Source organism: Corvus hawaiiensis, chromosome 14, assembly GCF_020740725.1.
Source record: "Corvus hawaiiensis isolate bCorHaw1 chromosome 14, bCorHaw1.pri.cur, whole genome shotgun sequence".
Taxonomy (NCBI): domain Eukaryota; kingdom Metazoa; phylum Chordata; class Aves; order Passeriformes; family Corvidae; genus Corvus; species Corvus hawaiiensis.
In genome coordinates this window covers 16,416,667-16,993,382 of record NC_063226.1, presented here as the reverse complement: position 1 = coordinate 16,993,382, position 576,716 = coordinate 16,416,667, and the positions used below count along the sequence as shown (strand labels likewise).

Sequence of the window (576,716 nt, the reverse complement as noted above, 5' to 3'; positions counted from 1 at the left end):
TTCTTGCATAACAGAGTTACAAACTCTGCCAGTCCAGTTGTCTTCACCATAGAATTAACATCTGCATAGTCAAACAATATCAACTAAAAAGTAGGGGTGTAGGAAGATAAAGGTATTTCTATCATGCCTTTGATTTAAAGGAGTTCAAACATAACAGAGCCAGCAAATTCAAGCCAACACTGCATAATACATTGCTAATATGTGAGCTTCACTCAATTTCCCATCCATTATAAATTTATGTTTCTAAGAGGAGCTCCTGAAATTGTTACTATGATATTACTCATATAATGCTTACAGATAATAGAAAACTAAGGCATCTGGGAATGTCTTTTACTGAAATTAAGCAATCATTCTTTAATTTCTGAATGCTTGCAATGAACTGTTATGAACAATTGTTATTTACTAGTGCAGTGAGCAGGTCACTTCCAGTGATTCACATTTAAGCATTTGGTACGTGACTTGTCTATTACTTGCAAACAGAAGAGTGTTAATTTGTGCAGTAAGTTTGATTAGGCTTGACTCAGTCATGCTGCATTTCAGGAGGTAAAATAATTATTCTCCATTTCTAATTCTACTCTGGAATATAAATAAAACAAAATAATCCCTCTAACTTCCTCAGTCCATCATAAAGTGTCCACATGAAGTTAGAAAACAATAACATTCCCATCTGGTATATATGACCTATGTGCACCCCCATCATGAGTACTTCAATCCAACTCTTTACTACCTTTAGGTGTACCTGTCTTGGTCCTGAGCCAGTCAGGCCATAGTCTGGGATTTGGCTGCTCACAACCTGACACATGTCAGTTCTGAGGAGCTGGGAAGAAATTTTAGCAGTTAGGTTCCTCTATCCAATTCACCAGCACACAGAACTCTGCAGGGGATGCAGCCAAACTGCTCAGGAGATGTTTCAACACACAAGTTCATGCATTGCTTAGTTTGACCTGAAATAAGTTCACCTGATCTTTTTACCACCAAGGAAGGTATCAAACATGGCAAGCTTCCTTGCATGCAGCTGGCAGTCCAGAGTGCCCTCCTGGCAGATCACTGAGGCTGTCTGGATGCACCAGCCCTCCCTGACCCCACACCTCTCCCATCCCCACAGCAGCACTCCCCTCAAAACACACTTAATGGCTCATTTGCACCAGGAAAGTAACCAGAATACAGCTTAGCTTTGACAGAAGCAGCTTCTTTGCTAAACAGGCTGTTCCTATTTTGCAGTAGTCACACAGTAAAGTTTTCTTTGTGTAAATCTTGGGATGTTCACAAAAGCTGTCTAGTGCAGCTTTCCTGCTTTCAAAGTAGGAAACTTTGACTTTGTGTGTGGTTTTGGCTCTGCTTAAACAAAAGAAAGCACAGCTCAGTATCATGTATTTAATAGGTTTTTCATGCCACAAGAGCAAACAAATGTTGGCTGATCTGATGATAAACTTTAGCATCTGCGTGGGTTTTTATAGCAGGGTGATTAAACTTAATTAATATAGAAATTATAAGTTATTCAGAGCTGATTCGTTTTGTTCTTGGACAGCGCACAGGAATTTAGACTTGTTAATAAGAGATATCTTTAAAGAAGTCAAGCAGTAACTTCCTAATTTTCAACTGTTTGACAGATTATATCATTGTGCCTTTAGTTAGCCCCAAACAAATAATGACTTGATTCTTTCTGTATCAAACTATTTGAAAAAGAAACTTTCACTAAAATGGGGAAAAAAAGGAAAGAAAAATAATACAATCATCACGAATGGTTATAAACAACTATATTGCTGAGCAAGTTTCTCAAGTTCTCTAAAGTGAATTTGTTGTTTCCTCTAGGAAATGATGGATTAGCTGTCGTGTCTCATTTACAAATGCATGAATCACTTCCTCTTCTGTACATGATATCACTATTTCAAGTGCAACAACTCTTGAGTGTCCTAGAATGTCCACTGGGTTCTGCTTGTTGGGACAAGTTTCATGTAGACACAAAGTACCAAACCACATCAGGTTGACCAAAAGAAGTTCATCCAATTTCTTTTTAAAGTCTACTATTCCTTTGCATGTACTAATTTTTAAATTAGTTTGGCAAATTTATCATTTAACATCTCCTTTTAATTTTTGTAATTCATAATGCTACCCAACTTCCCTGACAGCCTGTAGGGTTATTTGTATAGAAAAATGCAAGCTGAAAGATTGATCTGGATATATCTTCAATAGCAGCTTTTTTTGTTCAATAGAATAGGCTTAATATTATGAATTTGATTTGACTATGGGCAGGTTTTAAGAAAAACAGCACTGACAAACCTGGAGCATTGGCATGATAAGATTCAGCTGGGGTTACAGCTTCTCCCTGTGTCAACTCAGTACTAGCACAGAAGTACAGAGTGACTCTTGGAATTACTCTTGGTCTTAGAAACTTAAACTGCTAAGGGCTTTGCCACTCACTGCTTCTTCCCAGCTGAGGAAAAGCAGTGCTACAAACCAAGCATTCAGAAAAGGGAAATCACTAGTCACATCTCACTTCTCTTACTCTTGCAAACCAAAGAATTTCAAGACACTAAAAACTCCCAAGTGTTGGGTCTTACTGCATTTTTTCCTGCTTTTATGCTAAAAAGTGTTAAAAAAAAAAAAACCACAATAAACCATGTACACACAACAAAACAAAAATACAATTTGACAACAAAATACTATACATGCACTTCAGTCCTTATATTCTGCTAGCACCTGAAATCTTCAATCATTAGGGGAAAAAAAACCCCAAACCCTCCCTTACAGGATAAGGGAAATTTTAAATCTGCAGTAGCAATAGGAGAGAAGGCACAGGGATGCAGTTACTGGATCTCGCCCTGATGCTGCAGGGTCTTGAGAGCTTCCTGGCAGCTCATAACTCAGCTGTGCCTTGCAACAGGACAATTTATACATTGAAGGAGGACACTGAAAAAGTACAAAGCAGTGACCAGAGCCACGGTCCTCAAAACAAGCAAAAGAGAGTTTATTTCGCACATTTGCCATTCTTTACCCAAAGTGAAAACAGAATTATTTATATCCCAGGCTACTCTGATGAGCATCCATAAAAGCATAAAATTCATGCCTGCAGGTGAAGCAAGCCCTAGACTTACCCAAAGAATTGCCCCTTGAAGATAACATAGCCAGACCAAGCCAAGACAATCTCCTGGATTTTGGTGGAGATGGGAAGCTGTGTTACACAAACTCATTCCATGTTTCTATGTAAACTGAGCTGATTGTGGTGCAGGAAGTAACCCCCAAGTATTATTTCTACCAAATTTCAAAGAACTTTGCTCTCACTTCCTATCAGTCAAAAGCTGATTCCCTAACCGAAGTCTTCTCATTTGTATTTTCTTTACAATTCTATGAAGCCAGCTAAAACAAATTTATTTATAATAATTTTTTCATTTCCAATTTAAGATAATACTTTCTCTGTCTTTCTAATGTTCCCCAAATTCTATTAAATGCATAAAACCATAATATAATTTTTGTGCTTATGAAATACTGAAATTTACTATATTTACTGACCCAGTCCAAAGTTTACTGACATAAGTGAAAGCATACATTTTTTGTCTGAGGCTTTTACTTCAGAATTGCAGAGTAAAGGGCTGTCAGCAATTATACCTACTCAACTCTGAGAGAAAAGAGGGAGAATGTGGCCCTTGTTCCTACATTTAAAATATTTATATTGGCCATTTAAATATTTATATATTTGTCACTTTAAAATATTTATATAACTATCTATTCAGCACTTTATATATTGGAGAGTTAACTTATATAATGCAAATAAATTATGTATTAAATATTTACTAAAGGTTAATATTTTATGAAATTTACTGTACACACAGTAGGAACAAAACTGGCAAGGGATGAGGAACTCTAGAGATTACTTTTGCACTTTCAGCACAAAACAACAAGGATCACTTACTTCTGCACTGCTTGTAACAGAGTTTATAGGTTTGCTAAGAAAGCACCTCTGTTTAGAAATTATATAATTCAACGTCCTGGGATAATTCATCCTTGGGCAAAATTCCCCCAAGGTTTGTGGAATTAGTCACAAACAAATGTGATCCTGCAATTTATAACCTAGGAGATCAAAGAAGGAATTGAAAAAGGTTGGATATTTTGAAATATTTATGATCAAAACTCCTAAAACAGCTTTTGACTTCTGTGCCCTCAATATGGGGTTCTAACAGGGTATTCAAAAAGCAAAGCAAAGTAAAATATTTCCACTATCCTGCATTTAGGCATGAACAGAACTTCTCAACACCACAAAACCCGATACTCCATGTAGCAAATTTGAAAAACAAGCATCTTCCCTATAGCCCTGAAAGGTTTAACATTTTCTCATCCCATAACTGAACTCCAGTTTTAACCATCAGGCCACAGCTTGTAACGGTGCCAAATTCAAAACAGTCACAGTCTATCTGAATCTTCTAAAAAACATGGTGTGAACTAAGAAAGCCATTAAACCAAAGCAACTACCCCAAGGATCTCTGTGCTCTGGGACACAGAGGGACAACTTCAGGATCTCAGAAGCAACCCCAGATAACCATGAACACATTCAACTGCTGGCATATTCAGTGTCCAAATCAGACTCTCCCAGCAAAAAAATATAAGAAGTTAATTCTAAAAGGATATTGTACTACCAATACATTCCTCATGTACATTTTTATGACAAGCTGATATATTGGCAGTAAGATAATATGAAAGGGCTATATGAGTAGAAGAGTCCTTATGGCATTGAAATTTCCTCAGAGCTTTTTAATTCTGATTAACAGGCATAATAAACTCTAGATATACTCACAACCTTCAAGCATTAAACTTTATTAATCTACATAACATGCCAATTAAGTTAATATACTTTGATTCTGCCTAGTTCTGAAAGATGTTTTAATTTTACTGACAAATACAAATGCAAACCAACAAGCAAATCTCCTTGCTCTGTTTTTGAGCGATTAACCTTATTTTGCTGCATTCCAGTAAGTTAACTCCCCAGTCGGAAGCACATATGACACAAACTAGGAACTGGTTTGCTGCTAACGATCAGCAAGATTCCTGCCCTTGCACCAATCATTTGAGAGAGGCAGAGGAGTCAGATTTGCTCCAAAGGGAGGATTTCTTCCCTTGCCCAGGTGAAGTTCCTGCCACATCCCAGGTGCTTTCCTCTGTCCCTTCCTCACTTTCCATGCTGCTCCATCAGCCCCATCTCCTCTGCCTCCCCTGTATTTTCTGGTGCCCTGAACCACAGCATTGCCTCGTGCTCCTCTTGTGGGCCACTACCTCCTTCAGGTCCATTCTTCAGGAAACTTCCCTGTCCCAGCACCCAGGAGCCACTGGCACTCACACTTGCACCACCTGAGCTGGGACCAAGGCCACCCCATAACTCAGTCACACCAGGTTTCCTCATGGGCTCAACCCCTGGCTTCCCACAGCAGAGTCTCAGTAATCCAGATCCTTAAAATAAATTAATCACCATGCAATAACTAAATAATAAAATAACAGCTCAAACTGGTACCTCCAAGTAGGGACTCCAAAAAAAGGGTTCCCTGGGCCTTTATCTGCTCACAGTCTAAGTGAGGGAAAGTCTGAAGTTCCTGCTGTGTCTCTGAGTGTCACTCACCTGGCTGAGACACAGGTGCCCTTTGTTATCCTCTTGTCTCAGCCCCCACCCTGAGCCACCTGCACTGAATGGATTCCTCCAGACCAGCACAGCCCAGTAGTCTCCCAGCAGCAGGTTAGCAATTACAGTTCATTACCATGGCACACAGCCTGATTTTGACACTAAGAACTGAAGTCCCAGCTGACTGGGTGCTGTGCATTACAGTACAGGGAGCTCACTGTCATCTTAGTAAGGAATGTCAAGAGGAGTCTCTGCCTTGAGAGAGATGATCTCAATGGCCCTTGTTTAAATTCAAGTAAGGAACTAACAGGACACCCAGAGCTCTCAGACTTACAGAATAATTTATTTTGATGGATGGCTGTTATTACACCTGTCTGGGTTTAATTGTTTTCTCCTCCAGTTACCTATAAACCAATTAGGAAATGCTTCCTGCTTCTTTCTTTCATGTGAATGGCATCATTCTGATTACAGGGTTGTCAAGAAGGAAGAAAAAAGCTTCTTCCAAAACTAGGCATATTTAAGTTAAATGTCCTTCCTGCTGCAACTGCCTTTACAGAAAGAATTGCTAACTACTCAAAAATGCACTCCTCTCCTCTCAGGTGAGGTGGCATGTTGTTTCACAGGTGGGTATTTGCTTTAGGTGCGTGCAAGCGTGCCAGCCTAACATTTTCAAACACTTTAGGAAGTACTGCTCTGGCCAGGAGCAGTTGTGGAGTGATGGCCATGACACTTCTGAAGCAGCTCTTTCAGATGAAATAATGTTTCACAAAAATGCTCCCCTAATGAATTTTTCAAGCAATTCTTTCACTGCAAAATAAGTCATGTTTTGAATACAATTTTTTTTTTTTTTTTTGCGTGGAGTACACTATTCATTAAGGAATAGATAGTGTGGAGGGCTTGATACAGAAGTGAAGTATTAGTTTCACCCATCCATTTGAACATCTCTGTATTTTGTACAGCCATGCATGCAGTAAAGCACTGCAAATTAATTTAGCTATGTCTTTAATCATGATAAATCAAAGCAAGGGTAATGCCATCACCCACTCACACAACTTTCAGGTGATGAGATACTTGTCTAGAGCTCCCACTGAACAAACAGAATATTACAATGCATTTTAAAGCTCATTTAAAAATCTCATTTCAGCACAGCTTGGAAAGATTAATTTGTAGCAAAACACATTGATAGTCCCTTGCCATCTGTGTCAGACTTGAAGATTTCAATCCCAAAGAGCCCTGTGCACTACAACTAATTGTCCTTGTCCCCATCCCCAAAGGAAAACACAATCTCAATGCTGAACCACTTGTGGTGGTAAAATGCTGAATGTACTTTATCAGTTACCAATAAAGTGTCATGCTGCAATATGAGCAATGACAGTAAAATTCTAACAAAGAGACTACAGAGAGATCTGTATAACAGCAACAAAAGTCAGAAGCTTAACCTAGGTACTTAACAAATTATGTTTAAATGCTGTTTTACATAGATAAATAAATACTAACTCTAGTGAACTCTGGATGGAAGGAGTTAAGGTACACAACTACCATGGATAACCTGGCACTCAAGAGTTACTTCAGTAATCTCCTTAGACGCTGGCTTGGGAATAAATGCTGAGACATGAACAAAAGACATCTTCATCTCCACAGAGTCAGGAAAAAAACATAGCAGAAGTGAGGGGAGAGTTATACTTGCTGACATCCCTCATTTTTCTCTGCTTTCTCGACTTCCCTTTTGCACTTGGCAGAATCATTAAACAGCATTTTTCAGTGAATCATTCACATGGAGCTTTCAAAGCCTGTGAAAGTGCAGCACTTTGTACAAGACTCAGGACAGGGCAGCTGCAGCCATGGTCCAGGCAGAAGTCCTGAAAAGCTGCCAGACTGCATGCTCAGGATGGCAGCCAGTGGAAATAGATATATAATTAATCATAAAGGCCCTTTCTTTGACAATTTAGAACACAGAGGAATAGCTCAAGAGGTGTGCAAGGGCACTAGACACCCAAGAGCAGCACATCAGCCTTGTTCCCGTACTTCACCTGTGCCCTGCCTCCCAGGAGGCACAGAAAGAAAATCTTTCCAGAAACCAGTACAGATATCCCCAAGGAAATACATAGGGAGGGGGGAGGAACCACAGTTAAACTCTGCTTGTGCTGCTTAATGGGAATCTCATACATGACCCCATGTCAATATGAAATACCACTAAACTTCTTATTCAAAGTGATTTTCTGAATACTGTCCATGTGTCAGTCATTGCATACATCTCTGACACATCCTTTTTAAGTATCACACTGACCTAACCCCATCATCTGACTCCTTTCTATGAAATGGGGACAATACAATAACTCTGAGCACACAAATGAATCAGGCTGCTCAAGTCCTGCACTAGAAGCTCCATCCAACAGCACACTCCTAGTTTTTACCTGTACACTCTTAACACAGTGAACATCCCTGGACTTTGTCTTGAAAAGTTATTTTTAGGGCAAGGTTTGCTTGCTCTGGAAAAGGAAGTGTTTTAAATTCTATAATAAATCTCCTTACTTTCCATGAAAGATTAAGTACATGTGTTCTCATCACAAGGACTTGCCTGCCTATATTCATCCATGCAAACTGCACAATTAGTCACAACCAACTCAATGATCAGAGATGTCATTCAGTTTTATTCATGGAATGGCACTGATATAAACAAGGCCAATTCTTCCTACTGGTATTACTGACTTCTTTGAAATGGGAAGACTAAATGGAATGTCAGACCTTTGCTCTTTACTAAATGTGACTTTCAAAAAGAAGCAAACAAAAAAAAACCCAAACAACCAAACAACAGAGAAAAAGCCACTTACCAGTTCACAGACATGCCTATAATTTTTTTCTTACTCAACTCTTAAAATGCTTAAAAACACATAAACAGTGTCCTCCCAAACCTAGACACAGTTCCTAGGTACAATCAATCTTTGACTGATACACTAAACTCAAGCTGCTTATAAAGTGACTCAGTTCAGGTTAATGGAAAGGAAGATTATATCATATAAACCAAAACATTTTACAGGGTACGTGTAGGAAATCAATGAGTCACTTAGGTTTTGTAGTCAACCTAGTCATAATAGCAGATGACCTTGTGCTTTTCACATCCCAGGGATCAAAAGCGCACACTTCTTAACATTTTTCTCCTTTAATCTCCTAACTCCTATCCTAGCTTTTTACACTTTGGTTCACCAGTTACAGCAGGGAGATTACGAGTGATGTACGTGTCCAAGATCAATGTGCCCATAAGGAGATGGAATTCATATCGATCTTCAGTCATGCAGCACCTATGCCTTACTTTCTGTAATCCTTCCACTATAAACAGAAGAACTGCTCCTGCATGCTGGACTTTTTCCCTCTTTGCTGTTCCAGTATTGCTCTTTCCTACTCTTATATCCCATTCTCAGACTGCTTCTAGAGCAGTTTCCAATCTTTGCTCCCAGCCTTTAAAAACTAAAAACTCATGGCAGCAACAACTGGGTCTAATGTTTCATGGCAACAAATCAGAATTTTATGGTTGTCCAAAAGATCCAATCCAATTAATTAGACCTCCCTAAGTCAGAGCAACGACAACAGCTCTTAGTACAACTTTAGTTCCAGTATGTCTCTTCAGACTGTTTCACAGCTACACTGGGAGGGCACTGTGATACAGTTCTAACCAGAGAGTGTCTAATGCAGAGCTTAAAGAATTATTTACACATGGAACCATCACAGTATTTCCAGTAAAATGTTCTATTTTCTGATTATTTTATGTTTGGGTCCTACTGCAGGCATTCATTATGGATGAACACACACAATGCTGCAAGAAGCACATGACCCACAAATATGGTCTGTTTTTCTCACAAAGAGCAGTATCTAGAGAGACCATGAGGATTTCAAAAATTAAAAAAAAAATAAAATAAATCACACTTTGAAGCAAATCCTTCCAATCTAGCTGTCAGGCTGCTATTCTGAATAAATGGCATACTCCAAAATCCCCATGTTGTGCATGACTCAGAGTAAAAACTGAAAATCTGAACGTTCAGTATCCCAACTCCATGAGCTCCAACTGCTGGGTGTTTTTGCTGCTGTTTCTGTGCTTCCCATCAATATTTCAATTTAAAACAAACAAAACACAAAGAAAATGCACCCTGAATATGAATGCCTCCAGTGTCATTCTGTTGTTGAACAGAAAAACTCCTCAGAGTTCATATTCCATAGGATGGGAAAGTTATTTTCCCACCCAAAAAATCTAATGCTATGATGTATTATTATACTTGATCACTACTTTTAGCTGAGCCAAATGTGATAAATACTGAAACAAGTATATTATCTTATTTGTTTCATCATGCTAACACAAAGGTTTATAAAAATTCATGTCAGGACAAGGATTTAGTGTTCTTCCTATGAACATCTGCAATCACATCCCCTGCAAGAGCTGACACATCTCCTTACATTGATAGCTTTGCTTCCAATCATTCTGATTTTCAGTCTTTCAGCAGCATGGAAGACTGACCCATGACAAGGGTTTTTTGCATCAGGTGGAGGATTTCAGTCTGAATTAATGAATGTCTGCCCATTCATTTATAGTATAGACACTTTCAGGGTTTCCTCTTCTTGCAGAAATATTAACTCTTTGCCATCTTGCAAATATTTTTCTCCCTGAAAATTACTCAGTTTAAAATAAAAGTAAACCTATGCATGCAAACAACAGAAAACAAAATACTACATATCTCAAAACATCTAGATGGAAAACAAAAGACCCTTAAAGATTATAAACTGTGTTAAATCATGCAGGTTCTGCCACCAGTTTGGGAGTAGCTCAAAGCACTACTCTGACTCAGCAATGCCAGCCCTCCACCACGAAGGAATGGTTCAATGTAAGAAATAAAACTAAAATTATACTTCCAGTCTTGCAACAGCCCAGAATTTATACTTTTTAAAGTTGATGCCTCCTGCTGAATTATAGTTATCCTGCAAACATTGAAGAGAACTTCAAGAATACAAAAATCTCCTTCTATAACTTACACTAGTTTAAGAAAAAAGAAACCAAAAAAAACCAAAAAAAAACACCAAAAACCAAAAAAATCTCAAACCAAACTCGTTCTCCAGAGAGATATTTAAAAGTGCCATTTTTTTTCCCTTCCATAAAGCCAGCATTTTGTTCTCCTAAACAGACCTCTCCATTGTCACAGGACCAGCAGCACTGAGCCGCATGATGTAGAGATGTCTTCCCTCATTGAAACACAAGACAGAAATGCACCACCTCACCAAGATACACGGAAAGAGCAGGGCCAGGCAAGCAACAAGGCAGAGAAAATGGCAGAAACTGCAGCCTTGGGCCTGACAGCATCTCTGCCTCATGCCAACACCAAAGAGACAGAAACTGGGAGCTATTAATTCCTTATTTTAAAATATCTAATTTTGACAATCCAAAGCTAGCATTTCATTTTGGTATTCAACCAGTTTTCAGTGAGTACACTGCTCTCTTCTCAGAGTAAAAATCTAAATATAAAAGAAATCTGTTGTGTGGTATAATAGAGGCGGATCTACCTCCTCAGCAGAACTGCAACTGCTTCAAATATATGGAACATTTGCATATGAATATTTTCAATGGAAATTAAGCACCTTTTGAGTGTCTACATATAGCACAGCAGTATGAATTAATTCATACCACTGTTCATGTGAACTTGTAAAAAGAAAGATTTAACACACCAGTCTGCGAAAAAGTAGTCCAGGAAGATTCCTGTAAAAATTAAGATAATTATTGGCAAAAATTATGATTCTACTCCTTTGTAAGAAATGAAACAGAATATATTCCTTTCTTAATAATAGTGCACACATCAGCTCCCTCCACTGACTGAAACAAGAAGAGGTGGTGCTGCTGGCCTCAGACTTCAATCACAGACTGACTTGATTGCACTACAGCAGCTAAACACACACACACAGCTAAAACAGCCTTTGGAAAAATATTTTAGCATATGGAGTTTGTCTGGCATGGGCTTGGCTGAACATCACTGCAGAAGGTGCCTATGACAGGAGCACAGAGTGTTCTGGATAACCTTCTGAGTAGCAGCTCTACCCCTGGTGTAAACTGGACAGTGAAAACACCACCAGCTGCCCCAAAGTCGTGGCAAGAAGTGGCCTTTTCTTCTCTACTTCATTTCATCCAGAGAAGAAAAGGGGTTAAACAAAAGCCCAGGTCGTGGTGCTCCATATGTGAAATGCAGTTATCAGGAGATCTGTGGCTCTCACAGGCCTCTTGGTCTGCTTTGCCACTTCTCCTCCAGCCTCAGAGGGGTTTCACTGATACTCTTGGAGCTGTGCCTGCCTGTGATAACAGACAGGGAAGGCACTGGGGCTGCACTGGGAGAGCCACACAGCAGAAACACTGCCGAAGGAAGGCAACAACAGGTAAGAGATTGTTTGATTTAGATATGTATTTGAAGAGGACCAGGAGGTGCTGAAAACAGCTGCAGAATCAGAAAGCATTTAGAAGCAGAAAACAGGCTTCAATTTCATCTCAATGAGTTAGCTCAGAGGAAAACATTACTTCCCTCACGTGGAATGGCAACTCCAGTCTCCATGCCATGTGTCCACAGCTGTGGACCAATTTATTGCTACTTTTTAAACACCATACTGTGTCCCCTGGCACCCCAGGCCACAGTCCCACAAATCAGAAGTACTGGTGTACTCAGGGTAAAGCCAGTCAGGCTGCATTGCTCACCCTGCCCCATGAACAGGGACCTGAACTCACTGCGCATGCAGTGGGGCACATGGGGGAACAGAGAAGGGGACCTACAAAGAAACATCTACAGGTTTCAGCCTGTAGGCAGGAGGCAGCTCTCCTGTGTCTGGTACAGTGTGGGAGCACAGCTCTGAACCACACACTAAGTGTCTCAGCAGCAGTAAAAGGAATACATAAAAGAAGAAGGACAGGTTTTTTTGGTTTAAGACCAACTTATGTCATTAGGGAGAAAAGTACAGAAGCTCCTTGTTGTATTCAGTTCACCTGAGGAGTAGGGCTGGGCCATGCAAAGGACAGGAACAAGGGGACATCCCCACACAAAGAGGGCAACAAAATAGAGTGACCCCAAAATCTGGGTGTTTAGTGCACAATGTATTGCCCAAGACAGGCTGAGGGTGACACGAGGCTCTGTCACACTTCTGGAGCCACACAGGGAGGGAGTTAGAGACTGCTGCTGGCACTGAGAGCCAGGCAAAGGTAACAGGTGAATAAACCAGGAGAATGAAACACTGGCGTGGCACTGGCTCCACACACCTTCCTCACAGGAAAAATGGAGAGACCCCCTCTGACCCCCCTGCATGCTCCAAAGGCTCAGCCCAGACATGAGGCAGTCGCCAGGACCAGCTTCTCCTCTCTCCCTCCTCCCTCAGCCTGGCCCAGGGAAAGCCAAAGTCCCCACACATCTCTAGCCCCATCCCCACCTTTGGCTGGAGCATTCACACTGGGCCAAAGCCCTTGGGACATCCTGAGTTTGAAGGAGCATGAGTGTGACCTCACAGACCAGTGGTGATACCAACAGCAGACACCTTACAGGCATGGTTAAGGGCACAGGGATTTGAAAGTTTGGGGGTTTTGTAGCAGTCCCATCAGATCCAGGGGAAAAAATAAGTGAATAGTGGAAAAAGAAAAGCAAAAATGAATCAAAATCTGCTGGGATTCAAGCACATTCCCTGCAGGAATCCTCAGTCAGGTGATATGTGCTGCCCGGGGTGTGGGGCTGAGGTAGCTTGGCCTGTGATGGAGGAGTTTGGGAACAAAATTAACAAAGCCCCAAAGCCTTAAAGCACTGACACAGTTTTCAGTGTAAAGCCCCAGATACACACTGTTATAGCAACAAAATGCATTTGTTACATAAAATCATTTTCCTTCTCTTTAAACAGAACAGGGGAAGGAAGGATTAAAATATAACTCAAATGGCTTAAAACATAGCTCATACTTCCAGTGCTCATTACCAGAATTATACATTTCACGTCTCGCTGTGGAGTACGATAGATGGAATTTTTTCCTACTTCCTGCAAAACAACATTTGCTTATTCAACTGCCTTTTAGCAATGGGTATAATCATAATCCCAAGTGACATATGCAGTGAGAGCAACTGACTACTCACCCTCTCTCCAGCACTTTATTTCTAGGGATGCTGTGTTTAATTAGCTCCACAGTAGTCAGAGGAGCAAGCAGGTCACCTCTGTGTCAAATCTCCCAGTAGTCATCTTCCCTGTCGCCACCCCCATTGCCTTCATTTATCTGGCTGTTTTGCATACTACAAGTAAGGTCATTAGTGTCAGCTTTTTTTCCCTTTGTGTGTGTGTCTGTGTGTGTGTGTGTTATATTCCTGAATATCTGCACTTTGGGAAAGGGGGTGAATTCCAGCATACAGAACCTTTATGAAGGAGGGAACATATCACACAAAATCTATATTCAAACTGAATGTCACCAGAAGCCTTTGAGCAGATGATGGCATAAGTGTTCCAAAACACTGAGGGCTAAGAACCAGTAGGATATTTACCTTTGTCTGGAATCCAAAATTTGTAGTTACTCAAAGCCTTCCTCTTTACCATCTCATTTTTTTCCCCTTCATCAGATAAACATCATCTCTGTCATATCCTGTCCTCTGACCCTGGACTTGCATTCCGGTAGTGCCGTGGGACTGCACCAAAATACATAAAGTAGACCTGCCACAAATTTTGAGTCACAGGGGAGCCCACACAGAGGCAATTATGTGCAGAATACTGTTCTTTGACACTTTGCCTGAAACAGAACGAGCAGGCAGGCAGAGCACAGGAATGGGATGCATTTGCAAACTCAGGCTGTGCATAAGGCCCAGAATTGATGACTTCTGCGTGAAGCAATCTGTAATCACTGACACTGGGGCAAGGCCCAAGTGACTCCAGTCCAACCTGGAATATAACCAGGGTCATGCATCCTTGCCTGTGTTTCTACTGCCCAATTTTCCAATTCAGATAGCAATCCTTTTGGCAATCCTCTTGTGCAGCGGGGGTCCACCTGCAAAGCTCTTGCTGTTTTGAAGTCAGCTGGTACTCTTGAAAGAAAAGCAATGTTTTGTATTGGTGCAAGTCACCAATGTCTTTTTCAATTTCAGTATTCTTTGATCACCTTACAGACCATGATAGGCAGATCCCAGATGTTAGAGTTTTGCATGTAATATCTGTAATTTCACTACTAATATTTTATGTAGAAGTCAAGTTTGTTAAGTATTTATAAGAACAGCTGAGAAACGGATGCAAATATTTCCTCTTTTTACATATTTTTTCCAATGTGGTTTGAGGTTTGACAAGATTGGAAATAAACAACCAACCTCAGCTGCTGTAAAGACAGATCTTCACTGATCTAAAGGCAGCTACACTATTTTATACAAGCTGACTCCAGGCCCCACCTATCTGTTTACCTATTGAACATGGCACAGGCCATAGCAAACGAGAACTGCTCCCACAGTGCTTCATATGCCTCATCTAGTAGGTTATATCTGAAATCTTTCCACAAAGTCTAAGGGGAAAATCCTTCCCAGATGATGCTATGACCTTTTTATATGCTGCTCAGTGAACCATCTCCTGGAGAATTTCCTGGATGGGGTCTTTGGTTTTTTTGGTTTTGTTTTCCTGTCAAGAAAGGTCAGTCCTCCTGCACTGTGTTAACTTACCATTAGATTCATTGTTTCCCATCTCTTTGAAGCTGTGTTTGTTCTACTGTCACAAAACTCACTCACACCTGAGTTTTTCACCATTAAATAAAATAGCACTGATTTGTCTCCATATTGTGGCAATAAGAACCATGATGCTTCCTCCTGTGAGGGTTGAATGTCACAGCATGGTTGGTGAGCTCCTTCCCTGAGAGAGAGCCAATGCATGGTGCAGCTGATAGGGGCTCACAGGGCTGCTGCTGCACGTGCCCAGGTACCCCAGAATTCTGGCCTCTCCCAACACACTGACACGTGTATGTAAGATAATTTATGTAATCAGACATGCAGGCACTCTTCTATAATTCAGGATTCAAGGAAAGTAGAAGGTTTAAAAAGGGTTTAAGTCAGATAATGAACTTCCTGTGCAATCCTATAAAAGAATACACAATGATGTCTTCGAAACCTTATTTTTAGTGGGGTTTTTTTCACATCCTTCAAGCTCACGTAGGCTGATGCAATATGCACATGAAATGTACTGGCAAGTAGCAGGAAATATCCCTTTACGATGATCCACAATAGGTGCAAATCATTCCAGCTCAGGGTCAAATAGCCTTGATGCAGAGAAAACTCTCGAAAACCACTCTTTTTGCTCTGGTGGTCCCTGCTTTCTTAAGAAAAAGGACAGTCATTGCACACAATCAGCACACTAAGCTACACCAGGAAAGAAGGTTTGAATTACCAACTTTTTGTGTGTTTCAACACTAATCAACAAGAATTACAAGATTCACACAGAAGCCTTGGAGGTTTAATGAATTACTCCTGGTGACACTGGGGCTGCTACTTTGGACTGTTGTTAATAGCCAAAGTGTTTAATTTAAAATGTATGTATGTGGTGTAAGAAGACAGTCAATGCAATAAGGATGTACTCATCTGAAAAAGGATCATCAAAACAGGACGCTCAGAAAGGGCAGGTGACACAAATAAAGAATTATTTCAAAAGTTATCAGCTCTTCTTCATTCTTAGTTGAAAGTAATTGTAGCAGTGACTCCCAAGGAGGCAAAGGCCAAGCTCAATACATTCACATTCACAGGCACCTTGCCAAATTTACTTAATGCCAGTGGTTGAAGTGGTGACATTTTTAAACATAAAAGGCATACTGTTTACAGGCTTAGTGAAGTCAAACAGTTTCAGAAGTTGTTTAATGCTTCTGAGCTTCAGCTATGACCAGAAACATTACTCAGTATTTAAATCTTGCTATTCCTAACATTTTAGAGATGCTGTTTTACATTATGTGTATTTAACCTTCCACTCTGCAACTGATTCACCACTTGGCAGGCCCATTAATAACAAGTATTAAAAAAATAATAATTTTTTATTCTGCTTCTTCCTGTTTTATTTAGGAACAGTCCATTAGGAAACATTTTTTTCTTTAAGGAGTGAAATTAAAAATAAGGCGTGAATTGTATTAACCTGAATATGAACCTTTTCTTTCTTATTGTGGTGTGCTTGCATCTCAAGCTACAAATCTCATCAAAATCTATGCAGTCATACTTCCCAAAGAGATGGCCAAAAGCAGTAGGTTTAAAATTAAACAAGATAAATTTATGTATTTGCGTTCAAGTCACTTGAGAGCTGAAGATTTATTTCAGAGGAGGAACGGGAACTGCAGAATTAGTTCTACAGTGCAAATTGTCCTTCCAGCCCAACTGAAATCACCATTTTATGGATTTTTTTTTTCCTGAATTTCAGGTACAGGGAAGTTTTGTACATAGGAGCAAAAGCTGAGCAATTGGCAGTCATTTGTCTCTGTAGGCTGAGCTCAGAGGACTAACAAGGTGCAGCAGCCAAATCATTGAAGCACAGCCCAGGATGCCAGTACTGTCTTCCTGGATGTTTCATAATGATTTTCAAAGCACAGACACCTCTAATACCTACCAGAACTCCCCAGGGTACTGTGGTGAAGTCTGGTCTAGAAAGAGACACAACTAATTGGACAGAGATTGCAAAAGCACTCAGACGTGGGGGGCTCTCTGCCCTAACCCACATCAAGCAAGGTAAAGAAAATATCAAACAGGGAATTGTGTAGTGGGAATGTGTAGTGGGAACGTGTAGTGGGAAGAAAATAAGCATATGTTTTGGTCAATAATTTATAGAAGATTCACATTACATCTAGTCAAGGTCTGGATGTCTCCTTCTCTCGCATTCATGTGAAATTATTTTATTTACTACTCAACTTAACCTAGAAAAGCACTTCTCTCATTACCTAAAGCCCTGGCAATTGCCCCTGATTTTTCAAAACTGGTTTAAATTACAGTTTTATTACCTGTCCATGATGTAGGAAAGGGCATAAGAGAAGTATTGACATGTTGAGCTGTTGTGTGCTTTGTAACTCCCTTTAGGGCCCAGGAGCAGAAATGAATGGAGGTGAAGAAGGGAGCAGTGATCTGCCCAGCACTCCTTCTGATAGGAAATGGGGTCAGGGCTTCTTGTACTGCATGCTTACTCAGTGCCTCACAAAACAACCCATGGGCCTGAGGGTGGGACTTTCAGCAGTGCTGAAATTTCAAGAGAAGAGAGGGTTTTTTTAATTATTTCACTGAATCATCTATTACAATCGGTGGTGAAAGATAATAATAATTTCATAGAATTGTCTTTTACAATCAGAGACGTTTCAAATAAAGCTCCAGCTGAGATCCAGATCACAGAGATGTGCATTTTATCTTCTTTACAGATCTTGTAATCGGAAACCACTGTGATCATGTAGCCTGACTTTCAAAACAAAAATTACCTACTACTCATTCCCATATCGATGACATCTACCAAATCTTCATACATTAAGAAATGGTAATTTGCCAGTGAATTATTGACCTCAGCTTATCAGGGTGGCATAGAACACCGGTCAAGAATGCTAAGATATTATATTCCAAAACATAGATAATAAGAGCATCTGAGAGCTCTAAGCGTGTGTTACAATGTTTTACTTTACCAAATGGAAAAGAGAGGATGCTTTTAAAAATATATATTTCATTCTTTTAATTTTCTTTCTCTTTTGGACTGACTCGTCTCAGCCCATTTGAACTGGAAAAAAAAAGATGAATAAAGCTTGATGAGGCAGGGATTCCTGCAGAGACAAGGTGATTATGAAAAAAGTCAAGCGAAAAAAACCCAGAATCAAAAGAGATTAAAGAAATTACTTCAACCAAACTGTCCAAATCATATTAAGGCCTGATCCTACAACTTCTCACTCACAGTAGGTTTCTGAGCTTTTACACCACTTGGAGGCATGCAAAACATGGTGGATTGAGGAATTTAGAAGATTTCTTCTCCTATCCCCATGGTGGACATCTGGAAATGATAGTGAGAGAACAAGGAGCATCAGTATCACAGCTAACCATCTTTGTGTATAGGATAAAACATAATTTTTTTTCATTTCAATTGTATCTATTTGTTAATACTTTTGAGATACTGATATATATAAAAATATATATTTATAAATAGCAAACAAATGCTGTTTCTTTCTTTCTTTTTTGCAAGATACTATGAACAAGTTACTTTTGCCATGCACATGTTATAGCAGATGGTGAGTATTAACAGCCCTACAGTTCTCACAGGGATAGTAAGCATAGTCATGTGTACATCAAACCGTGGTTTACTTTGAATGTAACAAAAGAGTCTGTATAACTAATCTTCCACCCCTTTTGAGAAATGGAAATATTATCTTCCATCCAGTTATGTGAAGAATGCAGAGCTTTTGGGTTCTGCATTGCTAAAATGAAGGTGTAAAAGAAGTGCAGTGAACTCCTTCACATAGAACAAAAATTACCATTTAACAGAATAACACTATGCCTGAACTCAGGGCAACATCCCCAAAAGTTCAAGTAGCTGCCCTGAAACTCACTGTTTAAGAAAACCAGAAATGCTAAGATTGCCCATAAGTCCTCAAAACATATTTAAAAAAATAGCCTGCTAATACAGCTTTTTAATATCAAGGGCTACTTGAGGCATTTGAATGGTCTTCATACTTGGCATTTTATTAATGCAAAAGCTCTTGGAAGGATAAAAATGTTTTGAAGTAGGGTGCTATTTCCATAAAATATAGATTCAGCTAATAGGTCTAAACAAATCTTTTCTCCTATTCGATATAAAACATTGTCACTGAGGTAAAAGCAGATGATTGTGGTGATGCAATGTTTTTATTGTATTTTGTATGTTCTTCGTACCCTAATGGTTCGTCTCTACCTTCCCCACTTCTATTACCAGTTGGCTTGCCCCAGGTTCAAGTGGCTCCCCCAGTTCTCCCAAAAAAGGTTATCCCCTCCCCTTGTTCAGGCACCTTCCGTATCAATCACCCAAACCCCTCCCTAAGTTCTGGATTGTTGCGTCTGTCACCCAAGCCCTCCCTAATTACCCTTATATGGTCCCCGTCAATCCCCCGAGACCCTGCCCCCTCAGATACCTGCCCTCTTGGAAATCCTCTAAACCTCGACGTCCCATTGGGGCATGTGACCCCTCTCCCTCCACCCACCAAGACCATTGGACCAGATGTGAGTCCTTCCATCCAGCGTCCCTCCCTCCTGATCCGCCTATTGGTCCCTAGTTGGGTTACTCCCCCTGTTCAACCTCCCTTTATAAGGTGTAGGAACAGTGCAACTGTTGCTTGCTCACCATGGAACCCCTTCAATAAACTTGGATTACGTCCCAGTGGCAAGCCTCCCTGGTACTTTTTATCTTTGCCTGGGTCGAGGGCTGCTGACTGCCACGTGCCTGGGGCCTTCGCTCCCCTGGGCAGAGCAGAGGCTTCAGAGGAGCAGCCTTAAAGCTCCGTGCCTCCAGCTGCTCCCCACTCCTGCCGCACACCGCTGGAGCCAGCCTGGGCAGTGGACAGCAGCGGTCACTGCAACAATGATAAACTCAGACAAACTTCAATTCACAACCAAAACCGTGGCCCGAACTGACAAACGGACAACCATGATGATGCTGCAATGACTTCTCACAGGTTCCAGGAGGTCTCCATGCTCCTCCCACAAGTACGCCACAGAACTTAAGCAAAGGGTTCTTGAAATGATGTGAAAATTATATTGCTCACTGCAATACATTACTTTTTCCTTAAGAAGGAGGTTAAATAATCTGAAATGGAAGCAATTAAGAGGAATGTCTGCTTTTTCATCTTTAAGGTTTCAGTACATCATAGACATAATGGATATTAATCTTAGAGACTTAATTCTTACCTTGTTTGCCACAAAAAAACCCATGGGCAACTTCACTTAAATAGTTGGATTTCTACCAAGGATATCAAATTCATTTCCAGTTATCACTGTTGTAGGTCTCCAATATCTTGCAAGTCCCCAATATCTTGCAACATGTGGGACTGGGGCCAAAACGAAAACATTATTCACCCAGTCCTGGAACCAGAGCTGGTGTATGGGTGCCAACCTGTGCTATTCTATATAAATGTGCCCCTTTGGGCTGCCATAAGTTTCTTGACATGTGTCTCTTGTATGACATATGGCCTGTATAAACCTTTCCCAAGGACTAGGGCACTTCATAAGCCAGATATTTGCCAGTGACAGTATTTTGTGTCAGTGTGGACATCAAAATTAGATGTGGCAAGACACTGCAGTTTGGCTTAAGTTTGGGTTTCACTTCATGAGCTGCTCTGCTCTCAGCCGTGTTGAGGACACTGGTACACATTTTACACGGAAACACAGTAAGGACCTACTCACACTCTTGCATCTGGTTGTGGAGGGGAACAGGAGGCATTAGTGATGAAAATATCGCAGAACATATTCCTAATGCCCACAGACATGAGAACACTGTTCCAGGTACCAAAATGAATCTGCCATAAAATTTCACTGACACTTACAAATTTCTATCAGTGCAGTGTAATGTGGTTCCATGTGTCTCTTTTCCCAAAAAACAAAAGGAAAGTTTAGTAGAAACGGTCTGTGGCAGTTATCAGTTCAGAAGATGGCAGCATTAAAGGGCTTTGTACTTTCATTGGCTCAACAAACAAAAGATTCTGTTTAAGTTTCATGGGAGCGCTGGGTTATCAGTCCAAAGCTGAATTAAATTAGAAGTGATTGGGAACTGTTACCATCTGTTGAGTGTGTGGTGGCTCATGCAACATGAGTTAATAGACTTTAGCAGACAGATGGGCAGAAATGTGCAGGCCTTAGTCATTCAACACCCTTGTTAGCAATCTGAACAGAGAGATCAGGAACACGGACGGCATAGGAGTGAATTTCTTTCTTTTCCCCTGATAAAAACCCCTCCATCATGTTTTTGGCCTTTTCCAAGGATGTTTCTACAACTGCTTCCTCTGTTATATATTTTGTGTGGTTGAGAAAAGCATTGTTCTTCCCAGGTGCTGCCAATCTTGGTCTGTCTCTTGCTCTAAAATAAAATTTTAAAAAAACCAAACTAAGCCACATTTCTGTTCATGACTTCAGGTGTTAAAACCCACACAATTTTTTTCACTGACTGAATGTCACAGCAGTTAAATAATTGTGATGTGGAAAAACACTGCCATAAATCATAACAGCTGTAATTTAACAGTCTCTCTTTTCCCTCTTTCCTCCTTCCCATCACAGGATTCCAGGCCTAAAGTCACTGATTTTCCCACAATACAAAGAAACTTCAACCAGTACTGACAAGGAAACTGTTGTTTAATGGACAACTGCACTGAAAATTAATATATTTCCTGTAATGACTGCTTAATTGTAAGGAATATTTATTACCTATCTTACTTCACACTCAGAAAAATCCCTTCCCTGTGCTACTTAGGCTAAAGAAAATAAACTGTTTTATGCAAGAAAAGAGGAAAAGAGAACAGAGCACTGCAGGGGGATTACAGGGGCACCAGTGCAGGTCTGTAGTTAATCCCACCTACTGTGTTCTCTTTCCCTATCTGTGCGTCAATTTCCCCACTGCAATTGGCAACCCTTAGTCCACACCAGCCACCACCAATCTCCCAGAGCCAATGCCATATCTTTTCAGTTTCCAAATATCTCGTCAGTTATTTGTATTTAATCATGCCTCAAATTAGACTGCAAGATTTTGGAGTAAGGAGATTACCTTTTAAACCTCAAAACATTTACTACATATTCAGAAGCATATACACATATATAGTTTCATAAAAAATTCAACATCAGAGAAATGTCAAGATTTTGAAATCAGTCACTCAGCATTACAAAATGGCTTCACATCTTTTGCATACCCATATTTTTTCATCAAGTCCAGCTTTCATGGATTCTGTGTCTGTACTTTAGAACCAGAAAATCTGGTCTTTTCCTGAAATTCTTTTTCTTTCCTTATACTAAAAGTGTGTATAGTAGGTACACCAAAACCCAAACATGATAAGAGTAATTGAAAACTTCAGCACTATGCATAAAACAAAGGCACAGCTTCAATAATTCCTTACAAAATTTTCACGTGCAAATTGGCTCTGTATTTGTGACCGAAACAGCTCTCAAGGCAGTGCAATCAGAAGAAAACATGACACATTATCAATGTACTAGACCTTTAAACTGGAATTATAGAACCTTCCAATGTATCTAAAATAAAACATTTATTTCATTGAAATAACATATCTTACTAAATGACCAGAATAAAACATATGTTGTCTACCAGTTGAGTAAGGTAATACAAAATAATATGTAAGTTTTAAAAAACAACAGAAGGCCCTGGGATAATGGTTTTAAAGTATCTCTGAGGACTCCTGCTTTCTGGGAGGTGGGTAACAGAATGCAGAAGATCTGGATGAACTGTAGTAGAACAGAGTGCAGTGGCTGGCTGAACAGCTTCCAAAGGCACAGCTTTATAGAGAATACTGAGTATGTCTGCACATGTTCAAGAAAGTGCAACACGAAATAGCACTCATGCAGGTGACAGATGAATGAACTAATGTCCCATCATGGTGCTCAGAGCTCATGAACTAACCATCCTTCATCTGAAATCTAAAACAAAAAGCACAGGCTGGTTATGCTCTTTAATCTCAATAGTACTTGTCTCTAAAGGAAAGCCTTAGCCCATAAAGCTCAAGCCAGATCCCACTCTGAGTAATTATATTCTGCCTACAGTAATTATGTTCCCTTTGCAGTTTCACATGGAATAATGTCCACCCACTTGCTGCACCAAATTATTTTATTGTTGTGCAGTTGCTGTGAGTAGCTGAAGATTTTCTGGAGCGGGAGAGGTAACCTGGGGCCAGGGAGAGGTGCTGTGTGTGCATGGGGGGCAAACCCCTGCCCAGCTGAGTGACCCAGAGCCTGCACTGGGGCAGCACACTCTGCTGGAGGAAGGGTTACCCTACCTGAGCCCACAGGATGTCTTCATTGCAGATAATCCAATTTATCAGTATCTTCCTAAGTGCTGTGGAATCTTACAAATAGAAAGACACCCTATGCAAAGTGCAATGAGGTCAGTAGCTCTCATTAAATGCAGCAGCACATTCCTGTGTTGTACAGAGCAATAAGAGACACAGCACTAAATATACAGAAAACTTGAAAACACACCAGAAGATTTCCTTCTCTATTCCTGATGTGGATTTCCATTGCTATTAAAGGTTTAGACAGGAGCAATTGAAATTAATGGATGTTTTTCCGTGGACTTCAGAGCAACCTTAAGTGCTGTCATTCTGCTTCATGAATTTCATATAGTCTGAAAAAGCCTCAGCTGAAGCATTGCATCAACATGAAATTCAGGAAGTGCATTAAACATAAACCCTAAAAGGATGCTACCATTCTGCTTCAGCAGAAATGCAATTCAGTGGAAGCTGACTGCCTGGACAGTGCAAGTATGGGTTAATAGAACTGTGTGTGTAATTAGCAACAACTCTGTTTTCCACGAAGGAAAAACAGCACCTGTTCTTCTGCTGGCACTTCCTGAGTAAGGAGGTTTTTAAACGTCATAAAGAAAGAGAAGAAATCTTTCACTCAGAAAATGGTCAGGTACGTGTAATAAGGACTCCCTAAGCATCACTTTGTAAAATGCAGCACTGACTGGCCTGTTGCAGAGTAACCCATGAGCTCCTTCCAGTGCTTTTCTGAACAGCACTTGGACACAAATCACGTAGAGGATCCACATTTTAAGGACACGCTGAATGCATCATCTCACTCACTATTACAGCTAACTCAGTAACTCTGTCCTCTTACTTCTCGTGTTCCTCAACAGCTTGTGTCAATCCACTCACAGGTTTCTGCCTTGCTTTTACAACTCTGATTGATGCTTTGAGCCCTGTTTGCCTAACTACTAGCTACTCATAAGAAGAGCTCTGCATTATCTTTCAGTAAGCACTGAAATATTTTGGTTTATCCTTGAAAAGCACTACAGAACTTCTAAAATTATGCAGATAAATATATATATATAACAAGCCTGAATTTGACGTTTAACTGTCTGTAATTGATTTTGTACAATTAAAACATGTTCCTTGCTCTGTTCATTATGTCTAGTAAGCTATATCTGACCAATTATAATATCTTAGTTTGCTCCTGTTTTTTCAGTGCTTGCTGCAAGCTGAGGTGGTTTTTTTTAAAGTAATCAGTGTATAATGAGCCAGACTGAATTCAGTGGGGCCCAAGTATTCAGATCTAACCCCATGGTTTAGCACCACCTAGGTGTAAGTATCCTCCATGTGTGTATTCAATCCATCAGCAAAAGTTTTCATTCGCTTTTGTCCCAAGATTTTTTTGCTGCTGATGAACAGAGGTCTGCATCTGTCTATTGTGTTGATGGGATCCAAGAATAAAGTCTAATTTTAGTAGTTCAAGATAACAAGACAGAAATCAGCCAAAGCTGAATAAGAAGCTGAGTAGTAGATACAAGCAAAAAAGAGATGCAAAAAAGAGAATCACATGAATCAGATCTATTTATTATTTCAGCAGCTGCCTGCAATTTACCACTATGAATAATAACTCAATCACAAAATCTAAGTAGTCAAGATTTTTTATTAAATAGTACCTATCACACGGTACTGAATATTATTCTATTACAATTAGTAGCCCTTCTAAGACATTATAAAGTCCCTCTATAGACATTGACCATTCTGGATACAGAGGAGCCATGGAATGGAAAGATGATGCTTATATAATGATAATACATTATATCAATACATAGATGAATACATCTAAGTAAACCATGCTCAATCCTGTAAGGGAAGGAAAATTTTTGATTTGGTTTGGGTTTTTGGGGTTTTTTTGTCGGGCGCTACAATCTGATGAAACTCCAGCATCAGACCAAACTGGGGCAATGAGAGACAAACCATGAAAAAGTAGACAGGGCATGATTTTGACAAAATATTTTCTATCTTCAGGGAAAGGCATAACAAATTAGCACAACCCCTGGTTTGGTCTGCTTTTCAAACTGATGTCTTTAACATGTAAACAAGACATGGCAGAGGGAAAACACAGCACTTCTATTGTGAGATAATGGACACTAGTTTATTCTTCATCCCTTGTTTTTCTTCTTTTAAACTTCTTCATCTAAATCACCAGCTGGCTTCCTCCCTTTTTCCTGTTTCTTGTACTCCTGTTTTTTCAAGGCTATTAATATTCAGAGTAGTTGATCTGCTCTTCTGTCTTGCAGTGGGACTTCAACAGTGGCTGCTGGGCCATGCTCTTGCTGCCCTTTTGTAAACTGCACACTGATCAAAATTCCCATCTCCCATGGTGACCTTCTACACTAGTTAAGAGCCTGCATTAAATTGGTCTATTTGCCGCTGTAAGTTTTCCATATTGCTTCAGCCAGCACTTCTTACAGATTCTTGTGGTGTGCCAGTAGCAGGCAGGGAGCTGACCTGTTTCTCTCCTGAATTCAAGTGTTTTAAATGAAGCTCTTTGACCATGGGCACCACAACGGTATGGGATGTACAGGAGCCTCCTCATTTTCTGGCTCTGTTTCTCTGCAGGGTCTGTGGCCTGAGCCTCAAAGATGAGTCTTAGTGCCCGTAAGCTGATGGACACTCATCAGCTAATAGAATTTGGAGACAGAATTTACATGTATTCCTGAAATACATTGTGAATATAATCTCCATATAAGCCTCTTACAGCTTTCAACATCTGCTCGGTTGACTGACACTTTCCCCGATGCCGTGTGCTTCCCCCATAAATCCCTGACTAGGTTCTTAATGAAGAAGTGAAACTGATGTCTTTTAGTGCTGGTTGTGTACTGTAAAAGGGTGTTTATACAAAGGAATGTTATTTTGTATTTTAAGACTACTTGTTTGCCAAGAGGATTTGGTGGTTTTCCCTTACCTGAAGACACAAAGCCATCCCTTTTCCTGACTGCAGTCATTTTTGCTACTGTAAAGGGCTTCCAAAAAAATTCTGACCTCACTCAGCACACAGAAGAATTACATTGACTCCAGCATGGTCAGGGTTTCAGGCTTGCTCTCCAGATTATTTGTGACATAACTGTTTTGCAGGCAGTAATAGGATAAGCATCCACATTGGCTAAGCATTAACCACATTAGTTATGTTTGCAACGCATATTAATTCTTAGAAAAGAGACATGATGTCAACAAAAAAAAACTGTTTGTGAAAAATGAGCGAAGAACATGATTCAGAAAAACCCCTTCCCAGCAGAAGATTTTTATTTGCTGGTTACTTATATTTAGGGACTGCTGCCAGTGCATACAGACCTTCTCATAGAGCATTTTTTGACTGATTCTTTAAATTCGCCAATATCCAGAGAAGGGATTTTTAAAGCAGCTACTTTGCAACTGGTTTCTGCTTTGCCTTTCTTGACAGGTAGGACATTTCTTCCAGTGTCCTTTCTTAGTCTTTCTACTTCTGAAAGTGATGGCATGTTACCAACTGTGTCTTTCCACATGGCTGCACATCAAAGCACTTAACATATATGTTGTGCCCAAAGTTATGAGGAAAAAAATTGTTATTTAATGTATTAAAGTCATAAAAGTTTTTACAGAAGGTTTCATTATGAGAAAGGCTTCCCAGCTGAATCCTATCATCTCTGGAAACAGAACAAGCAAGAAGAATTAAACACCTTCAGTAACAGATTTTGGGTTGTGTCTTTTCCCTTAGCCCTGTGGTTCGACCATTGGACTCCTGTGTTTCCCAGCATTTCAGCTGTTTCCCAGCTCTGGGAATGCCATGGCACACGTACCTATAGGACTTAAAACACACTTGTGTCTGCCCAGATTCAGCAGCAGCTGTTTGAAGAGATGTAAGATCATTTTAACAAAAAGAAGAAAAAAGGATCCAGTGTTTATTTACCCACAAGTTTACAGTAAGCAGCAACTGTGGCCCATATCACAAAGAGCTGAATAATCTGGTTTTAGGTAAACTTTGCCTTTTCTGGGACAGCTGAGGAGAGTCAGCGGGGCTGGTTCGAGTAGGGCTTTCCTGTCACACAGGTGGGGACAGGAGGCTGTCTCAGCTCTGCCCTCTCCTTCCCACTGGGATAAACATGGGAACTGAGTAAAAAACACAGAAAGGAAGAGAGGCTTGCCTCTGGATATGATAGGTCAAGTTCTCAATACTTTTATTTCCATCTCTGTAGCATTGTCCATGTAAAACAGCAGGTGTTTGAGCCTGTACCAAATTTCTATTGAGCAAATTTATAAAGGATTGGGACACTTCACATTTTTTCTGCCAACTCTGGTGCATGACTCAGCATAGCACAAACCCAGCTCACATCTAAGCTGCCATTGTTGTCACAGAGATACAGCAATCACCACCAGAGCAGGGGTTTTATCCCTCACAGCATCTGCAATTTATGCAGGAATTATATACAGGCTGCAGCAAGTATTTACAAAACTGGAGATGATAACACTATCTTTAGGGTCACAAATCTGAGCTTTTCTTCACAGCTAGGGAGCTACAAAATAACCTTAAAAAAAGTGCATAATTGTGAACACTCGAACTATAACCCCCAAATATTCAGATGCTGTAGCTTGGAGTACAGCACCAAATATTATGAGAGTCATGATAAAAACACAAGAATTGGCAACACTGGAACTGTGGCAGCGCATTAAATGGTAGCATTTTGTAGTCAGGCATGTGGCATTGTTAAACATCCCACCCCCAGGCCCTGAACTCTTGGCCGGTGGCATCCCGCAGAGCGCAGGGACCGCCCGGCACGGCGGGGACACACCGCGGTACACGGGCATGGCAGCGCCGAGGAAAGAGCTGGAATTAACTCGCTTGGACAGAGGCTGTGCCAGCACTGCCACTGCCCGGCCTGGGCGGCATATGTCAAATCAGGGCAGAGCTGGTCACGGAGCCACACGGGCAGCTGCTCTGCCTTCCCATCCTCTGTTTCACGCGGATTAACAGCCCAGGATTACTAGAGTGGCTATTTAGAGGTATGTACTCACTGAAGTGCAGCTCAAATAAAATTGTTTTAAACATTTGCCTTCCCAGCTTGTGTGTTTGTCAAAAAGCATCTTCATTAAGTGATCTAAAAGCAAAACCAGATTCTACAGAAATGAGGAATTTGGCACAAAATCCAGGGAAAAGTTAAGAGCTAAGGAGACTGAAATCAGTCAAGTTGTACTAACAGAAACTGTTCTTCATGTGTATTGGTAAAGTGCTTCTCTGAAGAAGCCTTTTTATTTGCTTTTTATTCTTTGATAATCTTCACAACAGAGAAATGCAAGATTTGAAGCTGTGCATGTGCACAGAGCAGATCAGATGCTCGGTCGGTACAAATCCCTGACGTCAGTGGAGTTCTGCTGATACACCCCAGCTACATGTCTGCACTAATATATCTGCAGGCCACTCATGTGAGAAGGCTGCTTTTCCCTGTTTGCCCACAAATGCCTGCAGCTGCCCACAGATGACCTCCCAGTGCAGGAGTCAGTCCCACCGAGGTACCTGTGCATCCGTTCGAGCCCCTTCTGAGCCCTTTCACAGGTGTGATGATGGTCAGCCCACTTACAGTCTGTGAGCCAAAAATTCAGTGGGATTTAAACAGGTTTACACACTTCCAGAAACACAAGAGGGCTAAAATAACATGTTCTCTCTGAGCTCAGTTACTGGTAACCACTCAGGGCTTAAGGAGAATTCTTTCCTCCTAGCCAGTTTATTCTGTAAGATATTTTATCATGAGGTCCCCTCACATACATGAGGGTGGCCACCTCTGAAGGAAGGATTACAAACTCACTAGACCTTCAAGTATGATCTAATATGACAATTCCAACATTTCTATCAAATATCGAGTGGTGGAGAGCAAGAACAGTGTACAAGTACCTCTCTTCTAGTCATTTATTCTTTCTAATGGATCCTGGGGATAATGAATACTTTAGCATCTGTTTATAATAGATAAATGTTCTACAATAGTGCCTCTCACTAAGAAAACATAATTTTAACTATGTAAGAGATTAAAAATAGCTAGAGAAATATTGTGACAGATGGTGCTGTTCATGCTGCCTTAACATTTGGGCATGTTCTGTCTAATGTTTCTTTCATTCTCCTGATTCAGAACAGTAAATCCAATTAAATTAAGCATGTTGTAACATTTCTGACATTTTTTTTCTTGTTTTGTTCCTTCTTTTGCTGATGAAATCAGTCTGAATTTAATGCTCAGTTTACATGAGGAAAACGAGGGCAGGGGAGTAATATACTCTGAGCAGACATTATGAAGATTTTTCTACCACACTGTGAACTACTGCAGAGGGGCCGGCACATACTTCAGGCTCTGTGTTTTTTCAGCCCTCTACCTCTTGAGGAAATGCAGTGAATTGTGTTAAATATGTGATGATTTTACTTAGGGGATATAGCTAATATTTCCCAGAGGGATAGAGAGCTATATGACACTGGATTTACATAATATTTCTGTGGTTTTCCCCATTTTGGAGGTCTTATGCTGGCCTCTTTGAAAGGTACAGGAGAGATGATAGCCTGTTCCCAAATTTCTGTGCAAGCTGAGTTAAGCACAGTCAGACTCAGGTGTACCATCAGCAAATGTTTTGACCATGTGTGTCACAGGATTTTAACAGACATGAACTTTAATTGCTTCTATCAGCCTTAAAATATTGCCTTTCCTTTTTTTCTTTTCCGACCAATTTTATGTTTCTGGTGGAAGAAGGAGGACATATCCCAAAGCTCCATGTCAGTGTGCTATAGCTCTCATTGTTTGTGGAACCAGACACAGCCTCTCCCTCTCAGAAACATCTCTGTTTCACAGGAGTGAGGCTCCACCAGAGAAGCACCAAAGGCTGGAAGGACACTGCTGCCACCCTCAACCTGCCTTTGGTAATTGCTCGGGCGTGAACCAGGTGTTAGCAGCCCAAAAGTCACTCTTACACCTTTTGAAGACAATCAACTTCTCTGTTTAATTTACCAAATTAATTCAATTTCAGCCTATTTTAGCTATTTTTGGACTGCATGAATATTAATTATTATAAACTTTGTACAGACAATTACATCAGATGTAAACCATTGTCCAAGATTGGATCCAGCTGCATCCAGGCTCCATAAGGATTCTAGAAGTTTTAGGGGGTCCTGTCTGAAACTCATGACTCAGTGTGAAGGTCTTCCTTATCTTTTGCATCTCTGGTCTCTGTTGAACCATTCTAACTCAATTTTCATGCAGTAATTAATAAAGTGAACTTTGCCATCACACTTATTAAATCTTGTCAAACCACTGTTAAACTGTGTTAAATTCCAGCTAATTAATTGAACTATGACAAATTATTATTTTACCTCAATAAAAGATACTGTTGCTTCTTTTCTTTGAGTGGGTTGCATTCCACTCATCCATTACAAATTGGGATAGGTGGCAGGATCCTAAATCAGGATTCACTTCCCAGCCTGGCAGGGGCTTTTAAAGAAAACTCCAGTCCTGCTCTTGCTCAGTATGAACAATGGTCTTTGCTTTACATCTTACATAGGTTCTTTCCTATATGTTTTGGAAAGGGGAAGGGTAGGAGGAATCTGAATTCTTCTCATTCAGACTCACAGGCTGGCACCAGACAAGTCTGCAGGTGGGAGCTGTGCATAAAGATCTTAATGCATTGCATTTTATTTCCATATTTCAGCTCTATCAATATGGTTTTTCCATGGGCATGGGCATGTAATTCTTTGTCATGCCATTGAACTCCCTCTCCTTTGAACTAATCCCACAGATGTCTAGTGGGCTCCTAGTTAAGTTAATGCTTTCTCCAGCTGGTGCCTTAATGCTGGAAAGTGGAAACTACCTCTCTGCAGAAAAGGAAATGTCTCACTGTGATTGAGTCTGGCTGTGAGAGGTGCTGAGGCCTGAGCAGCAGGCCTCAGCCAGAGCTGACCTACAAGATGAATCCTTGGCACTGTGTGATTAACACCATCAGTATTATTTGGCTAAAAATAGATGACAAAGACACTCATGCTAGCTCTGTATAACCTTGTGTAGCTATCTGCAAGCAATGTATCATTTTAAGAAACTTTCTCAACTGACATGAATAGGAGCTTGTTTGTAGGATATGTTAGGGGAAAACCCCCCTAGCCAAGGCCTGGGCTCTGGCGAAGCCCTGGCCCTGGCTGGTTGGGAAGTGGGCCATCAGATCCAGGAGTTTCTGTGCTAAAAATATAATCAAGTCACTTTGTCTTTCTGATTTGTGCCAATAAAAGCTGGACCCACTTTTGGGCCCATTGGAGACCTCACCTGTGGGTGGATGCACAGTGTAGGATTTTTCCAGTTGCTGGGAAGGGTTCTCCAGGTCCTTGCTGCGAAATGGGGCTCCCCAGTGACTGTGGATCTGGATGATGATGACATATTTAAGCAATTAGTGATGTATCTTTCTCAACCACTATCCTTTCTCTCATACAGTAATGATTAGGTACATTACCTTGCTTATTTTTTCTTGTTGCTAAAGCCAAGAACGTAGCTTTATTGGGTGTATCGTTTTACTTTTGTGTTGTCTTTATATTCATAGTAAAATAAGAGCATTCTTTCCATTGGTGTCTGTGTTCTTTGAATCGCCCCTGTCAATTGGTAGAACACTGTGTAAAGCACTTGCTGCCTGCACCTTTTCATATGAAGAAATTCAGAGAAATCTACAGACACAACAGAGCACAGTCTGTGCTTAGTGCTGTCCCTGAGTGGCCCCATGGACTGGCAACACCCAACCTCCCTCTCATACCCGAGTCCTGCAGGTCTGCCTGAGGCCACAGGCTGCAGTGTTCATGGGCAGGTGATCAGAAACTCAGCCTGAAGGCAACAGCTGCAATTTCCAGTGAATATCACTACTATAAAGTTACGTATGAACACACTTTGGCCACTTCAATAATTTTTAAGTATTTTGTCTCTACCACTCCCAGAGGAGAGTGAAATTTCATTCTGTTACTTGAAGAAGTGAAAAAATAAGCAATAAATCATTTCCACAGACAAGAAACAATCCTGCATCTTTAACTTCAGCTTTGGTCCCTAAATGTGTCCAGTTCCCTTTATAAGAAAGTAGCAGTCAGTAAGAGTGAGGTTCCTCTGTTTGTTATTAGAAGAATTGCAGCTGAAAACTTGGTAACCTGGTAACCACATGAAAATTAAGCTTAAATTGTATTGTAACTGAATCACCTTCACTTTCTGTCTTTCTGCTAGGTTCATTTATGTATGTGTTCCTTAATAGACTGAGAGCAGAGCACCTCAGAAAACTTCTTTCTTAAAACTTGCAAAACCCAAAGAAAAGGAGGGGAGTTAGGCTTAAAAAAGATTCAGTTAAGTATTTTTCTTTGCTATTGCTATTGCAGAAATTCATTATTCACCAGACTTCCAAGATATTTCTGTGGTATTTCCATGCAGCAGATTCTGTCTTATTCTATGAAATTTTAAAAAAGGAAAGTAACCTGAAAAATCTAAAAATATGTGATCACCTTTATATTAACATGAAATTATTTCAAGTGAATACAAACTGCTTTCATCCCTCTATCCCTTTCTACATTTTGTGTGTTTTCATTTTTCTTCCCTGTATTGCTTTTGGAGGAAGAGGTAGCTTATTTTTTTTAATTTTATAGATGATTTGCTTCTGGGTTTGTCTGCCCGTTGTACCTTTCCTGGTGATTTGGCAGGATTGAGCTTCTATAACATGAGAGGTTAATGATTTCTGGATAATGAAAGGAACGATAAGGCTAATGAAGGGAAGAGTCATGCATGAGCAGAGAGCCATGAAAGAAGAGGCAGGTACAAAGGATCACAGGGCTATGGGATGTCCCATAAGAGTCTAGGGAAGTTAGCCATCCTGCCTTCCTGAAGGGAAACAACATAGAATCATAGAACTAAGAATTCTTCTGGCTCCAGGTCACACTATTGACTCATATTCAACTTGCCATGAACACAAACCCCCAAGGTTTGCAGGGGGGAGACAAGAATGTATCTCTGCTCTGAACTAGAGCGAACTCCTCAGCATTGCTCCTGCAGAAACCCCAAATTCCTGTCCCTCTCAGGCAGAGCTGCAGCCAGAAGAGCTTCTGCCACTCTGCTCTGCCTGTGAATTTTCAGTTAATACTGGATCATAGAGAATTCTCAGCTGGGCTGCGAAGCTGAAGCCCCTGCTTATCCTTGCTTCTCCTCTGTGCCCTGGCTTTCCCTTCAGCAGCCACTGCCTCCCTGGCCCAGGGAGCACTCCTGGGGCAAGGGCAGGCATCCCATCGTGTGCTCCAGACAGCCCCTGAGACACAGAGCTTGAGATCTGGAAACTTATAATAGCCCCTATTCTGCCAAAGGCTTTTCAGTTTGCTCAACTACTGATAATAGCTGAAAACATTTTCTCACTACATATGTGTGTTCTTTCCTTACCGTCTCCTGTACCTCTGGCTTCAGAAGCAAAGATGGTATGACTGGTACCCTAACATGTGTTCTTTGAATAATTACCTTTCTGGGCAGTGTGGATCTGGGGAAACAGCCGTGTCTCACCCAGCCACTCACACATTTTCCTGAATAAAACCTTCAGTCTGAGAGAGTATTTTGCATAAGCAGAATTAATCGGCTTGGTCCTGCTCTTGTGGTCATGGGGAGCTAAGCTCTTGCACAGATTTCATGCACTGTGCAGAAGCTTCACTATGAAAAAAACAATGAGAGAGAGCACACAGATAAAACTCTTTTAAAGAAGCAAATGTTGGACAGCAGATAAGCAGTAGTACCTTCCACTGACTGCTGTGCATGCTGCCAAACACTATTTTCTCAAAGCAGAAAAGCAGACCATTCCTTCTCTGAGTCTTTTGCTTTTAGGGATCCATTGTATTTTTCAACCATATTTCCCAATGGCTATACGTGCCAAACAAGTCAGCATCAATGATTTCAACCTCCCCACGGAGGGGTTCTTGGATTCTGAAAAATGCCAAGGGTTTTCTGGCAACCAAAAGTAATCAGGTATGGGAGACAGGGAGGAAGAAATATTTTCACTGAAGATCCAATCAGGAGTATAGCTGTCCTTCTTTTTAATGGGATTTCCTTTGTAGTTGCTGAGATGTTTTGAAATCTGAAGCTTAATTATTACAAAAACTGATGCAGAGCACACCTCTGTGACAAACAATTGTCAAAGCCATCGGCTTCTGCTGCCAATTTATTCAAAACATTAGGTGAAATAGATCCTCACATGTCTGAGTTATTGTCTCTTTGAAAAGGGTTCTTAAAAAAATAGATGTCAGGTTCTTGGTGAGTCTCATTATTTACTCCGGGCTACAATATCTGAAGGCAGATTTTGTATCTGACTGCTGCCACAGTGAGTGAAGTCAAAACATCCTGCTCTAGCTTTTGTTTACGTACCACAACCAGCTCCACAACCCTGTGTGGAACTTGAAACACAGCTAAAACCTGCTTAAATGTGTGCTCCCTGACATACTTTTCTTTCTCTAAGGTGGACTACAGCAGTGATCTTAACTGACAGAAAGAACGCTACCATTAGGTTTGCAAACAGTGCCCATAAAGCAAAAGGAAATACTTATTTAGAAAACAAAAGTACTTAGAAAATTTGCCAACTAGTGCTTCAACAACTATCCATGGGGGTTCTGCAAGAAGGCATCTCAAATTTCACTCAGAACTTCTGCTTGGGGGAAAAAATCAGTTAAGGAGGAACTGAGCACTACTTCTACTCTGATGCCTTGTCTGGCACACTCTGAGCATGGTGAGGGATTTTTGGGAGGGGTGAGGCAGCTCATAACTGGAGCAAGGATTAGAGCTGAGGTGTGCTGCAACAAAGCGCCTCAAAGTGCTCTCACGTCCTTTCCCTGGGGTGCTCCAGCATTCCAAAGAACTTTTCCCTGGAGAACTGGTGCTTTCCTGTGGCTGGTGCCGGCCTCTCCCTGTACCTGACTGGAGCTCTTGGAGCTACTCCTCGGAGGCAGCTAAGGCTTGCCACCAACTCAGTCTGGAAACCAAGAAGAAATCTGATATTCCAAAGTGACTACATGAGATAAATTCACTGTCCTTCTAATACAAAGTTCAGTAGCCAATTATGATTTGATCTGCTTGCTTTTAACACATCAAGGAGCTGCTGCTCTCCCAGAGCAGAGGAGAGCTGTCAAGAAGAAGTTTCTGTGCTGGCAACCACATTCCCTCAGCTGCTCCCAGTTCCTACTTGGCAGAGACACTGAGAGGGTTTGATCCTGCTAAGTGCCAGACAGAAGGGGAATGAGGAGTATGGACAGACAGATCCTGTCCTTGAACACACCAAAGGATTGTTCATTCAGTTGATTTTTCATTCCCACCTTTCTCTCTCACCTGCAGGTGACTGATGTTCTTGCTCCCACTTCAAATAAGTGTGTTAGTAACCTGATGTCATCCTGTGGATTGGTTTTCCAGTGGATAAGATGCAAATGAAGGATTCATTTTAAAGGGAGATAAAACCACACATGTTCTATTCTGTAAAATGGTCTTCCTAGGGAAATTAAAGGCTGTATGACTTGGACAAGGATTTCTCACTGTTTCCCTTTGAAAATGTAAGACTGGAACCAGGATTCTGCTACAAAATTTTATTCTTAGTGAGAGCAAGTTCCAGTGGGAAATGCTGTCTTTCATAATGTTTGTAATTTGGGGATGATGTTGGTCTTTACTATTCCACAACAAGCACGACTTCAGAGAACAGAGTGAAATTTGTATGTAATATTGGTATATAGATGCTTCTCATCTCAGTCTTTGTTCCTGATTTAACATTCGCATAAAATCTCACTGCTAACTTATTTAGCATTTTGGCCTCATAAGAAAACTGTTTCTTATTAAAATGCTACTACATTTTCTTTCAAGCCTGATCATTCTCTGGTTTATTTTGCTCAGCCTCCTGTGATGAGTGTGTCCTCTTTAGCACAATGTGCAACCAGTAATTTTAATGTATAAGTCACTTCAGCTGACTTATCCTTGGAATGAATAAAAGCTTTGTTCTTGTGCCTGGGAACTTTTTTAAAAGCTTATGTGCATGTCTAAATGTTTCCAGTATCACAGCATTCTGGTTTTATGTTCCATGCAACAATTTTAATTGGAGTAGACTTTATGTTCAATTCTAAAATTATGATGTTGGACGATAATAACATCGACATTATAATTTCATTATCCAGCTTAATTTCTTAAAAATAATGAGTTTGGATTTTTGTAACAAATGAGTTCTCTGAGGCTTCACTTTCGGTATTCATCCACTGAGCAGATATGTTAGTCACATTTAACAAAAGGGGAATCATTAATGAAACTGAAGGAGGGATACTGTGCTAAGCTAAGGCTACATCCAGATAGCATTCCTGATATTTCAAATCCATTTCCCTCACATTACTTAGTTCCCACTTCATAGAGTCAATGCCAGCTGGTGACATTAACTGTAAAACCTGCAAAAGATGTTCCCTGGCTTGCTCAGATATTTATCCAGTCATGGACGGAGAAGGAGCCAAAGAAAAAAGTCAAAATTTTCTGCGACTTCAAAGGATTCCTTGTTGGAAGTCCCCAAGAGTTCACAAGATGTCTCTGCAGCAAGGTTAGTGCCATATTATTGGAAACATGGAAATCCATGTTAGCTAACACAACACCATTTGCAGAGACAAGCTATTATCCAGCTCTAGGCTTAAAAGAATAAAATACCTTCTCAGGTCTGCGTGGCTCCTTGATTCCTATTAATAAGTAAAAATGCTAATTATCTAGAGTGTCTAGACACCATGGTAAAAATCTAGCACTATGAGATCAGCATATGCTGAATAAAATTATTTTAGAGTTCACAAAAGCTTGCGGACAGCTTGAGCACCCTCAGCCAGAAGACGGGAAGAGCTCCATTGTATTCTTGCCCACTGTGCATAGGACAAAACCAACGGACTTAGAATGCTATAGAGAAGATTTAAGTTGAACATAAGAAAAATGTTGTAATGCTAAGAATATCAAGAATGGGATCAGACTGTAAGGTTATAGCCTTACCACCATTTTAGGTTTTTAAGAACAGCTTAGAATGATAAATTACTCTTGACAATTCTTTAGGTATAGTTCATTCTGCCTAAGGGAGAAGAGATGGACTCAATGATTTCTCAAGGTCTCTAGGAGAGTTTTATGCCCATCATCCTCTCTGGGTGATTCTACAAAACCGATACCACAAGGAACTTAAGCTGAACTGATGTATCTCACCAATCTTTCCCAATCTGCCACGTGCAGTCCCTCTAACAGGTAGGTTTGGGCAGAGCAGTCCTAAAACTAAAAAAGACCCGTAGATTTTGACCTGTATCAGAGAGCCTCTAGTGAATCATTATTTCTGGTGTTAAATTGATGTTTATGAAAACATGTCTCTACACACTACCTTGGACAAGCAAACAGTGTCCTGAGTAATGCCCAGCTACCAATTTGGATAGATAATACCCAAATATCACACAGTTGACCAAATTTTCTTTTCAGGCTTTTATCAAAGCTCCTGTCATCGTGAACTCCAGCACAGCTCATTAGAAAGCACGGGGTTGTTACAGCTCCCAGTGTGTGAATGTCTGCTGGCACTTCAGAAAGTAAAGGAATGGGCTCTGTCCCAGCTCCTACCTGGGAACACTGCAGTGCAGGAGCCTGATTTGCACACTGTAAACCACCCTCCCCCCATCAGCCTTCACTGCAGACCCTGCTCTAGAAACCAGCAGAGCCCAGAGCTGCAGCAGAGAGACATTTTCGTGCAAGGGTTATTGCTGACAACACAAGAACACTAAATTAGAGACAGGAGTGGAACAAGACATTAAGGCCCCCATGGCACAATCTTAAAAGAATTTAATATTCTGAGTTATTTCACTTTCTACTGTATCCACATGCCATTTATAATACAGACAAAACAATATCCAGAAAACAAATGAGGTGTAATTTTCGTGCTAATTATGCTACATTCATTTATCCTTTTGTCATATTTATTTTTATATTGTGCCTTTAAAACATAAAAAGATGATAATGTTAAAATATACAAATTAAATTTTAACATTGTTTTGCCTTCTGCATTCCTTCTATTTTGCATAATAATTCCCAGGTGACATTTCGACTTGTCTTCTCACTTATATTCACAGATGACAGAGTTATTTATTCCCTTCGCCAAAGCCTGGGGGTTTCTTTTCCACCCTTGCACAAAAAAACCTTGAATGAGAGGTGCAGGTGTTTTGAGCAAGCGCAGGAGGAGGAATTAGAAGATCTAATATTCTTTCACTTGTGACTGTGCAAACCAGGGGTAATGTAAATGAAGTTACAGAATTCACCAGTTTTACAGTGATGTATCTGCCTGTGAAGAAATGGATTGATCACTAGCATTGGTACAATATCATGTCACCAGTTGATTGACCAATTCTTTCTCATTGCTGTTATGTTTTTCTGAGGCAAATTAAATTGTTGATTAAATCCACCAACAGTCCTTGAGTCAGAATATAGTTGCAGCTATTTACAGCTATTTTTAAAACGTGTTTCGTAAAGCGGCCCAAGTTGAAAATGTTGTAATTTATTTATCAATGTTCTTTAATATTTCAGGCATTTCTGATGATTATTTTTATTTTTTATGTATTTCAGGGTTTATTAAATATACCCATCATCCTCTCTAGGTGTTTTTACAAAACTCATATCACAAGGAACTTGAGCTGATGTGTCTCACTACCAAATCCTTCACAGTCTGTCCCAGGAATACCATGTAGTGCCCCTGTGCAATCATCACATTCAGAACCTATCTGGGAGCAGGGAAAGCAAATTTCATATGTAAGAGCTCTCATGGATCTCTTACCCAGGACTCACAAAACTTAAGACTCTTGAATTACATTTCCCAAAGGATCATTCTAGCAGTGAAGAACAGCGGGATGGGGAGATTTCTAGTCTAGCTGGAGTATTATATCATCTTGGGCCTCATAAGCTAAGGAAAACACAAGTAATTGATCCCCATCCACAATGATGCTGAAAAAATGCTGAATCTCAGACAGAGACAAGGCTTATATCCTGCTTACATCTAATAATAATCCTTGGCTTCACCTCATAAAGGACAAACAAAATGCAAGGGTTTATGTCAGTATATTTGCTGTTTATTCCATAATCTTTTTTCTCCAAAAGTGCTATCAAATTCAGAATCTACCATTTCCCCTATTTAGATGAACTGGTGCTGCATCTGCTCTCACAACTGCAAGTTTTGCTACTGTTTTCCTAAATATGGTTCTTTAGACACATATGCTGAAAACTCCATAGTCACAGAAATTAGTCTAATTAGACTAGATTAAAATTACACTCCTAAAATTATTGCCAAGCCAAAGTTTGATGCAAATTTCTATTTGTTTTTTATAAGCCCCATCTCAGCATCATGCCAATTTTCACATCTGTTCATGTTAGGAAAGCAAGACTGGTAGCACATCCTTCCCTTATTCTGAAAGAACCCTGCTTGAGACACAGCCTAATCCACAGCAGAACCAGGGCAAGCCACGATGAGGAATTCCAGGCAATGTCAAAGGTTCAGCTGAGCAAAGCCAAATGAGCAGAGCCTGTGACATGTCCCATATTATAGTTAACCTCATGTTTCATAGCAGTTTGAAGTAGTACAGAAGACAGCTGGCAGGGATGATGTGGGGACTTGCTCATCTAACCAGCAAGCTACAGACAGATGTTGAGCATGAAATAGGAACCACTGCCATTGACACATCTCACATGCCAGACAGTGGGGCAAAGTGACTCAACCTGACATGAAAAGGAAATTGTGTATGACGTGTCCTTCATTTCAATGAGTAACATGTCACTTCTGGTCCAGCTTTTCATCTGAAGCATCAAATGCTATCTGACAGGACTTACATGTGATTTCTGGGGTGCTAAAAGTTTGCTTATATACACATAAACACACTAAGTATAATAAAAGGCACAGTGACCATGCAGGAGGAAAACAGAATTTCTGCACTTAAGTGTATTATTGGAATCCCTTATCAGGATTTTCTATTTTTTGATTTATTAATCTATGTTCAAATAATACTTTTTATAACTGCTGTCCACAAGCATTAAGACTCATATTCTAGAGAGATAATTGCCAATTATTAATTCCTTCTTACAAATCATTGGTTTGCTTCCAACGGTGCTGTTTGTAAGTGACTGGACTGAAACATGGTCCTACATTAATGGGAACGTAAGAGATAATGAGAAACTGTGTGAGAAGTGAGACTGTGAACTGGGCAGGTATGTGGCTGTGACAACACACACTGGGAAGTCTCACCTGGTCCTTAGTCAGGTGCTTCTGAACAGCAGTGCTTGCTCACCTATCTGGTTTACACACTGAGATTTCTTTTCCAAAATCAAGACCCCAAATCTGATAGGAAATTGGCATAGTGATGACAAAATCATGGAGCTCAGGGACACATGGAAGTATTTCATAAGGTCTTTCACAGCATAATTTCTCCAAGTGAAGACTCACCATGGGCAAAGTTACAATGATGTGAATGACAATAGAATCCCTGTGTAAGCCTGCATAGGTAGAGGCATAGATATGTATCTGTACAGATGGGCCCATCCTTTCACTCCTAACCTGTGCACTGTGCACAGCTCCTTGCAGACAGCACCTTTGGAAGAGATTCACCAATGAACACTTCCAAGCCAAAACAATTACTATTTTCTGCAAATTTTACACAGTGTTCTAACTTCATATAAAGAATTGAAACCTAGTGGCCTTGCTTGTATGATCAATTTCTTTATTCCATTCAGACAAAGAAAGTCAGTAAGGAAAGAGGAACTGCCCCAGAATCTGCCCAGAAGAGCCCTGGGTCAGAACTCCAGACACACATCCAGCAAAGTACTTGATTGTGCACTGAAATTCAAACAATTAAGACCCCACTGGTGGGCTTGGTCATCTTCAGTAGTTTACAAAAGCTTTGTGGACTTTGCTAGATTCTATGTGAATTTTTTTTAAAAAAAGCCCTGAAAAAGGTGTACTTCCTCCCAGCTTCTCAATTTAGAGACTAGGAGAAAACGGCATTATTTCAGTACATAAGGATGAACACCTTAGCCAAGAGTAAGTTGCAAAATACCCACCCACCTCCTTGTTGCTCACTTATGGATATAAAAGGCCTATAATAAACAGAAAATCTGGGATAGGAGGCAGAATCTCACAGCAGTGTAGCACCTCAAATAGTTTGTACTCAATAATTAACATTTTTCCTTGATGCTTTGAATTACTAGATATTCCCAAAGCATATGCAGTAGAGAGCAAAACAGATTTACAATGCTAACAGGAATTTTATTGGTGGCAACATTGGCAGTATGCAAGTAGGCAGAAAGCCAGTGGGTAACAAAATTAGGTGAGGTTTTCTGTTGAATTAGTCATGCTCCAGTGTTAATTAAGCTTTTGTTTCTGATACTCGAGTTTGCAAGACCTGGTCCAGCTGCCCGCATTCAGGGCTTTAGTTCAGGTATTAGAAAATTATGGATAGTGACTGCAATAAACCCAAGAGTCGATTCTGAAGAGACTTTATAGCTCTGCCAACACATTCAGTGCCTGCACCAGCTCCTGAGTTGCAGTGTTCTGTAGATTACACCCACCCCAGCGGCTGCACCTCTCCATGGGCAGGTGTTCCCCAGGCTCCACAGCTGTGCTGACCATGCTGCTGCCACAAGCTCCCTCTGAGAGGTGAAACGTGGCTCCAGGAGAGACAACCCAGCTGTGTGGGCCAGCCCTTGTGAGGCCACTGGGATCTCTGCTGCTGAGGATTCCCAAATTCCAAACATTTTTGTGGCCGCTAGCAAAACCAGTAGGGAAACTGGAAACAACATAATTATCAGCCAGAAAGTGCAAGACACAAGAACTGCATGTCCTTTCAAAACTCCTGGTGTCAGTGTTTAAAAAAAAATTCTTTGAAGATTTTCTGATTCATTGGGAACTGAAAACACAACATTGAGATCTTATCCATATCTAATCCTACAAAATGTAAAGACCCAGTGAGTCAGAAATAAAACCCATCCAACAGCTCTCCAGTTTTAACTTGCTCAGTGTCAGTTACAGAATTTGGATTTGTGAATAGTCACATTATTGGCTCCATATCCTTCAGAAATAAAGATCATGACCACGCAGACAGATCATTAAGTCAGACAACTTTCCTTTACTTTCTGTCTTTTATTTATTTACAAAAACAAATATTTTAAAGAATGAGATGTGGTTTTATATGAACATACACTTTATCATATGCTTGATCAGAGTTTCTTAGACACCAACATCAATATTTGTTTTGCAACATTTCTATGCAATGGAAGCATTAGGAGCTGTTTATGTTGATTCTCTGCTGTCTAATAATAATCATCCTGCAGACTTTATCTTTGTTTGGTCACTTCTGTGACCCATCTTCTCTATTTAGTCCTCTACTCTGACAAAACCAGTGGAATTATGATTATATGGACCTGTATCACTCTGACAAATTCAGCTGAAATTTACTCATGGGTTAAAAATATTACTGTGAGGGAGAGGAAACACAAACAGATATACAGATGGCCTATTTGCTTAAGCCTTCTTTCCTCCTGAAGATAAGCTTTAGAACTGATGATAGAACAGACTGATGTCAACCAATATGCCATGGGAATGGGTCTAAGTGCTTGAAGCACAATAATGAACTCCTCTAAAATCTTACAAGTGCAGTCAATGTTCCAGAGCACTTTCCCAAATAGGAGAGTAGTCGGTGAAATATGTTAAGAACATGTGTCCCTTGAAATTCAACTGTAGCTTTGAAAAACAGAGAGTCTAGAATAATGAAGGGGAAATACAGTAAGAAGTACAGAGCAGGAACCATTTGCCAACTGGAAACAGCACCAAGGGAGCACCAGCCTATGCCAGTCTGCCCGGGTCACTGCTTCCAGCGGTGAAATACAGCAGCTATTTACATCTGTCACCGTTTTTAAAACATACTAAGCTACCAAATAGTCTTGAGGTAATGTATGATGATTTCCCTCTCCTGTTAAAATTGGCTTTGAACACCTGTCATATAGTTATTAAAACAGCCTATAATCAACATATTAGAAATTAGCCATGCACAGAAATAACTCTACAAGTTGAGAAATTATTTTTTATTTCTGAATTAGCAATTAAATTAGTAACAAAAACTTTTCAGCAGTGTAACAGCTCAGGCTGGGATGGAGTTAATTTTCTTCATAGCAGCTTGTAGAATGCCACAGTTTGTAATTGTGACCACAACAGTGTTGATAACATACCAATGTTTTGGCTATTACTGAACAGCATGAAGGCCTTTTCTGTTATCTTCACCCACAAATTTTCTCACTTTTCTCTTCCATTTCTCTCCACCATCCTGGTGGAGGGGAATGAGTGAGCGGTTGTGTGGGGCTGAGCTGTCTACTGGGTGGGCTAACCCACAAGACACAGTTTTTATTGCATTCATCTTGCTAAATTGAGTCAACGCTGACTCATGTTTTCAGCTGTCTTAGAAACATTTGATTATTTTGAGCAAATAAATGAATATGTAATCAAGGTGTGCCATGAAGTAGTCCTTGAAAGAAGCTGGACTGCTTCACCTAATTCCTGCTACATGTTAAGTCAGATCCATGAGAGATTCATAAAGTATGCCTCAGAGTGCCTTCAGTAAATGGTGGCTGATGTTTCTAGTTTGCTTATATTAATGAAATACAATGTTAGAAAATGCATCCAGTTGTTAAATACACAAAGAAATGTCTAAGTCAGATGGGTGAAAAGGTTCCTCTGCCAGTATCTGATGGCCCATCAATAAGTGCTGCTCCTTGGGGGAAAAGCAGCATAGTACATTAAGAAAGCAATATATATGCTCTGCTGAAAAAGATCAGAGTCAGACTTGAAAATCACTTTAAACAGACAAGGGTTGATGTCATGCTGTGTTCCCAAATCCTACTGAACCTTCCAGATATCCAACAAAAGCAAGGACATGAGTTGTTCTTTTTCTTTTTTTTTTAATGTGGCTTCCTTTAGTAAGTCTCCATTGGACATGACTTCTAAGTCATGGAAGTAGAAGAGTGGCTGCTGAGTCCTGCAGCTGCTCTGTGCAGTCTGACACCACTTGCAGGATGAGTAGCAGAATTGAAGGTAACTCAGGGAACAAGAGAGTCATGGATTTGGGTGGAGAAATGGTCTCAGGAACTTAAGAAAGGTTTGGGCTTTCCTCTCTCATCACTGGGACACCTGCATGTTAGGTCTTCCAAGAGACAGTCCCAGGGGTATTTCAGGAACAGCAGGGAACCTGGCTGAATACCTGGGTATTTTTGATGTTGGGTTTTGTTTGTTTGTTTGGGCCTTCTTTTTTTGAGCTGTAATTCCTTCTTCCTTGGCCTCATTTTCAGTAAGAATGGAGGCTTTCATCCAGAATATCACTGTGGAGGAAGGACTCTCCTGGATGTAGAAACTGCCACTGCAGACACCCTTAATCCCAGGAACACCTGAGATAGAGGCCTCCCACCAAATAAACACATATTCAAACAAAAGGAGAACAAAATAATTGTCTACACATAAAGTTTAGCCTTTGAGCTCTGCTGCAGCTCTAAATAGACATGGAAGCTAAATACAGACTTTTCCATATTCTCTCTCTCTCTGACACTTCCTATTCCCTGAGATCTACTCCATCTGCTATGAAACCCTGTGGAGAACAACGTCCACCCCCAGGCTGGAGATGAGATTCAGCTAAATTAGCACTGTGACCTCCCCAGTGGAACAGGGCATGCAGGGTGGGAAGGGCAGTGCTACAAGGCACAAATGCCTTTTTGTTTGGGGATCCAGTATACAAGGAAATAACACAGGCTCTGTAGGGAAATGAGGCAGAATCCAGGCTGGAATCTGGTCAGCTCTACTAGACTTCCAGATCCTTCTCAGTCCTCCAGGCACCCACCCTTCCTTCACTTCCAGGATCTGTTTATTTCAAAGCCATTTATCATTTGGGTTTTCTTTATTCCATCCAATCACAAATACTTCCTAAACAGAACAGAAAATCATCAGATTGCACTTCGTTGGAAAAAAAGAAGATGGAAGTGAAATTTTGCTGGATTGTCCCCAGACTCACAGCAGAGCAATAGCCCTCAGTGATTCCATATCCCTCCTGTCAGCAGGCTGGGGAAGCACTCAGGAGTAGCTCCTGTTACAGCAGTCACATTAGTTTCAAGTTTATCTTTGGGCAGAAGCCTTCTTTACAATTTTTGCCTTCTCCTTTTATTTGTACTTGCTAAAACTCCTGTGATATTGTCACTAGGGCTTTGCAGCTCTCCCCAGGGGCAGAGGCTAACACAGCCATAGTCATTCTGTGCTGGTTGAATGGCCAGTTGTTCACACTGGAGGTTTTTTTAACCCTCCCTTAAAACAGCCAAAAGCATTTTAAAAAGGAAAAAGCACTTGAAAGCTTGTCATTTTCTGCCAAATGCTTTACACAGAAAAATAGATTTTGTTAATATCAGTTTTCCCAAGAGTCTCAATTACCTGAAAACACTGCTTAGTTTAAATGCTACAAGCAAATATAAGAGAGAAATAAACAGTGCAAGCTGCCAAATCTAAAATTGAGAAATCTTGTTATAACTTATGTATAGCTCACCCAGTCCCTAATGCTTCAGCCTTGGGAAGGAACATCTGGACACCAGGAATACTTGTGCTGCACTTTTTCATGACTTGTACCTGTTCCCAGCTTGTTCACAGCCCTGAATGCAGCCACGGCAGGGGGACTTGGGTAAGGAATGCTGGGCATGTACCTAAGAGTGCCTGTAAACAAACAAACTGAGGCTGGTGCATTACATGATCCTGTGAAAAGAGAGACCTCCACCTCCCTTTGAGCATGGGTGGTTCTCATTACATCCCATCACCGTGAGCACCACCCATTGGTTTGCACTTGGTTCCTCTGGCAGTATTTTTTGGAAAGATTCAGGTCAAGGGTTGGACCCTCTTCCCTGTCAAGCCTTAACAAAGCCATTCTTGACCTCTGTGATGACTGCACACACTGCTACAATGAATTGCTGCCTCCTTCAAGAATTCTTTAGCAGGTATTCACAACAGCATGCACAAAGGTTGTCTAAGGTCAGCATGTTAAGCCCTTGCCCCAATTTACTTCAGTTTTACTTCACATAGAATGCCCAAGATATTGGGTCAGTAACCAGAGGTGAGATCTTCCACCAACATGGGAAAGCACTCCAGCCACAGGTAAAGAACACACTTCTATAGCAGAAGTCAGTCCAATAATGTAGGTGAAATGAAAGTACAATATGGGTCCTGTGTAATATGTCCTATGTAGGCAAAAAAAAACCCCAAAACTTTCTCACAACCGCCAAATACAGCTTAATTTTGACTTGTATAATTCCATTTAATTATCAAAGAGGGTAGGATTAGTGCCTTGGTATTATAAAACAGACCTTGTATTTCATTGACATATGCTTGCAATACTAGCCACAAATTATCTGCAAGTAATTAGGCATTCTTGTGGATCTCTTGTCAGAAAGCTGGCACACCTTAGAGAAGGATGAAGCTAATGATCAGCATAGTATGCATTTTTGAGAAACAAAACCCACTGCTTTTTTTTTTAACCAGGAAGATATTTTCATTATTCATTTTAAATGTTACAGATTGAATCAGTTCATTTCTGGATAGAAATTCAATCTCACCCACAGTCTAAGCAGGGTGATTTTATCAGACTGATAAAAACAGTGGAGCTCTGGAGCCTCCTATGGGGAGGATTCCACAGCCTTTGAAGATCTGAAGTCTGTTGCTCAGACATAGGTTGTTAATCTAAGCCTTCGGGCTATAGGATGAAACAGCCTGGCAAACTAATTTTCTGAGGTTCTGTGATGGACTTGTTTTAATCACACACTTGCCCAGCCACTGCAGCTCTGAGGGGTGGCATGAGGCCAACCTGCTTCCCAGACGTGAAGATCAAGTACCCACTCACAGTCCAAGGGGTGGGGTTTCAACTGCCAATATGCACACCTGAATTTACTCTTTGGAATTCATAGCAATTCCACATTTTCGTTTGTTCAGCAGAGTTAATTTAATCATAATGTGCCTCGTTATTAGCTTTTATTACAGCAGGTTATTAAAGAGGTATGATAGCATGGGATAGAAAAGCTCACCTTTTAGGCAAGTACAGTTTGTCCAACATGCTGAAATTTGCTCTCTTCCCTGGTTTTGATAACTGTACGTCACATCTCATCTCTGCATGGCATTTGGCTCTTGCACAGAGCTTGCTGCACTACTTACATACTCATACAGAGCATGTAGTACATGCAGTGTTCTGTTTATGCTGCTATAAAATATAAAGCAAAAACACCTACCTATGTCATATGTAAAACTATCAATCATAAGCAAATCTCCTGTTGAATATGTATAAAGACCAATTTGGGTTTAGAAAGTGTTTTACATTAGTAATAACAGGGTCAATAACTTTCCTATATATATCCAGCATAAGCAAAATGCACCCTAAGAAGAGAACCAGCAAAACCTTGTGTGGGCTGCTCAAATCCTGTGTAAAACCTAGTTTAGGAATTAAGAGTTAGGAGGAGTGGGTGTCTTATTGAGCCTCTGCTAAGGGTGAGAGTAGCTGTAGATTTGCCTGTGCACCACAGAGCATTTGCTGCAGCCTGGACAGGCACATTTGAGCATCCTCTCCTTCCCTCAGTGCCCACCCATGACAATGAAGTCATGGAAACTGTGGCTTCAGTGCCAGCTAGATGAGGCAGATCACCATAGGCCACTTACTCTGGCAGCCCTGTCAGATGATGGAGAATGCAATGCTGGGCCTTGGCTGCTTGGTTCTCACCAGGCTGGCTGCACTGGCACAGACACAGAGCTGTAATTATGCCTTTGCTTGTGCCTCTTCTGGCAATGTGCTATGTCCTTATCCTAGACAGGGGATATGCTCTACCCAGCCACGGGCATGGGAACCAGCTCATTTTCAGTGCCATGGTGAGAAAGCAAGAAGCAAGGCACTGGCCCACATCCCCCTCGCTTTGAATCAGATCACCTACTCATGGCAAGAGCTTCTGTTACATGATCCAACACTGAATAATACTACACAATTTCTGTAATCTAGGTACCATCTCACAGCTGTATCCTCAGAGAACACACGGAGTGTATAAATAATACAGTGACTCTGAGTTCTCACTAACTCTTATACTGCAAAGGGACAAAAGTTCTGCTTGTTCAACTTGGATTTAAGGAAAAATACAGAACACTGGCATTTCAGTTTTATGGAACCAAAGATTCTTACACAGTTCAAAGCCCAGTGAGACTCAGAAGATAGATACCTATTACATTCTTCTACACAGCATAGGGGAAAAATGAAGAACCAGGGTAGTAATACACTTTTTCATAGTGACCATCATTATTTCTTCAGGCTTTTAGAAGTCTATACTGATGAACAACTACATCCTACTTCATGCAACTTTATGGTGGAGGAAAGAAGAGTGGTACTCATCATCCTCTTTTTCATCCTTTATGCCAAATGCTAAGGTCATACAGCAAATTAGAACAGGTTAATTCTCCCCCATTCTCTTTTTTCACAACAAAACTGTTGTGAATCATACATCATTTTATGAGTTGTATTATAGAATAGGATTGCCCAAAATAACAAGGACTGAACTTGATAACTAAATAAGGCTTTTACACTCTTCACTTACTTTCCTGTTCAACGATTTAGCCCCCACACTGCCTAGTCTGAATTCCATGGGATCCCTCCACACGCTCGGTTTACGTGAGAAGCTGTACATACTGAATGAAAGGTTCATTAAACATCGGAACTTCCTGGCCTTTTCTTTGCCTTCACCCTTTCCCTTTGATAGCTGAATGTGCTGCTTTACTCACGGAAACCAAAGTGCCCTGGCAGGAGGGAGGCATAACACAGGCACGTGCCCTGAATACGGAGAGGCGTGAGTGCAGCTCTGGCAGCGCATCTCATGCCCAGCCCTGAGCACCTCTGCTGGCCTCGTCTGCAGGGCTCACCAGGGCAGCCTCAGCACGCAAAACAAACACCCTGTGCCACAGTGAATCTGGGCAAAATTACCTGCTATGGGGAAATCTCAGAGCAGCAAGCTTCTGCTCTGCTTAATTGGAATGGGAGGACGTGGGTCTTGTAAAAGGAAATGCTAACAGCTTCTGTCACTCTGCTCTTTACCTCTTCAGCCTCTTTTTCCATCTCTTAAACCCACTGGCAGCAGTTTATACCTGGTCAGTGAGCCCAGCAGTCTCACACGTGCTGTTTGAGATTCATTTCTTGGCTGAGGCGAGCACTATGAATAAAGCTCTTTATGTAGATTGAGGGGAACAAGAAGGTTGATTTCAAACTTGAAGCCAGGGAGCATGGAAAAAATGACAATGTAAAATGTAGTGTTCTGTCTGGTTTAGAGTGGCCTTCCCACACATCCATTGAATCAATCTGCTTTAGAAATTTCAAATGAAGAAATTCTGTGTCATACACTGGGAATTTATGACTATGCACATACATACTCATACGCAAAGTATTCTGACCAATAATAAAATCTTATTTCTAAAAGATCTATCAAAAGTCACAAAGCTAAATGGGATATTCAGACCAGTATCAACTTTCTGTTTCTCCACTTCCCCTTTCTCACTTGAAATGAATCTCGAACCTCTTTCATGCTGTGTTTAAAAATGTTATAATTTCATGCAAGTTTTACACTAGTCATAACAGGGCCAAAAATATTAAAATGTAACTAAAAAAAACCTTAAACCCTCACCATTTCCTATATCCTATTAGTGCTTTTTTTACATGCAATTTTTATTCTCTTGTGTTTTAGGAGTGGTTCCTTGATGCTGTTAAAGCACCTTTGTAAGTTTAATGGATTCACTGTGAATTATTAAGCTTGAACATTAGAAATACTTTTTATAAAGGTTTCTTGTTAGTCCTCAAATAATTTTAAAGCACAATGACAAATCTAAGGCTAAACTTAATATCTCATGTCATGTCTTCATAAAACAGTGCTTTTGTTTAACAGCACGAACACCATCCGAGAGGAGTCTGTTCTGCCAGTCTCCCTTCAGGAGCTGAGCTGCTCTAATTGTTCTGGCATGTCAGATCATTTTGCATTAATGTTGAAAAGTTTTGCTACCTATGTATTGTGTTATGTTGCAACTTTCTGGCACATCTTCTGACTTTCAGTGGACTAAGAAGCTTTTATCACTAACACTAAGAAGTCTGAGTTGTGTTTTTCCAAGCTTGTGTTTTGGGCCATACCTACAAGGAGGGGTGCAGTGTGATAAAAGTCAAGTTTCTCTGCAGGTCAGGGGCTGCTGCACAGGAGAAAGGATTCAGTCCCAGATATGAGGAGAACTTGGAGATGCTGCTTGGATCCTGCAGGCATTGTCACCAGCAGAATCGGCACAACTCCCAGCTGGTTTCACCCTGCTGAGCAGTCTTGCATTGGCTGCTCCTGACATCTCCAACAGACAGGAGCTTCCCATTCTCCTCCTTCTTTACCTGCATGAATCTACCACAACAAGGAATTCAGGTGCACAAGACCTTCTGTGCAAATTAAATAATAGTGCTGCTAGAAACACCATGAAAAGGGAATTAGAGAAACTTCTATTGCTGGTTTCCTTTGAAAGGCTCATAAAATGTAGCTTTTTATGAACGTCTAGAAAGACATAACATGCCTTTTCACCCATTCTCAATCATTGTCAAAATCTTTCTGATCTGATCCATGTTTGTGAACTCTCTCAGTGTGGATCACAGGTTACCATGTAAAGCAGTAACATGCCCATGTCCATTGAGAATGCTGTAACTACATCTGGTTAGAGAACTTTTCTGCCTCTTGTTTTAAACCTCTGGCTTTATGGTTTTTTATTACTAGTACTAACACTAAGATTTTTCCATGTAAATCAAAAAAATTGTTTTGGTTAAACAAAAGGAATGCATTTCATTTTGGGTCAGTTCACTGTTCTGAAAATTACTGCTAATTTTTCAGTTAAGTCACCAAAGCAAAATGAGGTATTCACACAGTTCTAGTAAGTACCTCACTGCCGTGCCAGAAGGCTTAATTACATAGAATTTGTGAAGCAACCTGAGAACTCCAGAAATGCTGACTAAGGTTCATTTATGCCACTTCTCCTTTTCCTACATGCCCCTTCACTGACAGGACTGTGTCTGTCTCATCACTTGCCTGGCACTAAACTGTGCACCAAAGAACAGTAAGAACTGGTCTGCTTGGGCTTCCTGTGGTTCAGCTCTGGTTATTAGGGCTGATGGAATGCAACAGAAAGGTGTGACACAAAACCGATAAAATATTCCTATTAAAGAGCAGATGAAGTTTAACAAATTCAGCATCCATTTGTACCTTTGCCTGTTCATCTCAAAAGCTTGAGTCCCAAATCCTTGGGCATGAAAAGTTTGTCTACTCAGGTTCAGTTTTGAACTAAAAAACTTGCCAAACTTGTCATTTTCAATAAAGTTGAAGATCCTCAGGCACTGGCCAGTGTTCCTGACATCTGAGGGACTGGCACTGGTGTGTAGCACAGCTCCCTCGTTGTGTGATCAAGGGCCATGCTTTTCACTCATGGTGAAATGCAACAAAATAAAAGGCCTGTAAAAAAATCCAGGAGTGTTTTGAAGATCAGAGAAGAGTGTCAGTATCCAGCTGCATGCTTTGCGTGTTTGGATACACGGGAGACTGCCACAGACAACTTCAATGGTATAAAATGATGGGCTGAGTGGTCAGGCTCAAGGTTAGAGTAAGTGGCTGGCAGCCAGGCACCAGTGGGCTTCCTCAGGAGGGCTGGTGCTTTTATAAATGATCTGGATGCAGGAATTGAATGTACAGTGGGTAAGTTTGATAACAATACCAAACAAGGAGAAGCTGTGGACTCCGTTGGGGGTAGAAAGGCCATACAGAGAGATCTGGATAGACCAGAGGGCTGTGCAATCACCACCTGTATGAAATTTAATGAGAGCAAGTGCAGGATTCTGTACCTGGGACCACTAATCTTGGTTATATGTAGTCCCACCTGGAGCTCTGCTGGAATAGGGCTGGTCTCCAGCACAGCTGGGTCTGGTTCCTTCAGCTTCAGACCTGCTGCCAACCTGCAGGCTGGCTCTGTGCTGTGACCTCAGGCCTGCCTGATCATCAGGGACTTGTCTGATGGTCTTGACTCTGGGCCCACCCTGGACACACTCTCTCAGGTACTCTGGGGTGGGTGCTGCCCTGCCAGCTCTGCTATTCACCAGCTCCCCATCCTGCATGGAGCAGCCAGCCCCTGCTATCCCCTGATGCTTTCTTAGAAGGTATTTGCTCCCTTATGTGGTTTAGTTCTGCTCCATGTCAGTAAAAGACTGACTGTTTAGCTTTTCTGCCCATGATAATTCATGGTTAAGTTTATGACCTCCATTTAGGAGGGATGGAAATTTTATCTTCAGCACCAGTTTAGGTACAAAATCCCAGATTTTTTCAGCTCAGAGTGCAAGCTGGGGGTTCAGCTGAAGCACTAGTTTGGGGATAAAAAGGACATCCAAAGCCATCAGATTCTTATCTCCCTCTTTAGGGTGGTGAACTAATTGTAAGAAAAGAAAACACATTAATCAGTGACTGGTAAATCTGCCCTTTGCTGTCCTGCAGAGCGTTGGCTGTAGCCATCCAGGCCTGTGACAGCTCTCGCCTGGATTATTCCTTATTTGTGCCAGAGTAAGAAGATCAGTCATAGCAGCTTTGATGGGGATGAGAGATGGCAGACAGTTATGAGGTAGGACAAGCCAAGGAGAGCCTATTATGTCCATACTGCAGCTTGCTCTGATTAGGCACAGCCAGCTCTACAACAGGGCTGGGATGCTGCTTGTAACAGGTACATGTGGGGGCATTTACCAATCACCTCCTCAGAGCAATCCCCAGGAACAGACGTGAGCACACTGCACCCTGGGAGCTGTCCCAAGTCTCGCCAACATGCAGCCTTACCAAATTCTGAGAGCTGCTCTCCTAAGGAAGGAGAGCCTAATATACAGGGTTGCACTGATTTGGGAAAGCCTGGATGGTTTTTTGCTCTGAAAACAAATTACTTTTGCCTCCTTTTATTTTTTTTTCTTTTTTTTTTTCAATTATTTGAACTTTTCCCAGTATGTTTGGAGGTTTTTATCAAGTTACTAGAAAACAAATTTTCTTGTGCCTTCAGCAGTCAAAAAACCAACAAAAAATTTATTGCCAAAGACAGGGGAAAAATTGTTCTGTCTTGTTTGTCAGCCTCTATCCCAGACATTGAGGTTTTCTTCATAAAACTTTCCACCCTATTAAAAGCTATTTTCTCTCAAAAGTTTTGATGATAAAATGTTCATGCACTTTGTTCAATGGTAAATTTCACAGTATCTCCTACCATCTGCTTCACTGCAAAAGATTTTCCTCTATGAAGACTAAATATATAAACACAGAAATGCAGATTTCATGTCAGCAAGTTCTTCTCCAGAGATAAGGAACTATTTGCATGAGCAGAGGCTGTTAGCCTGATTATATCTTAATATTGAACCATCCCTAAATTGCTGGTTAAATAAAGACAGACAAGACACAGATAAACTCCAGGGTTTTTTATTTATATAATGTATATAATTGAGATAACACAGAATCTGAAGGAGCTGTAAGAATAAAAATCTCTGTAAATAAAGAAATCAGATCTGTGCAAATAACTGACCCGGGACATGAAGAAGAAGGTTCTGAACTGTTTGACCTGACAGATCTTTTTTTGGAGAGTTTTTGGGGATTTTTAATACTTCTTTAAACCTTCATGTATGAATCAACTTTTTAAAATAAAATAAAAATCCCAAAACTTTATTGATCTGACAATATCTTCATCCAAAACTCTTTCAAGTTGATCTGAATTTTAACTTTTCTTTCCTTCCTCCTTACATACCATTTATGTGCTCTGATATCTTACTTACATACTGGGAAACAACCTGCTGCTGGAATGGGAGGTGGAGTATCATGAGCTCAGTGCCCCTCACTCTCGTGAAAACACTGAGGACTGTAGTGTGCACATGAACTGAGTCAGTGCACAAGGGTAGGGCAGGGAAAATGGGATTTAGTCCCAGAGAAAAGCATGGCTGACACAGACATACAGCATTTGTAGGAAGGAAAGTGTTGTCTTACCTGACCCTCAGTTGCAGAACCTGACCAAGTGCAGCTGATGTATGCTGAGCAAAAGAGAATAGTTTCAAAAACTATTCTTTTGGGATTGCTCAGGGTTGTAAAGTCTAGGATGTGTTTGCAGTACTAAAGCTCAACAATGCAAAAGCTGCATTGGCAGGAGAGAAAGAAAAGAAGCCTGATCTTTTTACCTATGAAACTACTCAGAAGTCATGAATGCTTGATAGAATATGTGCTACTTATAACGTAAGTGCTGTATTGAACTCTGTTTCTTTGGACAAAAATAACTTCTCAGTCTGAGAGAATTGCCAGATGAATAGCTGCTACATACAGAATCTCTCCTGCTTGCTACTTTGTCTTTTTGCTGAAGTGGTGACTTTCAACAGCACTAAAACAAGTCAGATCTCTTGATCTGAGAGTATTCCAACTTTGATACATCTACACATTCCAGGAATACGAGACTGTGGTCATGGGGAAAGTTAATAAATATATTAGTGCATCTTTTAGGAAGCCCTGAGGAATGGTCATTGTGATTACCTGTGTTTGGAAACTTCCAAAGGTTTACTGCCATAAAAGACTACATCAGGCTCTTGGTTTTAAACTGCTTAAAAGCAAAACTCACAGTTTAAGTACTCATTCAGGCAATTATTTGGCTTGAGTTGGTCGGGTAATAAGTAGCAGTAGTGATAACCACCAGAGCCCATCTCCAGCACTGCACCTCTGTGGTTCTGCTGTCTGGCTTTGCACTGTGCTAACTGATCTCTCCCCAAGGCTATGGAGCACTGCCTGGCCCTCAGCTAACCTTGTCCCTTTTTGTAGTGCCACAGTGCTTTGGGAAACCTGGAGAATCATGCTAACAAAATTCACTCTGAAGTCTCCTCTGGGTGCTCCAGAACAAGGCTGGTCACACAGGGAGGCAGAATCCAGAAAAATCCTTCCTCTGCCTCCCCCATGACATCTAAGGGCTTACGGGGTAGAGGTCTGCATCTATCACTGCTGAAGGAAGGGCAGGAGACGAACTGAATGCAGTATTTATCTCGGTACAATTAACACTCTGTTCCTAACAACCACATAGAAAGGAATAAAATACTGAACAACTCATCCTATCTGCCTCAGCTCCCCCAAAACAAACTTCCACAGGCAAAGGAAAAGCTGCTTAGTAGCATAAAGGGCAGCTGGAAGAAACTTCTGTGTGTCTTCTGTTAACAAAACCTGCCTCGTTAACAAAAGAAGCAATGGTTGGATCACTAAATACTAAGTGCAAAATATTTCTCATTCTCGGCAGGTACTCCACAAAAAAAAAAAAAAAAAAAAAAAAAAAAAAGCATTTTTCAGTGAAAGAGATAGTGGATTAAGAAAAAAAGATAAGGAATGAAAGAAGTAAAGAAATAAATAACAAAATTCCCATGTTGAGCTTTTGCAGACAAAGATAAGCATCTGAGGGCTTTCAGTGATAAGTATTTTCTATGGGCTGTTTTAAAAACACTAAATGCAGAGTCTTTCCTGGTTATACCAATGTTTGGAAGAAGCACAAGGTATTGTTTTACGAATAACTGGGTTTGAGAGGCTTGTGAACATTGCTGCTTGACACACAAAGAAACACTGATACATTTTCCTCAGACTTTATCAGCTCTATTGCAGAAGTGATGAATTTGCAATGGAGCAAAGGGAGATTCTTCATTTCTAGGAAAAAAAAGCATCTTTAATTTATAGCAGTGTTTCTCAAAAAGGTTGTAGATTTTTCTGAGGTTAAAATCCACATCCTTCCATGGGAATTCTTCAGTGCTTTTGTGGTTTGGTGTGTGACTGTTTATACTTACGTTCACTCTTCTTCTTTTTTGAGAGATGTAAACCTAATAATATTCATTTGCATTCACTCTGCTTTCAGGGTACCTTTTTCTTACTTTCACAACCACCTATTGGAATCCTATGCAACGATGGTTTTTACTTTAGTGGGAGGATCACTGAGGCCCTAAATGAAAAATCAGAGCATCAGGTGATTTGGATTCCCCTATCTTTCATTCCTGTTCTAATAATATTGTATCCTTAGCTTTTTAACTGCTTCTCTGTGCTGTTCTGCACCAGTCAAACTTCCTGCAGAACTAACTTCAAAGTACATGAGGGCTGATCCCTGAACTGAGCTCCTGTTGCACCACTGAGTCATGCACTGTTTTAATTTATACAAGCTGAATTAGCTCTGTTAGAGATTGGGGGAGGGAATAGCAAACAAACAATGCATTTCTTCCTTCCAAGGAGCCTGAATCTATATTCACTTATATTCTACATTAATGGAGCTGGGCAATTCCACACAGTGATTTTCTCGAATGTGCCCATCACCAGCTCTTTCACAGAACAGAAAAGAAAAGGAAGGATCATATGGTGATGCTCATTAGCTCTTCTCAAAGTAAAATGCCTGTGGGTCAAGCACTTGTGGAGTTGTTGCCACCTGCAGCTAAACAAACACAGGTACCTGGGCTTCCAGGTAATGTCAAGTTCTGGCAGGGCAAAGTGCTGTAGCAGACTGAGAAACTGAATTTTAAGGTAGAAAAATTGATTCCTAAAAGCTCTAAGTTTGTCTTACAGGAATGATTAATTTTATTCCTTTTTCTAAGCTTTTTACCATTCCAGTGGTGTTTCTCTTAATAATATCTTTTTAATAAATTTGCTGTTAGGTAGTAAAAGTAGCACACGTTGTCCAGGAAAAAAAAAAAAGAAACAAAAAGGGCAGGTCTTGCAGGATATTTAATTCCTGGACAATCTAAGAAAGCAAGGAAATAATTTTTTTCCCATTAAAGTACATTAGAAAGACTTACAATAGGCACTCAAAATCCAGCAAACTTAAAGTCTGAGAAGTAGAAATGAGTTTTAGAGGGTACAGGTAATACCTCCCTAAACAAAATCTGCTTTTCAACCTACATGTTGAAACTTCATTTGACTGCTCAAGTGGCCCCTGAGCTGCTGGGAGAAGAGCAAACCCAGTTTGTATTGTGCTGGTTACCAGGGCTTCTGGTCACAGACCAGACCTGCACACAGCAGAAATAATGCAAAGGCTCTGAGTGGGTTGTATCTGCTTTGTTGCTACTTATCAGCTCCCAGGTAAAGCACTACAGACACTCTAACTTGCTCCTTCCTACCTCCTTGATTTCCACCCTGCAATGGCTGTTGTTTTTCACTGTACTCTCCTTCATGGGCACACAGTCACTGGACTCACACTCTGCTGAGACAGGTGATTGCTTATTTTTAGTCTGAATGCCTGTTTCCATTAAAAATGAAGGGAATGTGTACTCACATGTGTAAAATTTCTCAGTAAATTTGGGTGGTTATGAAAGTAACAACTTTACAGGATGTGTTGATAGCTGCACATCAAACACTGGGAACGATGGAAGCACAGAGCTAACACAGTCTACAGCCCAGCCTGGAGTGCAGTGAGGAGCCCACAACCCAGCAGAGACAAAAGGCACCTGCAAGGATGGGCACAGGTTGCATTAAATAAACAGGCTGGGTTAATTTCTGTGTTTTGCCTCAGAATTGCTCCTTGACACAACTCCCCAACTACAGATGCTCTTTAGCTGAGCTGTGTTGAGAGTTTAGCTCCAAAGCTCAATGGTATCAGGTAGATTCAGATTCCTTTAGCTTTGTCTCAATACACAGTAAATCTACTGATATGGAGGAATCTGACCTCAGGTTTGGCTGATTTTGATTTGCTGAGCAGCATGGCCTGACCTAAGAACTGACCCCGCTTTCAGCAGGAGGTTGGATTAGATGAGTTCCTGAGTTCCCTTCCTGCCTGAAATACCTTGTGGTCCTATGCTACTGGAGTTCGAGGGATCAAAATTATTCATGAATTCCAATTCAATTCAGTAAATAATTCTGCCTGGAAAATGGACAAAAGCATTTTCCAGTTTATGTTAATACCAGATTTTCAAAATTATATGTTTGAAAAACTTAAATTGCTTCACTCCTATATTTTCTAAATGACAGTTCTTATTGCAAAACATATTCCTTCTATTTGCATGTTTTTCTCAGTGAAGCTGAGGAATTTCTTCAGGACATTGTTTTATTGCTTTGAATAAGGTCTTTACATTTCACAGTAGCAACCTGAAGCCAGCAGCTTTTCTCTCAGGCAGCTGAGGGAGAACGTAAAGGAAGCCCTTGAGCCATGACAGAGGCAGCAAGATATTATTTTCTCTTTAAAATCTTAGGAAGTGCTTTGAATGAAACACAGATTTCTCTTCCTAAATTCAAAAAGCAACTATTAACTAAATATCAACCCTGGAATGTTTTTTTTCTGCCAGTCTGAGATTAGCAGCAAACAACAGAAAAGTGAGTGACAGTTGTACAAAGCCTTACACAACCTCATTTTCCTCTAAATATAAAACCTGCTTTCTGTTTTGCTATTCCAAAGCATGTAAATTATTTTTTTGAGACTTCAAATGAATTCACCTGGCATTTAAAGTTCAGCCTCAAATGGGAAGATTTCAAGAAAACTAGAAGAATTCAAGTGAAAGAATAGACAAAGACTTTACTGCACATTTCTTGAATACAAAAAATACAGTTCCTAAATCAATAGAGCTCTCCAGCTCCGAGCATGAGCACACTCTTGACTGGCACATAAATTAGAAACAGATAAATATTGGCATTGAAGTATCTGCTTGTGTTTTTAAGGTCCATAGCATACTTGCATCTTTTCCTTGTCATGGGAGGAAAATTGATGTTACACAGATACTTTTTGGTGCCTTTAAGAAGTGACCTAGGAATTGTTAGTGTGACTTACTCCTTCTGAATTATCACTTGAACAGAAGAAGACTGTAGGTTATTTGGAAAAAGATGGGAAAATACCTCAAATAATGTCCTAAATAGGTACTATCAAGCTAGCTTTGGGTTTCTTGTAGAGCTGGATGCTAATCACACAAGTAGATTTAACTCTTTAGTAAGTTCTCTGAAATCTGTTAAAACTATCTTGGTATGATTTAGAAAAGTCCATTTCTTGAAGTATACATTTCTCCTTTTTTCATCTGGGGAATTTTTTCACCTACATGTAGAAAGGTGCTACTTTATTCTGAAAAGAAAAATCTATTTTTTATTTGAAGATTTCTTTGGCAGAAGAGAAACTCAGTTGTAGAGTTGCTCTTAGAATCCTGTGGGAAATAAAAGAACAGAATATGCTGAAGGGTGGTTGGGGGGAAGGAAAGGAAATGTCTTCAGATATGTGTCACTATATTATTCTGATCTATAGAGGCCTTTCAGAGTGTAATGCAATGCAATTTATTTTAGGTGGAACAGCACCCCCAGAAGGCACAATTTTGAACTGAGAGTTGTCAAAATTGGGAGGGGAAGCATAAAGAGCCTAGCAGGGAACTGCTGCTTGCTTCTGGCACGTGCTTATATAAAAATCCATTGGCTGTGAATAATACTGGCTTTGGAAGCAAGGTAGAGAGAAGCATGCAATAAAAGGTGAAACAGTGCAGTGATTTTTGGTGCTCTTTTCACACATCTCTGTGTGTAGTCATGTTAGAAGACTGCAATTCATGTAAATAGCTGTTGTAATGAATATAAGGATTAATGCTACTAAAAAGAGTCTTTCTGAATTCTAGAGGTGTCTGAATACCAAAGCCTGCTCAGATTAGGAAGGGAATTAGAAAGAGGTTCTTTTCAATAATCAAACCTAGCCCTACAGTGAATAATCAGAAGGAGCAATGCACACTGTCAAAAATTAATAGCCTTAGCTCTCTTTCCTTGGAGGAAACTAAAACCCAGCAGGAAATTCAGGATGATATGCAATTTGTATGCACAAAACCATGTACATAAAGCCTGGATAAACATCTTTAGCTTGGATCACCCTGAAGTCCACAATGCCCCTACTGCCTTCAAAAAGAGAGCTGCACATTTGTTCCACATGGTGTGGCAGCCAATCTATAAGACCTATTTAACTTTACACTTCTGAACACGTTGCTACTTTCTGCCTTCTAGGACAAGCTCAACAATTCATACAGTAGAAGTTATTTTGGATTTGCAGATAAGCAAGCTATTTAGTGCCTGAAACATCTCTGCATTATAGGTCAATAGGAACTCTTTAGTCAGCTTTTTCTATTTTCTGTGTACAGAGGAAATTTCAAAACATGTCACTCAGCCCAAGAAACAAGCTGATGCTCAGACTAGTTATTTTTAAATTTGGGTCTTCACAAACAGAATATCTAACAGACTTCTTAATTTGTTATGCCACTCATTGGCTTTAAATCTACAGCACCATTTAGCAACAAGACCAGTTCTGCTGTCAGTCTTGCTACCTGCTATGTTGTACCACTACCTGCAACCTGCAGTACTTGATGACAGCCTGTATGTTTAAACTAGAAGCAGCTGCAATTATAGTTTAAGAAAACTCAGGGGGTTTTGATCTCATGGATTAGAATGCTTACACTGCATCTGTTTTCCTCCCTACCACATATGAGCTGAGGAGTTCTTGGTTTTTCTATCTCTCTGATTTGCTTCCACACAAACAGGAAACCTAATACAGGGGAGATGTAGGACCTAGAGCTACGTGGCAAAACAGTAACAGTAGGTGAGTTCTAGCCCTCACTTTCCAGTATGTATTTTACGTTATCCATGAGAAATTCTCTATTATGGTTAAACAGGTCTTGGACTGCTCAAATTAATATGCCTGTACTGTAATCATTGTGACACCACCAATAACTACCTGAAATTGGAGCCTAAGGTGTTGAGAGCACCTTAAAATTTTTACTCCATATGCCCTAAACTTGGCCTCATTATTCACTACAAACTGCAAAACAGAGACACAAGCCTACCAGTGTCTCTGTCTACCTATGTCCTTCTGTCCAGAAAACACTGAATACTGCCTTAGTGAACACTATGTGCAAAGCATTAAGGTGGTTTGCAGTTTTCATTCTTTTCCATTTGTCTTTCCTGGTGAAATATCCCGCTTCTACTCAACAATTTCCACAAGTACCATACTCAGCCCCAAAATCTCTGAATGCCTTGCTGTCTGAAAGACTTTAATCTCTACAACTGTGAAAATTGATAAAAAGGTTTTCTATTATCTGCCTCCTTTAGCAGCTCCTTTTTTTCCCCCCACTTTCTATTTAACGTAACTTAACACACTTACTCAGAACTCCTTCTTTCCAAGTTATGGCATAAATTAAATAGATGCAGAAATCATGTAGCTTACATTGCATATGCCCTATACCCTTTCTCTAAAATCATTTTGCCTACTCCTATTGTCAATGATTTGGAGCAAGGAGAAACACACTCTAACTTTACTATGCCAGCCAAGTGAGCTCCCACTCCAGGCTCTCTCCGACGCAATAAGGCAGCACATGTGGTACGAGGAAAATGCAGGGAATGTCTGAGAAGCTGGTTGCCAGGAAGAACAAAACAAAAAATAAAGGCAATATATTTTGCAGCTAAGTTTAAAAGAAGTCTGAAAGAGAAAACAGAAATAGAAAACCTAACAGGAAAGGAAATATGGAATGATAAACCAAAGAAAGCAGCAGAAATCAAGAACCTGACAAAAAGATCTGGGAAGTCAGTATGTTAAACCAGAAGTATTTGGTGAATACTTCATATTCTCACAGTATTCTAGATGCAGTCCAGTACTGATCATTTCTATTTGATTCCTCCAATTATTTTATTTCTTTGGCTTTTACATTCTTTCTACCAAGCAGGGCTTGTTGTTTTACCCTGAGCTCATCTTTCTCTTCTATAAGCCACAACCTCAACCATGCACTCAGAAAACCAAGTTGGTGTCTGGTGCAATGAATTATTTCGGTGTTATCAGCACAGCAAAGGACCCCCACCCATACTCATCCAGTCTCCTGTGTACTCCATAGGAGTGACAGCAGCCTGAAGCCTTCGGGTGGAATCAAACAGATCAACCAACACTGCCCTTAAAAGAATTTCAGCTACAGATGCAGTCTGCAAAGTGAAATCTCAAGCTTTATGGCTCTCAAAACCAACTGCAAAGAAAACTTAGGATAAAAAGGAAGAAATCTTGATTATTTCTTCCACTGGCAAAATCTAAATATAAGTAGTCTAAAAAAGCTAGGCTTTTTTGGTGGATGTCAAACTCCAACAATACAGGCTGCCTGCAACAATGCTATTAATATAACCATTCTTATTAGCACATTTTTACCACAGGAAACAAGGCGTTATTGTTTCTAATCTCTAACATATTGAATAATATTTTCAACAAGATAATTCCAAACACATTTCCTCTTGTAGCTATTTTATTACATTTCCTACAGATAATGCTTACAAAATTATCTCACTTATTGTTATTACTGTAGCCTCTGGCTTTAGGAGACAAACTCTAATAAAAAGAAAAATTCTGTTTTACATTTTTTAGTTCTAACAGGGATAAAACCTTTCTGTGTTTAGCCTCTATTATCAAAGCTCACAGTGGAAAGTGACCAAAAATCCATAAATTCATCCAACTTCTAAAAAAAAATCCCCAAACCTCCAAGTGTCAATCACCTCTAGCCTATCAAACAGGACAAAATACCTTCAGCAGTGCTTCTAAAGAAGCTATAATTATTCTATTTTATGTGACTGAAATATTAGAAGGCTCATGCCGTATTTTAGGGGGAAAAAAAGGAAAAAAATAAATTGAATAATCGCTTGTTAATGACAGGCTTTCACACTGAGATAGGAAACCCAATGTTTTTACATTATGGTACATCTGAAACTACGGTGTGATAAGGGAAAATGGGAACTAATGTAAGCTGTTTTGTTTCATAGTACTGACCAAAAAGAAAATTTAATCTTTTTTTCTAGCTGAAAAAGCTTTTCTTTTTCTCTTTGCACAAGAATAGCTGGTCAAGCAAGCAGTTCTAGGAGATAGCAAACAGCTGTAATGCAAATGCTTTCCTGGGAAAATCATATTTTTAGTCTTCTGTATAGTAGTTGGAGAGTTAAAAATGAGTACCTATTACTGTTTTATTAACACTGTCATCTGATAAGCACCCATTTTCCAAGAGACCAAGAATACAGGTTAGGAACCAAGGCTTCATATTTTGACAGACACACTGTTTTAAATTCAATCAGTTTGGACAAGTTCTTAATGGTGATTGATTTGACATAGACCAAGCAGAGTACATTTTTCAAGGAGTTCAGATTTTTATTAACATATGTATCTCCTTAAGAATAGCTATTGAAGAACATCTTACTGATTTTCTTCAATCTATATAGATTCATATCCTGAAAAAAAAACCATCCCCCCCAAACCCTAACAGTCTAAGTTCTGTTATTTTATGTGGTAAATTTTGAGTATTTTTCTACCTTTTTTCCCTCTGTGTCTTTCTAGTTTTCATCAAAATCACTGGGAAACTTGTCTTCGTGTCTGTAGAAACCAAAGAAGATGTGTAGCTGTTGAGAGGGTCGAATGGTTTTCACAGCATGTGCTTCTGAGAGAGCTGGAAATGTCTCTCACTGGTAGAAGGCCCAAGAAGGATGCTAGTCTGATCACTGTTTACTTAATTTAGACTGAAAACAGACTTAAAAGAGAGATCTCACTTGTGATTCCTTCTTCGTCTTCCTAATGCTCTATGCAATTTTTATCTAAACATAGACCCTCACTTTTCTCCTCGGGTAATTCTTGATCCTGATGTACAATTTTGTCAACCACAGGGGCACGTACAGCCTCTCCATCACCTTTTTTCAGTTAACAGAATCTCTGAATGACTTATTAATAACTCCTTTTCATGTTGGGAAGCTGTCAAAGTTAAAATCAAAGCAAGTGAATACATCAGCAATAGCTAATTACTACTCACCCAAGCAGTGCTGAGGTTTGAAAGACCTGTTTCATGCACAGAACATTGTTGGGTCTACTCTGCTCTACTCAGGTAACAAACAAAACTGTTCTTGACTTCACTAGGAATCATTCTTAGTTGATACTTGTCTTACTGGAATGCTTAACTAAGACACACCTCAGAGATCAGTCAGAAAGATGCTTTGCCCACAGGCTGCCCATCCCTGCTGTCCTCCAGCAGGACCACACTTGGTGCCTTTTCCTGCTGTCCTCCCCAACACTCTTGCAGGACATGGGGCAGGGAAAATGGGGAAATAGGCTCTATGCCATTTCTCTTTTCAGTGAGTATTGTGACTTTTTCACTTCATACAGCTTCACCATCAACAAACTGTTTGCTCATACAGCTGCTTGATCACCAGTATGCAATTCTTTTCATTTACAGAACCAGATTTTCATCTCTTTCAGTGACATCTTCTCTTTGGCCTTTAATCCTCCTCTCAGTTGCATCATCCAGAGTTTTTTCTGTCTTGTCTATAAAACTCTTACTATCATTTTGGTAATAGAGTCATATTCCCTAATGCTTTAGCCCAGAGGCTGAGATTTATTTCTTCTTTGTCCAATCAATAACAAATAGTTGAGAGACTACATGATGAGCAATATTATTTCATTTCCTATCCCCAAGTAACCACAGTCCTGCTGTTCTTCCTCAGGCTGTTGTAAAGTACATAATGAGTTTCCAGTGGGCCAAAAGCTTTGACTTCCTTCATTTTCTTCCCTTTTATGAGTGACATAACGAAAGGCTTTGATAGAATTTACAGTTTACTATAGGAAGTATTTTGTTCGTATGAATTTTGGTACAACAATTTGTGTTTATACTACTTGGAAGCTGTTTTACATGAAACTGCCACACTACTTCATTAAGACAAATTCCTTCAGGGAGCAGGATGCCTATCATGATAATGTCACATAAGAACAATTGATCTCTTGTGATTCTGACTGATAATTCTTGTCTCTTCCTGGGAAATGTTAGACAGCCATTTCAAAGACATTTTTCTTTTGTTCAGAGATGCTTTTCTCAGCAGTTGGTTAACTGTGTCTTCTGTTATTTTATCCTTCCATGTTCATCAGCTACTTTTTGGCAATACCTGACATCCCTATAAATCCTGTGTGGCAAAACCTGTTTTACCACACTCCAACCTTACTTTAGTACAGTTTCCAACTCAGACATGTGCTGCAATGTACTCAGCAGATGAGTTTTAACAAGGCACTGAAAGAGTCAAAAAAGAAGAAAAATAGTGCCTCTTAAGCGTTATTTTTAACCACAGATGTGACATTTTAATATTTAATGAAAACCGGACATGGACATCACTTCTTGTTCCATCAAATAGTATGAATATCTGAACATGCTTGAAATGCAGAATTACTGCACCATTAGAGAATCACAGAATAATTTATATTGGAAGGCATGTCTGAAGGTCATGCAGTGCAACTCTGTTCTTAGCTGGGCAGCTTAGATCCTGCAGACTGAAGCAGGAGATGACGGGGGGAACCTTGACCTCACTGGAACAGTAGCAAAGCTCTGGGGTACTTCTGCTCAGCAGAGCCCTGCACCAAAACAAGCTTGTCATAGGACTTCAGTATTGCTGGTGAGGTGTAGCTGGTGACTCTAGAGCAAGAAAATAACCTGGGATTCCTAGTGATGACTTTTTGCATGTCACCAACCCAAGCTTTTGTTTTGCCGACCAGGGGATGCCAAGCTGCCCACACTCTCAGGCAGCCAACAGGAAAACAGCCACTGCAGCTGCTGCAGAGGCACAACACCTCTGCAAGAGGAACCCTGTCTTTCACTCACTGAAATCTGAAGTTTTCCTTCCACGGTTAAAACATTCCTAAAAAAACAGCTTCCAGGCTACGCAATTTTTCTTATTCCAAGAGATTCAGAGAGCACTCATAAAATAAATACACTGGTCTTGTTTTCGATCTCTTCTGAAAAATGTTACATGTACAAAAGGAAAGCTGATACATCGAGTGAATCACACCTCTTCAAAATGCAAATCAATAATCACAACTGACATCAAAACATTGGAGTTCTGGCAAATCTTTTGTAAAGGTGTGAATTGTTCATCTAACTACTACTAACATCTAATACAGGACTAGATATTTTCGCAATAATATTAACAAAAGCAGAAGATGTATAAAGCGGGGAGACAAATGAGTTCTGCCAAAGCTCTACTTTAGCAACCTTCCCTTTAATATTATGATGATTTTGCTGAAAATATCATTTGATTTGGTTAACCAATACATTATTGAAGGGGAGCCTTTCCAAGGGTAAAGAGTACAGCACCAAAGTTCTTCCTGCAGAATGACAATATTTTAGTTGACTCTTCATTACAACCCAAGAGAGCACAACCTCCCTCTCCATTTTCAGTACATATGATTTTATTTGAAAGGCTGTGAAAATGAAAAAGAACTCTAAGCTGAAAGGAACAGGACCATTCAAGTAAAACAGGTTTATTCCAGTTAAAGGGTTCATGAGGAAACTTCAAGCTTTGACACATGTACTGCACAAGTGCTTGACAGTCTTCAGAGCGCCTGAAAGTAATGGAAGAACACTCTAGGTCATGATAGATAAGATAGCTCTCAAAATTAAAATTCATTCATTCAGCATAATAAAAAAAAAAACTTTATAAGAGTCTAAATTCACTATTAACAAAAACAAAACCAGAAGGTATTACAGGTTGTGTTTAACGTGTTTCCAGTAATTCTCCTGGGTTATACGAAACACGCCTTGTCCTGGGGGGCCCTCGTGTGGCCGCACCCTGGTACTGCAGCGGGCACCTGCGCGCTCCGGCAGCCTCACGCCGCGGGGCCACAAACACCGCGCCTCTTCCGCAGCTTTAGACCGGACAGAAAACGACACTTCATATGAAGTGATTGTTGAAAGACACAGGGAAAAGTGAAAGGTGAAAGCATAGCTATGTCCAGGATATAAATCTACAAATGGTATGTCAAAGACTGTGTTTCGAACTAGTAAAGAATAAAACATTAGCTACTGGGACAAAAATGTCAGTTATGTAAGCCAAAAAACCAAACAAAAAAACGAAACCAACTACAACAAAAACCATAACTAAGAGACTATTACTGTAGGGTATTTTTTTCTTTTGCTTGTTTTTTTTTTTTTTTCACACTATTCATCTGTTGCTACAGCATAAGATTACAGCACTGTTTTCTATAACAATTTAGTGGGAAAATACAAATCATTTAAGTTCTATATGCTTCTAACAGGAAGTTAAATACCACAGTCTGTCAGGAGAATGACCTTTTATATAGTAGTTCCATAGCAGTTCCCATCAGGGTCAATACAAATAACGTTAAGGCCGTATAAATGGACTGGCATATACAGCCTTTGAAATACAGATTTATTGCTCCTCGACATCACTGGGAATTCTGCTATGGATTGGAAAGAGTCATGTGATGTTTTCATATTAATCTCAGCTAAAAGTGCAGTATGTTCAAGAGAGGCAGTCATCAACCTTCATAAATCTCTGTGTCAGCTTCAGATTAAAGCCTCCTGTTCCTGTGCACAGCAAAAGAAACGCCTGATGGTCGCTCAGTTGATTTACAATGGGTGCTAGGAAAACATGTCCGTGTTCTGTGTAACACACTCAGGTGAGTATTCTAGAAATGTCTATTTATTGTACAGATAATTTTCTAGTTTAGAGGGACTAGAAATGTAGACTCTCTAAGCTCACAAGTTCCATCTTTGACATTGCTGCTGAATCTGCAGACTCAACTTAGGTAAATTAGTTGAATTTATTACCAATCAAAGCAGGAAAATGAGAAGTAACAAAAATCCTAAAATCACTTTCCCCCCACCCCTCTTTCCTTCATGGGCTTTAACGTTATTCCCAATTCTCTATCTCCTGGCCCCAAAGATGCCGAGGAACAGGGAAAGGGGGTTACAGTCAGTTCCTCACTTGAGGTTCCTGCTGCTGCTCTCCCCACCTGCAGCAGGAGAACTTCTTCCCCTGCTCCAGCATGGGTTCCCTCCTATGGGAGACAGCACTCCATCAACTCCAGCGTGAGTCCCTCCCACGGGGTACATCCTCCAGGCACAGGCTGCTCCAGAGTGGGTCCCCTGCGGGGTCACAAGTCCTGCTGGCAAACGTGCTCCAGCATGGGCTTCTCTCTCCATGGGGCCAGACCCCTGCCACAAGCCTGCTCCAGCACAGTCATCCCATGGGGCCAGAACCTCCTTTGCGCATCTCCCTGCTCCAGTGTTCGCTCCTCCCTGGGCTGCAGCTGCATCTCTGCTCCCCACAGACCCCCTTGGGCTGCCTCTCCATGGGCAGCACCAGGGGCTGCAGGGGAATCTCTGCTCGGGCACCTGGAGCACCTCCTGCCCCTCCTGCACTGACCTGGGTGTCTGCAGGGCTGTTCCTCTCACGTATTCTCACTTCTCTCTTCTCTGGCCACAATACTTCCACACAGTATTTTTTTTTCTCTCCTTAAATATGTTATCACAGAAGCATTATTAACATTCCTTACATGTTAAAGATGGGCTTGGCCTTGGCACCAGTGGCAGCTCCATCCTGGAGCCAGCTGTTATTGGCCCTGTCAGACATGGGGGAAGCTTCTGGCAGCTTCTCACCTGCCATCCCTGTGATCCCCTCCCACACACTCCACCAAAACCTGGCCACGGCAGCCCAGTACACTGAGGAATGTTGCCCTTTGACACATACACAGGGGCTGGTTGAAAAGTCAGTGAAGACCCTTGTGGAATCCATCGAAGTGTAGCTGACCACAGTGCAGCCATCTCCATCTGCGTTGCTATCCAAGGTTCTGCTTACAGCCACTGCAATGTATGGCTGCACTTGCCTCCCTCTCAAGATAGCCAGAGAATCAGAGCCATTTTGATGCCAGTAACTTTTGGACACAATTCTTAATTCTGCGGACGAAAGCCACCCCAGGTAGATTAACTCTTAATGGACCAATCTTTCCTTTTCTAATCACAGCATCAATGCCTATATCATGATGATCAAAGAATATTAAGTTTCTGGTCCCCAGAGATAAAAGCTCTTATTCAAGGGCTGAATGCTCATACTAGAACTCCGTGACCTGACCTGAGGGCTGCTGTGTGACCCAGCATGCACACTGCACACAGGGCGTCTGCAAGGGGTGCCTACGGGTGTGTCTGACCATGTGAAAAAAACAGAGTATTTCTCTCGTGTTGCATTCTAACCAGTTGTATCCCAGGTTTTATGGAAGGTTTTTTCAGTTTAAATTCATCCATTTTCAAGACATAATTCAGGGAATCTTTTCACTTTCATCTCATGTTATTTGGTTAGTGATTTAAAAAAAATTAGCTGAATAAACTAACATGAAGTTTTCCATATGAATGTGAGTGTAGTCTATTAAAAAGGACTGTTTACAATACCAATATGCTTCTTGTTGGGGAAGATGAAACAGGAAAGCCTTGGAAATATGATTGCCTGACAAAAGATTTTGGGAATATGAAAACTACAGGCAACATCGAAATGAAAGCCACTTTTGAAATACCAGGTCTTAGTTACTGAACAACTAGAAAACAATGGTATGGCCGACTGAAGTAATCCCCTCTTGATGGAACAATACCCTCTGCTTGCAAACAGGTCCAAGGGTCAGAGCAGACCCTACTAGCTCAGCAGAAGGGGTCCAAAGAGTAGTTTTTAGAAGTTAAGATGTACACTCTATGGTAATATAAGAACTCTTATAGGCTGTATGTAAATGCTATAGGATTTGTATCTTGTATTAGATTGGTTAGTGACAATTAGAATATTCAGTGCAGAAGATGATTTATTGTATTGTAACCAGGACTTCAGACATTCTCACTCTCTCTCTTCTTCTCATTCACATTCTCATTCTCTCTTCCATTCTATTCTCCTGCTCTCTCTTCCACTCTTGCTCTTACACTCTCTCTCTCACCCGTTCACTCTCTTGCTCTCTTGGGCCTGCTCAGAGCTGAGTCTACCAGCTCTGAGCAGTGCCCCAATACCCACGCCCTTTACAATAAACCGGCTGTGTCCCAAGACCTGCCTATAGAGATCTCTCGTCTCCATCCGTCACTGTCTACGTCCGGCCCGTCCCGACTGGACCCCAGAACCCCCGTAACCTACAGTCTGGCGCCCACCGTGATTGACGAGCCCACACCCAGCACCTGCAGCCTGGCACACAACGTGATTGAACGCCCGGTTCAGCTTTCTCCATCTGTAGGACTTTTCTCCATGGACGGTAACTAAAAGACCAGTTATAGCCACCTAGAACTTGTCGTGAGCACCGGCATACCGATGCTGCGCATCGTAATAGCTGGAGCTCTGTAATTCTGCTGAGGCAGCCTTCGAGCACGGGGTTTACCTGGAGCTCTTGGAGGCAATTGCCTGGCAGTCCTCGAGCACGGGCCGCCACTGCTGCGCAGCGGCCCCCTGGAGCTCTTTGAGGAGGTCTGCCGTATCACCCCTCGAGCACGGACACGCTGCTAAGCAGTACTGACCGGAGCTCTGCGGAGGGAAATCTGCCGCACGCCCGAGCACAGGCGAGTAGTGCTGAGCACCGCCCGCACTGGAGCTCAGTGCGGACCCACCCGTGAGGTCCTGAGCACGGAAAGCCGTTGCCAAGCGACGCCTGAAACCGGAGCTCTGGGAAAGGACCGAAAAGCGGCGTCCTGAGTGCTGAGTGGAGTGCCTGGCCAGCCCCGCACGACAGACATCTGAGTAAGGACGCTGCTCCTGCGACATCACCTAAGTGAGTATCATACTGGTCTAAAAAATGGGACAAACCCACTCTGCCCATGACAGAGATCTCTATAAGCAACTTAAGCATTTACTTATAAGCTCTGGTCCAAGTCAGTTGCCTAAACACGAGCTAAAAAATCTTTTAGAATGGACCCGACTTAATTTCCCAAATGCTGACCGTTCAGCCGTCTTTAAAAGAGACTTTTGGGACACAGTTGGAGTTAAGCTCTTTAATAATATCTCCTACCGGGATATGGCAGCCGCGCAGCTGCTCCCAGCTTGCAGAGCGCTGGTAGAGCTGTTTGCCGCCGTGGCGCCGCCCGCAGCAGTCACCCCGCCGAGCCCGGTTCCAGCTGCGAGTCCGCCCCTTGCCGTCGCGAGCCCGCAGCGGAGCACGGCCCCCGCCCCTCCGCCGGACCCCGTGGCTCCGATACCCGCGGTCCGGCTGACGCGCGCCGCCCCGCCCCCCGCGCTCGCGGCCCCCGCGCCCGTTACCCCGGCCCCAGCCACCCCACCGGACCCTACGGCCCCTCCCGCCCCTCCCGCCATCCCGTTCCTCCCCGCTGCCCCATCCCCCGCGGCCCCCGCCCTCAGTGCCAGCGTCTCCGCGGCCCCGCCCCTTGCCCCTGCCCCTCCGTGCCCCCCCCCGGTTCCGTCACCGCGGCTCCACCCCCCCCTGCTGCCGTCATTGCTACCCCACCCCCCGCTGCTGACATCATGGTGGCCCCGCCCCCCGGCGGTACCCCCGGCGGGGCCAGCGCCTACCCCCCTGCTACCTACGGGTGTTACCCCTCCCCCAGCCGCGCCGGTTATGGCCATGGCTGCCATTATAGCCGGCCCCCCCCAAAGCCAAGCGGCGACCCTTCTTCCAGCCCCCCAGGTCCCCCCCCCCCCACACGGCGCCGATGATAGCCATTGTTCCATCCGCGTCCGCCGCTGCTGCGTCTTCACAGTCCCCTGCCGCTCCCGAAACACTGGTGCCCACAGCGCCGGCCACGGCTGTCCTGCTGTCTCCGGCACCCCCTGTGCACGTTACCGCAGGAACCCTACCCCCCCACCCTGCCGTTCAAGCGCGCGCAGCACGCCCCGAGCGGTCCCCCGGCCCCGTGGCGGCACAGCAGCCGCCTGTGTCTACTCCCGTCTCTGCTGCCGTTTCTGTGCTGTTCCCCGATCCCCGCACACCATCGCTTGCGCTGGGAGCGCCCCAGCTCCGCGAGCCACTTGATGCCGGTGCCGCGCTGCCTGCACGGAGGTCTGCAGTCTCCTCCGTTCCTGCCCCTGCTCCAGCTACGTCTCCCGGCACTGCAGCCCCATCTCCCGCGGCACCACCACCCACCCCAGCCCAGCCTACAAGCTTCCAGCAGCAGCACGCCGCGGTCCAGCCACCAGCCCTCCTGCCTCCCGCGACCGCAGCCCCAGCCCCTGGTTCTGCAGTCCTGCCATCTCCCGCTTTGCCCGAACCGCCCGCCACACGGACTGCTGCCCTTACAGCCTACCGCGCGGACCTGATGACGCAACACGCGCATGCGCCATTGCTGCAACTCCCGGACCAGTGGTATCAGTCCGCTCAGACTTCTCCAACCTCAGCACCGCTCCCGGGACCAGCCGCGCATCCTCCCGCGACTCCGCCGCGCAGCTCCACCCCGCCTCCTCGCCCGCCGCCACCGAGATCGGCTGCACCACTCCCGAACTCTGCCGTTCCATCGCTGCCCCTGCCGGGTCCCATCCCCGCGCCGCAGCCGCCCCCGCCGGGGTCCCCCGACACCGTACAGCCGTATCCCTCCGCGCAGCGCAGCCTTGCCTCAGAAGACGCGAGCAGGGGGGGAACCGAGAGCAATAATGCAGCTCCAGTGGCAGGGGAGACGGAGAGCCCCTCTGCCGGAGCTGATGCTTTAAATCTAACACAAGTAAACTCTGAAAAGCAGCCAGATTTGTTTGCAATAAGCCCCAGAGTCCCGCCGGCAAGCGGCGGGGATCTTGCAACCCAGAAAGAGAAAACGAGTTCTGAAAGTTTGTCAGCGCTACCTTCTGAATCAAAAAATCCTCCAAAGTGCTCAGATTATTCTAAATTAACAGATTGCCATGAAATAAGACCCCAAATCTATAAAGATGAAAGTCTTAGTCTATTAACTAAGCCTGTGATAGCTAGCCAACAGCCTGACAGTCCTAAAATGTGGGCTCCCATCTCCACTCTTCAAATTAAAGAACTAAAAAGTGCTGTAAGATACAGTGGCATTTGCTCACCGTATCTTAAACAACTGCCAAAAAGTACCCTAAAAGGAACACATCAAACTTTAAAACGCATTTTAAATCAACAGAAAAGGGGAAAAGCCCAGGATACACCTCAAAGAAGGTTGAATAAAGCCTTGTATGTTTTTAATTTCTTGAACAGCTCTGCAGAAGAGCCTGATCCCCCCATCTTCAGACATTTCCTAAACAACAAAAAAGCAAAACTGAAAGAGCACCCTCCAGTTTTAATTAAGAATTTAGCATCAGGAAAAATAGAAAGACCTTATGATCTTATAATGTGGGGAAAGGGATTTGCATGTCTCTCCACAGGTGAAGGAACCAAGTGGATTCCAGCAAAGAACGTGAAGCTGTACCACGCATCAAAGCCCACTGTCTGTTCCACTTCAGCCAGTGACCCCACGAGTGGAAGCCGAGAAGCCGGCACTGAAATGTGAACTCGGCAGAACCACTGAGAGAATATTGTCTGCCAGAAACAGCTCGAGAAAAGAATGGAGTTTTAGCATTATTTGTGTAGATGCATGTTGCTTTTAACCTTTTGTTTTTGTTTTTATAATGAAGCTTTACCTGTAAATCAACCAAAGACAAAACCTAAGGGACCTAGCTAACCAAATTACAACAGATAACTCGTCTTGGCTAGACAGTTTGTTTGATGGTTGGAGCTTTGCACCCTGGCTAAGGGAACTCTGTAAAATAGGCTTGATTATTCTAGTAGTAATAATTACAGTTTTAGTAGCAGTACCTTGTATACTTCAGTGTGTGCAAAAAATGACGAGTAAGACTATGTCTAATATCTTAATTGTCCGTCGAAAAGGGGGAGATGTTGGGGAAGATGAAACAGGAAAGCCTTGGAAATATGATTGCCTGACAAAAGATTTTGGGAATATGAAAACTACAGGCAACATCGAAATGAAAGCCACTTTTGAAATACCAGGTCTTAGTTACTGAACAACTAGAAAACAATGGTATGGCCGACTGAAGTAATCCCCTCTTGATGGAACAATACCCTCTGCTTGCAAACAGGTCCAAGGGTCAGAGCAGACCCTACTAGCTCAGCAGAAGGGGTCCAAAGAGTAGTTTTTAGAAGTTAAGATGTAACACTCTATGGTAATATAAGAACTCTTATAGGCTGTATGTAAATGCTATAGGATTTGTATCTTGTATTAGATTGGTTAGTGACAATTAGAATATTCAGTGCAGAAGATGATTTATTGTATTGTAACCAGGACTTCAGACATTCTCACTCTCTCTCTTCTTCTCATTCACATTCTCATTCTCTCTTCCATTCTATTCTCCTGCTCTCTCTTCCACTCTTGCTCTTACACTCTCTCTCTCACCCGTTCACTCTCTTGCTCTCTTGGGCCTGCTCAGAGCTGAGTCTACCAGCTCTGAGCAGTGCCCCAATACCCACGCCCTTTACAATAAACCGGCTGTGTCCCAAGACCTGCCTATAGAGATCTCTCATCTCCATCCGTCACCGTCTACGTCCGGCCGTCCCGACTGGACCCCCAGAACCCCCGTAACCTACACTTCTGCAGAGGAAATAACATGCAGGTTTAATATGATAAATGCATTTGTGGGGTTACAAAGAGAAGTGGATGGAAACTCATGAGTGGAAGGTGAAACCAAATAATTAAGCAGCAAAATGCTACATGGTACATTTTCAAATTCACTGACGTGCGAAAAGAGGAAATCTGCTACTGAGAGTTGTGGACCAACAACAGGATATACAGTCATTGTTCTGGAAGAATGTAGAAATTACTATTAATTTTAAATGAGACCTGTTATTCCAACAAATAACGTAACATGGAGCAAATAAAAAAGAGGTTACCCACCCAGACTATTATTTCACAGGTGAGTTGGATGACAATGTTGTTTTTTGAATAAGCAAACTGAGCTAGAGCTTGATAGTTTAATAGGCAGTATTTTAAAAACACCTTCTTTTTAGAATATTATGTCTGTGTAAGCTACAAATTTCAATAACCTCCTGAAGTTCAGATTCCAGTGTTTACTTCTTTGACTTGCCTCTGTGAAACTGGGAGGTTTATGTACTCCGGGCACAAAGTAGTCTTAAATCCCTCAGCCTTCCTTCCATATTCAGGTCAGGAAGACACAGTATACTGTAGAAACTGAAAACCACTAGTGGAAACATATATCTACACTAAAGTAGAATCTGTGGCAAAAATGAACCTTGGATGGCTATCTACTCCCTGGCTACATATTTGGAGGCAGAGGTGAACTAATGACTTATAAAAGAAACAGAGAAACAGTCAAGTTTCTTTGAAGGTCAGCTTAAGTAATTAAGAGAAAATCAATAGACCAGTTGGTCTCACTAATATATTTTTACAAGGTTAAAGATTACCCACCATCCTAATACATGTAATGAAGGATTTTTGGGTTTAATCATTTTTCAGTATTCAGGTTTGTCTTTTTGCAATTGTCATACTTTTCTTGCCTCTCCATGTGAATACTGCCTTAATAGAGTATTTTATTAGCACTCCCAGATAAAGTTCATGTTAACTATTCAAAGAACTGAACAAACAGGCATAGCATAATCTGATTTCTTGTCCACACACAGTAACTCTCCAAATCATCCCTGGTTTAGTTCAGCTTGTCTTCAGGAGTTCTGGGGATGTCCACTGCTCTACACCCTGATTGGGATATCTGTCATTTCTGTGTATCACTTCAGTCAAGGACAAGCTAATAAAACTGCAATACTTTGGTTATATTTAACCTTCAGCTATTATTGATTATTCATAAAGCAATGCTAAGAAGTTTTTCATCTTTGTATCTCTATTAACTGTAACTGCTTCTTCCAAGTGCTGGTTATTATAACATCACCATTTCAGTGAGGTTATTGAAAAGCGTTTATTGAGAATATCATGTGAACTAACAAGAAAAGAGCATCTGACCATCTTTAATAGTCTTCTGCCCCTGAAACTTTTGGCTACAGCTTTAAACTGACAGGACAATAGCCTGAATTGTTCAGTCTAATTGAAACAACTCAAAATCCTGTGTATCCCACATGAATGCAAAGTCCCTTTGTCTCAGTATCACAGTGTCAGAAATAAGAGACATATATTGTTACTACTAGCTTTAAATGGAAATATGGAGGTCTAAGTATCACCTGTATGACATGCTGGAAATCATAATGGAGGGGACAAGGAGTCAGCCCAGGAGAGGCTCCCATGTGAAGTGATGCACAAGGAAAATCAGCAGATAGAAATTTGAAAGGTTGAGTTAAAATCTCTATGAATCTTGTCAAGACTGAAGCCCAAAGTAAGGAGAACTGTATAAAATTCCATTAAGAGACTTTGATATTTAATTGGATTATCATCTTTTTAAAAGAATGTTTCATGAGTAACTCTTACCTGTAGTTCCTGACCATCCCTTTAGGTAAATCTCACCAGGTGAGGACAATACTCAGTAGTTCCTGTCACTCATATCCCAGTGTCTATAGGAAGGGTCTTTCACAGATCAGGATGTTGAGGAAGGCTCTGACGGTTGCTGCTGTTCTGAAGGGTTGGCACTGATGGCTACATTTTAAATTCTTAACTCCTTCAATGTATGGAATCAAAACTGGCATTTCCTAGTGGAAGTCCATGAACAACTGGAACATCTAAGACATGAATCCTCAGAAAAAAGTATTAGCTAAACTGGTACCAATGATCAAAGATTAAGGACTGTGATATGATCAAGGAGTGTCATTTACCTGCACTTTCTGTCCTTCAGCTTTCCTAAGGAGATGGGAAGGGACCTTTTTCTTATATCCTCTATAACTACTTAAGAACCCATTTGAGTAAATCAATTAGCGAATAAAAGTCAAAATTGTTTTATTTTGCCTTTTAATTATTTGGAGGATGAAAAGAGGTATTTCAAATCAGTGTGCCACAAATCCAGCCAGCAGCTCAGCCTGCAAGCACCAAGCTGTGTAAATCTGAGTAAGAAATAGAAGCACTGGGTTTCTATTCTATCCTCAGGACCAGACCCAGGACTTGGAACAGGTCAGTAGAGATTACTGGAAAATATGAAAGAATTCAAGGAGATGAAGGCGTGGGAAATTTTGGTTGAATTATAAAAGTCACTGCACACATCAAGGTTGAAACTAGATGATCTTTCAGGTCCCTTCCAACCCTAAACCTTCTGTGATTTTATGATTATATACAACTGAAGTCTAGTATTTCAATTAAATAACATTTTACCTTTACTTCTTTAGTAAAAGACTTTAATGGAATTACTGAGATGTACTTTCATAGCGTCACTGCATTTGAAAAAAAGACACATTGGAAAAGATTTAGTTTACTGTAAGTCTATCTAAGAACTAGTTACTTAATTTGTGAACACACTGCAGAAGACATGGACAGTTCAATCTGAAAATAGTTCAAAGTAAAAATCAAAGTAAAATAGGAAAAACAATAAGTAATTTGAAAATCAAGAGGAAAGGTTAGGAGTAAATGAGCAGAAAAACTAGACAGTGTGCTCTGGAGATAAATGCATGCTCTCATTAGGTAGACAAGGATTAGAACACCCATTAGTCAGGTCAAAACAAAAAATTTTAAATTTAAGCAACAGCAACGAAAATTTAAGTTAAGCATTAGGGAAGATCATACAGTACAGCAGCTTTTATCTTGGGGAGAGTAGTGAAATCATCACTGGAAGACAGAGCTAAATTAGACACCTTTATATTCTGTCTGCTCAGAGATAGTCTGTCTTCATGACAGCAACCTATTTGATTAAAAAGAGAATAATTATGACAAACAACGAATGCAAAAAAAAAAAAGACAAAACTTCAGCTAACTTTCAGAGCTGGGCATCATCACTCCTGGCAGACTGTTGAAACACTGAGTTGAACCATTTATATAGTTTCTAGCTTTAAAAAAAAAGTATTCCAACATGAACCAAGTCACAAGAGTGATCCATTGTATCTAAATTTCTTCATGGAGAGTCTGTAAGATCTAATCTCTGTCTGGTGGGGTTTTATCCATACAAAAAACTTGTGTCATTGCTCCTCTGCTCCTCATCTTTAAATTTTTCTTTCTTCAGTTCCTCTTGGACCCTCTGCCATCCCCAAGCAGGTCAATCCTGTGACTGTCCATCTAATGAGTGCAGTGGGTGCAGAATTTCACCACATGACTCATGTAAGGAGAGCATCACACACAGAGAAATCACAGCCACAGTAATATATTGTGATTTTTGAGTGTAAAGGTGTAACGGTTGGGATTTTTTTCCTTCTCTGATTCTTTGTGATTATGTTAGAAAACATGAAGATGTCAATGTTTGTGCAGGTCTAATGTAAGGCTGAACAAGCAGCTTTTGTGCCAGTGCACTTTAAGCTGCAGATGTTCCATCATATCGGAGCTCTTTATCAACCACCAGGTTCTACAGTGAACTGTACATTCGATGTCATGCTGAAACGGCTGTGAGGGTTTAAATGCAGCTGAAGGCTGCAGTTGATGATCCTGGTGGTCTTTTTCAACATTATTGAATCTACAGTCCTAAAATAACATTATGTGTTACACAGGGAACTTGTGTGTTGAACAAAGGAACTGCTGCAGGGCGAGGCGGAGGAATGATCCCTTCAGCTAAGCTCTTCTGGTGCCAGACCCTTTGGGAGGTGTTCAGGTCTTCAGCAAAACCACCATAGCAGGAGCAGGACCGTTCCTAATGCAGAGTCACAATTCAAGGAATCACAGAATGTCCTGAGTTGGAAGGGACTCACAAAGATCACCAAAGTCCAACTTCTGGCCCTGTACAGGACAGCCCCAAGAACCCCACCCCATTGTACAAACACTTCTTGAGCTCTGGTAGCCTTGGCGCTGTGACCACTGCCCTGGAGAGCCTATCCAGTGCTCGATCACCCTCTGGGTGAAGAACCTTTTCCTGATATCCAACCTCAACCTTCCTTGATTCAACCTCAGGCCATTCCCTCAGATCCTGTCACTAGTCACCACCGAGAGCAGTGCCTGTCCCCTGAGGAAGCTGCAGACTGCCATCGGGTCTCCCCACAGTCTCCTCCAGGCTGAACACACCAAGTGCCCTCAGCCGCTCCTCACACGGCTTCCCCTCAAGGTCCTTCACCATCCTCATGGCCTCCTTTGGACAGTAACAACTCTAGCTCTTTCTCATACTGTGGTGCCCAAAACTGCACAAAGGACCCAAGGTGTGTGTTCAATTCACATTTTTTGTTAACTCCTGGCCATGGCCAGGCAGGCAGAGCCCACTGCACGGCTGAGCCTTCCGTCCGCCAGGGCAGCCCCTCAGGGACCTACCCCAGGCCCCAAAAGCCCAGCCGCCATGTCCTACTCCATCCCAGCAGCCCCCGCGCTGCTCGGCCCATCATTCCCTTCGCCTCGCCCCGGGCTCTGCACGACCATCGCTCCCTGGGGCCGGTACTCGGCGCTGTTTGGGGCCTCAGCACCACCCGTGCCACCCGTGCCGCCCCTGCCTGAGCGCGGCCCCGGGCCGGGCACAGGGACACGGGGACGCGGACACAGACAGACAGACACACACCCGCCGCCACACGGGCTTGGCCGAGGGCGCCGCGCATCCCGACCAGCGCCGGCCAGGCCGCGCGATCTGATTGGCCAGCAGTGCCGGTCACTCAGGCGCGCGGCGCGGCATCGCGCGACCCGATTGGCCATCAGGGCGGTCACTCCGGCGCGCGGCGGGCGGGGCGGGGGAGAGAGGCGGGACCTGGGCCCCGCAACTGCCGGGTCCGCGCGCGCCCCGCGCCACTGCGGCTGCGCGCGCGCGGGGCCGTTAGAGGCGGCGGCGGCGGCGGCGGCGGGTGGGCGAGCGAGCGGCGCGCGCCGGCCCCGGTCCCGGTCCCGCCCCGCCCCTCCCGCGGTCACGTGACGCGGGCCTCGAGCGCTCGCGTGCGAACCGGGCGCCCCGCGCGCGCCCCCCCGCGCGCCGCCCGCCGCCGTTTCGGTTTCATTTCCGGCGGCCCCGGGCCCGGAGCGGCGGCGCCGAGTGGAGCCCCCGGCGTTGCCGCCCCCCTCCCCTCCCGTCCAGGGCGGCCACACCCCCCGGGCTCGGCGTGAACCGAGCGCCCCCGCCCCGCACACACACACCGCTCCTCCCCCGCCTGCGCCGGCACAGAGAAAGGGAAGGGAGGCGGCGCCGGGCCTGGGTCTCCCGCACCGCGCTCAACATGGAGGAGCTGGTGGTGGAGGTGCGGGGCTCCAACGGGGCCTTCTACAAGGTACCGGGTGCTCGCGGCCGCGCCGGGCCCCAGAGGAGGGAGCGGGGACGGCAACGGGAGGAGGAGGAGGCGGCGGCGGCTCCTCCTCCTCCTCCCCGCGCTGAGGGAGAGCGGAGGCCCCGGGGCAGGAAGGAGGAGAGAGAACCGGGCGGGGGTGGAGGCCGCGGAGGGTCCCTCGCGGTGGCCGTGCAGAGCGAGCCGGGGGCCGCCGGGGCTGAGGGGACTCGAGGCCCGATAAGGAGGGAGAGCGGGGAGGCCTCGGGCCTTCCTCCTTTGTGGGAAGGGGCGCCCGGGGCCGCCTTGTCCCGGCGCTGAGCGAGGATCAGCGCTGGGATGGGGCATTAATTGCTAAATCCTCAGCTTTTGTCGCTACTTAAGGAAAGTCTTTCTCGCCGTCCGGGTTTCCAGGAGAGCCGCACTGCATGAGCACGGCCTGCAAGGCGGGGAGGAGGGGAGCCCTCGTTAATACACATTCCTGATAAAATGCTGTGGTGGATTCTTGGTCCTAATGCCATGCCAGGGGGAGCTGCCTAGTGTTATTAAAGAGAGCATTGCTTGGCCAGATATATCTGTGCTGAGTCGCTAAATTCACGTAGTTATCAAATGTACTTCTTACTGAAATTACTTAGTGGCATTCCATGTTTGTTTCCAAGCCCTTGTGCTTAATAAAGCCATCACTGAGATTTGAACATATATTCTGAGCGCTGAATATGTTTTATTAATACCGTATAGTATTGTGTGGCTTTGCATGAGTTGGGTTGTATTAATCAGCTTATAAATATGGAATCATTTGTAGTTTTACAGAAAATAAAATTCAGATATGGTGGGTTTGGGCCTACTATCATTGATCTGTTACCAGCACACCAGGAACAGCCATGGATCAGTTTCTGCAAGTCTCCCAAGGTTTAAATGTTCCTAGGACTTTAAAAACTGGGCCTAGTTATTGTGCGACATCCAATATTTATGTTAGCAATGAAGGACCGGGTAGAGTTTCACACTCACATGTTTCCTGGGGTAAGCCAGGTAGATATCCAAATGATACAGTTCCAACACTTCCGAGTTTTTCTAAGAAAAAAAGACCTCTTAAAAGGTTATTTTTAAAATACATATGCTAGTATCTTATTCTGGAAATAATAGATCTTTTTTTTAAGTATGTATGATACAAATTAGTGGCAAGTAAGCATCCTGAGAGCTCACAGTGTTGTAGTCAAAGTTCTAGATCTGTATATTCCTTCCTGGAATTAAATAATCTAGCACTTTTAAAAATCGGGTTTACATTTTTAAAGGTACAGTATTTGGTCAGAAAGAAGCAGAAGGAGTAAAAATATATTGCACAGAGGAATTTTTAATGAGGTTGTTATCAAATTAGAGTAGTTACACACTGATGTGAAAGATGATGTTAATAATGACATGGTGCATTCTTTAGTCATAAATATTACCGAAGAAACCTGGGAGAATTGAAAGCTTCTGGAACTTATATTGTTTATGTTCAAGTTGATACCATGGGGCCCTTTCATCCCTGCGTGTAGGTGAAAGCTTCATTTGAGCATATGTTCATGGAAGCTTATTCATGATTTAGTGTAACCAAGTTTTAACTCAGACATTGCCCCAAGCTGTATGTTATGTTTGTCCTTTAACTTTTAGAAATTTTGACAGGAATTTTTTTTGTTTCCTCTTAATCACTAAGCAAGAAGACTTGGTTAAATTGTCTAAAGGGAAAAATGGGCATATGGATTTATCTGCCTTCACCTGAACTACCTCTTTAGATGGAGCATCACACTTAAGATAAATGCAACATTTTTTTTTTAAAAAGAATAAAATTGGGAGTTGTTTTACACCCTCACGCGATAATGTTAGGTGTAAACCATCAATGTTCCTCTTTTTTCTAGTTTTCTAGTTTGAATTACTTGAGTTCTAGTTACAGATTCTTCTTTCATCATAATGTCTGAGTATCACTCTGTTATAAATTAATTAATCGAAATTTTTTCTTGCGAGTTTTATGCCGATCTTATAGGAGGGCAGTTTGGTTGTAAAAAATGAATGTTGACCCAGCATAACAAGAAGTGTGCAGTGATGTCAAGTGTGAATTTAATTGCAGGATGCTTTTACTTTTTTCATTTAAAAAGTTTCTTTAAGCAGCCTCCTGAGAAGTGATTTACAACAGAAGTAATGTTTCAAACACATCAAAACCAAAACAGTTATTTTATTCAGTCTCATGGTTTACTAATACCTGGTGAAGATTTCTTTGGCTTTGAGTAATTCTGAAGATCTTAATGAGAATATGTAAATTTTTTGGGAAAATACTCCTCTCTTGATACTAAGACATGGAAGGGGAGGAGTATGAGGCTGTTATAGTCAGGATGGGACTACGTGGCTCAAGTAGGCACCTAATTGTGGCTTCAGGTTCTTATATCCTACTTGCAGGTCTCTTCGAGGACCTGAGCATTTTTGACTGTACCCAGCAGCATCTGGATCTTGATGGTACAAAACTGCCCATCTAAGCCCTGCTAAAAGTAATAAACCAGTGTTTTCTGAGATATATCCAGAGGATTCATGTTCTGCACAAAACATAGGAGATGGTTTGAGGATGCCTTCATACCCAGCTGTAAGATTTTAATTAAAATTTCATCCTGGTCAGGTGCACTGGAATACTGGAGAGTGTTGATGTGACTGCTGTAGTGGAGGCTAGTTCTTTCTGAATGGAATTTAAATGCTGCTTAGTGAATACTTTGTACTTAAATGATTTTTTTCCTTCTTGCCTAAAATGAATTATTCAGTGGAAAGCACAGTGCAGTCAATGGGCATGATTCAGGGATAATTGACAATCTGGTACCTAGAGATGCTTAGTCATGACTTGCTATGTGGTTGGGCCCAGAATCCTTGGAAAGAAAATGTTAGATTTCCTTACTTATGTTATGAAGACTGGTCCAACAAACCACCAGGACTATGAATCCAACGGGTGGGAACTGCCTTTTTGCAGCTCACAGCCAAGTAACTAAATCTAGAAGGTGTGCAGTATTGGGGCATATCTGCTCATATCTTTTCTTGTATAGGAGTAGTAAATTGGGTTTTGAAGTTCTTGTCTCATTCACAGAGGACTAGTAGACAGCCTTTGTTAAATCTTTTTGGGATTAGCTTTAGGTATTTTCCCTCTAAAAGGGGACATGCTGGATGCCTTTCCAACATGGGATTGATTTTTTTTTTTTTTTTTTTTTTTTCTCCAGTTTGGGAGTGAGTCTCTCTTGTGTCCTCTGCTAAAGATGGAAACCATCCTGTTTGTGAGGCAGATAGTTTTGGAATAGTGTATATTGTTAACATCTGTATGTTGTCTGTAACCCAATCTTTGCCACTTCTTGCTCTATAACCTTGTGAAAATCTTCCACTTTTTATCCCAATAGTTTCAGCGCCTTGCTGTTGTTTGCTTGGTTTTATAGATAACTTCGTTGAAGCTACAACTGATAAAATAATTCATCTTTCTTACTACTTTATTACTCCAGGTTTCACTGTTAGCAACTGTTCCTGTGGCCCTTTGTATCCATTTTTTTTCTTTCACTGTTCCATACAGACACCCTCAGCCAGTATCTCCAGTCTCTTTGTACATTCATAAGCCTGTCTGCCCAGCCCTTCTGAGGGTGACTGCCTGTACCCTTTTTCCTCGTCTGGTGACCATTTCTGTGACTATTTTTCTTTCCCTATTCTGTTCCTTTGTATGTCCAGCCTTTCTCAGACTTGATTATCCACCGAGTTCCCTTTTGACATTCTCCTTCCAACAGGTATGAAATGTTACAGAACTGTTACACTAACAGTAGATGCACGTTTGTTATCAACATAGTTTTTTTTATGTTAAAAAGCGTATTTTCCCTACTTTACCTTCTTACAGTTAATTATCCTCCTTTATTAAAATGGTTGACAATGCTCGAATCTGATGATGTGAGCAGACTTTTAAAAAAGCAACAAAATTTCATGGCAGCTGAAGCCTTTATTTTTTCCTTTGAAGTGTCTGTCATTCCATTTAGCATAAAAATAAAATATATGCTGGTGTTTCCAATAATTCTTTTTTAACAAATAATTTGTAAAATTTAGACCATATATTCAGCATGTAACCATTCTTAAAACGTGAATGCTTATGTGTTTGGGAAATGCCATGCTGTAAACTTTTTTACTTAATTATATCTCAAGCATGGAGAGAACTGAAATGGTTTATGTGACTCAGAGTCAAATTTGGTGTAGAAAACTTATCACATGTGATTTTTTTTTTCCACATTAGAGAAGAATCAACCTTTGCCATTCTAAAATGTGCTTCTGTTCACAGATAATTTTTTGTGTACTCTTTCTTGGTATTTCTTCTGTTAGCAATAGTGGTATCTCAGCTGCTGCAGTCTTTCAATGTCCTCCTACCTCATTTTGCTTCCATCCAGTTTCACTTTGTTTTTAAGACATTTCATCTTGGTGTTCAAATTCATCAGAGCCACTGTTCCGTCCCTTCATGGGGGGGTGCATTTTAAACTCACACATGTGCACCTTTGTGTTTGAATTTCCATGCCTACTTATGCTCTTTATCTAAAAAAGGCTGATGAATGATTATTGTATTTCTTGTGATACTTTGTGTGAGATCAGAGCCTCTTCTCTACCTTATTGACATCTGGGGCTGGCTTGTCCTGTGTCTGTGAATTTGGATTATGGTGTTAAAGGCTTCATTTCTTTTTAGAGTCATCTGTAATTTCACAGGTATTACAAAAACAAGACAACCAAGCAGTTCTGATAAGCATTAATTTTGGTTTTCCAAAGGCATTCCTGCTTAAATACTAGATTTTTAAGTAAAACTTAGAAATGTTTCAGACCTTTTCTGTTTCTTCTTGGAATTGTACAAATTGAAATATATAGTGCTAGAGAGTCCAAATACATTTTTGTACCACAGATCTGTTTAAGTATTTATATTGGAGGAAAATTGACATAATGGTGTGGTACAGACAATGGTAAACTGATGTGATAAGTATGTGACATTTTTCTGTGTCACAAGTAACTGAAAAACAAGGAAAACCCCTTTCTCTGGATAGATAGGATTAGGCAACCAAATATTAAGGACTGCATTAATAGTCATTATTTTATTTTGAATGGTTGTTTTTAAGGATAAATATTACAGAGAGGTCTGCAGAAGTGTTTCATATATTGCGTACTTAAAATTAGATATTTGGCAAGGCGTTGTTCACTTTGTAATTAATTAAAAGTTTATTCCAATGAACTTTTGTAATTTTGCAAGACTCTAAATTAAAAGACAAACCACAGTGTTATGACATCAGTGTTTTTGGCCAGGCTGAAGTGAAAAACAGGTATTCATCTGTTTCTGTGGTTGACTCTTCTGAACTTCGTGTAAGCTAAAGAAATTCAGATTTGTAATTTTCCCTGGCAGTGTCTGTATTGATGCTACCTGTGTTAGGTCAACAGTTTAACCTATGTTCCTGGTTCAGGTTCCCTCAGGTTTCTGGGTTGTGACCAAAGCAATGTGGAAGAACTGTTTAAGGAGAGCTTAAACAGGACAGCGTAGTTCATTCCTCTTTCAGCCGTGTGTCTCAAGTTTTACTTTTTCCAGATAACATAATTGCTAAACTGTTTGAAGGTCCACACTAGTCTTCAGCTTAACTTAAATTTATTTGTTGCACATCCTGGTTTACTTATTAATGGTAGGTTTTAGCATTATTACCTTTAATTAGGTATGTTGCTGTAGTCCCTAGGATTCTGCTCAAGATGAGTTGGATGTTAGGAGCTCTCTTGCATCTCTCTCTGGATATGAGATGTAGTCTTGCTCTTTGCTGCTATGCTTGTGAATTTTTCTGCTGTTTCCTGTCATTTTTTCAGAGTTCTGTTTAGGACACCTTTTGGTGTTTTCATCACCACAGAGGTGATGACTTCTCCCAAAGTATCTTTCATACAAGGAAAGGTGATTTTTTTTTTGACATTTTATAAATATGAGAAAATTAAGTATCAACAAATTCTTTCTCAGGGCATGGCTTGTGTTACTCTTACCTGTTTTCCTGAAGGCTATTAAGTGTTGCTGTATCATTTCTGTTGAATCTGCTTTGTAAAATAATCTCTGCTTTTACATACTCAAGTATTACTGTTAATCCTTGTCCACTTTGTGGCACAAAGGAGCCATACCTAATCTCTGGTAGTGGTCACAGTGTTTTTCAGGTATTAAAGGCATCCGTTTCAGCTGCATCTGTAAGAATAGGTGCTTCTAAGTTGCACATGACAACCATTGGAAGAAATGTGGGTGAAGCCTTTGAAGGTGATATGTGTAATGTTGTGAAATGTGTCAGGACTGCCATTGTATTGTTCAAATGCATATCCAGTTCTGGAATCTTCTTACAGAATACACCATAGTATGAAACATAAGCTAAATGGTCAGTATCCATAATGATCAACTGAGAGCTCTGTTGCCTCTTTTATGTAAATACCATTTCTGTATTGATATCAACATGATCTTGAGATATGGTCTTAAGTCTTCTTTACACCTTGTCATTGAAAAACATCAGCTGTGCTTGTAATCCTCTTTGAAGGAGTATGGAATTTTGAAATACGTAATTATGCAAATACTTTTGGTGACTTTTTTAAGTCTCCTTGGCTTGCTAGCAATAATAGTCTTGTTTTTAAGATTATTGAGAGGTGAACAAGGTGTAAAATAATTTTTTGCTGTTGTCACTGTGGCATTCTTTTGACTTCTATTCACAGTGGCATTGGTTATGTTTCAGTTATCAACTTGGAGGGTGTTTTCTTCCTTGTACTGAATGACTCTGAGTGATGACGTTCATGTGCATGTACCACTTAATTTTAGTATAGCCAGTTCTTGGAACTCTGTATCAATCATCAGGTGTTGCTCTTCTTTGGTACTGAGATACTGCTGCAACTCAGGAAATGCTTTGGAACACTTTATAAAGCAAAAATAGCAAAGTAATTTTTTAAAAACCATTTAGGTTCCATATAAGAGAAACTCTTACCTTCTTGTAAGAGATAAGATCTCGTCTTGGAAACTTGCAAGGGCAGAATAATAAAATGGAGAATAATAAAATGTTCCATACTTCATTAACTAATTCTACAGAAGTGGTAGTTGCTGCTAAATTATTTTCAATTTCCTGAGAATTTTTTGATCTACTAAGGTGCATCTCTATTAGGAGAACAAACTAATCTGTTCTTTCTTGCTCATGGGCTTTTATCTACCTACCTTACAATGATACTATGTGTGGACTAATGTTAGTGGAATACTCAGCACTTCAGCAACTTGTTTCAGAAGTTCATAGAGGTACTTTAAAAAATAAAGAAAAAAGACCCCACAGTCTTTTCATCCCTGGTTAACCTGTGATCTCCATCGTTTGAGGCTAATAAAAATATTTTCACTGATAAATCCCAAAGTTCTTTGAGTATTGGTCTTGCTGTTTTGTAGATGGGGAGGGGGGGGGGGGTGGACCTTTGGGGCTTTAAGCTAAATATTGATCAAACAAACATCAGTCAATTGAGTGCATAAGGCAGGAGAAGCCCACAGTGCTGAATTCTGGTTCTGTCCTCTGCTTCATGGTGGCATGGGAGAGCACAGCTGCTGCCCATTCCCCAGGAAAAAAGGGAAGGAATTCTGCAGGGCATTTATCTAAAGTTTGTGCTTTACAGAATTAAAGTGTGATGAAGTAAATATGGGGAAGATTCTGTTGAACTTGATATAGATGACTTTTGCTAGTGTAGTGTTCAAATGTACTTTGAGGTAAAAGAGAGAAGAGACAGGACTTGGAGGTTTAGTGGGCTTTGGTTTCGTTTATTTTTTAGGGAATACTGATGTTTAATTTCTTTGCCTGTCTGTACATTAAATGTGATTATAAAATCAAACATTTTTAACTCCTGAATGATCTTGTCATTTTCTACTAATCTCTGGTGTTACTTCTATAAAGTAGGAATAATGCCTTCATAGCTTAGGCATTCTGTTTGTGTATCAGTGCACTGGCAGTCAGGAACCCAAGGAGGTTATCAGCTTTCAGTATGTGTTTTATGTAAGTCTACTGCAAAATTTAAAAGGCTGACTTTAAAACATACTTACATTGTGAGATTCATCAATATTTGTGAAAAAGAGGTGTTTTACAGGTTTAAAATTATTTGTCAAAATGTCCATAAGCATACCATAATTATACTTGGTTTCCTCCACAGGCATTTGTAAAGGATGTGCATGAAGATTCAATAACAGTTTCATTTGAAAACAAGTAAGTGTATTGCTGGTGTTGTACCTGTAAATGACAGAGTATCAACCTTGCATTTGATTAACCTAAATATGGCTTAGTGCAGAGAAGCGTTTTTTAGATACACTAAACTTGCTGCTGGCATGTTTTAAAGTTGTGTTTAGTATCTACTATTTTGTGCATTTCTATATAAATGCTTTTAATGGTTTAAATACTTATAAGTGCAAAACTATAGTAACATGGGTTTTGAATCATGTCGTTACTGAATTTACATGATGACAACCCTTGTTTCAGTAAGTCTCATGACTTTCTCATGTGAATGTCTTGCCTTAGTTTTAGAAGATTACATTATTATCAAATTTGTTCTGTAGATAAGTGAAGAATACCGTTTTCTAATCTAGAAACCAAATTTATCCAGTGTTAGTTAAAGAAACTGAAAATTAAAACTGTATTTAGACTGGATCCTGATCAAGTTTTCATAACCTGTAGTAGAACCAAAGAAAAAGAAGATCCAGGCTTGTTTTGAAGGAAGTGTTATGAAATGTTTTTTAATCTGTGTTTCTAATATTGAGGTTAAAACCTGTAACTGTATATAGAGGGAGAACTTCTGCCGAAAGATTCAAAAGACTGCAGGTGACATCAGGGTTTCATCTAAGATGTTATTTAGATGTGTTTTTTCTTATGTATACATTGGATCACATTACCTTTAATACATATATGCACTAAAGCTCTACAGAATTTGAAAATGTAAAATTAATGGATTAAGAATGATTGATTTCTGTTTACAAAGAAGATGAAAATGTTTAGACCATTCACTGTGTTTTTGTTTGTAGCTGGCAACCAGAGAGACAAATCCCATTCCATGATGTGAGGTTCCCACCACCTGCAGGCTATAATAAAGACATAAATGAAAGCGATGAAGTAGAGGTGTGTATGCTCCATTAACAGCTCTTGTCTTGAGAAGTGAGAGAACTCACTGTGAAAAGTGTTAGCCAAGCCACTGGAAGGTTTGCTTCCGTGTTAGGTGCTGTCACCTTTTTTGATTCTAAGTACTACAGAAAACACAGTGTCAGGCACATCACCAAACCCAGAGTCTGACAGTTGTAAACCATGCAAATTCCATGTACCACAAAAGGCCATGTAAAGTCCATGTACCGCGTCCTCCATGCTGAGTTACAAATATGCTGATTTACAAACGTGATCAATGTTGCATTGATTACAGATCAGTCCTTTATTAGAACTGGATTAATTCATAAATAGATGATGAACTGTAGTTCTTAAGCTGTAAGGTAATAATGTCTCTGTTACCAAAGCTTCAAGCTGAACCAGATAATTTGCATTATATGTGTGTATACATAAAACATCGAAATATATGTGTATGTGTAAATACTTGTGTATATAGAGGGATTGACTTTAAAGCAGCACATTCTTAAAACCTCCTTAATTTATAGAATTACAACATTTATTTATTTTTATAATTAATTTAAAGAAAGAGAACTTACAAGATACTCATTTTGCTTGCATGCTCTGTAAGTTTTTAATTTGAAAGATAAGAAAATGGCAAAACTTCTGTAATGTGGATGTGGCTGATACCATATATGTGCTAAAGAAGCGTAGATGTATGTACTCTCTCTCACTCACTGGCAGGACCTCATCAGACCTACACACAATTAGAAATACTGTTGATTAAATATTAACCGGTGTAAAAGTTTGAATTATCTCTTTTGACTGCATGCAAGACTGAAGCAGCTAAATGCCAGTAGATTGGGTACTGTATTATTTATTATTATTTATCTATACAGTCTTGCTGTTACATGCTTTCTATGTTGTGCTCAGAGAATTCATGTACTAAGATGTTTTGCTGGATTTAGTTCTTATGGAGTTCCTGATCATATTAGTGTCAGCTTTTGTGATGTCTTTTAAGAACATAATATATGTATTTTGTTTAGGTTTATTCCAGGGCAAATGAAAAAGAACCCTGCTGTTGGTGGTTGGCTAAAGTGAGAATGATAAAGGGTGAGGTAGGAGTATGCATATATACATATATATATTTTATATTTACTTACACTTTTTTCTTTCTTTTCTGTTTATATGTTGATGTGCACTGTGGTTTGAACTAATCTCTCTTCATTTTTTAAGAGTTTCTTGATTAGGACAGTTGCAATTACCATTAACCTCAGCCTGAGAAGTCAAATTTGACTTGTACAGTTAACAAAAGTAACTTTTCCTTAATAGTGTAATGCTCACTCATGTCATAAAATATGTGGCTTGGATGATTTTATTATTTTTATATCAGTTCTACGTAATAGAATATGCAGCCTGTGATGCTACATACAACGAAATTGTCACAATTGAGCGTTTGAGATCTGTGAACCCCAATAAACCCGCAACAAAAGATACTTTTCATAAAATCAAACTGGCAGTTCCTGAAGATTTAAGGCAAATGTAAGTACAAGCGTTTCTTTATAACTTGTTTCAGAATGTGGGTAATTTCTTAAGCCTGAGACAAGACGAATAAAAATGCTTTTTACTGCTCTAAATTAACCCTCTGAAATATAAGAATGTAAAAAATACAAATACTGATATGGTCATACTTCAAAAATAGAAAAGATGATTTTTAAATTGCAGTTTAGTCCTGGAGGAGGAAGCACTTTCTGCAAAATTTTAAGGCTCGTGTGTGGTACAGATTAAGATTTTTAGTCTTACAGCTGTTCAGTGATGTGCACAGGTTAATCTGAATCCATTCTTGGTCAGCTTATTATTTGATGATAGCTCTGGGAATAATTGAACAATAATGAAACCTCCCAGAGTCTGATACAAAGCCAGCTAGTTTTCTCCTAGACCATGGGTGTGTTCTCATATAGATATGGCTCTAAAAGTCAGATTAATACTTACTCCCCTGGTTTACCTTCAGGTGACTTTATACTTTTCTTCAGATGCATGTCATTGACTCAGTCTGCAATGAGTTATAAATTCAGGTTAGACTAAAACTTTCTGAAGTTAGTGTTACAGTATACACAAGTTCGGTTGGTGGTGAGTAGACAAAGGAAACCTAGAGAAGCCAAGCACAGCATGAGATGAGCTTAACGTTCTTAGAATGCTGCAGGGGTTACAATGAAATCACACATTTTACTGGTTCATGATGTGTTTGAAATCTTGAACTTGCTGATTATAGCTTTTTAATGTAGTTTTGTTTAACTTGTCATTTCACAGTTACACATACAGAAAATTTCTGAAATATTTCTAATCCTACTCTTGTGAAAACAAATGAAAGAAAAATTAGTAAAATAAATGATAACAGAATAAAATAACACCTGCCTTGAAAGGGACAGCCTGGAAGTCTTTATTTACATTCTTTGTACTTAGGAATTATTCTTTTTGGCTGTTAACCTTAAATGCAGTGGTTACTATTTTTAACTATATTACATTTTTATTCCTAGGTGTGCCAAAGAATCTGCACATAAGGACTTCAAAAAGGCAGTTGGAGCTTTTTCTGTAACATATGATTCTGAAAACCACCAGCTTATTATTTTAGTAAGTACAAATGTCTTACAGTATCGTTGGCAGTGGTTTGTTTCAAGGGTCCATGTGTAAACCACTGTTCTCTTTCTAAATAATTCAGTCAATCAACGATGTAACCACAAAGCGGGCGAACATGCTGATTGATATGCACTTTCGGAGTCTTCGCACCAAGTTATCCCTGATACTGAGAAATGAAGAAGCCAGCAAACAGCTGGAGGTATGTTGGTTATTTTCCCTGAAGTAATTTGAGTAAAACAGATAATAAAAAAATCCCTCGTGCGTTTCTTAGCTGGTAGGACTTGCATTGGGGTGAAAGTAATGATGTACCGATAATAGTCTAGGTGGTAAAAAAGGCAGATGGAAGTGTCATCCAACAAAGATGTTTACACTTATAGGGCCTATTCTTTCAAAGGCTCATTTTTACCAGCAGGATTTCGTGGAGGATTAAATAAAAATATGTAGACACACATAGACGTGTATTTCTTTCATATTTTGAAGCATAAAATAATTAGCCATCATTGCACAAATAATGTCACATATTTGGTAGCTTTAAAAATAGGTGCGAGTGAATATGTCATGATACTGATGGGACTAGAACTGGAGCTAGCAAAAGAATACAGCAAAAATGAGATGGAAGGGGTGAAGCTGATGTTGGTAGAATGTATGAAGGGCTAGGTTTGTCTATAGATAAAATGTTAGGAAATAATCTTACAGCAGATACAGCTTCTGATATTCCTGTGACTGGTGAGTGGGCGTTGACTGGCAAAAAGCTTGAGTCATACTTGTCCATGGGTAAAAGGAAAAAAAAGAAAAGAAAAAGAGTAGGCTAGGAAATAAGGGGTTCTTTATACATCAGAATTAACATTTCTTCATGGTTTTTCTCCAATCTACAAACTAGAAAAAATAGCAACATTTCTGAAAACTTCTTAGATTCACTGTCAAGAACCAGAGGTACCACTTAAATTACTGTAATTCAGTTTGACACTGGTGTATACCAGCAGTGTTTCTGCAGAGCGAGGTTTCATTCCCCCCCCCATGCCAACAGTTACCTGTATTCGAAGTGGGATGTCATGTAGTAGTTCAGGCCTCTTGTATCCAGTGGGTATGCTCACTGCTACAAGAAGTTCTCACTTCTGTTGTTCTCTCTTTAGTATCTTGATTTCTGTGTTTCAGAGCTGAAATCCAAGTTTGTTTGGGTTTTGATTTTTCTCAAGATGAAGGATGGACCAATTTTTCCTCCTTGGTGTTCCTTACTGAGCACCCCACTGTAGCTCTTCACTAATCATTCCTCGTTATCTTCCTCCAGAACTGACAATTGTGTGGGCAGTTTACCTCTTGAAGTGCAAAGTATTATTTTGGAGGTGGGAAGAACAACAGCCGCTTTAGAGCTAATTCTCTTTACATGCCTCCACAAATGCATGCACCAACAACTGTTGTCATTGCTTCCTTTCCCAGACTAATCTTGGATTCTTCTTGACATTGTAACACTGAGGCTTTTTGCTACTGTGAAGGTCTCAAACTTCATTTGGTTCTCACTAGAAAACCATTGTTAAACTTCAGTTTCTGCCTAAGCAGTACTTAAATAAAGCTTGTGAGATAAATATATACAGTTAAAATTTGTGTGACAAAAGTTGACTGGTATTTTGGCATTTGTGTTTCTTGTTGTTAGAGTAAATATAAAATCAGTTTCATCCAAAGTTGAAAGGAAAAGCTTCAGATAATAAAAATCATATTCATGAATTCTGTTGAGACTCTGACATACCAACAAGACTGCGCATGTCCATCTGCAGAAAAAATATTTAGTGAACACTTTGGGCTTTACTGCATTATTAATAACAGTTGACTGTTTCCATCAAATAAACCTTTCTATGTGTCTCATACTCACTGAACTTTAAAAGTCTACCACTTCTTTTCTTCCAGCAGTTTTACCTATTCTGTTTTCTGAGTCATTATCATTAGACCAGCTTCTTTTGTTCTCTGGAGTTTTTTTCATCCTATTTGTTGTACCTCCTTTTCTGCATATTAGCTTCTTGACTTGCATGGCTCCACTTCTCAAATGTGGCTTTTAGAACATCAAGTAAAATAACCGATTATTTTTTGTTTACGTTCTTTGCCAGTGGGTGTGACTTAGCTGTTTTGAGTGTCTTTTACATACTAAAAAGCCTGGATTTACAAGTGTTTTGCATTCTGGTTTATATTTTACTGTATCTAGAATTCAGTTCTGGCTGCTGTGTAGGTATTAATACATTACTTGCATAGATGTTTCTTATTAATGTATTGAAGGGAAGTAGAATACAGAATTTCCAATGTTTAAATAGAACACACTTTGTAATAATTTGCAGAAAAGCTAATGATGTTTTAGTGCAAGAAGTAAAACTGTGGTTTGAGGTACTCGATGTAGCTTCATCTTTTCCACAAATCGATAGTTAACAACTGATCATTGTCTTGGTCATCCTGTTCTCTTATTTGGCTGTTTATAAAAGATGTCAACTAGTAAATCAGCATTTGGATTATCTGTTAGAATGTAGAAATGTGAACAGTTAAAAATAAGTTTTGCTTTGCAAGTTGTCTTGTAATGTAGCTACTGAAGTGCTTGACAGCTAGAGTATCGGAAGTATTTCATAACACGTGGATACTTCACATCACTATCTACTGTAACCATTTCTTTGAAACAGTGATTTAGCACAGGATATTTATCAACAGCTTTAAGCAGGAGCAGGTCAGAAAGCAGTACCAGTTTAGCTGGGACAGTATAGGGCTTGTTGTGGGCATTTCCTTGATGTTTTCTCAACATCAGTAGGGTCTCATTTTGCTGACATTAAACTGCTAACTTAAAGTGTGTCTGTGTATGTCCTGACAGTAGTTACAGCTTTGATTGCAATGCAGAAACAGGGGTAGGATTATATATCTTAGCTTTTATCTTGTTTCTTCCTTGCAAAGCACTTTCCTTAATAGATTATCACAGTTGGAAATTCTCTATCTTCCTGCAATGCGTTAAACTATTGTTCCTTTCTTGTGTTCTGTTATGCTCACTCTTGTCAGTGCTCAGTATGACCCTTCTGTCATGGTAGATGTGTGATTCCTGGATGAAATTCTGAACATATTTGTTCTCCGAATTAAAGCAGATTTTGTGTTGTCATGCATAGGCACGGATTCTTCATTTTATTTAAGTGCAGTAGATATCCACAGTTGCTCTGTTTTATATAAAATTTTGTGTCAATGGCTGAGTTATTACTGTTTCTCCCACCTGTTGAAATTGGTGCCCTTTTTTTCTCAGAGATCATAAGGTTTGCCTTAATAATCACCACAGTTCCTATTTTATTACCTTACGAGTATGTCTTACCTAGTAATACTGATAGCTGTAGCTATTAAAAGGTAATTCAAAATAGAGGTGTCAACACAGCTAGAGGCCAGCCTTATGTTAGTATTTAAAAGACTTCTGAAGGAGACTCTTCAGTGTTTTTGAAGCTAAAAAAAGTGCATTAAAAGGATTGATTAAATAAAAAGTAGGCTGAGCACCTGATTGAAAAATAGGCTTGAAAGTTATGTTGATTTCTCTTTCCAGTGTACTGACAATCAAAGTGAGCTGACATTAGATTTTTCTTCAGAGTTCTAGGCAACTTGCATCCCGGTTCCATGAACAGTTTGTTGTACGTGAAGACCTAATGGGTTTGGCCATTGGCACTCATGGTGCTAATATTCAACAAGCCAGAAAAGTCCCTGGAGTGACTGCCATTGATCTTGATGAAGATACTTGTACATTCCATATTTATGGAGAGGTGAGTTCCCTCCTTTATTGTTTCAGAAAATACCTGAAAGAAACAAGCAAACAAAAACCTTGGGGGAAATGAATCTTGTATCTTGTGCATCTTTCTATTGTAGGATCAAGATGCGGTGAAAAAGGCAAGAAGTTACCTTGAATTTGCTGAAGACGTCATTCAGGTCCCAAGGAATTTAGTAGGTATGTCCGTTTTGGAGGCTACCTCTGTGATAGTAAGGAAAAATGCCTTCTGAGAACTGCCCTAAACTAGAAGCAATGTGCTGATGTTGAAGTACAAGGCAGAATAGTGTATGGATTAAACCAGAGAATTAATTACTTCCCCCAACCATGTCCAGACATTAGTTCAGCTATACAGCAGATGAATCTGCAGTCTCATATTTTCCTAGTATATTTTAAATAATTTCTTTGACTTACATTTGTCTTTTTTTCCCCCCCTGTCCTTTTAAGGTATGTTTAGAAGCAGCACTGTGGGATGAACTAGGAGTTAGGTATCAGTGATGAAGGAAATAGCTCAAAGAAAATCTAAAATAGTTCCATTGCCAAACACCGAAAAAAGTGCTTAAGAGCACATGCAGCCCTTGTGTATGTGAAGAAAACTTTTAATGAGCTTTTGATGCTACAAAGCAAAATAAAAATATGTGATTTCATTCAGTAGAAAAGAGCAGAGAAAATACTTTATGGTATAACATAGCCCTAACAGCAAATGCTTTAATAGGTTGTCAAGTAGTGTATGAAAGCTGGTGTTGAAGCAGTGTGAAATTCTGCAGTGGGACAAGTACTAAGAAAAGTGGCAGCTCAGCTCTGGAATTGATTAAAAGCAGTAGTTTTCCCTTCCCTTCTCCCTCCTGGTTCTACTGGTGATAAGTGAAAATGATAAGCTGCCATTGTTATTTTAATTTGAGGTCTTAAAGTCTGTTTCTCTTTAGAACTTAGCAATTATATTTTTTTGGCAGGTTTTCATTTCTGCTCTTAATTCTTGACCTGGATCCTTTAGAATATAACTTTGGCTGAACCCTATGTTATGTCTGAAATAAGCTATGTTTAATAATTTGGCTTTTAAAATTCCTAATAATTTGCTTTAAAAATGCAGGCTTCTATATATATATGTACTGATTTTTTTTAATCTATGAAAACAACTGGTTTTTTCTATTTAATTATATTTTTTAAAAATTCAAACTGAACAAAAAAAAACCAAAGAAACCCACCCAAGATGTTTCATATTTTTTAAAGACTGTATGGAAATTTTTATTTTAAAATATTTGTGTGTGCTGCTAAATCCTAACAAAAACTTTGATTGGAGTAACTGATGTAAGTTGTGGAGGTTTTGGGGGTTTTGTTTGATTTACTTGACTTTTTTAAATCAATACCAAGGCTTTTTTACATTTATTGGTAAGCTGCTGTTCCATTTGCCAGTAATAGAGTATGAAATAAAGTACTCAGAAGTAGTTTTTGATACTCAGAACAGCCTTTGTCATTGAGGAGGAACTTACTGGCCATAATTTGTCGTGTTTTCTGCGAATATTCATGCTAGAAAAGTTGAAACACAGAAATGAAGATTTATTTAGCTGTGAATGATAGAACCGATGGAGTCTGTTGTGACTAAAAGTGGCATTTAATTTGTTCTTCATGGATTAGTTTTATCAAACAAACATTAGCTGTTGTGCATGTGGGGTTTTTTACCTTTGTTTTAATGATGTGACTATGAAAAAAGATCATGTTTTAAGTTTTCCAGCAGTTTGTTAAATGAAAATACTTTGTTTTGTTACATGCAGGAAACATCTTTGACATCACTCTTTTAAGCTTTTCTTGAATGCTGTGTTTGAAGGACATGGCTCTGCCTCATCACATCCCAAGCAGCTTAGTTTTCCTGCCAGTTTGCAGGCAGCATGTTGTTTTGCTGAGATTGGAGAGACCTAAATTTTCATTTCCCTTGTCTCACACTAGTATGTCTGCTTCAGAAGATACATGTCTGCATTACTGGCACTGGAGTATAATTTCTTTCCATTTTTATCTTTGACTTTTTAGTGAATTATAAACTACCAGTAAAAATGTCTAAAAAACTCAGTTTTAGAGAATTTTACATCTGCCTGAAACAGTATCTTTGTTGGTATTTGATCAACTAAAATTTTGTAAATGAACTAAGTTTTGGTTACCCAAGAAGTAGTTACAGCAAATGTTAGGGCGCTATAAAAGGATTTTTTTGGGTTTTGGTTGGATGTTTTAAATGCAAACAGCAATGTTTGTAATTCACTGAAGTTATTTTAAACCTACCAAAGCAGAGCCAAATAAGAATTCAAGGTACTGAATATTTCTGTTATCAGTGTGTGGTAAGTTAACACCACAAGCTTTGTGGGCATTTTAGTTTGTGGCTTGTTAACTAAATCTTTGTTGTAGAGGATTAAGGCATTTTGGACAAGTTCTTGCACTGGTCCTTAAATAGTCTTGTCTAATTAGAGTATAGCAATGCTCTCAGGTTTGGGGGAAAATCATAAAGGTGGAATGTTCTGTATGTTCTTTCTGCAGGAAAAGTAATAGGAAAAAATGGAAAACTGATTCAGGAAATAGTGGACAAATCTGGCGTTGTAAGAGTGAGAATTGAGGCTGAAAATGATAAAAATATTCCACAAGAAGAGGTATGTTTTCAGTTATGATAATTTTTCTTTATGTTAATTGGTTATATTCTACCGAGTGATAAAATAAATTCTTCCTTGTATCTTTGTAGTGGTGAGATAAAGCGTTAATTAATGTGCGTTTCCTGATGGATTCTGTCTTTTCCTATTAATGCTGAGGGGCATTTTTATATAAATTTGACTTACTTGTTTTAGAAAAATGCTTTGTGAAATTTATTGGTGGTGCACCTTCTTAGAGATTTCATGTTGTTCCTGTTGGAAGCGATGACATTTCCCAGCATGTGCTAGGCTATAAATCCATAGATATGAAACTTGCTGGTTTCATTCATTGATTGGCTTTGAGTTTGATTTTTTAAATTTTTACCAGGTTTAATTTTTCATTAGCAATTTCTTATGTTGAAATGAAAAACCGGTGCTTTATGTTAAATCTCTCTTTTTAAAAAATATTACCTAGGTTCACAATAGCCTGTAAATTGTAACCTAAAGAAAAAACAAGCATGAACATTGTGAAACTCCAGATTTGCACAGGAAGGCTGTCAGCCTTGTAAAGGGACTGAATGAAGTCTCAAGCATAGTAATTTGAGGCACTTCTGTGTGGGGCTGCATTGAGGGGCAAGGTTGCAGGTACAGAAAAAGACATGAAGCATGAAGGTTTTAACAGCATCTCAGTGCAAAAAAACTCCCTGCAGTTTCAGACATGAAATGTGCTTAAAGAAAACTGAACTGCCTTTAATTTACCTCAAAATCCAAATACGTACCAGTTAAGAACCTTTGCTACTTCGGATAAGATAAGAAATATGGTTTCTGGAAGCCTTATGTTTATGCTTGAGTAGTAATTTCCTCTTCTGTTTTTCACTGTAAGACTTACTGAAAACCCACAATCCAATTTCTATCTTTCTGTAAAGAGTGGCCAAGCAATTAAGTAAGGGCTTTTTACTATTTTACTAGTTTTACATCTGTCTGAAAAGCTAAAATGGTCAATATTTAGACTTAAAGGTCTTGGTGGTCTATTGCATTTCATTTCTAATGCTAAATTCCTGCAGCACAAAACGGAATTAGTTTAATAAGCAAGAGGGTGCTGCTATTGCTGCAGGCTGGAGAATCGCAGAAGGGTAAAAGAGCCGGTACTCATGGCTGCAGGGAGTATGTCTGGATTTCTTTTTTTTTTTTTAATTCTGACTTGAAAAAGCTGATTTGCTTACATTTTTCTGTCCAAAATGCAGCTTTTAAGGATTATCTTGAAAGATCTTTTTTACCTGTCGAGCTCTGCAGTCATACTTCTGTTTTACCTGTTAATGACATTTCTAATACTAGCATTGCTTGCACTGCTTCATGTGTTAGTTGTGTCATACCAGGTGCAATAGAGAAACCTGAGATCAGACTTTAACAGGTAAGAGTTAGTACTTGTAAATTGAATGCAGCTTTATTTCAGCTATGAAATGCAAATAATCTTCTCATGTGTCAATTTGGATAATGCAACCCTTTTTCGTGTACAGTAGTTCAGTTAAATTTTAATACAGCATTTGGTTGTTTTTATTTGACTGAGACATTAGAATACTGCCCATTAGTTTCAAGTGCAGTTTTATACATCCCATAATTTTATAGCAGGAGATCTTCAGGCTTTTCATATTTTTAAAATGAGATAGGTACTGTTTGTTACAGTAATATGTATTATTTTTATCTCTGATTTTATTTATGCACGTATGGTGTGCTCAGAATTCCCCACTGCAGCCAAGTTGAACATAGGTACTTTTGCTTTGAAGACAAAAATAAGATTCAATAAATAAGCACTTTGGTGCTTTTGTATGGCTGATATAGTTACTGGCTCATATTCTTAATAGCTGGCATTCTATACCTTGAATCCACTGCCAAAAGCAACAGCAAGCCGTTTCCTTAAATGCCCTTTAAATCATTTGTCTTGTCATCGTTTAATAATTGATACCGTGAGCCAGTTAATGCCAGTTTAGTAGAAATTTCACTGCTCTTTATCAGGTTGTATAAAATATTTATGAAACTTAAAATACCCCAGATAATAAAACATTTCAGTCAACAATGCCTGTGGCTAAAGAATTTCTAATGCTCAATGAAAGTTAGTGTTAATGTTGAGGTTCCTTAGGACTAGAGTGTATATATTATTTTTCCTGGTTACTTAATGTAGATGTGTAAGGTTCTTGTATGTAAAAGAAAGGGAGGGGGGAAGAAAAAAAAAGCCAAAACAAGACTTTAAAAGTGGAGACAAATTAGAGACTGGCCATTCTTGGGGAACCTTGGCATACTATGCTTTTATTTTTTAAGACATTTGTATCTCAAATCATTTCACTTGTGCAGCAAACCTTCCTTTGGAATGCAGTTTTGTAAAGGGTGTGTGTACAGTTAAAATTAAAGGCTTCTTTGGAGGTAATGATGAGATAGCAAAACAATATTTGAGATAATCCAGTAGGTGTGGCAGGCTCTGGGCTGCAGTGGCATGGGCTTCAGCAGCTGAGAGTTGGAGATGCTCAGGTTAACTTCTGCAGTCCACAGTGAAGCTTCTCCTGCCAGGGTGAGGCTGCAGCTGCTGGAACAGTCCACTCCTTGGGCCTGTGTGGGCTGCACTCACACCTCTGAAACGCTGCATGGACCTGTCTAATTGTCAGAAGTTTTGGTGTGGAAATTGTCCTTGTATGATTTCCTTTGCTTTCCACACTCTGTGAGGCCCTTTTAGATAGATTATTTTTTTTTTTTTTTCACCTGCTTTGGCTCCCTAAGTTAATCCTTAGGTGTTTTTCTCCATGTCCTAATTTCAGACTTTAGAATTTCCAGATTTATATTTTCCTCATATTTGTTGAATTGCTTAACATGCTTGAAGGGTAGAAGAACTGTACGTTAGAAATCATCGCCTGAAGTACTAACTCTGTCTTGAATATTTTTTGGCTTTGTCTTTACAACTGTAGAGGTTGTCAAGAAGGATCAGGTTTTGTTTTATGACACAATGTTAATTTGATTTACTTTTTTAAAAGATCAAAGATAGACCAAAAGCAGCTGGTGTTAGAGAATGGTTGTGATCAGCAAAGGTGGTATTATTTTGAAGGGAGAAAACATAAAGTGTTCTAAATTGACTCTTCTTCACTTGTTCAGAAAAATAAATGTTGGCTTTGTGATGCAAATGATCTAAATCTGCTTATTGAAAAAAGGTCTTTGCATAAAGGGAATTAGACTACGTGATGTAGTCAATATCAGAATTTAAATATACTGTTGTCTCACTTTTTAATTTATGCTTATGCACGGTGTAAGAATTGTTTTCAAGTTTTACAGTAATAAGTTCGGTTCTCTTCAGAATTCAATGCCTAATCAATAACCAAGGACTATTCTTTCTGTGTTTTAGGGCATGGTACCATTTGTGTTCGTAGGAACCAAGGATAGCATCACTAATGCAACTGTTCTTCTGGATTATCATCTTAATTATTTAAAGGTGAGGATAATGATGCTGCTTTACCACTGATTTTATTCTATTAATACTTAAGATGGTAACGGTATGATGATAATCTGTTCAGGCCCTGAGGCTGTTGAAAAATTGGTATTATAACAGGTTTTCTGTCTAAAAATGGAATATTTTTAATAAAATAATAATTTGTCTGAAGGATGGTATGACAAACAACTTTTTTCAGAATGCAAATTACAAAAGAGTAAGAAAATTTTAAAAAATCCATCCCAAAATGTGCTGCTAACTTTACATACGAGGGAGTTGTCAGTCCTTTATGCAGCTGCAAAGTAAACAGCCTTCCATGCACAATATTGTATAGAGTGAGCATTTTTTTAAATGCAAAAACACTAGACTACTTTTTCTGTAATGAATTAACATTTCATACCTTAGTATGTTTGTAGGCAACTCAGCTTTATATGTTGTGTTTGCCTCTTTGCTCCGTAACTTCCCCAGTAGTCTGTGATGCATGGTGATGCATGTGGATGTCTATAGGGAGCAAAAAATATCCCACATTTTTGCTTATAGTTACTTTTGCCCTGTGGTGGTTGTGGCCAGGTGCCCAATCTTTGATGGCAGGGCCAGATCTAACAGTAGGGACAGCTTTGAGTTCATTCAATTAAATAAAGTCTTGCATCTCTTTTGAAGCCTTCAGACCATTCATGATTTGATACATACCCAGTCAGTGCAGTAGCTATCAGTGAATCTTTAGAATGATGAAATTTCTATACATTGTTAAACTTCTCAGCGCAGGTAATCATAGAAGTTAGGAGAAGACACAACTTGTTTTCTGACCTACTCAGTCAATTCACCTTTTAATCCTGCTTTTGTCACTCCTCTGGAGCAGAGGTACAGCAGCTCTGCAGCTGTCACAAGGTAGAGGCAGAGAAGGACCAGATGAAAACTAGCACTAAAAATCAAGTTCCTTTCTTGCATGCTTACTATGATTTGAGAAGATATTTCTGGTTTAAACTTCTTTGCCTGCCTAAAATGGGTACTTGCATGTGAGTCAGTACTTAAATGAGTACTGACAAGGTAGTTGAAGGTGTTGAATAGCCCAGCAATTTTATTTCAGATTGATCAGTTCATCGTTAACTATGGTCACTTTGTCTTAGTGCTCTCCAGCCTTCCAGAACAGGAGGTCACGAACAAGTGTTCATCAGTCTATGGGATAACTATTCAATAGATTCTTATCTTGGAGGTTTTATCTTGGCTTTCTCATCCCATTAAACATAAACACACAAAATGTTATCTTTGTGGCCTGTTGGATTATTACTCAGAATAATGTCCTTCACTGCACTGAGAAGAAGTGGGATGGACTTGTTCCTCTAAGATGTTCATGTTTTTATGCCTCCAGGCAAAGATTATTAAGGAAGCTTTTTGTAAAAGATACATAATAGTGCATCAGCATCAAATGTACTGTGTCAGCTCAGAGTCATGAATTTCTCTATAAAGCAAAGAAAGCAGACTTGGCTGGAGTGACTGTAGTGAATTTTCAGGATCTTGAGAGAAAAGACTAATACCAGGATTCACAGTCTCAGACTGCAGGAAGGTGGACTTTGGCCTGCTCAGGAGTCTGCTTGGAAGAATCCCATAGAATACGTTCCTGTAAGAAAAAACAGGTTTTCAAGAGCTGCCTCTTAAAACATCACCTTCTCCAAGCTCAAGAATAGTCCATCTTGATATGCAGGTGGTCACACAAAAGTAACAGGAGGCCTTCAGGGATCAACAAGGAGCCTGTGACTAAACTAATACAGAAAAAAAAAGAGGGTACAAGGAGCAAAGTAAGGACAGGTGACTCAGGAGGAGTATAAAGACACAATTTGAGTGTGCAGGGATGAGTTTGGGAAAGCTGAAGTCCATCTGGAGTTGAATATGACAAGGGGTGTGAAGGGAAACAGGCAGGGCTTCTACAGGTATATTGGCAGCAAAAGGAATACCAAAGAAAATGCAGGCCTGCTGCTGGATGGAGGATGGAACCTGCTCACAAACGAGAAGGATGAGGTACTGAATGTCATCCTCGGTTTTGGTTTCTTTATTTATAAGATTTGTCCTAACGAACACCAGCTCCCTGATACCAATAGGAGAGTGTGGGGGAACAAAGACTTAGTCTTTCTAAAGGAAGATTGAGTTTGGGAACGTCTTAAGGGGGAGAGAAGGGATATACACCAAGTTAATGGGACCTGATAGAATGCATCCCTGAGTGCTACAGCATCTTACCAAAGTCCTAGCTTATCTAGGTGACCTGCAGAGGACCCCAGTATCACAGTGAAACTTCCATCAATAGTTTTCTCCCCAATTAAAAAAGAAAAAGAAAAGGTGATTGCCGCTCTGATGTGAGCTAGATAACATCTGAAATGGCAAAGGTAGTCCATGAATATGAGTTACTGTATCTCTTTTACCTAGTTGTGTATGGTGAGGGTGCTGTGTGCTGGTGCCTCTATGCCTGAGTTACAAGACTTTGCTCTCTATGCTTTTATGCTTCCTCCCATCCCTCATACTGTTCATTTTCATTATGTAGAGTATAACAGCTGAGTGCCTTTTTATGAAACAATTCTGTTACATCAGAATTGCTTAATAACTTTGGTATTTGTTATGTGCAGCAGTGTAAGGAGCTTGTGTTCCCATCTGAGTGCTTTTTCTTGATAAATGTTTGAAACAAACCTCAACTTGTCAACTGTGCCACAGGGAGAATTGTATTAGTAGCACACAGATTAGAACATTTGAAAGTCTTTCTGTTAAACAAGTTATTCTCAAAGCTGAATTGCTGTTTGAGTATTAAATAGATCATCAGTTGCAATACTTCAATGTATTTTCTTTCTGAGACCCACATGTCTGCATGTGCAGATGGTTAAATAGTGGTTGTACATGACTTGCTGGGCTTGTGTTTGCACAGGAAGTGGACCAGCTGCGTTTGGAAAGATTGCAAATTGATGAGCAACTGCGACAGATTGGAGCCACTTCCAGGCCCCCCCCAAACCGCACGGACAAGGACAAAGGGTACATGACCGACGATGGGCCGGGCCTCGGCCGTGGCAGCCGGCCCTACAGAAACCGCGGGCACAGCCGGCGTGGGCCAGGCTATGCTTCAGGTAGGTACCTGCAAGGACACTTGGAGTTCTCACAGTGGCCTAGTGGTCTCGTGATTTCTTGAAAAAGACTGGACTTAGAGCTGTTAAAAATGCAGTCAGTATTGAGTATTAATATTTGAAGATTATATTGAGCTTTATGGTGTAGAAAATACTCCAAAGTGTAGTGCTTTCCTGTAATCTACACTTTGTTCCACGCAGTTCCTTCTTACAGCATGCTTCTCTCTTCTACATTACGGAGCATATCTAGTTATTCCCTGACGACCTTAGGGCAAGGATTGTTACTCTATCTGTATTTCAAACAATTCCTATCAATGAAGTCTCCATTTTCATTTAAGTCTGTGTGAGTCCATCCTAATACAAATATTTGTAGGTGAAAATACTGTGTAGCTCAATTTACAGAAAAGCTATTTTCATCATATTAAATCGAACTTTTATGTTTTTAGTAGAAGACCATAGTCACCAAAATAGCGTGTTCCTCTTTGAAACCTTGGATAATTCATTAATGAATAGTTTTCTAGATTGTGCTACTTCAGAGCAATCTATTACTTATATAATATATATACATATATGTATATATGTACACTATATATAATATATAAATATATATATATTATCCATAATGTAGGTCAGCTGGTGTTTGTCCTGACTGAAAGGCCTGTAGTGTGAGCTTTATAAGAAGATCTTAGCTTACATTCTGCATAATACAAAATTAATGTTTTTGTTATGTCTACTATTTTTAGAAGATGTGAACTCACTTTCCTAATAGTATGGGTTGTGGGGGGAAAAATGGGAAAAGAACCCGCTTTTGTCAATAAAGGTGGTCTGTTAATTCGAAAAATTGTACTGGCCATTTATTTGATTTGATACATTTTTAGCATTTTGATTTTGTTCTCTGCTTTTGTAGTCTGTTACAGGCTGTTTCATGATGGAATTTTTTTCTTTTCATAGATGAGTTGCAGTGATGAGAGGAGACAGGACAGGTTATATTCAGAACTTTCAGTTTTAGAAATATGAAGGAGTCTAGTCTATTACATTTGTATTTTAATAGACTTTTATTACATCTTATAGTATGCTCAATAATCTGTTGATGTACTGATAACACCAATTTTAAGCATGTGGCACACTTAATTATTTAGCCTTAAACACACAACTAACTTTTATTAGTCTGTCTTGAATTTGAAGTAATATATATTATGCACCTTTCTGTATTATGTATGTTATAGAGGTTGGGAGGCAGAAAAATCGCAGAACTGTTTATTAACAAAAAAAGAAGAAAAATTTTAAATATATACATTTTGCATTATACTCTAGTAATTTCATGCTAAGCTACACTGGCGTGTTTGGATTTTTTTCATCCTCTTGATAGGAACTAATTCTGAAGCATCAAATGCTTCTGAAACAGAGTCTGATCACAGAGACGAGCTGAGCGATTGGTCGGCGGCCCCGGCAGAGGAGGAGCGGGACAATTACCTGCGCAGGGGGGATGGGCGGAGGCGCGGCGGCGGCGCCAGAGGCCAAGGCGGGAGGGGGCGCGGAGGATTCAAAGGTAAATGGAGGCTCCTTTTGGAAACAGGTGTGGGTGTGGGAATCCTAAAGCAGACCCACTTGTGCTCCTTTTCTCATCTGCTCCAACCTCCCCACCTGCTGGCCTCTCCTGACTTCTCTTCACTTTGTCAGTCTTTTAAAATGGAGAATTTTGTTTCAGATGTGTTAATGTTGAGCAGAGGGGAATAATGCTTTTTGACCTGCTTTATTTTGGGGGAGTTTCCTCTATCACTTGTTTTCTTAAAATGCCTCTTGACTCAAGTTTGTGATCTGTGCCGTCATCACACATGGACATCAAGGAATCAAATTCTAGTTTGTCTGTAGATACAGAAAAATCTTTTAAAATCTGTGTTCCTCATTCAGCTGTCCATATTTACATCTTCTTGTATTTGATTTTCATGGAACAGGATAATATTGCAATTTATGTGTTTAGTGAAAAGGACCAGGCAAAAGTAAGATGGGAGAACTTTAAAAAGTTAAATACATATATATATATTTCAAACATATGGTGTTTCATTATATTTATTTAAATACTTCCATCTACTGCTCTGCTTTTTTCTTGAAATGTTTTTTTTCAAAGTATAGGTGCTTCTTAGTAAGATTTTCTTGTAAAAAGGTAATGTGTAATTTAGGAAGCTTATAGGGCATTAAAAATGTAAAGATATTAAACAGTACTGATTGTGTACTTCTCTTCTTTGGTTAATCATTTTGAGAAGTGGTTTTTCTTCAGTCAGCAGTCAGTCTTTTTTAAACTGTGGTGGTTTTAAACTCTGAGGTTTTGTCTACATTACCACCTGAGAACTTTTTCTTTAGTGATTGTTGGCCCATAGTTTTAAGAACTGTTGTTATATGCTAGTAATATTTGTTCATGAGATAGGAAATTATGGAGTAATTCCCTACTGTACTTGTGTAAAATTTAAGTGGAAGAAGATCATGTCTTTGTTGAACAGCTTAGTTGATGAATTCTTCTTCCAGGCAATGATGAACAGTCGCGAACAGATAACCGTCAGCGTAACTCAAGAGAGGCAAAAGGGAGAACAGCAGACGGATCTCTTGAGGTAACTTTTCTCATATGGGAAGTCTGTACTGTTAAAATTGCTTTAGTATCATATAATAACGTAGTATATTCAAGGTTGCAAGTGACACAGTAGCCTTTTAATTCCGTATTCTTTAACTCCCTCATCACATCTACAACAGTTGTGTTACAAAATGACACAGGTGCTCAGGACTCTAAATATATCAAGCTGTGTAAAGATGCAATTTTCTAATGCTGTTTAGCTCTTTCTGGTGAAAAACTGGTTACAAGTCCCAAGAATTTACTAACCAGCTTGGTTTCACTCTTTGTTCTTACTAGTGTTTTGGTTTTAGCTTCTATTTCTTGCTGTGTTGTGTATTGTTGTCTATCTTCTATGTACCTGAGGGAAAAAAATCCTTAACGCTATATAAAGAGTGTGTTGTAGCCAGAATCCTCAGAGTAAGAAAGATTAAACTTCAGAAACTACCTTCACTACTAAATGAAACGTGCAGTTGAAGGCTGTTCAGTCTAGAAAGTAAGTTGTTCAGTCTAGAAAGTAAGTTAAAAGTGCACATCAAGAAACCTTTCAAGTAACAGATTTGAAATATCTTGTAACCTTAAATATTTTTAAGCTTTATAAAAAGATATTTCTACTTTTTTTTTCAAATGTTTTGTTTCATAAAGTTATCAGTCTGATACTTTATGTATCTATGTTAAGTTTCCCCACATGGAAACTGTTTTTGCTTCAAATGATAACTTGCAAACGTTCTACCATCTCTTACCACATAGGATGAGTTATGTTGGGAGGAAGAAACAATGAGCAGCTGCAAGCTGCTGCCTCTGTGTGGTGGTACCAGGAGTTGTGGTTCCAGTGGGATGTAGAGATGACTCTTGGCTTGCTTTTTAGGAAGCCTGGTTAAGAAAGGGACAAAATGGAACAAGTGGCCAGGTGCTTAGTTTTTCAAGTGGGAGTGCTGAACTTAAAGGTGTAGAAATTGAATATGCATCTGCCGTGTAAACAATTAACACGGCAGAACAAAAAATAAATTATGGTCATGTGAGTCTTATAATTAATTAGTAATTAACTTGCAAAGTTTGAAGTAGGCAGTGAGGAATTGTGGTGCTGGAAAAAAGACTGTAAGGCACTTAAGTCTTGGGGGATTTTATCTGTTGCTCCAAGATTTGGATGCAATGACATGTTATAAGAAAATAAGCATTTGCATGTTGTTGAAATTTGGCTGATCAAGTTGTAAAAATCTTGTTACATATCAAGGAATAAGCACTCACCCCCTTTATAAGCATAAAATTTGCTTACAACATGCTTTCTTGAAGTTTTTTATGATCACTTAAAAAGGCTGTAGAAGTCTTTTTGGGTATATTAAATGGATCTTTTTTTCCAGATTCAAAAAAGGACTGAGTAGATTTTTTTGAGATTCAGAAAAGCTGCCAGGAAATGACACTATGTCTTTTGGGGCCTTTTTGCATACAAAAGTAGGAAGTCAAATTACTAGAAGTTGAAATGCTGTTTCAAAGATCCATCTGATATTAATTCAACTCTTTCGTGCACAAACACACTGGAAGTTTTTCTCTTAGCTTCCAAGGTAAGATGGAGAGAGGATTTTTTGGGTCACAAGTTTGTGGCATTTTTGAACAGAAAGAAATTTACACCCTCCATTGGAGCTGGATACGTTTAACAAAGCCATGAGGGGCTGGCCAAGGTAGCGAACTCCCAGGTGTGGAGGAAAGGAGGAGAATGCTTTATATAACTCTGAATTGTTCCAGATCAGAATTGACTGCAATAATGAAAGGAGTGTCCACACTAAAACCTTACAGAATACCTCGAGCGAAGGCAGCCGGCTGCGCGCAGGCAAGGAGCGGAACCCGAAGAAGGAGAAGACGGACAGCGCCGACGCTCAACAGCCGCTGGTGAACGGAGTCCCCTAAACTGCATAACTCTGAAGTCATATTTCCTATACTGTTTCAGTAATTCCTATTCCATGTTAGAGAAACTTGTTAGGCCAAAGACAAATAGTAGGCAAGATGGCGCAGGGCATGAAATGAACATATGTTCTCTGTTAGCCTTTTTTAACATCAACAGTATGCAGTTGTTTTCAGAATAAGAAGTTATTCAAATATTTGCATAAAAATACCTGAACTTCCGAAAATCGCTTCCAAGTACATATTGCAGTTCAAACGATGAAAGATTCTTTTTTGTTTGTTTTAAAAATACTGAGCTGTGCATTGGTAAACTTTCTGTTCCGTTGTACCATTTTAACACATCGGGTCAAATTCACTGCTCAATTTCAATTTTCAGAATAAATAGTGTTTGCAGTAATCAAATTGGCTTCTGTTTTCAATCTAACTTACCAGTTCTTCATGAAATGCTATGTCGTTTTATGTCCTGTGTCAGTTCACATTCTGGTCCACCTTTTTCAATATTTTGGTGGACCCTGAAATCTGTGTGATGTAACAATTGTCATTTTCATTAGCAAAAAAGTTGTATGATCTGTGCCTTTTTTATATCTTGGCAGGTAGGAATATTATATTTGGATGCAGAAATCAGGGAAGATGAGTTGGTAACACTAAATGTAAAATATATGTAGCAATCCTTGTCAGACGTTAGTACTTTATAGACAAGTGCATGCTTTCCATAATTTTTTCCTTACATAAACATTCAGTTAGGCAGTTATAAGAATAGGAAATTTATTTTGCACTGAAGATTTGGCAAATAGTGTTATTGAAAAAGGGGTGTAATTTTTTTCTTTGTAGGCAGTACAAAAGCTTTTTTTTTAAAAAAAAAAAATTTTAAAAAAAACTTTCCATTGTGGAAAACTAAAAAACTCATTGTTACTGAGGGAACAAGTGTAACATGTTCACAAGCTAGTAATGTGTGCCTGCTGTTTGGCCAGATGACCAGCCTAAAGCATTGATGGTTTTCATCCTCCCAAAATTTTTGAATTGCTTATTTTAATTTGGGGGCTATTTCAGGAGAGGTAGGAAGAAAGTCACCACATGTCATGCTCTGGCAAGTACAGATACAGTAGTCAAAACTATTGAAGGTTAAAACAAAAGTTCTTCATATTTTGAGCTGCAAGGTCCTAATTACCAGCCAATATGAAGGTGTCACAGAATTTGATCCAAAGTACAGCTGTACACCAGGGAAGGGTGGGAAGTGGTGGGATGAGCTGTGCTTTCTTTCATTTCTAATCACACATTAAACTTACTGGGCACAACTGCATAAGGACCTTCATTTTTGTCCATTTTTATTCAGATTACTCCAGAAGGAGAGCCACTGTTTATGTACAGAATTGTACAAACTTGACCTTGCCTCTGATGTATTTTGTGAGTTTTGTTTCTTTGCTTTCTTCATTCTTTTTTTTCCTTGCATACAGGTGAGCATACTAAAACTGGCAACGAACTGCACAGGATTTAACAAATATAAAAATGTCTTAAAAAGTATTGCCAAACATTAATGTTGATTTCTAGTTATTTATTTTGGGAATGTATAGTATTTGAAAACAGAAATTGGTACCTTGCACACATCATCTGTAAGCTGTTTGGTTTAAAATACTGTAGATAATTAACCAAGGTAGACTGACCTTGTAATGTAACTGCTCTTGGGCAATATTCTCTGTACATATTAGCTACAACAGATTGGATTTTATGTTGACATTTGTTTGGTTATAGTGCAATATATTTTGTATGCAAGCAGTTTCAATAAAGTTTGATCTTCCTCTGCTAACTGATGTTGATGCAATCTTTATGAATGATTGCTTTAAAAAATCTCAGCTGACAGAAAGTAGAAAGTATTTCTTTGTTTAGACTTTAACTGTAGCCATTGTTTATTTACACATTTTAGAAAAGTCTCAAATATTACCAGTTTTCAAAAACACGGCACATAATGCTCAAGAAGACACAGTCTCCTCATGGAATGGTACAGTACCTGTTGAGTGGTCACACTTCATGCACTCATTCCTCACAATCAGTGCTTGAGTTCACTGAGGTGCTAACCCAGGTAAATGTGAAATCACTAAACCAGTCTGACTAATTGGCCGCATTCCATTTCCAAGTGGGTTTGGGGGTTATGACCTTTTGCAGTATTTGTGTACTTAACATATATCCCTTTCAGTTCGTATTCCAGTGGTTTAAATGTTACTGAGTTTCAGCAAATTAAACTGTGAATCTAAATGTACACTTTTATTTTGAAAAGTCATGTTGTTACAAAACTTGAAAGTGCAACAAATGTCTGATGCTTGAGTTCAGGTCCGTCCTATTGGTAACTATTATAAAGTATGGTCTAATGAATTAAAATTATTTTTAAAATAAAGTTCTTTGAAAGAGTGAGAGGTATTTGTGAATCATGCCAAAGTCTAAATTCAGTAGGGTTAAGCTCAAAGCCTTTGAATTAACAAATACAGAGTTTGTTTTTCTATTGTTCACTGAATGCATTTTTGTTAATGATGGTGGGGAGTTAAGATTTTCAGAGTTGTTATTAAAACTTCGTCAAGGAAAAAATCACTTTATTCAGCTTTTTTGAAGCAGATAAAAATCTCTTTATGAGCACTCATGAGTTCAAGAAGGTACTAGGTTTAGTTTCTCGAATACAGAAGTTATTTGAATCAGTTACCGATGAGCTTTTTCAGCCATTTTTTGTCTCTGATATCAAATATTGTGTGCCGTGCTTTATTTCCCCAGTCCAGGAAGGACACTGAGTGCTGTGAGTATGGTACTGAGTGTAGACCCTGCTTCTTCCTACAAGCACTTACTGTAAAAGGCAGCTTATTTTCCTGAACTGCAGTATGTTTCTCTGCAAAACCCTTCAGTTTTGAATATTAAAAGAGAAAAGCTTCCAGTGAGTATTCTTCAGTCACTTCAGGAACCCTGCTGCATAGTTCTCCTAAGTTCTCTGCTACTTTGCAAGAGAACGTGAGTCTCAAATCCTGTGTATTTTTAAAGGTTTTGTGTATTTCCAGAAGCAGCAAGACTTGCAGTGGAATACCTGTGTTAAGGGGAGGGGGAGATGTGTTGCTGATTCTGGTGGCTGCTTAAAATTATTTTTTAAAAAGCAACAAAGCTGAGCTTGTTGTTTCCACAGTAGTGTGGCCTGAGCCTGCTCGTCGTTCACTTGAACTTAACAAAGATGCTAGTCAAAGAGACTTTTCCAGGCATACTCAAACCCATAAAAATTGGGGTGACTAGGACATTTACACTGTTAAGGTATTAAGGCAGTTCAATATAGGTTAGGAAAAGTGAGGTTAGACCTCCTGAGCTTAGTGTTCTGAATAGATTCCAGTTTGATCACAAGGTTTTTCCTTGCCAGAGGTTCATTAGACTTAAACACAATGTGGGTTTCACATCATATTTTTATACTGTGATTTGCAGAAACAGCTCTTTACTCTTCTGAGTCTTTGTCAGAGGACTGTGATCTTTTGCCTGCATCAGGGGATGAATCTGGTTTTCTACAAATAATTTTTTTAAAATGCATCGCACATCTGTCACTTGTGCTTTCACAGTTACAAAGGTCATTCATCTCAACCAGTTTGATAGAGAAATAATTGCTGTTAAACCCAGATGAGTCAGTTGCCATAATTACTCTTTTTTTTACATTGTTTAAAAATTGCTTTACAATAGACTTTAAAGCGGTAATTTTTGTGTGCTTTGAGTACTGTATGGAATTGGATAATAAGAAAGAGCAACAATCATAGGTAATTTTGTGTATCTACTGAAAATTCAGTAGGAGAAGATGTTTTCTTACGGTTTTGCACTGAATTTAAGAAACTGGTTTCCAATAAAAGCAGTTAATTTAAAGCAAAAAATGATCACATGTATGTAGTCTATAAATGCTAAGAACTGGACTGTTGCAGAAATGGTATAGCAAACATTTGGGGTGGTTTGGGATTTGGATGTGCTTTTTTGCCTGATGGATTCAGGCCAAGCCTCAGGCGTAGACTACAGCTACAGCAAGGGGAGTCAACAATCCTAAATGCAGTAAAATCACTAAGTTCTCTATTTAAAATGGGGGGGGGGGGGGGGGGGGGGGGGCAATTTTCTGTGACTTAGCAGTCTGAAAAGTCCCACATCAGAAATGCATCACACTGTCTGGAGTGTTCCATGGGATAAATCAGCATGGAAAATCTCACTCTCATGTAGGTGATGCTTCAGAAAAGGAAGGCTTGTGGATCAGACATTTCCAAGTATCTCCTCATTGGTACTGCTGCGAGTGACTGAGTCTAGTCTGGGTGTAGAATGAAACAATGAAACTGAGGATACTGTGTATTACTGCTTATTTTAGCAAGCTAATGCTGCATACAAATGAGGTTAAAGAGAGCCACCTTTTAAACTCATGCAATTAACTGAAATGAGGGGAAAAAAACATGCATGTGAATATTAGTTTTTTCAGGCTCACTTGTCAGTTCAGATGGCTGTTCTAGCAAACTGCAACTGCTTTAGGCAGCCCATCCATTTGGATAACTGCTGATTTGATGGCATCTGCACTTTAGGCTTCTGTATATTTTAAAAACACTGCTCCCAGTCTATTCAGAGCCTTTCCTTAATAAACGGAATGGAAGTGGTAGAATTCTAGAAGGTCTGGGTTGGAAAGGACCTTAAAGATCATCTAGTTCCAACCTCTGCCTTGGGCAGGGACATCTTATAGACCAAGTTGCCCAGAGCTGTATCCAACCTGGCCTGGAATGCTTCCAGGCACAGGGCATCTACAGCTTCTCTGGGCAACCTTCATTGTAAAAAACTTCATCTTTATATCTAGTCTAAACTGAAAGTCTCTTTAGTTTGAAACTGTTACCCTTTGTCCTTCTGCATAGGCCCTGCTAAAAAGTCTTCCCTATCTTTCCCTTTAGGTACTGGAAGGGGCCTTAATGTGTCCCCAGAGCCTTCTCGAGGCTGAACAACCCCAGGTCTCACAGCTTCTTCACAGCAGAGCTGTTCCAGGCCTCTGGTCACCTTCATGGCCCTCTGGACAAGCTTGAAAAGGTTCATGTCCATCATATGAGGGAACTTACGGTTTAACTCCAGCCAGCAACACCACATAGCTGCTCACTCACTCAGTGCCCTCTTCCCCCTCCACCCTCCCAGTGGGGATGGGAATCAGGGGAAACAAAAGAGTAAAAATTGTGGGTTGATACAGGAATAGTTTAGTAATTGAAAGACAGTAGAATATAGTAACAGTAATGAAAAGGAGCAAGTGAGATGAAATCCAAGAGGGACAAGAGATGCAGAATACAATTGCTCAATACACTGACCAGTGCTCAGCCCATCCCTGGGCAGTGTTCGGCATCTCTCTGCCAGTTCCTGCAGTTTATATACTGGGCATGATGTGCTATGGTGTGGAATATCTCTCTGACCAGTCCAGGTTGGCTGTCCTGGCCATATTCCCTCCTGGCTTCTGGTGCACCTGCCCCCTGCCAGAGCATGGGAACTCAAAAGTCCTTGATTGAGAGCAAGAACTGCTTAGCAACAACTGAACATTGGTGTGTTTTCAACATTATTCTCACCCTAAGTCCAAGGCACAGCACTGTACCAGCTGCAAAGAAGAAAATTTAACTCTATCCCAGCTGAAATCAGGCCAGATCTCCAGAGCTGGTTGCAGAGTGGAGCAGAGGGGCAGAATCACCTCCCGTGACCTGGTGGCCATGTTCCCTTTGATGCAGCCCAGGATGGGGTTGGCTTTCCGGGTCTAAGAAAGATATGTGTCAGATTTGTGTTTCAAGTGTGCAAATATTTGGTGAACCAATGGTGTGATGCTCTTACCTAATTAATTCAGCTTAGTGAGAAGCTCTAACTTAAGCATTCTGACCAAACTTTTATTTGAGAGGAGTGTATTTTGATCTTTTATCTATTACCCAGTTTGCACAATTAGGTGATGTTTCTGTATTGTACACTGGAGTGTAACTGGTAAAAGTATAAACTTGTTTTTAACTTGGTCAATTAGAAGACTTGAGAGGCTTTCCTAACAGTCTCAGCAGGGGCTGATTTTTCCCCAAACACATTTGAGTTTTTTCTGGCCCCTCTGTTGGTCCATCCTGTTCCATGCACCTGAACACGGGGTGGTCACTGTGACATGCTTTGGTTCCACGGTTGTTGGGGCAGTCTGCAGTTGCTGCACCCTGGGGAGCTGCTCGTGCCCTGCTCCAACAGGGCTGGAGGAGACAGCAAAAGAAGTAAGTAATGGCAAGAACAAGAATTTTCTCTTTATCTTATTTTCCTTCTCCCTTGTTTTCCCAATTTATCATGAGTGGTATTAGATTTTAGTTAGTCTCTTGGAAAACCTGATTCCTGTCCTCTTAAGAAATAATTTCACATTACCAAAGTACTTTCTCCATGGGACAGAACACGTGTGTATATTCCTCTATAGCACGAGTGCATCCAAGGGCAGGGAAGCTTTCCTCACTGAGCAGCAGGAGTGCAGGAAGAGCTGACCCTTCAAAGGGCAATGTCCGTGTGAAATGCTGTCAGTCTTTTCCCTGTACAAAAAATGGGGTTCTCCCCTCACCAACACTAATAAATTGTCTCTAGGTTTAAGCTATCTTTACAACTAAGTGGTAAAAATCAAAAAAAGACCTTTTTAGGGTAAAACAGGAGGGGCAGGCAAAGTGAAATACAGCATCTGGCAAAGCAGTCATCAGGGGCTGCTTGGGGTTACAAAACTCGGCTTAAACCTGCTGTTAAATTACTATGAATCACATGGGGATTTCTAGAAGTATTTTGTCCATAATAGCATTTTGAACCACCTTTTGAAAATGTTATCCAAAGCACTTCATATGCTCCAAATGAAAAAGAGTGAAGAATTCAATGAGCTAAACTAGAATTCAGCTTTAAGCTTTCAAAAATTATTCATTCTTCACTCTTGATTTTGTTCATTAAACTTGGGTTAAAATTTTTAGCTAAAAATTGTCTTTTTAAGTTCCAGGTGTCCAGCTCTGGGACTCTTCAGAAAGATAGTTTTTTGGCTAGTCTCTGTTAACAAGATGCCTTCCTTTAGACTTTCTTTAAATGAGTAATTTCTTCAATATCATTTATTGCCAATATATACGCATGTATTTTCAATGGGTTTTGGCCTCCTCTTTCTTGCAAAAAAAGGCAGTCCTGCTCTGTGCAGCAGTCAACTCTGAGGTTTGCTCCAACCCATAAATACGAAGTTAGGATGAATAATTTGTTTTATGCAGGACCCTATACCTACTATTGCTCTTGGTTTTATTGCAGTAATGCTGCCCTTTGGCACCCATCGAGCGTGGGTCTTCATGGTCCTGCTCCTGCTTTGTAGCATCCATTCACGTGAGTATTGCAAGGACAAAAGCATTGTCAAAGAAGGAGCAAGTACATTTACTAGCAAGAAATTTGCAGGTTTTGTTGTCTTGGACTGGAAAATACAGAGAAATATTACAAGCAATTACTTCAGATTGGATTGCTCAGTTCTGAGACCTAAATAGGGCAAAAAAATTTTTTCCTACAACTGTAGTTCCCATTTCCCTCTGTGCACCTCTACAAGAAATACATGCTGTTTATTTCATCCCTGGCAGTGCAACTTGCTTTTATTTTACAGTTGATGATAGATTTTTCTATTTTTTTCCCCAATTATAGGTTCTCCTTTTTTTCCTCCACCTCGACTTCTTTTTTAGCATTCTATTAAAGGTGTTCTTACAGTCTGTTGAGAATTGATGTATTTGCTTACTACAGCAGATGACTCAAAGTAATTAGAAAGGTTTTTATCTGATAACTTGCACTCACAACAGAAGTTGTTTGGTCATCTGACACATGTATAAAGGATCAGTCCAAACATGTTTGCACTTGATCCTTAATGCATTGAGAAACCAGACCTCTGAGCCTTTTCATCTCTTAGTGAAGGGCTGGCAGTTGCTGTGTCGTTGCAAAAGGCTTCCAGGGTGGGTGTGAGCTCTGACATAGATACAAACGTCTAAGTACAGCAATGGCCATTAAACCTGGGTATATGGCTCGTGTCTCTTTAAACCCTCATATGAGAGACTAATGTGTAGGGCAGCCATGGTTTTCAGATAAATCTTACCAAACTGAATTTTGGAAACCTCATCTCATGAACTTCCTATGAAGTCATTACAAAGTCTTCAAAATGTTCTGTTCTGTCTTGTTTACCAGCAAGGAGAGAGGCCCCATGACATAGCTGTCAGTGTGAGCTTGGGTGGTCACATTTCTGTCACACGATAGTTTCAGATTCTCTATTTTGACATTACCTTCAGTTCTCTCTACTCTGTTCTTCTTTTTCCCGAGGGAGTTTTGTATGGCACAGAAGAGGCAAGCTGTGCCCCAGGACAAGCAGGGAATTTATGCTCCTGATGCTGTTAGCTGAAGAATTATCCAAAAGATTGAAGCTGTTCAATACCTTAGTTTTTGGTTAGGCTGTGATCTCACTTCTCTTCACAAGGAACTCTAACACCACGAAATGGCTTTCAGCAGACTCCATCACTGAAAGCTATTAAAGTGGTGATGGTTTAAATTTCTCTCACGGAGGGAAAAAGGGCAAGCAGGTGGGAATACTGGGTCTCTTTTTTCCCCCTCCTTGGGGAGTGGTTGATTGCCAGTGGAGTCCTACTGTGATTTGCACTTTTGGTTTAATGAAAAAGAGATGTAGGGAGGCAGGAAGGTTTACTGATGCTATATTTTTTTAGAATAGTGTAAATGAAAGGTGATTGGGAAGTCCCAGAGTAAGAAATCAGTAGCTTTTTTGTATACAGTGCAGTTCCTCTATATTTAGGGATGTTTTGCTCTTTTCTGTGCAACTGCAGTAGGTCACTGTCTGAAATAAGATGCTGGGATAGATGCATGTTTGTGTGCATCTGTCTGATAAAGGTGCCTTTCACCGTTTTTCTGTGTTTTAACTGGGGTCTGATCTTTATCTAAAAAGCTGAAAGTTCTGCTCATGTGCATAGGAGAAATATAACTATAGATACAGCAAAGCATTTTCATGTCACCTGCGCCTCACAGGTGAGCAGCAGGGCTTTTTATCCTTGACAATTTCCACCTGAATGGATTCTTTAATTTAAATTTTACAGCTTTAGTTCTTTACTCATTGTGGTTCATGAAGCAATTTAAAGCAATATAAGTGAATACAACAGAAAGACATCTGTGCTTAACCTTGCTAGCCATCAGTAGACACAGTTCCTGATGACTGTAAATGCCTTCCTAATGAGTGATAATCAGTATGAAAATGTCATTGCTTTAATTAATTATGGATAGTTTTGATGGTAATGAGCTAATCATTATGAACCTTCAGTTCTTGCAGCACCGATTCAGACTGGTTCAGAACAGAGTGGAGAGGCACCCAGCAAACCTAACATGACAATGAAAGGTGTATTTGAATCTTTCTTAAGCTTCTTCAGGCCAATGAGTAAGTGTCACTTCACCACTGCAGCATTGTTTTTCTCTTCCCTTCCCACTTGTGTCTCATTTCCAGTCCACCCTCCCTCCTCTACCTGTCAGCATTTAATGTGTTTAAAACCCTCGGTCTAATACTGTAAAAATCACTAGAGCTCTTGAAAATGGGATTGCTAAGTGCCTCTTTGGAACAATCAAAGATTTGTTTGCATTCCTACCCTCCTGCAAAACCCTCCATCACCAGTGATGTGACTGTGCTGGAAATGCTGAAATTATGCTGAAAGTTTGACATAAGATCCACCATGCTTAGCTTTGTTGTATCTTATCTGACCGAGTTTTCTAGTCTTCCCACATGCACGCAGAGAGAAAAGAGAATTTGGCACAGCCTAAATGAGAGAAGGATTTTGTCCCACATGGGTGTCTCTCCCACTTCTTCTGGCTAAGGAAGGCTTCAGGCCTGTTAGTTTAGAATGATCCACTCACCTTTGGACTGCTGAAGTTAAATTACAAGAACTACATTATTTCATAAAATTATTGAGATGGAAATCACAACACTAATTTGCTAATATCAAAAAGAAAGATCATCTTTATGAGTACAGAAATGATTTGTTATATATAAAAACTGGCAGCCTGGTTCCATAACCAGACCACAGACCAATAGGAAGGAGAAGCAGAAATGCTACTTTTCACTTGATATGTTTCTGCATTAGTATCAGTGTGCCTCCACCACTATTGCTCACATGTAGCCCTAAGTAAACACAAAGGACTGGTGAAGATCCTGATCCCCCCATTTAACAAACTCAGTTTGGCTACCAGTAATGTCTCTGATAAATGTAAGACTGACAAGACCACCAGTCCTGGGGGCATTGTTGGAACCAAACAATGCTTTGTAGTTGCTGTATAACATAAGGGATGTGATATGATGTTTTATAGGAATCAAATATTCAGAGACATCTACTGTTTATAACTATCCTACACATTTAAGCCATTCCCACAGAGTATCTCATGATTATCAATAAATCTGGTAATAAATAGAATATCTCAAAAATTGCTAAAATACATTGTTCAATAACTGGATTGGATGTTGTGGGGGGTTTTTCCTATCAGCTGATTTTCAGCTGCTTGTAGAAACAAATAATAACTGTCAAACAAAGATGGTTAATTGCAATATAGTCCTTCAGGAAAAAAAAAAAAAAAAGAGCCTTAAATTTCTGGTGTTTTTTTAATTAGAAACAGTACAGTCAGAAAATTTAATTTGTCTTTTTCACTTACTTTACAAACCTAAGTACAATAAAGTGGCACAACGGTGTTTAGATTCAGCTTTGTAATAGATTCTTACAGAAAAAAGCAAATTACTAAAGATTTTCTATGACATGATTTAGCTCTTCTGCTAATTTCAATATAAAAATTGGTTAGGTTTTGGGAAAGAACATACGTGAACGTCGGTGATGCTGTTTTCTGGCAGATTTAATTAATCAAAACATGCTAGAGACACCAAAGTGATGGCTTCCTTCTGTTTCACATTGCTCCCAGGATAGACACCTTACCTAATTTATTCTTTTTTTTTCTTTTTAAAGCTTGCCGCCTCAGCAACGAGCGACTCCTAACTCCATGTCCTGTAGAAGGCCGGAATATGTCTGAATGCTCAAAAAATCACTGCTGTCCTTTCAAAATTGGGCAGGATGAGCAGTGCTACATGCCAGTGAGAGACGGTGAGTGTGCTGCTCTGGGCTGCTGCCTCCTGACAAATCCTGCTCCTGGTCACACAATACAGTTCTTGCTGCTGTTTATACCTTCAGCTTTTCAGGACACCCCTCTCTTTAAAGTAATTGTAAGCTTGCATGCATTTCTTCATCTATAGTAATAAAGGAATCAATTAATTGGTAGAAAATTTTCTGGATATCTTGGCAAGCAAAGAACAAGTGCTATATGAATAAATATAGTCACGTATGTCAGTACAAAGAATGAAGTAAAGGCTTTGTTTGTGGAAAGTGGGAGTTCATCCAAAGTAGTAACTCCATTAAAGTGCTGTGAAGAAAAGTGAAGGAACTGGATGTATTTTACAAGGTGAAGAGGAGGCTGATTGGCTATTTAATAGCTGCTGAACTGTGTAGAAGAGAAGTTACTAAGATGAGAGTCACAAATTCTTCCTGGAAGAACCAGATAATTTAACAAGTGGGAATTGCCACTGACTGATGCTTGGGAAGTTTAGTTCAGACATTAGGGCAAAAAAGTTCATCAGAAAGGGGATGAAGTCTCCAACCTTGGAGGTTTTCAAGACTTGGATATAACAGGACACAACTCACTTGATCTCATATTGGTAGTAGCCGTGCTTCAAGAGGAAGATTCATCTACTTGACCTGTGGAATTCTCTTACAAACAAAATGTCAGTGGTTCTGTGTTGTCAAGTTACAGCCTTAACATTACATTTTACCTCCTTTTTTTCCTTTAAGCATCAACTTGGTGGGCATGATTTTTTTTTTCTCATATGAAGGAATGCAAAAAAGTATTTTTTGTAGACCTATCTTTGCTTATAACTCCATGGTTGTCTTTGGTCTACTGAAAGGGTTCTATCAAACCTCAATTTTTATCATAAATTTTTCCTGTTTGTATAGCTTTCTAGAAACAGTTGTTTCTTTTCATGGTGAGGTTGCTTCAACAAACTGAAAAAAGCAAATCATTTAGAGAAGTTTTATTGGAGAGAGAATTATTGGGTGTGGAAAGGACCTCTCACAACCATAGAGTTAATCCTCCCTGTTCTACCAAAATCAGCTGCAACAGGTTTGCCAGGGACTGTGTCCAGTCAAATTTTGAATTTCTCCAAGGACAACCAACCAACAATGTAGGAAGAGTTTTCAGACACAAGCAGTCTTGCCAAACATGGATGTTAAGTTAGTAAAAAGAAACCATAATGTAGAATTTAATTATTTAGTTCTTCCTGGTATAATTCAGCATAGTTCCATTGATTTCAGAGGTAATACCCCAATTCTTAGCAAGAGACAACTTAATACAAATATAAAACCCCAAGGTTACTTGTCAGCTAACATGAATTCACTTTCTCTTGTTTGTGCTTCTTCAGGAGCAAGCTGAGGTCAGGATAAGACTTTGAAATTTTTCTTGTGCTTGAGCAGCTCCACATTCCAGTGCTGGGGCACGTGTAGCTGCTACTAGCTAGATAATTTTTGATTGAAGAAAGTATTATCCAGTGTGATGCCATCAGAATCTGTTAGTTAGTTAGGGGCGTATGACAGAAATTAAATGTTTTAATAACATTCATTCCCAGCTTGGGCCTTTATGTTAAGTATAAAAGACACTTCACTACAGCAAGAAGAAAAGCTGTACAGTGAAAATTATAGCTTGTCTGCTCATTTTTTTAAGATACACACTCAAGCAAATTTTAAAATTAAATATGCTTACTCAGCTGTGACTGCTTGATTCCTCATTCCAGTTAGGCTTTGATTGGTTGGACATCAATATCAAGGGCTGACTATTTTACAGAATTATTTGTTCATAGATTAATGAGCTCCTTGAATGCTCCTGGATGTACAGCATATGTCCAAAGAAAATGCAAACACTTACTGTTTGCCTTGTAGCAATCTGTTGACAAAACAGAAGCACTTAGCAGATATTAAACTCATGGCAGTTGTGCTTGTAAGCTGGCCACAGGCTGCATACTGAATGGTTCTTCTCGTTGGCAGGTTTGTCTTGAATTTCACTAGGAATAAAATAAGGCCTTAAGAAAATGCTAGAAAAGCTATGAACTGAAGTAGATAAACAGAATTCATTTGAAAGATTTTGTCTCCATTCTTAAAGCAGCTGCTAAGGGACTTTGATTGTTTTTCTTCACTGTTATTTATTACCCCCACTCAACCCTGCCCTGTGTCCTGGGCTCACTCAAACCCTGCTTGCCTCTGAAACTAAACAAACACTTCTGTTTTTCAAACTCAAGTGAAATTTGAGACCGGTTCTTTCTCATCTGAACTCACTTCTAACACCTACTTTTTTGCTGTTTTGCTGCTGAATTATGGAATCATTTAGGTTAGAAAAGACCCTTGTGATCATTGAGTCCAAATTTAAATTCATCTGAGAGATGGCAATTTTCCTTGGCATTTACTAAAGTCTTCAGGTATGAGTGTGTCTTAAGGTGTGAGTGCTGTCAGAGCTTTGCTGACAAATCATCTGTCTGAGCTAAGTAGCAACATGGCTGTGACTTCATGGCAGTAAAGATGTCTGTCTTAGAGGCTGATTCTGTCACCTGACCCTCAGTGCCTGTATCAGAATTATTCAGAACTAATGCAAACTTCTGCTGCCTCTACAGATGTGCAGCTGGCCATTCGAGTGGTTTTGCTTGCCGGAGGAGGATTTTTGATTTTGGGGTTTCTACCAATCTGTTGCTGTGCCTTTTTGCAGAGAAGGTAAGTGTTAGAGCAGACCAAATTTATGAATTACTGTTTCTAAATGGTGAAAATATGGAGAACTGACATCTTTGAAGTAGGTGAGGGGAGAAAAGATTGGGGAAAAAAAGGGCAGGAAACTAATGTTCAAACATAAAAGATGAGTCCTTCTGTTTTGAAGCTACATAAAACAGAGAGTCAATTTGTCTTAAGGAAAAAAAAGGTTATTTAATGCCCCAGTACTCTTTCTAAAGACCTGGATATAAAAGACTTGGACTTAATCTTACTTCACTTGCTTGGAAAGTTGCACGTCAAACACGAAAGCAGACCCCTCCAGGATAGACCTGGAGTTCTGCAGTAAGACAAGGAAGGGAAGAACAAAGTATGAGACCTGAATAGAGTAAGAGAGATGAGCTGGGAGTTGGGAATTAATTTTCTCTAATGCTTCTAACATGCAGTGTGGGGTTTTTAATGTATAGGGCACATTACAGCCTATGAGCTGCAAGCAGTTTAGTGTTTGATACTGTGAAGAGTTTCAGCATGTGTATGTGTTCTCAGGATACAGGGAAAATGGAAACTCCACAACATCAAGGTCATTAAACTGATGGAATGAATTAACATAACTATGCTTTATTCTGCTTGGGTAGTAGTTCATATTGAATGGCTGGTGCTACAACTTGGTTAATATGACAGAATTGTCTTTTTAGTGAAGATTTTTCCCTCCAAGTGTTAAACTTTTGCTCTGCTAAGACATAGTAGTCTGTGTGGGATCATATACTTGCATGTATACACACACACGTAGACTTTACTAATGAGGCTGCTTAGCAGATGGCTGTTTGCTGTGGAGTCCCACATTTTGACAAAACCTGCTGTGAAAATCTCCACATTACATCTTACACTGCGCTCAACAGCTGATGCTCAGCATACAGATAGCTGCACTGAGTCATCAGTGACTCTGAAAACAGGAGGCAAAGAATCAACATGAAATTATCATAAATTTTCTGGAAAATGAATTAATATGTGTTCGTTTTGGGAGAATTCACATTAATGTTTAAATGATCATTTCTGTGTTTTTTCATAGCCAGTGAAACTAGGAATTTTGCTCTTCTGCTATGACTTGGTTTTTTGCTTTGTTTTTTAATGCAGTAATTAACCAGATGCTAAATGGTTTAGATTTCCAACATCATATATTTGAGTTCTGGGAAAGGTGCAAACCAATCTCACTGTAACTTTAAGTTTTAACAGTTTTAGAGACAGTTGATAGAGCTTTGAAAAACATTCCTTTAATAAGCCAAAAACCTTCTCTTTGGATACAAATTCTTTTGTTTTCAACATTCTACAGTCATCGTTGAGAGAGTCCTATGTACAGTGCCAAATCTGTACTGTAACTGGTGTGCACAAAAGTGAAAATTGTTCTCTAGAGTTATGAAAAAAAAATAAGAGAACTTTTGCTGATGAAATTTGGGATAATTGTTTAACTCCACTTTGACTCTTCTAAAGTAAATTACAAGGTTTCTATACCATGGCTGAACAAAGAACATGTAGGAGCATGGAATTCCTGTAAAATTGATAGAGGGAGCTGAGTACTCCTCTCCTTGCCACACTTGATCAACTCTAGTAATTTCCCAAGCCAATGAGGCTTTGTTACTTTCCACATCCCCATGGACAAACTGTTTGCCTCCTTCCAATGGTGTTTTTCATGCAGGAAGCAGAATCTACACGTCTGTTCCCTGCCAACTGCCAATTTCCCTTGTGTGCTATCAACACAGTACCTCCTGTCTAGAGCTGTGCTGTGATACCTTTGCTGTGTCCTTAAATGTGCCAGTCTACCTTATTCCTCTCAGTTTTGTTAGTCTGCTTTAAGAACCACATGCAAGGACAGGTTAAAACACTAAAGGTTAGAAAAATGCAGGTGCACTTAAATAGCGCTACTTTTGAATGATATTGTGTTGATTTTAAAAATAGAATTAGAAAAGTGTTCATTCCTGCCCAATCCCTAGTACAGCTGCGGCAAGCAGCCTACAGAATTTTGTTGAGTTCTTACTGGGGAAAATTCTGGTTGTGGTTGCACTGTCTCCCCATCCTTGCCTGCTGGGGATGAGACGAGCAACCCTGTGCAGGAGATCCTCTCCCAGGAGGAGCTGGGCAGCAAGGGGAGCCCCAGGCCTGTGTGTGCCTTGTGTGGACTGGGCAGTGCTGGGTTAATGGTTGAGACTGATGATCTTAAAGGTATTTTCAATCCCAAATTATTCCATGAATCAGAAGGTGAAATTCATGAAGAAAATGTAAGAAATGGGAAAAGCACTGAAATGTTTTTCCTCACCTTTATCTTTCTTCTGGTGATGAGTCTTATGGTGGTCCCTGAGGTCAACTATATCTTTGTGAGTTTTTTCACTGGAGCTAGGATTTCATGGCTGAAGTCTAGGTGACCTTCTCTAAATTCCTACCTTGGAAGTCAACCAATTTCAGCTGTTTTAATATGTTGCAGTCCGTGTATCAATCCTTTACAAAGGATAAGCAAAAAAGTACAGAAAATTGCACGGGAAAAAAGAGCACATGGGAAAAAGACTCATGATGAAGAGATTCATCGCCATTTACTGGACTGACTTAAGAAAGAACCAAAAGGACAAAAAAAAAAAAAAGAAGGTAAACTAACTTTGGGGTATTCTTTTGTTCTAAGTTTAGGGTTGTTCTGTTGAGTCTGTGTAGAATACTAAAGATATGCACTACCCAATACCTGCTGCCTCCCAGTGCAGTAGACATTGTCCAAAGGTGCTGCTTGTCAGGGATCACCTTCAGGGATCACCTTTCTGTTGTGGGAGAAGTAATGAGTTTGCAAGAATTTGATTGCTGTCCTGGGCTGCCAGCTGACAGCAGAGCCATGGACAGTCTGAGGTTAAAGCCCTCTGCCACTTCAGTGTTCCTTATGTCATGTGCAAATTGTTGCATGAGAAAGTGGAAAAGCAATGGGTTTGCTACTTTCAGGAGAGGCAGGTCCATTTACAGACACTGAACAGCCTGTCTTTCTGTATGGATAGGGGTGCTTTTTAGCTGAAGCATTCCCATAGCTCCATATCTTGGCATTCTTGGCATTCTTCCTGAATGCTGAAGAGCAATTGACTACTGAAATAAATGTAATTTGAGAGTGAAATGCTATTTACTTCATGTGACCATGCCAAACTATAGCCCACTGAATGTCACAATGAAATAAAAAAGTGTCAGGGAGGTCATTAGACAACAAGGAAATATTTCAGGGATAGTATTGATCTGGCAGAAATGTAAAGGTGTCCCTAAATCGAGTTATACTCATGTTTGGGATTTTTTTTCTCCCTTTGGTGTATAGGAACAACCACCTGATCCTGAAGATCAAACAGAAGACACCAGGATTATTTGACTATCTCCCAGAAAATGACACGTTTTGTTTTAGCACTGAAGTAATACAAAGTTGTTAACCCTTGATAATACTATCGATTTTGCAGTAAAAGTTTTTCATTCTAGTTTCTTGCACTTGTTCCATACCTCCTGTACAAAAAAACCACTGGTAACGCTGAAAGGCAAACTGCTTATGGCAACCCCTGAATAGTAAAGTCAGTGTTCCTTTCACAGAGTAGCATCCCTGTGGAGGGATATAAAGACACCAGTTATGTGCCAAACTCAGCTTAGGGGTCAGTCTTAGAAAAAGATTAAGGGAGTGTTGTCACTCATTAAATTGGAGAGAGGAAGCTTGCTCTGGTTCTGTATTGGATGGCCCCATAGTACAGTAGTGCTACTCTTGCTGAGGAGAACAGCCAGTTCTTTACCAGGCTACAGAGGATTTGGGAAATCTGTTGTTGGGCAATTGCTTTAAAGATATGCTTGGCAAAAATGCAAAGTACTTAAGGAAACTGCGGGAGTGTTGTCTCTGGAGTTGTTCTCTCCGCTGGGTATCGCTGCACCACACAACTTTTTTTGATCTTAGGATGACCTGTCTCCCAAAGTAGGTGATTCCAAAATGCAATTTCTCTTCCATTTCCCCATAGTGTAACAAAAATAAAAGAAACAAATGTGTAACACTTTTCAACAGCTGAGTGCAGAGTGAGTAGGTAAAATAATGTCAGTAGAAGTCAGTATCACCCACAGTAACGCAATCGCTTGTCATAGTTCTTTGGAACTGTGAAGTCCATGTAGCAGAATTTCCAAGAGCTACAACTGGCAGGAGTGGAGACTTGGTCCTAAGCTGGAGTGTAAATATTATGAGGGATTCTTAGAAACTGTACTTTCAGATTCCCTGTTTAAAACATTTTTCTTAGTTTCCTAAAGTCCTAAAAAAGGGATCACTTAAAATCCAAGTGTAATGTGGGTGGAATAGGCATATGGGCAATCTCAGGAAGTTGTTGGAGTGCTTGCTGATGATCAGATGTAACTGTATGCTTTAAAGCCTGACATTGCAACCGTTGCCACAAGCATTATGTTACAGATGACTTGGTTAAAATTTTGCAAGCAAAAGTATTACACTATTTTTGATGTGGAGCAGCAGAACAATGGAAACTGAATAGGGCACTGTTTGCCCTCTAAATCTGATGTGTATTTGCTCTTTTTTGATACTATTTTTATGGAAGGTGAAGTATATATATATAGACATTTTGACAAAGAAAAAACAGTTTCCTGCTACGTGAATTCTGAGGCACTGTCACAGCTGAGCTGTGCACATGACAAACCAGAGAAATCCTCATGGCCAGTGTTTACAGAGAGCGAGTTGTGCTCCAGAGAAAGTTAGGCTTTCATGTGGGGCTTCATGATTTTGATTTGAAGGGCAATAAATTCCTCCAGTTTCCATGTCATTGGAAGCACAAGTGGTTCCAATGTCACACAACATCCTGACAAGGGACATGCTCTGATAAAACAACTGTATTTAAGGGTGAGCAATCAGTGCATCTGCAGTAACTGTATCTGGCAGCCCCAGAACAAGAGGAGCTTAAGCAAAATGTTCTGTTAGAGGGAGAGGTGAGAAAAAGTCACAGCCAGGGTTGTGTTCCCCTTAGTGGGACAGCAGTCGAGAGCACAGTGCATGAACATGGGGCCTCTCCTTCTCTATGCAGCAGCTTTGCTGTAAAGGTGTTCTAAAAAGCTGGAAGTTTTGCTTTTCAGTTGGAAAAGACAAAGGTTCTGATTTTACATTTTCATTTCTCTATTAGCTTGACAGTGCATTGAATCAGTAGCTGTCAAGCCATGGGTATTGCTTAAATAACTGCTATCTGTGCCTAAGATGTCATAATAGCTATTTCATTACTGTTGAAGGCCAAGATTGCCACGTTAGGGTCAAAGCACAGATATTTATTCACAGGCCTGGTTGCGATGCAAACTGTACTGACAATGTCACAAAAAGGTGGATGCTTTGATCAGCTGATTGGCTGCTTGCTTGCACTCAATATTCAGACACCTTGCATAATATTTTTTTGTTTGCTTTTTTTTGTGCTCCTGGACCTAAACATATTACAGAACAATTTCAACATGGGGGTTACCCCACAGCTAACTGACACATGTCTTTTCCCCAGTGCCTAAGCTGTTGATTGTACCATGTATATCAAGCTGCGTGTTGCTGAGCCAAATTCAACTTTCCTTTTTCCCTTCTATCCCTTCCAAGAACTCGATGAGGGTCCAGACCAGCTACAAGAGGGCACAATCATTTTTGCCAGGCTCCTCAGAGTACCTCTGTGGCTAGAAAAGAAGCTGCTGAAAGCTGGGTGTGGTTCCCAGGTCTGCAGAAAGCCCTTCCAGGCCCAGGGAGAGGGAGGGACATCTTCAGTACTAAAATCAGGGACCACAAGATGGTGCTGCAGGAAAACATTTTTCCCTCCAAGGTTTTGGGTTCTGGAGAACTTTATTGATTTCTGCCTTTTACTATGTGGTTCATCAAGTCACAAAAAGGCAGATGGTGTACAATAGAGCAATGGTCACTCAGTAAAAAAGACAACATAATACAGCATATGATGACAAGGCTTTAGAAGACTTACAAGATATACAAACCATTGCTTGTGGCTTTAGCTCTGCTCTCTCTCCTATTGAACTGATAGAGAGTGAAACAAAAGAGCTCTCAGTGGAACATCCCTCTTTATCCTCACGAAGATTAAATAAATACAAGGCTAAACAACTTCGCCCAGTGCTCAATAGCTGTGTCCAGGAGTGGATGCTGAGATGGGAGCTATGATAGGGCTTCAACAGCAGGACAGCTCTTTCATCTCATCACCCAGAGCCTGCACCATGTCTAATGGCAAAGGATTTGGCTTTCTGTTCCCTCTGAAACTGACCCACACCTTTAGCCACATTCCCTGAGATGAAAAGTCACAATGTTTTTTTGAAAGCTTTAAAGCAATATGAAATGACTGCATTACACTCTGGGTGATTGTGGCAATATCTGGTACTTCTCTGTTCTGACCTTTAGAAAGCTTTCAAAGTCATGAGAATTGAACTTAAAAAATAAATACAATGGAATGAGAGAATAGGTTTGAACTGTAAAGCTCAAAAACCCAAGGCCAAAAAGAGAATTGTCTTTAAGCAAAATCTCTCTGACTGGGTGCTTGTATTTTTGAAGGCTTGAAGTTCAGTTCTGAGGCCTATTTTACCCAGCTGAGATCCATGCAATGCCGGGTAGTGCAGGTACAGGAGAAGAATATACTTCTTTACTCAACAAATATTTTCCCAGCATGTTTCCATGTAAGGGATGTAATTTTTAAATGTTATGGTTGCTATGATCTTGCTGGCCTAGGCTTGGATGCACAGCTAAAATGCAGTGTAAAGGGCTCCCTGGAAAAGGTGTTTTATGTTCTCCTGTAAGGTCCCACAGGAGCAACTGGTTCTGTCTAATTCAATTGTGCTTCTGATGTTTGTGCCCCAAAACTTTTTTGTTCTAACCAAACACTGGGAAAAAATGGTTTCTGCCAGATGAAAGGGGAAAACTGTCCACAGCTGTACTGCTTTAACCTTCTAAGTTTCACTGTACTGCTTCCAAGTCCCTTCACAAAAGCCATGTTTCTTTCTGCACTGCTTCCTCACAGAATTCACTGTCGTGTGTGCATCTCCCATCCGAGGGGATAAATCTCTGAGCACGTGTGTGTGTTTTGTTCTGTGTCCAGGTAAGTGCAGTAGAGCTTCACTCTGCAGCAGCTGTTTCTCTGTAGCATCAACCACCACCTCTGTCCTGGTGGCTCTGAAGGTTTGGCTGTGCCAGCTGACACTCCGGGAACCTGGGAAGGAGGATGGCAATTCTCCAGGGAGCTCCCTCTACGGGGGAGTGTGGCTACAGATGCTCTGGTCCTGCTGCATCCATCTCCCTGCTTTTCAAGGAGGTGATTTTTCAGTCTGTTAGGCTACAGCTGTTCAATATTCCACCTAGTGTGGATCATCAGCTGAGTCAAAATGAAATTATTAAAACAACTTTCCTTTAGAAAGGAATCTTCTGATGCATATGCTGGGCCTGCCATTTAGCACTGTGCTCTTGCCCAGGCTCCTCTTAAGGGTTTTACTGACTCTCCAAGCTTTAAACATTTTTGTATTCAAGGTAATTGATCCAGCTCTAAGACACAAGATGTGTGTGGCAAATGAGGGATGGAAAATCTAAGCAAGCACAAAGGACAGAATCAGTGCTTAGGACTTAGGGTACAGCTGGGAGATCCAGCAAGATAATGCACAGATATAAAATGCTCTTGCATACATTTCCTAATGGGAAAGCCCTGCTTCAGTTAAATGCCCCAGGTAGGCAGAAATATTGCCAAAAAGCAATTTTTTCAATTAAACATGGCCTTATGAACTGCAGAAGCCCATTGTGGTTGGGTGTGTGGTGTGTCTTTTCCCCTGATCTTCAAGGAAGGACAAGGAAAAGTTAATTCCTCGTTCTAACATGGGGTGCATTGACAGCTGATATTTTAACTTATATTTCTCAGATACTAAAGTGGTAACTTTAAATAATGACAGAGCTCAGTTTGAAGGAAGGAGCTCTTATGGTCTCTACGAAAAATTGTCAGAAGCAAGGAAACTTGAGAGCCTGGGGAAAAGCAGTAATTGGGGTGCTCTTGACCCATTGTTTTGATGTCACAGTAAGTGACCCAGGTCAAGCTTTTGAGTAGTGGATAAGCATGGCATGTAACTGTTATGGTGATCCTCATTCAGAGCAGTCCTAGAATGCTATAATGAGTATGTTTAAGCCATGAAAATCTGGGGTTGGGGCACATCAGCGAAAGACCAGGCTGTGCAAGCTGGAAAGGAGGAGAAGGAAGTTCATGGGAAAAATGACTTTGTGAAAAATAGCATGGAACCTTTCACTAGAATGCAACAGAATGTTATTCATATTTTCCCTTTGCAATTTATTTTAGATATATATGAACTTACTAAAAGTCTGTCACGCAACTGCTACAAGCATTTATCTTATTTTTCAATCTATAAGCTTAATTGGTTATTCATTTTGGTTTGGAGTTTTTTTGTAAACATAACTACAATTAATCATAACTCATCAGCACAGCTAGCTAGAAAACAAAAGGTTAACAGCAAATTCTGTTTTACTGGTTAAAGATGCTGCTATAGCAGCATTTGCTCAAATGGTTGTTTTACACATGCAGTGGCATCATCCAGTTTAAATCCTGCTGTGTTTCTTTGCCAACAACTGCTAGTGAACATTTGCCCACCTTCCCTGCTGCTAAGTAGTATCAGGATTAGATGCAGGGAGGCGAACAGGCTTACAACTTCATCTGTTGGCACCACAGGAATGCAGGAGCAGAACAGCATGGCAACAGGGAAAACTTTCAAAATCATCAATTTTAAGGTCTTGCCTCAAAATGACTATTTCCTGGCTGGGGGTGGAGGGGAAAATGGGGGGTGTGAGGATAGCTTTCCCCAAATGTGCAAGGAAAAAAAAAAAGAAAAAGCAGCAAGAAAATATTTCTCAGATAAAGACATGATGGGTGTTTATTTATTATGCAACCTACCAGGCATGTGAATCCCTCCAAAACTGTATTGGGAAGTAGATTTTGACATGGGAGGACTGCCTGTCAAGAAAACACTGAACTTATCCTGCTCTGTTGGGAATAAAAATTTAGGGAGCTTTAATACATCTTGGACTTTTTGAAGATGATGGATAGCTTGCAGCAACAGGCATTTTCCTCCCCTCGCCAAAGGATGCCACTTTTCCCTCAGTACTTAGCAAAAGTCTCTTTGAATGACATGATTATAGAGAATCACATTCTGAGCAGAGACTGGTAGAGACAGACAGCTGGGTTTTCTGAGCATTTATATTGGCCTCTGCCTGTGCTTAAAAACAGCTGAACCCCTACATTTCTTATCTCTAAGGCTGGGTGCCTCTCTGACCTTTTCAACCACCTGTCTGTGCTCATGGGCAGAGCAGGAATGTAATGTGCCAAATGGCCAGAAGACAGGAAAAGGTGCCTCCTTCCACTGAATGCCTCTGCTGGAAGGTCTCACTGTGCTGGTTAGATCCAAACGTGTTCTACACTGGAGGAGCTGGGCTGCACCCCCTTTCCCAGCAGAGCTTTCCCAGCTGGCTGGCAGCAGGGAGTTGAGCTGGGAAGTGGGGTAGCAAGCAGATATTGCTTTTTAACGATAAACATAGCTTTAATGGCTCCTCTTAGGTTTTTAAAGTAGCAGAGTACAGAGTTAAACAAAGAAATAATCTGTCTCACATCCTCTCTTTTCTCGTTGTTTGTCCTCTGTACACACGTGGTAGGCATCTCTGTTATTAACTCTGAGTTTGAGTCTCCTGTGATTTGTCTGATGGTAGTGATACCTGTTCTTTATAGTATTTCACCTCCCCTGCTCAAACAATGCTCAGCTATGGCACCAAACAATCAATTTAAATTGTGCATTAGCAACTACAAAGTAATCAGGATTTTTTTTTTTTTTTCATCTTAAAATAGATGGTGACAAACTAGGCTGACAGCTCCAAAGCAGCTGTTATGGTCTGAAGTAACAGTGGTGTGCATTAAAGTGCTATTGACCACATATTTATCCAATAGACCTAACAGCTCTAAATTAGCTGTTATGATCTATCAGTTAAGTAATATATACTGTTAAGAATGCCAGGATAAACCCTAAGGAATTATTGTTACCTACTGCAGCAATTTTCATATTCTTATTCTTCAACAAACTTTTTTTCTTAGAACAATTGCTTTTCTATTTGCTTAATGCTGTTAATAAGAAGCATACATCCCATACTAAATGACATGCTTTGAGTTAGGAAAGTCTGCAGAAAATACTGTGGTAGGTTTAAAACATCATCTGTAAATGGGTTAGAGTTCTTACAGCATGAATCTCACATTTATGCAATTATTTGGAACAGCAGCAAGATGCATTAACAAATAACTGAATTTTCCTTGTTTTATGATTGTATCTTTACCATCCAGAGGATTGTTCAGTTTACTGTGATCTTCTCGTGGGCTGATATTCAGGGCAGGATGTTCAGGTCCTAGCACAAGTATTGTGAGTAGTGCAGCTCCCCTGACCCTTACCTGCCCCAGCTGCTTTGCTGTTTCAGCACTACTTCTAGTTTTAGAGCTGATCTGGTGCTACCTGCAAGACCAGTCCTTTGGGTTTCCAAACCTTTTGATCATGTGCCCCTATCAGGAAAATGTTTTTGAGCATGCACCCACACTACTACACCCTCTAAATTATAAATGTATTATATACCTTATAAAATACACACACAAAATTAAAAAAGGATGAGATAAAAATGGAATAAACACTGGGGGTTGTTTTTATTTTCATTTTAATGGTGTAAAAACCATTTTCTCCCTTCCAGCGAATTGTCTTGTGTACCCCCTTGAGTGCAAGCACCCCACTTAGGAGACCATTGCGTTAGTGTAGTACAAGGACAGACCTCACTTTCCCTTATTTAAATATAGTCTTCTGTGCTGGAATTCTGTCTCCATTTTTGCTTCTCCCCACATAGACATCCCAGTCGTGTAAGAAACAATGACCAATGAGACAAGTAAATTACTTTTTCTCCCCCATTCACTCTTCACCTTGTTATTAAGCCAGTTACAGATATAGCAACTTAATGACCACTATGAACAAGATAGGTAGATCATAATTATTCTGAGTACATCATGTAGTCAGACTGCTTTAGTAAGCCCCTGTAATCTGTACTGAAATTTGGGGTTACTCATCATTACAGGGTAGGGAAGGTGTTATCTGGTCCTGCCCTGAAGTTCCATATGCAGTCAGCTTCAGAGTCTCATAATTTGCTTCTCTACTTCTTTATTTTAAGGAAATTTTGCTCATGCTTCCCCGTTAGTGGGGATGGGACGTGCCTGAGCCAGGTCTCATGCTGGCACACATCAAACATCCCTCCAGCCAGTGCCTTTCACATCCACACCTGGCTGGTAATTGTCTTCCAGGGTGTGAACTAGATTTTGACCCTGCATTGGCCTCCTCCTAGCTGTCACTTCCTGGGCTCAGTGACTCCAAGGAAATGAAAGTACTCAGGCCAGGGGTTTATGTCACAGGGTGAAGTGAAGGGAGGTAGAGCTTTCTCTACAGACAAGGCTCCTGAAGGGTCAAAGCTCTTAGGCCTGTTTTACTCATAGTTACTGCTGTTGAGCAAGGAGACAATTCTGTCAGTCTGCCTGAGTTTAGCCTCAGAGGAAAGAGTAATTATTTCTTCATTCAGTCAAACAACCAGCTGAAAAGGGTTTCAGGTCCTTTCAGATTTGATTGTCTCCTTACAAATGCTATGCACCTGTTGACAGCAGTGTAGGCAAAACCTACTATTAGTAGATTTCTCTGGGTTTGTGATGGGCTCCTCCTTGTCTCAGAAGGTTTGTTGTATAAAAGTATGTTATATAAAAGTATTCTTGGAAGAAGAGGTTTTAAGAAATAGTTTGGAGGAAGAGATTGAGATTGCTGCCTGGAAGGTGTTTGCCAGCAGCCATTTGCTGACTGATCCAGGTGAAGATGATAAAGCTGATTATTAGGCCACTGCACCTGGGTGAAAGGAAGGCAAAAAACAAGGTAGGAGAGCAGAAACAGCATGGATTGTGCAGGGAGGGTAAGGTGAGACAAATAATAAAAGGTGGCAGTGTTGAGGAATACATTTAGTGCAGGTAGCTTGAGGTGAGCTGTTTCTGTGTTACTTCACTGTGAATAAATTCCTTGATGGAATGAGGCATGTGAGACTCTGCTATGGGAACCCTGGGGGTGAGCTGGTAAGGAAACCTGCTGTGACTGTGAGTGTGGGGGAGTCAAGAGGGGACCTGTTGGGTCACTGGAGTTGCCACTGGACTGGGAAGGAGCTGTGGTCCCAGCAGTGAGAATAGAGCTGGTTCTTTTGCTCAGTAATTAGACTGGGGGGGGTGGGGAAGGAGAGTAAACGGAATGAGCTTATATTGCTTGGCTTAGCCATGCACTTCCTTCTGATGGCTTTATTCCTTGTGGTGGTAGCTTGGTGCTTGCTTTATCCCTTTCCCAGAGAGGAAAGGGCAGCTTGGTTAGTGCCAGCTGGTTTGTGTGGCCTCCTAGACAGAGTAGGCAACCGAGGGAAGAGTGAGAGAACCCCCCCTTGGTGGAGGATGTGTCTGGGGAGGAGGTGTATGTGGATGACAGAAGGTGGGCTGCTGTTGGATTGGCTCTTGTGCAGGGGAGTTCTCTTGGCTTGCTTGTGTGGAAGGGTGGAGCATTCAGTCTACCTTACAGAGAGCTCTCTCATGGCTAAAAAGAGAGTGCTGGTTGTGTATCTAGAGAGCAGTGAGCAGATTTGAGGGGGCTTGGAGTCCTGCTCTTGGTTCCCTTTTGTCAGCTAGTGAGCTCTGTGATGGATCACAAACCAGTTTGTGACTACAGCAAAGCAGGATTGGAAAAGTCAGCTGTTCTCATCTGACCCAGGGTTTCTTCAGTTTCTCTAAATGGCTTTCCAAGACACCTGGTACTTTCTTGATTGTGATGTGGTACTAAAATCTATTAAGAGGACATCTGAAAGGTGTAATATGAGGAGAGGAAGAAGTATTTGTATTTCTATCATAATCCAAGCAAAAATAATACTTAGTAGATAGAGGTTTGTGAAAATCTGCTAGTGCTGTTAGTCATTACCATCAACTCCTCTGTTTAAAATGATGGGGTCTGGGCTCTGAGACCACAAGGGTCTGTGTTCAAACAACTTGACCACTATCATCCTGAGATATTAGATGAAGGACATATGTTGTTGCAGAATTTAACTGGGAGATGGGCTTGTCAAGATTATATTTGCATACGATTCCACAGGAAAAAAAAGTGTAGACTATCAAAGCTGCTGCAATTAGGGTTTGGCTCTCAATCCAAAATATTTATGAATTGACACTGGTGTTGTAAGTCTCTAATGAACCATTCATTCACAAGTCTGAGTACTAAAAAAATATCATTTACAGAAGAAATAAGTTATGAAGAAATCAACTTTCATATAAGAAACCCTGGAAAACAAGACCACAAATGACAAAACATAGTATTTAGAGCCCAGATGGCTGCATAAAATAAATAGCCATTTCCCTGGTGGAAGCATAGGCAATTTGGCTGTGTGAAGCTACAATTCCAGCAGAGATCCTTGAAACAGATGTTAATATTGCTTGTGCATGGAAACTTTACTAAAATGCAAGATGTTCAGGTAACATGAATGTAATAACTGATGACCTCGAATTTCTTTGTCTGTAGGAAATATGCACTTAAAACCATAAAGTGGCCATTGTAGAGCCTGGAATGTAAATATCTGTATACATGTTACAATGAGCTTAAGTATGTGGCTGCCTAAAAGATTTGAGACATTTAGTAATTTTCCTTTTGCTGCTGTAACTGGTATCCCAGTGAAATATTTTAAACCAATAAGAAAAATTCAAGCTGAACATGAACATAGATGGATGGGCATAGATGGATATAAAGGTATACTGTCTTTGACTGTCTAGAGAAGAAACAAGAATCCAAACACCTTCTTCATGTCACATTAACTTTAAAACTGCCCTGCATTAATGTGTTGTCTTCATCAAGTCTGCATTATCATTTGTGATGTACCTGGTCAGGCTAAGTAAGCCTCTAATTTTAATAGAAGCCAGCCCTACTGATCTTTCTCTGGTGGTTACATCCTTGACTTAAGCTTAGCCTGAGAAATATGACTGATGGAATACATATTCTGGAGGCAATTCTCAGAGTTTCTCAGTGGAATGTGTTCTCTTCATAGAGTAAGAAAGAAAAGTGGCAAAAATGGAATTATTTTGAAAAAATTATGGTTCCAGTTCTGCTTCAAAAGCTCTCGTGTTGTTTTGGCACAAGACTCCCCTGAGTGGCAGCAGCAAGGCACATCTCTTATGGCTTGCACTTGTGTAACCCTCTGCTGCTTGTTCCACTGGAATCCTGTTCCATGGACACCCTAAATATAGAACTTGCACAATGATTTAGTGTGTCCCTGGGTCGCTAAAGGGAGTGCTGTCAGCAGCTCTGGTGCATACAAGATCAGGGAGCAAGGGGCTTGTTTTGGAGCAGTAACGAGCTGCAGAGGTTACACCACCACTGAACAAAGACTACATTAATGCTGCTGGGACTAAGGAGAAGATTGACATTTACTCCATGAATTCTGGGTGAGCTGTCCAGAGATCAGTGGGTAGTGATGAAGCCTGAGAACAGGCTGTTTCCCCCCTTCCCCTGTTTGATCCAGAAGCAGAGGTTCTGAGCAGAGCACTTTGAGCAATAGCCAGTGGGCAGAGCACATACCTAGACTATGAGAGATTAGCATCCAGTTCTTTCTCAGCCTGGGGTGATTCACCCCCCACCAGGGTGTTCCAAACTATGGGTGTTCTAGGGAAATCTGTCATTTGCACAGCTGTGCTCAGAATCCGGTGAGGAAATACCAGAGCTCATTGCAGTGGGGTCAGGATTAGTGGTAGTGTCGTTAAAATACAGCCTACTATGAGGCTGAGTCAGTAAGAATTTAGTGTTCTTGGATGTGAGGGACCACTGTTGACACAGGAAGTCGTGGTATCCATGTCAGTGTCTCAGCACACTCATTGTCATGATGTCTGAGCTTTCTGGTAACCTCCCAAGATTTGGGCTGATTTCAAGGTCCCCAAAGTGAAGCAAATGCAAAGCATATAGCAGCTGTCTGGGTAAAACAAGAAATGTCCCTCTCTTCTCAAAAAGAATAATATGAAATTCTAGATCCAAATTTTGATTCTCCTATATTGGAACAATTTCAGTAGAAGACAGTTTTGTCTTTACTATGTGGTTCAGAGCAACAGATTTATTACTCGGGTGTGTCTACTGACTTCAAGATACCCCAGTAGTCTCCCACATCAGACTAAGTTAAATTAGGAAAAGGAAAGAGAGAAAATACCCTATAAAGATTAAGGGTGAAAGGACCTTAATGCTTGAGGAGAGATGAACAGGGTATGTAAGGGGTTGTTGCAACCCCCATTGCAAGGGATTTGACAGCGTGTGGCAGAGAGCTGCTGTTTGCTGGATGGTGTTGGAACTGCTCAGCTAGAAACCATGTCCTCAATTGTTTGTGTTGAGCAGCCTCTCCCTTGAACAGGCAGCAGACATGTGCTCTCTTGATAAAGGGGGCTCTGGAACCTCTCCCCAGCCTTACACCTGGTTCTGAGTGATGTCATTGTACAGCTCAGTGGCACAAGTGGGATCTGAAAGAATACCACTTATTGCAAGAGTAAAAACTCTTTGTCTTCCAAGGATCGGAGTCTCTTGGTTAGAGTGGGGGAAAGGGGATAGAGCACTGTAATTCAGAATCCTAAATCATTCACTTGGCTGCTCTTCTTCTGAGTCGCTCCATCTCTGCTACATTTTCCCCATTTGTAATAACAGACATATGCCTATGCAGGAAACTGATATCTTCAGCTAAAAGTCTAGTATAAAATATATATTTTCTAAGAAAGCATCAGAAATCTTTCCAAAAAGAAATAGCTTTACTTCATGCTAAATTGCAGTGCCTCTACTGTCATATGATACTGCTTCTCCACCACACCTAAGTTAGCTGAGTCAACAAGCTGAACATTGCACATCCCAGTATTAATTTCAGCAATCTTGACACCTCTGTATCATACTATTACACTTCTTAACTCAGCTGTCAGCATGCAGTGAATGTGGCAGTACTGTCAGCTCACACAGAATAGGGCTTAGTATCTCAAGGAGACTGGTACACTCAGAGAAATTTCATTTTCACGTGCTTTCTACATTTACAATAACAGTGGGCCAGGTTTGCCACTCTTATATGTTAATGTATAGTGCTAATACTGTGTTAAACAAACATGTACTTGCTGATTCTTCCTCTCTAAAGAGTCCCTTTGTTTGATACAGAACCAAAAAGTCATTCCTTCAGTTTTAGAGGAAACATGCATCTATTTATAAGTCTTTCAGCTGGGACACCTGTTAGTCTGACCAATGAGACAATAAAATCAGACCCAAATTGCTTTATTCAGTAAAGATAAGTAGATAAAATCACAGAAAATAAAGTCACAGCAGAGTAAATTCTTGTTCTGTTCACAGCTGTTTAATGGAATTGCCTCTCGTGAAAGCCACAGCTGCTCCAGGGGGCTCTGGAGCTGCAGCAAGGCTTGGTCTAAGCATCCAGGGCTGCCTTCAAAAGTGACCTTAATTGGAACATGCACCTACAACTAGGCCAGGCTACTGAGCATTGACCAAACCACCCTGGTGCCCTTTGGTTGGAAGCTCAGCTGAGGGCTTTGGGTGCAAAAGGCTGTTTGCTGGCAGATGCTGTCTCTCAGGCTGTAGTAGATCTTGTGCAATTTTCTGTATTCTGCCCCTTAAGGAGCATCAGTACATTCCCCTGCTGCCAGTGAGCAGTGTCCTTACAGTTTGGCAGAGCTTTGCAAAGCAGGATCTTTGCTTGGTGTGTGAGTGCTATTGGCATCTTGTGTCTGCAGTAATGGGCTCGCATCTTTGCAGGTTCAGTCACTTGTTAGACATGGATCCAATTCTCCAATTTGTGAGCATTCTCAGGAGTTAAACAGGCTTTTTTTCCCCTGTACTCACTTGGCTTCTACTTTGAAACTCCACCTTCAGCTTATGCCACACACAAAAGGACTCCATTTTCCATTTCTAGATGAGAAAATAAACCCCCTTATCTTGCAGGGAAATTGGGAAAATAAGTCAATTGGTGTATTAGAAATGGTCTGACACTGCACTGGAAAACACAGGAACAATGCTGCTTTAGAACTTGGACTAAATAGTATGCAAAAAGTAAGGGTCTAGACCAGTAATGAACAGTGACGGAAGGAGAAATTATTGAATCGTTGCTCATTTAGTGAACGTGATTCCTGCTGTGCACTGGATGAAATTGGCCCTGTGGGGAAAATAGAAAGACAAGGATAATTCTTACAAAAAGAGGAATGACTTACAGTTGCAGAAAGAAGCTTTTATTTAGCATTTCCTCACTCTTGAGTGATAAGTGTGGCCATCCAAAAACATTTCTGAAAATGGTGTGTGGGTATTTGATTTGGGTGATTTTCCAGCTTTTGAAAGAGAATTGAATATAAAGCAATTCTCTCCTGAGGCATTGTCCTAATACCTGCTGGAGGTGCAAGGTGCTTAAAAGTGCTGAAATGCCTAAACCCACAGAGATCTCCCACACTCCAGCTAAGGGAAGCTGCCCAGATGGTGTTTATCACCTTCTGCATGGGTACATATTGGGGGAGATATGAGCTTTGTCACAAGCAAATGGAGCTTTTAACCTGGTGGATGCAGGAGCCCATAGGGGAAGTGACTAGATCTGGGTGGACACTCAACAGAGTCCCCATCCTGGTTCTTTCTCACTTTTAGATTGGTGCAATCAAGGAATGAAGCTGAAAGACTTGACTATCCTTTGATGAATAAATTGGTTTGTGGAAAGCAGAGTGGATTTTAACTTCCTAAATGCCAAAGTATTTTCATAGGGACAGCACAAAGCAGCCTTCTCTTAGATTCCAAACCTTATCCAAAATGTGTTTGCTGAAGTGGCTTCATTTGGAATTTTTTTTTTTTATCTTGAAGAAATTGCTAGGTTTTTTACAGGTTAAATTGTTTATTTCCCCTTATTTCATCTTTGGAAAATGCAGTGCTTTGGCTGAAATTCTCTAAAATGCCCACTGTGAAAACTTCAGCCCAAATAGTTATAATTGAGATAAATTGTAAACAATTGAATGCAGGATCTTCTAATGAGAGGTATCAAGGAATATTAATAATAGATATTATTTCCAGCCAAGCTTGTAATAATACATGATAGGATATTTAAGGTAAAGAGATGCAAGCACAAAGTGAGGCACATGTATGTACTCATCTTTTACATTTTAATGGAACTAATTAATGAGGCTGGCATGCTTTTGAAAATGCTTTAATTTATTCTTTGATTAAAAAGTAGAAGTCTCTCATTAGTGCAAAAATATCTTTTCTGAGTTACGCTTCTGGAGTGTATAAAACAGATCAGTGCTGATATAAACTGGGAATTTCAAAATTATTGTTTACACTGCATACTATTTCTGCATCATTCATTGTGGATTTACATCATAATTTGTTTGCTCTGTTTTCCCTGCAGTGAGCTTGACTTGAAATGGGAAACTCCTTTGGATTTAACTATTGCACCTGATTGCTTTTTTATTTTCAGACTTTGGCCATAAGACATGTATGTTATTTTTTATTTCTTTGAGAAGGAGTTAAAAAAACCAAAACATTTCTTTATTTGATTTAGCAAATTATTTCTTTTCAGTTTTGCTCAGTTTTAGGTAAGGTGACCTTTGCATTTGTGGAATAGTATTTTGATTATAAAACACTGCTTTGGCTAGCTCACAGGCTTTTTTGCATGTACCTTAATTATATTATTCCCCTGAAGACCTCATTTGGGGAAAAAGGATCTACTGCAGCAGTTTCTCTTTAATACCAGGTTCTGTAATTAGTATCTTCCTTCTACTTACTCACGATTTGGATAAAACATTAATTGATATTAAATACCGTGTGTGTGTAGGGCTGGGGGTGTTCCCAGCTGAAGCTGAGTTCATGGCAGTACCAGGGGATGGCTCTGCAGGGGGACTGTAGTTGCACCTTTGGATAAATGTGTGATTCTGATACTTCTCTGTCTTGCTTTAATGGATGAAACTCTCCCCAGGCTAGAGGGTTTATGAGGACTTTACATTGCTAAAACATCCTTGAGCTAAAGCTAGAATCCTGATAGCTTTTGAGAATTTGATCTAGATAGTAAAAAATCTGTGTTACATAGGCACAGAGAAGCCCTGTCGCTCCTGTGCCAGCCCCCTGCCCTTCTGCAGGTTGTCCCTCCCCTGTGGCTGGAGCAGGAATGTCCCTGGTCCGGGCAGGGCTGTCCCAGCCCTTCTCACCAGCCCTCACCTTTCCTTCACACCTGACACCTGCAAAGCAGCAGGGGAGGGAGGTCGGGGTGCAGGCTGAGGGGTTCCTGCTCTCTGCCAGCTGCCTAGTTCTGTGTGTTGTCCTCTCCTTTATCCATTGAAGCCAGCAGGGAAGTGAGGAGGAGGAGGAGGATGGTGTGCTGACAGCTCCAGAGCGCCGAGCTCCGCCTCAGAGCAGCTGCGACTGCTGAAACCCAGCAATGGATTGTTGCCTTCAGGCTGTCCTTTTTCAGCTTTCTGCTACAGAAAGTTCAGACTCTGAAGTGAATTTACAGCCTTCCTCACCCTTACTTACCCCTGTTTTGTGGCTGGGAAGATGATTGCAAGAAAGGGGGAAGATTTTCCTTCTAGAAAGGCAGGATAAGATCCAGAGCATCTTGTAGGCTGAGCAGAACAGATGGGAAGCATACTGCTTTGCCCTCCTCAGCAGGTTAGAATCTGGTGGCTTGTGTATGAGATTTAATGTGGATATGAATAAATAATAGAGAAAAGTGAAAGAAATATTTGCTCAAAAAGGAGTTTACAGAATGATATGCTCTACTGATAAATCAGTCCAAAAATACCTCCTTGTCAAGACTCATTTTTCAGCTCTTTTGACAGCAGCAAGTGTCCCAATTTGAAAGACTCTCTGTGGATTTCAATCCCACTATTCCTCCCTGTCCCAGCAATGTTACATATCCCAGTTTCCTAATACAGGGCTCTTTCTCACATAAGGAAAATAAATTAGCAATTTAGAAAGGCTGACCAGAGACCACTCATCGAAGAGGAGTCCAGAGTTGTGTGAGTGGCAGCACTATCTTACAAATTCTATAAATATTGGTGTCAGCCCATGCACATCTTCCTTGGATTTTGCTTTTTTTTTTCTCCCTCTATTATACACCAACATGGGTAGCAAAATATGAAAAAGAGGAGACAGCCGAGATTAGGGGCTGGAAACATTTTCACAGCAGTATCTTGTCAGCTTTCCAGCACACTCTGACTTATCGAGATCCAAACACTCACAGCTGGTGCATATTTTAATGCCAAATGACTGGCATGGCTGAAATTGGAATTCACAGTCTCTCAATGCACCGTACTAGTGCATTTAGTCAGCACATTGCTTTTGTGTGACTCTTTTAAAGTTAAGTTACATTTCAATGAGGGTATTTTTATGGAGGCACTGTGAACTTGCACGGAAGAGTGTGCAGCTTGGTGTGCCAAGTGGTTCTATGTCTGATTAAAATTAGAAGTAAAACAACATGAAAAACCCTTCTAATTTACTGCCCTAAAATTGTCAATTAGAGCAGTGCCAAGCAGTCTGGCAAGAGCTCCTGTTCTTCCAAAAGGCAGAAGAGCAGTGCCAACTCTGAAGCAAAGGAAAAGGAGGAAATATTTGTCAACTCTATCCAATAACTGGTCACGTAATAATTGGGCAGTAAATTCTCCAACCTGAGTTGTTTGGCTGATGGTTGGAACAATGCCTGTTTGGGGGGTGGGGGAAGTTGGAGTTTGCTTAGAGGTTTTTTGGGTTTCATCTTTTACTTCCTTTTATTTTTTGTGGGGATTTTTTTTTTTGGTTTTGGGGGTTTTTTTAGTTTGGTTTTATTTTGAGGGTTTATTTAGTTTTTAAATCTTTTCATCAGTGCATTCTTTTTCATTGGAATTGTGATAGGTTGCTGTGTGACTCTGTGCTGAGATGAATGTTCTACACTGCCATGTTTCCTGGCCAGCTCAGTAAATAATGTTGCATTGTCTATGAAATTTGAAATAACCATCAATTTCCCACATTGACACTAGAGGAAGGGTTTGGGGACAAGCTGCTTTGGCAGGGTGATAGCTGCTGTATATCCATCCTCTAAAATTCAGTGGCCAGAAACATAAATTGTGGCCTCCCAGTACCTGAAGGGAGACTACAAAATGGAAAGGGACTATTTACAAAGCATGAAGCAACAGGACAAGGGGGAACAGCTTCAAACTGAACAGAGAGCAGGTTTAGATTGGATATTAAGAAAAAAGTATTTTCTGTGAGGGTGGTGAGGCCCTGGCACAGGTTGCCCAGAGAAGCTGTGGCTGCCCCATCCCTGGAAGTGTTCAAGGCCAAGCTGCACGGAGCTCTGAGCTCTGGGATAGCGGAAGGTGTGCACAGCAAGAGGGTTAGAACAAGGTGATCTTTAAGGTCCCTTCCAAAGCAAACTTTTCTATAATTCCATGATTTCCCTTTTAGGAAGCGCATTTCAGGTCTGTAGTAAGACCTTGCCTTGACTCTGGGCCCCTAAACACGGCCAAGAGTCCCACTGTGGGGTCATGGTCCATGGCCCAAGGTGTCCTGCAGCACAGCTCTGGAGATTGTCAGCTGTAGGGGGCTCCTTTGGTATCATCCTTCTAACAGTATTGCTGGAAAGGGTTGTTACATGCAATGCTGTGGTGTTTGGAGGGAGCCTTTCACAGATTTAGAAGGTCCCAGACACTGTCTAAATTATTCTAAAGTCATGGAGCAACTCAGATTTTGTTCATTAACATTCTTGCTAGACTATGAAATGAATTGAATCCAATTCAATGGAAGCAAGATCCCGAAATGAGAGATACTTTTGAACTCTGCAATTCTACAAGAGTTTTCTTCATGCGTTCCTTATGTTTGCGAACAATTATCACACTTGAATAATTTGACACAGAAGCTGGAAACAGATCATTACTTCCATTATGCCCCAGATTGTGTAGAACTCTATTTTTTGACCTGCTATATTTGCTTTTCTTTTTTTAGTTTTTTAAATTTTGTTTCCAATCCTAGATTTCAGTTCCTCTTAATGACTACTTAATGACTACTACTAGATTCAGGCTTTAAGGATGAACAAAACAAAACATATTGCATGTACCAATGTTAAAAACTGGTTAATGAACCATCCCAGCAAAAAAAATTGGGGCTGGAGGAGGTGGATGGAACCACAATACTGAAGGTAAATTATGACTCTATCAAGAGCAGAGTTAAGTCTGGGAAGTTATTGAAGAACATGTGGAAAAGAAAATAAGCAACAGGTGGCACAGGACACAAAGAAGAGCAACAGAGGTATCTGGGCCAATGCTCTCACATGCTGTGCTGAACAGGGTGACTAATCCCTGGCATTAACTTCTTTCCCTTCCCGTGTAAATCTGTGCCAGGAAAGAAAAAGATGTTTGAAAGAGGGGCAGGGTGATATGGTAAAACTCTGAAGAGTAAGTGGGAAGTAGAGACAAAGGGAAAGGACTTCAACTTGTCCCACAATAGTAATTGGGGTTTGTTTTGGTTTGTGAGTTTGGGTTTTTTCTGGGAGGCTGGTCTGAGAAAATGAGAACCAGAGCAGCTGGCATTTGTGCCTGGTGTGTGTCAAGAGCTCTTGCCTCAGGAACTAGAGAGGTTCAAAGCTGGGACCTCAGCACAGCCTGAAGTCTGACTACTTGTAAAGAAAAACAAACCACAGTGTCCAGTTTTCGCTCCCTGAGGTTCAGTGCATGTGCACCTCACAGAGGTCTTAAGAGGAGTTTCACCACCTTAAAGAAGCAAGATCAGAATGTGTATTTTACTGTTATTATCAAACATGATACCTATGGCATAGGGAAATGGCAGTGCTGCAGTATGGGGTACCTGGCCTCTGTTGCACGTTTAGACTGGTGCCTCCCAGTGTTATGGGACAACTTGTTAAGGTATGAAATTGTGAGAAGAAAACAATTAATTACTTTGCACCCAGCAGTTGTAGCAAAGCTATCATAAAGACATCTTTGGCACTCAAGAAAAGCTGAAGTAGCACAAGGACTGAATTGTCCCCGTTCTCCACTTGCAGCCTGCATGCTTTGCCTCTTGCAAGTCCCATCCTGCATGAGTGCAGAAAGAATTCTCTCCGTTCAAAAGGCCAAGCCCCTACTAAATAGTCTGGGTCAGCTGTGTGTTTGTGTCCCAAGTTCAGTGGGAGCAGTATTAAGGGCATGATGGGTCAATAAAAAGCTTTTGGCTTAAACATTTGCATTTTATTCTTTATTTCAGATTCATGTTGCCTTCTCAAGCCCCCCCATTCCTGCATCAATTCAAAGACAGAATATGTGCCAACTGTAGTTCTTTATATGTCTCTGGAATTGCAGATATTTAATGAGTTTTAACATAATTTATTACCAGTAGAGAGCAGTCTGAGATTAGAATTAATATCAGACATTGCATGAAGAAAATACCATGGTTGAGCCATCCATACAATACATATTGAAGAATTGAACTTCTTAATTTTTAAGCATACATCATGTGTATTTGTAAAAGTTGCTTATTTTTGCCAATTTGGTCTTTAAAGAGCAAACATTTGAAAAGTTTGTATATAGCATAAAGTGAAGGAAGAAGTGATAGTGTTCTTTACAGTTTGAATTTTAAAGGTGTGACTGGAGGTAACATTTCTGTCTCTGCCTTACCTTGTTCAAAAGCAGATCTGCTGTAAACAGTATTTGTGGTTCATGGTTTTCCTTAGTTTCTGAGCTTGAAACTTTCCTTGATGAACAGTGTGTAGGACATTATATTGTTGCCTTCATTTCAATTTATTTACATTGTTTTTAATAGTTTTCAAGTTACAAACATGAAGTCTGTTTTTCATCAGTAGCATCCTACAGAGTATTTCACTCATACTGCTGAAAGATGAACGAAATAAGAATCATTGCCAAAATCAATAAACTGAATTATTGACTTTCAATCCTGTCCTGTTTAGAAGGCATTAATCTACATGCTAAATCATGTCATCATTGCAATTTTGTTCATCCTGCAGTTTTCATCATTTTTTGGACCATGCCTTCTAGTTACACTAGTTTTTTGGGGTTTTTGGCCTTGGGGGTTTTGGGTTTTTGGGGGTTTTTCTTTGTGCTGTAAGGGCCTGTCTTCAAATCCTGTCTTGTTTTGTTGTTTCACCCTATAAGATAGTCAATGCTCTAATTTTACTGCGTTATCCAGCAAACATATGCAGCTGTTAAAGGTAGATCACCAAAATCTCTAACTCCTGAGTGGAGTTTTTCTGGAGGCAGGAGCAGCAGCGTACCTAGCCATATCCAGAGAAAGATCTGCTTGTGATGTACAGTAAGTATGCTTGTGTGCCTGGAACGGGATCTAAACAGATTTGGATTTATTTTTGTTGGATTTTTTTTTTTTTTTTTGTTAGGATCCCACTCTCTTAAGACTGAACCTCACTTCTTGTGCACTTTTCTTGTGGTTGCATGGATGGACATTTTGTGCCAGATGGGGATGAGCTCTCCTGCTCTGTCCCATGAATCGTGGGCATGGAAGTGCAGGGTTCTACTTAACCCACCTGCTCCCTGCACAGGGCAGAGCAAGCCCGTGAAGCTCAAGTGCAGTTCAGTCTTTTCACATAAGCCTCTTACATGTTCAAAACAGAAATCAGTGCATGACTGAGAGGTTCATATGTGGCTGGTCAGGTGGTTCAGCAGAAGAAAGCGTGTAAGAGCAGAGCCGAATGCAGTGTCAACACCTGTCTCTGGAGAGATGAAAGAGTAGGTGTGTCCTGTGTACAATCATTACTGTAGGAACAAAGAAGCGTGACCCATCCTTCCAAATGTCTAATCCAAGTCAGCTCCTTTCATCACAGCCTTTTAAGAACTCTCCAACAAAGTTCAGTTTGCTTTCAACTCCACCAGACATCAATAGGCCCATGTGGGTCTACAGGAATCTTTCTAGGCATAAAAACTTACGGATAACACAACTTCATTTACATGGAATCATTTAGCCCTTAAAGCCATGGGAGGTGTGTATGGCCTGATGAGGAGCCCTGCACAGCTGTGTTTGCAAGTCTTGGTGGGATAAAGTGAGGTCAGCACCTTTTATTCACAGACTTGGTGATGTTGAATTGGTAAGGGAAATCAATCCCAAATAAGAGTTTGATTTGTGCTTTGGTTGTCTATAGAACCCCAGTGCACCAGTTTGAGGAACAGCATAGATTAAAGGTGTGTTGAACTGTGTTATTCACTTACTTTTGCAGGCTTCTAGGAAGCCCACTTGGGAAGTGGCTTAATTTCAAGGGGGTAATGAAGAGAAGTTCTAAAAGAGCACAGTTATAATGGAAAGAGAACACAAAAGTTAAGGGAACTAACCTGGCTTTGGTTTCAGGTTGAATCAGAATTCAACATTTATCCCCGCCATCATTTTTTACTTTATTACTGTATACCAAGGATGTACAGTGCTTGGGTTTTTGTCTGTGTTAAATTGATACAAACTTGAGGTGGCAAGACCTTTTTGTCTTACTGCCAAAAGTACTGCTGAGGCAGAGATACACTAAAAATTTTATAAATTTGAACTGTGTCCATAATCTTGCACTACTGTGCTTATTAGCCTTTAGTCAGAAAATGGTTTCATCACAGTTTTTTTTTACAGAATGTGCTTGGTATGCCATTTTTTAAAAATCTATAACAGAGGATTAAATAGTTAATCACCAACCATTTGACTCCAGAATTCTTGTTTATATATATTAGTTGGTTTTCCTATTTGAATGATATAAATAGCCAAGGCAGAGACCCAGCTTGCAAGAGCCTATCTGGGTCTTTATCACTGAACAGAAGCTGTCACTTCATGGGTGCGGTTCACTTGTTTCTTTTATGTATTTCTTGCTCCAGCGTCAGCCAAGGCTCATCCCATGAGAACTTGTGGTTGCTGTTTTTCTCAGTGCTTCCTTATCTCAGGTTCCAGGGTTGGCTTTTTTTAGCTCTCTTGTTGTGTTGCAATCTCTCCACAGACTCCCTGAAATACGGTGCAATAGGGCAGTTGGCGGGCATTGTTTGACTCGGATACGTTTTACCTCTCTGGTTTTGTGAGGGAATTGATAATTAAAGATGAGAGGCTTATTGCTGCAGCATAATGTAGGAATACTTTGGAATCAGAAGGCAAGCATCACAGCACTCAAGAGGAAATGAAAGTTCAGTAATGTCCGCATTATTAATCACTTGCATTGTTTCTCTGTGACAAAAACAATCTGTATTTTCTACAGCTGTGCATGAATATTCACATTTAAAAAATAAATGTATTCTTTTAACAGTTTCCTCTTAATGGCACTGTTAGGAATTCCTGTATAAGAATTTCATTTGAGGAAAAAATACTTACATCTAAATTCTCCAACAATAAAATAAGAATATCTATTTGAAAAGATTTGCCTAAATGTTATGTGTAATCGGTAGAATATAAATTCTTGGAGATAGAGATTGCCTTTTATTCTGTACTAGTAAGGTACCTAGAACAATAGTGTCATTGTAAGTGACTGTAGTTAAATAGGTATTGAAAACTAATATTTCAACAGCCACAGTACTCAAAATGTGTTTTGAAAGATGATATATAACAGCTCTATTGCAAGTCTGTAGTTGGTAAACAATATAAAAATAAAAAATATGACACTTCTCTTGCCTCTCCTGTGCCCACATAGTCAAAGAAAACATAAAACCCTAAACCTAGGGAAAACAGCATTACACAATATTCTGCTAACAAGAAATAGCGTGTAGTAACTTGGCTTTATCCTTGTGTATGCGCATCTTAATCCAGCCCTCAGTTAAGGCTGAATGTGACACTTCCTCACTTGTAAAACAACACTGAAGTGTGTTTAGCATCGTTTTATTTTAAATATGGACTAGAAATAGGGCATGTAAACCCAAGGGTGGTGGCAGAAATTGCTGTTCGGGGGGCTGGATACCAGAAACAGTTTTGGGGATGGGGCAGTGGACTGGGATGTCCATCCCCTGCTCAGGGATGTGCCTGTGGCTGAAGGCAGTCAGCTCCTCTGCTGCCTGTACCCCTTTGGGGTCAGCATCTCCTTTGCAGGTCACAACATGCAACTGGGAGAAAAGCAGAGGAGGAAGGGGAAGGCAGTTATGAGGTTTCTGCCATGGTGCATGCTCCTTTTCCTCTATGTACCCACCTGAACAGTGTGAGCAGAAGCATTGGTTATCTTGAGAGATCGTGTCAGGTCTGAGCAGAAGCACAGCTGCTCCATGCAGCCTGCTCCTCTGGCAGCATGGAGAAAATCCAGGAAGGAACACATGCTGGATTTACTGTAGCAGTTTCCTCACTTCCCTTCTGTAATATCTGTCCTTGTAAACGATGGCCAGCCCCTTTCACGGGCAATTGGCCTCAAGGGAGCTGCTTGTCTCTGGGGAATTGCATCTGTTTCCTTCATCTCTCTCCAACTCACACTCATCTATTTGCATGCCAATCAGTTTTTCCTCTTTGAGGGATATTGTCTTTAAGGACTGCCCTTTTGTGTATGGCCCTTCCCCCTTCCTCTGGCCATACAGCGTTCCCCACATGCATACTTTCTCCTTCCTTCCTAAGGAGTTTCCCTAAACAATGAATAGAAACAGGAAGCCACTTACGGCCTCTTTTCCCTTCCCTTTCACTGAAAAGCATTAGGGCTTTTTACACAGTGACCTTGAAGTAGCCTTCCTTTCCCAGCTCAAACTGGTAGTGGTGATTGTTGTTCTTTTGAGGGGGGGGGGAGGGCAAAGGCAAAGAGGAGGTGAAATAATAAAAATGAAATAAAATAAAGAAAAAGAGAAAAGAAAATCTGCCCAGACTGAGGAATTCAGAGAAGAAAAGACAGGGGAGGGAAAAAAAAAAAAATTCCAACCCAAAAATGCAAGGAACCCAGTTCACCTGTATAGGCTTGAATGTCTCTGAATAGCTACCCCATGGAGGTGTGATTGCTCTGTATTATGCTCTGTAGGTCAGAGTCACTGGGTGACTGAGAGCTTGCAGTCAGATGCCTGGGGCTTCCTCTTCCCACAAAAGCAGTAGGGAAAGAAACAAGGATTTTTTATGAAACCAGAAAATTACAGTTTTTTTCTATAGGCTTATCTTAAAATGTTACTCCTATCAGCATCAATGGAAGAGGCTTGAGTAAATTATGGCCATTTTCAGGAGTGCACACTTATCCAAAGGTGTTCAGCTTCACTTTTTCCTTGAGTTCCTGCTGACAAAACTGCACTGTGTAATGGCTGAGTGTCAATCACCAGTGGACGCTGCCGTGTTCAGCAGAAAGTACTGAGCAGCCCTGAGAGGGGGTGTTTAAAACATGAGCTGCCTCAAGGAATAACCAGTGTGTGTTGCTTGTTCTGATTTTGACTTTGATTTTCTACTTTATTTACTTGTTAATTTTCCCCTCTAAAATACACTATTTAAAAACACGTTTAATAAAATACCTGATTAAAGGTTAAGGTAATAAGCACATTATAGAGTTTCAGAGCATGTCAAGTATCAACATATAAGTCAGGTAGTTCACTGTGTCTTTGAAACACTAGAAAATTATTTCCCTTAGACAGGTGAGGACAATGCTGACTAAATGACTTGCCAGAGTCCTCCAGTGTGTCCAGGTGAACTGTCTCCCGAGCTTGCCTCATAATCAGTTCATCACCTTGGCATGAATATCTATTAAATAGAGTGTTTTCCATTTCCTACAATGTCATTTGCATTTTTCTGCTCATATTGAGTTGTGTTCGTTTATCCTCTTTTTTTTCCAGTCTTACAAAAATGTGCTTTGCTGGGTCTGGCTGATGATTTGATGGCTCCCATCCTCTTTCCTGCAAACAGGTGCATTCTGGAAGCAAGCAAAGAAGGAATAGTCTTTTTTGCTCCCAAAACCACAGAGATACAAAATCAACTGCCAAAAACATGTTTGCAAGTAAAATGAACTTCTTCCTTGTTTTTGCTGTTCTTGACCTGATTCCATACTGGTTTTATTAATTTACTTTGGATTCTTGACTCATCTGCTGTTAAGTCCCAGCTCTTCCATAAATGAGCTCTGGCTGACCCTGCTAAGCTCCTACTGGACATGGCTGTCTGCAAATCTCGGAGCAGCACCCTGGAGCTAAAATAAGGCAGGATGGGAGCTCTGATTATCTTCCTGAACTTAAATACAATCTGGTCTGTTCACATGCCTGTTACCAGCGTGAAGAATTTATCTCAATTACTGAAACTGGCTCCTTTTGAAATACAAGGAACATTTATGTTTGTCATGAGACACCCTTTTCTCTTCCCACTAAGCATTTTTGAAACCCGCTTCATTATGCGAGCTCTGTGGAGAACCCTTTGGAGAACAATTATGTGTTATCTAAGGTATCATGACAAATGCTGGATACAATAACTCCTAACTCACAGAAAGCATGAATGCTGCCTTTCTTGATGCCTCACATTTCTTGCAGCTTTACATCCAGATGGATTTCCTCATTGTCACTGCACGTTAAGTTCAAACCCGTAGGGATTTTTCCATTAGACACTTAACTCTTTCTGAGTCAGTTCAGCAGGTATTTCCCTCCTGCAGCTTCCTCTGTTCCACTGGAGGGGTTTGTCCTTCATCACTGCTGTTAATTCAGATTCTTTATGTGGGATCCAAACCAAACAATGTTCTTCCCATTCTAGCGAATGTACTCTCATGGAGATTCTTATCTGAAACCAATGGTAAGCAGACCTCTCAGCATTTTGCAGATTAATGAATTTGTCTTCCCAGTGTCCCCCAGAGGCAAGAAAGCTTTGCACAAAAAAAAAAAGAGAATCTGGGAATCCAGTGAGATTAATGGATTTAGCAAAGTTTACAAGAGAGGCAGTGGCACAGAGGTGGGAAGCTCTGACTTAGCTCAGAGTCCTGTCCTCACATTAGGAGTCGCCTTGCCAGGAAAAACTGCTGTTTCTGTTCTTAGGAGTAAATTTGCTATTTAGCCTGGAATACATCCCACATGGCTTCTTACAGAGGAAAATAAGAAACTATCCATTCCCAAAGAAATAGATCATTTAAGGCAATAGCAAATACAGAACGCAAGAGGAGATGTCTTTATATTTACAGGTGTCCAGGAGAGAAGATGGGGAGGGGAGGATGTCCCAGTCCATGCGTTCCTCTTGCAAGCAGACTCATAATAATGAACAAAAGTTCAGGTCCCCTGCAGTAGGAAGAGCTGCCTATATGGAAGTTAACTGAGCTACTGGTTTCTGTTTCAGACTGGTATACATTGGACCAAGCATTGTGAGCAGGTGTAATACCTTCCCCAGAATATTTTTTTCTTGATGTGGATGATAAGACTGAATTTTGCTGCTATTCTGTGTACCTTTGCACTACTGGAATGGGTATGCTGGAAAGATTTCTTGTGTTTGTCCCAGGTAGATGTGCAAGTAAATCAGAAAAGATTCTTGAAGTAATACAGAGAAGCAGAGTGTTTATTGCTCATACATGACTGAGCATGTTTTACTCTCACAGATTTGAAAGGGTTTTTTAATGGAAAGGGACTCTGTTTTATCAGTTCTCAGCTACTACTGTGTTGAATACAGTTTTGTACTCAGAGATGAAAAGAAAGGGGAAAAAAAAAAAAGAAAAATTTAGTATTTAGTATTTTCCATCTAGGAAAGGAATCCGGGGTTCAAACTTAACTCTGGCTACAGTCTGTTCTGGCCTGCCAACACATATTGTGACCCTCCTTAATTACACTAAATTTTTTCTTTTTGAGGGCTGAGGCAGCTTAGGAACACCATTGCTTTCCATGAAGGCAGGATTAGGCCCAAGTGGTGCCATTTACTTTGTGGTGATTTTGAAATGACCTTTTCAAATTCATCCAATTAATGAAATTTATTTCAACTTATCCTGTATCGCTGATTGAAGTGAAGAACTTTATTTTTGCCTCGAAGGTGGAATATGTACTGAACAGTCTTTGCTGAAAGCTTTAATCAAATTTGGGTAGGACTGCCTTTCTTCTGTACTACCAGAATTCTGTGGGGTTTTTTTTCTTTTTAACCTTCCAAATGACCTCTTTTGCTTTTAACTTTTTGTCATTTTTGGGGGAAATGCCTGGAAATTCTTGATGCAGGTTTCTATGCCATACACTGGGCCATCTTTGCAAAGACAGAAATCTGTCAAGCAAATTAAAGACTACACTGAATTAAAAGATAGAATTTAGAAATTAGTTATGTAATATTTAATTCTTTTTTTTGCAATTGGCCAACTGTGAAGAAGTAAAATTTCTCTATGCTTGGGCTATAAAATAAGTGACACTTGCTCTCTAGACTCTACAAGTAACTGCTCTAGCAATAGTAATGTTTTCCTGCCAGATGCAGCACACTTAAATCAAGTATGTTTTTATAGTAGTAAATATCAAGTCTGTTAACTTTCCTGAAATGTAGATATGGAGGTAGGAACCCTTTTTGAAGATACCATTAAGTTCCCCTGGTTTGTTCATCTTGTTAAGATTTATCAGGAGCAAATGAGGCCTGTGTTCAGAGGCAATTGCTTTATTTCCTGTGCCAGAGGCAGCTTCTTTGATGCTAGGTGAGGTCACTTACGGTGTTGTTTCTGTCATCATCCCACACAGCTTTGCATGAGCAACTTCTGCAATATTAATCTCCTTTGGAGTTCTTTCAACATTTAGGTTTTAGGTAGTCTTTATGCAAAATGAATTCTTCTTCCATTTATATAATTCCTGTACTTCTTTCTTATGCCAGGGATGCAAACCACCCTCACGCCCCACAGTCTCTGTATTCTCCAAATTTACTAATTCTTCTACTATTTTTTTTCTCAGATTTTTTTGTAATATTTTTCTTGGGAGCTTTGCTTAGTTTAGTCAGCTTGCCAGACTCTGTTCCAGCCTATTTTAGTGTCAACCTGATCCATATGGAGCTTTCATTTACTAGATGTGCTGTCCAGCACTGTTAATTTCTCAACCACAGCTTGCCCTGTTTTCCACTGAGATCATAGATTTTATTTTTTTTCATCAAGTCCATCTTGCAATGAGGTAGTAGGGTACTTTGCCTCCAGCTGTTTTGTGGCTTGTCACTATATCCTACTGTTACTTCCTCTAAAAAAGGCACAAACTGTATTGTGGCTCTTGTGTTGGAGTGACAAGCAGGAAAAGAGCGCAAGTATTAACTTTCATTTTATATTCCCCTTCAGTTTTGCCTCCCTGATGTTTCTTTCTCTTTGTGGCGCATTCTTCACCTGTGTTGCTCAGTATTTTAGTTTTTCCAAACGTGTCTCACAACAGGAATGAAAAATGTGTTTTCTGAGCAATGCCGCAGCTGAACCCTTCTGTGCAGACACCACCTGAACCACTGAACACGCGGCACAATGACTGAGCATCCTTCTCCTCTGCTCCGGCTCGGCCCGTGCCCCTTGCAGGGAGGCTTGTGCGGGCACGGCTGGTGGCGATGGCACGGCTGGTGGCGGTGGCAGGGCTGGTGGCGAGGGCAGGGCTGGTGGCGGTGGCAGGGCTGGTGGCAATGGCACGACTGGTGGCAGTGGCAGGGCTGGTGGCTGCGGCTGGTGGCGATGGCACGGCTGGTGGCAGTGGCAGGGCTGGTGGCGAGGGCAGGGCTGGTGGCAATGGCACGACTGGTGGCAGTGGCAGGGCTGGTGGCTGCGGCTGGTGGTGATGGCACGGCTGGTGGAGGTGGCAGGGCTGGTGGCGGTGGCAGGGCTGGTGGCGGTGGCAGGGCTGGTGGCGGTGACAATGGCAGGGCTGGTGGCGGTGGCAGGGCTGGTGGCGGTGGCAGGGCTGGTGGCGGTGACAATGGCAGGGCTGGTGGCGGTGGCAATGGCAGGGCTGGTGGCGGTGGCAGGGCTGGTGGCGGTGGCAATGGCAGGGCTGGTGGTGGTGGCAGGGCTGGTGGTGGTGGCAAGGCTGGTGGCGGTGACAATGGCACGGCTGGTGGCGGTGGCAAGGCTGGTGGTGGTGACAATGGCAGGGCTGGTGGCGATGGCACGGCTGGTGGAGGTGGCAGGGCTGGTGGCGGTGGCGGTGGCAGGGCTGGTGGCGGTGGCAGGGCTGGTGGCGGTGGCAATGGCACGGCTGGTGGCGGTGGCAGGGCTGGTGGCGGTGACAATGGCAGGGCTGGTGGCGATGGCACGGCTGGTGGAGGTGGCAGGGCTGGTGGCGGTGGCAATGGCAGGGCTGGTGGCGGTGGCAGGGCTGGTGGCAGTGACAATGGCAGGGCTGGTGGCGGTGGCAGGGCTGGTGGCAGTGACAATGGCAGGGCTGGTGGAGGTGGCAGGGCTGGTGGCGGTGGCAGGGCTGGTGGCGGTGGCAATGGCACGGCTGGTGGCGGTGGCAGGGCTGGTGGCGGTGACAATGGCAGGGCTGGTGGCGGTGGCACGGCTGGTGGCGGTGGCAATGGCAGGGCTGGTGGCGGTGGCACGGCCTTGGCCAGGTGCGGGGCTGGCCCTGGCGCACGGGAGGATTGCGCGGCGTCCCCGCCGCCCGGGCGGTGCGCGGAGCTGGCCGAGGTGCTGAACCCGGGAACATCCCGGGAATATCCCAGGAACATCCCGGGAAAGGGGCTACCGGCGCTTTTCAAATCAAGTTTTCTTACTCTTCATGCAGAAAAAGAGCAGGTGATGTATTAGACACTGTACTTGAAAATATTTCTCATAACCAGTTTTCAGAGTTGGTGAAGTGACAGGGGGGTTGTTTATTTGTTTGTTTCCAAAAGGATGAATCTTTAAACCTTTCTAAGCACGTAAGGTTAGTGAGAGTGTGCAGCATCTTAACTGACTGTGAAACTTATCTAATCAGTTTCTTTCAGGAAAAATTTATTATATATTTGGTGTCTTATTCTTTTTTCAAGTATTAGGAGACTATTTGTACTAATATAAACCTATCTGTAGAAAACAGAAACCTAATAGAGAATATTGAGCTGGATCTTCTCTTACTCTGCAAAGCAGCCCTTCCATCACACCTAAGTAGAATTCTGCGACCTTGTATATGCCTAAGGCCACAAAATAATTCCGTAATACTTTGGAACAAGAATTTAGTATCCCGAAGTCTGTAGAATATTCAGAAAGACATTGATCCATTGTTCCTGGATGTGCTGTATAACTGGACTTTTCAATCCAAGAAGTTAAAAACCAGCTTGCCAACATTCCATTTAGACATCTCCCAGCTGGCCTGAGAGGTGACTGTTTATTACACTGATCTTGCATGGAGCTGTGATGGTGACAGAAGGGTGGTGCAATGACCTCCTTGTCTAGCAGTGGTGCCAGTGGAGTTAGGACACCTCTATTTCACCCCCACCTTGGGTAACACTGCCCAATTACTTTAAAATATGCCACCTGTGACCACAGTGCATCAGTAGCAAAATGGGAAATAAAAGCCTGACTCTGAGATTCTTCTGCTTTACTAATTGCATTTTCACTTCATAATAAAGAATGTACATGAGGGAGCTGTAATTTTCCCAGTCTAGCCAACAATTTTTTATTCTTGATGAGTGTATTTATTCAGCTACGATTCTGTCCTGAGCTTTTGTAATTTTATTTATTGCTATGCTTATTTGTAAAAATGAGAAAATCAATAGAGCATTGGGGGAAGGGAGGGAAAGGAAAAGAAAAAAAATCACTCAGAGGCACTACAATAAATTTGCTGCAGGATAAAAAACTCCAGAGACAAAAAGTAGATAAAATCCTGATGATAAAGACTGAAGGCAAAATCTGAATCATTCATTGATTCATCATGTCTTTTCTTCAGCATTTGTAGAGCCAAACAAATAAGATAAAGGGAAGAGATAATCCCAGTAGCCTAATGAGAATTTTAGTGTCACCATAAAGACCTATCTTCTGAGGGCTGAACACAGAGATGTGCTCTATAGATTTGTATTTAATAATGAGCTAGAGGGTGTTGTGGACTCATCTGGGCATTAGATTAGCTCAGCTGTCTTTTGAAGCTTCATCAGTTGTAGTGTGAGCTAACTCCACCCTCCTACTTTGTTTGGGGTTTATGATTTTTAAGCCTTATTTGTTTCAGAAATGAGGTGATGTGACCATGTGGTAGAATTCCCCTTCTATCCTCTTTCTATTATCTGGTTTTATTGATTATTTTAATGAAGCAGAATAGAAAATCAGCGATCTCCATGAGCCATGGTTACAAGTTTAATGAAAGTAGATAGTGAAGAAGACCATGATGATTATCCTACTTAAAACAGGACCTGGATTCTGGGTTTCAATGACACATTTTCCAGAAAGAAGCAGCATGTGACTGCCCCATTCCTCTATGAGATTGTTTTAGTTACAGTTTATGTCTGCTTAAGATGACAAATCCACAGGAAGCCAGCTGGCTTTAGCTCTGCTAAAGGAACAGTTACAGCACTCTTTAGGAAGGTTGCACGTGTGTTATTTTTCTTTGTTGTGTTAAGAAAAGAGTTTGTATTTTTTTCATTTTTTTAAGACTAGGTTGTCATTTAGGGAGTCATAGTTTTCAAGAAGGCCAAAAGTCAGTATCTATTCATACATGTAGCTTTTGATTCCATTCACTGAGCAGACATGCGTGGTCATCACTGTAGTAGACAATCCTTGCAGCCTGCAGAGACAGCCAAAGTAAAGAGGAAAGGATGGGCTCCAAGCTGTATAACCACTATGGAAACTGGCAAGGTTCTGTTGGTGTTTATTGTTTGCAATGGACCACTGCCAAGTTACAGTTTCTTCTTGTGAACAAAACAAGAAATGGAATTTTTTCCCTGGCTGATGCAGAAGTGGGACTTTCCAAGATGAAAAGGGCTGAGGATACTTGACTGAAGTTCTCCACACTGTAAACCTTTTAAACCTTTCCTTAGCTCTTCTATCGCTGTTCTGCTGCTTTCACTCCCTTGCAGAGCAGATTTTATTCCAAGTCCTCACAGAGTATCTTTTAGGTGCTTGAAATGTTTTAATGGGCACTGCTGAGCAACACCAGTAAGCAGAAATGTCATCAGATGCTGCCATGCTGGCCTTACTGTGAACTGCTGTCTCCTCTGAGGCCCTGACCCAAGGGAGTGTGAAAGGAAGGCATATCAGTTTCTCTAGAAAGGCTACTGTTTTGTATAGAATAGTTAATAACATTGAGCAAACCTCTTAGTCTCCCAAGGATTTCTTTTTGTCTTTACTCTTAGCATATTCTTTTTCTCATTATCTGTGCTTGGCTTTTATATAATAAACTGTTACTAGTTTAGGGACTGCATCTAAAAAGACTGCTTATTTTCCTTGCCTATGCACCCTGATTCTACAGCTGAACCAAAGCTCTTACTTTCCACTAAATTTAAATTGGATTTTTATTCAACAGCCAAATAATTTAGAGGGTTTCTCTAATCTCTGCTACTCTGGCTCATTAGTGCAAAAGAATTGTCACTTCCACTCACCCTCATTGAAAAAACAGCCTTTAGTAACTTTGCATATAGCTTGAAGGCTGCTTTTGTTCCCCAAAATTAGTTTACGTTTAGCCTATATTAGTTATTCCCCTAGATACTGTGTCCCAGGCAGCTCGGTATTCAAGAGTCCTTGCAAATACAGAAGAATAACACCAAAGACTTGCTACAAAGACCTCATTGTAAGACTAAAAGGATTTCCTGTGAATAAGAGCTACACATGGACTTAACACTGCTGGGAGCAAGAACATACAAGGAGAAACTAACTACATAGTGAAGCCAAGACATTACTGGTTTTTAATGATTTCTTTGTAGATAGAGAGAAGAGGTCTTTTCCCAAGGAGCTCATGATAATGCAGCGTAGCCAAGAAAACAAAGGAGAATGGTGTATAGAAGGAAAAAAGCAAGCCTTGAAGGAAGAGAGGAAGCTCTGGGCCTTCTTCTCCACCTTTCTGTTCTTTTCTACTCATTTAGATGAGGTGTGAATGTAACTGATAGGCAATGCACACTGCCTCTTCTGCAGACAGGGATTCCAATGGGATATAATGATTTCTCAGTCCTGCATTAGGGTGCTGGTTCAAAGGGGTAGCAGAGCACAACTTAAAGGGACATCATTCTCAAGGCATACGCCATAGGACTGCTCACTACAGCACACAATGGATCCCTGTAAGGAGCCTCTATTGCCAGACCTGCATGGAAGGTGGTGTGTAATCTACACAAACTTCATCTTAAGATATAAAGGAGTGGTCATGATAGAGGAAAGCAGTAGAAACTCAAGATGTTGATTGTGTTGAGCCAAACTTACAAATGTATTAAAAAACAAACCAATCAAAAATCAACAAACAAACAAATTAAAAATCACAAAAGTGATTTATCTAAAGCATTTTTTCCTCACAAGTGTTCTCCTACCTTGGATAGCTTTAAATAAACCCACGTTTTTATCAGGAGTGAACTTCATTGTTATCATACCTCAGTGCAAGATAGGAGTAACTTCAGCCTGAAAATACATAAGGAACAAGAGATTTGGGGGTCAGTTTTCCTATATTGAATATAAATACATTTATGCAATTTGAGAAAGAATTAATATACGGTTCAATGCATCTCAGATGGTGGAGGAAGGAAAGGAGTGGATGGAAATGCACTTTCTGTAGTGCTTTAAAGATTAAATAAGAGTTAGGATTGTCTGCTCTGTGCAATCTGCTCTGAGTTTATTTGCTCAGTTGCATGACTAAGGTTGGCCAAGGGATGGTTTCTTAACCAGAGAGTATCCAGGAGTAGTCTTTTGATCCTGGAGTGTGACAGGATCTGATACTCATTTTACTGAATACAGACACAGAGCAGTGGACTTGTTTGTGCAACCCTCACCTCTTCTCTTTGCAACAAAATATGACAGGGTTTTGCTGCAGACCAAAAAGCTTACCTATCTCTGACCACAAGCAGTAGGGGATGCTTAGGAGGAGGATGAGAACAACTGCTCTACTCTCACTTTCATCAGTGTACATCTTAGAAACTCCACAGAAGAGGACAGTGTCTACTAATCTGGATTATGATCACCTCTCCTTTGCTGTTCCACAGCATCCTCACCTCAGGTTTGTCTCTAGCACATGTTTGGTTGGAGCTAACTCTGGAAGTGGCATTGGAGCATTTCTGCAGTGTACAGATGCCAGCTTTGTGTCTGTACAAGGCATTTATTCTGGGCTGTACTTCACCAGCTGGTGGAGAAATTATCATGGTATTTAGAAAGGAAGAGAAGCTCTGAGAATGACTTCTCTGTCAGCTTAAGGGCAGGACTGTCAGGCCTTTTCATACCTTTTGGTTCTTTTCTGTTTTATCTAATGACACCATGCTCATGTTTTCCCTTCCCTAAAGCTTCAGTGATGAATCTTGTAGCTGTTGGACCGATGTGATTACATGCTGAACCACACTGATGTAATCTTGCTCTTTCTCTTTCCTTGACCTTTCCACCTCTTTCCTCCATGCATTCAGCCTCTCATTTTTATAAGAAAAACCAAAAGCTGCTCATACTCTAATCATAGTGACCTTGGAGTCTCAGTTGGTGAGAAGCTACCTCATTTTGCATTCTAAGCCATAATTAGTGTCAGTCAATGTCAATGGCATGAGAAACAGCTACAAGCAAGAAAGGTCAGAGACTGGCTGTTCCTGCAGCCGAGCACACAGTGGGATACGTGGGTGTCCACTAACAGAAATTTGTGTCTATGAGTAATCTAACAGGATACTCGACCTCACCATGTAGTTGCCAGGTACAATTTCAGATCATAGTTTTTTCACGTTACAGTATTAGTTTTGATAACCATGCAGAGACAGATGGCATTTTGTCGGCTTTCCAAAGCAGAGGAATAATTTGCCGAGCTGTAGCTAGTGTAATGAGAAGCCAAGTAAGTTGAAGATGAGGTAAAACCAAAGCATCTGTCGGTCCTTGTGTGCCAGCTTTTAGATGCTGCATACAAACTAATATTTCCACACAAAAAAAAGTAGTGACTGTTGCAGATTTGTGTAAAAAAAGATGGCATTTGATAACAATGCCACAACAGATGTCGTTGAGTCCATGCTTGATTTTTACTACTGCTCTGTGCATTTTTGGAAGAGATAGTTGCTCTGCACAGCTTGTATGGAGTATGTTCATTATAAAATTTTATTTTTCAGGAAACAATGAGATGGAAATTTTGTAGCTAATCTGATATTGTCCTTCTTTATCATGCTTCCTTAGTGGTTAGGGAGGAAGAGTTTATTCTTGTTTGATTCTTTTTCAATCTCTTTTATGTGAGAGAAGTGTCTATACCTATAACTATATACTCTATATAATATAAAAATCTTAAAAGAGACTTCTCTATTAAAATACAATGGAAAATTTGAGGTTACTTGCATTATCCAATATTACATTTTTCAGCATGTGTCATGGAAAATGTGTAACTATATCTTCCCTATTCAAAGAAATCCTTCTCTTCACCTTAATCCTATTCTTTCTCATCTTCTTTGATGAGAGAGAACAATGTTTCAAAAGTTCCCCTTTAAGAGCAAAGCTTGTAAAAAGAAACCCATGGAATACTATAGCCTACTTGACTCATTCTCCTTGGTAATAGATGTGGCAACTTAATAAAAGCAGCTTCTATCTAGGTCAAAATTACTTAAAACATGCATAGTTCACCTAAAATATATATGTTTTTACTAAATACCTGCTATTATGTGGTATTCTCTGCACAGTCTGCATTGGGTGTTGGGAGTCTGAGGGGCCCAGTGGGAGTGAATGAAGGGGGGCATGTACTCCTCAAAGGTGTGAACCTGACAAGGGCTAAACATTTATGTCCAAGCCTTTCTCAGAAGTAGAAACAGCAGGTCCATGGGTCAGTGCAAGGAAGGCTGAGGAGAGAGAAACAGCCCTTGGGAGAGAGAAGAGAGGGGAAGGCAGATCCCCCAGGAGCCAGAGCATCCTGCTGCAGGCCTGGGTGTAAACTTCAAAGGGATCTAAAGCTAAACAGCTGCTTGTTTTTATTGCGCTTCTGCTGGGTTTTGTTTCCTGGTTGCGAATAGTGGGTGCAAATGTTGCTTTACTGGGTGCAGGGGTGGGAGGAGGGAACGCAGGTGTAGCTTTGTGTTCAGCTGGATGTCTTGTTCCCAGGGAGAAGCACTGACATGCTCCTGCCAAAGCCTATTGGTAGGACTGAACCACAGCCAAGAGCTAGCAGTCCAGTTTGAGGCAAAAATGACAACAGGTAAAATGGACAGGGGTTGAATCTGAGGGGCAAAGATACAACGTGTTGATTATAGAAGGACAGAGCAGTGGTTGATTGATTCTTTTTACTACCTGGAGCCCCAAAGCAAGGCAGAGTGAAACTCTGAGATTATAAAGTGCTTTCACCATGGGTTAGCAGATGCTCTCAGCCAAGGGAGTACTCTTAGACCTTGCCAATTCTTCAAAACACTTTCCTCTGCCAACCGGCATTACCTCTGCCTTAGCCACGCTGAACTGAAGTCTCACACGTTTTCATCCAGTACCAGATTTTTGCCAAGTATTGTAAGAGCAGACATTTTTCTCACAGTAGATTAAATTCACTGACTTTCTCTCCATTTCATAGCATTCAAAGGGTGTTTACAACACAGAGTTAGGGGCTGAAATTGCCATATTTTGTACAATTATCATAGAGTTTAAATTGATTATCCTAATGGAGATTGCTATTTTCAAAATGTTGCTGTCTCTCTGGCTTTATAGTGCATGTTGCAGACTGCTGATGCCTTATAACTCTTACACATTCTATTTTCATTGTATGTTTCCTTATGAGTTTGAAAAATTATCCAAAGGCTTGGAGTATTAAAGGCAAACCTTTTTAAGGACTGTGTTCAGTATCAAATGTTAGTACACAGAAAGCGTGCAAGAATGGACTAAATACACTTGTGCTACATGAAGAGAGAAAAACAGCATCTAATATTTTACTTCTGCACCTGTACAGGAAAACCAGGCTCATTCAGTATTCTTTATTGTGCTTGAATGTTCATTTATTCAATACCATCTGCAAGAGCTTTGCTTCCTCCCAGATACTCCACACAAAACCCTTCATTCAATAAAATTAATGCTGATAATATCTTTGGATCCTATCCTTGGAGACAGTTTGGATTTCTTTGTATGAAATAGTTTTAAATGTCTGTAAAAGGCTAGAAATCCCAACAGCTTAGAATATTTGTGTCTTTGCAATGTGAAAACCAGAGTTTAATGGGAAGATGAGTAGGGGTGTTCATGGAGGTCTGGAGGAAGAAATAGTGCTGTGTGTTGAGACACTGCCAACTAAGGCTCTGCTCCCAGTCTGTCCAAGGACTTCTTGCAGAATGTTCAACTTTTTTTTCCTCTTTGATCTCCCTATGTTGTGTGGGTTTGTGTGCATACGTTTAATTGGGAAGTGGCTTATCTTTTTCTTTATGGCACAATGAGAGGCTTAAAAAACCACTGAAGGTTCTGAAAGACTTGGATCCAACAGAAGGACCATGACAGCACAATAACAAAGCACACTGTAACCTCTGTCTTTCAGGAATTGTCAACGTTGCAGGTTAGTTTTAAACATAAATAACTAAAGACATAAGGGAAAAGGCAGCCAAATCAACTTATCCTGCTGAAAATAAGTGGTAATAATTGGACTCTTGAATACAAAAATTGTAATAAATCAAAATACAGATTTAAAATTTGCAAGTTTAATTGGAATATTTTTAGTAGATAAGATGAGCACCAAATATCATACTTTAAATTTGGTATCATTAAAGATGATCCAAGAAGCTAATACATTTTTTCTGCATCACTTTCTTTAAGTACTATTTTGCTTTAATGCTGAGCATAATAGATGACTATGATTGTGGTATATCATTTGTTAGAATAATGTTCTGATGAGCCACTTGTACAGTGTCAGCTTGAAGTAGATTTAATCCTTTTTCTTGAACTATCTGTTATTCATCTGCATGTTCTCTGTGCTGTGTTTTCCACTGACCCCTGTTTGCTAATGATACTTTTTATTAGTGCCAGTTAGAATAAATTGGTCTGTTAGGTTTAGAGCAAAGATGTTAATAATGTTTTCAACCTCAATGCAATGAACATCACACAAATCACTCTGCACCCTTCAAGATACAGGGGCACTTCAATCCATGTGGTTTTTGTAATTTGTGTGTCTGGTGCAAAATTTTATAAAAATACTATTCATAAACCATTTGGGCACCTAGGATGCATTATTTCGTCTTTTGGGTGATGAATTTCTGTTAGAGGAACATCTTTTGCAGCAAGGACTAGTTAAGAAAAAACAAACAGCAAATAACCCAAAGATGATAGAATGAGCTCCAGTGGTCTTCCTTCGCTTCAGCAGGTGCTTGTACTGTGACCAAACACTGACACAAGGAAAGAGAGTCAAATCTAGTGCTCTCTGTTCACATATTCAGGAAGTTGAGCAGTAATATGAGAATGAGGACTGGGTCTACATCTTGCATCACTCTACTAAACACAGCAAAGTTACTGTGTGTTGGTAGAAATGCATATCTAGCATAAAAATTCTGCTCATGTCTGGTATTTCTTTTCCCAGTAGACTAAACTGCTTTTATGGCACTATGGGGAGGTGCCGTTGCACCTGACAGCTAATCAGTTAATGGTCTGAAGGACCAGAGGAAAGCAATAAGCTCTTTCAAAGCACTGGACCTAGTTGTCAGCTCTTGTAAATTGGCATTAGCTGAGTTATTTTTTTTCAGTGATGTCTGATCTATAGGTTGCAGTTCTACTGTTTAGAAATGTTCCCATTACCATTTTTTTCAGTTTGGGGTGTAGCTCATGGCTCTCAAATGAAATGTATTTAGCTGGGGAGGTGGCTGAGTTCTGCCATCTCCTTTCTCCTCTATGTCTCTCACTCTGGGGGTTGAGCTCAGTGTACTGTCTCTCTGGCTCACCATTCTTGCCATGATTCATTTTCCCTCCTGGTAGGACCATGATCTCCCAAACACAGAGGATACTTTTCATATTTTCAGAGTTACCTTAGGCCTAAGAATTGTATAGGTGTGCACTTCATGTTCATTACCCTGGGATGACCCAGAAACACATCCTTGTGGCAAGGAAGGCCAAGAGCAATGGCCTGGACTGCACAAGGCAAAGCAATGCCAGCAGCTCCAGGGAGATGATCTTCCCATCTACTCAGCCCTGGCAAGGCCACGTCTGGAGTGCTGTGTCCAGGTCTGGCCTCCCCAGTACAAGACACACTGGACTGACCCTGCAAAGGACCATGAAGATGATTAAGGGATTGGAGCATCTGTCATAGGAGGAGAGGCCAAAAGAGTTGGTCCTGCATCTTGGAGAAGAGGAAGATCAGGAGGAACTTACCAGTCTGTGGGAATGCCTGATGGTGGAGTAAAGAAGCCAGAACCAGATTCTTCTCAGTGGTGCCCAGTGACAGGACAAGAGGCAATGGGCACAAACAGAAACACAGGATATTCCATCTGAACATAAGCAAAACTTTTTTATTGTGGGGGTGGTCAGACACACAGAACAGATTGCTCAGAGAAACTGCAGAGTCTCCATCGTTGGAGATACTCAAAACCCAACCGGACACAGCCTGCTCTAGCTGAGCCCACTCTGAACAGCAGGTGGGACTGGCTGATCTCCCGAGGTGTCTTCCCACCTCAGCTGTCCTGTGATGAGACCTCAGACCTTGCTACTTTTAGCTTGTTGCAAATGCAGTACTGGATCTCTGGCATCTATCTGCTCTCTTGCCCATCTGCTAGAATGGCATTGTGCCCACTCAGAAGGTGCTGTGCCAGTTTCAACAAGGCACAGGTGCCAACCAAACATAGATTTAGAAAGATGCCCTGCACAAGATCCTCCTGGTAGTAAGTAATGCCAAATTAGGCCCACATGCTTCATTACGAGGGATCACATCTGTTGAGGCCTGTGGGCATTGTACCATCAATTACAGCCTTTATCCTCTCATTCTCTTTCCTGAAAGCTTTAGTGAATGGAAAGCAAAATTTATGAGCCAATCAAGTGTCTTGAGAAAATGTGGGGTTTTCCCTAGTGATCTCTGTCTTGAAATCTCAAAATTCAAGCTGCTAGTGTTTATTTCCCTCTGTTAGACATAATTCAGTATACACTAGATTTGCTTGTGAAGGCAATAGAAGAAAAAACACTGAAAAACATATTCTTTCTTGTCACTTAATACCATGAGAGAAGGATTGTATGCAATTCATTTGATACTTGTTAGACCCCAAAGAATTATTTGGACTGGTACCTTCATTTAGTAGAAGAAAATGCATCAATTTGGTTGTTGTGCATTCTCGAGCTTCACTTTGGCATTTAAAAGATCACAAGCCTCTGTTGGCCACTGTTTTGTCTATGTTGTGTGAGACCTGGAGATGTTATATTGCTCAACACACTCTATGAGAAGAATTCATGAACCAGAAAAAATTATTAAAAGCTATTAAGCCCTCTTGCTTCAAGAACGTTGGTCCTGTGTGGATAAAGAAAGGTGGTAAAGTGCTGACTGAGTGCTGCCTGCTCACTCAGGAGCAGTTACCTGTGCCTGTGGCAGTCCAAGGGATATTAATTAGTCCTTCATGTCACGTCAGCTGGCTTTGGAGTTTGCTATGCCAGGAAGAGTCTTCTCACTGTTGACCCTGAGTCATCCTGACCTCTGCTCAGGAGGTTTCTTTCAGGATCTCCCTAAACTACAGCATGTGATTTGCTATCAGTGAAATGTTTTAGGAAAGACTGAGAAACGCCAGAGCATTCATAATGTCAGAGCAGGGGTAAAGAAAGCAATGCAACAAACTGTCTAGAGCAGAGCAGTCAAGGTAACTGAGTAGGACTGACAGCCTGGACAATGCACAGGGTCTCGTGGTTTACCTTAGGCTGTAGCTGAGGGGAGGTGGGCGCTGCTTTGCACCTGTCTACACCTCATATCTCACCTGATGAGAATTGGCTTGCATTAATTGGCAGTCAGTTTGAGTTACACCAGCCTTAAAGCACAAGCCCCAACACAGCCCTGCAATGTGTCCGTGTGTTCTTGTCCCTGGTTGAGTCAGGAAGTTTGCAAGGTAAGGCAGCCCTGCCTCAGCTCTGGCAGCACGGGGGGCTGCTGGAGGTTCAGATGCTGAGCTCTGACACGTTGTTCTATCCGTGCCTCCTGCTGCTCCGGCTGATGGGCAAACCAGCTGCAGCAACCCCGGAATGTAAAGCATCATAATTCTGATGGTGTTTATCCCGTTCTTACATCATTAAGAGAAATATGTTCTAAAACACTGGCAAGTCCTGCAGACTGGTTTTATTCTCATAATGATCCAAATATTGATATCCAAAGAGTCCGTTGTTTATGCACCATTAGGTATTCGGCTTGTGGCATTTTCCCACATCTTTCCATCCAAACCTGGGGAACACATGCTGTCATATGGTTTGCCTATTCTTTAAGAGTTAAAACAATAAAAATAGCACAGCAGGATCTTGTCCATAAACAATGGAAACATTGCTCTAAATTCAGTACTATTTCTGTTTTTATTATGTGATCGCTTCTTTGTTGTTAATCACTTGCCCTACTTAATTCATTCATTATACTCGAAAGCTTTGAGATTAAACCCCCAGGCAGGATAGCTTCATATGAATCCTTTCTTTTTTATCTGTTCCAACTTAGATTAAGTCTAGGTCCTGTTTAATGAGGTGCCACTTGCTGGCTTTTCATGCAGAAAGAATTCCTCATACTCAGCGGTATGTATATACCATATAAATTATAAAATATTGTACTTTTTTTTCTGAATTTCTAACTAATATGTCCTGCAGAAAACACTGTTATTACAAGTTCCCTGGGATATGGGTGGTCAGCTACTTCTGATTTGAATTTTCTTTTTTTTTTTCCTTTCAGTAATGAACCTTGCTGTTCATTTTTCAGTTTTTTCAGGGTTTTATTTAAATTATGCCATTTCATAGCAATATTAATGGCAGTGATAAGACTTCTTTGTCTATGTTTGCAACTTACTAAGTCAATTATTGGAATGCCTTCACCTGCCATACAAATGTTAACAACCTGCCTATGCCTGGCAATGTTTGGTGTTTATGGATTAGCAGGGCCAATGTGGTGTAGACATGGAGAGTTTATGGTCAACAGCAGCTCAGGGAGTGTGATGAGGCTCTCACCTCACAGTCTGAGGGGAGAAGTACTTTAATATGACCATGTTGACTTGGGTTAGGCTTTGTCATGCAACAGAGGTTGGAGTTTGTACCTCTGCATCTTTACTGAACTGTCTTTGTTGCACCACTCTGTCCCATGGATAAGAAACACATTCCATATTGGCAGACTCCTGATACTAATGGCACTTCCTCCAGGTTCATGGAACTGCTTGTTCTGATCCAATTTTGTCTGGTAATTCCATGCTGCACTCATATCTGTGGTTTTGGCTTTTTCACATTCTTTCCAACACCAAAAAACTGTTTGGTTGAGAACGCCTCGCACGTGTCAGCCCCTGTGTCTGTGCTCTCACATGTTGCAGGTGGCAGGTTTTGTTATGCTTACCATGAGTGTTTATATATATATGTACAGGGAGAGTCTGGCTACAGTGCCAAATCCCCACTTTCTGAAAATTTGGGAGGTACCTGTTTTCACCCGTTTTTGTTTCAAGACAAGGAATGAGAAAACAAAGCCATAGTTCAGCTATTTTTGTGAAAGCCTGCTGCAGATAAGTGGTAGGTTAGTGGCGAAAGAGCAGCTTTATCCTGCTGAGAGGAAGTGATCACAAATAATCTCTATCATGAAACAGCTTCTAAAATGCTTTTTTTCCAAAATTTAAGACTGAACACCTCACAGAAATGGGAGGCAGCAATGATGTTCATCCAGAACAAATCATGTTCCATGGTCTCTTCAGAGTTTTTGTCCTTGCCTTGCTTTTGCCTGCTGAGTTTAAGGAGTTTGGTTACCTTGCTCCAAGATCAAGCTGCTCTTGAAATGTTATTCCAGTTGTATCATTTATGTTGAACAAAGCATTATTTATGCTGAACTAGTTATGTTGTAAGCCAAGTTAGGCAGGGATTTTTTTATGCAGTTTTTGAAAGTTTCTTCCCATTTATAGAGAAGACAAGCTGTAATCCTCAGCCTGAGTTTCTGGTGACTCTTGAATATTTCACCTGCACTAATGCAATCATTCATTCAAGGTCTGGGATTTAGGCCTTTCTCCAGTGCTGGTTAACTCTGCTCTCTTGTGAAGCTCTTGCAAGAACCCTTCTCAACACCTGGCATAAATGAAAATTGTGGTTTGCTCTGTGTGCCCCTTCTCTCTTGTCTTGTCATGCTCCCTGATGCAAAGTTTTTGATTATTTCAGCTTAAGGACAGTTGAGAGTCCAGTGTTAAAGAATTTATATACAACAAAAATAAGAAGCAACGAGCTGATAGAGTTTTCTTTTAACTCTGATTCAGACTAGTTCTGCAGATAGGAAATGTTTTTATTGTTAGCAGTACTGCTACTGATATTCAAAGGTAGAATCAACATAAAGCTCCATATTGAAGATTAATATTCAGGAGGAATAGGAAAAGGACTTTTTTTTTTTTTCAGTTCTGTAGGTGACTGATTTTGAGAACAGTGATGGATACTTAGATGGGAGAGAATGGAAGGAACAGAGTTTAAGTACCTGATTTTGAGAACAGTGATGGATACTTAGATGGGAGAGAATGGAAGGAACAGAGTTTAAGTACACCTAAATATTTGGTGTAAGCAATGGCTTACAATTTATTCTTTCTTCTGAAGGAAGTCAAAAGAAGTCAATACTAATCACTGCAGGAAGGATATTTGACTCAGAGAGAATAGTAGGTTTAAGCATTTTTTTGTTAATGCTTCCTAGAATCTAATGTTAAATAACTCCTTAATAGTAAATTTTTATATATATGAAAAATATGCAGAAGAAGCAGATGACTCAACATAGATAAAAATGGAATAATTTTACATTTCTGAAATACCTATGGGTAGTCAAAAATTATAAATGCAAGTATTGGTACATAAATATCATCTCTAATAGGTGATCGACAGCTCTCCGCTTTGTGAATCAATAAAAAAAAAATTTCTCTATAGGCATGTATTTAAAAAGTACAAAGTAAAAAATGAATTAACCTGTTGTTTTCCTTGCTTCTGCTCTCTGTTGCTAGGCTGTACCACTTATCACCTGTGAGACATCCAGATCTGGAACAGAAATAATAAAGGGAATTGCAACACTTTCAGTTCAAGGTACCAGTGGCGTTTCACAGTAGGCTCGCCCCCCACAGCCAGCTTTAGAGAGGAGATCCGGAGATTTTCAGCTGCATAGTGTGATGTTATCAAATATTTTGAACTGTAATCTTGCAATTACTATTAATGTTGCATTAAAAGATTATTTAATGAAGGAGATCATGCAGAGAACAAGCAATATAATGCCTCCAAGCAGCTTGCCTCCCACATACCTGGAAAAACTCCCTACTGCTACAGAGGGAGGAAGAACAGTTAGTGCCAGTTCTAAACAATAGGTTTCACACTGTATCTGTTAAGACCTGTTGCTTTTGGCAACAAAAACTGACTCAAAGGCATAAATTTAAATTTTAAAAAGTGGTGTTTGGTGATTAAAGACAAACACAGAATATTCTAGCTTCTGCTGTGCATTGTTTAGCATTCAAAGGCAGTTGTGGAGGTGTTGGCTGTCTGGGTGTTCCTCTCCACCGTGTATTGTTTAACCTCTCTGTGCATTTCAGGACCAGATCATGTTCTGACAAAAGTGTGGGTAATCCAGAAGCAGATGCACTTGCTCTGGTGTAAAACTTGTTGGACTAACTTAGGAGTTTTGGCTTCAGCTGTGCTTCAGAACTGAAATGCCTTTCATGTTGTAAATTTATGTGGCTGTTGCTGTGGTTCTCTGTTGGCAGGACCCTCATGTAGCAGATCTCCCTGAGGTATCTCTGAAGATGCTGCCTGGCACTTCCTTCAGCCTTTGCTTCATGTGGCTGTTTTTCTTTTTCCCACACTGAAAGCTGAGGGAAGTGTGATGATGTTAATGTGAGGCTAAATCCTGACAAGCCGCTGGTTGCACAGGGAGTCCTGGATTGCAGATACTTTCAGAAAGTGGTCCACTTTAAAGAACATGTGAAACACATGCACATTACACAAATTACAGCTATGATGGTCTAAGGACACAAGCAGGTTAAGATTTGGAGGAAAACAGCTCTTTATTTTTTAATTTTTTAAAAATTCTCCAGTACAGGAAAATTGGACAAGTTTTCCATACAAAACCTTCCTTGTTTCATGCTTTGTAGATGAACAGAAGGAAAATCCTCGATGCTGTTCCAGCCTCCAATGAACCTGGAGTTAGAGCACACCATCATGTTTCTGGCTTAGCAATCACCTTGCAGAGGGCTGTGTCTGAAATAGTGTGTTGTGTCTAACCCCAGGTGCCAGGGGTTTTTTTCTGTAAACTGAAGAACCAGGCTGTGATGATGTAAATGTCCTCATACACTGATTGAATTCTTACTGCCTTGCTTGTCAGTACCTTACTCCATCAAGTCTGATCAGATATCTGCAAAATGGTGCCACAACAGTGGGGTTAAGAGTCTACCCAGTTTTGGATACCCATTCCTTTGTGTTTTGGACCAGTGGGATTTTGGGTGATTAATATCTGGAGTTTCTTCATCTTCACAATAGAAGATCACTCTGTCCTGACTTTATTCTCTTGCATTGTGGAATTTGGGCACAGGGTGACTGAAATGGCACATTTCATTCTGTATGTGAGAAAGGCCAGGGATTTAACCGGCCTTTTATTCTTCACCTGGAGGAAAACTGGACCTGCTCTGCTGCAGTGCAAATACCCAGTAGCAGCTGTAACCCAAGACCTAGTCTGGATTTCACCCTCCCAGACCTCAGTGGGTTGCTGGTGAGCACTCATCCTGTACAGAATTAATAGGAAAAGTCAATAAAAAGTAAGCACTTTAACCTCTGTTTTTCTGCACTTTTCTCGTTAATCTTGTATTCGGTTCACTGTGAGCGAAGGCCATGTGTGTAAAGCTATTGACACAAATTTATTACCATGAAAAAGAAAATCCTACCTCTGACAAAATCTAATTGTTAGACTGGAGGTATGAGTGTTCATATGAATTTCTATACATCTTTAAAGTTCAGTGTTTCCATCCAATTCATTAAACCGTGAGCCTGCTTTCCTCTCATCTTTATTTGTAATTGCATTTACGAACCATGAATAATTAGAAATAATATTTGAAACAAAGGCCTTTGGGGCTATATTAATCAAGGAGAAAAGTGTTACTCATGAAATTTTATGGGATAAGCGCAATTATCAATAGAAGATTATTCCTGTAGCACTAGTCTTTTTTTTATTTATTTATTTTAAGGACTCGTGGTCACATTAGAAATACAGTATTTTGTAGGAAAAGAACAATATTTTCTCACTGCACAATGTATTCCTAAAATTAAAGTAATATTGTGTTTAGCCTCATAATGTCTTTGGGGGAAAGATTGGTTTAATTCAACTCCTATTATATATGAGAAAGTTGCCTAAGTGATTTTCAGGGCATATGGCCTAGGAATGGAACTGCATGTCTTGAATGAGTTCCAGCAAATTTCATGTGCTCTTCTTTTACTGCATCTTTGTTGTTACAGAGGAAAAATTAATTCAGTCTCTCAAGAAAGTAACTGTGAGTAGATTGAAAGAGTGCCTGTCTCCTCCTCTCTAGTCATGATTTTCTAGGGTATCTGCATTCCACTGGGCATTGAAGTCTTCAAAAACAGCCACAAATTCATGAGCACATGAGGGAGTTTTCCTGAGAAATGGCCAAACCTTTGGAATACTTGCTAGAGAGAGAAAAATATGATCATGAATTTCAATATATTGAAAAATATAACCCAATTCCTTTTTGATTATTCTCTTCTACGACACATTTTTCTCAACAAACCGCTGCTGGTCATGTGTTGTCTTCATTCTTTTTCTTACCTTTGTAGATTAAACAAATGGAACAGAGTAAGTGGAAAGGAGCAGGATACTGTAGAAAAAAATAGAAATACATAGAGAAAGAGATGATTGCAGAAGCAACCTGTCCCTGAACAACAGTTTTCACCATCTGTTTATCAATTCTCAAACTGAAGCAGAACACATGAAATACATAGGCAAGAGCAGAGAGGTCCTTTGTGGGAGGTGCTACACTCAGCAGGAGCCTTTCAAATACACTCCTCTTTCTTTTTGTTCTGAGCTTCAGAAGCTAAACGTTTGGGTTTACAGATCTACAACCAGTATTTTAGGGAGTGTATGATACTGCACTATTTCTTCTGCTTATCAGCTCAGCCAGGAGGAATAGTTGGGCTTTTTACATGACTGTCTCCACTGCATTCAGCTTCTGGACACTGACGTACTTTGTTTCTAAGCCCCATCCAGTCTCTTAAATGCTTTTACAAATTAAGCTTGAATGCAAGCTTCCACCAGTATCTGAAGTGCAACTTATTATTCCTAATGATCCCTCCTTCTTTTGAAATGCCACTCAACTTCTCTTTACTGGAACCATTAAATATAGCTAAACTAAATAAATAAATGAGAAGACTATTTCTGGCATGCAACCTTGACAAATTTATCCCTTATATTTCAACAGTTTTTCAGTTGGTAATGAAATGCTCATCTCTGTACCTCATTATGAAACTTCGTGATGTTTCTTTTAACACTGCTGGTGGTGACGTTACTGGGAAGCTGTGTTAACTAATGACTGTTACATTTATAATTTATTCTAAGCAATCTAAACTGTTGTTGGAAAATAGTGAGCGTCTTCTGAAGCTTTATGAATATAGTTGCAGGTATATGAATAATTTGTAACCATATATTCACTGATTAGACAAAAATAATGGAAGTCTTGATACTAGTTGTCACTGGAGCGGTACCTGTGAAAAATCTCACTTTCTTTTTGAACCAGTTGGGATATAGACAGTAATTTTCCATGAGTGTTCAACAGAAATCCTGCTTCATAGTAAAGTGCATCTTCTCCCACTCCAAAAGAAGCAGTATGTAACCTTTCTTCAATTCCTTAAATAAAAATATGCTAATCAGATGTTAATTAATTTCATTAAAATTTAAGAGGAAACATGTAATTATAGTACACAGGTGCAAAATTATTAGCCAAATTTTCAGTATTATCTACAACTTGAAAACTGAACCTCTCATCATTATTTATTATTGACGACCGTGCAGTACTTGGATGCTTCCGGTTTACATCATGTAGTAGTGAATAAGGAAAAGCCCTACATTCTGCTGGTGTTTTAATCACCCTTCTTTATTTTAATCTGTGATCAGGCTGTGTCCTCTGTTTTACACAGAGACTTTGTTCTCAGTTTTTATCCTGAAGATTTGTGGAGATGAGATGCATAACTCCCAGCTACTACTGGAAATAGAGCATAGCTTGGAAAGTGAATTTCTCCAAGTTCTCGACTGTGTTGTTATGCCAAAACAGAATATTTGGCACCATTTAAATTCAGGCACACTGAAACAGGAATCTGATCTTTATACAGGAGTTCAGATATACAGGTTTAAGGGAAGCTGCTTTGGCTTCTTCAGGAAGTCCAGCTGCCCAAATGCTATACTTGGGTCACCAGTGAGATAGTCCAACTGCACAGAGCAGGAAAGGTTTAAGGATGGTGTAAAACTAAGCACCACTGAAGCTTAGGAACACATTGTCACTCCTGCCCTCTGCCCATGTCTGTAGAAGATTTAAGCAGGTGAGAGGACATGAACGGCATAGACACCTGAGCAGTCCCACTCCCTGCTTTTAGCATTCTCTGAAATCCACAGATAGGCTTCTTCTGCAAACAGTTGAAATTAATTCCAGTACAGTCATTAAAAATAACGTGAACCAGGTCTGCTTGAAAAAATTCATCTACCTGGACTCAGCATAACCCTGAAGTGATGTTATTTATTCATGTTCTGAGGATTTTATACCCATGCAGCAGAGTGGAGAATCATAGACAAGCTTATTTTCCTTGACTTAGCATGTCTTGCACCTTTCTGTAAAAGAGTGAACATCTGGAGAATCACTGGCTGTGAGTGTGGCAAGTTTGCAAATGTACATATTCAAACCAAAACCTGAAACTTTCATTTCTTCCAACATAGTTTTTGGAAAGATCTCCGCACTTCTAAGTGGAGTTTCTTGTAATCTTTATTTTGGTGCAGTCAGTAAATGTGCTTGTTTTCCCTTTGTAAATGGGTAAATAGCTGTAAGAGCCAGGAAATGCTGCTCCAGTGCTGCTTCTTTCCATTGACATGCTCTGTGCAGCTTCTGCTTTCTGTGCAAACTTCCCTGCTGGCCTCTGAGATTTACATGAGGGAGTACAGTCCTGGTGGTATCCAGACAGAGTTGCCTTTTAAACATGCATACTGTAATGCAACATTTAGTTTTTCTGAGAAAGTGAGTCAAATTTTGCATGAGAAGGGTTGTGTTAGAATCAGCCTAAAACTGCACTTTGGTCTCTTCTCTGCAGTCCTAGAAGAAATTGTGAGAGTTTAGGGTAAACTTCGGCATATAATATTGACCAGTCTGTTTGCTGATATTTCTTTGCCTTATTATTTCAGAACCCGAGGCCCACAATGTGTCTGTGCTTTTTTTTGTTAAGTCTGTCAAAAAAAAATCAAGAGCTGATTTTTGCCCCTCTCATAGCTCACTTGTAAGATTTCTTTTGTTTCTCCTACTCTTTCTTCATCACTGCAATAGCCCAAGGTGCATTTAATTGCAACCTAAGTACCTTGCATTCCCCTTGCACGCATTAAAGAGTAAATTCTGAGTGATTGGACATAACTGGTACTTATCGTAATAAATAGCGTATTCATCTCTTCCACAGTCAGACAATTTCATACTGTGCAACTTCTCTGCCTTCTGAAATGTCACCACTTAAACTGCAGCATGATTTTCCCATGAGGACACATTGAAAAGGCCTTTCCTGAAGCACAGCTTGGAAATGTAACCTGTAATGTTATATTTAAACCAATTTTATAGCACTCAAAAATTGGATGAACAAGTACAATGCCCACATAGTAGAGACAATGTATTCTTTTTATTTTTATTTTTTTCCTAGAAACTGGTCCTGGTTTTAATAAATTTTGAATTTGATTTTTATTTTGAAGTCACTTGCCTGCTTTGTGAAAGCATTTCTCTGTTATTAGGCTTTGCAGCTGCAGAAATAGTTACTTTCAGATATCTCTCTGAGATTATAAACATCAGAGCAAAAACCCAGGTACTGCACATCATTTCCTAACCTTGACCTAAACAGCACCTAAGTCATCCTCAAGTTTGTTGGATAATGACTTTTCAGGAGAAAGCTGCTCTTATACTGGTGAAAGATGATGAGGTGTTTGTTTTACAAAGAAGTCTGTGAAGATGGAGAAAGGGGAAAATGAATAATCATGTTTAATCTGAAATGTGTTTGATGCATTTGTTTCAGTTTTTAAGTGAACCACACAGCAATGTGTCTGCAGGTACCCAGCAGAGCAGAACTGTCCTGAAAAGCCTCCATTCTTATTTCAGTATTTCATAAATCCCAGAGAAACTACCGGAAACAGTTTGGAAATACTCACTAGGAGGAAAACAAATTACGAATTAATTAAAAAACACATATTGAATTAAAAATACAAATTGGCCAATTTCTGTCAGTTTTGAACGTGGTCATTAAAAGGATCAGCACCAGAACCCCCAGCATGGCCACTGATGTTCCTCAGGGACACCAGAGGAGAAGCTGGCACAACTTGGGCAAAAACATGACATCAGCCCCTGCCAAGTAAGGCCAGTGGGAAATCTCTCTTGAAATGCCTAGAGAATGTTGGATCATGCCAATAAAAAATTTCAGTCCAGAGCTATTCATCATATGCAGGGCTTCTTAATGGATTTGAGTCTATTTCTCCTGTGTAATAAAATACAGAAAGCACAGACTTTTCAATTATTTTTGTAATTAATGAAATGGAGCCACCATATTATTTTTCTATAGCACCAAAATGGAAGAATGAATGTGCTTTCTCTGCAGTATTTATAAGTTTTCAACTGGATTAATGATTAGGACACAAAAATAGGACTAAGTTTGGACTCATCTGTCAGCTTGTTGGTTTGGGTTCTGAGGGAAAGGAAATTTGGCATTTTATAAAACCATGCATGACATTGCTCTTTTTCCCTATTTGAAGATGAGTACCATGTCATGTTACACACAATAATAAGAGAAAAAGTTGCGTATTTGTTACACAAGTTACATAGCTTACAAGGGCATGGCTAAATCACTGGCGGTCTTTTATCAACACTAAATTCTCCAAAATTTAGAGACCTACAAAGGACAAAACTGTTTGTATATGGGTTAGATTACCAGTATTCCCAAACTGCTGTAAATCCACATGCCAGAACTGGCAGCTGGTTTGTACCTCTGAACCCACCACTGCACAGAAAATCCTGCCCTGGCAGCTGGGCTGCACCAAGGGGCTGTGAACTGGGGTCACTGGTGTGGCCTGACCCAAAGAGCCACCCACTGAAGATCACTGCAGTGTCACCTTGGGGTGTAGTTTGTGTCACACCGAGTGCTGCCAGTGCAGCACAGAGTCACTCGTGTGAACCTGAGAGGCTGAACATCCTGGAGGAATGCCAGGCTGGAGCTGGCTCCTGTTTTGCCTGTTTCCTTGGGTAGGTTGGAGTTCTTCATGCTTGACCTCTCACATTAAGTTTCTCTCTCCTCAATAAAACCTGGGGATAAGTCAGATTAATGACTTTGGTCTGTTTGTCCATTTTTGACAGGAAGCAATTATAGCTGGTGAATAATACTTTGTGTCCTATGTGTGCTTTTACTCGGTGTTTATGGTTACCAAAGGAGATTTCCTCTCCACACACTTCCTTTCACTGAAGGAAGAACAGCCTGATGTGCAGTTACTCCTTGCTGGTTTAGTCATTTAACTGCTGCAATATAGCACTTATTTATTTTATCTGGATTTATTCCTTCTCTCCTCTGTTCTGATAGCTGAATACCTTCAGTTGTGTGGTTATGTTTCATTAACTGACATTCAAGCTGTAAGTGTTCATGGCTTTAATGGAGAATCCAGTACTGAATACAAAAGGGGCCTGTGATTTCCTTAGGGGCTGGGAGAATTTCGAGATAGCAGAGAGCTTCATGCAGGAATTTGTAGGAACTGTTGTCTAGCCCAAGGGCTGGAAGTGGGTCTGCATAACCATGAGGTAAAAATCAGGGGTTGGGGTTCCAGAAACACTAGATCCTACTCAAAGCAAGAGGTATTTATACTTTTAAGGCTCTATCTGCCATGAAATCCATGCAGCTTTGGCCGCATGACATTGACCCTGAATTAGTGTGCCTTGAGCTGACACTGAGCACCCACAGCTACAAAGCTTCTAAGCACCCATCAGTGGCTCATTCACAAGGATTGTGATGGTGCGTGCTGTGTTCTCTTACACTCTTGGGAATCTTACAATCTCTTGTAAAGCCCATGGAAACCACAACCCAAAATTTCCAAAGGTTCCTAGGACTGCCACACTCATACTCTCACACATGCAGTCAGATGAGCAGAGGTTTGCACTGTATCAGATTTTATTATCCACACTAGTGATGCAATAATCAATAACTATCTCAGAAACGTGGTGCTTAATTAACCTAGGACAGTGCTCCTTTCTGTACCTTCCCAGGCCCTTCCAGGGAGCACGTTGTCCACGGGGATGTGGGGCACCTACTGCTGCTAAACCTGCTCTGTGGAGCCCAGGACCTGCCAAGGCAGGTGGGTGCATGAACACACCTCTGTGCCTGTGCAAATGACCACTGTGTGTGCATCCACAGTCACACATGGCACACACGAGTCTGTGTTAAACAGTGCAAACAGCCCAGCCAGAATTTCAGCGACTGCACCAGTGGCTGTAATTTAAACAACAGGCTCCAACCTCTTCAGTCTCTACTGGATGGATTTTTGTTTCCCTGCCTATGCATAGGTCAGCCAACCCGTGATAAAAGCAGTACTTTGTTAATTCATCCACTCCAACCTGCCTTGCCTGAATGCTGTAAACAGTGCTGAAAACAGCGGTAAGAGTTTAAATTACACTGGTTGAAAATCCACTTCTGCAAATTACTGGGAGTCTTTTAAACAGATAAATAATATTTCTCCTAAGTGCAAATCTGCACTCCGGAGACAGAAAAGGAAGAGTGTAAAAATATGTAGGTCTGATTTTGTTTTCAGTGTCACCCTTAGAAAAATTTCTGTGGCAAAATTCTAAAGCAGCTCGATGCCAACAGTCTGCATCAAGTGTGCTGTATTTGAAGCAATTGAGCTAATGTTTGAGATTCTGACAATCGGAAAAATAGGTTGGCATAATTATATTAAGATATCTGAGAGTGTCATGTACTTTGCAAGACTGAATTTTAAACTGTTGATTTAAATTAATGAAGATTCAAGAGTTTATAATTTGTTTATTTATTGAAATCAAATGCAGTCCGTGTTTCTAACTAATTGAAAAGTATACTTGTGATAGAGAAAGTATTTAATTTGGGCAGGCAAGCTACCAGACTTCCAAATAAAGATGATGAATTGCAAATTCTCAATCTTAATCCCTGTAGGCTGACAGTTACCCCTCTAAAAGCAGCATTTGAGTGATATACTATAGCTGGTAATAGCACACAGCTGCAGAGTAGGAAATCCCATTGATATTTTGCAAAGCTTTTGTTTTGCTTCATTCATTTATTTTTCAAAATGATACTTTCCTTATTTAGAATAAAGAACTTTTTTTTTTTTGCCATTGTGAGTAGACTAGACCTTTAAAAAGCAGTTAGTTTGACATATGTAAAAATGCCTGGGCTCAGCTCTGGATTTACTTTGCTTGCATGTATCATTTTCAGAAGCACAAACGCATGTGTGATTTTGCAACCTCTTCCCCCCTCCAAGAGTAAGGAACACATCTCTGTTATACATCCCAACATTCAGCATACAAGATTGAATGTAAAAAAGATTTTTTTCTCTCTCTAATGTATAAAGCATGTGTCCAACAACAGCAGCAAAATCAGTGCCAGAAGAAGCAGTCCATAGGGAAGCAGTAATTTGTGTGTCTGCACATTATTCTGTGTCTATGCACATATTAACCCTGGTATACAGTAAATTGTGTTACCATGGCAGCCCTCACATGGAAAGTTATATGCTAGTAGGGTATCTCTAACAACCACCAATGGGGAATATGCATGTTCTGGCAAATGAAGAAGGGTGTAGTTTCTTTCTGTGAGGAAACAATACACTATAATTAAGGATGGGAAAACCAGGTTGCAGAAATGATGAAAAAAACATAACATTTGCCCCAAATGTAAAAAGTAAAAAACAAAAAGCCCTCAGAATTCCCTCTCTCCCTTTTCTGATCCATCAGCACCACCATGACTACCAAGAGCTGGAGTACTGTAGTCTTTGCTCAGACAAAGCTTCCCTTAAAATCCTGTCTTACGGTTTTCATTCCATATACTTTTCATTGAGGCTTTTACAGGGCACTTTGCTTACATTAGTTTTTGTGTCCAATTTTGAGATTGAACTTCTTTCTTTATGATGAAGCTGGTTTGTCAAGGGTGAGCTGCTACAGTTCATCAACACTGCATGCTATCATATGCTGTGTTATATTTTTAGTTGTATATACAACTTTGCCAAACTTCAGCTTTATGGCTGACATTTTGAAGCAGATGCTATTTCCCTGAGTTGTTTCCTTTTTTAAAAATGCTTAAACAAAAAAAAGGCTCAACCACTTAGAGGAGTCAGATTAGAGGAAAAATACTTTTTGACCCCATTAGAAATTTTTTGACCATTCTCCTGGAACATTTATCACCTGCTGGTTTGAATTGGAGTCTCAACATTAGTGATACACAGATGATAGCATCACTCAAAGAGAAAGTACAACAGAAATGAGAAACCATGTCAGTGTTTTACGATACAAAACTCAGCACTGAGTAAAGGGTCAGCAGATTGTGTGAGTCATCAGTGGTTTGGAAAGAAGAGAAGAAAAGAGACATGATGAGATAGACCCTCCCAAGAGCTACAGGCTTGTTGTATTGGCTGAAGTTTAGTGGGAAAGCGGCGCTCCTGTCAGCTGGTGTACTACATAATAATGTTAACACCACTACAAACAGGTTGTGGTTTATTGCTTCAATTTCTTATGTACTGGCAAGAGAATTAAGAAGATTGATGCATTAGGATCTTAGATCTCAGTCAAATTAGGTGACTAAGAGGGTGATGAAAAAAATGCTTGTTCTTTGAAGGAGCACAACTCCATCAGAAATTTGTTACATCCTAGCATCAGGCCATTTGATGAGCTGCTGATTTAACAGCACACTTAGCAGGCAGTAGTTACATTGAAAGGGGCAACTACTTAATCAGTGCTTTAAAGATATTATGTTCAGAGTGATTTAAAGGGATATTGTGCTTTAGTAAGTGTGCCGTGAGTATGAATATTTTCTGCATGAAGTGAATGCAAAAATGAGGTTGTGCAAGTGTCATTTATATTGTCAGCTTTTTTTATTTGGACATATGTTGAAAAAAGAAAAAGCAACTAAATACTAAACAAATACTAGCATTTTGAAAATATACTTACTGGAAGGGAATAGCCATCAGTGGAGGAGAACAGGGAAAGAAAATAGCAGCTATCACATTCCATGGATTTCTGGAGTAGAGGAAGAGAGAAAATAATGAAGTATTGTAAAATAGAGGAGAAATATTAGGAGTAAAGTGAACAAAGTGCTTGGTTTCCACCGTGGGAGTCCTGTGGCCTTAAGCTGAGATGGGGGAGATTCAGATTAGATATTAGAAAAAAAAATTTGGTTTGGGTGGTCAGGTACTGGAATAGGTTGCTCAGGTAGATGGTGGGGTCACCACGTCTGGAGGTGTGTACAAGGTGTCTGCATCTGGCTCTGGGTGATGTGGTTTAGGTGTTACAGTGGTGCTGCTGGATGGATGGTTGGACTGGATGATCTTGAAGGTCTCTTCCAACCTTGATGATCCTGTGACTTGGGAGATCTCCCTCATCACCATGAATGTATCCAGGAATGCTCCCTGCCTCTCAATTCCTGCCTTCTGTAACAAGTGGCTCGAGGAATAAACCCTATTTACCTTCCCAAACAAGGGCAAAGCTTGCTGCAGAGGGACCTGTCAGCACTTTGAGATCTGATGCTGCATTTTGTGTCTGATAAATATTTGTGGGAAATCAGCATGGGAACTGCTTCCTGAAGCCTCACGGAGAGCATTCAAAATAACAAACAGGGGAAAAAGTGAGGCAGCAGTATCAGTGTATTTGGAATATCTGATACTGTAGGATGGCTGAGGTAAACGGTGTTTTATGCCAAGTGACAGATCCAAGGCTGACATGACTACAGATTTACACAGTTAAATTTTGGGTTGGTGACTGTACTCTGTAGCTCACCCGCCTCAGTTTACCAAGGTGTGCAGATTAGAGCTCCTTCATTCCCTAGGGCCCACATGTCCAAGGCTCTGATTTAAGTCCCCACAACATGCTGCACCACCCTCACGCTGCAATTATCCACCTTCGTGCTGCCTGGTGCTTCCCAGTAATAGCTGCTCACTGCTGGGACATTCTGCTGCAGAGAGCAGAGCCTGGGGCCAGCCCCAGGGTCCTACAGGTACCTGTGGTACTCTGGCAGCCCAGGCTGATGGAGTGGAGCTTTTCCTCAGCACCGAATTCACCAAATTTTGAAAATAGCCATATCCTTAAGGTCCACCACAGAAAGCATAAATATAAAGGAGGGAAAATAAAAACAGGTTTTGGTTAGGGCAGGGGAGCTATTCATTTTGTTGGGGAGAAAATGAGGCAAGGCAGAGTCATTAGCAGGGCTCCTTATGAAAGCAGGAGTTGCTTGGGAAATTGCAGTGCCATTGACCAGAATACATGGAGCACAGAAGGGAGATATAATAAGAGGAAAGCAGTTATGCACCTAAGCCCTGAAATGTAGCATTACATCCATCCTGAGAGGTAATCATTCCTGTCATTACTAAGCTGCAGGATCACTCAGTCCTAGCATGGTAGAAATCCAGGAGCTCAACACATCAGTCAGGTAGCTTTTCATAACTCTCTGCTTCTGTGGCTCAGCTGGAGTTCAAAAAAAGCCTCAGATAGTGGCAATCACTCTTATGGCTGCTAACAAAGCTTGTAAGTAATAACTCATAAACCTTCTTAATTGAAATAAATTAAATTTTATCTTCATTACTGCTTTGCAGAGTTATCTGAAAGTGCATTGGTTCTTGTTCAGAGCCTGATGCATTGGTACTTGCACTTGTGGCTCTGGAACAGAAATTCTGAGAACAAATGATGTATGTTATTACACAGAGATCTATCTTCTTTTTAGTGGCCACTGGTGTCCCCCCCAGTTGCCACACTCATGGTTCGTAGTTTTTGTGTATGATCTGTATTACACAGCTGAGCCACGTGTGTGCAACCTGTGTGACAGAGGCAGCAGGTGTGACACTGCCAGAGAGAGGGTGGCAGCTGTGAAACGTGGTGGCTGCCTGAGCATGGCACAAGGATGTGTCTGCACCTGAGATGGGCAGCAGAACAGAAATCCTCAGGGTGAGGGTTTGACCACCATACTGTCTCTGCACAGCCACTAATGACTTTACCAGTCTTACTCTTTGAAATTATGTCTTGTTCACTGCCATAGAAACCATTCAAATTATTCCTAGTACTGCCTTACAGAAGCAGGACATGATATACTGGCTTGGAGAAAAGGTCCTGCACTCTGTCTGTGAAGCAGCCAGCGAAACAGGAAAGTAAATGTTTGAGTTATTTACCACAAAGTTTGACAAAATGCAGAACCTTCTGACATCCTTAGAGGATAAAAAACTCTGAAAATCCCTGCCAAAAAGACAGTCTTGGAGAACAAGATGGAAAATCATATGTTTCGCTGAAAGATTCAAAGCAAAACTGTGACAGAAAAGATACTGCACAGTGGTGCAAATAATTGAGGATTTCTCCCAAAAGATGCATAGGTTCTTAAAAATAGCTTGAATTACTGTGATGACCTTAAGATTACTGGCACCACAGAGTCATAGACTTGCCCCCATTCATTTCTGTGTCCAGTCTTTGCTCTCATATTGTCTGACAGCACATCCCAGAACAGATATACTTACAGAATTCAAATGCTGAGGAATTCATTCCAGCTGTGGATATACAGCCACATCTCTTCATTGTCACTATTTATTACCAAAATTATAAAAACTTCTTTCCTCTCTATGTGAAAACCTAATTTCTGTGTTTCCATTAAAGTTTTTTTCCCTAATAAGGATTATTCTTCCTTACTTAGAAAGCATGAGTGCATCATCCAGTGACCTTCTGTGGCGTAACCTAAACAGACAGAGTTTCTGGAGCACCCAACAGCAGGATGGGTTCTGCAGTCCTGAAATCTTTGCAAAAATGTTTCTGGAACATTTCTAGCTTGTCAACAAGCTCCTGAAATGTGTGGATTGAATACTTAGAATTTTACACTCTGTCAGAGGGCAATTTACTAATTTCCTATTTTATGTCATGTTCTCAGAGGAAGCATTAATGAATATCCAGGCTGTATCTATCCTTATCTGCTGGGATGCATGGAGTACAGCTCAGTTTCCCAGTCACCAGAACATACAGGTCAGGCAGGCATCTGCTCCAAACACCTGTACCCCAAAACATCTGCCCTCAGGAACCAGATGTGCCTGCTCATCTGGTGGTAGACACAGAGTGCCTGTTCTTTTTTGAGGGAGACTCCTGTCCATCTTACGCCATGCACTAGGGAGTTCATTTACTTTTTCCTTTCTGCTTTGTAGATTGAGAATACTAAAATCACTGCTCACCTGGAGAAGGAAATGGTACTGAACCTCATCCCTATAAATGTGTTCCATCTTGGATGCTTGTCATGACTGCACATAGCTTTAGAGGGCCTGACCATCTGTGGAAGCTGGGGATCTGAAGTCTTAATAATGCTTTGTAAAGGCAAAGATGGGCACCTCAGAAGGGTGTTCACTGAGCGAAAGTTCCTTATGCCAGCCCTCAACTGAGACCATCAAGAATGTGTCTGAGCTCCCCAAGGTGGTGGGAGGCACTCTGTGCTTCAAGCAAGTCCTATATAATTTTATTATTCTATCCTTTCCAAAACCAATCTAATGTAAAATGTCTGAAAGATGTTGGGAGTGCAGACTAAAAGCCCTCCCCCTGTTTAAGGTATCTGAGTCACGTATGTTTCAGTTTTCTTCCTTTGGAACAGAAAATTGGAAATATTTTCCTGCACAGAGGTGCAAGTTCAGTTTTAAGAGTGGGGAGTCCCAGAGGCCAGAAGAGAAACTCTGTTTCCTGAAAGGCTGTTTAGTCTGGACCTCCTGCATGCCATGCCAGAGGCTGAGCAGAACCAGTGTAGGCAAGAGGGGCACCACCACCCAGCTGAAGGAGAGCTGCCCTCTCTGCTGGGCTTTTGTGTGCAACTCATTTGCACCTGTACACACTCAGCTTGGGTTGGGTGTCTGGCTCCAGCTCCTGCAGTGATTTGGACTGTGATCTGACAGTCCAAGTTGGAGAGCCCCTGAGCAGACGAGGCACCAACTAACTCTGCTCTCCTGGGAGGGCAACACTTCTTGACAGGCAAGTTGAATGCCTACAGACTTTAGAAATGCAAATTTAGATATCTGGGGACTCCAGCTAGGCTTTATGTAGGACGTTTTAGGAATTATGCTCTTCTACATAAGTGCCTAAATTCCACGCATGTTCCACTTCAGGCTTATTAGTCCCTCTGTGGATTTAGGCCTGGGAAAATAAAAGGCAGGATGCAAGAACCACTAGACTGTACTTAATAACGAATCTCTGAGCAGAGAACACACAGGCTTTGGTTTGAGGTCCAGCCAAAATTGGAGTAAAATAAGAAGAGAAAATACATGTCTTTGGGGATTGCAAATCAGCAAATTGGTGCTGAAGAGAAAGAGAGCAATAGAAGAAGCAGCTGAGAGAGAGGAGAAACCAGTGACCTAAAGAAAATTGTCCATTCTCTCAAAATCATTACCAACATTCTCTACAAGTGTGGGCTATTAAAATACACACACTCAAAGATGTTCCTTTTTGTTTGGTTTGGTAGCGATCTTGAAATTGCAATTTTTTATGCATGATGAATGCCTAGTTAGAAACCGCCTTGTGACACTGAAATACTTCACACCTGGATTTCATATATATTTCTTTATACAGCTGCTTTCCACCAGAATAGCTAATGAGGTGAAAACTTGGAACCTCCTCTCCAGTAAGTTTTATATTGTGCAAGGAAGGGAGTTTCCCAGTTCAGTGGAAAGAGGGGCTATGGTCACAGCAAGGTCACAAGCAATCTTCACCCACTGTTTGGAATGAAGCAGTTATAATCCAACCACAAATGCCCAGCTAAAGTTTTCCATCTGGAAATGGTCATCCATAGTGCATTTTTACCCACTCTATACTGTTCCTGAACATTGTTGCCTTCAACTATGGCAGTAGCCTGCTTGTGCTGAATTGGGGCTGGGAACATCCAAATCAAGGGTGACCTTCCCACCAACCCCACGTCCTTTAGTCTTTTCAGTCTAGTGAAATAATAATAATAATAATAATAATAATAATAATAGTAATAATGTAATCATCAGACTAAGAGCTGTGTTCTCACTTTGTGGAAGTTCAGGCTGATGTTCCAGTTCACACTGAACAACGCTTTAAGCTACAAATGAACTTGAATGAGGGTAATTGTACAGAAAGCGATTACTCAGAAGCCCTGTGGGACAGCCACCATCTCTCTGCTGTGTTTGCATAACACTTAGAGGCACCAAGGTCCAAGGCTCCTCTGGGGGATCACCATCTGTGCTGAGATAAACTCTAACTAATCTCTGAGGCTGAATGCCATCAGCACTGTAGAGTCTGTTTTCTCTCTTGATTTCTCCTCCACCATTTATTCAAAGATCTTAAGCAAAAGCAGGGAGAGTAACAAACACAAGGTTATACAGGAGAATTCTCTATGTTTTTTTGGAGGTGTTGATGCAAAGGGAAGGGGGGATCATCTTTAGCACTATGCTTTCAATCCTCATAATTTTTCTGCCATTGGCAGAAACCTAAGAGAACCTAAGATAGCTGGGCAACTCTTTCCTTTCATGACTCTGAAATTTAAGAGATCAGAAAAAAATATTAGAGAAATAGTTTCATTTCTAAGTTGTAAGAAACAAGCAGTAATGTCAAAGATGTTTCAAGAAATAAAATGCTAGTTGTCTTGGTCACTGGAGAATAATTTAAAATTTATTTTGTTTTATGATGGCTTACTGTCATGTGATTTTCAGTGACTGAATCGCTTTTTATGAGAAATTCTGCATTTTTTTCCAACAACAATGCCACATTTTATTCCTTTTAACCAATAAAGAGGAGTATGAATATTAGAGGCATTGACTCCTTTCTGTGTTCAGCGTATTCCTACTGTTCGCTTTGTAACTCTTCTAACTCTTATGGTCATAGATCCATGCCATAATGCCAGGATACTGTGAAATTCAAATTCATAGGAGTTCCATGGTTGTCCTCATAAATTCGAGGTATGGCTGTATGCACATATTCTAGGGAGAACTGGAACTGAATTGCTTGGGTGCTGAACAAATGTGGGAAAGATGATTCCTCATCCTTTATTATGGGATTATCTAAAGAGGAAATAGAAATACTTTCTTATGATTAAAATGACCAACAGACCAACAAAGTTTAAATCTTAGATATTGTGTTTCACTGCTGATCCTCAAAATAAAACATTGTAAACAAGTTAATATATACACATATTGTCAAGTTAATTCAATTGAATAATTGGAGAAAATCAGTCTGTTTACATATGCTCTATGAACAGAAAGTGAAGCTGTATTAAATCATGTAAATTATTCTCTGTGAGCTGTTTACTCTTTTCCAGTAATGATGTTATTTGTCACCCCAAGCCCCTGTATGTGGATGTAAACCAAAGCACATGTTAGAAAAAGGAAATAACTATACACAACATGAGCTTTTCCTCTCTAGAGAAGTCTAGTGCTGCCCATTTACTTTGTGGCCTTAATTAAGCAGTGATTCATGCTTATTTGGAGAGCTAAAGATAATTACTACCTTTTCCAAAGTGAACTGGCTATCCCTTTGACCCCAGTATTTTAGCCAAAGAACATTGCAGGGAGTACAGTTCTTTTTTAATGCAAAAGGAAAAGTGCTATTTTCTGTTCTTGTCTTGGGTAAGCTTTGCTCCTGAGGACAAGACTCCTTCCCCCTGGAGGTGGGTTTCCTGGCTCCTGTCAGACACAACAGAAGGAGAAGGTGCTTCAGGATGATACCTTCTTAAGGTGAAGGAAGATCTGTGTAGAGACTGCTCACCTTTCAAGAGGGGAGAGAAGGAACATCCCAGTGGATATCTGGTGCTTCTGCCATGTGTTTGGTTGGCTATGAGGGCAGACAGAGACTGCACACGGAATGTCCTTACAAATGGCTTTCACATTTCTTTAAAGTTGAGCATTAGCAACTCCTACAAAGAAACCTCATTAAGCCTCTTTTCCATTTCCATTGTTGGATTTATTTTTTTCATTAATGCACAGGTGTGTTAGTGTCTCAATTTTATGGCAAGAAGGAATGAGAAAAAGATTATGGGCAAGCTTTCTGCCACCATCTCTGCCCATCTGTTCCCTGCTGTCGGCAAGAAAATAAACTTCTCTCACATACAATCCTTTTCTTTTTCCTCATTCTTTTCCTTTGCTGTTTTCCATATTGACATGATGTGAGGCCCTACAATGGCTATCTCCAAAACTGTTGAGCTCCCTGCCTTATCTTGATTTACATTACATGCAGTTAGGTGCATTTTATTTTAAAACAGCTGTCTGGAGAGATTTAGCCACCTCCAGCTGGCTTCATGCTTCAAATAAAATATGGCAGATACCTGGGCTAGTGATCTGATGGCACATTTTATCATTCCAACGGGCATTTCCTGTCCTGATAACAAACAACTTCACAAGTGCCATCATGCCACTGAGAGTGATGAAAAAATTAATTTGATTCTGATCAAAACAATGGATTGGGGTTTAGTATGACAATAATAATGAGCAGGTTAATTGACTTCTGGGTATCTTAGAGAGTCACGAGAAATCTTTGTGCTTGATATTTTACTCCAGTGTGTGGTTTGTGTGCTCCCCTCCACAGCAGCACCTGCTTGCATTTCTGAAGTGCTGTGCTGACAGTCTAAGAAAACACCCCTTTTCAAAAGCACCTTGGGAGATTTCAAACGCTGTGATAAAACAACTGTGGGATAGAAATTAGAAATCATACCCTAAGTACCCAACTAGGGGTGCTTGAAAAACCATGGAGGTCTGTGTGTACGTATGTGGTATCATTAGAAACTATTTGGATACCTTCCTGATTTTTTTTAAAGTTCTGCATTCCTCATTGTATTCTGGAACAAACAAATGGGAGCAAGAGCAACAGATCCCATCCACAGTTAGGGAAATGCCGGTTGCAGCCCCATCTCACATAAGCAGGGGATGGTAATTGCATTTTACAAGCAATTAGAGGAACTTCTGGAGTTTCCACGTGCACTTTGTGATTTGGCAGCATGGCAGAATCGGAGAGATTTTAATGTTAGTGCTGAAAGATTGTAAAATCATGCCTTGCGATGTAGAAAATGGAAGTTCCTTTGAAAGCTGCATTAATGAGCTCATTTTACTAAACTTCATTAAACCAGCCATATAATCTGTGCAAACTTACTCTGCTTCTCAATTACATGGAAATGGAGTGTGCTCTGACAAGTTAGGAGCCAGTGGCCATTACTGATTGTGTCATGCCAGGTAGGCTAAGCTATTGCAGATGTCTTCTTTTATGATTTTTTTTAAGCTGTAGGTGAAGAATTTGGCTGAAAAAGGTGGCACGTGGCTGAGGGTGGATAAAAGACCTGTGGGACACGGGGCTGTTGCATGTGTGGGCTGTGAGGCACAGCAGCACCACGTTTGGGCTGGTGCTTGAGCTGGTTCACAGGGCACAGCCTGTATGGGTAAAGGTGCAAGTGGGCCATACACAGGGATATTTCCAGTTCTCATCAGAAATGAGCTTAAACCTGTAAAGGGATTAGGAAGATCCTCAGAGAGGGTGGGCATGAGTCAATATATCACCTAGAAAAAAAAAAATGAGCAAAACTTCTATTTAGCTGAATACACTGCTGTTTATCTTCTTCCTACCCTGTAACCTCTGCTATTGTCTCCTGGTGTTTTGGACAAGGGATGGGGTGGTGTCTGCACTGTGCATCCCTGTGCAGGAGAATCATGGTCCCACAGATGCTGTTCTCTGCTTTATGGGGGACTGTATGGGGTAGATGATTTACAAGAAACATTTTATTTCATTTCACATCCTTGAGAGATGACAATCTATCAAATCCAAAATGTTTTGGAAAGAAATCCAGTTTTATGGAATTTCAGAACTCAAAACATTCCTGCCAAAATATATCCTTACAACTGGAGACCTTCTATTGTGAAATTTGAGGGATTTACTTAAACTGAAGTAGAATGGAGTAACAGGAAAAGACTGAAACCAAAATATTGAATTAACCTGTACCAGCTTTATGGTTTTCAGTTAGCAAAAAGTTCTGGCAATTAAACTTTTCATCCCATTTGAGGGATTTATTTGAAACCTGTGACATGGGAAATATTGGAAAGAAAACACTGAAAAAATCAGGTGCCTTGTGATGTGTTCCAGCCCTAACCCTATTGGTTAGCCAGACGAAGTCTGTGCCTTGCACTTTTGGATGGACTATTGTTCAATTATCTGTTTATTCAAGCTCTATTCCAAACCTATTGTATGTATTAATCACTAATCAGCTAATCCAAATGTCAGGAGCAGATGTGGCTTGCTTGCCTGCCTTCCCTTTTACTGTATCAATATGTCCTTCGAGTGTCCTGGTGTTTTTCTTTTCATTATGTACCCGTTGTGCCTTATTCTGTCTTGTGGGACACAATGTACTGTAACAATTAACACCAGAACATCAAAGCTGACTCAGCTTTTATTGGTGAGGGGATCATAATGTAAGTGGTAAAACAGCACTTCTGGGATACCAAAGATCTCCTCCAACCCCAGTCAGTGAAATCAGGGGACATAAAATAGAGCTGATGACTTGTCCCTTTTCTCATTTTAATGTGACTTAAATAAAAATTGTAAATCTGATACAAGTGCTACAAAACATATAAAATTTAAAAATTACTCAATGGGCATAAAGTAGTTAGAGTATCTAAACCAAGTTATTGGTTTAGAGATCCTAACCTAAGACACTCAAAAGGGAGGCAGCTTTTAGACAGAGTTAAGCATCTGTCCATCTAAAACTTTGCTGTCACTACAGTGCTGAAATGATCTGCGCCCTGACCGTGGTTAGAGAAATTGCAGAGTGGCAGATGACTGACAGTCCTGGTGGCTACCCCTGCACCAAACCATTGGTAGATTTACCAGAACACCTCTAGCCAAAACAAATGACATATTCGGGTATGGCCAATGTAGTAATGCAGCCTCCCTGTGGAGGGCTATAGTTCCTATGCTGCATATGGTCTGATTATATCCTGAAAACATGCTGTACATGGAGTTTGGTCTGATGCAAACGTTGGGAAGAGAGCATCTGCTGAGGTTATGTAAATGAACTGGCTATGCCTGTTTTGCCTGCATGGAGAGTGAGTGGTTTGAGGCATTATTTCCAGAGGAAAGGTCATGTCTTACTGAGAGTTTGCACACAAGAATGCCTTTAAGGACTATCTGCAAAGCTCTGTGTGTTGTTCTAGAAGCCCAGGAGATGCACAACATTATAGCCATATGTTGTGGCATTATTCATAGCAATAATGTTAGGACAGTGACAGCAAAATGGCTTTGGAAACACCACAAGGCCACCAGGACGAGGGGAAGCACACAATATTTGAATAGGGACATTTTCAAATCCTTTTAAAACCAGGTTCCTGCAGCTGGCTCTATGCACAGAAGATATTTGGGAAGGCTGTTTGGGGAAAAGAGGTGGAACAGAAAGACTGAGAGCTGGCTCTCAGGGTAGGATGGCAGAAATGAGGCAACAGCAACTCTTTCTTAAATCATTGCAAGGTTTGCTCTGGGCCTGGCACAGACTGCTGTATGAAATGGGGAAACTGTAACTGGTTTGTGCTATTCCCCCAGGCCTCCAGGCTGAGCAGATCTTGTTCAGAAAAGGTTCTCGTCGAAGGCAGTAATTATCTGGTAATTAAATGATGCTATTGCATATGGTAGATTTCCAAAGCTGGATTGTCCTGGATTAATGTAAGCTTGTAAATGAAGGTGAGCAAAATCTTGCAATAAAACTTCCATGCACTTTTTTCTATGTGCCTTCTATAATATAAAGCCAATGTTAAATGAAACTGGAAAGTGAAACTATCAGCTATTTGGCAGTGTTTCAGGCGAGAAATACTTTTCAAAACTAAATTATATTATAAACGTGAAACATCTTTTCTGAGTGTCTGTGTTCAAGGAAAAACAATAGCTGTAAAGCTAATAGCAATTGCATAAGAGGCAAAACAGCATGTTCAGTGTGAGTAAACTTCAGAAGCTGATGTGTTAGATATAGTGGTTGAGGAGTGTCAATAAGATATTAAAATCCATCAGGAAATTCCTTCTCCATCTGCAATTTTTCCAAAGCCCTCCTGGAATTAGTTTTTTTCTTTTGCAGCAGCAATAGCAGAAGCACTTGCATAGGTTAGTCTACAGACCAAGACATGTTAAGATCCAGGCTAGCAATTATTTTTTAACACAGAATGTAAATTTTCTCAGGGCAGTGAGATGTTCAAAGACTGGCCTCAACCTGCCAATAGAGCATTTTTGGGTGGTTTCTAATTTTTACTTACTGCAGAAAGCAAGTACAATTTACATTAAGAATGCATATTATATTTCCTTTTGTTTCCTTCCCAGTAAATAGTGCATCCCAACTGAATCTTCCAATTTTTTTCTTTCTTTTTACATTTTTTTGTTTGGTTGGTTGGTTTTTTACTGTTTGTAACTATGCTTCTTTTGCCACCCTGAAATATTGACATGATTTCCAACACCATTGGATCATTATTTTGAAAAAATCTGGGTACAGAAATAAAGTACTGTTCTGAAGGTCCTGAAGGTCTGATATAAAGTGCTGAAGGTCTGAATGAGTGGAAAATTCTGTTCCAGTCCAAGGACAGAGATGAAAGGTTTTTTTCCCCAAGGCCCGAAGCCTCTCAGTGATGGGTCAGTTCTAGAGATGAGTCACTGGGGTTGAGCAAGGGCTGACCAAAGTACAGCCAAATCATGCTGCTGATGCAAAAGTGTGTAGGGAGTGATGACAATTTGGGTTAAGAAATGAAGAATGAACTATTCTCTAATCCAATTTTATTCCCAAAGAGCAACACTAAATATAAACTAAAAACTTTCTCAAGAGGTTTATTCTGCTGTTCCTATCCAAAACAAAGTAGATATGTTGCTACTGAATAAAACCTCTCTTTTTTCTACATTCTCCAGCTCAGTTTTAGTTTCCCAATCTTTCCCGATTTCTGAACCCCTTGTTCAGAAAACATATAATTTCTTTAGGTGTTGGCCACAGTTGTTTTGTTCCTTATCATCTGTGGAGCACAATCCTACTTCAAAGAGGTAAAAAGGTCCTCTGCAAGACATGGGGTGCATTCTTGCAGTTTCCTCTCTGTCATCATGCACAATTTATGAAGGCCTGGGTTTTTTGCAGACTGATGTGATGGAATAGGGAATATGGGGGGGTTTTCAGAGTATTCAGCAAAGTCAGTGCCAGTGCCATGGCCCCCAGCCTTAAAGGCACCTGTTGATAACCCACGTTGGCTGCACCAAGTGGGGAAATAGGGTGAAGGCAGAAGTCCTGAACCCTGCTCCCTCCAGATCACAAAACTCCATCAAAAGTCTAAAATCAAATTAAATGCACTTCCCTTCTATATTCAAATTCTTGTCCACTTGAATTGCAATGGCAATGGATTGGTTGTCCTTTTACTCAAAGGTCTTGTTAATAGTCAAAATCCATGTCTTATGTATCAGAACACTTGAAGGTGGATACTCCTCAAAGCATACTTACCCAGCGCTGGTAGGAGCAGAGGTCAGAGGACTCCAGAAGAGCTTCCCTACCCATCCAGAGGGGTGGAGAGAAGAGGGTGGGATGTGGATTGTAAAGAGGAGGGAGATTTGAGTCATGCTCAACCCTCTGTCAGAGAAATGATGTTTTCCCTGGAGATTTAGGGAGATGAATTAAACTCTCTGCATACCTTACTTCATTTTAAGACTACTTCCTGATAGTCTATTTTGGCTTGAAGAGTGAATCTGTACAATTAATTCTGCTGCAATATTTTTTGTTGTTCTATTTTCACTAGTGTAGCTTTAAAAATCTAGCCCTGCGATAAATAACAGCTCAGTAAGCCCTGAGCTCTCTGTCAGTGAATCTCTTTTAGTGCCATCTGATTCATTTCTAAGGCTCCAGTTTCTCATTGTGGCTTATTATTACATTTTACTGTTCTGAAAGATGATGTAGGTAATTGTACTGGTCCCTTAGCTAACTATAGATTTTTTTTAATTTCTTAATAATAATGAAATTGCCATAGATACCTTATAATGTTTTTCTTCAGAAACAAACATTTAAGTAGAAGTTCACACAAAGTAATCCGGGGCTGCCCTGTGGCAACAATTATAATTAAAATATAGCTGTTTGATTATATAATTGAAATTTCTTCCAGTTGATTAGCTTGGATCCTTTCCACAGCCATACCCCTGTTTTTGAATAACTCAGCCTTTATACACTGTGCTGCAGGAACATTACTGCAGTCATGGGCTGAAAAATACCTGCCTGTTTCAACCCACAGGTAAAGGAAACACTTGAATGTAAGAAGAATCAAATAAAATCTGCTTTGTATGTAATTAGATGGCTGCACAGCTGTGCTAGAAATACAGGGCCAGTGCTTTAAAAAAACAAAGCAGTGAAGAGCAAAGCTTGGATCTCTCCACTCCACTGATGACCAGTCCAGCAACATGCTCAGGGAGTTATGCTCACCCTTGCTCATGGGTGTTTTTTTACTCCTGTGTATATTTATCATCAGTAGAGGTCTAGAGATAACCCTCAGAGCTCATCTTGTCCATTACTCTACCCAAATGGCAGAAAATATGGGCTGCCTGGCCTTTTTTCTGTCTGTCCTGAGAACACTGGTACGATGTAGTATGGCATGGCACGGCATGGGATGCTCCCTGCAAGAGAGCCAGAGAGAGCATCTGCTTTGTGCATCCCAGGGAGGTTTAGGGAATGGAAAAACACAAGTTTATTCACCTCTGGGAAGACTGAGGCATTGCTGGCAGTGGAGCCCAAGTGGACATTACATTCCCCCTCAACAGCTGCGTGGTGAAAGCATTTAAGGTTTATATTTAGGGGCCTGAACATAACTCACCCCAAATAATCCCCTAGAGTAGCACCAAGGGGCAACTGGTGCTTTTACCACAGTATAAGTGAGCTCAGAAGCTGTGAAAGGACGCAGCATGAAGAAAGTAACCGATTATTTAATTTACAGAGTTTGCAATCAAATCAGGCTTATCTGGTAGTAGAAACACAGAGCAGCTCTAAATATTGCTAGAAATGCACACAAAGAATAAAAATAAAATTGACAGTATAATTACAGCTTCCCTTTATGATTCCATCAACATTATTTAAGCGCATATGAACCTGTGCTTTTACAAAAACAGCTTTATAAAAATCCCAAATTCTATTGAAATTTGGAAAAGAAAAGAAAAGTCAAATTCTATGTTTTGATCATTTTATCCTGAATACAGACAGTCTTATTGTAGTTCATTGCATACAAAGCATGACATTGAATTAAAGCACTGGTTAATGATTTCTTAATTTAGTGACAATCATATAAACAGAAAAGTTGGAGCTTAAATAAAGAACTGTGGAACAAGTTTCAATTCAGGTTGAAAGCTAATGAATTGAAATGTCAAGTCAATCATTTAAAAAAATTAGAATTCAATAGTTTAAAATCATTTAATCATTTTTATAATTATTTTGTGACATGGAAGGAGCAAAGGGTCAAAATATAAAACTGCAAGCATATTTCGGCTAATGTGAATATTGGAATGAATGGTTTAGTTGCATTTCACCTGGAGTACATTAGTAACTTTCACAATGATTATTTTTCTTGCTTTCAAGAAAATTAAATAATCAACCAGCCAAGACAGTTCTAAAATAAGCAATTGACCCGTCACAGTACAGATGGATTGATTATTCTATAGTCTTCATTTCACTTCACTAAATACATACCCGAGCAGACTTTCACAGGTGTCTAAAGGTTAGCTCAGATGTTTTGAGCCCCAGCCTCAAGGCTGTGAGTACATTCAGCTCCCAGTGAACTTTATAAAAGTGAACCAGAGCTGCTGAAGCACAACCCTCACTCACCTCCAGACAGCGGGCACTACATGGCACCCCGGCGGGGTGGGACAGGAAGAATGTGTCAGGAGCCCCTAAGTCCTTTGCTTTGGAAATACAAATATTAACAGCCTTCCTAGGAAGTACAGAAATTCCAAACTGCTGCAAGAGTCACCAGGTTGCTTATTTTGTGGTTACTATCTTCTAAATATGAGGGGTGATTAATGGAGGAATGAAAGGGTTGGCTAATCTTCAGTGCAGAGCATGGAAGGAAAACCACGTCAGCAGGCTGGGCAGCCCTCAGGTGCTGATGGCTTCCTCGTGCTCCACTCAGTAAGAGATGAAGCTCTATATTTAGAGAGGACATGGATACCACTGCAAAACTTCTGGAAGCTTATTTGTGCTCTGCCAGAAGCGTGAGGGTAACATATTCTTGGTAGGTGCCTGTACAAGAAGAGAGGGTCAGCCACAGCGGGATATGCTTCGTCTGTGCTCTGCGTGCAGAACATCCAGGGAATTCAGAAAGAGCTCTTTGTGGGGCTGCTTGTCCAGATGAGGTTTTTGCTTGTTAGGGTTCTCTGTGTCCTCCAGTATTTAGAGAATAAACACTACAGAACATCAAAACCATGCTTTGGTTTCGTTCTGCGTGAGTTTTTTTAGGAAAAAGAAAATGAGATTGTTTCCTGAGTAATATGATTTCTGACTGCAGTGCTTAGTGCTGGTGGTGATATGGGTTTTTCTTAATAGTGGAGAGCAGAGAAAATAGCATGGTTGATTCCTAGGTACTGTGTGATAGAATTAAGAATACAATGACACAAAATATTTGTCCTTAAAGATGATTGGGTAAAGCCAGACTGGTAGCATCAGTACGAAAGCACAGGAAAGCAGAAATGACCAGCTGAGACAGCAAACAAGATGAACAATCTGAGAAAGTCTATCAGATACCATTCCACGTGACATCCCGACCCCAAGACAGTCTCCAGTGTCACAGAAGAGAATTAAATTCTATTGTACAAACCCACACTGACCAATAGTCCCAGAACAGCTTGTATTTGTCTTGCTGTGGTCAGTTTTGGTAATTTGTGTATCCTCCACAAATGCTTGTGCTATGTGAGAGCTTACAGACTGCACTCAGGAATGACAGGAATTACAGATGGAAAGGAACTGTTAACCTTGGCCCCACAGGACTGCTCTCCACTTCATATTTTAATGCAATGTGCAGTTGGCCCATTCCAGATGATCTGCTATAGATGTTACTGTCACTTTCCCTCTTAGTCAGAAGAGCTCATCAATGACAATGGGATAGATTATGTTGCTGCCAATACCAGCAGCAATAGGAGAAATGCCTGCTGAAAATCTGCACCACGACTCTATAGGTTCTTTTGAAGGAAAACGACTTAATTATAGGGCTAGAAAATTACCATGCAATAATTAATATTCTCGGTATTTACACTTAGGAAAGTGATTGTAACGCATAAAATACAGTATTAAATTGGAATTAGCTACACTTATTTCAGTTACTAATATAGCACCCTCCACACCACCTCTTGTGCGACCTTTCCAACATCTGTTTGAAAAAATGAAACCAAATCAGCCCACGGTTTCTGCATGATCTAATTGTAAATCTCCAGTAACTTCTTGGGCTCTATCCAAAACAACATGAGTTTCAATTTTTTCCAGTTTTTCCTTATGCTGGGAAGTCAACCACCCATGTTATTACTGGGAAACATGACCCTGTGTTATGTTCCCTCACTGAGGTCCTTGAGTCAATAATCCCAGCAGTGCCTCAGCGTTTTTAGAAGTCCTGTTCTCTTCTTTCAACATGCCTTACTCTCGACACAGTGCCAAATGTTGCAACAAGTTTTTAGAGGTGCCAGAGTTATGATAATTAATGCTAAGAGAGTCGTAGAAAGGTCGTAAAAGCTCATACCTCAAAGTTTCAAACACTTTCCCACTCGTAGAGATTAAGATGAGCCCATTGAGGGGGACTTAATTGTTCTCTTTTTGCCAGAACTGAGATTTCTTATGGCTTTATCCAAGGGATCTGGTTCTGGCTGCTATCAGAGACAGGAAACCAGACTAGGTGGACTCTAGCTCTGATCTCATCTAGTAATTCGGATGCTGGGAAATAAAAAAAAAGAGGGAGACAGGCTTGTTCTGTCCCTAGCTTGTGTTTTTTATTCCCACAAGCACAGAGATGGCCACGGCAGCTTCTTCCATGGAAGGGAAAGGGGGCAGAGCAAAGTTGTACCAGGTCATTGAGATTTCCAACCCAAAACTTCCAGTTTCACTTCAAAGTGTGCAGACCAGTACTTCTGAATTCCCCTTTTGGCCACATGTTTTGCATGTTTAAAAGGTTTCGCTCAGAAGACAGCAACCAGAAGTAATTCCGTGAGAAAACAAACCCTGACTGCGTTTTGTGCAAGTCAAGATCCTGTGCCCCTTTTCCTCACCTGTAGCTGTGATGCTCCTTCTCTAAAGCCCGCAGAGTCTGCCAAGACTGGAGTTAGAGAAATATTCTCTCATCAGGAGTTTGCTGCCTTCAGAAATGAGCTTAACATACACTTTGTGTTTGTTTTTACCTTTTGTGCCTGTCTAGCCCTGCATCAAGCCCCAGAGCAGATCCTGGTGAGGTTGCTGCCCTTCTCAGGGCCTTTTTCAATAAGAAAGTGCTCAACATGTTGTACCAGCCTCTGGCAGCATCAGTGTGGAGGGACCCTCCATCATAGGCTGAGGGGGGTTAATCTCTTTGGAAGACTTTCATTTTATTACAGGGTGAGTTCCAACAGTTTTTCAGCATTGAGAAAGAGGTTGTGACCCTCTTGACAAAATTTTGGCTGCAAAATGAAATTTCCTCTCCATGCAGGAAACCACTGGAGAGAATATTTCTATAATACTTCCATTCAAATAAATCCAGGTATTCCAGTAATTGTATGGTCTCCAGTAAAAATATCAAATAAACCTGTCATAGATTTTTCTCCCAGATGCTCAGATACAGTCTCCTTTCACTGTGTAACACAGCCTGCAATGCCAAGGGACATCCAAGGTTATGCTCCTGTGGTTCAGGCTCCATGGCTTGTCCTGGAAGGAGACAATGGTTTCACTATGCTCCAGGGGCTGCACCTCGGCACTGCTCCTGCCTGCCCACTAAACGAGGTCAGAGCAGCTCTCTCTGCTAATATCTTGGGTAACACAGCCTCTGGGAAAGAGCAGTTTGAACGTGAAGCAATCAAAGCTCATCACTGTACAATTTATTAACTTGCTTTGTAAGGGAAAACCAGCACGGCACAGAAAAGGTGCGCTCTGGAAGGAACACACAGCAGCCACAACACTGTAACTATCTAATAAAATGTTTGTGCTGTTGGAAAGGTTTGCTGCAGAGGAAGATAAAAGACAAAGATCAATAAAATGTAAAAACCTTTACTGGGAAGCCTTCTGTCTTAAGAGGAGAGAGGTCTGCTTAGCTGGGGTGCGGAGGGCGCGTGTTCTCATGGCCGCCTTGGTACCGAGCCTCAGACCCGGCTGCCTTTGCTCCCTTCAGGTCCACAAAAGCTTGTCTTCACCCATGCCAAGGTCTTCCAGTGTCACACCCTGATAGAGGTCTCTTTGATACAGAAGCATTTAACTGACTTTTGGTCATTTACTTCAATTTGCCTCCACAGCAAACCTCTCCACTCACCCACCCACGTGCAAAAGGGCACTTTCAGCCTTTTACATGCAGCTCACAGCCTCAGCACAGCACCACAGTCTCAAGCCCCCCAAATATTTTAAACAAACCACAGATGAAACACTAACACAAGTAGTAAATCTCGAAGACAGCTCAGTGATAGTATGTGCTGCTTTAGCTATGACATACAGTAGCTTAAAAAATTAGAATTAGTTACAAATAGTAGATTTCTCACACTGCCAGACTGTATCATTTATCTTACATAATTTACTATATCATTTTCTCTTATAAACAGCTCAGAAGCCAAGACTCGGTTAAAAACAAAACAAAACAAAACAAAAACCAGAAATGGATTTAATATTTAACTGTTCCCTGGGGACCAAACTCATTCCTGATAGAAGTGAATGAGTTTGACCTACTCTGGGCAGTTCCCATCAGCTTTACTAAACTTTCCTCAGGGCTGGGCTCCACCTAATCTGTTTTTCAGCTCCTCTCTGGATGAGATCCTGTTAAAATTAGAGTACCTTGACCTCCACTGGCAAGAGACAAAAGCCCAGCGTATTTTTCATACTAATTGGCATAGCCATAATGACTTTCATTTCAATGCAAGCACTTTGGAAATATGAATTGATGGGTAGCAAAGTTTATTGATTAGCACTTGTGTACAGGCACCTTTCCTCCTGGTACAGGTTTTGCACATAATCACTCAGTGGTAACCAGCACTTACTTATCAAAGAGAAATCCAGAAACATATGGCTGAACATCTACATGCAGGAAACATTTACCCAACCACATACTTGAGCATTAATTTTACATACAGGAAGAGGTATTTCCCTTTTGATGGTGATAGTTCCTGTAACAAAGAGATGGAATGGTCTGAACAGTTTATACTATTTATTATTATGAAATGGGCAGGAGAAATTGAGTGACCTTCTGGGTTAATAAGAATTTTGAGCAATGGTTTCATTGAGATATAATTCAGTGTTCAGGAGGCATAAGTCTTACACTTTAATTAATAATATATAGATATTTTAAAATAACATTTTAGGAGTATTAAATCTATTATCACAATAAGACACTTCAGTGTGTGAACTAGTGTGAATTAATTCACACCTAGCTGTATGGATGGCTCTTAGCCCTTTGGCCCCATACTTGACAATATGTTAGGCTTGAATTAATGCACTGTAATTCGCAGCTTGTCATGTCTTTCTGCTGAAGCATATCCCTGGAGTGGCTTCACCAATATACAGGCTGGCTTCACACTTTCTCATAGAAGAATGGCTTCAGCTCCTCCCAGTCACAGCTACTCCCCAAAGCTGTGACCTCTGAGAAAGGCATCACACATCCCACTGCCATCAGCTGCTGTTCCCCATTCACAGAACTGCTGCTCCTGCCTGAACAGCCTCGGTGCTCAGGAGCAGGGCTTCCTGCAAAAAAACCCAGATTATATTCTGCTTCCTTGCTTCCAACATGGACAGGCTGCTTGGGAAACTACAGACTCATTGAGGCATCGGACTGAACCTGGAGTGGGGCTGTGGAATGAAATGCTGTATTGCATCAGCACAGGTCTGGCAAATCTGAGGGCTCACAGGCAGGAGAGAATAAGATTTCTCCTCCATTCTTGCTGAACAGAAATAATTTTGAATAAACCAGCCAAGACAACCAGTGACTCATCCACTGCAGGAATTGCTCAAGAGAACTTCATTTTATTGTGTGGGAAAATACTACCCCTCTAAAATTGCTACAGACTGCAGCATCTTGATTTATCCTCGTTCTAGAAGCACAAGTGTTATTTTTTTGCATCCACCTGAATGGTGGCCTCACATAACCTGCTTCATTTTTTGCTTGTTCATTTGTTTGGTTGGTTGTGCTTCAGATGCAGTTGATTCTATTTGACATTCCCAATTTGGAGCTTTATATGGAAATATCAGAGTTGCTCCTGCACTCCAAAAGAGTAGAAAAGCTCCCAGTTTTGTAGTGTGTCCTCAGAAAAACAGCTGAGGCAGTGAAGTTTGAGAAGGAAAAAAGAAGAGAAAGAAAACATGTAAAAGCAAAGAGCTTGATAGGTGTGGTGATAAATCTGAATAAATAAATGAGAGTTGCTGCAAGACACGGAGGTAGCAGTTTTGCTGAGCTGTGTTGGAAGAAAGCCCTGATTGTGTGCCAAAGTAAGAGAGCAGCTGTGAAATGCTGGGTGTGGGTACTCAGCAGTAATCTGGTTTAACCCTGTACATAATGATATAATGCAGTGTCCAGTGCTAAAGCACACTAAGTAGGTGCCACACAGGCATAAAATATGCATAACCTGTTTCTTTCCTACTGCACTAATCCACATGAAGACAGTATTCATTCTTCTGTCCATCTCAGGAGCCATGGGAAAGTAATGCTGAAGTCTTGGTGTGACCAGAACCTCTCTCTGCACCAGGTCACAGGGCTGTGTCCTTTCCTGGTGCTCTTCTCAACATTGCCATCTCACAGATCACCAAAGCTACCCTTCAGTAACAGAGTGAAGACAGCCAGAAAGTTGTAAAATAAAACTACAACAACACAGTTTATTGAGCTGCAAATTCTACAGAAATATGCGTTTTACCAGAAAAAAAAAAAAAAAAACAACTCAGTGGAATTATTCAAATATAAGAGCATTCCCAAGGTTTTCTGCTCTGGTTTTTGTTTTTTTTCCAGTTGTTAAAATCTGTTTTGAAAGGTTGGTCTCCAAAATAATTTATCAGCACCTTAATATAGATGGTTTTATTTTTCCTCAGCTGGCATTGATGTCACCTGTTCAGAAAATAAAGACCTATTTTGTTAACAAAATTAAGTACATATTTAGAAAGATGGTATCAGGTATTTTACTTTGAAAATGTTGTCAACGTTGTTTTTGTTTCAAGGCACACCTCTGCTAATGCAGCATGCATATACAAAAGCTGATAAGTGACTATATACATCATGTCTGAATATATACACAAGTTCAATATTTCTACTTACAGGGTAAAGTAATGGAGTCGGTCTGATCTGAGAGAGGTTCTGCATGTAATTTCAGGGAATCTATGTTTAATTTAATAGGTCATGTATCTGTCTCAAGTGGGGATTACAGTATCTGGTTTAAAGTGATCTACAGTATCAGGCTTATTATGTAGCTTTTATTTTTAGCAAGGAATGGATTTAACAGTTGACAGTCCTACTTAAGTATGAAATACATCAAATTTACAACCCAGGCCAGCCTGCTGGCTGTATTATGCACACCAGCTTACAAACAACCTTGGGACTTCCACTCGCTGGGTAGTTAGGGGCAGTGGGAAGTGGCAGGCTGGAGGCATAAAACCATCATGATCCTGCAGCAACCTGAGCTGATCTATGGAGCAGTATTGTTGGTGAGGTTGTAAAGCTGATTGGAGGACGGGTTGATCACTGCACTGGGAAAAGTTATGGAGCAAAACAGGGCAGAGGGAATCCAGAGTGAAAAATAGTTCATGCTTGAATGCCTTGAAAAAGTGTATCGTGCACTCTGCTTTATGCCTGATACAGCCAGAGCTGGGCTGCAGTGAAGGAGAGAAAAACAAACAAGCAATAAAGAAATAACATGGGCATAAGACTTCTGAGGGCTGAAGGAGAATGTAAAAATGGTTGCAAGGCACATCAGGGCAGAGGGAGAGTTTTCATATGATACTGTTGTTCTCAGCTGCAATGTTGAAATTATTTGGATACAGCAAGAGATCAAAAGATTATAATATTTCCTGTGATGATTGGCCACTCCCTGGATCTCTCCTTGTCTGTACCTGTCTATTCTTCACTACATCCATCAAGGTAGCTGGTTTCCAGCTAGAAACCAGTAGCAGGAAGTTGAGTGCTGGTACAGTTTTAGCATAATGAGATGACTTTCATTTTGCTTGTGTAATAAGAGTGGCAAAACAGAGGTAAGTCATAAAGTGCTCATCTGTATTCTAATTAACTCAACTTTTGCTTCTGGCCTGGTCTGAAGGTTTTGTTGGCACAGGAATGAATGCTCTCAGGTGCAGAGAGAGAGGAGTGTAATATCTAGTCATCATAATTGCACCAGTGAAAGCTGCTATATAAACAGAATTATTCTGCTAAAATTGCACTTCTTCTAGGAAGCCTATCCTATTCTACTTCTGCAAGTGGCTTTACTGGAGTGATATGAAACTTTCCTTGTGTGGCTTGGCCACATGAAGACTGCTGTGCCAGGGCTGAGCAACTCTAGCTTGCCTGTATGAGCAAAAGGCTTCCATAGCAGACATCACTTTGGTCACTAGGATAAAGTTTAGGATTTTTCCCCTTTATTTTAACTCATTTATATCTAGCTGAAAAATCAATATCTCATGATGAGAAATAGAGCTATAAAATTTCTAATAAATCCATTTTCAAGTGCAAGTTCTGCTCCTGAGAATGATTTTGTAACAGAGTCATCACACAGTTCCATGTCTATCACTGAAAAAATATTCTTCATTTGCAATTAAAATTTAGCTTTTCTAGTTGCCAGCTATAGTAGCTCTCTACCCATCCCAGCCAGGGTCAGCCTTCTTCACACATCCTTTCCAGCCACAATAACCTTCCAAGTTGCATTCTGCCCTGCCTTAAATGGATTTGCACACAGATGCACTGAAATAGTGAGAATGGATGGGGCACAATCTCATCTTTCACACCAGTTTTGTACAAAAGGGAGTAAACCTGCTTCAGGTGCTTCAATTCTTTGGTTTTTAAGATTTATTCACTTACATATTTATTCAGGCCCAGTCTCTCCTTGGCATTGACTCTTTGAGACACCACAGACAAGGAGACCACTATTTCCATGAGGTGGTCATTTTGACAGGGTCAATAATTGGAACAACCAAAATCTGTCTTTAGTCTTCTTCTGGTGCTCTCTGAAAGGATACAGCCCTGAACTAAACTCCAGTTTCCCAGCCGCTGCACAGCATGTTGGTTGTTTCTCTAGGCAAGGGGGCATACTGGTGGAAGGAGGACACTGCCAAGCAGATGATGTCCAGGAAAGTTTAATTGGCTCCCCACAGGTCCTATACTTCCAATACTGCTTTTGTGATAAATCCAAAATGTCGCTTGTTAAATAACCCGAGACCTTTCCTGTAATCACCCAGGATTACATTAGAACATTAAATCAGACATAATTGGACTGTCCCATTCAGACATAATTTTGAGGTAAAAATAAAAAAAAATAATCAGACAGTAGTGTATTGCATGTAATGAGAAATTTATTGCAGTTCCAAAAATATCTTCACTGAAAGTATAAAAGAATTTATAGGGTAATTTTTTTCCTGAATATAAAAAGAACTAACTAGAGTGTTTTAATCTGCAGCCACTGAAGTACGCACTCTTTGTGACACAAAGGGTTTGCTTTTACTAACAGCAATTAGATCTTAAGTCACCTGTAGAAGGTAATATTCAAATGTTCTGTTCTTCACTGGCCTTAACTCTTTAAATAACACTTTCTACTTGATCTTGAAATAGCACCAACATTACGGAATCACAAAATCACTGAATGACCTAGATTGGAAAAGACCTTTGAGGTCATCAAGTCCAACCCATGACCTAACAACTCCTCATCACGTAAACCTGGACTGAGTGCCATGTCCAGTCTTTTTTAAACATGTCAAGGGATGGTGACTCCACCACCTCCCTGGGCAGAGGATTCATTGGCTTGGATATTTTGACGTATAATAAACCTCACCACTGATTTCTCAAACGAAGGGCTTAGAATTAAACTGGAATCTGCTGAACTGAGATGTATAAAAACACTAATTTCCTTTCTGTAAAGTTTATTATTATTTGTAGTCAAATACATTCACCATTAGACTTCTCTGCTGCAAAAGAGATTGAGAAAAGGCAGAACGACTAACAGCATTGCCACTTTCCTGGAAATTTATGTTGTGTAGGTATGTTCAGAGAAGTTTTTTACAGAGATATGCCACCCGAGAAAATGAGGAGAATGATTAGGAAACTACCCGGCCAGACAGACATTGTGCCCCCAGGGCAACCCCGCCAGCCGCGCGCGTGCACAGGATGTGGGCGAGTCAAAAAGCCCTGGCAGGATGCTGGGGCCGTGTCAGCCCCGCGGTGCTTCCTCGCCAGGCTGTCCCTGGGCGGCACCGCTCCCCTCGGCCAGGCACAGCAGCGGGGCGGCCACTGCGATGCTGAGAGGGTTCACCCTCCCTCACAGAGGCTGTCCTGGTGCGGTTATGCCGTCTCACAGCTGTAAAACTAATCCATGTGCAGGAGGTTTTGCTTAAAATCTGTTGAACATTAAGCGTGAGCTTGACATTTTTGTAACTGGCCAGTGCCTGCCTTCAAACAGTTTTGTGCTTATATGGCTCACAGAGAAAATTTGTGCTTCAGGGGGAGTACTGACACTTGAGTCTTTTTCTCATGCTTTCTCTTTTTGGTGTGCTTTGCTTAAGTTTTAAATGAGGTGGTTTGGAACTTCTGGAAGTACTTTTATCTGTGTTTTACAGTCTGAAGGTTACTAAATGCATGCACTTCATATTTATATCATAAAAAAATCTAATAACCTTGTGTTATTATCATTTATTCCAGCTTGACATAAATCAGGAGCCAAACAAAAGGGAGGACAGATTTTTTAGTGTTTAACTAGGTTGCTTCACATTGCTTGACATTCTCCACGACTTTATTTAAAGGCTTCCCTCCAGCTTTGACAGGCAGCAGTTTAATATATACGTGCACACACACATACGTATGTACGTATTCGTTTGAATTTGGGCTCTTCCCCTCCAGTCTCTGGTAATCATGATATGTGTCTGGAGAGATGAACTGTCTAAAAAATAATAAATAAGAGGCCATGAGAATTGAAAGCCACTGTTCAGGTTCATCTAGAAAGAAATTAAGCAAATCAAGTTCGGGTTTATAAAAGGAAGCAAATTACCCTGGGGTCTCCACACACTGGACTGACTTGACATATTTAATTATTTTGCAGGTTCCTGCCCTTCTAAAGAAAATTGCACCACTTTTACTACAGCCACCTGGGGAGGTGACAACGAGGTTATCAAGCAGTCTAGAACTGCTGTAACAGCTCCTTAAATACACTCAGCCAGGGAGGGCTCCTCGAGTCAATGACACCTCCCTATACCCACGAATTAAAGCCCAGCTGGCCGTGAACCATCCCATCGCTGATGAAAGCCTCAGCTTTTCACAGGTGTGAGAGGGAAGGAGGGAGGGAGGGAAGTGCTTCCTGAGGAGATAAAGGAAGAAGAGGTGGCCAGGAGCCAGCAGTGGGAGAAGCTGTGGATCATTCCAAATGTGCCTTCCAAGTGGCGGTGGGCTGGCGTGGGGGCCACCTCTGCCTGCCCGCCAGTGCTGTGGCTGCTGCTCTGGTATGCTGGGAATGCCGCGTTCCCAGAGGTATGCAAAGGAGATGACTCAACACCGTGCCGATCATGACCCTACAAGCAGCTTGGGGATTTGGTCTTGATGGTGAGCTGATTATTATTTTATCTCTTACCAAACAGCATAATTCACAGCAGTCTAATGTTTGCATGTTTTTCTTGTAAGCCACTCTTGCTATTTCATTAGTAGCTGTGCTAAAAGAGAAAAGTGCCTTTCCCCCCGCAAAACTATTTACTCTCTTTCATGCAGACTGCTCCCAGCCTTTCCACCTCTCCACAGAACCCCGAGCCCTCTTGAAGGGTTGTATTTCTGTAATCACTGCACAATCCATTTCAGCTGGATGCAGCAAACCATCTTTGATTTCAATTCCCCCTGAAGTGACTTAACTAGGCTCCCAGTTGAGAAAACACTTTGAGAGGTGTCTGGAGTGGTTTTCTGAGCTCAGCCACCCAGATGAGAAAGCCAAATTCAAAGACGTTTGTGAGTGTGCACAGTGTGCCCTCACAAGCCCACAGTCACCAGCTGCAGTGAGGGGTTGATTGCCAACCTCTGTGTGTGTGTGTCACTACTGGGGGCTCTGAAGCATATCCCCCACTGTCTGCTTAGGTTCTGACCTTTCCTTCGCCACGAATTTGGCTGAAGTAAATATGTAAGCAAATATGTTATTGATGCATCTGGTCTTTGCACAGTTACCTGGAGTGAAATGAAGATCCTGGTTATTTAAGGGTTTGATTGTGATACAGATTTTTGTGGGTGTTTTCAAGTTGTGACCTAAGGTGTTACCTGAAGCAATGCGAACATGGCCACTCAGGTAGTGACCCACTTACCTTGCTTCAAGGAGAGGAAGTGATTAGACCTGTGTGTTCTCAGGCTGTCCAGGCTTCACTGTCACATTTCTCCTGCCTTCTGTTAGTGATGCTGATAAAATCATGACACCCTCTGTGAGTGTCCACACGGATAAATAGCACTTGGTAGTTATTTTGGCAATATTTACTAGCATCCAAGGCTAGGTAATTTTCAGCAGCAATGTCCCTGTCCTGCCACGTGCTTTGGTGTAAGACAGAGTGGGGTTTTTGCTGCAGTTCTTGCCTGTTTTCTCAGTTCTGCAGCACAAGCAATAATAGTTCACAATTTTACATCTGAATGCAGGCTGAGAAACTGCCAGCTGAAGTACACATGACAGGTTCTCTACACAAGGAGGAATGGTGACAAAGCATAGTCACCACCTTTTGCTGGTCAACACACTTCTGGTAGAGCCAGGCTCTGAGCACAACTTTTGGATCACTGTTGTTTTGATGGAGCTTTCAGAGTCTCAAACTGCACTGGGACACTGCATATTTTGTGGGCAGAACTGTACTTTTCTTGGCTTTGCCTGGATTTTAAATGTTAAGGTCACTTTTTAAAAGCATGCAAAAACTCTCAGCCAACCTATCCAAAGGTAATCTGCTTATATGAGTATATATATAGAAATACTTTTTCTGAAGGAGAATGGTAGTGTCCAAGCAGAACCAACAGTTTTAAACAACCTTAAGTATCTCAGGAAAGTCCTCAAAATTCTGTCTCTCTTGTGGAATGGAAGCTGCCTTCACCCCAGGGCCTGTATCTTGGCAAGCCATGGGGTTTGCTGTTGAGCACAGTTGAAGTCTGCAGCTTGAAAAGACTCACCCAAGTCTGCACAGTGGGAGATGTACAGGTACAACAAGCTCAGAAAAGTGTGAGCAGGATTGCCAGGGTAGCAAGGGGATTAACAAGAGGATTCAACAGGGCTGTTCGTTTTGGGCCATGAACACCAGGTGCAGCAAAAGGAGGACTCCTGGCCTACAGAACATGTGTTGTTATTACCAGTAATGATAATCCATTATACTGTCCTGAGGACAGGCCAAATCCTGCTCACCCTCATCTTGTGATGAGAAACAATAACTGACAGCAGAGAAAAAGGCATGGTATGTGCTGCATTCTTAATGGGAACATCATTTGGCTGAGTGACACTCAGCTGCTCCTGAAGGATTTGGAAAGCAATGCTGTGAATGTGCTGAGCGCCAGCGAGGGCGCAAAGAGGAAGCTCCTTCTGAAAACTGAGCTCCTCTTTGCCACCTTCTTCAAATGGCTGACTCACATTTCATTTGGTTTTTGAGGAGTATTTCTGCATTTGCTTCTTTAAAAGTAAAACCACAAAAGTAGTAAAATACTTGTATCTCATCAGTAAGATCCATATTCTGCTCAATTTGCTCTTTCAACTAGTCCCTAAAACTTAGTATTTACTGCATGCCCTATGAAATGTGTTTAAACTGTTCCCTTGGTTTTGGAGGGGTTTTTGTTCTTAACATTGCATATTTTTACAGCCACAGCTTGTGCCAGTTACTAGGCGTTCCTACTTTACTCACAAATGAGACTTTCAAATTCTTTACCAAATTGTGCAATACACATTCTTTGAGACACTGAGTTAGCATTTAAAAAAAAATTTGGCAGTGGAAAGACTGTTATAGTTGTGTGACAAAATTCAGATTGGAAGGAAATAGCTCACAAAAGCATGAATTAAACATCTAATTAAAAGTGTTAAGTCTCATTTTAATTTTTTTAAAACACCAAAGACAGAAAAGCAGCTGCTTTCCTGAAGAATGTGGTATGATAGGATCCAGTCAAGTATGAACACAGAACTGATGCAGAGTGCTCAAGGAAACATATTTATGGAAAATGTGGGGTTTTGGGATCTTCAAAAACATGATTTATCACAAAGTAGATGTTTGTAAGGACTGCTTATGCAATGGATTCTGAAATAGGAGTGGCAGAATGGTATTTTTCCTAACTTGTGGTGAACAAATATATATTTAATTATCTTCATTTTTTCAATTAGTGATGACACCCATGCATAATTTTGCACCATGCCTCTAGTTTTGGACTAAAGAGTTCATAGGGGTCTGGCATAAATTAAGTGACTACTTTGAAGATATGTGGTTGTCTCAGCTCAGGGTTGTAGCATCCTGCAAGCAGTGGTTTGAAAGTGTTGAGAAATAATTTGGCTTATTCTCCTGTTAGAATTTGAAGCAAGAAGAAAAATTATATGAAAACCCCTGTAATTTTAGAAGAATAATTTTTAAATATATTTTCTTGAAAAGAATATACAGTGTGACCTAGGGTTGTTATCTATTGTTCAGTAATGTAACTGGACAGTCTAATATTTGCTCTATGAATATAAAAATTAGAACACTAAATTGCTTGGGCCATTTCATGTGATTATGGGGAAAAAAATCTCCTTGCTTAATTACAATTGTAATTCAAAATGTATTTTAAAATATTAAAAAGTTATCTGCACTTGCAAGACTCAATCTAACCAGAAAAAAAAAAGTGTACTTGTAACCCTCCCTGAGGGCTGTATTCTGCCAGGTTCAGAGAGATGAGCAGTGGAACTGTGTGAAATGCAGCTCTCTCCTTGTTTCAGCTCCAAACTGCAAAAAGCCAACCAGTCCACCCTGGACAGAATCCAGGTGCTTCTGCAAGTTGAAAAACTAGACTTGGATCTGCCCTCTAAAGTGGTTTTACACTGGAGCAACTGGAATGGAACTCCTGATTTATACCAGTTGCTAAGAATTAAGAAATGGGCTGTTGAAATCAAAGAATCTTTCTTTTCAAGCCCACTCTGAGGTAGGGATGGCCCCTGTGCAGAGTTTCCTGCTGAAATAACTAGTGCTTCTAAGGCAGCAGCACCAGCAAAGGGCTGTGCAAGGCTTTGGTGAGAGCCAAAGCACACATGCAGACATACATGGGTGCTGCTGTACTTGTGTGTGGTCTTTCTGTGCAGTAGGAAATTTTTTATTTGAGAATGCTGTGTTTTGCTGTTTCTGTGTTGGAGAGACTAAAGAACTTTGTCACTAAAATGCTGGGCAGGTTGTTGGCACATCTGAGGGACACAGTTTGATCTCAGTTTGGAGGAATGCATAAGCTTATTTTGCTTTTATGTGATGAGAACTTGCAAGGCTTTGCTTTTTACTTTTCGAAAATAGCTGGGGTCCGATTAACTGCACATCAATTGGTGCACAATTGCCACAGTAGCTCCATGTGAATTTCATTCTGTGTTTGCAGGTACCGAAACCCAACAGGGCAGGTTCTTGGTTTATGCCTTGCGTGTCTGAAAAGCGGTGACCAACAGAGAAACCACACAGTGGAACTGTTCTGCCCCAGTTCCTCCTCCTCCCCAAGACAGTGATGCAGCCGCCTGTGGCTGAGTGTTCCCACGTGTGGCTTGGGGAATCAAGCAGAGCAATACATGAATTTCAATAAGTGTGCCCCCCTTTCAGGCACAGTCCCACGTGCCTTTCTCAATTTTTTTTTTCTGGTTACGACAATTAATGTGCATGGGGTGTGTGAAGCCACGAGCAGCCAGAATATGGGGGTAATTTAGCACCGCAGACACAGCTCTCATAGACAAGCCTGTCAGACAGAGACTCAAATTCAGTTCTTCTGTTATGAAGTTCCTAGTCAGTAGTCTGCACAGGTAGAAATATGTGCATTAAAATGCATTTAACATTACTGTGGGTCATTCTTTATAAATACTCTGATCAGGTCTAGGTCTGTAAAGGTTGCCTTATGGTGTAGCCAGGGAATCATCATGCATGCCTTGGAGAGAGAGGAGGGGAGGACAGTGTTCTAAGAAAAATCAATGAAATATTTAAGTAGGAAAAAGTAATTTTGTCTCTTTGATTTCATCTGGTAGCAACTGAAAATACACTTTAGAAGCCTTTAAAGTACATCTAATTTCTCTTTCACTGTCAAAAAAGAAATTTCTCTGGCTATTCATAAATACAAGAGCAGTATGAAGTGGTTACTCATTTATTCAATATGGTATTGTACAACACTGTTCTAAAGTAAGGGGTTTTAAAGGGGCTGGAAATACAAAGCATTGAAGCATAGCAATGGTAATATTAATTTGCAGAAGGCAGCTGTATATGACTGTAACAACTGAAAACAGGACAGGTGAAATGGCTTGGATAACAAGATCATTAGCTTATAAACTGAACTTTCCTCCCCCTCTCCCTCACCCCCTCAAAAGAAAAACCCAACCAAAAATCTTCAGTGAAACAGAATCTTCTGAAATTAAAAAATCAAACAATAACCAAGAGAGGGAAGGGAGAGGAGAATTGGCTAAGGCAGGGCTGGAGAAAGGAGTAACACTTATTTCTGACAGAATGAACATGTGCTTCTCATGTCCCCATTACCAGCAACACAAGTAAATGACTGGTAAAATGAGATTGCTGCAACAGTTCATAAAATGATGATTTCTAAGGACTGACTGTATTTGATGAAGTTGACCTATACACTTTTGTGTTCATGAAGTAAGATCACCCTGATAATCCTGCCTTTTCTCCACATGAATATACAAAGACCAATGATTAGTCACAGTTATTGAAACCACACAGAATTTAAAAAAAACCAAACTAACAAAACAAAAAAAACCACCCCACACAAAAAAAAACCCAACCAAAACCCCAGAATCAAATTTAGGCCAATCTGCTTTAAGTTCTCATGTGTCTGTAGCTCTGCATTTTGTCTTGGTTGTTACCCAGAGAATGCTACTCATAAATTGCATGGCATTTGTGAGCAGGGTATTAGTTTTGTTAGGAGTTGCATACCTCATCAGAATTTCATTTGTTTTATTTGAAGTCCCATTTGTAATTAAGAAGAATGGGAGCAAACTAACTAGAAACAGCATCAGTGCAGGCACTACTGTTTAAGTAACAACCAAATCTTTACAGCGCTCTCCAGGCATTTTGTGTCTGTTCAAAAAAAGGTGCCACAGAAGACTAGGTACCATTTGGCCCTCTTTTCATGTAAATTGAGTTCATCTGACGATTGTGGCTATTAATATATTTTTAATTGAGTATATGTTGACTAGGCCAGAAGAGAGAAGTTTGCAGAAATGCTACAGGCAGCCTTGTCTCCAAAGAGCATAGACCAGGAAAAGAGAAAAATTGGTGGCATAACAGTTTTGTAACATAGATACATTTTGAAGTAGAACATAAAATTCAGGGCAGGATCATAAAAGCAAAAGTTTCTACGGCATTGTCTTGCTCGGGCTGTTCCAAAGAGAGCAGTGTAAGTGCTGGCCTGGCATGGAGAGCAAAGCTGCCCAGAAGAATTTGCCAGCACTTTGTCTTTTGTCTTAGTGCTTTAGTTTGTTCCCCAGCAGTAGCACCTTGTGCTGGCCCCTGCCTTCGAGCATATAGAAATATGAATATCCTTTAAATGGAGTATGGGGGGCAAGAGCTACTTAAATTAACCCTGATCCAAAGGTGTGTGGAGTCACTGGGCCAAACCCAGCCCCAGCTCCAGCAGTGAAACACTAGCCCCACGGGACTGTGCTGCCAGAGTGCTTTGTCACAGCTGATAAACTTTAATGAGCACTGATGAGACACCTCACACACGTGGCTCATCCCCCTGGATCAGGGTTCCCTGTGCCAGTCTGGGCTCCTCTACTTTGATGTGCATTGCATGGTGCAAGTATATCTGAGGTCAGGCTTTTACCCCTGTGAATAAACTTGTGAAGGATTTCTCTCTAGTCATTCTGCTTCAGGAACTATTTCAGTCTGCTCAAAGAGAGTTAAATATGTGGCATATTGAACTTCTGTATCAATATATTTAAAAATAAAATCTTGATAACCATTTGTTATCTGTGTTCTTGGTCTTATACACCATGAAGACATTACTTTTATTACTTTTTAAAGTGTCTTTTATTTTTATAACTGTACTTGACTGAGTAATTTTGGTTTTTAAACCATGAGAGTTTTATATGATTATATTTTCCACCCTACAAAAGAGAGGTTTGGTTGTCTCACACAGTATAAAATAAAATTACAGATAGGGCCACCCCAAAACATTGGTTCTTGTTATGTTTGCTTTGGATTATAGGAAAAGCAAAATTCCTGGTGAGGTGAGGAGAGGGTTGACCTTATCTCTGGGTGTAGGGGATTTCCCCTGTATCAGGTGGAGGGAGAAGATTGCTAGGTGGAAGGTGTTTGTACCACAAAAGCTGAAAGATAAGCAAGGAAGCACTCTCTCTCTCCAGTGAAATAAAAATTCACCCTAATCGTTTAAAAATAAGGCTGCAAGTGTGGAAGTAAAGGATAAGTGCTCATAGCAGAGTCTTAAGGTTCAAGGATGCAATTGTGACAGACATACCATAAGAGTAGGGAAAATTATAATAAGCAGGACAAAAACCCCATAGTTTTTCCTTATAAAATGCTCATTTATTCCTGAACCCTCCCACAGTAATACTGGGGACATCATACCTTGGTTTAATTTCCTAAATGGATGGACTTGCTTTCTGGATAAGGGAGTGCTAAAAAAGGCATGTTTCAAACTAGAACTGGTCCAATAACTCTTAGGAAATAAATCGACCTGTAACACAAATGAAGCCTTGGACGAAGTCTCAGCGTATGTGAATAAATGTCCTCCCTCAGTGTTGGGTGACTGCCTCCAAAATTCTGCAAGTTTTGGAAGCAGTTTGGTCTAGGAAGTTGGTTCTAGCTCTGTGGGAGGAGACAAGTGAGGTAAATGAGTTGGTATCATTCTTACAAGGGAAGTGTTTATCCAAAGGATAACTTCTACCTTTCACTACTGGAGAGTTGATCATGCTGGAGGAGTACTGATACAGCTACAAAGGGGGTCAGGGTGGAGTGTTCGGTTGTGTTCAACACTGAATATAGGATAAAACTGAAAATTAATGATTTGCTATGAATTGTACGGCCCAAAATCAGAATAGTGTGAAATAGTGGTACTCAGGGGATACTGAAGTGGGATTTGAAGGAAGTAGAAAACTCCAGCAATTAAATAAAACATAACTAAGTAGAAGAGTGCTGTGTTGATGTAAAGAATAACTTCTAAATTGCCACAATATTTTAAGTGAGAACAGGCCCATTAACAAAGGGAGGGAAAAACCTCCTGGTTTGTCAATTAATTCCTGAACTATGGGATTTTTAATGAGGAAAACAAAAGGGACTGAACTTGAAGACGGAATGAGGATAAGGAAGGAAAGTATTTTTATCACTGTGGAGCTGCTCTATATCTACAGCAGAAAAGTAGTTTCAATTTTATACCATTTGCTGTTTGTTGCCTGGGCAGTACTAGTTCAAATACAGTCATATCTGCGCTTCTTTGGTCTTTTATAAAGTGTTAGAATTCCAATTGATGCTTCTGATCTTAAAAAAAGTCTTGTTACTTTTTCTCAGTCAAACTCTTTGTCCTCCTGGAACTGATTTGTCCCCTCTGATTCTGTAGTGTTAGATACAAATCTCCTGCATATCATTTGTGGCCTCTAATTATCCCTGGGTTAATCTGCCTCGTAAAGGGAGGCCATCTCTGTTACCCAGCCCAGTCTGCATGGAACAGAAAATCTGTTTGTGTTGCTGGTCCCTTGGAGCACTGCAGGCAGGAGGTGCCTGAGCCCTGCAGGTGAGGGGATCTCCCACAGGACACAGGAATTTGCAGCAGCAGCTCTTGTGCCCAATTCACCCCACTCTCTGTCCCAGGCAGATGCACACCCATGCACTGTCACCCACCGCTGGCATTTTACTACTCTGTGCCTCTATTCTGGTCCCAAATGGCAGAAGGCAACGTAAATGAGTTGTTAATTTTATCCCATGTTATGTGATTGTGCAGCTAAAGAATTTCTTCACTGGAGATACCACGAGCTAAAGGTCCTTTTGAGCTCCTCCTTTGCCATGAGCTGAATTTTAACACTATGCTTGGTATTTTTTAATCTGTGCAATAACTGATGGATTGGTTCTGGATAAGGCTATGTGGGGAGAAGCCACTTGCAATTAAAAAAGCTTCAAGATGTTGCTGCAATGTAAACAAGTCACCTTGCAAAAGATTGGTTTTCTTCCCCACAATTCTAATCTGGAAAATATTACCTGGGTTTGGTTTTCATATATTTATCCATTAACTATTTTTCAATGTAATAATTTCCTAAAGTAATAAGATGGTAATGTTTGTGCAATTAACAACAGAAACATACAAAGTGACACAGCAGTACTTGTCATAATGGTTAAATACAATTTGGCATCTCTGCTGGTTCTGTGCACTCTATGATGGGTAAAGGTAGGCATGAAGTTATAAAAGCAGTAAGTTGATTTGGACTTTGTCACAAAAGCTTTTTCTTTGTGAGTGTGGCATCTTACAAGTGGAGTCATAAAAACTACACATTTTGTACTGTGAAAATGGTGACTGTGACTTTGCATTGCCACCAGTCGTGTCAGTAGCTTCCTCTCCCTAGAAGCAAAGAATTAAGCAGGTTACTTGTAAAGTCAATCAAAATTAATTAACAAATTACAAATCAATCAATAACACCCCAAAAAGTCTTGTCGTGACCTCAGTTACTTGTTTAAGCATAAACAAGCTAATCGGCTACATTTCCTGTCTAGAAATAAGATCATTGCCAATTAACTTAGGACTTAATTAACTCTCTAAGGTACTGAACTTTAGATACATCATAAACTGTGTCTTAATGTTATTATTAGTTATTGCAATGACTCGAGTACATTCTTGATTTATTATTATTGTTATATAACTATTACATTTACACTTATGATGCTATTAAAAAAACCCAAAGCCTTCAATATTACATTAAAGTTACTGCCACATAAAGGACAGAGGCATTAAATAAAAGTGGAATTAAGCAGGATGCCATAAGTTTACATTGGAAACCCACCAGTCCAGTTTCTGTTCTTTGCTGGGAGGCACCAGCATAAGAGATTATACATTTAAAGGTATCAATTTTCCTTTGCCCAGCTAAAATTACTCTTTATTTCTGGTCATGAGCTATTGGCTTTGCCATCCCTGTGGTAGCTGGGAGAAGTCACAGTATTAGCACCAATCTGATCCTTACCTTCTTTTGAAGATCCTTCCTGCTTGTCTCTTTTATAACAAAACTTGGGACAATCTTAATTTTTTTTTTCTTCTGTCGTGATATCCCAGCAATTTCTTTTTTTCCCTGACATCTCAGTGACCCGGTTTCCTTCTTTTGCTTCTCTTTCTGTCTTAATAACTTCAAGCTGCTTGTTTTCCAAGGCTGAGAAGAATTTGTTCCCTGTTTGCCAAGAATAAACAGTCCAGCAGAACAAGTGATGTGTCTGCTGAACAGAAGAGAGAAAAAGTCGGATCAGCAGAGACATTTAAATCTGTTCCTTTGCTCAAAGTGGATGTTAACGTTAGTTTGGCAGCATATGATTAATGTCTCCAGAACATGGAGTATCTGGAAATAAACCTACACTGGAAGTGATATGCAAGTGTCACTATTGCCTTGCAGGCTGGCAATAACACCACCAGCACGCATCCTTGGTAAATGGGCATTTTGTCTTCTTTATGACCCTAAAAAAGTCACCGCGAAAATATTCCAATCTTTTATTTCAGAAATACTGTCACCTTGTCTATAAGTCAAATCCTTTTTTGGTGCCTTTATTCACTCTTTACACCAGAACAGTACAATCTAGTCTTCACCTGTGGCTTTGCCACAGTTTTAGCTGGCATCTAGGCTTTGGCCTCTTTACCATTTTATGACTAAGATGGACAAAAGAGGCTAGGAAAGCCAGTGTACCTTTTGGCACTGATTATATTTACACCAAGAGTCGGCTAAAAGAAATATTTTGTTTTATGAAAGAATCATTTCAGCTTTAAGAAAAGCTCACATCTCCCATCTGTATTTCTTTGTGGGTTTGGGGTTTTTTTTTTGTTTTGTTTGCTGTGTCCAAACTTAGGAAGTAAAACAATCTGGTATTTGCTTCAAATCCGGCAACCTAGACATAGGTGGATTTAGGATTTGAAGGACTTGTTTTGAGAGAGGAACAGGCTCACAGAGAACCGTTTGATAGGCTTGACCCCACTGCTTTACAGTGTCTGAGGATCAGGAGCTTCCTTGTCCAACACACTCCTGGGGTACCTGTTTTGTGACTGACAGTGACACAGGCATATCCATGGCAATGTTGCCACAGGTGAACTGAAGCCTCTGCATTGCCCATCCCCTGGTCCTAGGCTGGAGCTACACCTAAGATCTAGAACTCCACAGCATTCCAGACAGTGCTATATATATTAAATACTTCATGCACACATTTTCCTTTAATTCATGTCTAGATTGGTCATGTAATATTTTATCTGGACCTAAGAATAGGCTCCTTACAATAAAGAGGGTGTCTACCCAGGGAAGAGGATTTGGCACAATCTGCCAAATATAACAGGTGAGCTATTGTTTCTAAAAAGACTAAAGCAATCCAAAATGAGGTATTTGTGTCCTAGAATAGAAATATCCACCCTGGGAGTATCCTTTCTGGAAGTTAGCCTGGAATAATGCTCTGAGGGCTCACCCCTTTCTGTTGTCTCATGGGCTCTTTCTTCAAAATGTGAAGCAGTCAACACAAACCTAGCACTACACATAGATATGTTCTTGATTATATTAGCATGCAGTCTCTTCTCAGTTTCTCTTGGACTCACTACTGAACACTGTTTCACAAAGCTCCTGGTGTTACCCAAATTCACTTACTGAGTATGTTTTCCACAGAGGCCATACTGTTATTTCTTTGTAGGAAAAGAGCAGGGAGTGAAGAACGTATTTTCCTTTTCAGATGTAGTTCTAAGTGCCAAAGATAAATGGCTAATTAGAGTAATATTATTGTGGGACAAATGGATCACTTCTCACATGCATGTCTGCCTTGGTTTGTATGTATGGGCTTGTTAGCAGAAACAGGGCTGGGAGAAGACTAAGAACTGGTGGTGCTCATGCAGAACACGTTCTTTAGTACTATGACTCTTCTAGGTCCTTTGCCCCTTCTTCATCTAACTCTGAGGTAACTGTGTCCATTGCTAATGTCCAGGATCCTGTCAGCCTCTGTTCTCATTCTCTGTGGTTCAGCTGCTGCTTTGCCTCTCCTTGGCCCCAACACTGGGCTGAGCAGGGAAGCAGCTTCTGGACTGGTTTGTCCATGGTTCTTGATGTCCAGGGAGAAAATGATGATGTTACTGCTATTGCTGGGTAGTGCAGAAGTATTAATATCTTTACAGGCATGAAAGTATTGAGTTATGCCCAGGCATTTGCTGATGATGTATTTGTTCACAGACATGCAAAGAGCCTGTTCAGAGATGGAACAGGCTGCATCTACTCTGCCTCCCTTTCCTGTGATTTAAAGGACACTCCTAATCATGACTTTATTATGCCTGCCACACACTGCTTATATGTCTGAAAGGAGCTTGGCTGAGAGTACTGACATTTCTTAATGATATTTTGATCATTTTTCTGTAAATTATACTATTAGGAAACATGCCATGAGGAATAGAGGAGAAGGAATGGAGAATTTTAGTTTCAGCCAAACTTAGATCGGTAAACTTAGCCACAGCCCTGGGTGCTCAAGGTTCTTCTAAGATGCGCTGAAGATATTAGGGGCCACGTTTGAAACTTCTACTGAATTTAAATAAACTTTGGGTTAGACCTTTGGATACTTAACAATTTTTTTTTAATATAGACTGTCACCATACTACTTTTGTAGTCTTCAGCTCACCATGTTCTCATAGCCTCACGAGCAGAATAATGTCACCACTGCTGCAGCTCAGGAGCGATTATTGTGTTGGGTACAGCAGCACAGAGTTTGGAGATTAACCTCCCCACACTGAGTGAGGAGGGAGGCAGCCTCTGATGGGAGGTCAGGCTGGTGGCAATTAATGGCCTTTTCATCATATTCAAGTGCTTTGGTCTATTCTGGTAGCTGGTGGCTTAGGCAGGAAAGATTAAATTTCTGGGAGATAAAATACAAGGGAGGGAGAAGAAAAGGGGAGGAAAAATATGAAATGTGTGACACATTGCAATGATGTAGTTATCTTGGCAGTTCATGAATGACACAGCAAATCCCAGACACCACAGTGTTGATTCTGTGGGCTGTGATACAGACTCCTCATGTTCAGCCTACCCAGATCAGAGGATCTATCATCAGTAATTGTCACAGACAAGCCAAATCTGTTAAAAACAGTCTAACATCAATGCAAGGTAGGATTGGAGCTTGCAGCAGTTTTGGAAGGTTTGTTTTATTTGTATTTTGGTCCATGATGTGTGAAACTGCATGGACCTGAATCTGGGGATCTGTTCAGATTCACCTGTCCTACCCAGTGGTATTTAATCATGGTGCAAAGGGACTTCTCTCTATAAGGGAGAGAAATCTCCACTGACAGAAACAGCTTTGCAAGTTGGAAGGAAACAACTATAAGAGGGTCCTTTATCAATAACACATACTGGATGTTTGCAAAACCACAACCCTATCTGAAATAAGTCAAGATAATCTTTCAGAACCTCCTTCAGCATTCACCCTGAGACTGGGATTTTATTGTTAACCTAATAAAATGGTCTTTTGTTTTCATGACATGATTTACAGGGAAAACTGCACAACCTCACTGGGTTTTTGGTTGCAGCCTGCATGGCCAAGTCCTCATTGCTTCCAGCTCTTGGGAAGCAGGCACAGCCTGATCAAACATACTAGCCCATACTGCAGCTCCACTTCTGATTACATTATGGGTCAGCACTTAGAATAGGAAATAGTTTGTTTTACCTGGTGTGTTCCTAAATGAAGCAGGAAAAATTTAATTCTTGACATTTAAGTTCTACTTCCAGATGCTTTTAGAGAACTATCTAGCCCAGACAATGTTATCAAAGTCATGTCCACTTAATGGCATTTAATTTAGCCACTTTCTTCCCTCCATAAGAAAATACTAAAGCTCTCCATTTCTCCCATAAGCACGTTTTTGCAGAGTTCAATTCCAAACTATAAACCACAAAAAGCTACAGCCAACTGCAAATCTAAGGAGCAGCTGGGAAATACAAAATAACTTCTAAATTTCCTGAGGGATAACATAAGCAGGGATATCACACCTGCAATTGTTCTGTCCCAAGTCAATGTACATATTGCCATTTGCAAGTAGTAGTTCAGCCCTTCTGATTCAAAATTCTTTAGTCAAGCAGACCACACATGCATAAATTGAGGTTACAGGAAACAAATATTGCCTCTCCATTTTTGCCCCTCTAAAATCTTCAAATATTTCAGATACATTTAAAATGGAGCTTAGCAGAATTCATACCATTATTGGTGACTAGAGCCAAGCAATCAATCTTAGAATCATCCCTGGAGTGCACATGGAGTGCATTTCCTTGCACATGGGTGCTTTCAGAAAGCAAGTAAATTACCTGTTTAGTGAGATTAAAGTGAGTTGATGTACTAACCTGCAGACTATAATTTAAGGAGTCAAAAGCCTTTCTCTCCCCACCCCCTTCCACAGAAATTAACAACTCCAGTAGCATAATGATTTTTTGTACTGCTGCTCTCTCTCCAGTAAAATATACTTTATTACTATTTGGAGGCTTTATCCCTTTATGACAACCAGTATCAAGAGTAATATTACGCCAATAACTTGGTTTGCTAAGTATTAATACAAGGGAAATTATGCTAAGAGCACTGTGTGAGTTTAATTGCAATTCACACTTTAATATTTTGATGCAGCTGTAAAAATGTAGAATGAGAAACATTACAATTCTATTAGATACTAATAAATTGTGTTGTGGAGAGGATATGAGCTGTACTTGCCATAATGAAGCACATTCTACTTCCCATCTCTGTTTTGATACTGCATGTGCATGATTTCATAGAAAGGTTCAGCAAAGGTTCTACAGAACAAGTTAGAAATGAATGCAGGGTTGTATATTTTTATATCAAATAATCTGAAACAAAGTGAAAATAATGTAAATCATCTTGCTTATGAAGTGTTTATGTCACGCACTTCATTTTCTTTATGTAGAATGTGAGATTGTTTAGAATGAATCCTATTAGTTTTATTTTTTTTCTTCTTTTCTAGGCTTAAGATTTCCAGGTTTAGAAGCATTAAATAAAATGGCATTCTGTGAAATATTCAGAGATTCATCCCCTTCCATTTTTTCCTAATAGAAATGACATTTTTAAACTGCTGTGCTTTTCTCTGCTCCTTCTATTTATAGATGTGAGATGCACTGTGGTAGCAATGCTTCCATAGCTGAATCATAGATTTGTTTAGGTTGAAAAAGACCTTTGGGATCATTGAGTCCGAATGTTACCCAAACGCTGCCAAGCCCACCACTAAACTATGTCCCCAAGGGGGGGATCTACACATCTTGTAAATACCACCAGTGATGCCACCACTTCCCTGGGCAGCCTGTTCAAGGCTTGACAGCCCTTTCAGTGAAGAAATCTTTCCTAATATCCAATCTAACATCTCTCCTGGCACAACCTGAGGATCTTTCTCCTTGCCCTATTGCTTGATCTGATGTTCAGACTGAAATACATAGAACTTTGTGATTTCAGGCAAATCACTCAAGCTCTTCTTAGCTTTTGTTTCAGTAGCTAGGAGTTAGAAATAAAAGTCACCATCCACAGGATACATTTCTGATTATATAAGGGCATTACTTGTATCCATTTTCCTCCTAGATTACTCTATTTTCAGAGAAGTGTGTGTATTGGTGGGAAAGACCCCACTTCCAGTTACACACAGGGAACACAGTCCACAGTAGTAACACCTTCCTTAATTTATCAGTCACAAGGACAAGATAGCCACAAGTTATTTTGGTGCCAGCACTTTGGGACTCCTGACAGCAATCCCAGACTTCATGGAAATCTAAAGACCCAGCTCATATCCCCACAGAGGAGAGCAGAGCACCACTTGAACAGATCTGCTGACCAGCTACATGCAGCTGATATTAAATAGTGGTTTACTCTGAGTTTTTCTTTGAATGTATGTGAATCGTGTACAGGCAGGGGATGATGCAAGAGTGTGGGCTAATTTGTTCTCCTTTATGAAGTACATATTCAGAGTGAAACCAGGGCTGGTCATAGCCACGTGTACCTTTTCTTATCAGGTTTGACTTTCAAAGGGCAGTGTAGTTTTCCACTGGCTTCAGTGCATTTTTTTTTTTTTTTCAGGAGGTGAGAACAATTTAAACACATTTGTACACCACATTGTCAGCCTGAGTATTCTTATTTGCAAGTTACATCCTTTAACATCGCCTGGCTTGCAACACCTTGCCTTTTCCTCTCCAAATTCTCCTGCCTCTCCTGATCTGGGTATTTTGTTGCACCTGGTTCTCTGCCTTCTGCCTGCACTCTCAGGCTGAGCACAGCTGACTGCACGTTTCTCTCATTCTCAAATCCAAACCCATCCATGTGTCTTGAATGAGCAACTTACACAGGGATCTTCTCAATTAAAATGTTCACAGAGTCATTAAACTAACTGATGGTGGAAACTTCAGTAGAAATGATGCTGTAATGAGACAAGCTTTCATCATCTTGCTGAGGAAAACATATTTCACTTGATTCAGATAAATTATATGCCCCCACATATTATGATCAATATTTTAGCAAGAGTTAGCATTTAACTATGTCATTTTTGAGTAATGAATAATCATGTCGAGTATGTGAAAAATGAGTAATGACAGATATCACTGGACTGGTACGTTTCCTGCTTCTCAGAATGATGTTTAAATTTTTACAAAAATGTTGTATAAAGGATTCAATGACTTCAACTTGTTCCTTCTAATGGGTATCTATCATTTAACACTGTGACTGCTCTTGAAGTACAGGTTAGCATAACTAATTTTAAAATATGTTCAAAGTAAGTCTATATTGTGACAGAGGAAAATGGAACCCAGTTGTCAGGAAACGTATGTAATAAAACTGGATTTCAGAAATTGAAGACCTCTGAAATGATTCTCTTCTTGCATAGTAGCAGTAGTACCCAGTAGTATTTGGCTTTGCTACTATAAGAAATGTGAAAGGTATAAAGTACTTTTATCAGGAAAAATATCTAAAATAAATAAAGATTTTTAAATAACGTGTAGAAAACTACAGCAGCTGTCCTGACCCAAGTATGTTTTAATTTGTTTAGTTACTTGTGTCTGCTTACCGTATTGTGTCTCTTTTTTGTATACCGTTCCCAAAGGCTCCTGCACTGATTTTTAAAACTTTTGTGCTTGAAACTACATTCTTGAAACTACATTCACAAACCAGGACCAAAGGAACTGTTTTGATTTTCTTCTAAAAATGCCAGTGCAGTTTCAAGCACCTACTTAAGAAAATCTTTGCCTCTTGTAAGGGCTGTTGAATGAACCATCAGCAAATGTGTACAGGTCTTAGAAAGATCAGGAAGCATTTGTCACTGTAATCCAAAAAGAAACCTCTCTATGCACAAGATACTAATTTTTTCCTCAGTCAAATAATCAGTCTCTTGATTACACTAGTCTGTGGTTGACTTTTTTTCCCTCCCAACAATGATCTGTTACGCAGTTTTAAGGTTGCAATTGGGGTGATAGATACTGTTCTATATTTTTAATACCCTAATGCTATAGTTGGCAGTTCTGCTCTTGATTGACTTTTTTTTTAATGATGTCTACCAGGAGCCTGAAACTAATTCGCACGTATGACCATTGACATGGTGACTTGCTCTTGTAACTGGGTGTAGTGGTGCAATATTGTTCTTCTACCTTTTAAAAAACACATAAATAGGGTATACTCATGAATACTATGTTTCAGTTGCATTAAAGATATACATCATTGGCCTCAATTTTTATTTCTGGGTCTTTAAAACTCAAACAGAGTGAACAAGCAACATAAAGGTCTGTGATCACTTAGGTCAATTCTTCTATCAGCTGCTCTGTGGTGGTTTGCACTGTCACCTGTAATGTAAGGAGAGTCATCTATTCCTAACAGGGTGGACAATAGGCTTTTAAGGTGTTGCCTCAGTGTAGCTGGCTGTAAGGTTTCCTTTCAATATTTAGCTATTTTAGCATAGTTCGGATAACTTCCTAATGTTTCCATAATTTCATGGAAGAATAACGTCAAGGAGATCAGCTATAATCTTGTCATTATATTTACATAAATACTATTCTGCTTTTAAACTCCTTGCCAAGTGTGGCTTTTTCACTCTAAGTGAAATTCTCCCTTTGTCAATATCAGTGTTTTCCTTAGGGATGAAACAGCTAATAATCTATACTATATAATAGGAAAATTCACATTAATACTATCACAAGGATGATGATTACTGACTCTTACAGCACCAGTTTTCCACACTGACAGAATGACATTCTAAAATGCATTTTCCTAAATTAGGTCATTTAAATCAGTTCAATATGTAAGTCACGGTAGCAAATTTTTCACTTGGCAGCTCTTCATTATGTAGCTTGGATTAATTCTGATTTAAGAAATCTGTTTGGTTATTCACTTTTTTCCTCAAAACTTAATTTTCAATAAATGTGGTGACATCACAAAATGGCAAAACATCATTTGGTGCCACCCCCCTCTTCTATGAAATTATCTTCGTGGAGATAATTTCATGAGGCACAGTCACTGTAAGCAGCAGAATCACAAGTGAACAAGGTAAGTGACTAGGCAGTAATTTTTTCATCAGGAACGAGAGAAAAAAAAAAAAGGCCAAGTGGGAGTGGAATTGCACCCCAGGCCCAATGAAGGGAGTAAATGGAAGTTATACTGCTCGCTTTTGGAAATAGATTTTAAGAGCATAAGTCATTTAACCACTTTTAAAGACTTTACTCTGGGGTGCCTCAGTGCTAGAGCTGTGCAAACACATGGTAAAAGACAGTCCATGCCCCAGTGAGCTTAATGGCCTTCTTGGTTTCCCCCCGGCAATGCCATTATGCTCCAGCCCTCTTCTCTTGTGCAGGATGAAGGCCTTGCCTCCTCCTCCTGATTATTTTAGCAGACCTCTGGTTAGAGCATGGAACGAACCCTCCAGACTCTGCCGTCAGCACTACAATCCTTTCAAAGCTCACCTGGCAGGTTTCCCAGAAAAGCAAGACACAGTCGTTTAAGCTGGTTGCCAGGAAAAAGACTGAATAATACTCATTCTAGCTATTTGTTTGGGATACTGGTTCTCACTTTATGAAATAAATATGCCAGACATTCATCTCTTGAATGAAAAGAAATTGCTGCAATGGTTTTACACTGTTCTCAGCAGAACCTTTCCAAGATCTGTCAAAGGCCTTTGACAGACCATCTCAGATGCTCCAATCCTGATGCTATTTCTGTATTGAGTACCAGTTTCACCAGGTCCTCCAGGGCTCACAAGGAGTGCAAATGGGGAGTTCTCTGCTCTTGTCTTCTAAGTGGGCCTGAATGTCTTCTTTAATCAGAACTGGGTTTTGTTTCTTGTAAGAAGTTGGGAGGGTATGAACACCCAAACCCACTGCTGATCATGCAGTGTTTGAGTTTGTCAAATGGGTATGTGGGCAGATAGCCTAAAAGTGTATTCTATACCATAACATTTGTCACATCATAGCAAACTAGGACGTAATATGTCTATAGGATCTATCCATTAATGGCCAAAGTATTTGGAGGACTGGCTGTGTCTGCCCATAGAAAGCTGACACTTCTGTTTTTCTCGCAACTGACCCAAGTCTATTGTCTCCCCCCTGCCCCCCAATGCACCTGTAAAATGCTCCCAAAATACTGTGAAATTGATCAAATTTGTGAACAAAACCAGCAGGTATGTATTTGTGAAAACACAAGGATCCTGCAATTAATTTGACATAATTTATGAATGCTTTTTTACTAGAACCAAAACATTTAGTAAGTACTTACCTAACTCTTCTTGGGGGAAAGTCTTTTCTCACAAGTTTCAGTTTTGTCTGACCTCTTCACTGTACACATGGACTATTTTATATATGTGGATAGTATTTGCCCTTTTTAGTGCTTTGTATTTATCATCAAATTCATTTGTTCGGTATTAAACATCTAGACAAATACCCAAGCTGTTGTTTGAATTATGTTTGTCCCTCACTGTTAATCCCGAACAGCTATGGGATCTGCTCTGAACATGTTTGCTAGAGATACCATGTTCTAATGTTAGTAGAAGACAAGAAAGTCTTATTTCCCTAATATAGGGTGACAAAACTGAGATTGAAAGGGATGAACATAACAGAGTGATCTTATCAGAATAACAGAAGAAAGGGGGGAAAGAGAAAGGAAACAAGAGATCAGCTTTTGTTGTCTGATATTCCACCTCTGTGCTAATGCTATGTTCCATATATTATTCTTTTTGTTTCCTTCATAAAAACGAAGCTTTGCCTAGTGTTATGTTTCTGTAAAGTGCATTAGAGAATATCATCATAAAAATCACTGAAGACAAGACAGTACTTCAGCAGCTTATATATAGACATCATTGCTCTAAAGTGCTTCTGCCTTTTGAAAGCAACATGGCAGAAAGCAGGAAACTTGATGTGAAAAGCCTTTTTACCATGCTTTTGCACTTCAATTCTCTGGCTGCGTTTGTGTTTCAAAGTTGGTTTGGTAGTTTTGTTTTACACTGTGTGTTACCTTTAGTTCCACTCATAAGGATCATGTGGTCATGCAATTGGTTAAAAAGCTACTACAGGGATTGTTTCTGTATGCCAGGTTAGGAGATGGTGAGGGCCATGCTAAAGCTCTAAGTAATTGGTTTGGTTAAAGGGAAGGACTGCAACACATGGTCAACTCTTCAACTACTCCCTATGACCCATCGTTCACTATCAGTTGGTAAGCATTAAATAAAGTTTTGTTCCTTAAATCTTAGAAGAAGATAGCTGCTTTAAATTCTTCAAAACAAAGCATTGCTCATGAATTTCAAAACAAGAAAAAAAGAAATGAAAAGGGTGGGGGATGGATGGCTGAGAAAGATCAAACTGTGATGATTCTAATTAATTAATGAAATGTCTACTTGAAAGTCAAGGTGGTTTTGATTTCTTTTTTTTATCATAAAGCCTCTGTACTTTTGGCCAGCAGTGGCCTCCAAATTCCAGGTTCTGTGATTCTCTCTTTTGCTTTTCACAGTGATTTGCATGTGCTTTTCAGTCGATCTTTTTGGTTACTTGTTTCTGAAATTACTTTATTGTAGCTTTTGACTACAGTCCCTGTCTTGACTAGTTTTGAAAGTTTAGACTATCCTGACTATTTTAGGAGCTGCCTGGCTAATGTGACAGTAATAAATAGGAATCTCATTATTGTTGCCTTTTTCCCCTCTTCATTTTTTCGATGGTGGCAAAACATCAAGTGGAGCTGTGCCTTGGCCAGGTAGGGTCACAGTGCCATAGTCCAAGCACCACAATGCTTCTAGCAGGACTGCTGAGTTATCAGTGTGCATCTCCTGAAAGCATTAGTTTGCAACCTGTATCAGGGAGGACTTTCTCACCGCCTGAACGGCATTCCTGGGGCTTTTGGTGACACGTGGTCAAGAAATGAAGAGGTACCAATAGAGGGAATTGAAAACCCCTATGGCCAATTCACATCCAATCATTGTGGGACCTTATAATATCCACTGTGAGCCTTATAGAGTTAGAGTGTGGTGAAACTCAGTGTGTCCTGGCAGGCAGCTGTGGACACATCCTAACATATGTAAAAGCTTGCCATTGTGAACTCCACTATAACAAAAATGCCAAAATGCCACGTTTCCCAATGAAGTCTGGAGAAACTTACTGAAGGAATGATTATTCAGCAGGACATGAAAACATTCCCCTTTCTTACAGTAAGAATACTTTATCAATATATTTCTAGAAGTTATTATTGGCTTAAATTAATCTTGTTTCATAAAATAGGAGTAGCAACTCTAATAAGAATAGTTCTGCACAGTTAAATCACTCAGGCAGTATGGAGTTGATAATTACAATTAAGTTGGCAGGAAAATAAAGATTGCCTATACATACACACTTGAAATTGAGTAACAACATGCTTTCAGTAACTAAAATCCTTATGTACTTCCAAAGACAAAATTTAGCCATAGAGGCAGAACATGATGGGTTCCTACTTTATATCTGCACATTGCAATGATGATTTTTTTGTGATATAGCCGCTTTAGGATACATAAGATTTATGCCAACTCCTGCCTGTTCTCACAGAGTGGAGCTAAATGTTCTTGTGCCTACCTTCAAACAGATGCTAATGTTAACTTAATTTCCAATGTATTAATGTAATCTGTGTGCTTTATCTAAGGTGTAAGTTTGTTCTCTATACATGTTTAGTGCTGTATGAATGAGGCACAGAAAGAAAAATCAATCATTGCTTCACAGAGAAATATGAACTCTGTTAGTTTCATTTTTCACACTGTGAAAATGACTTGACCTTCCTTTCCTCAGAAATCCAAATATCTCCAATCTGTATTCATAGCTGGGCACAAATTTTCCATTAACATTTTCTGGCTAGAAAACTGTGATTTCATTATTCTTGTTTTGGGGGAAAATAAGGTTTTCTTTGGATCAAACGGAGTGTCCTCAGCAGAAAAGGTTTCCGTGCTGTCTCACAAGGGGTGCAATTCACTTAACTTTTGCCTCTGAGGCTGTGGACAGCCGGCCTCAGCCTGTCTCACCTGACCCACCATGGACAGTCTCATCTCTCCTCTTTTAGGAGCAGGGACATTGGGGCAGGTGGTGGCAGCTGCAGCCCAGCCTTTGGAGCACTATACAGGCCCTTGTTACTAGCTGACATTTTCCTCATTGCCTTTGTATGTTCCTTTGCATACAGAGTACAAATGTACTTTGGTAATGAGATTATCGAGCGATGTAGGTAGGTTTGAAAGAGAAAGGATGAGGCTGGGATGTCCCTTCCCTGCTTCAAACCCTCTTCCCCACTGTTTGCTGCTGAACCTGCTGAAGCAAGTGGGAAGTCTGACTTTTGGTGCAACCTCAGCAGCTCCGATAGCTGCACAGTGTTGTGAGTCCACCCATGCCTCGGCCGCAGCAGCCACCAGAGGGGTCTAGGCATTTGTGCCTTCATCAGAGGGACACTCCGGAAGGACTCCTCCTTCTCCTCAGACCCTAAATGGGGACAACCGCCCAAGCCACCCACGAGGAGCAGCTCGCCGGGAAGCCGGCTCTGGGCTTGTCGAGCAGGCCGGGCAGGGCCAGGCCGGTGGAATGGCAGCAGGTCTCCTGCCTGCAGCCTCGTCGGCAAAACCCGAGCCTGGCCCGTGCTGAGCCAGCATTCCCCTTTGTAGTACGCTGCGGGGCCGGGCCGCAGTGCACAGGGCCAGGAGGCCTTGCTGATCTTACTATCCCCGTTCTGAGCTGTTGCAGGTGCTGGGAACCGCAGTTGTATTTTCCACTATAACTGTAAAAGAGGTCACGCCGAGGGCAGCTGAATTTTCTATTCCTGGCAGTTCGGGTAAATGAACCCTTTGCTGTGTGGCGCCGCAGCTGGGGCAGCCTCACGCTCGTGCTTGCCCCTGAGCTGGGGCCTTGTAGGGGGTGCTGGATCCCTGTGCCAGCCGGCGGGCACCGAGGGAATGGTTACACCCCGACAGGTCCCCGCAGCCCTTCGCTCCTGTGGGCCAGGTCTCGGTGAGCAGGGCCAGCTCGAGCTCCACTGCTGTGTGTCCAGGTCATGTGTAGCCAAGCGTGGCCCTGGCAGCAGTGCTGCTGTGTCCCTGGGCAGAGGACTCGGGAAAGCACTGTCCCTCCACCCCTATGGCAACAGATGTGTGTCCGGCACAGGGCTCCAGTGGAGCGTGGGCTGGGTGTCCACAGTGGCGGCATTCAGGTGCATCCTTGGGGGTTTGAAACCAACTGCAAAAAGCTATTTGAAACTGACTGTAAAAAGCTGCTTCATTCACAAACTTTGTCACACAGCTGAGGGCACAGAGTGCTTGGGGAGCTCCAGGTATCAAACATGCAACTCCTTGAGGAGATGGATTTCCTCTGCTATTGCACTTCATGGGGACAGCAAATTTGCTTGGTGATGAAGGACCTCCCACCCCTTTGCTGGAATGATTTCTGAAAGCCTTTTAAAGGTCTATTTTGTGCATCTTTTGCTAGTTTCTGAAGAATTGAAAAGGGTTTGCTTTAAGAAAGTGAAGGTGCTTATACCTGGGAAGTGATTTTTCTTTCTGCTGGGTAAGAGCCCTTGGGCTGTTGCAGACTGCTTTGGTGCAGGGGTGACTGGCTGGCAGCCAAAAGACCCTCTGAGAAAACAGGAAGCAGGACTGCCACCTTCTGCAAGTCCCAGTGCTTTTAGTACATTGTTTGAGTTTAATGGTTGAAGGTCAAGGTACTGAAAATAGGCAAGATATTGAACTAAAGTGATTAGATGACCAACTAGGCTTTTACTTTTGTTAATAGTAATTGTTTGTTAAAAACCCCTCTCTGTACCTGTATCTGGAGAAACACTGTGAAAATGTGACTCCACCTCCCATGTTGGTCTATTGGTACTGGCCACAAATTATGATTTTGAATGGCGCCTTTAAAACCAACAATGATGCTAAAATAAGAAACAGAGAAGAGAGGGGCCCAACTCATGATGCTTTAAAGCTTGAGGGCCAGAGTAGTGTGTTTGAGTCAGTGGTGAAAACAGAGAGGCAAGAAAGGAAATGCTGTGTGCACCTGCGTGCCCTAGCAGGGAGAGGAGCGGTGCTTTGGGGTTTGCTGGGTGTGAGCGTGGACTGTGAGCAGCACAGCCTTGCCTGAGCTCCCTCCCTTTGGAGGCCCACACGACACATGACGCAAATAGGAATCTTGCAGTGAAGCCCAAATCAAGATGGAAGTCTGTCATGTTTGACTTCCACTGATAACAGTGCCACAGCTTTTCCTCAGCAATGTTTTTAACCCAACAGCACTTACGAAACAATTGAGTACTCCTTAGGAAAGCAAAAAATTGTGGAGTACATTAGCTGCTCTGCTAGTGATGTAATTTATAATCTTAGATTTGTTTCTTAATTCTCAGGAAGCCCATAAAGCTGTTTTTGCTAGACGATTCATTGGAGCCTTGTCTTTAGTGGCAGAGCTGGCTGCTGGGACCAGCTGCATGAGTCTCCTGGGGCTGGACACGGCTGAGGAGATGGGACCCCACCAAAGTAAGGGTCATTTCAAACTTCATCAGGTCCTCAAGACTTGCTGGCGTGCAGGGAAGTTCAGGCTGTGACTGGTTCTGTGGAAAACTGGAGTAAAAATGAAGATGGCTTTGGTCTTGTCTTTGCAATAGCAATGAATGCACTTGTTTGCTCAGTGGGAATATGTATTTGGGATTTTATAAATATAAAATGGATGTGAAAAATCATAAGATATTGGTTACTGTTTAGAAGGCAGTTTGGATATGAAAGTGTGAATCTGGGCAGAGAATAATAATTTCATTTAGGAGATGGAGGGAGCAGTGGGCCCCTTTCTACTTCTGGGTATGGGGCAGCTTGTGACTTGGGCTTTGCTTTTCCCTGGGATTGATGGGGGAGTGGGGAGGGCTCTGCAGGGGGCTCTGGGATGCCCCTGTACTCACTGATGCCTGCAAGTCAGCTGTGCCACTACCCATCATTCTTTAAGCAGGTGGGCAGCAGGAAGGGTCATCATCCCAGCGGGACAGCAGGGTGTGCTCCCCTGGGTCCAGACCTCACGAGGCTCGGGAGGGCCTTTTTTATCCAGCCCTCCCTGGTTGCCCGGGCCTGACTCTGCTCTGACCCTTCCCTGCCATCCTGGATCTCCCAGCGCAGCTGACCCGGAGCTCTGGCCGTGCCAAGTCCGTGCAGGCAGGTTTGTCCACATGCAGGAGCTGGCTCTGGCAATTAAATTATAGGATTATAGGTTCTTGGGATTATTTTTTATTTATTTTTTTTTAACTCGCTCCCCTATTCCCCCATCTCTTTCCCCCTCTCCGACCCCAGCCAGGCCTCTCCAGGTCTCTCGCAGGCGCGAAGCCGCGCCGCTCCGCGCGTCCCCGCTGTTCCTCCTTCCAGCTAAACTTCCCCGCGCTCCCGGCGGGAGCTCGCGGCTCCGCCGGATCCCGGCGGTGCTGCCGCGGCGGCTCCATGCCGCGGCTTCGGGCCGCCCCGGCTCCTCCCCTCGCGGTGTGCGAGGCAGCCTGCCCGCCCGTCTGTGTGTGTGTGCGCCGGGCCGCCGCCGCCGCCGTGCTGCCTCTCCCAGCCGGGCACAGCCGCGCCGCGCTGCTGGCGGCGGCGGCGGCGCTCCGCCACCCCGGGCGGCTCCGCGCGGCCCCGCGGCAGCCGCCGCTCCCCGCGGCGCCGCTGCCCATGCGGGCCGGGCAGCAATAGCCGCGCCGGCTCGGCTCGGCTCTGCGGGGCGGGGAGGGGGCATCACTTCTCTGAGTCTCCCCACCACAGCGTTATGGACCTATTCGACTTTTTCAGGGACTGGGACTTAGAGCAGCAGTGGTAGGTTTTTTCGGGTGGTTTTTTTTTTTTTTTTTTTTTTTGGTTTTGGTTTCTTCCCCCCCACCACCTCCCCCCCCCCCCTCCCCGTCTCTCCACCCCTCTCCTTCTTCCAGCTGCCTCCTTCCTACCCTTCCCTGCTCGCTCCCCCGGTGCCGTAGCCTTTGTTGAGGGGCGAAGCAGCCGGTGCCCGCGGGCAGCGGGGCCGGCCGGGGCAGCCGCCGCCGGTGCCGGCCGGCTCCAGCCACGCTCCGCGGCCGCGCCGCCGGCCCCGGCTGGGGAGCAGCGCTCGGAGCGCGGCGGCGGGGGGCGAAGTTGGCCCGCAGGGGAACGCCGAGAGGTGCCGGGTGCCGGCTGCGATCAGCGGCGGCAGCCCCCTCCCGAGCAGGGGCGGCGATGTTCCCCGGGATCGCGGCTTTGCTTATGTTGTGTTTACTGCTGTCACTGACAATGTTCCTTTCACGGGGAGAACCGCAACTGTAGTTTTGCTGTGTGGCACAGTTCGGCTGTAGCCCAGATCGGTGTGGGGGCTTCTGTTGCTGGTTTTGCTGGTTTCCTATTCTAGATGAAGCGTTATTGAAGTTAGTTTTGGAAGTGGGAAGATCAGTACCCGTGGTATTATAACAGGTCTTTTTTTCCTGCCCGCCTCTGCATCATTTTTCTTTTCTTTCTTTCCATTTCTTTTAAGAGTGGAATTTTAGGCTTATGTTGCTCTGCAAATAGGTGCACCTTAAAAAGGTCGGTGCATCTGTTTAAGTGCATTGTAAACTTGTTATCAAAGTGAACGTTAAGGAATTTTTGATGGGTGATAAGTAGCTAGGAAAGTTAGAATTTGGGTAGGTATTTAGTCACTTCCCTGACTGGTTAATGAGATTATGCTTATTCTTTGGCTGGTTTTATTGGTTCTTTCTTTACTTTTCAATTTAGCGAATATAATTCCTTAACTATGCATGGGGAAATTCAGGGGTTGGGTACTGCTTTGTTAAATGCTTTTAGGCTGGAGTGCAGTTTGCCAAGGAAGAAAGAGACTAAAATACTGTATTTTGTGATCCTAATCTCTAAATGCCACACAGATATGTGTATGCATGAGCATTTGGACTTCGTGTTTTGCAGAGGGTTTACTTTACTTTGTTGATAATATAAAGGTATGTCTAGGAATAGGGTAATATATCTTGTTAATAACTATCATTTTGCCAAACACGGTCTAACAGCTATACTTGCAAATCCATGGTAATCAGAACCAAATACCTGTCACGTTCCGTTTTACAGCAATTGGGAGTAAATCCTTGCAACCATAAATTACACTATATCAATATTAATCTGTAAGCAGGCGTTTTGGATCATGTGCTTGTTTTATCAGCTCTACATAATCCATTGTATTACATCTTTTTAATAATCATGCTGTTGTTATTTAAAAGTAATAATCACAATAAAATTAGTGCTCAATTAAATATTATGCTTCTACCACACTATCTTTACTCTGCTACACTAATTTATTTTGCAGACAACTGATAACCACCGTATTACCACTCAAATAATATTTGCATACAATTTGCCTAATTTATAATGTGGGTAACATCTTTAATTTAATAGAAGCTGTTACAACCCAATATGTGGGTGTAGTTCAAATACTAAGGACATTATAGGTATTGAGTTTTAGTGTTTGCTTAATAACTTACGTTCATTTGACTATGGTTTTATGTGGATTTAGAGATGGGCATCAGAAAGAAGGGAATTCTTTGCCTCAGTTTTTCCATAAAATATGAGCGTGTTGCCCCTCATTCTAGAAATTTCATTTGGATTTTTTTGTACTGTGAAATGTATTGTTTTTAGTGGTTCTAGGGGTCATGAGGAGAGAACATTTTTACTTTGACTGTTTCAAACAGTTTGATATCTGCTCAAACTCTATGTGGCACAGGCATTCACGCACACTGCAGAGATCAAGTTGCATTTACCTTTTAATAATCCAGTTAGTATATGCGAGTGCATATATAATATGTGGGTGCATAATCTACTTGTCTACACAAATGTGACATGTATTTTATTATACTTGTAAATATTTTTGTCTCTGACAAGTAGTTGCGTAGCTTACAGAGAGTTGAATTTAGCTCATCTGTCCACAAACATGTGTATGTATGTAGTATGTTACACATACATCATCGCTACACACCCAGAAATATGTATGCTCATCCATCAAGATTTATTTATTTTGTCTGTGTATCCAATATGGTGTGGTTGCTTCATAATATTTGCAAATAGGTATATATAACATGATGTGTGAATTGTTGCTTCGTATTTTGAAGCTGCCCTCCTTCTGCCTGTAAGCTGGCCTTTGTAAAACGTGTTTCACAAGCATTTATAAGGCAATTAGGGACCCTCTTCTGCATTCCTTGCAAACCCAAAACTTCTGCTAATCTGTGCTGTAATTGCCAAGAAGGCAAGCTCAGGCCTACTGTGTGTGTGGGTGTTTGTATTATCTGTATGCAAAGTACAACAGAAACATCGTTAGCCTGAGAAATATATTAAAAAATATTTATAGCTTGAGCAGAATTTTTTTTTTAATCTGATGAAAAGGTGTAAAGGTAAACTTTCTCTACCTTGCCTTTATACCAGGAAATGACTTCGCAAAAGTTTTTGGTTGATGGGAAAAATATGGTTAATTTCCTCCACCTCCAGTGGAGGTACATTTTTGTGTCACTTCTTGAAACATATTTTATCAAGAGCTGTGATTGTTACAGCGTGCAGTGCCACTACACATGTGCTGAAATTCTCACCTGGCCTTCCAGATGATTAGTGGGAGCTTTGTCTTGATACAAACTGCAGAATCAGCCCTTTAGTTTCTCATGTTAGGAGAGATCACAGTAGTACAAGAATGCGGTGCTTCATTGAACCTTCATCAAGAATGTGATTAGGAGGGTAGCTGGGAGTTGTTGGGTTTTTTGTTAACACTGGGGTAGAAAAATAAGGCCACGAATATCCCTGTGGATGTTTTGCCAGACTTGAAAAAACTGAAAAATACCCAAAACAATTTAAATGAATGTAAACTCAGGACGAGATGAAAGGGCCAAAGCTGAAGTCTGCTATGATTCCTGGATGAATAAGAAGTGTTCACCTGGGCTTGCATTTAATATGAGCCATTCTATGAGGGAGAAAGGAAGGGAGATGGATATAATGAAAAGCTTGAATGCCTGTGTGCACCAAGGGGACCACTTGCTGTTAAAAATCAAATTTCATCTTTTAAATCACTTTCCATGCTTGTCTGTGGTAACCAAGTAAATGAAATCTTGCTGTGTCCTGGGACCATGTGGCTAGATTTGAACCTGCTTATGGAGTAAGGTGGTGTCATTAATCAGCAGCTGGGAAACAACAAAACCAACAAAGACCCAAGCACCCCGAATATATACTCCTCACTGGCACAAAGGCAGAGAAATTCTTGGTTTATGTTATATTTATTGTCATAGGTATTAATATTTTTAAGTCCTCCAATCTTTAAAAAAGTGGAAGTTGAGAAAATACTTAGCGGAGAAATACATATTGAGGTATGTAAATCAGAACCTGGCAAGGGGAAAGAAGATGAGTAGGTAACAGTATCATCTTAGCTGTGTGGTTGTGCTGAGGAAGACTTCTCCCTGCAGAGAAACAAGCCTCTTGCTTTTTCTCTTCTTTATACTATGTATCACAAGTAGCCTAATTACAGCAAAACCAGCAAACTGCCAGTTATACAGGAAGAGGCTTAAACTCACTAAACTGTTATATAAATAGAAAGTTCAAAGGTCTGTTTGTGGCTGACAAAGCTGAGAACAGGCCATCTGTGGGCCAGGTTCCTCTCCTGTGTGAATGCAGAAACACACTGCATGCCACAGCAGCGTGCTCTTTCAGCATTGTCCTCAACCTGGAGGGTGTGATCCTGCTCTCCAGACAAAGGTGAACTGTTTCAGTTCCAGCCCTGGCTATTTCCCCCTCTTCACCCACCTTCCCGCTTCCCTCTTTGCCTTGTGCCCCTGCAGAAGACCTTCTCAGTTACGATTCCTTCACCAGGGTCTGTAATAATTCACTAAATGAAAAATCTTCTGAGCGTGTGTTGCGTTTCTGATGGGAATGTATGAAATAGAGTAGATAGGTCTCTGTGAATTAGATTTAATTTTTATTTTTTATTTTAAATTTTTTAGGAGGTGATGGTGAGAGCATTAGTGTAGGATGAAGTCGCATTTTGAATGGATTTCTGTAAGGTTTTTCTCCCCTCCATTTCTTCTCCCTAAGAAGTATTACAGTTGAATTGCAGTTACTTTTTGGATTTGTATTACAGACATCCGCGAGTAATTATTTGAGAATGTTTCATTTTCAATTTGCTTTGAAAGTGTAAAATGGATAGATTGTGTGGCTGCTGGTGGGTGTGTGAGGGGGATTAGATGCTGTCAAAACAAGCAGCTGAAGAAGACCAAAAATAGTCTTGGGCCAAAACCTGTACTTGAAGTACATCCTGATTTAGTAATTCTTCCCTGGCTGATATTGAACTCCATGGAGTGTAAATCTTAAAAGAATTTGGCTGTTTGCAAACATTAAGCTCACATCTATCCTATGAGGCAAAATTACTATCAGTTTAACAGCATTTGAATTGTTTTGCTAATGATTCATTCAAGAATTTAATGACTTTTAAAATATACAAATTGGGATGGAGAGTAGATACTTCAGATACTGTTCAGCTATTCTGAAGCCAGGCAGAACTTAAGAGCATTTAAGCAGTTTGTACATGAATGCCAATTATATTGTTTGGGCTTTTCTTTTCTAGTAAAAGATGGTACTATGATGCAGGTCCTTCAGTAAGGCAAAATTATTCCTTTTGTCTGACAAGAGTACTTCTGCAACCTGGAATTTACTAAATAATTTAAGTGGAAAATGTGACATTCTGTAAAGTATTAAGTTAGATATACTAAATGGTCTTTGAAAAAATGGATGGACACTGCTGGTCTTTTTGTGCTTCTTAGGAATGAGACAATATGCTCTAGCATTGTGGAAGGGGTGTTGTGATGCTTTTTGTGTTACGAGGCCCAAAGTTTGTTTTTATATGGGTAAAGAAAAATGCCCAAGGTGGTGAGATGGGATAAAATTTGCTCTAAACTTAGAAAAAGCACGTGGGCCTTAATTTAGCAGGGCCTTTAGACAGTTATGTAGTTTTAAGCACACAAGTGGTCCCATTAAAACAACTCTGATTTCAAGTTAAGTTTCACCAAACTGGGTTTTTGATCACTCCCAAAATCCTCAATGTGTTTTACTAATGACTAAACCCCAGTTTTTGATATATTTGGTAATAAAAGCTGATGTTATTTTTGACTGTATAGTACACATCCATTTCCCTGAAATCTATAGCAGCTTTATGTGATTTCACAAATAACTGGGCAGCCAGAAAGAATGCAAATATTAAATCTCATTTTAAAAAAATCTAGAGGAATTATAGAAAACATTTTATGCCTTAAACTCATGAAGTGTTTAGAATAAGCACCTAAACAGACAGACCCTATCCTGTATTTTCCCTGTGCCTTTAGTTTGAGGTAATGGAATTATTTTTGTGTCAAGGACTTGAAGGGTTTGGCTCCCGGATACCTGTTAAATATGTATAGTCAATAAATACCATAAAGGACCTGTGTCTTCCTCCAGCTTGGGCCTGAGTCAGTAGCCAGTGATGCCAGTGGAGGTGCTCCCAGTTGACCTGAGAGGGTCCCTGATTTGCCCATTTTGGCCAAAAGGCAGACTTCTTTAAATGTGGAGCAACTCTCTAATGACCAGGATCAGCAAGGCAGTCTGCACATGCCTAATGCTATGCATATGGAAAAACTCCTCAGAGCCCAATTCTGAACCTGTCCAATTCAAATTTACGGCCTTTCTTTTACAGAAAGGAAAGAAAAATGGAGAGGAAAGCTTGAATCTCTTCTCTTGATTGCAGTTAACAGAATGGATTTTTCTAAAGCCATCAAACATCTATTAACACTGAAAACTGAAAATGTGCCACAATTCTTGGGTTTGCAATTTTGCAAATTCTTTCTTAAGCATTGAAAAAGAAGACAGTATACCAAGTAAGATAGTATAACCTTCCAGACCACTCATAATATAACATGGTCAGGAAGTTACAACAGTGACTCTAAAAGACAGCTCTTTCATCCTTTTATTGTTACCGAATGTTCTGTGTTGATGGTTTGTAACCAAAATATTTATTTAAATTGTTCTAATAGCTTTGGTCGGAGGTCAGAAGGTACATTACTCCTGACTAATGGACAACTGTAGAGATTAAAAAATGAGAGGAAGAATAGCAGTGTGTGTGTCAGTAGATTTTAAGATCCATCTTGAATAACTTCTGATGAGACAGTTGTTTGACCAAAGATTCTCACGAAGGGCATATGATGTTAAACCTTCATTTGTGAGCAAATTGTGAGGGAATGAGCTGGTGGGCTTGTTTTCAAATACACTGTCCTGGAGTCCAGTCTCACAGAAACTTCATAAAAATTGTATATTGCTCCTGAATTTCAACAGGACTGCTGTTGAGTGCAATCAGTTTGATGGGTTTACAAGGTTGGGCTCATAGTGCTGAAAAAGTAATGTGGAGCTAGAGAGCTGAGGTGAGGGAATAACCCAAAACTTCCTGCAGTTAACTTCCCAGTTGTTACAAACTGTTTTATCATGAAGAGACTATTTCTCAACTTGTACATGGCAGATCAACACCATAAATTGTTACGACTTTTAAACAAAGGTCTAGTCAGTAGTTTCTTCAGAAAAATGTTATATCGCACTTTAATAACATTTTATGAATGTATTCAAACCAAGCCACTGAGAGAAGAAAACTCCTACCTGGGAAATGTTTTCCTTGTGACCTCAGCTGTTGATCTGTGTCTTTTTACTGGGGATTATCACTGAGTCTGTATTTCATGTGATTTGGTAATGGTGAGTTTTAAGGAGAGCTGGAGATGATACCACAACTGGAAACTGATTTTCCTTGTAGGTGGAGAAAAGAATAGGGAATGCCATTTACTATGTGTGGTGTGTAAGACTTGTTTAGTGAGGAGCTGTAGTCAGCAGTTCAGATTCCTGACTCACATGCTGCATGGTGCTACCAGTTATAGTAAGACATGAATAACCCACTCATAATTATATGTAGTTATAGGGGTGGGGTATTAACAACCAGCAAAGAAGAAAACAAGATAGAGCACCAAGTTAAAAATCACTCAGTTGTTCCTTTGACAAGTATTATAATAGCTATTTTTGTATGCTGTGGGTGTACATGGTGTTGTGGAATGAGTAAATTCTGTAGCTCTACATTGCCAGTGCCTCGGGCTCAAACCTGCAGATGACTTAACTACTGAGACTAGTGCTTTTTCCATTTGGCACTTTATTTACATGGACTGTTGTCAGGATTCAATTGTAGCTCAGAACTTTTCTCAGACATCCAGGTGTAGGCTCTTTTGATAGGTGATGGTATCTGCATCCTGCAAAGTGATAGACACCTGAAAGTGACACTGGGTAAAAGCAGAGCAGTCCTTGGTGGCTTATGATCCATGCTGAGAAGGTGGCTTCATAATGGAATGTTTTTTACTTAAAATATTTTTATGTCTGAGAGTAAAAGTATATTATCTAAGTCTACTTGGTTTTTTTTTTTTTTTGTCCTTTATTACTGGTTTAGGTCAAGATTTCTCTTGTGAGGAAAAAAGCATACAACTGTCAGTAGAGAAAGCAAATGCAAAGCTTTAAATATAAACCATCATTAAGGTTTCCAGTTCCTATTTATTTCAGTCTCATGTCATGAGGGAAACTAATGCAGCATTTAGGTGAGTCTGTTTCTATGCTGCTGTCAGTAGCCATGCTCGTATTTGAGAATCCTGCCTTGGAACAATGTATGTCTGTTGGTTATGGACCTCTTTGTCTGCATAGATGCCAGAGTCGGAGATGTTTTCAGAAGGTTGCACATGCTTTAGGTCCCTGTCCTGAACTCTCAGGTGAGACCCCCATAGCTTGGGGGGCAGCCAGTTCATGTATGAAAACTTTGGGCTGCTCTTTTGAATGTGGGAGTGATTTTTCTTCCAGTTTCTTTCCTGTAGAACAATGGAGTGACATTCTTCCTGGTGTTTCCTATGAAGAATAATGATGAGGAATTATCTTCTCTGTCTACAAGTGTTTAAAAACTCATTAGTTAGGGTCCCTGAAAGAGTTCCAATACAAGTCAGTGGGTGTGGTGAAGCCAGTTGTAATGGGAAGCGGACTGGGCCCTGGGGCTGGTGGTCAGCAGGGAGGCAGAGCTGTAAAGAATACTGTGCATGTGCTATAGTAAGCATTTTCATAGATCTCCTCTGTGGGAGAGGACAATGGCTTTGGAGCTCATATTTACTCAAAAAGCAGCCCTTTGATTTTCATGGCTTTCTGCTTGGTTGCACATTGGAAAGCCCATTTGTCTTCACCAAGCCTTTGAAGAGGGGTAGGTGAAGTGATTGAGGCATTGGCCAGTGGCTGACGGGTAGCGGTTGCTTGGAGAAGGAACTAAGTTGCATTGCTTTTTTTGGTAATACTTGAAAGAGTTGTTGTCATTTTTAAGTTTGTGAAATCAGGGTGAATATATATTTTTAGGAATAGAACATGGATTCTCTCACTCGTGCTGTGGCTAGCTACTTTACTGCCTTTGGAAAGTCACTTGGGTGTCTGTCAAAGTGAAGCAATGGTATTTACTTCTGTGGTAATTTGCCTTTTTTTTTTTTTTTTTTGTTCAGGTGCAAAGCATGAGAGAGAAGGGCCAGCTGTGTAGTTACCTTTATCTGGTCTTTCTTCTCACTTTTTCATCCTCCTGGGTGTCAGCTGGGAACTGCTTTTGACATTTTCTGTACTCTGAACTTCAGTCTAGCTATATAGTCCTTCACTGGCTTGCTTGTACAGCATTACCCACAAGAAAAGTAAAACATTGTTTTCTATGGCATAGCTGATGCACAGAGATCCTTGTGTTGGATGCAACATTTGTGCTGATGAGATCAGACACATGTTTAGAAAAACGGGCTGATATTTCTAACCACAGACGCTTCAACCAATATTGATTTATGTCTTTGCTTTACCTCCTTTTGTGAAGTGAGAGGCATAACATCTCCGATTTTTACTGGTAGACTGAGGCATTTTTTCAGAGAAGTCATTGTCATTACACCTTCTTATTCAGTGAGGAATGGGAAGAGAGAAGTGACTTTGCAGAAGGACTTGTCGTTGGTCAGGAATGCAGTTGAGTTCCACTTCACTGCTTGCCAACTCTGATGGGCATATTTTCCTATTCCGTGGGGGTGTGATGAGGTTAAGTCCCTTAATGTTTATGAATGTTTACAGTGATGGAGGAAGACAGAAACCTAGGCAGATATATTAGTAGGGGAAAGGCAAGCCTGTAAAGAGAAATGGTGGGATTTGGGCAGAGCATATCTGCAAGAGAAGGTAATCAAAGGAGAGAAACTCTTCTGAAGGGGAGAATTTATTTACAGTGTGTATACTTCATGTAATTTGCCCTGCTAGTATAGCTGAACAGTGAAGGCTGTGGACCTTTTGGAGACAGAACCATCTTGTTACTCCAGAAGACTTGTCATTTACCAGATCTTGTTGCAAAGCTTTGTATATGCAGCTGTAGCTTAAGTAAACGTCGTATCTTGGATGGTTCACTGAATAGTACATCCACAGTTTTTCAGAAGCATTGTTGCTCTTTGAGCCAGCTGCCGTTGTTTCTAGCAGATCGCTGCTGCTTTGTTGGTTAACCCTGGGCATGAGTTTTCTTCACATATGTTATTAGACTGAGCGTATTTTCTATTTATACCACTTGGGGATACAAATTACTGTGTTGCGTTCAGGAAGCACAAGGAAGAGTACATCCTTGTGATTGGAAAAAAAAAAAGAATACGGGGCAAAATTTTATTCTGAGGTCCTTTCTTTCAAGGTTCAAGGGAAAACAGGCAGTGAAAACAATTAGTGGTCTTTATTTTTATGTCCCTGAAAAGTAGGAGGTATTTTTATATATGTGTTTTAATAGACTGTGTTGGTGGAATTTGGTTTTGAAATTAACAATGTGCCTTTGAAGAAGGGAATGAATTTTGATGAAATCCTGTGTATCATTTTTAGGCAATTAGGGAGATGATTAGTGTTGTACATATTTGGATGCATTGTCTTTGTGGCTTCGATAGTTGTCTGTGGGCCAGTAAATTTGCACTAGCGGGCTGAGCTGGAGGGCACTGCAGCTGGTTGAAGTTTTTCATTGATTTAGTAAACTGTAAACCATAGTTAGCCACAGCTTCCCTTTCTTTCTCATTCCATTTTGGGAGCAGATGACCTTTACCTACTCTGTGGTAGAGCTCCAGAAATATTATGCAATCTGCTGCTATGTTTTTGTTACTGCTCAGTCTTTCCTTCTCTCTTTAAAGAGCCCTTGCCCAAACTGACTGGTTTTTAGTGTGCCTGTGGAGGGATCATAGATAGGGAATATAATTAGAGAGTTTTGATAGGGGTGTAGGGAAACACCTGTGTGCTCATTCAGAATCATAAGCTCCATCAGCAGGGCACTGAGCATGTTTGGATCGTAGACCATGACTAGGTGTTACCCTCATCAGGTTAATGAATAATACTCTTCCCTGTCACTTCACTCTGCTGTTTCTTTCCCCATTGCCCAAGACAAGCTGTTGTGTGAGAATTTTGCCTGGTTGTAGACTGCTCATGAATCTTGCCGTACATGACATGCAGACATCTAACAAACATGAGTAGAAACTGCATAAAATACACAGACATAACACAGAAGTTACATGTTTGAAAACACATTAGAGCTCCACAAATAACCTGATATCTAGGAGGTTTTTTTCCTCCCATATATCTATAACCAAAAATATTCTGCTAGCTGCATTTCAACCAGATAAGGGTTATTTTAGATTTTTTAATGATTCTCGCTTGTGTAAACTCACACATCTGCCTGCAAATTCAACTTCAATGATAAAAGGTCTCATCAAAAAATTGAGGCAGGCTAGAATGTTTGGTTAAGATTTAATATCTTTCTAACTAATTATAACGCAGTGTCAATATGTGCTCTGATATCTGTGGAAAGAAAAGGAACATAAAAAGATACAGTTCCATTGTACTGGGTCTTTTGTAAACAATTAATGGTTAGGTGGATGTCTGAAGCAAGGGTGTGAGAGAATAGATAAACCTGTTCTAAAGGGCTTGAAAAGTTGAAGTGAATTCTAAATGTAGATTAGGAACAAATGATGACAGCCAAGCCAGCATTACCTCAGTTGATTAATTTATAAGGATGCTGGTCAATGATTTTAACCAACAGCTATGCATAGTAGAATCCTAATGGGATCTGTCTGTTAAGATTACATAAAGTAGAGCATTTGATTTATTTCATAGCTTTCCAATGCTCTACTTTAACTTCATACAAATAATGCATTAGTCACACTGGATAAGATGGCGTATTGAATAAAGTTGTGATTTTGTCTGCTGCTTATAATCTGATTTTATAAAGGATTAAATCTGTTTTAGTAGTTTATTCATATCATAAAAGAGATTGTCGGTTGAATGAAATCTTTACATCTGCCACTTTCTATCTCATTAGAAAAGACAGTACCATAAAGTTCCTCGTTTCCTCCCAGTCTGTTTTATCCCCTGGTGTGTCTGAGTGTGTATATCTTCTGTACATGTTTGTATATTATAATGTCAGTGTGTTCTCAAAGTTGTGGTTAAGAATGCGTCACAGCTTCGGAGGGATAATACCAGGGGCTGTAAATGTTCTGGCCAAGAACATACCCAGCCAGGAACAAATGGGGATGTGAGCAAAGGGTGACAGTCAAAAATCTGAAAGTGATGGCTTGTAGCAGCATGGCCAGGTGTGAGCGTGGCAGAATTCAGCAGGTACTCGAGTACGCCCAGCCCTTCACTGTGGGTGTGCCTGCGCCAGTGGGCACCGAGCGTGTGCTTAACGATGAGCAGGTGTTGACTTAAGGCTGATTCAAGAGGATGTGAAGGCTGGGCATTCCTCTGGACTTAAATGTGGATTGTCACTTGTGATCAACTGTCATTCATCTGTCACACTTCCACTGCTTTTAAAAACACTCTCCTAGTTCAGATGCATGGTTGTTGGTTTTATTAAGTTAGTGTTTAATGGAAACTTACAAATCTAGGCATTTTTTTTATCCATTGTTGCCAGGGGGGTTGGTTTATTGTTTGTGTATTTTTTTTCTTTTTGTTTAAATGTGTGTCGCTGGCAGGATGCTGCTGTTACAACTAGCAGTTGTTTCCATGTAGATCTTCAAAAAGTAGTATCAGTAGATGATCTTTCCATAGATGTTTTCTTATTTGTATTTAAGGATCTTGCCATTTTTATTTAATCCTGTTAAGTGTTTAGGGCCAGACTTGGTCTTCTGAACATGAGGTTGTCTTGGATTCTGATGTTGAACAGAAGGTACTATCCAGCTTTTTCAATTGTCTTTTTAGTCAAGGCAGATTCTGAGGATCTCAGTTCCCCCTTCTGAGGACTTGCTGAGGATGAAATGTCTTCATTCACATTTTCATTTATTGATACACTTTTTAGTTTTACTGGCTCTGGCATTTAAATCTTGGCTTCTTTGCCCACGTACTTTGATTTGGTAGGAGTATTTTGATACAAAACGTGTGGTCAGGCTCCTCTCTAGGTCAGGGATCCTCCTGCGAGCTTTGGTTGCAGATGCAGCAGGAGCCCTGGGGCAGGCAGGGGGCTCATGCTGGACTCTGCCCTCGCAGCAGCCCTTGGGCTGCCAAAGAGTTAACACAGAACTATATCCCTTTGACTTCCAGTGAAGGACTGGGCCTGTCTCTGACTCCAGCAAGGTTCTTGAACAAGACTTTAGGACTCACATATTGTTCATCGTGCTTCGTTTTAGGAGAAATGACAGCGGAGCTTAGCTCTGCTCCACACTGACCTTTGTCTCTGCAGCAGTGCTGTGCTCACTGTTGAGCCCTGCAGTCACAGCTGAGTCATTTTGTGCTTAAATCAGGTTCGTTACTGAAATTGAGGGAAAAGCCCTGTACTTCTCACGGAAGTGATTTTGGTCGCGCTGCGTTCCCATGATGCAGAATGGTCCTGAGAAGGGCAGTAATGTTTGCTGAGGTGGAGAGTTTCTGGAGCCCGACCTGGGGAGTGTGCACAGGTTAGTTTGCTGAGGGCAAGATAGGGGACACTTTACCCAAATGGAAACTTTCTCAGCTAAATGTTAACGTCCTCTGCTGCAGGTTTAGCTACACACATGAAGCAGCTCTAGTATCTGTGATGTTGCTTTAAAACTGGGTAGTCATGAGAAGCAGACACAGCTCCAGCAGCTCTGGGGAAAGTTGACATTGCAGGGAGCCTTCCACACCCACCCTCCTTCACTCAAACCTGGACTGCTGGAGGTGTCATCCTGGAGCTGGACATGGCTGGAGTCCACATCCATTGCTGCTGTCAGAGAATGTCCAAATCTGGCACCTTCTGTGTGCACAACTATTTTATATGGAAGTATTTGTCAGCTTCCTCATGTATGTAGTAGCATAATTTTAGGGGTGAAAAGCATGTGCTGGTTATGTATTGTTCTAGTTGTTATTCAAGAATGGGAGCTGATGCTGGACCCACAGTCTGGTAACACATTGAGGACTAATGTCATCTTCCAGCCCCCAGTTAAAAAATTATCCTGTGAGATGGTTACAGCAGTAAGACACAGCTTAAGTATTTAAATACGAAAGAGCAGTGCCACACTGTTCATTTTCAGTGAGGAGTACTGACTGTATCTCTAATAAACAGACAACGGCCTTTTATGAGAGATTCTTGTTGTATTTTATTTGGCAGCTGTCTTAATAGGAATTCTTCAATAGTATTTATTGTATTTTGTGCTGGTAGGGGTGAGAGCCAAAGCGGAATCTGAGCAGTTTTACTTGCTTTACTCATGAACAATAAGAAAATATTGCTGTATTAATTACTTTTGTGCTTTATTGGCAAAAATAAAGAGATCCTATAATATGAAATTGCCAATATAAGAAAGGCTTTGATTTTCTCATTAGCACAGGATATTTTGCATCTGTTCTGGTTCACAAGTGCATTGTCGGCACTTAAATAATAATAATGACTCAGTAATGAATAAGAATAACAACAAATAAGCATGTGAGTATTCAGGCAGTCAGGCACCCTCCGGTGTTCATCAGTAGGTTGGTATCGGAGGTCTTGCAAAATGAGCTGTTCCCATATGCCCATTCAGATTTTCTTAGATCATTGCACAGCCTGGAGATTCATTTCGCTGCTGACATGGCTGGGTTATATACAAGCACTTTTTTCATTGTATGTCAGTAGTAAAGTGCTAAAGTTGAAATGGGAAATGTTTCTTCCACTTACAAACATTTAACTCTCCATTTTTCCTCTGTTCATTTTTTCTTTTCTATTTTTTTTGTGTGTGAATAGAGTCTTAAGTATCTCATTGTTTTGAATTTGTGAAAATACCAGAGCACTGGATTGTTCTTCCAGTCTTTCAGGTATGTTCTCAAAAACATATCCTGGAAACACCTTCACTACAGTTCAACTCAGCTTGTATTAAATTATGTAGGTACTCTTACAAAAACAGAGAATGTTAAACTAATGTTTGCAGTCTATCTTGAATGTTAAAAAGCCCAGGAATCTAAAATTAAGGTTCAGTTTCTGATTTGACTCTTGGTTCATAGCACTGTCTCACCTTCTATAAAGTCTCTTGCCTGCCTGTAGAATATGCCACACAGTGCAATTTATGGATTTCATTTTTCTCCAGGTCTTATCTAATATTGAATAGTTAAGAACAGTGATAAGTGAAGGATAGCACAATACTCCCTTTATTGTTAAAGCAGTGGCTAATTTTGTCAAAGTATATTAACTTTTAGCCTTATTCTCAGAATAATTTGGACTAATGATGTGGCTTCATGGTTATGAGTTTAAGAGAAAAGGAAAATGCTCAGTTCAAGTTGGGGGAAAAAAACCCCAGCAATTATGGTTTGAGTTACTATTTTCTTAAAACACTATGCACTGTAAATTATACCCTTATGACCCTGCAGCTCAAGAGGGTCACAAAACAATTGTGTATGTGTATAAACAGTGATCTGGAATGTGACAATTCTTGTTATGAATGGCAGGCAAGAGGGCATCTTCTGTGTGAAGAGTCTAAATTTTACCTGTCCATTAATGCTATTAAAGGACTACCTTAAAACAAATTACCAAAAAGTGGCCTTATTGACTGCTCCAAGTGATACTTGCTTAAAGAAGTCTTCATGTGTTAAAGTACATTTCAGCAATATCTTTGAAGCAAAGGAAAGCAAAAGTTTTTTTTTTTTTTTTTCCTTGTTGATTAAAATTATTTTTGGTCCAACACCCCTTAACTATTCATGGTAAAAATAAACAGGGAAGAATAAAAAAAAAAAAAGCAAAGCAAAACACGCTAAAAAAATCCTCCTCCTACAATTAAAACAGTTTAGCCTTGGATAAGCCAAAAGAAGTTGGTAAAGCAAGTAGTTTAATAGCACACGACCTGTGAAGTACTTAAAGTGATCTGTGAATGGAAGCTACCCTAAGTCTGCTTCTTGTCACAGTAATTTGTCTGGTTTAAGAGCAGAGTAAGTGGGTCTCCTTGGCAGTACAAGAGCAAGCAGATCACTAGGTGAGATCAAATAGGAGTCTCTGGTGGTAACAACTGAAGTACAACAAAGCTCTTTTTTGACACCATTTCTACTGCTGTTACTTCTCTTAATAAGTGTGCTAATTATCATGAACCTGATAAAGCTTATATTAATTGACTGAACTAAATGTAAATTCTGGTTAAATAGAGAATAGTTCAGTAGACTTGACAGGTGCTGATTTGCTTAAGTGCTATGTTCCGAGTGATGGCAAGTTTCAAAACAAAATAAATATCTGTATTCTAACTCTTGAATTTTGGGGAGGCTTAAAATGTTCAGGTTTTACTCCTAAAATAGAAAAACTTAGTTTCCAGAATATCTTCTGCCTTCCTTCACTGTCATGTGAAGCTTTATGTGAGGACAGTCAGTTCTTAGAGTTTTTGTACTGCAGTGAAATCCCTCTGTAGCCATTTTTCGTGTTTGCATGGCATAGAATAGTGTGGCCTGTTTGTTTCCTGACATTATTACAGTAGTAAATGCTGGAAAATGAATAGCAACAACAGCCAGTGTGATGGCTGTAGGGTAGATGTGGAGTTCCAGGCAGAGCGTGCCCTGCTTTGGGTAGAACATTTTGGGCAGATCATCCCGCTCTGCTTCACTCTACATGTTTGCAAAATGGGCACTGTAGTGTACTGCTTGGCTTTAGAGGCCCTTTAGGAGCTTGTAGTTGTGAAGCTACATAAAGACCTCTCAAAGAGCTTTCATATGTCCAAGCAAAACTGTATCAGCATTAAAGCGTTCTTCCTTTACCTGGGAGGAGGGAATTCACAGTTTAAGTGCTCAGTATTATAAGTGGAGACATGGAAACGGACATGGAAGAAGCAAACATGATACCGCTTAGTGACAAATGTCACAGACATTCTTGGGAATGCTGGAATATTTATGGTATATTTTATGTATACCATAATTAGACATTGCCATTAGTACACACAACCTCTTCATTTTAATTGTTGGGAAAGCTGTCACACAGTAACACACTGTAGGAACAATCAGCTTTTATCATTTCACAGCTACATTTTATTACTTTGTAAGATGTTTTAATTCTTTTCCCCCTTCTCCCTACACATGTTCATGTGTAATGCAAGTGGCTCTGGAAACTGGTGTCCTCTGCCTATCAAGTGGCCCTGGCAGAACAAGGTTCTTCCTCTGTGCTCAGGTCTGGCCACTTCCAGAAGGAAGCTGGGGAATCCCTTTTTCCTTTACTTGATGCCCAGTGTCATCTCAATCATGCTTCTAGGGACTGACTTCTGTATTCATTCTTGCTAGATAATATTTTCCTTCCCGAAACACTCCCAAAGCAATCTTCCACCAACCCAGCAAAAGGCAAATGTATCATGAGAGTTGTGCAGTGTCTTAGGACTCTGTAATCTCACAGAGAATGGGGCTGGAGTGGTACCTCAGCATTGATTTTGATGCACGTGGGATAAAAATAGCTGAGTGGTTTTCTGCCCGTGCATGCCACCTGTTCCAGTGAAAAGAGGAAGCCTTAACTGCTTCTAATGGTCATGAAACTAGCTGCTCTTTACTGAGACATACAGGTGCAAATAACCCCCTATTTGAAAGTACATAAGGTAATAAATTGACTGCTGATAAATTAGAATGCAGCTGCACTTCTTTGCGGGGGTGAGGGTCGTTTATTTCTCTGTGTGTCCCCTTCTCTATTAATGCAGGGTAATTATCACACTTTAGTTTCGATTGCAAGATCATCACATGCTTTCATTGCAGGCAGTGCTTTATTGAAACTATCCTGCATTATGTCTACAAAGGTTGAAAAAAAGAGGGGGGGAAATATAATTACTTCCTGCCTGAGGAACATGCTGCAGGGCTTTTTTTTTTGCTTTTTTTTGCTTTTTTTGCTTTTTTTTTTTTTAAGTTTTTAGTTTTGTATTCACTAATTTACTGTTTGTTCTAGAGCAGCAGTGAGTGGGAGTTAAACTTTAAGTGCACATTTGGCTCTTTAAAAAGACATTTAGTGTACAATTACTGCTGTTTACCATCTTATAATTGTTGTGTGTTTAGGCTTAGTCAGGCTTAGGAAGATGGGTGTCTGTAATCTTTGAGGGCTACAACTCCCTGTCCTAGTTTTTGGAAAAGAGAAGGTAATTATAGATATTGAGATAGATACAGAGATAACATAACACTTTGTGCTGTGATGTTTTAGTGATTAGTGTAAAATTATCACATAGAGAGATTGTGGTGAAAGGTGCTGTATGTGGCTGTAGTTTCAGTTAGTGATATCTGAATGTGATACTCAAATTGGGTCTGGGAGTCAGGACTGCTTGTCATGGAGTCCCCATATTTGCTCCTCTGTACTTACACAGGTGCACAGTTTGCAAAAACTGGGCTTAAGAAAGGGGCTGTATTTGTAGTAACAACTGTACGTTACACCACATCAGAGTAAAACTAACTGCAGTCATGCCTCGATTGACAGCCTGGCGAACAGGGGTGTCAGCACCTGTCCAGTGGCAGGGGAAATATCTCCATCAGCCTTTTTTGGTTGACATCTTTGTTAGATAGGAAATAGCAGAAACATGGATAACTGTATATCTGGGAAGACCCAGATCTGCAACAGGATCTCGACAGCACTTAAAGTGTAGTTTATGGGAGCAGCCAAGAGTTGGAAGGTGCGGGTCTCCCAGTTTGAAGTCCATCACAGGAAGAACAATTGAATGTTTCAATCTGCTATGTAGCTTGTTGCTCAGTAAAACTGGTTGTCTTTTTGATAATGCATGGACAAAGCACTGGAGAAATATGGGTGAATCCAGGTGTAAAATACTTAGACAGTAGTATTTCCATTGTAGAGTTACTGAGATATGGTCTTTGTGGCTTGGCAAGTGATAGTCTGCTGACATACATTGTCTGGATTTTCTTCACAAGGAAATGCGTTGTGAGGAACAGGCTGAGATGGGTGTTCAATGCCTGCAGTGAAAGTATAAATTAAGTTATGTGGGTTGATCTTCCTTTGAACTTGAGTGGAAAAAGCAGTTGTGTGAAAACAAAATGTGGCAAATATGTAACTGAAAATGCTGTAGTACTTGAAAGGCATGAGAGAAAGGTAGTTAAAAAGCATCATAAGCTAAAACAGTATCTTCTTCCTTTAATTCAGTTTTGTGTCCCACTGTAATTAGAGGACACAGCTCCACTGTTTCTCTTGAAACAGGAGAATATTATTGGATTTCAGGGTAGTCATCTGAAATTTTTCACTTACAAATAAAATTAATGTTTTCAGCTTTATTTGTCAGAAATGTTTTTGAATTACAGGTGCTCTAGAGAAACAAATCTGTTTGAGGGCTATTTTGTAGCTGAAAGCCTTTGAGAAAATGTTCCTATCATTCAAAAAAGATCTGAAGCTCTGAGTAGGTATTGTGACTGTCATATTAACTTTCAAACTTAAAATGCAAAGGACAACTAATCCTTCCTCCTTGGTAGAAGTCATATGCTGCTTTTTAACTTTCTTCACTGTGTTTTATTTTTAATGTAATTTTAATGAAAAGGTGGATCTGGCATTATAAAGTGGTTGTTTGTTGCTTCTCTTCTGATGTCAGAGTGATAGGAGTTCCAGCAGTGTTACTTTTTTTTTTTGAATAATATTATATATATTCTGCACTTAAACTTTGATCTTGTGTTTAGTCCTACGAGTTGAAATCCATGACACTTTCTTTGGGCTTTATCTGTAGCCTTTTAAAATCAACTGATACTTTTTTAACAGGCTATAATAGTCTCTGGATTGAGACCACAGAGCTTGAGCACTTGGGTGTTACAAAGGTGGAATACTGGGAGGGAGGTGGTGAAATCAAATCCACCCTCCTATTTAAAGGGTGGAGATAAAGCCTGATACAGTACCCCACCTCTCCTTGATAAGGCTGCTCTGGCTGTGTTAATGCTGCTCCTTCTCACCGTGTTGAACTTCACCCACTGACATTAAATCCTCTCTCATAAGTGATTGGTGTACAAGCCTACTCTGTGATTTCCAGGCGTGTCAAGGGATTTAGCCGTACAAGCTTTTTCTTGTATTTGAAATGCAACTTTTTGATAGTAATAGGAAGCATGGATCAAAATGTATGATTCATCCTTCTTTGTACCCATAAAATCCTGTAACAATAGCCAAGCTAATTAATATAGTTAATTAATTTGTTCATAATAACTAGTAGAAAAAAACCGACCACCCACAAACCAGAAGTCCTACTTAAAAAAAAAAAAAAAAAAAAAGTGCCTTTTTTTATATGAATCCAGTTGGGTTTTTTTAAGACTGAACATTTATATGGGAAAATACATTCTTCGGCAAAGTATAAAATTTCAGCAATTTTATGTCAGTATTGGTGGAAATTTTTTTTAATTTAGAAAAGGATCATTTTTGCCAGTGGAGGAGGAAAATAGTTTTGCTTTAAGAAATAAATCTGAGCATCTCTTAATAAACACTAGCTTTACTGTGGTTTTTATCTGTATGTGCTTTCATAAAAGGTTCTTTTTAGTGCAATGCACATTTGGTTAAATCCTGCAATACCTTAATGCCTTTCATGCTAGTGCATCCCAAGGCACTTTACAATCTGTAAAGTTAACATTAGAAATGCAGCACATAAAATTCCCTAAGACAATCCTTTTTAAAATGCTGAATAAAACATCTTAACTGTTAAGTTTGGATTAAATGGCCCAGCAGTTGGTGCATTTTTTCTTTCTGTGGAAAATATGTTTGAAACAAATGACTGAAATGAATAAAGGCTCTGTAAATAATATGACTTCAAATGATATTCATGAAGGCCAAAATCTGCCATTCTGCAGGAGGAAGTCTAGACATGTACAAAGTTCAGCTCTGTTAATTAAGAGGGAGCAATAGGCTGCAGTGAGTCAGAGCAATTTTATAATCCAAATGCTGCTAAAAGGGGCTCTTGTCAACCTCAAAATCTTACTTGTTTTGTAATCACTGGGTTAGGGAGACTTGCTGGCTGAGGAGATACATGTCTCTCTTAGGCTTGAATGCAGTCCAGCCTGGTAGTGACCAGAAGCTGTTGCCATCAGATAACTGTTTGTTAGGCTATGCAAAATAATTGTAGTCTCCAAACAGTTCCCAATGTCAGCGTCAAGAAAAACCCACCCCCACGCTTGGCACTAATTATTGCCCTCGCTGGCAGCCCTGGTGAGGAGGCCAAGGCTTGACTGTTGTTTCCCCTTTCAGTGCTTGCAGTGGTCCTGCTGAGTGTGTGTGTGTGTCTGGTTTGTGGTTAAACGGTGTTCGCTCTGCTTTCTGCAGGGCTGCCAGCCCCGTATCTTTTATGAGTACTGATTTTTATCATTATGAAAACAAGATCCTTCATCGTCTTCTCACTCCACCTTAAGGTCTGCTGCAACCTGATTTTTTTATATTGATGCATTTTTTTATAAAAACAAGAAACCCAACAAACCAGCAGAACAAAATAAAAGCTGTGGCAGGCATGAATTTGTTGTGCAGGATAAGGTGAGGCCAGAAAGAACCAGTGCTTTTAAAACCTTATTTTTTTCCAAACTAAAAGAAATAAAATGTACTCTGAAAAATAAAAAACAAGAATAACAGCCAGCTGATAGCAGTGGAATACATAAGAGAAAGAAAAAAACCAGGATTATGCAGCCTCAGAAAGAGCCAACAGATGTTCAGGGCGGGTTAGAAAAACAACATGATCAACGGTATGAAAGCTGTGACAGATCTAAACAAAACCCCAAAATAGATGCAATTCTAGAATAGGCCTGAAAAAGAGAAATCATTATAGGCTTTCCTCAGCACAGGCGCTGGTCTCTGATAAAACAAGATTGAAACTTCTCAAAAAGGAAATTTATACTGACGTGGGTTTGCAACTTCATTGCTAGAGACTTCTTGCGCACCTCTGCCAGCGGGTAAATTGGAAACAGGCTAAAAATGAGCAGTCTGTTCCTGAGGCAGCAGAGGTGCCTGAAGTAAGAGCTAATGCTGGCCCTGTAACAGAATGGCATGTTTTTTAGGAATGGAGAGCATAATTGCTGTATCACTTAAAAGAATTTTTTTTTCATTTTACCAGACAACTTGAGGTGGAAGCAAGTCCACACAGACCACACAGTCGTATACAGTGGCCTCTTGCCCTTGGTACAGAAAGGTGTGTTCCTGAAGTAAAGGAAATGTGAAATGTGGGTGCAGCCAGGTCTGTGTGATGAAGAACGATGATGCGGATGCCTTAGCGGGGCAGGAGTCCACTGGGGAGCCGAATGTGGGTGGAGAAGGAGCAGCTCTTTTTCAGGAAACCTGCGTTTTTGGGGGGCTTGTCTGCTGCCTACCCCAAAGTGAGCCCACAGTTGCTGGGTCCAGCCCAGGCTTCCTGCTCATGACTGTAAAGTGCTATTGTGAAAAGGCAAGTGTGTATGGATCCGGTTAAGTTCTCTAAATTTTAGTAAGATGGAATATTGCTCTATCTTTATCATAACGTTGGAGAAGCACCAGAACAAAGTACCTTGACCGCACGTTGTGGGAAGGACAGGATTTGGGTGCCGGTGTGTGGACAGACCCCGTGGCACGGGTGCCATGTCAGGTGAGGCTGCCCAGGCTCACAACAGCCTTCCCTGGGCACCAGGAAACCCTCTTGAAATGCTAATTGTTGAATCTACATTAATTTGTATAAATTATGCAAATCAGCAGTTGTGCACCGCTGTGGTTTAGGTGGTTCTTGTGCTGTACTTACAGCTTCATGTTGGGCTGACACAGGTTTTATTCACAACAATAAATGGTTTTGCTGTAGAGTGTTTGGAAAGCAGCTGTTGGTGGTACTTGGGTTTGTGGACCACTGCCCCTGGCTGCTCTCCTTGCTCTCTGGTGATGTCCAGCCTCTTCCTGTGGTGGCATGAAGAGAGGAGCTGAACTCGGGGCATATGTTTCCAGAAAGAATCCAGCTCTGGCTTGTCAGTGAAAAGGTTAAAGACTTTGACACGAGATAATTACAAAAGGAAAATGAATCTTTTCTTGGATCAAAAATTATTGTGTAAAAGAGTGTGTAAATTATGGTGTGCGAGTTAAGTAATGGCTTTTATACTGAAATCTGGAATTACTGTGATGAAGGAGTTGGTGTCAAACTGGTAATTTATTTCATTTTGGTTTCTCAAATCTGCAATGAATTTAGGAAATTCAAATTTATAGCAAGTGGGTTTTTGTAAGAATTCCTCTGCAAGCATGAGGATACTTTATGGTACTTCCATAGAGGTCATATTCATACCATTATTCTAGCTGGTACTTCCAGTTAGAAAATTCCCATGTATGATTTGTTCCACTGGCTTCTGGAAGTGAATTTTTCAAACTTTAAGTGTTACTACCTCATTTAACTTATATCACTGCTCTTCAGTCTTTTAACAGGGATATGGTGATGAGCATAATGCAGTATTTTGCTGATGAACCATAAAACCTTCCAAGTTCTGTTTACTTTTTTTTTTCCAGTGGAAGGTTTGGGCTTTGGTAAATTTCTTTCCAAGCCATGCGTAAGTGTAGTTTTTGTTACTGCACTAGAGTGCTAAGAGCTCAGTTTGAAGTTTCTCTGGACCAAAACTAAAGTTCTCAAAAATGTATTTTGGGCTATTAAGTCAGATTAAATATGAAGGCTCGATTTTATTCCCAGTGGAGGGATGGTTATGAAGTGGTTATAAGGATAATTCACCTGCGAGTCACAATACTTCATACAGAAAAGGACTGTTGATGCTGCAGAGCACATAGTCTACCTTGTGCTAAATCAAAACCTGGGGTGCAGAGTCTTTCTCTGTTTGTTTAAAGAACGAAATGAGCAGGCTATATATCTGCTGTATCTAAACCGTGCCCTTTTGTAAACAGAGTGGCTATTTTTGAAGCCTGAGCAGGATGTTTCTGGTGAAGGGATAATGCAGATGGATCCTTGCGTGCACACAGGCGCACTCCGTGTTTATCACTCGGGGAAGGGGCTGTGCTATCGTTCATTTAACTGGCAATTCTTTTGTGGAGTCAGTATCATTTCCTAGGAAAATTGGCTAAAGGAATTGTTTCAAAGACAATAGATGTTTTGAACTGGCCTAATTACTTACTCAACAGCCAATAACTTTGGGAATTGTTTTCTATGTGAATTCTAGATACAAATTGGGATATCTTTCCATTTGTTTAAAAAAGATTAAGCCAATAGGAGAAAAAAGGATCTTTACCCATTTTCACTGAGCAGTGAAGTTTGAATATACAGCTTGCAATTGAAACTATTTTTTTTCCAAAGCCTTTGAGGGCTGTTTCTCAGTCTAGTGTAAACAATTTATTGTTAAAGTCCTAGAATATTTGCATTTTAATTAAAGACAATTTTAATTAAATACAAAACTTTAATCAGAAAAGCAGAGTTTAGGCAGATAGTGTACTTGCATGCTAAGCAAGCTTACTCTGAGGGGACCTCTACTCTGTGTAAAACTGGTTTCTGCGGTAGTTTAAGCAGGAAAGTTGTAAATGCATCTTCCTTGCCTAACTTACCTACAAATTGTAATCTCCCTCCTGCATCTTTTAACTGCAGTAAATATTCTTCCTACGGGCAATTAAATGAAAGAGGGGGTGATGCAGAAAACTTAAAGGGGCAGTGAGTAGGAAAAAGTTCACATGGAACTCCTAAGGATGCCTATAAAAGTAAATGTTAAAATTACTGTTGCATATTATGAATGCTCTGTATCAATTATGTGTTCAATTTTTTTTTTATTTTTTTTTTTATTTTTTTATTTGAAGCATAGGCAATTCTGAGTCCATTTAATGTTAGATTATAAGTGTGATACCTGGATTGCCTGGGCCTGGTGATGTTATAATGCTGATGCTAGAACAGCATCTGGAGTTAATATCCATCGGTTTTGCCCTGTTTTCTATCCCAGTCATAGAACTAATTAGGGCCCTAACATGTATTAGAGAAAGTTGCAGCCTGCAACAAGTACATTCTGAGGTCTGACAGGCAGACATATTTTTGGAGTTTTCCTCCTTTATTCTGCTGGGAATTTGCTTAGGCCAAGGCAGCACACCTGGACAGTGGGAGTAAATCCTTCCTCAGTGAGCTATGAACTAATCTGAGAAATACAGTGGTAGCTGTCTCTTACAGCTTTTGGGTTGTGGTTGTTTTATGAGTTGGTTTTTATACAAAAGGTTTTCTTAACCTAAGGTAGACAAGAAGCAGATCTTCTGTACCCCTTCTGTCTGTCTGTTGGAATTCACTTAATTCTTTGTAAAATAACAACTAAGAACTGAAATGATAAATAGAGGATATTTCATGTTTACCCATAGCTGCATATTTTGAAAGCAGTACTTCTCATTAAAGTCTCATCATTGGCAAACTGCTCATAAAAAAAAAAAAAAAAAAATTAGAATACAGGTATCACTCAAGATCTGTTTAGGACTGAGACTTCTGCTGTGATTTAGTATAATATTGGCATTGTGTTTTAATTCGAAATGGATATATAGCATGCATACAGAATTATTTTCTCTTAGGCCTACAGTTACTTGTGGTAATGGCAAAGCAGTTAATATATTACCTTTGCTAACAGGAAAAGTGGTGCATATAAATATTTTTAGTCAATAATGTATTTTTAAAAAGGTTTCTCAGTGGGATCAGATTTATGTTGTCAGAAAAATTTATTCCGCTGACAAGTGCGGATGCCCAGCACGTCGTGTGTGCGGAGATTTACAAAGCAGTTTCTTCCTGGACGTCAGTTGGATGTGGTTATGGCAGGGTTATGTAGAGAATTGGGGAATCAGTCCAGGAATCCTTTAGTGCAAAATCCTGCTTTAGATTGGTATGATCCAATAAAGCTCTGCCTCTACATGTCCGTAGCAGTTTCTGGTAGCGTTAGATACTGGGGTCAAGAAGGGGCAGAGCACTGGAGTCAGGATCTGTGGCGTGGATCTGAGAACAGAATCTTGCCTGAAGCATTTGAGATTTTCCTTGTATATTAAACGGCCCATTTTCCTCCCCCTGTTACTTGTGTGTTGCTGCCAGCTGCAGTTCAGCAAGGTAGAAGTTGGAGCTTGCTCCTTTGGGTTAATAAACCAAACTCCACAGATAAAAAGTAGAGAATAGTAGTACTTGCACATTAGACTTTGCCAAGTGTGCATGTTTCAACCACTGTTATTAAAGAGCCTGCATATTATTTGTTGTAAAAAATATGTTTATAGTGAGGAAAATATGCTTGAACAGAGATTTCATTTTGCACAGAGTGGCCAAACCATATAATGAGTAAAAAAAGCATGGTGCTGCTTAAATCCAGTTTAAAACTAATGATCACAAAATAATTTAAATTCAACTACTTTGAAAATTAAAAGCCTTTAACATGTTTTTAAAAAGTCATAATTCCCATTTGTTTTTACAGTGCTAAGATCAGTTTGTGAACTTGTTGCGTCAGGCTTGATATCTTTTGATGGAGCTATATTCAGTTACACTGAATTTTTTCCAAAAATTTTAATTGGCTGAATGGAATTTCTTCTCCCAAGATAGAGGTAGCTAAAGCTAAGGAGGATTTTAGCTGCTTAATTGGCCTGGTTTGTGAAATGATTTGGTAGAGGGGATGTTATGAAAAATGTGATACATCTGTGGTGATTTTGAGGTAACCCATCAGTTTTATCAAATAAAGAGCCAGAAATTGGGGGGTTTTTTTGATGTATAGGTGTAAAGTAAGCTGTATTTTTTCCCCCCTTCATTTTATGTCCATTTTGAGTAATTCTACTTATCTAATCAGCATAAAATGTGCACTGCAGTTAAATAGCACTGCATGATTATACCTGATGATACACTTCTTTTTTAAAGGAAAAAGAATCTAATAACAGGATTCCGTATTGATTGTGCTGCTAATTCTGCCTCGTAGCCCAGACTGGCAGAAGGCAGGTAGCTGAATTGTATTTAACGGTTTTATTGTGATGTGACTAAGATGGATGTGACATGGTCCTCTATTATTCGTTTGAGAGTGTGGACACTAATGAAGCCATTAGCTGAGCTAAGGCAAGTGAAGAAAATAGGGAAATTACCATTATTCTGAAGCCATTAAGTTGTAATCTGCCACTTTCTCTCCTTACTCAAAAAGGCATCTTCTTTTTAAGGCCTCCCTGACTGTCCTTTAAAGATTCATTAATTCATTAACTTTCCAAAGGAGATGGAGGAAACACAATTGAAATTTTAATCAGCTCAGTGTGTCATATTATTAACATTTTGAGTGTATCTGTATTCACTGTTGCACCACATCAGGTTAAGGTTAAATAAACTACATTACAGCAAATAATGTTCTGTTTCATACTGTAAAACATAAAATGTTGAAGGCAGAAATTGGTTTCATGGTTAAATTAAATTACAATACAGAGCTCATATTATAAATATTGTCATTCAAATGTATGTTCTTTGGAGGAAATGCAATACTATCACCATGTTATTAACATTAATATTTTCAAAATATCCACAATTAGTCTAGTCTGTGTGAAAGGTTATATAAAGCACTAAAAAATTTTATAAATGTCTGCTTTTACTATGTTCGCACTTATGATCGATGCTTTTATTTTATCTTTTATAGAATGAGTGACTTATTTTAATGTCTCTCTCCAAATGGGTCATTTAGACATTAAATACAATTACAACTGCAAATTTTTCTGTTCGTTATTACTTTCATTTAGATGCTGTGTAGTGCTATTTTTATCTATCCCTACTTTCTTATAAAAAAAAATTCCCTTTTGCCTCAGATGTACCGGAGCATCCTGGAGCACAGTGGAGCAGCTTCTGGCCTGTGCTGTTGGACCTGATTGAGAGACAGCTCAAAATCCATGAGTGCTCTTTCTTAAAAATCAAAATGTCCCAAATGTACAGAGGGAGTGAGTGCCAGTCTGAGTATGGGATCACTCTATTTGATTCCAGATAAGATAACAAGAACTTTTTTCTGGGGACAGAAAAAAGCTTGTTTTGGGCTTTCCAGTAGTGGTTTTATTAATGCCTCAATTTAAAGAAGCCTGAGGTACAGGGACTTTCTGGGAGGTGTGTGTTTGAAGGGCTTGCTTGAAACCCTTTGTTGCAGGGCTAGGACTTGCACATGCACAAGGGTACAGTGGAAAAAGTGTGGGAGCAATAAACAGGGATGCCACAGCCTGCAGGTTGGAGCTAAGATGAGGCATGAAGACAAAGGGGGAGGGTACTGGAGGCCTGAATATGCTGTTACTTCTGTGAACTTGAAAGTTCCTTTCTGGGTTCAGCAAATTTCTTCCTCTTGTTCCTCTAAGTTTATGCTTGGAAACACTTTCCGTTCGGCTTTGGATTGTTTTGCCCTTGTGCTGTATCACACAATTTCTAACAGTAGTATAACAAAGCCTGCAAGCTTGATGTTAGTATTTATGCTAGGCAGGCAAGCCTGGTATAAATCTGAGGTGTTTTTCTTTTCTTTTTTTTTTTTTTCCTAGCTGTGATAGTGTCAGTTTGATATATCACCTTTCATGTTGTGTTTGTACTTGAGGTCAGGAAACTTCTGAGTTGTGCGTATCATCAGCATTGTAAATACAAAGTAGCCTTTGGCACCTTAGTGTGGTGCCTTGCAGTGGATTTGTCAAAACAAAACAAAATCCCCTCTTTTGTTTTCCCCTGGAGTCAATTACACTGAGGATGAAGCAGTTAGTGACACCAAGGATAGCAGCTGAAGCATTGCAGGCTAACCTGCTTATCAGAAGTGCTGGCATTGGTATTTTCTAGTATCACTGGCCAACTTTGCTGGTCCATTGAGAACCTCTGCTTTCAGCAGGACTTGCAAAACTCACTAAAACTTCTTTGCACATTTTTGAACTTCCAAAAAATACCCACCTAAATAAACTGATTCTGCTGTGTCAGTGCTGGCAGTCCCTGGGGGCAGGACCTCCCCCCTTCTGCCTCTGAAGAAACCCTTTGATCAGGGTCATGGATCGGTGGTTGTGCCCTCCAGCCCTGTCCTGCGTGCCCTGCTCCAGGGACATGGGGAGGCATGTGTCAGCCCCATGCCATTCCCTGCCCCATAGCTCTGGAGACGTGCTGCACTTTTATCTGGGATACACTGTCCATAAACAGGCCCTGAGTGTGTGCTAGGGAGAGTTCTTGGGCTTTAGAGATCTCGTATATAGCTCTGTAAATGTATGCACACAGCTTTGTAGCTGCTGGTATTGTTTGTGTGCTGTATATGTATACATATATGTATATGGATAATATCCATATATGCATTATGTATACATATGCATGGTGTAGGGCATGTATATTATTTATCATGTGTGTACAGTATATCTGTATGTTCTTAAGATGCTTCTTTGCAGCATCACACAGGATGGGAGTTGCAGCTGCTTTCTCCACACAACTGGAAAATGGGCTGGTGATCTGTGGTTTTCCAAGCTTCAGTATAGCCATGTCATAGTAATTTAGCAGCAGTTGGTTTTCTGTGTCTCAGATTTCAAAATGCCCTCTCCTATGCTTAAGTATATATAACTGGGTAACATGAAATAATGTAAGTAGGCCTATTTCTGAACAAAGCTTTTGCTATTGTGAAGGAAAAGTTTGTTTTTGCTCCCTTCTGAGATAGGTCAGCTCATTAATTTTGTTGCAGCTGCAGTGGCATAGGAAATGTGGCTCAGGTGTTCCCATATTGCTGTTGCATGTCAGATTCAGGCTGGCTTTTGTGAGTAGGATTAGATTTTAGCTGTGTTCTGAAAAAAAAAAATCCAATGGAGAAAAATGAGCTGCATGCCTCCAAAGCAGGAGAATGTAAATCATGTATTGTTGTTTTGAAGATAAGTAGATGTTCATTAAACATCAGTAGGTTAAAAAACTACTGTTGGCTTGGGATGGGGTTTCCAGATCTGTCTGCTGACAAGTACAGTTTGGGACCCAGTCACATCTACTGTGATGTGCTTTGCTTTTCTTCCCATCTCCTTTTGCTGGCTGGAGATTTACATAATATATTTGAGTACAGTAAAAGGTCCAGACATCCTGGCCAACAAACAAAACATGCTCTATAGTTAATACTGCCTCAAATTTCTCATAACTGGTCTGTGATAATTCCAGTCACAAATAACCCCAGGAAGCTTTGAGATAGACTTTGTCATATGGTTATGAGTTCTTTTGTAAATAAAGCAAATCCTCAGGAGTGAGTGTGAGGAATGGTTGATCCTGAAAAATGAGGAATGGGAGTGTGTTTTGAAGCTGGGTAAAAAACCCCACATGTTGTTATTTATTTATTTGCATCCATTACTCTGCACTTCTCCAAGCACTGAAACTCGACCAGAACACAAGAACTTATTGCAGATCTGCAAAGTCCTGTACAGTGGGGACTGTTCTTAGTTATTGCTATCAGCAGCAATAAATGTAATAAACATAAACCTCTCATGACAGCTTCATACATTGCTCAATCTGTGACTTCTCCAGCAGCCAGAAAATAGATGAACTTTGCAGGGGGCCCGAAAAGGGGTTATCAGCAAACTCTGGATCTGTAGACTTGAGGAAAAGATCAGGTTTCAATGTCCATGTTCTTCGTGGAAAATACTGTCATCAGGATCTTTGAAGTTTTGGGGGGACTCTGATCATAATCGTTGCTGTCTTCGTAATGAGGAATAGGACTGACAAGATCCAAACAAGCAGAAGTTTTAGGCGCTAAACCCAGTGTCTAAAAGCCTATATCAAAATTAGCCAGCCACTCATACAGACTGGATGGAACATCAGCAGCACTTTGGAAATAGTTAGTCCCAGGAGAGAAACACCGGTATCTATTTTGAGGTGGAAACCACAAAGCATGGCTGCATTTGAAAAAAATCTGTGACAGCTTTCCTGAGTCTTTCCTAAGATCCTTAGGGAAGCTCATACCCTGTATGTTCAAGTGGTGTTTTCCTATTGACCCCCACCATTCCTGACAGTGCTTCAACATCCTTTGATAAAAGGGAGATTCTGGGGTTTGGTTTTTTTCCCTCTTCCCTTAAGCGTATCCAAGCAGGGATCAGTGCTGTGCCCTGAGTCCCCCGAGTATACTGAAGTTATGAACTGCACTCCTTGTGAACTTGGTTTGAGATGGAAATGTGTGTGAATAAACAATGTGTATGATTCAATTCTCCCTCTCGTGGTCAGATGGGGCCCTTCTCACAGCCTTCAAGCACAGACATATTAGATGTGTCTGTTTGATGTAACTTGCATCTTTTGGAAGCCTCCCATGGTCATAGTACAACCAGGATTTAGTGGGGAAGTTACTGATAGTTCTTGAAATACATATATTGACTTTTTGCCACACCGTGAGTGGACAGATTGGAGATGTGAACTGAGCTGCAACATTCCGTGGAATTGTATTAACCTCTCTTGTACACACCTCCCCTAAGCGTTTCTAATTTGTCTCTGTTTAGGTGTTAAAGTGCTTCTGAAACATAGCTCCGTTTATCATCCTGCTGGCACTCCTGTTGACTCCAGTGGGTGATACAGTGTGAGCTCTGTTGCTTTTCAAGGATGTTGCAGTGTCGTTGACTTTGACAGGAGCACTCCTCGAAAAAAAGGAGAGGAGGATTTACCTCTCTGTTATAAATCCCACTGTTTGGTAAGAAAAGTCCTGAGGATTTTATTCAATGATATTTAAGTCTCCCCAGAAGGAACAAAAGCCTACTTAAGAAAAGAATTGCACAAATGTACAGGATTAAGCATTCTAAAATCAATTCTTAATTATTGTTTAATTGATTTCAGATATAAAAAAGAAACAGAGAAGAAGAAAAATTTTGAATGTATTCTTTACACAGGGCTTAACAGCCATTTTCTGTCAAAGTAGATGTTAGAACAATACCAAAATTCTGTCATGAACAAAGCCCCTGTACACCAACATGCCTTTTGTTTGGTTTTATCGCTGAGGAGCAGGAGTTTTACTTTATTAGTTTTTCCGATTTATGTCACAAATATTTTCTGTCTCATGCATCATTTTTAGTGCTGTTTACACTTATTTTCATCCACTAGCATGCAAAAATAATTGCCACTCTTTAGAGCTCCTGTTAAATTCTGAAGCAATAAGTTTAATTGCTTATTATGTATTTCTAAGTAGTTGGTTTCCTCTAAGAATTGGCTAAAGATTTTCCTTGCACAGATCTTGACTCAAAGATTGTCCTAAAGCTAGAAAATATTGATTAGCTTTTGTTTGGCCCCTATGGAGAGCACCTTATCTCTAAGACTGGGTTTTGTTACTATGAGAATTGACAGAATTCAGATTTAACCAGGTGAAGCCTGTCACGGTCAGTAAAATGTTAAAGAATCACTGTAATAAAATATGATATTAATCTTGTGAATTTGTTTTTTTTTTTAATCAAAAAAGAGATTTTTGGGGAGTTCACGCTTATTGAAGTAATTCATGCTAATTGTCTCATCTGCTTAGTATGTCATTTGTCTTCTATGAATATCAATGCCTACATCCATTTAATCTAAAATAATTAATACCCAAACAATTAATAACGAGAGATAGAATCTGAATTAAAAAGAACTTTAGAAGACTTTAAAATAAATCAATAATTTTTAAGACTGAATGTAAATATTGCGTTACATCTCAAATTATGTTATCAGAAAAATTTTATGAACAACTAATACAAGATTATATGCATCTTTTTGCTAGCATGTGAATATTATTATTGTATATTGTGGCAGGTCAGGGATCAGATTTCTGAACCATAGTTCAGGCCTTGTGCAAGCTTAGTAAAAGTCTGCAGCTGAGCAGCCCAGGCTATTTCAGTGGAGTGCGTGGCTGCCTCGCTGATGTCAGCAGGGAGATAGGTGCCTTTGAAGAGTGATTCAGCAGCTCTCGGTGCTGACTAATCACTAGATTTAGCCACTAGCAAATGCAGGATACACGATGATGTCTGAGCTCCTGCCTTTTAGGGCTGGCATACGGCTCTGACTCAGGGTTGTATCTGCCCACTAATGATCTGGTGCCTACAGCCCTCTTCTGATGTGAGATATCTGAGCCCATCTTGTCTCCTTGAAGGCAGCAAAACCCTCAAAAAACATTGCTGCCATAATAGTACTTTGTGGCTTTACTGTAATAACCTGGTGACAGAGAAAGCATGACTTTGGGAGTCTCAGCACCCTGAGAGGACAGAGGCTGCTGCTCTTGCCAGCAAGAGGGTATCCTGGAGGAACCAGCCTCTATGCACCTGCCTGAAGATGAGCTACAACACAACCAAAAATGCAGCAGTCACAGCACCAGAAGTAAGTTTGATCCTGTAGCTTTGTGGCCTGGGATTCACCTGGGGAGGGTGGTTGGGTCTTTGGTCGGAAGTGTTTGTGTTTTCTAGCTGGTAGGAATGGGACAAAATAACCAGGATTCCTACTTCTTGTCTTGGCTGACAGATGTGATCTGCTGTTGTGCCGTGGGAGTGAACAGATTGCCACTGAGGGGCAACAGGACCTGGGTGACCATGGCTTCCACACCATGGTGGGGTGCTTTGCGTCCCAAGCACTTATTGCTTCCCATTGTCATTGGCTGCTTTTGGTTTTAGCAGATCTTTCATGCTGCTGAGGAAAGAATGTTAGAAACGTGAAGTGGATTAAGTAGATATGGAGGCATTAGCTGAGGACCTATCTCTGGCTGTCAAAACCTGCTGTGCTCACCTGTCCTCTCAGGCACACTTGTGACCTGGTGATGTGGAGGGTTAACCAGGTGTGACTAGTGATGGAACATCACCTGGCACACAATTTAACCACCTTGTCTTTTGCTGTTGACATCTTTCTTCAGTCAACAGGGGACAGTACACCCTTGGTCACTTCTTTCTGAATGTTTTAGGACATTGGCCTTTCTCATTCTCAAAGGATGTTCTTTCTCAGCAGCTTTCTGGTGGTCTAGACTTCAGAGGATTACCCCACCTAGCAAATTGGTGGACTCTGTGTCTGTACTGTGGATGTTAAATTTAATTTTCCTAACTACAGGTGTGCCTAGAGGCTGTAACAGAGCTGGCAGAGTTTGGCCATTCCAGTTCAGTAGCAATAGCCTGATGTGCTGCTGCTGCCTGGCACAGAGGACATGGTCATGTTGGTAGCTGTTACAGTGATTTTATATGTGGTTGTCTGAGCCAGAGGTAGTTTGGATTTCCAAACGTGAGAGTTGGAAAGCTTGAAAAGACAAAGGGAATAATGAACATTGGATATTCATGTAAGCACCTCTAAAATATCACAGCCTGGACACTGTCAATTGTAGATGTGTTTGTTCATTGACTTTACATCTGACACATACATGACAAATACTGTCCTGCCTTCTGGTGTTACCCCAGCCATGCATTTGTTCTGTCTGCCTTGTGCTGCTACTGGCTTTAGGATGTCATGTTGTGAATCAGATCAGCTGAATGGTCCTGCTCATTCTCTTTTGTGGGGGTGGGAATGGGAGGGAGGGAAATTGCTTTGCAGCCAGATTAATTTCCTGGTCTATCTGCCTGTGCAGTTGCATGAATGCCACTGCCAACACAAGGAGGGGAGCAAAATTGTTGCTAAATTAAAATGTTTCTGGACTGCCATCTTTAGATATGAAAGAATAAGTATGATTACTTTGTTAATATTACTTTGCTCTAGGTTTTGACACACCGTGGGTTAGGACCATATGCCTGTAATCATTATTCATTCTTGAAATGTAGAACAGTTATCAGGCATGTTTTGTGGCTTCTCCCAGTATGTATGTATGTGGATGTGTACTGCAGTCCTCTTTGTTTACTGGATGAAATACATTTATTGATGGAAAAATATAACTTGACTTTACAGCACATCAACCTTTAGTGTGAATGATTGCTTGGTGGTGTTTGTGTCTTTTAAACACGTGCTTCTGAAGATGTTTTGTCTAATTCTTGCTGTTGCAACTCTGCAAAGGGTGAAGGTGCAGAACAACTCTGTGGTCAGTGCTGGCTCAGTGGCCACAGCTTCTCATCTGGTCATTGACTTTTCCTCTGTATTTTTTCAAAAATACATTTAAAATAAATTTACCCAGCTCTACACTGAAGAGTCTAAGAGTTCTACAAAGTGATCTACATGAATTTATCATACCAGTTCCATGTTAAAGTCACAACTATAGGAATCCTGCTATAGAATTCTGACTGGTCTTTAATCAGTGGCCTGCATATGAAAAATAAAGAATAAGTAATTCTGGTATATATATTTTAATTCGGTAAACATATTCATAGTAGCTTGCTCACTGAAGCAGACAATTGCTTCAAATACAGCTTTTGTTGAAGTAAAGTGAATATATTCTGGATAAATTTATATCCATTATAAATTAGTAGCTTCAGACAGATATTGTGAAATTCCTTCTGTTCCCATATTTTCTTAGTTTATTAAGACATTATAACTTCAGTGGATGTGGGAGGCATTAGGAGAGAAATCTGAAATGCATGTGAATAAACAGGTTTCCAGACGGGATGCATTTTTTTTCTTTCCTTGTAATGCATATTTCAAGGTATTAATTCACAAAGTACTTAATAACTTTGTGAATGCAGTTGGTGTTTTATATGCAAGATTCCACTTCCTTCCTTTTTTTAAGTCTTTTACACAAAATTCACTCAGTTTACATGTGTCTCTTCATAAATACCAATAATGCTTTAATTTATGGGTGTTTGCTGTTGGGCTTTGTTTAAATGAGTTCTGTCCAAAAGGAATCAGAGCCTTGTATTCTTGCAGAAATGAATAAACCACATGAGGTGAATTTTCATACAACCCATTTCAAACCTGGAGTTTTCAGGGTATAATTTAGATATTGCATTGGTGGTTTATGACCATATAAAGTGGAGGTGTGTAGGTAGGAGGTTAGATGGATGTACTTGTAAATGGCTAGAAGCAAGGAGGCTGAGTATGGTCTCCAGCAGTGCATTTTTCAGCTCACAGTTTCACATCTCTATCCTAAGGCATTAGATGTTACTAATTCTCCAAGAGCCAAAGATTTGTTTTACAGAAGAAGATTCTGATTTGATTAAGATATTGCTTCAAGACCTAATGTTACTTTAGCAAATCATGCCACTGGAAACATACATGATTGGAAATAAACTGCGTGTTATCTGAGAAACAGAGAAAGAGCCTCACAGTTTGGAATGATCCTGCAGAAGCAGTGTTTAGCGTAATGACAGTACACTTAGATTAATTATAGCGCTGCTTGCAGGCGCCACTATACACTTAGTGTTGTGTCAGCACTTTTGCTGTTAACCCTGTGTTGCAAAAATTTGTAATTTGGCTCTAAAAAGTGAAGAAATCATCTGGTTTGAATTCAGGCCTTGTGCTGCATGCACTGAATCAACTTCTAGTTAGGGCCTGAATTTTATTTTTGTATCCTTAGCTCTCCGAAGTGTATAGCTGTAGAAATAATCATATCTGTTTAACATTGTGTATGTTTTCCGCTCTGCCCACTTCTGATGGAGAACTTAATTTTAGTAAATGCCTAGATTGTGTTGTGATCACTTCAGATGGTCTGAAATAAAGCGCTGAGATATTTAACCTTGAAAGCTGGAAGGTGCAAGTGTTAAGCCACCATTTCACTACTGAGTAGATGAGTTAAATTTGGCTTAATGTGTGTTTATATGATTATCTGCAATGGCTCTGAAGGATTGTTAAGGTCTGAAATAAGCCTTGATCATGGCTTAAAAGGCTGTTTACACACAAAAAAAATTAGAAATTCTCTACAGAAGCTATTATAATTAGTTATGTAAACACTGCAGAGTGGTTTTTAAAATAAACACTGAAATACACTATAGGCAAAGAAGTGACAGTGAAATTAAGTAACTTTTTGACTAAGTCATCAGAATGCTCTTTATCCTTATTTTACTGTTGAGAAGACAGTAATAAATGCTGAGCAAATAAACTTGCTTGTACCTAGAACACGTTATCCTGCAAATACAGAAATCTTGACACATTTTTTCTAGCAGTTCTTAGCCTCTTATCCTCTCTTGTTTCTAATTTCCACTCCTAGATTGTATTTTACTTTTTTCTGAGTAGTGCTGGCAAGTGGCTCTTATCAAGAACAAATGATGCTGTAAATCAGGACCAAAATCAATGCTGGTGTGGCGTTGTAATAGCAAGATGCGGTTGTGTGGGCCTGAGTGTTTTACCTGCCTCTGAAGCCAAGAGTGAGGCCCTGGGTAGTGTTCCAACCCTTGGCTTCTAATTTACTGGCAAGTATATATATACAGCTGTTCTGTCTCAGTCTTAGAGTGGTGATATCAATATTAAACTCCTGTTTTAATATGCCTTTTCTCGTAATGCAAACAGTAAAAAGCAAGTGGGCATTCATATTCAAGTAGAATTGCATAGGAATACAGAAAGCACTTAATCCCTCCACCCTTAATACTACTAGAGTAGAATTTAAGATTGGCAGGGCCGGCTGAGCTGCCTGGCAGCACGTATTGGCTCCCTTCTCCTTTGGAGCACACGTTCTCTGTAGGTGCAAAGGACAGTGGGTGTTCCAGAGGCAGGATGGGTTCTGTCGGTTGGAGGAAGGTTTATTTGCCCAAAGCATCAGGGTCCTTAACATCATGGCTGGCCATTTTTGGCTGTAGTTACTGCTCTTCTCTGTGATAGGTGGTAGTATAAACAAGGAATGATTTGTGCCGCTGGAATAAGGCCATGTGTGTTATGCCAAATATAAAATGAGAGGGCTGATATGAGTGCCTCTTGGACATGTCTTTCATTACCCTTTACGCTTCTCTTTCCTAATAGAATTTGGAGGAACCAAACACATGCTGTATGCAGGGTTTTATTAGAGTGCTTTGCCTCGGGCCCTTAACTCCTTTAGCTGGTCATTACCTGACCAGTAAAGACCTCTAAACGGGTCATTAATGCTTAAGTAATAAACTGTTTCACAAGACTGTCTAGTACAAAACCTCTTTTATCATTTTTACAGTTACTGTTTTATAGATAAATCAATGACCAACAACTGGATATTCTTGTTTTGCTACATAATCTTGTAATAGCAGCCACAGCGAACAGGCAGAGGGTTCTGTCACGAGAGCTGGAGGTAGCCACGCACAGGTGCCGCCTGGAGTTGTATGTAGGGTAAACCAGGAGTAAGGTAAAGAAGGGAAGGCATGTTCTGCTGTTCCCAAAACGAAGTATATCACTGCATCTGCTTCTAAAGTTTTTGGGATTTTTATGTTGATATTTTTTTCTCCTTCTAGAAGTTGTATAATTTCAATAAGGTGGCTTTTCTTCCCCCACTGCCGTATTAAGGACACGTAGGCCTCAATATAGTCTAATGTTGGCAAAGAGAGTTTCTGTACTTTCACAGAGATTTCTGAACTAACAATTAGTTACTAACATAAGTCTTGCACTCTTCCACACCCTGTATCTGTTCACTTTGAGTTTAGCATATATTAAATTCTTTCTAGGTATGACAGTAATAGTTAGCTGTGGCATATGTTTCTTCTGGTCCTTAGCATGAAATTTTCAGCCTCCCCTCGCTTTGACCAATATATCCCTTAAAATAAGTGTCTGTGCAGGAAGCTCTACAGAGCTGTTTCTCTTGGAGAGACAGAAGGAGAAAATGCATAGTAGGTACCATACCATTTTTTGGCAGATCACCAGGCATTTGATATTTCCATTCTTATTAATATCAGTGTATCATTGATGGACTGCTGAGTGCTGGAAAAAGCAATCCAGTCATATACTTATTTTCTTATGTTAACCTTTGAGGAGTGCCAGTCTGTGCTGGGACTGTTGGGGTTTTTTGTTTGATTTTTGGCTTTGGTTTTTCTCTTCCTTTTTTTTTTTTTTGGTCATAAATATTACTAAGTGAAATGAATGCTGAAAATGGTTCTTTATAGACACAGAACATTTTTCTATGGTGAAATGGAAGAAAACCTCTGCAAATTTATGACTTCTAGTGTGATTAGTGCCTATGGAGCAAACACTTCATAATTGTTTTTCCAAGAAATTGAAAATGTTAGTTATGGGGCAAGTTCTCTCTGGCAATGTGAAACAATTAATATTGAACAGCTGTTTCTATGATAGACTGTTTTGCAAAAAATATAACATTGGCATGTTTTTTTATTCATTACTTCTGTGTTGAATTAGTTTTGCATTTGTAGCTGCTATGTTGAATCTAACAAGAAAAAATAGATTAAAAAACATGAGACAAGTTATTTACTGAAAGAAACAATAACATAAGTGCGTTTTTTTCCCTTTTTCCTTGAGAAAAAACATCTTTTTGAGCAATAGCCTTAACAGGACCCGCCAAGGGCTTTGAGGTGACTTCAGCCCTGCACATTGTTGTGCTAGACTCTCAAAGCTGATGCTGAAAGTCATAACATTATATATAGTGGTATGAGGATTGTGTGCTGACTTAGAGTTTAAGTAGGGAGGAATCTGACACAGCACTTTGTTCAGTTTACAACTCTCATAATATTCTTAGCACCTGCAGAAGGATTTTAATTCATTTAAAGCAAAAGAGGCTAACATAGGGATTGTAAAACAAATAACACTTCAGAGATTGCAGCTCCACGATTGTCCCATTCTTATCTTTGCTGATAATCTGACAGTGCTGGTGTGGTAGCAACAGTCACAAACCCAGTATTTGTACTGAATTCTTCCTTCAGACATGTAGACAGAAGCTGTCCTGGGTGTCGCTTTACTGTGTTAGTAAGACATCAGGAATCAATTTGGTCCCATCTGCAATTGCCTGATATAATCAACCTCTATTCTGTTTAGCTCAACTTGCTACCTACAGTAAGTGATTTGTATGTGCATGAATATTAAGCTTCCCAAGTAAACGTGTGAGTAAATATGAATTGACAATAAAAGAAAGTTATTTGTGTGCGCTGAAAATGAGTGCTCATTGTTGTTTTTATAAAACAGCATTAAACTGTATCATCATGGTGTGAATAATGATTATTGCTTCCTTTATTTTGTGATAGGAGAGAACAGTAGATCCCAAATAACATCTCTGTATTACTCCTTTCACTTCTGGCTACTGTTGTCTATTTGTTGTAAAGATTTTCTTCTCTAATTTTTTAAAGTCAAACCCATGTTAGAGCTCAACAGCCCTTATTTTTTTTTATATGACTGACTGCAAGTATATTTGCGTAATGATTGCAACAAGGCAGATAGAATATTTACAAGCCATAGCAATTCCTGTGCAAATGCAGTCTCCAGAGAAGGGCGCAATAACAAAGCAAGCAAACATCACAGTTCTCTAAATAAGAAGTTTCAGGCATTGGGGTGGTGATTCACAATGTGGATGGGAACCCTGGAGTTTCAGAGTAATTTATGGGGATGCTGAGGAGATGGATTTCATTTAAATACAGTAACTGCTGAAATATTTCTAAGTTAAAAAGTCAACTAGTGGTTAAGTAAATATCCTCTTGACCCCTTTTAACTCTTGTGATGTACCGTTGTTTTAAACTATTTACTTTGAAATGCTTGAGTCATAAAATGACCCAGGAGAGATGGATTGACCACAGATAGTTAATGCATAGGATTGAGTTGCTTAAAATTTAAACCTCATGCCCATTTTTTATCTAATCTCTTGTTCTTTAATTGGATGAATTAGGTTAGAAATGGAGGGCTGTAGAGTCTAAAAAATAAAAAAAAAAAACCTTAGAAAAAATTGGTTTCACACAGTCTGCAAAAAGCATTAGGGGAAAAATTTAGAAAAGAACAGAGGTTCCTTCTTGTTTCTATAGAAACCAATAGTGATCAGGAGGGGAGAGGATTTCTTTCAAGTGTACGTTTTAGTGAGGCTGGCTCAGCAGCTCAGCGCTCGGGAGGGCCAGTGTGAAAACCCCAGAGCTCCTGTGGGTTGTGATGTGGTGTCTCTGGGCCTGTGGAACCAGCTGGAACGGGGATCACACATCTCTGGGAGCCCTGGCTGGCACTGAGTGGGTGCAGGGAGCCTTTGCAGTGCCATGTCCCCAGGGAGTGCAGACTGGCAGGAGGCTCTGGAGCTGAGCGCGGCCGCTGCCACTGAACTCGCACGAATCCCATCACAACGAGGGGGAGAGGACAAAAGAGGGGGAAAGACTGAAGGAGAAATGTGCTGCCCTGTGTCAGAATTAACCATGCTAATTGCTTTGAAGTAATAATCTCCTTTGGTTTTATCGTGACAGAATCATGGCCACTGAAATAGCATGTGTTCAAAGCATTGCAGCCAGGACTCAGTGACTTGGCATTTGAATCGTGATGATCTTCTTAGTGTACTGCATAATACATAATGCCCTCCACAACAAAATTATATTCTTAATTATGTTCTGTTTTCCTGATGTTATCTAAGTGTTGCCATAGAGAACAGATCAGGGAAGCATTTGAAAACCAAATTTTAAAGCAAATCTAGGTCTTAATCAATACTGTACCTTTAAAATAATTGCAGGATTCCTCTAAATGAAGTTCAGGTCACATGCAATGTCAAAAATAATACAGTTTCAATTTGCTGCAACCTGACAGATCCAAGGAGTGACTGAGGAATATCTAGTAACTGGCAAAGACACCTCTGTTTGACATCTACTTTCGCATTTAAACAATGGAGCACTGTATATTGGCATCTGAATGTATTAGCTGGTGGCGATCCAAATCCTAGTATGAATTTCGATGGTTTTCCTTTCTGTTTATAAATACATGGTCTTGATAACAAGGGAACATTTACTGCAATCTTGCTCTGCAGTTGTCAGAGCAGAATGAATCATTTTGAAACATAAACCCCCTCAGATCTCAAAAATATCAAGAAAAACATAAAACATAAGGGAAAAGGATTATAAAATACAAATAAAAAAGGTTTTTAACATATTTAGAGGCCTATGGGCTGTAAACACAGTAGATTATCATTAATGAAACTCTCTGCCAAGTACACAAGCCACAGTTCGGTAGCAGCTGTTAAGCAAGCATTGTTCAAAGCTGGATAATCCCTTGAACATTATACTTCGTGGCTCTGTACCTCTTCCTATTAGTAATCAGATAATTGCCTTGCATTTTCTGTTACACATTTTTCTTTTAAAATTCAGTTTCATTCCTCTTTATGTCAAAAGGCTTTATCTTGCAATGATCACTTAGGCAAAAAATCCTGCAGAGGTTGACAGGCAGGGCTGTGATATTCTTTATTTTTGGGAAGTCTGGTCTAATACAATTCAGCCCTGTGGTGTTACTTTGGCTTCACAGTGGTGAAATAGAGGTGAAGCCTGCTCTACAAATAAGATGCTTGAATTCTATTGTAACTCAGTTGCTACTTTTTCCTATAAAATGGGCTCTTCTAAATAATTTGGGAATTAATTTAAAATACTTTCTACTAGTATTTTTTACTTTAAAATAAGTTTGCTTTTGCGTGTTGGGAGAAGAAGGAGAAGGGTGAGAGACCTTCTGATTCCATTTATCCAAAAGTTCAGGCCTCATAAGAAGGCCAGGACATCATATGTAAGTATCTTGCAGAAAGAAATTTGGAAATGATGGCAACTATTTTTTTCCAGTATTAAAATATTCTTAAGTCATTATAGTACAGAAATAGTGAGCTGTAGCCGTGGTAATTGTGAGTTCCCTTGAGCTCCATTGGCTATTAGGGTTGAACCGAGAGAGTAGCTTATCTTGCACTTCTGGAATTTCTCACAACCCTACAACAAAGCACTATTGATTTTTCTCAGCTGGGCAGGAGGGGAGGAGGGATTGAAGAAGGTCATATGTAAATGTGCTATGTGTGATAAACAGCTGGACCAAATATTACTGAGTCTAGAACCCAAAGAATGCTAAGTAAATCCATTTTATAACCCCTGAATTCAGCATTTGCTGAGTCCTTTCAGTTCACATATGGTGTCCCTGCACTGGAGTGTTCGGCCTCACAATATTTACTGACATGGGCCATTCAGTTTAAAGCCAGCACATCTCTTTGATGGGCACTGGCTTCACGAGCTGTTGGCACCAACTTTCTTTGTCCAAGATCGAGTTCCAATCCCCAAAATCAAAGCAGATGGAGACATAATTCAGAGAGCAAGAACTATGATTCATCCTTAAACCTGCAGGGTTGCAGGGACTGTTTCTGTCTAGTACTTAAAATTATTTTACATCACATGGCAAAAGCAGAGGTTTGAGAGATGGTGTCATACCCCCCCATGGGCAAGGCATAATGGATATTTTCCAGCTCACATATTTCTGTGGATGTATAAGAAGAAGAAATTGACTTTTTTTTCTTTCCCCTAAATTGCAACATTTTGTTTTCAAGAGAATCCAGTGCTTTCTGTTCATTGCAGAAGCAATATTATTAAACGCCAGTCGGCAGGAAAAATTAGAAAAAGGATGGCCTGAAAGACAAGAAGAAATGCATTTTCCTCCCATTTCCCAAAAATAAATTACCAATGAGGCAGGAGCTGTCTTTAGGCAAGGTTTCAGGAGGCAGATTAGATAGCAAAATTATTTCCTTGTTCTAGTGAGAGGCAGTTTTCATTGAAGACAGGAATTTAGGCGTATTTCTAAGGGAAAAGGTCTTGCAGCAAAACTGCAAATTGGGCAGCACTGAGGTAACTCATTGATCCTCCCAGCAAAGTAATGCCAATTAAAAAGGCATCTGTAACGAACAAAGTACAGATTCACTCATCTCAGTTGCTGTGAAAGGAAGACATATACGAAACAATATTATTATTCTCAAGTGCAGCTAAAAGGTTTGGAGAAAGTGTTCCTTGGTTGCTTTGTTGTAAGAAGCCCTACTCTGTGCAAAGTATCTGCTGACCAGTTTCTCATAGCATTCACTTCTAGGATATTCTAGAAAAAATGGCTCAGCAAAGATTCTAACTTTTGGATTAATTTACTGACATTAGGATGTTAACATTGTGGATTTCCAGCAAAGCACTTTGACCTCTGTAAGGAGGTTTTCTCAGTAGCAGTTTCTGTACCCTGTTTGGATACAGCCATCTGGGGCTTCCTGGAGTGATCCGTGGCATCAGCTGAAAGATTTTCTTGCCCTTAATCATCTTTAAAGTTGCATAAAACTCTTTCAGTGTATTGGCAGTTGTGTATTGGTTTGGAATTACATTTCTGAATGCATCAGAATCTGCCAAACTGTCTCAGGAGTGCTGCTACCCAGGAAGGCCAGTCAGTCTGTGATGAACTGCACACTGCTAGAGGGTATAGTGTGCCGGTGGGATGTAGGGGTTGAGGGAGCCTGCAGGTAACTCTTGGCTGCAGAAGATCAGGTCCAGTCCTAATAACACTGAACAGTATCTTCTGTTGCTCGAGGTAATGGCCAACTGCAAAGATTACCCTGTGATCTGATGCTTTCATTTTAACTTACAAGAGCGTATTAGTCATAGATGGTCTCTAAAGTTCGGATAGAAAGGAATTCTAATATTTGGGTGTTGAGAGCGGATTTGAGAATGAGCCACTTTGCATCCATAGTTCTGAATTATTGGAATTTTGCCTTCCGTACAAGTGCAAAGGGAGGAAGAGGGGTGGTAAATGGGGAAGCAAGAAACTGGGACAAGGGTCAGATCCCTTAACTATTTCCATTGTAGAAAAGAGTAGACTAAAGGATTGAACAGTGGCTTCCATCCCCGCCTCCTCCTTCTGTTTACCTGACTATATATTGGAATAAAAACTTGTTTGTGAGAAGTCTAAAACACAGCTGACCTGGCTGCGAGGCAAACAGAGTCTGAGACTTTTCTTATATTTTAAAAGAAAACAAACCCCAACTGCTCACAGTTCCCCTCGAGTGGAGTCCAGGAATGCCTTCAGCATTTGACTCCAGATGATGGAAGGCTCGCAGCTTTGACTGGAACCCAGTCATTGTGATTTGGGCTGTAGGTTTTGGGTGAAATGAAAGGATTGAAATATCGTTGTCTTATTTGAGGGGGAAAACCCATCATTCTTGTCATTGTCCAAATGCAGGGACTTTGAGCATAGGGTTTTTATGAAAGGATTATTCAAATAGGATAAATTGACTTCCATACTGGAGAGAATTGGCAAAAGTGAGTAGCTGTTATTGAATAGAGTAGAACATAAACTTTGGAAGTAGAAATGAAGAAAGTCCACAGTAAAAGTAACATGCCGTTAATAGGAAGCTGAATTTATTAAAAAACAGAACAACAAAGCTATGGAAAAAATAAATCTGAAAGGAAATGGGGAGAAGCAGTGCTTTCCTACTACTTTGCCCCCTTCGTTCTGTGTTTTAATTTAGTAAAGCAGTCATAAACATTGCTAAACAGTCAAAAAATTAAATGTTGCTGTATAATTTATGGTGGTTACAGGATACATGAGAGTGCACTTTAATTAGCAAATTGCATGTTTATTTTATTTGCTTAGCATATAATTTAGATTGGATAAATGCGCTTTGACTGGCTATGGCACCTAGGTATCCTCATTTGGTATAATTTTTAATCACATTGTTTTGGAATTTTATTGCAACATTATACAGTTGATATAACAGTGCACAATTAAGTATGCTCAGTTCACACCTTGCTCTTGAGGAAATTACTTTTTATCTGTATTTGGATGGAGCACTTTATATGGCAAGTGAGAACTTGGGAGTAATAAAGAAAGCTCACTGTGGGCGCTAGAGCTGCAATCTGAATAGTAAATAATAGTAGTAATGATGGTGCCCTGTTAGTGAAATGTGTTTGGGAGGAAGATTTAAAACAAACTCCTGAAAATAGGCAACTGGAAATGATCATTGTATGTAGTAGTGTATTGGCTGTATCATAACAATGTCTTGATGCCAGAGCTGAACTGAGGGAGGGGTGAGGATTGTGCTCGGTGCTGTACACAGCCTGAGGGGGAGAGATCTTCATCCAGCAAACGTGAGCAGACGTGGAGAGAGGGTGAGTAGGTAGATAGAGTATGTGAGAGATCTCAGACAAAACTGCCGTCTCAGTCTTGGGTCCTGCTCCTGCACCTCCACTGTGCTGTGGCTCACGTCAGGATGCTGACCAGCCTGGACAATGGGATGGGCTGTAAAGATGAACTGTAAAGAGACAGGACATGGGGGAGAGGTAGGCTCAGGCATGGTGGGTGTTCCTGTGATTCTGAGACTTGAAAATATTTCTGCACTTCTTGGTTTGTTTACTATTGTGTATTTGATCATGCTCAGGGAGTGTCAGTCAGGGATGTGTTCATGGTGTTGTGACCTCGATAGGCTTTGAATCTGGAGCTTTGTTTTCCCTGTTGTTCACTTCACTTTTTTATGTGGTGACAGGGCTAAAAGAAGGCTGTATCCATGCTTTGGGGAAATTCAAATTTACCTTACCAGTTAAATCCCCACTTTAGGTAAAGGAGCGGCAGCATGTGCAGCAGAGATGCTGTAGATGTTACTGGAGAATGTAATAGAGCCGAACTTGAAGGTTCTGGAAAGAAAAAATAAATGCATTTTCTTTAGCAGAAAAATATTCCTTGAGCATATAATCATTAAAAAAAGAATATTATTTTTGCAGCTAAAATATGGAAGGAACAGGGAGTGTTTAATTGAGATCTAGAATGTATCTTGGCAGTCTCATTTTCTATAGTAGTTTGACTTACAAAACTCTGCAGAAAAGCCCTCATTTTCTCTTACATCCTATGGACTTTTTCCATAAGGGCTGCCTGGGTCTTACATATATGCCAATTGGAGATCCCAGGCGACTCTGTGTCGGCAAAATTGACGCTGGGCCAGATTATGCTTTCAGTCACATAGGTATAAGTCTGGGGTAACTCCATTGTTCTGCTCCCACTAGAAGAGGATCTGGCCCACTTTCCTCTCTTCTCTGCCTGTGGGTAATTGGCCCCGTAATGCGCCAGTGCTGCTGTGGTGTGATTGGCACTGATCGCTCCGCTGTGACAGGACGTCGGCGGTGGTATGTACTGCTCCAGCACTGACATTCCTTACTTTGTTACAGCGTGTTTTGATAATGTTATCTGTAAAGAATGTTCCTTGCACTGATTATGGTTATTAAAATATACAGAGATCAACAGATATGGCAAACAGCTGCTTAGTCACAGCTGATGTGAGAAATTTGATTTAATGTAAGTCTCACCATTTGAAACTATATCCTCTAGAAAAACACAGGCGATTAATCCCTCCTGCATGCAAGCTAGTTGACTTTGTTTAAAATAGGATTATATCAGGATGATAAACAGGGACTAGAATTAAAGCACCTTTTTGAAGATTGCGGAAACAGAGAAGAAAAAACACAGAGGAGAGTTTTTCTGGTTTGGGGGTTTTGTTTTGTTTTGTTTTTTTCTTTTTGTACTGATGCACTGGAGTGTTTGGATAATATTTATGGGACCTATCATGCAGATGTCGTAGTGCTGTAAGAAAATATCTGTGGTATTTAGAGCCAGCGATGCAGTCCTTTTAAATATCCGTATTGCTCTATAAAGGCAGACAGTGCTTCCCAGCATTCCTTATGGAACACAGGGAGAATGGCATGGACCTCTTGAATAATTAATATGGTTTTCAGATCAGTAGTCATGGAAACCCAGGCAGTGTCACATATATGGATTTTAGGAATTAGGCACGTTTTGAATTGCACATTTAGCCAAAAAAGAGCATGCTGTAAATCTGAAGATCCAGAAGCATTTTCTCAGTGAGTCTCTTGTTTACACTGACAAATACATGTATCTTATGTATTTTTTGATTTAAATAATATTTGGATTCCTAAAAATTATATGATAGCTATGTAAAGGGCTGTTAAAAGCACTAACTGCCATAAGTCATCTTTTAGATGGCTTATTCTTTTCTTCTTTTTTTTTCTTTTCTTTTCATCCTAGACCCCTGAAGTTATTAGGATGTAGGTTTTAAACTGTATGGCCAATTGCTGTTCACTTAAAGGACCACAGCTTTACCACTAAAGTTGCTAGGCCCTTTCTATTAGTTCAGTTGTGTGGCTTTTTTATCTGTTTCAAAAAATGTCTCTTCAGGATCAATATCGTCATTACCTTGGGTGTGTATGTGGAAGAAGTCAACCAGGCAGCAGTGAAAAGCTATCATCCAGTCCTCAGTAATATTGTACGTGTAAAGAATAAAAATACATGGAAGTTATTTATAGACCATAAACCCTCTGGTTTCATAAACCATTTTATACTATTATTTGCCCAAGTCTACAGAGTCTCTCCTGAGTTCACAGCACACTCAAAAGCCTGTTTTTTATTTCTGGCTGTTTGAATTGGGAAATTAATTAGAAATACACTTAGCAATTTATGGACATGAAAAAGCCATTTGGCCCAGTAAGCCTGCTTTCTTTTACCTTTTTTCATCCTCATTTTGTTTTGTCGCTCTCTTTCAATCTACTCTCTACTAATAAAGATATCAATCTGTTTCATAAACTCATTGAGACTTTGTGGCAATAATATTACTTGGCAGCATAATATGGCATGTTCATTACTCTCTAAGCAAAATGATTTTTCTTTACATTTTGTGATCCAGATTCCTCAATTAGATGCACACTTGCAGCTTTCATTGAAATCAATGGGACTTTTATAGCTGTCACTGATAGCAGATACTGGCTCTTTATTTCCAAATGTGAAATGATGGCCACAGTTTTGGCCTTATTTTATTTCAACTGGTAATGAACAGGTTCTCCCCCTCTCCCACATCTCTGTGCTATATGAAAATTTTTCCTAATCTGAAATGAAATATTTCCGTTCAGTGGTTTCAAAGTTATCTCTTTCCTAGCAAGAATAAATTCAATCACTTTGGCCTGTCTTGACGTGAGGTCTTTAAGTACCCAAGGTTAGTCAAGGTTTCTGAAGTTGCACCCCTCTACAGTAAAATTAACTTATCTGTGTGATGCTTAAAATTGTGGACAGTAATCCAGTTGTGAAGTAGTTATTAGAGAAATCACCTTGCTTTCTATGATTTGTATTGCAGCCCTTGGTTGGTGCATTTCTGTGTCCTTGTTGCTGTTTCTTTTACTGCAGCCATACACAGAACAAATGGCTTCAGAGATTTTTCTACACTAAGCTCTAAATACCTTCCCAGTTGCTCTGAGCACTCTTTGCCTGTTTCTTTTCATGTGTATTCCCTCTTTCCTGGCTTATTATGCTACAACACTCCCAGCTAAGTTGTCCACCTGTAGACCTTTAAAAAGATGTATGTTAGTAATAGCAATTGTAATAAAATCAAGAGGACCAACTCAGAAGGGTTGGATATCAGCTACCTGTTGGAATCCTCTTGTAATTCCCCCAGGACTGTCAGGACTCAACCCCAGAAATCCCCTGCAGTTGATAATCTTCTCAGCTGTAGTCTTTGTTGGGAAGAGTCACAGGGAGTTAATTAAAATGCTGAGACTTTTAGAGAGATCAGAGAAGTTAAAGGAGAACAAGAATGTGGTCCAGGACTGTAGCTGCATGCAGGACAATTTACTGGTGACTAAAATTGACATTCCCATAAAACTCCCAGCTCAAGTTACATGGGAATTATAACCACCTGAAGAGCTTGTCTTCACAGCATGTTTGGCTCTCCTTATTTTTTTGCTGCCTTTCAGGTAGGAGTCCAGTATTTTGGTGCTACATACCTTCCTTTTTCCATTGTGAACGGAGACGTTCATGGAACCAGTACTGTCCTAAACTCTTTCCGTCGTGGAGTTGTTTTGCTTCCCCAGTCATAGAAGAGGTCTAAGTTCATGACAACTTCCACAAAAATCCAACTGTCTCCTGGTTTTAATGCAGAAAGTTATTTAGCAGTTTAGTTTCTCCTCGCAGAACTATACATATATTTTTATGTACAGAGACACACACAAACACTTAATATTATAGTCTCAAGAAATTGATGCTGCTGTCATATCTGCAAGTAATCTGCAGCACCATCATTGCCGTGACCTTTCAGACCACTGAATGTAAATCAGATCCTTTCCCTCTGGTGGGCTCTGTGGCACACTGAAATTGCTCACAGATTGTGTTCGAACGGTGCCTATCAAGTGAGATGACAATGCAGGAAGCAGTTCTGGTTGCACTGGCACATTTCCAGTGCTACACCAACTGCAGTGTTTTACAGTGCAGTCCGTGGTTTGTCGAGGAAAGTGTCTGTGCACCTCTGTTTGCTGTCACATGCCTGCTCAGAGCCATTGTGTTCTCCCTGACTTCTACCCCCTGCTGATGGAAATCCCTATTCTTGGTCTTAAGCCATCAGATCTTTGAAAATATTATTAGCTTTGTGGATTTGGGGTTTTTAGATCGATGTTTACAATGACATCGTACCAGGTAATGGAAGATACTTCACATACAGTATTAAGCAAAATTTTCATCCTGTACTTACATAGATATTTTGAAGTCCAGGCAAATGTTTTAACACATGAAAATTCTAAGTGGGATGCAATGCCAGGCTCATGGGAAGAAGGCAGTATGAAACAAGGCAAGTGCAGAGTAGCAGGGTAGTACTGGAAATTCTCCTTGTGGCTTTTAAATCACTGTCTCCTAGCATGATTATGTGGAAAAATGTGAGTGCCTTAGGTTCTCCTCTGCAGAAAGCAAAGTGACCGTGACCACAGCTTTCATTCATTGCTAAAGAAAGGCTATGATTATAGAGAGGGAATAAGAGGATCAATAAATATGATTTCCACAGAAATTGGTAGGTAGATGAATGAAGAGCACTGTTTTTTAGTTTATCCACTGTTACTTCGCATGTGACTGTAACAGCAGCAGTCTTATCATATCTTGCCTTTGGTAGACCTTTCAACTTCATAATTTGTCAGTTTTCAGCAAAAGATCAAACAACGGGATAAATAATTGTGTAAGCCAATCTAGTTTTGACCTCTAGGGCTTTGATGATCCGAGCACTCAAACGGGACAGGGGGCTTGAACTGTAACTCTTATAATGATGTTCACCATCTTGGGCTTTCTCCAGGATCCCTCTCTCCTCTCAGACGTGCAGTGGAGAAAATCAGGTAGGACACTTACAGTCCATCCCTTTTCTCGTTCTCTGAAATTCTACATTTAAGTGGATGTGGCTGTAGGAATATCAAGACTTAACACATTTGTTTCTGGCTTAACAGAAGAAAAAATGTGTTTGTTTGGGTATCTTCGTGTTCCTAGTATGTTTTCATCTTCTGCCCAGAATTGTGTAAAAGGGGCTGGTATGAAGCTAGATTAAAGAGACTCAAAGCACAGCTGATCTGGCTTTCAATACATTGTCAGTAGAAGAAGCTGTCTGAATGCTGCAGAGGGCTTTAGATCTTGGTTCCATCAGCTCACAGAGGAGATCAGGTGAGCCACTGTACTTCATAGAGTGAAAGAAGCTGAAACCATGGTTCTTTGCCACATATCTACATGGCACGAGGCCAGTTAAGAGCTGAAATAGGTTGGTATTAACGGCAGGGAAGTCTGGAAATGCTCTAATCATACCTCTCCCAGCAGGGCTCTTAGTGCAATGACAGGATGATCGCCTTGTCAGACTTTGAGAACTTTCTTCTTTAAACACACAGAAAATGGGGGGGCTGAAAAGGGGAGGAGGGAGAGGGGAAGGCAGAAAAAGCTTTAACTCTGCTGATGTGGCTTCTTTAATTTGCTGTCAGTGATGCCACTGATGTTAATTCTGGCAGGGTTAATTATGAGAAATTAAAAAGCCGCTCAGAACAGACTGTACCCTTCGTACTCCAATAAAGAGGCAGCTCTGGCATGAGAAAATTTCTTCATTAATATATATCCCCAAAAGGCTACTGTGTTCAGCTTTTGGAATATGAATCATAAACTCCCAGGGACCCTGCAGGAAGCAGGGGAGATAGGATTCAGAGGAGATTGACTGTGTTACTTTTACTGCTTCAGGAGAACGACACTCAGGCTGGCAGGAAATCACCATGCCGGTGACATTTGGAAAGAAAAATTTATTAATTTGCATGTTGGCATGTTACAAGTTTTGAAATATGGTTTTAAATGTGTTCTGTGCAGCCCCTGCTGTATCAATGTTCGGTGTGTCAGTCTGTAATACATGCAGCTGTTAACACGGAGCTTAGCATAAGCATTGTAATTGTTTACCATTTAGTATTTTGCAGAAATGGCTTTAGGGCATGCATTTATTTCTCAGGAAAATTTCTCTGGCGTCTCACAAACTAGGCAGTATATACCCTTAACCTAATACGTTATACTAAATGGCAGTGTGGTTATACCACATGCATTGTAGAAAGTAAACTGCAAAGAATACCACATACAAATTGTGCAGCTCTAAAATACAACTGAAAAAAGAGTATATCCCAAAACAATAATCTATAATTTATATTAGTATAACTTGGCAAAGCTACATTGCCAAGAAAATGTAAGTGCAAATGGAGTTAGATAATAGTGAAATACCTCAGTGATGTTAACTTTCAGCAGAAATAAAGCCCTATTGTTAGAAAACTATGTGCTTAAACCATTTGCAGTGTAACTCTGATGCTGACAGGGTGCTCCAAAGTGCTGGTGCAATTTTGAAGTCTCTTCCCAGGAAACATATTACGGTCTGTAAGTCATTACTACATAGAAAGGAGCTAGACAAAGTTAGTTTACAGTACAGAGGTCTAAAAAGAGGCCAGAGAATTAATTTTCATAAGAAAAACATGTATTTTTTGCCTCCTCTAACAGCAGTGAAGCACTGATATACAGTGTGTAACCTTTCACTCAAGAACCTCAACAGTGTTCAGAAACATTAATTAATTAGCCTTAATAGCAGCTGCAGTCCATGGGTGTTATTTTGAAATGTGTTGTAAATGGTCATTCAGAGGACTGAAGAAATGCAGTTGAGATGGACCACTAAGAAAAATGAAACATTACTTAGAGCAATTGAGAGTGCTTGGGAACAACCTCATAGGAGTTGTTATTTCAGCAGATTGCCTTTTCAGGCAGGCTGCATTGAATATTCCTGTTGCAATTAACAACTTTGGGCAGGAACGGTCTGGAATAGAATGTTAGAACCTGTGGGTAACTTCTGCACATCTGCAGTTCCAGAGTGCTGGGATCTCTTTTTTGACAACTTAACCCTGCCTATGGATACTATATTTTTCTAGATGCTTTGTTAATGTGGAGCTAGAGGTACAGGTAGACAACATGACACATACAAGGCACAATGTGATGTGGTACTGTTGTGGCTGAGGAACAAAGTCACAAAACCTGATGGCCATTTTTTTTGTTCTAGCTCTGGAATACTACTTTGTACCGATGTAACCAAACATCTGCTATCAAAACTAGGGGAAAGATTAGGTATGTGCTATAAAAATGGCATTTCCTTTGCCACTGAAAAATGACTTTAACATTTCCAGGAATAAAGACCTCCTTTGTTTTCTCTGATTCTAATCCCTGTCTCCAATTTCACCTTAGAAGTGTATGTCCCTCCCAAACTCTGAATCCCTGCTGTCACCAGCTGTGCATTTCTTGGCAGAAACCTACTTATCAATGTTAAGGATGAACTTTGAGGCTCATTGAATCATTCATTGTAATCGCCATGTAACAAACATAACATTTCAGCAAGATTTCTAATTACCTTTTGACTGCTTTTTTCATAATGCCCAGTTGCTGTTGGAATGGCTCTCATGACATACACAGAAATAACATTAGACTGTAAATCTATTGACTGGAGCAGTGGAAGGAAGAAAAAAATGTAGAAGGGGAGAAGGTCGTTCTTATAATTAGTGTAATACATCAACATGCTGGGAAACTGAAATGGGAGAAGTTGTTAGAAATGGAAATTTGACTGAAAGCGAAAGTTCATCTGTGAGTCTCTTCTTCCCCTTTCCCTACTGTTACCTTACCTCCAAAGCAACCTTTCTGACAGCTCCAGCGTATGCTGTTCTCACAGGCTCGATCTGCAACCCAATCCATGGGCAGGATGAGCTGCTTGTACCCTCCTGAAGGAGGACTGCTTTAAAATATTCACACAGGAGACATGGGCTGTGTTCTCAAATGACTCCAAACCGCTGCTTCCCAAGCCCTGAGAGGCACAAAGCAGCCGGCCAGTGCAGGGCTGGGTTGTGCAGCTATGTCTTCACTGCTTCCCATTCAGGTCTGCATTGATCAATTAGAGAGCCCTGTTTGTGCCCAGTCCTTGCTAATTGGTGACCAATGGACACCTAGAGGTTCCCAGCATTAAAGGGAGGACGAGCAGCCTGTATGAGTCTGAGATCCATGGTGAGGGTGGTCAAAATCTAGTCAGAAGTGCTAATCCTTATGTACACACAGTATCAATTGGGAATCAATATACAGGCTACTGGAATTGGCAATGGCTGTCCTAAAACCCTTTCAAAATCTTTTCATTTCTAATAGTCTGTCCCAGACATCAGGATATTATCTAGGCAAAGATCAGGAAAACTGCCCTGTTTTCAACTGAGTTTTTCATCTAAAATGCAGCTCACTCACAACTTGTTACTGTCTAAAGAGAATGCTAACGCTGCCACATTTCCTCATTAGCTTTGCATAAGACAGACTCCTGTGTCACAGCTGATGGAGCCTTTATGAGCCTTTTAGCCAAATGACTGATGTTTCCCTCGTTATGTCAGATCTGAGGGCACTGCTGGCATCTTTCTTTATTCGCTGTCTAACACCATCAATCGAGCAGCTGCCATGCACCCATGATCAGGCTGATTATTAAAATGTGCTCAGGAGGCTGCTGACACCAATTTTCTTTCATCTGAAGAGGCCAATATACACTGGCTCAAGCCGACAGTTATGTACATGTAATATTTAGTGTAGGAACCAGCAGGTGAGACTGAGGCTAATTCCATAGAATCTGGATCCAGTCCATTGAGATTACCATGAAGACCTTATAGAAACAATGATGATGTTTGCTCTGTATTTTTTTTTTACTCTTCTTTTATAAATAGGGAATTGTTCTTTTTGTTGGGGAGAACTTTCTCTAAAACACAGCCCTTCCTTTTACACCCAGTGTCCCTGCTGATGAGGGGTCATAGTCATTGAAGAGCTTGTTAAACCTGAGTCTTGCTAGAACCAGGCTCTTGTAGGATTGCTCACCCCTAAGGTTTATCACAGCAGTTTTGCTCTGCTGTCTCTTCCTTCACTGATATGTCAGCCTCTTTCAAAGGGAGACAGCTCTTGCCTTCTTTCTGATGATGATAGTGAAAAAAGCCTTCTGCAAACAGTGTAGTTCAGAGCCATGGACTGACCTGGCATGTCAGGGATTCGTCAGGAGCTCAGGCTCACCTGGAGTTTCCCTGCCAACAGCAAACACAGCTTGGCTGCATGTTTAGTTGTGTGGCTGTTAATCACTTCTGCCTTTGGAGTCTCTAATCTTGGATATTCTTAATATGCAAAGAGTAAGTTCAAATCGTTATTTCTAGTGCACTTGTCATTTTGATATTTAAGGATGACTTGTGATGGCTTGATTGACTGTGGGTTTTTTTTTAATCTTAAGGCCATATGTTTTTTAAAGAAGTATTTGAAGTTTAATAGTTATCAGATGTAGTTACATCTTAGTACAGCAATGTGGTTCCGTGTGACTACAAGGTATAGCCAAATGTGTGTCATACTGAGATTCTGTATATAGGTTCATGTAGATACTAGCACAGGAGAGAAGAAGGGGAAAAACCTTTGCAGATGTTACACAAACCAGGCTGCAGAGCAAGGAGGGCTATCATTGACTCTCACCAAGTTCTTCTTGGAAAAAGTGGGGCAGAAGTTTTGTGCTCAGCTGTGGTGGATCCCCTCCTCTTGCCTTTGTCCTGCCCCAGTCTGTTAATGTGCCCAGACCTCCCTAGCTCTTACCTGCCTTTCTAATAGACCAGTGTGCTTCAGAAATGGCTTCTGCCTTTGTGAGACTGTGTGTTCTCTCCAGATGCTGCAGAGTTTAGACCCAGTCCATAAGTTGGCTGGAGAGGAATTCTAGGAGCTGTTCCTCCCTCAGTTTGAGTAATTTTATACTGCCTGAACTGTATCCCACCCTATAAATACACGCATTTTTCCACAATTCCGTTTGTTGCTTTTTTTTTTCCTCAAAGAAAGAAAAAGTATTACTCTGCCTGTGTTCCTAGGGGATGGGGAACCCTCACAGGCCCCATGATTATCAAAACCACCCTTAAACTCATAATACTGCTAATTAGCTACACAGTACTGCTAAGCAGTTAACACTTTTATTGTCTGTTTCAAGCTCACACCCAAGAGGTTATTTCTCTTGAAAAAAGCCCTCTCCTAAGGGGGAGACCAGAAAGGACCAGATGAGTGACTGAATTAACAAGGTGCTGAGAGTGAAGCCCCAAGTTAATCTGAAACCTGGTTTGTTCCTGTGAACCAGGAGGAGGGTTTGCTGTGAGAGAGTATAGGGACTTGTCATAAAGATGACAATTGCAAAAAGAAGAATGTTTGATTATGGTCCTAAATCTCCAAATAACTGTGTGTCTGTGGTGCCTTTATGACAGTCATTTTGCGTGGCTGAGTGTGCGTGTGTGTCTGTGTGATGTGTGTGCAGAAAATTCAGGCCATGATCCTGTGCGGTTTTTTAAACTTTTATTCTGTGAATGCTACAGAATCAATCCAAATTCTAATTGCATGATATTCTATGGCATTAAGAGAATATGCTTTACGTGGCCCACCTGCTAGTGTAACTAATTAACAGCCATTCTCATTAATTACATTGATCAGGATCATAAAATAATTTCAAATTGCTGAACATGATCAACAGGAGTGAAATGGTTTCGCTTTAATCCCTTAATGATTTTTTCATTATTAATCAAACAAAATATGTAGTTATTTGATCAATTTTTTCTTCTTGGAACTGCAACTCAGGGCAATTACAGCAGACATAAAGTTGGTGCAAACAGAACTACATCTCATCCGGTAGCTAATTAAGCAGTAAGACACAATAGGGTAGGGGGATGTGTGTGTTAGGAGAAAATCACTCCCCTGAGGATTTAAAAAAAAATAAATGAGGACCTTTGCTCCCTCAGGAGTCTGATTATCTTCATACAACCACATCCCTGCGATTGCCTTCTTGCTAGCAGGAAGTTCCGTAAGATTTTATACAAAACTGAATTGAAGGGGTGGGAAATCTTGCCAGAGTCTGAGGAGAGAAATTGTGAGCTACACTCTCAGCATCTAGCTGGAAGACTCACCAAATCAGAAGTCATTTACATCTTGGAAATATCAAGTCACCAGCTTTTCTCAGTAAAACCAGCGTTCGCTGCCTGTTCTTTGGATGTTGTATAGATCTCTCTTTTGACGGTACGTAGCTCTTTTTTGATGTGCAAACAAATCTGGCCTTTGGTCACATTGGCTTCAGATAAAACCTGAACTCTGGCAATTGAACTGTGATGTTAAATATTGGTAGATAAGCTATAAAGAAGCTTTGTTATATGTATGTGCACAAAAGAACATACGAATCAAAAAAATGTTTACAGTTATGTTTGCCGTAATTTACTATGATGTTATTGGTCCTCATTATCCCCAATTACTGACATGTTAAGAGTGTTTTGCATGGTCACAGAGTTAGAATGGTTTATAGCAATTATTAGGTATATTTATTTTTTATATATATATATTATATAAATAGATATAAAAAATATATTTATATTTATTACCATTATATGGTAATTCACAGATAGTAAATAAATAAATATATATATGAAGATGGCATTATTTCTGATAGTTCTGTGCACATGAGCAGAGTTGCCCAGACTTGGAGACTTCAGGTATCTCCTAAAGATTAGCCTCTCCCCTCATGGAGAAACATGCCTACTGATCCTGGCCGTACCTGGAGCAGGTGAGGTGGGCTGCTATTGCTCTCCATGTACGCCAAGGAGAGAAGGGGACGTGATGGATGACATTGTTACTGGACCTGGATGCCCAGGCAAGTCAGTAATTTGTTTCTGTAGAAAAGTTACCGGGCAAACATTTTGTTCTGAAGGCTTGGAGATTTTTCCCTGTTTCGATCGCTTGCGGTTGGACTTACTGCGGCTTACCCAGCTACAGAAATACAATAGCATAGTCTGTCATGGTAATGCTTTCTGTGTGGTCATAAAGATCTACAGTATTTAACCTAGTTTTGCATGAAATAACTAGATTTAGATCAATCACCGTCATTTTGTAGAAGGGAGAGAGAATATTAACTTGGTCTGGAAATGTGATTAATTCCAATTTGCTATTTTCAAAGATAAGCGATGCTCACAATCCTGTTAATTAAAAAATTTGGATTTTTTCATTTTACTTCATGCACGATTTTTTAATGAAATAAGTTTGTCTTTCTTATTATGACTGATGCCTGGCTCACCATGCCACAGGCTTCCTGAAGGAAAAGTAGTGTGTACTTGTTATGACCCTATGAAATGAAGATAAATGGTTTCATGCAAGATACATTATGGGCTTTATGACATGCATAAATATACAGTAGATTTTATCCTTTCCATAAAAATGTTCTTAGATTTCTAATATTGTGTTTTAATGCAGTTTTGTTAACAGGATGACAAATAGTGAAAATATGTAGGTATTAAAATAGGATCCCAGATTTGTGTGCTGTTCATTCAACTGTCAGCAATTGCTGCTTCTCAAAGAGCAGTCTGACTTTGACCTTGCTAAATATTCATTTCATGTCTCCAGCATTGCTTGATTAAGTCAGGCAACTTTCTGTGTGTAGCTATACTTGGCATGAGTCTGACTGCCATGTGGAAACACTTTTTTGATCAAGGTTAGGAATGAGCAAGACCTTGTTAAAAACTAAACAAGCACTGGAGTTAGGAGATTTGCATGATCCAGAAACACTGGTTTCTTATGAGAACTATTGGTTTCACATCTTATCTTTAGTGCACAGCAGTTGTCAGGCCTGCATTATATGTTAGAAGAGGAAATGTCAGTTATTAACATTTTTATTAAGTGGCCTCACTAGGAATACAAAATGACCTTTAAACTAAAAACCACAAAAAAGAGGAGGGAAAATAAAACAGATTTACTTTCTAATTGGCTTTAGTAATTTTTATTGAGAGTGTTTGGCGTTTGGATATTACGTCTTGCTTACGCTACTAAAGTTGGCTAATATTAAAAGCAATGATGACAAAACCAATAATAATTCTTTAAAAAAGTTGTACTGTGCTGTGAGTGTGTATGGAGGGGTTGTGTGTAGAGTTTATTTTCTGCCAGTGTCCACATTGCTCAGTCATGACCTCTGAAGCCCTGATTGAAAACCACTGTTGCTGACAGGCCATCCTGTGCTTAAGTGTAAGTCACCCATTAATTGATAGGCTGTGGGATGAATTCCGAATGGGCAGAAAGTTGTGCAGCTGGTACTCTGCAGTACTCAGTGGAGTCACACTACCTGACATGAGCTTAGCGTCTGATCCTGTATCTTATTTGGAAGATGTTACAGCAAAAAGTGCATTTTTGATATTGGATTGTCTAATTATTGTACTTAAGAAGGCAACAGAGTGTAGGAATGTTTGTACCTGTAAATATCCAGGTGTTTTGCCCTTTTGAAGTAAGCAGTAGTCAGAGTTGATAAATGTCTTGGCTGGAATTTAGCAACACAATGAACCTCTGTATAGATATCCCACATGGTATCAATTGAAGCTCCATTTAAGACTTAATCGTTGGCCCATACAAGCAGAGGAAAGCTTGGCTAGACAGATGGAAAGAGCTGCTTTAAGAAGGGATCAGAAAAGGCATTGCTACTCGGCTGGCCTAAATCCACTAATCTGATGTTATTATTAGCGATAAGGAGCAGCGACCAGGATAAAATCTCATTCTCTGCAAATGTCATTTAAATAGGACTCTGATATTTTCCAGTCAAGTAGACAGGCTTTAGTCAAATAGTGAGCACTTTATTTGTAAATGCAGGAGGAAAAGAAAAGCTTTAGTTCAGCAAGTTCTTAAGATGTCAGCTTACCAGTATTGATTAATCGTTCAGCAGTGGCAGCTGCTTCTTTATTAAAAGCGTAGCTCTCCATACAAAAGATATCAGATGTAGGAAATGTTTGTTGACAATTTACCTTTTCTCACAATGTGGCAAGAGCTCAGTCTGTTACACATTCCCCTGCTTTCTGGCCCCGCAGCTCAGATAATACCCATGAAGGAATGTATTAGTCCATCTGCACGGGGTAGATTGCGGCAGCTGGACTCCGCTGCTAATGTCGTTCCGTTTGAAACAGACCTGCAGCACTGCTTCCCAGCATGGGAATTAATTCATGGAGAGCCAGTCCTGCTTAGGAAAAACCTTTAGTTTGGCTGTGTATGGATGTGTTTGGAGTGTACACAAAAATATGGCCTGATGAAGCCAGAGCGAAGAATGAGACAAATACCTGAATTTCACACAGTGAGGGATATAAATTGAGTGCATCACTGTCTGTTTGCGTTTTGAGTGGTTTAAAACCTTTGATTCCACCAACTGCTGAAACAAATGGTTGGTGTGGTAATTTGTCACACCATACAGGGACCTGGATGTGTTTATGGACATAGGGAGCTCTTTACAGGAGGATATTCCAAAATGAGCATTTTCTTCTATGTCTTTGAGTAAATTTCTCCTTGGACTTAGGACATGGCTCCTCTTACTGAATTTATATTGTCTGATCCTGTGAACTCTCTCCATGGAAGAATATAGGCAATTGAATGCATTTCAAGCTGAAATGATTCACCTTTGGTGTCCCCCCTTTGTTGTTTAGTGCAAGGGAAACCTGTGTGTTTAGTGTAGACTGCTGCCACCTCATTTCTTGAATGTATTTCTAATGAACTAATGAAGTTGAATGCACTATTAACTGCTGGTGGAAAAGTGGAAGCAAATATTGTACAGAGTGCCAGAGCACAAGCCAGGCTTATCCTATTGCTTATATCTTCTTTTCTTGCCAGAGCTGGAGAAAGAAAGAGTTGCTTTCCAAGGGTTTATAAGGGATCTTAACTCTCATCAGCATACATAATGTCTTTTATTATAATTTAAGTATAGTTAATAACCAAATATTATTCTGGGAATTTGAATAGTTTCTTTGCTGTACACCACCCTTGGCTGAATCTTGTGTTTCCTGGTTCCTCTTTTTGGCTTCCTCTTTCAATCTGAGCTCTCCTGCCATGTTCCTCAGAAGTAAGGAAATTTGACCAATACCCTGTGAATTTGGTCTCAGCTTTCATGGAGGCAGGGGAATTAAATTGGATTAAAACTGATAAACTGTTGCCTCACCTCCAGCAAATACATAGCTGTAGAAAGAAAAAAAGAAAGATGCTTTTAAATCCTTGTAATTGTTGAATGCTGAGCACTCCTGGTCTTGGATTAGTATCCAGGGTTTTTTGGATGTCGAAGATATCTCAGGCTTGTGCATCTTGGTAAGAACATGAGCATATGAGGTGCAGTTGAAACTGTTCAGTGTCTGAGCTGTGGCTGAATAAACCCATTAGGGACTTACCCAAATCTGCACTGTCACTCCCAAGTCCTTGGGACACAATAACTTAATTGATACCTGTCCTTTTCATTTATATTATTTTCCTTCATACAGCAAGCCAGCTTCTAGTAGATGTTAGATGCATGAGCTTACTCCCTGAAAAACTGATTCATAGTTTCTAAGAGCGTCTGTTCAAACAAAAATCAAAATTAGTTTTTGAGCTCTTTGAGGTGTTCACCTGTGACTAATTGTCCTAAATAGTTTTGCAGTAGTTCACAAAATATCTTTAATTATTCCCTGATGCAGTAACTGAAAATTTTCATCCTGCAATAGTATTTATTCTATGTTTTCAAAAAATGAATCATCTATGTCAAACACTCAAGCAGACCAGGTTTCATTTGTCTTCCCTTGTTACTGAGACCGTGATACTCTGTCTCAAATGCCTGCAGGTATAGTTTGGGCTTTAGGTGTTCTGAATGAGCAATTTATGGAGTCATCCAGCAGTAAATTCACCCATTGACCTTTGTTCATGCCGTCCGACTATTTATGGTTAAGAACCCAACTGGGGCGATCTGGTGGATAGTGTATATAACTGTGGTGTGTCAGGCAGTTCTTCTCATTTAGAAATTGAGAGTCATTTGTAAATGGTGTTAGGAAAATGGTACCTTTTATGCTTACTAACTCTCCTTACTAACCTGTTATAGAGCAATCAATAGGTGACACTACTGTATCTTTTTGTCCAAGATTTATATTTTAAAAAGAAGAATACTGAAATGTCAACAAAACTATTCATGACTGATATTATACTAAATTGAATAAGCAGTTCATTAGAGTTGACTATTTCTTTGGTTCTTTCAGTTACTTATAGTTACTGTAAGAAGTAACTTAAGTTCCCACCTGTAAGTCACAGTGAGGTAAAACATCTAATTGTCTTTATAAGGAAGTTGGTAGGATTTGAGGGCCTTCAGCTGTATTTGAATGATGTAATGTATAAAATGAACTAATCACTTGACCAGGACAATAGTATTCAGGGCAAAATTCTGTTATCTGGTATACTTGGTATTCCTTTGTTACTGCAGTATGTGCCCACAGGTGACTGAGGGCAGCTTGTGGTCTCTTGTTTTAGCAGGAGTAAGACGTAAGTAAGTCAGCTTGATAACCAACCCCCCCCTCTGAATTTAACTCCTAAAAGAAACAGATAGTTTAATTTTTCAAGAGCAGTCATTTATGACAGTCACCTGTTTTTAAGTATTGGATATTGTGAGTACTGGGATAAGGAAATGGAGAAGGAGGAGGGAAGTGCAACAGTAAGGTATTTGCCCACCATTTTTATGTGGAAGTCCCAGATACCACACCTCACTCACCTTTAGTAACTGACAAGTCAAAAATTACTGAAGTTTGGGGAGCCTTTTTTTCCTTTAATTAAGAAACAATGTTTAAAATAAAACAGTGTGAGGGACGTGTTTTATTGCCTTGGGCACAATCTGACAAATATTCTGCCAGCAGTGTCACTTCCTAATGGGTGGTGCTCCATAGTGTCCAGAAGGAAATTACTGCAGGCTTGGACTGCAGAGGGATCCTTTGCAACCTGTGCTGATGGATTTTAAAGACACAATTGTGCATTATTTTCTGAAACATATCTCAAACATAAGATGGTTTTGGTGCTAGCTCCTAGGGACTACAGGAATGCAAATTGAGAGTGCTGTATTTATAAAATAAACATAGGTGCTGGTCTGAAGCTGTCTGCTAGAGTAAAAATGAATTTTAAATTACATGTGCCTGAGGCTTTACCTTACTTGCCGTGGGCAAGGCAGATCCTCCAGCCATGGCACTGTATGCACAACTATGCTACTAACAAAACAGTGCTGTGGGAATAACTGAACCTATACATTTTGTAAAGCTTTTTCTTCTGCTGAAAATATATTACCAGATTTTTTTTTTTTTGCCATCTTTCCTGCATTTTCACTCTGTCATGCTCAAGTTAATGCAGAGTTAAACACGAGGCTGAACTTCCACTCTGGCTGAAAGTGGTGCTCTGCTAATGCCATCTATGAATCTGAAGCTATGAGCCAGATTAATGGAAATGAGATGTTCCACTTTTCCAGCAGCCCTAAAAGTGATTCCCTGCTTGGCGGGCTGAGTGCAGAGACTTGCTTTCTGCTCAGTGTAATTATTGACTCCAACCAGAGCAGCAGCACTTGAAAATACCAGTTTCCAGAATCAAAATATCAGCCCAGTCTTGCACACCCTGGTTTTTATTTTTCTTGGAGCTCTTTGGTGATGCTTGTATTTTTAAGAGGAGGATATAAAACGCATATGTTCTTTACACAGATTTTTAATCAGTAGTTGTGTGTGGAAGCTTGTAAGCAGGAAAAAAACCCCAAATCTTTAAGGGTTTTTGTTTTTCCTGACATGCTTTCCAATGCCTGGTAGGAAGTGTCTCTGCTTAACTGGAAATGTGCTGCAGACTAGAGCTGTTGGCTTGAGTGGGATAGCACAAGTGAGCCAGGGCAAGTTCAGGTCTCTTTTTTGTTACTTGTGCCCCTGCTTCCTAGGAATATAAAATGTCTTTTGGCAATGGTAATTTCAAATGATGAAACTAACACTGGAGAGTTTAGTATTTACAAAAACTCAGTAAAATAAAGAGCTCCAGAGATTTGATTCCTAAGTCCTGAAAGCAAGTATAAAAACCTCCCACATCCATGAATGTATGTTGAGCAGAAATGAAACATTTAGATTTTGCTTCTCTTTTTCTATTTGTGCCTTTAGGGGGCTGTAGTAGAAATGGAATACATAATCTATTGACAGGAGATATATATTCCACATGTGAGTACAGCTCTGAATCCTCTTAGCTTTGCTGTTTCTGAATCATCATGTCTTTCCTCAGTGGAGAGATAAATATGACATTCACTTCAACCCATTTAGCCCATTATTCATTTATATAAAGCAGGACCAATTAAGACATTCTTTTGTGTATTTGCACATTCTACATATGGAGCAAACGGGAGTTAAAAATATCTGTTGCAGCAAATGTGCTGGATGCTCTCTGAATACTGAACACGTTACTCCTGCAACTCCTTCGAGCTGTAAACTGACATTTGGGAGCTGCTGAAACACACCAATAGACACTTGTTTGCTTTGGTGTTTGCTCTGTTCCTGGATAAGATTCATACCCACTCACTTTTCTAAAAAGTGCATTCCTCTCCACTTTCCCAGCTGCCTGCAAGTGAGTATAGGCACAGCTCTTCAGCCATGGACAGAGGCAGAGGTGACCAAAGAGTTTCCAAGGTAGATGTCCCTGTGCCAGGAGGGATCTGTATTAGGTAGCGCTGGTGTATCAGAATGAATTATTTTACTGGCATAGCTGCTTTCTTTCAGAACATGTGTTTTGACTTCTTGCTCAATCTCTGAGAGTTTGAGAAGAGAATGAAGTTAAAATAAAATAATATAAAACCCCCAAGAAATTCCTGCTATCGCAGACTTAAGGAAATAAGCCAAAATATACATTTTCAATTCCAACAGCATTTCTGAATGGTATAAGACTCTGTTGACTTAAGTGTTTCTTGGCACAAAATGCTGATTATATATGTCTCAAGGAGACAAACAGCATGTTCATACAAAAGTCTCAATCCCTAAAACACAATAACATGTGGTTGCCACTAAAGATTTGCTGTCAAAATAGATAAGGAAAGTTCTTCTGGATTACAATATGGGGCTTTACATTGAAAAGCTTTGTTTTGCATTAAAAGGTAGTTTGTGGCATTGTGAAGTGATGAAATGGTATGCAGCATAATACAGTTTGAATGGAGTGGAAATATGGTAAGATATAAACTGGTTTGATGGTATTTTTCCTAGCAACTCAGTAAAATTTAACTATTGCATTGCCGTCTGAAACAAGTCATTCCAGTCCTAACTGAGGAAGATGTGGTGCTGTGCAAAGCTTTTCCACAGGGCCTCATGTACCAGCGCTGTGGCCCAGTTGCAGATGGGCACCTGCTGGTTTTGCAGAAGGGGCTGCCTGGGAAAAGGCAGTGGAATGGCCCAATCTATATTTTGGTGGATTATATTATGCTTATATGAATAACTGCTGTCTTGTAGATTAATATGACAGTGGTAGATTCAAGTGCAACATTTTGTATCTTTTGTGTCTGCTAGGCTGTTTTGTGTGGTTTTTTTTTACCTAAGATCCTTTCCAAATCTCCTTCTGTATCATGGCGTAGAACTTCAGCATCTTCCCGTGCACAAGTTTGTGAATGTCACTGTCAATGTATGCTGGAAACTTCTGGTCTGGTGGTTTTGTTGTGTTTCTGTGATGTTGTCGAGGAGTTGGATGAGGCCATTTATAAACAAGTCTGAGTTTCTCTGCAGCTCAGGCCAGGAGTGCATCCTTGGGGCTGCTTGGCTTGAGGCTTCATATTTCATCCTTTCTACCTGGGCCTGTGCCAAACCCTCTGTGCTGTAATGTACCTTTAAGAAAGATTTCCAATGCCTGTTTAAAATCTGTACATGGCCGTGAATCCCCCACTTTTTAGTTAAGTTGTTAAAACTGTTATTATTTTGTTATCATTGAAAATTGATGCTGCATAAACTAGTTTGAATTTGACTGGCTTCAGCTTCCAAGCACTGGATCTCATTACACCCTTTTCTGCTAGATTAAATACCCATCTGCTCTCTGCAATCTCTTTCCTGTGTAAGTATTCATAGTCTGTGATCAGGTTGCCTCTTAACCTTCTCCTTTATGAACCAAATAGGCTGAGCTGTAGTCTCTCCTTGTAAGGCAAGTTTTTCCAGGCGCTCTAATCGCTCTTGTAGCTCTTGTCTGAATCCTTTCCAAGTGTTAGAGGAGGTAAGGAATAAACCAGCTAAGCAGGGGAGGCCCACTTTTGTTTGATTGAGCAGTTCGGTGTAAGGAATTGTTCGGTCCTATTGAGAAGATTGAGAGGTACATCACGACGAAGAAGGAAAACAAAGCAGCATGTTTCATTTGGCAAATGGAGGGGAATCCGTGGCTCTCTGTCAAGCATCACTTTTCTAAGCAGCCCTGTCTTCTCAGTCATTAGCAGAAATTCCAGCTAAACTGTAGCTGCTTTTCCTTCTTGGTGCCTCAGTCATACATGTTTGCCATCATGCTCCAGTTTCAAACTGTGTGGATAAGGTCTCATGTCCTCTGATGTCTGGGGTAAAATTTCCATGCTTTGTCTAATGCCAAAATTAGCACTAAAATGACTGTGAGAGGTTCCCAGTAGAAGCATCTTAATAATTGCACAGTTTAAAATTTTTTAAGGGCTATTCTAAAATAATATCTATTATTTGTAACTTTAAATATATGTAATAGACACCCTATCTGCTTTTGTAAAATAAAGCATCTTTATGCATAGCTTAGCTGGTTTATTAATAGGGCTTTTCTGTACAACTTTAGGGTGCAACTGTCGTACCAAATAATAGTATATATAATATATATAATTTGATATAACTATAAACCAGTGAGTTGAGGAAATATCCAATTCTCTTTTTCTGATTCACGTTTTCTAAATAGAAAAATAACTGCCTGTAGGCAGATGTGGCTATATCCTCATGCCATACAATTAAATAATTTTTAATAATACTTTTATCATATAATGTTCATCAGTATAAACAACAAATGTGAATAATTGAAGATCTTAGTGAGGTCTCCATGTTGATTGTCTTGCCAGTGGTTTGTTTGTGCTGAGCATTTGGGATTCAATGGAAATACGGAGTGACGGTGTTCTGATTTAATGCTGCTCACATTTAAACATGGTACACAGTTAGGATGAAGCTTGAATTATTGAAGAATCAGAACAACTAATCCTTGATAAAATCAGAATACTTTAAAAAGTTTAAGTGAATACTTTGTCCTTCAGATTATATGACCTGAAAATAAAAGTATGCAAAAGGATTTAATAAAACATAGGCTATCCTGCGTGAGAGCTCTCTCAAGGCTTTTCAAGGAGTAAATGGTTACCATTACCAGAGGTAATGTACTTCATTTGCTTTCCTAAGAAGCTACTTTGATATTAAGAGAAACTCCTGAGCTAGGATTGGAATTTAAACTCCTGAAGGGTATTTCATCTTCTGCCCTAACGTACCAGTTTGATTCTGAGGTCAGCTCTATTACTGGCATCAAACTGGCTTTAATAATATCAGTGTTATTTCTCAATTTTTAATTCTTTTTTTTTTTTTCGTTTCTGCAGCATCAGTAAAAATTTTTAGCCATTATGTGCTGTGGTTACAGTGTAGCTGGTGATGGCTCTGTTCAGAGTTTTCCATTAAAAAAAATCCTACATGTATTAATATTTTTCTCCCGTACTAGTTCTGCATTTTAAGTGCAAAATTTTTTATTGTAAATAGGAAGGTATAGTAGCTATTTCTCTTTCATTACACAGCTATAGTTGGCTCCCTAGAGTACTTCTCTGAGCAGAATTTCTCAAGGGAACAGTACTACATGGGTATTTTGAGGGCGAAGAGATTCCCCTCACCTCCCTTCTCAATAGTGATTCAGTGGAAATATCTGTGTAAAGAAGGTAATACATATCTGGGTGTGTTTGATTAAAAATCATTTATTCTTCTGTGTAACAGTTTGTATTTTGGTGTGATTTTGATAAGTACTGTCTCTTTGCAAAATAAAGCCATCCTTTGACTGTAGTAGGGCCTGATTTAGTGTTTGCTGAGGTCAACAAAGAGCTCCCACTTCATTTTTGAGGGATTTGGTTCTGATGCACAAAGAGGGATAGCTGATCCACAAGACTGTTCAGCTGTGCTTGGGATAGAAAGAATAGAAACTGCACACTGGAATATGGTACTTACCTTTAGGCACCTGGAGATGATGACCCAATGGAACTGGAAACAAATACATTTTTGCCATTTTTGCCGTTTCAATTCCTATGTTGTATGAGAAAGTTGTAGCCCATTATACTCACTGCTTAATCTTTGAGCTGCTTTTTCCTCCTTGCTTTAAAATGCTGCACCAGTTCCAATACAAAAGATCCCTGTTTGCCTCCTGGGTTTCTCAAGCACTTGCATGTATGATCTTTACATGCTATGTTTCTTCTAAATTTTCCCCTTTGGTAGCCTTTGTGGTGGGAAGTGTGAAGTGTAAGGTGAGGGCTCTCAAGGAACTGGTGCAGTGTAAACACATCTTCACATATATACCTGCTTAGAAATTTGGCTCAGATGAACCAAAAACACCCTCAGCAAAGACACCCTCTTTGGTGTTTTATACCAAGCCTTGTGTTGACAAGTGAAGGTATGAACACTGTACATAAACATTACCTCTCCTTCCCTTACTTTTGGCACGAAGAAATGCCATTGTTTTAATATATAAAATTCTTCTGTTTGGCATGGTAGGTGAGTTTGATTTTGGGGCAAGGTTATGGCTCCTTTTTGTTACAGGTGTGCATTGATCTCATTTATTTATAGGTGTAAAACAGAGACTGGAATTTCATCAGGGGCCAAATCCCCCTCAATTTGTTTAATTGGACTTGCTGTATGCAAAGGAATGGCAGGCAAATGCATTAAGTATTCATATTGCACGCTGGTTTCTTAGGTAAAAATAAAAACTATTCTACTCTATCATGGTCAAGTAAAAGATAAGAAAACTTACTTCCAGTTGATGAGTGAGGGTTTACATTCTGACCTGCGTGTTGGTTGGTGCTGATCAGTTACTTGGCAGACAGCAGGGAAGCTCCAGTATTTCGTGTTGTATGCTACTGCACAAATAATAATACTACTTCCAGTTCTCACAAATTATGATTATTACCCAACTGCTGATGACTGTTCTGTTTTCTTAGTCTTCCCTGGAAAGCTCTTTTTTGCTGCCATAGGTCTCTGCATGCTTCCCTGCAATCCTGCTGCTCTCCAGTATGATTCTGTCAGAGTTTGCTGGATTACTGGGATAATTTGCTTTCCTGGCATGTTTTTCTTGTCCGTGAGGACAGACTGGTCAAAAGAAGAGAGACCTAACCTGGTGCATCAAGATGCAGAAACCAGTAACTGTCATTAGTTGGGAGTTAAACCCTCCCGGTGCTGAACTCGCAGTCTTCAGGAGCAGCAAGATTGATGTATCTGTTGCTGGTTTAACATGCCAGCCTAGCCTGATTCCAAGCTGAGTTGTAGTGTTATTATCCTTCAGTGACAGATATGTGCCATGATGGTGATCTTTGACCTGCATAAAATAAGTCAAAGGAACAAAGCAAAACTTCAAAGACCACGAGTGTGCCCAACACTTTCAAGCTTATGAGAACAAACTGTTAGCGTGAGTATTGCAGAGATTTAATAATTTCATCTCTACCTTAGCATGTTTTTGTAATTAGAAATCAGACAGTCAAATTTAGAGGTTGAATTTCTTTTTCTCTCTTTTCTTTTTCTCTCTTTTCTTTTTCTCAGCAATCAATCCTATGCTTTGATTTTCTTTTAACATTTTGCATATCATATACTCTGATTTATCACAAAAAATGCATGTTGCATATGCAACTAGTAAAGAGCACTTACGGTCCTGCTTTTGACAGAACAAGTCATTTGAGCCAGCTGCAGTAAAATTTTCCTGATTTGGATTAATGAGCAGGAGAGTGATTGCAAATTCAAGAATTTTCTGATGTAGGGAGCCTGGAAACAGCTATAAAACACAGAACAAATGAACCCTATAATGTACTTCGTTCATTTATTTTGTACCATAAGGATAGTTTTGTTTTAATTATTTATGATAATAAACTTGTAAATAAGGCATTCTGCTATATTTTGTAATGATAATGAAACTTGAGTGATGCAGGGCCTCTCCACAGCATCCTGGTATTAGACATCTCTTGCAAACAGATTAAGGAGTTGGTCATGTGCGGTTTTAGGAGCTGGTTTGTTACTTAAGTAGGGGTTAAAACCTTGTTTTCTCTTTCTCTCCTATCTTTCCCCTCCCTTCCAGTTAAGGGGCCTAATGCTGTTTCATCTATCAGAAATAGCCACTGTTAGAAAGAAGCTCTTAATTTAGGCTCAGTATCCTGCACCTTTTAATGGATGAGAGCTCAATGAAAGCATCTTAACATTTCCAGACATTCTCAGCAAACTTATAGTGAGTGTCACAAATCTGCTCTTGGACTGCTTTTATTATCATGCTCAGTGTAACAAGGAGGAGTTGGAAATACAATTAAAATGGCCTTTGCAGGTCACCTGTAAAATCTTTATGTGCAAATTATGGCAGGTGCAGCTCAGAGGCTCTACAGTAGTTCATTTCTAATGGCGTGACTTCTTTCCTCTCACTGGTGATCTATTTAAGCAAAAGTTATTGAAGCAAAAGGCATTTCCTGGGGAATTAATGATTGTGTGGGAGGAATTGATAACCTAAAGTAGAAGTGAGGGCCATCTATCCCAGCCCATCATTAGTCTCCAGAAAATGCCTTGTAAATCAGATCACTGATTTACTGATTTTTTTTCTTTTTAATATTTTTGACTGTTCAATTTCCTTTTTTTTTTTTTTTTAAGAGAAAAAGATAAAGAGCATTACCAATTTGCTGTCTGTGTTTTTAACGATGCTCAGATACTGTGCTTATATTTATTTAATCTGTTTTAACCTGGTAGATTGATGATGTACTAAGCAGTGCTTAAAAACTTGACAAATAATAATAATGTATGGACCATTTATCCAGAATTAATGCCTCTCTTCTAGGCACTCGGAGTACTTTTGCATTTGTTAGTATTTTATTAATTTGATATTTATTAGCTTCCTGAGTGCTAAAATTGAAGTGTTACTTTGCTGTTGGTGATAATGCAACTAAAAAGTGAAAACCACTAAATAGAGTATTTATGGGAGCATTCAGTTTATGTTTAAACCCTTGCAACATGAAGAGGGGGGTTATGTTTTCTGGTAGGTATTGCAAATAGAGATGCTGTAATACCAACTCCTTATCATTGAAAAGGGAGGTTAATTGAGCTGTAGGTACCAGGACTAAGACATGGGCAATGGGAAATGGTTCCAATCCTGCTGCTGCCACTGATGAATCCTGTGGCCATGAACCAGCCCTTTAATTTCTCCATGCCTCAGTTTCTCAATGCTTGTTGCTAATGGCAATTAACTGCTTAACTAGTGTTTGCATATTGTTTTGAACTAGTAGCTGTTAGGAGAGCCTTTGTTGCCAAATTTGTAAATATTAACAACGGAAAAAAATGGGGGATTTATCTGACAGCTTCCAGGTTTGATTTCTGTCGTTTGGTGTGACACACAGTCCCAGTTTCTCCCTTTGGCTGATGATTTCTGTCAGCATTATGAGATGGAGGCCTGTAAAATATTAAATCTTATAGATCAGATCTGACTAAAAAATCCTATTTAGACTAATACTCTGATGTGATTTTTTTGTAATCCAGTGAATTAACAGGACGATTTTTAAAAAGTAAGCTATGTTTTATTCAGGGAAATACTTAACCAGAATCTGTGCAGAATTGAGGAGTGTAGTTGGTACAGTTTCCTTAAGAGGGTTTATCCTTGTTGAGCTGACCTGACAGAAACCCATGAGATCAGTAAGAATTGATACACCTTGCTCTCCATAAGGGCAACTGAGATATGGAGGGACCAAGACTATTTCTGTTCAGGTAGTGAAGCACTGACGCATGGGAGAAAAGAATCCAAGGAGCCATATGAGCAGATGCTTTTATATTTATAGAGTATATTCTTCCTGATATTAATTTGGTACAATACCAGTTAAAAGAACATAAAGCTGTAGTTCTGTCTTATGACTGCTCCTTAATGTGTTTAATATCTGGCCAGCAATAGCGAAGAAATCCACACGGCTGCAGCCAGATGACCTCCTTGAAGCTGAAATAATTAATTCAGATGTTTAAATCATCAGAATAAGCAAAGGTAGATGTGAAATGAGGCTATACATTCCCCTCAGAGGAAAGAGTGAACTTTCTAGCTGGTGTTTGACTTCACATTAGGCTCAGTTCATTCTGCTCCTTTCCTCAGCTCTGTCAGGGCTCATGGTCTGATGTTGGCATCATGGCTCAGGGTCAGGCTGGATCTGTCAGAGCCCTTGGTTTTGTCTCTTGGGATTGTCTGAACAACTGGTGGGTGTTACATGGCTATAAAATCCACTCTGTAGGATTGTTTTCTTGAGCAGATGTTACACTGGCTTTAGAGCTGTAATTATTCTTTATTTATGTCTGGTTGCTTGAAACTGGCATTTAAAGAATGACAGGTTCTGTGGTAATATAGAAATGAGGGGGGTTGAATTACATATACAGTGTGTTAAGTTAATGTGAGGAGAATAATCCACATTGTGAAAATGAGAGAATCCTTCCTAGACCGACAGAAAAACGCTTTTTTTTTTTAGGCTTTCGGTGTAGCAATGCAAGACTTTCAAGTGGAAAATTGTTAGTTTACTATAATGAATTGAAACGTGAAAAAAAACAAATATTTACTTAATTGCCTCATAAATCTGTCTGTTACTATCAGTGAAATTAAATTGATAAACAGTTCTTTAAAATTAATTTCCACATGGCAATGTGCAGATTTTATTTTATTCAAACCCTATTAGATATTTGTATGAAAGAAAACATAAATTTAAAGGGTGTGTGTGACAAAACACACATTTCCTACCATGGGTTCTGAGGTTTTAATACATTTGGCGTAATGAGGAGAACTCAACATTTGTTATTTTCAAAGGCAATACCAGCTGAAAATTGAAGTACATCATATCCTTGTGATTGTATCATGTCATTTGCTGTCAATACAGCTGAACTTGGAGTCCTTTTGCTGCTGGGGTCAGAGGGCCGGGCACAGGATGCTTGAAGGTCTCATGTGGGTTTGGGCTCCTGCCAGGGCTGAAAGTGCTGCAGGAGCCCGAGGGGAACGTGGGATCTCTCAGGAGGACTATGAAGCTTATTTCTGGTGCTGAGAGGAGTTTGGTGTTCTGTGGTCCTGTATTGCCTCCACAACCACAACTTTTCCCAATCCTGAGCCTGCTGTAGTAGCTCTCGCAGGCCCTTGTTATGAAAGGAGGTGGGAAGCTGAGTGCTCTTGTACTTTAATCACCTAATGACATTATGCCCTGTGCAGTATCAGTTTGTCAAAGTAAGTGGGGCACTACACAAAATTAAATCATTTGATATACTCCATCCTTCCAGCAAATGTAATAAGAACATCCTTTCTGACCTCTCCCAGTGACATTCAGCAGGAGAAAACTTGTCTCACGGTGTATGACCCAGTGTTCTGGAAAGGCACATAAAGATAATTCCTCCTTGCTATGTGGTGGTGTTAGATAGTCTTAAATTTCAACTTGGTAGTTGTCATCTCAGAGCTCAGAGGTGGATGAATGGTTGCAAGTTACAGCTGGTCTTAGGGTAAAGTTTAATGTCTGAGAGCTGGGACTCCTCAGTTTTCTTTCCTTAGCCATCTCTTCTTGAATGACTGTCATCACCTGGCTTAAATTTTCATTCCCTCAGTTGTTTTGCTTGACAATAGTTGCTCCATCCCAGAGGTGTAATTGGGCATGGCTTGATCTGATTCCTAAAGTGCTTTAAGATCCCCAAAGAAACCAGCTTCAGGGACAAAATATTAGTGATAACAGTGACCTGTAAGACTTCAGAGGAAGGAGGTTGCAAACACATTTTCATTTAACTTTAATAATACTTTAATAATCAAAAGAAGAAATGTAATGTTTAATATTTAAACAAAATTGCATTCCCTTTCTTCTCATGTTAAGTGAATATTAAAGCAGGATGGAAGCTAGTTTACATATTTTTACACTAGACTATTTTATTATTAAATAGTGAAATGCGCTGGAGTTGGCCAGCCTCCAATGAATATGATTCAACTTACATTGCATTTTAATCTGTGCATGTTACATAGTATAATATTTCTATTAGACAAATGGTTGATGGTAGTGAATTAAAAAAGGATGCACTTTTGTTAAGTATCCCATTGTGTTCATGTTGTAAAAATAAGTGATACTCATTTGCTGATTGATAGCAGAAGGGACAGAAATAGGTTTTTGGAGTGCAAATAACTGTAATTTAGGATGCAGTAACCCCTGTGTCTGGTCTTAAAAGTGCAGGGTATTGTTAATGCTGGGGAATGTGCACATGGGATTCTCCAGAGACTAAAGAGCACAGGAGCTTCCTCTCTCTTTGCCTGTGGTGCCCCCCAAAAACACCTGTGAATTCTCTTCTCACGTGTTCAGTACAACAGAATCTTTTTTAAGCAGTGACATTTTTGGACCTGATGTGAGTAGTAAACCTCATTCAAGTTAAGACAGTAATTTTCAGATGAGTTGTGCAACTCCTTGCCACAGCATATTCTGTTTGAGAGCATTCTTTGGAGAAGAGTCTTCTAGAAGTGCTAAATATAAATATTCCAGGTCCTCTGTACTTAACACACAGCTTCATGTGCCCAAATTTTCTCAGGGCCATGGCAGTATTTTGGGGAGTGCTTTGCCCTGTTCCCAGGGGCTTTACTGGGCCTGGGGCCTGGTGCCTGTTGTCAGAGGCAGGATGGGTTAAACAGAGCTTTGGTCTGACCTCCTTCTGGGAGTCTGGCCTTAAGTGGCCTTGTTTTCTTCGTTGTGATATTTCAGTCATTCATGAAGTCAGTTATAGATGTGAGGTTTCAAACACATTGAAAACATAATGGGGGAAACAGATACAGTTTCTGCTTGTCTCTGGGGAGCTGCAGTACTGGGATAATCATTTGCATCACACCCACCTTAAAAATTCAAGTAATTTCAGACATGAGGTTGTAGTTTTAGCCAGTCTAAATAACATTTTTGTTATGATTTTACTCTGTCTAAAGAAGTATTTTACAATATTAAGTGCTCATTTTTAGCTTGCAACTCCCAGAGCGTATTTCAAACTTGTGTAACACCTACATGCCATATCCCTAATTACACAGCATTCCCTTGTCGAGTTAAATTTAAGGGTGTTGTTTTTTTCAGGGATCATGTTACATTTGGTTTACTTTTTCTCTGTGACAGGGTCTGTGATCTGCTGCTTGGTGTGTGTGTGTGTCTGTGTCAGTGCTTATTGTGGTATCGAGGCAAATTTGATTATTCCCCTGTCACTTAGTTGAGGTTTCATGTGCACAATCTGTGACATCACTAAAACAAAACAAATATGTATATGTGTATATAATTGCTCTTTAGTTCAAGGTGATAATGGTTTGTGGGGTAGATTAGGAAACTTATTTGGTATCTCACTTGATTTTTTTTTTTTTAAAGAAATTCTCAAATTTAATTTATTTACCTTTGTCAACCAGGAAATCTCTGCCGTCAATATCTATTGTACGCAATGACCATGGGAGTTCTGTATCTCTGGCATGTGGTGATTTGTACTTAGGAGTCTTTAAACTCTTGACAGTGGATAAAAAAATCTCTGTTTAGCATGAGGAATATAACAGAAAATCTAGTTTATACCATGAAGTGGCTGCGGCTTAGAGCTGGCTGTGTTTTGAGACCTGGCTTTTTTGTCATTATTAAATGGCTTGGTCCCATCCAGCCCTTATTGAATTCACTGGGAAAATTGCCAGTAGCATCAGTTGAAGTTGAACTATGCCCTTAGAGAGGATGTAAACCTCAGCAATGCTGATGAACTTTGTGCTGGTTTGGTTAAATTATTTTGTCGTACTGTATCCAGTGTTTATAAATGAGGAATAAACATTATATGTTTGCTGAAGGCATGAACAGTATTTGTTATAGATTATCTCCCTCACTAGAAGCCAAGGATGATGATAATCCATTGACCTGCTGACTCTGAATATCGTTAGGAAAAATAAGCACAAAATATTATTATTCTCTTTTAAGCTACGTATTGAGGAAGTATACTTACAGCTTTTTACCGGCTAGGCTCATAGTTCAATGCCTTAGAAAGCCTCAGGCAGCCTAGAGAGGTAGCACAGGCAATCCAGCATTTCAGTAGCTCTAAAAGTGGCAAAATGGTAGCTGCAAATCTAATACCACCAGCAGAAGCAAAGAGAGTGATATATAGCTTTCAGCTTGCCTAATTTCCAGTTAGAAGCTTTCAAAAAGAAACAGATGACAAGATGTTTGCAGAAAGAGCACAAGCCAAAGAGGGCAGGCCCCCTCTCGGGTCCTTCTTTTATTGGGAGAAGGGGAAAGGGGCGGGCTGGGGGCGGACCCGGGGTGACCGGCCAATCAGACACTGCTGTTAAAGAGTTTGAGTTACATTTGGTTTTGCCCTCTTGGAACAAAGGGGTTCTGAGCGCATGGCAGAGGCAAGTGTCTTGGAGGGGGAGGGGAAGCTCAGAACAGGCAGCAACAATGTATAACAGGCACCTTGTTCCTGTGAAGCTTTTTAAGGTTTGGCGGAAGAAGGTTGAAAATTCGGAGCTTGAAATGTTCTAGGTTCTTTCCATCCTGATGAGCACTAGGTCTTGTGAAGCTGAAAGATCACTGCATCTCCTGCAATTTGGTAGTGCCCAAGATGAGCAATATATTTCACAACAGCATTGAAAAGGGGATGGAGGTGGACTTGAATTTAAATTGAGAGCACCTTGCATTTATTTGATCATCTCTGTCCTTTCCTCTGGTTCTACTAAAACACATGGAGGCAATTATATAGGGTTTCAACTGAGAGAAGAATAATTTATGTAAAAGATAATTTCTTTGGCCAGACAATGTCTAAATAACAAGCAATTAAATTATATTAGGCTCACAGTACTATTTTTTGTGCACTGCAGCCTCAATCAGCCTGTACGTGTGCACTGCACACCAAGACCTGCGTGAACTTCTCCCTCAGTCTAAAATTGATGAATGAAATAGTCATCCTACTGAATTCTTAATTTTCCTGTGGTGGTATTCTTCAGCACACGTTAAGTTTAAGAACATGTGGTTAAAGAGCTGCACAGCATGTGAAAATACTCAAGGGAGCAGAGGTGCCTGGTAGTAAATGAATGCATTTATTAGAGCTGTAGCAGCACACAGAAGCATTTCTGCGATAAAATACCCAAGCAGTTGATTCTGCTGATTCATCTGTACCCAAAGGTTGTGTTAATCAGTGATTGTTTTCTGACTCTTTTAAAAGACTAGATTTATTTCTGTCTATTCTGCCATCTCTTGCATATCATTGCCAAAGTTTCAAGCAAATACAAACATGTAGATTCCATTTTTAAGGAAGCATCCTACAGGTCCCCAGGAAGTTTTGAGTTGCAGTATTAAAATTAAAAAAAATTATATTTACAAGAAAAGATAAAGACAAAACTGGAGTTCCAAAATGGTTTTCAGCTCAGGTGTAAGAATGCAGTCTGTACATATTAAGTGTTAAGTTAAAGATTTTGAGTTTCTAGATATTAAAATGCATTTTAATCTTTGAAAATGGTACATGTACAAAAATAAATGGACATTTTCAAGAAATGTTTCACAATTTGAGGTGTTCAGGTGAAGGAAAAACAGACTGTAACAAGCACTGTCAGAAGATTTTTATTGATTCAAATTAATGTTATGTCTTGGGAGTAATATATGTAAAATATACTCTTTGTAGCAGTGTTATGCCACATTTGCTATTAATGTGTATGAAGAATAATGCACAGCATGCAACTAAACAAAACTGTATTCATCTGTAGTACATTAATACAGAGTGCTGGTGCTGATGGGCATGTGAAGTATGATGGCAGCTAGGAAGTTATTAGGAGATATCTCTGAAATATAGTCCATGCTTTGGCAAAGGCTTAATGGCTTCACTGCCTTCAATGAAATCATAACAAAACCCCCAATCCAAAAAACATTTAGAAATCTGTTATATTCTGTTAAACTCAGGCAATGAAACGGAGAGTTAAGGTTTCCTATTTTCTTTGCTACCCCTTTGTAGTAATCAGTCCTCTTACAGTCACAGCACATTACCCATTTAATAAACCTTCCTAATCCAGCCCTAGTGTCCTGAATGTAATTCATTTGATGCCAAAAATGCTCTTTAATTTCACATTTATGTAAGTTTGTTAGAGTTTATCAGTGGTTTATTGCAAGTCATAATTAGAATAGTGGATTCCAGGTGTTTCTGGAAAGTTGATATCAACACCTTAATGTGCATTCATTTATTTAAAGAAAAAAAAATACAACAAAAATAACCCCATAATGTTATCTTAACTAGCTCTTTTCTTTATGAATCCGATGTTTACTCTGGGAAATACCACATGTTGGAAAGCTATTTTATGTGACTGATGTTCTAATGACTGTTTGTCTTTTTTATGTCCTTCTGAAGATGTGGTTATAACCATTTTTCTCTTTAGGTTCTTTTTTTTCCCCTTCTTTTTCTTTCAGTTTTGCTTTTGTTTCTCATACCACAAATTTGAACTGACAAGAAGACTGTAATAGGACTCCAAAACATACCTTGAACACACATTGTTAAGCAAATTACAATTGCTGATGTCATTTACACGTGTTGCCTTTCAAAGGATGAACATGTTCATTTAATTTGCTTTTTAAATATCCGTAACAGTGTCCCCAAGCATTTTAATAAGACAGAAACAGTTAATTATTGCCAAATAAGGGTACCCAAATATAGTGATCTGCATCTTGCATTTAAATGTCTTTGACAGCACTTCTCCCTTGAAGAGAAAATTGTGTAAATTGCCAGTTATTATATTTTTTAATAAATAAGTCTTGACTCTGTTTCTCTTTTCTTCCCCACCCCTCTGCAATACAGTTCAACAACCGTACTTTCAGTGGGACCATTTCTATTACAGAGTGATTGAGCTCTGATTTACACATCAATTACCCAACTTCATGGAGATTTTCATGCTCCCCTAGCTGACTTCAATGAAGCATAACTGCGTAAGCGCTTTATTTCATCCCAGTTTTTGATAACTCAGACTGATAACTAATCATATTGAAAGACAATGTGCTACGATACAGGAAACAATAAATGCTCCCCTTTGAAACCTCATCCGTTCTTTATATGCTTACTATTCAGGAGCTTATCTCTGCCATCCATTCCCCCACAATCGTTCCTTCCAAATTCATGGTCAGGAAAGGTTTGGGGCTGCACAATACTAAAAACAGGAGAAAACTGATGTAAAAATAACATTTTCTAGGTACTTGGTATGTGTGGGAATAACTAAAAAGAATGAGGAATATGACAAATACTAGCCAAACCCTTAGCTTACATTTCCATAATTCATCCAGGGGTCTCTTGGGCGTTATTTTCTTTGGAGGCTTCCATCTTCTGTATTCTCTATTAAATGGGCTACAGGAATGGCATTGTTTTTAATGCAAATTGTGAAGAGATTTAGGTTACATGGATAGATAACCACTGACCATCTCAAGTGTTTCTCTGCAGAACTGTTGAACATCAAAGTCAGAATATTCTATATTTTAAAATAAATCATTTATCTTGAAGTGCACTGATAGATATGCTCTGTGCAAGATACTCTCAGTAACTATTCATGTTATGAAAAGGAAGACAGCATTAAAGTAAATGTTAAATATGAAAGATACTAAGAACTTGTAAAGCTCTTCTATCATGGCTTGATTTTTCCCTGTCAAGTGGGAAAATTACCAGGACAAAGATGTAAGCTCAGTGGTGATAAACAGAGGAAGAGGAATTTTGCTGTTTTAAGTGTGGTAGTGCTTATATTGTTTATCATTAGTGAAACAAAGACTTCAGATCAGCAGGGAAGATATGTTAAGTTGGCCATATTTCTGCTTAAATATCAGATTTTGAAATTCCTCTCATTTACTTAATACATTTTATGACCTGTGATGAAATTTAAGACCTGAGGCTGCTTTTTCCTTTTTTCTTTTCTTTTTTTTTCCCCCCCCCCCATTTGGAATAAATGCATTAAAATACCAGTGTTTATACTGGGAGAATCTGCATAGATGAAGGAAAGCAGTTTTTCTTCTTTTGTACAGTGCTGTGGTACTCTGCTTTTACATGAAATCAATGGAGTTACGGTGAGATAAAACTGGAGTTATGTACAGGTGAACTCCCATTGTAATGTATTTGTTAGAGGTAGTCTTTCACCCAGTTTGATTGCCAGGTGAAATGCTTTTTGCCTTACTTTTTAAAGGAGAACTGCACAGGTGTGGAAAAGCAAGTATGTGTTTTAAACATGGGGGATATCCTTGTTGACCTGAGTTGGATTTCTCATGTAAGTTAAATACACTCATGAATGGATTTTGATTTGGGATGTTTAATACCTTGTGCAGGCAGGCATATGAGTTGGTTTTCAAGGAAGCCCGATTTCTGAGTTTACTTCTCCAACTTCCTGAGTGCTTGTGGGCAAAGTGAAAACTATGAAGCAACAACCTTGGGAAAGGACTTTCAGTTCTCAAATTTGTATAATTTTATATCCACTGTGTCTTAATTTAGAAGCTCGTGTTTATTTCTTGCTTCCACAAATTACAAACATTTCAGTTTGAGAACGTCTTTCATCATTTAGGCATATCTGATATTTTAAGGGGGGGGTGGAACTAGTGCAGGGAAATGTTTCATTTGATCGTAGTGTGTGTTTTTGTGAATTGAGACATGTTATTGAGAACAGCAACTACTTCTTCCTTAACTTGTGGATAAATGCTGGCTTTTTTGAATGTCATTCATTTATCCTCGTGCATGTATTCTGTCACTGCTATAAAGCCTCTCTGCTCCTGCTTTTTTATTGATTCTTTCCCTATCAGGCTCTTGTTTTGACTGAATCAACAGAACTTCATTCTGTTCTCATTCATGATTTGTCTGCAACATGAGGTGTTTGATCATTTTTCTCTCTTCGACTTTTTCTTAATATCACAGAGACTACTCCTTGAAACTTGTCTGGTCTGACTTCTTTCTTCTGCTCCTTCTTCAGTCTTTCAGGCTCTTTCCTAGTCTTCTGCACTTTGGGAGACTTCGGTGACTTTAGTTAGCACAACTTTGAAAATAAACCCCAAACGCTAGGGCTCAGCCTTTAGCTGGTGCTCTCATTTCATCAGCTTCCCTTTAACTCTTCCCTATAACCTCTTACTTTGTTGCAGTCTGTCCTAAAAGGTTTTTCCTTTTTCCTCCAGATCTTTTGCACCGCATCCTCTCATTTTCACCATAGATGACTGCACTGTACTTTCCAGTGCCCCAAATTTTATTCTCCCTCTAGTTTTCCTTTTTGTAGCCAGCTCTCATCTGACTTTCATCTCGTATCACCAGATCCGCATTTTTAGCTTCCAGTCCAAAACCTACGTGCATGTCTGTTATCTTTTGCCTTGCTACAACCTCCTGCCTCAGCCACCTCCTCCTCTTCTCTGTTCTCCAGGGATTGGGCCAGATTGTCCCTGCAGCCGTTGTGGGCTGCAGTGGGGGTGAAGGTGCAGCTCTGCCGTCCGCACTGACACCCTGCAGGCTCACACTGTGGCCTGAGCACCTGACCTGTCACAGGGCATCAGCTCACCACTGTCCCTTAGGGTGCTGTAGCTGAGAAGAATGACAAATGGATGTATGTTGCTCTGATTGCAAAGCATTAAATACCAAATGCTGTTACTGAAAATGCATTTGCAGCCTGCCCCCAATGTTAACATACCAAAACAACAATACAGTTGTAGTTGCTATTCTTTCTGCCATATGCAGCACACTGGTAATTTGTAGGTTGGTGGTCTCATGTGCTCCTGTACTATTCTTACTGCTCGCCATTCCTGATTTTCTCAGATCTATATACAGACTTGCCCATTCAAATTCAATTATTAATCTAATAAGTGGTAACAAAACAGTCGAGCTCATGTATCCAAACCGCATTGTCATGTAACAGTTGTGTCTAGGGAACTGTCCTCTCGGATATAGTGAATATTGTGACCTACAGCTGTTTTCTTCTAAATCTCTTTTTAAAAAATGTTTACAAAAGTCTGTATTGTGATATCCTGCTCTCCTGGCTTTAGAGGAGTCATAGGAAGTATTTTTCATACTAGTGAGAGAGACTGAACTCTGGTGTTCCTCACAGTATCTGACTATAGTTTTCACTGACACCTTCACCACTAATCACATATCTGTATTTCACAGAACATTAGTTAAGCTGAAAATTAAACATAAGCCGCAGAGATTGCATTGTGGCCACATTAAAAATTTCTGGAGAGCATCCCATTAGATTCTCAGTGCACTGCAGCCTCAAGATCTAATCAGCATCTCTCTTTGAATTACAGCATCTCTCTTAGAATAAATTGTTATCCTAATCTGTGTACAATCTTACAATATTTGACTTCCCATAGCCACAATCAGTGCCATGTCAAGCATTCTCATAGCAAAAGTACATTTGCAGAGAAAGAAGCCAAGTAATGGACCTGACAGGATGAACAACCACTTCCTTTTGCATAGATACTTCCTTTGCTTTGCCATGTGACTCTGCCAGTGGAAAATTTGAAATGCAGAATGCAGCTTTAATTTATTCTCTTTTGTGTTCTCACAAGAGAATATGTGAGATTTGGATTGAAGCAGAGGTAGCAATTTACTTAGGGTTTTGCTTGTGTTGTAACATGGATTCTCACAGTTTTGTAGTCTGTAAGCATAGTTGGGGTCTAGGGCTTGAGGTGTGCCTTTGCACTCACCTCTTGGGTGCCTGAAATAGAAATCTTTCATACACACAATAAAAGAGAAATACCTTCACTATGTTGTGTTGGAAAATACTGTATTTTCAAACTTTTAATGTTAACATTCCAAACACTGTGTTAAGTTACTGCCTTTTAAAGTGATTATGCCACTTTGAGTTATGCCAATGCTGTTTTCATAATTTTTGAATTTGTGGTTTTGTAATGTGTCATAAAGCATATCTTAGTAGTCATAGGGTCTTTGCTGCTTTTTCTCAGATAGGATATGGTATAATGCCTCACTTGGTTTCCTAAATACTTTGCATGCTTGTGACCTTAGCTGGCTTTTAGATAACAAAATTCTGGAACCTCACATGAAGGGTGAGATGTGTTGTGTGCTGTACTCTCTGATCTCTGTGTTCAGTGGCCAGATTCAGTTTGATTTGAATGTGTCCAGGATTTCACCTTGAAACCCCAGGCCAAGGAGGCCATTGGGAAGCTGTAAAATGCAGCTCTAAGTTTCATGAATAATTCTTTCTGAAGTGAATGCTGGCAGTCCTGGGATGGGACTGCTCCCATAGCAAAGATTACTTATGCAGGATATAAAATCTTGCTTAGACTAGATCCGTGAGACTGGGCTTATAACTTCACCATGACCCGATCTTGCTGAACAGTCTATGGGTCAAACTGCCAAAGAAATCTCTGGAAAGATCCCCCATGAGAGGGATAAATACAGTGTGTTCCTACTGCTCCTGGGCTGGATTATTTCTGGGTTAACCCCACCCCTGACTCCAGCAAAGCTGTGGGGAGAGGTGGAATCAGCCTTGGCCTCATCTTTGGGTACCAGTTTGGGAGACAGTTTGCATTCACTTACTCCCATACTTGTGGATTATAATCTTGATTTAGTATATGAAAGGAAGGGATACTCATTCCCCCCTTCACCTTTTAGTGAACAGGTTGCCTGTGATTTACAGTGTTACGTCAGCAATGTGGTCATGTGTAGAATAGTAAAGTGACTGTCCTTACAACAATTTCTCTCCTGTCTCCCTCAGGAATCCCAGAAACAGTACTATACCTTCTGCAGAAATACAGCATTGATTGTAACAGTGTTCTGGAGCTTGCTTTTGGTGTTAGTGATGTCAGTACCTCAGGAGGTGTTATAAACAAGTAAATTAAATAAAACAAAACATGGTGTATTTTCATCCTTCTGATTTGTAGAAGGAAAATGTAGATGGAAATCATTCAGCTCAGCCTATGTAGGTGGCTTTGCATTCAGTTTACAAGCCATAATCAAGCCTTATTCAATCCAAGTCTGAGTGATCTTGAATTGCTTAAACCAATTATTAATTCATATTTTTTATTTAGAAATCTCATTGTGGCATGTCTTTTTTTTTTTCTTTATTTCCCTGTACAAAAACAAATGTATAAGTGTAAAGCTACGTGGAGTCATCAGGCAACAGACATATGCTTTCCTGTGCTCTCCACAGGGCTTGCAGGTTCAAACACAACCTGCCTGAATCATAAGAACTTTAATTGAGTAGATAAAGAGGTCCTCATAATTATAAACTGCAGTAGGTATAACAAGAGGCTAAATACATAGCTGTGGTTTTAATTAGCTGGTGCTTCAAATTAGTAATTGTGGTTTCACTCAGAAATCAGTGACTTTATACACTGTTAAAGCCTCATCACTGTGCAGTTCATTCCTCATTATATCTCTCGGTGTGAAGCTTTCAATACAACATCATGCTGAGCTAAAAAGGCAAAAGTTGTAGATATTTGGTTATCTTCCAAGTGCAGTGGAGCTCTATGGAGATTTAATTCATTCTTGCCAGAGATAGGAGAATTAACTGTTCTTTGTTACAGCTGTAATATGTGTGTTTGTATGTAAGCATCTGTACATACAGGCTGTGTGTTGGATGTGTGCATGTATGGCCAGGATCTATCAGGGAGATAGTGCTTACTGCAGATAACATCAGGGCATGCACCGAATCTGCTATTCAAATTGTCATCTGGAATTCGGGAGCTAATTAACTGACACAAAGCAGAGCCAAAAGCCTTGTAACAAATCAGATGCGGGTTGAAAGCACAGAAGTGTCCCTTAATGCTTGTCACATGAGAGGTTGTCAGTGCAAGTTGAAGTATGCATCTTTTCCTTTCCTCTTTCCTTTACTATTTTTCCCTCTCCTTCAGGGTTTTAATTATATCTCTTCCCTCAGAGGAGCAGGAGGTAGTTTGCAGAGCCAAGAGACCAAAGTACTTCAGTGCTATTCAGGGGAGAAGTGAGTGTGGTCTCTCAGCCTGTCATCTAGGTCTGGCAGGTGCACAAAGTAAGCTGACACACAGATAAGTGCCACTCACCATTGCTACCCTGAGATGCTAGATCCTTTTCTGTGTTTGTGTGTAGAGTTATCTGATACTGGAATCAACCATCCTAAAATCTCTTCCAGCAGCCTGCTGCTACAAAAACACTTCTTAACCCCTCCTTGACATCTACAATGAAGCCGTACATAAATTTTAACAAGAAGTGGGACAGAATTAGGTGGTCTAAATCACACAAGGCTGAACTGGGATGGATGTTTAGTGTAATGGATTTGTAGATGTTGCTGTGCTTCCTTGCCTTCACATTTGCTTTCCCTGCACAGACACATGCTTTGTGGGCACACGTTTGTGTGTTTGTGTGCAGGTGTACAGGTGTTTACAGACTGTTAGTACAAGGATGTCAAAATGTATTTTATTCTTCTGCATAATGCTCTGTTAATTTGTAAACAATATTTGCATTGTTTCATTGAAACACTTTCCAGTGGGCATGTCCTACTGCCCAATTTTGTGTAGTTTTATGGTTCCGTATTTAAATTTGGGAAAATTATTCAGTGGCTGTTTCTTTCAGAATTATCCTCGGGAGTTGCATTATTTCTGATGTTTTGTTGTCATTACTGATAGTAATAAACGTGTAACAAAATTATGGGGAAAATAATGTGTTGTCATTTTTATCTTTCTTCAGTCACTATGAGCAAGACCGGAGTGCACTTAAGAGGAAGGAATGGGAGAGGAGAAACCAGGAAGTCCAGCAAGATGAAGATCTCTTTGCTTCAGGTTTTAACCTCTTTGGGGAACCCTACAAGGTAAATTACATTGTTATGTTCTGCATTTTCAGAATGTCTTATACAAATACAAATAAAGCTTCTCATCACCTCTAAGAAATTGAAGTATTGCATCTGCCTTGGTGCTTACACTCTTGAATACACTGATTATCCAAATCAGCATATGGCACCAGACAAAACTGAATGTGCTGCCCAGGTTGCTTTGGCAGAATGAGGAATTTTGGTTACAGTCCAGCTTAAGATTTCTTTCTCTAAACACACAGCAAAGTCCTGCAGTAGAAGTATGTGCAGCTGATATTTCTACAAGTGGGTTTGTACCTACAAAGCTAGCACTAAGTTATTTTATTTTTGAGAAGAAAATATATCTGAGTTGTTAAAACCAATGTCCTCTCTATAAATAAAGAGTCCATAATCTCTCTTGTGCAATCATAACCATCCAAAGAAGTCTTTTGGGAGACTGAATCTTTGGGGAGCATAACAAGGTTATGAAAGGGACTTTTGTTACAAGTCCTATTCTCTCTAAGGAGCTTTGCTGCCTGAGATTTTCATCACCAAGGGATGTCCCCCTTTATGATTTCTGCTGCTTTGATTTTCAGTAAGACATTCCCTAAAGAATTCATCAGAATGTAAATTTCCATATCTCTTTCTCCTCCCAATCAGTGACATCCATTGAAAGCCTACCACTTCATCTTTCCATTTTACATTGTTAGCAGCTGTAAGGGAGGATGAGGGCTCTTTGAAAATCACCCAAAAAGGAGGAGAAAAGACTGTCATTATTATCAAATGGTGTCTAATAATTGTAGACCACAAAACTGTGACGGATGCACTCGACTTCAGGCTGTACTTTGGTTCAGGCTGGCTGAGGAGCAACAGGCCTTTCTTCCTTGGCGTGAACTTGCCAGCTGGAAAGCCCCTGGCTCATGTTCAAGGAAGTGAAGGTATCTTGACAGGTATTTTAAAAGGTGGTTTTGAAACCCAAAAGCGGAAGATAACCAAAGTACAGAACAAGATATCAAAGCTAAAGTGAAGACATCCATCTTGTCTATTCTATTGATTAGCAGCCAACTACTTTACCCTGTAAATACTGCCACCAGGATGGGCCCAATTTGGTCTCTCCCTGAAGTGCAGCTGGACTGCGCCCCAGGTGGCCCTCTGCTTGAGCAGGGATGCTTCTCAGGGGTAAAGAGTCCTTCCTTACCCAAGGCAGAAAGATCCCTTACCCGTGACAGATAGTTGGTAAGTGATTGATACCATGATAAATTAATTCTGTGGAACATTACCAGTCCATGTAGCTAATCAATATTATTGTAAATAATATTGTATGGATAATTCCATTAGACTAATGCAAGTGGTCATTTGGATTTCAGGAAGTAGACCAGTATGCAAAACGGTGCAAAATTTTGTGTCAAGAACTAAAATCATACACCACCAATATCTATTGTATAATAAGCATGACAGTATCTGATTTTAGATCTGGTTAGTGTGTATGTATTTACACCAAGTGTACACAGAGCATGTGTTGGTTTTTTTCTTTCAAAAATTGAAGCACTAAAAAGCAAAAATTTATCCAATTATCCTGGTGGTCTTTCTGGGCAATTCTCTTTTAATTGCTTTTCACCTACTTGGCAGAGAAGTTTGTAAACTTTGTGTGATTAAGCAAAACATAATACATTACCTCCATAAAAAAAGCATTATAATTATAAATTGTGAAAGATAAAAATTGAGAGGAAATTGCATGCAAAAGTAGTTAAATAGCTAGTAGTTAAATCTGTCTTAAATTTGAAAAAACAGGTAGAAGCAAAACTGAATAGGAAAGCTAGGTCTTGCCTACACTTTACACTATGAGGAAAAAAGGGATAAAGTGATAGACCACTATTTCCTTTTTAAGTTCTGCATTGCTAAGACCCAGCCACAGTATAGTTTCCTAGGCACTAATAAAAGCTGAATCTAACTCTTAGTGGATATGTAGTGATTTGTATTCTTAAATAAGTGCAAAACTAAATTTAGGGTTTTGTTTGCATTTATTCTAAAACAAAATGAAGAGACCCTGACATGAGAACAAATATCCTGCACGTGCAGTTTGAATTTCTTCTCTGTTTTGAGACGAACAGATGTTTCTGTGTTCATGAGACTCGAGGCCTTGTGCGCACAAGAAGCTGAACTTGTTTCTTCTGGTCACACTCAGGGGGAGCAGAGTGAGGTAAAACACTGCCCAGCAAAGTGTTTTGGCCTGTGATGGGCACAAGGTCCCCATCCTCACTGGGCTGGCTCTGCTAATGAGCGTCAGCTCTCGGTACAGCTGGTACATTTCTGAAAGATCTGGGGGCATGAGCTAGCATGGAGACTGCAGTGACAAAGAAAAGGTTGGGAATAGCAGGTCTCAGGAAATCGGAAACATCTCTTTTTCTTTCTTTTATTCCCAGACCTACTGTCCTTACTTGTTTATCATTTCTTCCTCATTTGCTTCAGCAGTATCCAGAGGAGGGACTGTCAGGGTAGGGAATACCACCACTGCTGTTACTGAAGTTTTAAAGACTGAATAATTGGCAGCTGTTTGAAGATTGCACTAAGGTTGGGGATATTAAAAGTTATACATAGACAGGAGCTCAGATTTTCTCATGGAGCCTACTGCCATTGTGTATCATGAGATGTGTGGAGTATCTGCCTTCATGTGTCATTTCTCTGCTCTAGCCTAGCTGTTACAGCCTCTTTCTTTCCCTCTGTCAAATAAAACATAGGTGTTCATTACAGTTTTGGACAAATGTGTGTTTCTACATTGATTCTTTGTAGTTTATGTATGTGTGCACTTACATGAAAAGAGATACTTATTTCTGTGGGTGTATAAAATATATTTTTCCATGCTTGTTAAAAGATAAACATCTTCTTTTGAAGCTCCACTGTCTCATGTAGGAAAACAACACCTTTGACAAAGCGATGACATCCAGCATTATTTTGGGAAGGTCAGGCAGCAAGGGCTGTGTTGCTCTTTAATGCATGTGGGTTGCAGGTCCTGCCTTCAAACCCTGGTGCAACCTGCTCATGCTTGATTTTGCAGAAGGGATCAGAGAAGGGCCTGCAGTGTAACAGCCACAGACATTTGAAAAAGCGATGTTGGAGTTTTCCTGAGAGAAACTAACTTTACTACTGAATTGTTGATATCTTTTAATATTTTGAATTAGTTAAGAGTTTCAGAGATGAGTATTTTAAAAGAAAACAGTAGGAGTATTTTTGCTACTTTTCAAAGCAATTGCCTCAGAGGAGTTCAACTTAAGAAAGAGAACCCAGTGGGCATCATTTCCATTGCGGAGCCTTTGGTGAACATTAAATCGTTTCTCTTTTTCAGGTAAAGCCCCTCCATGCTTTTCAAGCTTAGCATAAAAAAGATCTCAGCTTCTAATCTGTGGAGGTTAGTTTAACTATGAGGCATAAGGAAGTGAATGAATTATGAAACCTCAAGTTTCACACAAATTTTCACAAAACACTTGTAAATGGGGCCTATAAGTTTGAGTGCTTTAGTTCTTTTCTTTGAAAAACTATAATGCAATAGCTAGCTAGCAAATTAGTCTTCCAGTAGGATTCTATTACAGATAGCTTTTGAAAGAAATAGAAGCAAATGCAGGAAGATGTGCATTTCCTAAATTAACAGAAGCCTAGAATGAGGGGGAATGCTACTAGCCATGAGTCATAAACCAGGCATATAATTTATGCCTTGGAATACTGAAAATGCTGCATTTCCTTGATAGCAACAAAATTGTGATTCAGCATGCTGTTCAAAAAATAAGATGTACAGCGGTTTTCTTTAAGAAATCATCCAATTATCTGGAATATGAAGGTAGAAATTGTCCCCAGTCTGGAAGTAACAAAGAGCAAGCAGAAATTATGACTGGATTTTGTGTTTCTCTTGCTGGTATCCAGGCTTGTCAAGAATTCTGTGCTTCTCGTGAAAGCCCTGAATTTGTTGTGGAAATAAAGTAAAAACATTAATGTTATGCCTTATGTCTTAAATGCAGATAGAACAGTGCACTACATGCCTGAGCTCATTCAGGTTGTAATGCCCAAGTCTGGTCTTAGTTGTGTGTGCTCTAGTTTTATTTAAGCATAAGCCAAATTACCATTCATAATGGTTTTTTTGCTTTGCAGTCTGGTCCAGAGGCTGCTGAAAAGGGTAATTATCCTTCCATTGACTTCAATAGCCATTGGATATGAGCTTTAGTGTACTTAAAATACACTAAGGGTGTTTAAAATAATTTAATCTCCATGGTTTTCAGTAAATATATTTTTATTAATGTTCCCAGTAAAAGACTATGAATAATAATACCTAACATTTATACAATGTCTTTTATCCCCAGGATGTGAACATTAGGCATAAAAAAGAGTTAATATCAAGCAAGGTTATATTTATCATCATGTGACATGTAAAAGAAAATAAGTTGAGAGAATTAGGTACCTCCAACATAAAATTATAGAAAAGATTTACTTTCAAATTAAAATATTTTCTCTGTGAGGATCTAGACAAGCCATATAGTGTGCTGGGATGCTGGTGTTACAGTGATGATTTGTTGTCAGTACCTTTTTTTTTTTTTTTTTTTTTTAACTTGTGCGTTCTGGAAAGTAAGCTAAATGCACCCTGGAAGTGCAGCTGAACCACAGAGGTGAAGGTTGGTGGTCAGGCTCTTTTTGATAATGTTATTTCCCATGTTCTATCCCATAAGGAGTTAAAGTGTTTGGGCAAGGAGGAAACAGAACAAGTATGTAAGTGTTTAGACTTCGAATCATAATTCCTGCTGGGCCCTTAAGCACAATGGAATCTCCTTGTTTTAAATTTGGGGGTTGAACAGAGAGAGCCTGGTTTTGGCTGCTGCCCAAACAGCTCATTGTGCAACTCAGTTGAAGGAGACTGCTCATATACAAAGAGCTTATTCTTGGCTTAGCTAGAATATAATTTTTGCCACTAAAATGACCAACCTAGGGACTTAGTTAGTGAACAAAAGTGATTCGTGGTTCTCCACAACTGGGATTATTAACTGTGTCACTTAGGAGCACAGGCAAAATGTATAGAGACGGGAACAACATTGAACAGTTAATTTTTAAATCACTGCCTCAGTGCAGTGCTAATATATGTTACAATCCCTGAGAATGAGCAAAAGGAAATTTGCATTTATTATCTTCTTTTTTTTTAACATTTTTTATGGCATGTTCAGTACTCTTCTCATCCTCTGACTAGTTCAGCAGTGGGTAATATAAGTAGATATTTCAGGAGAAATCCATGCATGAATTTTTTTCATCACTCAGACTTCTCCTTAATACTTGAGGAAAATGGGATCGGGGCCCAGTAGCATCCCTCACCAAGGACTGTGACGCTCTCTAACCAAGCACAAGCTCATAATGCTAATTTTCCCTGTCTTTATGGCATGATGTTAAGGCGCCATTGGACTGTGGCACTCTTTGTTTTATTGAGTGAAAAAACACCTCCAAACAGAAGTAGAGCTGGCTGTATCATGACATAACTTTGTCATTTAATTCCAGATTGTGGAAACGAACCATCTGCTTGAACAGGAACTGTAGTTTGGCTGTTTTTATCCTTTGAGTCTTGTAAAGCTGTAAGCATGGGGAATAAGATGTTTTAGTTCTCTGCTGGTCATTTCAGTGGAACAGAAAGGTCAGTAGGAAGGCTGGTGTTTTGGGTCTCTGTGGGGTGAGTTAGAATAGGAAGAGAAAGGAAATCAGCTGTGTATTAATTATAGCTTCCAGCTTATTTGTCCTGCTTTTTACAAGTGAAAGGGAAAAGGAAAAAGAAACTTCATGCTTCAAAAGGAAAAGTATAATAGCAGTGAAACAAAGATGAGTCAGTATTTATTTAATAATTACTGGAAATCAAAGAAAATCAGGATTAAGAAATACAACCAGCCTACAGACAGCGGAAGAGTCCCGATGCTTAAGAATGTGGCAATCATGTCTGTTTATGTTCTATGAGAAAACATTTTTGTATGATCTTTTACTTGAACCTATCATTGCGTTTGGTAGAAGCTTTTTCTTCTCTGGATTCAGATGGTAGATACTTCAGGTCAAACTGTACTTTCTGTGGAAAAGTAATTGAAGTAAAACTGGAGTGAAGAGTTTGGTGCTCTTACAGACTACCCAGCTTCTATTTATGACTGTGGGTCAAGGGGCTGATAGAGCAATAACATACTTACATCAACTTGTCTGATTGCAATTCAAATGTTCAGTAGCCAGTAATTGTACGTTCTCGTTTTGCACGATATGAAATGTAAAAGCCCAACATCTCAGACGTAAACCCAGCTTATTTTGCGCCTAACATCCATAACTGATGCAATTTAAACACTTCTCTGAGAGCATATTTAAGAAAATGGGAAGCAGTAGACAAGTGTTACTGATGCAAGCCTGTTTCAAGAGGTTCTTTGAACACAGTTATTGATAGGTTTGTCTTACATAACATATGCAAAATGTAATTGAAATTTAATTAAATGTCAGCATGACACCATTAAACAGCTAACATTTGCCATCTTCTAAGACAACTATTCTGAGCAGTAACTTGTAAATCAGGAATTTACTCACGCTTTTCTTGTCTTTTTTTTTTTTTTTTTTTTTTTTTTTTTTTTTTTTGATATTTTAGACAAATAAAGGCGATGCCCTTGCAAACCGTGTCCAGAACACATTGGGAAATTATGATGAGATGAAGGATCTGTTAACCAACCACTCCAACCAGAGCCACCTTGTAGGAATCCCAAAGAATTCTGTCCCACAGACACCCATTGACAAAAATGAACAGAACTTTTTCCCAGAACCGAGAAACAGGATGATCCCATCTCATCAGATCAGCGGTAACACATCAACATCAATGCCTCCGCCTTCTTCATTGTCATCTAATTCTACTTTGCTACACAGTCACCAGAGCAGCAGGAAGTCGAGGACAGACTGGTCACGCAGTGGTCACAACTCCAGTGGGGCCCAGCCAAGCCAATCCAGTGGTCAGCAGAGTCGGACAAAGCACAGCTCTTCTCATGACCAGTCACAGGGCAGGTATGAAGATCTCTATAATTGCCAGAGTGAGCAGCATAAAAGTGGGGGAACTGAGGAAGCAAATCCTATGGCAACATCTTCACATTCAAGGAGGCACACTCATGCAAAGTCAGCACCTGGAGAACACACTTACAAAGAAAACAGTCATTCGAAGTCACCCACAGAGCTTGAGTTTGTAGGCCATGGTCCGGGATCTCCACTTCCTTCCACTTCTTTGTTAACTGCAAACAATGGTCTTTCGACTCAGAATTTCCCACCAGGACTTCACTGTAAAAACAGCATGGTCCAGCAAAAGCCTACAGCTTATGTCAGGCCTATGGACGGTCAGGACCAGGTACCCAATGACTCACCTGAACTGAAACCCCCAATAGAAATTGAGAGTGGATATGGAAATCAGTCCTTTGGAACACTGCTGGAAGGAAAAGTGAACACACCTAGTTCGAAGAACAAAGTACCAAAGCTCAACATTCCTCCTGTTAGTGAAGTAAGTGGTTTAAAATATCTTCTCTCTAGTACTGCTTGAGTATTACATTCACTAAATATTTTTCTCTGGAAATACGCAGTTGCATTCCCTGGAATTACAGTGTAAAACATTCCTTCTTCTAGAATGTGCATGACTTCTTTCGGCAGTTTGTTGTGATAGTCCCAGTAGCGATATTTAAAGTAGTTTTTAAAGCACAGTTTGGAACACTAACATTTCTGGTTTATGATTAATATTAAAAGGCTAGATCTCTGTTGGGTGTAATATATGTATACCAGCTATACTGGTTCTGGACAGGGAACTCTTAATATCTCAGTTCATCTGCAATTTTCACTCTTGAATTCTCAGTTAGGAGGTAGTTTGATAGACAGATTGCTGTTTTAAACTCTAAGAAAAAATGGCAGTGTTCAAATTTCAGTGGTACTAAACCGTCCTGCCAGTAAGGAGTTTATTTGCAGAGTTTGCTAAATTCTTTTTTTTTTTCTTTTTATTGGAATTAATGTGACTTAAATTGTGAATAATGCTTATGAAAATGTGTCCCATTGAAGCTTTTATGTATTTTGAAGAGCTCTTAATACTGGGATGCAGTCCCAATCTCTGCAACCAACAGTTTAAGCTGTTGAATTTTGTATTGCTGGTCAGTACAGTAGTCCTGTGAGGAACATTTTAGTTGGTTCATATTTGTGTCCATTCCAAGCACAAATGTATAATAAGGATACAGATTGAACTATTTGTACTCTATATATTTTTTCTCTTAGCCTGAGTTTCTCTAAACCAGTAACCTTTGCAAGGTAGGTGTACAGTGTACATATGAGCAGAATTGCAGGATGTGTTTTTTATAGCCTTCTGTTTTCCCAAAAATATTTCCCTGCTTGGTAATATTTTTGTCCTAGGAATGAGGAGCAATGCATTCTTAAACCACTTTATTAGAAAAGGTCAGCTTTTTCTATTGGAATAATTGTTTCAAGCCAATAATTTGTTTGACTATTTAAAAACTTGATGTTATTTATTAACATTCCAGGCAGCAACAAAGACTGATGTGTTTTGCAGTAGAGCTTGGAATAATTTTCTGGGAACCGCATCTGAAAACAGTAAAAGGCCTATTTATATCAAGTGGAAGCTGAGGGTTGCTTGCAGATGGTGTTTTATTAGAAAATGTATTTGTTAATAAACGTAGCTTTCTGCAAGATTACTTTACAGATGTTTCTGTTTATTTTTACCTTGGGTTAAAAATCTGCTGGTGTAGATGACTTCAGAGTCTGCTGCGATTTGTCGCTAGCATTGTTTGGCAAGTAAATAATTGCATGCAAAGGAAATAATGATGTTGCAAAAGCAAATACTTTTTTTCACTCTTGCCATCTATTAATGCTGTGAGTCAATAGAGGCACTTTAAACTGCAGCATTAATGCGAAGTATTTTTGGAAATAAAATGTACCTTTTGCAGTTTCTGTCAACTGTTAAGAATGCATTTTTAATTTCTTTATTTTTGAGTGAAATCCTGGCACTATGAAATCGATTGAGTTGTTAGCAGTGTTGTTTGGGCGCAGAATTGCACCCACACTCTTCTTGCATACCTCTAGGAACCTCTGAGGTGAACGGTTGTGCTTGGAAAGATTCCTAGTTTGCAAAGACGAAAAATTGCATTATGAATGTGTTGCTACTTCAGTTTATGTCCTGTATAGTGAAAAGTATAGGTGTATAATTAATTTCATTTATATTCAGATAAACAGTAAACTCTAGGCAATTTAGAAATGAACATAGATAATAATCTTAAAGCAGTCTGCATTTTGAGAGTGAATAATAATTTGAAGAGGGAAAGAAAACCCAAAGCTTTGACAAAATAACTTTCCTTTCTGAGACAGAGCACAGGACAATAGCCAGACTGATGGATCTTTTACAGGCAAATCTCTTCCTGAGTTTGGAGGGTTGGATTTTTTTGCCCGTGTCAGAAGTGTGAACTTTGGCCCTCTGTGTTTTTCCACAGATGTGTATCCTGAATTTGATTTACCTTGCATTTAGCTATAAAACTCCTTCCAATCCAACATTGTAGATAACTGGTTTAGTTTAAGCTTAATCAGAACTGACAGTGCACACCTGTGAAACCCATAACCTTTTCAGAATGACTGCAGTGAGTGGCTCCGTTGTAATCTTTATACAATTGATGTGGAGGCTTATGATCCTTTGGTGGTGCTTATCAATTTATGAACCTTCCCAAGCCACTTCAAGCCATAGTGATCTGCTTGAAACAATTTTGCTCCTACTCCACAGGTTTCCATCTTAACACTGTTCCAGGTGCTGGTGGTGATCTTCTCCAAGCTAGCAGTAGGAGAGTTACTTTTTTGGGGCATTTCTCCATGATTTGTTCTGTGGTTTTCCTGTATATCCGAGTCCGTTTTTTCAAGTTGCTGACTGTATGCAGATAAATGGCACACCAAAAGGTTCATAGTGATTCTCTCAAAATTTTGCTTGCTCTTAAAATGAGGAATTCTGTAAAGAAATAAAATTCTTAAGTGATGGTCCTGCAATAACGGCACCCATTAGGGCGTACAGTGTTGGAAAAGAAAAAGACAGTTCTTGCTATCTTATGGAGAGAGAGTAGAATAAGTAACCAAATATTTGAAGAAGCAGATTTAAAAGAAGTGCTCAGACTGATGTGGAAATATGGTGTCATTTATCACAGCTTAATGGAATAGGATGTTGAGTGCCCTGGAAGCATTCTGCCACGTGTAAGGAAGTGATCAATTTTATAACATAATTTGTGTCACTTGAGGTGTTGCTCTAAGAATCTTTGCTCGTTTGCTGGGCCCAATTCTGCCATCAGAGGTGCCCATCCATCTTTCAGCTCCTCTGCAGCAGACAACATTGTTAATGCCTTGCTGCTGGCGTGTCTCTGCCGGGCGATGGATCGTGGGTTAGTGATTTCCGAGGTCATAGAGATTCACAGTAAGTTCACAGAGACCCACCAGGTTGGGTCAGGAGGTAGAGTTAGCAGCTCTTACACACCTGTGGACTAATCCTTGCCTCTTGAGTGGGTGCTGCTGTGTGATTTCCAGACCTTGGCTCACCCCCTCAGAGCCTGTGCAGACCTGACTGCACCATGCGTGGCCATTTCTGGTAGAGAAATAGAAGTACCAGAGCTTCTGTAGATTTTTAGTTATATCATGGAAGTTTTTCTTTGTGATTTTGTGATCCTATTGATTTCTTTTACCTTTTTGCTTTGTTTTTCATATCAGTACTGTTTTCTAAGGGTGAAGGTAAAACATTTCATGGTTCAGTGCCTTGAGCAAAACCCAGTGTAACCACTAGTGCCCAGGCCTGGCAGCCCCTGAGGTTCAGAAGTTGTGGAGCAGATCTTTATGAACTGGGAAGCCATAGGGCTATTGTGTGAATTCCTGAGGCACATGAAGAAATGCACCAGATCTCATGACATAGAGTTGATAGCAATGGCCTTGGAGCTAAAACTGGGAGAGAAAATGATAGAAAGCCTCAAGCTGCAAATGTTATTTCCTGTTCCCTTCCTATTAACTCTCGTCTCTTCGGTATGTATTACATGCATACTTACATGCACACATGTATATGTTAATTTTGAGATTGCATTTAACATGTGATAAATTGTGGCAAGCCTGGAATACTTCACAGAGCTTTTGTATTATGCAGAATTCCACCTACTTAAATCCTATGATGGCAGATGATTGTTACTTACCACTTGAAGAGAGCTGCATAGTTAAATCCTATGCATTTCTTCAAAAAAGTAGATGTTAGAGACCACAATAACAGCTGATCCTCTCTCTGCTGCTTTAAAATCCAGAATCTTGATACATGTATGTATATTTAAACCTCTAGGAATCAGATGCTTACAAATTATTTCAAATTTACTAACGCAGCAGGTGACAGCTGAAAGCAAGCCTGTGCTTTTCAGACTGGGCTCAAGCACAAATTACTGAGAGCACTGAGTAAAGCAGAGGGTTTTAAGGTCTGTGGGAACATCAGAAGCTGCATTCCTGGAAAACCTTACGCCCAGTTCCCCAGAACAATGTATGGATTTCCAGTAAATGTTTAGGGATGGGGAATCAAGAGCAGTTGAGATGATTTTTGATTCTCAAGGCAAAGTTTTTAAAGCTCACTACAGAATTGGCCTCATGTTCCTGCAAAGTAGCAAATGCTCATGTATGAAATTTTCCCAAAAATACAAAGCTAGGAGCAAAGCCAAAAGGCCTACGACATCTATGTCACCACCCACTTAAGGAATAAAAAATTGAGAACTTCTATTTTCACTTTACTTCTAGGAAAATATTTTGACGGGTTCAGTATACTGCAAAGTGATAAGCTTCTGTTACGTGTTTCAAATCATTCTGTTATCGCTGCATGTATTGATTTGCTCGGTGCTTTCTGAGCTAGCTATAAAAAAGGCTGTTCTCCTTCTGCATTAAAGAGCAAGAAAAATTGACAGGTAGATAACCATATTGATTGAACCTAAATAGTAAATGCAAGAGGCTTATATATGACTTATAAAACTCTTTGGAGGAACCAAAGCCAGCATAATATCTTTTTTTTTTTTTTTAATTAAATAGAAAGTAGATGCCTTTAACCAGCCCCACCCCTTTTTGATATACATGCTACTCTAGTTGCCAACTGTAGTACATTACCATAGTTCTGGGCAAATCACTTTTTTCAAATGCCAGCTTCAGCTGTCCCCCAGACTTTGAGCTTGGAAGAAGAATGGACTGAATCACGCATTAAGATGAAATCCCTTTGCTTGGTTCATATTTCAAAAGTCTGAGGCCAGAAACAAACCCAAAGAGCAGTATTTCTTGCAGTATTAGAGGTTACAGCCATATGTTTTTAATTTGTAAATACTGTGAGAAGTAATGTTCTTATGATACTTCTAAATGAAGACCATATGACACCACTCGACTGAACACCTCTTATTGTGGCCTTTTGAAGGCTACTGTCCAATGGTCTGGACAATGGCTAGCAAAGCTGTTTTGCAGGGACAGCAGGAGGACAGCTTGTCTATTTTAAATAAAACATAAATAAGCATATTTAGGGCCTGATTTTGAACCACTGTGACCAGTGGGATGTTTGCATTTCAGAACAGGGCACTTAGAGTCACTTGAATAAGTGTGGCTAAAAGAACTGACCATGTGTGTTTGGTTTGGAAAAAGAAGGGTTAGGTTGCTTCTTTCCCATTGTGCATTTGTTAGTGGGTTTTTGTTTTGTAAGCTACTCCTAATTTTGACTTGCTGTGAGGAAGAAAAAAAGTCTGAGTGAAGTTAGAGTTAATTCTGTGAAGAGTCAGACCTGTGGTGTCTTGAAGAGTGATTTATTTTTTTTTAAAACCTTTTTGAAATTCCCAGTACCAGAGTAATTGCTTGTCTCATTTGGTGTCTTATGAAATGTCACAAAGTAAAATGACCTCAAAGGCTTTGGGGAGAGCAGTAGAAGTATTTGTTTGGCTTGAGCAAAGATGTGAAGGCATCATTCAAAGGCTGCAGGGGGACTGTAGGGTGTCATATTCATAACTTTGGTAATAAATTTGGTGTATGACTATGGAAGAGTCACTTTTTTAAGGAAAATATCACAAGCTGTGTAAAACCAGCATTAAGTCTTGTGTTATCTTAATGTTGACTGTTAATGTACCTTTTGAATAATAACCAGGAGTTGGTAGAGCTAATTTTTCAGCACCTTGTATCCATCCATCTGACATGCAAATGCATAAGGAAGGATGATCTTGGTAGTCTGCTTAGTTGTCAGCTAACAAGGGCATTCTTTTAGGACCAACCTAGCAGGTGGAACAAAGTTGAAGCCTTTACACTATTTTTTAAATACTTTTCTGGAACATAATCTACTTTAATAAAAAAACTCTCTCTGAACAGTGAAATAAGCAATGCTCATGTAAGAAAAGATGGAAAAATGCCATTTTCATGTATTTGAATGTTTCATGATGTGTGTTTTCACTCTGGGCTGTGATCAGCCCTCAAGTGAACAGAATGCTGCCTTCTTTCTGAGAACAGGATGGGCAGATATTCAGGTATCAGCATTTGGCCTTCTGTACTACAATGAATGCCCATTTGTATACTTTACCTTAATCTATGTTAAATTTTATTTTATCTGATGCAACCTCTAAAGTAACACACAGCTACTTTGAAAAAAACCTACCTACATATTCACTGCTCATTCCTGTCATAACTTTCAGATATTTTTTTCACAAGCCTTATTCTTCATAGAAAAGCTAAGGTTTTAAATAGTCTGAGAACACAGAAGTCACATGTTTTTTCAAGTGCAGGCAGGAGAGTGTGCACACATTTCTGCATGGGCAGTGACAGCTGTTGTGAGTCATTACTGGGACTGAACCTGGGGCTTCTCAGGACAGCTTCTGCTTCTTGAACAAGAGCAGGGACTCTCCCTAGAAGCTATAATTTACTTTCAGTGCCGCTCATTTGGTGAATATGATGAAAACATTGCATCCAAGACACACCTGTTAAATGTGTAAAAAGAAGCATAAAGAAAATCAGTGGGTGTAAATGCAGACTTGGAGAAGAAAGTTTTAATCCTGATGAAAATGTTAGTCAAGTAGAAAATTAGACTGTGGTATCTGGTAGGTGCAGATCAGTAAGGAGCAACTGGAATGCTCTCTTGCAAATGCCAGGAATCCGGACAGCTGAATGGTGTAGAATGTGATTGGGTATTGTAGACAGAGTAGGAAATCAAACATAAAACACTTCAAATGTTACATGAGCAGTTGAGACAGAAATACAGCTAGCGAAAGGCAAAGGAGGAGGGACAGCACCATATCTTAGAAGATGAGTGAAGATTTACAGAGAATATTGCAATACATAAAACCCAGGAAAATAATCAGAAGAAATGCTTACATAGGTGAGGAGGACACAAAGGAGATGTAGGTGTGATGTGAACATACAGTGCATTCTGATTTGTCTTTCAGTAGGAACATGCTGACCACAGAGCAGAGGATGTACAGTGGGTGTAAGCACAGCGAAACTGGACTCACCTTATGGGAGAGAGGAACTACAGTACTCAGGTGTGGTCACCTTTCTGGTGGAGATCACAAGAACAGAAGTGCTTAACTGCTCTTAAGCTGATCAGACTCCATCTCATGAAAAGCTGGATCAATACTCAGGTCACTGCTCCCTGGTCCCAGGCAGCCTCTCCTGCTTTCTCTCCCGAATTCTCACAGGTGTGAGGTGCTTACTCACATGCACACCTCAGGGTGTTTTCTGTGCTTCAGTTTGTTGACATGCAGAATTACACTCGGATTTTAAACCATTGCAACAACACAGCATGAATCATTTTTATAACATACCTTCAAAATGTGAAAATCAGAGGAGGTCTTACATGAGCATTTCTGGTGTTATGGCCAGAGCCACCCCACTATAAGCTGTAGTCTCTGATTCAAGTATGGAAAAGCATTTAGGAGCTGCAAGTGAAAACATCATATGGGAATACTTTAATAAAAAAAACCCACAGTGAAAGAAAGTTGAACATAAAACTTGGCAATGCTCCATGAACTGCAGATATAGGTTAAAGTTATTTAGTTGGCAGGAGATTGCTGGTGTATTAGCAATGTTGGGGAAAAAATCTAATTTCTGTATTTTGGCTTGTGCAGTAAAGAAATTCCTCCCACATAAATATGTTCATTTCACCTTCTGGGAAGTAAAGAAAGGAAACTGTAGCTGCAGTCTGTTATTTAATCTTCCTGAAATTAGCATTTGGTGCTCAGGAAGATTGAAAGATTTAATGCCAATGCCTTCCTCAAAAGAAAGAAATGACACACCACATATGCTTTAGCACTGGTTAGACTGTTAAATGGAATTAATCAAAATCCATGTTAAAATATTTCCATGTGTTAATTAGCAACAGTTTGGAACATTAAAATACATATTGGCTTGGGAATAAATTAGTGAAGAAATATCAGATTGAGTTTGTGGGTTTTTAATTGCAACATAATATACTGTGTGTTTTAGAAAGGTAAATGTAAATACACTCCTCTGAAACACTGTGGCAATGTGCATTTAAAAATTGGGCAATGAACCAATCTAAAACAGGCTTTTGTTATGGCAGAGAGATACCATTTCCCATTTTAAAAAAAACATTGGATTGTTCCGTCATATAATAAAGCGAGAGAAAAGCAGTTTAGAAATTCTAAGAGTTTCATCTCAGGCCAAAAGAAGTTTTAAAATCTCCCCTTTGAAAATCAGTGTGATGTAGCAAATACCAACACCAGGTCTCCTGTTGTGAGTAGAGAAATTCACTTCTGCCTTTCTCTTCCTGCTGGGTCATTGCAAAGTTTGTTTTCCATTCTCTCATACTGAGTCTTAAGAGCAGCAGAATAGCATAAATTTAGGTAAGTATGTAAATGGAACAAACAGAATTCATACTATTAAATTAGTACACACAAGGCAGGTAGAGAAACCTATTATATCAATATAGATACCAAACTCCTAACTGATAAGAGGCCATGGTTGGCCCACAGAGTATCCATTTCTTTTCCGAGGGAGGGAATGACTGTTCTTTTTCACGACAAAAGAGCATATAGAAACCACCTCCAACAGGTTTCTTGGAGTTGCATTTTAGGTTTGATCGCCCACAGTCCCATTAGTGGGGATGATTTTGTGTATGGGCAGTGCAGGAAAGTTAGAAAAGGCATGTGGTGATTTTCATTTTTTCGATGGGTGCTGCTCATCTAGCTATTTGTCCTGTAACACTGAGCTTAAAGAAAAGGTCTTGGGGAGCCAAGGGAGGAAAAGGCAAGATAAGTACAGATTCCGTCACTTTCCAGGCCAATGAGCCTATTTTTGCTTGGATTCACAACGATTTCTGAGAGAAGTCAGCGATCATAGGTCTAAGCCTCAATCCCCATTAATACTGCCAATTAATACTGCCAGTCTAAACATATTTCAGTTGATACATGCTGCTTTCCCTTGCACACGTCAGAATAATTTCCCTTTGTTATATCCCCCAGATGTGTAAACTCGTTGGGTTATGTTTCACTGAACTGCAAGCTGTGATGCTTAAATCCACAAGACAAGCTGGAAATTACTTCTGCTGTTTGTAAATACCCAGGCATCCATTTACATTTGCCAGTATTTTAAATATAAACATTGAGATAATTCTTTCTTAAATATGTTAAAACACTAATATATACTTTGTAAACTTAGAAAATCATAAGGATCCTCAGGTGGCCTGGGGGAGTCAGGATTTGGATTTTCTTACTTAGGAGTTCACCCTGAATGAAGGCTTCACATCCTGGTCAGTAACCTTAACTCAGTTTAATCCTTTTTGATGTCAAGAAATCTAACCTTCATGTCACCAGAAACTAGAAACTTCCCCTAAAAATATAATTTGTACTAGCATATGCTACTTACACTTGAACATGGTTAATTTTGAACCTCTCTTTGCATCCAGGAGTAGCTTTCTTAAGCGGCTTCCTTGTGAAGAAAAACTTCACAGTTTATTTTGCATTGGAATAAAGAGAGATTGTAACATCTTTCCTTCCCGCCAACACATGCACTTACACATTGACATGAAATATGGCACAAATTTAGCTAGGGAAATACTAAAAAGGGTACTTTTTATTCAAAACAATTATCCTAGCAGCCACATCATTTGCTCCACAGTCCCGTGATCACGAAGGTCACCATTTAACATGGGTTCATGGCAAGCACCACGCACTGTGGTGTCATGGACCACAAATGGTTTGCAGATCCGAAGTTTGGAAATCAGGGATTTTGAGCTTTGCCAGTATTTCTGAGAGCAAAACTTGGCCATTAAAGTTTCCTGAAGTCTGTGGAGTGACAATAGCCAGTAAGCGGATATACATTGCCCGTGCCAATGGTTAAGATTTTTTCGTTGTCATAAATTATTTCTTTCACTACCAGATAGAAAATGACTGGGCAGAGTGGAATGGAGGCAGGGCTGCATTCAGCCAGTTTCTGCATACTGAATACAAAGAAGTATGTTTAAATCCCACTATATTTTACATACAAGTGCTATTGCTTTTTCTCTTCCATGTAGTGATAAACTGGTTCTTGTCAGTTCCTTGACACATAAAATACCCAATTCACAGTGCTAAAGCTAAAGAAAATAAACCAGACTGAGAAGCAGATCCTTCTCTGTGGGGTATCGAGGTGATGGTGAAATACAGCCAGGCTAGACCTGTCCTGCCCTTTTGTGACGGTATTGCTGTGGGTAATCCCAGCAATTCCATATGAGGACTAAGGTTTTCCAATTTTGATTAGAAGAAGTTAAATTGGATCATAAATGATCAGTCTGAATATGACTTATTTAGGACTGAAAGCAAGAGTAGGATGTAGAGAATTATTGCTCTTCAGAGGAGAAGAAAAATTAAAATTTGCAAATGCTGTTTTCGTAAACACGTTTTATTAAGATGTAACTGCACCTGCATTTCATCAAGAAAATTGTTTGCTACAGTTTTTAATATACTTTGATATATTGAATATATTTGATTTATTTTGATAATAATGGGGTTTTTTCTGCTTTTATTAGAATTCTACATGCTGTAAGTCCCTAATCCCAAGTATCAGATTCTGTGAGAGATGACCTGTTTACTTATAATTTTCATCCCCCTTTTTCAGAGCCAGTGTTTTAGCTATAATGAAGACTTCAGATAAGCAACCAGGTTTCAGATGCTAAATGATTTAACTAAATCAGGAATATCCTATTACTATTGACTTTGCTTGGTTGCAAGAGCCAGGTGCTAGAAAGAAAAATACTGCCTTTCTGTTAGCATTTTAGTTTTTCTGAGGAGCACACTTTGCAAACAAATCTGAGCTTCCCCAGTTGCTGGTTTTTGGTTCATTGAGGAGTGGTCTCTGAATATGTGAAATAAAGTTCTTTTGGTTGAAAGGAAAACAAGAGATGTTCTGCAGGGGTGCCAATAACATGCTCCAGCTGCTCTCTGGTGCTCAGGAGGAGTCACACTAGTGCCACACAGCCCCTTCTCCCTCCTCCTTTCCCCCAAGACATGCACCCTGTGTTCTCTGGCTTCTTGGCACCGACTCTCTCCTCAGATTGACTTCTGCCATGCTGCATTTCTTACTAGTGGAGATGCAGCTTCCTTCTCTGGCCCTGGGACAGGTAGTGAGTGTCTTGGGATAAATTACTTGTCCTAGTAGTAGAGAAAGGGCACCTGAATTCTACAGCTTCCCTGTAAGAGCCAGAAATGCCTGTATCAGCAGGTGACAGGAATGGAGAGGACCCTGCCTTCTCCTCACCATGGCCTGCACTCTCCAGCTCTTTGAGAAGGGAAAACTTCTGTGAGTGCTAGAGGCAGCTTCCAAAACTAAGCACCTTCAGAGGGAACTGATCTTTACAGCCAAGCATGGAAGATTTTCCATGACAAATCTCAGATGGGGTTTCAGAAGTGGGTGCTCAGAACAATTCTCTGTGTTTTTGGCTGGTCCAGTCATTTTGGTTTCTAGGGCAAGGCAGATGGGAGGTCACTGAAGGATAGAAGGGAACAGGGAGAGGGATTTCCCCTTTAGTAGCCACAATAAATATGTTTGTTCAAGAACAAATAGCTGAAATAAGACAAGCAGCTCTGATGCTGAAGAAAAGGCTGTTTGTATCAAATACATAGGAAATACTGTTCCCAGATGAACCACTGTAAGGATTGTCCTTTAATGAAGCCAGGTTCACTTGGGATCCTGTGGAAAGGCCTTGTATTTTATTTGTTTTCCTATTAGCTAACACAGGGTGCTATATGATGAGATGTGATTGTGGGCACCTGTTTCTTCAAAGTACTGGAAGGAAAATTGTCTTCTGCACTGTATTAACTTGAGCTTTTGTGGACTTCATGGAGGATTATTTTTCTGGCAGTGATTCACCAATTTGTGTTCTTTGTGTGCATATGTATAAATCCAAAATTATAGCTAAGCAGTACATAGGCAGTCAGGTGAGCACTTAAAATACAGAGGTTTGAAAGGTTTTTCCTGGTACAGTGCTATGATTTCACAATAGATCACACATGATAAAAGTGGGAAGGAATTACAGATTTTGTTGCTTTGTCTCCTGTGACATGGAGCTACATGGAGATCTTCACTGCATCTGGTTTCTGGTTTTGGCCCTGAATAGATGAATATCACAGCCCCTAACTATTGTCATTTCTGGTCCTTCCACCAGAAATTAGACCCAAGGGAAGCAGTTTTCAGCTGAATGTTCTCTGTTCTGTTCAGTGCTTAAATTTACTGGCATTGCTTGCCTGTCCCTTGCTGAGTGGGATCATACAGTTACTTCTTAAATTCTTTTTTGTTCCCACAACTACTTTCCTACTTAGTCCCTTTCCAAACAAGGCAAGATCCCTTTTGCCCACGATGTTGATGTCCCATTACTCTTGGGACTTACTGTTTCCCCTGTTTCACTCTTACATACCATCAGATGCAGATTGCAAATAGCTGGGGTGTTGTGCCAGCAGCACAACATGTATGCTGTTGTCACAGAAAAGTCTGAAAATTTTAAGTGAGTGCTTTGTACCTGAGAAGCAATCTAATACCTTCTGTTAGGAAGCTTTGAGTGAACAAGCTGCTCTTAAACCTTGAGGTGATTATAATACATGTGTATGAGGTGTGGAGCCAAAGCTTCTGTATTTATGTGCATAAGAGAAGGTATTCAAATGTGTTCTCCCACCATTTTTCGTGTATTTTTAGTGGTGATGGCTGGACTTTGCATATGGATTATTGTAATCCTACATCCTTGTAGCAAAGTCTCACCTTGGATTGAGTGTCACATTGGGCAAAGAACATAGGAGATATTTTGGAACAGTTTTCCTTCATGAATGATTCTTTCTCTCTGCTCTGAGAAAGGGGGGGGAAAAAAGCCACAGGACTGCATTTACCACAGCGTTGTGTTTGAGCTAATAAACTGTGCTGAGAGCCTCAGCTCAGGCTTACACTTTATTTTTTCTAGCCTGAAACACAGACTGACGTATCTCAGGTCTGCCCACAATAGACAGCACAAATATTCCTTGAAAGGATTCCAAAAGTTTCAAGGCCTGGATAGCTGTGGCAGGAGTTTGTGTATTTAAAAAGATGTGCCATATAGGATGTGTATAAAGGTACTCGAAAACTAAACAAAATATGCACACAGCTCTGTTGAGATTTTGGGGAAAAAATTGGTAAATTGCAGAATTCATTTGAAAAGACAAAACACCAATCTACAACAACAAGAAAAAAGAAAACAGCCCACATCCAGAAACAATGAAAAGCCACCAGTGTCATTTTGCATGTGGCTGTTATGCAAGGCTCCACAGGGATTACCTTTATCACTGGGCTCTCCAAGTTGCTGCATCTTGCGTAACACACTTGCACAACAAGCACCACTTCACAGGAGCAGGTTTAGAGCCAGGGCAGTACTCACTGCCACTGACATTGGCTGCAGTGTTTTGTGAGAATGCTCTGAGCCATTCCAACATTAAGGGTAGAAAATGGAGTAAAGGAGACTGCTGGGGAAAAAGGAGAAAACTAGCCCACTACATATCAGTCTTGCACAACTAAAAGAGATACAAGTATTTATTTCAAAATCTGGTGTCTAAGCGTATTAGTTTTACCAAAAAGGAAAAATTAATTCATTTTCTCCTGGAGGATCTGTTTGTCTTCCTGCCAAAGTCAGTGTAATTTTTATTTTTGGCTTCATGGAAGCAATTTTTGAAAACAACTTTTAGCCCTTTAGAGTTAAGCTTAATAGATCAAAAGTATTCTGCATGTTCCCCACTCTCATACGTAAGGTTAACAGATAAAAAAGTGTTCTCCACTTCCCTCCTCTCTTACATCTATACCTTCTCCATATTATGCCAAACAGTGAGATCCAGCAATGAACCTACTCTTCTGCAAAGATATTATTTATAAGTACCAAATTACAAACCCACAGTTGCTTACAGAAAACTTGTCATTGTGTTCAGTAGTGGTTGAATCAAGACCTGTAAAAATAAATTCAGAAAGGACCATTCTAAAATTAGCACATACCAATGATGACTGCATTACAGAGTGGACTGGACTATTTATGCTATCCTCTTATGTAGCACTTCAAAACACAATTTCCACTGAAACAAGCTCTTGGGAAAATAAATGGAGAAGTTTCCAAATACTATCACTGTTTCAGTATTCATACATAATAAACCCAGCTTCTGTAAATAACTCATTTTATCTGTCAAACATTGTAGGCACATATGCCACATTTACTGTCACTGGGGTCGTAAATAAACAATGTATCTGTCTACACATTACTTATGTCTGGAGGAAATGAACAAGTACACATGAAGAACAGTGTAGAACGTATTGTAATTGTATAATAAATAGTTGGTGTTGCTATTGCTAATTATTTTAATTACATCTGGACTTAAAAATACAGTTCATAATTCAATGCAGGATGCAAAAGGGTAATACTCAAACAAAATTAAGTACCTATTTGTTAAATGCATATCTACACTCACTCAAGTACAACTTTGGACTTGAGACATTTTGTCTCTTTATTGTGAACAGAACAACAGAAAATAGCCCCCTCCAAACTGCACGAGCAGCACTTGGATCCAGGCAGTAACTGATGCTCTAATGATGCTTGACTTTGTAATTGGAATCTTCTTGAAAGGGCATTTGCAGATTTTCAATCCCATCATGATCAGTGGTGTTCTCTATGTATACCCATATAGAATTTACGTTTGGGTTTAGAGTGTAGGCCCTGACTCTGGTTTACTTTGTATCAATGAGCCAGACTTGTCACAATGGACTCTCCTTTCTGACAGTGTTTGCAAGTTTCTGGTTAAGTTTGTACAGTGCCGCTTGTTTGTGATCACATTTAGGCACCAGAGATAGAAGGAGACTTCTAATGAGATGCCAAAATATCAGGAGTCTGCCTTTGCCCACTGGACTATCTTGGTGGCTAAGATATGTTCTGTACACTTTTAATTTTGCCTTCTGTAGGCAGCATTGTCACTTAAAAGACCAATTTCTGAGCCTATCTTAGAATTATTTGTTTCTTGATATGTGCTAGAAAACAGGCAAATCCAAACCCAAAACTCAGATTCCCTTCAGCCTCTTCTAAATGTATTGTACTTTTGCTAGGGAAAAAAAAAGTTCATCAACCAATTAGGTATGGATAGGGGTAACACATTTGATTTATGATAGAGTAAAATTAAGCTCTGAGCCAAAGTGATAGTAGACCTTGTATTTATATTGTTAGATCATATTTTCATTATTAATTATAGAGTTATTATGATCTAATGTCTGTACTAACCACTCATACTGCAAGAGAGACAATGTTATAAAACAAAACAAAAGCCTTTATAAATTTTGTTGATTGGCTAAAATACACCTTTTTTATTAATAGTCTTTTACCTAAGCTAATGAGCCAGAATATTAAGATTTAAGACATTAGTGCTATTAATGTAATAGCTAATGATGATAAAATTCAGCCCTTAGGTATTTCCATGGATCTCTTGGTAACTTATGAATGAACAGAGCTTGACCCTACTTGCTTTGCTGAAACACCAAAACACCACAATAAAGGACTAAGGTAGATTTAATCCTGGGATGATTAAGTCACAAGGTAGCTGTGTCATTGAAAAGAAACAGATTTACTTCTGTCTGCCATTTATGTGGCAAGAATCTATTGTGTGCATCAGTGCTATTTTCCTCTGACATTGTTAAATATCTGATAAGTTGTTTTCTGACATGCATAACATTGCAAGTGGAGTGCCAGAAAGCATGCACTTGTGATCTGTAAGGATCTGGATTATAACAGCATTGCAATGAGAAGAATTCCAGTGCAGGCATGTCTTGTTAACAGCCCTTCCATAAGTGCTTAAGTTCAAATTAACTGTTCTGAAACCCAAATTAGAGTCAAATCTGATGTGAGCCAATTTACTCTGCACAACAATCATGGGCAATGAAAAGTGTTCTGCTAGATTGCTGTTTAAATCGGATCACTATAGCTCCCTCGGTGGGAAAGGAGTGCAGGATAACAACGGCCAGCAGCTAAATGTAATTTAATTATTGGGTTTACATATTGGTTAGTTCTTGCATTGTTTAAAAAGAAACATTTTCCAGCCAGGTGTACAATGTCTGGCCAGTGTTAGAAATCATTATAAAAAGCTGGAAGAATAATAGACTGCTGATCTAACACATTTAAATTAAGCAGGGTCTGATCGTTGAATGTTGAAGGGTGGGGAGTTCATTTCCATCGAGGGCTGACATTTTGTCCTCTTTGTGTATTGCATCGTTAGTGGTATAATACATGCAGAAATATGATGATGAAAGGCCTGAAGACTCAGTTTGAAAATACAGCTTCGTTAGGGCTGAAATATCTGTTGTTTCACACAGTTTTTCTGGTTGAAATCACGTGGTGAATTGGAGACCCTCCATTTAATATTTACAAACCAAACAAAAATCTAATTAGATGTCAGCCCGACTTTATCTTTCAGCTGTCCTAGACTGTCTCATAACTGAAAGACACTACAGGTTGCTGAGTGTAAGGTGGAGAAGGGTGTCACTGTACTAATACTGCACTTTTTTCTCCAAGTTCCTTCTTTTGCATCGTAACAGCAAAATTCCATATCACATCCTTGTTTGATATGAAATTGCTTGATAGGGTGTGATGACACATTCATTTTATGTTAGCAGCATAATTTAACTGCTCCATTTTTTTAAACCATTTGCAAAAGTGCCTGAAATGTGTGCCTTATAAAATAGGGTCATTACAGCTATGGTTGAATTGGCATTTCAGTAATAAACCCTTTGTGGAGGGCTAGATGTTAATGCAAAACTTCTATCATTATAAATACGAACCCGTCAGCAACAATATGGAGTGACTTCAGTAAATGGACCTGGGAAAACCTGAATGATGGCACTGTGGCTCTCAAAGCCCTGACATCATGCCACCAAAATGTTTGCTAGGGTGATACAAGTGGAGAACATGATTGGTTGGTTGAGGGAGGAATGCTGCTCATGGATCAGGCAGCACCCTTGGCCAGGAGTGGCTGGCACTCCTGTGTTTGGAAGGCAGAAGGCTGAATTGCTGTCCTCTAAACGTAGCCCCAGTCTGTGCCTGTATTTCATACAGGCACCAAAGCCCATCTCAGTTTGTGCCTCTGTGGCATCAGGGATGCAGCCCTCTGTCTTTACTCAAGTAAAGCCTACTGCAATAAAAATGAGTGTCTCCCAGTAAAATTGATACAGCCCTTTGTGCTCTCTTTCAGGAGAATGTTTTTCATACTGTGCTGAGAATAGCAGTCTCTGGATTGCATATAGAGAACTGAACAAAATGATTTGTGTGCCAGAGCTTCTTGTCTCATTATTTTCCTGCTCTTTTTTTTTTTCAAGGAAGTTGCTTCAGCTGTGCTTCTCTGAGGGATAAAAGGCATCCCCATGGTAAACTGAGAGCATCTGCTGTTGCTCAGAGAAGGCTAAATGCAGATCTGAGATTTGGATTTGGAGTAGGTTAGTGGACACATGAAGAATCCTTCCAGGTGTAGCTGTCTGAGAGCAGAACCTCATGTATAGTCGCAAATACATTTCCCTCCTCTTTTCCCTGAGATAAGGGATGGAAAGAACAGTTGCCTCAGCTTCACCACCAAAGCTAAGTCCTTAAGGAATTTAAATATTTGCACTGACTTAGATCTTGTCAGAATTTAGACTTTTGGAGGTCCATCTTTGGAGGAATACCTGTTACAAGTCCAGGAGGGGTGCCAGCATGGCTGGAGATATAAACACAAGCTCGCAAAAGATGTGACTACACAGGTGGGGTGGAGAGAGAGGGTGGCTGTGGATCCTGCCTGTAACAGGGCATGAATAACACAGGTGATAGACATGGTACAAATGCTGCCTCTGGTAATTAGTACCACAGATAAGCACTTGCCAGTAATCACATAGTTTATGTTGTCCTTAGGAGATGGAGCTCCCTTTCTGCACCTCCACTAATTCTGTTTTACAGTCTGTCCATGACACCAGCTGGTAAACTCAAAAAAAAAAAAAAAAAAAAAAAGCTTTTACTGCTGAGCTTTTTCTGTCTACTTGTCATTTAGTAGTACCTTTTGTAATCTGTGCCATAGTCTTCTGTGTTCTGTAGTATGATCCCATAGAACTGGTCATGTAATTTCTTTGGTAGAGGCCTTTTCTGTTTGTAGGCTTAATGATTTTCTGCATCTTTGTCAGGCAATGGCATTACCTTCAGTTGAAAAACCACCAATAAAATGAATTTCTGCTGTGTGATAAATTTTGTGTCACTTAGTATGTTGGACAAAAGGGGACATTTATGAATGTTCATAAGGAAAGTCCATTCTCTACTGTATGTCCATTACAAAATGGAATTATAGAATCTGGTCTGATTATACACTCTATTATTTATAGAAATTTTGGCTTTAAAATATCAGTCTTTTGTTATTAGCAAGGCTCTTGTGGTGGAAGCACATACCAGGTACCAGGTGAAAAAGCAAAAGACATTTCTCAAGTTCAGTTCATTTTGTTTAAATTTAGAACAGTTTTGGATAGCTTTTTAAATGTTTGTTCACACAATAGGCATGTAAGTTATATCTGCCTGCATGGTCTATTTACTTTTTAGGTCAGATTTGACACATGTATGTGTTATTTCAGGAGTGTAATCACTCAACTTGTTGCTGGTTTCAGGGAATTCTTTTATGCTCGGGTCCTTGTGAATTGTGTTAAATGGCTAAAAGATTAATTTATTGTGGACAGTAAACAAATAGATTGATGGATATTATGCCTCTAATTAAACAGGTTGAATCAGGGAGTGGATTCTTTACGTTTCTAACTGAAAGGCCGAATGTTCCAAGTGTTTGAGCCAGCCCTCGTATCTTAAATTTTAAGAAGCTGAAATTAGTGGGCTCCTTCTAATGCTGGTGAAGATCTGCCTGACCTCCAAGGTATTAGCAGTTTGTGAGTCGATATTATTGAAACCTGTACCTTAAATGAAGTAATTTTCCATGTTGAAAGGGAACAGGGCATTTCCAAAATTATAATATTGTAGTATGTATATGCAAAATCTATAGGTGTTCTTGATGAATAACAATGCACTGTGACAGCAAAGAATCAACATAGAAAAATTAGGTCACAGCAGCTTGCTTGCTCTTTACACTGTCATGGTTGATTGGTTATTCTCATCACCCTTTGTTTAAAATCATTTCAGAATTAATTGGCGTTCATTAACGCAAGTCTTTGTAGCAGAATTGCAGAAACAGTCATTAATGTAGCTAATAAACATAAAAAAGAAAAAAGGATCCTATTACCAGGTCCCTACAGGCTGTTAACTAACATTTTGAATAAGAATACATAAACATAAATTAAACATTTTTACAAACTGCTAAGGATGTGGGAATTTAGCATGGTGGTCTGTAGCAATGCTTTGAACCAATTTGTTATATTATGTCGATTTTTTAAGGTTTCTGCTGTAAACATAGCAGTGCTGATGAGCTTAGATTTTCAGTGCAGTCATGCAGGTTTCTTAAGAGGTCTGTCTGCCTCCACCAGCTACTACATGTGAGGCCCTGATCCTTCTCCCCTGAGTTCAGTGAGTGTTTTTCTTGTGGAATGTAGATGTTCAGGTTTCTTTTGTGATGTTTTGAGAAGAAACAGAGCAAACTTAGAAGCCAGAAGTTTTGGTTGAGGGCCCAAGAGCAGATACTGACTGGTGCAGTCATCATCTGCTTCATTTGTGTGGCCAAAGGTTGTTTGCTGACTTAAAGGGTGCTCTGTCATGTAATTTCCATGTTCGTTTGAGCTAGACTCAACTCAGTAAAATGCACTCTAAATTTAGTTGCGTGTTAATTACAGGATTTCCCTCGTTTGTGCTGTTGGGCTGATTTGGCGGAGGATGCCATTTAGAATCTCTTAAACAACCACCCCCCAGCCTTTTTTTTCTAATGGATCTCCCAAGTTAAGGGTCAGTAATGGTTGAGAGCAAGTGATGTAGGAAAAGTCACCTGTGCCCTTGCACACGTGGGAGGAGCAGGGGTGCAATGGTGTGTGCACAGCTCTCGGTCTTGGAGGGTGTTCCTGCCTGAACCCATGTCTGTCTGTGGGGATGCAGCAGTGCTCTGGCTCAGGATCCAGGGCTGGGCTGTTTGAGGAAGACGGGCTTGTCCCCGTGCTCACAGATACTTCTTACCCAAAACAGAGCAAGAGGATGCTTACACTGCCTACTTTACATGGAAGGGAGCTGTGTTTCCTCCAAGGGTGATGAGGGCAGCCAGGGCGCTGAGCAGCAGAGGCTCCCAGCACAAGCCTTGACTGGCTCTTTGGGATCTCCTTCCACCTGCACAGTAGCTGCTCACACTGCCCATGGCTGGGCAGCAGAGCTGGGAGAGGGGCCAGGCTGGCCACATTCGTCTGGGCTGGCACAGCTTCCTTGTGGGCACCCTTCTGTCCCCTGGAGAGTCTGTGGGACATCTGAGTCCCTGATTTGCAGGCATGATGAGGTTCCTTAGCAGCCAAGTGAGCGTGGCCTGGGAACAAGTGAACAGAAATACCAAATTATTTATCCTGAAGTGTTGTAGACATTGAAATGGAGCCCTAGTGAGGGGCAATTGGAAAATGTGTCCCCTACTATTTAATTTTCTAATGTCTTTGCTGCAGCTTACTGGATATAAAGAGGGCAATTTGTAGATGAAGCACCAAAGCTAGTTAGTTGGTATATATTGAGGGCACTGTAATGGTTGAGCAGCATTGACTGATGCACTTTTAACTTTGTGTAAATGCAGTCTCCATGCAAATGCAGCCCTGGCATACACAGTAAGTTACAAAAACATTTCAGCTACAAAATCAACTAGACAAATATATTGCTTTGTATGTCTGACTTTTGATACACGGTGTCTATATACATTCTGACATACGCAGAGAAACATGAAGGCTTGCCAGTGATCCATATACATTGCTTTTTATAGCATACCATTTAAAAGAATTCAAGCCTTAAGTAGGATACAATTGGTAAGGGGACAAAACATATTTTTACCCCTGCAATTAAAATATAATAACAGAAAGACTAAAAATTGTTTTAGTCTAACTTTTGTTTATTGACTAGAACATATAAATGGCTTTAGGCACTACTAAACAATAAAAAAAATGTGGCTCACTATTGGGTCTTTTATCCATTTTAATTTATTTTGATGCTGCATGCAGTTTCTGAATATCTTTTGTGGGTTGTAATAAAATAGCCGCAGTGCAATTTTGCATGTATGTCAAGCGGTGCGTGACCTGATATGCAAATTTAATACCAAGGTGCCAAAACTGAATTCATAATGTTTCACATCTACAGAGCTGTTTAAGGCAGTTTAGAAATCAATGAATATGTAATATGAAGGTGATAAGACCTAAATAAAAACCTTATTTATCTACTATGAAAAGTATTTATACACAGAATATTTAGCACAAGCAGAAAATGGACAGAGTTTCCAATTATATGGTTTGCATAAACAAATGTTGAACCATGTGCTTAGAATAGATAATAGCACAGCTAGTTCCTTTGCATTACACTTTAGAAATGTTTACAGATGTCTCTCTCTTAGTGTATATATAAAATGAAATACTAAACTGAAGCAGCTTTTGAAGAAAACCTCTTTGAGGTCTCTTATTTATTTTTAATTTACAGTATATGGGGTGCTTCATTACAGGTTTCTGTTACTAGTGTTCAGGTTATTAAAGATCAGTGAAATAAGATACACTTTTGTGAAGTCTTGTAGTTTATGGTGAAATAAGGGACATAAATTTAACTGGTAATAAATAAGAATCAAATGTTTTCCATCTGCTTACCTTTAAAAGCAGAGAAGATCCAATTTTGGAAGCATTTAGACTTTTGAGCTCTTTTCCTGCATTGATGAACTGGTTATTATTTTGTCTAAAATGTTAATCTAATAAAGTTTCAGGAGTTTACCAAATGATACTGAGTTAGATTGGCCTTTCACTCACCATGTATGTGCTGTGCAGATAGACTGGGAATCCAAGTCTTGATTGATGGCAATCAGTCCCAGCTATACCACTGAAAATATATACTGTCACCCCAAGGAGGAAGAGGGAGTGTGTGTTTGATTGGCTGGCAGCGTTGTTTTACAGCACCCTGCCAGTCAGCACAGACAGACATTTATATCTCTTGGCTTGAAATAAGTTGCTACAGTAATGACTAGCAATGTGTTGAGCAATCAAGAAAAATGTAGGGGTGCAGTAGATTTTGAAAAATGTCCATCATGCCATATTATGTACTGCTGGTATTTGGAAGTGATTTTTGTGTTCACCTTGCTAGAGGCCAAGGTCCATTGTGGGAAAAGTCAGAGTATTAGACTGACAGATGAAATAATGATTTGAAATAGATAGTAATTAATCTTTGTTCTTGTGTAAAAAACTAGAGAAAACTCAGCCCCAGGAGAGTATGCTTTTTTCCCCACTCCTGACCATAAACCAGCTCAGGTATAGTTTTCCACTCTTGGTCAACAGCCTGTTGGCTTAGTCTTGAACCTCAACAGGGGTTTTAAGTTCTAAATAAATTTAAACATTTTTGCTGTCTGATCAGATACAGATGAGCAGAACTAGGAGGTGGATAATAATGAAGAAGATCTTAGGTTTTGTCCCTTGTGTGGGTACTACCCCGTGAAATTGCTGCCTCCCTCTGAGAAATGAGTGGTGGGGTCATTTTTTGTTTCTGCATGAAGGATTGTCTGTTTCATCAGGAAGTGCTAGAACCATTCATTTTTATGAAGCTTTCTTTGGCTTTTGCCACTATTTATTAAAAAGAACTTGCATGAAAATCTAGTAGCCAGCATACTGTGTGTTGTACTTTTCTGGGAAGAGCCTCAGGTTAATTCTCTCTACAAAAGATGCTGCACTAACGTTCCTCAACTGAGAGCATCGGGCTGCGTTCCTGACGGGGAGAACATCCGAGTTTCCCTCGCTAAGAGATGCCCCCATAAGAGGATAATTTTAAAAGGATACATATGGCTCCTTCATAAGGAAATGGAAAGATCCCTGAGGCACCCCTCACAAAACTCTCTTTGCATTGTCTTCATGGTCCTGGGGAGCGCTGAGCTCTCATAGGAGACCACGTCCTTTCTGGTCCTAAAAGAAGCTTGCAACTTAGGGCTACATTCACATGAACCCTGGAGTGGTACTGTGGAGAGATCTGCCTTCCTCCTCGGTGTGCTTGTTGGAACTGTGCCGCTGTGTTCCCCTCTGCTTGTCACACAGAGCTGCTGGAGGGGCTGAAAGGCCAAAACTTAAGAACTGATACAGTAAATAAATGAAATGGAATATATGTGGTTGAGTAAACCACTGAAATGGAATGTACTGGTTTTTTTTCAAATTGAAGTAAAACACATTTAATTCTCAGATAGAAATATTTCTAGTTCTTAAATCTTTTTCTGGAACATAATATCATAGTATTTGTGAATTTATATATAATATTAATGGACATTATAATGGTTTCCTGAGAATTTTTATTTTGATCTTGGCTGTGTTTTTCCCTTTCTGATTTTTGGGGTTTTTATGAAAGCAAGATTGTAGTTCCTAACCAAGTCACAGAGCACAAAATGATGACATAGGAAGCAGTTTGGGTTATTTTTCTCCAGAATTGTCATTTCCCTTTGCAGCCTCTTTCACAGTTTGGAGAACAGCAGGAAGAGTTAGTGGTGCAGAAGGACCTGGATGGGGCAGGAGACCACTACTTGTCTTTGTGCAAAGTCTGGCTTCCCACCAGAGTCTCTGGGCTGTAATAGAGGCTTGAGCTTTAACTGTTTGTTCCTGGGTTCATCTTTGAGGTTAGATGAAAACTCCGTTCTCATACCAAAACAGAGTGGCTTTGCACTGACCTGAGCACTACAGCAGCTGTGTTACGTGTGGCTTTGAAGTTTTCCTATATTTTGGACAAGCATGTTGGACGTGGTCATCAGTGCAATGACTGATGAGTCAGTGCCTCTAAAAATATGTGTGAAGTCTTAGTCCATAAGGGAGAGCTGGGACCTTATCTGATACTTGTGATCTGACACTTGGCTTCCCTTGGGGTTTCTTCTTGTGCAGAGAGGTATAATGCACCCTTTATACTGATGTTGGCATAGAGACTTGAGCCACCAGCTCAGGGAAGCCTGTGCTCAGAAAATACCTTTCTGTAGGTTCATTGTGTCATCCTGGATTCTTGTCCACTTCATTATTCAGCAGTATCTAAACTAAAAATTAGGAAGACTGAACTATTCCTAAAACTGGGAGTATTTTTGGGTTACAGATTTGTGTAGTGACAGTTTTGCTGCTTTGGAGAATATCCATCCAGAATAACTGTATTAATAAAGAAATAATTCATCAACATCTTTTTCCTGGCAGCTTAAATGTCTTTATTTGTGATTTTGTCTGTCTTTTAATCAGTGTCATGCTGTGAAATCTGCTATTTTTGCCATGACCAACCCATGAAATTTGTCATTGCTGTTTCTGTGATTTGTATGGGACTTGCTTTATGATTAACAAGCAAAATTCACAAGGGTGTGTTTTATTTGCATGGATCTCATATCTCAAAAAAATGCATGGCCTCTTTGTCTGGCCCCCAAACTAGACTGTAGACACAAGGCTTAATGTTTCTAATATTAATAGAAAGTTATTTCAGGTGATCTCTGAAAGTACTTATTAGATTAGGCAATGAGGTGCTGTCAGTGGAGCTTACCTGAAATGCTTGAGTTCATCACCTTTGTTTTGCAGCTTGTATTTACTCAGGTGTGGAGGGAAGCAGCACAAGAAGCTCTCTGCTGCTTGAACAGGATTCAGACACTTCAAGTGCGTGTCGCACAGCAGAGCAGATTCACTGTAACAGGCTCAGCTAAGGGTTGAATCCCCAGTGTGGAGTGCAGAATCTGTAGGAGAAAGCAAGGTTTTTACTACTTGATACATAGTGATTGTACAGTGAGTTATATGATACATAGTGGTTTTTTTTTTTGCACTGAAGCACTGTCTTATGAGTCTTTTGGCCCAGCAAAAGATAAGCTTAGTTTAACAGTTAAATGATACTTTGACATTTATTAAAAAAACCCAACAGGCTTGGCTTCATTTTAAGTGTGTGGTCAGAATGAATTAATTTGCCCTTACTGGAAGAATACTTAACATAATGGATTCATGTGGTATCCATGTGCTTGTCACGTGTTCTTTTTTATACACATCCCTCTAATTCCATTTCAATACCACTCTAATTTAGCATTAGTTAATGGACTCCACATAAAGGTTGCTCATTTTTTATCTGGATTCTCCAACTGAATTTCTGGTTTTTAAAACTGCTAAGCTGATGAGGAGAGCATTAAATATTAATAGCAGCACTTTGAAAAATTAGCAGAATTATCTTCCTTTTTGTCTGTTGATTCCCTTTTACTACTTTAAAAGTTAACAGGCAAAACAATAAGGAATAGAGATTAGTCATGGCAAATGAAATACGTAGTTGGAAGATAGTGTGCACATACCTACATGCACCAGTCATGAGTGTCTCCTGGGCAGCGTGGGGAGATGTGCAGATCACCAGGGGTGGGCATGGTGGAACAAGAGCGAACAGAGTCACCAGTTCAATGGATCAGAGGTGCTTATATTGGGAACTCACCTCTCCATGCTTTCTGTAGCTGACAGAAGTCAGCACTTCCTGAGGATGAATTAGGAGCCTTTCTGCCCAAATTGTATGAGTTCATTTCTGGAGACACCAGCTTACCCTGGACACCCAGCTAACACTAAAGTGAGTGGTAGGAATGTCTCCTAATATAGAAAATCCACAGAGATCCATAGGAGTTATGCAGTTTAATTTCGCTTAATCTAGGTTTCACTCAGCGGCTGAGGACCTGAAATTCTTGAGAGGACTTTGACTTCACTAGGATTTAGCATAGGTTGGACGGGCCCTCGGTGTGGTGTGAGACAGCCCAACACAAGCCAAGGTAGAAAAGTTCCATTATGATAGTCAGTCAGGAAAAGAAAATACTTCAATGAGTAAATTGGCTCCAGTTTTTTATTATCTATTATTTATTATCTCATAAAAAGGCTTTATCCAGTAAGGCTGTAGCGGAGTTTTCATAGGGAGTTTGAAACAAAAGTGGCTTCATGTCAAATTTATGCTGGAAAGGTCAACATTAGTTTACATCAAAGGTTTGGGTTGTTGAGAAACAATAACATAAGGTCATAATTTCAGCTTGTTTGAAGAGCTGCAATGAGCTGTTTGCCAGAGATTCGATCTCTGGTAAACAGGCCCCTCTAGGCTCACTTGGAAAAGCTTGCAAATGCACGGATGCTCTTTGCCCATTTGGTTCAGGATGAAAAGCAAGCCTGAAAGCTGCCATTGTTTATATACAGAATTTGGTTCTTGTTTCTTTTCTTTTTTTCTTTCTTTTTTCTTTCTTTTTTCTTTTTTTTTATTTCATCTTGAGTGAAATCACTTAGAGACAAACAAAAAGATGATGGAAGGTGGAGAGGGGGTAGAGGAAAGGGTCGTGACATTTAAACCCCAGCTTAATCTGGCTTTACAAGAGCACGGTGCAGCTGAAAGTTGCAATAAAAGTTGTTGATCCTACGGGGCTTTTTTAAAATACATGTTATAAAATACAGACTGGAGCCCCTTTACATCAGGTTGAGAATGGGTCAGAATTGAAAGCTTCCCACCACAGGGGAGGAGGAAGGCCTTGCTTAGCTGAGGGAAGGTTCTCTGAAGTGCCAGGCTGGCACCTCTTCCCAGAGCTGGGATAAGCCAGCTTGGTCTTTTCTGGAGGCTGCCCTGGACTGCTTGGTGTGGGCTGGTGTACCCTGGCCAGTGGTCATTCTTTTTTGGGAGGGGTAGTGTACCTGTTTTGCAGCACCTTTGCCCCTCTGTGCCACTGCTCATGGGTTGGTGGAATGGGTGACCTGACTGCTCAGGTAGGAGCAGGTGAAGGCTTTCTTTAAGGCTTTCTTTACATGGTCAAGGTCTCTCACCATCCCCTGAAGAGTAATATTTCCCTCCCCACCTTTCAATTGCTTGGAGACCATTGAAATGTTTGAAGAAACTTAGCACAAATACTGCAGCTGTTTGTCGGGCTTTAGGAGTCCATGTGGCCTTGCACATTTGGTTATTGGAGTGATGTAATTTCCATTCCTTCACACACATGGAAGCTATAATATCTCATTACAGATGGAGGAGTCCAGTGATTGACACACAAAAAAAGAAGCTTTTCTAATTCCATGCTGTTTAGTTTAAGAACCACCTTTAAAAAAGGAAACAAGAACAATAGACTCGCGATGCTATCTTTAACTCTGAGTGAACTTTGTGAGCCTCATTTATTGGGGTAGAATATTGGGCCTCTGGGGCTTGTTGAAGTCTTAGAGTCCCTTAGGGTCAAGTGACAGACCTTATATTGGGAGTAACCAGTAATTACCCAAATCCTTTGAGTACTGTTACTCACAGTTCTGATTTTTACTCTAACATTGCTAGTGGTACTAATTTTCAAGTTTCTTCACAGACTTCTATTCATTACCCCTTAGTGATGTGCTAATTAGAGCAGCCAAATGCTACAAATGAGTCTGTGTTTGCGATTTTTCAAGGACTGGAGTCTAATCATTTTCTCCACCACTATAAAGATGTCATGAGGTAATGTGTAAAGTTATGCTGTGGGAAACCAAACAGAGAGAGAGGGAGATAAAGCATTTAAGGGTGTCTGATTTACCTCCTTTGAATACAGTCATGCTCATGCACTCTGGGTTGGAATGGCTGGTGTGCACAGGGTGCTCTGTAGCCTTGCACTTTCCGTTGCATCAGTGGTTTTCCCCTCCTAAGAAAGAGGCATACTTTAATACTCATAAACATCTATTTAATCATTTGAGTCTGGAAAGTGGCACCTCCAGAAAAGTTCCACACAAATGTCTGTTTTTCAGAATAGGCAATAAACAAAGTCTGCTGCGAGTCTGCCAAAACCCAAGGTCCACCTAACTAGACAAAAATCTATGAATAGAGAAATGCCCAAAGAAAATACATGGATTCGGTCTCTCTTCCTCTAAAATACCTTCTACAGTAAAGCAAAAACAGTCTATTTTCTTTCACAAACAAGCATTCCAAAGCAGAGACACTTCTCTTGCAAGCCTGGCACAAGTTTGGAAGCAACTGAGTACAGTATAGCAGCTCTGTGACACGTGGCCGTTCCATCAGCCTCTGGAAAGCATAGGCTTAGGAAATTCTGCTATGTAAAGTTAGATTTAAATTCTAGCAGTGTCCTTCATCCCAGCAGATTTTAGTCACTTAAAATACTGAGTATTTCATCCAGGGTTAGATTGTCTTAGGGTGAGAAGTGTAGGTGAAAGATCTCACCCGTGTTGTCAGTGTAGCTTGAGACTACATTTCAGTGTACGCTGACCTGGTACTGTAACTTCCAGTAAGGGTTTAAAGTTTTAGGTGAGTTTATTCATAGGAAGTAGCAGTATCTTTCAATAGTGCGGATACCTGTTCTGCATGAAGAAGGTTGGTGGGATCTGGCCCCCAAGAAGCTAAGCACTCACACTTTGTTAGTGGGTTTGTCTGTGCTTGATCTAATGGCACAGAGCAGCTCTGTATATGTGTTAAGTTTAGAATTCTTTAGTAGAGAAGTGAGCCTATGCCTCAGCACAGCGTGCAGACTTCCCATTTAATGCCATGGGAGGCTTGCCCTCAGTGCATTTACCCCATCCTAGAGCATCACATACACGCTAAACAGATACAAAAATGAAACTATTTACTCATCCAATCAAGGACTGAGCAAAACCCTTTTGAAAAAAAGTCATCTTGCTTATCTGGAATGTATTGGAAAAAATCGCTGTCTTCAGCAATTCAGGATTGAAAACTTGCCTCTCCATTGCCCTTTTCTGTATGTTTCTTGATGCTTTATAAAAGGGTTCCAAATCTGTTCTGTAACACTATTTGACTAGATCTATGATGATGTATGCCAGAACATGTCAAAATAATTGTGTGGTGACTATTCTGGGTTAAGAAGAATCATATTTAATGTTACTAATTTTCACATTATTTCACCCATAAAAATCTTTCTAGCAGCAAAAGTTTTATTGCACTGTAATTCAGAGTCTCTAATTTATTCATGGGATAAATGTTTCATGTAATGAATTTTCTAGTAAATGTATTCTGAAATTCATGCAGAAGCAGGACCACTGTAAAACTGCACACATTTATGCTAGAAGAGATGGATTCCCTCCATTGGAAAGTTTGGAGGGCAAATTGTGTCGCTTTCTACCCTTAATTCGTCTTTTTTGCCCTAGTTTCATCTTTTATTAAGGTTTTGTTAAACTCTTAACAGCTTTTTTGTCAAAATACTGCCAGGTAAAGTGTAAGTTAGGTTTTGAGCTGGTTTATTCATGCAGTGCTTTGCACTAACAGAATATTTTAAGCCTGATGTTTTTCTTGATCATGAGGCCTAACCACATTTTTAGTGTTTATTCTGAATTGTCTTTGTTCCTGTTTCACATCGTGGCACTCACAGGTCACAGGAGCAAGAGGTCTTGAAAGCTCATATTAGTGTTGCTAGAGTAAGGCCCTCTGTTACAGATATGCTGAGTGTTTAAAGAGGAGGCAGGGAAGAGCTCTGTAGAGACTGATTTTACAGTCTTTTGCTGATGTCCTGGGTTTTTCATGCTAAAAATGGCACCTCTGTGGAGTAACAGGTGCAGAGCAGCACACAGATCTTAAGGAGATGAGCACAAATAGTGTTAGTGCCCTTAGGTTTTTCCCTGAGTCATGTGAACTCACTTGGCTAAACTGTCTCTTGCTGTGTAGACCAGGTAAACCCAGTGTTTCCAGCAATCTAAAAACTTCACACTATTACAGCAGAGAAGTAACAGATGTTTCTCAAATGCATCACCTGTTGGCACCAGGCAAAATTCCTTACCTGAGAGATTGAGCCTCTCAGGTATTACTAAAAAGGCAGCTGTAACTGTGTTGGGCTGCATAGGTGAAAAAAGGTGTGGGTAAACCTGCTCTTGAATAATAAAATTATGTCACAGGGGCACTTATCCTCAAACTTAGTAAGTTTCAGGGACAAATTCACTGCCAATAAAAGTGTCTATTAACAATTTTCAGCAAAGTAGATCTACACTACTGCCGTGTCATATAAAATACACACAGTGATCATCACTGACACAGTCATTAACTAGTTACCTCTCTGGACAGAAGTAATACCCATGTATTTTTGACTCTAGGTATGACAAAATACTGAATTTTTAAATGTTCTCTATTTAATAGGGTTAAAAATAATAAAGAATCCAGATCCTAAACTGGAGTCAATCAATGTCAATGATACTAGTTGAGTTTATCAAAAAGTCTACAGTCCACTATTCCCAATTAGATACAGTGCTGCACCATAGTCTACAAAATGGTCAAGGCAAACGTTAGGAGTAATCAGAAGAAAGAAGTATCACCAGTCTCTGTGGTGAATGGAAGGGACATCTGTAATGTGGATGGGTATAGTCTCCTGATGTCTTTTCTTTAAGGTGCTTCTTAAATAAATGAGGTATCCTTAGCCCATTCCAGGGCTCTGCTGTAATATTCTTTTTAGGGTATGGAAATCTTAGATGTGAATCTCTGAGTGACCAAATGCATAGCAGCAGATATTAAACTGCTGCAGTCTAATTGATATATGCTGCCATCAGTTCTGACCCAGGTAATAGCACAGCTAAAACAATTTCAAGTGGGTCGAAACATCCCTGGAGTACTTACTGCAGTGATATAAAAATCTTGAAGCAATGTGTCTTAAGTCCTGTAAATCACGTTAGACTTAATGAAAACTCTGCAAGAGTATTCTGTATCCATAATGCATTCAGCTGCAGTCTGTTGACATTTTGTGTCGGATTTTAAGAATTATGTAAACTCTTGATGATGTGCTATAGCTGATAAGATTGGAAAATAGGGATTGCTTTTTAATGGTTCATTTTTGTGGAGATCCTAGTACTTGCAAAGGAAATTCCTGAGATCCAATGTATTTCATCCCAATGTTTTGATTTCTTTTGCCCAGAGGAATTTTTCCTTATGAAAACTTTGAAACCAGAGATGTGTCTGTTGTGTACACAATATCTGTTTCAGCTGGTTTGATGCAATTGAGTCAGACCAACTTCACACTCATGTTGCTTCAGTACATAAAATTTATCTGCCTTATATTTACCAGTGAGCTATAAATGTTGTCCTTTGAAAGGGAAGTTGCTAGATAATGGCAAGAGAGAGATAACAGGTGAGACTGCAAACACATAGGCACACATTCTTGCTTCCATGTGCACACATAAATCCTTTTGACGTTAATGAGGACAACATTGATGTAGAGAGAAAAGCAGGCAGGACTCCATAATAAAAGTTATGCAATGTGAAGCACGTAAAACACCATATCAGACTTTCTGATTTCACATGTTTTTCTTACCATTATTACTGTGCTTAAAATACAGAAAAGTCTTCATCTCTTGTAAATTAGGGTTGTGCTATGGGTTTTCCTAATTTATCCTTCCACAGTTTTTAGCAGTAGGCTCTTGCTGCTGGAAGAGAAGCAAATTCTGCTGTTATTGCAGAATGCATCTGAAATAGTTGATTTCACCAATACCAGTTCCCTGGTATTGGTGAAATCAACTGGTATTGGTACTATTTTTTTCCAGAGTTTCAGAGCTGTGTGATTGAGAGCTGTACTCCACCCTAATGCACACTTCTATCTCATGTATTTGGGTACACTGCACAATTTCAAATGCTTATTTTGGGAGGCAAGGGAACAATCTAAGGGATTATAAAAAGAGCTTCAGTTTTACAGAAAACGTTCAGTAATTTTGGAATTAAAGTTGGACTTCCTCTAATTAAACCACACAGACCAATAATAATTTTGGAAAATGTGGTTTGCAGTGCCAGTCATCCTACACTGCTTTTGCAACCAACCATTTATCAAACTGGATTTTGTCACTGACACACACTTGGAAAAAAAATGGGGAAAAAAATAAAAGGAAAAGAAAAAAACCCGAGACAAAGGTTCTTTCTTAAAAAACCATGAGACTGGCATCATTATCATGACATTTTAAAATGTAATAAGTTCTTATGTGCTCCTATTTGCTTTCTGGTTTCCAAACGAATAAGAATAACATTCTGAAGCTTTTCTTCGGGACTATGTAAGCTAGAAAACTCTTAAATAAATTGAAACTGTGTTCTTCATGTGAATAAATGATGTAGTAGCTTAGGCTTTAGGTGAAACACCAAATGTCTCAGAACTCTGTGTAAATCTGGTGGGCTATCACTGTTTCTTCAAAGTTGGTAGATTTATTCTAATTTTTTCTAGGTGAAGGTGAATACCTTTAAAAAAGAATGTCATTGCTATCTTAAAAATAAAGTTCCTTACTCCTGCAGTCAAACTGATAGCAAATAGATTCTGCTTGATTCCATAACTAAGGTGTTTTGTTTTATAAAGGGTCTCAGAATGCATCTTTTTTTCTATGATTACCTCAATCTTAATGAGCGTCGTTGTTGTTTTACTCTGTAACTCAAAGGTGTTGTACACTGAGCTGTTCTAAAGGGAATGGACATGCATGTACATGGAGAGGAAGGTGTGGAAAGAATCTGCTATTTAATGGAAAAAAACATTCTGGGTATAAAGCTTTCCAGTGCTATAAATATTAAGGTTCATAAAACCAGACCCTGCACTGGGTTCCTCAGTGTCTCACTGAGCTTTGTTTTTAGGACCATTATGCCAGTATTCCACATAACTCTGACTTCTTGTCAGTAGCAGTTTTGCTCTCGAGCTCTGCTTATGAACTATAAAGGACATGGCCCTGGCTTTGCCTCATTGCATCTGGAAAGGTCAGAAGAGGGGAGCAGAAGCAGCAGAGCCCTCGGTGTTGTAATGCAAGAGGGGGCACACCACAGATACCTACTGACCTTGTGAAGACTGTGAGATGCTGACAGCTCCCACCACTCCATGCTGTCTGGAATTTCTCCTCTGTGTAGGCTTTATTGTCCTACTGCCTTCATTACTGCTAGTTGAGTTGGTAAAAAGTCTTGAGCTACCAGTGGTGTGCCAGCTACATCAGAGAGAGCACAGGTCACTTTGGTTCTCCTGGGTCAGTGTGAGCTGAGCTCCGCTGGCTTCTGGCTCTTGCACTGCTGTGGCCAGAGCCTGGCTTGGGCTCTGCTGCTTCTCCCTGGGCAGGACCATGGCTGTCCTTCAGCTGGTGGCTCTCCTTAGGTGACATCCTGCACTGCTCTGGCTCAGGCAATGAGTTCTGCATGGAATGGTGTGTGTGTGTGGCACCAGGGGGAACTTAGGGCACTGGGTGCCCAGCTGCGATTGTAGTAATGAGACAGCCATTATTTGGAAACAAAAGTACATTTTGTTTTAATAGTATGTGAAAGTGGTTAGAAAGAGAAGGATGTAGAACAATCCACATGCATTTCCATCTAACCATGGGGCTGTTTATCCCCTTGCAGCAATCCAGGCTGGCCTAATGCCTTTCATCACCTTCTGTATATGTAAAAGTCAATACAGAAATCTGATTCCCCTGAGCAGTTACCACTCTGAAGGGAAATCTTCCTTCTAATCAGCAGTGGTTTCATGTTCCTGGCCATTCTGGGAGAAACCTGTCAAGTGTGCTTACTAGAGATAGAACTGTGGGATCTCAGCACATCAGTGCTGTGTGGCCATGGCTGACCTTGAGCACTTTCCTTTCTTCTTTGCTTCTCCTGTGTGTTGACATCACCTTACACAACCTGAATTGGCATGTTCATACTGTAAAATTGCAACTGAACAATCTGGTCAACTTATAAAATCCTTTGCATTTCCCTCAGGTTTAGGTACTCAGTAGCTGTTCTTGGGTAATCAGGCCTTCTTTGAAAATCCGCCCAGCATCACCAGTGAAATGGATTGATGCTGAATGTGTTTGAAAATCTGACCCTTATGAGAAGGCCCTGGAGTAGAGGCATTCTGTGGTAGGGTGTTGAGGTGGTCCAGACCCAGGTCACAGTGTGAGCACAGCTGTATTCCGTAGTACTGTCTACAGAGCACCTGATTAAGCACTGAGTTTTATAGTTTCTGGTTCAAGCCAATTAAAGGATCCATCCCAAATACAGTTAGATGTGAGAGATGTCAACAGCTATGGTAGAATACATGTCTGAAAGCAGTGAGACTTTCTGCATAAATGCCACCATTTTAGATCTTAGTCAGTCAACACTGTTGATAGCTAAGGTTGCTCTCCAGGTATTTCTTGCCAAAGGCAGCTGGGCTCATTAATTAATAGCAGGGTTTTACAAATCCTTCAGTCATTGCCTTCTTAGCAGTTCTCTTATCCAGAGAACATCACTTCTGCCTCTTCTGCCCTGAGTCCCTGCCAGGCTTACAGTGGGGTCACCTGGTGGGAACTGATCAAAACGAGTGGAGGCAACCAAAATCTCCCTCCCCATAGATGCAGAAAAATGGTTTGAACATGTTGGGGGTAGGGGTAGTTACTGTCTCAAAGCAGAGTAAAGCTGTACTCTCTTCCCTCACTTGGGAAATCCTGTGGAATATAATCACCATCCAAAAGAGTAAATCCTCCCTAAAGCCCATTCCAAAAGAAGTCAGTCACACTCAGACACTGTAAACACTAACCTCCTTATCCCAACCTTCTCTATGTACCCCCTCCACATCTCTGTCCTCTTCTCTGCTCATGATACCCGGTTTTATCTTTCCTGTTACATCACTCCCACAACACTTTTTTAATCATCTGGCCACTATCACATTACACTTAATAAATGAACAAGATCTAATACAAAAATCCCTCCAAACCAGATGACTTAATACTCTTTTATGCTTAAATCTTTTTTTTTATTCCACAGATGTGTTGCAAACACTCATGAGTGTTCTGTAGTAGATGAAATGTTTTTAGCAAAGATAGTTGAAAATAGATGTAATTTATATAAGCTATTTAAGTTCATTTCTGTTTGATGAAGTACTGTACATCCTGTCTTCATTGGAAAAAGAGAGAAAATTGCTATTTTTGTGTGCCGAAAAGGACAAACCCCACTAAGTTATGAGCCTAGTTTAACATGTGTGTCTAAGGTTAGGAGATGTTCTTAGGGCAGTCCATGTCAGAGCTGGGACAGGCACCACTAATCATAGCCACAATATTCCCTTTTATCTAAAAGACCCTGTTTTCAGGGGCAAAATGAATCACCTTCAGGAGTGCAAGTTCAGCTCTGTGGGAGCCACAGGCCCCTGACTGAGCCTCTGTTTTGTTCTGCTTTCATGTTTCCTGACACAGCTCTGCCTTCTCGTGTGTGTTTTGTACCTCATGCAAAGTTGAAATTGCTTTTGGTAGTTCTTGGCCCTGCAGAGTTCCCGTGCCCAGATGGGATTCCCGTCCCTAAAGCCGAACCTTGGCCTTTAATAGATGGATCTGCTATTCCATCCCCCCTGCAGGATCTTGCAGTTGGGCTCTGTGGCCATTTCTGACCTATTTTCTTTAATCATAGAATCACAGAATATGCTGAGTTGGAAGGGACCCATCAGGGTCATCAGAGTCCAACTCCTGGACTTCATGCAGCTTCCCCTCATGAGGATGTTGAAAATCTCAGTGAGGCTCCCCTCAGTCTCCTTCTCTCCAGGCTGAACTGACCAAGTGCCCTCAGCTGCTCCTCACACAGCTTCTCCTGCAGACCCTGCACCATCCTCGTGGCCTCCTCTGGATGCTCTCTAACAGCTTGATGTCAGTAGCTTGTGCACCCTCCCAGTGCTTTCTCTCTGTGAACACTCTTGCCTTTTAACTTTTCTTTCCACAGGTGCCCCCAGCTGAGCAGGACACCCTGGAGGCACATCTGTGCAGCCCAGTTCAGTGTCAGCCAGCTGTGCCTGATGCAGACAGGGGCCAGGGGAGGTGCTGGGTGCTGTACAGGGCAGGGGTGTGAGCCCTGTGCTTGGCCTGGGCTGATGTGCCTGCTGCTCCAGTGAGCTGATTCACACAGGTGGCATTAGCAGGGATCTCTCCATCCTCTTTAACTGTTCTCTGTAGATACACCACATCAACAGCTCAGGTGATTCTCAGTGTTAATTCCAACTTGTCAACCCTTACAGTTTCATCCCATAAAGGGTATAAAATGAAACATGACATGATGGAACTTTTGGCCCGAAATAGATACAAAGAGAAGGCCCCAAAACACTAAAACTACCAATGAACCCTATGTGGACATGTTGTGTGGGCTGTGACATATCACCTGTGCTATGGGAAATAAGTCATTAATGAGGAGATGCCTAGGAGAGAGCAATAATAAGGATTTCTGAGCAGGATTTTGATAGAGCTATAATAGGAGATTAAAAAGCCCCCCAATAATCCCCTTTATTTACTCACAAAAATATTATTGCTTTCATTTTTAAGCAAGAGGATTGTCATTTATGTGAAGCTCACAAATATTCACTGTCTTAGGTTTCCCTGGGAGGTCGTTATATTTGTGTGTTATTTGCTAAAATAGACATGAATTTTCAACTCTCAAATTGCAATTTGTTCACCCCAAAACATTTTACAGAATATGTAAGATTTCTAAATTGAAATAGTAATGACCCTTGTGTGACTGTGAAAGATTAAGCTCTGGGCTTTGAACACACCAGAGGCTTAAAAACACTGGTAAGTAGCTATAGCTTTAGGTGATTGAGAGAGAGGTTGAACTTTGCATCTGGTGTAGCTGCCATAAAGCTTTCCTGGAAAATGCAAACCAAATTACCCGAGTACTGGAAAATTGCGTTTGAAAATAATAACAGTTTCATTTAGTTTTATCATCAAGACTGACAGCTGGAGGAGACTCGGTCTGTTGCTGAACCCCCAAATCAACAAGTTTTTTCTCATGACACACACAGGGGTGGGAGAAACTGCTCATTTAAGAACAGTAAACAGCCACTGCTGTGAATTTCTAATCCTTTCATTAAGTCGTGCTCTCTGATTGCTGGTTACATTCACTTTCTTTTAATTCACTATCTCTTCAATTATAATAATTGAAAACACGTTAGGACCAAGAAAGGGAATGGAAAAAGCTAAGTAGACAATCACCTTGTAAACATCTTGTGATGGTGATGGCTATTTAACAGGAACGTTCAGTACCAACTGAGGCACAGGCGAGCTTATCCAAGCAAATCAATGCAAGTTAATCTTTCAGTGTCAGCTGGCTGAGTTTTGGACTAGTGATGAATGCCTTGACTGGAAAGATGAAATGCTGGAATGCCAGGCACTGCTCTGACAGCTACAGATGGTGCCAATTACTGCCAGTAGAGCCTGTCCTGCTGTGAGCCCAAGATGTCTGATTTGTGGTCACAGAAAAATGAAAAAGAGGTTTCCCAGCTGGGCCTGTCACCTGTCCTATATTGCTCTGTAGCAAAAATGGTATTTGTGTTCTAAAATCAAATTTCTTTGTATATTTATGCTAATGATCCCACCATGCTAATTGCCAGACATATGCCTTGGAAAGATGCAGTCACTATCACAAAGCAGAATTTTCCTTTTTCTGGTTTAAAATAAATTTCAGAAATTATAGAAAAGTTAGAATAAAATGCAGTGTCGAAATAAAGGGGAAGGAGGTGAAAGGAGGAGGAGTAAGCAATTCAATAGAGCAGGCAGACATTCTGTGCTTAATTTTTCTGCATGCAGTTGAAAGGGATTTACAGGCTGTAAATCAGAACAGGATCTAGCCCATGGTCTCCAGTCTTGCCATAGTGAGCTTGAATGTTAATATAAGCCTTTATTTTTCCTTTGTACATTTGAGCCTTTTTGTGTTTGTTTTTCATGTGCCGTCTTATTCCACCCCTACCCAAACTATACAAATTGTCATTTATTGCACTTTCACATTATTTCCTGCCTCTGTGATATTTAAAAGGATTAGTCTAGACATCTGTGATCTGTAATTGGCTTTTTCCATGAAAGGGGATCAGCTGTAAGAACTTAAGCAACCCAGACTTATTTTACTTGTGATACTTGAAAGCCTTCTGGACAGAGCACCTTTGCTGCAATGATTTAACACCAGGTTTGCTCAGTGTGCAAATGCAGCTTCAGTCAGTCCTTTGCCATTGAATCCACTGTGATTTTATCCACCTGAAAATAGCCCATGTGTTTTAATTAAAATATATATTGAAATAACTGGTTCCAGGTTTGTCTTTCTTTAGCATTGTGCTGTGAAAGGGGACCCTATAGAATACTCTAACTCTGAAATATATTTCCATTCTGCTTTTATTTATATATTAAATTAACAATAGCATGGTAATTATCCTTATTGGAGCATGAAATACAAATCTGCCTCTTTTTCCCCTGTCCTTGGAACTCATCTACCACAGTGTGCCTAATTGTTAAGAGCTCGTAGGTGGGGGTGTTGGGGAGCAGACAGCCTATTTCCATTTTATTAGATTCAACCTTTGCTAACGAAGCTATTTTTCCCTCAACTTCAAACACAAATGTTTAAGCAAATTTTAGAATTCATTTAACAATAGTAGTAAATCAGTAGACAAACTGTACTATAAAAATAACTCTTACAGCAGCTGTGGGATGGAGCCGGCCAAAGTACCTTTAGGTCCTGGCTTGAATCAGGGAGTATTTGGTGCTCTCAGATAAGCACTCAATTGCCAGTTGTAATTCCACCATATAACTTGGAAGAACTGGCCCTGTGTGTTCCTGATAGCTGTGAATAATAAATTATAAGCTTTCAAGTGATTGTTTCTTTAAATTTTTAGGAATTAAATCGTGATGATAAAATGAGAGATGGGAAGACACCACAAATTCCCTTAATTTTTGTCATTTTACGTTCTGTCAAGCAATGAGGAAGGTGAAAACACTTGGCAAGTCTGGGAAGTCTTTCAGTATGTCCATTAATTGCTGTAGCTTTCACGTGCCTGTTTGTCTGAGTGTGCCATCTTTTATTTTTCACTGGGTTTGCTTTCCCCTGCCTGTAACTGTTAAAATCAAACATATAGGTTTTTCTGCCAAAGGTCTCAGTTTCTGACAGAGCTTCTTCTTTTAGCACATACCAGTGAAGTCACTTGCCATGGTTGCCTTATTCTGTGTAGGTTGCCTGTATTTAAAGACATTATCATTAGTATAAATGCAAAGGAAGTTTGCTGGAAGAACCACATAAAAGCCATTATCTGAGTGGGTAATATCCATAGGCTCATTCTCAGGTACAGCTGTGGGGATCATAGATTTGATAGCATAAAATAGCTAATCAAATAATATCAAATATCAAATATCAAATATCAAATATCAAAAATCAAATATCAAATAAAATTTGATAGCATAAAAAAGTCTCCCAGGTTCCCCTTTTATCAGCGAAGTGAAGGTGGTGAAGCAGAGATGTGCTGCCTTTGGGGCTTTCTCCTGCAGCCCTCGGTGCCAAAGCTGTGCTGTGGCTGTGGGTGTGTGGCACAGGTGAGCTCAGGGCAGTGCTCACCTGGCTGCTGCCAACCTCTCCTTGCCACCGTGTTTGCTCTGCTCTACCCTGAATTATGTAACAGTTAAGCCCATATATATAGGGTTTGCTGCCAAGGGCCTCAGCTTCTTGTAGATAATATTTTGGTTGTTTCCTGAACCGCTTTTTCATTTCCTGACTGCTGGGAGAAGAAGGCTATAATGAGTGAAAGCCACAGCGGTGCCCTCCCCCCACCAAGTACAGCATTTTTCAGGGGGCAGATACACTGTTTTGTGTAACATTCAACCTGGGGAGATACTTAACCACTTTGCCTGAGTTCAGCATGTCTAATACTTGGCACAAATCGGTATATTCGTGTTTCATTCAGCTTGGATAACAGCCAGCATAGAGACTCTATTTTCATTTTTGAATTTCACTTGGCAGATCCTTAAAAGTCACTGGAGAACTTTGCCTGGCTAATAAAAAGCAACTTTTTTTATTGAAAACTAATTATTTTTTCAGCTCCATGTGCCAGCTGTTTAAAAACGTTGTGGTCACGTTAGCACATTCTTTAATTACAGAGTTCTAGAAAAATGCAGATCCTATTGTGAAATGTTCCTCACAGCAGCTGATAAGCCACTTATTTTTGGCCACATCCAAGCTGTTAAAATACACAGATAGCTTTTGTGACTATAATTAAGTATCATTTAACACTAAATGCAGAAATACCAGGATAAAACATCTACCTGTTTCGGGTGGGAAATTAAGTTTAAGGCTAGAAGAACCAAGCTTCTGGGTATATGGAAGATGTGGTTAATGCTGAGTGAGCTTTTCAGAAACACTCAGGACTTTCCAAGTCACTGGGAACACCAGGCTCAAGGTGTGTTTGAAATTTCTTTTATCCCTATGCATCCTTAGGCACCTAAATGCTTTTGAAAATCAGGCGTGGAAAGACTCCTGGGATGTTGTAATGGGCCCTGCTGGCTCAGGACACAGCGCTTGGCTTGGGAGGAGCTGGGCCAGGAGTGCAGTGCCACAGACCTCAGTGCCACAGACCTTGGCAGTCGTGTCCCTGACATTGTTTCGGTCCCTGAAAGAATAAGGTGGGAAGAAGAGGATCAGCAGGGAGGACAAGTGCTACATGAACCCAAGCAGGAGGTCTGTTCTCCTTTGAAGTGAGCAGTGAGGGGATGGTGGGAGTTGTGTCCCTCCATGCAGCTGCAAATCCCAGCTTTCCTGCATTCACCCTTGCCGTGTGACCTGGCCTCCTCTGTGCAGGAAGTGTTTCTTCCAGCATTCTGTGTCGTATGAGGCTTCATCTTTCATAGTGCCAGCGTTTGCAGAGCATTTGGCCTGCCAGATGCTGCTTCAAATTAAGGATGGTTTTGAGCCAAAATCTGTGGTTCAAACACCTTCAAACTCTGGGAAAGTTTGTATCCCAGTTTTATGGCTTTGCTCTATCCCTGCTTCATTTCAATCTTACCTAGTTACAGTTTTTATATTCTCCTGCAATCAGAAGCTGCAAAGAAATGTAACAGGAACAGAGTGGGTGGATGTTTCATGGGAGAACAGTAAAACTTTGCCTGGCTGGAGGCATGCTCAGTTTCCTTGGTCAATTTATTGGACATATAAAAAGGATTATTCAATGGACAAGAACAGTCCTGCATCCCTACCTTTCTTACACTCTATTTCTGGTCATACCTTTCATATAAAAATAAAGTACTTTTTGCTATTATTTGATTCATTCCTGTAAAAACTAATCTGTTGCATATATATATAACCAGAATTTTTATAAAAGTATATAAACACTAAGGGAAAATGGCAGAACAGATGGCAAGTAATAAAGCCATTTAAAGGTATTTGCTGGACATGCAAATACCAGACATGTATGTTTCTCCTCCATAGCTTTTTAAATTACTCACTGAGCTTGTTTGGATTCCATCTGACATAATTTTTCCTCTCACTGTTTTGAAATAGATTGACAATGTGTTTCACCTATATTCCCACATTTTAAGTGTAAGCATGTAGTAATAGAGTATGTTATCACAGCAAACTGTAGGTACAGTATTTGGTTATATTAATTTATATCTCGTTTGTGTCATTATAGATAACTGTAGCTGTTATAAGCAGCCTGTCCTAGAAATAAACAAAATGGAAATATCAAATCTTTCTAAACATGTGAATTTCAAAACCATTTATTTGACCACAAAATGTATCAGAATAATGCATCTAAAGATGTCTTAAAAACAAAAAAAACCCAAACTAGAGTGGCTGTTTTGATACCGTGTAATTTGACATTTTCTCCCGTGAAGTGGTGAAAACCAAGGAGATGAACCAGTTTAAGGTGAAGAGGGAAGAAACAAAAAATACATTTTAATGAGACATTTACAAATTGTTCAGCACAAAGAGAGGCACATTAGCTAGCACTTTGTCACTGTAAATATTGCACATGTTGTTCGTCTGAGTTTGTCCTGGAGCATTATTAGAGCAAAATACACAAACATACAGCCAAATCTTTTTGTGTTGATATTAATGCCGTTGACTCAATCAGGCTTGAGCAGGGAATCCAGATCTGCCCTACAATCAAATAGTCATTAGAGGCCAAGACTAACTGTTGCAGTGATTAATTTCATGCAGACACCAGTGCTGGTGTGGTAGGTACCACTTGGCTGGTGGTGGGTTTTGCCTCAACACGGACAGCCAACACCAAAATCCAGTGGAGCTGCAGCCCACAGTAGGTGATGACTGTGGATTCCCTGTGTGCCTTACCTGGCCCAGGATACTGCAAGCAGGAGGGAAAGCAGCCGGGCGTCCAGCAGCCACACTCCCACCTGCACAGCACCGGCACCTCGCACACCCGGACACTGGCTGCTCTTGTCCAAGGCAAGTTTTCCTCTTACTGCTTGTCAGATGTCCCAGGCCTGTTACCTTGGGCAGATAGACCCCATGTCCGTGACTCTATTCATTTATTTCACCATCCTTCCACACTTCATTACCAGATATTTTAGTTAAACAGCAGGAGCATAACATATTTTGTTGTTGTTCCTATCACCATCAGGCCCCTTTGCCTATTTCTCTCATGGCTGTACTGGTTCAACAGGATTTGAGCGGCGTTGGAAAATGTACAGGCATAAGCAGGGAACCAGGAGTGAGGATGGAGGATCTGGTGGTTGCCTGCCTGGCTGCATTTGGCGTGACTGAGTACTCTGTAATGTGGTACAGGGAACCTGTGGTCCTTGCTTTGGGGTGAGCTTCCTCGTGAGGTTTCTCAGGGGGTTCCTGTCCATGAAGTCCTACGGTGGATGTCCTGCAGGCAACATCACCAACTTCCCCATGGTAGGTGGCAAAGCTCCAGCTGAGTTTCACAGGGGTGAGAAAGGTCATTAAGAGGAAACATAATGTCTTTGTTGTGTTCCTTTTTATCAGACACCCATCGTTTCATGACGGCTACCAAAACCAGCGTACTCCTGGATGTTTCAAGAGCCCTATTTCCCTCCACAGATTTTGCCAGGAAGCAGGGGGTTTTTAATTCATGCTATGTTTAAAAAATGCAGTTGAGCAAAAAGTTATTATTTTCTTAAAACTCAGAATCATTCTTTATAAATTAGAAATGTTTGATTTTTTGGGGCTGCAAGGCATTTTTGGAAAGCTGCCAACTTCTTAATGTATCAGTGTGTATGTATGCACTCACTACCACCAGTGAATGTAATTAATGTTTGAAAATTGTGGCTTTCAGTCTCACAAGCATAAAGAAATGTTTTAATTTGACAGTATGGCTGACAAAATACTAATTTGTTTTGGGAGACCCTCACCTACTTGCAATGGAGACAAGTGAAAGAGGAAGGAAAGCCTTTCCAGAGTTTACAGCATGAGTAAATATCAGATTGGAACCTGTATTCAAAAAAAATCCACATCCATTATAATATGCATTTGTAATATTAGCAATTTCCAGTAGTAAAATTTGCTAAAACACTTATGGTACAATTAACTATTAGGGAAGAAAAATAAAACTAAGAACAGCCTTTGAGAAACATTTGCTTCTTTTATTTAAGGCATTTTGGTGTGCCCAGGAAATATAAATGTATATTTCATTTGTAGCACAATGAACCAAAGCTGTGTAAGTGCAAACAGAGAAAAATACAAATTTTGTGAGAAAGATATGATGGACTGTTTTTAGGAGGCAAGGTAATTGTAAAAGATCTATCTGGGCTAATGTGACTGCTTTGTATTTTTGTCATGCCTTTGTAACACTGAAGATCATTAGGAACTGTCTCCAGGGAAAGGGACCTGTGTCTAAAATCAGTTTGGGCCCATTATCTTCAGTAAGAGACTGTCTATACCCCAGGCATCCTGAATCCTCTATTTACTGGGGGAGGAAGCACGTTATGTAATGGGTATAAGTACAGTGGGACCCCACATTTCTAGAGCTCATTAATTTGAATGGTTCCGAGAGTTGAACGTCAGTCTCTTGGTACCTCTGCTGTGCCTGCTGCTCCTGCTGCTCTGTGGGGCTTTTGTGTTTCCTGCCCTTGCTTCAGTTATTGTTTCTTCTGTTTTGTCTTCTCCTGAAACACTCATTGACCATGAAAAATCTTCAGTACTCAACTTAAAGGCTGTGTCCTGGCACACGCAGGAGCCATGGGATGAACTTTGGCAACAGCGTCCCCAGGTTTTGCTGTTAATGAGGTTCCTCTGCTGTTGGATGCATTACATGAGGAGAGGCTGGAGCCCAGAGTGGCACATCCCTTCCTGCTATGAGCAGCCAACAAGCTGCTTTAGGTGTTGACTTTGAGGTTCCCAACAGCCTAATTTGTTACGTGTTCACAGGGCCAAGTTTCTTCCTTTGCAGTAAGCTATCCTTAAATACATTATTTTTAAGCTGTTCCTCTAAGCACAGTTGTAATGTTAAAATAATGTAATCCACAGATATGCTCTAATGTATTCTGAAGTAAAATATTACTATGAAATGCTAGCAGAAATGTAAAATCCACATTTTTGAGGTATTATTTAAAAATTCATATAGCATCTGAGGCTTTTTCCCCTCCCTCAAAATAGAATTTAGACGTGCAAACAAAACAAGAGCTAGAGGTGACTGTTAAAGGTATGCTTTTCAACTCTCTGTTAGGAATTTTGTGGTTTACAAACAGCTGAAAATGTCTTCTGCTTTTCTTTTGAGTCTGTAAACACTATGAATTAGCAAGTAAAAAACGTAGTGGTCCCCTGTTCACTAATCCAGATCTGTAAGAATTGGCACAGTGTTATAGAATCAACATTTAAAAAACATAAACTTTGAAAGACTTCTTTTTTACAATCTGACTACATTGCTTTATGTGCCTCTAAACAGCTTTAATAGCTGTGGAAATAGACCTTTCAATGTCACGATGTCTTTAAATCCTACAGGTTACGTCATCTGGCACGTTTCATGAAGGTGTAGATAACATGAAGCACACGAGCTTTATAATGACTGTACAAATATGTACAAATGATACAACTTGAGATCACACAGAAATTATAGGTATAAGCACTAGCTAGATGTTATCTCTAGTCCAAAAATTACCCTAAATCTGGTCAAATAGTTATTCACCAGAAGTACAATAAATAACTCCTGGGTTTATCTGTTACAAAGATCTCTTCTGAGGTCATCTGTGCAGATGTCTGTGCTTTCTCTTGTAATTTGATGACTGTGTCTTCATAGGAAGGTCCAGGGAAGCCTTCAGTGCCCTTCTGACAGGTGCTGAGGAACTGCAGGATTAGTGGAGCTTCAGTAAATTGAAATGTCAGTGATGTTGCTAAATTCATTTGCCCCCTAAACAAAAAGAAATTACCAAGCTAAAAAGTATGCCTCTAGATCAGTTTAATGCTGGATTATTCTTTCACACAATGATATTTTTTTCTTTAATTCCTCATCCAGATGATGCTGATACTAGCAAAATGAGAATAAATAGATCTAGGTGTCCACATGCTAGGCAGGCATATCCTCATATGATTTTTATAATTTTAATTAAACTGCTAAAATAGATACGCGTGTTTGACCAGGTCATTGGGTACAGTCCAGCAAGTATCTGGGTTCTGGTTTGTCAGCACCCAAGGTTCTATGTTAAATGCCACCCAGTTTTTGGATTATTAAGCTAGTCTGCTCTAAAAAATGTGTTGTGAAAGACATAGCAGCCCAAAAGGACATTTTGATTTCAGTAGCAGCATGTCTATCAGAAATGTGAAGTCCGATCTTTACAATTCAGTGCTCTGAGCTGATTTCTTTTTCTTCTCAAAGAAACTGAGGCTCAGTAACTTCCATTTCTCTTCCTTAGCTTTCAGTTCAAGTCTAAATAAAACCCAAAACTGATCTCTTTGGACTTATTCCATGCTACTGACCTCATGTCCATCTGCTCACATACCCTCTCTCAGCATGGTCGCCTCCCTGTGACAGTTTTCCCTCTTGTGTATGAGCTGGTGCAGTGAAGAGAGGTCATTTTTCCTCTTACCCTACAAGTGGGGAACCTGGTCTATCCACCCCCTTCGACTACAGAACAAGATCATTTCTTCAAACACCATCGTAGTTTTTTTGTTTGCGGCTATTTCTACTTTCCCCCCTTTCTTTCCATAGTGTGTTTGTGAGATTGTGTCTTCTAAATACAATATGAAACAAAATGTGTAGTAATGTTGTAAAGAAAGCTGCTGCTTGAATGAGGTGCTTCCCAAGTAGTAACAATATTTGTTGAGCAGATGTTATTTAATTCTAAATAATGGAAACCATTTAGTGTCCTTCAAAATCATCATGAGGGCAGTAGACAGGAATAAAGAAAAAATCAGCAGAGCCATAACAGCTGGAGAATTTCTTCCCCTCTCCCTCCATCCCCTGAATAGTAGCTATTGCAGATGTTTCAAAATGGCCGAGGTGCTGTTCAGGAGAAAATCTCCACAGCTTTCTGCACCATGTGAAGCCATGCAACTGGCTCCTGCACCCTGCTGAGCTATTCAGTAGAAAGCTCAGCTGGGTCATGGAGTTCCTGCCAAGGGGCCAGAGGGCAATTCCTGTAGAGAGCATCAAAATCACGGCAGGAAACTCTACTCCCTGCGCTCCTCTGAGTGTAATGCAAAATGTCCCACAATGGGCAGTTTTGTTTTTATTAGACAGAAATGCTTCTCTGTGCCAGCAGATCATCAGTTAGGTAATTTAGCAGGTATGGTTACACTTCGTTTACCAAGCTTATAAAAAAAAAAAAAAAAAGTTTTGTTCCCTGCCATGGATCAGAGGAAAGGCAATATGCATTATTTTTACTTTAAGAAGCTTTTAAAATATTTAAACTGCAGAGCTGATTGGCAGCTTTCTGCCAGCCAGATACTTGCATGCTTTCCTGCACAGGTATTTGTGAAATCTGGAACTGTTGGACGGTTTCCTAAGACATACTCCGAGGCTCTGTGGTTGTGTCTAGCTCTATCTGATAGAGAGGGATCAGAAAGTTCTGTAAAATAAACTGAGCCTGGTAGCTGGAGTGATTTATGTCAGGAGTCCCATAAGATTGGTTGGATCTGGTTACCCTCAGTGTCCATACACCAGCTGATTTTGCAAAGCTTAACTTGGTTGCCTGCAATAAGCAATATATTTACAAACCAACTTCATACCTGCTGTCCTCTGTTCAGGAGTCTGACATGTGAATGTAAAGAAGTCATAATACAAATTTGTGAAACCAGCTTTGTGTGGGGACCTTTTGGTTCTCCTGCAACTGTGAAGCATCTCCAAGCTATAATGAAATGCATCATATTTAGCAATGTCTTTTATGTTAGAGGGCAGTACTGAAATAACACATATTTTCACATCCCTAACTGCAGGATCACAAAATACCTCTTCAATTAAGAAATGGTAGAGGAGCTATAATGTAAGAAATATCAATCTTTAGGAGATAGTGTCAGAAGAAATGGCTGCTTTATTAGCAAAAGTTTGATGATACTACAGCCACTCAAGTAGAATATTCATGTACGTTAGATCTATTCTTAATTAATTCTTGAATACTTGACAGGCTTTTTCATTTAAAATTCTGTTTTCCCTCTTTGAATATCTGTCCTTGTTTGTGCATTGGTACTTGAGTTTCTTACAGCTCAGCCTAACCTTTCTTTCTGAGACTTTTTCTTTTTTTGAATGAATACTTTATATCATCAGACTCTCACACAGAAGTTCCAATGTGGTTTGAAAGTAAAATAAGAAACTGATGTTACTTTACAGCAGAGAACAGCACTTCTGACACAGTGAGTGTCATTGCATCAGCCAGACTAGAGTCCAGGTTATTTTCATATTATGAAAAAATTGTTAAGCCTGGACAACTGAGATTATGCTACCAAGTCAGTTTTACGATAGTCTGAGGATACTGTTTGCAAATGATGGTGGAAGAACCAGTTTAGGTAAGATGAAAAATGGACCTAATGCAACCCTTTTTTGATGGCTGAAGAAATTAAAGTTCTTTTTGCTTAATTTTCCTAAGGGATAGATGAGGTGCTGTCAGACCCTCTGGAAAGCCTCACAGACTGGAGCAGTTGTGTGATGTCTTTGGTAGCGCACATTTGGTGTTAGCCAGGGGTACTGCACGGGCCCTGTCTGCCCAGCATGAGTGCGGGGTGCTGGGCTGTTCTGCTGTGCGAGGACTGTGGGCCACAAACCCAGCCCTTGGCATTCCCACAGCTTGTGGAACAACTTGTTCTGGTTGGAAAAAAAAATGTATTTTGAACAAAGAAAGGACCTCCATTCAAAAGTAATGGAAAACCCAGGCTGGATGTTTTTCCTAAACACCATTTCTTTTCTGTCTTGTGTCTCTGTTCAGGTGTGCATACATGGATCCCTTGTGTTCCTTGGGCAAGGTGTCCTTCACTGTAGATTCAGGGATCCCAACACAAAATGAGGGCGGCTGGGGATGGGGCATTTGCATTGCTGAGCTCCACCCCCTAATTTAGAGGCTAAATTAGGGAGAGTCTCCTTTGCTCCCATGGATCAGTATCAACAGAGATAGGCATCTCTACAGTGTGAACTGGAGCAGTTAATTCAACTCCTTATCCAAATTCTTCCCAGGAGGGGCCTCTCTCTTCCTACAACTCTCTTGGGAAGGTGGGGAGGCTCAGTCACATCCCAGCTTCATTCCTAAACCAGCAAACCTTTGGTAACGTGGCCCCAGGGTAAGCTCTTCGTGATCATTTAGAACAGAATTAGTTGACTTAGAACCCTAAAAGGTGACAGTTTGATTTCCTGATTTGTTCTTCCAAAGACAGGGAAATTTCCCTAATACTTCTTACTGAGTCTCCCAGCTTGTTGTTTATGGCTTTTGCTGTCATTTTCATTAACAGCAAATTGTTCAATATGATGCTAAACTGAGCTATATTAGATCAGCTAGAAATCTTTGTAGGCTCTCAAAGCATGGGCATTACATATTCAAAACAGGACCTAATGTTTCAGAGATTCATATTCTACTATAATTATATGGTTCAATGCAAGTGATTATATCTCTTCTTCAGTATCGGACTGAAAAGTTTTGGTTTGCTGGCTTCCTCATAATTTACTGCTGAGGCATAATAGGCCAGTCTTGCGGAAAAAAAGATGATAAATTACGCTGGCAAGGATTCATAGATTTATTAAATTTCTATCAAACAGTGCAACAAAAAAAATCTGCTTAAGTTAGAAATGGGCTCAAATTTTTTAATCAAAATTCATGAGTCCTGATGCTTGGTTCAGTAGGTCCAAGGAAGGCTTGAATTGAGGACTGATTAAAGAAAATAAAAGGCTTATTTGAAGTAATTTTTCAATGACGGCTTTTAATTGGATGTTAAATCAAATTCTTATCTGCTTTTCTGCAGATAGCACATTATATAAAATACAGTTAGTGGCACTACCACTGTAACTGATACACTGAATAACAATTGACTTCTTACTTTACACCAAGAGGATCGAAGGACTGCTGTTGTCAACCTGTCAGAAATTAACTATGTAAATTAATGCTTAAGTATATGAATATGAATATGATTTACAAGAGGCTCTGAGTGCTGTCAGTAAAAGTACTGATTTCTTTCCCCTCCAAGGTTAACAATTACTCGCTGACCTTTACAAATTTAGGCTATATTTTTTCTTTTATTACTGATATGATGTTCCAGAGATCTCAATAATGCTGAAATAATCTGAAGTAATCTGTCATGTACCAAAAGAAGTATCGTACTAATACCTATTATATTTCATGTGTATAAGGCAATACATTGCTGAAGATAATAGACTTATTATTTAGTTTGATGGTTACAGTAACTGTGAAATTTGTTGCTTGCTTTCTTTTCAGACTGAGTGGTAGGGTAGCACTCTTTATTATGGGGATGTATTCCTAATACTGTCAATTAATTCTGTAATGTTTTACTGCTGCGAGTAACATCTGATTTCTTGGGCTTAGGAAAAAAATCCCTCTATCTCACCCAGATCAACCAGGACCCATAAAGAGAAGTAGAATATGCTGTAGAATTTATGCAGTCCAGAGTGTGCAAGAAAGAGGAAAACCAGAAAGGATTAAGCCTCAATGTTACACTTAGTTTTTCTTCAGTAGAAGTGCATATGTGTGGGTTTTCTCTGCTGGAGTTTGCATCGTGCTCAGTATAATCACTGTGCTGAACATTATGATTATTTGTACCACTGGAATTCACATCTCGTTCTTATGTATTCCCCTGCCTGTTCCTCCACAGAAGTGTTCCCACAGGAAATGAAACTCCATATTAGGAGATCCTCCATAAGATTTTGTTTTAAATTCAGAGAAACTGTCCTGCAAAACCAGATCCAAAGCTTCTCTGAACAATTAAACTTTACTATGTATAACAGCATTTTTCCACAAAGAGGCAGTATCGAACACAAGGCAGTGTATCTGAATTACAGGATTCCCAGACCCAGCATGGAAAACTAGTCTCTCCTCATGGTTTCCATGTGGTTTCTCATGTTCCCCCCATCTCAGATATCCAGCACACTGGGATCCCAAACCTCTGTGCTTGGAACAAGAGTACTAGGAAAGGAAAGCACACTGTAAAATTGCTGCATGCTAAAATGAGGTTAAGCAATTGCAACTTCTCCCAGTGCCTCGTAAAATGGACCCCCTGAGTGGAGACAAACCATCTTCAAAAGATTCTGAAATTTGGTTCGGATAATCGTCAAGAAATTCAGCTTTTTCAAAGCTTTGAAGTCCCTTATTAGTCATGTCCCAGAGCACATGGAGCTTCAGTGGCTTGTGGGCTCCTATAGGTACTTCACACATTGCGGGTGGAACAGATCTCCCGCCTGGCCTGGCAATAATGGGAGAGCCACCGTGCCCTGGGCAGGTCCGGGTGGCTCTGACAGTGCTGGGCATGAGAGAAGAACCCAGCTTGTTTCCATCAGGGATGACCATGGATGGCTCTCCCTGCTCCCTGTCAGCACCAGCCCCTCTCATGTCAGCCCACAAGGGATGGCTCAGAGGAGCAGGTGGGAAGGTCCTCCCTGAGCGGGGACACTGCTCCCGTTTGGGAGTCCCTGATTTCATTACTGCCTCAACCACCTGGCTCAATCCTCAGTGCTGGGCTGAATCTGGGCTTCACTGCTCCTGAGAGAGAGGTTTGTCATGAGAGTAGCTTGCATTTGATTTTAAATGTTCTCCTCACATGTCTTCCTGTATCATGAAAATGCCATTTAATGTTTGCGTTCACTAACTGGGAAGTGTGAACTTTATTTTTGAGACAAATTCTTAGCATTTTACTACTTCCAAGGTTTCTGCATTACAGTGCATGATAGGGATGCCCTATTTTGTTATGTGTAGATGAAATTTGGGCTCCCTGTAGCACTTCTGGCAGGTTTCCTATGTTCTGCTTTAAATTCCAGGCTGTTTCTCAACTGGTGCAAATTAAGCTGTGCCGGCTTAAACTGCACAGAACTCTGACACCTTAGCGGGAGCAGGCCTGAGTTTGCATAATTGGAAAGGGGCCTTGGTCATTGTCCCTGTAAAATAACATAAATATATGGATATGTGAGTCAAGTTACTTGTGGGAGGTAAATGAATATCAGAGAAGACCCTTTCAAGGTACAAAGGTGGATGCAATTTTTCACTTAATCTTTATGGTCACAAAATTCATCTTCTGGCCAAATCTGTATTATTTTGTAAATACCCCAATAAATACTGGCAGCAGTTCATGGGGATTTTTTCTTCTAACAGCCTGGAAGACAAATAGTATGTTGCTCAACCAGATATGGTTCTAATTATACCGTTTGCATTATACTGTTTTAATTGTCCTCTTAAATGCAGTTTTTGACATCCTGCCAAGAACTTCTCAATGATTTCTTCATTGAATAGAGGACTTTTAGTCATCCACTACATTTCTTAAGGCCATAATTTTCAACAGCATTAAAACCCACTTTTTCTTCCTTGCCTTGTGCTGCAGTTAATATCATTCATCTCAAGAACAATTGTCCTGTCACACGTTTACCTGGGAAGCACAGTCTCCTTTTTTCTATTAATCCACAAAAGGTAGTTCAGGGAATGGGTAGCTCTGCCATCTTGTTTGGCTTACATCAGGGAGGTGGTGGAGAGTTAGCTTTTTGCTCCTGGAATAATAAGGATTTAATAAATAGGAAAATGATGGAATTCATTCATTTCCACAGTTTTCATACTACGCATTTTTAATTATATTTCTTTGTATGCAGAACTTACGGAAAATATTGTTTACTTCTGTTTTATTTTAAAAAGCTGCTTTAGGGTGGCAGTATTTTAAATTCTCCAGGAAAAACTGTGAGTAGAAACTATTTCACTTGTTGTTTTAGCTCTGTGGTTGCTTTGTAGTCCATGCTTTTCGCACAGAAAATTACACACTATGGGGTAAATTTTAAGTGTGGTTATAAATTGCCAGAGTAAACTGCTACTGCAAATAATAAGCATGAATTTAAGAGGTAACTCAGTAGTTCAGAGCAGGGGGCAAGGCTGTAGAATTAGGAAGAGGCATTTAAGGTCATTCAGAAGCAATCAACCTTTGTCAGTCCCAGATACTTTTGTTGTGTGTTTTTCTTTCCCCTCAAAATATATTTAGGAAGTAGGGGCAGCATGTCAGTGTTCTTCCCATTACATTTGCATCAGTCCAGAGGTTCTCCCCTGAACAGAAGTGGCTGCTGAGTTATGGCTTTACAGAGAGCACCACAGAACACTAGATTTTATCTTTTCATACAAATTGACTAATGCATTTGCTGAAGTTTCAATTATTATTAATCTGTTTATGTCCTCAAAGCCCAAGTATTTGCAAGATGAAAAAATGTGTGTTAGCCCCCTCTCCAATCAAACACTTGACATAAAAGCTTAACTTGGACTATTCAAGCAGTTGAATTGAAGTGAACTATGTTTTTGTTAGACGTCTACAGGTACTTGCCAAATCAAGGTCCTAATGTAGAATCCACATTTGTTGGAAAGAGCACTCAAGCTTGTGTTTAAATGCCTTCCTAAATCAAGACCTTGTTTCCAAATAATGTATTTTCTAACAGATAAGCCCCAACAAATTCTAATGGCCATTCTGATCAGGCAAGAGCTCAGCTAATCAGGTCTGCAGCAGAAGGTAGCAAGTATCCTGAAGGAGCTCCCACTGCTCATTTTTTAATGATGTTTATAATGATTCAGAGATATTTCAGTGTAAAAATGTACATTATAAAGTTATGGTAGACATTTTTACTAATGTGTTCCTTTTAATCACCACTTCAATCACTTTATTGCATGCTCTCCAGGAAAGCACATGCAGCCAATATTCATCTGCAGATGGATACAGTCCAGCCCATTTCAATAAAAGTCATTCATTTATTTAGGAGTATTTGGGCTTTTAGGTAAAACCTTACAATCCAAATCCTTTCTGTCTCCACAGTATGCAGAATATTTTTCTGGTAGCAATAAATATCTGATGTTTTTAAAATATTAACTAGACCAAAATTAGTAGGTAAATTTGGCTATTACAAACTGTTGCTGCAGTGCCTCTTACTGTCTGTTGTTGTTTGATAACAGAAGTACTGCTGCAGTGATATTGTAAAGTGTTTGCACACACACACATATCCAGCTGGATTATTGCAGCAATGAACAATTACTTGGAGTTTGATCACTGAAATTCATTAATTGTAGCCTAATTTGCCACTAGTGAAAGCTGACAGAAATTTGTGAGATCAGCATAGTTCTGGCATTTTATGCCAACAGTGGATTTGACCCATTATCTTTTCTTGTTAAAGCTTTATTTCTTTTGAAGTAGTTGTATCCTTTGTCCATAGTTAATTATGATATTAAATTGCAGAGGAATGTTTCCATTTTCTCCAACTGCCTAATCTGAGCCTTTGGTCTGACACATCAGATTAGTCGAGATTTAAACCAATGACCTCCTGGCTCTGGATAATGTCATGTTGGTTCCTATACAAAATAACAGGGCTGTCCCTGTTCAGGTTACACTAAATCACAAGCTGATGAGAGGTGACGGGTTCTGCAGCAACTCTGAATCACATGTTGTTTGATTTCTGCTTCTCTGGGCCAAATTCCTCCAGATAAAAGGTACAGAAGGTCACCCCCTGTCCAGAAACACTGTGCTGAGATCACAGCAATATTACAGCAGTATATTCTTGTTTTGGCAAGTAAAGCAGCAACATTCTTATAAATGAAAACAACTGAAAAACTGTATACCAGCGCCAACCCAAACAATATTTTGTGTGCATCCTTTCTTTAATTTATAAATGAAATAGTACGAAGTGGTGAGATGTTTCATAAAAACACTCTTAGGCTTAGTTTTTCTCTATGCCATAGAATAGCCAGAAGATGCTGTAAATATATTCAGAAGACAGTAGCCAGTCAGAAGTACTTACATGCCAATTTGCAGCTGTGACATGCTCAGAAGTCAGCCTCTAAGACAGCAGTTGGCACAGATCAAGTGGGAAGTCTAAATGTCAGTGAGTGGTAAGTGTCTAAATCTCGACCTCTCAAGTTTTTAGACTGTTTATCTGAGTGGTTGCCCCTTGAAGTGGACAGAAATGTCAGGAGAAAACTGTTCAAAGAGATGTTGCACCACTGAGCTGTTGGATAACAGCATTGTTGAGTCTTGGCTGTGACTATAAAATTGCCATAAGTATTTTTAAAAGTGTTTTTTTACTATTCAACAAAAATTAAATTTTTTAGCTTTCTAATGAATCCTAGAAATTTTATGTTTTTAAAATTATATGCAATCATCTGTTCTTTGTGAGTCGTACAGCAGAGAGGTGTGCACAGGTCTTCCTGTGGAGAGGGAAGGGAAATGAGTTCTGGGAGGAGACAGCAGCTTGGAGGATGAGCTACAGACAGACTTTGCATGGAAAGCCAAACTTCTGCAACTGCAGAGCAGGACCTGCTACAACACGTGCATGCTTCAGTGAAGCCTTCAAAGTCTTCAAGTCTTGCTAGTAAAACTTGTTAAGAAAGGAGAGGTTCATGTAGGTGGTTGTGTGCTAGGTATCAAGGCTTTGATTCCGTGGGGCAGTATCACCCAAATGTCAGTGAAGCTGTTGGATACTGTTAAGGTTGCTCTCAGTTTTGTGAAAGCAGTGGGGTAAAAGACTGTTTACCAGCCCTATAAGGAGTAGCACTGGAATTTGAACAGTTTATGTCAGAAACCTTTCTGAGCTGTGCCTAGAGACCTGACTCTGCAGCCAGCTAGCCCTCACTTGTGATGGTTTTGGTGGAAACCCATGTCATTCTAGGATGCGAATGCAAGCAAGGTTAGACACAGTGGGCTTTGGAATATTTGAATGACCTCTTTGCCAGAACATACTCTGTTGCTGCCTCCAGAAGAGCTTTGTCAGAAGACATGGCCACTGGGTCACATCCCTTTTTCCTCAAACCCAGGACTAGTCTGTGGTTTTGAAGTATTCCCTTAGTGCAGGCCTCACAAAACTCAGTATTTAAATAGTTTTAGGTGCTTGTAAGGGTGAGACTTCGCTCCAAGTCTGGACTAATCCAGCAGAATTACCCACTCACTATTTCTGTTACCTTCTTACTGGGACATCCACACAGCATGGATGTGCTCAATGATAGAAATCTCTCTAGACTATTCCTAAAACCTTGACTTCTGACAGGAAAGTATCAAGGAGATCTGTTCCATGTTAGTCAGAGATAGAATGATTTTTCTGTCCTTGATAAATCTCCTATTCTGCCTACGAGGTACTATTCAGTATTTTTGGTGTGCTCAGGTTCAAAGCCCATAAAGGTCATGTTTCCTTAGGAGTACAGAGAGCAATTAGGGCAACAAGTTTTATTTCATTTGATAAAAGTTCACATACTTTAATAGTCAAGTAATAATTACAGTAATTCATGCATTAGTCATCTAAAATATTAATTCATTTGGCACAGTCCTAGCGTACACTGTCATAACAGTGCCTGACAGGACTAGCTGAAATCCTGTAGTTACCTTTTTAAATACCAAAGAATTTCTTCATTGTTGTGATAAAATACAGATGCGACCTCAAATGAAACTTGCATGGTGAGCAGAAATAGAATATATAATTAGAACAAAGAGGGCTTAAATCAAATTAATCTTTATCTGACAGGAACATTTACATTTACATCACTGAGTGCAAAGTCATAGCCAAAATTGAAATTAGAAACAGATAATTATGATAAGAGAGGACACTTACACTGACTTTTCTCATGCATAATTGGAAAGCACACAAAATGCACTGCTTGTTATAATTAGAATTAGTGTTAAAAATACACCACTTTTGATGAATGCTGGTTTGTTGCAATAAAAAGTCGCTTAAATACTTGTCTGGTAGAAGCACAAGTTGATTCTGATTAGAAGACCATAAAGAGGGCAGATGGTTTACTATATTTTCAAAAACAATAGTAATAGAACAGACTTGGCAACACTAATTCTAGTGTGTTGTAGATCTTTGAATGTGCAGGTTTTTTGATGCAGGGCCTAAGTGCTGCTCCCTATGTCCCAGGGAAGAAGTATGTTGCTGCAAGAAAAAAAAAAAAAAAAAAAAAAAACAACCAAAAAAACCCAAAAAACCAAAAGCAAACTAGCTTGAAGCCATGGAGGGTGTCAGTATCAGAACAAAAATCAACACTGAAAATTGTAATTCACCGGTGTTCAACTACACCCTTGCTCTGCAGATCACTCATCCTTTTAGGAATGGTTGAAAATTGGAAGGCTGGGTTCTCAGGTGCTGTAAATCCAATATGACTCGCTTGACATTCTCAAATGTGACTAATTTAACAGGCAGCTGAGGATCAGAGCCTGTGTATATATAATACTATGGATAGACTCACATTTATGGTGTTTGGAAACAGCACTATAATTGCCCCCAGCTGTAAAAAAAAAAATCCAGATGTTTAAATTTTTACATTTCAAAAGAAGTATAGCTGGAGCTCTAATGATGTTTGTCTGCTTAACACCTCCCTGGCACAAGGGAAGCTGTTTCCATGACATTAAGGATGATGGGAAGAGCTGGGATGTGAAGTTCAGCCTTTGGGTGGATTCTCTCAGGCTGTGAGCCGTTCCTCCTTTGGCTTTCACTTGCAACTTTTATTAATGAAACAGATCCAGAGGGTCTCTGGGAATTCACCACCACAATAGTTTAGCATGCTGTCAGAAAGTAGCTTGTCAGATGGCTCTATTGTACTGGGATGTGATTTTTAGTAACATGTAGGATTAGGGAAGCGATTCATGTATTGAGCACTGTTGAAAAGAAGGGTAATTTGAGGTAGCAGAAAGGATTTTCAATGCCAAAACAATAATGATAATTCATCCTGTGGTAAGGAATTGTTATGACACGTTTTCTATTATTAATTTGGTTAGAGGGTCTAGGTTAAATGACTACAGTCGATTAAAAGATATATAGATAGAAAAGCTTTATGTATTTATTACCTGCTTAAAGAAAAGGGAATTTATCTGAGCAAATTACAACATGGAAGAGTGCACAACTGTGATTTAATGAGCTGCCTTTACATGAACATCTGGAATTACTATTATTATAATGATTATTATTTTACATAAAAACAAAATAGTGACAAATATAAATGAGAAGGGAGTTTTTTATGTTAGCTGTAACAAAAATAACCATTGTGGCTAAAACAAATATAAACTGTAGCATTTCTATGGGCCCTGTGCTGCCATAACTGCTGTAAATTAGTGCTTTTTCTCCTGAGGAGTGTCCTACTTAAATCAGGGAGTGCAAAGACACTTGGTGCAGAGTTTGTACAATGTAGTCCCTAAATGATAAATATGAGCTGTGGTAATTTTTGAAGAACACTTTGCTAAAGGAAATAATCTAGCAACTAGGAATTTCATTCAGCTGATGCCATAGGATGGTTTGTTGGAGATCAACTCAAAGTATACACAGTGGTATTAGCTCTCTGAGTCTGGCTTTTGTCAGGCACAGTGAAGCATAGTCCGGGCACTGCTCATCTGTGTAAAACCAAAATTTATTCTTGCATATATACTATTTGTCCAAAGCCTAAAAATGGCCACATGTAAATTTATATAGCTGCATGAAGAAGGGCTGTTCTTTCAATTAATTCTCATTTCCCTACATTTTTTTCCAAATACAGAACTTCACTGTAGCTATAAAACTTGAGTTAAGTCTATGCCTAGGTAGACTTGCTTGTGAAACTAATCAGTTAATTTTCAATGTGTTTTATTGTTACATTGAATAGAGATTTAGAGTGATTGTGAAGTCTTTAGTGTAGAACAGTACAGTAGAGACAATAGGATCATTCTGATGAAACAGTCATCTTGCAGCTTTCTAAAGTGTGAGCCTGGTTACAGATGAGACCCAAAATGCAGATGTCCTTAGGCCAGCAAGAGTTCATTGATCAGAATGGTCTATTAAATGCCTAGTTTTCTTTAAAGCACAACCCTTATTTGTTGACTCTTGAAATTAACCTTGCCTCAAACACATATTTTAAGATACTCTATAAAGAGCTGAGGAAGATAAGACAAATTTAAATGACACACAACTAGAGCAAGCATGAATGTTAAACCAAAGCATTCTTCTTTTTCTCTCTCACTGGCTTTGCCCTATGCAATAAACTATTGTGAACACATTTCTTTTTAGTTGGAAAACAGGACAAACATCCACTAGGTTAATTTAATACCTAATTAAAATCCCTTAAGGATAAATTATATGAATCTTTGTTACAGTATTTCACAAATCAAATTAGGGACTCAACGTTAATAGATTTTGATTGACACATCTGATATTAAACACCAGTGTCTCTATGGACATTAGCTCTTCCTCATAAAGCAAATTATAAAATTTCACTTCTTGATCAGAAAAAGAGTCTGTTTTGTCTTTTTTGAATGGAAGCAAGGGCAGATCTTTAGCTGACATAAATCAGCCCATCTCTATTGAAGCTGACTTGAGGCAGAGGTAAACTGGAGAACTTGACAGCAACTCTTTTGAAGGAATTCATTGAACAGGAGAAAAGTACGAAGGATTGCCACTCTAACACATGTCCCTGCTTGGGCAGGACAGGGACTCCATTTGGTAGAGGATGGTGAGGAACCATCCAGCAATTGAGCACTCTTGTGGTATGGATGGAAAGCTTTGTGCTCCAAATCTCTTGAATTCAACTCAGAGGCTTGAACCTCTTTGTTGAGCATGTTGGAACTGCTCTTCTCTGTGCAGGATAATTAAAGGTCAGCTGGGGCTGGAAATTTGAAATTAGTTGCCCGACTTGTAAGAGACTATTTTGGCATCATGACTGGTCTGGTGTGAATGTGAAGGAGAAACTTTCTTGGCTTTGTTCTGTGAAACTTGAATATGTTTGATTCTTAACTTCTGTAGAAAGGCACTTCAACAACGCTTTGAGAAAAAAAAAGAAAAGCAGAAGAATTAATAGCAATCAGGGCTCCTTTCAGAAAAGTGAATCTTGTTTAGATGCTACCTACTGGTTTGTGGAACTAAAGCCTGACAGCCATGAATCTATTAAGGAGAAAAGATGACATAGGTAGGGAGAGAATCAATACCTAATTTCTTCTCTGGAATTGCTTAAGAAAAAGAAGGAACACAGTGTTGCTATCATCATAACCATTTGAAGTGTGTTTTTCTTAAAAGCCATGTATGCAGATACAGATATGCATAGGGAAACAAACAATAGATACTGGATTTGTTAAGCCTTTGTTTGTTGGACTTCTGAGTTACACAAATTGTTTCCTTGAAGAAAATTATTTTTGTTTTGATTTAGTGTTTGCCCAACAGTCTCACCTCTGTGATGATTATGAAGGTGACTTACTCCCTTAGGAATAATGTCTTATATGACACCTGATGTGTCTTACAAATTAAGGTAGATAAGTGAGCAATTTATCTCTGCAGATATCTCTGCAGAATCATTTCACTTTACTGACCAATGCTTTAAACTTCTCCTGCACTGGGTGGGAGGCTTCTCAATTTCTTTTGCTGTGAGCAACATACCGGTTAACCCAAAACAAATTTATATGATAGATGAGACTAATTCTCCAAAAAGGAGCTCGGCCTCACACCTGCTGCAGACAGGTTTGTGGCCAACCTTCCTTGACAGAGCTGGTATGAATTCAGATTCAGCAAAGAGACTGGAACATCTCTGTGCCTCCTTTAATGACTGTTATTTTTAGAACAGTTAAAAGCCTGCTATGCAGCGTGAAGGATATAAAGGAATATGGAGTATGTTAGGTAAGAATAAAAATGTAATAACTCTGAAGGAGACAGAGGTGGGTCTTTGTCTGTTACCCATAAAACTGCCTAGTCCAGAAAGTATCTGTATATAGATGGTTTTTTCTCAAAGTGTATGCTCTTTCTCTGATGGATACCTTAATCAAATCATATTTTTAATAATGTAAATATATTTAAAGATTAAATGCTTTGGCCCTGGGTCTTTACCTAAATGTGTGGATTTTACACCATTAACTCTGGTGACTTAGTGTGGGTTTCTCATGATTTATTCCTGTGTTGCCCAGGTTTTTTTCTGTGCCCCCTTCAGGGGTGAGACCCTTCACAGTGGTCATCGGGCTTAACTCTGTTGAAGTGACTGCAGTTAGAACCATGGACACAGCAGCTCCATAAATCAGAAATACATCTGCTTCCCACACTGGGACAGTCTTCAGCACTGAGGTGAAACTGTTTACAAGGCATCAGTGTTTCTGCCTCAGTTCTGTACACCTGTATGAAGGCAATACTTCTCTTTAAAAATTTGCAAGTTTAATTACAGACTCGGTCCTACTGGGATTGCCAGGAAAGAGCTCTGGTGACTTCCATGTAATTACTTCTGAGTAGACCTCTGGTGCAAGTGAAAGCAGAATCAAGCCCAGTGTAACCTAAAAGGTTATCTGGAGTGATCCCTAAGGAGCCAAAAAGGAGAGGCATTCTGAGAAACCTCTGTGATACCTGTGTGTTTTAGCATGTGACATAAAGCAGATTTTTTTCAACTCATTTGTTGCAGTGAGTACAAATGAGGCAAAATATAATCTAAACTGGTTCAATGAGGTCCTTCAAGTATTAGAGGTGCTTACTGAAAATGAAGTGGTTTAAATCAATCAAGAGGAACATCACTCACAAGTTAGTCACAGATAACGAAAGTTGCATGCTAATTTTCTGTTTAATAACTTCAAGCTAATGTTAGAAAATGTCACAAAAAAAGAACTTCAGAACATTTACAAGATTTTTATTTGTCTGTATAGACAGCTGGGTCAGATCTTGATCATCCAATGCAGATTTACCCTACTAAGCATCAGGTACTTTGTGTAAGATGACAGACTAATGACATTATAAAAGGACCAGTAAAACAGCAGGGTAATGATGCTCTTCTTGGATTTTCTTTCTTATTTTGTGTCATATTTGCTATTTAACTGTTCATATGTAGTGTGTTCTTCTGCATAATTTTGAGGAGACATTTGTGTGTGTCCTTTGCATACGTGTGTCGAGTAACGTGTGTGTGTATGGTAAGAAGACAGTAACATGGCAGGAATGAAAAGGATAGATTTCATGTTTATTTGAAAAGGACACCTGCAGAATTCATGCTAGATTGGCCATTGCCATGAGCCTGTTGGCCCTACAAATGTGTTTTTTGACCCATAATAGGTTACAGCTTGATTTAATAGGTCACATTTCACTGCCTTTATGGACACCTTTACATCTTCTTTTCAGGGTAATTATCTTTACGCACATCTGATGTGGCACTGTAATTGACTCCTGCTTTTGTATGGCTATAGGTTAATGAACCAAACTGATAATTTCTTTAAAGAGAATAAATCACTTGTGTATTGTTTTTGAAGTGATAGTGAACCTGTATGTTTAGAGGGCTGCTTTTGATTTAGCAAGAACACTCTGCAGAGAGGCAGCCACCATCTGGGGCTCTCTGCTGCACAGTGCACAATGCACAGAAGTGTGCTGGAATGGTATCCCTGTCTCCAGCAGGCTAGATCCTGCAGGGATAATACCCCTTAGAGCTCATCTGAAGTAAGTAAAATGATGGCAGTCCACATCCACATGGATGCTGATCTGAAGACTGCCTGGGAAAAAGACCCTCTAAAAACCAGGAATTCATTTAAAAAAAAGATCACAGCACTCCTAACAAGCCCCAAATACATGCCTTTTATTCCAAAGCCAACATTTTTCCTCAAAATATGCACCAATGTGAGTTCATTCATTTTTCAGTTCCTCATGTAGTAAAGCGTGCAGTTTGCCGTTTTGACACTGGTTTGTTTTCATACAATTTGAAAGGAGTCTTTGATTAACAGCAATCATTAGGCATGGTTTCATAGCAGTTTTAAAAATCTGTTTAAACAGTGGAAGCACCCGAGCAGGAAATGCCAAGTTTGCAGGTGCCTTTAGCACTTTTCAGAATTTTAATGGACACTGCACAAGTCATGACACTTTTTTTTTTTTTTTTTTTTTTTTTTTTTTTTTGCTATGGCCTGTACAGAATCCAGAAAATCCTATTTGTTTTCTTATAAGAGAAGAAGGTGGTATTTATGGAGGGAGGGAAGCATGCTCTGATATGAAATATTCCTTTTCTCTGAGAATGTCCTTGTATGTTAATTTTTTAACTTGTAAAACTTCCCTGTGGGGTTTTACTTGTACATTACTGCTCTTCCTCTCTGGCTTAAGGATCAGTTTTGCATCAAGCATTGGCTACAACCTGTGCACGACGTGTTAAGAAGCCAGTTAAAATCTGCATTAAAGTCCAGATGGACTGCAGATTTTCTGCGTATTTGTTCATGTTTACTAAAACAGCACCTCTGTTTCTGCCTAAAGTATTTTGGGGTTTTTGAGGAGCTGAAGACAGGGACTAGGAGTCTAGAACATGCTTTTACAGATGTTACTCACATGAATGGGCCTGTTAACTTGAGACTACCAGTTTGAGAAAAGACAACTTGTAAGCAAGGTCCATGCTGAGGGCCCTAATTAGTGAATGTGTGAATGCAGAGCATGTGTTCCAGAAGCCCATTCTCGTTATTATTCAGGACATGTTGGCCTGTCTTAATAAAGATGTCACTTCCACTTTACTATCCCTAATTTACTTTATTAATGATTAAGAAATATTTGATAGATTAATGGTACATAGAGTGCCGGAGCTTGTCTGGCCTTTTGATCAGAAAGAAGATGCAAAAGGGTCATAAACCTCTGGGTCTACCCAGCAGAGAACAGGTGCATTAAGTGGGGATGCAGCAATGTTGTCTGGCTTTATTTGGTACTTTAGTAGCCATTGGTAGTGAGGGGCAGCTGAGAGTTTTGGGGATGGAAGTGGATGGAGTCACAAATGGTTTATCTCCCATCTGCTCACTGGTGCATAGCTGAAAACGTGGACACCGGTGTGTTCAGTCTGCTAAACATGCACTTCTCAAACCATGCTCATGGCTGAGTCACCAAATTCCACCACTGGCTGGTAGGAGTGGGGATTATGCATTTGAGGGAGGGGTGTTTCTGTGGTTTTCCCACCCAGCACCTCTTGACCAATTTCCACCAAACTTGGAATAGATGGCAGCACTCTCAGGATGGAAAGTTTTGTGAAGAGCAGCAGTCAGCGAGGAAAGAGAGAGCCCAGCAAGGCTGTGGTGGAGAAAAGGGACATGGTATGAGCCCAGCTCTCATAATTTGTTAGAGAGCCCAGTCACAGAGAAGGGGACAGGCAGATGCACACTCAGACCTGTGGGAAATCCACCTTCCTCACACTGGTCAAAGACTGGTGGCTGCAAGCTTTGAATAACTTCTTCATCTTAGTTTTTGTACTGTGGGACACCTTGGCATACTTAGGAAGGGTGTACTGTAAAACTTTGGTACATGGTATTTCGGAAATTAGGACTTGGAAAATATCCTCCATAAAAGGCAACCAGATGCAAATCCAGGTACTTTCTGCAGCCCTCCATCACACCCTGCTCCCTGCTGCACTTCATCTCTGAGCAGGCACAGCAGCAAGCCAACAACTTATTGTACAGGAGCAGACCTGCTGAGTTCAAAGGAGCTGGGCATATATATGTAAATGTTTGCAGGATCAGGATCCTACGTATTGCATGGAATTTGGCCTGGCTTTCTGCTTTCCTCTAGGATTTGACCTATTGTTTTTAAACACCACTGTAATTGATGCATTTTAATATTGCTGTGATGTCATCCTGAAAGGCAACTGGGAATTAGCATACTGTATTTCATTATTTCATGACTTTTTATATATTCATATTTAGACTGAGCAGTGTTAAAAAGAATACTTTATTTCATTATGCAATTTTTAGTGAGCTTATTATCAGTAATATGTTTAGCATAAAATTTATTAGTGACATGCCCTTTAATTTAGCCTGTCTAATTGGTGCTAATTTAGTTAGATTGCATTAAATTACACCCTTTAATGTAGCTATGTGTGGGTCAAGAAATCCATTCCAACAGGTTAGGTAATTTTTCATGCAGCTGAACAGTAAAAATGGTATTAAGGTAGCTGAAAAATGCAATCATGTTCCAAAATAATAGTTTTCCTGGATATTATTATCAGGGAAACAGGATTTCTGTTATAAGTGTTCTTTGTTTGAAGACTTACAGGGTTCATCTTCCATCTAAACTCATGTCCCCAATCTCCACAACAAAGACAAAGGGTGGAAATTAAGATCATTACTCTTACGTGAGGGGGAATTATTAAGAATGATCTTAATTTCAGCCTTCATTCCTTCTTTATCATGCTCAGCACAAAGATAACAGTGAAAAATATGTTGTCCCTTCTTTTATCTGAGTTTCTGCTTTCTGCTCCATTAGAATTACTTTGGTGAGATGGCTGGAGTGGAAAGTAATTGATTTGATCTCAGCAGTGTACAAAGAAGCAATCTAAGCCTGACAAAACAAAACAAAAAATCTGACCTGTAAGAGTCATCGATCTCCAGCAGTAAGAGCAGAGGGCATGGGCAGGACTCCTGGGGGTAGGTCCTCAGCTCCTGTAAATTGTCACAGCTGTTACAAGTCAATGGTGTTTGAAGTCACTGACAGTTTTGCCAGTGGAGGTCTCAGACCCTGGATTCAGTTCCCAGTTCCCTGTTCAACCTCCAGAAAACTCTTGCTCCTCTCAGGTCCCTGGATATGTTGCTGTCTCCTCTCTATGGAGCAGCACTTGTCGCATTCCTGTGCCTCCATTCTCTCCCTCTATCCCAACTCATCTGCTAGGAATTAAGTCCAAGCCCAAGGCAAACTTCTACAGTCTTTGGAGGTGTTTTACTTCCAGTGCATCAGGAAGCCCCTTCACATCTTGGTGCTGTTGGTAGCAATGGTTCCAAGGAAAGGTAGATCAGGAGGGAAAGGCATTAAGGCTTTCTCTGAATGAATATGTGTCAGTCCAGCATATAGAGAGTGTGCTCTCAAAGGCATGGAGATCAATAAATTATCTCCTTCCAACTCCTTTTTCTTATCCGGACATCCTGAGTCTTATACAAACATGTCTTGAGCCTGCTTCTGGGATGGCCCGTGTAGCACAATGGTTCCCTGATCTGTTTCTGCAGTTGTTTGCTGAGGCTGTGGTATGGTGTTGTCATTGCTGAAGGAGTTATGTTGTTAAACTTCACTTTCCAGTTTTATTGGCATCATCCTGTTCTCGTTGAGCTTAGTTTTATGATAGACTGCCTGAATAAGTAGAAACGCTTGCTGTTTTCTTGTATAACCCACTCCTGACAGAGCCTTTACGTTTATAAACCTGCATTTGTAAAGGTTTCAGGTTATAATCTCGGCTGCCCCACATCCTTGGAGAGCACCTAGACCACCAAACACATGCAAAAGGGGTGAGAAGGAGCAGTCAGTAGGAGCTTAGATGCAGAGCACCACTAGGAAGGAAAAACAAGGGTATCAGCTGTTTTTTTACCTCTACCAGCATATGTGATATTATTGGTGCTAAATCACACGTTATTGGGATTTTGCAGGTAACCCATAGCATACACTCAAATAAAGCTGTGGCTCAATTCAACTCCTTGCCTGTCCTATGTTCAAGTGGTTGCAGTTTTCCCCTGCAGCACCAATGGAAAAAAATAACTTGAAGGAGCAATACTCATAGCAAATTTCTCTTCCTACTAAATGCTAATACCTAGGGTATTTTGGTACAACTGGCAAAAAAGAGCCAGTTGTACCAAAATATCAACCTGAGTTTCCTGACACAGCCAATTGAGCATTAAGTAAAAAGCTAAATGCCTTTTAGGTCTGATCCAGAAGACTTTTTGATTCCTTGGAAAAGACTACCATCAGATGTTAGAGCAGTTGTAGGGGATTTAACCCCCAGAAGGCATAGGAAAAGCCCTTTTTGAGATTGTTATCTGGGCTAAGCTGTTACCTGTTTGATTTTGGGAAGGATATGAGATCAACTTTGCCTAACAACCAGCTGTAAAACTGGCAGGAAAAAAGAGCAGCAGCAGCAGCCCAATTGCGAACATCATACTAAGTATTATGTTTTGGGTAAATAAATACAGAAAAGAATAAGTGGAAATCTTCCTCTAATAGGAAAATACATCAATGATACTGTAATTAGAACCAACATTATTCAACTGCAAGAAAGTATTTATTTTACTGTGATTACAACAGTTGTTTATTCTAGGGAGCTGTATCCAGAAGCAGAATATCCAAACTGGATATCCAGCAGAATATCCAGCAGCTGTCTGAAACAAGTTTGTTAAAATTCTGCATAGTGGCTCAATAGATACTTGTCAGGAGAGCCTCAAGACAGTGCAGCTGGGTCATAGCACAGTTACAGCCCTGTGCCTCTGAGTGGGTACCTGGGGAGCAACAAGGTGGCAGCCCGGGCCGTGCAGAAGGAGCAGGCACAAGGCTGGTACAGTTGCACATAAAATTAGTCTTTTCCAGCACTGCCATGTTCCTGCCATGCATTCAGCCATGACAGATTTTATCCCAGAGATGAGACTTAATAGCCTGGATGTGTTTTCAGAGCTTTAAGAGTGGATTTTTAAAAAGATGTGTGTTTATATATTGACTTTCAATCTAGAACGATGACCACTCTACACACACTGGGGCGGAGCATCCTCCTTCCAGTTATTTAAACATTCCCAAACTAAACACACAGTTCAGTTCCATTCCTGTGCTCTGTCATCAGGCGAAAATGATCAGCTCCAGCAGCAAAGCCAAGTTTACAGCCAGACTCATGAGGCTGATCCCAGGTACCTTGTTGCCACCACCTGCTCAGTAGACCTTCCTAGAAGGCAGCGGCTGAGGAGCCACGGTGGCTGGACAGACTGGCTAAGGATCTCTGCCAAGGAAGGGAGAGACCAGGTGTCTCTGCTTCATAGACTCCTGCCTGAAATCTTGAGGTCCTGATAACCCCCAGTCATTCAGAATATTCAGAAACATTACCAGGATGTTGGATGTGAATTAACTGTTTAATAAAATGTTGTGGGTTAGTTCTGAGGCTTCATGTCACTGCCAGGGAAATTAGTCTCCCTGTGTCCTCCCCCTCTGCCCTGCTGTGAGTCTGGTGACTGGGCTGGTCACTCTGGGCTTTGTCCTTTGTGTCCAAAGCGAGCAGAGAAGCGGTGCCAGCCCAGCCCATTGCTCTGACAAGAGCCGAGTGTGCTGGAGCTGGTGCCAGGGCTGCGCTGCCAGCCCTTCCTTAACTGCATAAACGGAGACACGGGGAGGTGAGGCAGGGTTGTGCTGGGACACTTCTGCTACAGCCATCTAGGCCACCAAGAGTGTCCTCAATCTCATGTTAGACTTACAGCTTTTGGGTTCTTGCTGTGACGCCAAAGCTCTCACAAGGAAATGCTCCGTGACTGGCTATGTGCCTGCAACCAAGGTGCTGTTGTAGGGAATCCTGAAATGGCTTTTCCCTGTCAGATGTGATGTGTTGTTCCCAGAGGTGCTGTGCCATTGTTCTGGCCTTTGGGGAGGAGCTGAGGGTCAGACAGGGGTTGCAGTCTCCTGGATTGCATGGGAAGCATCTGGTAGAGCAGCAAGCTGGGGTCTCCCGAGAAGCCCGTGACACCTGGCACGGCCATTCAGGCACTGGGGCAGTCCTTGGGGAAAGCTGTAGATTGCCCTGAACTGGTTCCTATTGCTGGCAAGCAGCAGGCACCAGCTTCTGGCACTTGCTCATTGTTTTGAGTGCTGTTAGGTGGGACACTGCAGGGGGGATGCAAGCCAATACTTTGTATGAAAATATTTAGAAAGAGATAAGAAGAACCTGCTTTTCATCTAGTCTCATTCTTCCCTGCCAGCCTGTGCTTTCTTTCAGCTCAGGAGACTGAAGTCTTCTGTTCTCTTGTAAAAAGAAGTCACTCTGTGAGCAGAGGAGCTAATGAAGCCTGGCTTGTAATGTCTCTCTCTCATGTGGATCCTCTGATATCTTACAAAGGGTGAGCTTTATTAGCTTTTCCTGAAATGGGACAGCAGTGGGGTCCTTCTCCTCTCCCCCACTGCCTTCTTTTCAAACTCTGAAGAGTTTCTGTATCTTTTGACCTTGATGCTGGACAGCAGGGGTGAGTTGAACACCCTTTTTGCGTGAGAGCATAAACACATGCATTATTTCTTACTCCCATGACTGCAATCCGTGGGTGTCAGGAATCAGGCTAAAAATAAACCAAACATATCCTCTGAAATTAAAAAGAAGCATCAGTGTTCAGGTGACTTCATGGTATAAACTGAGGAATTGTCTAAAAAGGTGAAAAATAAGGCCTGTAGAGGGCTAAGCTGAAATCTGCTCACTCATAGCAAAAGGAGTCGATACTTTATTAGAAGAGTGGGGTGTTGCTCCTTAAACTTATATATCTGTTAACACATGCACAAGACAACCTTCTCTGTTTAGTCCATGTGTCAGCTTTCCCTTGTTTTATGGTTAGAATTAGTAAGGCAGGAAAAGAATGGTTCATCCCTGCCACTAACAGGCGGAGGGAGGCAAGGGAAGCTGAATGAGTTAAAATCAGTGCTGGCTTGAAACATCAGATTTTCCTTGTCAGTTTGTCACAAACACAACCATATTTAAATTCAGCTGCTTGGGTAACACCCAAAAGCTATCATTGCACTAATGCAATTATGATAGTGCATCAATTGCTGTAAATCACAAAGCTATAGATAGGGTGTAGTTGTCATGTTCTTTGTGATTAAAAGATGTAGAATCTCTAATCACTGCAACAAGAGAGTCTGTCATCGATAAAGGGAATCTGGAGCTGGAGAACAGTACTGATCGTGCCAAGGAATTTGCAGACTCTATTTCTCAGCTTTTTCACACTTTGAACAGCATTTCAAGGTGCACCATCAGCTTCATACACGGCCCCCACACCCACGCCCCCTGGGCTGGGGCACTAAATGAGCAGGTTAACATCTGCCTTGCTCTGGCTCTCTAGCAAAAGGGCATTCAGGAGATAATAATTTTTTTGGCAATTTCCTGTCCAAAGGGGCATGCTTTTGGTATGTCAAAATCAGAAATGGTGCATGGGAGTAATGACCATTCCCCAGCACAGCCTCACATCACGCTGGTGTTGGGGGTCTTGGTGCCAAACCCGTGTGAGCTGTGTGTGGCTGGCAGAGGTGACCTGCAGAGCCCACAGCATGGCCTGTGTGCTGGGCCCAGCCCCAGCACAAGCCAGCCTTTTCTCTGTTGTGGCTTTTAATACGTCCTTGAACTTCTGTGCAAATGACATGACTCCTCTACCTGTAACTGAGAATCAAGGCTTTACCTTGTGGCATCATGTCAGTTCTTATCATCCATGTTCCTCTTCCTTAGGAAAACAAAACCAAAACCACATACACAATAACCCCCCCAAAATAATTTATGGACAATATTCATAAATTATTTACATTCACACTGTAGAATTGTAGGGAAAAAATGAATATTAAATGATCAAGTATGATGAAAATGGAAGGATAGTGCTGGATTGTCAGGCTGCTTGGTTGTTTTTCATTCATTTGGCTGTTTGTTTGCTTTTCTGTCAAGAATCTCCATGGATCAACATAGGAAGAATTTATGTGATTTTTTGATTAATATGTAGCATGTGGTTAGAAAGCTTTTATATGTTTATAGCTTTCGTCTACAATCACACAGTTCCTTGTATTGGTCTGTGTGCATATGGATGTGTGTATATGCACAGTATCTGTATGTAAATGTTTTTAAACTGATATTCTTTGTATAGAAATACTATACCCTCATGTTGCAATTTTTCTGGTTTTCACCACTCTCTTCTTTATGCTTGGGTGGTCATATTTTGAAATTTCCCCAGGACCAGTTTTTCATGCAGTCACGTTTCTCATCACATCTGAAGGATGTTGTGCTTCGCATGGTAATTAGGTCCTCTTTGTTTCATCTGCTGAACCGCTCTCTGTTACTTCCTGCAGCACGCTCACGACTGGAGGCTATTGCTGAAATGTTAGAGCAGTGGAGATTCTCTAGGAGTAAACAGCTTCATGTTAACTTGGGGTTTTTTGGTATTTTTAACGCTGATTTACATCCTGTTTAAACCTTGTGCAATTATATTATCCTTCTTGCTTTCTTAGAATAATGCCATTTATTGAAATAATTTATTATTGCATTGTGTGGCTAGTGGGCGTATATGGAAATCATCTGAGTATGTACACAAATGTATGACTTTATATATAAAATCCCACAAGTATCTCTGTCCCTCCCTAAGGCTTGGAAAGGCTCATGGCTTAGCTGGGAGCACAAGCTGCTGTCAAACGTTGCAGAGTTTTTGCTTTCATGGCTGAAAAGAAAGCTGTGATTGTTAGTTATTCTGACCCTGCTGAGGGCAGGCTGAGGGTGGCATTGGGCTGTGTTTGGGGGCCTGAGCAGGCTCTGGGCAGAGGAGACAATTTTCAGGGGAGCCCCTCTTTGTGGATGCTGGGGACATGGCTCAGCAGGGACTGGCAGCCAGCGCTCCTGTGAGCTTGGCCAGGCCATCTCTGAGAAGGGAACTTCTGCCAGCACAATTTTATTATCTCCCTTCTAGCTGTCAAGTTACAATAGAGAATCAACTCCTAAGTTTTTAGCTTTTGTTGTTTAAAAGAAGACTTTCCAAACCTGCACGACCCCTTTTGCTGGTGTGTCCAGCTCACGCATTTTAGGGCTGGCAGGTTGCTCCAGTGGGAGCCAAAGGGCAACTCATGTGAGGCAGCTCAGGTTGTGCTGCTGCACCAGTGAACCCTGATGGAGCTGGGGAAGGCAACAGAAACCAGGTCAGGTTTGCCCTGAGGCTGCTGGGGAACCCCTGCCTGGGGTCCCTGCAGAGAGACATTCAGGGCAGGAGCACTGGAAATGCCTACGGTATCTCAAGAAATGTGAAGTGATCTAGTAACTGACCCTGAATTCCCTTTGAGTCGGTACAAAGCTCTGGAATGCCTTTTTGCAAAACATAACCCACTGCTACACCAGGAACCAACACATGTCTGACCTGCCTGGCTGCTGGAGGCCAGCAGGACGGTGGACAGGCACGAGCCCTCCGAGGAGCTCATGGTGGCAGGGCAGGGGTGGCAGCAGGAAGGTTTTTCACCCTGTTTTGTTGAATAACAGAGCTGGTATGTGTTGGGTATGCTGCTGGCCCAGGTGGTGCTCATGTATAAACATGGGGGTGCAGATAGGATTGGGAGAGATGTGAACAGCGATGATAGACAGTGAGTGCTTCTGCCAACACATGGAATTCCTACTGGTTGATTGTCTTTTCCTTGTTTTCCCTGTCATAATTAATAATGCTGCAGTTACTCTGATTATAATGATTGCATATCCCTTTAAGTGGTATCGAGATGGAGGTTTACCTGGCTTTTTTTCCTTGTTTGTGTGTTCTGCAAGCATATTAAGAAAGTATCTAAAATAATATTAGCAAACATCAAGTAAAATCCTCTCTGCTGAAGGGCTGATGAGATCATGTGCGTATGACTGTGTGTTATCCTGAGCTGACACATGGAATTAAGTCTTGGACTATGCTCACCTAGGAAGACATCATTCTGCCAGCTTTTTCTCTCTTCTGGCCATTTCAGACACAACAGCTTTTTCTCTTCATCCAGTTAAAGCAGGGCTGTTCTCTGGAAAAGCCAATGAGAAAAATCTGGCAATTCAATAATTTCTGAGAGTTTCTTCTATTTCATTTTGTTGAGCTTACTGGTTGCACACAAACAGAAGCATTTGTGTCAAAACACCACCCACACAGTTAGCTCTGCAACAATGCTGTGATTTTAATAAACTGAGTTGTATGTGGAAGGGAAACTGGATTTTCTGTTATCCCACTGGCAAAGTTGTTGGTGAGGAAAGCCTGAAATTGAGCCTTGCAGCTCTGCAACTTGGGGGACACAGTTTGTACAGTGGAAGATCAAATTTAGCAGTGCTGCCACTTCTTTTAATATTGTTTTATTTTATTGGGTTTTAAAAATTCTAGGAACTTGTGACAATCAGGATCAGACATTTAGGCATTTTCTTAATTGGCTTTTTTATTTACTAAAACAAATTCTGTGTTGTTTCTTTCTGGAGCTCCTGCCATTATTTTGTTTTGTTTCCTTCATGAAAATGGTTTAACAGGTTGAAATCAGTAGGAAACCCCTCCATTTTCGTTGTTTTAAATCATCAAATAATTTCAAAATTTCATCTTTCTGTAAGGGGTTTAAAATATTGTTTTAAGTCCAAATCAAAGCAATTCCCCTTCCACCCTCCAATTCAAAATTATCATTAGGCAACAAATTGCTCATTGTGTGGCTTAACGTGTGTGTCAATCTTGCATTCAGATCTCCAAGTCACTGTCTGATGGGGAAATTTTTCCCCATCTGTTTCCATTTCTACACTGCAAGTTCAGCCTGGCACATGAGCCTGCTGCAGTTGTGGGGCTTGTGATCCATATTTAATTCACCTAACTTTCAGTCTTTAGCTGAGACTCCCCAGTTAAGCACAGTGATGACCCTGGCCTCTCTCTGTAGTCAGTGCAGAAGTGGGTTCACCCAGAAGGTGACTCTGCTCATGTAATATCTCAATTAAGTGCCTAAAGAATAACTTCTCTAAGATCAAGCTGCTATGTGCTTTAAGCAGTTCCACTAAAAGAAACCTCGTTGGCTTACAGAGACATGCTGATAATGGGCTCATTGGCTTGTTAGGTCAGCCAGCAAACGGATGCTGGAGGTCCTTGGGGCTTAAGTACCAAGACAGCATTGTATTTCTGGGGAGATCATGCATTTCAAGGGTGTGATGTGAGACACGAGACTGAAAGTCATCCCCAAGCTGCATTTATTCCCCTGAAATGTTCAGTGTGTCAGACCTGATTTCAGTTATAAAATGGAAATAATAGATAAAAAAGGTCAAACCATTTATTGAGGATTGACATTTGCAGCAGTCAGGAATCTCCAGTCGTATACAGCTTTGTGTATATATGTCACTCCTATGTGACACCATCCTGCTGAGGATCTCCAAACCACTGTTTCCTGCTACACCTAGGTGATGGCAAGTTATCTGTTGCTTTTTTTGTTTCTACGGATGCCTAAACATCGAAATGCAGAGTTAATTAACTTGCCCAAAGCTGCAGTACACATCTAGCAAAATGAAAACTCCTGAAATCTCTCTGTGGCTTCAAAATTCTTTTATCTCTTACTGTAATAAATTTTGTTAGAATAATTTTGTGAAATAAAACTGCTTGAAATTAACTGTTTTCATTGAAAGCTGAGTGTTAAAGCACTTGTGTCCTGATTCTGTTGCAGGCACAGGAGTTGTGCATTGGGTCATTGACAATTTGTGGATTGAGTGCAGTGCAGGAAAATAGGTAAGCCCAGACAGGGATCCAGAGAGCAGTTGCTACTTGTGTGGCATCCAGGACCTGGACACAGAGTGCTGCAGGAGCATCACACTGTGTGTGTGAAGTAACTCTAGCAGCAGTCCAGAGAGCCATAGGTGATCTTTGCCATTGGGATCAATGGGGGAGGAAAGGGAGAGAGAAATACACACTCAGTTACATGCACAAACACCCACGTGCAGAGTAGGAGACACCTCATATAGGCTGGCAACAGCAAAGTAATTAAAGGTGCTGAAGCAGGAAGTGCCAAGTCACCCTCACCAAGGGTACAGGAGGTTTGCTAATGTCACTGCTGATGTCCCAAAGGTATCTTGCAATTCTGGTATTTGTCTCTGATGCCCTCTGTGAGATTTGCATTGCCCTGGTCTGTTTTCTCATTGCCTTAATGGTGTGACTTTGAGAGCTGAGATCACTGTTCCTCAAGGAGACCCAGCATACCCCCAGTAAATGTGGTCTGCAGGGCTGTTTTCTTCCCACTGCTCATGTATTGCTGCAGAATTATTTCTCGGTGCTTTGAATTAACGGGTTCGTATCCTGGCACTCAGGATTTAAGGGGCCTTGTGTAGATAAAGACAGTAGAATTTATAGAGCAAATACAACAGTAGTCTTGAAAGCATTGATAAAATGACCTGTCATTGGATAACAAGTATTAGAACATGTCCCCTTTTCCCCCTTCCTGCTCCCCACTTGGAAGCTTTTTAGCCTCTTGATAAGATGTCAAGAATTACTTGTCAATCCCAACTTCAAAAACAAAGAAAAAAAAATGTTTAGACTTAATGAAACATGTCTTCTAAGTTAACTTAAATGCTTGTTTACATGGTTTTTGAGATTAGTCTAAGAATAATAAACTGCTCTTTATATGGAACTTCCTGGCCAGAGACCTCTGGGCAGCTCCAGAATACCAGAAGAAAGGATTTACAGCCCACTGACTACTTAAAATGGTGATGTTATTTTCAGATGCAAAATCTCAGATTCCTTTTGCCTTTATGACAACTTTTGGTGAAGAGGAAAAGCTATCTACTGTTCCTTCAGGTTCTGGAGTTACTCTTTATAGCATGGTGCACATAGGTCAGGTTATTTAGCTGGAATTTGGACCTTTTACAGATCTATGTCATGTCTTCTATGCAGATTTGTTTTTCTGCTTATGGCATTGGTCAGAATAAATGGAGGGATGGGATCTGCCCTGGCTGCTGTAGGGGGTTTTTTTGGCATGTCCCCAGTCTCCTAATAAATCAGTGTCTTTCCTAGTCCATTTCTGATGGGATTCAGCAGCAGGTCAGCATCCTTAGGTAAAGAAAGGCTTCCTGAAGTGAGCAGCAGTCACAGAAGGTAAATTAATGGAAGCTGGCATCTGCTGATCTCTTTGACAATAAGGAATTTCACTGCCAACATTTAAAAACCATTGGAAATGGTCTCCATTGGAAACCAGATTTCGACTTTCTGCCCTGGGCTGCCAGAAGTATTTCAGCATAAAATGCTAAAGTAAGTTGAACTTTCAATTATAATTTCAATGACTGTCTAGTGAAATGGATTAATGCTCTGGCACTGCACCTTTGAGGCTTTGGCTGGAATCTTGTAGGATAAAAATCTGTCTGCTTTGACAGTTGAAAAGGTCAGAAGTGAAATAATGTCAGGTGGTCTTAGCCCAATTCAATGTCTCGATTTAGAAGTAGATGTAAAAGTTGTTGATGTGGGGTATCATATGAGATCTTTTTCAAAAATACAAATATTTTTATTTACATTTTGTCATCAAAATTAGATGCAGACAGCTGCATTTGGGAGAGCTGGAGCTTAGTTCACCCTTCAGGAACACTGGATTGCAAAGTGAGCAAAATGCAGGTTACAATATGCGGTACCTTCAGCTCAAAAGCTTGATTTCAATCAACTTGAAATTGATTTCCTGATATTTGACTGTGTCAAGGATAGTTCACTTAAATATTTTTCAAGTTTTATTTGGGAATTTTTATTAGCTGAGAGTGTATAGAAAGACCATGTTTTTCCCACTGTTGAGGCAGGGCAAGAGGTCTCTTCAATTTACTTTTTGAAGCTGCTGCAATTCAATTCCTAATCTTATTAAATAGGATTGTGGTTAAGGAGCAAAATATGGATATTTGCAGAATGCATTTTTCTCTTATTTGAATACATACTTATATAATTTTATATGATGATAATGTATAAAAATAAATTGCTTCTCCAGACATCCCTGCAGAAAGGTCACTATGCAAAAATGTGTGGCAGCAGTAACAGGAATTTCTGTTGGGAAAAGGAGCAAATCGGGGCTTGGGGCTGTGTGTCTCAGTGATGGGGGCAGTGGCTAACAGAGCTCCAGAGCATCTTTGCTGCTTTTGATCCATCCCAGCCCCGCTTCTCCCCAGCCCTCCTCACATGTCGGGCAGCCTTGGCCCTGCTCCACAAGTGAAGTCGCAGATTGCTTTGCTTGTTTCAATAAGAAACACATACAGGACAGTGCAAATTGAAAATCAGCCATCATGCATGCTACATAAATTACCCGGTTCTGCTTGGTAATCCATTACAGATGATTAAATAAATGAGTGGCTGTGTCCTGTTCAGCACTGGTAAATCTTTGTTTTATTTAATTCCTTGTTCCTTGTATGTGTGTGTGTATGTGGGGTGTCGTGGGATTTTTTCTAGTTGGGTTTCCATCTTAAGGCAAAGAAACCACAGTCTCCATGTGATCATGATGCAGTGCAAGAGCTGGTGGGACTGTCCATATGTTGTAAAGATTAATTGGTATTCAGTTAGGGCCCATAAAGCAGGGCATTAGCCTCTGCTTTGCCTTCAGTTCATGTAGTGGGCACAGACAGAAGTCTGTTTCTGATGTGTAACATGTACTTTTTAGCAGGCTGATCCTCCCAGTTGCAAAACCTTAGAAGAGCTTCAGAGATTCAGGTACTGCTTAATGTGGGGCAGTTATAACACTTTGCTTTGCTCTGCTGAGATCTGCTAAGTGGGACCCAGGGGACCATTGAAACCACAGAATTATCTTTTATTTGTTCTATAGATTTTTCTGACCAAAAAAAAATGTAATACATCACTATCTTCACCCTTCCAAGACGTGTGGTTTAATTGCGGCGTGGACCCAGAGGGTTGACAGTGTTGCCCATGGTGGGTGCCAGGGGTGGCAGAGGCCAAGTGCCCCCACTGCAAACCATTATTTATAAAGGAACAAAGTGGTAATTTTGCAACTATCACTGCTCAAATATGGGGCCGTTTCCCTAGTAATAAAACTATTACTCTGTAACTGTTTACTTATCAGGCGACCATTATGTGATTGATGACCTGAAAATGGAGGTTATCTTTCAATTCATTTGAAATGCAAACTGACTAGAAAATCTATAGTTATTGCCTCGTATTTTTAAGCAAAATCAGGCACCTACATTGACTTCCTATTTACATTTCTTTGAGAAGAAAAATCACATAAAAGCTATCAAGAAACACATTTCACAGCAGGCAAATTAATTGGTTTTACTGTATTTGAATGGAGGGTTTGTCAAATAAAACATGCCATGACAGTTAATAGTGTCATTTAGAGGCAGAAAATTATTGGCTTATTTGTTATTGGATAAAAGGAAGGCAAACACTTTGTATTAGGAAGTTTTAATGTGTTTAAAATCCTCATTAGGGATTTATGGACATTCTTGCTTAGCATAGCGCCTCATTAATTTGAGGCTAAACAGTTACTTCTGTGTTTCAATTGCAATTTTTTTTCCCTTTTCTTTAATTAGATCTCGCATTAGAGTTTGGTCTCTACACCACTGGAGATGTAGAATTAATTAATGTGATTTATAAATCTAATGGAAGTGAGTTATTCTTAGATATCTTTTCATTTTAGTGAGCAGTTTAACTGCACACAGCATAAGTGCACACAGATCTAAGAGATTTGGGGAGCTCAGGAAAAGTATGCAACTTCTGCATTGAATACATTTAGCAGTGTCCCTTGGCATTAATAGATCAAAGCATTTTAATTAGAAATGTAACTAAAAGAGAGACCATAAAGATCCCATTCAAAATCAGATTTTCCTTGTTCTAAGTTCTGTACTGTCCAAAAAGTGTTATTTTCACTCCCCTTTTGTAGATGACCATGACATTCAGTGGCAGTTGGGATAATTGCATGTCTTACTATTTAATGAGCATAAGATTTGATTCTTAATGTATTTTGAGTTTGGATGCAATCACAATAAAACCATCTTCATTAATGGTACTACTTTGTTTGTATTAATAAAAGGAAAATATATTTTATTTCCTATAAGAATTTAATTTGATTGAAGTTTGTGTTAAAAATGTATCTGTGTAGGCTACTTACGCTAACAAGTAGAGTTGGTGTTTAAACCCTAAGATATTTCAAAATACATTTGTTTCCCCCAGAGCAGGAACGGGTCTTTGCCCTTTGAATTCTGGCCTTCTATTTTGAAGACAGTCTGAGGTTGCGGCTTGCACGTTGTGACTGTGGTGGAAGGATGTATGAAAACAACTAATTTGCAAACAAGCTCTGAGCAATTAGTTTGCGTCCCAGCACTGGCCTTGCAGCTGTGCAAACTGCCATACAAATTATACCCAGGAGTACATTCTTCTGTGAGGACATTCATATACCTGCTTTAAAAAGCAGAAGTGAAACAGGTAACCAACACAACCACCCACTGTATCCGTGTAGTCACAGGAGAGGTACTGCCAAACGTAAATACACATTTAAGAAGGTTCCTCTTTAAAACCTCCAAAGAAATGGTACAGTCTGAATTCACGGGGTCAAATAATGCTTCAGGTTACAGTGGTGCAATTTCACTGACATCAGGGGAGTTTTGGTCCTGTTGCAAAGGCCACAGTCTGAGCTGGTGACTTTGCTACTATTTTAGCAGAATTTACACAACTCTTGTCTGATGCTGCTCTTGTGGTGGCACATACTGGGAACAGACACCACATTCCACAAATGTGAAATAGATTTAAAGGAGATCCAATTCAAACTTACATTAAATTTAGACAGCCGGGTCTGTATAGTAAAGGGATTTTGCATGATTTCCAAGAGGTTCTACTCAAACGATTACACTGAGAATAAATACAGTGTCTAATTTACATTCCCCTAACTGAGGGCAAATGGACTTGTAAGCGAAGCTCCCTTCATGCCTTTTATACTGCTTCATTGTCTTAGGAGAAGTTAAATTTCATTGACACTGGCAAAAGGAGGAAAAGAAACAGACACTTGATCATGATTTGTGCCACACCGCATATCTCACCGCAGCAGAGGGTTGCACAGTCTGTTAGGCTTGAATGTTTCAAGTGGACAAGTGCACGGTGGCATTTTAGGTCAGGCTGCCTTTTATCATCACTTTATTGGAAATGTATAAGGTAACGTCTTCCAGAATAAGGTGAAAATGCCAAAGCATGTAAGAAAATGTATGTATTTTATGTAGGTAAATAAGTACTTGGAAGTTATTAGAGAAAGAGGAACAGAAAGAGAGGAAGGAAGAAAAATAAGTTTGACATTCCAAATTTCCGTACTCTTTGTCAGTATTAAATGATTGTAAGAGTCTTTATGCAATCCAGTGTTTTGGTCATAAATTAAGTACTGCAAAAGCCACTTTTGTTGGGGCCTGGCTTAATACTGACAATATCAGATACTCTGGTATTATCACTATGGTGTTTGTCTAAAATACTACATTCAAAATATTCCATAAGTAAAGTGTGCAGCCTTACCTACATTAAGAAACTCTCAGGAGACCCTGAAGTGAGAGATCACTTTATCAGTCTTCCCTCCCTATTAGAGTTTGGCAATTTACTGCATGAAAATAATGGTGAACCATTGAGTTTAAATTGAACATCAGCATATTGTGCTTTCACGGAGACTGTTTTATGCCGATCAACACTGAAATGGTATTGTTAAAAGAAAACACCAAAGAAATGAAAAAGGAAAAAAATGGACCAAATACAACACATAGTGGGAAGAGCAAGGAAAGTGTAATTGTCACATCCATGTCAGTCTGGTTTAAAAGTTGCTGTAGCAGAACTAAATGCCAGTGAAAAAACATTGTCCTTGTAGTTGGATTTGCTCAGACTGGTAAAAAAGGTCGCTGTAAGCTGAGTTCTTTGTAGGGAGATGAAACTGAATCCCTTTCAGTGTGGGGTTAGTCACCACTCCTGGTGTGACTGCACAGGAGAGGAGCATTCGAGAATCATTGGCTTTTGTATGAAACTAAAGGTACCCACTGTGGGCAGCTTTGGCTTCTGAACTAGAGACTTTTTGGGAAGGCCACTAAAATCAGTGTGAGTCTGATTCAGTCATGTTTTGGACCACACTAGTAAGTTGTTTTTCCTAGCTAAGGTGCTTTACCTGGGGGAAAAGGCATAAACTTCTGTAGCCACCACTGGAAGCGCAGCTCTGACTACAGGCCAGGCTGCCTTAGCTTAACAAATGAATTAACTTGCTCCTTAAAATTCTGTGTTTTCAGGTTCTCCAGTAAATGCGTATTTTACACAGCTTCTGCAGTATTTGTATTAAAGGAGAAGGGAGGAGCAGCTTTCTGTGTTTTGTTTTAGGCAATAGTTTTTCTTTCTCAATTTTTTATATATATAAAAAGCATATATTTCCACAGACATTTTAATCAGCCCCAGGAGATATTTCTGGGGTTAAAATAATGGGAAATGTAGTCTTCTCATGGTATTTTGGTTCCAGGGTGGTGGAGGCACTAAAAGAAAACAGTGGATATACATTATTTAGGAGCCACAAATGGCTCCCTTGAAAATGAATAAGCCTGTGAAAAACACATGTATGTATTTGAATACCAAGGGAGCAATTTTGGGTTTGTTTTTTTTAATACCACCATGTTTGACTTCATTCAGTTTCCTCCAAAATGCAAACATACAGCCCTAAAGTATGTTGGTGTTATCTCCACAAATATCAAATACACCAGAAAAAAACTACCATCAGGTTGCAATATTCATTCCTTGCTCTTTTGCTGCTCCCATTCTGACACATTTGCACTAAAGTTAGTAAGGGAAGGGCCAAGAGCCTCCCAGCTAGTGAGATTAGTTGGCATCTATTCCAGGTGTCTTTAACATGAGTGACACTTTTTGGACACAGTATTGAGATAGGAAACAGAATCATGAGCTGTGAAACAATCCAAGGAGGTTTGAACAGGGGGCTCTGAGCAGCGGTGTGAACTTTACTTGAAGTAAATGTGGAACAATCTTCTCAGGAGAAGAAATGTGTAGTCAGATGGCAGCTGAGGGGAACGTTGGGAGCAACTAAAGTGGGGAAATGAAGCCTGAGTATGCAAGAAAATACTGATGGCAGTCAAAGGAGAGATGGTGATGGAAGGACATGGGTGCGTGCTCCACATGCAGGTGAAGTATTGCATGTTCTTAGATTTGTAATGAGCATATAGCAAGAATCGAACCATAGATTCATATAGGTTTGGAAGGATGTTCAAAGATCATCGAGTCCAATGTGTTGTATTTGGAAACTCTGCTATTTGTAGTACTGCCCCATCCATTTCCCTCTCATATTAATCACAAAAAATCAGAAAAACCAAGCATTCTCTGTTAATGGGAAGCCTGGCACTCAGAGGACAAGGCTTGTGCTGACTGTCCTCGTTTTGCTCTTTCTGGTTTTCTAAGTGTTTTCCTCTTATCACTGTGTGGTGCACACTGGAAATGATCAATCAAGGCTCATGCACTGGATCTTTTTATGGTGGCAAGTGAAAAATCAATTTGTGTTTGAAGGAGTAAACAGTAGCATGAGTTTCATTTCCCCAGAGTCAAAATGGATTCCTTGATAAAGGAGATGACAAGGAAAGCTGAGCTCTTGATGTATAAGCACACAGGTGCTCATGTGCAAGAAATGAGTGGGCTCCTACATTCATTTTACATGCTACACTTATCTATTCAGTAAAACAAAGATAGGAAGAAGAGATTACTTGTTGAATGCCAATTGCGTGTCAATAAAACCGGGGGGATTGTTCATGAACAGTTTATCCAGATGAAAATGTAGTCGGTCAATTCCGGCAAAGACATTATTCATGCTGTATTTCTGCTTTATGGCACTACATTTGAATTTTCAGAACTATTCTCACAAGTCTGTTGGAAGATTGTGTTGCTAACATTTCTGAGAAATGTCTGCTATTGGATGTAAATTACAGGGAAAAGAGTCTTTGTATGATATTTCTGTGCCACGAAAACAAAATCTGATCTCATGCAGGTTAAAAATTGTCCAGGAGGTAAGAGTAGTCAAGGAACTTTAGAATGAATAAATGGAAGGTTAGACCAACGTGACTCATCAGATACTGTAACCATTCACCCAATGTCATTTGATCTGTATATAACATTAAAGGCTACTGTTTCCTCACTCTTAGATTTCTGCCCTCCTTCCCTCCCTTTAAAGTTCAGCACTGAGCCACCCAAGCCATACATTAAACCTTTGGTTCCACATCATTTAAGCTCTCTCCTCTCTCCTGTGAGACCAAAAAGTGAAGAAAACTGTAGAATACTGGCTTGTATCAGGTGGAATATTTTGACCATCTGACCTTTCCTTTTCTCTTTTCACTTTTGTTTTAGCAAGCAATATTTAAAAGTAAACATGAAGCTTTTTGATGCAAAAGAGTTTTGCCAGATTAAAAGGAAATTGGAAGATGAGTTCAGTGTAGCATGTTGCTGTTGTGAAATCTTCTTGCTTTGATTGAAGTTTTATTACCTCAGGACGTCAGTCTGCAGCTTGTGTAGCATTCACTGTTCTTCAGTGTGGGGTTTGTGAATGTGCACTGCCAGCCGAGAGAAGAGCTCATGATGTGAATTGCAACCACTCGGTCTTGCAGAAGCCGAATTCCTGGAATCTGCCCTTTCAGCTGAGTTAGACCATGCTGTTCACAAAGGAAGAAAAGCACCAAAAGCATGCACAAGTGCAAGCTGTGCCCTCCTTTTTAGACTCTGATTAGTGACGAAAGCTGAAGAGGAGAGAGAGGGGATGGAGAATCACATAATGGGTCCTAAAATGCTTGATTTTTATTAGATTAGGGAAGTAGTAGTATGGGATGAATGTCCAATCTTGGCTAAACTACAGGAGGAACGTGGCAATTTATTAATGGCAATTCTAATAACAATTTGCTGTAGCGCTAGCACTTGAGAAAGTGATGAATATTGTATCTGCTCAGTTTCATTCTGTCCCAGTGAATCTCTGCTTGCATGCCATGGTGTGCCATGTGGGCCCGCTCACACTTGTTAGCTGAACGCGAGTGTTTATGGACAATTAAACTCGCAATTTTTAATTCACACTTTGAAAGGTTGAGAGGTTGTTCTTTCTTTTTTTTTTTCCAAGACAGACTAAATTTCTAATAGATCTGTGCCTTTCAAGTCTCTTAGAATGTGCAACTGCAGCATGAATTTAGAAAAATGGTCTCATTTCTTTAGAAATCCATTAATAGTAATGTACTGAAAGACTCTTACATTGATCTTCTCTCTGATAGCCATGTTGTAATAATTATTCTTTTAATGTTTGCATCAATCTAAATGTTTTCCTCTTTGTGCTTGCTCCTACTTGGATCTCCCTATATGACAATCACAGCACTTTGACATCTTGCAGTGCTTTAATACCAGTGATTGAAAACAAAGCAGTGCCAAAGGGAACAAAAGTTCTGTCAAGCCATTAAAATCTTCTTTGCCATTAACACAATTAAATTGATGCATGAGCATTTAAAGTTATTAGCAAGTGCTGCCAGCAGAAGCTGGTTGCGGTTGCATAATATATAGTGGGCTTCATTAAAAGTAAAATGGTATGTTTATTGTTATTATCATCATTAGTTCTGAAGTAACATAAACAGGACTGTGAACTGGGAGAGGACTGTGAGACAACTAAGAACATACATGTCCTGTATTGGGACACAGTCATCACTTCTCTAAACAAAGAAATACATGTGGTACTTTGGCTAACCATTACAGCTGGCATGTGTAATGGCAGGGAAGGGTGTTAAATAAAGAGAGCTTCTGTACCTCTGCTGCTCTCATTCTTCCTAGTCTGACTCACTGAGCTGGATTTTGGGCTGCTCCTGTTTCTGTGGTGAGAAATTTTGTGGTTGATGTGTACACTGTAAGCTTTTGGGGGACTATTTGTTTTGTTTTCTCATATTCCAATGTATTAGTTTTTCAACGAGAAAAATGAGGCGTGTATTAGAGACACATGTTCTGTCCCACTGCACGGTGCAGTAATACCCCTGCTTGCTAACCTTTTGATTAACCATATTTCTCACTGAATGGGGAGCTGGTCTGAGGAATGGAAAACAGATTAGCAGAGAACTTAAAAGGTATTGAGAGGGAAAATAGTGATTTAAGTGAAAAGGAGGGAGATGAAGGAAGTCTCATGAAGTCCAAGTCCTGTGGTGTAAGGATGGACTGCATGCCTGTTGCAGTTCATGCTGACCACCCACTGGCAGTTCTGAGCCAGGCTTGTTAGGTAATTTGAGCTGAGTAGAAACTGGGGACAAGAGGTAAGGCTCTTTTTTTGGTTGTTTGGCAGTTTTAAAGTGATATTGTGGAAAATTATAATCTTTAATAGATAAAAATCACTAATACCCCTGTGGTGTCGTCATATTCACTTGTGTAATCCTTTACCAAGATACTGATGAACTGTTGGGAATTCAGAGAGCAGTGATGAAATAAGCCAAAGGGGAGGAAAATCTTCTTTATCAGGAAAGAAGGTAAAAGTTGAAAATACAGCATTTGAGAAAAATGGAGTATAATTCTGCATGTCTCTGTATAGTGTAAATGTGAAGGGAAGTAATGAATTACTTCCAGTAGTAGGAAGAGCTCTACAAAATAGCTGAGGTGACACTGAAAACAAAATTTTAACCATTTTAAAGAAAGTACCAAGTAGTTTACAACACTCCAAATTTTATTAACAGAAGGGATGGGAGACCCATTTCCCTACATTTTTTGGGTCAGGCTAGTCATAGTACTAGAAGATACGGGGAAAATGTGCTACATTAGCAGAGCATGAGCTTGGTGATCTAAGAGGTCTCTGTGGTCTTTGACTTTTGTAGCTGTGTGGATTTATTCTTGAAGCTTAGTGCTGGCTGAAATGCAGGCAGAAGGCCATGGTCGCTGCTTTTGGTCAAGCTCTATAGCAGATTAGGATGACAGGGATTAAGTTTAGTCATGAGTATCTTTCACCAAACTAGTTACTAAGGGCAATAAGGTAGAAGAATCAGGCAGAAAAGTCTCACTGAATATTTATGGCACAGAGGACTTACCTGTGCTTTGGTACCTTCCTGAATATTGTCTCTTCCTCTCCTGCTTTACCCTGTGATAAAAGCCACCATAGCTACCTACAAGTGCCACAGAATGGTTGTATATACAGGTCACATCTGCCTGTTGTTTCTGTAATTGTTCACAGTTTAAAGATTTTGTGCTCTTTCGTATCCTTGGAATGAGGGATTGTGGCAGATGCTGTAAGTACCATTTAACAAGTATTTTCAATTGGAATATTTTAGCAGCATCATCGTGTGTGTGCGTGGGTGTGCTTGGGTGCAGAGGTAAATATCGTCTTTCTGAGGGGAGAAGGAGCAGCTGTCAGGCCTCTTGAGGTGGATACCTGTGTGCTGTGCAGGCTGCAGAGGACACTGAACCTGCAACAGGCTGATGGAGTGAGGGACAACAAAATCAGCAACCACCCTTATAGTCCAACCAGTATTTTACTACAGTATGTATTTAAGTTTTAAGAGCTGTCTGGGCTGTTAGCCTATTAAGCTGTAGGATAAGATAGTTGATGATAACAGCTTTCTCCTAACTGCTATCACCTCTGTCCTTCGCTGCAGCATGTGGCAAGTTAAACCAAACCTCGCCCTCTCTCTGAAGGCTGCCGATAGGAGTAACAGTGGGATCTTCTTCAATTACAGAAGTTTCAGGCAATTCCACTGACAGTTCTCAACTGTGAGGAAATCAGAGTACTTTATTGCTTCAAAACTGTCGTTAGTAACACAAAGCAGCGTGGAAGAAAAAAACAACTTTTGACAAAATGGGTCCTGCTGATGATTTATGTTGATCTGAACTGGAAAATTTGGTAGGCAGCAAGCATGGATACAGCAGTCTTCAAACAGAGGCAGTTGCTTGTTAGCTGTTCACCTGTGTGGTTGTAGTCACTGAACTTTGCATCCAGCACCTGACTAAACATTTCTTTTTTTTCTTTAAACCTAGGTTGCCCTTCCCAATGACTCCAGCTGTGTGGAAGAAATACTGCGGGTAAGTAATACCCTTTGCTTTTTTATCTCCTGTATAATTGTAGTGCTGTTATTTTCATCTTCCAAGGAGAGAGCTTATAGGGCTGTCTTTAACACTGTAGTTAAATAATAACATATCAATGGGTCTGTATTAAGAGACACAGACAAGGGGTAGGCCCAGGGTGCTCCTTATTAAGATCAGTTCACCTAATACTCTGCATCTGCCAGCTTGTTTGAGTCAGGATTTACACATGTTCCTGCTCTTTTCAAGCTCTCAGTCTCTGAGTCTATCCAGGACACGTTTCTCTCCTACCCTGAGGTAGAGTTGCCTTAATTCTCTCACTCACAAACTGACCTACAGTCTACCTCCTTCCCCCAGACTACAATTGCTCATCATTCATGGTTTTGTTAAAGACTTACAGACGTTTTTTCTGTGGTCTTTGGTCAGTGATTGAATACAGAAAATTGCAACTCCAAACTGAGAATGGCTTAATTGCAACAAGATCATGTAATAAAAAGGGAGTGTGCACAAGTTATATGCCTTACTTCAGGTGTAAGATGGGCTTTTCTTCAGACACCCCAACTCTGGGGTTCCCTGCTGGCAGTGAGATTTGCCTGGGGGCAGTTTTGCAACCCACCAGTCCCTCTCTCAGATTTAGGTTTCTGTCCTCATGGGTTGAGTTTCCCATCTATCAGAGCTACCTCCCTGGGATTGCCAGCCAGCCTGCTGGTTTTAGATGTAGAAGGGATAAAATTTCAGTGGGAATTTGTGCCAGCCAGATCCTTATAACTGGGAGGTAGTGCTGCAGACTTTCCCAGACCTGAAATCATGTGTAACAGTCATGCCAACTTGCTTGCAAACACTTACTCTTCCTTTTAAAGTAAAATAAGCTTCTCACTGTTCACTGCAATTTGGAGTTAAATAGTTTGGAAACCTTGCTCCTGCTTTGTGAACACACATTATCTTGGGCTGCTCTAGATGTCCTTATGGGTTGGCATAAGTGTGTTGAGGCAGCAGGCAGGCATGCTCGTGCAGACCTGCAGTAAGGGAGAAGATCCTGCATAAGCACACAGGAGCAATGAATGCAAGGAAATAAATAACATTTACTTTCAACCTTCAAAGTGAGCAGAGATTTATTACCTACAGAACACTAAGGGAGCAAAAGCAAAGGAAATGTTGAAAGGCTGTGCAAGATACTTGGTACATTTTCAGTGTCTTCTTCCCCTCTTTATATATTTCAGTTAGGTTCATTACTATATTTGGAATGAATGACTTGTTGGCTGGGGAAAGCAGTTGTTTTCAGTAAACAGCATCAAAAGAAAATGTGATGTGGTGAATTTCAGGGATCAATCATCCAGGTGACAGTTTTAATGTGGGAACAGTGCGCATTAATCACAGGAAACAGAAATGTCTTTTTTCTAATCAAGAGTGGTGACCCTATTTCCTACCCCATGACTGTAATTTGAGTCAACAAACAAGCACAATATGCTGGGCTTCCTTTTGAAACCTGTTGAGATTGGAGCAGGACTTTCTGTTGCCTTTGGAGGATGGGGATGAACTGCAGAATCCCCGCTCCTGCCACCGGTGGGCCACTGAACTTGGGGCACTCTTGGGGTGGAGAGAGCAGGAATTTAGCAGGTTTCCATGTCTCTGGGGATCTCTCTCACAAGACATGTAATGGGCATGGGAAGAAGGGATACAAACCAGCAGATCGTCCTGGACTAAAGCTGCAGGTGCCCAGAGGCATCCCCTGTGCCCAGCGTGGAATAAACCTGTCCACCAGAGCCACTGGCATAGCCAGAAGGCACCTTGAGCACGTGACACCTGTGATGGGGTGCAGATGCAGTCTTGGCACGTGGACCTCAGCCGTGGTTCCCCTGGGGTTCTCCCTCCCATGTGCAGGAGGGTGGTTTGGTGCTGCCTCACGGGGTCTCTGTGCCCTTGGGGCAGAGTTGGGCTGTTCTGGGTAGCCACAGGCTGCCTGCAGCCTTTGGTAACCTGCCTGCACTGGGCTGCACAGCCCTGCCTGGGTGAGCACAGCAACCACAGAGCTGCTGTGGGACTGCCCAGAAAGACCCAGCAGACCCCAGCCCCAGCTGGAGGCCCTCAGGGCAGCAGCTCAGGATTCCAACTGCGTGTGGTGCTGAAGCACACCTGGCAGTAGAGGTACCTGGGTTTTGTCAGAGTTTTACTTTGTTCTTCTCAAATTTATGCTGCAGAACAAGCTAGCAGGAAATGTGTTTTCACTGCATGCAGGGTATCATATTCTACTTGACAGGCAATGGAGAGAAAATAAGTAAGGGAATGTGATGCCCAGCAGTGGTCAAAATCCAGTCTTTGGGCTCCCCATGGAAACCCCATGTCAGAAGATTAAGGTTGGCTGCTCCACATGAAAGAATGACCCTTGATTTCAGCAGAAATTTGCACTTTGAGAATCTAGATTAAGTTTCCAGCCCTGACAGGTACTTTTTGGCCTTTCAGGGGCATTTACATAGGCTCTGATTAACTTTTGGGAGTATGGGTCTCAGCTCCCTTGGTAAAAAAACCAGGTTATTCACATTTCTGTCCTGTCAGGGGTGTTACAGAGGTAAACACAAAGGATTCCAAGAGAGTCAAGCCCCAAAGGTGGACAGCTGGGCTGTAATTGTGCATTTTGCCCCTCCAGACCACTGGCAACCCCTGGCAGTTTCTGCTCTGGGCCATGTCTGCTGCCAAGCTATGCTCCCTAAAGGGCTGGGGAAGGGTGCTCTGCCTGCCAGCCTCCCTCCCTTGGACCAATGCATACCTTGAAGTTTGCCTTTTTTTCTGTTTTGTTTCTGATTCGTTTTGGCTTTTCAAGTTGGGGAATTTAGTGATTTAATTCAGTTCCATCCCTCAGAAAGACACAGTAACTCTCAAGGGTTTCTTTGCTGGGCTTTACAAGGAAGAGGTACTCCTGCAAAGATCTGTGACCTCTGATTTTACACCACTCTTTTTTCAAACTGAACTTGATTAATGGTTTCTGTAATTGTAGGGGATTCTAATTCCTAATCTGTCTTATTATTTTTTTTTTCCATCTTGGAAAAAAAAGGTTTAATTGAATTTATATTCTAAAATTTTCAACTGAGTGAGGGGAAAGGTCTTGACTCCATTCAGACCCCTGAGTCTTCAGAGACAAAATTTCACAGTTCTTTAGATTTCCTGAAACACTTAGCTACTTATGTCATCTTGTGTAAATGCTTTAAGGACTGCTCCCAATACTACAGCCAAAGGTTAATGGCAGACCAGTCTCCTGTTGATTTTACTTTTCTAACCAGAATGGCTGAGATGGTTGTGAAAAATAATAATAAATAATAGTAATAATAATCATCATCATCATGTCTTATATAACTGAGGCCAAACAGTAGTGATAGCACAGATTGCATTTAATACAAGTTGCTAATACCAAACTGAATGATAAAGGAAAATACCTGGTGGTCAACACGTTCTTCTGTTCCAAAATGTTTGGGTTTTTTTTTTTTTTTCCAAGCCAATGCAATGAGTTTGAAAGTGTGGAATATGGAAGACAGGCAATTAAAAGTATGTGTGTGTAACTCACATTTTACTAATATGGATTTAAATTAAGTTGTCACTTGCTATGTACATCCATTGAAAAATGAGTTCATTGAAATGTTGTGATCCAAAGTGCAGATGGGGCGGGAGAGCTGACATTTAAAACCAGTCTCCAAAGCTGTTACTTGTGCCACTTGTACCAGTGCTTTACATCAGTGTGCCTTGCTGTCACTGCATGTGATGTGAACCATATGCTGGCCCAGGCAAAGGGGGTGTGTAGGTGACACTGAGGGTGAACAAGCAGTGATCCTTTTCCTATCTGTGGAGAGCACAGAAGGGACCTTCCTTAGCATTGGTTTACCTCTGGCTAAAGAGTTGATAGGCACACAACATTGCACAGGGGAGAAAGGAAATGTTATTTAACTAAATTTTCTGGAGGACTCGCAGTGTAAATTGGACGTTTGGGCTGGGTGTTCAGGCAATCCATTGGACATAATCCAGCAGCAGCCAGGCCCTGGTCTGTGCACTGCAGCTTTCACGGCTGTGTCGTAACCATCTGGGCAGGCACTGCTGTCTGGAAATCTGTCCCTGCTTAGAGGAACAAAAGAATTCTTGTACGTGCATATTCACTGTAGGAAGGCTTCAAGTAACTAGATGGACTTCTGATGTTATGTGGACAGCTGTGATACTAATTAGAAGCTGTCTAGTCTGGAAGCAAAACAGATCCCAAATATAGTTCAGATTGTAGTAAGTGTAAAAATGACTGGAGTTAAATGAGCAAAGTCTGTAATTTGTATGGTCGTCTTCTGATGACTAGCTCCTGTCTAATGACATTGGAGAATATGTAAATTGATCAGCAGGTGAAAATGCCCTTGACTCTGCAAATTATGTGTAGAATCACGTTCCTCATGCCAATTGAAAGCACTAACAGATTTAATATCTCACCCACAGCTGAAGTGAGCTGTTCACATAGCAAAATTAGACTGTAACAGATACAGCCCATTATTTGCCCCTCAATAATTGTTTTCTCTTCTAAAATACAAACCAACATTGAAGAATGATGCTAAACCTAATTATAATCATTGTAATTTGAAAAATACAGGTACGCTGTCCAGTGTGGTTACAAATACACTTAGTAGCTGACGGGTAGTTTAAATATTTTCATGTGGAGTCTGGGGGCTTGCTGGGGAGGACATGATGTGAATTTAAAATGATTATCTAGATGTCATTGGACAAGTGAATAACGAGCTGACTGGCCTAGTAAATCATGTGAACCTGTCAAATGTGGGAACACGTTGGGGAGGAGATGATGTCAAGTAACAGTAACTTAGCAACCTGGCATTTAGCTGTCCAGAGAATGAGTAAGAGTAGCCACTTTTAAATAGCTGAGTAAATAAATGAATCCCTATACGTCTTAGGTGTGCTATAAAAATAGCCTAGCACCGTATGTTTTGTGTCAAGCTGCTTCTTTCTCCTGGATAAGGTGATTTATTATTTCTATTGAAATGAAAAAATGGATTGAAAAGTTAACCCACGTGTAAATGTGGATCTGTGGCCTTTGTCCCTGCTCTGGCGTGAAGCCTTTGAAAGCGTGCAAGGAACGGGTAATAGCTTGCTTTGAGAGTTGTTTTTTTCCTTCAGACTTTGTTTATGTACACAAAGATTTGGATGGATAAAACCAATTAATTTCTTAGCAATTTCTAAGCCATTGCATTTTCAAGCTTTTTATCAGCATTTTCTCAATGGAGGCAGAACCAGTTTCTGCTCTCACATCAATATAAATCAAGGGGTAATTCCACTGACCTCTGATCTCATTTGAGTTCATTGAATTCTTCTTCCTCCCACACTGGTATAAATTGGCAGCAGCTCCACTTATGTTGCTGCTGCTATTAAATAAAAAGGAGTTACCTCTGCATTACTTTAGGTATACATAAAAGCAGAGACCAGTTCTTTGCTCTGACGACTGTCTAGATGTGGTCTCGCTCCAGAAAATGGAAATGGTGAGTATTTCTTTGAGAACAGCTCCTTCCTGGTTTGGTAGGTGATCAGCTCAATTCTGGTCTCAGTATCACCACAAACATTATCACCATAAGCATTCAGCAACAATTCCAGGAAGGTCAAAGGAGACCTTTTCCCAGCATTTTGTGCACTGTCCAGTATACACACAGGAAGGATGAGATCAATAGCTGGAGTCATTTGAGGACAGCCTGGTATAAGCTGGGAGTGCAGAAGGCTCCTTGGGAGCTGGAGAAGGCAGTCTCAGGTCTTCCCAGCCTAGAGCACACCCTCGGCCCCCATGTGCTGCACCTGACCGTGGCAGAACAGGATTATCCAAATTTTTGGCCATTCCCCTTTACAGTGACAACGTTATGGTGGCACCCATGAGAGAAGCACCTCAGGAGCACTATGCCAAAGCTGTCTGCATTAACTTGAGGGTGCAGCACATCTGAAGCTCAGAGCTAACTTCGGGCAGAGTGGGAAGCTGGCGCGAGTCGAAGCCGAGTGCTTGGTTGAGGCAGATGTTTTGTGGGCCCCCGGGGGCTTGCACGGCTGGCACGGCATGGGTTACACGTGAGGGGAGTGATGCTCTTGTGATGTAGATCTGTGGTATAAATCTGCTTTGTGCTGCCAGCTGAGGGCAAGGCAGACTTCGTGCTGCCGGGGAGGTGACGGGGAGGAAAGGTTGACTGCCTGATCTGACAAATGCGCGTGGGTGTGCAGAGTTTCCTGTATTCCAAAGCTGGTGTGCTGCACCTGCCTGTTACAGGGATAAATGCCTCTTCAAGATGTAATGCAGCAAAAGATTAGACCTTTGTCAGGACAGACAAGCAAGGTCTGATTCCAGCTTGCAGGTACATTTATCAAATAAAGGTTTTATTTTCATAGCAGTATTAAATAAATTATTTAGCAAAGAACTTTGAAATGTAAAATCTGATCATTATGTGGGTCTATTGCAGTCTGTCTACACTGTAACAATAAAAAAAGATTACAAAAGGTATTCAGGAAAAGCAAGAGAGATTGCTGTGCACCTATTTCAAACTCACTGTTCAATTCTGTTTTCTTATCTCCTTTACCATAACATTTTAACACATATTTTTGTACTGCCAAATTGAAATATTGCTGATTTCAGTAGTATTACGTAGTTCTGCCATCATTGCCAGATTTACCATTGCTACTAAAATTACTGTAAAGTGAGCTGACATCACAAGAGTTCGGACATGTACTGCTGCTCCTGAAGAGAAACAAAGTACTCCCATGATAAATGATAAGTGAATGACTGCCAGTGAAGAAGTGAAGTTTGTCTTCCTAGCTCTTTAGCATCTCTTTTGCACCAAAACAACCACTTGTAGTTTCTCTCCCTCATAGACAGTCAGCTCAGAAACAATCCAGTATGTATTGCTATGTTACATGCTCAGCATCCTCACTCTGATTAAGTACTCTGTTATGATAAAAATAATTACTTTTTATGAGACTATACGAAGTAATTGTTTTAAAGCCAGTTCAAACAAGAAAGTAATTGAAGCAAAGCCATTGTCTTAGAGGAAAAGATAGTAAGTTTTGCAACCCATGTGGAAGATCAGATGCACTCTCTGCAGCACTTGAAAGCATTGGTTATTTTAGATACTACTTTTCCAAATACTACTAAGGTTGCAGTTCCAGGAATAAGTGAAAGAGACAAAAAATGTGGGAAAACAATTTGGTGGAGTCTTGCAGTTGAGTGGAGAATGTCATAAAACTAAGATTCCTACTCCTGATTTGGAGACCCATGGGACCTGAATTCCCATCCCTTTTCATCCTTGTAAATAAAGAGTAACTCCCTTATCTTGGAGTGAAAGTGCGAAAGAAAACAGACCCAAGGAATCTGGCATGTAAGATCAACTCTGACCTTTTGTATGCTCCATGAACAGAAAAAGGCCCCAAGTGCTAAACTGGATGGAAAAATTTAAACACTCTTACAGTGTTATAGTGTTTGGCTCTAGCTGTACCATCTATCCTCCCCTAAGGTCCTTGTGGGCTGCATGAGTTTATGTTGTATAAAAATGTGATTAAGACCTTCAGAGCCTGTTGTGTGTCTGTCCTAGAGTGCTGCTGCTGATTCCAAAATGACTGAAAAAAGTCTGAAGTGTAGCCAAGCAGAAGAGTCATCTGAAGCTCCCATACTCCACTTACACTGCTTACTGACAGAGCATTAAGCAAAAAAATCTAGTCCTATTTTGAGATATAGGTAGTAAAATATTTCTCTGGTTTCAGATTAATCATTTCTGTTATTTCATCTTGTCCTGTCAAAGTGAAACATGGTTAAATATGGCCACTGTGTGTTTAAACTGCTAGCAATGTTACCTTTCATTTAAATAGATTAATAATGTGTACTCTACATAACAAATTGCTTTAGGCACAGAATGAAGACAGTGGAAAACATATTAAAATTGAGTGAGGTTTTTTGAAATGAATGCATGCTTTAGAAACAATTCTGGTTTGAAATGTCTGTAACATCTTCCGTGGCTCTTTCTCTCACAAATGGGAAGAGCTCCATTTTTGCAGCCCTGGGGGAAAGTGTTGCAGGGTTTAAATCCTGGTAGAAAGCTTCCCCATAAGTCAGCACTGAGGAGACCCATGGGGTCGATGAAGGATAAGTTAGCCTAATCACAATTAGTCAAGAGAAACAGACTAGGAAAAGGCTGGGACACTTGCAGTGTCCAAGAGCAGACTGGACTGGGAGACGCAACTAAACAAACCTTCAGAAAGAGATTCAAGAGCTTACTTTTTTGACATTTTCCTCTGAAGTTAATGGCCATGACAGTCAAAAAATAGTTGATGGTTAAAAGAAACATATGTAAGGGAAGGACTAGAGAAATTAAAGTGATGGACCAAAAAGACACCAGGTACTTGAGGCATGCTCAGTTTCCCCCTTTATGCTTTATCGACACCCACATGTTGCAACTTTTAATGCGTTACTGCTTTGTGGTCCTCGAAGTAAAGTAAAGAGAACAGGTCAAAGTTTACACCTGGAGCAAACCTGAAGTTTCAACTTTGAATCTCATTGTTGGGCTCTGAGGAGATGGGTGAAAGTGTTCTGTTACAGCAGATACCAGGAATGCTTGTTGCCATTTTCTTTAGTGCACTGCAGTCTAAGTTTAACTGAAGCCACTCCTAATTTCTTCTTAAGGCAAGAATACAGACACCAACTGTATGGACCAAAACTTACTTTATTTCCTCCTAAGAGACCCCTTGGACAAGCAGGTGGGCTTTTCCTTGGGAGGAATCATGTAGTGACACACAGTCAGACTGGCCAGCCCCCATGAGGTTTCTGGAAGCAGCCTGACATGGGCAGGCAGCCGTGTGGCCATCATCTGCCTTAAGTTCAAGTTCTTCCAATTCTGCAGTGAGAACAGTTCTGGAAGCTGCCTTTTGGGGAGGAGAATTCATGTCTTTGCTGCATGCCCTTGGTCTGTCATGCACCATAGTCAGCAGAGCTTTTTCTGAAGGTGTTTCCTTCTTGCCTGTGGAGATGGTTCCAGCTGTCAGAATGTTCTGAATACACCACTTCAAACCTGCAAGTGAAAGACTGGTGTGGTTCATCTTCTCATGTCTTTGAACACCCTCTCAATAAATGCTTGAATGCTTAGACTCAGATAAAACATCGTACCTTTAATCTTCCTGAATAACCTTGAGATGCCCCTTTGCTCCACTATGTCTCCTTCTGTGCAGCGGTGAAATAGAACCTCATCCATGCTGCCGTTGTTAGAAGTTAAATTAGTTGTTAGCAAAATGCATTGATGTCCTCAGCTGGAATTACTGGTGTGATAATTGGGCAAAAGCAAGGCTCAATCAGATATTTAAAATTATGCTACATACTGTGGCTTATCTGAATTTCTAACATTTCTTTAGAAAGTGTGTCATTGAATTTAATGTTCTGAGAAACCTTATGAACTTCTAATCTATTTTAGCTGTACATTTCAAATTATGCTTATAATTATGTTTTTATTGAATACGTAAGTTCCTTTCAATTTCTTATTACACTACATGGGTTTTAATGTACGTTTGAGAAGAATGCACACTGTGGATAGGTGGCACTTCTGAGTGTTTTCAACTTGTCACAGTAAAAGTGTCACATTTGTTTAATTAACCAGTAGATCCTGCCACATTGATTTGTCAGTGGTGTAACAATTTCTTTGGATAGATGGAAAATCTGACCAGAATGGTTTTTGTATTTTCTTTTTTCTTTTTCTCTTTTTGTTCTCAAGGAATTTCTCACATTTCTTTTTGATTTAAAAGCAGTCATACAGGCACAAGTCTTGCAGAAGTCAGATGAAGAAAATGTCAGGTTCTAGCATTAGAAATGAAGATTATTTTATTTGTTCAAGGCATTGAGGTGTTTGTTGACCATTGTTCAGAGGCAAGAGAAAAAAACTGTCTCCAAACACGAATCTTAAGGTCTGACCCAAGTGCCCAGAATTGTTTTTTCAACATTCTGCATACCCTGTGTATTCTACCTGCTGCAAGTGTTACTGTATGGCCTTCCAGAGCTCCTGGGGCCAGGGCTCTGGTGTGGCTGTCATTAGAAACCCTGTTATCAACACTTTACAGCTCTTGTTTAAGTGTTTTCTATATTCCAAAATTTCTGTGCAATGTGTAAGCAAATATTGTTTGGGGGAGGTGGAAAAACCTATTAGTACTTTTCAGGGTGAAACAGGAGCAACATGAACCCACAAGGGCGTAGGAGACTGGCATGGGTGGTTAAAGGGAAAAAAAAATGGGCAGAGTAGTATTCATTGTGTTTACTGTGGGTTGATTGAGGGGTTTAAAGTGTGGACCAAATTTCATCTGTAGGGCCAAGCTGGAAAATGGCAGGTACTGATCTTTTGTGAGGAATGCTTTGAGATCTTCTGATGGCATTTATTGCGCAAGCGCTCAGTGTTAAAAGCCCCTTTGGGCTTTGTAGTCCATTAATTTCTTTGCCATGAGTATATCCTACTGAAGAATATGTTCTGTACACCAAGGTGCAGTAACCTTTAAAAATACTACTCTGAGCCTTAGGATAAAAACACTTCATGTTTGATTTGTAGGAGAACATTCCCAGTAGTGGCTTGTTGTTTTTTTTTTTTTTTTTTAAATAAAGCCAATTAATCCCTTCCCACTTATTCCAGTATTTTATCATTTCTAACCTCTTGAGTCCCTAATCTTTTCAACAAGAGGTCTGAACTGCCAGTTTATCTGAAAAAGTAGTGTTGTACCAATCAAATGAAAACTGATGCTCAGAATTTTTTTGAAGAGCAGCCCCTTGTCATTCCTGAATTTAGACAAAAACAAAGAACATAGCTTCAACAGTGAGGCGTTCACTGGAGGCTTCTTTCCATGAAAATAGTTGTCACTCCTTTTTTTCCTTGGCAATTGAGTCATTGTTGCTTTTAAAAGAGGTTGTCATGATCTCCTCATTACCATTTTTCTTAATATGATAAGTGTAAACTACAAGAAAGCTATCATGTTTGAAAGGATACAGGAACCCTAAGGAATGTTGCACTAACTGCTTGTGTTCTTTGAAAAGGCTTAGACTGGGGATTTGACTAAATGTATCATTCTGTCTACTTTGCAGCAGCATTGTCATTTTCTAGCGTCTTTCACTTACAACACAAGTTACCCTTCAAAAAGAATACCATGTTACTGCATGCAGCCTTTGTATGTCTCCAGCAAAGTGAGATCAACAACTCCTTTTGGTAGTTGCTTGAACATAACAATACATCGCACTTTGTACTTAAAAAAAACCCCAAAATCATCCTTTGGCAGGTTTACTCCAGTTCATCTTTGCTTGGTAACCGGTAATTGTCAGTGTTTGACACCAGCTGGAGCTGTGACTTGCTCAAACTGCTTGGAGCTAACTAGGCAGCCATGGGTCTGCTGGGTGGTCTTTTCTTGGGCTTGCTCCAAGTTTGTTCCAAATTGCTCACAAGATCCCTGATAAACTATTACTAATGAACAGTTTGCTATTCCTTTTCAGCCATCTCGAAGGAAAAAAGACAACACATGTCATCGTCTAGTAATGTAGAGATACGATTTTTAAATGCTGGATCACTGAATTTACAGCATTTCAGTGCTGTGGCTTTTGTGTCCTATTCATTGATTTTCCTGTGGGAAAAAAAGTAGTGTAGTGCTTTGAGACAGGAAGGTTATGGACTTTGCCCTTTTTCAGCCCTGTTTTTAGGAGTTAGTTTGTTTCAATGTAGTTTGCTGTCAGAAGTTTTTAAAAAATGCAGACACAGGAGGCTCTGTCAATCTGGTGCACAGTCAGAACATGCTGATTTCAGACTCTAGGACCGCTCTGTGTGGGACCAGGCATCCTCAGCTGTCGTATGTCTTAGTGGCAGTTCTGAGTATTTAATGTTTCCAGCCTCCAACTAGCTTTGTAAGAAAGAACATGCTGGGAAATGAGGAATCAAATGTATGCAACAGTAGGAATCTGTCTACCAGAAATACTCTGAAGCCTCCATACCTTAAAGGAGATCAAAAAAGACCTCAGCATGTTTTGGCTTCGGTTTTCTTTACTGTTTAAGCTGGCTTATTTGGGTAAGGCTGACATGCCAAAAAAGTATATGTTGTATCAAAACATCTTCTATAACATACATCCATTTTTTTTTCTACACCTGTTAGCTTAGCAGGAGTGGATCAAAGGGGAGTGTTGGCATGATTTACAGGACACACAGATGCAGGAACAGACCTGCTTCAAGGCACAAGTGAGGAAAAGGAAATTCAGACTGAAATGTTTGTTCTTTTCTTAAGGCTAAAATTACTATAATAAATGCCAGGTTGCATGAGAGGGTTTCAGGTGGCTGCTTAGGTCTTACTGTAAGAGAATAGAATTAGAGGGTTGAGCATGAGAGGCAGCAAGGACTCCACCTCTCTCTTACAGATGAGGACCCATAGTGTATTGTTTGGAAAACATGCTAAGCTTTCTAACTTTACAAAAGAAACCAAGGTGACAAAATTAGAGGAACCAATGATCAGGCTTAAGTTTGGAGTTTCTTTGTACATCTAGGGCTTGCTGAATACTGATCAAGTTGTCTGTGTTGTCCATACATTTTGGACACATCCATTGGATCTTTCAGCGCACAATCTCTGTTCCAAATTTCCAGCCGATATTCAGAAGTTCTATCACTTCCCTAGGCATTGCATAAGACAAAAAATGAGACGGTTTGTGCCCTGCTGAGTATTCATAGTCTCTGAAGTAGGCACTGGGAAGGTAACCATGCTTCTTAGGGGAAAGTGAGTTCTTCATACATGAAGGGAGAAGCAACTTCTCAACTGAGACACATGGCAGGGAGGGCATCACATAGACGAGGAAAAGGAATGGTGAAAAAAGACAGCTTTTTAAGGGCAGGTTTCAGCTTTCCTAGGACTTCACTGTGCCTTTGCTTCAGCCTCAGACCGCTGGTTTAGCAGCATTACAGTGGAGGTGTTGATGAGACTGTGTAAGAACAACATTAAAAACAAATGCTACCCTGGCACACCCACGCAGGAAAACCCTGCTGCAGTACTGCTTGTGTGGTAAGCAGAATAAGAGATCTGGCAGAGTCTTGGTTTGGAAAGCAAAGAAACAGCTTTTGTAAAGGATTTCAATGTGTATTGTACAGCAGCGTGTGGTAGCTTCATTTCTTTGTATTTGATGAGTAACAACTCGGAGTCCAATCTTAATGAAAGCAAATCATGGCTTAAACAAAAGAATTAGGCTTTAAACTCAAGTTGCCTAACCTGGTTTCTTAATTTCCCCTATATGCTATTTCAGATAATTAATGTTCCTTTTTTAAGGCCAAAGCCGGTGTTTGCTGGCACAAGTTAATGCTTTCAAATTCCTGATGATTTTTGGACTCAGTTTCATCATATTGTCTGGATGTAAGTTATAAGCTGGTTACATGGGTGTAAAAATTATTGCACAATATAAAACTTAGTTTCTGTGCTAAGCTTACAGAACAAGAGGTTTAGTAGTTTAGCAATCTAATTTTGCCTGATATTGAATTTGGAGATTTTGTTTTTTCACTGTGTTGCCATAAGTTGCTCCAGAAATTTAATGCATTTTATAATAAATTCTATTGATAAGGTCTTGTCCTATGACTATATAATTCCCTGTTGTATGAAAAAACCCATGAATTGATTACATCTGGCAATGTAAAGGAGATGATGTAATGTATTGTATAAATGTGCACAGTGGAGTGCCTCAGGGTAGGAGTAGTCTTGTTTTGTAACTGTAAATTATAGTTCTACTCTCCTCTTGGTGTGAACCCTAAGATTCAGAGAAGAAAACAGGCAATTCAAGACATGCTTTCTTGCTTGTGAAGCTCAGGATGGATGGAACAAATTACCAGATTCCCTTAAACAAGTGCCAGCAGTGAATAGTTTCAAAACACAGTTGCTTATTTGCTTGGAGAATGGTTTTTTTGCCAATGTTTTTTAAATTGCAGAGATGAAATTATATGTTGGTACTAGTAACTTTTGAAAGAATTAGCTTTTTATGACTTACTGTGCCTTTGTTTATACTATACTGTTGTAGAGCCAGGATGTTATGTTGTATTTAACAGTTCAATGCATACTTCCTACCTCGTGGGGCCCTCGTGAAAATGAGATGTGCCATCCCTGGGAATGGTTACCAACAAGTATTATTTTGAATAAATAAAATCAATGGGATATGGCTGTGCATCTCAGTGGGGATGAGAAGCTGCCAAGAACAGGAGGAATTGCATTGGCCATACTGTCCACAGCAGGGCTCTGGTTCTGTGTACTGGGCAGCAAAGCCATTAGGTTACTCACTAGTAGTGACAGCTGAAGGATGCCTCACTTCTGGAACTGGCTTTGGTACATGTGACTGCAAGTACCTGAGTATTTATGGGCATATCATTGCCTTCTAAAACTCTAGAACTGGTGTTAGCTGGTGTGAACTGAATGTCCAGTTCTGGATGCCATATTAAACAGAAAAGGTCTCAGCACAGCTGAGAATTCCTAAGTATGGAGGATCAGGATTTTACCCTCATGATTGCCGTGGTGTTCCTGAAGTGCTCTGTGAAAGACACAGCACCAAACACTGTCTGTAGCATCCCAGAGGAGCAGGACCTCGAGTCTGGCCCATTCTGACAGTTCATGTCCCTGACCCCTCAGTAGGTCTGTGCAGAGGAAGAGTTATATGGAAATAGAAATACCTTCCGTGGCCCAGCATCTCACATGTGCCTGGCAAAACTTTGATCATCCTCTCTTTGCACACAACCATTATGGCCTGTCCTTAACAAACCCCACATTCCTGCAGCTTGCAGGATTCCTCCTGCCTGTCCTGGCTGGGAAGCAGAGTCACCACTCCAGTCAGTGTTGTTATTCCTGGTCAGTACATGCCTGTCTTTGGACCATTTGGAAGCTTGTGACTTGTCACAAAGACAGCTCTGGCTCCTGCTCATCTCCTGGACTTTGACTGGAAGCTCAGACAATGTAAGACAAAGACATGACGGTTCAGGAAGGTTGTCTTACATGCAGGGTGTATCTACCTTTGACTTCATGGAGTTCCAAGGCCCCATTTGCCACACAATTCTCTCATCACATAAAACTTGTCAAAAAAGCTGTCCTGTGTGCTTGCTGTAAGGTCCTGCTTTGTTTTTTACATTGTGTGATTTTTTTTGCTGATTATATTCTGTGAACTCCCCATGTCCTACATGCACTTTACTCATACAGGGAGCCTAAGCCTGGCAGGAATAGGGATACAGCTGCTGCAGATCCCTGGTTCTGTGCAGTTCACCATAATGGTGTTTCTGTAGTGGGTCCATAGAGGATTGTGCTGCATGCTCCTAAAAATGCCAAGAGAATGAGAGAAGTGCTGAAGGGAACAAAACCTGCTTGTTACTGAACTGAAGGATTGTCCTAGTCAGTGTAAGACATCCAGGTCAGTTTTTCACCATATAATCTTCTTGAGGTGGACCCTGAAGAAAATGATCTTGATCCACTTTGGAGAAAAGTACTCAACCTGTTTCACAGAGGATCCTCGGGAGTGAACTATGGTATGCACAGCGGGGGCCATTTGGGGCCAGAGCCAGCAGGGAGCTGAATCCTTTGACAGGGTACACACATTGTTAGATGGGCTATGGTTTCCTTTGGGATTGTGGCAGACTTGTGAAATTGAATCCAGTGGTGGGTTCATGTGGTGTGGCTTCATTACTCTCCCCCTAAAACAGCCTCTTGAGCTGAGATAGCTTCTCACTGTAATGGAGCATTGTTTTTCTTCACATACACAAGCTTGGTTAGAGCACTAAGTGCATCAATCATGATTTTACTTTTTTTTTATTGTCTTGTAAATGCTCTAAGCAAAGAATATGAGTGTTATTACTTATAAAAGCTACAGGATGAGGAAAATATGTTGAAAAGTTTGAGGTACACAGGAGTCATAGAGTACTGAGAAACTCAACAGAAAAAGAAAATACCCATATTTCTTTGTGGATTTCCAAATGTTAACAAAGTAGGAAAGGAAAACATATGCTGTAAAATTTATGGTCAACCACAATTGGCTTCTAAAGCAATTTCTCTATTCATTTTCATGGAATATAATTTTTGTCTGTCCCCTTCTTGTTAAAATGTAAAGAAATATTAATTTACCATGGGATGATATGGAATGCATCCCATTTCCCAGCTGGCAAAGGGAACTTAGTGGTCATCATTGATAAAGCCCACAGGTGAACACTGTGCTTTAGGCTGTGGTCAGAAAAATGGTTGCTTTTTGTAGCATAAACTTTAGCTTTTCAATAATAAATTCATTTATGCACTGTATTTCCAATTGTCTTTCAAGCAGTTTTTGGGACAGTAACAAGATAAATTCAAGTATGACAAAGACATCATTGTAGATGCCACCACATTGTGCTGGGCATTAGCCACTCATAATAAATTTGCTAAAAGAGTTGCATGAATAAAAGGTTTTCAGTTTTAATATTTATATCAGGAAGAATAGCTTGCTTTGGAGGCCATCACCAAAGTCTTTTGGATTTTTTTTACAGGGAAAAAGGTGTGGTATCCCTTTGATGATGAGATTTTTTTTTAAATGCTGAGACATCATAATCAAATGTGTATTAATGAATTTGTCTCTCATGTCCATGTCAATACCAACAATGTATCAAAATCCCTTCCCTAAGGAAGCCTTTGACCCAGTATAAAGCAGGCCAGATTACTGGTCAAGATATTCCCAACTGCTTGTGCAAATTTTGCATTCCTTCATAAGGAGTATGAATAAAAACAACCCGTAGGTTTATTGTCTTTGGGTTCCTTTAGGCTTTAGTGTCATTTGCTTGTCATTTTCATGTATAAATATATATCTATATATTCATTCTTTTTGTAGCCTTTACCCCAAAGATGAAACAGGCTGAGATGGTTTTTAATTCAGTATGCATCACACACAGAAAATGTGGCTGCCCTTCATGCATTACTGGCTGCCTAGCAGAGAGAGTTTGATCAGGTTTGCATAAATGCAGAAACCAGAAAGATGCTGTGAAACAAGACAGGCTTTTTACTAAGGTTGCATTGATAAATAGTTAATAAAACATTAATAAATCATTAATAGAGTCTTTAATAAATGGTAAATCACTTGGCTATCTTTATTCCATCAAGGCTGTAGGTTGCTTAGCACCAGCTGTAGCATCAAGTTTGTAATAACCTCAGAACATGTATTCATCACATACTTTTTCTGAATGCAACTTTAACATACTGTCTCTCCAAAAGTTGGAGGAAGTTTAAAGCAGCAGATTTAGATAAGATTTAAAAGGACTGAGAGAGGAATTTGACAAAATATCACAGATAAGGTCTCTTAAGCAGCAGTGGCCTCAGATAGGATTTATTGCTGGTGATATGTGTGGGGCTGGTCCTCCTCCTGCTCCGCTGGCTGCCCTCTAGTGATGAGTGTCGGTCCTGAGACTGCCTTTGTGGCCCCAGAAGAAAAAAATGTTTGTTTTCCTCTTCTGCCTTTTTGTGGATGTATCCACAAGAGAAGCAGTAAGGGGAGGGCTTGGCCAAACCAGTTGCACACTGTCAAAACTACAGAACAAGAAAAAGGGCTGGGAAAGGTCTTAGAAATCTCATCATCCGCTACACATTCCCATCCCAATGTAGGAATCAACTCTGCCTAAGCCATGCCTGACTGATGTGTGCTTATCTGTTCTTAGGCATGTTCCTCCACAGATGGGGTCCATGTAGCCCTCTGAGCAAGCTGTTTCAGTCCTGCAGGATCCTTACCATTAAAGAGCTTTTTCTTATGTCTAGCTGGAATTTTTCTGGCTGCAGTTGAAGTTCATATCCTCCATAAAACTGGAGAACAGATTATTCTCTCCTTTAGGAACAGCTCTTTCTGTAATTGAAGGCTGTTCTTATGTCTCCCCTCAGTTCTCCCAAGGGAAGTAGCATGAGCCCTGTATCTTGAGAGACTTCAAATTAGATCAGGCTAAGCAGTTTAGAGCACACTAGGAAGGGAAGCTGCCTCTGTAGGAACGCAGAGTACACAATCCTGCTCCTTTTTTTCATAATGACCTCTTAGAGCCTGGCTAAGTGCTTTTATCTATACTTAAAAACACGGCACACTTTCTTTTGAACAAGAAGGAAATGATGGAAAAATGAAATACAGAGACAGGAAATAAATCTTGAAGATGGCTATTAATTTTAGGGACTGATTTTGTAAAGCTATTTACCATCTGTCCCATATCTCCTGTTCTCAGTTCTCTCGCTCTGACCTTTTCCTTAGAAACTTGCAAGTTTAAATCCTTCCCCAGTCCTCTCCTTCCATTTAAATCATTACTTGGCCTTGTACCTCTGCACCCCTTAGAAGGTTTGCTTGGGGTATTTGTGTTTTGGGTGATTCATTAGATCGCATCTGCATGTGTCCTTCTTAGTTACTTACCTGAGGGCTTTTATAGCCAAAAAAAACCAGACTTAGCTGAAGAGACGAGCATGTCTAACTCTAATAAATAAAACACATGGAGTCAATTAAAACAATGTTTAAATAATTTTCAGAAAGGAGAGTGCTTGATGTTACTACATCAGAGGATCACAGTGACTTCTAAGCCAAGAAATGGTGCAGGTTTACTTTCTCATTTAATATCCAGGTCTATAAAAAAAATGCATGCTTCTATAGCAGTCATCTACCCACTCCAACAGTTAACATGATTTTGGAATTCTTTTAAGTCCAAACCATGTGAAAATAAATCCTAACTCAATTTTGTGGGATTACTTTGTTGCCATTAAATTCCTCTTTAAAGTGTTTCATATGCTCTCTTTTATTATTTTTACTTCCAGGAATTTCTAAATACTTCCAAATTTGGATTGATTAGTGTTTTAACGTTTCCTGGAAAAAAATATTAATTCAATTCCCTGTCTATTTTACCAGGTATTTATGAACTAAGATGGTTATAGACGCATCTGAATGGATGCATACACAACACACACACACTGTCTATGTGGTTCTTCATAGTCTTAACATATTAGAAGGTAGATATATCAGATTTCAGAAGCTAAACAAAATAGAGCTTAGCAAGTACTTAAAGATGAGGGACCTCCAAAAGAAATTGGGGCATAAGAAAGAATGGTGAAGTCATGTGGATGATTAAACAAATGACATCTTTTCTTCTGATGCTCCAGAGTAACCTATCTGTGCTTAAGGAACAGAGTGGCAACGAGCCAAGCAGTCACATCCCTGCAGGGTGTGGGGTTGGGATTTTGACCCTTCACTGGCAGCAGTGCAGTGCCATTTTTGCATGTCCTTCCGTAGCTCAGCTCTGTGTGAGTGGAACATGCAGCCCTGTGGTGCTCGGCGTGGGGTTGCTGCCCAGACATTTTGAAGTGATGTTTTTCAGATGAGTAAACTCAAAACTTTCTCTACCACCGTTCAAGGTTCTTTGGTCAACAGTGCTCTGGCACCTGTCTTTAGGTAGATGTAGGTATGTTTCTTTAGGTAACTATAAACTTTCTCACTCCTTCCACATGCAGTGTTTGTCTGTACACTGAGCTTTAGATGTTTGTGCTGTTATGTGTGTGTGATCCTATCTGGGATTTTCTGTCCAATAATTTTCATTGCAGTGAGAATTGAAGTGAAATGCTTCAATGTAGCTATCTTGAACCTTTGTAAGAGATTTTGGTGCTCACAAGGTCACTCTGTAAACACAGAGATTGGATAGTCCTAACCTCAGTGGAGTCAGGATTTCTTACCTTGTAATTGAATTTCTTCAAATAATAGCAGCCTCTTTTTCCCATTGTTTTATGTTCATGCGTCCCCTAACAGGGAGATGACTAGGTTTGCTTACACTTCAGCCTGCCAAGTAGGTAGGCAGTGGATTATACATGTGTTTTGACAGTCAATATTCTGAAATGTTTGCCAGCATCACCTCCCCATGAATCCCAGGCCCTCTGTACAGCGTTTTCTGTGTGGGCAGGAAGAGACTGAGGTCAAGCCTATAATTTCAGTTCTAGAATATTCTTCATTTCTGCCTTCAGTCAGACTGCCTAGTCCTCTTTCAATTATGTGATACAGTCTCTGTTTCATCATTTTTCTATGAAGAGATTTGCCACAAAGCAACCTCTTTGGCATAGGCTTTGGCAGAGGCATGCAGGATTTGGATTATATTATCCCACAGAAAAGTTCTCGGGATGCTGAAATCTTTTTCCGCCTTCCCTGTGTGGAGGTCGGTCAGTCAATGCCATTTAATAGTGCTCTTCTTGTCATGGCACTGAGCTGCCACTGCCTCACACACCAGGAGGGATGAGCCATTCCACAGTTGCTCCTTTCCTCCTCATGGCCACTGTTTGGGCTTTGTGCAGTGAAAAGAGTCCCTGTGCTCTACAGCGATACCCAGAAGTTCTTGCAGGAGTGCAGAAGCCCACCCCTGCTCCTGGCCCATCTGCCCAAGGAAGTTTGTATGTCTGCCTGTCCCACTGACTGAGGAATGACCATAGTGCACAGCTTTCCTTTCTCTCTCCTAACCTCCTGTATGACACGTAATTTGGGAGGGACAACTGGAGATCTGAAACTTGCTGGCTCTGTCTTCAGTGAACTACACGTTACTATCAGCTGTCGCCACCCAGGGCATGTCTTTAGCCAAAATGGACCCACCACAGTGCCCTTTTGACAACACCTATATTTTCTTTAATTAAGTGTATTATGTTATGTTTTTATTTGTGGAGCATTCGCAGTGGCTGTCATTTAGCCTACAGAAACTGGCCTGTTTATAAGCTTTGTTGTGACTAACCCTGGGTTTGACCAGTGTGTAATAGCAGCTGGGAAGTTTAGTTTACTGCAGTCAGGCCATTGCACAGATTTCTGAGATCGGATGCTCTTCTGCTCTTTGGCTCCCTTCTCTCAAGAAAGAATTCTTTCTGAGCTTTTTAGGCAAAGAAAGACAAGCAAGACAAAGATAAAACAGAATGCCAGAGACAACTATTACTGCCTCCCTGCATATTTATTAAATTAAAAACAAAGATAAGAGAGTAAGAAGCAGTGTCTCCCATAAAACACGCTCATTAGAAGGGCATTTACAAGCTCTGCCTTAGCCAACATTTGTGCAGTTCCTGGGTTTTAGTGATTTTCCCCCTGCTCCAAGCACAAGCCCCAGTCTGCTCCTGTCAGGTTTGCTGGGGCAGCAGTTCCCTGCAGTGGGAAGGAGCAGATGTGTGCTGCTCTTCTGCTGCTGTTTGATAGCCATGGGCACCCAGGTTGTTTCTTTGAAGATAATTGGGACATGAGTGTACAAATGATGGATAAACACACTGATACAGAAAATGGATGCCTTGCTTAGATGGTCTGGTAGGCAGGATTCACTGGAGACTTGGATTTCCTGGTTAAGTATGGACTTTCTGAGTAGCTCTGTGCGAGTCACCTGATTTCTCAGTCCCTCATTTTAAAGTGGAATCAGTAGTGCTCTGAGGCTGTGACATTGCTTACCTCAGTAAGAGCCTGTGGCCAGTGCCACAAGAAGATGCTGTGGTGCACAAGACACTGTCCCTGCTCTCTCCTACTCCAGGCATTCATGCTGCAAGCCCATTCCAGATTTTTCTAGACCTGCCTCTTGTTTATTTTCCCACTCTGCAGTCTTGAATAGGGCTGCATCCTGCCACCATGCACTCCCCTACAGGGTTGTACCCAGTGCTGTACAGGAGGGCCCCCTTGCTGCCTGGGCTTTGCAGGTAAAATCCTGCTCTATTCATACAGCTTGGCAGGCTGACCGTGGAGGTGGCCTCAGTTGATGAAGACATGGATGGTCACAGTTTTAAAGAGTAAAACCTGTCCTCTCTCTCATTCTGAGGAAGTGCTGCCTGTGGGGTTGTTAAGGTGCTCATCTGCAACCTAAGGGTGTGGGGTGGTGGGGTTGCTTCCTTGAGCAATTGCATCTTCAGGCTCAATGGAACAGATGTGACCATTTTTAGCTCTCTTTCTTCTTTATGTACATGAATTTGTTTTCTAAACTTTTTCTTTCTTCTCTAGGAGATGACCCATTCCTGGCCTCCTCCTCTTACTGCTATTCACACTCCTGGCAAGGCTGAGCAGACCAAGTTTTCTATCCCAAGCAAGGTACAAGTAGGCTATTACCAGTGACCTGATTAGCATTCTGTTCTGTTGAGTGCTCTTTGCTGGAGCGTTTATTTTTCCAATTGGTCCTACTTAAAAAAAAATTCTGATACTATTTTGAGTTGGAAATTCCCAATCAGACTGTTGCTACTAGTAGAACTACTTATTTAAAGCTGCTGAAGACCCAGTGGAAGCCAAGTGAACTTCTATCTCTGTTGTTATAGGAGTCTTTCTACGTCAAGTAAACTATATTTTGTTTGGTTTTCTTCCATTATTATTTGTGCAATGAAAAGGTTTGAAATGGACTTTTTTTCCCCACTTACTGATTGATTGCATGGTGAGGTTTTGGCTGCGTAGTCAAATTATGGTGGCTAAAAAGGTCCCTGCATGTGAAGAGCGTGATGGCATCCGTCTGTGTCACACCCCACAGAGTCAGGCCATGTGATCCTCAGTACTGGCCTTGTTAAAGGCACACACTCAGCACTAGCCCAGAGAGGGCCTGTAGTTCATGTAACACACACTGAATTGTTAAATTGTATGACTTGAAAATGCCTTTAGCCCAAATTCCTTTATTGCCTTCTTGCTATGATTCTGGTAGCACTGCTAGAGATCAAGCCCATACCGGGGACAGGTTCTGCCAGAGGTATCTCATGCTGGGACCTGAACAACACTGAGCTGATGATGTTTGGGGACGAGAACTTCCCCAGGTTGGGAAATTTATACCATTCTGTCATGGAGCTACATAAAAGTTTCTTTCTAAAGGCAGGATCTTGAAAAATAGCTTATAAAACTGGTACTGCTTGACAGTATAGTTCAAGCAATCATATCCTGGTTTAGAAGCTGGAATGTGATTTGCCTCTTACTGACTTCCCCTGTCTGAAATATAGCTCCCATACTTAGTTGGAAAGAAATGAAATTAGCAGTATCTGGGACTTAAACAAAACCAAAGCCAGTGCCCAGAATGTCTTACTTTATTGGAATGTGATTGTTACTGGTCTAGCACTGCCACTGTCACTGCAGTTTCCTGCTGCATTGTGAAGCATCAGAAGTCACTGAATCAGAGAATGGCCTGGGTTGGAAGGGACCTTAAAGATCATCTGGTTTCATCTAGTTCTGGGCCATGGGCAGGGACACCTTGCAGTAGACCAGGTTGCTCAGAGCCCCATCCATCCTGGCCATGAACACTTCCAGGGAGGGGGCAGCCACAGCTTTTCTGGACAACCTGTTCAGTGACTCACCACCCTCACAGTACAGAATTTTTTCTTAATATCTAATTTAACCCTTCTCTCAGTCTGAAGCCATTTCCCCTTGTCCTTTCACTGCATGGGCTTGTAGAAAGCCCCTCTCCATCTTTCTTGTAGGCTTGTAACTGCAAGAGCATAATCCTCATTGGAAATTGGGTAAAAGTCAGTTGAACCCTGTAAGGTGAATGTGTGAATACAGGTATTTACCTGCTGGAAGCTGGGGGTTTTTTTAATTTATACCATCTCTTAATTTAGTGTTCTGTTTCTGATGAGCCCTACAGAAACTGGTTTGAGTCCTGCAGACTGACGCTCTCTCCACTGGCAGCAGTATAAGCATAGCTTTGGAGAAGCTAAAATTTTGGGTTGCTTTTCTGTTTCTATTAAATTGGCTTTGAACTTTTAAGATCCACATCAAAGTTAATTTCTGGGCACATTAAATGTTGATCCTGAAATTCTTGACCATATCACTTCAATGCAAAATATAAATTAGATTTTTTTTTTTTTTTTTTTGAGCTAGCGTTGCAGGAAATAGGCAAGCACATAAATGTTTCCATGCTTCTTTGTCTTACTTTGAAAAATACAACAGAAGTGTCTCTTCAGAACATCACTTTAAATCAATTATGGCTGGCCAAATTATACATCTAGGACATAATGTGGCTAGGTTGTGCAGCCATATAAACCAGAGACAGGCACTGTTAGAAGTTTTCAATTTAGCTATTAAAATAAAGGTATTCTCATGAGAAACATGTATTTTAAAAGTGTGATAAAAGAGGTGGAACTTATCAAAACAATTTATCCCTTTGACATTCAAATTTAAAGTGCCATGTTTACTCTTAGGGCATTATTTACTTCACAAGGGACTGACTGACAGCACAATATAATATTAGGAACTAATAATGCCCTAAGAGGAAGTGCAGTGAGGGCTTTAATGACTTTAACATCCTACAGAACTAACACTTCCAGCAAAGTAGTGCCTGGCTGTAAGATGAGGTTGTAAATAACACCTTAATTTCAACTGATCAAACTGCTTGGAAGGAAAGTTGATGACAATCACTGTGAACTATAGAGCCTAGAGAAAAACTAAGCCAGAAAACACTGTGATATTAAGGAAGCAGCTTAGTTATTGTGAGCCAGCAAGAATCCTGGCATTAGCATGCTCAGTGTTGCAAGCCAGATTCTTTGCTGGTTTTAAGTTGTTGTACTTCCATTGATTTCATTGGATTTGGACCAATTTCCATCAGGTGAAGATCTACTTCCCGCGTCTTTATCAAATCCTGTGTGTCACAGTCCAAATAAAAACAGTGACTATCAATAAAAATTACTGTATTTCCAGTCAGTGAGATCAAACAAAAGAAAGGCAATGGCAACTGAATTTAATGCATAGCTGCATTCATGCTGTGTTCTAAATTGTGCATCCTGGATGGCTCATATACACATCCATGGCCAAGCCTGGGGAAGGCTTGGGCTGCTGCCGGTGTAAATCTGTGCCGTGTCTCCAGAAAGGGGGGGTGCAGATTTACAGCAGCTGAGGACAAGCTCTTGCCTGAGCTCTGAAGGGTCCCTCAGTGGTGCTCTGTCTCCACAGTTAATGCTTTTTTAAACTAATGTCACTGGTGCTGCCTTAACAATCCCATGATCCCTTCCCTGTGCCATCTCCTTCCCTGTTTGTGTAACGCCAGTGCCCTTAATCTAGCAAGCCAAGATATATCTTACCTTCTTCATCTTACTTAACTAATGCTGACATTTTGTGTGTTCTTCTTTGTAGGACTCCCAACATCTGACCTCAGGATACAATGTACAAAGTAGGTCTTTATCGTCCTAGTCCTAACAGTCAGGGTTGGGTATTTTTTTTGTCTGCTTAACGTCATTAAAACAAAGGCTAAAAAAATTAATTTCTGTGGTGCTAAAGCAGATCAGTTCCATTTTTTATTACATGTTATGCATTGTGGCATGTTGTGAAACCAAGTATAATTAGATGGGCTGACAGCTTTGGGTGCATTTTAATTCTACAGTAATCTTTTGACATTTGAAAATGTGTTTCCTTTGTTTGCAGAGTGGAGTGATCCAGCAGGGAAAGTTGCAACTAAGTCAGTGCCACAAAAGTCGTAAGTATTATTATTTCCAGCTTTAAATCTCATTTTATATTTATCATAAAGAATGAGCTTATTTCTCCAAAGGTAACTAAAACCTAGCTCTGCTCATAATCTTGTCCTGGTGTTCAGGTGTTCTCTGTAGTCCTTAAAAATTAGCCACAAACCAGTTTTATGTTTCCAGTGCTTATTACTGTTTCTTCTTTTTAAGCATTAGCTAACAGAGGTATGTGTGAAACATGAGTTTATTAAGCAGAAATAATGCTGATTTTAGTTCTACAGCTTGCCAAAATTAAATCACTTTTATGCTTCTCTCATCAGATACTAAGCCTCTTACAATAGAAAATGCAACCCAATGAACAGATGATGCAGGAATTTTAACATTCATACAGTGAGAGAGAGTAAAACACATCATACGGAATGATTCTGCTAGCTGGTGTTGAAAAGCTGGTCTTGAGTTTCATACACTTTGAAACAGCTGAAAATCACAGATGATCTATAAATATGACAGTTGAAAATTGTGAAGGAGCTAATTCTCCATTGTGCTAAGCCATTTTTCTTTGGTGCTTCTCTGGTGTAAGGCTGCAGTAGTGTAGCAGTGAGTGGAGACTGAATTGTTTTTTACTTTTATCCCAGGTTCTCAAAGGAATTTACAAACAGGAACTAAATAGCAACTTTGAAAAGTAGGCTGTTGTTTTATAGTTATGAAAATGTGTGGGTCTGATTTCAGTTCAGAGCTGCTGAGTTTTTTAGTGTTAAGTGTTTTAAAGTACTGAATGCAGTACTGCACTAGCTTGACTGACAGTTGTGTAAATAAAATATGTTCATTTAAAATTACTTCAGAATTATTCTAGTGGTTGCCCTTAATCTGCTAAAGACACAATTTTAAAAATCCCTAAAGGGGAAGAAAAATCAGTGTGGAAATAACCTACCCAGGCTTTTTAAATGAATTTAAATATACTGATTCTTAGTGCAAGTTTGTGTACACAAAAGGACTTGTTGGAGTTCAGTGATGTGTCTGTGACTGTGAGAGATACAGGACTAGAGCAGATGGGTGGGTGCTGAATCCATTGATGTACTCAGCAGGCTCTGAAGGTCCCGTTCTTTACTCATAAACTCCAGTCGTGGGAGTACTCATTCAAATATGGTTGGTTGAGTAAACCTTTACAAAATTGTGGCTGGGACAATGATTCAATTTTAAAATTAAAGAGTTGGGGTTTTTTTTCAGATTAAATGAGAATCAGGTAGGAATGTTAATGATATTTAGATTCATTTGCATGAATGACATTTATTTATTAAACTTAGTAGCAAATTAATTTTTGCCCTTTGCTGTTTGGTTTCCGGTAATGACTTGGTTTTTTGTAAAGACTCCAGCGAACTGTACCCACAGTTCTTGGTAACAGAATGGGTGCATTCATGTTTCAGAACATGTAAGTGATGCAAATCTAACATCAGGACCACTCCATAATAAAAAAAAAAAAAAAAAAAGACAAAATACTATTGCATCTTAAAATTATTTTTTTCTTAAAGCAAGTGTATTTGGATTCCACTCTGAAAAATATTTTAGTGAGTATACCATAAAGTACAATATTTCAATAGTTTGTAACCAACAGTAATAGACTTGTCAATCATGGTTTATAGTTATAAGCTGAATTTCAAAAGAACAGTGCTTCAGAGCTCAGTGGTATATAGTGCATTTAATGGGACCAAAGCTCTCTATAGGAAGCCTGATATAAAACCCAAAGACACTGAGTACATTTTATGAACCAGTTGTTCTCTGTTCTGCTGCTTGATCTAAAGTTCCAGTACTATCAATCAGATTTCTGCTGCAATGAACTGCCTTCTTACGGTAGGTGATAGATTTTACACATGAGAGATCAGAGCTGCAATAAAGCTACTTTTATTTTTAGCTTCCAAATGAAGATCAGCTAACCCATTACTATCACTTTTTCTCTTTTACTGCAGAAAAATTGTTAAGGCAGCTTCTAAGAATTTCCACAGGGCTTTGGGAGGTTAGAAGGCAGTCCGCTGTGAGGCTTGGTATTACGAGGCCATTGTGTTTCTTTAGATCTGTGTGTGCAGTTACCACCACCTTCACAGGGAATTGCAGTACTTGAGCACATAATGAAATTAAACCAGGAGTGGGGCAGAAAGACGTAATGGTATCAAGCAGAGCTGGATAGTGCAGTCCAAACAAACTCTGATAGGTAGACAGCTCCTGCAGTCATTGTGTATTTTAATATAGAGTGTTTATCAGATTGCAGTTGTATTAAGAAGGATTTAGTCTTTCTAACATTGGTCAGTTTCAGGGATATTGGAGCGTGTGAGTGAAATGACAGTCCAGCTTATCTCCAGTAACATCTGTTGCTACACTCTCAGCCACACAGTGTGATCTTACTGACTTCAAAACTGTATCCCCTACCAATTACTTATTTTGTCAATAGGATCTGTCGTCCGTATTTCAGTTTGATCAAATCTGACTGAATTTGACTCTGTTTATCTGTATGATATGTTAGAGTCCTTTTGACCTGGTATGTTTCTAGCTGTTCCCCAATTTTTTAAGTACACGTGCAATTTAAGTGAAACTTAAATTATCTTTTCCATTTACATTGGTCCTAGTGACAGTCCTGTAGATTCCATTGGCTTTGTTAGAAATCCGTAGGGGTTGGTAGAAATGTGCTTGCATTCACCGTATCGCTGGCTTATACCATGACTAGTTGAGGGATGAATGCAGAACAGAGATACTTTACCTCCCTGATGCTGCATCCTGCTCCAGCAGCCAAGCTGTCTGTATGTGATTACAGAGTTCAGGTGTAGGGACACTGGCATCACAGAAGATCAGATCTAAGAGATGTATGATTTTTGCAAGACAACCTTTCAGGTGCACACTTCTGGGGGAAAAATGAGGACAACATACTGCAAGGTAGATTAATTTACCAACATGCTGCTAGTGTAGGGGGATGCAAGATGCATGGCTTCTTGTTCAAATAAAGCTTTCTGAAATACAAATTCCATCCTTTTTATAATACTTCAATATACTTTGTTATGTCCACATGCTGAAGAAACCAAATCCCCAGTGTTCTGCAACAGGTAAAGTAGAAGACAGAGTAGTTAGGATTTGTGCCTAAATTCTGCACCTATGTTGTACACGAGAACATGTACATATAACTAACCTCAGATCCTAATTTACACTCAAAAATCTTGAAAATGAAATTTTGAACACTGATGTGCATGCGTGTGTGTTTACCGTGATGAATTTTTACAGCTGAAATCAAGCTATGTAAAACTGCAGCACTTGGCTTCCCTTTTTTTAATTTCAAATTCACTGTAAATCTCCACTGGGTATTGTGCGGTCAGTTTTCAGCCAGTCTGCTCTGATTAGTTTATTATGAAGCATGGTAAGCAGGAACAGATAAGGTGCAACCAATTGCGCTGCAAAGGATTTTCTGTCAGCTTCCATGAATTTGAGGGGATGGATTCAGCTCATGACTTGGGTTTCTGTTATATAATTGCCATTGCAAGTATGTCATCCTCAAACATCCAGTCTTTTTGTTCTGTTTTGGTTGTTAGCATTTGGCCTTTGTCCAGTTGGAAACTACCCAGAACCTTTTTAATCAAGCACATCCTGTGTTTTGAAATCATACTGCAGAGTAGTCTTGGGTAGTTTCCATAAAAGCCTAGCTAAAAAGAAGAATGTAATCATAATGGTATTCTTCCCCTGTCATAAAATTACTTCCTATACTTACTGTATTAATACAGTATTAAAAGGCCCTTCTCATGGGCTCAGTGAACTACCGGAAACCATTAAAAACTTAGAGCAGCAAATTTTTATGGATCAGACAAAACCAACTTGTTTTATCTTTATGGAGTTTTTGTTATCCATCATACTTAATGATACACAACCTGTGTGGGGACTAGAGAGCAGCTAAATACAGTGAGCTCAAAACTAAAGCAAGCAGCTGAAAATATTCTTGTGATACTTCAGTAAGGATTTTCCTAAGTGTGTTCAGCACTGGTTTCATGTTGGGCCAGGATTTCTCTTCACAGTTCTAAAAAAATTCAAATAAATACCAGTACTTTTCTAATCCCAAATATTATCATAATACTTGATGGAAGCGTATTTGAAAATGGAAATGTGCTTCTCGACATCTAATTACTTTTCATAAGTATCTAATGGCTTTTTGGAAGATCTCCACTGTGTCAGGGACAGCCACCTGGGAACATAGAAAACAAAATTTGGCAGCATGTGCAAGCTATGAATTAAAGGTAATTCACGGTTTGAAATGAATCAGCATGAGGTCCTTATGAAGAGTAATCAGACATCAAGAGGATTTTACACCAAGCATTGGATATTGCGACAACAAGTAATGTTGTTATTCAGAACATTCAAATCAAGAAGCACTGATGAATTCTTAACCTGGAAAGAAATCAGTTTAAAAAACAACAACAGCAAAAAAAGGGATTCGTTCAATGTTCATGCATAATTTCCAAAAATGTACCAGGAATCAAAAATGCAAAATTCATCTCCAACTGGCATAGGAAGCATGTTTCTATTTATGTATCAACTCTCTATCAGTGTTGCAGTCACAATGCAGCCCAGGTGTAATACACAGGAGAAGCTGAAATGCTCCTATTACTAATTACAGTTTTTAGCCGACCATAATAAAGCGTGAGAGCAGCAGTTGATCCCGAAGTGGTGACAGCCAGCTTTGTGTCACAGCCTCCCTTCACGTGGCCAGCCTGAATCGTTACACTAAGTGCTGCCTGTTTGTTAGAAGTAGGAAGTTCCAAAGATATTCCCTCTGGGTAAACTGGGAAAGTCATGACTACAAGGGCCTCGCACTGCCACGTACAAATTATGATAAGTGAAACAACAGTGGCATGTAATTGGAGCTCCATTAATCTTTAGAGAGCTCCAGTGCACTGTATTAAAGGGACAAATAGCAGATGAAAATAGAAGGGTCTCTTTTGAGAAAATGTCACTCATCTTTCATATTTACTGTTTTGTTTTGTAAGTTAGAAGTTTTCTTTGAATCCTTTTGCCTCGTAAGTTCTTGGGTTTGAAGCAATGATAGTCAGTCCAGACTGTATTGTTTTGTTCCTCACTCCTGCAGGCTTTGCCTTTTGAGCAAAGTATGAAGTAATTTGGGATAAAATACACAAGTGTTTCCTGTGGACAGTTGCCTATAGAAGCAAACTTGCAAAATACTTCAGCTGATGTGAAATATGTGAAAATCCAGTGTCATAATTAAAAGCCCTGTATCTTTGAAGATAAGCCCATTATTCAAAATAATTTCTAAATTAGACTTTTAATTTGTTTTCATTATTCAGCTGGCTCATACACAGTTTAACCTCCCTGTCAAAATAAAGTTATTTCCTAATACATTTTTTTCCATGATCTCTTTCTCCTGACATGTTTATAAATCAGTTTAAAAAATTGTGGGAACAGAACTAAATTAATTCTGTGATATTTTGCTGATCAATTTTTAATAATTTTTCTTGCCTATCAGAGACTTAATGCCTTAAAGGCTGCCTGAAACAAGCTACCCAACTGCATTCTTGCCAGCATTGCTGATTGCGACTCAAGTGAGCACTGAACCATTTGAATTTCCTCTGATACTGTATAACCCTCCATTAAAAATTCAACATTTATTTGCCCTAACTAACGAGTAGCAGTTGAAATACTTTGTTCTCAAGCAGGATGCACTACTGTGTCACTGCCAAGTGCATGCAGGCACCGAACTGCGACCACTGAAATGTCAGCATTAATAGAGAGAGGTAAACGACACACAGTAACATGTGTGGATTCCTGATGTATTTCCCTGTCCGCTACATATCACTTCCCATTTTGGAAACTGGTTAGACTGTAAATCTGCCACAGGTTTCCTTGTATTTAAAGAGCTTTTTCACAGGCAACAGCATATGTTGTGCCTTTATGGCTTAAGGCCAGTCTCAAACTGACCTCCCAATTTACATTTCTGTGGGATGGAGTCACTTCCGAACTTCAGTGCGACTTCAAACATTCATTTGGAAAAACAAATGTACTCAGTAAATCTGAAAATGTAAATCAGGATAGAGCAGAGGAAGCCACCACACTCAGTTCCTCTCCTACCCATTTGTTTTGTGACCCACACACTTGCTGATAAAATACACACAAACGAACTTCTTGCTTGGCTTTCTGGCTGCCATAATTTGGACCTCACTGTGCTCCCTTTGTCTTAACTCTGATCTGTCAGTAAATTTCTGATCTAGAGCCAAGCCATTTTTCTCTCTGGCTTTTTTCTTCCTGATGCTCTTTGCTCCAGTCCCTTTCATTCTTCTTGTCATGGTTTACTGGTTTTGTAGACTTTAGTAGCCTGAGACAGAGAAAATTGTCACCCAGATTCATCTGCACCATGCTGCAAAATAGTCATAATCAGAAATGGGTGATAAGTTTGAGAGAAGAATGGATTTTACCAGGAAACTTGGCATTCATAGTACCAGAGTGGGCTTGAAACTCCCAATTTGTGTCCTAAATACCCTAGGTAAGACTAACAGCCACTTTTCCTAATATCCCAACTTAATCCTTTGCATCTTTCCTCTGAATCTCTCTGACAATCCCAGTAATCCACCACATGTTTCTCAGCTTCACATTCTCTATCCAGCGGAACTTATATTGCTACCATTATCCTTTGGGCAGAGGGCTCAGCAGGGCTCCAAAGCCTATCAATTTTCTGGCCAGAGGGCTTATTTTTTATGAAGTGAAGTTCTCACAACACCCCACGGGGCTAGGCCACGCTCACTGCATTATCCTCTGTCTTGGATAGCCCTTGGAGCCACAGATTCAGAATAGTTGTACCTTACAAATACATCCTCTCAAACGATGAAAAAGGAAAATATTCCCCACTGCTGAGCTAATTATTGCTTTAAATTCCCAGAGGAAGAGCTGCTTCCCTCAGTTGTGTCCATACATCTCAGAAAAATGCATTTTGAGACCTTCCTAATGCTTCAAATGCAGTGTTCCAAGAAAATGATGTAGCCCAGGAGGAGGAGGGAGATGTCTATAGCCTTACTCCAGTAGGTACAAACCGAGTGTTTAATTAATATCCATGTTGTGGAAACACAGGAGGAGGTGGTTTAGCTTTAATGAAATTGTCCCTTACTGGAAAGTCTTGTTTAGTCAAAATGCTTCACAAAAAGATCTTTACAGGTTTTGAAAGAAAGATGTTGACTCATCTACCTCTTATTGTCAAGAAAGATGTAAGTGTAGCTGTCAGGCCCATCTGAGTCTGCAGAGGCAGTAAATGTCTGCAGTAATGAGGGCATTGCTTGCACAGCTATTTACCTGTTAGACTCCACGAAGTATTTGCTTTGTGGGTGTCCCTGCTTACTTAAATGCACACAACTGTGTTTTGAGGGCATAGATGTGCTTTTTTGCAGAGAGAGGAGTGTGAATCAGTGCTGCCCATATTTGATTTAGCATGAATTTCTGTAGTTCCAGACAAATCCGAAAGCCTATACAAATCACAGAGCTTCAAGTCTGGCTGTGTGCTAGACTGGAATTTTTTGTTAGGTCAGACCTTTATCTCAGCTTCTTTTTGTGGCTCCTTACGGGGAGATTGAAGAGGAACTGAAACTGGTGACCTGTCTTGACCTTTAGTACTGGATTAAAATTCCAACTTGCTGCCATGGCAACGGGGCCTTGAAAATTAGATCCTGACAGAAGCAGGGAGAAACTTAAAACTGCAACTGCTGCACTGAACTGAAGAAAGGTTGCTTACAAATGTCAGTGACAGGCTCTTAATTGAAATAATCTGCCTTTCCCTGTACCAAAAAAAAAATAATAAGGAAGAGAGAAATGGAAGGCAAAAAACAAACGAACAGGCAAAACCCGAAAAAATTGTGACTTGATTTTTTTAGGCAAAAATCTGTTGCAATTCAGAGCTCATGCTGCTGAATCCAGCAGACTCTGACATTTAAGGTGGCAGCAAGAGAGCCTGCATGGTGAGAAAGGAGCCAGACATGCACTTGCAAAGGTCTGAACCCCCCAGACCAGACTGGCAGCAGGAGCCAGACAGTGGCCAGTGTTAAAGCACAGGTTAACTTTCTATTTTCTTCTCCTTTAACCTGACACAAGGGATCAAAAGAGACATCACAGTGTCTCGTGTCTCGTCTGACTCCAAGGATCCGTGCAATTATCTGTTCTGTAGACGGAAAGGGATAAACATAAGCTAGATAGTGCTATTTCAGATCAAGTGTGATAAAAGTTACTCATTTTCCAATCTAATCAATGCAACAGTCAGAGGGAGATAATGGTGCAAGTCCTTCACTGCTAAAGGAGGTTAAGTTGTTTTTTTCCCCATGGAGAGCAGAATGCAGTTGTAGCCTGAAGGGAGGAGGTGCTGAGGGTCACCTAAAGGATTTCCTGCTCTTTTTCACTTTATCCAGGAGTCTCCCTCATCCCAAAATCAAATAATCTTGAAGATCAGTTTGCAACACAACCTCATGTAAACCAGTGGCTTTCCTCACGCTCCCCTGGGTCCTGAGGATGCTCTGAGGGCCCTGCTCACCTTTCCAAAGTCACAAAGGACCAGAACTAGCCCACATCACACAGCAGAATGCTGCCTCCTAGCAGTCTATCTTTCTAGAGTCCTGGTAGGGATTGCTGGCTTCTTCACAAAAAAAAACCACACCAAAAAAACATAAAAATGTAGATTTTACATGTCAGAGAAAGGATGTTTCTTAATGGACAAATGGTGTTGAATTGGATTAGATATTCTGTAGAGTTAGATAACTGCTGCAGAATCAGATTAGATTGCAGGTGAAATATAGACACAGAGCTAGGTGAAAATTTAACAGCTATGGGTAAAAGTTTGGAAGAGATAGCTTTGCCAAAGCTTAGTATCCAAACTTACTGCAAAATCCCAAGACCATGTTTGGAGTCTGAGTTCAAGTTGAAGGCATGCACAGAAAAATACTACCTTTAGTTCTCTTTAGACTGTACTGCCTAAGTATTGGATTTGTTATGTATTGGTGTAGTATAGAATTATAGGATCAGAGGAAATGTTGCAGATGTTTACAAACACAAAATTTTGCGTAATGTGGTTTGTGTTGTTCATTGCGTGGTTTAGAGATAATGTTTATCACTAATACTGTCCATTATCAAGGCAGATAAGCATTAAGCAAGTGCAGGATGCATTGAAATAATTCATTGTATTATCTTAACAAATAACGCAATATTGTCTTAACAAAACACCCATTTCTGGAGTAGGAGCTTGATGCACGGTAGAAAGCAAGTGAGTAGATGAGCAGTTTTCTAACAAAGTAAAGTAAAAGCCACTTAACATTTCTCAGGCTCTGAGTTATGTACTTCAGACAGTTAAAAATAGAGGCCATTATTTGAAATTTCAAGTGTCAAATTAATTCCTACAGTAAGTTAGTTATTCCAGAGGAGTTGCTGTCAGAGATTAATTTGGCCCATCTAGCTCTACACTTGCCACTGTTACCATTTCCTGCAAAACACCACTAATTCTGCCTTAATTACTGTCAGACTGGACTATGGAGCCCTGGAGTATCTGGCAATAAACTTGTGTTTTGCTGGGAGGGAAGGTAAAGAACCATTTAAATAGGTTTTTGAAATAAGCATGAAATCTCTGAAGATGTACTGTTGTAGTGCTGACTGTATATCAAAATATATAAGCATCTAGTTGCAACAATGGCTTTGTAAACACATTATTGAGCAAACTATGAAAAGTAATCCACCAAGGGGCTGTTTCCTTAACTCATAAGCATGAAGTTAAGAGACCAGTGCCATAAACTAGATGTGTGCTGTTAAAAAATACTTCCTTTTATGTGAGATTATTTTGTGTTAAGCCCAATGGATGATTCCTTTTTTATTTTTAGGTACCTATGTTTTAATACTTGAAAATACTTGTGTTTAAGGCAAAAGTCAGCTGTCCTCAGAAGATCTATGAATACTTCATTAGTATGTGATCATGGGGCAAACCATGCTTGAGGGTGGAATGAAAGTGCCCCCATGCACCTCACGTGGGCAGAGTGCAGCAGTCCTGCCACAGCTATCCACTGGCTTTTTGTGGAATTACAGTATTGTGAGGAATAATGAGAAAAGCCTTCAGCACTGTCATTCCTTCCAGCTGCCTGCAGGCATGGCCTGAGGGTGGTCAGAGCTCCCCTCCTGGGGCAGGCAGAGCCTCCTCACTCCCCAGCCTGCTGGTGCCTTGGTGAGCTCCCAGCTGCTCCAGGGCAGCAGGGCTTCGGCTGCTTCCTCAGCAGGAGCACAGTGTCTTACAGATGTTTTGGAGGCCACAGTTTCCAGCTAATCTTGGCATGTCTGTCAATCATGTGCATATCACTTGCCTCCTTGTCAGAAGCCTGAACCAGCTCAGAGCAGCCTGCTGTAAATAGAAAAGGCATGAGGGAAGCTGTGCTACAGGAATAGTTTTGAGCCCTTGCTGGCATCCTGCCTCGTGCCTGGCTGGGAAGCCTTCCCACCGCTTAGCGGGCAGGGATGATGTCAAGAAGGAACAGGAGACCACAACCAGGGGATGGTCTGAGTTGTGGGTTGGTTGATAAGCTTGCCTGCATTTTCCCATCGTGTCTTTCAAAGAAAATAGCAGTGCTCCTGGTGACAAGGGGAGTTTGCTCAGAGAGAGTGCAGGTCACTTGCAGAGGGATTTTGTTCAGGAAATTGCAAAACTTGAGTAAGAAAGGGTGTTAAGTGAATTATATACAATCTGGATATGGAATTAATCTGCTGTAGCCAAAACCCAGTAAGAGCTCATGTATTGCCAATTGCTGACATTTCTTGCAGTTTTGTAACTTGTGCAGCTATGCAAACACTGACCTAAAAATCCAATATCACCTTCCTTCTCCAAAGGACAGAACTTTCCGTGCTCCTTTGCTGCAGCCAAAATGTTACCCACTATTCTTATTATTATTAATTGACTCTTGTGAGTTTAAAAAAAAACACACAAGGACTGATGTTGCTTGGATCCCTGGCAATATATGGTACACAACTCAGACTGATTAATAACAACGGGAGAGCATTCATTGATTTTGTTTGCTTAATCTAAGTCACTGGAAAAAGAACCTGTTTGGGAGATTAGAGAAAATTTATACAGTTGAAATCTCAGGTGTGATTGGTTGAGGTGCTGTCCTTAGAAGTAATGGGAGACTGAGACTTTTCAGAAGAAAGGCCAATATACTGGGTTATGAAGATTTTGCTGACTCGTTAATTAGTATAATGATATGGTGTTCCATCACTGCTGTGTTTTTGGAGACTGGAGGCCTTAATAATCAGCTGCTGTTCTCTGGTAAGTTTTTTATAAGTCCATTCTGATAGGTAAAATTACTCTATGTGTAGCCTGCAGAACATGTGCCATGCATTGTATTAAAAAAAGAATAGAGCAAACACAGTGAATCTGTTAAATCATAATGTCTCCCAAACGTGAAAAATTTGCAGATTAAAGCTCATTGAATACACATTTAAATGATAAATGATAATGGCTTGGAAAGAGTCATTATGATCTATTTCATCAATAATCCACATTTTTTGCCTTGTAACTACACAAAGGATTAATATAATGAATACTGCCTGATGAAAAAAATATTTTGTTTATGAAAGAGAATCAGAGAAAAGAAATTCTCAGATTAACAAATTTAAGTGGTTGTTACTGTTTGCTTACATTGTTTATACATAACAGATTTTTCCCATTATTAATATTAATAATTTATAGCTTCAGAGCTTGTACTCAGGAAAAATCCCCCATGTTTAGACTTAGTATCTGGATACTCAAACTGCAGTTGATTTCACTGGGTTTTGAACAGCATAACTAAGCCAAAAGAAGCAGGGGTGCAGAATTAAGCATTCGAGGTTTTCAGCTGCAGGTTATTTAGCGCTTGCAAGCACCAAGTCCCACAGAGTTTGTCAGCAGAGTGCAGTAGGTTGGTCACAGGTTTGTGATGTTTCCCTTGCAGAAACACGGGCACATTTTCTTAATTTACTGTGTGCTGGGATTTGCTGTGCCTGCCCAGGACAGCCCTCAGGGTACTGCAGCAGTTCCCAAGTGCGTTCACTTCAGTCCAGATGGTGCCAATGTGTTTTGGCACTCACAGGCATGCACCTGTAGGAGACCTGGTGTTGTTTTGTCAAGAAAATCTTCAAATTGTGCTAAAACAAAATTTTCTGCTGAGAAAAAAGGAGGGGTGAGGGTAGACCCAAGTGTGCTGGCTTGCCACCTCTTGTTGTAACCTCATGTGTGCGTGATCTCATGCCTGACCAGGTTAAGGACTTGAGTGGGAAGAACCTTTAGGATTGAGTTCCTGAAGACTGTTTATAAAGCAACAGCAAAACTCTGTTTGCTATGAGGGATGACAGATTGCTTCTTTGTGGTATATTCTGGCTGAAATCAGTGGTTAAAGCTGAAATTTTTGAAATCAAGTTCGTATTTTCATATGTGACACCCAGAAGCTGAATCTGCTGCAAGTATAAACTGTGGTGGCCTTACTGTGTTGCTGGATAAACTGAACGAATTAACAGTGCAGCAGGATTCCAGTACACTTAGTCATAAAAGTCAACTCAGTGAACTCACCAGAGTCATTCATCTGAAGGACATGAAGGTCCTTTTCAAGAACCACGTTTATCAAGTGCTTCTGGGCATTTGCTGTTTTCTGGTAACATACCATTGCAGATTAGCACCATGGAGCTATTTAACAACAAAAGACTGTTGGAATGTCATCTGCAAAAAAAGAGCAAGATCCACTTCTCAGGCCCAGATAGCCCTCTTAAAAACATCCATGATTTAGGTAGTTCTCTTAAAAAAATTTGCCAGTTTTGCTCTTTGATGTTACGTAGCATATAACTCCCACTATTCCTCTTAGATATTTTCACCATTCAAGTGCCTACAATCTCAGGCAGTGGGTATCTGTATAAAGGCAGCGTTAATAGTCTCCTGTACTACCGCAATGTTTTGAATTACAGAAGTGGAGGGCTTTTTAACTTTGGCCACATGCTTTCTGTAAATACTCAAGTAAAACATAAGTTTGCAATGAATTTTTGTATCCCCTCTCCTCCTGAAAGCCATATGCCAAGTTATCCCTAAAGCTTGTGGCTGAGCCTCTGCAGCTGGGGTGATGTCCCAAAGTGCCCGTGAGGATGAGAGCCGTGGGCAGAGCTGTGGTGTCCCTGGGCATTAGAGCTTCCCAGGACAGGGCTGGTGTGTCCCCACGATAGCCCCGGGAGCGGGACAAGGCGCTGGGCTGCCTGTGTTCCGGCCCCATGTGCTCAGCACCAGGTACAAACACCCTTTTGGCACACCAGGACGTGCTGGGGACACAGCCTTACAGCCTCAGAGGTGTGAAGGTGGCCTGGTACAGGAGAGCAATTCCTGCTCCTGCCCTGGCCACCCATGGGTGCTGCTCCCACAGCCCCGGCAGTGCGGAGCTGGCCCCGCTGTTTGGATAACCTGGTCACTCTGTGTGTGGCCAGCTCCAGCCTCCCCAGGCCCTGCAGCCCAGCCAGGCCCTGTTATGGCTGGGCTAATGACTTGAAAACTTCTCATTAAATACTCCTCTTGGCAAACTTTGGTTCATAGAGGGTCTCAGGGAGGAAGGAGGGGGGGCTTTGGTCCCGAGTGTTAAAAAAGCAGCTTTATTTTTAGGCCTTTTTCCATAATAAGATTTTCTCAAATGACTGCCTACGATAAATGATTCTTTTTAAATTTGAAATGTTCAGTTCTAAGTTCAGGGGTAGCCCTTGGGCACTGGGGCGGAAGATCCTTGTACATATTACAGAGTGATTATTGACAGAGTTTAACTGTACTGACCCTGCTCTCCTAATTCCTAAGAAATTTTCTAAATGTGCTCTTTGAAATCCCTGCAAAACACTGCAGATTTTGTGTAATTCCAGACCAGCACCTGAGATTTTTGCTTTATTGCCTTCTTTCTTTCTATCCCCTTTCCCAGACTGACCAGTCCTCTGACATTTCTTTTTCAATGTATTCTAAGCAGAATGTGTGTGTTTGTCCTTCCTACAGCTTTGACTTAGCGTTGATCCAGCACATCAGATCTGTTCTGTTGATTCAGGCACTTTCCACTCCTGCTCTAATCCATTTCAGCAATGGGCTTGCCTAGGCTAAAAATAGTAAAATAATTTTTCTTTTCAGCAATTTGATAGCTTTGCCAATGGGTTCAATGAAAACAGATGACATGTTTATTCTTGTATTGACAACTGAGAATGCTCTGAAAGTCTGTAAACTTTCTACCTCTCTGACTTCTCGGCATCTCACCTCCTCCCAGCACCCTTCCATGATACAGTTTCTTGCTGGAAGATTGACTTGACTCATTTTCCCCCACTGTCAAGCTTGCACAACTGAGAGATAAAAATCCTGCTTGAATTAGTAAAGAAAAACTGAATATGTAATTTCTGCACAGGATTCTGGGGTTGATAACTTTTAGCTACTCATCATATAAATTAAGTACGGTTTGTGCTTAAGTGGTTTTTTATTAGGCATTGCTGAGATTGTTAATAGCAGGTACGTTCTGTAGGTTTTAGAGAAAGTTAGTTGCTCTGAAGTGATTGAAAATCAAGTGATATGTGTATCTTTAGGTAGGAAATAATTCTGAAAATTAGAAGGAGAGATATTTTTCCTTATTTACTAGTTCCACCTTCCTTGGAAATAATTATATCGTATTAATACTCAATATGCCTAGCAAATTACTAAGGCATTTTCTTTAATTTCAATCTTTTGCTATGATGTCAGATGCTTCTTTTAAGGGTTAGCCTTAATTCATATCAAGTTTTAGACTTCTCTCATATGTGAGTTAATAGAAAAATGTTGTCCATAAAACATTGCCTAAAATTTTATTTTTGGTCATAAATTGTCCCAGAACATTCACCTAAATATTGAGAGGAAATATTTACTTAGAGAAAACAGTTAAGTACTTTGGGTGCCCTCATGCCCCTTTTCCCATTTATTTCAGGGGAAAAAAAAAAAGAAATCTCAGGTTAATTACAGAAATTCTCCCTGATTTTGTCCAAGAGGGATGTGTGGTTGGAGGCATGCAGAGGAACTCCTCTGGGTGGTGGTTATATTTCAGGTTGACCTTGGCAGCACAGGAGGTTTGAATGTTGCCTGTAGAGTCCTCACAAGCGTCATCATGAGTCAGATGATGTTCAAAGAAGAAAACGGGAAAGCAGGAAAGAAAACAGGAAAATCAGCTTAACTGTGCCCAGCCAGCATCAGCTCCGCTCCTGTTCCTGTTGCAGCTTTCTTTGTGAAATTGCCCTAGGCTAAGGTTACCAAGTTTAGGTGCCTGGTAATGGTTAATGTGCAAAACTGAGCTGTTGTTTCCTGATGCACCAACTGCCTGACAACCTTATCCATGCTCCTCACAAGGTGGCTTGTCCAGGTGTGTGGGGGGATATGTGATGCTTTAAGTCAAAACAGACACTAATGATGTCTCAGTGCTAGAGAGAGATGTTTAAATGGTACAGGAATGTGCATGGAATACAGTAGATGAAGAAAAACACATGTTGGAGGAAGATGAGTTTGTTGTTAAGGCATTAGATTGGTGCTTAGGAGAATTTGATTTTCATTCCAGCTTTAACAGGGACTTCCTGTATGACCTTTAGGAAATTATGTCTCTGTTCTCAGTCTGTAAATAGGAACAATGTTTTTTCCCATTCATTCCCTGCCTTTTCAGTTTAGAGAGCAGAGTTTCTAGAGCAAGGACTCCTATACTCTGTGTTTGTACTGACCTCGCACCAGGGCCTGTTTTCTCTCTCCATGCAGTCACGTGTGTGTGATACTGCACAAAGTTGTGCACAGGGAGAGGAAAAATGTAAAATTGCAGAGAGGATATGCATGTCACTGGTTAAGAATTTACAGAATTTAATACAGGATGATTAGAATAAACCTAATGAAAACATTGCCTGTTATAGACTAAGATTTTTGTAATTTCTGTGGACCTCTGTACTATAAGAGGCTTCTGTAAAAAAATCTGTTAGTTTAATCTCTGTTAAACTCTAATAGGACTTTTTACATAAGCTGAGGTTTAGCATGCATTTGGGATGAGTGCATTACCCACGAGTAGTGAACTCACAAGTGAGTTATGCGGGTAATCCCAAATGAGTGCCAATAAAAATTTTATAACACATAGCATCATTATGGAATTCATTTATGCCACATATTTTACAGGGGAAAAAGCTATTTTGGTCATATATTAGAGAGTTTATAATTTTTTTTACTGGTGCTGTTTTTCACATCCCTCTGCCTCTAAAGCCAAGCCAAGTGAATACCAGCAATCCTAGAAGGAAGGGAAAATTAGAACAAACACATGTTTGAAATCTCTCTGAAAATAAAGCAAGGGCCAGATTCTAATCTCCTTACTCATACCAAACATCACCATACCCCCTGAATAGCTCCATAGATTTCTTTGGGACCATTTGTCAAGTGAAGTGCTATTTGACATGTGTGGCAATACCCAGAATTGGCTCAATCTAAACTAGCTTTTTCCATTTAAGCCCTCCAAAGCTTGCTGTCTTCAGTGGTTAGAAACACATATTTACGGTTTTTATCGCATCAAAAAGAATTCTCACACTGCTTAGAAGGGTTTTTTCAGCCCCTTTTTAGAAGAGTTGGGTGATACAAAGCAGAATCGCAGCACTTTTCTAAAGCTGAGACAGAGAAAAGCCCTCCTAAAGGGGTGGCTGGCAGGCTGAGCACACTGCTTCCCACCCCATTTGACAGGGCATGTCTGAGCAGCAAAGACTGAGGAATTTGGGCCTTCCACTCTCACCTACTGGAATCAGCAGCTTTGCAAACCCCACCTCATACAACTGATACAACACATGTAAGCCTGTTGCACTGATGTAACACCCTTGTCCCCATCACTTCATTATATTGGCTGCCATGTCCCATATCCATGTTCCTCTCCTCTTGGGAGCAGTTATTTTACCTCAGACTTGAATCCTTTATCTTCCTTAGTGTAAACACAGAGCATTCTAAGAGAGAATTTTTCTGTCTCTCTCTGTTGTTTTCTGTTGCTGTGTTAATTTTATTGCCAAGATCAAAGATCCTGAACTAGTAGGCATAAGTCAACAGAAGAGCTTGACTTGACTTTATTGAGAGCAGGATCAGGCCATAAACGTTCCGAGTTTGTTCTTTTGTCTCACATAAAATAACTGCTCCGATAAAATGCACTGTCTGATGATGGCTAATCAAGGATTGCTGCTTAAAGCTCCACATGTAACCTAGCTATCTTCACATTAACCTCCTGCTTTCATTTCCTTGGTTATGTTGAATAGGAAACAGTTATTGAACTGCAGTGTTATGTTCATAGAAGCCATTTGATTAATTGACTATGTTTTGAACTCCTGTGACCCGAGGCTGAAATGTAGCTCAGACAAAAGTGACAGAAGCCCAGCGATGGGTTGGGAGTATAAAAGAGCACCAGTACACTGTCCATGGGCAGCCCACATTCATGTTCATGTTTATCCTTGTAGAACTTGCTAAAAGTAAAGACAGATGTCCAGCTTATCTCATGTAGTCAATATCAATAATAAGCACGGATGCTGCTCGCTGCGAGTTGAGCCTACTCCTGCTGTCACTCTGTCTTTATGTATCCACAGGGAGAAAACCTGGAAGGCAGGGGGAAAAGAAAGTATTGCCAGAAATCCCTGTAGGCTATCTGAGAAGGAGCGGATGTGTAAAGCATTTCTTTCTGCATAAACATTTAGAAATCAAGCTCTCATAAGTCAGGGATCCACCAAATGTGGTGTGAAGAGGCAGATGAAGCCTGCCTTCTGGCATGCCAGCATTTGCTGACTGATTTGGAATGCAGAAGGACCCTTTTTATTTTTATTTTAAAATTTGAACCACATCTTAATACAAATCAGGTGAAAAATAAATTGAAAAATAGCAAGCCTGAGATTACAGATGTGCCAGCTTCATATTGTTCAGTTTAGCTGAGGTCATAGTCAAGCCCATCAAGTTCACATCGTTTAGTGTGCGGCCACTGAGGTAATATTCAAACAAAAGAAAAGCAGTCAGAATGCTGATACGCTCCTACTCTGCCAGCTGGCCTCATTCAGCTGTGCAGAGCACACTGGCTTCAGCTATGTAAGGAACTTAAATCAGTAAGGAATACAGGTTTTTAAAAGGATATGCTGTTCCAAACAGCCCATTCGTGCTCCAGCTCTCTGACTTTAGATCAGTCATAAAGAGGAAATACCTCTCCTAATATGCAGTTTCATATTCTGAAATTTAGAATGTAAGAGCTATGCTAATGATGGTACAGTTAATTTAGATGGAGGAATTTTTTCAACGGGGGACATTTGTATTCTGCTCAGTACTTAGAGAAAGCTTGAACTTCCTAGAAAGACTACAAGTAGAATTACTGGCATCCATTCCTCCTCCATACTGGTGATGTTACCATGCTGTTTCCCTGCACACAGGTATAGATTTATGTAGATTAATTTGGTATAGTACAGTGAATTGCCACTATGATATATATTTTAGAATTACTTCCTAGCACAGCCTAATGGCTGGAATCAAATAAAACATAAAAGTAGATTTATATAGATTGCTGTATAAATCAGATAAAGCTTTATGTTACCTAGCATTGGTAATGGAAGTTTTTCCTGCAAATAATATAGAAGTTTTTCATGTAATATTTTCATTATTTCTGTGAGAGTAAAGCAACAAAAAACAAGAAAAGAAATAAACAAGTCTATCGGGCTTAGCCACCATTAAACATCATTAACTACAATTTTACCTGACAAGTTCTCTCATCTGGTGATGGGTGAAATGGTAGAAAAGTAGACTGAACAATTGCATAAACCCAAATGAAATATGCCCTTGTATTCTAAGTGTGCACAGTTCAGTCAGTTAAAATAGAGCAATTTATTATGCTTTAGCAGCTTGAGCTTAATCTAGTTTTAAATAGATCTCTTTTTTTTTTTTTTACTTCTTGCTGAGATTTAACTGGTTTGAGAAGACACATGATATAGTGCTACACAGTCTCTGCTCCCTCTCTCTCTAGTTTACTTTGAAATAACTTTAATAGAGTGCTGCTGATGAAAATAGCTCACAGGAAATGCAGATGAGCCTTTAAACAACAGTGAATATATTTGTTTTGTTTGAAATGAGCAGATAAAGGCTTATGGAAGAGACGAGTACAGAGAGTGGGGAGAAAGGAGCTGGGTATAGCAGGCAGAGTGGAGTGGTCAGCAGCCCCCTCCTGGGGATGTGGGGACTCTCCCTGGCAGTGGTGCCTGCCCAGGGCATCCCATTTCCAGAAGCTTCTCAAGGTTAATAACTCTCAGCACTTTGGGCCAGCCTATCAAATTCCTTTCTGGTCAGTTCTTAATATCAAACTGCTACTGTGAACCACAGTGAACCACTTTGCCATATTGGCCACCCGTTGTCAAAATAGGTTGGAATGTTTATCATAATCTCCTCACATAATATAGGCAAAGCTCTCACCTGCCTGCATTCAAAGTGTGCTCTGCTGTTCCTCAAGGCAGGGAGTATGTGACCTTTACCAAGTGGAATATTTTGACAGTAGACATTTTGTTTGATATTATGCTGTAGTTTTCCACTTATTCATTAGATCCCTCAGCCTTTGTGGGTTTTCACAGGTAATTCTGTAATTACACCAGCTGTGATAAATACTTTCTTGAAAGCTTGCTTGAAGAAATTTAGCTCAGTCCCTTTGCATGTGGGAGGAAACAAGCATCTATCTTGGTGTTTGTAGTGTTGATTGATACAAGCACATAAATTTCTGTGCTTATATCAGATCCCACAGGGATGGAAGAGGGGTGTGTTTTCAGGGAATTGTGTGTGTCCAAGAAGTTCAACCATCAACTGACACCAAATTCTTGGTGTAAAGGGTACTCTGGCTGGCACAGGCTGCCCTGATGATAAGGCTGATGGATACTTTCACCTTCAGATTACCCGTTCAAATTCAAGGCAGGTTTGTAGAGAACAGAAGTAATCACACTCTCAGAGCTAGTTAATGTCTTTGTGAAATGAAGTTCTCTCTTGGAGTCTAACTCACATCCAAATCCACGAGCTGGAATGCTAATTGGCACTCTTGATAGTGGTGGCATAGAGACCAAAGGCTGAATGGACATAAAGACAGAATTTCCTCTCGTTGTCCAGAGCTGGGTTAAAGACCAGTAGGGTGTTTGTGTTACTGCTGCACGCAATGTGAATGTTTTCTGGGTTGAGAAGGGACTGCAAACTTCAAAAGCATTCATGGAGTCTTAAGGCTTCCAAAATGCCCTAAGCTAACTTTTTTTAATTTAGAGAAAAAAATATTGCTAGCAATGTTTGTTGAGCTGAAGCTTTGAGGTGTCTTGAGTAAAAAAAGGAGGAAGAAAAATGTTTTAATTAAAAGTCAGAGAATACCAGGAAAATCAGTACAGAGAGACTGTGTGTACTGTTCCTTCTCATGAATGACTGTTTAAACAGAACCAGATTCTCTGGTCTTTAAATTTTTTTTTTTTCTAGAAGAAATTTGTTGTTTTCTTTAAAAAAATTAAAATTAAAAAAAAAAAAAAGAAGAAAAAAAGACAGCACCCCCCCAGCTGACTGCCTGCAGCAGCTCCATGACCATGAGTATGTATTGTGATCAGAGACCACAGATTGCTAGAACTCCTTGATGGAATGAGTTTTAATTTGGTTTACAGAAAGCTTTAGGGGATATGGCTCTCTACAAATTAGACCACAGGAGCTATAAAATGAAGGATGTCCTCTCTAATTAGAAACAGTGGAGCAGTCTGGTGTTCTTCCGAGTTGCAGCCTCGTGGGTACTCTCTCACAAGTGAACTCTGGGCAATAGATTCTTCTCTAGTAACTATTATCTGTCTTTTTACTGGAGTTTATCTGTTATCTGATTTGCTGTCTCCATTTCTGTACACACCTTTCTATATAGTTGTGGTAATGTCTTCATGCAGTTTTGAATGGCTGCTGCAAAAGAAAAGTTCCCGTGTTGCTCAGTGTTTAGGCACCACTACCAAAGTAACTTACTTATTTTAAATATCAGGAAATTATTCTTAAACTCAAGTGAATATGGAATTCAATTTAGTGGGTTCGTTTTCCAGCATGCAGCTCTACCAACTCTGTTTTCTCATGCTTCTTCTGATGAAGTTAAATGAGAGTTAAAGAAAGGCGTATAGATAGACTGAAATAAATTATGCTTTGTGGTAATCAAATTCAATTTTCTAGACATTTTTTTTAGCAAGAGAACATTCATCAAACTGGGAACTGATATTTTGGACAAGAAAATAATGTTATTTAACTGGCTAGGAAAAAAAATGGCACCGGGAAATCTAATAGTGGGACATCTACAGCTTGTCATTTATGCCAGATGATGAAACCAGATTTAAGCTTAAATGCATAAGGCCATTAGGCATAAATGCACAAGAGCTAAAAATCAGCTACAAATGTATTTCCACAGCACATATGAAAGGAAAGCTGAGTGTGGAACTGAGCTGGGAAGTATTCAGGGGCTGTGCTAAAGCAGATATAATTTGACTTTTTAAATTGTCAATAAGGGAGGACATCCAGGCTCTTAATTCATCAACATCTTTTCATGTAGACTTACATGGAGTAGGACCAACGACTGGTCCAATGAAAGCTTTAATTTACTTGTGACATATTGTTTCCACTAAGAGCTGTTGTAGATCAATCTGAGAACAATTACTAGGTGAATAAAAGAGGGGGGGAAAAAGTCAAGTATTACTCTGGAATGTAAGTAAAAAATGGAAATTTAGAATTAGTCAAAATATTTATTTTGCTGTCCAGTGTGGGGTATTAATGACAGGAAAGGGCTGTATTTTTAAATGTGATTGCTGTTTAGATTTTGCCAGAATATATAACAGAACATGTCTCATGACCGTCTTATTTTCATGTAGTATTTCATCCTCCAGCTTTGTGGGGGAACTTTATGCCAAGAGAACTCACTGGAGACTGAGTGACAGATCAGGCTGTTGTCCCACATTCCCTTTCTACTAAATCACAGTTTTCTTTAGATGGAAGGTGGCTATTGTGAAGCTGTCAAACTGAGGAAAGTTAAATGGGCTGAAGTGAAGGCTCCTGCTAACAATAGCAGCTATCTCTGTCAAATGAAAGCTCAGCAGACAGTTACAAGGCAATTCGGCACTGATGGGTGGTCGATTAAAAACAACAAAAGGCAAGATGAATGAAAGGGGAAAATCCCTATTACTTTGTGGTAGGAGCTAGGGGAAAACCAAAAATAAAATAAAAAGCCCACCTCACCCAACCCCGTAGCAATTGGAACAGACTTGTAGTTAGCATGACCTTCATCATCTCAGATATGGCACAATAAAACTGACAAGATTATTTTCTCTTCAAGCAGTGCTGAGGTATTTTCATTGGCAAAAATCTGGAAAAGTAAAATAAATGCAGAGTTCAAGGCAGTTGAAAAATTCTTGAATCTGATAACAGCTGGGACATAGTGCTACCAGGAAAAATAGCTAGGTTTTGTGCTAAAAAATTACGGCTTGATCATTTTTTTACAGTGTCATTTCTGGGATTTTGAAGGTTACCCTATAGACAACCAGAAGAGGATTAGAGAGAAATTATCTTTGAGCTCAAGGGAGTACCAATTTAAATTGGATTTGAGATATAACTTCTGCATTACCTTAGGAGATGAAAGGTGGTGTTGTGCCCTGATAGTTACCCAACTGCCTAACCATATGTATCAACTGGATTAGTCTGTGGATTAGCAGCTCATGCACCAAGTACAAGGTGTATTGTGCAATTTCCTCTTGGTGGGACTCATCCTTTTTCAATGGAACTAACATCAAAACTCAGCAAACGTGGGGAGGGCTTTGCAGCTTGCAAGTCAGGCGTAAGGTGAATGTACACACTTGTTCCTCAGAAGATCACTGTCACTAAGGTTTAGACTTGCTATGGCAGATGTGTAGAGTAAGATGAGAAAGTACAAAAGAACAGTCTTAGGAAAAAAGGTGTGTTATGTCCTTTTAACTATTCTGACAGAAAATGAAGTTTTGAAATTTGATGGGAGGCAAGCACGTAGACTCACTTAGAACCTATGAAATTCCCATTTATTTTCTCATAATTTAAATTTTAGGATAAAAAGGCCAGGAAAAACAAATAGGTTCTTACACAGCCGAAAGTTAGGACTCAGGTTCCTGCCAACAGTGGAGCCAGGGTTCAAAGAAACTCTGAAAAAAATTGCAATGAAGAATTTGGGGAGACATATGTGCTTCACGAGCATAATGAACCGGTGTCTCATCCCAGCTATATTAGGAAAAATAGTTCAGTACTAACAAATTGTTCCATTGAACGACCTCCTCTGACAAGATGTAGAACTAGATGTACCGTGGACCTGATCCAGTCTGACAATTTTGACATATTATTATTCTATTATTTGTCTTTGTAAAAGTCATGATGTCACTAGACTTCATCAATTAAATTAAGTCTGCATCATCCCTAAGTTTTGCCCTTTGAAGTAAAACATGGGGTATCCATCTATCAATTTTATGTACTAATTTTCTTGTTTATTTGTCTGATAATAACATTGAGGTACTGAAGTCATGGACAAAGAAACCAAGTGCCAGACATGATATAAACGGTCAAAAAGAAAGGCAAAAAATTGGTAGTCTTGAATTTTCTTTTTTAGAATGTTTTTAGCACTGAGGACCGTATTTTGAGGTTTTTTCCAATGGTAACATGTATTTCATCTCATAACTAATTTGGTATGAAAATAGAATTAACCTACCTCAGAGAATCAACCCTGATGTTCCTCAAAGGCTTTGTGGTAAAGGAAGACCAGGGTGGTCTCAAGATGAATTTGGGAGAGAAATATTAAAGCAGAGAGGGCTAGGTACAGTGGATACAAACTGAAACACAGAAAATTCCATCTGAATAGGAGAAGAAATTTTAGTGTGAGAGTGACTGAACATTGGAACAGACTGCCCAGAGAGGTTGTGGAGTCTCCCTCCCTCACTGGAGATATTCAAAACCTGTCTGGATGTGATCCTGTGCAACCTGCTCTGGGTGAACCTGCTTTAGCAGGGGGGTTGAACTAGATGATCCCCAGAGGTACTTCCCACCCCAGCCGTCTGTGATTCTGTAATTGGACATAAATCATGTCTGTGAGTATCTCTAATGCCCCCATTTGAACCAACCACAGAATGTTCCTTTCTTGGTTCCTCATAGCTTCATTCTTCCAACACTGTAGAGGGCTCTGCAAACACGAATTAGCAGAGAGCTCAGAAGTAACCTGGGCTTCCTAGGGAATATAAAGATTGGAGGGTGTGTGTACATAGGGTATGCATGGCTGTGGGGAAATGCTGGCTTCTCCAGAGTTACACCATTTGCAGTGATACTGAAAAAAATGCCCTCAATTTTCATGACAAAGAATGGTTTAACCATGTGGCACAATTTATAGGGTAAGCAAACTTTCAGTAAGAGCTAGCTGTATCAGAAAACTTGTGTAACATGCACAGAAGGCACTGTTAAATTATTTCAGTGCCATAATTCAAAATGCTGAGGAAAATTCTCCTGTATTATAGCCAGAGCAAGATTGGATCTGTAGCCAAGTACATCAACGTAAATGTTCCGCTGTCTGGGGAAATGCAAGTCTTATACTGTTACTTAGGGGAAAATGTGCACAGACATGGTGGAGCCCCTTATGAAACAATCTTCATTTTGTTAAACAATAGGATCAAATTTTCAATCAGGTTATCTAGCATATTGCATTCTTCAAGTTTGCCAAGCAAAGAGAACTATCAGCATGAAGATGGATATATTTTTACAGAATTAATGATGTATGAAATCTGGAAGTGGAAACATACATTTTCATTTTATCCTCTAATTTTTCTTTTTACATTATAAGTGAAAGGAAATGCTTGGAAGTATTTGCAGTTATTCATATCTGTTTATCTTAGAGTGATTATCAGAGCAAACAGTGTCAGGCATTGTGTTTGGATCTGAGCCTGAAAAATAGTGCTTGCAGGAGCAAGGATTATTTGCATGAGTCAGTGTTTTCAGGACTGTGCTTAGTACTTGATTTCTCTCATGCATATGCAGTGCCTTATAAATCATCCAGATTCAGAAATCATTTAAGTATTTTTTTCATTTATCCGATCTATTTATATTAGTTTTAGTCTTGCTTGGTTTTATCTCCTCTATTTACATTAGTTTTAGTACTGCTTGGATTAATCTGCTTATACATTTTTAGACTGATCAACAGAATGTTCATTTAGGGACAGAAGTGAACAGTCTTACTGAAGATGCATTTCTCTTTGCAAAGTCTGTATCAGATCAGTGTGATAGCTGTGGATTCTTGATGTAGGATTTTGCAGGTACAAAAGTGTCTTTAAAAACTGAACACAAATTAGGGCAGTGAAAATGAAGGTCACCTTCCCCAAGATCACCTTATGTTTGCTTTCTGTGGGGATTTTTGCTGATGATCATCCCTGAACTACCCTGTGTACCTGGCATGGTCCAGCAGTACTTTTTGTAGAGGTGTAGTGCCTTTGCAGCCCTGAAAGGCCTGGTCACTTCTCCCACGCACACACAAGCCCCTGGTACTTGCTCATCTTCTCTATGGCTGACCCCTGCTTTTTATTCACCGTGCACCATCAGAAGGCCATAACAGAGGACTTGGATTCCTGCTTGGAATTCTGCTTTGGTAATGCACACCCCTGAAAATCTGTAAGTCAGCCACTAAGCTTACAGCATTCTTTAAAAATCAGACATGGCAAATTTCACTTTCCTCCATATGCACAAGGACTGTTTCTGAAGCTAAAGGTCCCATTCTCCATAACATATCACTGAAAGCCGTGTCACAACTGCATTGTGTGGCCTTTTCAGTATCTGCTGCTGGAAGACCTCCTTCTACCAGTCTTTATTAAACATCTTGAGTCTTCCTTTTGAACAAGTAAAGAATTACTTTACCGTTTTATTAAGTTGTTGTTCTTTTGCACAGAAATGAAGAAGCCAGACCCAGTCAAAGGGTCACAGGACCACTCCTCCCCAGCAATTCATTCTTAAGGACTAATTGACTGCAGGGATTTAAACACCTCTCAGCCTCAGGACACTGTCAGGGGGTCTTTGTTGCTATTCCTGCAATCACCTGGTGAGCTGCTGTGTTGCCTTACTCCACAGCAAGCATGGAGGAGTTTCTTCTCCTCATCACCCCCTGCCCAGCTCCACACAGTCCTTATGCCAGAAGAGCAGAGTTCATCTCAGTCTGTGCTGCCTCTGCAAAGGGCCTTCAGGACTCAGTGTCATTCCCATCACTAACACTGAATTGTGGTCTCTCTTCATGGCACTGAACTTCGCAGACAGCAGGTGGAAATTAGAGGCAAGTAGTTCAAATGGCAGAAAGAGATGCAAAAATACATCAGTAGAAAGGTTTTAATGAGCAAAAAAAGTTGCTTCCACTCTAGAACAGGTTAGTGAAGCTTCAGATTACCAGACACAACTGATTTCCAATCTGCAGAAACAAAAGAACTCTGCTCTTCAGATACAAGGTTGGTCTATGTAAGGGGGAAAGAGTGCACAGAGAAAGATTTGTGAATGTCATGTTGGTACTGGCAGCTCATCAAACAGCTCCTTGAAGGACTCACCTTTTTACCAGATTAAAAAAAGAAATAAAATGAAAGATAAAAGAATATCATCAATGAATAAAACTAATGTCCTTCCATATGCAAAGTGGAGCATTGGATAGATGAGCCAGTCCTGTGTTATTTCATTCCTTGTTGAACAAATTTCTTTATTATATTTTCTGGTATGATTTTTTAAAGTCACCTTTGCAAGTGGTGGTAGAATTATCAATCATTGTTTAACTGTGTGCTAAGTTCCTGTAGCCCTTGTGTGTAAATATGCCAGCTGAAGGCTTGTTTACCAGAGAAAATACTGGTGCTCTGGCTAGGAGACAGTTTTAATCAAATATCGTTGGAGTAAGCAGGTGTTTTTCATGTGGAATGTATTGGAAATGAGTATGTATCACAGAAATGACTCTTGGACTATATATTGCTCTTGATAAATAGCAGAACCCAGAATTATATCAGCCATTGCAGTTTATCAAAGGGAAAATAGTAAAAGCTTTGTGCACACTGTCAGAACTGAACACACTAAAAAAGGTGGGGTACTCATTTTTATTCTTCACAAACTTTAAGAATGCACATTTTATACTGGCATTTTTAGAAACTATTAGTCCCCCCCAGTGTTTTTCCTGGACCCATACTTTTCTTTGTTCTTGCCTGTCTTTTCTCTCATTTTTCCCCCTCTTTTTGCTTCAGTGATACATCATACTCTGAACTTAGCAAACAGAGATGTGCATTGTACTAAAGAGTCACTGTGCAGTGAGGGAAAGAAACACAAGGTGAAGGAGACGGAGCTTTGCTAAGGCAGAAGGCAAACCCAGTGGTATTAGTGTTTAAGGCAAAAGTATCAATTCACCAACTTGAAACAAAAGGCTACTGCTTTCTGTGATTTTTTTTTGCCACTTCCCATTACACTGTTAAGATATTTTTACCCCATTCTGGTCCCATTCTGTTGGAAGCATTGTTTGCAAGCAGGATTGAAGCTCAATAGAGCTGTGAAGTTATTGGATATACCAGAGTATTGTTTGTATTCTTAGTATTATTTAGTATTATTAGTATTATTATAATAGAGTATTATTATTTGTGCTAAACATACAGATTCCCATAAAAGTTGGCAGCAGGTTTCTCCCTCCTCCAAAAGTTCTTGTCTCAGCTTTAATGAAACACAAAATGTCTGTCAACAGAGCAGTAGTTATAATGCAGTTAGTAGCAACTTAATATCTTAGTTGCCTTGAAGAGCTTTTTATACATAGACATTAATGGATGGCTGGATAAAGAAATTCTTCTACTGAAAGAATTAATTTTGCTTAATCCTTTTGAAATTAAGAGATGATACAGAGAGATGAGTAATGAAGTGCACTCTCTAATTGTGAGGTACCTAATAGAAAACCACAGGGGTTACTTCTCTCTCACCAGCTGTAATTACACTAATTAGTGATATGGTGCCAGGAACACTAAGGCAGGCTGCATGTGACAACACACAATGGAGGGTGTCCTAGCAAGCCATTGTTCTCCATCAGTGGTCAGAGGGAGGCTGACCATGTCAGCAGGATAATGAGTGCCTTTCCTGTGGCAGGAAAGAGAACAGGCACCTTTATTGCTCACAGGTTGTTTAGCAATGAAGACACAAAACTTGACTTCAGCCCTTTCTAAGGGGAGGTGGTTTCAGGCCATACACTGAGGAGTTGATCTATACCTTCAGCAAATTAGCCCTATTCAGGCCACTGAAACTATGAGTTAATGAGCAGAAGTTACTTCTGTGAGTAACAGTTTGCAAGGCTGACTTCATCATCATTGACAAAAATGCAATGAAAGAAAATGGTGGATGAGGAGAAGGGAAAAATTAATACATTTTATTTAAGTATGTATAAAATTGCTGGACAAATGGTCCTGACTATTAAGGTAAATGGTGCTTGTAAATTCCATTTAATCTTCTGAGATTTCCTTTTACCATAACTCTTACAGTATCTCAGAGGAAATAATGTAAGGATGACTTGCACATTTCAGCAAAAGAATAAATGTAAGGTTTCAAGATTTATTGATGGGATGTTTTAAAACAAAAGATCTTCTTTTTTCCTTTGGAATTACTCTACCGTTTATTTTCATTTCCTCAGTTTTTTGTTCACTGTATTATGAACTTCTCTGGGGAAATCTATTGTTAGATGTTTTCACACACATAGGCCCCCTTCTTCCCCCTTGATAAATGATAAAATTGTGCTCCAGTGTGTGCAACACATTCTTGAAATACATCTGAATTCCATTATACAGTTTGTCATTTGCATGATACCTTTTGAGTTACCACTCTCAGAGAAGCCTTATATACTACAGAGAAATGCACTAGGAAAATGAAAAACAAGTTGGGTATGAAGTCCATGGGGTAAACCAGCAGAGATTGTGTTGAACTGATGGCCTGATTTCCAAGCAAGTGCAGATGTAGAAAAGGTTGCATCTCAGTGCTAGTTAATATTTGCATGGACCATGTTCCCTCCCCAGGAATATTGCTGCTAACAGGAGTGACAAGGGCATCATTGCTCAGGCTGCAGTGTACCACTTTTTTAATCTCAAAGACATTTATTAGATTCCTGCCTGTTCTGGATTAAGTCTTACTAAGTTTTAAAAGTTTGAAACTTGCTATAACAGTCTAAGCTGTCTCTTTAATATCGAATGGAATAACTAGTAGCACGGAAATCTTACAAATGTATTCCCATTTTACCAGAGACAAACCTGGCAAGAAAAGAACAGCATGTCTGTATGTCTGGTTAACACCACTGCCTGTCCTCCTCCTTCCTGCAGAAGCAACACTTGTGTTTGTTGTGGTGTGACTCAGATGGGATATGCATTTTGTACAGATGTGGTTTGACGTGAGCGAGTTAATTTTCTGGGCAGCTCAGGATCAGGGAATTGCCCAGTATTCCCTTGCCTGTCTGCTTGCAACACCCTCATCACTTTCCTTCATCCTTTTCATTCCCACAAGACTTTTTTCACATTGGAGTGAGCCCCAGTGCAGTGGTGAGCTGATCCCAGAGCAAATTAGACATGCAGAACCTTGTCCTGTCCATGCTGCCTTTTAAATGCCTCCTCCTTAAGGAAGCTGTATCACCAAACATGTTACTACAAACACAGCAGACTCCCATCCCAGCCCTCCACAACCAGAGCAGGAACAAATGCATAGCATTCCCAGATGTCTACCAGCAATCAGGACCTTATTCATTTGTTAAAAACATTTAAATACGTTATACATTTAAAAAAAAAAAAAAAAAAAAAAAAAAGGATGCCATGAAAATCCTCCTTTAAGAAGTTCAGAGTCTTCTATAAAAATAACTGAAATGGAGTGATACTGTGGTAGTGCTTTTTCAGGGAGTGAATTCTCTCATGTCTCCTAATCAAATCTTCACTTGCTCGTTGACAGGATCCCAAACCAGCAGGTCTGGTGTGCACAAAACATCTGCTGAACTCAAAAGTCAGGATGGGCTACAAGTCCCATTTCAGTGATCATGTTCTTGCTATTTCTAGTGCGACTTTCAGAGAACTCATCCTAATAAAGCCCTTGTTCAGTCATTTGTCTACCTAAATTTGTAATGTAGGAACAATCTGCTTTGGGAGCAAATTCATCCCTGGAGGAAGTGGATATTGTAGTCAGTCAATGAGATTGCCCCTACTTACACCGCAGATAAATGTGTTGCTTTGTCCCAACATTCCTGCTTTGCAATAATTTCAAATTCCAAATTATAAACCTCTGAAAATTGTAGATTATAATAAATGTGCTGACACAACTTCTGCTGTTAGAGTAAATGGCATTGCTCTAATAATGAAATAAAAAATCCTTCTTAATCCTGTTCTTTCCCTAAAGTGGTGTTTTGCATTAGCTATGGATGAAAAGACAAACAAGTACATGTATATTCAATAATAATGTCAGCTGGGTCAGAGAAGAATAGGAAATAAAATGAATTCATAACACCCCTGGAGATAGCTTTCTGATACAGGCAGTTTTCTCTTTGATTTGCCCTCATTGACAGTATTCATTGTAATTTTAACATAGCCTCCAAATTGGCCTTTATTAATAGCTGTCCTGATCTTAATAGCAAATATACTCTGTAATCTCCAGTCTGGGTGCTTCTGAGATGAGCAATTACACAGAGCAGAATAGATCATATGGGTATTTCCAGGGACCTTTCACTCAAGAGTGCCTAATTTCATGTTCACACCATCCAGACGGTGTTTTGGAGAGCTGAAGATACAGAGCTCTTCTGTCTCAGGGCTTTGAAGCTGAAATACCTTTCTAGATATGATAGTGAAATAGTCACCTTGAATTAAGATTGCTGGCAATCTAAAAAGTCCTTATTGGGCTTTGAGTGCAATCAGATGGTACTTGCTTATAAATGAGAGTTAATAGAAACATTAAACAGTACAAGCTACTGTGACCCATGTCTTCAGAATATTAAGCACATTTTAAAATTGTGGAACACCATCTAGTCCTCTGCATTCTGTAAAATACTGCTTTTTCTGACCAGTATTCTCTGGGAGTAGGTTATTTGAAATGTTTGGCATTCTACACTTGCACACACTGTGTATTTTTAATTTATTTCCTTGCTTCTCTGGCTACCATATATTTCTGGTTGATACTAACTCAGTTTCTCTTTAATTATTCCATCTGCCAGAAGAGCATGATGCATTTTAGAAGCTGGTTGGTTTAGTTGTTTCAGCTTTGAGTTTTGGAACTGAATGGGATGACATATTCTTCATTTAGCAGAACGGGCTGAGAAGAATTATATACTCCAAGTGATGAGCTTGGAACTACTGAAGAAATGCCAAAATCCAATTTGTTTCCTCTCTCTAGTCGTCTAAACATCTATTAGTCTCATGAAGGGAATTCATAAATCCTGCAAATTTAGTTTCTCTGAAACCAACTCTAACAGTTGTCCTTCCTACTAATCATGTTTTATATCAATTTTATATTTTTCAATATTCAATAAACATGTCTTGCGCTTACTGTACTTGTTAGAAAGTATCTGCAGTATAGGCTGTATGAGGACAGTTATTAATCAGCCATTTCAGATGGCTGTAGGGTTAGTTTAGTAAGTGTATCCATTTATCTTTTTTACGTTTTCTTCTTTGTTCTTTCCATTTATCCAATGTGGAATTTCTTTTGTCCTTTTTGGTTTATTTCTACCAGGGTATGTCAAAAAGGAATTTAACATGTAACAAATGAAAAAAAAGCCCCCAAAACCAAAAACCAAACCACCCAATAGCTGAAAGAAAAAAAAAAAAAACACATACCACCCTTTGGGTTTCATTCATGAAAAGATCTTTGCATTATGTCCACTTAAATCTGCATTAAAAAATAACAATAGAATGCATTATCTAGCAGTGATTCTTTAAAGCAGTGGATAATTTACACATTAAAGTGAAATGTAGGTTTAAAAGTAGGAGTGTAGGATTGAATTAGAGTTAAGAGTCAAAATGATATAGTCCTGTATGAAAATGGTCTCGGTTTCCTGGGGGTATTGTCCTTCTGGTGTAATGAGACTTGCAGATAACAATCAGGAACTGTGGATAGATCAAGGCACAGCGATACATTGAGAATGGCACAGCAAGTAATGGCTCTGGGGAAACAAATGAATGTGTCTGCTAGATAAACAGCATTAAAAGTTTCTGTTCATCACCAGAGTCCCGGCCTCTAAAGATTAATAATTCCTGAAAAATTGAGTATTGGGTTTGAATGGCAAGGTTTTGGTAGCAGAGGGGCTGCAGGGTTGGCTTCTGTGGGAAGCTGCTGGAAGCTTCCCCCATTTCCAACACGGCCAATGCCAACCAGCTCCAGGATGGACTGCCACTGGCCAAGGCTGAGCCCAGCAGTGACAGTGGCAGTGCCTCTGGCATAACAGATTTTAAAAAGGGAAAAAAACTGCTGTGCAACAGCAGCTGGAAGAGAGGAGAGAGAATATGTGAGAGGAACAGCCCTGCAGACACCCAGGTCAGTGTAGGAGGGGCAGGAGGTGCTCCAGGTGCCCGAGCAGAGAGCCAGCCCCTGTGCTGCCCATGGAGAGGCAGCTGTGCCCCTGCAGCCCAGGGGCTCCGTGGGGAGCAGAGATGCAGCTGCAGCCCAGAGAGGAGCCCAGGCCAGAGCAGGGGGATGCCCGAAGGAGGCTGGGACCCCATGGGAAGCCTGCACTGGCAGGACCTGTGTCCGTGTGAGAGAGGAGCCCACGCTGGAGCAGGGGGATGCCAGCACTTGTGGCCCCTGGGGGACCCACACTTGAGCAGCCTGTGCCTGGAGGATGTACCCACAGAAGGGACCCGCTCTGGGACAGTTCCTCAAGAAGTGCAGCCTGTGGGAAGGGCTTGAGTTGGAAAAGTTTGTGAGGGGCCGGCTCCTGCAGGAGACACCCCATGCTGGAAGAAGAGGGGAAGCGTGGGAGGGGTCCTCCCCCTGAGGAGGAAGAACCTGCAGAGACAGCGTATAATGAACTGACCATAACCCCCATTCCCCATCCCCCTGCACCGCTGTGAGGGGAGGGGGAGGCAGAGAAAACTGCAAGTGAAGTCCAGCCCAGGAAGAAGGGAAGGGTGGGGGGACGATGTTTTATCATTTGGTTTTACTTCTAATTGCCCTACTCTGATTTCATTGGCAATACTTCCAATTAATTTCCCCAAATCGAGTCTGTTTTGCCCATGACAGTAATTGCTGAGTGATCTCTCCATGTCCTTTTCTCGACCCACGAGCCTTCTGTTACATTTTCTCTCTCCTGTCCAGATGAAGAGAGGAGAGATAGAGCAGCTTTAGTGGGCGCCTGGCATCCAGCCAAGGTCAACCCACCGCGAATCCTAACTTTTAGAAGAATTTTTTTTTTTTTTTATCCATGCTGCAGACGTACTTTTATGGGTTCACGTATTACAGGGAGGCATCGCCATTTATCAGGATGCTAATGACTGGTAGTTACGTGTCCAGATACTTTGTAACCACTGGGTTGCCTGACGACAGAGGTCACTAAAAGACAGATGACTCACAAACCAGTTTAAAGATCTCCTTCACTTTCTCTTTTTGAGGCCACCATTAGGGCTTCGAATGTCCTGATATTTGCACGTTTAGGATTATTGTCCCCTCCCTAAAATTCCATGTATCAGGAGGCTTCCATGATTTACTGGTAGTCTTCAAACAAAAAAAAAAAAAACCCTTCCTAACAGAACATCCATTGATTGCTAGAGTTATTTAAAGGCTAACAATAAAAAATCATAGACTTCAGTCTCTATCATGACAGAAAGGAAACAATAATTGCAATTTGCAAGCCTCCTGCCGTGGGTAGAGGAGCTGGGGCTGGCAGAAAGGAAGATGTGCAATTTTAGTGGCTGTCACAGCAGATGGGAGGGAGATGTGCTGATTCATTCATACGTCATCCTGGGATAAGACAATTTGCCAAGGTGAAAAGATGGGTGTGAGGTAGAAGTGAGCCCAGATGATTATCAGCTCAGATAAAAGTGTGAATATATGGGAAGCTATACGGGAGTGTATTTGGTGACTGCTCGTCTTTTTGATTAGACAGACCCCCAAAGAAGAGACCTTTTCTGTCTCTGTAGCAGCAAATAACATGGTTTCTTGCCCCATGAATTTTCCCATACCCAAGTCTTGGATTAAAAGAAAAAGAAGTCATATGAGTGTTAATATGGTAATGTGCAATTCAACTCTCTCTTCTGCCAAAAGAAGGGAAGGAGGCATAGGGCCAGCCACATCTTTTAGGAGCGTCCTTCCCCTTTAACCAAGTGCAGGGCACAGAAAATCTCACAGAACTGTGAGATTTCCCTTTATTAAAAAATAAGTACATAAAAATGGGGATATGAACTGGCAAGTTCCCAGATTGGAAAAGGTTTGCTCTGCCTTTGGATACTAACAACTGTGAGGTCCCATCAAACCTCAAACAAGCACCTCCTCTTCTTGCTGTTCTCCACTTTGCATTCTCAGTTTGATAAGGTAGGGATTGGTACCAGAAAGGAAATTGGTGGTGCCCCAGATTGAGAATGAAACATGGATGACTTTTTCTCCGTTTTTAGCAGTCTTGAAGCTGAATTTCTCTTCTGATTTAGAAATACATATAGGTGTATATGGACTAATCCCTGTGAGACAATAAAAGAGGACATGAAAGAGCAGCTGGCTGCCAAACTTCATGATGGATGAGTCTGAAAGTCATTTGTTCTTCCCTAGCATCACAAAGAAGCACTAATACATACATATATGGGGTATTCATCAGTTTACTTACCTCAGGTCTGATTTTCCTGTTTTGAATTGAAAGAGAGTTTTTCCTTTGACTTTGCTGAGGTGTAGATTTGGCTCATTGTACATGAAGTTAATTCATTAAATATAACTCTGTATTGTTTCTCTTTTTTTTTCAGAATGCTTGAGGATGATCTAAAACTTAGCAGTGATGAAGATGACAATGAACAGGTAAATACATCTAATATAAGTGCACAGACCATTTAATCTGACAAAGTTTTTCATAGGTTGGATCTGTTTGTATGCTGACTTACTATATTTGCATGAAAAGCATTTTGGTGTGCTGCAGAATCCATTGGCTTAAACCTTGTTTGCTTCTTTCTCATTGGAGGAAACTTACTCTCAAACAGGAATGCATTTCAGTTTTGTTGGTTAACTTTGTGAAGTGGATTAAACTAAACCAAAATATGACTTACTAACCTTTGAATTAGAGACCACACAGAGCATCACTCAGGAACAGCTAATGTGGTCTGAATCTCTGTCCTCCATTCTACCAAGCTAACTGTGGAACAGCCTCCCCTTGCTTTGCACCCATTTTCTGACTTGATGAGCTTTTTGGAAGCATGTGTAAAATGACCACATCAGAGCACCAACACAACTACAGAGTTGGTTTCCAGTTTGTAATCCATTTATACAATCCCACACGAGAAAATTTCGTCGGTAAGATTTTGTTCCAGTCAGAGAGTGAAGGGCTGGGAGTCCACAGTAATCCAGTGATTCCCATTTGTGAAAGGGAAAGCCCTCAGCATGTAGCTCTAAATCAATACTGAAAGTTTCTCCACGTACTTGGGATGTTAATGAAGAATCATTTTCAGAAAACTGGCTCATGTCATTCTCTATCCTTCCCATTTATAAATATGTATGGCTAATGCTGGGAAAGAAAGCTGGTGAAATTCATACTCTCAACATTCTTATCGGGAACAAAAATGAAACTTTGTGTTAAATTCATCCTTCATTTTACTTCATATATGCAGCAGGCTCAAATGTTTGAACGTCTGCAATAGAGAGGAAGGTGATGCTATAATTCAGCATAAGATCATCTGCTCAGTCTGGGAAATGTTAATTATAGGCCAATAGTTCTTTCTTATTTATTTTTAAACCACCTAAATGTTCTCCTTCAGCCTACCTAATCCATCCTTTAGGATCATGCCAGGAAAGATTTACCTTCTGGTGAAAGTTGACCCCTTAGTCATACAAGTCAGTATTTTTTAGCACTGTCTTCTGAAGCCAAAGGGTTGAAATCCTGTACTTGTGCAATGCAGTGTTGTGCAAATATGGTGATGGCCCAAATGGTCCTGTAAAATGACACTGTGATCCTGAGATGCCTAAAATACATAAATGGAAATACATTGGCAGGTAGCAGTTACTGTTGTTTTCCCACAGTAACAGTTTTCTAGTGACTTAAGTAGAATTTGCAGAATTCTGAGTTTACACAGTTTATACTGCTAGGATGAAATCCCTTATCACTGGTGAATGAAGAAGCAAATGCCTGGACCAGTGTTTGCTGACATCAAATGAAAAGCCCTCACTGACTTGAGCAGATGTCATCTCTGATGTTAATCCTGAGCAGGAAAGAATACAGTGCACAGAGGGTACTGACAGCTCTGGAACGTCTCTGCTGTCAGTGTGGGATATGCCTCATGTGTGTGAGCAGTGTCACACTGCTCCCAGGACAGGGCTGCAGCCTGGGCCCTTCTGTGGTGGGGATGTGCCCGAGCTGCAGGAAGCCTCAGACTGCACCAAAGTTCCACGTGTCTTCCCAGTGATACCATTCACAGCATAGGCTGCAGACAAACAAGAGAGCACCATAGGGACCATTCATGTAGTTTCTCAAAATTTTGTACTACTTAGAAAATTTCTGGGCTTTTTTTCATACAATCATTTCAGTAAGAAAATATCTCTTAAGATCATCAAGTCCAACTCTTAACTGAGCACTACCAAGCCCACCACTGACAGCCCAACTTGATGTCATCTATAAACTGACCTGTATCCTTAGGGATTCCAAATAAAGTAACTGGACACAGGCACAGTGAGAACATTTCTTAAATGCCCTGCACTTCAAGGGAACCTTCAGCTTTCCTGTGTACCCCATATATGTATGGTTGCATCTCTTCTATTTGTGTTACAAATAGGGTATAGACAAAATTATACAGCTCACAGCTTTTTAGGTTTCCTGAATGAATGACTGTAAGTGTCTGCTTTTATATTTTTGGCAGGCTAAGGCCTTGCAATGCTGAGCAGCATGACTCTGCTGCATCTCTCACTCATTACACTTCAGCAGCCTCTGCCACATCTCTTTAAGGAGAGGGGATTGGAAATTGGAAGAAAGGTTGATCTGGCCCACTGGTCAGACACATAAACATCAACAAAGTAACTTTGAGGGCTTTTTTAACCTAAATATTTTGCAGTCAAATGATGATTGTTATTCAGGTGTACACATGTGCTCGTTCTGGCAGGAAGAGAAAAGATTAAAACTCTCAGCTCAAAACCATTCTAGCAGTTTATGCAGCATTTCTATAAGGAAATGGAATCATTGTCTTTACAGTGTTTATGATTTTTTCTTCTATAAGCCTGCAGCCAGTGTGAAGCATGAGCTGGCATTTACTCATTTGTATTCAAAAAACCCCAACAGAGAATGTAAAAATCAAGGTTTTTTTCTTTATTTCTACTCTAATTTCAAGGAAATTGGAGTTTGTTGAGATCAGTGGTGTGATAGGGAGCCCTAGTATTTGTCCTTTGGGAATTGCTAGAAACCCTTCAATTTTTACATGGCAGGACAGTAGTGACACCAATCCATAAATGCACTTGGATATCAACTTTTAGTGAAAGTCTACAGTATGTGGAGAGAGTTTGATCTATCAGCCCATCTTCTGAGACTACCAGTAGTGCATTTGTCATGGTGGAAGATGGTTAGAAACTTGCTGCAAGAAACAAAGCTCTTCTGTTTTCCTCCCTCACTCCTATGAACGAGCACCCTTATTTATGAACTGGATTGCATTTACTCAGGGGTCTGTGGCCTTGTACTATTTCAGGTGTTACAGATCTCCTTCTTTTTCTCCCCACTGCTGAGGAGGAGCACAACACACAATAGCTCCAGTCAGTCATGTAACTGAGAAGTTGACCTTCATTTCTGGATAGGATAGGAACTACCAGGTCAAAGTCAATGGAAGGTATTTATTCTACAGATAACATCAGCAAGGCTGTTACTGAGTGTGCTGCCCAGTTTTGGCATTGCCTTTTCAAACAGAATTTTGAATAAGTGGAAATTGCTCCTGAAAGTTATAAACATGATTTGGAGAATCCTCCTTAATGGAAGTGTTATGTCTATTTTGGTTAAGGCACATATGATGATGGCCTAGCAACACATCACCAAGAAAAGATGAAGGAGGCTGTACACTTTAATTTCACCCCAGAGGGCATAAGAGGCTTCAGCAAGTGAGAGCTGACTGCAAATTCAACCTACTTGTTCCAAACTGCTGCAAATTGCATGGAAACTTTGTGGGTTTCTTTTCCATTTAGCCTTCTGGCAGCTGTGGGCCTGATGCAGAAATTGTTGAGTGAATTTTTTTGGGCTGTGACCTGCAGGAGGTCCAGTGAGATATTCACCGTAGGTCCCTTCAGATTTCAGATCTGTAAAGCTTTGGACCATGTTGGTCATTGCAGTAGAGCATGAGGCAAGTTGCAATGACTCCACCCCAGCTGCAAACTCCTGTTCCCACCTTTTGGCCCTGGCAAGGAGAGGCTGCATTTACCTCCTGCATCTTACACGTGTAAACACAACCACAGTGCCTCCAGTGCAGACACTGTGGAGCTGCCCATGTGACACATGCTTTGTCCCATAGATAAAAATGCTGATTCTTATGTCTCATTGTGGGTGATTTGGGATTAAAGACACACAGAAAACGATGGGTTAGATCTGGAATCAATTTTCATTTACAGCTGAGAAGCAGTTATTGATGCTGTGCTCACAGTTCAATAAAAGATCTGAAGATACAGACCTTGTGTTTCTCTTTCAATATAAGCAGCATAATCAGTGTCAAATGTTTTTACAAAGAAAATTGTATTGACAGTTTTATTAAAATTGCTGTCTTTAAAGTTTTAAGTTATCCACAATTTGACCTACTTGAATGGTTTTTAATATGCACACTGACCAACCCAATAGATTTTTATGTCACATATTTATAATATCAGGTACACATCTGTTTAATGTATTATTTGAGAGGTACTGTTACATGTAAGCATTGCCTGGATTGTGAACTCTTTTGGTGTTGCCACTGAGAGCAACATTGGCACATGCATCAGTATTGCATTCAGTATGGCACAGGATGTTCAGACTGGCTACAAGAGGTACAACTAAGGCAGATGACAGACATGCTGTTAGTAAAACCAGGAGATGACAAGGTATTTCAGAAATGCTAATGTTAACACTCTTCTCTGAGGAAGGACACAGCTTTTTAGATGGCTTTATTACTCTGTTAAAAAAGTACATCAGAAATTAGGAAGAGTAGTGAAGATTTTTAATTAGTAGCTCAGTTCAGCTGAAAGAGCTTAGATAAAACACAGGTTGGTATTTTTGTTCTCTGAAACATCTCTGTATAATTCAAACTAGCTTTGAGCTCAAAGGCATCCAAATGAGTTGTGCCTGGATACAGTACTTTAAGTAGCTGTAGTGTACCCAATTTTCTTTAACCAGCTCCTCTTTGTTCTTCTGCCTAAGGAATAGTCCCATTAACCTTTTAAATGTGTACTTAATTTAAAGCACATTGGTAGTGTTCTGTGTGGTTTTGAACCAAAGAAACTTTGATACTCGTTACAGACCTGCTCCATTTTCAGTATTTCATGTATATAGTGGTTTTGGCAGAACAAATCACTAAGATGTTTTTCTTTTCTATTTGATTTTTTTTTCTTCTCCCCTTAGTGATTGCCACTTCTCTGAAAACTCTAGAAACACAAGACATGCATGTAATCCATGGCCCCACTCTATTGTTTGTATTTTACATAAACATAATTCTTTTTTGATAGGTCAGTATAAGGTAATTGAATTCAAAATGTTTGACTTTTTAGCTGAGTCTAAAAAGGTAATCAGCCATAGGCTGAGCCTTGAATTCTTGTACTACATGCTGAGCTTTCATTGCCTTTATTCAAGTTAATTTTTTTAAAGTTTATGAGGTTCTAAGGCATAATATGCCTTCATCATATCATGTAAACACTTTTTAAAGTGCAACAGTGATCACTTTCCTTGTAACAATAGATATCCTTTCCTGTTGTATTTTTCCCATTTTTTCTAGATCCTGAACAAGCTGTTTACCTCCCCAAGGTTTCTCTACATTTCCATTTACTTTGTTATCAGCAGAAAGGCTGAAGAACAGCTCTTCAGTAATGACATCAATACTGCACACACAGTGAGAGAGGTCATCTTGTCAAAGCTATAGAAAAATCAGATGGATTAGGATGAAACTAGGTGCAAAATAACTTTGATAGAGTCTTCTAATGTAAACAGTTTATCTGTCATTGGGTTCCACTGAAATCCCAGAGTGGTGCAGCATCAGTTGTAGCCACAGCAGCATGTGTTTGATAAAGAACACACATTGCAGTGCTTAAGATCTGCAGCCATGCTTTATAATTGTAGGGAAATGTTTCCATTAAGCCATTAATGAAAACAGAAGCTATTAGGATAATACAGTCATTCTCCAACCTTGTCAGTCTCTAACCATGAAAAATCTTTCATGGATATATGTCCCTTCTTGCTACCTCAGTCCATTTTAATTGTTATTCGAATTATTTTATTGTGCACAACCCTGGTTGAAACAACAATATATCATCAACTGTGTAAATTAATACTCCAGTTTCTGTTAGGCAAATCTTTGGTAGTAAGAGATTTGATGACTGACATATCTAAGGTTATAATTCACATGGTAATGACATAGGTTCATATCATTTGTTTATTATCAGCAGAAGCTTTCAGTAGCCACCCTGAGATCTGGGCTGAGCTTTCTGCAAAGAGCATAGCACACCACTAAAATACACTGTGTTATCAAAAGCTTTTAACTTGTTCAAATTCACAGAATCACATGTAATTTTTTTCACACATGTTGTTGTTGTGGAGGTCATCCATCAGTGAGGAAGGGGATTAACACAACCCTCAGCAAAAATGGTTGCTGTAGAGTGCAGAGGAGTACAGATCAAAGAAGGACTTTGCCCCTGCAGGTTGCAGCTGTGATCTTACCTGGGCTCTGGGGCAGCAGCTGCCCAGACCAGCACAGGAGCTGGAGGAACTCCATCCCTCCCACTGCTTCACCTTTTCCAAGTGTTTCCAAGTGTTGACACTGGCAGCTCAGTGTCAAAAACCCTCCACTGCAGTAGAGAAAACAACAGAGGAAAAGAAATGCTGACATGCCTGTTAGGCAGCCCTAACGAAGTGGGAATGAAATGCCTTCGTTGAAAAGAAGTTTTACATGATACATCTTCAAGAAGCCCTCTCTTCTCTTCCCCACAAGTAAGCAGGCACTCCATAATCCCCCAGAACTCTCTTTAAGACGGGCTGCTCCTGCATTCACTTCTCCTGCCACCAGCCTGAAGCTGCCAAGCTCTGTAAGACATCATTCAAGTGAGGGAGAAGCTTTAGAACCCCTGATGCCTCTGTCACTAGTTAAATAGAGGTTGTTCCTCAGTGTAGCTATAAGAACCTGATGCTGGAGATCTGCCAACCTTTTTGGGTTGGGAGAGAGGAGGGAGATGAGGCTATCAGTCCACAGGACGGGCCATGTACTCTGTGTATGTGCGCATGGTTGTACGCACAATTTTTTGTAAAGGAGTCTTTATTATAAGCATGGAGGATAATATATTTCCCCAGAGCCTCTTGCTATGTATGCTACTTATGCAAAAGCCCCGTAGTGTTTTGGCAACAAAGCAGAGGCAGCAGCAGGTGAGAGAATTGATCAACCCCAGCATTGTTGTTGCTAAGAGAAAAGCCAGACTTGGCCAGACTATCCTGTAAAATAAATCTGAAGTCTGTGATACCTGCAGGCCATCTCAGTGCTCAGCACTCACTAATCTGACCACATAGGACACATTTATCTCCCTTTTCTCCTCAGAAGGAGAGTGTGATTTTTATCATGAATGTCTCATGAAGCATTTTGGTGAAGAAAGTGTCTGGTTTTCTTACACTGGCCATCTGCAGAGTTGCTCTTCTGTAAAAGCCTAAGTAACCATCTATGAACTTCAAAATCTGAATTCCTGTGAGTTTTTTACACCAATAGAAGATAGTGCTAGTTCTGGGTTTGAGATGGGCAGGGTTGCAAAAGGCTGAAGGAGAGACTCATAGGTGGTCAGAAAAAGTGTAAAGTAGGTGCTGAAAAGGGCATGATAAATCCAGTAATTAGCCTCTGTCAGCCAGAATAAGGAGAGAAGTGAAATTTGATCTCCCCTGGAGGTATTCCAGAAAGAGAACAGTAGTGAAAACTAAACACCTTAATTTTTCTTAGGATGAATTCATCTGCCACTGCAAGGTTTGCTGGGGTTGTAGGTGCTCTGTTCTGTGCTGGCAGGATGAATCTTCCCAGAACAGATCTGCCTGCACACAGGGACAGGTCAGGACCACAGTGTGACAGTGCAATTTATTTGAGCAGGGTGTTCTCATGGAGAGTGTGCCTGCTTTGCAAAATTACCAATTTCATGGCAATACAATTAAGTATAATTTTTGGAACTGTGCAATTTAGTAATTAACTAAGTCATCTGAGCAATGTCCTAAACCAGACCAAGGTCAGCAAAGAGTTATTTCATGTTTTTTTACCTCTGTTGTGTCTGCTGCCTGTTTGTAATACATTTAACATTCAGTATAGATGTAATGTTCAGTATAAATTAAAATCCTCAAAGTCTTTAGTCCTACACAGGAAATAAATGGGTAGCATGAACAGCAGAAACATCAATTTACTGCCACTGCTGGTACTCTGTGACTCTGCCCTTTTGCTTCTCAAGTCTAGGGAACTATTCATTTATTTAAAGTAGGGAGAAGACTAAGGGTGGGTTGGATTCCCAAAGGAATGAGATAAAGGCCTTTATCACAAAGGAAAACCTAAGGGCATGAAGTGCAAATGAGCAGGAGTACAAGGGGCTGTGTCTTGAGGTGCCCGCCTGTCCATTGTGGCAGAGCAAGTGAACATTGCAAAAATAACAATCAGGCACTGTACTCTAAAACTACACCTGGCACAGAGAGAGACCTTAACAATAGACCACAAAATATCAGCACTCTTGAGATGAGTTTCAGGGATACAAAAGATGGTTCTCCTGCTAGAACTGGGAAACTGAGGAATACACAGATCATGGTGACTGTCTGTAGCTGGACAGTAAGGTCACAGGATATTCTTTGAAACAAGCCTTTTGCTGCTTATTCCTTGGAGGAAGTTTAGGGAAGACTTTTTATTTCTCTTATAAATGATTCTTGACCTTTTCTATGTTTCTTCTGCCTCCTCAATTTTTAAATCATGTGATTAACATGATGAAGTGCAGCTATAGAGTAAACCCAACAAGGAATGGATTTTTTTATTATTTATTACCTTTCTGGAGGGTTGAACCAAACACACATTTTAGAAAAATCATCAGTAAATAAGACAATGGCAAATACTGAGTTTAGTTACAGGTGGATCCTTTATATTTTGACAATAGGACCATCGTCCACTAAGCCTTGGTCATTTGTAATCAATTTGAAACTAATTATTTGGTAGGAAAGGATGTTCCAATCCAGAATTTCAGTGTGGAATTTTTTTCTTAAAAATGGACCATTCAGTACAGTTTTCTGAACTTCTGTCACCAGGGATGTATAGTTGTTCTCCAAATAAAACAATTCTTATGAAAAATCAGGCCTAGCTCTAGATAGAGTTCTGTTCTCTCCTGTAGTCAATTGGTGCTGTCAGAACACTTAAATCTACTGGGTTTCGTGAGACACTGGTTAGCATTTTTAAATTAACTTGACAATCACAGAATTTCAGGATCACAGAATAGTTAGGGTTGGAAGAGATCTCAGGAGGCCGAGTCCAACTCCCCAGACAAGGCAGAGTCACCTGGGGTAGGTTACAATGGTTCATAGGGCTGCAAAAGCAGAATAAGTAGAATTTGTAATGTCATGTTAAAATTTCTCCTTTGTTGAATTGAGGACTCAAAATTAGTACAGGTAGCGACTTCCTGTCAAGAGCATTTTTTATGGGAAAGGAAGACACTGTTTCAAGCCTCTTTTGTCTAGGTACATTACAGTTGAAGTCCTAAAATAAGCAAACATGTTATGTGAGTTATTTTTGTAGTACAGCTGCTCACTGACAGATAGCTGTAACAGTTTGTATTGTAAAGTTCACCAAAGACACTGAGTAAACTGAAACCTGTGTAGCAAAAGCAACAATGTTCACAGAAACCACACCAGCTAATTTAAAGCCAGCTCAGATATGTCTACACAAGCAGCCAAGCACTCCTCAGAGTGCAGTGTGTGCTCAGTGTGTGTAGCTCTTTTCTCTCTTTAAAAAAAAAAAAAAAAATTAGAGAATAGTTCTTCAAGAATTGGAAGTGGCCACATTTTTTAATTGCACACTTTCTCAGTTTGATTTCGACTGTTAGCCTGATGGAAAACAGGGATTTGGAAAAAATTGCTAGTAGAAGCCCAAATACATCTGTGTTGTATCTCAGTTAAAAGCAGTTCACTTTCATCAACGATGAGCGTGACTCCTAAACCAAAGACAGACTGGTTTAGATTTGGTCACTTAAACACTTGTTTTGTTTTACCCAACCTCCACTGCAACAATTGAAATGAAATTTGCAGTATTTCAAGTACTCCTGAGCATCTCTCTGTGAAGCCGTGAAGGTTACTGCATCGCTCACAGCAATGATGGGAGCTCTCTGTGGTTCATACACAGCGAGGGCTCAGTGAACCATTCTGATTTGCAGATAACCACATGCTTGGTGACTTGATATTTCAAAAAATGGTTTTTGGCTAATCCATTCCACACATTTGAATCCTGAAGGAAAAATACTCATTTTTAAAACTGTGACATGAGGGGGACAGTATCTTCTCCATTGTTTTTGGTCCGAGATACAGTAACACTGGGCTTTTTGTCCTCGAGGTGAGACTGACTGGGAACATCACACACAGAATCTCAAATACAAGGTTGCCAACTTCATGTCAAAGGCAATTAGCAAGAAAGAAATACAATCTCCTCTGTTGATGTTAGGGGACAGGTAGAGGAGAATGTAACCAATGAAGTAAAGAAGAAAAAAATATAAGGAACACAACACATGTTTATACATACACATACTGATACTTCAGGCCTTGGGGTTTGGCTTTCGGATTCCCAGCGCAGTCCTGGATGGTTTGTTTGCTGCACACCATGTTCTCCTCCACAGGAAGTCGTATTTAACACCAACTATATAACTGGAGAAATCAGAGCACAGCGCAGTCAATAAGTCGTGGTTCTCAGTTGTTTACTGAGGATCATAGAGAAGGCATTCTGTATAAATAAGAGCATGGTATAACTTCCAAAGCAAATTATAGTCTAGGAGGAAATATAAATGCTATATATATATAACTTAACTAATGTGGAAATTGTCTTTGTTTTTACTGTACTGTTGAATTGAGTCTCTGAGGAGTCTCTTCTATACCTACAGCACAGAAGAGTGTGGTGGGTTGTAAACTTTTTTGTGTAGAGTCACTTGGCTGTTCACCCAAGCAGACAGAGCTGGTTAGAAACTGGGAGATAAACCTGAGTTAGAGTTGCAGCAGGTCCTGGAAAAAGGGGAAAAGTTTGAGCATGAAGGTCTGCCTTCTTCTGCCAAGACACACGATGGCATGAAGTGTCATCTGTCTCACCCTATAAGATGCTTTGAGGCTCAGCAATTGCCTTCTTAGCTGGCTCGCCAGTGCTTCTGAGTCAAGAGGGTGAGGGGGCATTCTTGGGAAAAGTTTTGTATCTAATTTCACTTTCTTAAAGTCAAATACTTCTCGATGAAAATCCTGGATTTTCAGTTATGCAATGGAAGATATATCTTTACTTTGGATAGCAGACACTTCCCCTGTAACACTTCACCAGAAATATAATTTGCCTTTTGCAGACGCCAACTATTTTACTTGGTTATTTTTGAGCTGTCCTCTTGTCAGTTCATTCTCCTCTCCTTTGTGATGTAGGAAAGTTGTACTGACTGGAGTACTTTTTCTGGTTCATTCAATCCAAAAGCCAGTCACGTAATTGATAGTGATGAAGAAAAGCATCATTTTCACATTTTGCAGTCCTTGCGCACAATCTAGAAGCAGTTTGTGCTTATTCCCATGTTTAATCTTTTGTGTAATAATTAAATACCTTCTAACAAAGTAAGTTTATGGGTAAATCCACACTACAGAGTGTGTAGTACAGCATGGTGCAGGTGCCTCTTCAGATAATGGTAAAACAACTAGCAGCAAAATCAGGTGTAGAGGTAAGAGTCATTCACAGCTACAAGAATCACGGTAAAACATCTCTGGGCAAAAATTCTCTGAGGGGTGAGCCTCTGTGTCTTACTGTTTTTCACATATTCCTCATCTTCTTCTTTCTTATTCAACACTGGAGTCAGCTGCTGAAATAAGGTCTTAGGGAGCAAAAGCACAATTATGGAGAGGCCATAATTGTTAAAAAAAAAGTCAGAAGAAAATTACAAATTAAAGTGGAATGATTGTCTGGTTCACTCTGGCTTTCATTTTCTAATCATCCTAAATTATTTTAATGCATGTTTTCAAGCTCAAAATTAGCAAAGGTCCCATGATGTAATTCTCCTAACACCCATTGAATATTACATTATACCAGTCCAATTTCATTTCAATCTTTGGCAGCAGCATCTGTCACTCAGGGCACATATATGGTGGTTCAGGGACCTCCCACCTGCTCTGTTTCTAGGTAATACTTTTAACACATGTTTAGGAATCATTGTGAAGTCAAAACCAGTTTCTTACTTGTTGTACTAGTTTGAAAACAAACCAGTGGGAGGCACCAAGTCAGAATAACAATTTAATGGGGAAATAAAAGGGGAAGAAAAAAGAAAACACTGGTTCAAACTGACAGAGTCAGGATACAACCTGACACCCTGTTAGTCAGGGTGGTGGTAGCAGTCTGGTAGAATGGTGGCTGCAGTCCTCCTGAAGTGATGGATGTGGTTCTGTCGAAGCAGTGATCCTGTAAAAAGGGTCTGCTCTTCCTCAGAAGGTCCAGTGGTGGCTGTGTAGCTCCTGTCCTCTGGAAATCCAGTGGAAAGGGTGTCTCTGGTGTTCAGAATCTCAGATTATATCCAGGATGGAATGCTTGGTTCCTCCCTCTGGGTGGAGCATCTCACAATGGGATGAGGAGTCATGAGGCCAAGTGTTGATTAGGCTCATTAACAGAAGATAGTCCGGAGGGAGTTATCTGTGAGTCATGGGGCAGGACAGTGATGGGCCATTAACAGGAAGATAGTCTGGGGGCAGGAGGCAAGGAAACACTGCCCCACCTGATTTCAACAGCTCATGAGGATGGTAATGGAATACACTGCAACCCAGGACATTGTAAAAGCCTTGGAATGTAAGATTCAAAAAATAACTCTTAAAACATGTTTGTCTTTGAAATACCTTAAATTAATAATCAAAAGCTTGCATCAAGTCTAAAACAAATCAAACTCAATCATGAAGATGAGAAACAGGAATTATTAACTGAGTAGCGAGGCTGATGGGGGCTCAATGAGATCATTTTGTTCAAAGATTAAAGGCGATGAACACTGAAATAGTTGAGGAGGATAGCTATGAACACATCTGACTAGAGCTGCTAAATTCAGTAATGATCAAAAGTTAATTATCAAAGCAGAGAGAACTACTCAACACAGACAATTTGAGTCAATAGCTAAGCAGCCGAGAAAAGAAGTAATTTGGAAGAAGTATTTTCCTATAATGAAGGTTTATAAAAGACGTACATTTCAAAGAAACCTGCCTAAAACAAGATTGCATTCTTCCTGATCAGAGAAAAATAATTAGCTCTAATTGACAGACCTGCTGCACACCAAATATTTTCAAACAATATGTTTCTGCATCAAAGCTTAATGTGTAGAGTTACTCAATGTCACTTTGATTTTGCCTTCCTTTATCTTCTGCCACTGGGCATGCTCATGATATCGCAACAAATACGCTTTGAAAAATGAATGAGCAATACCTAGAAGACAAATAAAAGCAGAAGGACAGATCCTGCATTTCTTTCTCAGACAGAAGCCCTGACATATGTGTGCTGTGTTTAACATCACTGTGATCCCACTCAAAGTGAATCCTTTGTAATAGGAAATGACCAGTTGTCTAATGATCCAGCTTTAAACTGGGCTGGCATGTAGATTAACCTGAGCACTAGAAATGGTTTTTCAGTTTTGTATAAGCAGGCACATGTGTGAAGGACACTGTTCTTCCAGCATGTGCATTTCCTTAAGAATTAGGAAAGTGCCTTTTTCTGGTAACAAAGAAAAAAAAAAAAAAAAAAAGGAAATTCTCCATGTAAAATTCTAGGGAAAGATATGTGCTAGAATGTTCATGGTCCAAGAAAACAAAATATATCTATAATTCTTTCTTCCTGAAGCTGCTACATTTCTTTCAGGGTAAACAGTTGCAATCGACGTAGCTAAGTGGTCAAAAATCAAACATGCAGTTTAGAGACCCTGCTCTTTAATATTCTGTGACTTTGACATTGCCAGTTCTCACTCTCTGAAATATCTTCATCTTCTTTAATCTTTCATGTAAACAGTTTAGCTCACACTGTCACGCACGTGCTCTCCAGAATATGTTCTGCTGTGCTTTGTATTAAATCAGCTGCATTATCATTATTTATTTGTGATCCTAGACACTCTCCACTCTGCTGTTTCCTCTTCTTTATCTGTATTTTGATATCTGTTTTTGTGTAGTGATTTTTAAATAATTCAGGAAAAAAACCTTGATTTAGTTGCAAGCTTCACATGCTTGAACTCAGAATTGTTACAGCCCAGCTATTTGGTATATAGAAGAGTTAAGGAAAATAGCACTCTAGAGTCAAAAAAAAAAATCTGACATTGTGGAAGAATGTTTATGAGCTTTAAAAATAATTTTATTTTCCTGCAGGATGGGACTGAAACTTGGCATTTAGTGGGAAGCTTGGGAAACTGAAATGTCATTTTTGATGGTGTTTCAGTTCATTTTAAATGAAGCATTTGTGTGTTGTTACGTGTGGTTTATTACTTAGAAAGTTTCTTAATAGCGTGCTTCTGACTCTGCATTTGCATATGGCCACTGAAAAAGGGAGATTTGGGAGAGAGCTATTGGAAAGAGACACAGTCACATTAGCTCACAGTTGAGGCAGGGACCCCATTTCATCATAGGCTTGTTTGAGAAGGCATAATTAGGCTTGGGTTTTTCACAACTACTTGTGCAATCTGAAATTGAGCATTTCCTGAGTTTTAAGTGTTTTATCTAGCACCCCTACTGTACAATTAATATAATTGATTCCTATCATGCATTTGTTGATTTATTCTTTAGATGGAAAATAAAATCCAAATGAAACAAGCACATTTTTCTTTGCACACTGGGAGCCAGCCCGGAGGATTGCTGTTCCCTCATCCAAGCTCTCACAAGCTTTCATTCTTTCTCCCAAATTTTAAATTCTTTATTAGGGATTTCCATGGATTTAAACACAGATATTACTATGGTGGGAGGCAAAAGTGCCAAAACAGCAGGTATTTTGAAAAACTAGCCCCATCATAGAGCCCAAGGGAAAATTCATTCTGGCAAGATTTGAAACCCAGTTGTGCAGATCCCAGAGGTTTCAAAAGTTCATCAGCTTTCATAAAGGATTTAATTTGTCAAGGGCTTGTATGAGCATTTTTCTGAACCACTAATATTAGCACTTCCTATGTAGGAACCATTTTATTTCCATCCCTAAGTATAGCAGAAGTTAAAAGTTCCTCACCAAAACCCTTCTCTTAAATGTTGGCAGGCTTTGTAAAAATACCTCTGGAGGTAATTAGGCACTAAAACTTTCCTTTCTATAATGGGTTTATGGATCAGTTGTCTTAATTCTGCCTTTCACCGCTCTCTGTGCTTGTAATCTCACCAACCATCTGACTGCTTTCCACATTTAAATCCATTACAGCCTTGTTCTGCAAACACCAGGAGGAATTCTCTGAAATGATACAACACTAGCTTTTTCTGCCAGTGATATTTCCAGCCCTTTTCCTTTAAAATTATTTACCTATTCTGAACAAAGCTAGAGTGGGATGCAAGGTCGGTTCAGATTACATAATTATGCCAGAGAAGCATTAAAGGGAAAAGTCTCCACTAACATCTCGAGCGGCTTAACCAGTGTGATAGACTGGCGCAGCTCTGCCATCGGTGCCCCCAGCTGTGTTGCTTAGCAACATTTTAATTCAAGAAGAATCGAAGGAGATGAAATCCCCGTGGAGAGGGAAACAGAAATAAGAGGGCCGTTGACAGATGATCTGAGTTGTTTCTTCTAATATACTGTGAAGATCACTGGCTCTTTTCATGAATGATAAATGGACTGTACACAGATCAATGGGTTCAGCAATAAACTGGAACCAGGCTCCATGTCTGAGGTGGTGCAGGCCGAGAGGCCCAAAGATTTACTCATTTAGATGATTTGGAGTGTGTTTTCTCAAAGGTTTCACAAGAGGAAATTGATCTGAACATTTGGTCATCTCTTGCCCTTTTCTGTTGCTGGTGAATAAAAACAGTTTTGGAAATGGAGTCCGTTCTTCCCTCTGTTTTTTCGTGTTGTTCTTGCTCCAGCTAGGGACAGATAGCTTGTGACAAAGGGGCCAGACCTCGGAGTGGGAAATGAAGTAACAGCCCTGAATAAGCAGTTCCTAAACACTCGTGGCCATTAAAATAAACAAACCCCACTGATACCACAAATTTCAGACCCAGCACTATCTCTCTGAATGGTCTTACAGCCCATGCCCCAGCTCTGGGATGTCGCTGATGAAGAGCTCCCATGAGCTAATGTTTGCTTGCTTTGGTGTGGCTCTTTCTTAATGATTTGTTTCCCCCACCCCTCTTGTGTTTACAGGCTGCCGAAAAGACAAAATTGAGAAACATTCCTGTAAAGTAAGTTATTTTTATATCCCTTTGAAAATGCAAGTTTAACGACATGGTTGTATACTATGACTAAAAAGACAGTAAGAAGGGTGATGAAGGAGATAATAGAATTCATGTTGCCTCTAATCATAGCTATAAAAAGGTCAGTATCATTGAGGAAAGCTTTCGATTTCTCGTGTGTCCCTAATGACTGCACTCCTCAAGTTTCATCCAGTTTCCATAAATTAATGTGTTGTCTATGAATAGCTGCCAAATAATCACAATCATACTCAATACATAGTGCTCCTAGCCTTGAGGAGGTTTGTACATGCTAAAAAGATTATGATTTTTAATTGCAATTCTCGAGAAGGTCTGACGGGGGGAAATAACTAGGAATGTGCCAAATAATTTCTAGACACATGGGAATATTTTGCACCTATGTATCAAGGCTTTGCCATCCTGTTGATTAAGAGCTCTTTCTCCCTCTGTGCGTGCGCCTCTCACACCATACACACATGCATGTTTCTGCTCTTGGCAGCAGGGCTTTGTGAAGGATGAGCAAGCTACCAAGGAGCAATTTCAAGGGCATTTTATGATAAGTTCTTAAATCTTAGGGCACTAGCGGCAACACTCAACCATATATCATTGAATTAAGAAAGTTGCTATATAGATGTCCTGGCTCTTTGAGAAAAAGCATTTTCAGTTGAAGCTAACAGCATCAGTTATTCTGTTTAAATAATGAACACTCCAGTCCTAATGGGCTCTTATGTACCAATAAAAACACATATTTTGACTTCAGTAGGTGATCATAGCAGTTTAACTACATCCCAGTAACTGTATATTCCTGTTACAGATAGAGGAAATGTTCTTATTTTTATAGTAGTTTTCTGATCATGCTGACTTTTAGACTGGAATGGGTTTGTGTTTATAAGAACATGCACTGACAGGACTCCCTGATCAGTGTGTTCTAGCATAAGACATAACAGAAGAGTACAGTTCTATTTCTCACTTGGCTTCCATCATGTGTAGTCATTTACACCTTATAAAGTGAACACAAAATGTGTATGAACACTCCTTGGAGTGATTAGGCAATATGTCAGATGACCATAAATCACTCTCTCTTTATGTTTCATTCAGTCTGATAAAAATTAGAAATAGGATCCAGCAGGGACCTGATAGCATGTGAAACTTGTAATAAGGCAAGGGACCTTTCTTGCCTATAGGGCTAGTTCAAATTCAGAGCAGGCTGAATTAAAGTCATTGTTAGCTGGTGGTTGTTTAATAGAGAGTGAAATGAGCTATGTTTTCACCTCACATTACACAGGATCCAGGACTTGCACGGTTATGAAATTCCTGGGGAACAGCTCCAAAATAATCATTTATCATTCATCCACTTTTTAATGTATTTTGAGTCAAATTCTCAAGAATGACTCAACTGAATTGTGTCTTCCCACTTATAACAGAAACATTGAGCACTGCAGTTATTAAACAGCATGTATGTGACACTGATGCCAAATTAATCCACCAGGAAGATTTGGGAGATGGGGGGAAAGGGTGATTTAGGTTAAGTAGTTTTTTACAGGACTTGAGTAAGTGTAACATTTTGAGATGGAAGAAGGCCAGATGGACGGTCTCGCTCTTTCCACCTACATGTGTGTATTTCACCCTGTCATGTTTCCCCCAACTGGTTGTTTAACTTCTCTTTGACTATGTTCATGGTGGCAGCTTCAATTAGTACCCTAGGGGATCCATTATACATATTAATTACACTCTGCATAACAAAACAGCTGAAAAATCTGCCTAGTTTTGTTCAGGGACATGTAACTATTTAAGGTACCTGTATACAATTATGATTGTATGCAAAAGCTCTCAGGGCAAAAGAAAGAACAGTGTCTTCAAGATAGCAGTAGTAGCCCTGGATTGCATTTGTATAAGTGTCAGAGCCACACTTAGTACAGCTCAGGCTTGGCCAGCTTTTACTTGCTGCTTTTGTAGCTCTCAAATGTCAAGAAGAATTTCACTTGAATTTTAATGTTCTTCAGCTATGCAAAATAAAGTTAGTAGCTTCCATTGTCATAAGGGCTGAAAGCTGTACAGATTCCTTCTACCATATGTGACTTATCACATACATTTTTAAAAACACATTTTTGTTATTAAGACATATGTGGTAGTACACTTCTGCAAATGTGAATTGCTTTTGGCTAAAAGACATGCACTAATAAGTAGAGTTGAATCTAACTGCATTTGACATCTGCTATAATATATATATTTTTTTTACATATATAAATATATATATATAAAATATTTGCAGTTGTCATTAGCATAAAAAATTTCCTTGTTTTTACATTATGCTGACATGTTCTTGTGTTCCAAAACTGGAAGCAGAAATTACTCCCTTTTAAAGACTGTAGGTTATATAAAGTCCTTGGACAGAGCCTAATACTGCCACCATTTAACATATTAGTTTAGGAGCATGATGAAGATTTCTGTAGGAATGGTCTATTTACTTTTCATTGCTCAGTTCATTAATGTTGCCGGTGTAATGTTTGGCAGGAAGTTTACTGTTCTTTTATGTTCTCTTGAATCCCTCCAGCATTAAACAAGGGAGAAATACAAGGAAAGGGGGAAAACAAGGAAGTTTTCTTTTTGCAGTTCAGTAAAGCAACCAAGCAGCTGGTTTCTTAATGTCCAAGTGTGTGTTGGTGCTCAGACTATCTTGTGTGAACTTCCTGATGGCCCAAGTAGGTGCAGTGGCACTAGGCTCCTTCAGAAGGCTTGGTCTCAATTCCGTGGTGTTTGTAGTACTGGAAGGCACAAGGCATCCTCAGAACTCATCTTTATGTATTGGTAGCATCATCTGACATAACATTACTATAAATAAGCACACAGAAAATAGCTAAGAAATCTCTGTGTCTGCAGAACTGTTGGGGGGTTTTTTTTGGTGGAAATAGTGTAGTTAACTTTCCCAAAAACGTAAGACCCTTTTCTGTCTGTGTGTGACACCAAGGTGGGCCCCATAACTGCTGAATCCATGACATTTAACTGATTTATGCTCTCCTGACCTTGTTATGTAAGGAGCACTTGCTTTCTCCCATTGGTTTTATCCATGTTTACACTGAGAGTCTGTGGTACAAAAGGGATTTCTTGGATGTAAAGTCCTACCTGCTTATTTATTTGCTGGTCCTTATCAAGCTGCTCCTATCCCTGCATCTGAAAGAAGTACCATGACTTAAACAATTTCGTTCTGTGGAGGGTTTATGATTTCTAAAGAGCTGTTACATGAGAGATGTTTTTGAATTAGGGCACATCCAGAGGAATTAATCTTTTATACACCCTATTATTTGATGCAAGAGGGAAAAAACAGTGATATCATTAAAACCCCACAATAGCTTTGTTCTGAAATGCAGATTTTTTCAAAACTTGAGTGGACAATGGAAGCCCACATCAGCACAAAGCCTGGAGGAATCTTGTTCATGTTGGCTTGTATCACATCACTTGTCCTGTGTAGGTGGGTTGAGCTGCAGGATCCCCTCATATCCAGGGTAGTCCTCACTCTCAAGTACAAACGCGCTTGGCTTGGCAGCTTCTACATCAGCGTGGGCTGGAGGTCAACCAGCGCAGTGCTTTCTCTCTGCCAGCAGCAGAAGGTGGGGGGGCGAAGAACAGCAATTACAGAGGCGTCAGGCATGGGGAGTATCCTCCCACCTTCCTGCACACAGCGTTTTGCACTTCCAGAAACACACATCCTGTGTTTGGGAGGCACCAGCGGACTTACTCTCCTTGCAAAGTCTTTCCTGAAATCAGTTTACCAGAAACCTCCTGTCCCCACAACATCGTGTGACATTGAGCATCACAGTGTGGGGAAAAACAGTCTTTTGTTTGTTTTAAATGCTTTCCTTCATATTTTCTCTGGAATCCACTCAAGTAGTTATTCTTTCAGAAAAGAGCAAATGATTAGTCACTGTTCTTATTCCTGATATTACATGCCTCTGTTGTATAGACCAAGAAGTCTTCCTACTCCAGATCCACTAATAATGTGGATTAGCCCACCAGTGAGCTAATACAGACACAAGGCAAGTCTCTATGCAATTAGAAAGGAAGGCTCTATGTCTGCTCTGTTGGCAGAGACAATGTTAGGAAGATAAACATGTTCTTTTCAGGTTTTCCATACAAAGAGATGAGTTCTTTGCATGGCAATGCCCTTCTGACTAAGGACTGGATATAATGTAACTCTAAACAAATGTCTCAGATTACAGTCCTTTATGAAAATGGCCAGATGGATTCCTTGGGAATATGTGGGCAGGTGAAAGAATGATTTGGTTAAAACCTGATGTCCTCCAACACTATGAAATTACCAGGGTTTTGTAAGAAAGAAATTAGAATTTTTAAATGGAAAATGAAAGCTTTTAGGAGTGTAGTCATGTAATCCATGAAATTCTGTAGAACTGTGAAAATATTGGAAGTGACTTCTTGCTTCAGGGAAGAAAACATTGCCTTACTTGAGTGTCCTTTATACTCCCTTCTTTTTTAGTACCTTTTAAAATCTTCAATAGAAAGTAATGGCATTTCTCCCAAACACCTGCCTATGCTTAAATTTGCTGTAGTTTTAATGACTTCCAGATACATGTTTTGAGATTATAGCTTGTGTTAAAATCCCGCTGCTTTTTATATTTTCAAAATATATTTGTTTTCCATGAGCCACAAGTTTGTTAACCAGCAAGATTTCTGGTGTTTATTGCCTTTTCCTGCCATAAAATTCATCTTCTCCTCTGAAGGGCATCTGACTTGACTTGGTATGGTTTTCTGTCCCAACCATCATTGGAAATGCAATCCATTAACATTTGATATCTTGACATTTCAATTGACCTCTCATTTGCAAAGCGCAGTGGTATTTTTCGTGGCCTTTTCATCCTTGATTATACATGGGATAGGAGTGCCTGTTTCTCCTGACTGCACTTTAAAAATATCTTTGTTTTACCAGCTGGAGTGGCACCTTGTTTTTGCTTCCCTGGCTAGACCTTATTCTGCATGGAAGGTCTGAGGTCTAAGCAAGTCATGCAGAGCCAAAGGATTTTCTTATTGACTCACTAAGCAGGAGGGCGAGCAGGTCAGGCTCCGAGGGTCAGTTAATGTATGCAGTAATAGCAGTAACCATAAACAGATCTCCTGCTCCCACTGGCAAAAATGCAGGCCAGTGGGCTGGCTCTGAAAGTTGGGTTTTTTTTGGCGAGGCAGATCAGGCACTTGTACCCAATAGAAATAGAGAAGAGGCAGCATACTATTGGTACATATGCAGCTCTTCCACTGCAGGGTATCTCCTGGCCTGTGTTTAAAAAGGGATGAAAAAAGTGTGTCATGACGAGGTTGATGGCCACATATATGTATGTGAAAGAGGGTCAATTTAAATTCAATATAAGGAAAAAGGTTTTAACATGAGGGTTGTGAAATGCTGACACACGTTGCCCAGAGGCGTGGGGATCCCTCTTCCCTGGAAGCATTCAAGGGAAGGTTGGACAGGGTTCTGAGCAACCTGATCTAGTTGAAGATGTCCCTGCTCAGTGCAGGGGGGTTGGACCAGATGACCTTTGAAAGGTTCTCTCCAACCCCAACTCTTCCATCATTCTGTGTGTATGTATGTGCATACATGGATACATAGGCACCTGTGGACTATAGGTACCTATGGACATTTGTCTGTACGTACCTAGAGGACATTTGCTAAAGGACTTAAACTACTTTTAAAGAAATAAAAAACCCAAACCTGGTATAAATCATTCTCAGTAAAACTGCCAAGCAATTTCCACGTGCCACCTGTTTGATTCTAAACCTTCCTTCCTGACATTTCTCCTCAGACTATTTCTGGCGAACTACTAAATCAGACAGCACCAATTAAATTAGTTCTAAAAATCCATTATAACATAGTGCCTAAACTGCCTGCCCATATTCATTTCTCAAAGAAATCCATTCATATTTATGTTTTAATACTTTAAGTCTAGCATGCAAAAGCACTCAAATCCCCAGCAGAAATCCAGGAAAAAGGCCTCTTACAGGCAATTATAGACAATGTTCTTTAGCCCCTGATCCTCCTAGTCTGTCCACTTCAGCATCTGCACAGGTGCAGTGATTGGTCAATGGGATTAGTTTATTGCACCAGCAATAAAGCCCCTCCAAAATTTCACAAAACCCCCAAATGCCCCAGGCTCTGCCAGCTGGGCCCCGTGGTGGAGTCTGTGCAGACCGACCACACTCACAGCAGGGTCAGCACCTGCAGTGTTGCTGTGGAACCAAGAGGCACAGGCTGCTGCTGATCTCCAGTGAGCTTTATTTAGGGGCTGCATTTCCTCAGCAGAATGTGAGCTCTAGAAATGTTGCAAAGGATTACTTTACTCTCACAAGTTAAAGGTTAGTGTTGGAAATGGATTATAGAACTCCTGCTTTTAAACTGTTTGCAAAGAAACGCACATATTAAATCTTTTTTGATGATATTGCATTAATCCCTAAATACTGATTTTTATGTAAATTTTGACTCTTGCAAAGCTCTGACAATTCAGCTATCCCCATGTGGTTTTATCAGAGCTCAATTGCTCCTTTAGATCTTTTTTCCTTTTTGCAGTACCTTTTGCTTTATTCCAAAGTCATCACAGCAGCTAGAAGATGTAGTACTTTAGACATAAAATAATAAGTCTATTTAATATTTTACCTTTATTTTCTGAATTTGTTCCTCTGACACATCTCGTTAGATAAATTTTTATCAGTCCAAAGGATAACCACAGTAGGGCTATTTTTATTTCTAGGGAAATGATGCATGATAACTACTGGCAGGGCCCAAAGCAGTAAATCAGTCCTGTTCCAACCACAGAATGTATTAAAAGTCTGTAGCCTGTAGTAATAAGTTATAATTTAGTTGACTAGCAGTTTGTTTGGACTTAAAACTGTACAAATGAGTCACATTGGCTAAGTCCTGAAATATGGAACAGGTAGTGCTTTATTAAGGTTTTCAGCTACCACCACAACAGCTACCTGGAGAGAGCACATGTTTTTCAAATGGGCACAATGCACTTTTATGGTGAAACACTTCCGAGTTGATGGTGTAATTTATAGGAGATGGTTAAATTACCACATGGCCTGCGTAGTGCACAGCGTTTGCTTACAAGACAATGAGATGGACAGACCCTGAGAGCTCATTCATCTCATCTCTTACAAACCTGAATGCACACCATCAATATCAAGCACCACTGGCTGTATCCAGCCATGAGATGCCCCTCAGCTGCCGAGGTGCTCGGTGGCCATCACAGAACCTGAAGAATTGTTATATTTGGATCTTTGTATTTACAGAGACATGTATATGCCAGTAAATAAAGGCTAATCACACATTTCTGTAAAGTTTGTCAGGAATCTTGCAGCTGGGGGAAAAAAAAAAAGTGTTTACATTTTAACTGGGTCACTTTTGTTATTTTTCAAAACATTTTTACACCTTCATTGTGATGCAGCTTGTCAGAATTAAATTTAGGTCCAGTTTTAAAAGTTCTGAAAAAATGAAAGTTAGAGCCAAACAAAACCTTGTTTTGCCTGACTCTTTTTAATGAGAAAAAAAATTTAGTTAAGGTCAATATTTTTTTTTCCAGTTTTAGCGTGTATCTGCTGTTGATCAAAGGAGTACCCATTTGTTCCTCCTCACTCATCCTGTGGTTTTGATCATTTTAGATTTTATATTTATCTTCCTGGATATTATATTTAATTTTAAGTTACTTAGCATTTATTCAAACTATTATTCCAAGTGTTTGCTTTGGGTGTTGCATCAAATAACAACTATTTTCTAACTACCTGTGATCTTTTTTATATTAATGCTTTAAAAATGTGCTTCCAATCTTGGAGCCAATCAACAAATGCTAGGAAAACTGAAGGGAAGTCCTGATCTTGGTATAATTGGGAGAACCTGTGCTGCTGGTTTCAGTACAGCTGGCTGAATCCAGCATAGGAAGCAGCATTCAGATCTCATACCATTTTTGTGTTGCTGGAAGAGAAATAACCAGAGCAAAACTGTAAGCAGTGTTCGAGTACGTATAAGGCTATATGGTTTAGTTAGATTCAAGCATGTTATAGACACTCTCCAGATGAAGATCCCTGCCTTGGAGGGCTTGGTAAGAGCAGTGGATAATGGTACATGGGATTTCACTGAAGCTGCCAGCTGTATCTTTGAAATCTGTGGGCCTGTGTCTGCTGTCCTTTGGACTGCAAAACTCTACCAATTTCATTTCTCCTACTTCTCCTTGGTGTGCGAGGGGACAATGAAGATTCCTTTTCTTTCTGGCATGTGGCCTCATGGTAATATATCTAGTAGGGTTCCTCTGTTTAGCATGATCAAGAAAATAGGACTGAGTAAATGTGGTCCTCCTTGTTATCACCTTTTATATGCCCTGAAAAACATGCTGTTATACAGCAAAAGGTCCTTTACTTTGGCAGTGAGGAAGTGAAATAAAAGAAAAAACAGGTGTCTTTCAAGCATTTAATTTTTTTAAGTAGAACTACAAAAAATAATGATCTTGTGCTAAGTGAAAGAAGTAGAAAAAATTCCAGTCATTTATGATCAATGAATACGAAAGAAAGGCAAAGCTAGATAATGTTTCAGGAAATAACACTGCTACAAGGTTAATTTTGCCTAGTACAACATTTCCTAGTATTGAATTGCCTGATATACTCCCTCAGGGATTGCTCCTGCGCTTGCAATAATCGAGGCTGATTTTATTGGAAAATCACCTCTGGATGAAAGACATACTCTAGAGAGAGCTTTGCATGGGTACAAATAGGTTTTTGGTGCCAGTGCCATGTTACCCAGGCCAGCACAGTTATAGTTCCCAATCTGTCTGTGCATTCAAGCAGCAAATTCATTAGCAACCCTTCTGGCAGGATAGAAAAATAGACATATTAGGGAAATTTACTTTGAATTGTTTTCAGGATTTGTTGGATAACAGTTCGGTAATCAAATTGCGCCTCCTAACACAAGTATTAAACATTTTTATTAATAGTGGCAGGGAAGCTGCAGATATTCCTTTAAGTGCAGAGCGCTTTGCTGTAACACTGTGTGTCTAGCAGAGATCACGGATGAGAGAGGAGATTAGCATAGCTGGAGCGGGGGTGCCTGTGATGCCGGGGCTGATTTCTGCCTTGTGTTCTGCGCCGGGGCTGTTGAGCTGCACAGCTCTCCGATTACCCTGTAATGGGAGCAGCGGCTCCTCCAGCAGCTCCTCCAGCAGCCCTGCCACTGTGGAAGGGCCGTGTCGTGACAGCACGGCGCTCTCTGGCCATGGGACCCGAGTTCAGATCTGTGCAGCAGCTCCCAGGCCTCGTCAAGTGGAAAGTGAGCATATTGTAAACAGAGCGCGTTCTGCCTCCAGCTGGGAGCGGGGACACGTGGAGCGCCGCGGACCAGGGCCCGCCGCTGACCTTGGAGCGACTTTGAGCATGGGGAGGCTGCAGGAGCGCTGGGAAAAGGCTGATTCAGTGAGACAGATTAGTGAGGAAGAAAAATCAAGGAGATTGGCACAAGGACGGTGGAAAAAAAAATCTTTCTAAAGAAAGAAGGGAAATTTTTTTGCACTCAAGGCCAACAGTGAACCCTTATAATCAGGCTCATCTGGCCACACACCAACAGCAGCAAGAGAGAAAAATACTGGATGCAGCTTGCACACTAAGGTCTGTGCAAAAGCTAGTGTTCTGCTGGGAAAATACAGAGCATGTGCTAGAATTTATTAAAGAATAAATTACATTAAGCTCAGGGAAGCGACAGAGTTGAAAATTAGGATTGTAAAAAATAATCTGTATCCACTGTACCCTAATTCCTGTTGTTTTCATGATTGTTTCACTGTGAAGAGGAGAGCCTCTCTCAGTATCAATCACAGTAAGCTATTTAGACACAGAAATAAGTGGCATATGGCTTAGCACTTTTGGGTCTAGCAATCAAGTAGCAACCTCCTGCAATACAACTGTAGTTTGGTTCCCAATGGGTTTCACTTTGATGATTAGATATATTGAGTTCCCCGTGTCATTCAAAGACAGCAGAATTTCATACAAGTTGGTGTTAGCTTCCTCTCGCTTCATTTCAATTTTCAATAACCAGTGTCATCACATGTAGCAGTTTCTTTGTAATGGAACTCCATGTCGAATCAGATTTGTCCTTCAAGTGAAAGAGGGCTGTAAAAAGTCTTCTGAAATACTGATCTCTGGAAAAAATCCTACCACAGTGAAAATGGGGAGAGACTTTTTATTTATTTCTCCTAAAGATGCTTAGGTGCCCAATCCCCAGATCATTCAGGAAAACTCAAAAACAAGGCTTTAATATTGCATTTGGGGATGGTCTTAGAGTGCTTCACAGGATTTACCCAGGTGCTTGCTGAAGTTGTTGTCATGATAAGTAAATAGAAAATATTTGGTCAGTCATATTTGAAATCAAAACTATGATAATTAAAGCCAGGTTCTGTGTAAGTGGAGTTAGATTAGAGGAGAATTTGGACTTCAAATATTAATTGATCCCTCTGTATTTCAGCATGGCATCTGTTAAATATGAACATGCTTCACTAACACAGAACTGCTGTTTCTCTGGTCCTTACCTTCTCTGCATCAGCTCTGGCCCATCCCCAGGCAGTGGAGAGATGTCCTTGCAGGCAGATGGAGGGAGCCAAGGGTTTTGCCTGCTGGAGGATGAAGGCATAGACCCTGCTGGAGGTCAGGGTATGGAGAAGGGTGGGAAGAATTCAAAGAGTAAAAAGCCCAGACCACACATCACGGTGAGCATGAACCTGCAAGACAAGTCTTCACCTTTTCTGCCAGGGATATTTCTGGAGAAATCTGGTGCCTTGGAGAATGTTCTGCCCATTCCAGAGCTTGAAGCTGTACTCCCCCTAATGGGCCGACCCCATTTTCTTTTTGTTGCCCTTACTCTGTAAATTTACAAAATGGAGGAATTCTTTTAAGCTCCACCAGTGTCACACACACAACCTGTGCATCAAGATTCACCTGGCAGTTTTCCCTATAGCATGTTCCTGGCATGTGAATTGTGCCAGAGACTGTAACAGCACAAGCAGTGTCTTTAAAAAGAAAATTCTGGGTCACACATTCACCACGAAGCACTTGCTGTAATTCACAATTAGTCTTAATATGCAGTAAGAAGAGCAACTGCAGACAAATACCTCACAGCTTTATAATCCCGACATGTACCAAGCAGCAAAGATGATATGGCTGCCTGTGTCACATACCCAAGACTGCCCATCCCAGAGTTTTATTTCTTGGCAGTTTCCTACAATTTTGTGAAATATTTTTTAAATGTGAAAAAAGTCACTTCAATTACACAGTCATTATAAGTTTTGCCAAGGTTGACTATGGATCGTTTTGTGTTCATTAGAGCACAAAATTAGAATTTTCATTGCAGCAACTGTAAACAGTATTGGTTCAAAGGAGTCAAGCTTTCTTCCCTCCATAAAATCTTGGATAACCTATAACTGAGGACTTCCATTTTTTTTGACAGATTTTAATTTTTTTTAAACTGCCTTCTGGGTTGTTGGATTTTTTTCTTCTTCTTCCTAGTTCTTGATGTATTTGTTTAACTGAATAACCAGTTCCCTTCAAAATGATGACATTGCCACTGTGTGCATGAACAAGCAGGTGCAGTCAGTGTTTCTGAAGCTGTGAATATATTATTTCTTCAACTTCTTGAATGCTACTGTTTGGTGCTTGTCACTTTAGACCCAGTCAGGGCTGTAAAAGCCATGCACGGTCTACAGGAAATAACCCTATTTCAAAAATACTTCATCATCTCCTTAAGTCCCACTAAGCCCCATTAAGTTTTCACTTAACTAATATCAGAGTTTATTACTTAAGTAATAATTAAAGTCCTATTTCATATTCTCATTAATTTATGGATATATGTGATTGACTTTGCTCATCACGCTGATGTAAATATAGAGAAATTGCATCCAAAAAAAATCAATTTATATATGCAAAAATTAAGCAAATAGCAAGTAAATCTAACACAGAGTGTTTCATGCAATGGAATAAAAAACCGAAAGGTTTCCAGAGAAATCCAGTCTTCAAAAGCTATTTGGAAAACATAAGACTGCCTCTTTTTGCATCTATCTTTAGGAAAATAAATAAGGTCGAGAGAAGCATCTTGGAGAGAAGGAGATAACATATTTCCCTTGATTATTTTAGTAATTTCTTTTAGGTTAATTTAACCTTTGTACTGCTAATTTAGCATATTACAAAGAGTGGTGTAGTGGAATACTGCTTGGTAGAAAATATAACCAAAATATTTCATCCGCTATTTCTTTGAGCTGAAGGTGAACCAATGCTGCTCTACCTTCCTTTTCTTAGGATTAGGGAGCTTGTGTGGCTCCGTGGCTCCTCACTTGTGCTTCACTTGGAGGAATTTCTAGGCTTTGTTTTTAAACTAATAGGTATTTACAAGGAACAAGAGATGACAGAGACTATTACGAAAGTAGCAAAGAACTTCAACAGACATCCCTGTCAGAGCTTGCACAGCAGCAGTGCTCTGCCTTGCTCCTACAAATCCATGGAGCGCATGCTGCTCTTGGCATGTGGCAAGCTCGTGTCTTGCCAATGGGATGCCCAGTCCTTTGCAATTTATTTTTTTTAGTTATAATATGTCATGATAATGTCATTCAGGATAAGATATGTCAGCAAATGCACCAACAGGCTTTATCAGCTTATACCTCTTAGCAAAACCTGGAGCTACAGTGAGTGGGGACAGCAGACATACAGCAAAGGCATATCTCTTCCTCTTAAAAGAAATGTGTTTAACAAGGTTATATACTATTTGCATTCCAAATTTGCAATTATCACCCCATGAACACACAGTGAAATCATCCAAGTGACAGATAATGTGTGAGATATATGTAGTCAGACTTTTTGTAGATTAAACATGCTGTTAGATGTAAGGAGGCACAGCTACAGTAATACATTTTATAGGCATCAGTGTAGTCTGAATAATGTGAGAGCTCATTGAAATACCATTCTCTTGTGTGAAGGATGTATGTTTGTGAATGCATGTGTGTGCACGCAGGAATGCAAATTGCTAAGTGGAAAGATTAGCAAATTATGGATTGTGGAAGTTTGACTGTATATAGTAGAAAATTTTCCTTCAAAGCACATATAAAGGTTTGATTCTGCAACTTTATTTTCTACCGTATAATTTTACACTAGCTGGCATAAATTAGCAAGCTAGGAGTCTAAATATACGTGTCTGACGTGCCTCTCAAAAGAAATAAGATAAATGCACATGGTGAAACAGGAGTAGTTGTATGTGTAAAGTATCTATGCTTTCTTGCACATAGGTTACATTTAAGTTAGAGAATGGAAAGGAAAATCCTTCAACTGCACTTTATCTGTGTTGATTGTAGTCTGGAATTCTCTGAATGTATTTCTTTTTAACTTCAACATAAAGAAACTGGCTATGCCAAGCATTTTTTCTCTACCAAATGTGATAATTTCTGAATCCAGGCAGAGGCTTACTTGCATTAATGTGCTCAGTGGTCTGGTGGAAATCAGTAATATGATGAGGTACAGTGAAGGGGGAAGGCGGGCCTTCCACATTTATTTATTCTGGATAAATGGTGCCCATTAATCTATCAGGAAAATATGGAATTAGCAGGGAAGAAACCACAGTTGCAAATTTGGCAGTTGCTAGCATGCACAGATGGTCTTTCAGTGTTTTAAGATTTTCCAGTCTTTTGATATTGATACCAACATTGAAAAGTAGCCCATGTATTGCTAATGTTTATCTGGAATAGCCATAGAAAATTAACATTGTGTATTTTGGGTTGTTCAGTTTCCTCTTGGTGTATTTGCATAAAGTTTTTTAATCTGAAAGGTAAAGCTTTTATGCTCTGTCTTTGGTTATTTTAAGAAGCATAATTGGAGTATGATTTCCTAAAATAAGGACAGCCAGCACATCCAGACAAAGGCATTGGGATGAAAGAGACTCTTACATGGGAATTTGCTTGAACAAATTTTGCAGGTTGGTAGTCCAAACTGCCTTCCTCCTGTTACAGACAGTGTGATTCTTTGTAAAGTGGCGTTCTCAAAGCCAGGATGTTGAGTCCCTCCTTGATAGAGTGTTGTTTATTCTTATTCTGCTGACAAGCACTGATTTTTCAGTCACTGTATTTCCACTGGAGCTGGGAATCTGACCCTGGCAATGTCTCCATTCAGTGTTTAAGGGCATGAAGTCAAGAGGGAAGGATAATGTCATCTGCTTAATTTGCTTTGGGAGTGTTTGGTTGAGTCTTTAAAGACCATGTTGAAATATTTCACAGAGGAAATCACAGAATAATTCTTGCCAACTCTACTTTGAGTTTATTCTCAGCTGACCCAGGGGATATAGTACCTTAATGCCTGTTCTGAAATGTGCCTTCAGCAGTGCTGTAGTGCACAACTCGCATCTGCACAGGACAAAGACATCTTTAACTACACACAGCCCAAGGTGCTTTGTATGAAAAATCAGTAAAAACTGTTGGGGCAAAAAATAAATTAAGAAAATTAAGGAAAAAATTATCTCAGTGCACTATGAATTTTAATCTGGTGAAAAAAGGTCTGAGATGAAGAGTAAGGTGAAAGTTTTAGATGTGTTACAGAAACACTGTATGCTGCTATTTCCAGTGTATCCAGTTGTATAGGTCTGCTTTGACAAGCAGATGGGCAGTCAGTCAGTCAGACAGGTAGATATGGGTATTAGATAAAGGTGTGCCAGACCAATAGGACATTAGGGCATATAGGTGTTCTTCTAAGATTTTTTTTCTTTCTTTTTTCTTTTTTCTTTTTTTTTTTTTTTAATTTAACAAAACAAGGCAAATGGGAGAAACATGAAGAATTAAATATTAGCTGCTAACAAGAAAAATTGCTAATTATGGTTCAGCAGAAATCTTCCTCAGCATCTGTGGGGATACCATAGCACAGACCTGGAAGCATCTTCTTGCTCTGGACAGTAGTTCCCATCTTTGCACAGAGGCAGATTTCATGTACCACCTCCAAAACAGAACCTGGTTCTGTTTTACAAGCAGGGAGGCAAAATTTAGTTTTATTTCCCAGGCAAACAGGTTCTTTAGCTTAAGCCATACCTGTGCTATTGGATAGAAGAACTATACCACAGATTTTGGAAGCTACACTTTCTATTTATTCATGCCAAAAGGATGGATGTTGCCTTTTCTGCAACCACCTGATACTGTTGACTGATGTGTAGTGTGTAATCCATTATAACCATCTGATCTTTTGGTAGAAAACTACCTCACTGGTCATTCCCTATCTTGTATTTTTGCTGTTGAATTTTTGTGATAAACTGTTGTGTTTTCTGCTTGCCCACACTGAATTTTACCCAGTTTCTTTAGATCTCAGCTCCACTTCATCAGGATCTTTTCATATTCTGACCCATCCTCCAAAACACTTGTACACCTTCTCACATGGTTGTTATTTGCTAATTTAGCAAGCTGTTCTCCCATGCAAACTATTCATGATATTTTAAAATGTTCATGTTTATTGTATAGTTACTGTGGCAGTAGCTAGGCTGTAGTCTTGGCAGATGTTTCTTGCCAGATCTATAATAACAAAGAGATATAATACTGATGATGATTTGGGTGATTTATGTGGTCTATAATGGACAGTTTACAGGAATGGATCAACTCTTTAAACTCTTGAAATGGCTGCAAATCTTACAGGACTTCTTACGGAAGTCTGAAGATCCTGGAGGGTATGAACTTTTCAGGTTTTTTGCACATATGTGAAACTTACATTTAGCAAGCTGCAGAAATACACAAATGACTCCCTGCAATACATTTCAAATTCCCTCACCAGCAATTAAAGGCTCTGTAGCTCTGTTTTCTAACCTACCACATATGAATTTCATGAAATACTGCCCACTGTCAATGTTCTTGCAGCACTTGGCAATTCTTTAGTTTTATGTGTACCTATTTTGTCATGAAAATTGTATTGAGAAAAATCCCAGATTTCTAGTCTACGTGACATTTAAGAGATTAGTGCAGATCCTACACCGCTGAGGGGCAGAGAAGCAAAAAAATAAATAAGGGAAGCAGAGAGAAAGAAGTCAGACATTAGGCCAGACTTAGAAATGAGCATGCAAGATTGTTATTGTGCAAGCAAAAGCTGACCCTGGTCTGCTCTAACTAGTGTTATCTTCACTTATTCCAGATATTGCTAGAGGAATTTCTTCATTTGTTTAATATCAACAAGCAATTCATCTAGACTTCACTCAGCAGTCATATGCAATCATATCATCACTCAGGCACATAGTACAAAATACATCCACACATTTCAATAATAAAGCCATGTATCTGATAATATATGTAGTGAGTTGTTCCACACATATACTCCAGCATATGTTCTCCAGCTTCTCTTTTAAAAGGAACCATTTAATTCTTTTTTTTGGCATATGATGGTGCTACAGTCAAATGATCTCCGATCACTGCTCTAAGTGTCTTGGCTACAGGATGAAGGATTCCCCATTCTGTCTGTTCTGTACATTCCACTGCTGTGAATTTCTCAGTTCCTCTCCCTAATTTGCCTCATACAAGTCTATAGAGACCTAAATACTGCCTCCAATCCAGAGCTGTCTCAGACCCTCATTCTCCTACTTCTGCACCATCCTGCAGGAAGTTCACTTGCATTTGGGGAAAACTGGAACAGACATGTTGTCTTGGGTATATGTACATTGATGTTCATATTTATAGCATTTATTTTGCTTCATCTTCTAAACAAAATGTCCTGAAACTCTCATTGGAACACTCCCCTCCTCACTGGGTGTTCCTCATTACATTTGTGAATACCTGACTGTTTTATTTTGCTGTGGCTGAGTTACCTGGGTCCATGTCTTAAATTCATAACGTTCGTCAAAGTAAAGGTAGAGCCATAGGCTTGTGGTTTGCCCCAAAAAAAATTGTCCTTCTGTGCATAAAGGCCTTCCTGACTCATTTTTATGCTGTAACTCCATCAAAGACTGTTTTTTCTTGGCCTGTAACCATTTTACAATGATCAGACTATTAAGGAAAAGTGCATATCTCCAACACCAAAGCCCAAAGAAGTTAGTTTTGTTACCAGTTTTTTAGTGTCCCCAGGAGTAAATCTATCCTCTGCCATCCTCTCAAGTGGGAACTCTGGGAACAATCTCACATACATTTTTCCATTTAGGTTCCCATGTGCTTTTGTGTATTTGCTCTGACCTTATGTTGGGAAGATTTACAAGTTACTGGCAGTCATCTTCTCCATACTTTTTCTGTGACCATAATTCAGTGGAATGGAAACATTCCAAGACAATTAGAAATGCAGTCCATATAGCAACCTGCCTTCAGAAATTTGGGGTAAAACACTAACTTTCTTTAAAGAGGCAAACCCCATCAAGAAAATGGGGTTATTGAAAGTCCTGAATCCCCTCTTCATAAGCTTTACACTTTGTTCGTATACTAGACTGCATCTTAAATATAAACCTATCATCAGGTTTAGCAAATCAATACCACAAGAGTGTGAAATGGTCCCCAGAAATCTCCAGAATGCCATTTCACAGTAAAAGCAATTGAAAAAGAAGCTGCAGTGGAATATCTTATGAGATAGCCATTTAGATCACAAAAGGATCATAAAAGTCAGAAGCAGTTTGTTTGAAGCTAGGTTCATAATATAACCATACAGAGCTTGCTGGGAAGAAAGAGGAAAATTGCAAACCAATTTGTGGTTACAGCTTTTTCTGTCAATTCTACAGGGATTTAAAACTTGTAAAAGGTGGAACTTCTGCCATCTTACATTGCTCAATGAGAAAGAGATAGCTATAATCATAGTAGCTAAACAAACACCAATTATTGAAAGGCAATATAGTCTTCATTAACTTCAATGCAATTAGCACTTCTTCAGTTCATTTACTACTGAGCAAGGTGGTGTCACACAGTGGCATTTGTCAGTAATAATCTGAGCATCTTTTGAGGCTTGCCTTCCTATATTCTCATAATACTTCTTCAGTGAAGTTTTCATACTTTATGCACAGTAAGGACACCAATGAAAGCATTAAAAGGAATGTTTCTGTGAGCAAATGCCACCTGGGCATGCCACCATGTTTCAAACATGTTTGTATCACAAAACTACATATTTCTTAAAAGGTGATTGTGTTTCAGTGCAGGGTTTCAGTGCAGCAGAGCATACTGGAGGAAGTCGTATGTCACAAAACAAAAAAAAACACGACTAATTTTGTCACACCCATTAAATTCTACAAGTGTCTTGTGCACACCCTTTGATTTAATGTGTAATCTTTGTCCTTTGGTAAGAGCTAACAGATGGCCTGGCCATTGAGAATGGTTCAGGTCAGACTTAAATCCCCCCAAAGGTTGAAAACTTAATTACGTTGCAGTGGCAAGTCCTTTACTATTTTTCTAAAAAGCCTTCATGATTCATGGTTTATTAGAAGCTAATATGGAGCCAGTCTACCTTCTTCTTTTCTTCTTTTTTTTTAAAAAAAACCTAGACAATAAAAATAGCTTCTGTTTATTCTTCTGCTAACCTTTCTCTTTAAAGAGTGGTACTGCTTTAATAAAGATATAGGAAATGAAATTTTAGCTATGTTGCACTCAATCAGATTACTTTGTACAAATGAAAAGTAATGGTGCCTCCTTTAATACCATTAGAAGGATGGATATTGCAGGATTCTTTTCAGATGGCCATGCACTGGCCATTAGATGCCTTTACCCTTTTGTGACACCCTGTGCTGTGTCGCTGGGAGATCTCTCAGTGCTGAGCTGTGGGCACTGGAGGTGCAGGGATCAGATGCTGCCAGACTGGGACACTTCCACTTTTCCTCACTGCTGCCACCTCAGGAGAACCCAGAGCCCAGGGCAGGGAGCAAGCCAGGGCTGGGCTGAGCAAGGGGCTGTGCATGAGTGTGCCTCATGCCCAGGGATGGTCCCCACGGTGCTGCCTAGTATGATCCAGGAGATCATGAAGCATTATTCAGTTATGCAGGATCAGGTTCTGACTACAGTATTTTAAGTGATGTCAGTCCTAAAGAGTTCCCATCTCTACAGTGGAATAAAACCACGGAGGCTGCACTTTTTCACTTCCCTTCTGGATGGCCACCACAGCGAGGACACCCAGCTCACCAGCTCTGGGACACCATGTGGCTGCCCAGTTGTGGCAGCACTACAGGTTTTTGCTGCCCACCCCTGTGTGGCATTGCCAGAGTCTCTTCTCCATGCAGATTCCCAGTTGCTGCCATGCTGGGACTCCGCAGGAAGCAGGCATGAGGCAGAACAGGCCTCCAGCAGCTCCACAGTGGGACAAGTATTGCCCTGGGATCAGGATAACACAGAGTTGTGCTTCTGATTTCCTAAGCTGCTGCTGTTCACTCCTCAGCAGTTCAAGTCCTGGGCTGTAGAACACTGAATGAGTGCTTGAAGTGATTAGGCATTATTTATCTATGTTTATGAACAATGCATTTCATTTATGTCATCATTTACTGCACATACTGGGAAAGTTATTGGGCTCTTTGGGCAACTTCTGTTCCAGCAAGTGAGTGTGGCATTTTTTTGTCTTACGTAACCCTCCATTTATCTCCCAGAGCCTGCTTTCTGCATCACCACTTTTTTATTTCAGTTTTACGCATATTTTTGTGTCTGAAGCAATGAGAAAAAAAAATGACATTAAAACATCTGTTCTAATCCATTTATCAGAGAGGAGCAATTACAAATAGCACTTTACCAATTAATTAGTAACCTTATTCATCATATACACTCAAATCATGCTAAGGCAGCTTCTTTTCCTTTACATGATTTGCACCATTTTTATCACCTTATGTGACTGATGCTACTGAAATAAATTTCTCAACATGGCTCAGAAAGACAAAGGCAAATTATCCCTTTCCCCAAGTGAATGTTAATGAGCAGGAGGCTGGTGTGCATCATTGCTACCGCTTCTAGCAGTGTCCCTTGTTGCAGGCTGAAAAAAAAGGAAATCTTAGATGCCACTAGAAAATCCTTTGCCCTGGTTTTTAGGGAGCCAGAACACTCAATCTCTGTTGGCCACATCAGGGCGAAGGTCAGTGCAACGCTGCACCTGGGCTAACCACCATGTGAGAGAAGTTCACAGTGTTTAATAGCAGCAAATTCTCCTGGCTATTTAAGTTGTCCACAGGCTGGACACAAAGGACCACAGCTGCTACTGATAGTTGGTCTGTCATTACACATCTAATGCATTTACTTCTTTAGATCAGCATCATTTTACACCAATTAACGGTTTGCCCCATGAATCAAAACCGTTTCTGGTGTATCTCTATTAATTTCTTTGGAGTTGCCCCAGCAGAGAATTTTGCTCCAAAACATTCTAAAAATAGAGAAAGCTGACAAGATGATAAGAGGGAATAACAGCTGAAGCCATGAGGTAGAAGACATAGAGAGAAGACAGACAGTTTGTGACTTTGGGGTAAGTGAGCTAATTCTCCAATGAAAGGGTTTGGGTTTTTTAATCCTACTTATTTAATGTAAATAAAATTTTGCCTTGCATAGCTAAGCTTATAGCATTAGACTTTCAGAGTAGGGCCAGGAGTCACAGGAGTCAAGATGGTGTAATCCAAAACAATTCAAGTTTAGTGAAGGAAATATCTATTACATTTTAAAAAATGCTTCTTTCTAACTCAGTGTTAGGACTTGAGTCAAAATAAACTTCTTAGTACTAACACTGACTTCTAGAGACAGTATTGACAATGAGGAATGGGCCTAAGGGCCTGTGTCAATGACATGAATCTGTTGCTCATGTTTTGAGGTAAAGGTTAGCCACTTTACAGCCACCAGAAGGATTTGGAGATATCTTCTCGTAAAGCTGTGAATACTTCCAGTAAAGCTGAACTGAAAGAAAGAACAAGGGTCTGATGCTTCCCTGTGAAGTTGCGGAAGTTTGGTGGTTTTGCATCACTTTTTTGTACTTCAGAGCAGCAGCACTTTGGGGGTATGATTTGGGATCAGCTCCAGCCCTCAGTCAAGTTAGTGTGAGCTGGATCAGTTCCTCCACAACAAGCAGTTGTAGTTCAGTTCTGTGTGGAAACAAGCAAATGTGATGGAACACATCCCAGGCAGCTACGGCGGGACCTTCACACTTCACATTTTGCAAAGGCAGCTCTTAGCTCTGAGCACTTAAAAAAATCTTTAAAATGTGAAGTGAGTATAACTGATACAGAAGTGTCTGGCTGGGTTGTGAATAGCCTGAAACCATTTTTCTCTGAGCGGCAAACAATACTAGGCAGTGCAGTGCAGGCTGATAGAGATGGTGACAGGGATGTTTCAGGGATCAACATCTGTTACCCAAATGGTCTGCATGGCCAGAAAGGAGGGAACATCTCTCCAGGAGATAGTGTGGGCATTTTTAGGGTGAGTTCCCCCTGTGCTGTGGGAAGTAAATCTGTGGCAAATATCAGTATGGTAGGTACATGTGTGGGAGAACTGGACAGGAACATGTGCAGGCATTTAACAAGGTATAAGTGGTATCCTGGATGTCCCTTGTTGCATTTTACTGCAGCAGCAGTCTGTGTTTACAAAGCAGGAGAAACTGGAAAAGTCTAATCCAGTGGCCTAAAAACAATACTTGAAATAGGAATCCTAATTTTCCATACTTGCCTTTTTTCCCAATAATCTCTGTAGTATTGGTCAGACAATTCAGAACTTTCCAGCCTGTGTGCCAAGATGTAGACATCCTAAAAATCCATACAGAAACAAGAAGTACTAAAATATTTACTTGGGATTTGGTGAATTGTTGTGGGAAATGCAAAGGAATTTGGAATAAAGCATTTTGTTTAAGACTTCATATATGAGTGTGTTCTCATATATGAATAATATATACATTCTGCATGACATGCCAGTGTGCACAAGAAAAATACTTGAATAGTTACATTACTGCAAAACCCTAGATGTAGAGAAGAGCCTAGAAACTCTTAGCAGATTCCTCTTGGTCTTCTTGTGAAAGTGTGTGAAAAAACCTATAACTATTGGTCATGCATAAGAATAAGGAAAATCCTAGTGTAGTCTGAAAAACTGACAACTTTTTACAGAAAAGAAACAGAAACATATGAATTCAGCTATATTAAGTGCTTTTTCATAAATATCTCCAACGAAATCAAATATTTTGACAGACTTGAAAGCAACACACTTTTATTAAATTGATCGAAAGGTTCCACAGGCTTTGCATTGCACTGCACAAGACATCCCTCACAGACAGGATGCAGCCAAGTTAAGGCTCTCAGCAGGGACTACACTCTGGACTTAACTGATTACATAAAACATTTTCAGTCATTTTAATGAAACAAAATATTTCATTGCAGATGAAATTAACTCAAAATATTTTACTTGAATTTTCCCAATAGAAATGCATTACTTTGGATGGGAGTTTGAAATTTTCCTGTGCGTAGTAACGCTGATTTTAATGAGAATTTGTTTTTGTCAGGTTATCCTGGGGGAGAATTTCTAAGAGCTCTGCTATGATTTCCATAGAAGAGCTAATTAGGATTGTACTTCCCAAGATGGCAGGACCCCTGGCTGTGACACAGGATCAGGCCAGGGGCCTCTCCAGGCTGGGAATTGGGGCAGAGCTTTCAGGTGATTCCGCTTTGCCAGCAGTGGAGGGTGAGGAGCTCTGCAGATGCTCAGCTGCTGCTCGGCTCAGGCAGCTGGAGCTGATGTGACAGAATAAAGAGGATTTCTTTCTAGCCCATTGGGCCTGGGGTGATTACTGAACACTACAATCAGGGTCTTTTTCTTTTTCTTTTTTTTTTAAGTTTGATTGCCCTTGCATGAGGCTGGAAGGCAGAGAAAGGGCTGTGGCAGTACAGATTCCTGTGATCTCCCCTTGCCATGTAATCAGAAGAGCTCTGCAATTGAATATTTTGCAATAATCACTGCATTTTCAATGGGGATGATATAAAAGCAAATATCAAGGCCTCTGGCTGACAAAAGCTGAATACAGAGGGAAAATATGAAAATAGCAACTTACTTCAGCAATAAAGAGAGTATATTTTATACTGCAGTTTTTCTTTTTGTTAAATCATGACTTTCTAGTAAATGACATCCCAGAAGATATTTATCAAAGCAGGAAAGCACTAGAAAGGAGCACCCTGCATTCACTTTAATATTTCTCCTTTTCTTCTGACATTTTCTTGCCTAGAGATCTAATTCCATTAAATATGTACATTTTTGACTGGAAGACTTCTTCATGTATCTTTCAGATGAATCTTAAAAGTACATAAGGTCTGTAGGGCAGGTTTTTTTAAGTGCAAATGAGGCGCACAGTAGAATATTGTCTATGAGGCTTTTCAAATTATTTATATTCCTGCAGTGCTTTACCTTTCTCTTTCTGTGATAATGATAAGGAAGAAGCGAGACTCCAATGCACCTTCTGTGGAACACTGTCAAACAACATTAGTCATATTTAATATCTGACATGCAGGAACTTACTTTGGCTGCTATCCATTTTTATTTGATTTATTAGATGTTATCATGTCTATACCTTTCTCTGATCCCACAGCGTATCCAGGTTTTAAAGCCTGGTAGGCCCCCGATTGGTCAGTGTGTGAGCCCCATTATGCTCTTGTGAGTGGATATAAATTAACATTCCCTCATTAGGCCTACTTTGCAGTACATGGGAATCTGCTGTAGGAATAATGACAGCTAAATGCTCTGCTGGCCCCCAGCCATGCCCACCTGTGCTGTTCTCCTCCAGCCTGTTTCTGAGGCTGTGTAGAGCTGCGTTTGGCAGGGCTGGGGAAGATGCACCCTCGGGGTGCCTCGGGTTCTGCAGGTGCTGGTAGGGGCTGACAAAGTGGCTGCTGTCCCCATGCCACCTTTGAAACAATGACCTAAGCTTCAGATTTGGTATAAAGCAAAGGTCCTCCCATTTAAGATTTCATTGCTTTCTCATAAGAATTTGAGTGAAGGGTGTTAATCCTGGTGTCCCAGCCAAATTGCCACTTAAGTAATTATAATCTGCCTGTACTGCTGTTAGTGTCACCCTCCTCCCATTATCTTTCTGCATCTCAAGCCTTATTTTAGATCCCACATTTAAATAACTTATCCTCTCCGTCATGCAGTGGTCCTAGCTCTGCTCTACCAAGAACTATACAGAATTATGCTGACATAAAGATGATGATGGTCAGACATTGCTTCCTCTGCTTGAGTTGAGATTTTCAGTGAATTAAATTTCTGTAGAGTAGGGAGAGTCTTCAGCAGAAGTAAAGAGTGATAGAGTGACCTGTTAAGTCTCCCTAGCCCCTAGCAGGAATCTGAGGGCCGAGTAAGTCTTCCTATAGCTTTTGCTGGGCCAAATGTTTATACCTTCCATAGTGTTACCTAATGGTAATACTTACAAAAAATCGTGTGGTCAAGGCCCATGTAGAATGTAAGGCCATCTTCAGTCCACAAACTCTGGGCTACTCCTTCCTATCCAAACAAAAATGTCAAATTGTTCATGAGTCTCTACTTCTCCTTCCCTGGCTGTGGCTTCTTGTGTTCTTGTATGTCCTCAGCTCTCCTCTCAAGACCTCACAGTTTTTCTGTCCTATTTCAGACTTTGTCTCACTGCCCTTTTCATCAGTTGCTTCCTTAAGCTCTCATTTTCTTTTCCCTTGTGAATTCTTCCTTAAAGCCACACTTGCAAATAATCTCTTTTTTGTGTTCAATGCCCCCCACATGTAGCATCGTGGGTCTTGCACAACCCAGCACTGGAGCACTGTTGTCGCAGGTTCGAGGTGTGCCACAGAGGCTGGGAAGGTACCCCATACCCACACCAAGCCAGTGCTCACACTCCCCTTCTCTTAAAGCATAGATTCTATTTCCCCTCATACATTGGCCAGCTTTACTGAGAAGAAAGAAATGGCAGTGGCAAGTTGTCTTGCCTATCCCACTTAAATATCTGTTCTTCAGATGATGAGCAGCTCCCCCACGTGTGACCAGCAGCGGCTAAGCTGAGCAAGATGCACAGAAAATGTCTTTCTCCTGAGTCTCTTCTATTGCAGTACAGAAGTGCAAGTGACTGCAGGGATGGCTGCACTAAGTGCGTGTTTGTACAAGTCAGACAAAATACAGCAGAAATCAGGACTGTACCTAGTCCCAGAGATTTGAACTATTCATCTCAGAGTTGATACATTTTCCGGGAATTTAGTTTACTGCTTGCTTGCATGTTGCAGCCCAAACCTCGACAAATAATTGACACCTGTGTATTAAGACTTGGCACACTCCTAGGGAAGAACAGTACCTGTATATAAACTCTGTAGCTTTGTGGTTGCTCTTGGAACTGGTCTCCATGTTAGACTTGGAGCTTGAAGGCTGGCATAATTTTGGTCTCCCCCAGGAAAACTCCCTTTTGTTCTTCATCCTTGCATATGTTGTTTTGCTGTTGAACTTAATTCCATGTGTAATCTGTTGTGATAATACTGCCTTCACCTCAAGTTCCTGAAGTGGATTTGAACTGGTAAGTGCTCTCAGCTTCCTTCAACTTCTTCGTCATTCTCCTCTTCCTCTTCCTTTTTTTCCTTTTTTCTTATTCTACTTTTATTCCTCTTTCTTCTTTTCCTTCTCCTTTTCCTTTTCATTCTCCTTTTCCTTTATCCATGTGTGGCTAATTGACCACACATCTGGAAGAAATTATCCACTGCTGCTCAGATTCCTTCAGGTTCCCTGGCTGGGAGGAGGATTCTGCCATTCATCACTAAGTCAGACACTGTGAATGGGATGCCACTTTGTCCCTCACTGCGAACTCAACCCCCTTTAGAAGTCTGTAGGATTATCCTGTGTAAGTATGGTCCCCTCCAGTGTTGCCAGCCAGTTTCTAATGTAGTAAAACCCTCAGCCCTGCAGCCCAGTGAAATCCCAAGCTTTTCTTGAAGGTCTGTTTTTGCGGAAGTTCAGGAAAGTAGTTGTCTTTCTTCAATTTTTTGTTTGTTGCACAGGATTATTTCCTCTTCCCAGGTCTTGACTTTCAAGTGGCAGTAAGATCTGCTGTTTTAATTGTACATGGCTTTTGACAGAGGTTAATTCAGAGGATAAGTAATCTAACTTAATCTAACTTTGGTTGCTGTGAGTTTTGAGAAATCATATTGCAGGTGTTGAATTATAGCTGAATCTTTGACATGCTCAAGGGATTCTTGTGCCTGCTGACTTCTGCAAAGTGTAGTCCGATAGCATCTCCTAACAGCTCGATATATTCCCAGGAGTACTTGAACTGAGGCACTTTTAGTTGCACTGCAATCAGTGGGGGCAGGGGGGGTAAAAAAAAAGTGCCTTTAACACTGAGACTGGAGGAACTTCCCCTCCATGTTTCCTTCCAGCCTTTGGGCTGCCTGGCGGCTGCTCTCCATATACTCCATCCCCAGATGTTTTGATAACATCTCTGCTGATAAGTACTAGCAATATATCAACAAATAAAAGTGCAAAGTAAATAATCACTGTCACCAGAAATATATGGTTGAGACAGCACGTTTTGAAATATGCAGAGGTGAGAGTTTGTCATCCTCAAAGAGCCCAGACCCACGTACACACTGCCATATGGCTGCAGGCACCTGTGGGATCCAGTAAGACTGTCAGCAGTTTTTCATTTGCAAGGTGCGTGCATCTCTTCATGTATTCCCTGTAAAACATCTGAAGACAATGGGAGAGGCATTAGCAAGATAAATACGTGGCCAAACCCCAAAGAGAGAATACAGATTGGTTTTAGGAGAAAATAATTAATTATATTTTGTGCTTAACAGCCTACCACAGGAAACTGGTTGAGAGGGGGAGTGATGCTAAGTGTGAAAGCAGTTCTTTTTTCACAAGGTTTTCTCTGCCTGAATCTCATCAAGCCAAAAAGAGCTTCTCTAAGACTTCTTGTCCCCACTACATAATGGTTTCATCCTTTGTTTTCTTTTGTTCCTGCTTCCGCCATTGACAGCAGCCTGAGGGAAGAGGGGTGGGGTATTATGTTGCTTCTGCAAAAATCACTGTAGGAAGAATAGCCAGAACATAAATGATACTGTTTTGGCTTCTAAAGGGTAAGCAGGTGTCTTAGGAGTCCCAGAAGAGCGATGTGCAAGCTTGTACAAACAACCTCCGAATCACGCCTGTTTGTTATTCACACAAACAGAGTTGAAACTGTCTGAATTCCTCAGTTCCCAGAATTCAGATGGTGCACAATGGCCCATAATGAACAGCACCTGTGCTTACCTCAATTACTACACGGAGCTGAACAACAGCAAGAAGGGCTTTCAAGAATATTTTTTCAATAATAGATTTAGTTATGTCTTTCATAATTGGATTCAAAAGCTCAAAATTTCATTTTGCAACTTGCTCGTGAAATTTGTATGAAAAAGTCTGGCGTTTATTCAAAAGAAATACTCTATGAACAAGAAATTGCAAAACAGCCAACTGCTGGTAACTAAGCAGCCAAATTATAGTCCATGCACTTGGCAAATACACCATCTTTTTTATTATTTCAGTAATTGAATTTCTGTTAAAGCGTGGAGCATAATTTAACATCAGGAATTTATTTATAATACAATAGTGTTACAGTAATAAATGCATTATTATTGTCACTTTTAATGGAGTCTTATGTATTCCCTCAGAGACTATGTGGCAGACTCTGAGACAACCACTGCATCAGTGTTGTTTGTAGACAATTGAATTAATTGGAGACAGGGTCATTAACTCGACCTGAATACCTCTGATTGCTTCTGTAAATAAGGTTAGAGAGCAAATGGCTAATCTTTGTTGTCATTATAGATTCTTTTTACATTTTCACACTGCCTTGTATATTAAGATCATTTTGCTAAGCAGCTTTCCAGGCTGTCGTCGTGTTTACGGTATTGTCTTGCATGGCATACAACCATAATTGTATCAGACTTACATTTCATTTCCCATATCTATATAAAACATGATACTAGAGAGAGACCTATTCTGAATTGCAGCACATAAAAACCATTGGACCAACAAATTAATAAACCAAAATGAATAAGCTGTGGCATTAAAAAATAATCAAATCACAAAACAAAAGTTGATTTTGTTTGCTTTTGTTTGAAAATTCCAACCTGCAAGACTTGCCAGGGATAATATAATGAGTCCATTACTCAGTTGGGAACATGACCTGCAAGGCCAGCTCTGTGTATACCAGCCTGTGAGTTAAGTGTTATCCGGACTTTTGGCATGGATTCTCTTGGAAAATGAGCAGCAGGCTGTCTATTAAAGCACAGATAGAACACAGATATTTCTCAAGGAGAGATCCAAAAAAGGGTTGTGAGCATACTGTTCCATTTCTCAACAAACTTAATAAAGAATGTAGCCTCAGAGTCCTAGGAAGGCATGTGTCAGAAACAAGAGACACCTTAAACTTGAGAATGTCAGGTTCACATTGAACTCAAGGATACCAGCTTGTCATCACTCCCATATTCCACCCTATACTTAAAAAAATACTTTGCTTTCTCAGAAACAGCCTTGTAAGTGGAAGAAAACAGCTGGCAGTGCCTTATAATTTGCCTGCTATTTGCATGTATTTCTTTCATTCTAAACTTACATTCAAGATGGGCTTGAACCCAAACCCCAGATATGCAGTGTGAGTTATCTACACTCAGGAGCCAAGTGTGGGATCCTGAGTCCATCTGTAGCCTAGACGTTAAGCGATGTTGTATGAATTCAGATTCAAAAATAACAGCCTCTCCACTTCAAAACTCGCAAGTAGAGCTTTCAGCTTCAAAACTTTGCCCATGTCAAACTCCATTGACAGTGTGTTGGTGCAGGAATCCAGCCTGACTGTGGTGGGAGGAACATGCTGCCACACTATGCTTTCTCTCAGCATTCTCTGCACAAATCACTTATAAAAACATTGAGGGACGTTGCTTCACTTAAAAAGCAAAGGAGGAAACGGAGTAGTGAATAGGCGCTGAACTGCTCCCGTATTTTGAAGGCATCATCTGAATTTACTGACTGGCCTTGTAGATTTTGCTGTGCAAAAAAAGAGGGATCAGCCAAACAGTGTTATTACTGGGCAAGATCCAACTTAGTACTGATCTGAAATTCAGGGTGAGCTTTTTAGCCCTGGGCTAGAGTGTCTGTGTCTGTCCCTGCGTTTCTTCAGGGATGCAAGCATTGATGATGTTCACCTTAGACCTTGCTGTTGAAGCAATTGGTTGTGCTCAACCTTGGACCATTTATGTTACAACCTGCTGTAGGGGCTGACTTTGGAGCACTGTCCTTCGTTAATGTAGCTTTATTGTCTGTGATATCCCAAATAGTGCAGGTGAAATTCTAGAGGGTGGGGTATTTTTTAAGTGTAAAATAAATCACTACTTCTCCACTTCCCTGTTGGTAGAGTGACATCTCGCTACTGATTTTTGTAATTAATGAGCAAAAGAGTTTCATGTAATCAGTAACCTCCATGCCACACTAGAACATTAAGAGGTTGGGGCTGTCTAGGGAGATGTGTGAAGAGCACATTTGCACCTTACTAAAGGAATGCTTATCAAGTAGAAAATAATAGAAAGTGCAAGAGTGATCGAACTTTGCCTATTTACCTCTGTATCCATGAGGGGTTTGGGTTTTCCTGACCTTTGCTTGTTGGCAGAGCTTCACCAAATCATTGCTGATACAATAACCCTTCCTGAGTCTGGGGAAAATGGGTGGCGGTAATGTTGAAAAGTCCATTTCTGGTCACTCAGGAACATAAATGTCCAGAAAGAAAGCATCTTAGGTGGAAGGTTTTTAAGAAATAATAATATAACTAATCCTAAAGATCTAAATAATTTTGTCCATATTGAAAGGTCATGTTTTTCAGCACTCCCTTGACAAAACCCACTTTATGCTCAGGATTATGGTCACACTTTTCCTGAAGCCCTCTTGGGGAATACAATGTTTGCACACTCCCAGGCAGATGTTAAGTGCCCCTGTCAGGCATCCCAGTTTCTCAGCCTGGGTTAAGAAAGAAGGCAGTGTGACACTTCAGGAAGACATCCAGTGTTAATTCTGGCAGTCCCAGTTGCTCTTTCCTGTCTAAATGAAAGCTGGCTTCAAACTTGTCCTCATCCTGCACACAGGCAGTGCAGTCCCTGTGTTTGCACTGTTTTGGCTTGGCTTCCGCAGAGTCAAGTGGTGCTGAGCACCACCAGCTCCCTCTGGCAGACATGAAGCTCTGTTTGCCCACAAGATCCCAGCAAGAAAGTGCAGAAGCTATTAGGAACTTCCTTTTATTTTGGGATTGATGTAAAAGGTGGAAAGGAAAGATTTTCAGCCAGATAAGGTTACAGAATTAAAGATTCTCTGTTTCCTTTTGCTGTCATTCAAAATAACAAGCATAGAAAATTCTGTTTAAAATAGATGAGCCTTTTGACTTAAAGGGTTTTCATGTCAAAGATTTAAGATGTCAGGTTTAAACATGACAGTGATAGTATTAGGCAAAGTATGAGAGCAGATACTTGTAGCAACTGTCATTTTTTTTCTGACTGTTTATTAATGGTCTTTTGTGATTTATAGTGAATGTTGTGAAGGATTTTCAGGTCCATTTATCACTCAGAGAAGCACCTTTTTTTTCTTAATACCTATGTATGTCATAATTAAGGGTGGATGCTGCTTAAAGATTTAGCTCTGTTCTTAACATAACATCCTTCAAGATGATATTTAATCCTAAGTAGCTTTGATACCATTTTAAGTCTATAAAGCAAAGTATTATGTAACTGGCTAAAATCAGCAGCATTAAAAGGAGATCATATTAAACAGAAATATACAAAAGGTTAAGATTTTCACTGCAAATGGAGACTTTTACCCCATTTTACAATGAATTTTAAGGAAGATACCTATGTTTCAGCATTCAGCTTTATTAATATTTTACTAGACAGCTTTCTCCTTGTTCAAAAAACAAGTCGTGTGCTGAAGTACATCTTTATATCCATGAAAGGCTCTGGTGGTGTGCCATAAATTCATCATGTGCCTTTAGGAATACTTCTTCAAAAACTATTTCAGAGTAATTGCCCATTATTAATAATGATGATTCCTTTTTACTGTTATGGCAGTAGCAGTGAAACGAAGTGTCTACTTGTGGTTTTCATGAGTGCCTGTGTACTTCTGTGGTCCCTGTTATTACAAATTCAATCTGATGAACGTAAATATGCTTGGAGTCTCACAATACTGTATGTATTAATAACAGGGCAAAGTGCCAGGAATTCAATTATTTTGCCCATTGAATCCCAGGGAGACACAGGAATTGAACCAGTATTCTGAAGTGTGGGACTGGTTCTGTAACCACGGGGCTGTCTCTCTTTACAAAGGTGCAGCAGTCATCTCCACAGAGGTGGATTATTTGTGCCTTAGTCATTTGAGTACATGCCTATGAGCCACCCATGCCTGTAGCACCAATCCTGCTGTTTCATGCTTTCTACAGTGCATAATGCATGGAGATTGCTACCAGTTTGTGAGCAGCTGAAGCTCATTGAGTAGAATATTACCCAATTTGTTCTGATTGTACTCAGTTTTTATCTCTGCCCCTTTCTGTATTGCTTGTTCTACTCATCGTGCTCCTGACAATAATCACAGTTGGAGCAATCTTGGGTCTTTTCTAAATAAGGACAGCATTAACATCCTGCAACAGGCTTTTTTTCCTCCTCTTGCTTGTGTTCCCAATTCCTCCCCTTTGCTCTGGTCTGAAACTGGTTGTATTGCTGGTCTGCTCCCAAGGGATTCCCCTAGAGAGGAGACCCTCCAATGGTTTTGTGAGCTCATGTAGGACACTTGTTCAGTGCGCAGGTGTAAATGACTGCATGTGTGCTGTAAAGATCTGGAAGATCAGGATATGCCTTTTGGCACCTTTTCAAGCTCAGAGGAGTTGTTTTACATGGGGAAAGAAAAAACCCTCCTACTTTCTAATGTTTTCTTACTCCTTGGTTGCTCAGCATAGTAAAATTAGCTTTCCTCAGATAACAGATGAGACTGGAAATGTTGAAGAGTTGGAGGTGTCGTGTGGATTCATCTGCACCAGTGTGATTTGGTGCCATAGCCCACAGTTCTCTTCCCACTGGGCTCTGCAAGCTGTATTCTGTTTTCAGTTAGAACTGAAGCAGAACTGAGTTAAAATGAGAAGGGTAATTCTTTTAGAATGTTACGTGCCCAAGTTTCTGCCATACATGAATGAGAAAAAAACACAACACTTTGCTTTTAGAGGTTCTCTTTGGATGGTTTTTATCGTGACCACACTTGGACTTTCTGCTGTAGTAAAGAAAATCAAAGTGTAAATAACTGACTCATTAAAAACCATTTTATGTTAACTTGAAATTGTGAACAGTAGAGGGACAAATATGTGCTTCTACACTTCCACAGAAGATTCACAAAGTGTACTGAAAGATGCAGTATTCCAGGATTTCCTTTGCGGAAAATAAAGAAGTTCCTGTGTATCAATCCTCATATCTAGCTTGATTCAGTGGGGCAATATTGATATAATAAAGTGGTTCCATTTACATCAAATGAGACCCTTTGGAGTCTCACAGGAAGAGAGAGTATTCTTGTTCTTCCAGATGCCAGGCAAACAGTAGCACATCAGGGCACACTACAAATAATGCTCTCTGACACTTGAATCTATTCACGAAAATATTGTACATCAAAAAGCCTACATACATTGCATTCCCTGAATAATATCGTGCTCACAAAATTGTTTCTAAACTCTGAGGTGAGTGGAGTGATGCATGCACGAATCATGGATACAATATTGCTTTTAATATGCAAAATCCCCTTCTCTTCCACATCAAGTGTGTATAACAGCGCTGTGATATTGGAAGGAGAGTGATTACCATACCAATAGTTCAGAAAGTTTTTTATGTGCACCATTAGAGATGTGGCATTAAAATTCCTCCTCTTCTGTTTGTTTTTTATAATGTCATAGTTTGGTATGTTACACCTGTTCTTTATCGCAGGTGTGATGGAGTCAGAACTTACTGAAGACCAGGAATAAAACCTAGAAAAGAGTCAGAATAGGACAGGAGAAACAGTGCCATGGTTAAAGTCACATTGCAGATGTATATACACAGTTCCACCTAGGATTTGTGGCTAATGTAATTCTTTATTGGAAGGCTTTGACCTTGTTACGGATTCTTGGCAGCTTTTCCCCACTCTATTCATTACTAATGCAAGCTGTCAATCACTTTAGTTCTGCTTTGACATAGATTGTGGCTCATAGGAGTTAGCTCTGTCATTCTTTTTATTTCTTTCATCTTTACTATCCTTTTTTATGGTCTTTAAAGCTGGAAGTATAAAAGGGTTATATGTATATGAAAAAAATCTGTTTCAGTAACTCTATCAACCTTGTTATAAACAGTCTTTGATTAAAACAGTTACTTTTAAACACAGTAAAATGAGACTGTGGCTTTTTACATACAACAGCTTGTAAATTACCCTCCCCCTCAAAATAAATCAGAACTGCTACTTGCATTACAGTGCTCAGCATTGATACAGGCAGATCAGCTGCCACATCGTGAATAACATATTAGAGACATTTTCCCTTTCCATGTGTTTTGACATGAGAGAGCCATCATAAGTGATATCTTACTACACGTGCTAATGTTAGCTGAAGCAACAATTTCCACACCTTATTTCATTTCATTGACCTGGGTACTGATTAATATTTTAAAAGCCTTGATACAGGTTTTCAGTTCCTGTGTCAACCCAATCTTTGAAAGTTTAGATTTGAATTCTACCAGCCTGATGTTAAATAATTTAATACTAACCAGTGGAAAGGCAGTGAACAAATCATCCAGAGCAATCCTTTTCTTTAAAAAGCAATCTAATGGCAGTCGTATATAAGTTTGAAGATAAAGATATGAACAATTCATTATAAAAAAAATGGCAGCTCACTTTCAAATTAGAAGAGAATATTACTTCCTGATAATGGTGTAAGAATAGAAGAGAAATAAAACTTCGTTATTGAACAGTTATGGTATTAAATTCTGACACTAAATATTAATCTGCTAGGTGCTGCTCTATTATTATCTGCTAGAATAATGAAACAGCCTTTTTTATGCAGAATTCAGTGAGTCCAGTAACTCCCAAGTAATGCCCATCAGGTTTGCAGGTTTTCTGTAGAAACAGATCCAAAGGAGAGATAGGGCTGGCTTCTAAACAGCTTGAGAGGGTTTGTTCTTCTGTCTCTTCAAATAAAATGTAGGGAGTGGAACTACAACAGTATGCAAACAAGAGCAAGTGCTGTCTGCTCTGGTAGATGCTGCAGTGTGGTTGAGTGCACAAAAGTCTTGATCAGAGCTGGGCGCCCAATTTTCAGTGCCCTTTGTAATCAGACTCTTTGTTCTCAGGAATCTGCATTTTAAATAGGCAAGCCAGATTAAGGATAGGCCACATAGCCTCTCTTTTACTCAGCAGGAACTGATGCACAGACATATTTTCTTCTCAGACACAAAGCAAAATTCATCTCAGTCCCAATCCAGTGCCTCAACAGGAAGATCAGGCACTCTGTCAAGCCTGTAGTCAGTTTTCCGGCATAGACCTTGCCCTTTCCAGATTTCATTGGTTGAATTTTCCCTAAATATAGGCTTGTGCAGTAAAGCAGCCTTTGTAGAGTGCTGCTTCTAATGGAAATACATTACCAGCGTGGATGTACTGTTGACTCACTGGTCACTTCCCATCTACAATTTCCCACTGCCCAGCAACACTCTGCTTTCTCTAAGTTTACATTTTGATTTCTGAGTAGAGCAGTGGAACAAGTGGCCAATTCATCGTTACCCTAAAAAGGAGGGGTTGGAATGAATAAACCTATTGTTGGAGAGCAGCATCTATTTGCCAGATTCTCTTCACAGCAATTAATATGACTACTTCTAATTGGGAGAAGGTTCAGGGAGATAGCTAAGGACTTGTTAGGAAGTTTTGTTCCTTGATGAGTTTTACTGCGGTAGTCTGAATTATACCTTTTTTTTTTTTTTTTTTACATCTGTATTTACAAGGTTAAAAGTTTATTATTTTTCTTATTAGAGGTTAATGAGCTTGAGTATTTCACATTATCTTTGTTGTAGCTAGCAGGTTTAATTTTGAAGATCATTTATAACAACAGTAGAGTAAATTATATGTTGAAAACAATATAATGGTCTAGATGACAACAAGAACAAAAAAAGCGTAAGCCATGTATCAGGCCTTTGGTTCTCTATGCAGCATAATGATCCAGACACATAATAATTCTATGTCTGCTTTAATTGGCTTTGGAAAAACAACCCATGACTTGAAAAACAGACGAGCTTCAGGCTGACATTTGAATTTGGGCAGATCACCTGTACGAGTGAACTGCAGTGAGAGAAAGATGGTTGGTATGTGATGAGGTCAGTGCAGCTCCTCACCAGGAGCCATCAGCAGCCACACACCTGCAAGTCTCAGCTGCTCTGTAGTGAAGTTTGAGCTCAGCAAGAGCTGAAAACTACTCCAGGTACTGGTGGTACTGGTGGTACTGGTGTTTGTCCCCTCCTTCAAGGCATTTTTTGTCTCATACTTTGTGGCCATGCTGTGCACAATCATCAGGGACAAGGGAAACGCTTGCTCTGTGAAAGCACAAGAAGGGAGATGGGTGAAGGTGCTGCAGAAGAGCTTTCTTCCAGATTGCTTCCAGATGTGCAGGTCTCCTCTGTCAGAAAGGATCCCAGCTTACCAGTCTGCAGGCAGCTGGAGACATCATCATGGTGACCTTTGCAAGGGACAGAGGCCTCGTTCCCCTTCCCCCTGCAGTGTGGGTGTCACTCCAGGGCTCTCATCTCCACAGCACAGGAGGAGCTCCTCGGGACAGGGGTGAGCAGGCACTGACCCGTCTGGCCTGAGTCCCGGGGGTCTCCCTGCCGAGCCATTGCACATCTCTGCTCTGGGTCAGGGCAGAGCTCGTCTGACTGCCCTGCAGGACTCAGCTCAAGTGCTGAGCACAGGGCTTGGAAAATGAGGAGAACAAACCTAAAAGGAGGGCAAAGCTGATGTTTCTATTAACTGCAGAGAGGCCTTGCACTTGGAGAATGTGACAGGCCCACACTGAGTATGAGGATGACTCTAATACCTCGGCTGTTTGCTTTGTGTGTTTGCCTTGCGAGCTCTTTGGCCCAAGGACTGTGCCTCATCATGTATTTACACAGATCCAGCACAGCAGGTCACTGGTCTCAGTAGGGGCCTCCAATCTCAAGTGATAATAATGAACTGGCTTTCTTCTAAGTGTTATTTACCCAAACAATGCTGTGTTCCATTGTGCAGCATTGTTTTTATTAATTTTTTTTTTCCAGTTCACATGAAATAAAAACATTGTCCACTCAAACACTGAGGAACAATATGAGTGCTCATCTCCTGCTGGGAAATAAAAATTCAATAGTTTCAAATATCAGTCCTTCCTGCCCCCTTTAGTCACTTTGAGGACTTGTGTCTGATGATAAAATGCTTTAAACCCGTTTTAAACCTTGTCTGGACTGGCATTCCTTGTCTGGATCTTAGCAACATAACAAAACTTGCTTTGAAAGTCTCTTCAAGAGGCAACCCCCAGTACCTATGTGAGGAAGCCCAGTTTATTTGTATAACAGCTGCTTGAATTGCAGAATCTAGCCCAACATCTTTCAAAACATGATTGAACTTTAAATCTGCAGAAATCTCTGGAAAGAGTTCAAACCAAGTATTTTTGAACTAAGAGATGCATTTTATTTAAGGAAAAAAAATCACAAAAGGCAATCCAGAATATCTACTAAACTCATTTTATTGGAAGCAAAGATTTCTTTTTCATGCACTTATTTGTGAAATGTATGTGTACTTTTTTTCTTCTCTGCTGAACTGCTTTGTAAGAAGTTGATTGTGCTTGTATCTATGTACAAGGATCTGTCTTTAGTATGGTGAGATGCTAAGAAAGGCATTTTGGGTCTTATCTAATTGTTTTGCAAAGCATACACAGTTGCTCTCAACCCAAAGCACATCATGAAAATGAATGCTTCTACTTTAGTAATGAGGATCAGCAATGATGCCTTCAGCATGAAACTGCCCAGTGTAGCCAAGGCATAATTTTATTATCCCAGATGAAAGACAAATATGACCTCATTGTATTTTGTATGAAAAACATTATTTTGAGCCTGTCTGGTTCCTGCATGCTTGCTGAGCTGTGTTACTCAGTAATGTTCGGCACACGGTAGCTTTTTCTGAGGCTGGTGTGCAGAAAGAAAGAAAATAAGGCCAGATTGGAGCTGCTATCTATTTCCATGGTTTTATTCTGCCCTTTGAGTTCTTTGTCAGACAGTTGCAGTCTGCTCCAGAACAACTCCTGTTGTTTTGTGAGCACATCCCAGCTACAATGTTAGTCCCAGCGTGCTGAGAGGTAGGTTGTGTTTAAAGGCTGGAAAGGTCTGGCTGGGGCACTGCCTTTCCCTTCTTTGATCTAATATAAGAGGTGTTATTCTTTACATCAGTTGTCCTAATGAGAGCAGACGTGCCAGCCCTGAGAGCAGAGCATGTCCTTAGGCAGATGTGCACAGATGTGTGAGCAGCCCCACACACACCCCTCTGTGTGGAGGTCGCCTGGGCACAAACCACTGCAGAGAAGCTCTCAGATTTAGGGGAGAAGTCATTTTTAAATTAAAACTTCAGTCTTCTGATAATTCCATAAATAACACTTTTTTTCAAGGCTGGTGCTTCATTCTGGCATTATAGAATGGAATTCCCATGTCTGTCTCCTCAGTTTGGGTATCCTTGTGGTATTTTCTATTTTATTCTATTCTTCTTGGAAATATTTGCAATGAAATAGAAAAGCTCAGTTTTCATCTATTATTAGTTTTCCAAGTAGAAAATACAAGACCAAAATTACAAGATACTGATGTGAAAGGCAAACACCCTTACAAAAACATTTCTCCACTTTTCTGTTTCCTTGTTTACTGTTAAAAAAATTGCATGAAAAATGTGTTTTCTTGCACTTTCTCGAGCTTCACTGAAAAGGAGGGGTAAAGGAAGAAATACAAGTGCACAAATGGTTTTCAAAAATAATTACATTAAATACAAAATGTAAGATCCATTTTAATTCAGCAGTGGTTAGTTTCCCGTAATACTTTTGGAAATGCCTATATGTTTTCATCATCTGTTCTTTGAATTGCCTTTTACTTCCAGTTGAAATTTTCTGAGGAGCTCTACTTGAGTCAGTTGAGTAAGGAGCCTCTAGAAGAATTAAAAAAAAATAAAAAAGTGTATGGACTTAATGAGCAACAAAGTTAGTGATCTGTAGCAATTACCCAAGTGAGTAATTTTGTTTCATTAATGCACCCTAAAGCACCAAGCTGTTTTGTCAATGGGCACTGCAGGGCCATTGCAAGGCTCAAAGAGACAGTTTTGTTACCAACCGCGGTGTAAGCGATAGGTTTTACCAACAAGGAGGGAGAGAAAGTAGCTTAGTGTAAGAAGAAAATTAAAGTCCATCTATTATTGTCACAGAAGCCAATGGCAATGCTTGTAAAGATTCTAGCAGAGCAGGGTCACACATCAGTTTGTTCTGGCTTTTCCAGTTTTTTTCTTTTTTTCCTGGCTTTTCCAGTTTCTTGGTTACTGTGGTTTTTTAAGAGGGCATCTTGATGCACAGAGCATCTTGGTTTGAAAAGGGAAGGAAGGCGTGTACTTGGCTTAGTCGAATCCTTCTTGGAGAAAATAGAAAAGCAGATAGAAACAGAGGCAAAGCTGTATTATATCTTGTAGGCATCTATGGATCACTCAGTATGGGACACACACAGTGTATGATATATTAAGGTGAAGTATTGAATATCCATAAAGGTGTACTAGCAAATGGTGTCAATTTTCAAACACTTTGCTTTGTCAGCTTCACAAATTTAAAATCAATCATCAAAAAGTCCCTGTATAGATCAGCTGAGGAGACATAAAACCTTATGGTTATCTCCCTGACAAAAAAGTTGAAATTAAAGATGAGTTTATAAAGACTCAGACTGGCAGAATTCTGTAGTGCTAAAAGCTGGGGTCATCTGACCTCGGATTAGAAACAAATGCTGAAGAAAAACAATGACACTCGGCACACTGCTAACAAATACATCTTGGAGGACAGTTGAACATGCAGAAAAATAGGTTTCACAGAGAGGCTTATTTTCAGCATGAATGCTATTTTCTCACTGCATTATCATAAATATGAGAGAGAAAAAAGCGATAAATAAAAAATTCTTGGGCACTCCCTGGAGGCTTGTCAAAAGTACGTAGTTTTTGTACACTGCAGTGTAAAAGTATTCATTAAAATTAATTTTTAAAATGTCCTGTCCAATATTAGTTGCCTGATGTCCTTCCTTTGGTCATAAATTATAAATGAACTGGCAAAAAATGAAGAAACCATGATTCCATTATTGAATTATTTAAGTGTGATTGTTAGTTTTTGCAATCATTGGCCTAATAAGCTCAGGCTTGTGACACTGAAGTGTTTCTTACTGGAGGGTGATGATGATGGTAATGTTATTAACATAATCAATGTGTCCCATGAGTCACAAACCCAACCAGCTCCTCTGGTGACTCCATGGTGGCACAGCCCCTGGAGCTCTCATGGGTCTGCACTGCAGGAGAGGGAGGTGACGCTGAGGACATTCGGTGTGAACGGGGTTCACTGGGTGGTTTCCCCCAGGGCAACACTTGCAAAAAGCCAGGAGCACCCTAAGAGAGGCTCTTGTCCCCACAGCAGCCTGCCCGTGCCAGCGGCACACGCCACCGGCTTGGCCCATTCCAGCGGCGGCTCCGGCAGCTCCAGCGAGTCCGAGAGCAGCTCTGAGTCCGACTCCAACAGCGAGAGCAGCTCCAGCGACAGCGAGTGCAACGAGGAGTCGCGCAGTGCCACGCCAGAGGTACGGCCATCGCAGCTCTCCCCAGAGGGGGAGGCGTGGAGGGGAGCAAAGTCCCGCTCCCTCTTAGGGGGATGTTGGAGTTCTGTGCTGTTTGATGCTGTTGACTTCTTTTCCCTTTGCTGTTTCACATGTGTGGCCCACATACTCATTCTAGGTTTTGGAAGAATCTTTCTGGCCTGCATTTGAATTGCTTTAAAGAAATATTTAGATTTTTGCCAGTAGCTAGAGAAGATTTTATTGACACAGTATTCAGCTGGGACTAAGGAAAGGCAACGTGACAAAACTATGTCTTCAGGGACTAGCTAAACTTTTTAGTTGTATTAAATTTCTCCAGGGCCATATTGTAAACCAGATAAGGAAGCCTAATTAACCATAAATACTCCATAAATACTCCCATAAAACTAGCAGTCACCACTAGTTGACTGAAATAAAAGGGTACATTAAAAAAGTTCTCTTTTAAAGGGAAAAGCACTGCTTCTGTCTGAGATTTGTTCCTTGTCATCCTTCAATCTGCAGCCCGAACCCCCCTCAACAAACAAATGGCAGCTGGATAAATGGCTAAATAAGGTGAACCCCCACAACAAGACCATCATCAACAATCAAAATGAGCCTCACAGCGAGAGCAGCTCCCAGGCCCAGAGCAACCAGCAGGCCGAAGGGCCAAACAAAGGGAAGCTCAACAGCAGCCTGCCCCCGAGCGATTCCAAAGACCGGGCGATCCTTAGTCCCATCCGAGAGAAAGCCAAACCACGGGTTGCCCAGAAAACCCCAGAGGCAAAAAGCTCCAAGCAGAAGTCACCAGCTCATAATGAGCCAGCTTCACAAAGGACTACTGGGAAAAAGCAACCCAAAAAGGTAGAAAGGACTTCCAGTGTAGAAGAGTATAACTGGCCCAAACCAAATAATACCAGCAACACTCCCAAAGAAAAAGACACACAGGAACCCCCCGAGCAGCCAAAGGTTCGAACTAAAGCAGCAGTTGGGAAGACAGCTCCAAGGAAAGAACCACGAACTAGCACAGGTCTCACTTCAGAGAAGAAAAAGTACAGAGGCCCCAGCAAAATTGTCCCAAAGTCCCGGGAATTCATTGAAACGGATTCATCTACTTCTGACTCAAACACAGACCAGGAGGAGAGCTTGCAGGCGAAGGTGCTGCCAGCCTGCACTGGGTCTGGCACTGGTGTCAAAGTGAAGGACTCTGGCAGTAACATCCTCAGCGTAAGTAGCTTAACGAGCAATGGCAGCAACACATCCATCGACCAGACCAGCAATGACCTGGAGGAGCAGCTCTTTTCTCCTATCCCAATTGTACAAAATGAACTTCTGTCCCCACTGAGAGAATATGAAGAACTCAAATCTCTGTGGGTGAAAATAGACCTTAGTTTACTCTCTAGGATACCTGGACAGGAAACTTTTGAGACCACGTCTGTGAAAAGCGAACCAAGAGAGGCAAATGTGAAACACAGGCGACCATCTCGAGAGTCCCCTACCCCAGCAGCTGAAAAACCCTCCACAAAATCCAAAAGGAAACACAAGGTAAGTCACTTTCATTGTTTAAAGGAAAACACTTGAGTTTCTGTGCACCCTGGAAGTCAGGACCACAGGCAGTGATTCGTCACTGCACCTGCAGCTGGGCTATGGGGAGGCATCACAGCACTGAGGCTTTATTGGTTTTACAAAGGACAGACATTTACAAGTGCACTCCAAATTAACATCAGAAACTAGTAAAAAGCAAACCCCAGCTGACAAAATCAATAAACAATGTATTTTTTGAGATTTGTCTTACAAGCTTTTTCACTGTATTTGCTCACTCGCCTGTTAGTTTCCAGTGCTCTGTAATCTGCAGAAAGTGGTGATTTCATATTGGTACAGTTTCAGCCATACTCAGAAAATGTGACTTCTGTTTGGAAGGGAGGAGTTTATTGTCTGCAGAATTCAGGCATTTTCACTGCTGGTTTAAACAAGCTTCATCAAAGTCAATGGAATGGTGCTTGCTTATGCTCCTGGTGAATTTAGTTTTTATATTGTTTTGTGGTAAAAACAAATGTGATTCATAGAAATATAATTTACTTAACTAGCTGCTTTCTCTACACAGCTACCTGAAAAAGCAAATATATTTTGACTGAAGGCATTATGTTTTATCATGTGTTTTATGTTATTTATGCCCAAGGGTACCCCATCTTGTGGGATATGACATTGCACTTCAAACTAAATGTGTTTTCAGAAAAGAAACTGAAGTTTTATGTCCTAAATGAATTTTTGTAGTCAGTTTTTCCAGCTGAAATGCTTGTACTCTGGTCTGCCTGTGAGAAGTCATCAAAATGTATTTTTTTTATACCCCAAATTTTATAAATCATCGTGAATATGACTTCAGCTCTCTGTTGCGATGGACTTCTTGAAATCCTGAGTTTCAGCAGTCCAATGGTATGAGAGAATTAATGCAAGACAATGACAGACGATGCCAGGCAGACACAGGGTCTGCACCCCTGCCTAAATGAGTCACTGCACTGGCTCCTTCCCTGTTGAATTAAGTGGAAATAATCACATGAGTAAACTCAGCAGGTTTTTATTCAATATATCTTCTAGCTGCACACTACAGAGATGCAAGAAGGAAGAAGAAAAATAGAGGAGAGGGATGTATAAATGTCCATACTTATGTGTATGTATAAGTACACCGGGGTGCATATTAACTATATATTAATAATATAAATATAAATATATATATATATAAATTTATATATAAATAATTGTTCCTGGGTAACTTAGTGGAGTGTCTGTATCATGGAGAAGGAATCTTGACTAAAACACAACTGTAGTATTGGCAACTAAAGTGAGGGCTCCCAGGGGAAAAAACAATAAGGGGGTGTTATATGAAAGTTGGAGCCTCATAATTTCCTTAACTGAGACTTTGATTCAGAAAGTAACAAAATGCAGAATCTTGCTCTGGGCCTGTGCAAGCATAAGCTGGACTCTGATCAGCCCCTTCAGTTGCAATGTGATTGTTCACACTAGCCAAGGGGAAACAAGCCAATTAGGATAACTTGAGGGTATACCAAGAGTTAAAGCAGGGTAGGGAGACACTAATTTGTGTTTCTAAATCATGCTATTAAAAGATTTATTTTATCCATCTACTAGTGGGCTCAAGGCTGATATGAAGGTTCCAGCGACAGAGCAATAATCAGCTTTGCTTGTGTCATCCTAGGTCAGGCACAAAAGTCATGCATCAGGGAGTCTTCCAAAGCAAATTTCAAATGAGCTATTGCTGTTAATGACTACCCCAGCTCAGTCCTCTACTCCTAGTCCTGTGAGGAATACTTACTCAGAGAAGTTTTCCCATCAACATCTATTAGGTCAATGAGTAAAAGCTATTTACTTGAATAAGGTTTGGTGCTATCAAGTCATTGCATCTGAATTATTAATTAAATTCCAGTGCAGTACAGAAGATAACTTTAGCACATGAGACATTTTGCTTCCTAATTATCTCCTATGTCACTTGTTACATAACTTCATGTCATGTGTTCAGAGCACATTTAGCCCTGATTTCAGGTGACTTTCACTTCTCTTAGACCAGTAGTTTAACTGCTGCTGCTATAAAGGAAATACACTGAGATTCCTGAGGCCCTCTCAATGGCGAGTGAAGTTGTGCATAAATGCTGGATCTTTTATTCTCCATCTTTTTTATTAAAGCAGACGGAAAGCCTGGATACCTTTGTTGAAAGCAAGAAGCAGCGCCTGGAGGACCCTCCGGCTTCCTGCCTGCTCCCACCTTGTATTTCTCCAATACCGAACCACAGAATAAGCAGCACTAAAGAGTAAGTGGATTTTTGACATAACATTCTTGAGGGATTTCATAGTGCTGTTCTGTATGTCTTTGTCTGTAGAGTCAGATGGGCTTGGTATTCCCATCCATCAGGAAGAGAATCCGCATGGTTTTGGAGGAGATTCATTCCTCCTTCTGATGGACTGCAGGACTTCAGGATGCCACCACAGTCCTGGTGTACTCTTCAACCCCCTTCCAATGTTCTTTCTTGCCTCTGTCACCTTTAAACTCTATGGATAGAGAATCCTGCTAAAAGTGGTATTTATTTGATTGCCTGGAATTATTTTTTTTAAATCATTTGCCTAAGAGACAGTTCCCAGTTTTATTGAACAAAATAGTGACTTTGCCTCATGTTCATTGCCTCTTTGTTTTAACTGTGTGTACAGCAATGCCAGGGGTAACCATCCCAAGTGTCTCAGATACGTGCTTTGTGTCTCAGCAGGTACACCATCCAATAGTTTGTGCCTTTCAGAGTGTCTTTCAGAGATGGCTATAATGCTTGAGCAAACAGGTGCCACATAAATATTGATTCTGATTACAGAGTCACAAGGTTAACATTCTATAAATAGCCGAAGAGTCCGGTTCCCTTCTGTTACCAATTTTGTGCTTTTATGATTTTGAGATGAGTACTTCTTTCTGCTTCGCACTAGGATAAGTGAAGAATCAAAATCACAATGTGCTTCTGAAAACAATGCGAGGATAGCTAAATTTAGATTAAGTTTAGAAATAATTTATGAAATAGCACACTAATTTTAAAATCCCTAAAGAAGGTTGAGCATCATTTTGTTTATTCTGGTGTCATTATGCAGTAACTTCAGACTGTGGACTAGCCCCTCATTCAGCCACTGAGAAAATCAGAGTTGGAGTCTGGAAAAAGAAGATGAGTTAAAAGTTACAGTGGGATCTGTAACATGTTGCACGTTTGATAAAGATCGTGATGAGTGTTGCCTGATTGTCGTTGCTAGAAATACAATGAGCAGAGATATATTGCAGAGGGAATCAAGGATTATCCATCCCCAACACCTCCACAATCCATTAAAAAAAAAAATCTTTCTATTGTTGTCACCATCAGGCCCTAAGCATCCACCCCCAACCTGATGTTTCTTAATTTGAGCTTGTTTTCCAGGTCATTAATTTGATTCCTCAGAGCTTTCAACCCTTTGGTATTCTCTCTTAAAACATAATTGTGTCCATCAATAGTTATTTCCATATGCTGGCTTTTTCTCTCATCTGCCTGAAGTTTTGAAACACAATTTTCTGACTTCTTTTCCACGGCAGTAACTGAGGCCTGGATCACACTGCATTTTTTACTAGTGTTTTCTGAGTTTGCTTGAAAAACTTGCAATACTTTTTGATAGTTCAGGTTTTCAACTCCCAGAGACATGCAACTGAGTACAGATCAATGTATTTCCCAAAAGATCAGGGACCTGAATGAACTGTGTGAAGACAAATTTCTAGAAATTGAAAAATTTCATTTTTAAGCAGTCAGGAGTGGTTCTGTTCTCCAGAGAGTTAAGTAGAATTTTAAGGGGAGGCAGAAGAAAGTCCACTGTTCGAGGGCATGGGGGAAAATAAAACTTCAGGGGTAAAAGGTTGAAAGACAGGCTTTCCCATTTGGTCTTTTATTCCCAAAAGTTCTAAGTTTTCTTTTAGAACTCTATATAAGGACTTTGAGAAATGAGGGTGAGTCAGCTGCAGGTGTGATGATGATCTTCGTCCCTTAAGAAGGTGTTAAGTCTCATGGTGGATGTTGTCACTTCGTAGGAAATGTAGGTCTCTCCCATTAGAACTTGATCACTGTGCCACTAAGCCAAGTTCCTCAAGACAGGCACTGGAGATTTTTATTAGGCTTTTTTATAGATACAAGAGTGTTTTGACAGAAAGATGATGATCTCTGGGCCAAAATTTCGAGGCATTCAGGAGTCTGGAGGAATCAGGGAGGGATAGGTCACACCTGTGCTTTCACAGCTCCCATTGTCTCCCTTGCTATAGTTTAGGTATTTGGATACATTTCTATCATTGTCTTTCCCTAAATATATGGGCTCATATAGCAAAGATGTACAATTAATCTTTAAAGGGTCAAGTGTCTAATAAGGGCAATTCTATGCCTAATTTCCACAAGTTTCTATGACTGCATGTACAGTTTGAGTTTAGAAATTTCAAATGGTCAGTTGTGAACTCAAAAGGCGCTTGCACAACCAGAGAGCAGGTTTGTATTAGGTAGTCATTGTATAAGCCATCGTTACCTCTCTGTTCCTTCTCTCACATCCTCAGGGGCTGATGCCTTTCCCAAAATCTGACCTGACACTTAAAATATACTATTCAAACTATTGCCACTGTATTTCCCTTATTTCTGATGCTTACAGCAAATGAAGGAATAGGTGTTTCAGTGTTTTCATAGGAATACGCTGAAACACTTCTGTGAAGCTGAATTTTTGTCAGATCAGCTGCCTGCTTTGCAACAGAGGATTGCTTACTTTTATTTACTTGCTTGGCACTCTAATTTTAATTTAAGCACTAATTTGATGTGCTGCTGAATACCATTTATATCTGAATATTTGAGTGGTAGACCCAGTCCAGACAGAGCACTACCCACCAGTATTTGGCTTTTTGTAACAACACAGGGAGTTGTTTGGTGGTGCAAACTGTGAGTCAAACTGGACTCGTACCAGTGAAACATGCCCGCCATCTAGCAGGCATGCTAGAAATCTGTCTGAGGCAAGCATTTCTGCATTTCTGTTTTTTGAAATTTCCTGTTCCCTTTTGTTTGACCTTTAGTTGAAGATGCACCTTATTTGGCAATATGTATAAGTTGATCCCTTGGGTAGTCACAGCAGCATTCATTGGGGTTCCTTCATGGCACAGGCAGCCTTCGCATCTATGACAATGACTTTAGCTCCATTCAGGTGCTGCCATATGGTCCAGGCTAATGTGGCAGTGACCTTTCCCTGCAAACCCCTTGCAAAAAGTCAGATACACCATCAATGTGCAGCATTTGATTGTGGGCTGGGGGAGTAGAGGCAAAGGAAAGCCAAGTATCTGGTACAGACAGTGGCTTTGTCTCACTAACAGGCCAGAAACACCACTGCATACCACAAGGAGAGGATAAAGAAAGGGCAAAGAAGTGCAGCTTGAAACATGAGAGTAGCTGGAAATTCTCCCTTCTTCATGCACTGACCTCTTGTTGCCTACTTGCTTGCTTGCTTTCTACCCTAAAAGAAACCAGGCTGGGGAAAAAAAAAAGCAGATGGGGAACCTTCTCCTTCTTTGATAATTGGCCTTTTTTAGACACAAAAAATTAAACCCTGCAGCCACAAGACCATCAGTTCTGCTTGTAGTTTTTCCATGCACTTTTATTGTGTTTCTCCCTAGATTTTAAATATATTTTAACTAACAATCATGTCAGCAAATTAAACCATTGAGTCTCAGTAATTATTGCAATAAATTCATTCAAAATTAGCAATTCCTGCAATCAAAGATCAGTTTCTTAGGCCATTAACAGCCCAAAGCAAAGTGACAATCTGGTTAACTGCTGGTAACAACCTATTTCATGGAGGTTATTGTTAACATAAATGCTTTAGCGTAAATCTAAGGGAGGTAACATTGCTAAATAAATTATCAGCTTAATTCCTGCAAAAACTCGTAGGATTAAGTGGCTAATAGGGGAAGAAAAGAAAGAAAAAACCAACAGACAATTAAAACTGTATTGTTGGGGGGGTGGAGTTAAATGTAAGTTATGTAGAAGAAATATCCTCCAGTGCCTTTTCTTTTGTGGTTAATTCTTCCAACATGATTTATGTGCCAGAGTTGAGTAGCTGCACCTGTTCCTTGGTTTGCCCCATCTTGTGTCCGAGCCCAAAGATGAAGTGAACTGGTGAAGTTTAAAATAGTGAAGAGCTCCAAACTGCTCCGTGCACAGCGGCACAGAAAACCACTTTGCTCTGTGTTCCCACCCATGAGTGCACGTTCAGGGTGCCCTGTGCAGGGCATGTGCTTGGGAGGCAGAGGGTTTGGGTTCTGCTCCCAGGTGTTTCATTAACTGTGTCTTTGCTGCTGTACAATCCAAGAACACTTGCAGGCTTTGTCAGGGCAGTGCTCACCCTCCTTTGGAAAACTTTCCTCTGGAAAAAGTTCAGAGTGTTGCTGTGCTATAACTATGGTAGCTTGTCTGAGTTCCAAAATGCCCTTTGGGGGTCAGAAAGCGAACAGATGGAGCTTTGAGTGAGACCTTTTGGAGGACATATTGCAGGACCACATGTGCATAAAATCCATCTCCTTGAAGAACTGCCGGTCTATTCCAACATGGTTCTTTGTCTTTGATCTTCTTCAGACCCATTTGTTTTCCAAGCAGGACAGCATCCATCCTAGTAAGGCAATATGAATTAGAGCTTGTTTTATTTCTTCAGTCTAAGATCTTTTATATCAGAGGGTTTCAAATAAGATATTTTTAACTCTGCTTCAGCTGAATTAAAGTAGTTTTGGGTAGAGGAGCTTTAAAACATGAGGAGCTTGTTTGATTTCACTCTGTGGTTTCACAGATAAGCCTAAAATATTTCTGTATCATCAAAGGTCCCAAGTAGGGCACTGGCTAAGGTGTAGATATTGATACTGTCAGTGAAACTGCAGAAAAGGCCAGACTGAAATGAGAGAGAGCACCAAAAAAAGAAGTAAGGAAACTTGGGTCGCTTTCTCCTCTTTCCCAGGTTACTTTGAGGCAAAGTTGATCTATAATTCCTGACACTGACCGAAAGTGGGAACAAAACATAAATTCTTGTTGACTTGATTTGTTATTGAAATTTTAGTCAATAATCATGAAAAGTAAATGATCATGTAGTACAATATTAGATGTCTAACAAAAGATTAAAATTCAGGTTATCTTCATTAGCTGAGCTGGGACAGAACCTGAAATAAAAATCTATGAGTAGAGTAACATATTAAGCAGTCAGTGAGGTGTTTGGTTTGGTTTTTTCTTTTTTGATGAATTTAAGTGGAGAAAGGTCTATCAGGGTTTTTTTCTGTTTTTACTGTGCATCACAGCTGCTGTTTCTAGCCAGCTAACAATTTCTGTACATAAAACAGACAATAGTTTATCATATTACTTGAGATTTCATGTCAAAACCACATTCATTTTCTGAATCACGTTCAATTCATCAACCAATATTTGCTCAAGGGCTTTTGCCAGCTACAATGTATCATTTTAATATAGTGCTGAACATTGGTTTTATTCTAGAGGTTAAATAATTTTTATCTTGTTATGGTTATCATTTTATAGTTGTTATAAATTCTATTTTTGGTTCATATGCTGCCATGTGCTGTTTGGGTTTTTTTGCAAAGGTTGCTTATGTGGGCCCTAATCCACCTCTTAAAAAGATGCTTAATGTTAAACACATAAATAGTCATACTTGATGTCAAAGGAACTAACCCTGTGCATAAAACTTTCCAGCACTTTGCTGAGTCAGAACCTCTACGACCTCTCAAATAAAGACTGACTCAAATTAGCATTTAAATTGGGTGCAATTTGTACTAATGGACTGCAAGTTGTCCTCCAAAGCAGAAGGTTTCTGCAGTCATTGAAAAGGCAGAGGCTGCTCTTCTGTTTTCACTGCTGTCCCCTTGTGCCTTACCAAGGAGGGCACGGGACTGCAGGACAGATTGGAGGGCAGAGCTGGCTTCCCAGTAAATAAAATCTAGAGTTTTGTGCTGTGGGGGATTAACCAATATTTTTGAAGTGCAATTGGTTTATCTCTGTGTCCCAGGAGCAGCAGTAGCTCGGTGAAGAAGGTGACAAAGAAAAGAGAAGAGAAGCTGTTCCCCCCTCCGTTGTCCCCACTCTTGGACGAGCCTGTGCACCGGCGGCACAGCAGTGACAACAGCTCCTTCAGCCAGGAGCCCACTGTCACAAACACCTCACAGACCAGCAGCTCTTCCTCCTCTGTGTCTAAACACAGAAAAAATGAAAATAAATCTTCTTCAAACCCCAAAGGAATCTGTGTAAGTAACCAGCCTCAGCTGGTGGAGGAGAACAAGATAAAATGAAATTAATTCAGCTTTATTCTGTTAGGGTTTTTTTTCCACACAGTACCTATTCCTAAATGCTTATGTAGCCCCACTCAAAAGGAGTGGATCTTTGCAGAGCCAGGCATAAACAGCTCCTGCAAGCTCCATTTTTAGATCAGCATTAGGCATCTACTTGGTGTTGTCTATCATTCCCTAAAGCACTTGGACCCTGAGCCTCAGAGAAGAGCCTTTGCAGCCACCAACTAGCTGCAGTTAGTCCCTTAACTCTGTAGCTGCAACATACACATTTTGAAAATACAACTTCCAGAGTATCACCTGAATAACTGCCCCAAATTCTCAGCCAGAATTAAGCACTGTAGTCATACTGGATATTATGACCTAAACTAAACAGACAATAATATAACAAAACACTACCTGTCCATAGTACGCTCAGCATGTTAATAACATCTCTTAGGTTTGCAGGCTCACAACCGTCAGGTTTATTTACATCTAAGCTCCATTAATTAGGTGTAAGCTTTTAGACACTGTGTAAATAAGGATTATTTTCCCCCCCAGAAAAATATCACTCTGTTAGGGCCCTCTCCCCATCAATAGTTCTCACAGAGACAGTTCTTTGTTGCTTGCTTTTCACCAGATTCAGGTGGGGTTTTTTGCTGAAAATACACAAAAATAGCCAAAACTGCATAGCAAATTCACTGAAAAAACATAAAATTTCACATTAGTTTGTTATCTTCTTTTTAGGTTAAACAGGGAAACTCCAGGGTTTTGGCTCATTTTAGAAAATAGTCCTTCCTCTGGAGTTTCAAACACATCCTTACTTTTATAGTATCAAACTGTATCTCAGTATCACTGTCAAAATTAAAAGACAAGTAGAAAATTCTGCCACAGAAAAGGCCATGCATAGCCCCATTATTCACAGTTCACCACTTTGAGAGAGGTTGTTACCCTGCACTGTAATAGTAAAACTCACAAGTTGCATTGGATTGTAGGTGACAAATCACTTCACCTTATTCATTCATCCCTGTTGCTTTCTGATATCATTGTGTCACTTCAAGCTGCGCCAGTAATACACACGCCTTCAACTGAAATCAATGCCAAAATGAACTGCATATGTCAGCAAATAAACAGTGCTATGTAAACAGCAGGGCCTCTTCCTCTCATCCCAGCATCTCTAGTCAGATTTATCCTTGGTTAATCTATTATCTTGATACATGAAATATTTTTCCCCTAAAATACGTTAGACTTCTTTCCCTAGTTCATTGGTTCATCTGTAATTTAGTTTATCTGGTTGGGGACCAAGCTTGCAAGTTGCAAGTGCCCAATTTAAAATCTTCTGTTATGTTTCTGGTTTTAATCGTTGCAAAGTCACAACTCCTGACTTGTGCTTTTCATTCTCTCTGTAGCAAGAGTAAGGAAATTGCTCCCTGCTGAAATCCAGACTCTTCAGTCACATTAACAGTTAGTTCCTAATAATGTAGAAAAAAAAGGTTACATTAGTGTGATACACCTTGAAGGAAGTTGAGTTTACATCTAGCCCTGGCACATTAGATCTCCCCACCCTTGCTTTAACCAGTATCTATAGTCAGTAACACCATAGTATCCACCTAAAATTTACACCTAAAGCTGTAAGTTACTGAGTTCAGGTGAGAGCTCAGAAGTGGAGTCACACTCCCTAATTCATCTCTTAGCCTCCTGTTACAAAGAAGGGAAGGGTGGTTTGGTGAGGTGACATGAATGTGGACGGGTATAGATGAGGGCTGCTTTGTGCTTGTTGGGAAGGGTTTTTGGCAGGGAGGGTGAGCACTTACATTGTTGGAAGGTGTTTGGTTGAACTGTGAGTAACAGTCCTGTGTTTCCTAGGAGGAAGAATCTCACAATACACCCACAGCCAACACTCTTCTTGACACCAGCCATCTAGAACCAGACATCTGGTCTGCAATGCCAACGCTTTCCAATGGGAATTCTGAGCCCAGAAGACCCAAAATAACATTTGATGATGTGTAAGTTTTATTGACTTTGTGCTCTGTGATTGGGATTTTCGTGCAAGCAGAGGTCCCAGTGAAAGAGAAGAGCTTTGATTACAGTGCTGGCATTGGGCACCTGTGTGGCTAGTGCTGCACAAAGGCACACACAGTTTTAATCTTGGCAAATGAACTGTTGTCGCTGATTAATGAAGATTCTGTTGATAAATGTTTTCAGATCATGAATGTTGGTTCACGGTAATTCTTCTTCATTTTTTTATTTAGCTCCTCTAATGGAAACTTCTTATACTTAATTAGTTTAAAATATTTTTCCTTTTCCTCTGTTCAGCACACATTAATGGGTCCTTTGGGTGGCCAGTTTCTATAGCTACTTATTTTACATTCTGGTCAGCCATCATATCTCTGCATACAGCAGCTTCAGATTGATATCAGGTTAAGATTTAAAGAGATAAGGGGGCATATATGTCAAAATTGTTCTTTCAGGCAGTCAGCAATTTTTTCAAACAGTTTTTGTCCAACTGTATGAAAGCAAAGACTTGAATTAATTGGTTATGTCTCTTTAGGCTTCACAATGCAGATTATTACATGCAAGAGGCTAAGAAGCTGAAGCATAAAGCAGATGCATTGGTAGGTTGTCACAGGTTTTGGGGTTTTTTTGTTTCTTTCCACTGTGGAACTCTGTGTTAAAAAATGGGCATTCTGCACACGATCTAAAGCCTCTCAAACCAAGAGGAACCCTGCTATTGACTAAAATGTGCTTCAGTTTGTGCTCCATAAACACACTGTGCACAAGTTAAAGCCTGAACACCATTCCTAACTTTAAAGTTTTCGTTCCCAAAAAAAGAACTGCTTACAATAGCTGGTGTTTCTTCCAAGGGGGAGCAACAATCATGCTGTTTATGAAGTATGTAAGATGGTTTTATTAAAGTTGATGTGTATTTGAAATTGGTTTTTCCTATTCACTTTAAGCCTGAAACAGAAGTGTTGAAATATTCCATAGCAGAAAGACAGGCAAATCACCCCACACCCCATTATCATGTGGTGAAACTGTTTGATATGTCCAATCCAATTGTTTAAAATCTGAAACAATTCATTTTTATGTAGTGCATTCATTTTTATTGCATGGTTTTAGGCCGATAAAGTCTCAAAACACTTATTCCCAAAAAATCTGGCAGTGAGGTATTTCAATGCTGGGAAAGCTTTTTCACTGGCTTTACCCCAGATGAAATTCCAGTTAGGTTGGTCTAATTTTGCCAAGTGTTTTTATTTTTATGAAACTACATAATCTGACAGATTATATTCTACCGTGGTTTGTTCTACACAAACTGTTGCCAGTTCTGAAGTGTCCTTAATAAACATTTGCTTTGTAGGTAGGGACTTTGCTCCTCTATGTTACATAGGGTGAAGAACAGTGGCTCATTTAGGCAGGCTTAGTGGAACTTGACTCTTCTACTTAATTTAACTAAAATGTCTAAAATGGAGTGTGGCCGTTCACTTTGCCCCTCAAAGAGCTGGGTGATTATTCACCTCCAAACTTTATTATTTTGCAGGTATATTCTGTCATTCCGCATTAGAGATTTTGTGCTTATAAATCTGTTTGTCCAAAAAAAATCCACCCCAAGACAATCACATGCTGTGTTTTTAAAAAGCAAACTAGCCAAACAAAAAAGTGTCTCTCCTCTGCCATCGGTGAGCTGAAGGAGAGCTGACATTTCAAGCTGTCTGCTTCAGCTCTCCAGGCTCTCTTTTGGCTCGAGGCACAGTGTTTCCATGTGTGCTTTCTGTGTGTGGGGGGTTCAGGTTTTGGCACCTGTTCTGACTGTCAGCAAGGTGACAGTCATCCCTCCCAATGTGCCCATTTACAGGAGGTGGCCTGATGGCTTCCAGCCGGCTCGGCAGAGCACATCCAGCCACAGCCTGGTGTCTGCAGGCTCACAACACCTCCCACAGCTGGGTGACATTTAAACAAAACACACATGGTACTGGCACAGGGATACCTGCTCCACACTAGCAAATATTTACAGGCTCAGGCTCCCGATGATCTCAACACACTCTGTCAATTCCCCTCCCTCTGCAGCCAGACACGCTCACAAGGTGTTGTCCCATCTCCCCTGCTCTCACCTTTGGCTGTGCCTGCAGGATCAGGGGTGTTTCTCAAGCAGCACTAAGAGGAGCAGGCACAGCACATCCCACTGCTGCCTGTGGGCAGGCCCTGCCTGTCACCCGCCATTGGACGCCCCGAGTGCCCCAATGTGAGGCCATCCGCTGCGATCAACTTGTTGGCAGGCATAAATATCATGAACAAAGTATCTGCTTCTTCCTTCTGCTATTTAGATCTCAAGTCTTTCCTTTTTTTCCCACCCAGTGCAGCTGCACACAAATTATCTCCATGTAACACATTTGGTGTGCAATCCTGTAGTGTTACTTGTCCTATGGAAACAATTGCTGCTAGTTACTTGGTGCTGACATGACAGAGCACAGGCAACATTGAAAGATGTGTTGCAGTGGCTAGAAAGATAATGCATGTGACCTCAAAATGTGTCAGCAAATGTTAATGGGATTTGTGGCAGCGCTGTTCCTGAGCTTGTAGAGAAAATAGATTCCTGGTGAAGGGCAGGACATTTCATGTCTTACGGGAGTGACCCCATGGAAACCTCTCCTTGTCTGGAGCTGCACTAAGGGATCAGCTAATTTGGGTGGGCTGCTGCAGTGGCAACTGGCTGTACCATATGGAAGAGATCTTGGAGACCTCACTGTGTCCCTGTCTGAGACGTGACGAGCTGGAATAATTCCACCTACTCCAGAGAATCGGATCCCATTGCTGGCTCAAGCTCTGTGTCTGTACTAAATCTGCTTGCAGCCAGATTCTTTTTTCCATACCACAAAAAGTGATCTTTGGAAGACTTTTTGTCTTCCAAAATGAATGGAAATTCTTTCAAAGTGAAAAAGGGAATTTAAAGAATATGCTGAGAAGCAGCCAGTGGGACAGAGAGAGCAGTCAGAAACATTTCCCCTTTTCTGATCCTTCTCTTAATACCTGTCAATTATACAAAGGCTTTGTACATAATCAATGCACAAGAGCAGAACTTTAAATTAAAGCTGTGTGCAGAGAGAACTAGTTATGGCTTAGAAGGAGCCACAAAGATAAGTATACAGTTATCTTGGACTAATAATGAATTCTATGCTTAATATGTTGCTAGAATAGTCTTCTGTTTTGTGAATGGAAACATATGCAGATGCATCAAAAATATTTTGATAGAGACATAGAAAGACATTTTAAAATTATTTAAACTATATTGGATCTCCTATAGCAAATGCCACATTAGTAGAATTCTTACATTCAGCTATCAAAAACTGAAAATGTTAAATACTATTATAAAGTACGTACTATAAAAATGTCATATATAATATTCATTACACATAAAAAAAGAAATCAGTATGTCTAAGTCAGTTTAATCACAACCATTACGAGGGCTAAAACCTTTTGCAATAAAATCCTAGTTAAATGAAATATTAAGCAGTGCTATATTGTCTCCCTTTTTTTTTTCCTGCTCTTTCACTCATCATGTAAGTGATGAGATTTTTTTTTTTTACCAACAGTTAACACAGAATATGACATCAGTCAAATGGCGTGGGGTTGTTACTTAACCCTTGCATAGTGACATTCAAACTTAGTTCATCTGTCAGGAGCAATATGGATGTGCACAAACATGCTTGGTGCTCTTTCTTGCCTGTGTAAATGCCTGTTGTCAGTGGATATACACTGACTTTCCTCTGTGGAGCATCCAGTCGCATGCTACTCTGAAAAGATTTGGTGAAAACATAGTCCCTGCCTTAATTACTGTATGAATTCATTCTTAACTACCGGTGTCGCTTTGCTTTCATCCTAATGCTGGTGTTGCTTTGTAGAATAATCTGCCTACCTAGAAATCAAAGCTGAAGGATTTTCTTGACAGTGTCATTCCCATTTCAGCTGGAGAAGTTCGGTAAAGCAGTGAATTATGCTGATGCTGCCCTCTCCTTCATCGAGTGCGGGAACGCTATGGAGCGAGATCCATTAGAAGCTAAGTCTCCATACACCATGTACTCAGAGACTGTGGAACTCATCAGGTTAATGTCCTTTCTGTGATCGTTTTCATCATCTCATTTCAGTCATAATTAGAACCTGCTATGTTTTAAAAAATACCATTTCAACGTATTAATGATTTGTCCAAGGCATCTTCATCTCAGAAGTCATCATAATTAGTTCTTGCCATTTTATTAATGTCATGGAAAATTTATAATTGATGGACACTGCTTTTATAAATTATCCCCTTTAGAGGTTATAATGTGAGTGTTATAATTTGCAATATTCATAAAATTAAAATTGAAATGTAGTGGGTGGAAGTAAAGTATAGTAATTTCACTGTTTGGCAATGACACTTGTCTTTTAAAAGGTGTAGTTTTATAATTCAAAACATTAAAGGGAGTCTATCAGGATTTCTATTACAAACCCTGGTTTTAGAGGTTTATAACTTGGCTGTTAAAAAAGAGAAAAGCTGAAACTTGGGACATACGATCATAGCCAGAGAGGAAGCTTCTGCATATATTGTCTTGAAAACAATGTATTTTTAATGTTAAAGGGATGTGAACCAGCTGAATTAATTTTAATACAGTTTAATACAGTAGATTTGTAGGCTAGAATATGGATGAGAGAGCCTTTACATACTAATAAAATGTCTGAGTTATTATTCTAAAATCTGCTACTGTTCCTTATAGCTGTTTCAGTGTTGGCTCCGTAGAAATAATAGTCTCCTGAGTAACTAAGTTTGCTTTACTTGAGCAAATTATCAAAGTGAAATCAAGCAGGATTAGATTTACCTGTAAGTAGAACAGGATTTTTCCTCTTCACTGTGATGCACCTTTGCTTTCCCCAGTGTATGCTGGGAATATCCTTGTTAATGTCAGTGTAATTACTGGCAGTTTGCACAAGAGAAAGAAGAAGAGGCAAATCAGGCTCTAAATATTTGGTTTTTTATATGTCAACGGTGGTTTTTATAACATGCCAGATTAGCTATTAGGGACTGCCAAGATAATGCATGTTTTACATTTTGAATATAGAGGCATTTGCATAATAAAATGTATCAAATCTTAAGCTCTTACTCTCAGGTAAATAATATGCCTGTTAAATATTTAAAAACATGTTTTTTACATTCTACACTTCATAAAGAGAAGAAGAAAATCTAAAGAAATCACTCAAGAAAAAAATTATGTTCACTCAACACTTGATCCATGTTAAACCATGGAGAGCAGAGGACTTCGAAAAGGAGCCACCTGCCTCTGGTCTGCTGTGCCCAAATCATCCTGCAGCCTGACAGAGTGTTCTGAACTACACAGCTGCAGCTGCATGGCAGAATAAATTGTATTTAAAGAAATATTCTTTAAAGAGGGGAGCGCTTCTTCACAGGAGCCTGAGTTTGTTTTTGATTTTTTAAGAAAATCACACAGCCCAGTTGAAACTGTTGCTGCTCAGTCCAGCAGTCTGTCTGTTCTGAGTGCACAGACCAAAAAGCTTGTTTACCCAGGAGCCACAACACGTGAACCACTTCAATCAGGGAATGGCAGCTCCAGGAGTGGCTCACAAAAGGGCAGGACCTGCAGGAGTCAGGTGAGGGCACGGCTGTGTCCTGGAGTGACTGGCAGTCCTGAGCATCAACAGCCCTGCTGCCTTGCTGCTCCTGGCACAGTCCTGGTGCAGGCTCTGGGACAAATAGACCTTGCATGGAAGCAGCAGCTGAACTCCTTCTGGAACTGCTTTTGGCTGTAGAAGAATCTGGAGAATTTGTTATAGTAGATCTCCAATATATAAATAGCTTAAGTCAGGTGAGATTAATTCCATCACCTACCACCAAAGGTAGAGTTTAATTCACCAATTGTTGCATGCAGCATCTTGTAGCATCCAGTGAGACTGATTTGTCCATTTAATTGCTGTCAGTGGCCAGACCTGGACAAAAGGTGATTGCCCAGGTGAGCAGCAGGCGGGTACAGGCTCAGTAAAACTCCATGGACAAAAAACCAGTTCTTGTGGGCTACAGTGGGTGCTGGATGTACAAAGTATGTGACTGTGCACACAACGCTTTCTCAGTGTAGCTGCTAATATTAACGTAGATTTTTACTGTGAGATAACAAATAGAAGGAGATTTTTCTCACTTTTACTCCTCCCTTCATCAGAAGCACAATTTTCCCCTTTTGCATTAGTGGTGTCTGCCCTGACTATCTGCATCAGACACCTATTTGTGAAAGCAAGTGGAGCATCAAAGAGATGGGGAATATCAGAGATCTGACTGTCAACTGTGTTTTAAGTTAATGGTAATGCTAAAATCCCAAAGAGACACAGATCTTTGTGCTTGATCACATTCATCCAGTCTGACTAGAACCACGGTTCCCAAGAGCAGGTGGGACAGGACATGGAGGAAGCACTCCAGGTGGGGTGGTGCAGCTGCAGGCTGGGGCTCAGGATGGGTGGTGGGGGCGAGGCAGGGGAGAGCAGCACAGCTGCCTGCACTCCATTACCTCCTTGTAAATGAGAACTCATCAAGATTGCCTGGATACCTTAAAACTTTCTTACGCAACGCTGAACCCTATTACTTATTCCAACACAAGTACCTGTGAAATTGCATTAGGGCTCAGAACAATGATTTTATGCGATGAATTGATTTTCAAGAAACTAATGCATAGAATGGAGTGTGCTCAGTTAAAGGAAAACAAAGACAGAGGAGGTAGGAATATTCAATCCTTGATCATCCAAATGCTGGATGGCAGCAATTAAATAGAGAGGGAAGACCAAGTACACAAGACTCATAAATGAATGAACTCGAGAAATAAAAAAGCTGTGAACATGACCTTTCCTGTATTTAAAACCATTTCCTGTACAAAATATATTAAAAGCTTTGAAGAAGAATTTATGAGAAGGATCTCCAAGATATTTTTCAAGCCCAAAGTATTATATGTAAAACCTTATTATATAATACTTTACACTTCAGTACATACAGGGCCAAGATCTTAGGCTTCTGTTCAACACTCATCCCAAATGTTTGCAGGACTCAGCCTAACTGGTTGGATATAATATCATTAATATGCCCAAGAATAGTTCACCATGTTGGCCAAAAATTGGTTGGTGATTTACTTTAGGCCTTCAGATTTTAAGTGATGCTTTCTGTTTAATTTTACATTGATCTCTTCATTACAGAACACTGTGAGCATTAACTGTTGCAGTTGGAGAAGAATATCTCTGTGGCTGTTGGTTTTTGGTGTTACTGTTATTTTTGTAAACATCTTAACTCTCAATTTCTTATCTCTCACCTTTCTGACAAGGTATGCAATGAGACTCAAGAATTTCACAGGCTCTTCTGCCACAGAAGGGGACAAGAAATTAGCAGTTTTATGGTAAGTCCCTTTGTGACCATGAGAGAAGCAGCTAAAATCTTAAGGAGGACTTTAAAAGTACTGAATTACTTAAGCAGCTTACAGAAGATCATTATTCTTGTTTTCCATTAAACTATTAAAGGATAACTAATGGATTTCTTCAGCAGCTGACTAAACATTTATTCTTCTAATTTATACTCTTATCAAGATGGGATTTTAATGCTTTTGACCACTTTTTTTTTCTTTCTGCATTTGCTTATGTTTCAAAATGTAACCTTAGACCAGAACTGCAAAAAATAGGTCAGCTTTTTTTTTTTTTTCCAGTTTATAGGTTTCATTAAGCAATGGAATTAACATAATCCTTTCCTAATTACCACAGCTACCGATGCTTATCACTTCTCTACTTGAGAATGTTTAAACTAAAGAAGGACCATGCTATGAAGTACTCCAGATCTCTGATGGAATATTTTAAGGTAATCTTTGTTCTGTTTAATTTATTGATATGAAATGAAATTCATACCAGCACTGAGAGCTCTCACAAGTGTAACTGCATGACTTAAAAGTCCCACATTTAACCCCTCCCCTGGGAAATGAAGGCAGGATGGCTACCAGGGAGTGGGGACAGAAGTGATTTGGGGGATTTTTGGATTAGTCACTTGATTCAAAGGACCATGCTCAGTAATTCTACTAAAATAACATTATTCTCAACACCATGTAATGTTTATGCAAGTTTCTGGTTCTTTCAAGGTTTCAATGTGCAAGTGATTATGAACTGACCCCCAATGAACCATAATAAAGCAATTATTTAGGTTATAGTTAGTTAAGTTTAGATTTTAGATTCAGTGAGATTTCCTGAAGCTTATTGCAGTTTCAGAGATTTCTCCTTTTATTCCTATGGAACTTCCAATTGCCTTATCTACATATTGAAGGTTTGTCTTTTACCTTAAACTGAGTGGAGATCCGATGGTCGTGACTTGGGGATGTTTTGTTTTACCTTGTCAAATGCTGTTTACCCAGAGTACGAATGACAAATCCTCGCTGTTCCTAGATTAAGAGAGAAATAGAATCTTTCTTCAGCTCTGCTGAGGTTTTGATATTCATATTTCACTGGTTAATGCTGTTTGAAGCATACATTAATTCTTTTACTTTATTACTACCTATTATTCTATAATTATCTAATTATACTGGCTTGTCAGCCCATCAGTCTTTTTTTGTTGGTGTTTTCAGCCTCTGTGAATTTGTTCCAGGCTTTGACATACTGGTACTGCAAACCAGTAAAAACCTCTAACACTGCAGTTTTCATATGTTCATGTAAATGGTGTAAAATGGTCCTTCTGCTGTAAGACTCCAACACTGTCATGGTAGTAGCCGTAGTCCTGGCTACCAATGTCTCCTCTGTGTGTGTCTCTGTGCAACTTCAGTAATGTTAGTCCTAATCTTGTGCTTAAATGGAGGCTCTCTTGTACCATTAGGAGTGCCTCTGTTGTGCTTTTGGAGTTTTCAGTCAGGGATTTGCACAACAAATTAAATTTGAACTACACACATTTGTAACCTCAGCATTTTCATGAAATGTATTCCACCCGCTTCAGATTTTATCCAGGATGAATGTAGATTGTATCTTAAAAAAAGGATTATTAGACAAATAAAGCTTTTCTGCAGAAAGTAATGATTTCTTAAAAAAAAAAAGAGGCAGGAGCAGGGGAGATTCTCTTGCCTTAAAGCCACTTTATTTTCTCTAGCTGTGCAAGTAGGTAAAATGAAGAACATATTTACTACTCCCAGCATAAGAAAATGTCTTTTAATGTAAATTAAAATAAGATTAAAAAAATAAAAATGCAATAAAATAGACAAATCAGGAATGCTGGGCATAAGCATCCAGTTGAAGCCAAGTGTTTCAGTTGATGTTACAGTGTGTGTACTATGGGCACTGTAGCTCGTTTGCTAGAAGCAGTGTTTTAGTGTATACAGATTATATGTTCAGGTTGTAATAAAGGCACAGGAGGAGAAAAGAAAAGAATGGGAGCTGTTATCTATGTGTTAGTTTTGTATTGCTGCACCATGTTCTCTGTGTTCACTAGCAAGAATCTGTAATACAAATGAAACAGATTAACTGAATAGAGTTGTTACTCAAAATTTTACACAATTTTAACTGTGAAAAGCAGCCCACTGTTTACAGCAGAGCTGGGGAGGATTTTTTTGGCCAAATTGTTCTTTATATTTTTCTTCACAAATGCCACTTTGTCCAAATTGAAACCATTTATAGACAGAACTGGTTCTGATAAATTTCCAATTAAAAGTGTCAAAATTACATTTTTGACATTTCAAAGCAGAATATAACCATTTAATCATGAAAGAATTTTTGAAATTTAGAGACAACTTGGAGTAAAATACCACCAAAGTGATAAATTTTTAAAATTGAAATCAAACCTTTTTTGATTAGAAAAAGTGACATCCTGTGATATATTTCATCTGAACATTTGAGGAAGATTCATATGGTTTTTAAAATGTCAGTAGTCAATGAAATATTTTTGGTAAATATTTTCATTATCAAGTAACTGCTTCCAATTGAGATGTAGTCTTAATCTTGACAGATCTATTATTTGTCTTCAGACACTGTTGGGAACAATCCCCAGACATGAGAAATTAACAATAAAAGCTTCTTCTCCATTTCTGAAGACATTCCAGGGCAGTTTAGGATCTCCCTCTTTCCTACATATGTGTGGCTGGCAAAAATACATACTCCATATGCTCTGTGCTGTGAAACACCCCAAGTCATGCTCACATCCTCAGTGACAAGCAGTGGCTGCTGTGCAGGAATGCCCAGGCCAGGCCAGTGCTGTGGTTTGGACAATGTTTTCTGCTTTGGTCAGAAATGCTGGGCTGTGAGCTGTGGTTTAGAAGTCAAGGGCACTCTCTGTGCTCCACTGTATCTGTGGGCCTCCCATGCAAAGCAGCGATTACAGTAACCAGATGAGTGTTGTAATAATGTGGGTAATACTTTGCAGAGAACTTGTAAAACTTGATTGAATTTTCACTGTGCGTGCTTCTCAGCAAGGGAGCTGAGTGATTGTTTTCAGAGGGCACACGTAGATAGCCTCAGCTGTGATACTGCCACTTTGTATGGGAACTAAGATACCACTCAGTCTGAGCAAGGCTGGAAAAACCTGGGCTTTATTGTTGCTCGGCAATCTTTTTGTACAGGGTTTTACAAGGTGCTACACAGACGTGAAAGGCAGAATGAGTAAGCAGGTAAGGAAAGTCAATTTGTGCAACTAAAATATATAAAAACAAAGGCATTCAAGCAGATCCTTACTAAAAATTTTATTTATACTACTGTCTGAATCCCAAGCCACCTTCCCTAGCAACCTGGGAGGGATCAATTTCATTAAAGCATCAAGCCAAATTATTTTTGTTTCTTATTAAAATATTGAAGGTCCCCCTAAAGATAAGCAGTCGTTTGCACACTGAAGAACTTACTTTGTAGAATAAGTTTCAGTGGTAATTGAACCACTTCTTTGTGACCTATATCTGCTTTTACTGAAACTTATTCCCTCTTTCATCAACTGATTTTCAAGCTACTGGTTGGAACCTACCAATCATCCACCAGCCACTTAATTATGGGACCGATGTGCAGAGCTGTTCTGCTCCATGCACTATAGCTCTTGCAATGAAAAGGGGAAGTGTTGAGCCTTGTATCATCAGTATTCATGTACTTACATCACCTGTATTTACATTTTGGTTTTGTACTTACAGAACTCTTCAAAAGCCTCACAGGCCCCCTCACCTTGGGGCGGCAATGGAAAGTGAGTATTTTACTGCTGAGTACTTTTGTCTGGGAACAAGTGGTTCCAAGAGGAGGGGAAGTGGTTTTGTGCCTCTAAAGGCAAAGAAAAGGTCGTGGGATGAGTGTTTTGGGAGCTACAGGTATATTTCAAGTATGTATCAGGTAGAAACTGTTCTGGGCTACAAAATTGATCATACAGCTGCCTTGGGCTTGTAGGGGTGAGGGGCTCCCACTGGACTAAGTCAGATCCCCATGTGAGCCACCCAGTGTGGGTGGGAAGGAAGAGCTGAATCACATCTTCCTCTGTGCAGAGCCTCCTTAAGTCTAAAATCAGACACGGTGGGTCAGTGCTGAATTCTTTGACAGTTTGCTTCTCAAGCCAAATGAAGGCCATAAAAATATCAGTTAATTAGCTAGCAAGTACCATGTCACTTAGGAAGCCAAAGTAAAGTTAACCTTCATTGCAATGATTTTTCAATGATTCGTTCAGCAATGAAAGACCAATGAATATTTCATTGATATATGGTAAGTGCTGTTTAATAAAACTGAAGGTATAATAGTGGTGAAAATGCGAGGGCACTTAGCCAATTATCAGTGGCTTCATATTAACGTTAAAACACCCTCACCTCAGATATGAAGTCAGGGTAATGCAGTCATGATCTGCTGTGCAGTGGAGGTGCATTGCTGCTGCATCCTTGCCTTTATCTTGCAATGGCCGTTGCCAGCTGACATTTCTCCTTCTCCTTTGTCCTGGTCACAGCTAGATACAGGTAAAACAAAGGGGTTTTTTTCATCTTTATTTGAGTAGGTTAAATTCTAGTTGAAAATTATTATTGTTAATGGTCTCTTTTCTGGTGGTTCAGAAGAAGAAATTACTATTAGACATGCCAAGGAAACAAAGCTGTAGGATGGGTTGAAGTTTAGCACACAACTGGAATTTTCGGACAGACTTTGTTCTCCTCAGTGCAAAACCAATAATTCCAACATTTTTCTTGAAGTGAAATATTGTCTAATAATTCAAAATATTTTGGGGTATATATAGGTATATATACACACCCCGAATACTCAAAGTTATTTTGAGTATGTATGTATAGAGCTATTTAAGTATAGATTATAAACAGAAACCAAAGTGATGAAATAAGGAATCACTTTAAATAAAAATTGAAAAGATATTGTAACACTGGAAAAGCAACTACTAAATTAAATTATTCATTATCTGCCAGTTTTTCCAGGCATTTAAATGTCAGCGAAACCTTGTATTGTAATAAAAATACATAAATGTTAACATAAAGTTTTAGTGATCAAATAGACCACTGGAGCATAACATCTCTTTTGTTCCTTAAGAAGGGGCTTGTACATAAACATTTCATGGAGCAGAAGTTATCCTTTTATTCCTGTCCTATAATAGACCCCTATGAAGTGTGTGCTCTGCGGGTGATGACATCTCCCTCGCTATTTAAAGGAGCTATTAGGTGTCCAGGATTGAGAATAAGTGGGTTTTGACTGGAGGAGAAAATTCTTTTCTGGCCACAAAGTAGGCAGCAGAAACCCAGCCTTCAGGTCAGCATCACTTCTAACATAACACCCAGCTGATCAGTCTCTTCCCACTAACTTTGGAGATAAGGAAGGAAAGCTCTGAAAGTGCACATCTCTGTCTTTTATTCAGAGCAGGAAGCACTTGACATGTGAGAGTGACTGAGTGACAAGGCCTTGTTGTAACAGCATTATTGTGACACCTGTGACCCAACACACAAAGACCACAGTCCACACTCAGGTCTTGTGTCCCCTCTGTGTGGAGTCTCAGAAGAAAATCTCTCTCCAGCTGGCTCAGAGCTGCCATCTATCTCTGGGAGCTCCCAGTGGCTCCAAGGTTTGTCACAGGCCTGGTGCTGCCATTGGCAGCTTGTGCTCTGCCTTCCCCAGGGCTATTCACTCTACAGTTTTCTCTTAATCCCCTGCAAATTTGTGTCAGATGGGAATTCACACCCCACAGAAAAAAAGACCGAACACCATCCAGTGTATGGCACCACTGGAGATGGAGCAGTAGCCTGATGCAGGACGGGGAGACAGTGGGGTAATCTCAAAGATTTTTTTTTAACGAAGCAAAGCTTATCCATTGCCATGGAGTGTAGTCTACTCAGGATCTCAGATCCATCAAAAATCACAGCTTGGCTTACTGGAATTTCTGCCTACTCGTTTGAAAGGGTTGTGAACCTCTACAAAGTTGGCCCGGGTTCCAGCCTGGCAATGAAACAAATTTTCCCTGGTTTCATTACAGAAATGTTTCCCACCTCTAGCGACAGAAAGCACAAAATACAGAGATTTAGTAGACTCACCACAGTAATAATGGCTGTGCACAACAGGGTAAATCCAATGAACAATGTGCTTTATTTGGCAGAAGTGCGTCAGCTGGTAGTAAGTGGCTCTAACAAAATACTCTTGGTCTCCTCAGATACTTATCATTTTTAACTGCTCCCAGACCTAATCTAGTATAGTTCAGCTCTTCTGTGCATTAAAGACACTGTGGCAAGTCAGGTAACCAGGATGTTTTGAGACTTAAAAATAAAGCGTTTGTGCATTAGGACATGCTTAAACTCTAACCCATAAGCTGGGTAAAAAGCTACAAGCTGCCAAATCAATGTGATCTCTAGCTCTGGAAAAAGAATATATCACATGAGCCTGTTGTTGAGCACAGGTAATAGCAGGGCACTGCTGGAAAATGTGCAGCAAAAGCTGTTGCCATCAGTGCATATCAGCCCAAGGCTGTGCTGTGGTGTCAGTCCTGCAGCACCTGTGAGGTGTCAGCAGGTCTGTGCCCAGGCAGGGCCACTGACAGTGGCCTTTAAACCAAAGAGGCCAAGCCCTTCTGTCCTGGGCTTTGGACCAGGCTCAGTGACTGAGCTTGATGCTGTTGCACAGCACGAGGCATCTACAGCTGCATGTCCAGGGAGGGATTGCAACATCCCTGTCTGGAGAGTTTTAGTCTCTTTGCTTCATGCAGAGAGTGCCAGGAGTGCCTTGGCCCTGCATCTCAAGTGTATTCCACAGCAAATAAAATGCTTTTGTTCAGGCAAGTGCTTCCACATGGGTGAATGAAGTTACATCCAGTTGGGGCTGGACGCCAGTGGTGTTCCCTAGGGCTTGGTACTGTTTCATATCTTTACTGATGATTTGAAGCCCCCTTGATCTTGAAGGGGATCAGGGGCACCCTCAGTCAGTTTGTGGGTGACACCAAGTTGGGCAAGAGTGTGGATGTGCTGAAGGATGGCTCTTTTTACTTCTCCCAAGTAACAAGTGATAGCGCAAGAGGAAATGGCCTCAAGTTGCACCAGGGGAGGCTTAGATTGGAGATTAGGAATAATTTCTTCACCAAAAGGGTTGTCAAACACTGGAATAGGCTGCCCAGGGACTTGGTTGAGTCACCTTTCCTGGAGGTATTTAAAAGTATCTTGGTGTAGACGTGGTGCATGGGGACGTGGGTTACTGGTAGACTTGATAGTTCTGGGTTAACTGTTTTGACTCAATGATCTTAAAGGTATTTTCTAATCTGAACAGTTCCATGATCCTACAAATTTTCAAAGAGAATAGCTGTTCTGTGAGCATTCAGCACTGCACAGCTCTAAACAAGAGCGTGCTGTGCTGACCACCACACTGCCTGCAGCCAGCAGGTGATTCCTAATTGATGGTGTTAGAATTAACGGAAAATCTATATTAGGACATTAGTGCCTCACTAAGTAGGTAACTTAAAACACTGCTCTGTGCAGAACTGTGTGGATGAACTGTAGGCAATTAGAACAAATCTCCATAGCCTTAAAGAATCCTATGGAGATATTCATAATCCTACAGTACCCTCAGGTCCTAATACTGCTCTGCAGGGTGCTTTTAAGACTTGCTCTTTACTTATTGTGGTGACTGTTTTTGGAGCAAACTGTCATTGTGGTTTCCAGAAAATACTTTGATAATAAGCCAATATTGCACATTGAGTGTTTTCTAACTGCCATTGCAGCTTCTGGCAGCAGGTAGAAAAATCATTACAGCTGTGAGATGCTTCTTTCTCTGAAAGATTGCTCAATTTTTATGATAGATTTTTATTTTTTTTTAAGTAACAGGTTCATTTAAAGGGAGAATTAAATCCCTTTTTATTTTCAGTCATTCCCAGTTTATAAGCTGTCCTTTCTCATAAAGTCAGGAGGTACCACTGCACATTCTCCCTTGACTGGGGTGCAGAGTTAACTTTTCAAGTGCATTTAGGATGGCAGTGAAGTGGGGGGGTGTGAGGGGACCTCACTCTCTCTCTCTCTCCCTCTTGCAGGAGCACAGAAACCCCCTCGCCCATGTCCCTGAGCCCGTCCCCCGTCAGCTCTGCTGGAAGCAGCACGGGCACCGCCGGCTCGTCCTCGGCGGGGACCATCACCATCCCCCAGCGCATCCACCACATGGCTGCCAGCCACGTCAACATCACCAACAACGTCCTGCGCAGCTACGAGCACTGGGACATGGCTGACAAGCTGACCAAGGAGAACAAAGGTGCCCCGCTCTCTGCTTTTCCTTTGTCCCCTTTGGCTCCCCAGCTTTAGCTTTCCCCGTGCTCTCTGGATTTGGACTCAGAACCACCACATCTAAGAGCACAACTGTGACAGCTTGAGCAAACAGACCAAATCTGCTTGCTGGTGGCTGTAGCCAATGCGTATCTTCTCTTGTCAGGCACAGAGGGGGATGTGTAACACACGCTGAACATGGGGTTATCAGAGCAGCTGGCAAATAATTTAGCGAACACGAGCCCCAAGTGATGGGAGCTTTTAAGTCTGCAAATTCGTTCACAGTTTCGGCCTCTTGTAGAGCACTGAGGTTATTTTCAGACTGCTCTGTCAACGGGTTTAAGACTATTAAAATGCTAGCTAGGATAATAAGCAAACATTAGATGTTATGTTTATGCGGGAAGTCCGATTAGGAGATGTCCACTGAAAGCCACGACCTTGACTCTCCTATGATTGGATTGGAAATCTGCTTGTTTATTCCTAACAACAAAATATAAGTCTTTACCACAGTCATTTCAAAGGAGTTTTGGCAAGCAGTTTGTGACTGGGTTATATCAAGTATAGTGGAGTGGCTGAGATATAACTAAGGGACAAATTTGGCCTATTGCTGGCCAGCTGTGAGCTTCCCCGTGACAATGTAATTATTCAGATTCCAGCTTTGGGCTTACACAAATCACTGAGAAAGCTTCCTTTGACACTAGAGGTGCAGAGCCTAGCTAGGAAATACTCTCATCATGAGTTGGCTTATTCTCTTAAATTATAGTGAGATTTCAGATGGCCGACTTGTCCTGACAAATGTGCTTGCTGTATGCAGTTTGATCTTACTCCCATTAATGTCAGTGGCAAATTTCCACTGATTTAGAGAAACTGAGCTTGAGATTTATAGAGTTTTATGTCTGAATTGTGGGACATAATGATCTATCCCTGGATGAGGAACAATAATAGAAGTTCTGTCCAGTCCTCCCCACTGCTGCTTGTCTTTGTTCACATTGATTAATTTAGTAGCAGTGCAGTCATTTTGGATTTTTTCCATAGCTGCATCCATTTTCACAAAATGTGAAAGCGATTCCCTGTCAAATGTAATGCAGAATGTTACAGTGGGAATGCAGAAGGATGCCCTGATAGGAGGAAGAGATGGCGATAATCTTGTAATTAGCCCTGTGTGTTGTGGAGTTGTTAAATGTTCTACTTGGTATTAAATCAAAATAGCTCAGGCATTCAGCCAGCAGACAGAAAATGTACCCAGCCACTGCTGTTATCAGTCCTAGAGCTGGATGAGAAAAAACCTGCTGACTCTCTTTCTGCATTTTCCTCCCTACTCTCTTCTTTGTTCTCATTTTGATTTACGATCAAATAAACCCAATTCTGCAAAGCCATATAGGAATACTCTTTATTCAGATGAGCAGTCCCTTTGACTTTACTGGGACTGGATGCATGAATAAGGGTTTCTCACATGAGCAAGGCATTTAAGGTTGTGACCTGTTCTTTCATATCTTGTTTCACAACCTGCAGACATGTTACAGGGAATGCAAAGTTCATGTTACTTCAAATTTCATTTAAGTGTTACAAACCACTGGAGAGAGATCAGAGTTTCATACATGCTATAGCGTCTTTATATTTTGTATGGAAAGATACCTCATTTCTAATTAAGTACTTGATTTAAAGTTGCATGCTTAAACACAAACTGCAATTTGAAAAAATTAATGGTGTAGCAAAAAGTATAGGAGAACTGTTGTGGTTCTCTGCAGGTGTTCATCATACCACATGAGAGATTCTCTTTAAAAAAGGATGTATTCAAGACACTTTGATATGAGAAACGTTACAGTGTTTCATGAAACCTTGTTGTAATTGTTTTAGTAGATGTCATCTGCACCTTTCAAATAATTCAAAGCACCTTTATCTTGTTGGCTGGAACAGGACTCACCCCTTTCTCCATAGTGATCTCCAGTCCACCTTTGCCAGCTGTCTCAGCTCTGGTGCACTGCCCAAGCTCTGGTGCACTGGCCTGTGGAATGGGGGTTCAAAACTGCCCCGTGACAGCAAACAGGACAGTGCAAACCCCAAACTCTGCCGTGAGTCCCAGGTACAGGACACATCACTTGGCCTCTCTCTCAGGAGCTTGGGCAGTCAGTTCATTATAAAAAATGAGATTTTCCCCCCTCCCCTTGAAATAAGAATGATCTCAAAACCAAAAAAAACCCACAAACCTGCAAAGAAACAATGATTAAGACAAAAATTTAGTTCCTAAAGAAAAACAAAACCAACCAGATTCAGTCACTTTTGTGGGGTTTTGTGGTCAGCTCTCATTGTTTCTGTTGTCTTCTGAATCACAGGGTGTGTCTTGCATAAGAAAATGTCCTTGATGATCTGTCCTGAGATGGGTATAAACTGTGGCCTCATAGCAATTACCTCTGGGTCCTACTGCTGTCATAAATGTTTCTTAGGTCATGCCCATGTAGTCACAAGATATTTCCTCCACACTGTAGGAGCTGTGCAGCCTCCCTTTGTCCACGGCTGTCAGCTTAGGTTTTGTGCTCCTGAGTCTGCCTGCATGCTCCCAGTTTGGACTTGACTCATGTCCAGCTGGCTCAGAGCAGCAGACAGAAGCCTTTCTTTGTCAGCCTGACAAAAGATGTGCCATTAAAATAAAAATGCATAGCAAGAGGGAGAACAGCAGAACTGTGACCTGCCAAGCTGATCTGGTTTGAAAAGGAAAGCAGGAACATACTGCCATGTACCTCTGGTGGAATTTCCCCTGGTCAGTGGAGTTGAGAGTGTGGAGAGAATAGATGGAGTTGGCATAAATCTGTGTCTGTAGCAGGCCAAACTAAACTGTAGAATTCCCAAAGCCCATGGGATGGTTTTTTGTGTTGGATCACCTAAAGTGGTGTTGTTCACCACCTATAACATCAAACTCTCAGCTGACTTCACAAGATCAGATCATTTTCTTATGCTTCTGAAGAAAGCAGGACTTTTTCTCTACAGTAGAAAACTCAGCTCTGTAGGGAGCAAGACCTGTTCTCTCACACATAAATTTATTAAGTGGCTTCAGTGCTTGTAGCTTTTTCAAGAAATATTAACTTGAAATTAGGCTTTAAGGTGAATTCTCAGTGCTTAAAGAAATTATTGTTTATTTGAGCCTAGAACGAGATCTCTAGAACGCAAGCAAGATAGTGCATTATTTAATTTCTAAATGTATTGATTTTACACTGGAGGAGGGGAATGAAAGACAGAGGAAGGAAGATTAAAAGTAGCTGCTGGCTGCAGCATCTGAGCAGCACTGGTGCTAGCCCTGAGCTCTCATTATGCTTGCCTCCAGCCAAATCACTTTGTGCTCTGATACTGCTGTAGCTCCCAAGCTGACCAGGGTCAGGCTGTCAATACTTGGATAGAAGACCTCAAAGCAGCACTTACTTGCTGAAGAAAGTACTGATAATGATTTTGCACCCGGCATCTGCTCTCCTGAAGTGCAGCCAATGCAGTGCTGGCTGGCTCAGTGCACTGGATTGCAGACAGGGTGAGAATGTGAGGGCTCAGCCATTCCTTACTGTGATTGTTGGTTGTTATCTGAGCTCTGAGGGGCTTTAACTGAGAGAGGGTTCCCACTTGCCTAAATATAGTGTAGGGGTTGTATATGTGGGAATGCCTGTGCCCCAGCGAGCATAAAGAGCTGTGGGAGCATACAGGGCACAATTCAGTTCTCCATTGACAGCAATTAAGAGAGGTCTGTTGGCCCTAACAGGATTAGTCTTTCACCCAGGGAGCATCTAACATGACATAAAGTAAACTGGTGTGTCGCTTCCTAACTGGGGCTCTCTGTTTAGTGACCTCCTGTTAACCCTTCCCAACAAGGAATCCCAGGGTTGGGATTCTTCCCCCTTATAGGTTCCCGTCTTCAAGGTGTTATTTTCCTGCTGTGTTCTCTCTCTCTCCTCTTCCTCTTCCCCTCCCATCCCACACTCATCCTCTGGGGCCTGCAGCAGCAGCAGGATGAGCAGAGGGCCAAAACTGCTGCAATGGCAGTAACAGAAATTAGAGGGTGGGGAAAAGAGCAAGAAAGGTCTTCTAGTCTGGAAAGATCCAGTCTAGCCCTTCATGTCTGGGAGAGAGCACAGTGTGGAAAAGTAATGGAAGATTTAATTTCCAGCTATTTAAATCATACAGTCAGCAAACCTAATCTCAAAAAACCAACAGTGGAGATTATCAGAGTTAAAGGAAGACTACTGGCAACCACTCATACCATGCTGTGGTAGACTTCCAGCATGGATAATCTAATTTGTTTTGTTTCAATATATTGTTGTTGTTCAAATTCTTTCTTACGGACCATGTGCTCATGTGCACAACTGTCTTGAGAGCTCACTAACTGCACTGTGCTGCTTCTGAGTGGGAAATCATGGTAATTCTGTATTTCTGTACCATTGCCTGAAACAATTGCTTCTGTTTCTTGTGTATTGCAGAGTTCTTTGTAGACCTGGACTCAGTGATGGGACCCTTAACACAACACAGCAGTATGACCAATCTGGTTCGTTACGTTCGCCAGGGACTCCACTGGCTCCGCATTGAGGCTCATTTGTTGTAGTGACTGCTGCCCTGTTCATGACATCCCCATTCTTCTACCTCTACCAGCACAGAGACGATCACTGGTGGAACTCCACTCATTTTTGGAAGTTTATTCATGTAACTTCATTTTTATTGCCTTTTTTAATATCCTATCTATTCGAAGTAGAAGTCACCATAAATGAAACTTATGACTCAAGAGCAGTATGTGTTGTACCATCTAATCATTTTTGACAATTTTCTATGCCTTGTGTCTCCTGGATCCTGCCATCCTTATGTGCTTTATGGAACGGTACATTCCCTGCAGTATTGTTTTAAGTCCATGCTGCCTTCAAGTGAAAACAAAAAAAGCACTTTGAGAAGATATGGATTCCTGAGAAATAGTACAAAGCGTCTTAAATATTTGAGGGTATATATGAGAAGTCCCTTCTGAAATAAATTAGTAGAAGTTTTAGCTATTCATTCAAAATCATCTTCTGAACCTGAACCAAGCTTTTCGACGCTTAATTCTGGCATCATTACCTGACTCAGTACATTCCTAAGATTTCATACTTCCTCTAGGTTAAATCTCTAAAAGAGAACATTGAATATCTTACAGGTACCTAATGTAAGATCACCAAAGGTGTTAAGAGGTAAAAGGTTGAAGGAATGCCTCATTAAAGAATGATGACACACTATGCAATGAGGTTTTGATATTCCATTCTTCCTGTTTATTGTTGGCTTAATAATTTCAGTAGGCAGCAGAATTTATTGCAGTTTTTAGGCAGTTCCAAAATATTAGCTTTCTTAGTCTTATCTACCATTCCTGCACTAAATCTGTGAATTTTCCTTCTGTTTTACTGTTTAGTCTCAAGAAAATACTTATCCAAGATTTTTCTTCATAGAACAATCTCTCCTTGCATAGTGACTCACTGAAAGCAGATTTTAACAGGGCTGCTGCACTCTAAGCATTGATATTGTATGTAAAAGTCCATTAATAAGTGTATGCAGATTCTTCATGAACTGTCTAGAAGTTTAACTAACCAGCTACTGTTGAAACATTATAATTCCATGTGGCATCAATTTTCACCTGTTTTGTTCATTTCAGAGCATTAGAAACGAACAGTATTATCTTGCTATCTTGAAAACAATGTCAAATTAAATAAAATCACCAGATTTACCCAAAAGCAATATAACATTTGTCTAATAATGGCCATGAATACTTCAGTCAGATTACCTATTTTCCAAGCTCTGCATCTGTTTACCCATGCTGTCATGTTTTGGACCATTCTTCTAATGCGTGAATAATAATGAGACAATTCAGATAGAATTTCAAAGCAATTGTGAATAAATTGCACCATTTCACATTTGCTCTTTCCTCTTATTTTTTTCCCTGTTATAAACTGCACTGCTCTTCTGGTGCCACTGCAAGAAGCGCTGGTGCATGAAACAAAACAAAATGAATTTATATCAATAATTCACAAGACTTTAAATGGTCTCATCTCATTCTTGATATAACACCTGCATACCTTACTGAACTGTAAATTCCATTTCTATAAACAGAAAATGCTCATAGCAATGTAAATATTATTCTGTCTCATCTCATTGAAATAACACAATATATGTATTAAATGCCATCCAGATATTAGTTAATTGCAATTACCTTCTGCTATATAAACCTGTATATTCTTTAATCTGGTGAGTTATTGGATTCTACTCACTGGGTTGTGACCAGATAAATAGGACAAATTTGCATTTAAAAGGTTCAGACTGTTAAGATTTTTAGAGCAGGCCTTGGATATTTGCAATAAGAGCAGTTTAAGGACTCTGCCCAGTGCACATTTAAGACAAACATTTCTGTAGCTGTTTTATATTAGCTCCCTGTAGTACTACCTTTTCTTAAAAATCAATAATTCCTAACATTTTGTTCCACAAGACTGTAATGTAAACATAGCCAACGTGCATCATTAGAGAAATCATCCAGTGTAGGGTTTTCTGCAAAGGACATTTGCAGAACATGCACATCCTGTATTATCTGCACATTCCTGTTGCTGAAGTGGTCGATTCACCCTTATCTGTTCTCTGAAGGTTTCAGTAACACGGCTGAAACCAGAATCTGACACATTAGTCACGCCAACTCTGGCCCCAGTAGCTAATGAATAAAACCAGGGCAGTGAGAACTATTCAGAAATGTAGATGAAAGGTGGTGGTTGGGGGGTTTTTTTAAGAAAAAGAAAAGGAAACATTTGAAATAATTTTTTTAACAGGTGAAGTAGGGTTGGGCTGGTTTTGTCATAAGCCAGAGTTTTCCATTCTTATTGCAAGTAACTATTCAGTTAAATTAAGTGCATTTTCACCACTTGCTCCTTTAATGTAGATTGAAATCCAAGACTTCCATGCATTTACAAGGGATAGCAATGTCTTAAAAGACAGTCTTCAGACACAGGACTCCTCAGAGTTAGCTGCAGTCTCTCAGTGATCCCCATGTTTTATCTTTCCCCTGTTGCTTGTGGTAAACAGGCTCCTATCTCTAAATTTACCCCATGTTCACAACCTCGTGCTTAAACAGCTTAAGGAATTAGCCCACCTGATTTTGTATCCTGTGACTTAGGTTGAAATGTATGCTGAATCAATGGCATGATGATAGTAAGTCCAGCAGTCAAGTCTGGGATCACAAGCCAACTTACTATTTAGCAGTCTTGTTTCAAAAGCGGCTTAGAAACAAATTAAATATGGAGAGTAAATTACTGTCTTATCCCTGGGGATGATGCTTCTTTTGGGTTAGTTATTAAGGATTATTGCACTTTTACAGGCACTATATTCATCTCATTTCAGTTGCCAACATGTCCTCTTTGTGGAATCATTTTACCCCTTAAAATATTACTTCCAGCAGAGCTAATCAAATGAGATTGTTTGTTTGTTTCAATCCATGGAGAAGCAGCATGTCTGTGCTTAGGTGTTTGCAATGTCTGCACTTAAAACTGCCCAATTTAGGCTTTCAAACTCATGAACCAAGCACCAAAAATTACAAGATTGGCTTAAAATTGTGGTTTGGTTTGGTTTGGTTTTTTTTTTTAAATAAACTCTTTGGTGGTTCTTGTATTACCTTCTGGATGCTGAGCTTTGGGACTGATTTCATGACTCATTTTCAGGCATTTTAGAAGCATGCCAAGGGCTGGAACTGGCACATTTGTTTTTAATAGTGATAAACTGGAACAGTGATGTAATCTCTTGACTTCTGTAGCTGGGATTTAAGAAGGACACCAAGCTGTGTAAAACATTGCCAGAACTGACAAGACTGTTGTTTGTGACCCATGCCTGAGGAGGTTTGGAGCAATACCAAGAGTTCAGCAGTGAAGAGAGCAGGCCAGTAAAGAGCTAAACTCAGGCATTTGGGGTGCAAGACACAAGGGCAGCAAAGTCCTAAACGCTCAAGAGAGGCATTTACATAGCACTTAACCTCCACTTCAAGGGCTGCAGCAGGTCTTCAGTATTTGACAATGTGCAGGCAGAATATCCAGCTCCAAGTGCAGTGAACATCTCCAGCCACGTGATGTGTGTTGGGTGCTCAAGAACAGGGAGCAGAGGGAAAGCCTTTGTGTGATAGTGTTGGTGGCAACTTTTACAACTTGCTTCTTACAGCTTAATTTTACTTTTTCTTACATGTTCCTTGGACTTTCAATTATTTAAGTATTCTCTTTGTGAATAGATTGCCTCATTTATAAATTATCTCCTTTGAAAGGTAGAGACAGATCTGTTGATAGTTATGTGGGGGGTTTTAAAAAATAGGATTTGAGATCTTCATTCCTCCTATAGAAACAAAATGAGACAATTGAATCTGGAATTTAATTTCCATACATTTTTTAATTTCACAGATTTTATTATGTTCTTCTATTATGACAGTTTAGATTCACTGATGTTTTTAGTTACTTTGGAAAAAACTTTTTCAGTGATTTTTTTTATCAGCATTTAATGCTGTCTAAATCCAATTATTAGTTTTGTGAGTGTAACTTAACAGATAACAAAAATGGGGCTGGTAAGGATTCTGACTTAAGTATTAACATACTTCATTACTTGGAGTTCAGGAGAAACTCCATGCAGCATTGAAGCCAGCCCATGAGTGTGAGTGTGTGTACACATCTGTGTGGATTTATGTGTGGATTTGCAGCAGAAAGTCCCTGCTCATTACTTCATAGCACAGGAGAAAATATATGGTAGCTGTAAACAGAAAACACGGCAGTGGCATTATTCAAGTGTTCCTCTGTAGTTTGTGCATAGTCCTGTTTGCATCTGCTGCCTCCTGCAGACAGTGAAGGTGTGGCAGAAAGTAGCAACAACTCTGTCCTCTTAGTCCTGTGGTCCCTCAAGTCAGTGTAAGAATGTGCTGTCCGTGTGCGGTTTTTCAGGTTAACTCATTTGCCATAGAGCAGTGTCTTGAAGTTTTAAGAAAGACAAAATATTTAACAAGTCACCAAAAAAATTAAGTTGTCATTCTGAAGCAAGTGTAGAAGTGTCCCAGCTGTAGGCAGGCTGCAGACCAAGGGGTCTTTGCAAAGGGCCTTTCCCTCTCAGCATCTCACTGACCTCACCTGAATGCACTGGGAGTGAGGCAAAGGGGATGAAGATGGGAAACCAATCCACTGTCCTTACGACATCTTCCAGCTTTACTTTATATGCTATTTTATAAATGCAAATAAAACAAGTCTTAATGTTGGGAGAGCTCAATTCTTCTGTTTCCAATAATCCTCCTGAACTTCCATGATATAACCAGAGCACACCAATGCATATAGGCATTCTCTATTGTCTAATGAGATATGTCTATATAGGAGCATATTTTGGTTATATCACTTGATATTTAGCCTAAATGTATAGGCTAAAAGCTGTTAGGGTCTCCATTATTGAAACCTCTCTGCCACTGAATGCAAAATGTTCCTGCCTGACTTAGAGAGTAGTCATCTTCTCCCTGGTATCCTTGTCAGACCTTCCTTTCCGATGGCCTTGGTAGCTTTACTTAAGCCATTTTGTTTCAGAGATGTTTTGTCTTCCAAGATCAGTGATTCTGATCATCTCACACCAGTTTAAGCCCCTTGTGGTGGCTGCTGAAGTCAGGATAGATTGAGTTCAGATTTTGTGTACAACTCGGGGGAGGATGTGACTCTATAGAGAGAGACAAGAGCAAGTTCAGGTGCAGATGAGTTACTGCATAAAACTGGTGTCAGATGGGAATCAAACCTGGCCTCATCAGGAGGCACCACAACAGAAATACTGTAAGGAGATGCTGTTCCCAGAACCACAGGGTGTGTCATGACACATCAGGCAGCTAGCTCACTCTAATTGTCTTAGGCAATGGTAAAGATGTCAAGAGTGGTTTAAAGAAACTGGGGCAAGCTGCTGTGGTCTGGCATTGTGAATTTAAGCTGAGTGTGCTTCTTGGGAAAGGGGACATTGCTTGGATATGTCCTGCAAAATAATACCTGTACCGTGGTATCCTGTGAAATCAGAATACAGCACCACCACATCCAATTCTTCAGTCCACCTCAGAGTGCCACCTCATGTCACAGAGAGCTAATTCTTGTCACTGTCCTCGAGTCACCATCCGGTTAAACCAATATTTTTACATTATTTTTACAACAGGAGCAAGGGCCAAGCCCAAAGGCCCAGTGGCCACCTCAGGCAGCGCTGTGTGACCTGATGTTGCCTCCCACAGGCTGTGGAGCCACACAGAGCTCCTGAGCCCTCAGCTTGCACTGGGTGGTGGATTGCTACAGGTCTGTGTGGTGTGAATCCCCACATAGCCCTGTCCACTGCACTGGGGGACCAGTGCTGTGCCCAGGGAGATTGAGGGACCCCAGCCCCACCACCTGGGTGAGCAGAGATGTGGCTCTGCATTGCTTTCAGGTCTTGGTCCTCTGCAGCTGCAGATGGACTGGGATTTGAGCACTGGTACTTGCACTGCGTCTGGAAATGCCAATCAAGTTGACAGAAGCTGTGCACACGGTGACAGTGTAGAACTCAGTCAATACCCACTCTACACAGAATTGGAATTTAAACTGTAGTGTCCACAGGACCACTCATGCTTACAGGACTCCAACTGAGTCCCACTGATGCCAGTCTAAAAAGTCACATGAGTGGACAATGCAGCTGTTTGAGACTTGTTTTCTTCTTTGATTTTAACTGAGTTCCTCTGTCGGCAAGTTCTGTAAGCTCTCTGTGCTGGATATAAGTTCACTCACAGAGTGCCACCCTGTTGTAATACTGTTGAAAGACCCTTCAAGTATAGATAGCCCTAATTTCCACTCAGTTATTTTCTTCTCAGAATTCAAGTGAAGGTCAGATTCTGAGGTGAATTTGTTTTATTGAACAACAGTAACTACAGTGGACCAAAATTTGAGCTAAGCAAATGTAAAGTAACTTGGCTCAACTGTTGGAATTCATGGCACCAAATTCTGTTGTCACGTGGCAGTAGTGCAAGTCTTACAGAGCTTGCTGAGTACTGTTTATCGAAGGAGAAGCTGGATAACAAAAATGACATCGTCTTACTGGAGTTAAGTGTATTAGGCCAGAACTTCAGTTGCATTAACCCAATTAATTGACTGAAATTCCATGCATTTTTGTTCTGGCTGGGCACTCATCTCCTGCAAGTAGTTGAAGGTCTCTGGACTAGAGCTGGAATAACTGCAAGCTCTTCAACCAGACCATGTGTTGACTCAGCCCTTGCTCAGGGAAACCACCATTGAGTTCAGTGACAAGTAACACGTTATGGACACGGAGAAGCTTTGACCCACTGGCAGGAGACATTTACCCTTGAATTATGAAAGAACTGAATAGTGGATAGCAACACAAATGTTTTATTTATAACAGAGGTAGAGTACAAGTTCCTCAACTGGTGTAAACTGGTATAGGAGTACTGGTTTCAGTGGAGTTAATCCAATATGCACACACCAAGGAGCAAACCCTCTAACCCCAGACTAATTTTTGCCAATATATCTCTATGCAGATAAACTCCCAAAGCTTTTATCGTCATGCCTTTTTACTGATCATGCCATTGAAATGATTAATGTACCATAATCCTTGCCTGTGAGCAAATACTGTACTTTGCAAAGCTATGCAGTGTACAGCACATCATAAAACTGCTTTAGACCACCCAGCCTGGAGAGGTTATCAGAAACGAGACTAACAGAGCATCTTTGGATCTGATGTCGATTACACCTCACTCTGCACTTCCACACCTGAGTTTTTCAACCAGACTGAGTGATGGCTGCATGTTTCTGATGACTGTGGGCCAGAGCTTCAGCTGATGTGCCTCTAAGTGGCTCTGTGGATGTCAGTGCTGATTTACACCAGCTGAAAAACCAGTCCTCTCCCTTTTCATACTGCGCTGCGTGCCCTAATGCAGCTTTATAAATGCACACTGAGGCTGAGCGGATATTGAACTATTCTGATTCAGCACCAGATAATCCCTGCTAAAAAATTGGAGGGTAATTTCTGCCTGCCATCTAGGCTTGCATATGTTTTGGTTTTAACTAAAGGCATGTTGCAATTTCATTACCTCCCAGTTTAAATATTTACTGGCATCAGCATTAGCTTGCATAGAAAAATGGCAAATAAAGTCAAACATGTCATAAATGCTCTCAGTCTAGAGATGGAATCTGTTACTTTAGTTCAAAGACATTGCAGCAGGCTAAAGAGGGTTTTCTAAGCCAAATGGGTTCTGTACATTTAGAAGTCATGGCAAATATTTATCTAGGCCCAATTCTGCTGTTCTTCCCCTGAGCAGCCTGGTCGGCAGGTTGCTCCACTGAAGTGCACAGAAGTAACTGTGAATTGGTGCTCAGCACACAGATTGCAGACGCAGGCACTGAATATGTTAGGTTGCTGCAATCAGGGGTTTAATTTTAGCCATATGTATCATTTGAGGACACTTAAAAACTATGTACATTTTATCCAAGCTGACAGTCCTTTTATTTCCATAAAATATTGTATAATTTATTCCTGTCTGTATTTTTGACATCTCTGGATTGCATATCTTCTACTGAATCTTAAATGCTGGTTTTTTTAAAATCCACATTCAAAAGGTCTAGGACATATCATCACAGAATATGAAAACAAGTCAAAGATCTTGTGATGTTTTGCTTTGGTTTTGAGCTCTCCTTTGGTTTGTGTTTTGGCTTGGCTGTGGTACTCCCAGAATTTTTGAAATGGCTCAACTCAATTCAAGTTTCTTCCTGTCTTTTGGGGGGAAAAAAAGCAAAATACAACTAAGGTTCAGGAAAAGCAATCCTGGCAAACTCGGTGGGGGTTTGCTCTCCCTAGCTGTTGTGGTTTTTTAACCCTGCCATGTTGGGAGTAGTCTAGTGTGTGGGTTCTTTCACCCACCATTTCTGGCAGTTGTGGCAAATACTATTTTTTTTCCTTTTTTTCTTTTGTGTGTGTGTGTGTGCGTGCGCATGTATAATTAACCAAAATATCAGGAAAATTTATATATGCTTTCTTCTGGTTCCTGGAAATAGAGCAACATTATGACCTTATGGTCTTCCAGCAAAAGTCAGATTTAATTTCTGCATTGCAGTGCAACTTAATTAGCTATTGGAATTAGATTATGGTTTACTAAATGGTCTTTTACCTTACGTTCTTATGTTCTTACTTTTTATTTACTATTGAAGTAGCCTCTTTTTTTTTCCTCATGTGTGCAAGTATCATATCAATAATCATTGCAATTCCACAAGGTGTCTTTGTTCTGAACAAGCATGTTATTCTTGTAAAGTTTTAAGTATAAGTTAAGATGTTTTGTACAGACCAAGGTAACTGTTAAAATGTCAAGCAATTACTGAAATGTTGTATAGTTACAAAAGTTTGATTTCTTTTGCTTTATATGTATAAAATTGTATCTTGCCTGTTTTGCTTTGTATTTCCAACGTGTTGCACAATTATGCATTTTGTTTACATTTGTTCCTTCTTCAGAAAAAAAAAGAAATAACAGTAATACTTTATGTACAAACATTTTAAATGTACTTTTGTTGTTTTTAAACACAATGTCTCTGTATAAATAATATTGGTTGAACTGGTACATTCGTGTCTCTCATAGAGGGATTAATTATACTGCCAGTGCATTGAATTATTTAAAAAAAAAAAAAAGTAAAATAAAATTTTTATGAAAATGTAACCCATTTTATCACTATAAATTATTCTGTCTTCTGCTATTTTCTCATTCTCCTCCCAGGATACAAAAACTATGGTACAGTAAGTACTGTTTGTGGGAGAGCTGTCATTGGTTTTAATTTTTAATCAATGTGTTTGTGTCATTGTGGCGACTTAAAATGACTTGATGTTAGAAAATAATGTAGTGCTGATACCAGCTGTGAGGTAACGGGATCAATAATGTGCTTTCCCCATCCCTGAGGGGCCTCAGCTGCAAGACAGCAGCCTAAATCCTGTCTGTCCCACACCTAACGCAGAGAGCAGAGGGGCCAGGCTTGGCAGGAGGGGTTTTTTGGACAGGCAGCCCAGCGTGGCTCAAGTGGTGCCACTCAGCGCCCTGCCCGCTCTGGGGTGCCTCGGTCCCCGGGGGCTTCCTGGCAGGACCAAACTGGAAACGCCAGGTTGCGTATCATCACTGCAGGAACAGCTCTGAGAGGCAGTGCCAGGAATACCGGCTCAGAGGAGATGTAAAGAGCTCTCCGAGGTGCAGAGCAGCGTGTGCTGCAGCTGCCGGCGCGGGGCTGAGCGCTCGCTGCCGCTGCTCGCGGAGCAGCTGAGGTCGAGGTGCCCGCGGGGAGAGACGAGCGCGGCTCTCCCGACAGAATCCATCTCGGGCCGCTGTCTCCAAGCGAAAGAAGCCATCGCTGTGGTTTGCTCTGCGGCCCCTCACGCTCACAGTCCTGCTGAAAACATTTTCATCTCCGTCTGGAGCGTTGCGTGCGCCGGAGGTGCTGCAGGAAGGCACGGCTGGGCGGCGGCGGGCGGGGACATCTCATCCCGGGGTACAGATGGTGTCACAGAAGGATGCCTGGAGAGCCACACCAGTAGGTGTTAGTCTGGATTTGAGGCTGACTATCTGTAGTAATGTCCCCCTTAGAACAAAGGGCCAGAAGGTGATAGCTTCCAGCTTCTCAGCACCACTCTGACCTCATGAAGCAGCTTAAAACTCTCTGGTCTGACCAGGTGACAGCTTTTCCAGTTCATCATCCCACTTGTGTGAATGGTTACCTGTAAAATGGGTGCTGGAGCCCCAGTCCTTCTTAGGCATAAGTCACTTCAGAAGGAGATCTGGAACGGGGTGTTTGGAGCACACTGTGTGTCTCGAGTGCCCATTTTGTGTCCAGGGAGACAGAAAACATCCTCTGTGGCTATGTCAGAGAGATGTCTTTTGGGTCAGCAGGAGGGAGGGCAAGTTTGAGGCTCCATGTGCCATTCACTCCCTGAGTTCTTTTCATCCTCTGCGTGTGCCCAGAAACCAGCTTGAAGCTTGACTTCAGACTGGCAGCTCATGTCATTCCCTGCATGTGTAACCTTGTAATCAGCTGTGAAGTGTTCTGTGATCCCAGCTATGAATGATGAATGGCTCCACATAAACCTGTGCTATACAGCACTGTTAGTGTGACTGCTCAATTCAGAAAAAAAACCCCAAAACCTCTGGAAATAAAAAAGGGATAATTTTTCATACAGCCAGTATGTGGGATTCCCACAGGAGCAAAAGATGCCACCCTGCTGAGAAGAGGGAGAAATGTCTCCTCCAAGTGTGGCAATGACAGGGATAATGGAAGATGGGCATTTGGACACTCATTTTTATACACAATTTCACAACAACCTTGGGCAAGGTACTGTGTGCCCTGTTCCACAGCCAAGGAGACATCTTCCCTCCCTCCCTGGCTGAGGCTGAGGCAATGGAGTAGGATGTTCATAAGAGCTACGAAAGGCTCAAGTGAGAGAAGGAAGCACTACAGTCTGGCAGCCAGTTAAGATGATTTAACTGCACAAGTCCCTCAGGGATGAGTTTGGCCCATGACAAGCTGCTCTAGACCACAGGATGTTTCATTGCCAGCACGAAAGATGAAGAGCTTGTGAAGCCTTATTTATATCTGAAAAGTCTGGCTGGAGCTTCCCGTGGTCTGTAGAGCTAAGGAGTAGAAAGCACAGCCCAAATACTGTCACTGAAATGCTGAGACTCCTCTGCCCCTCCTACACACATGGTCCAGAAGGAAAGCAATGCAACATCAGCTCTACATAGTAGGGAGGAATTTCACTTACCAGCTGCATTTCAAAGTTATTTTAGATAGCTTTTTATTGAAAAAAAGCACATGTGCATGGGGGGATTTTTTCCCTCCATACTGCATCCACACGTTTGGAAGGACTTTATTATAGCTAAAGTAAATGTGTTCAGCAAACAAACCACACATCAAGTTAATGTTGAGCAAAAGTTCTGGTCATATGAGCAACAGAGGAGCCCCTCTAGATATTTTTTAGGCATGTATGTAGACTGGCCTTGTGAAAGAGACGTGTTCTTCTCTCTTTTAGGGACCTGTACACCTGTGAGCACATGAGACCAGCTAAACACAAGATGTGAGTTAGTACATCACACCTCAGGAACTGGACTGCAGAAGAAAAGACACTGTCATAGAATCATAGAATAGGCTGAGTTAGAAGGGACCCATCAGGATCATCAGAATCCAACTGTAGCTATTTGTAGGATTATTTGCTCAAGAACTTACATTTTGAAAGGCAAATTTGAGTGAAAAAATAAAACAAATACCCAACAGCCACCACTACCACCACCACCATTTGTTCCCCGTTTCTCAGCCAGCTCCAAGCATGTGGGGTTCACCCTTTTGGCAGGGGGTACTGTGAGAAATGTGTGCAGCTGGAAGTGATGAAGCCACACGAAAAATGCTCCATTTTCTGCTAAGAGAGCTGAGTCATGCTGCCAGGGTACCAGGGTGCCAGCTTCCCTCTCAGACTCAGCATGCCAGCTCTAATCTGCTGGGAGAATGAAGCCCTCAAATGCCTGCTGCGTTTGAAGGGCAATTCCCAACTGTGACAGGGGCTGCTGGAAAACTCAGCACGTCCCGAGTACCCCTTAGTGCTGATCCGAGGATTTGAGGAGCATCAGGAGTTTTGTTTAACTCTCCATTCCAAGTAATTTCATCCTTAGGTGTAAGAGAGATCAAATTCTGCAGCACTTTTTTCTTTTTAGGATTTGTTTTGGTTTTTGATTTTTGCAGGGCGTTTGTGTGTGTGTGTGTAGTTTGGGGGTTTTTTCTTGCAAATCTACATTTGCTGCCTATCAAGCAGGAGCTAAATAAAAAGGCTTTAAGCCATCAATTTAAGAGCGATCACCTGTGTGTTCAGGATATGCTGGCAGGGAATTATCTGCAATGAGAAACTGCTTGCCAATCAGCCTTGTGAAACTCCATTGGCTTTATCTGTACCTGGAAGTGGAGGCAGCTCATTCACTTAAGCACAGCACTCAGATCTCTAACGTTCTTTATGGTCTGGGAGCTGATTAGCCAAGAGAAGCCTCCTCCAGATGGGTGTCCAGGGCATTTCCAGTGCCCCAGCCACCACCCAGCGCTGCTGAAGCCCTGAGGCTGAGCTGCTGTTCCTCAGTGTCCTCCTGCCTGGTTCCACACACCCGCAGTGGGAGGCAGCAAATTTGCCCCTGGGGAGCACAAAGGCTGCAAAATCATGGCAGGGACAGGACATGCCAGTGGAACAATATGGCCAGGAAACTCTGACATTGGCATTGAGAAACCATAGAGGACCTTGAAGGAAATACTTTCAAATGAAATATTCCCCAGCCAAGATGACATGATGTCTCTGGCTTGCACCAGGCTTTGGTGAGCCTCTGCCAGCTTCAGGAAGAGAGATGAGTTTCTCCCTAAGGGCTCCCATGACTGAAGGTCACTTGGGTGTCCAGAGACTGGATACAGACATTTTGACAGCAGGCTCTTTTCCACACTACTCAGATAAATCCCTGCTTGGCTCCATAGAGCTGGTGTTGACTCAAGGACAGACCCATATTCTCCAGACTGTCCCAATGTGATGGTGGTGAGGGACTGGCCCTGCAAACCATCTAATTAGTTCTAGTCTAGGCAGGCAAGGCCTCCTTCAGTGCTCAGCACAGCAGATTGCTCTGACATTGGTGTCCCTGTCACCAGTGGCATTGGGAATATGCAGATCCCCCATGGCCAGGGCTGCCCCCATCATTATCCCAGCAGCTGCTGCCCTGCTGGAGGAGTGGGCTTGTTCAGCCAGTAAAGGAAGGTTTGAACTAGCACTTAGCAGGTGAACTTGGTGGCCTGTTTGTATTAGAAGTAGATGACCACAATGACTAAAAATCCATCTGTTTATTAATCAGGTCACCTGATCTCACCACAGGGAGAGAGAGCCTAAGCCTAACTACAGGTTATTCCACACTAACTTAAAATGTCAAATCCCAGGGTAAGTGAAAACAGACTTGGGCCTTCAGTTTTGTAACACCAGCATGAAAAACAATGCAGCTGCATTGACCACTCAGGGTTTACACAGGCGTAACTATGATTTCACTGTCAAAACTGGCATCTCCTGTGGTGAACACTGGACTCTGGATCAACAGAAATGTCACCTCTGTGTCTCAAGGAGGCATTTCAATCTCAATCATCTCTGAATCAATCAATGAAAAGAGCACATCTATGTTAATAATGAGGCACTGCCGTGGGCCAGCACACAAAGCTCCCAGTGCCTGGCACTGGGGCTGCCGATGCGTTGCCAGCCCATGGCTCAGGCCCCAGCTCTCTAATTGCCTCTGCCGGTGCTATCAGCCCCCCAAAGTTGCTGTTTGTGTGCAATTCCAGGAGGGTAATTTATTACCCTGAAGATCCTGACTCTTCTCTCCCATCCATCTACACCCCTGGGTTACATTGTTTATGTTAGCATAATCATTTCTCATGGAGAATGTCAATAAATGCTGGAGACAAAAGGAACACCAACACCACCACCAACAAAAAGCCCAACTGCTAAATAATTCCTAGAATGAGTTGTCAGAAACCTTTTATTTACTGATTCGGCGCATTTCATTTATTCCTGGCAGTGGGCCAACCTCTCTGACAGTTAAGATTTATTGATTTAATTGCCTAGGGTAACCATGCAATAAAATCATCTCAAAGATAAATTTTCATGGCACTGTGCAGCATTGAAGTAATTTTTCAAGTGCTATGGCTATATTTCTGCAGGTTACAGGTGCAAAATTTGCTTAAAGCAGAAATGTCTCATTATTGTAACCCCAGCACATCAGTGTGGTCCCTCCTGTGAAACTCTTTTCTTCTTTTCTTTCCCCTTTCCTTTCCCTTTCTTTCTCTGTCACTGGGTCTTTCCGTATCTCTCCCCCTTCTTTTTTTTTTTTTAAGAGGTGCAGC

At 40.3% G+C, this 576,716-nt stretch overlaps 2 protein-coding genes and 1 long non-coding RNA gene across 16 annotated transcripts; all 3 read left to right on the top strand.

Moving 5' to 3' along the window:
- The first annotated feature begins 80,418 nt into the window (after positions 1–80,418).
- Positions 80,419–111,678, top strand: FMR1 (fragile X messenger ribonucleoprotein 1). Of its 8 annotated transcripts, none has more exons than XM_048318754.1 (16): positions 80,419–80,675; positions 84,393–84,448; positions 88,863–88,915; positions 89,725–89,818; positions 90,841–90,912; positions 91,188–91,336; positions 92,332–92,425; positions 92,514–92,630; positions 96,022–96,192; positions 96,296–96,374; positions 98,718–98,827; positions 102,189–102,275; positions 105,181–105,376; positions 106,743–106,922; positions 107,897–107,979; positions 109,719–111,678. In XM_048318754.1, the coding sequence occupies exons 5-16, from the start codon at positions 90,898–90,900 to the stop codon at positions 109,878–109,880; spliced, it is 1,443 nt and encodes a 480-aa protein (XP_048174711.1). In that variant the 5' UTR covers positions 80,419–80,675; positions 84,393–84,448; positions 88,863–88,915; positions 89,725–89,818; positions 90,841–90,897; the 3' UTR covers positions 109,881–111,678. The 8 variants fall into 8 exon arrangements, with proteins under 8 accessions (XP_048174711.1, XP_048174709.1, XP_048174707.1 ...); XM_048318747.1 differs by lacking the exon at positions 80,419–80,675 and adding an exon at positions 83,100–83,280 and having other exon boundaries at positions 106,779–106,922; XM_048318746.1 differs by lacking the exon at positions 80,419–80,675 and adding an exon at positions 83,100–83,280.
- An 11,947-nt stretch (positions 111,679–123,625) lies between these two features.
- On the top strand, positions 123,626–127,132 carry LOC125333059. The gene is made up of 3 exons (XR_007206744.1): positions 123,626–123,715; positions 126,183–126,340; positions 127,038–127,132. It is a non-coding gene; the product is annotated as an uncharacterized LOC125333059 (long non-coding RNA).
- Positions 127,133–235,139: 108,007 nt separating this feature from the next.
- AFF2 (AF4/FMR2 family member 2) lies at positions 235,140–571,489 on the top strand. 7 transcript variants are annotated; one of them, XM_048318426.1, is made up of 22 exons: positions 235,140–235,311; positions 320,600–320,720; positions 327,334–328,224; positions 413,983–414,027; positions 436,010–436,096; positions 439,103–439,139; positions 439,391–439,442; positions 474,421–474,472; positions 490,375–490,412; positions 530,085–530,244; positions 530,761–531,780; positions 533,932–534,056; positions 539,821–540,055; positions 541,943–542,082; positions 542,628–542,691; positions 546,038–546,174; positions 549,418–549,489; positions 549,848–549,941; positions 552,670–552,717; positions 553,222–553,271; positions 557,565–557,779; positions 562,248–571,489. In XM_048318426.1, exons 1-22 carry the CDS (start codon positions 235,265–235,267, stop codon positions 562,367–562,369), a joined length of 3,852 nt encoding a protein of 1,283 aa, XP_048174383.1. In that variant the 5' UTR covers positions 235,140–235,264; the 3' UTR covers positions 562,370–571,489. The 7 variants fall into 7 exon arrangements, with proteins under 7 accessions (XP_048174383.1, XP_048174382.1, XP_048174381.1 ...); XM_048318425.1 differs by having other exon boundaries at positions 530,082–530,244; positions 533,935–534,056; XM_048318424.1 differs by having other exon boundaries at positions 530,082–530,244.
- Positions 571,490–576,716: the final 5,227 nt, after the last annotated feature.

Coding starts and splice junctions, on each gene's coding strand:
- FMR1 (XM_048318746.1), top strand. CDS start 83,229: ATGTTCTGCACAAAACATAGGAGATGGTTTGAGGATGCCTTCATACCC. Junction 92,426..92,513: donor ACCACCAGCTTATTATTTTA/GTAAGTACAAAT, acceptor TAAATAATTCAG/TCAATCAACGATGTAACCAC. Junction 96,375..98,717: donor GGTCCCAAGGAATTTAGTAG/GTATGTCCGTTT, acceptor TTCTTTCTGCAG/GAAAAGTAATAGGAAAAAAT.
- AFF2 (XM_048318420.1), top strand. CDS start 235,265: ATGGACCTATTCGACTTTTTCAGGGACTGGGACTTAGAGCAGCAGTG. Junction 439,443..474,420: donor AAGTCAGTGCCACAAAAGTC/GTAAGTATTATT, acceptor TTTTTTTTTCAG/AATGCTTGAGGATGATCTAA. Junction 540,056..541,942: donor CAAACCCCAAAGGAATCTGT/GTAAGTAACCAG, acceptor TGTGTTTCCTAG/GAGGAAGAATCTCACAATAC.